Source organism: Hesperophylax consimilis, chromosome 9 (genome assembly GCF_061612785.1).
Source record: "Hesperophylax consimilis isolate HC1 chromosome 9, BYU_Hcon_1.0, whole genome shotgun sequence".
In the NCBI taxonomy this organism is placed as follows: domain Eukaryota; kingdom Metazoa; phylum Arthropoda; class Insecta; order Trichoptera; family Limnephilidae; genus Hesperophylax; species Hesperophylax consimilis.
This window is the reverse complement of record NC_142844.1, coordinates 9,479,927-10,002,500: the sequence shown is the minus strand read 5'-3', so window position 1 is coordinate 10,002,500 and position 522,574 is coordinate 9,479,927. Positions and strand designations below refer to the sequence as shown.

At 34.7% G+C, this 522,574-nt stretch overlaps 13 protein-coding genes across 18 annotated transcripts; 4 read left to right on the top strand and 9 right to left on the bottom strand.

Moving 5' to 3' along the window:
- Positions 1–40,231: 40,231 nt before the first annotated feature.
- Syn1 (Syntrophin-like 1) lies at positions 40,232–197,376 on the bottom strand. The gene is made up of 8 exons (XM_089635614.1): positions 196,512–197,376; positions 175,998–176,210; positions 141,755–141,972; positions 100,509–100,594; positions 65,435–65,769; positions 60,889–61,061; positions 42,357–42,497; positions 40,232–41,602 (listed from the first exon to the last, which is right to left on the bottom strand). Exons 1-7 carry the CDS (start codon positions 197,002–197,004, stop codon positions 42,411–42,413), a joined length of 1,605 nt encoding a protein of 534 aa, XP_089491740.1. The 5' UTR covers positions 197,005–197,376; the 3' UTR covers positions 40,232–41,602; positions 42,357–42,410.
- Positions 197,377–198,421: 1,045 nt separating this feature from the next.
- Positions 198,422–215,666, top strand: LOC149420889 (kelch domain-containing protein 3-like). 2 transcript variants are annotated; one of them, XM_089635611.1, is made up of 6 exons: positions 198,422–199,009; positions 200,146–200,599; positions 200,755–200,950; positions 202,304–202,450; positions 211,045–211,106; positions 215,531–215,666. In XM_089635611.1, the coding sequence occupies exons 1-6, from the start codon at positions 198,767–198,769 to the stop codon at positions 215,572–215,574; spliced, it is 1,146 nt and encodes a 381-aa protein (XP_089491737.1). In that variant the 5' UTR covers positions 198,422–198,766; the 3' UTR covers positions 215,575–215,666. The 2 variants fall into 2 exon arrangements, with proteins under 2 accessions (XP_089491737.1, XP_089491738.1); XM_089635612.1 differs by lacking the exon at positions 215,531–215,666 and having other exon boundaries at positions 211,045–211,182.
- On the bottom strand, positions 215,553–237,122 carry Ent1 (Equilibrative nucleoside transporter 1). Its single transcript, XM_089635610.1, has 7 exons — positions 236,514–237,122; positions 235,104–235,258; positions 230,311–230,456; positions 228,965–229,411; positions 227,801–227,886; positions 219,663–219,862; positions 215,553–215,691 (listed from the first exon to the last, which is right to left on the bottom strand). The coding sequence occupies exons 1-7, from the start codon at positions 236,727–236,729 to the stop codon at positions 215,580–215,582; spliced, it is 1,362 nt and encodes a 453-aa protein (XP_089491736.1). The 5' UTR covers positions 236,730–237,122; the 3' UTR covers positions 215,553–215,579.
- A 1,029-nt stretch (positions 237,123–238,151) lies between these two features.
- Ror (Tyrosine-protein kinase transmembrane receptor Ror) lies at positions 238,152–243,967 on the top strand. Its single transcript, XM_089635609.1, has 4 exons — positions 238,152–240,884; positions 241,029–241,171; positions 241,579–241,728; positions 242,640–243,967. Exons 1-4 carry the CDS (start codon positions 238,380–238,382, stop codon positions 243,025–243,027), a joined length of 3,186 nt encoding a protein of 1,061 aa, XP_089491735.1. The 5' UTR covers positions 238,152–238,379; the 3' UTR covers positions 243,028–243,967.
- A 3,084-nt stretch (positions 243,968–247,051) lies between these two features.
- On the bottom strand, positions 247,052–259,105 carry Patsas (palmitoyltransferase Patsas). Its single transcript, XM_089635269.1, has 7 exons — positions 258,913–259,105; positions 257,457–257,733; positions 256,017–256,291; positions 254,696–254,961; positions 250,812–251,054; positions 249,502–249,993; positions 247,052–248,801 (listed from the first exon to the last, which is right to left on the bottom strand). The coding sequence occupies exons 2-7, from the start codon at positions 257,561–257,563 to the stop codon at positions 248,610–248,612; spliced, it is 1,575 nt and encodes a 524-aa protein (XP_089491395.1). The 5' UTR covers positions 257,564–257,733; positions 258,913–259,105; the 3' UTR covers positions 247,052–248,609.
- Positions 259,106–259,774: 669 nt separating this feature from the next.
- fy (fuzzy planar cell polarity protein-like protein) lies at positions 259,775–272,235 on the top strand. Its single transcript, XM_089635268.1, has 8 exons — positions 259,775–260,002; positions 260,143–260,264; positions 262,468–262,741; positions 263,830–264,027; positions 264,752–264,951; positions 265,323–265,455; positions 267,158–267,363; positions 270,247–272,235. The coding sequence occupies exons 1-8, from the start codon at positions 259,925–259,927 to the stop codon at positions 270,302–270,304; spliced, it is 1,269 nt and encodes a 422-aa protein (XP_089491394.1). The 5' UTR covers positions 259,775–259,924; the 3' UTR covers positions 270,305–272,235.
- A 2,841-nt stretch (positions 272,236–275,076) lies between these two features.
- Positions 275,077–297,296, bottom strand: LOC149420884 (proton-coupled amino acid transporter-like protein pathetic). Of its 4 annotated transcripts, XM_089635264.1 has the most exons (8): positions 297,160–297,296; positions 290,031–290,068; positions 287,807–288,107; positions 283,342–283,519; positions 281,598–281,958; positions 281,132–281,310; positions 278,962–279,134; positions 275,077–277,626 (listed from the first exon to the last, which is right to left on the bottom strand). In XM_089635264.1, the coding sequence occupies exons 2-8, from the start codon at positions 290,061–290,063 to the stop codon at positions 277,385–277,387; spliced, it is 1,467 nt and encodes a 488-aa protein (XP_089491390.1). In that variant the 5' UTR covers positions 290,064–290,068; positions 297,160–297,296; the 3' UTR covers positions 275,077–277,384. The 4 variants fall into 4 exon arrangements, with proteins under 4 accessions (XP_089491390.1, XP_089491392.1, XP_089491391.1 ...); XM_089635266.1 differs by lacking the exon at positions 290,031–290,068; XM_089635265.1 differs by lacking the exons at positions 290,031–290,068; positions 297,160–297,296 and adding an exon at positions 289,121–289,424.
- Positions 297,297–312,604: 15,308 nt separating this feature from the next.
- LOC149420883 (acetylcholine receptor subunit alpha-like 1) lies at positions 312,605–336,133 on the bottom strand. Of its 2 annotated transcripts, none has more exons than XM_089635607.1 (7): positions 335,827–336,133; positions 318,836–319,050; positions 318,423–318,758; positions 316,507–316,608; positions 316,166–316,394; positions 315,128–315,297; positions 312,605–313,723 (listed from the first exon to the last, which is right to left on the bottom strand). In XM_089635607.1, exons 1-7 carry the CDS (start codon positions 335,930–335,932, stop codon positions 313,553–313,555), a joined length of 1,329 nt encoding a protein of 442 aa, XP_089491733.1. In that variant the 5' UTR covers positions 335,933–336,133; the 3' UTR covers positions 312,605–313,552. The 2 variants fall into 2 exon arrangements, with proteins under 2 accessions (XP_089491733.1, XP_089491734.1); XM_089635608.1 differs by having other exon boundaries at positions 318,836–319,029.
- A 10,176-nt stretch (positions 336,134–346,309) lies between these two features.
- Positions 346,310–365,925, bottom strand: LOC149420882 (acetylcholine receptor subunit alpha-like 1). Its single transcript, XM_089635262.1, has 7 exons — positions 365,704–365,925; positions 360,513–360,712; positions 359,054–359,389; positions 357,495–357,593; positions 352,437–352,677; positions 349,797–349,969; positions 346,310–346,812 (listed from the first exon to the last, which is right to left on the bottom strand). Exons 1-7 carry the CDS (start codon positions 365,810–365,812, stop codon positions 346,699–346,701), a joined length of 1,272 nt encoding a protein of 423 aa, XP_089491388.1. The 5' UTR covers positions 365,813–365,925; the 3' UTR covers positions 346,310–346,698.
- Positions 365,926–370,636: 4,711 nt separating this feature from the next.
- Positions 370,637–408,200, bottom strand: LOC149420881 (cilia- and flagella-associated protein 44). Its single transcript, XM_089635139.1, has 36 exons — positions 407,723–408,200; positions 406,464–406,626; positions 406,220–406,368; positions 405,267–405,430; positions 403,890–404,020; positions 402,195–402,332; positions 401,138–401,314; positions 400,797–401,045; positions 400,508–400,639; positions 399,967–400,161; positions 398,291–398,433; positions 397,284–397,402; positions 396,344–396,551; positions 395,903–396,166; positions 393,610–393,721; positions 392,118–392,287; positions 391,816–392,025; positions 390,410–390,520; positions 388,428–388,605; positions 387,873–388,337; positions 386,100–386,217; positions 385,902–386,013; positions 385,394–385,616; positions 385,116–385,314; positions 381,696–381,864; positions 381,469–381,607; positions 380,834–381,045; positions 379,297–379,431; positions 378,774–378,906; positions 377,687–377,791; positions 377,485–377,592; positions 376,282–376,439; positions 373,124–373,246; positions 372,894–373,032; positions 371,465–371,693; positions 370,637–371,313 (listed from the first exon to the last, which is right to left on the bottom strand). Exons 1-36 carry the CDS (start codon positions 408,130–408,132, stop codon positions 370,919–370,921), a joined length of 6,585 nt encoding a protein of 2,194 aa, XP_089491265.1. The 5' UTR covers positions 408,133–408,200; the 3' UTR covers positions 370,637–370,918.
- Positions 408,201–409,564: 1,364 nt separating this feature from the next.
- LOC149420880 (histone H2A-like) lies at positions 409,565–411,287 on the top strand. The gene is made up of 3 exons (XM_089635261.1): positions 409,565–409,787; positions 410,198–410,405; positions 410,524–411,287. The coding sequence occupies exons 1-3, from the start codon at positions 409,766–409,768 to the stop codon at positions 410,702–410,704; spliced, it is 411 nt and encodes a 136-aa protein (XP_089491387.1). The 5' UTR covers positions 409,565–409,765; the 3' UTR covers positions 410,705–411,287.
- A 23,270-nt stretch (positions 411,288–434,557) lies between these two features.
- LOC149420879 (uncharacterized) lies at positions 434,558–438,478 on the bottom strand. The gene has a single exon (XM_089635138.1). The coding sequence runs from the start codon at positions 438,476–438,478 to the stop codon at positions 434,558–434,560; it is 3,921 nt and encodes a 1,306-aa protein (XP_089491264.1).
- A 60,612-nt stretch (positions 438,479–499,090) lies between these two features.
- On the bottom strand, positions 499,091–504,695 carry LOC149420878 (chymotrypsin-2-like). Its single transcript, XM_089635137.1, has 5 exons — positions 504,347–504,695; positions 502,239–502,440; positions 500,595–500,835; positions 499,767–499,913; positions 499,091–499,240 (listed from the first exon to the last, which is right to left on the bottom strand). Exons 1-5 carry the CDS (start codon positions 504,411–504,413, stop codon positions 499,091–499,093), a joined length of 807 nt encoding a protein of 268 aa, XP_089491263.1. The 5' UTR covers positions 504,414–504,695.
- Between the last annotated feature and the right edge of the window lie 17,879 nt (positions 504,696–522,574).

Sequence of the window (522,574 nt, the reverse complement as noted above, 5' to 3'; positions counted from 1 at the left end):
CTTAAGTCCTTAAGATTCCCACTATCTTTTAGATATTCGATAGGGAGAATTCAACCTCAGGTCTGTCCAACACACCAGGGCCGCGCGCCGTATATATTTGTGCACGGTTGCTTCACTTACGTCGTTAAGATTCTGGCTTTACTTTAGGGTATTGTCTCGTCTTAACCTGAATTTCTTGCATGGCTTAAAGCTTTCAAAGAGCATTATTCCTCCATTCTTGTGCGGTTATAATTGAGGTGAGGAAATATGAGACGATCTTAAATTAGAACGTAGGTACGCTTTCCGAGAATAAATTTCACATAATAAAGTTTTCCTGGAACTTTAATAATGTTAACTATGTGTTCGCTGACAAAGGTAAATTTACTATCTTAAGTACCTATGTCAAGTCAAAACCTACATAGTATATTATATATTATGAAATGGGTGCACAGCGACATTTGTCATTTATCGTATTTATTAAAAATATTGTCATTGATAAAGTTATTTTAATCAGATGAGCAATCTAGGATCAGATTTGTGCAATAAATATTTTTAACTCGAATTTGAATGTGCAATCAAACGCCAAGCGATAAAAAACTAAACCGTTAAAGAAAAGAGAAAGTTCTTTGACTTTGATACATTCATTAGTCCTCCTCACTCTGAGTTCCTGTGCTGAGGGGAACTAATTTTAGGAGAGAAGGTTCTACTTCATGGTTTGGGTAGAATTTTTTGGGTAACTTCTATGAAGATTTTTTAAAATACTAGTCATATCATTTTCAGATACTTCCTTTAACCAAAATTTGATAAATTTAATGTAGTTATACTAAGATTTAATTTGTTTGATACTTTTTTATACCAACCCCACATGGAAGGCACTCAGGAAAATAATTTTCCTCAGGGTCTATGTCATCTTTTGGGATGCTGTGTTGGGGGTCTTTTTATATATGAAGTTCTGGGAACGTAAAAGATATGAGGGTTGAATAGGAATCTAGGGATCAGTCTGTCCAGTTATGACGGACGTTTGAATATATCCCTCGCACTGCGGCGCAAGGTGATGGTTCGAGAAACCAGTCGGAGAAGTCAAAGGGTCTGCCCAAATCAGCCTCTCCCGATATGGCATGCCACGCAGCTGGTGGGTAGGCGTATTCTGAATACACCTCACCCGATGAACCCGGGCACCCCTGCTTAATCACCAAACGTAGCGAACCACTTGAGGTGACCTCAGGCGGAGATGTTGGTTATCCAATAAATGGACCAGGAACAGCGGTACCCAAACCTGCCTCCTAAATTGCGGATACGGGGTGGGAGTTTGTTGCAGAAGTTTATAATTAAAAACTCTGAGCTTCTTTCTATAAATTTAGTACTATACTAAGGTGTAATTGCTTTTATTTCTTCTTTTACGATTATGTGAGGTATTTGCCTCTTTGTATTTTAGAGAGAAATGTCTGTTTTTGTTGTTCTTAACTCAGAGGTAAAACAGCTCGTTCTTTAATTTCTTTGCCATTTTACGACGAAGAAATGATAGATAAGATACTCGTATAATAAACAAGATTCGATTTTCGTAGATACACATGTTTATAACCTAAGCACTAGGCATATATCTAATAAAACCCATTATTGTTACCATAAATAATATTGATAATTCGTACCTAAATGAGAGAACTGTCAAAATATGCGGTTATTTGTTACGTTAATGCGCATTAAACATAAGAAAATTAGCCACCCTTCAGAGACCCCTTTCATAATAATGTTGCGTGTTTTCAGTAAACTGTTATTTTGATCAAAATAATAATTTTCCCTGTTCTCTACTTCTCTTGTTTATTTTCCTAAAATTAACTAATTACATCACTTCCACAATGAATTACCCTAACCTTCAACCAATTTCAACCCCCTCTCACTTTTCCCTGCCGTTTTCCGACCTAAGCTGTGTTTTTCCTCCGATAATTCGTCTGTCAAAACCAACTCTTTTGTTTTTGTTCAGTATATATTAATAATTTAACCCATTCAAATAATGTTGAAAATCTCCACAAAAACATGAAAAACTATATCCATGTATTTTTCAAATAAAAAAAAAATTGCTTACTATAAAAAAAATATATTAATAGAAATATAAATATCTTTCGTACCTACCCACCTCTTCTTTATGTTGTTCCCAGTTACTCGTATGTCGCATAATTCAACATTTGACCATATTATAAAAGATGGCGTAAAAGTCATCACTCGAATGCCTATGGCAGTAATTTTATTTGGAAATAAAAAATATTATTAACACAAGCATTCTTAAGAAGTATAGCAATCCATGGTTTGTGAACATGTGTTCTGCTTCTGTTGAAATTGCTTAGTCTTGATGACATAAGATTTAAGACGACATTGGCAAAAATGAGAGCATCTTCCGATAAAGTGATGACTTCTGCGCCACCTTTTATGAAGAAAAAAACGTCTGCCAGGACATGCCGGTATTTTGGAAGGTATTTTTACCTGCCTTACAAAAATTCTATAAATGTAAAAAGTATTTTTTTAATTTAACCTATAACTACGTTAAAAAGTATATTAAAACTTAAAAAATGATATTGTAATATGCTAATTTTATATAAAATATTTTATACAAAAGCTGTGCCTTGATTACTTCATTTCGTTTTATATTTCATATACATAACATATTTTTTTTAATATTCTTATTAGTATTTAAAATATATTTAAAATTTATGTTAAAATCATAGTCACAATAAATATATTTTTTAAACGCATCATTGAAAAAATCAGAGAGACAATGTTTTCATATGAGATTTTTTTTCTTCATTTATGTGTAATTTCACGAAAAAATCACGAAATTAAAACTACTTCACGCCCCTGTTATATTACGTACTCGCAATAGTTCAAAGACCATCGTCCCATTGGGAAAATAAGTAAAAAACAATTTATTTTTAAAAATGGATAAAAATGGATAAAATACACGCAGGTCAAAAACCGGTATTACAATAGATACTTACTGGGACGAAATTTTATGTATTTTCGAAATCATCGCAGTGCAATATGCATTATGGATTTAGCGTCATATTTCCAGGAAGAAATGGTCCTACATATTCGTGTACATCGCACATACCTAAAATATTCGTGCAAAGACCACTATGTTTGCATATTTTTAGCCAATCATTCAAACTTCCGCCTCGCATGGAAATATTATGTTGGATTTTCAAATCCTCGCTTTAGCATTTTAAATATTAAATTGTGGGTTGTGGAATATTTTTTTAAACGTTGTACTCTCACTATCTATCATTTCAAAATTCATAAATAAATATTCGTATGTAATGCCGAAGCTAAACTCTGTTTGCAAATAAGAAAAGTACTAGATAAATAAAATAAAACAACCAGTCTACACGTTTTTTGAAACGTTAGAGATATTATTTTACAAGTACGCATTTATTTTGTCTTCCAAGTGAATTCAATATAACTCTTTGTTTAGTCACTTACACGGGAAAATATATAAATTCTTCAGAAAAGCGGCCAGGAGAAACCTATTCTGGGTCATATTGTGGGATGCTTTGTGGATAGTCTTTTACGAAGAGCAAAGTGTCTTGAAGAGACAAGTCTCTCCATAACAGTATTTTTGATAGTGAACCGTTCACCAATGTTAGGCACGTATTTACCGTGTAACATCGGTGATAAAGGGATAAAAGACGAGCGTCGTTCGTTGCAATAATAGTACAAAGAACACCGCATCCCCAATTGGTGACTATGTCCCAAAGATTGCAATCAGTCTATTTAAAAGAGGAATTTATCGAACGGAGTGTTGGCAGTCTAGAGCTTCTTTTGTGTATTGTATAAAATTTCAACAATGAGTGAATCTATAACAAATATTGAAAAAAAAAACTACAAAACCAAAAAATCATTTACATTTTTAACTCCAAATAATGTCAGCAATTACTGGTTAAAGTAAGTGATACGTTCCTTAACATCCTGTATAGAAAATACGTAATTACTATTGTAGTAGGAGGTTGCAAAATTTTACGGGAAGTTAGTTTTAATTTGGAGAGATAATTTTTAATATTTGTTTGTTTTTTATTTTTGGTTACTTCAGAGGGCTGTATCGTGAATGTGGATTATTATTATTTTTGTTTACTAACTTTTATTATTTACTTATAATATTTTTAGTGGGTACTTTAAAAACAATAAAATTTAAACACACCAAATATATATTTTTCAAGATTTATTTATAATACCCAGAAACCGAAAAAATGTTAGATTGTTTCAATTTTTCTTCCTTCAATTTCTGCATAATATAAAATTATAATTTACCCGAGAGTGCATAAAAAAAACCATTTTAATATTTTTGTAGAGTCAGCTTTGTTTCTGAGAGATATGTTTCCGTTTAATATACGCCTTATTTTTATGCACCCATTATTACCTACGCTGCTCCATCCAGAATATAATAAATATAAGTAAAACATTTAAAAATAAATATTAAAAAGAAATAATTACTAATTTACCCTACTTCAGAGTTACTTTTTTCAGTATTTAAACCTTATTTTCAAAAACTTGTTTTTTAGTGCTACAATAATCTCAAACGTTAATAAAATAGGATTAAAACGCTAGGAATATTTTTTATTAATAATACACATATAAATCACTAAAATAACACAATTTCCGGGTGTCAGAATATTTTCAGTACCTTAACCTTAATTTCAGGAACCCAATTTTGTTTTCCTTAATGCTACATTTATCTAGAAGGATTGAAAAAAATACAAAACAGTTTTCTCAAAAACACCTTTTCGCGACACTTATTTTCAGTCTTTATCGTTTTTTACCACAATTTAATGTATGAGTAACACCACAATTCGTTATTTCTGTTCTAAAATGTATTCGCTAATTTGAACAGTGATTCTTTCTTGTGGAGTTCATCGCCGTACCCCTCTCTTTAATAGTTACAACTCACAAATTAATAAATTTCCAACAAAGTAATCATGTCATGATACTGCGTATTTGGTCATTTAATGGCCTTAACTATCCAGAAATTAATGTCTGAGAAGTGAAAACCAGCATTCCGGATCCCGATCATGATATTATGGTTCGAACAGAATTCGCCGAATACCCCAACTACCGGGAGGACGAAAAGTTGCATCAGTGGCCGCTACCCGGTAGCCCACCGTAGTGACAATAACCGTATAAAACTTTCCATTAGGCACATCATAAGTTATTGGGCAAGGATCCGCCAGAAGTTCCCAGCAAATCGTCCAAGTTGTTTCTGGTTATGTGGTCCGGTACCCGCAGCCGCCGTATACTGCCACGCGCCGATTATACTTTATACTGGACATGGCTGCTGGCTTTTACGTACATAGTACATAGGTTCACCGCTGAAAGCTGAAACCTTTCACTGAAAATTTTGCAAGTAATATTATTTCAGAATGAAAAAAGTACCGATCAAAAGCTTATAACGTACTTAAGTATATTTTTTGGAATAATAATCAATACCAAACTCTCCTTAGTTTTATTTTATAATTAAAACTGATAATTCCTAAAAGTAAAATCTATACCCGCCGATTTGAAATAAAATTGATGTCACCAATTCATATAAAACAATATTGTTGTATGTATTTAGATTATTGTGTAACCTGTAAAAGAACAAATATTCTGTTTTATTTGCTTTTAACCCAAAAGCCCCAATAAAGATAGGCTCTATTGACAAAAAACACGTATCCCACGACATTTGAGAATAAATTGAGAATTGAAAGCTCGGAGATAATTGGAAAAAGGTCGAAATGACTTTCAGACTAGGTGACTTGTCTCGGGATAAATGTTGACTTGTCTCGAGAATTGAAAAAGCGATTTTTTCCTCCCAGAATTCTCGAGGACAGAGATTACTAGAGCCTACCGGCTTCCGCTTCAGCCATTATTCAAGGAGAATATTCTTTCTTTTTTATGAAATTCAACAAAATATCATTTCAAAATGTATACAAACAATAAATCCGGAATACAAGAGCGTCAAGTTACAACCTGGAGAGGAAAAGTTCATTTTATAAATTGGTACAAGTCAAAACCAGTTTTATTTTTAACTAACCAGTTTTTGACAATAATTACGTGTATATATTTATATTTTAATATGGCAGAAGAGTCTTAATTACCTCCCATTAGAGCCAGTGGTACCATGGCATCCACAATCAGGGGTATGTTTTGAAGTTGAAAGGATTTGGGAAGGGAAGGAGATGGTGAAGAAAAGGATAGGAAGTTCCCCGCTATGCAAATCTGGTCACCAAATACGTCTGAAGTCATTTCAAGCAACGTTACCAAATTGTGGTATTTTACCAGGGCGATATTTGGAGCATCTTCCACTTTCTTTACTTTGGCTTGATTCTTAACATGGTTTATACGGACACAGAAAAAGCTTTTAGTAATTTAATCAATTTGTGATTGGTAATAAAAAAAAGGAGATGGTTAGGTTATTTATGTAATACTTTCCAGAATAATCATCATTTCAGCCTCCTGGTCCTAAAAAAATGTAGACCTTTTCCAATATTGATTTTTGCCTCCGCCGGATCTAATTATGCGTAAACATTAGCATCATCCATTACAGTTTTTAGAAAACATTCATCCTCAGCCGTAAAAAAAGTGCCTAAACATTTACTTGATATTTCATTCCGCACAAGACTTTTGTGAAACTATCGCGCCTTACTGTGGGATAAGGAATGTGGGGAAGGGAAAAGATAATGGTAAAGAGAAAGTTTTGAAATAGGTACCTTCTAAGCGATTCCATTCTTCTCAATAAACATAGCCAAAGCCTATGAAACCACATTGTGATCTTGAGAGAATCATCTTACTTATTGCTTCTTTACTTGTTTTAATACATTTTATAGGTCACACAGGTTTTTAACAGTTTTTGCTTTGCTGTGAAGGATGACAAAAGTGGTAAAAGTTTTAAATTCTACGAGTTGAATCCAAATTTTAATTTCATCCGAATTATGATTATAATAGTAATACTGTGTAGTACCTTTGTTGTGAAAATCACCTCTAGGGCGATATTCAAAAATGAAAATATATTTCTAAGATGCTCTATCCTATTATTAGACTAGACGATTGTAACAACTTATGGCTAACAGATTGCATCCACCGGCTCGTCGATCAATAAAACAAAAATTTAATGCGTTTGACCGATGAACGTGATGCTGCGTCAGAATTTTTTATTTATTTATTTATTCGGTACAGGCAGATAATACACAGGACCATACGTACCTACCTGGAGGTCACTAGAGATTAACACTGTTTATTGTTTATTAGACAAATTCAGATACTTTCGCATGCAGAGGACATAATTTGGAACACATGTAATTGTAAATGCTATCACTTTATTCTGGTATTTATTTGAATAATATATAATTATGTGTTATTTAATGAACGTGTTTGGGAAAGAAAAAGCAAATTTTGTGAAAGGCGGTATAGTAGTAGAAGAATTTGATTAGAATTTATCTTCCTCGGTGTATTTTGCCCCTCGGTATGAGACAGATTGAGATGTAAGGCTGCAAGGCGTAAGCTGTTAGATAAACCATAATTATATAGAGTAAACTATATTCGCTTCTTTATCGACTTTCTTTGAGTTATCATTAAAAAAATTAAAACGATAATATAAATCAAAGTTTTTACAACCTCAACTCCACTCGGACACTTTTCACATAAATCTGTTAGTTTATATTTCCTTGTCGTGAGGGAGCGGTTCTAAAGTAAATTCCTTACAATCCCAAACATCCCGAAAGAGCATCCACGCTCCGGAATATTCCGCAGCCCCGTCTCCCGGGGGTATAAGAAAGCCATTACAATGGCAGGCTTAAAAGTCACATTCAAATATTTTAGGTCAATCTGATATGGAAATTTGGGAAAGGCTACGTGATCATGATCTCAATACGTTTAAAGTTTTCCCTCCATATATTGACCTAACTTTGGGCCGCTCAAGTCCCCCGAGGCATCTTTTATTCGCGCAAAGAAATATTTATGTTTTCGTTCGTCGATTCTTCGAATAACATGTTTTTAGATTGAAGAACCAAAAACGTGCAAATTTACATACAACTAGAAGATACTACCTTCCTCTCCTATCTCCTCAAATATTTGCTATGTTCTATTATGTAAACATAAATATACACTTTTATCTCTAAAATTGCCAATAGAAACCAGAAAATTTAATATGCCTTAGAAAGGTAATTTGAAGGAATCAAATGTATTATACAGTGCATCATTATTATGTAGTAATGTAACCAGCCTTCGCTCGAGTTTTTATACATATTTCAATGTACGAATGTGGATGAGTGCAAGCGAGATGGAATGCTTGCAAGATCTTATAAAATGCGATTAACGTTAGTTGTGTGCCTCTTTTGTTATGCCGGCGCCAGACATGTGTTAAAATAAGTGAACACTTATTTGAAGACTTTGCTCACACATTTGGTCACTTATGTGTGTCTCTGCCAGATATGTGTTCAAAGATTTGATCACTTCTTTGAGCTCACAGTTTTCAAATAGACCTCACATAACATGGACGACGATTTGGTCGACACAGTTTGCTTATATTATTTATGTGCTAGTAATTATTTATTACACGTGCAAATAAATAAACAAAAACAGCACGCCAATTCAAACACGCCCTCATTGTTCCACTCCATCGCTAGTTCGCTTGGTTATGGCTTGTTTGTGTAGGCACGCGGCACGACAACTCTCCACGGCCACGCTCGCGCTACTGAGCTTCGCGCAGTGTGGCAGGCATGCAAACATTTTTACTTTGATCCCTTTGATGTGCGCCAAAGAAACCGACACGGAACGGCAAAGCGCACTTAAGTGCGCAAATAAGTGAACACAGTATCAAATGCCCGTGCCACACATGTGAACACTTATGTGAACACTTCTTTGAACACATGTCTGGCGCCGGCATTACAATCAGCTCTACAATAAATATCAGTACAAGATCAAGTATGATTATTGAGTACGACCTTCACCTGCCACAATAATACTCAGCCTCTACACCACATTGGCACCAGCTACATTTGGCGCAGCCGGTAGGATTTGGCATTTCAATCGATCAACATTGTTTGATCGATTGTATACAGTTGAACAAAAAAATGCATTTTCCAGAGCTCACGAGACGAGCTATCTGATTTGTTAAAGAAATTCCAGATATTTTCCAAAAAGTATTAGTGGGATATACACAAAAAAACTGCTTTGTATGTAAGATGAACCACCAATAACATGCAAATTTACATACGGTACTAAAAAAAGATTTTTTATTTATTCATTTTAAAACATTGATATCACTAGAATTTTAATATTAATAAAAAATAGTTTCCACAAGGCAGCTGGTCTGCAGGTTCTAAAATTTTTCTTTAATTTAATAAACATAACACACAATCATTTTATTGGTAAATTTAGTTCAATTTTATTTTACGACGATGTTTTTTTTTTTTTTTTTTATTTCATATATATCCCGTTAAACTACAGTTAAGTAGTTTGTCAAACAGGATTTTTATTACAACTTTTTACAGATTACAACTTAGACCTTAATTTATACAATAACAATAAACTTACACATTAAATCGCCTAATACAAATTATTTCTACCTAGTAGCCACGTTTTCAGCAAATATCTGACTCTATTTGGAAATTCGCATTTCTTAATATTACCAGGTAGCATATTATATATTTTAGGCACATTATACTCAAGGGTTCGCTGTCCGTATTTATTATTATGTTTAGGTACAAGCATGCCTTCATTCTTTGTGAACCTAGTATTGTGCCCATGTTCAACTTTCCTCTTATACTCAGAGTCAGATATGTGCTGAATTAATATTTTATACCACAATAAGGCCTGCACCGGCAAAACTGTTAAATTTTGATACAAAAGTGAAATGTTTCGTCTTTGCGAAAAAATATTTTTTTTAACTAGTAATTTAACGATAGAATTTTGTATTGATTGTGCGTAATTTAAATTTGTTTTGCAAGAATGTCCCCAAGTGGTTATTCCATATCTTAAAGTTGATTCCGCGAGTGACATGTAAATAATTCTTAAGGTATTCACAGGAACGAAACACTTCAATTTGTATATTCTACCCACTATCGCCCGCAGCCGTTTACAAATTTTGTGTATTTGTATGTCCCATTTAAAGTAGCAATCAACAGTCACGCCCAAATAAACATATTCGTTTACTAGCTCAATCGTTTCGCATGAGCAGGGCTGCACAATATTTTGATGGATGCAGGTAAAGTTATGAGAAATTATTTCAGGCATGATGGAAACTTTTGCATGTGGAGATCTTATGTGCATGAGTTTAGTTTTTTTTGTATTTATAATTAATCCTACGTCATGACACCATTTAATCAGAGATATAAAGTCTTCTTGCATATATTTCATCGCAGTATATAATTGTTCATCCGATATGACCAGTGCCGTGTCGTCAGCATATACAAAGTGTTTAACATGTGAGAATAGTTTACTCATTATTGATACAAATATTATATAGAGGGTGGGTCCCAAAATTGACCCCTGCGGGACACCGGCGTACATTTTTTTTTTCCACTCAGTTTTTCAAATATTTTTACACAGATATGTCTATTAGATAGATAATTTTTAAATAAATTTAGTAGATTTCCTCTGATTCCTATTGCTTCTAGAATATTTAATAATTTTTGCGGATTAATTGTGTCAAACGCCTTGGAATTATCGATAAATAATACTAAAACATGCATTTTTTTATTTAATTCATTATTTACATAATTCGAGAAATCCTGTAATAATATTTCAGTACTCTTTTTCTTTTGAAAGCCATATTGATTTTTGTCTATAATGGAAAATTTCTGTAAGTATTTGTTTAATTTTAAAGAAATATATTTTTCAAAGATTTTTTCAAGTGCAGGCAAGATACTGATAGGTCGATAGTTTCCTATCTCTGAGTGTACTCCACCTTTGTAAATAGGTCTAATTATAGCACACTTTAGATCATCAGGTATTTCTGCTTGAGTAATAAGTCTATTTACTAAGTGCGTAATAATTGGGGCTAAAATATTTATATGTTTTTTTATGTCGTGCATTCTTATACTATCCATTGCAGCAGATTTTGAGTTTTTAATTTTTTTAACAATATTTGTTATCTCCGTGATAGTTGCTTTAGGTAGGTACATACTGTGAGGTAATTCTACTGTATCAATATTAGATGCTTTAAAATCACACTTGTGCAACATATGACATATAGTATCTGAAAAATAATTCACATATTGGTTAGTTACACTTTCCACTGTCTGATCTTTTATCACATATCGCGAGATGACTTCATCACAATTGCTTTTAGTTTTTCTTCCTAAAATTTTATTTATCTCATCCCACGTTTTTTTAGTATTATTGAAACATGTTTTAAATTTATCTTTAAAAAAATATGATTTTTGTTTAGTAATTAGTTTGTTAACATTATTTCGAAAGGCCTTGTATTCATTTTCGTAATTTTTATTGGTTGGTGAATTTTTCCACCTTCGAAATAGCAAATCTCTTTTTTTAATTTTCTCTAAAATATCAGTAGTTATCCAATTTTTGATCCTGTTTGGTCTTTTATTCGGTTTTTTCAGGAATGATACTGTGCATCTTTCGTATAGGTTAATAAAATTGTTTTTAATTTTTTGATACAGTGTAATACTGTCTTGTTCATCAAGTAAGGAATTCCAATTTATTTTATGTATTTGGCTGTCTATACGTTTTTGGGACAAAACAATAATCTCCTTCGCAATGTTTAAAGGTTCCTTTTGCTCGTCATATTTAATATTAACTGCGACCATGTAATGATCTGCTATAGCAATCTCGCATACGCACGCTGATAACGCGTCCACTTGTTTATGCCCGTTATTGTACCTAACATAAATGTGATCGATGCATGAGCGTGTAACGCGTCCGTCTACAATTGCTTCTCTAGTCACGCCGTCTATACACTTGATTAAGTAATTGCTAGCTAGAATATTTTCATATGAGATTACAGCAGGATCTTGGTAATTCATCAAATTTAGATTAACATCCCCAAAGAACAAAACATTATCGAGAGGATCTATGAAACTTGTCAAAACAGATGTTATTTCCCCAATAAATGATTGTTTGCTAAGATTCGGCGGTCGATATATTGCTAAAATACTAATATTTTCTTTATTTGGAAGAGTAATTACACCGAATACATTTTCAAAATAAAACGATTCTAGTTGTTTTTGTTTGAATACAATATTATTCCGAACATATAGTAGAATGCCCCCACCTGACTTGTTAGTGCGGCAATAGTTATAGCATGTGTAGCCCGGTATCTCATATAAATCAATAAGGTCAGTTTGTATGGAAGTTTCGCATAGCATTAAAATGTCTACAAACTCCCAGCAACTATTTAAGTATACATGTAATACATCCCAATATTTACATATTGATCTAATATTAACTTGGATGCAAATTAAATCTCCTATCTCACTTTTACGTTTCATTTTTACCCATTGATTCAAATTGTTTGTTCTTATAAAGTCCACTTCACAGTCATCTTCTATATAATTATTTAAAGCCATAGTCGATGGTTGCCAAGTCCCTGGATAGTGCTGCTTGATAAGCTGGGCATTCCTTGTCTCCCGTCGGGTGGTCCGCGGCCTTACCGAACCTCGTGCATGTTGCACATACCGGCTTGGCTTCAGCGCTTGGGCACGATTCACGTCCGTGTCCTTCCTTGGCGCAGTGAGCGCATCTTGGTTTTTCCTTACAAAATTTGAATGAATGTCCAGTCATCTGGCAATTAGAGCACACAGTAAGCCCTATAAAATCTCGTACACGGCACACCGTCCAATCCACGAATACCCGTTCCTGTTCTACTAACAGATGACGTAGCTTAGCCGGAACCTCATACACTCGATGACAGGTTGAGCCAGATCGAGCGCCAGCCAAATGGCTGAGTCGGCAATTCGAAATCATCTCTCCAGTGTCCATTTGCTCCATGTTTGGAATTCCAGCTAAAGCGCTATTCAGGAAGCTCTCATCGGATAACTCTCTAGGTACATTGAAAAATATTACCTTGGGATGTCTTTTTGCTGGTAGTCGTGCGCTTAAAGTACTTGAATTCGTATTAGTGAGCGCAATTAATAATTTTTGTTGGTCTTCAACACTGGCAGTATGAATCGCTACTCCCTTATTTCGTATGTTTCTCATGCCGGTTACTCGGACACCTAAAGCTGAGGGCTTTAAAGTTTTTCTTACATTTTGTTTTGTTTCCTCGCTGTCTTTAATGCTATCCAGCTTAGGAAAAACGCATATAGTAGGCTTTGTAGGTCCTACTGCTTGTCCTGTACGGGTGATCGGCAATGGAGTCGCATCTTTAGTTTTTATTTTGGTGATGTCCGCAAATGACATGGTCGCCTCAGTAGCTTCAGCGACACGTCGCATCACAGGTCCTAGGTCCGCCTCTAGCTGCTGAATTTTCTCCGCGAGGTGACGGTTGCAGTCCTCAACCGAACGTTTTTCCGCCTGGGCCACTTTCAAACCAGCCTGGGCAGTAGTCAGATCAGCTCTCAGTTTTTCTCTGTCCAATGTAAGTTGTGATACAGCACCAATTACGTAGGTTACGTTTCTGGCAATTTTTAGTTGCTGCTCCTTGCTTACCTTACATTGCTTTTCAGCTAAAGTGTCCTGCAATTCCTCCAGCGCCATCTGGACATCGCTTAGAGCTTCTTTCCCAGATCTAAAGTATTCTTCAGAATTGTCCGAATCCTCGTCCGAAATATCACCTAGTTCTAGCCTGGGACTGCTGCAGCTGGTGCCCGGGATCTCGGCGGCGGCGGTTGTGGGAGAGTGCGGGGGGGCGCCGCCTCTCTTCTTCCTTCGGCGTACGTTATCGTCCGGTTGATCCATAGATGATGGAAGGTAATTCTGGAGTGGTCTTCTCTGCGTTATTGTTCACTTTGTAAACATATAACTATTATCCTCTACTAAGCACTAGTTAATAATATTATAAACTTCACTCGGTACAGCCGCGAAAACAAACGTCAACTGTCAAAAACTACCGCAAACATAAACGTCAAAATTAACACAAAAAAAGGAATCTAAAACTATGCTGAATTGACCGTGCCAGATTTCACTCGATGGGAAATGTTTTTTAACTTCTGGGTGGTCTCTTATTTACTAGATTAGAACTGACTTAAGTACTAAAACACTAACTTAAAGACCGGGTCCTTTGGACCGGGCCGAACTGTCACTTTCAAAAACACTAAACCATATAATTACGTTGATTTTAAGTTTTAATATTATGAAACTGATAAATTGGCGGAAAGCCCTTGACTTTCTACGTCGATTGAGCACTTATTTTCTTAATGAAAAACGCTATTTTGAATTTTAGAGTTGAGAATTGCACGGAGCAAGTGTTATTGTGGCCGGTTTTCGGTTAGATGTCTATCCGTAATGCACTGTTCTCTTCTTTTGATTGAAGCAGCTTCCTTTATCAAGTATCCGCTATTCCTACCTTGGATTATCATTTGGGTAAATTATGTAGATATCTCAAATTCATACACACTTGGGCGAGTCCATTTCGAATGTTTTTTTTAAAATTACTCCGAGTATCAGTTTGATTAATTTTGTATCTCGAATTCAAATAAAACAATTGGGCGAATCTTTTTTTTAATTATTCTAGTAAAGGACCGTGACATCGTTAGTAAAAAAAAACAAAAAATTTAAAATTTGCGATAAGATACCGGAGAAAAACCAAACGGCATAAAAATCCATAAAATATATGTTTTTTTACATTAACTTCACACAGGAGGCACTGAGGAAAATAATTTCCCTCTGGGTCTATGTCATATCATGTTGTGTGGAAGATCTTTTTGAGGAGAGGAAGGAGTAAACATGGCTGGCAAATCGTTCCGAGCCGAGCTGTTGAACTCAAGAACGAGTCGTAAAAGCGATCCGTTCTCATGTGACAAATTTCAGCCGTGTACACATATGTTGGGCGCGCGTTTCCCGATTATGCACTGATGCTGAAGGGATCAATGACGCTAGTTCCTCCGAGCATCTTCCATTGTAATACCGGTAGAACAAGCAGGGCCGGCCCTGATACAAACGGAACCTAGCGAGAATAAAATGTTGACGCCCCTCGTACCAGTAGACGCATATGTAGTAGGTAGGTGATTACTATAATCAATAATGTTATGTTATGATGATTTGTATTTTCGTGTAGCGCCGTCTTTGTTAAAAATAATTAATGAAGGGCGATGTGTTAGGACTGTTGTGACAGTTGTTAAGTATTGTCAGCGCCTTGGCACCTTGACAATCCGGCGCCCGGAGCTGACTGCTCCGCATAGGGCCGGTTCTGAGAACAAGGATGGCGTACCTACCTAACGCCTGTGCTTCTTAAGTTTGCAATCCGCTTTTTAAGATAGGGGAATCTATCTAACGGACCGCTCGTTTCTGCATACAGTCAAGGATTTTTCAGGTATTTTGGAGTTCCAGACCAGGGTAGTGGCTAAATTCAACAGTAGGGTGCACTATTTGTACAGGGTCAGCAGTTGTGCACTATTAAAGTATCTGCGGGCTCTTTACAGCATCTGTTAGCCTCACAGTTGCTGCGTGAACTGACAAACAGCTTCTGTGAGGCTAATTGACCCTCGCTTCGATGGAGCCTCCGTATCTGAGCTGGTCAATTAGAGTTAGACCAAGCATATAATTGAAAGGCATGTTGGGAAGATTACCTTTGTTGAAGGAGACAAGATTGTCATTTTGATCCCTTTAAAACGTAGTCAGACATGGTCGGGTCTTTGAAATATTAAATTCGACTAGGTTATTCTTACCCCAAAAGGAAACCCTCTCTGGTAACCATTCCATTTTCTGATTCAAAGACATCCGAGCTGTAGGAGATCGTTAATCTTTTGGGAGCTTGTCAAACAAAAAGGTGAATTGGTGCACACGACAAAAGGTCATTGATATGCAATAAAAACAAAGTCGGAAACAGAACCGATCCCTGTGGTACGCCAGCATTTATTGATTGTGAGGAAGAGGTGAAACCATCGGCAACCATCTGAAAATGTCGGCAATCCACGTACACAGGGATGCAGGAATTCCATAAGAAGGCAGCCTGTTGACAAGTCCTTGGTGCCAAACCCGGTCAAAGGCCTTGGAAATGTCCAGTTCATCAGTCTGGGTCTCACCGATAAGTTCCAGGCACCGCCCCCAAATATGTATCAGATACGCAAGTAGATCACCGCACGAGCGGTTCCGCCGGAATCAGTATTAAAGGTTGTTAATAATTTAGTTCCGCTCGAGGTATGTGAGCAGTTTGTCGTTGATCACTCGTCCCATCACCTTGAATAGAATAGATGTTATCGCCACTCTTTGGAATAGGATGAATGACTTTTTTTCTATCCAGAGAGTAGAGAGACAAACTTCATAGATATTTTAAAAAGTTTCGTCAAAATTGGAGCTATTTCTGCAGCGCATCTCTGCAATACCAAGGCAGGTTTTCCGTCAGGCCCACTAGCTTTACAAACATCAAGCCTCTGGAGTACATTCCGATGCCGGATCCTCAGCTTTTTCATACAGAAATCGCAGAGAGGAACCAACGGCGGGACAGCACCCCGATCATAAGGGGTCGAGTTTTTCGAAAACAAAGGGGCGGTTTTTGCTGGTGAGCCGTCAGATCTAGTAATACGTGTTTACACAAAGAATTGATAAATGGCACACTTTTTCCACATTTATAACACGTGTTGTTATCACGAGCTTACAACAACACAACTGTAATTTAAAAATTTAAAATCACAAAAAATTTTATGTAAATTATGATTATAAATACAGAAGACTTTATTTTACACGAATCACTTTTTTGGTTTATATTTTACTGAATGATCGAAAACATATTAAGCCGTTCGACTTTTTTGCAAAGATGCTGGCCGAGTAGTGTGACTGAATGACCTATGCAAAACGATGTAAACATATTTACCACCCTCATTGGTATGATAATATTCCCCTAGCATACGACTTTTCAAATTATTAGAGTTCATTTATGCAATTTAAAAATTAATGTTTTCAAAATACGCACCTCAGAACACCATTAAAAAGTACAGAGGTAACTTTTTTTACGACGGTATACGAATTAATTTGTATAACGTTGGCTTAATTAAGTTTTCCACGTTATAAACATGAAATGCGTGGGCACGCCTATCAAATTAGATACCTATATCAGAGTAGAGCTCAATCATTAATTCAGAGGGGAATTTTATGTTTGTCTTCAATTTCTGTTGAAATGAATCTTGTCTCTTGCAAACTTCCCGCAGATGAAATCGGCCTGATTATTAAATGTTTAATTAAGTTATTTAACGATCCAACTCCAGAAGTCAACCGCGAGCTTAAAGCACATTACGAGTATGAACACTGCCACGGACGGTTATGAGATAACCGAGCCCGATAGAGAGCCTTAACTTAGTCCAACAGAATTCAGCCAAGTTTCCATAAACTTAGACCAAATTAAGATGAATTATTTAATTACGGAGTCGATTGGCGTTATAGGCTTGGCTAGATCTCAGGGGAACATGAATTATGGCGAATGATTCTCAACTTGAAAGGAAAACATAGCTGTATTACGATATTATTAATTCTGCAATCGAAACCGCAGCATAGAAAGTTCAATCACTCGCTAGAGCGGTTCAAAGATTGGGGTTGTTTATACAGTTAAGATTTTTCCCCATCAATGCTTCTAAAACCATTTTCGCGTCAATTTATAGCTATGGAGAGCATAGCGTCGAAATTTTAGTTAGATGGAAGATTAACAATATTTATATAAGCTTAAGAAAGAATTAGAGAATTCATTACATAAAAAAAACATCAGATAAAAGTTTGAATTGTTAAATATTTCCCATCCACAGATAACGAGTAACCACAATCATTCGAGGCAAATACAATAAATAGAAAAAATAAACATTTAATGTATAATTTTATATCGCTCTGTGCGTAACCCGCACAGTATTAGGCTGTTTTTTCAGTCTTGAGAGTCATGCATCATAATGAAAGTAGAATATATAAGCTTCTAATAACAGGTCCACCATAAATAATTGAAAGGTTTGGTTGAAAATAATTGCCCATGAAATATCGCTGCGGAAGTAATGAATTACCAGACCCGGCGGCCGCGGTGTGCGAACTGAGGCCGAAGAAAAATAAATCTCTGCTTTTCATATTACATGTTCTCCTGTAGCTCACTGGACTAACCGCTTTTTAGGAGCTATTGACTACTATGTATATTCCTTCGTATTGTATAATATTTTATTGGTACTTAAGTGCACTTTATGCTTGAATCTACTAGCCGCACTCATAGCACTTATTATTCACCTGAAAAAAAGTAAAGTGGTAAAGAGTTTTGTACAATACCTAAGTAGATATAAAAATAAAATTTTATGTCATTTTACAACATGTCTATTTTGGTATAACCCGCAGGCCCAGGCAAATAACAAAGATTGTTCTGTCAAATAATGTCTGCTGGAAGAGGAATAAATGGAAAAAAAGTGATACAAATAATGCTTTTATTTTCCCGACATGACGTGTCGCTATAACCGGCTACATGTTAACAAACACGTGCTCACATTCGTTAAATAAAATGGTGAAAGCTTTTATTTGGCATGTTCAAAAGAAACAAAAATTTTAATAATTTCCTTTTTTATATACCACTAGCTGACTTGTACCCGTCTTTGCTGGGGGTTATCCTTGTGAGATAGACATATAATATCGTGGAGTTTTTTGTAGGCATTTTTAAGATATACAATTCCGTAGTGAATTATTTTAATGTATCTCATAAGGTTTAGTCAGCGTTAACATTAAATATATTTTTACTACTTGATTATAAAATATCGTCTTTTCTCTACTTTCTGTATATACAATATGCTCGTATTATAAATATGAACCTTTCGGAATAAATTCTCTAAGTGATAGTGAAAACCCTATCAAAATCCGCTGCGTGGTTTAGAAGAACTAAGCGCACAAACAGACAGATGCTGATAGCGACTTTGTTTTGCACTATTTAGAGATATTACAAAAGTGTCAACTTCCGCGGCAGAGCGGTAAGCTTCTTGCCAAATTTACCGTAAGTCACGCTGTACATCATTCTTACTTTAATATAACATTAGAAAACTTTACAAAAGCTATGTACATATATGAATTAAAGAAATTTATATTATTGTTGTAAATGAAATAGTTTAACTGTAAAATTATGATTTTTTATTACTAATTCAAAATAATTTATTTTTTTTACTGCGTTCAGTACAAAATGCATTCACACGTTGATATTTCTATTATCTGCTCTGTAAATGTTTAGTCCTTCCCAGGAGGTAGCTGATTACTGATTACCCCGAGATTTGACACAAGATCACTCGCTGGTCGGCGGTGTTTACATTTGTAAGCGAGCCTCACAGCTCACAGCCCTGTCAGAGGGTGTCGGGTGTCGGGCGTTGGGCGTCGGGCGTCGGGCGTCAAGCGTCGGGCGACGGGTGCCTGCCGTCGGGTGGTCGAGCCAACAAACTAAAGGGTCCCACCGCAAAGTTGTGACATGAAACTTGCCACTCTAAATAGGCGTGTTGGACACCGTCATTTCGGAATTCACAAAACTGACGGACAGGTGTTTTGTGCCCGTATTTTACAATCTTGCTAATTTAATTGAATAATGAACAAGTTAATTAGAAAGTTCTGAAAGCATTGTTAATAATTTTCTAACCTAATATTGTGAAAGCTTTTAATTTCGAAACAACGCCAATTCAAGTTTACAACTTTGGATATTATGATAATGATGAAAGGAATGGAAATTAGACACTGCCTTTTGTTTTAATGCGAAATGAAAACGACGGTTTTTACGGCTTTTTAAAAACAATAAGAGATCATCATCACATTATCCTTAAAATCCTCGAAGAAGAATCCTGCACGGTGAAAAACTTATACACAGATATAAAATATTGTTAATTTATTGAATATATCTTCAAGTTATTCCTATTCCCGTGGAGAACGGGACTACAGGCCTTTAACAAATGAATTGACAGATTTTTTAATAAATATCAATAAAATAATCTGTTTTGGCGACGTTGGGACACGTTTTAGTAAAAATACTAGTATTTTCGCATTTCATCATTATATAATAACAGGAAAAGCAAAACTATATGAAATTACTGATTTTGTCACCTTTTTAACAGGATTTTAATAAATCAGCAGTACTATATTTCTCCGTGTGGAAACGCCTGGGGAACGTCTCTGGGAAACGCCAGCATTCCCAGTTTCCTGCTGTCTTCATGCATTTCATTATGCTCTCCCAAATACTCATTTCTCCTACATAATTACTATAATGTAAAGAAATCAGTCAGCAGAGCCGACCAAGGTTAACTAATCCCTTTATTGACGGCTATTCCAGCCATTACTCGTGGGCAGTGTACCGTGTAACCTGTCACCATTATCTTGTATGGGTCTAGATTTTATATTTAAGATCGACTTTTCAAAAAAAAACACCCAGCATCCTTTAGATGATTTCATAGATTTTTAACCTTTTTTGTAAAGCTTATTCGGCATTTGAATTATAACAGCTTATTCTAAATACAGGGTGCAGGCAACACGCTACACAAAATATTATAAGACAGAGGAACGCTTAATATAATACGTGGAACCACCTCATAGTGTCTGTCTTCCAATGCCCCAGATGCCGCAGAATTTGTGGGACAGGAATTGAGTTTTCCAGCCACTAATGTAAGAATTATGAGACACAGATCTCTTTGAACTCTAATCAAAAAACTATAAGCCAAAGCTTATAATTCTTAAAAATACTGAGTTAAATTAATTTTTAACAAATATTATTTTTAAATAGAGTTCATTTTTAGGTAGAGTTGACGTTTCCATTAAATATTATTCAAATACAAATAGTAATAATTATAACAAGATACACACAAATTCTGAGGGACGACATTGCATTAAAATGTTATTATGCTTGAAGAGCCCATTGTTTAAGTAAGGACCATTCGACGCTTTGTGTAGGCCTTTCATCCCCCGCCCGACTTCATACATTATTCCACATACATACTCGTATTTAAACATCTCCTAGTTCTGGTATTTGGTAGAATTGTCCTTTGTGGAAATTGGACCACTTCAGGATCAAATGCATGAGAGCGTTCGAGAAATAAAAAAGTATTCAGTGTATATGACTGTGTTTCCCCTGAAGTGACAAATTGAAATGCAAAATATGGAAATCCAGCGAAAAGGTTAAAAATAATGTTTTTAAAACATCGTTTCATTTGCGAAATGTTCGCTGTTTTTTTTATGGCATACTGTTTTTTTTTTTAAGTGGATTCGTTCACAATTATTACCGTAAGTAGTGAGTGAGCTCCGTCTGCCTTAATGCGGGACCTATTCTTTCGTGAGCTCTTTTTTGTGTAGGAGGGCCGGGCAAACAGTCAAAGTGGTCTACGTGTAAACATTAAAATAAGAATTCACGTTACGGGCAACAGTCGTCGTGTCATTAAAAATTCCGGTACGTTTCAATGCCCGGGTTTTGTGAAACTCCAAAGGTGTAAACAGAACAATTTCCAGCTTTTCTCAAGCGTAGAAATTAGGCAGGTACACGTTTAAAATAATTAAATGGGTTGTTTTCAGTGTGGCAGGTGTTTTGTCCACGCGGTAAACTTTTAATGTTATTCAAATGAAAAAATATCGTCACCTGCATCAATAGCGTTTAAAAGTAGACTGCTGAAGATTTTTGACACCTTTATATAAAATGGACCTAGAGACAAATATTTTAAAACCTTTAGATTCTGCTTCAAATTTGTAAAGATTCACTAGCAATCACAGATTTTTATTGCAGTTAAATAATACAAACATTTTACATAAATTAAAATGTTGGGCAAAAAATCGAAAGATCGAAAAAATCTATCAGTCGCGGATGACAACTGCACATCAACTCCAGCTTCCTAAGCATACCATCACGGAGAAGTATTTAATCTAAATAATTGTAGGTAGCTCGAACACATCGACAACTTTAACGTAAATCCATTTACATAAATTCTCCCAAAATTCCTTGAGGCAGAACGGTAAAGCATAAACCTCTTTTCTCCATTAGAAGGATCGGGTTGTATCCTATTTCTTTTGATGCTGACATAATGAACGAATCTTCCGTTGATGAGCAAACTTTCAGCTCGTTATTTACAGAACCTGAACAAATGTCGGATGATTCAAGGAAGAACAAATACGATTTGAAGAACAAAAAGAAAAGCTCATTCTCATCAACATAACGACGGCTTTGTTCGAAATAAGAATCCACAGTTATCGAATCGGCCAAACAAATAAATATAAAATGATGATTTTACCCACGCGGAATATATTTGTTGGGGTGGGACAGGGTTGTTATTTGGGCTTTGTTTTCGAAGCGCGCCCGCCCAACAATTGAACGGCAATATTTTTTCGAACTTTTCAACATGTTGAGTAATAATATGTGCAAATATATGGGTGCAATCACCGCGTCATCTGGCCAAACAATTTTACGCCCGACCGTAGGACGGTATTTAAATTTACGTGGCTGCCTCAAAGGATCGAGGGTATTGAATATTAGCGCGGTGGCGGTGATTTTATTATTAAACCCTCATAATAAGAGGGCTCGAGCTAGTTGGAATCGAGTTTTGAGAGCGTGCTGAAAATATGTATAATGGTAATATAAACCGGAAATTATCCGACAACAACCCTCTTTTGAGAATACAAAGATATATACACAGCCCATTTTGTCATTACCGGCATACTTTCAAACACGCGTTAACCCTGATTTCGATAGGCAGGGTCGTTACAGTATTGTTCGATCAAATGATAGCCGCGATTAAAATCTCGCCTTTCCCCGATTAAATAATAAAAAAACCTAATTACTCCGTACACACTTTTATTTACACACTCGAATATCATAAATAAGTTTGATTGTTGATCTTAGGTCTTATTTGAGGCCTTATTTGTCCATCACAAACATGTATTGCTATTTATATAATCAAAATCCAGTACGTAACACATATAACTACGTAATGTAGAGTTAGATAGGTCGTTAAAGCTGTTTACTTTCTTTAGCAGAGGCTTTAAACATCGATCTTAAAACTAATAAAGTACAAAGTTTTCTACTTTTACGAGCGGTAAAATAGTGCCGTACAAGCTTTTCCTGTTATAATACTCTTTACGACCTAATTATATTAATTTTTTTTTAATAAATATAAGAAAAAGGCTTTTTTTATTTCAAAGTACTAAAAAAGACAATTCACGTAAAGCTTCGTATATTACTTACCAAAGAGACTCACAGTGATAATTGATTTCTTGTTATTTAGTATTAATCATTGACGAGCAGTAAAAATATATCAGTAATTTTGTGAAAGTTCCTACAGTTAGATAAATAATAGTTAAATGTACCTACTGGGTTAATGATAGATTGTGCCTGTCGACTTTCAAGGTTTTGAACCGAGTTAAAACTCCTTCACTCACTTGAAATTAAATAGCACAAAAATGCGCTATTATTAAAGCACTTATTAAAGTGTTATATTATACACAGGCCAATTGTTCAAAGAGCCCTGCAGTGTCCATAATCGTCCTTAGTGGTGGATACTGCGAATCTGCCCAGATAATGAACACTGAAAGTCTAGTCTGATGATGGAGGCTTCAAATTTTGCTGCCAAAACTACACGTCACGCAACCAACCAATCTCAAATCATACTGAATATTTTATTACAAGGAAATATGTTTTGCACTATTCACGTTTTATATATTATCAAGTTGAGTATGTTCCACTATAGGCAGAGCGTCGATAGCTCTGTTTCTCTTTCTTGTAAACGACGCACGTAAGAGAAAGAGAGTTTACAGCGGAGCTTTTGATAGAACTATAACTTAGAAGTTATAATCAGCACCATAGAAGGAATAAACGCATACCTCCTAACTTCAAATTGAGATACCAAACAGTTTTAGCTGGATTGAAAACAACTGGCGAGAATAGGAATAGCCCCGGTCATAAGTTGGCGGCCCTAACTTAGTTTAGCGCCGAACCGCAATATAACCGCTGGGGTAGTTGGGGATAAGGGGGTAGGTGGCAACCGGGGGTAGAATTGTAGGAAGTAAAACGCTCGCCTGAAAGATTTTTAATATCGCTAAATCGGCCCTTTCCCCCACGGAAAGTTTATCACTAACCCGTTATTGCTATTTAGGAGGTCAGCTCGGGAGTGTTACAACTTTTATTCTTGGCTCCTCGGACCGTAATATTTTTCAAGTTTAATATTTGGGAACATCCCACAAACCTGGGATAAGATCCTGCCACTGAAATCACTGTCGTAACCTCTCGTTCTGTAGCAAGCCTCGTTTTTGAAAAAGAGGGAAACATAGCAACGGATCTATCAGCGGTGTGCCTTTAGTAAGACACTCCACAAAGCGCAAAGCCAAAATCCTGCCACTGAAATCACAGATATAACCTCTCTGTTGCGCGATGTGTTTTTGTGAAAGAGGGAGCGGTTGCAAAGGATCTATGTGTACCTTTAGTGACATCTGCCTCTCTTGATATTCTCCTGAATAAATCACTGTCTCCAAATGTGACGCTCGTAAGTGCAGGTGCAGCAAAACAGTCAGTGCAGTTTTGAAGGGCTGGTACATCCCGTGTGGTGGGGGTAGGAACGTTTGAGGGGTCTCATTGTATCGGAAGGGTCGTGCCGTTTTCAGTCGTTACCATGGTTTGGTTCGGACAATACCAGACCTTCGCCGTCAGCACGTTTCTTGAAAATGGCCGTTCTTACGTCGCAACCCAGCTGGCCTTCCGGCAACATTTCAATCTTTGCGTTGTGATACCGTCCGTCACCGTAATTTAATCGCGAGTTGGGGGCATACATTCGAAGAAACTGGATCCAAAGTCTTAGACCCAAAATGGTAAGAACACCCGAAAATTTAACAGAGTAAGAGCTATCAAACGGTCGCCTAGGCACTCTTCCCGGAAGCATGCAATTGCATTGGGCATTGCTGACCGCTCACTATGGAAGATTTTGCATCACGTATCATTCCAACCCTACAAGATTATGATTGTCCAAGAGTTGAAACTCCTGACTATGAAAACGGCATGAATCGCTCCCAAGACATGTTGAACCGGATCCATGCGAGGTCACCTTTTTTCAGTAGTGACGAGGCCCCCTTCCATCTCTGTGGAGCGGTGAATAAACAAAAATATCTGTGTGACAACTGGTTTCAGCAGGACGGTATTACATCTTATACTACTCGAGTTTCAATGACGAAACTGCAACAGATGTTTCCTGCGCACCTTGTCTCTCTGATGGGTGACATGGTTGGCCCGCGCGCTCACTTGATTTGAGCATTTGCGACTTCTTCCTGTGGAGTTACCTGAAGGTAAATGTTTTTAAGAATCTGCCTCACACCTCGAAAGAACTCAAAGATTGAATTTAGGAGAAAATCGCTACCTGTCGAGCTGTGCCAAAATGCGGCCGAAAACTTCAGAAATCGCATTAATCAATTTATCACTTCTGGGGACCATCATCTTCTGATGTACCTGGGTGTAGCGAATAAAATAAAATAACCCAATTTCTGTGAGATGCGCCGTTTAATTTATAGCCCTTCAAAACTACACTGTCTGTTTTGTTGCACCCTGCACTTTGAAATAAAATGTCCGTAGTTGTTGTTGAATTTTCCGCGGTTCTGATGACACCGAGTGATGAAAAGCGTATATGGATTATTTTCATTACCTCGACTAGCAATAGACTAGAAAATATACAGTAACTTGTTACCCGGACTAGCAATAGACTATTAATATACAGTAGGGTGTATCGATTTTTAACTTTTTTTTTGTTTTCAAATTCCAAGTTGAAATAAAGTTGCTACTAGGTACCACAACTTACCACAATTTTTTTTGGATTTTTAAAAAAATGTTTAGGTCTCCCGCACAAGGCCTAAAGTTTTAATTTTTTTCAAAAAATATCAATTTTTTTTTTAATTTAAAAAAATAAATTCATAACTTTTTGAAGTGAAACTTCTTTAGGCGCGTAATGGATTTTCGGGGACGGAGTAAAACCGAGTCAGAATCGACACGAAAATGCGGGTACCCCCACCACCGCTCACCGTTCACTGTCCCTCTCTCACCATATGCGCTTGTTGAGGTGGGGGAGCCGCTCACGAACGTTCTCTCTCTTCTCTTCTTTCCTCTCTCTCAGACACCAGCGAACTGCGCCACGCCAAGCATCAGCTGCTTGGTTAGTATACTGCGTCGTGAGTGTAATACGAGTGAAATACGTAATTGATTGTGGTTCATACGGTTAATTTGAAAATAGAGAGAGAGGAATAAATTAAATTTGAAAATAGAGAGAGAGGAATACTAGAAGTTTCACTTCTGTCTTGCGTAGGCTTGACACACCCACTTTTTTTTGTTTATTCCAAGTTAAAAAACAGTAATATTAGGGCATAAAAATAAGTACTAAACGGTTTTTTTTAATAAAATATGGTATTTTGGTCTCCCGCACAAGCCCTAAAGTTTGTTAATTTTGATGAAATTTTGTAATTTTGTGTACATATATGAACCATGTTTTTTTTTAAGTTTAAGCCACTGGAATTAATTGTACTTTTCTTACAGAAGGCATAAAATGAGACAATATATATATACATAATTCTTATATACATACAGTAAAAATATATACCACATATATACTATATATATATAATATGTTTTATACCTGAAAAAAGATAGTTGGACGGTGTAAATTGTATGAGAAAGGTGTTGAAAGAAACTAATGTTATTTGCTATTACTGTTGTTTTTTACAAAAGTATAAAAGGTTATAAAATGTCATAAAATGTAGTATAAAAACTAAGTACAAAATGTTGCTGATTACTTTCCATACGACATGAGTGGCAGTTTTCTTGTTCTACTGCAAATTTACTGACTTGTTTAAGTATTCGTCCTTTCATCTTGGCTTCAAAACCTTAAATCAAAATTATGTATAGTTTTTACATAGGCCTAGTGAAAATTTTATAAATGTTATTACAGTTCCCAAATGAAATTTCAATTTAATATAGAAGACAGTATGATAAAGACGTTATTTAGAAACATTATAACTACAAAATAGTCGAAAAAACTTACTTAAATTCTAATCCTTTGCAGAGGTTTTGTACTGGCTCTTGGTCTCGAAAGTTGGTAGCTCTTTACGGTCTTCCAGTCTGGCACGGATAAAACCATCTCTTTCGATCAGCCCACATACTCGCTTTAAAGCTTCTGTGACTTTCTTGACAATTCGTTCCACCGCTTGAGTGTGAGAAGGAATTCTAAATTCAACCCTTCCACTTTTGCCAGTTTCCGCAATTGACTCCAACTCTTCTAGGCTCATATCAGTAACAAGAAGGGGTTCGGTTACTGAAGTGGATCGCCAGTCAATCATATCTATATAGTCTTCGGCATCAAAATTGATCTGAGGGGGTTTAAATACCCTTACCCCTTTCCTTTCGGTGGCGCGAGCTTTCTGGATTCCCTTATAAGCCAAGGCTCTGATATGTTTTCGTTCATCGAACAGCATAGCTATCAAAACATGCTCTGGGTGAGCCATGAAAGCATTTCTCTGTAACGTTGCATGGGCGACTTTTCTTAGCTCATCTTCCAAGTAATTGCGGAAAAGAATCCTTTTTAAAAAATGAATGGAAGCTTGCGGGATTTGGGGATTGCACTTAATTGAGAACCATGATGGTATGTAGACCTTCATTATGAACTCTGCAAGCTTTCTTAGCTGAGGGGTCGGATCATCGGTGGCTACATAATCACAATACCGCAATCACAATACCAATTTTGGAGACCGAGCTTTTGCAGTAGCAGGCCCAACAGCTTGGAACAAACTCCCTTCATATTTGCGAAAGATCGACAGCTCATCTGAGTTCAGAGCAAAACTAAAGACTCACCTTTTCAACTTGTCGTATCCAGAATGATGACCTTTTTTATTGTTTTATTCATCAGTAGTATTTCATTGCTCAGTCCAGGAGATTTTCTATTTGACTTTTTTTTTTTACCGCTATTAACCGTTTATTACGCGTAAACAATTTTTAAAAAAATATTTTATAACTGACACCACACGCAGAAATCATAACAATCGGTATTTGTAAATATAAATTAAATATGTATGTTAGTCGTAAATCTCTAGTTTAAGCCGAAGTCGTAAGTCGTTTTGTAGCGGTATTGTGTAAAAATGCCCACTTGGTCATAAAAATATGTATAGCTTAAGTCATTAGTTAAAAGTCTTAGTTGTAAATCACTCGACATTAGTCTTAGTTATAAGTCTCTCTATATCTATGAAACTTAGTTATAAACCAAAAGTAACTAAGTCTAAGTGATTAATGCATAAATTAAGTTGTTAAGCGCCCTTGAGGTGATTTTCTCACGAAAACGGCGCTATATAAATAATCCAATCATTATTATTATTATTATTACATACAAACGAAGGACTCGATTTGCCAGAGTAAGCCACCTGGCGTGCGAGATGTTGCCGGGGTTTCGTTTGGCCAACTCTTCAGCAATAGAATTGTCTTCCATATTAAATTGAAATTTCATTTGGGAACTGTAATAACATTTATAAAATTTTCACTAGGCCTATGTAAATACTATACATAACTTTGATTTAAGGTTTTGAAGCCAAGATGAAAGGACGAATACTTAAACAAGTCAGTAAATTTGCAGTAGAACAAGAAAACTGCCACTCATGTCGTATGGAAAGTAATCAGCAACATTTTGTACTTAGTTTTTATACTACATTTTATGACATGTTATAACCTTTTATACTTTTGTAATAAACAACAGTAATAGCAAATAACATTAGTTTCTTTCAACACCTTTCTCATACAATTTACACCGTCCAACTATCTTTTTTCAGGTATAAAACATATTATATATATATAGTATATATGTGGTATATATTTTTACTGTATGTATATAAGAATTATGTATATATATATTGTCTCATTTTATGCCTTCTGTAAGAAAAGTACAATTAATTCCGGTGGCTTAAACTTAAAAAAAAACATGGTTCATATATGTACACAAAATTACAAAATTTCATCAAAATTAACAAACTTTAGGGCTTGTGCGGGAGACCAAAATACCATATTTTATTAAAAAAAACCGTTTCGTACTTATTTTTATGCCCTAATATTACTGTTTTTTAACTTGGAATAAACAAAAAAGTTATGAATTTATTTTTTTAAATTAAAAAAAAAAATGATATTTTTTGAAAAAAATTAAAACTTTAGGCCTTGTGCGGGAGACCTAAACATTTTTTTAAAAATCCAAAAAAAATTGTGGTAAGTTGTGGTACCTAGTAGCAACTTTATTTCAACTTGGAATTTGAAAACAAAAAAAAAGTTAAAAATCGATACACCCTAATATACAGTAATTTGTCACCTCAACTAGCAATAGACTATTAACATACAGTAATTTGTTACCTCAACTAGCAATAGACTATTAATATACAGTAATGTGTTACTTCGACTAACAATAGACTAGAAATATTCAGTAATTTGTTAGCTCGACTAGCAATAGCCTCGAAATATAATAAATACAGTAATTTATTTCAGAATAACAAAACCTTGTGTTATCAATAGTGCAACGTATAACCAACTTTAGTGGCTAATAACAATGAGGATTATCCTTAAAAGGATAACTACTTGTATTTGTAATAAATTCAAGGAACTCATCATACAAATTTTCTTTTAAATCCTTTAGGGCTTGAATTTTTTGGCTTTGTTTTAACAGTAATAATTAGACCAGCTTTAGAATTTTAAATAGATATTTCATTTTCTATTTTTGATTGATGAATTATTAGTTAGTAGTAAAGTAATTTAGTGGGAATAAACCATGTATAAACTGGGGTATTACGCCGTGTTGCGCTTCGGACAGCATTACAGTGTCCACCATGAGGGCAGATGTATCCACAAATTTTCCCTGATGATGGACACTGTTATATAGTCCGAAACGTTGGCTAAATAAGGAGGAAGCGCAACACGGCATAATACCCCAAAAATAAATCACTATTATACTTTTGGCCGTGAAAATCTCAAATCATAACCATATATAAACTTTTTTAAATTTGTATTCATCACTATTTAATAATAATAATAATAATGGAAAATAACAATGTAGAATAGACAAACAAATATGGACAAATAAGTAATTATGGAAAAAATATTACAATGAGCGGGGATTAATTAGTTAACATTAATTTTAAAAAATACATAAAATAAATCAAATTATCATAAAATAGGTAATAATTGCATTTATGTATACAGGGTGTATCGGCACGTACCCGACAAACTTTAACCAGCTATTCCTTAGCATATTTGGAGTAAAAAATCTTATGTGCACTTGGCTGTCCGGTAACGTTTTTTTTAATAAAAAAAATATTATTCATATTTTCACCACATGTCACCACTGTTTTATCCTTTGTCAAAGTTTGAAAACCCATCTGGCAATATTTTATTCTAATTCCGTTGAATAATGCACGTGTGTACCTATATTGGCGCACTTTTACAATCACAACGAAATGGCACGGCACCATTCGTCTCATTTTTAACTATTATTATTTTTTGTGTTCGAAAGAGCGAAGACGCTTTTCGACATACTTGCTTATAACAGCTGTTGGACACGAAAAGCAATGCCAATGACAGTGATGTAGTGTGGAAATTTTTATTTTTTTTGTTTTTAATTGAAAAAAAAATGCTACCGGACAGCAAAGTGCCCATAACATTTTTTACTCCAAATGTGCTAAGGAATAGCTGGTCAAAGTTTTTCGGGTTAGTGCCGATACACCCTGTATATATACGCCACAAGGTGATTTTGCAATTATTGAAGAAGTGATAATATAATCATTATATTCGTGTTAGATTACTGAACGAAAAATGTTTGTTTTTTATTAAAGATATTATAATTAAGTACTAGCTAAAGTGTATCCGGCGTTGCTAGGAGTTATTATCAGGAGATAGACATATACCATCGCGGACTTTTCTGTAGGCCTGCACAAGATATACAATTCCGTAGTATATTATTTTGATGCATCTCATAAAATTTATCCAGCGTTAGCAATGTAAGCGCCCGAAAATAATTTATTTACGACTTGATTACAAAACATCGACTTTTCTCCACTTTCCACAAATATAAAATGCATGTATTATATACATAAACCTTCGGAAAGAATATCTCTAAATGATAGTAAAAACCCTATCAAAATCCGTTGCGTAGTTTAGAAGAACTAAGCGCACAAAAAGACAGACGCGGATGGCGACTTTATTTTGTACTATTTAGAGATTACTAGCTATTTCATACTAGCTGAAATAAGCGGTGATTTTTTCAATCTCATGTAGATAGTGTGCAAAATTTCATCAAACTCTGACTAAAACTGTAGAACGCTTCTTTATGTGTATATATTATTGGGCTCTGGCAGACGTTGTCCTGCCACAGACCGCGTTCTATGTAGGGTAGTTAAATTTTTGGTTATGTTTATTTTTGGATGAAAAATCTAAAAAAAAAATAACGTTAAAAAAATTACCTATCGGGTCCAAAACTTTCCTATATTTCAAGCTGAAATCAATCATACAATATCACAAAATTTCATTGAAATCGGTTGGGCGGTTTCTATAAAGATTATTAGTACTTACCTATTTCGCAGACTAAAGACGAAAGTAAATAATCTGATTATGTTATAAATATTCTTTGCGTTGGCGTTGAGAGACATCTCCCGATATTAGTAAATTGTAATGTAATGATTAAGTAAACAATGGAACTTTGTTTATTAAATCTTCACGTCACTGTTTAAAGTTTGTTTTCGTAACAAGAATAAGAAAACCGATCCATCCATCATTTCCATCCCGAACCCTCCAGCATCCGACGGGGAACAAGCGGGCGTTTTCTTATTTCGACTCACATAATACACATAATCCAAAATAAACTCCATTGTTAATATTCAATAAAAGTTTTCGAATCCTCTTTCCTTTGTCGAACAATAAAACGGTTTAAGTATTGTAACTAAAAGATTTAGCAGCTCAATAAGCTCTTGCACACATACACACAAGAAAATAACACTTACCCTCGCAAGAATATAATATAATGTACTGACTATTAATCATTAAATACGTTTTCAAAGTATTACGCGGTGAAGGGAGGCACATGCATTAATTACTTCAAAGTAGTAATTTCAATGAGTTACGTTTTGAACTTCTTCGCCAAAGGTAAATACGTATAACAATTTGTAGCCCGTGTACTAAATTATTCTACCCCTTATGGCATTTGAAACACGATATTAATTCCTATTCTACGGATTCCAGCAACAAATCTGTGAGGCTTCGGTTAACGCTATTGATTTCTGTTCATAATACATAAACAGTTGTATTTTTAGGATCGATTCCCCTACGCCTTTGTCTCAAAAGTGGACATATCTACATTCTAAGCGCTTATTCTAAATCGTACCAATTCAGTCGCTTCGAGGGAATATAGAAGCACCTCCACTTGTATCAGCCACCTGCTACTCGCTAGCAGCTACTTGCTACCTGACACTATCACAATACAGTGAAGTGGGGCGGGAGACGAGAATATCTTTATTTCGCTGACTTATTGGCAGCATCGCGGAGCATTATCTGCTCACGCACGACTGGCTCTTTCATTCTCCAGTTATTGTTTCCAGAGCTATCTCCCCGCGCGTTTTTCAGCTATACCTAGCAGGTTGGTAGTTTTGGGAGCCGTCTCAGTGTATTTCGATATTTCGCTTCGTGTTCTTCTTTGTACATTTTCCAGGAAAATAATAATTTACTTTGTTAACTTGTCCATTATTCGTTATTCTAAAGACGGAAAACTTTTCCGCGCTTATTAAACGAAGAACTTCGCAGCAATTTGAAGCACTCCAAACAATAATAATTGTATTTCGCCTGATGTGAGAAAAATGCGTCGACGCAATTAACAAAACTTTAGAACTCCAATGCCAAATATAATATTGTAATCAACTCGTTAAGCACTCTACTGTTTATGTGGGAATTGGGAATGTCATTCTCGTAGTAAACCATTATTTCATAATTGCCTTGTTCCGTTTTGTTTGCGTTTTGACAATTGAAATAACTCAAATATTGCTGTGTACTTTTGTAGGTGGAGAATATTTATAAAAAGGCTGTTTAAAAAAGAATTAATAGTTTTTTGCTGTAGGTATCTTTCTCATCCGAATTATTTCATTAATTTTTCCTACATTCTCTTTTGATTCATTCCTGTTAAGCTGCCGGTAAGCCTGACAGGAGATTTATCATCTCACGAACACGAGCCCTGATTCGTCCCCAATCAGCCTTGTTCAGTGATACTGGCGCGTGGCGGGCTAACAAATTTTAAGCTGATTTTTATATACTTTTTTTTACATTGTCTCGACAAGTAACACAGAAAGCCTTAGGGAAATAATTTCTCCAGGGATCTGTGGGGTATGCTGTGTGGAGGAACGAAAGAAGGGAGGAACCTCTAGGAAGGAAAAAAGGTTTGAGGGGTGGGTAGGAATCTGGGGATTAATGTGTCCAGGCGTGACGGTTATATTAATCCATCCCTCCCACTGAGGTACTAGGCGAGGGGTAAAGATAGTCCAACTGGATAGGTCAAAGGCCTCCTTTAACCGGCCTTTCCCCATCCTGGTGGGCAGGCGTATCCGCTGGCAAGACCTGACTTAAAAAACTTGACCTCATAAACCCAAGCACCCTGCTAAGTCACCAAACGTAGCGAACCACATGGGGTGACCTATGGCAGATGTTATCCTGATGGTTATCCAATAAACGTTTTCCGGGTGGCGGACCCATACCCGTCTCACAAATTGAAATATTTTTTAATGGTAATAATACTTCACGCAAATTATATTTTGATAGCATACTTACAAAGAGAACTAATAAATATTTTCAGATGTGACAGAATAAGTTGGTTACCTGGGCATTGTTTTCAAAATGCCAACAATGGGAGGAAATACATACAAAACAGACTGGATTCTCCTGGAAATTAAATGTGACATTTTAGGACTATAAATGTGCACCTTTGCTCACCAAGGAGCGCGAAATATCAGAGGCAGCCGTTGACTATCTAATTAACTCCTGAAGTCCTGGAAACTTCCTGCCCAACTTTCCCTCACAGATAAAACGTGGCGTTCGATTCGCATCGAAATCGAGAACACGACTTATCTGATGTTCAACTGCCAACAGAATTATACGTAAATTAAATTGGTATTACTTCACACGTGTTGCTCGCCTCAAAATCGGTAGATGAACAAACTAACCGTAAAGTCTGACGATTTAGTACTAGGCAACCGTCTAATATATGTCTGGTTCTCTGATTCACCCAATGTTATACCAGTCATTTGTTTCACAAAGTTCCTTCGCACGATTATTCTAACAGCGTACAGTTAATGGAAACTAATAAATAATAATATTCCTACCATAAAAGTAGCACCGTGAGATATAATTATTGGTAGTTATAGATAGCAAAACAATAAACCACAAATAAGAATAAATATTGTTTTCGAAAACGCTCTCGAAAACGCTTCCTAAAACGCTTTCGAAAACTCTTTCGAAAACGCTCTCGAAAACGAAAAAAATTCATCTTTTTGCATTGAATGTAGAATAAGCATTTTAGTAGAGAATTTTTTTAACTCTTTTTTAGGGCAATAACTGTGAATATATTTCAGTCAGTTGTCAATTTAGAATTATTCTATTATTTCAAACATAGAATTGCCGCTTTGTGCTGGTTACAATTGAATTTATTAAGATTAACTTTAAAAAAAAACAAATACAGACATCATACTATTATGTTTTATGCATATTTTAATGACCGAATTTTGCACTATAAACTACTCCTTCTGATAGCCAGACGTAAACTTTTTGATTTATTGGCTCTACATAAAAACATGCACCTAACATTTCATCCCAAATTAACATCAACATACCATCAAGAAAATCAACAAAGAGGATGAAAGACATTTTCAATATTAAAGCCTGCCACACAAATACAGAATATTTCTCCCCTGCACCGAGAACACTAAGAAATTATAATGCTCAAATAATGAAATAGACATTTTTAATGACCAATTTAAAAAACTTATAAAAATTATTTTACCATTAATCACATCAAGCTGATATTGGGATGAAACCCTTAATTTAAAAACAGGCAATATTTTTTATACCAAATAATATCAAGCTGATATTGTGATGAAGCCCTTTATTTAAAGGCAAGCAATATTGTTCCTAACAAATCATATCAAGCTGATGATATTGTGATGAAGCCCTTTAATTAAAGACAGGCAATATTGTACGTACGAAATAATATCAAGCTGATATTGTGATAAAGCCCTTTATTTAAAGACAGGCAATATTGTACCTACAAAATCATATCAAGCTGATATGGTGATGAAGCCCTTTATTTAAAGAGAGGCAATATTGTACCTACCAAATCATATCAAGCTGATATTGTGATGAGGCCCTTTATTTAAAGACAGGCAATATTGTACCTACCAAATCATATCAAGCTGATATTGTGATGAAGCCCTCTATTTAAAGACAGGCAATATTGTACCTACCAAATTTATTTATTTATTTATTTAAACGCCCATTGGGCTTTTACATACATTGTTATTAGTGTTATTACATTAACTATGTGACATTGAAAAGTTTACGTACATATATAAATAAAATAGTTATTATATCTGTAGTACATAAATGTTTTACAAATAATACAGAATACCATTATGGAGAACAGTTTTTTTTTTCTTTTTTTACTTACTTAGAAAAATAAATGGATTGAAATTAATCAGCATTTATAGGGACTTAAAATCATATTCGAATTGTTATTTAAATTACAATATTAATTTGTAAAGTTAAAACATATATATTAAAGTTAAAAAGTCATAAAAGAAGTCATAAAAGAAAAGAGTGAAAAAACAGAAGCTAAAAAATGGGTTTTTTACTATGGAGTGGAGAAGTCATACATATCAGCAAAGTGTTTATGTAGATTTCGTTTGAGCACTGCTACGGAATCTCTAAATATATCAACAACATTACCAAATTTATTACCAAAATTTTGTATTCGATTTAACGATATGTGCGCATGATAATTAGATTTGAAATTGTTACAGAAAAAGGTGGAATTTTGTCTCGTATTTTTGGAAGGTACAAATAATTTTATTGTGGCAAGAATTTCAGGGCTGTCGATTCTATAATTAATAATTTTATTTAGTAGAACAAGGTCGGAGATAATTCGCCTATCTGATAGCGTAATCAAATTTAGTTGATGCATGAGTTGGATATAATTTATATTTTGGATTGGAATATTTAGTTTAAAGTTAATAAATCTTAAAAATTTGTGTTGTACCCTTTCAATATTGTTGGAATGTACTTTATAAAACGGGGACCAAATAGGCGAATTATACTCTACTTGACTTCTTACTAAAGATGTGTACAGTGTGTTCAAACATTCTAGTGACATGAAGTCACATGCGGTTCTACATATAAACCCAAGCATTTTTAGGGCTTTATTTGTGATTTCATTTATATGCGGATTGAATGTTAACTGTTCATCAAATATAACACCCAAGTCCCTGATTTGAGTGACAGCTGTCAATTTTACATTATTAAGCGAATATTCATAAATTGTATGATTTCGTATTTTACAAAAACGAATGACCTGACATTTTTTAATATTAAGAAACAGAGAGTTGATGATGCACCAACGATATAGTTTATTTAAATTAAGTTGCAAAGTATAACAATCGTCTAAACTGCGTATTGTTTTATATATTTTCAAATCATCTGCGAAAATAAGAACTTCTACATCTTTAAATATGCTAACAATATCATTAATAAATAACAAAAAAAGAATTGGTCCCAGGTGAGACCCCTGAGGGACCCCACTTGTGGCTTCGAAAATGTAAGATTCCACAGATTTTATTTTGACACATAGCTCTCTTTTACTAAGATAACTTTCAATCCAACTTAACAGATTACCCTTGATACCCAACATACTTAATTTTTGTACAAGGATATGTCGCCTAACTTTGTCAAATGCTTTGGAAAAATCAGTATATATTGAATCCACTTGATGCTTCAAGGCAAGAGAATCAGTTATGTAATTTTCGTATATGATCAAGTTACTTAGGGTGGATTTACCTGTGATAAAGCCATGCTGGTTGGGTACAATAATATTATTAATTTGTTTACATATTACATCTAGGACTAACGATTCAAATAGTTTGGGAATAGCGGACAATATACATATTGGTCTGTAGTTCGATACATCGCTTTTATCTCCCTTTTTATGAATAGGCGTAAGATAGCTTTTTTTCCACTGTTTTGGAAAACACCCTGACGACAAAGACTTATTAAATAGTAAAAATAATGGATAAGTCAAACTGCGAACACAAGATTTTAAATATATTGGAGGGAAACCATCCGGTCCAGCGGATTTATTAGTATCTAATGCTTTTATAGCCTTTTCTATAGCGTTTATTTCAATAAAACAGTGGTTTAGGTTAAGTGATTCTTCAAGTGATATATCATTTGGGATTTCATTATCGGTAATATTATCATCATAAACACTTTTGAATAAATCTGCAAAAAGATTGACAATGCCTTCGGTATTATCCGCACAATTGTTATTCAGATACATAATATTTGGTAAACTACCATCATTTTTACGCTGAGCATTAGAAAAGTTCCACATCAATCATATCAAGCTGATATTGTGGTGAAGCCCTTTATTTAAAGAGAAGCAATATTGTACCTACCAAATAATATCAAGCTGATAATATTGTGATGAAACCCTTTATTTAAAAACAGGCAATATTGTACCTAACAAATCATATCAAGCTCATAATATTGTGATAAAACCCTTTATTTAAAAACAGGCAATATTGTACCTACCAAATCATATCAAGCTGATATTGTGATGAAGCCCTTTATTTAAAGACAGGCAATATTGTACCTACCAAATCATATCAAGCTGATATTGTAATAAAGCTCTTTATTTAAAGACGGGCAATATTGTACCTACCAAATAATATCAACCTGATATTGTGATGAAGCACTTTATTTAAAGGCAGGCAATATTGTACCTACCAAATAATATCAACCTGATATTGTGATGAAGCACTTTATTTAAAGACAGGCAATATTGCACCTACCAAATCATATCAAGCTGATGATATTGTGATGAAGCCCTTTATTTAAAGACAGGCAATATTGTACCTACCAAATCATATCAAGCTGATATTGTGATGAAGCCCTTTATTTAAAGAGAGGCAATATTATACCTACCAAATCATATCAAGCTGATGATATTGTGATGAAGCCCGTTATTTAAAGACAGGCAATATTGTACCTACCAAATCATATCACGCTGATATTGTGATGAAGCCCTTCATTTAAAGACAGGCAATATTGTACGTACCAAATCATATCAAGCTGATATTGTGATGAAGCCCTTTATTTAAAGACAGGCAATATTGTACCTACCAAATCATATCAAGCTGATATTGTGATGAAGCCCTTTATTTAAAGAGAGGCAATATTATACCTACCAAATCATATCAAGCTGATAATATTGTGATGAAACCCTTTATTTAAAAACAGGCAATATTGTACCTACCAAATAATATCAAGCTGATATTGTGATGAAGCCCTTTATTTAAAGACAGTCAATATTGTACCTACCAAATCATATCAAGCTGATATTGTAATAAAGCCCTTTATTTAAAGACAGGCAATATTGTACCTACCAAATCATATCAAGCTGATATTGTAACAAAGCCCTTTATTTAAAGACAGGCAATATTGTACCCACCGAATCATAACAAGCTGATATTGTGATGAAGCCCTTTATTTAAAGATATGCATAATTTTACCTACCAAATCAGTGTCTCATCAGTAAAGGTGGAAAAAAATTGTTTATGGACATATTTGTATTTGTTTGTCATTTACTTTTGCATATTTAGCTAACTATTTTCGTTATTATTAACATTTTTGCTAACGCTATGTATTAAAACATTCATGTATGTAAATTTTTGGGCATAATGCCTGTTTTTATAAATGTGCATAAATATAATAAAATAATTAAAAAATATATAAAAGCCCGTATTATTTCCGCCTAGGTACATCAATTTTTAATTGACATGGCAGGTGTTCCGATTATTTGCACGAATTATTCGTATCCGTAGACTGCCGAAATGAAATCAAATAATACGGGAATATATTGGTTCAGCATTCGCAAAGTTCATTAGCGAATACGCCAGCAGAGAATTACATATTCTATTCACTGAGTGCGATACATTTATCTCAACGACTTATGAATTCCATAGAACACTCCCGAACTTATAAAACTCGATAAAGAAGAGAATTGATACTTGTGTACCCAAAGGCTTGATAAGTTTAATCAACATTTTCTCGTTCGTTTGAAGCACTTTTCTGGTTTATTCTCGTTATTACATTCGGGAAGGAGGTGGGGGAGAGAGTTAATTATTTCCTGGACGAATTATTCTTCAAGATCCCGGCTGAAAGGGGAAGACAATTTAAGAATTGCTACTTTATTCCTGGACGAAAAAGGTCGACGTTTTCTTATAATATTTCACAAATAATTATGAACAAGATTATAAATGGAAAGCTCGTTAAAATCTAGATGAAAAATAATTATGTTTTTGAAGTGAAACTTCTTTAGGCGCGTAATGGATTTTCGATGGACGGAGTAAAACCGAGTCAGGATCGACACGAAAATGCGGGTACCCCCACCACCGCTCACCGTTCACTGTCCCTCTCTCACCATATGCGCTTGTTGAGGTGGGGGAGCCGCTCACGAACGTTCTCTCTCTTCTCTTCTTTCCTCTCTCTCAGACACCAGCGAACTGCGCCACGCCAAGCATCAGCTGCTTGGTTAGTATACTGCGTCGTGAGTGTAATACGAGTGAAATACGTAATTGATTGTGGTTCATACGGTTTAACAAAAGAAGTTTCACTTCTGTCTTGCGTAGGCTTGACACACCCACTTTTAATTGAGGGATTGGGTTTTGGCGTATAATCACAAATCAATATTATGTAATACAAAACACGTGTTTTTTTATCATTTTCTCTTTATTTACAGTGTATTATTTCATTCAAAAAGTTGGTTACAACGTTAAAAAAACTCCCATAATGACATTTGAACTCCCATCACTAAAATATTGCATAACCTAAGTGAGAAACAATTATTTGTTAAATCATAGCAATTTCTGCAGCGACTGAATAGTGCGTTTGTGGAAGACAAATAATATAGAATATACAGAATTCGTAACAATTGAAATAAATACCTATTAGTTTAATATAGATAAAAAGTAATACAAACATAATTTGATTAATATTTATACAGAAATGGAATGTTAATAACATTGGCTGTAAACAAAACGTAAAATAGAATACATGTTGCATCATTGACTTTTATCCTATTAAAATCCATTGGATTGACTACAAAATAAAGTGAGTTTTTCTTAATATTACGCTGCTTTTGCCGTAAAAGATTTTCAGTTCGTTCATTAAATTTCGATGACGAAAGTTATTTTGTCGTTACTACATTACTGTTAAGGGTACTGATATTATATCGACTTCTCAATTGAACTAAACACAAAATGCAAGTCTTCGAGTATCAGAATTCAGAAATATCTTACATATCTTTAATCAGAAAGTTTCCTATTTAACTTAAAACCCCAAACAGTTTTACAATATTACCTATGGATGTTGTTATGTATGATAAGTTTTCTCGTATTCTGTAAATACATTAATATTATTTACTGATCGCTATTGGACATATTTATTTTAAATATAAATTTGAGTATTCACATTGAGAAAGTCGTAATAAGAAAGGATATGTTAAACAGTGCCTTATGCTACTTGATAAACAGTATCCATTGAACTTCTGTTTATTTATTAAATAACATTAAAATATTTTCTTCATTATTGTCCAATATTCCAATGGATAAACATCGAAAATGAGATTCATTACATGCATAAATAAAAAAGACTTACGACTACAAGAATGAATAATATTTGCAAAAGAAAAGTTATGTTGAAGCATTTGGAGGTTTTGATGACGCCATTGCGCGCCTTAAGCGAAAACGTTTGATAATCCTTCAGCTACGGGAAAGTAGTCGATCATTTCAAACATGCGAGATATTCTAGTTGGCATCTTCAAGACTTAAGAGCTGACAAAAATATATAAATCATGTTTTCACCATATTTACATAAAACATCATTATATATTATATGTACACGCGCATTAGATGCGCCAATTCGTTTAAATTAGACTATTCTTTATTTGTGCTACATTGTCGCATTATAAAAACTAGAGAGGAGAAATACAGTTAGATTACACCGAATGTGCCACGTCATTTGCTAATACTTTTTAAGAGATTTACTCACAAAGATAAGATACCTACTAGTTACTGACATCATAAGAAGCGTTCCTTTCCAGAGTTCGTTACAATATATCATTAATATCGTGTAAATCACATTTTCTTTGAATTTCACTATTTACGGAGATTACTTCAACCTAACTCTTCACGGAGCGGTCTCTTCACCGGTGGCGTTCTGCATTTCGTCAAGGGACTAAAACAACAAAAATACACATTGAGTTATGAACTCATTCCATCAGTTATACCTTAATACCGAGAACACAAATGAAAGCAATCAAGAGAGAGATGCGAGAGCGGAGTGACGTATCTGTAGACCTCCTGTAGGCACTGGAATACAAAAAGCCTCTTATTCTAAACGTAATAACGTGAAGAAAGGTTGTATCTTAGAATACATAAATGAATAACTATTTCATCCACGGAGACATTATGATAATATCGTCGAGGCTATTATTCAACTTCTCTCTGAATTGGGATTCAAATTAGAAATGTAGGGAAAATTCCAGGAAGATCCGAAGTATAAAAAAATAAGGGATAAAGACGAGATTTTATTGGTATATGGTAATTTATAAGCTGATATTGAAATATTATGATAACCTTTTTAGAAATAGGAATAGGTAATAATAAAGGGTGAAATACGAGCTGCAAATAAACGTCATAATTAAATTTTGAGGAAGGTGGATCACGAAAATGGGTCCGTCTTATATAAAATATTATGAAAGACTTTTACAGATGTGAAGAAGAAAATTATATGAGTAGATAGAGATGAGTTACAGAGGAAATGTCTCATTTTGAGCAAACGCCACCGGGAGGCGCCTAGACAAAATGAATAAATTTGTAGCAAGTGGAACACCACGCAAATAAATTCAGTTGAAGGGATGTAGGTTGGCGGAACAACTAGTGAATGATAAAGTGACAGGTGTGTAGAGTTTGACGAGTGTGGGGCTTACCTTGCGTTCGGGGGGCGGGGGCGGGGTCGGGGGCGAAACGCCGCCCGCGGGCCACTAGGGCGGCAGGCCATGCACGCGCGCAGACAGGAAGTTGTGCAGGATGAACACGGCGGGCTTCGGACTACCCTCCATATCCAGCTCCTGAGAACAAACACGATTATTTTAGACAACTACGTACTTATGCGTTGTGCTTCATCGACCGAAAAGGAGGTGGAAGGATCCTCGTCTTGCACCAACTGAGGTGATCATCTTTTGTTGTTCTTATTTAATTAATAATTAAATGTGCATCAGTGGCGGTCGGTGACTTTTTGTAGAAGGGATGCTGGACATCAAATGTTTATACTCGTACTTACTACGTACTTGATATCAAATATGCACATCTAGACGCTAGCCCAACGAGATACAATTAGGTACCATCTAAAATTATCTCCATAAATCCATTAGCTCCATAACTCAATATTTCCAGTATTCAGAATAAGATTTTTTTCCGCAAATGTCCGAGACACAAAACTTTTTTGCATTAATGATTCAATTATACAACAACACAATTCACTATTATCATTTAGAACACGTTGGCGAAATATCCATCTTATGTTGGGTATTCATTTGTATTTTTTTTTTTTTTTTAATTTAATATTTAATTAATGTTTACATGTTACATTATTGACATTTTTTTTAACTACCATACTAGGCTAATGCTCGTTTTGTGGTAGTTATACATGAAATAATAATAAAAATAACTTAAAAGAACTAAAAAATACTATTTTACAGAAACATAAGTAATCAAGTATGAATCATAGATGAAAAAATAATAAAAATAACATAAAAGAACTAAAAAATACTGTTTTATAGAAAAATAAGTATGCAAGTATGAATCATACATGAAATAATAATAAAAATAACTTAAAAGAACTAAAAAATACTATTTTATAGAAACATAAGTTTTATTTCATGAATCATACATGAAATAAAACTAAAAACAAATATATTAAAATTAATAGTAAACTGAAGAATAAAGAAAAATTATATGTATATTTAAAAAGATACAAATAAAAATTAAAAATATTAAACATTAAGATTAAAATATAAACATAATTAATAAAGATTGTTTAATGATTTTATGATTAAAAAGTAAATCACATAATAATATTTAATAAGAATTCGAATTCGGTATTCAAGTTCAAAGCAGCGCGCGCATACAATCCAATGGATTAGTAATAGAGTATACGATTCTGTGCATTTTACATATGAGCATTAAAGACGGTTTTTGTACGTTGGATGCTGTCATTAATATCGTATAAAGTTAACGAAGATATTGGCTTGCGGGTCTCAGTGCGCATGCGCGGAAAGAACGTACGTTTTAGAATTCTTGGATACGGTTTACAGATCGCTTCCACACCACAGTGTGTTTTACGCGTTTAACAGTATTTGAGAATGCATGTGTATTTAGACTCGCCCGCGCTCTTTGTATCGTGTCGTTCGTTGTGCGTACACAGAAACTGGACGATAATATGCACGATGTCTTATAATAATAATATTTGTATGATTTTTTACAGCGCCAATTTTGTAAAAAAAATCACATTAAGGTCGGTGTAGAAAGATTAAAATATGAAATTGCAGTATTGCTGTTTACGGCTAGAAGTCCAAATCTTTTTACTCTAAAATGCAAGGGATGTGGAGAATCCACAGCACGTATGGACGGACCGCGCCTGATGTGTATCGATAAGTGGCATTCTTACATTTTTTTATTTTGTTTTCTTTTTTGCTATGATTTTCCGGTGTTTGATTTCTAACTTGTTTACCTTAATCTATCAGAACCGTTTTGTTTATAAAAAATAGAGTCCTTGTGTGAGCCCTGAAAGAGCAACCATCTGTTACTTAAACCAGGGCGGGAAAGAAGTGGATGCCCTCCAAAAAAGATCGAACGTTTGTATTGATAACAAAATAGATAATAACATTGATACTACAAATATTTAATAAATCTGACAAACTAAACCAATGTAAGACTTATTATAAAGTATAATATAATATTATAAAGAATTATTGAAAACATTTCGCAGAAAAGTGTCCCGGTTAAGCTTTAGAAATTTGCCTATTAAATTTTAGGGAATAAGGTGTTGACTTAGAGGTATATTTTTTAAAATTTGAATTAAATTATATAAGATAAATTAAAAATTACAAGAGAAATTCACAGAGCTCTAAGTCTAGAAATTATAATTTTATAGATATGCCACTCATTTTGTCCATCTGGTCATATTGTCTATTTTAGAGGGTAAGCGAGTAATATTTATTATGCAATGTATAATATATTTGTACGGCGCCCCGTGAGGTGATTTCTCGCGAAAACGGCTCTACATAAATCATCCAAATATTATTTACATTAAATGTCATAATGATGGACGCTTAGAATATGTAGGATACGTTCACTGAAAAAGGAGTTAGCGGAACGCCACAACTCCCAAAAAATACATAAAAGTACATATACGATAAATATATTAAGGCTACGTGATATTTCTCTTGTTGATTCTGATGAAATAATCTTCAAAGAAAAATAGCTGAAGAACAGTTTCAGTAATTTTATTTGGAACAAGACAACACGATGTGATAGGTTTATTATCTTAAAAAGATTTCCATTCTTTATGCTTTATTCCGAAATGTGGGGATGTTAGTTCAATCCTACACATCCCATAATGTATACATTCATACAAATAGAAATAAAAAATGTTTAAAAAATATATTTATTTATCATGGTCACCAAAAACTATTGTTGAAAACATGAAAACACAAAACTTAACAACGAAGTACACTAATTACAAAGTATATGAGATACTAGAAAAAAATTACATAAAAAAGGAGAAAAATTGAACATAAAAATGAAAATTATCAAATCGAACTGGAAAGAAAAATAAAAATTGAAGTTATTGAAGTTGTATTGCTAACTGGTAACTAAATGACTAACCATACCGCCGTTTCCCCGCAGGAATAGGCAGGGGGGATAATCCGCCATGCAACTCTGTCTCGGCACACTTCTGACTTCATTCTATCCAAATAAAGCCAAATTTACCTACTCGTTACTCAAAGTAAACAAAAAAATTAAGACTTTATAAAAATTATAATAATAATACTATTCAAAGCGGAAATATGTTTATTGCTCTTGACACTATCTGATAATAATGTCCATATTATGCAAGAAGCAAGACAAAGTTCTAAGGAGTTGGTTGCAGTTCGCGAGATGATTAACTTAGCAAAGTTTCTCGCTGAAAGGAGCCATGGAGGTCTCCTCTAGTCGTCCTGAGCCTCCGTAGATAATACAGAAGCATAGTGTGAACCGCAAAACAGATGTCAAAACTTTCGTCAGTCAAGTAATGGAGAGCTGCTGTCAAAAACCTACACAGAACTTGTTGGCAGGCGTTTCTGTAAAGTGAACTTTAAAGAATGTAGTATAATTTTCTACTTCTGAGTTCATAATAGGCCGGTTAGTAGTTAACGATATGATATTTGTAGTCGATTCGTTAGTAGCGGAGTGAACAAATCCTCTGGTAGCTAAGTCCTCCATTATTGCATTATCAATATATAACGCTTATAATGATAGAATCAGGAGAAATTCGAATATTGTCAGGTTTTATTCTTTTATAAAAATATGAGAAATGGCTGAGTTGGCATCGCGTTTGGGTCCCATCCAAGCGTAGTGTGTTCAATTCCTCGATTGGCTAAGTCCTCTATCACAACACAAGCCAAAAGTTTCGCTTACTGTGGTGGTAGTAGGAGATATTAAAATATTGTCAGGCTATTCGTAACCCGGGAATGTTTGTCTTTCTTTTACAAAGAAATAATAATACTAAGCGTCCAATTGGTTATTTTGAACCCGGGAATGTTTCTTTCTTTTTAAATAAATAATTTGTTAATCATAAGATAAATTATTATTACAGTAGTTAAGGTAAATTTTTTTGTATTTATTTAAAAGAAACATTCCCGGGTTACAAAAAATACGACAGTATTTGAAAATCTCCTACTACATCACAGAAAGCGGAAAATGTTTATTTGTCTTGATGCAGGACTTGAATTGAATACCAATCGAGGAATTGAATTCACGAAGCCTTGGATGTGAACTAGACTGTTGGAGGAAATATTTGATATAATATAACGTTGATATTAAATTCGTAAAATAAAGGTTTTTATGTGTCTATTTAATTAAATTCATTGTTAGGCTGAGGGCGATCACAATGATTATTCACAAAACTCTGCTTTAAAAAATATGGAATGAATTATTTAATGGTTCCCGTAAAATGTCCATCCTGCGAAGCCTTATCTAAACTCCGCAGCTAATCTAAACTAAACATACGCCGTGTTATAACAGTCGGTAGTAGTAGTAACAGTATGCTATGCAGACTAGGCAGTAATAGTATAAATAATATATTATGTACTACATTCAAATAAATCGGTGCCGCTGAAGTAACGTTGTGTACATTAGTTCTCGTGCGCTCTCGTGATAAATAGACAAACTAAAGGAAGGAAGACAATAGCCTATTTATAATGGTATTAAAGCGGAGATAATATTAAGGGAAGAGAATAAAGCGCCCGTCCTGGATCTACGTACAAAAAACTGTATGGACACTCAACAGTGGTGTTATCGCAACTCTCTGAGGATCAAAAAAGGTTCTTATTAAATTTATAAGCCTGGCCCAGCACCGAATTATTACGCCTTTTATTGTTTTAAATTAGACAGATATATTTGGGAAGATAAGTGGCGCGTCGCTATTTTATTAATAAAATAAGATGAAATAATTGTAGAATTTAATAATATTTCATTATATAAAAAGCGTTGTTTAACGCCCTTGAGGTGATTTTTCACAAAAACGGCGCTCTACAAATTATCCAATTATTATTATTATTATTATAAGAATGATTTATTTCTAGTAGTCAAAACTGCAATGGTATGCTAATGACTACCCTTAACTCTACAGATTAATTTGTTCGGTTTTGGGAACAAACAGCTATTACCCGTAGGGTCAATTTATTTGTTCGCTTTTCGGAACAACTCATATGGTCTCATATATATATATATATATATATATATATATATATATATATATATATATATATATATATATATTTGAAGATAGACAAACATTCCCGGGATACGAACAACCTGACAATATTTGAAAATCTCCTACTACCACCACAGTATGCGGAAAAATGTTGATTGTGTTATGATGGAGGACTTAGCCAGCTGCAGAATTGAACACACTACGCCTGGGTAGAACCCAAACGCGATGTCAACTCAGCCACAGACCGGTTAATAGAAATCGTTGTGTCTCCCTTACCGTCATAGTTAAAAATATGAACTAAACGGTGTTAGAAAGAGAAACCGTCGAGCTTTATACTCAAATACAGAAGTAAACCACAGAATAATTAAAATGCACACCTCTATGAAACCAAAGGTTCAGACCGCAATTTGAGAAAGAATTATGAAACTTTGTGAACTAATTATTTTTATATGTAACGACAAAAAGTGAGGTGGCAGTAATGTTTATAATACATTTTTGTCAAATAAAATACGTATCTTCTTCGTAACTAGTAATTTTAGTTCAGTGTGAAAAACGTACGGTGAGCATTTTCTAAAACTTTTATGTTTGATTTAAAATTATATGTTTATTTCTAATAAAATTTTAAATAGTATTTCATCACCCTTTAAAGGCAGTTTTTAGTTTTCGGATACGTTCAGAAATAATCTATCTATTTGGATTTTATTGAAAAGTGGAAATACACACAAATTCTCCCACTTTCTGACATAATCTTTTAGAAATATAAAGATCAAAATATAAAGGGTTGATATATAAAATTTAAAAAACTTTAAACGAAACACGTAATCCTGTTAAGAAAATTACATGAAAAATAATGAATTTGTTAGTACAAAAATTGAGATTAAAGTGAAATATAGTTATTGTGAAAAGATGTATTTTGGCAATAAAACATTATCGGTTCGTTTTTACAGGATTTTTGGTTTATTCATTTTCGGAAAATGGTTATTTGAGTAATACTCAACTAATTCCTGAAACATTTGTTTTGATAATTAATTAAACCTGAACATAGAATAAAAAATAAAAAATGCCTTGTGGACATGTTTCGTGATCCAAATATTTTTCCAAATCGAGGTTTAAATTTCCAATAAAAACTGTGTTTACGAAATTCAAATGTGATGGAGATCTACGATGTCAGGCGAGTGCAAGTGAGACAGAAAGCTGTGCTATTAAGCTAAATGGAACATTTGTTTCAATTCAAATTTGTATGGAATGCACTTCTAGTTTTCTTCATTATTCTATGCTTCCGAACGAATTGAATTTTGAAATCTGTAGCGAATTTCAAAATTCCGACACTTCGGAACAAATACAATTTATAAATGAGCAAATAACTAACAATCTCTCAATCGCGTAATCGCTCTACAGCAAAAAGGCGGGGGTAAACAAATAAATATCCGTGCAAAATAAATTTAATAGAATCTTCACAATGGCGCAATCCTTTGTGAAGATATCAACGCGAAGATTGGGCGGAAAATCCAAAACACTTTGGAGAAAACGAGTGAGCACAACGCCAACGCCAACGCCCATACCTAGGTATAGCTAAATAACACAGCACTCTGCCTAAGCAAATGATGATAATGCTCGATAATGGAATGGCAAAGTTTAGCGCCTTCGCGGCAAATAAACTGGATTGAGCCGAGCTCTGCGTTACAAGCGCAGACACACCCAAGCCAACCAACCATTCAAGCCAGCCAGCCAGCCAGTCGAGCTCAAGCCAGCCAAGCTATTCTTGTCTGCCATCACACGGCGATAATTGAACGCGACAAATGGCGGTCTGAAGATCTGGAGGCACCGGGTAACAATACCAGTAATTCTCCGCAGGTAAGGAGTAAGGACTTGAATTACTATATATCAGGAGATGCGATAGGAGAACACTTAAATATATTATAATATCATGTGTGTTACAGCAAAAATCCGAAAATTGGCAAATCGTAGGTTCCACAAGTAACTTAACGTCTTTACGAAAGTGCATGTTTGAAAGTTTGAAGCCAAGAAGCAGTGTAAACATTTTCATTTCTGACTTTAAAAGCCATTTTGGTCAATTTGGTAAATGAATTTCCGGGTTAAAACTATGATTTACCAATGAAAACGTTTAATTAGGCTAGGTCACTTTAAAACATGTTTAAGCTTAGATAAGGCTGAGTAATTTTGTGGTAATTTACCAAAGTAATGCGGTAAAACTATGAAAAAGTTTGTAAACCACAACCACCTCGGCAAATCCTAGGTTTTATAGATAAATCCCAGTATTTACCGAAATGTCCATGTAAGTTCCAAACAGTGGCGGCTCGTGACTCTTGGGTGTTCTAGAGTGCTAATATTACAAAAATGGCATTATTGATGTTGTTGTAACTGAAAACGATTTTCTTTTCGAAAATTGTCTTTTAGTTTGAAGATTTTCTGGAAATTCCAGTTTGGTCGTGCGCCGCACGGATTTCCTAAAAATCTTCATACAATTTATATAGAAAATTTAAAAAAAAACCGAGCCGCCACTGGTTCTAAATGAACGTATTTAAGTTAATTTGTGTTATGTTAGGTTATATTATCAAACTTAACCACATGGACTACAAAGACAATAAATATGATGGATCGTCTGAGATCGCCGCAGGTTTCGCACACTATTTTCAATCAGTATTTAGCGACAATATCCCCAAACTTGACATATCCTCTATAGCTTCATTGTCATTTAACTTTTTACCTGTACAAATTCATGAAATTAACGATGACGATATTATTACAGCTTTCCATAAACTAAAACCTAAATACTCCGTCGGCCCAGACTGTATTCCACCTATAATCCTCAAAAGATATGCAAGTTATTTTGTTCAACCTCTAAAACATATTTTTAACCTATCACTTCGCAAAAATATCTTTCCGGAAATGTGGAAACTAACGAAAGTAACGCCTATACATAAAAAAGGAAAAAAGTCAGAAATAGATAATTACAGACCTGTAGCTGTGTTGTCAGCACCCGCAAAACTTTTAGAAACCATAATTTATTCACAGATATATAACCAAACAAAACACGCACTCACCGAAAATCAGCACGGATTTCGTCCCACACTGTCACCTTCAACGAATCTTATGAATCTCATTACCTATATTAATAATTCATTTGAAAATTTTGTACCTGTTGATGTGATTTATACAGACTTCGAGAAAGCATTTGATAAAGTCGACCATGATATTTTATTAAAAAAATTAAGTGACATCGGATTCTCTCAGAATTTCCTCGCTTTTATGGCTAGCTACTTACGCAATCGTCGTCAGTATGTCAGTTACGGACACCATATATCTCACGAATACAAAACTAACTCCGGGATTCCCCAGGGATCGAATCTAGGACCCCTTCTCTTTCTCTTATTCATCAATGACATTGGCAACACTATAAACCACTCAAAATATCTCCTTTTTGCTGACGATATAAAACTTTTCAAAGCAATCAAAAGTTACATCGATTCCATTCTTCTGCAGAACGATCTTGATTCTCTTGTCAAATGGTCGGAACTGAACAACTTACCCTTCAGTATTCAGAAATGCAGTGTCGTTACATTTACAAGGTCCAAAGATACATTCCTGTTCCCCTACCACATTAATAAACATGAATTAACACGTAAAAATGAGATTCGAGACCTTGGCGTAATTTTTGAAGCAAATCTCTCTTTCAAATCCCATATATCTGATATTGTCTCCCGTGCCAACAAAATGCTTGGATTTGTTCTTCGTAATTCAAGATCATTTACCAACGGAATCGCAATCCGAAGAACGTATGAAGCACTTGTTCGCAGTATCTTGGAATATAGCTCCATTATTTGGGCCCCTTCTGAGCAAAACCATATTCTCGAAATAGAAAAAGTACAAAAGAGATTCATGCGTTACCTATATATGAGGGAATATATGTACTACCCTTTCCTGTATCCATCCTTATTCTTAGCAGGAATGCTCGATCTTAATACATTAGAAGCCCGCCGAAAAATATTTTTAGGAAAACATTTTTTTAAGATAATCTCTGGAACTATACATAATCCATCTATTTTGAAAGAGATTAACTTATATGTCCCAGACAAGTATACTCGTGGAAGGTCCCATACCCTTTTTTATGCTCCAAAAGCGAGGACTTCTGCCTATCAGAACGCCCCAGTCAACAGAGCGACTGAACTGCTCAACGAGTCTGCATTGACCATCGACATTTTTAACGTAACCTACAGGCAGTTTAACAATTATCTTTTGACGTATGTCACAAAGTAGTGAAACTGACCTTTTTATGTGTTTTGCTATACTTTTTGTCTAATTTGTAATCTTCTCCATAATGTATTGGTGAATAACCGTTTTACGGAGAACATGAAAAATAAATAAATAAATAAATAATAATAATAAATATGAGATTATGCTAAGTTAGGTTATTTAGAGATTTTTTAAGCTTGGGGTAATACTTCTTCTAGTGCCCTCGACCCCATTATTAAAGCACAAAAATTAATCATAAAAATAATTCTCAAACTTCCTCTTTCTACCAGCACTGACACTATCTTCAATACTATCAACGTTAAGGACATAAAACAGCTCTTTGCAAGATCCATCTTGATTAATTTACACCAAAACACTATACAAACCAACTCAAATGATATATTACTTTTGCTAAAACCACCTTTGGGCAAAGACATTTTAAATACATAGCTTGCAAACTATACAATATACTACCAGCCACCATTAGAGGAACAGTTTCAATGACCAAATTCAAACACGAAATAAAGAAATGGATAACAAGTATTGGGCGTCCCACTATCACAAACATACGTAAACCAAATTACACGTAAACAGTAACAACAATTCACATACAATATAAAATAACAGGTGTACCCTAGTGAGACAGATATCGAAAAATTTATGTAAAAAAACTTTATATTAATAAATAAAAAAGAGATAATTTACGATAAAATTTTAGTGGTAATTATTTGAAAAAAACTTGTAAACGCACCAACTTCGGTTTTTCACGTGTTTCGTATCCGTAAATACTAGGAATTACCGGAAAAACCTAAGATTTGGGCTTTTACGGTAACACATATGTAATATATCGGGAAAACATTTCGCATTTCCACTGTGAGACGCTGCGGGATATCACGCCGCTACAGTTAACCCGATATTAAAATATTTATGATTCGGAAAACGTAAGAACGTACTTGTACGACTTTCGTGTGTAATATTAATTAATGTTTGTGGATTCGAGAACGACTCAAAGCCTGAATAATAAATCAGAAGCGAAACTCCATCCAGAAAATATAAAATGACATGTGAAAGAAAATAATGCCGAGAATCCAGAGAACACGATTATAAAATCTACCCATCTCGCGCCAGTCTCGTTAGTAATACGAATAATACTAGAAATACCTACTTCATCTAGCCTACGCTTGTAAATGTTAAGTGGCAAAGACAAAGGCTACAAAATAATACTTTTCATTAGTAATTTTACAGAAAAAACACTACTTTAGGAATTCCTTGGTTTCGTTATTACAGTTAACGAAAAATGAGTGTATAAAGCAGAGCATTCATTATGCGGTGATTCATTAATGAAATTAAATGTGTGTTTAAAGCATAGCATTCATTATGCGGCGATTCATTAATGAAATTAAATGTGTGTTTAAAGCATAGCATTCATTATGCGGTGATTCATTAATGAAATTAAATGTGTGTTTAAAGCATAGCATTCATTATGCAGTGATTCGGTGATGATATTGTATGCACGTTTAGAGAATGATCAAAATGACCTTTGAATGATCAAAAATAAGAAACTTGGTAAACCTTTGAACCTTAATATATCAGAAATAACGATTACAACCGAGCTACCAGCGGCAGAATCACAATTCAACATGGGTTCAGCATGCAATAATTATTATTAATTAAATCGGTATAATCGAGCAAAAAATGTTCGCAGGTTTTCGAAGTCAAAAAAGAGAGCTTAATGTCTTTCTAAATAAAGGAAACTATTTTGAACTGGCAAAATAACATCCACATGGAGCCTTAAAATATGTAATGTAAAAGTACTTGACTATCAAAAAACAAAGAAAAAACAGGTGTCATATTATTTGGTCCAAATTTTTCAAAGAGGTTATTTACGGAGATAATAATGAATTGCAACACGCGATTTTTTTACATTAACCCCACACAGGAGACCCTGAGAAAATTATTTCCCTCGGGGCCTGTGTCAACTTTGGGGATACTATATGGAGGGTATTTTTAAAAGCAAGAAGGGGAAGTTCTGAGAAGGATAAAGGTATGAGGGTAGGAATCTAGGGATCAGTGTGTCCAGGAGTGAGGGACTTATGAATCTATCCCTACCGCTGCGGCGTAAACCAATGGGTCGAGAAATCGGGTAAAATTCGGTTTAGGGGAGTCACTCGAATAACCAAAATTGAACTTGATTTAGACTAATTTAGGGCTGGGGAATCCGAATCTGTAAGAATTAGGTGGGGGTCGGCACTATTAACTGAGTTATGGGGTCTTGAAATTTCGTACGCGACACAGAAACCATGTTTTATTTATCAACTAAGAATTAAAAAGAATCAAATTAACAACTATTTTATATTTTTGACAGACATATTTTTTTTTATTTGTGTAATTTTTTTGTTTTACATTAAAATTATTTTTTTAAAGTTTAAAATAAAAAGTAAAAAAACTTGCCTACAAATCTGGTAAATGATATTTAATTTTAAGAATTTTCCATGCATTCAATTAATAACATTGATATTATTATTGTATGGCAACACTTTTTATTTTTTGGTTGGCACTGCTGAAATGTCAAAAATATAAAATAGTTGTTAATTTGATTCTTTTTAATTCATAGTTGATAAATAAAACATGGTTTCTATGTATCGCGTACGAAATTTCAAGATCCTATAACTCAGTTAATAGTGCCGACCCCCACCTAATTCTTACAGATTCGGATTCCCTAGCCCTAAATTAGTCTAAATCATTTTTGTTGTTTGTTTTTGGGTGTTATGCCGTGTTGCGCTAACTCCTTCTTTAGCCGACGTTTCGGACAGCGTTGCAGTGTCCATCATCAGGGCAGATCCGGTAGATCCGAAGATGTGAAGAAACGTCGGCTAAAGAAGGAGTTAGCGCAACACGGCATAACACCCCAAAAACAAACAACAAAAATGCTTTTGGCCGTAAAAATCTAAAAAACTTACCTAGTCTAAATCAAGTTCAATTTCGGTTATTCGAGTGACTCATCTAAACCGAATTTATTCCGAGAAATCAGTTGGAGTCTCCCCAAACTAGCCTTTCCCGATCTGGCACGCCACGCAACTGGTGGGCAGGCGCATCCTGAACACACCTCACCCGATGAACCCGGGCACCCTGCTAAATCACCAAACATAGCGATCCACTTGGGGTGACCTATGGGAAAGGTATTGATAATCCAATAAATGGTTCCCGGGCGGCGGTACCCAAAACCGAATCCCAAATTACGGCAGCTCATTTCCGATCGTATTCCACTTTAGTATCGGGTTCATAAAGTTCGAGTGATAAAAAAGCTAGTTACATAATAAAAAATAAAAAATTTTGAGAAGTTGCAATTCCTGATGAATTTTAATCAAGTCATCTCCAAGAAGTTTAAAAGCGCTGAAAAGAAAACCAATGCAAAGCACGGTTTTTGAATACGCCTCCAATCAGCAGACTCAGTGGAAACCATTATGCCCTATCAAAGTACCCTGGAATGATGAATCGGAATCACTACTAATCCCATACCACTACACTGAGTTCTGTACGTCGTGGAGGCTTTTATACGCCATGGAAAGCTTCTGTACACAGTACACATGCCATTCGACCGAAGAATCCTTGACTGCAGTCCGTACACTGGCTACATCGTTACGTGAAAGCATATTTGGCTTGTCCTGGCCGACGTTTCCGTGAATTGAATCTTAAGGTGAATTCTAAGACCTCCTATTCTGGTTACAGATTACTTGTGTGGACAATGTGTCCTGAAACACGTTTCTCAAAAGCATATATCACAAAATCACGTACCTCGTGAAAAAGCGCTTCTAAAAATGCAGCGCAAACAGAAAATACTTAGTGTTTGTGTTATCAAAAAAGGTTGCTTAACTAATTGCCATACTATAGCATTGTGATTTAAAATCGCTTGTGCTATTATTATAGTCCGCAGATATTACTTTTTAATCTACAATATCGGGAGATAGAAGCTTTGTAATAGCAACCTAGTTATGTGAAATACTGCATTTTTAAATATGGAGAGAATTTTTAATATGCCCGCAGTTTGATCTGGGAAAAATACTTTTCTGGTAAGGTAGGTAACACTGAAAATAATATAAATGAAACTTGTACAAAATTATACATAAAAATTTGCAGTCAATACTTACATAATTTGTTCGGTTTTGGGAACCAGCTATCATCCTTTGAGTCAATTTGTTCGTTTAATATATGGTCATATGGTTTGATAGAAATCGTTGTACCGCCCTTACTGTCGTGGTGAGAAATACGATTTAAACGGTGTTATAAATAGTTAACACCACGCTTTATATTCATATCTAGAAGTTAACTATAAAAGATTATAAATGTACACCTCTGTAAATGTAAATTTACGAAAATTTGTAAAATTATAATTATATTTTTAAATGAAACTAGCTGACCTGTACCCGACGTTACTGGGGGTTATCCTTAGGAGATATACCATGGCGGACTTTTCTGTAGGCCTTTTTAAGATATACATTTCCGTAGTACATTATTTTTATGTATCTCATAAGGTTTCGCCAGCGAACAATGTAGTGCCCGAAAACATATTTTTACGACTTGATTATAAAACATCGACTTTTATCTACTTTCTATAAATATACTATACACATATTATATATGTAAACCTTCCGGAAGAAATTCTCTAAATGATAGTGAAAACTGAATCAACATCTGTTGCGTAGTTTAGAATAACTACAAACAAATTCTCGGGAGTCTTTAAGAAATATATTGGTCAATATGGTAAAGGCCTAAAGAGTTAACGGTCCAGAAAAGAAATAAAAAAAACTGTAAATTCTATACTTTTCTACAGATGCGTGGAAATTATTAGACTCAAAACATGTTTTTTGTTAACATCAACGTATACGAGAATTAACGAGAAATAATTACTTTAATTACATAAATGGCTTATATACGGTGCAGCAAAACAGACAGTGGAGTTTTGAAGGGCCAGTACATCCCGTGTGGTAGGGGTAGGAACCTGGGAGGGGTCTCATTGTGTTGCGAGTGTCGTGCTGTTTTCAGTCGTCCGAACGTTGCTTGAAAATGGCCGTTCGGCCAAGCGGGCATTCCGTCTACCCTTCAATCTTGCGCGCTCATCTAATTTGAGCATTTGCGACAGAATAAGTCTGTGGGGCTACCTAAAGGAAAATGATTTTAAACATCGGCCTCACACCTTGTAAGAACTCAAAGAACGAATTCGTAGGAAATCACCGCTATACCCTTCGAGATGTGCGAAGATGTGGCCGAAAACTTCAGAAATCGCCTTCATCAATGTATCGATGCTGGGGGTCTTCATCTTTCTGGTGTCATCTTCAGGACTTGATGCATAAAACGTCATGATTACCGAATAAAATAAAATAAACCCCATTTCTGTAAATTGCGCCGTTTTCATTTAATAGCCCTTCGAATCTGCACTGTTTGCTACACCCTGTATCTAGTATTTGGCGTCATTCCTTTGTTCTTGTGATGCAATTTGTTCCTAATTGGCATGCAGTGGAGGAATTTTTTTAATTATTTCTTGGTTGTGATGCCATACTTGGATGAGTTACTCGATGAGATTTAGCTTGGCGGTAATCTTCTTTTCTTTAATTCTTTCTTCATAACTGACTATAAGAATTTTGATAGGATTCATATCGGGACTATGTCCAGTCCATGGGAGCGTTGGAATTTGCGTACCTTGAAGATATTTGTGGAAAACTTTGGCATTGTGGCAGGGAACCTTGTCATGGATGAATGTTCAATCACCATTTGGAAACCATGGTTGCAATATAAAAAAAAAAAAAAAAACATGGACTGAAATTTGCTCTAATAAAATAAAAACAATTACTTAGATGAATAAATTTTTATAAAAAGGTTATAAATTACCTCCTAGGGTGAAAAACCTGCGATTTTGAGTCTAATCCTGCGTATACATTTGCGAGCGTAAGCGGCGTGTCGCGCCATTTGCTGTTGCTTCGTTCCTTTCCCATAATTCGAGGCTCAGCTCGCGTTTCGGCAAGCAAATGTATTCGCGTCATAATAATCTGTACATATCTTTAAACTTTGAAGTATTCTAACGCAAGCACTATTACAAATTATTTAACTGTAAATTGTGAACCGATAGTAAAGAAAATGTATACGGTTCCAGTGAAAAAAGTTCTACGAAATACGTAGGTATTGGAATTTCAGGTAAAACGTACGAAATTGCCTTTGGTTTTCAAACTGTAAATAATTACAGACATTTTGGTATTTATTCATATAATTTAAAATATTACAGTTTCAGGAATTTTGTCACTGGAAATCGTAGATATTTTCGTAAATACCCATATAAAATGTACAGATAAATCATGTGTAGTGTTAATTGAATTAGCATACTATAAAGTGATGTTCAGGACCATTGAGTGTTGGCCCTTAAAACAAAAAAATGTAGACCATGAATAATATTGTTAAAAAATAGAAGAAAATTTGGTGAAAATAATAATTATAAATAAATTTTCGCCAATCTTGAAAAAATTGAAATTCGATTAGATTCTACTATCGCGATCGCGGTAGTTAAGTTTTGAAAGTAGCTGAATCTGTACTATAGAGATAGTAGAGAACTGTATTATAATCAAGTTAAGAAGTTATGTCAGAGTCATATTAGGTTAGGTTGGTTAATATCAGGTATCTTACAAGTCTCTACATACGGGTATTCAATTAACTTAATACCCTGAGCGATAGAGACGGCAGAGGGTTACGGAAGGTTAAGATAATATAACTTATGATATTGTAGGTTAAGTTTCCACGAACACGGTTCTCTCGCAGATGTACACAGTACATACATGTTTCTAATTTGAACAACTTATACTAGGTATCTAATTAAAGTAATAAGAATGGCTAAGCAAAGGGGCTGTTTTTTTCAGTGATATCTCTGTCGGAAGTGTGTACATATAATAGGTTAACCCTTTCAAACCTGGGGGCCCACTCTGTATCTTTCGGTTTAACAAACCAGTAAGTTCGTGGTTTAACTTTTTCTTGCCGGTGCTGTCAACTGAGTGGACATTGTCTCTAATTACTAAAATATCTCTGTAAATATACTAGTTAACAGAGTTCATATTTTCTGTATTCCTTCGCAATATATTTATTTTCAGATGGAATAATTACAATGTCTAAATATTTACAATATTACCAAAATTTCATAGCATAAAATACAAATAAAACCTTCACGTAACACACAAAACCAATATAAACACACATCACTCACAAACACACAAGATTATTTTCAATGTACTATTTTTTTTTAATTTTAAATATATTATTATGTATTTTTAATTTTAAATGTATAATTTTTCTCATTAAATGTATTATGTAGTTTATATTCCATATTATAAAATGAAGGCCTCAGCACGGGCAAGCCACCCAGTGAGGCCTACATTACTGGAAAACCTGAATTGTAATAAATATTGTACCTAATAAAAAAATAAAAATAAAAAATTTACCGAGTGTACAGCACCGGTGCATTAAGATTTTTTTTTATGATGGTGGACAACGTAAGGGAAAGGTTAATACGGGTTTGTGACGTGGCTAAACCGGCGGCACGGACGTGTTGAATGATACCGACTAGGTCCCCTGAATGAAATGGGGTTTAGAGGGTTCAAAACCCCTTGTTTGATATTGAAACAGTTTTATGATTATTCCACATTCCAGTTCCTACCCAAATTGCCTTTTCCCTTGTTTTTGTTCCTTTCTTAAAAGTCGTGCCTTAAGAATAAAGAAAATTTGAAAAAAGAAGACCAACCCAAGTGATATTTTTTTTTATGTTCGAACCCGGTGAACTATTAATGACATTCTTATACTTTTTAAATTACTGAACAATCTCATAGACTGCTCTCAAATGTTAAGTGTTATAAATTTTCGTGTCCCTGTTAAATCAACTCGACTCCACCATCTTTTCCACAGTGACAATCATAGCACTAACTATTTGTATCATTCACCGTGGGCGCGTTTTCACCGCACTGCCAACACGTATACAGACCTTTTTGATATTTTCAAAACCTCACCGTCTTGCATCAAGGCAAAAATACTTGGTTGTGAATGTAACTGATATGTTTGTGAAATGTTAAATGTCTGTTTGTACTGCATCATACTGACATGTTCTTCTTTATGTGTAACATATGTATGGTGTTCTATACATATACATTCCACATATATGTGAAATGTATATGTATAGCATCAATATAAACTGCTTGCTTCAGATGTCTTATAGTGTTGGCTAACGGATGTATTATTTTAATGAAAAATGTTATTTTTAATTGTCAAGTTTCTGACAGCCCTGAACTGTGTACTTATAATCTAATGTTTCACATTACTGTAAAAGCCTTTTATGGCGTTTAATAAATAAATAAATAAATTATTGAAAGTTGCATATTATTTCGCTCCACGTAATGTAAATTATCGAGCAAGTTAAATACATTAGTGTCGTGTGGTGATTCCAAAACAGTTATTTTTGTAGATACAACGGTGTTTATTAGATACGCATCTACGAACTATTAATAGAGCTCACGGAACCTTCAAGAAACCACCAAAACTTCAAAATAAACAAGCACCATTAACAGGTAAAGGCCTCCTTTTCCCCGTTCCTAATATTCCTTGTGATAAATAAACACGATCACTTGATTCGTTCTTTCTCATTAAAAATACAGTCTATTCAAAGTAACAGTTGGTACGAAACACCCCTCAAATAATAAATGCTATTGAAATCTTTTATTTTAATAGTTTAGATGTAATTGCTACTTTCGTTTGAAAGAACATTAGGTCTCATAAAGCGTGGGTCACATAAAACGACAAATATTGGACTGAATACCAATAATAAAAAAATTAAGTACATAAAAATTAAACAAAATTTAAAAAATACCTTACAAAATTATCAACATCGAGAACAAATCTGGAGAAAAAATTTGGTCGAGATTAAACACAAAAATCACCTTTCAAAATATCAAAATGGCTACCATCTGAACTAGTAATAATGAAAAACCAAAACCAGCATTTGTTATTCGCTCTAGATAGTGAAGAGAAAAATCGGATTTCTATGAATTTAAAAAAATACACACGGTCTGAAAGGGTCAAGTTTTCTACGTTATAGGCCAAGTTATGTTTTCTTATGTAAGATTATATGAGGTTAAGCTAGTTTAAGGTGGCGTAGGATGGTATCATATATCATGTTTAATTTATAAAATCCAGGGTGTCCTTACAATTTCTCCTTCGTCCCCGCCGAAGTCCAACCATAGCAGCCTCTCCCCGTCGTCTGCCGAGGACTTGAGGCGGTGGAAGGGAGCACGCCAGAGCACGCGGCCGCCCGCGCGCAGTGCCGCGCCGCCTTCGTAGTGCAACCAAAGCTGGGCAGGCCGCCCCAGGTGAGAACACCCTGTGCAAGAACAACAGATTAGTATCGGAGTTTGAACCATTCAAGGTGGGTAATTTGAATTAATTACTTACTCACTCGATTTACCGTCCGCACACAAAATTATGTCATGAATTTATTGCACAGTGTCTTCATATTTTAAGCTTAACGCAGAAGACACGAATATATTCTATAATAAAAGTCTAAAATATTCCTAAGAAATTCCTTAATAAGGTCAGAATTATTTTCACATAATTCTCCTCGGAAGATTCGAGGCAATTTGCAGACCCATATAAATTATTCTCCTCCGACATAAAACGCAACTTCTCACGAGACCTCACTTGAAATTTACGAGAAATTCTTGACATTTTTTTCATATATTTAGGGTATTCCAGTATTCTACACAGTACGAGATAATATTATTTTTACCGTACAATAGACCTTCTTCAACTCTGGGTCCATTTCAGACTGGCATAGCAGTCCCCTGCTCTTTTTTAGGTCTTCGCTTGATTTCTGCTATGGTCTCTCTAAAAGCATTTTAAGCTGCTGGTCTAGCTAAGCAAGGTTTTGCACTAAAGATATTAATTTCTAGCTACGTGATCTGAGAGGCCATTCCGGTTCTACTAATGGATAAGGATATAATAAGATATAATATATTCACACACAAAATTACAAAATGGATTAAAGAACAAAAAAGACAATATTACCAAAATTTCATAGCATAAAATAAAAATAAAACCTACACGTAACACACAAAACCAATATAAACACACAAAACCAATATAAACACACAAAACCAATATAAACACACATCACTCACAAACGCACAAGATTATTTTCAATGTACTATTTTTTTAATTTTAAATATATTAATATGTATTATGTATTTTTAATTTTAAATGTATAATTTTTCTCTTTAAATGTAATATGTAGTTTATATTTTCATATTATAAAATCAAGGCCTCAGCACGGGCAAGCCACCCAGTGAGGCCTACATTACATTACTGGAAAACTTGAATTGTAAAAAATATTGTATAGTAATAATAATAATAATAATAACAATAATAATAATAAATTTAGGCGTATTAGATCTATCAAAAAAATTATATATAAAGATGCAAAAGTCGGTCATTTTGAATACATGTAGGATAACAAAAGATTTTTTAAATATTTATGTTGAGGGATCAGTAGGATTTATAGGCCCTGTTAGAAGTTCTACCGAGCCGAACCCTCTGATATGAAAATATCTGGAGTCGGTGAATTATTTTCCCATTTGATCTCTGGTGAGTTGACGTGTTGTTCTTGTATTGTTTTGTATTTATTTTGCTTATATAATGCACTTACATAATGTTGATTGCCTAGATCAGGGGTCTCCAAACTTTTCAGCCGGAGGGCCACATTGACTACTCCAGTGAGTTCAGAGGGCCAAAACCGTTTTAATTTCTATACACCCATATTTTCTGTCCTAGAGATGGGGGGGGGGGTAGACAATGGAATTTTCAGGGATGAAAAAATAGCTTTAGATAACGTAGCTTTGAAGATAATTTTTGATACTCGTTTCTCAGACCTTGATATCATTGCGAATCAAATAAAGATTTTTCAAAAAAATCCTCTCGATATATTCGCGCGATACTTGTGGACGCAATGTATTGGTGCTAAGTACCTCGCCAACGAGCATATTTATTTATTCGCACGAAGAAATTCGCGGAGTTTTCGCCCCTTCTGAGCAAGGTCTTAGCCATTAGCTGTCGCGGGTCCTTGATGACACTGGTCATAAGATGTCGCGGGCCGGATGGAAGACACTGGCGGGCCGGATACGGCCCGCGGGCCGTAGTTTGGAGACCCCTGGCCTAGGTGATCATTTGTGGAAAAGTGAGTGGAAGGGTTAAGTTTTTCCTTTGGGGAAGATTTAACCCGGACAACTAAATCGGAAGTTAAATAAAAAAAAAATAATAATAATACGCCTAAATTTTTAATTAGAGAGCTAGGTATAATGCCAGTAGCCGAAATAACGAATGGTAATATTTTTATTATATATTTATTATTATTTTTATTATTATTTAATTATTTTTATTATATATTTATTATTATAATAATAAATATATTATATATTTTATTATATATTTATTATTATAATAATAATAATAAATATATAATTTGCAAGGCAGATAGAAATATTACACCTTTAAATTTATACGATGAGAATGCCAACATTTTTATAAATCCCAACCAGGAATTATTAGATTCCTGGTCAAATAAAATTTTACACGCAAAACACTTCAATTATCTCAACCAAACGTATGTTGACAAAATTTCGTCAAACAAATGGTTGAGTATTGGAGAGTTGAGCGCAGAAATAGAAGGATTTATGCTTGCCATTCAGGATAGAGTCATTAATACTAAAAATTATAGAAAGCATATAATCAAAGATACAAATCAAATTGATGATTTGTGTAGAAAATGTTTGGCTTTTCCGGAAACTATAGAACATATTATATCGGGATGTTCTATATTAGCACCGTCCGAGTATACATTTAGGCACAATCAAGTTTTAAAAATAATTCACCAAAATTTGGTAATTAAACATAACTTGATTGACTGCCGTAATGTAGTACCATATTATGAATACGAACCAAATTCATTTTTAGAAAACGAATTTTATAAAATATATTATGATAAAACTATACTAACAGACCGAGCGATTAGTCATAATAGACCCGATATAGTTTTACAAGACAAAATTAAAAAAATAACTTATATCATTGATGTCGCTATTCCAAATTCCTGTAATATTCAAAAATCTGTTAGTGAAAAAATAAGAAAATACACAGATTTAGGAAATGAAATAAAAAGAATTTGGCATTCTCAGACTATAAAAATATTACCATTCGTTATTTCGGCTACTGGCATTATACCTAGCTCTCTAATTAAAAATTTAGGCGTATTAGATCTATCAAAAAAATTATATATAAAGATGAAAAAGTCGGTCATTTTGAATACATGTAGGATAACAAAAGATTTTTTAAATATTTATGTTGAGGGATCAGTAGGATTTATAGGCCCTGTTAGAAGTTCTACCGAGCCGAACCCTCTGATATGAAAATATCTGGAGACGGTGAATTATTTTCCCATTTGATCTCTGGTGATTTGACGTGTTGTTCTTGTATTGTTTTGTATTTATTTTGCTTATATAATGCACTTACATAATGTTGATTGACTAGATGATCATTTGTGGAAAAGTGAGTGGAAGGGTTAAATTTTTCCTTTGGGGAAGATTTAACCCGGACAACTAAATCGGAAGTTTAAAAATATATAATAAAAATATTACCATTCGTTATTTCGGCTACTGGCATTATACCTAGCTCTCTAATTAAAAATTTAGGCGTATTAGATCTATCAAAAAAAATTATATATAAAGATGCAAAAGTCGGTCATTTTGAATACACGTAGGATAACAAAAGATTTTTTAAATATTTATGTTGAGGGATCAGTAGGATTTATAGGCCTAGAAGTTCTACCGAGCCGAACCCTCTGATATGAAAATATCTGGAGACGGTGAATTTTTTTTCCCATTTGATATCTGGTGAGTTGACGTGTTGTTGTTCTTGTATTGTTTTGTATTTATTTTACTTATATAATGCACTTACATAGTGTTGATTGACTAGCTGATCATTTGTGGAAAAGTGAGTGGAAGGGTTTAGTTTTTTCTATGGGGAAGATTTAACCCGGACAACAAAATCGGAAGCATAAAAAAAAAAAAAAGAAGTTAGAAGTTAGAAGTTAGCCCTGTTAGAAGTTCTACCGAGCCGAACCCTCTGATATGAAAATATCTGAAGTCGGTGAATTTGTTTTCCCATTTGATATCTGGTGAGTTGACGTGTTGTTGTTCTTGTATTGTTTTGTATTTATTTTACTTATATAATGCACTTGCATAGTGTTGATTGACTAGCTGATCATTTGTGGAAAAGTGAGTGGAAGGGTTTAGTTTTTCCTATGGGGAAGATTTAACCCGGACAACAAAATCGGAAGCATAAAAATAATAAGGAATTGTCCTTAATTTTGAAATTAACAACTTTTTCGCTAGCCAGGGGTGATTCCGGTTCTACTCGGGGATAAGGAATTGTCCTTAACCTTGAAATGAACAACTTTTTCCTTAATTTTAAGATTATTTTTTTTCGTTAAATGCAGTTCTCTCGGATGACAGCAAGCAAGCCGTTACTTGAAGGGTTGCTTAATCATAAATAGAACCGGAATCGCCCCTCTGGTTAGGTGAAGTGGATATTATCTATAAGCCACCATCAAAAAATCAACAAGGAGGATTAAATGCATTTTCCATATTAAAGCTTACCACACAAATACATGTGATTGTTCTTAGCATATTGTAAATGAATACTAACTGAAGACGAACTCCTTCTGCTGCATTACCGCCTCGTGCGCCCCGCTGACAAGGGCGCCCGCCCAAGCGGCCAGGTCGCGGTGAGTCTCCGCCCGGAGCGCGCGCTGCACGACGCCGCGCGCCGTGCCACAGCGCACGGTGAGCACGAGCGCGCCGCCCGACGTGGCGCCCGCCGACAGAGAGCCGCCGGCGCTGGCCGAGGCGGGCGCCGCGACGCCGCCCGAGGCGGAAGCGCTGCCGGCGCGCGCCCAGCCAACCAGGCGCAGCGCGGCGAGGGGCAGGGCCTCGGCGGGCGAACCCCAGGCTTCGACTGACCAGGGAGCTACTTCGTATAATCTGAGAAAAAAAATAAAAAAACAAAATTAGTGTTTTTCATATTTTTTGGCTGAAACTTATCACATATGTTTTTTTTTTGTTTTATATGAAAACGCACAAAAGTCCCAATTGTTGCCAACCGTCTGGAGCCAGTGAGACTATGGCATCCCCAATTGGGGTGTGTTGTGAGGCTGAAGATAGTGGAGAGAGGAAGGATATGGGGAAGAGAAAGGTGGGGAAAAACCTGGCTATTCAGATCTGGTTACCAAACACGGCCAAACCCATTTAAAGCAACCTTTCAATTCTAAATGGTGGTCTTACATCAGGGCGATACTGAGAGTATCTTCCACTCTGTGTTTATTTTTTGCAAAAGAGTTTTTAAATATTATTAAGTCAGTTGCGGTTGATTTACCTCTAATAAAAAACCGTGTTGTTTTTGGTCAGTTAATTTTATTAATTTGGGATAGTTTTCATCAAAGACCAGTGATTTAAAAAGCTTAAGTGGTACTGACTGTAAACAATTAGGGCGATAATCGGCTATATCAGTTTCGTCTCCTTTTTTGAAGATAGGAGTAATGAAGAACGATTTCCAGCGGCTTTTAAAAAATCCAAGGGACAAGACACGGTTGAACAGTAATGTAATTGGTTTAGATATTGTAGTGGAGCATTTCTTAGTTATTGTCCTTATTGTTAATGGAAGGAAAAACCCTTTTTTATAAATTTCTAAATTTCGGTGTGACCGAAAAACGAGGATATTATTTTATAAGACCTTCAACGAAATAAATCAGGCAGAAATATTTAAGCCCAGAAAAATTTACAAACCCCGTTTGCAAATTGGGTTTACCATTTTAAATCTAAAAGCCGAGCGCAAAGTTTCAAAGCTTGATTATTTCCCACGCAATATTGAGATATTGGTTGATTGTGTCGCCTAATAAAAAAAATACACAAGTAATAATTTTTTTTAGATTTGCTTGATAACTAGATGGCGTGCTATCATGTTCAGAAATGTCGTTGATAATTATATTATCCTCGGGACAAAACTTATCGATCCCTTAGCCTTTAAGCACAACAATAACGCATAATTAATAAGTATAGTGATCAAAAAATTTTAAATTTATATAGATTAATAGATAAAGATGAATAGAGATTCTAAAGATAGATGACCTCCCTAGATGATTATTAAGTTAACGATATTTGTGAGCACGCTCCACATTATGATTCCGACAGTCGATAGACAATAGTCGCCGCTTTTAGTGCGGAATCCAAGATGTCAGATAAATTTCAGTCAACTGTCAACACAACATACACAACTCATACACTACTTATTAAATGTCGTTCGTTATGAAAAATTACTGGTTTACTAATGAACGGGGAAGACCTATCGAAGCTCTTAGAATTGAAAGAAATCGTATACCCAATCAATTGATTCTAGCTTGGAGAAGCGAAAATTGTTCAAATATCAATCGTCATGACTAAAGAACTGTCTTTAACTAATTTAAATTAACTCCCTTTTTAGTGTCAAAAGTAAATGCGGACTACAAATGTATAGTATATATATGTATATGTAGTATTTCAATTCGACATGTCGATCCATAAACAGATCCGCCATTATTGCCATCGTATAAAGGTTTCTTATTTATTTCGGGTCAATTTCGGTTCGGCTGTCGACAGCATTAACGGTGAAAGGGATATCGATAAAAAAAATCGTCGGTAGTTGAGCCTAGCGATCCGATATTGTTAAGTTATCAATTTGATCGTGCTAGATCCTCTGGTGATAGATCACCATTGAGAATAGAAATGCTGACGTTGGTTGTAATTTCGCTGTGTAGAGAGCAAATCTGAATACATGGAAAGGCCAGTAAAAAAAGCCTTTCTGACCGACCTCTTCCCCATCTCCTTCCTCTCCCACTTTCTTCAGCCTCACAACATAAAGTAATTTACTTGTCAGTTTTGTGGTAACACAAAAAAATTAATGTATAATACTAATTAAGATAGAAGTTCATTAAAAGTTAATTTACGTTAAGTTAATTTAAAAATAAAGTGATATTAATTTGTGTCTAAAAATAAACCCCATTGTTAGTGCTATTTTTACAACCTCATTTCGTTTAGTAGCATATTGATAAGGGAGCAATTAATGAGCCATTAATAAGGCAGACGTATACGCAATTTTCCGGTCCATTTTAACTGCTAATTATTGTGTGTCGAAAATGTACATAATAAAAGCTCGTTATTAAGATGTCGTATAGTGATCAAACAACACTTTACATTCATTTTGTGTGATTACCGCACAAGAGTCCCAACTGCTCGGAGCTATTGAGACCATAGCATCCCCAATATTCACAAATATATTCATTCGTGTCCTCTTTGAAATTATTTGCCTGTTTATACCTATTTATAGGCTACATATGTATATTATTAATTAGTTAGACGCAGCAAAGAAATAATAATTTCTAAAATTATGTCTGAAAATAATTCAAAATGTTATGTCACAAGCTCGTTACGATAGATTTATAATGAGCACAGACTAAACCTAGTGTAGGAGTACTACTGACACTGAACAGAAAATTCATAGAAGTGTGATGCTTACCGATTTCAAAGAAAACTGAAGACTTTTCGTTGTTAATCCCCCCCCCTGGTATATATATCTCTACCTGAGGGAGTATGGCTACTACCCGTGGCTCTATCCTACTGACTTTCTCTTGGGCATGCTCGGTATGAACCATCTACGGGTCAGAAGAGATGTGCATATTGTATCACACTTCTTCAAACTGATTCGTGGATGGTTTGAAAATCCGACTATCATGGAGAGTATTAGTCTCTATGTTCCTGATGGTTATCTCCGTCACCGACAGCATAGACTGTGCCATCTCCCGGCCTGCAGGACCAACTTGCCAATGGTCATGCCGGTGGGGAGAGCAGTCTTGCTGTTGAACAGAATTAATTCGGATATCGACATATTTAGCATCGGTGAAGCTGCCTTTAAAAAGCAAGCTCTATTGATGCTGGTATAGTTTATACACCGCTAACTATTATGTAATACCATTTTACAAATGTACTTAAAAACGAAATAAAATGTAATTTTGTAATGTTTTTAAAGGAATAAACAAATTGAATTGAATTGAATTGAATATAGCACAGTGAAATAGATAACAAAAGTATTGGATCGATAGGACCATATTTCTTGAGTATGAAATTTTAACATACATTGGCAGTCCTCAGTACCATTTCACTCTAAAAAGGGAGTTATTAGATAATTGATCGCGTCTTAGATGAATTGATTAAGTATATGGACCGGTTATACGATTTCTTTAAATTCTAAGAGCTTCGTTAGTTACCTACGTTCATTAATAAGTCAGTTTATTTTGCATAACGAACGACATTGCTTTCTGACACCTTGGAAGCCACGCTAAAAGCAGCAGCTTATGTCTACCAACTGTCGGAATCATATTCTGACCGTGCTCCCAAATATCAAATTAAAGCTAACGAATTGATAATCTGATCAAGAAATAAATTGGATTACAAGAAATAAATTGGATATTGAATCACTTGAAAAGGTTTTATTGGCCTTACTACGAGGACACCACGTACGCCCAAAACACTCCTCTAACGTTTTATCTCTACAATAGTAACAATTTTTTTTATTAATTAGTTACTCGCTGAACGTGGGATTATGTATGTTCTAGGGCTTGGGCTAGGGGTAGAGGTATATAGTTGTAGTTAGTATTGTTGAGTACATGTTTGTAGTATTCTCCACCGCTAATTACCCGACTCGGGTTAGATTTTCTGAATACATAAATCCGTTAGCGGCTCTGTTGTCGATCATCAATTTATTATTCGTAAAGGAATAATAAATCGTTGATAAATCGCCGATGTTAATTCCGGTTCAACGTGGAAAATTACGCAATTTTCGTAATTTATAATATCCCGTACGTTAAGTCGGGACGTAAAACTAGGTACTAACAGGGCATTACTGTTAGCAGTATGGAGTTATTTTATAAGCAAGATAAATTATTACGTTATCTACTTTATCTGCTCTACCCTAATTTCCCTTTCATGGGCGTATTACGTATTCATTAATGTTTGCTGACAATGTTTTTAAACAAATACTGTAACTTAATGTACGTTGTAGATATATAATTATATATTTATAGTATCATGCCAATCGGTTTCCGCAAAACTGTGCCTTCGTAACGCAGATATGAACTTTATTTGAATCCTGACAAAGAAGTAAAGAGATTAACCTAAGAAACGTGTTTCAATTAATAATTTCTCGTCGAAAGGTTAGGTTCTATCCAATGATTAATTAATGAATGATTTCAAAGCTACTTTGTACTATCCAGTATTAAATTAAGACACTTTCTTTCTGTGTCCGAAAGTTCTCAAATAAATTAAGAGTTCTTGTTGAATTTAAATACTGCCAAATATATTATACATAAATATACCGTTATGGCAGCATCAAGACAGAAAGCTTGTGAAAATTTCAATAACGTTCTCGCACTTATATCCCCGTTACGAAAAACAACAACCATTTACAGACGAGGAGCCTTATAAATTATACAAAGACGAACAAAATATTTAACTTAAGTTTCGTATTTTGCTTATGCGTAACGTCTGTACAAAAAGAAAAATGGGCCCACTACGGCTTTAATAAGTCGGTAGAGAGATTGAGCCAAGGGCTGAACGAGCAAAAAATGCACAAGTTGATTAAAACGGGGAAGATTCGCGCAATAAATCAACAAGCATTAATATAAAGTAAATCTGTAGTTGACGTGCGCTTTACTCGGCGGAGGACAAAGGGTTGAAGTACCTTCCGAGACGCTATTTGCATGTCGTTAATGAATGGACCAAGGCAGCTCCTGCTCGACCAATTTAAGTCAATTATCCCTCATTCCGGCACACTTTGGCCCCGCCAGAAACGGCATTAGCTAAATTACCGAAAAAGTAACGCTCGACACTCGGCAGTTAGTTATAGCCAGGGGTGGTGGTAGCTGCTAGATGGTAGCTGCTAGTGGCAGTACTCCCTCAGTACACCATTACGCTTTTCGCGTTGGAGCTATCGATTTTCCATTAAGACGCGAACATACACAGACTTCGATGCAAATAAAGAATAAACTCTTCAATCTCGACAACAATGCACGCCGTAAACAGTTTAATCCTGCTTGCCGCTTCCCAGTTCTTTGTTAAAATGGCTTCTATCGTGTGAAGCAATCATCGTGTCGCGGACAAACTTCAACGGCAAAATGGAGTCTCAGTCATTAAAACACGGCACGTCGCAGGAACACTTTTTTATGATTCCAACATTTTTAAGATAAAGGACACTTTGCTCTATTCTACGAGATAAGCTCCGCGGAGGAAACATTAAAGGTATATTACCTGAGCTTTAACTTTACATTATGGCATACAATTCCACCACAGAAGCTTCTGTTGATAAGGAATTGCTTCAAATAAAACGTAATTTACAAAATGAACTGTTCATTCGAGGAATGATAATAAAAGCCATTCCAAAAATCAGCCCAAATTGGCAATGTTCAAAAAGTCATGAATATAAATGTAATGTGAACAGCATAGAAGCGATTTGACTTCGTTTTATATAGAGCAAAAAAAAGGGTATCAAAGAAAATTAATGCAATCACAATTCTGCCGGTTGATTCCAATTGTTTCAAAATCATAATACCGTTCCTCGTATGACATACGGTTGTACGTGGGAGAGATATCGGGTATCGATGTGTGTAAAAGGCGTATCAATCACTTTGGTATTTGAGATTAATACAAAAAAATTAAGTGAGGTACAGAAAATCAAGTTTTATATCAAAATTGCTGATTATGAATTATACAGAGTTTTATATCTGTAAAATTGTTGCGTATACAGAAAAATCAGTTCCGGGTTTTATATCTATAATATTACTGAATACGACTTATACAGAAAAATCAGTTTTGAGTTTATAACAGCAATATTGCTGATTGTGACGGATGCGGAAAAATGAGCTTAAGATTTTATATCTGTAAAATTGCCTATTGGGACGGATGCAGGAAAATCGGTTTAGGGTTTTATATATGTAAAATTGCCTATTGGGACGGATGCAGGAAAATCGGTTTCGGGTTTTATATCTGTAAAATTGCTGATTGTCACGGATGCAGAAAAATCGGTTTAGGGTTTTATATATGTAAAATTGCCTATTGGGACGGATGCAGGAAAATCGGTTTCGGGTTTTATATCTGTAAAATTGCTGATTGTCACGGATGCAGAAAAATTGGTTTAGGGTTTTATATATGTAAAATTGCCTATTGGGACGGATGCAGGAAAATCGTTTTCGGGTTTTATATCTGTAAAATTGCTGATTGTGACGGATGCAGAAAAATCGGTTTAGGGTTTTATATCTTAAAATTGCTGATTGTGACGGATGCAGAAAAATCGGTTGATGGTTTTATATCTGTAAAATTGCTGATTGTAAAGGATGCAGAAAAATCAGTTTTGGGTTTTATATCCGCAAAATTACTGATTGCGGCGTTGTGTTAAATTAGTATCGAAGCACGTTGAAAATATTAGAAATCCCTAATGAAATAAATAATGCAAGAAATAAGCACAATTTAATAATAAATGACAAGTAGGTACCTACAAGATGTTTTAAATATCAACATAATGGAACCCATCAACCATTTAAGAAACACAAAAATATATTTGCCTTCATGAGATTTTAGAAAAAAAATTGTAAGGTTAATTGTAATCAGCCAGAACTTTCAAAATTTTGGTGAAACCGACAAATGATAACCGCAGCATTTAGAAAATTAATTCTGAAAAATTACTACCGCAGGCCAGAACTCTGTAAAAACATTACAGAGGTACACAAGAAACGGGGCGAAGTAATATGTGCAGTGTTGCCAACTCAACTCTTTTAGAGCTAGATTTAGCAGTAAACTGAGGCCGTCAGCTCCAAAGAAAGTGGTTTAGCTTCTTAAGTCGTTTTCAGATAATCTAGCTCCTTTTTAATACAAACTAGGAGAAAAATTAACCTAACCCTGCCTGACCTGACCTGACCTAACCTGACCTGACCTAACCAAACTTGACCTGACATGACCTAACCTAATCTAATCTAACAGTGTAATCAAAAATTGAAGAATAATATACAAACAAAATGGAAGGTATCAAACTCTTACAAGGATTCGAACAAAACTGGTAGGTAACAAACTATTACAAGGATTCGAACAAAACTGGTAGGTAACAAACTCTTACAAGGATTCGAACAAAACTGATAGGTAACAAACTATTACAAGAATTCGAACAAAACTGATAGGTAACAAACTATTACAAGAATTCGAAAAAAACTGCTACGTAACAAACTCTTACAAGGATTCGCACAAAACTGGTATCTAACAAAATCTTACAGGGATTCGAACAAAAATGGTAGGTAACAAACTCTTACAAGGATTTGACAACATTTTGCTCTGCTAAAAAACTACCAACAATACAGACGCGCCAATAGTTTTTTTTCCATTAGCTAGACACAGGAGGCCCTGACAAAAATAATTTCCCTCGGTTCCTACGTCATCTTTGTGAAGGGTCTTTTAAAGGAAAGGAAGGATAAAATGGTCTCCCGAAACTTATTTTCCGATCTGCCATGCAGTAACGTGGACGAATCCCGCAAGTCCTCGACAGACATCACTCCATGAACTAGGGTACCCCTGCTAAGTTACAAAACTTAGCGAACTACTTTGTGTGACCTATGGCATATGGGTTGGTTATTTATTTGTGGTAGGTATTTTAAATATATAATATCGACGACTTTTGACTCTGGGTTTTATTATCTGAAAGGGATTTTTATTTCATTTCTATCTTCGTCTCATGTGTGTTTGTGCTGTAGGTTTTCAATTTTTCTTAGAAAACAATTCAATTGATATGTGGCCATTAATTATTTTGTAGATTGAAAATAAAGGATTTGAATAAATTATGTATAAACGACTTACATATAATATACTTACTACTACCATAATACGGGCATGTGCCTAGTATGGTGTCTGTAGAAACAAAAAACTGTAACCATTTAAATTTTTATAATTAAAGAAAAAAATAAACTTCAACATTTCCTTGATTTCCTTCATATATCTACATTTATTTATTTTTAGTATAATTCTCAGCTTTGTTTTGTAATATTATCAGTATGTAATAAATGGTTTTCGGGGCGGCGGTACCCGTACCCGCCGTCCAAATTGACAATGGCGCATTATACAAATAAAGGTGTAAATAAAAGCTCCTTCTTGTGAGCTTATCAGATTATATTGTTCACAAACATCAACTAACTAACTAACTACCTATCACGCCGTTTCCCCGCAGGGGTAGGCAGAGAGGACGGACCGCCTCGGTCTTGGCACACAATCCTTGCCTCATTCACATTCCTCATTCATATCCCCGGACGTCCCCGGCTTCTGCTACCATTCACAATTGCATCATATATTCTCCGTACACTACTTTCTCCGCTCATTCGCCCTACATGACCAAATCGTGTAAGCGTCCCTTTCTTGATCTTACTCATTACGCTTACATCAGCCTTGCACTCTTTGGGATCTCCACATTTCTCACACGATCATACATGGTTTTACCACACATACGCCTCAGGGATCGCATTTCTACAGCATTCAGTATACTTTAATCCTTTCTATGCCAGTTCCATGCCTCACTTCCATACATCAGGGTAGGTACCAGCACTCCATTGTGGACTGCTAGCTTCGCTTCTTTGGATAACAAACGTACTTAAATAAAAAAAAACCCCTGGCTAACATATAACGATATTCGAAAGTTTGGATGTTAAAAGTCTGAAAAGTAAGCAGATCATTGATTCTTAAGTGCCCTAAATCTATTTTACAGCCGGCAGACGACAATAATCGAACCCTAATGGCGGACAAACAGCCGACAATGGATGCCGAAGCCGCGTTATGGGGGAACATAATCCGAACCCAAAAGGACCGAAACAATACGACACTAGCGCCATGGTAACTACGGAGAGCGGGATAAAAACAAAGCTGGGCAAACAAACACAATATAAAACAATTAGGTATAGTTATTTCACTGGAATATCGTAAAGGGGCCTTTTCCTCGCATTAGTATTAATATAAAGTATAAAAAGCATTCACATTCACATTAACCACCGTTCAAAGGAAAGAAGACTGTCGTTTAAATAAAAGCATTCGAAATTGTCAGTAATTTTGGTGGGCAAACAATTACATTTTACATGAATTTATAGTACGTAGGCGAACAAACTTCTTTCAATAAAATCATCATTGCCAATAAAACTGTACGTATTCGACGTGTGAAAACGAATACCGAAATTCATTCCAACGGTTTTGAAACACTTTTGCCAATTAAACAGGGGATATTAAGAGGAATGAAAACACAGAGCTGTAACAGGGGAGGAAATCAATTGCCATAACGGAAATTGGGTCCGCGTTTATCTATAGTCGCAAACATTTACGATTTTATTAAACGGATTGGAGGTTCCTATCTCGAACAAAGGAATTTAAGAAACAAACGTTTAATCGTTTAATCATCCGTGCTAATTTTATATCATGAATATGTAAACAAACAGTACTTGGAAAACTCAATCTACTATCAGACCTAAAACCTAATTGAAGAAAATTTATTAATGCTGAGGACATAAATAAACTTAGCGCTCGAGTTAAATAATGAATTATTCTGGTGTTTGAGGTACTTATAAATATGTAATTGAAAAGCTGGTGGATTTATTTTTAAAATAAATTTAAATATGAATTTTTCATCGCTTAAAAAAATAAAATTATCGCCGATTACGTCCATGTTTGTTGATTTAACGTTATGCCAGTGAACACAATGACTTGCTTGAAATCGAGTCCCATCATACAAAATGATGTAACGGCACATTACAGCAAGTTGCGAGGTTTTTTGTACGCATTTGGCATAAAAACTTGCCGCGTATAATCGAGCCGAGTGGCGAGCTGCGAGCAACGCTAACCAAGCGCCAAACAACAATGTGTATCAGATACAGAGATATTTTATGGTAAAGTGCCACGAAAATGAGCTCTAAAATTCCAGCTCCGTAATGCATTCAGTCCATTTCCTGTGCAATAACGCCTCGCAGCGGAAAACGCCGTAGTACTTCCTACTTCCTGGCTAACCTCCGATTGAAGTATTTAATAGCTGTCGAGTTCTACTATCCTTGACTTGGCACGTGATGGGTTTTAACCTTATGGCTGATTTTATAGAAAGCTTCAAACTAAAAGCTTGGCTGGCAGTTCTTGAGTTCCAGACTAAATGATTTAATATTTGTCACAGAAGTACATTATGACAACGGACCTGCTACAAACCAAGCCGATTTACAGTGTGCTAAATGTAGTGAAATTCGTGATATGTCTTTATTTTTGGGACTAACTCAATCAAACAAGATTTTCAACTTTAACAATCGAATGTTGGATTTAGTGTTTTCAAGTGATTCGAAAATAGTGGTTGAGCTATCCGACGAATTATTATTACCATTAGATCAACACCACCCACCGTTGGACATTATCATAACAAATAGGCCTTTAACATCTTCAAAAAAAACAAGTGTCCCATCGTATAACTTTTCCAAAGCTGAATACCATCATATTACGGAGTACCTTGCCCAAACAGATTGGTCCTTTTTAGATGAGGAAAATAATATAAATGATCAATTAGAATACTTTTACTCGATTTTAAATACCTCTATAGAACAATTTGTTCCCAAGGTTAGCTTTACATCATCTAATTATCCGAAATGGTTTACAAGGGAACTAACTAATTTAATTAATAAAAAAAAATGTATCCACAGAAAATATAAACATACCAGAAATTCTAACGATTATATAGCATTTACTAAACTACGAAAACAATGTAAAGAATTATCAATAAAGTGCTATAGTGACTATGTTAACGTAATTGAAAATGAGGTACATCATCACAATGTGAAAAAATTCTGGAATTTTACTAAATCTCAACGAAAAGACAACTGTGGATATCCTAATAGCATGTTCTTTAAAGAAAAATGTGCCGACAGTATTGAGGGTATAGTTAATCTTTTCGCTGACTCATTTAAAAGTGTCTACGACAAAGATATTCCCATCAAAGCAGTCTCCAGTACGTCAGTGGAAGAGTCATTAAACCTAAGTCAATGTTTCATAAAATTAGATTCCATAGAAAGAAGCATAAAAGCACTAGATAGTAATAAATCTGCTGGACCGGATGGTATTCCTCCCATATTTTTAATAACTTGCATTGATAGTTTGATATATCCCTTACATAAACTTTTTAACAAATCCTTAGCGTCTGGCTGTTTTCCGGCTCTGTGGAAAAAGAGTTATTTAACGCCCATTCATAAAAAAGGCGACAAAAGCGATATATCTAACTACAGACCTATTTGTATTATGTCTGCTTTACCCAAACTTTTCGAGTCATTAGTATTAGATACCATTGTAAAACCTATCAACAATATTATTGTTCCTAACCAACATGGCTTTATCAGAGGTCGATCTACCTTAAGTAATTTAACTATCTACAATAATTACATATCTGAATCGCTCAGTCTGAAACAACAAGTGGATTCTATATACACCGATTTCAGTAAAGCATTTGATAAGGTTCGACATCATATTCTTATATCCAAACTCCGACTGTTAGGCATCAAAGGTAGTTTATTGACATGGATTATTAGTTACCTCAGTAATAGAGTTCTTTGTGTCAGGATTAATTTTATAGAATCCTATGTATTCGAGGCCACAAGTGGTGTCCCGCAAGGGTCCCACCTTGGCCCAATATTATTCTTAATATTCATTAATGACATTGTAAACATATTTAAAGATGTACAAGTCCTACTTTTTGCAGATGATCTAAAATTGTTTAAAAGAATACGAAATATATATGATTGCCTAATTTTACAAGCTAATTTAGATAAATTTTTTAAATGGTGCGAACAAAATATGTTATTTTTGAACATTGAGAAATGTCAAGTAATACGATTTTCCACAACTCATTCTCATATCTTACATGAATATAATTTAAATAATGTTAAATTAACACCAGTATCACAAATTCGTGACTTGGGAGTTATATTCGAATCAAACTTAACATTCACAGCGCATATAGATGATATAACTAATAAGGCTTTAAAGATTCTTGGCTTCCTTTGTAGAACCCTAACTGATTTTAAGTCATTGGATTGCATGAAAACACTCTACATTTCACTAGTTAGAAGCCAAGTGGAATATAATTCACCTATTTGGTCTCCTTTCTATAAAGTACACTCTAACAAATTAGAACGGGTTCAACACAAATTTCTTAGGTACTTAAATTTCAAGCTTAAAATTCCAATAGAAAACATTAATTATGTAAATTTGATGAATGGACTTAATTTAATTACGCTGTCTGACAGAAGAACCATTTCAGACCTAATTTTATTATACAGAGTCATGAACAACCTTATTGACAGCCCTGCCATCGTTGCTGCTATTAAACTCTATGTACCGACAAGAAATACTAGACAAAATACAACATTCTTTTCTTTTTGCGACACATATAAAACCAACTATCAGTCAAACTCACTTACCAATAGGATGCATGATTTGGGCAACAAGTTTGGTGGTATTATAGATATATTCCATGATTCCCTTTATAATCTTAAATTCAAATTAAACCAACACTTTGTGGAATCATACAAATTATTGTAATAGATTTAACGATTAGATATGTTATTGTAATGTTTTATATTATATTTTGTTCTTTGTTATTGTTAAATATTATGTTGTTTAAAATGTTTCTTTACGCCATATTCTTCAAAAACTACTTGTATATTTTTTTAAAATTCTTCACTTTTATAACTCTTAGTATAAATTCTAACTCGATAACTTATGTAAAACTTATTTATAATCTATGTAAAAGCCCCTATGGGCGTATAACAACAACAATAAACAATAAACAATAAACAATAATTATGTTACAAGGATTTAGGAACGCATGTATTGTGTTAGTCGTCATTATTTGTAATCAGCTGAAACATTCATATATTATTTCAAAGATCAAGCCTGCCCTCTTTATTGTAAAGGATGCTCTGTCAAGACAAAAATTAAAAGGCTTTTCTATTTTAACCAGTATAAGGCTTCATTTCCACCCACCGCCATTCCTCCCTGTTCGCTTCCACATCCCTTCCCCACTAGAATTCATTTAATTATGTTTTGTTATTAACATACCTACATCCATGTATTTACAATCACGCATTGCAGGTAAAGCTATTTTTTAACACTCATTATAACCTAAAATACTATGAGTTTATGAAGCTACTAAAATTTAATGATTACTTGAAATGTGATTATCGCAGAAATTGTTTCGGTAAACTTGTCTAATTCCGCTGCATGCAAAGGCTCTTTACAAACAACACTTGATTTCAACTTAAATATTTAATGCAGACAATTATTTAAGTCGGGTTTTTTTAAGTAAACACCCACAAAACATGTTTTTAGGGTAATAGTTTGGGTTATTTGTATAATTTGTGAGAATATCCTAATCTTCAAACTTTTCTTGATTGATAAAAATGGATCTTTAATGCATCTTTTACCTTCTCCCACGACATAAATAGTTTTTTCTTTTCATTTCAATAGTACTCGGTTTGAATCAAGTTGAAACCAAGTACTATTTATATATTTTTTGCGTACTAAGCGTGCAGCGGAATTCGACAAGTTTATCCTCGTGTTCTGCCATTTGCCCTTGGTAATTACAAAAATAGGAAATGAATTAGTAAAAATTCATAGTAAACTAGCATCCACCGCAATTATTCAGGAATCGGTCCCCAGCGTTAAGAGTCTAGTCTAGACATTTGAGGGTTGGACTCTCCACTGGTTAGAGTGCGATAGTGCATTCCGTGGGCAGACAATTACCCGCAAGTCGACCCCCGCGGGCAAGAACACTCACTATTATAACGCGCCGCTCGCTCGGGCGTTGGCCTGCAAACGGCGAGTACTCATACTCGTAGATTTTTTCCACAGATTTAGAGTTTTTTACGGATTGAATTGAACAGTTTGAAAACTGAAAAACTTGTGGAACGAATACGAAAGCTTTTAATTATTTACTGGCCAACCTGGATACAACCTGTATTATAATTTATCAAGTTATGTATGAAGAGTACAGGATGCGGCCAAAACAGACATGGCAGTTTTGAAGGGCTATTTAAAAAAAAACGGCGCAACTAACAGAAATAAGGGTTTATTTTATTTTATTCGGTACATTATGCCGTTTTATGCATCAATCCAGAAGATGATATCAGAAAGATGAAGTCCACCAGCTGCGATACATTAATTAAGGCGATTTCTGAAGTTTTCGGCCGCATTTTGACACATTTCGACGGGTATAGCGGCGATTTTCTTCCGAAATCGATCTTTGAGTTTTTCCTAGGTGTGAGGCCGATGTGTAAAAATATTTTCCTTCAGGTAGCCCCACAAGAAGAAGTCGCAAATTGCAGCCGGCTGAGTGGCGACGAAAAAACGTCAATTTTCAAGAAACGTGCGGACGGCGAAGCCCTGGTGCTGTCCGGACAAAACCATGGTAACGACTGAAAACGGCACGACCCTCGCGACACAATGAGACCAGGTTCCTACCCCTACCACACGGGATGTGCCGGCCCTTCTAAGCTGCACTGCCTGTTTTGCTGCTCCCTGTTTAAGTTTAAAAAAATAATTTTAGATTAATGAAACACATATTTGAATTAAAAATAGACATTTGGTACTTAATAGCCGAATACAATAACGGTTTAAAAATTAGAAATCGATCTCCTGAAAAGTTTTTGTTTTGACGTGTACTCTTTATGCTTAGCATGATAGAATATGTCTACGTAGATTTGATTAGTCATGTTTTTAGCAACTAAATAAAACATTGTGCATGCAAAATATTATGGTGAATTTAAATACAGTAATGGAATTTCTTAGTCCTCTTCACTAGGGTGTCCTGTGTTGAGGTGGACTAAAGTTATTTAATTCTATACTATCTGTCTTCTATGCAATCTTCCGAACAGGCCTTCCATTGATATGCTTGGTATAACAACTATAAGTGACCAGCTCTGGTATGGGGGTTCCATCGAAGCCAGAGTAAAGCTGGCCTCTCAGAAGCTGGGCGTACTGTACAGGGCCCGCAGATACTTTAATAGTACACAACCGCTGATCCTGTACAAATCACAAGTGCGCCCTACTGTCGAATTTGGCAGCCATCTCTGGTCCGGAGCCCCTAAATACCTGAAAAAACCCTTGACTCTGTGCAAAAACGGGCGGTCCGTTTGATAGATTCCCCAATCTTAACAAACGGACTGCAATCTTTAGAGCACAGGCGTCGGGTAGGTATGCTGTCCTTATTCTATCGGTATTACAATGGAAGATGCTCTGAGGAACTAGCGTCATTGATCCCTTCCGCACCGGTGCGTAGTCGGGATACACGCCAAACGCGCGCCCAACATTTGTACACGGTTGACATTTGTCACATGAGAACGGGTCGCTTCTACGATTCGTTCTTGAGTTCAACAGCTCGGCTGTGGAACGAACTGCCGGCCTCTGTGTTTCCTCCCTCCTACAACATGGGACTCTTCAAGACCCATGTTCACTCCTTCCTCTCCACAAAAAGACCCTCCACACAGCATCCCCAAAGATGAAATAGGCCCTGAGGGAAATTATTTTCTTCAGGGCCTCCTGTGTGGAGTTAATATTAAAAAAAAAAAAAAAAATGTCGATTTTAGTGTTTTTTAGAGTTTTTCGTTGACTTCTTTTAGCCTGATATATTCTTGATTTGTACTCATTAAATATTTTTATTCATAAAATACCGAGAGCACGATTTACGTTTCATAAAACAATAAACAAAAATAATTCAATTACGTACACATACTCCTACTTACTTTTTGAAAAGATTTGACTTTCTAAAGATTGTGTTCGTAGATTACACACGTCGCGAGTCGTGTAAACATTCAGATATGCGATAAACTGTTAAATATTTTAAAAATACAGTAAAAAGCAGCAAAAAAAAAATAATTTCAACAATACAAAATTAAGGAAGGTACCTACAATGGACTATTTCTGAAAAAGTTTTAAATTCTATAATTTATTTAAGGATATGATTTTGTAAAGAGCTAAGTTTTGAGTTTAGCTCTAGTCCTATTGAGTTCTTCATCCGTCTTTGTTCGCGTGGGAGTTTATTCCAAGCTTTGGGGCAAAAAACCCCAAAAGCGCCATCTCCGAATTTACTATCTTGACTATGCTTTAAAACATACAAAAAGCACGCCCACCGTTTATAGTTGTAAAAAAATTCTACTTCACACAAATAAAACGTAAAAAGCTCAGAGACTTGGAGCATTTTGAAACGGTCTCCCCGTCTCCTCCCTACCCCAACAGCCGCTAGACAGATCGAAGTCGATTATAGACAATGCTCTTAGGGATGATTTCGTCTATTTGTCTTATACTTTCAATTTACTTGAGCTGACATTCCCGATCCTCCAAGGAGAGATTGCATTTCTCCATTAAATCATCTGAGATGCATAAAACCGAGCTTCGCGAGACGCCGCCACTAAGTGGAATTGTTCGATGAAGTATTCATTGGCCGTGATATACAAGTGTTTTTAACCTGTTTTAAAAATAATATTGATAGTGTAAAGTCAGTGAAAAAAAATACCAATGTTTGAGAAAAACGAGTAAGAAGTTTTTGAGCTTATCGAATTGTTTTTTAAGTCTAAATAACCGATAAAACTTTATAGTTCAATGCTCCGGGTGAAAAACTTTTCTTAAGATGTTTAAAAAAGGTTAATTTACTTCACATTATAGAGAATGGTAAAGAAAGCTAAGCTAATATAAAAATTGATAAGCATTTTAAGGGAGAGAATAAAAGTTGATAAGCAGAAAAGATGTAAAAAAAACAGATTAAACATTTAAAATCGAATAAAAACAATTTTCGTAATAGTACTTTTTAACATGCGATCGTAAAAATGTTAAATATCTCTATTATAACTAAGGGCCTAACTAATAAAGGTATTTATTAAATTTTACGCAACTGATATGTGGGTAAATTGTTGTTCATAATAATGTCAGTCAAGCCATGATTTACAATATAATATTGCATTGGGGGTCTTAGTTTTATTTGTATAACAGAAAGAAGGATACATATAATATGTATAAATCACTCTGAAGTCGTTCATCTTTTACATCGTATCAAATCGAATACGAATCTAAGAAATTGAACAAGTGATTAATCACCTTTTCACCTGAGACAAATCCCTCAAGTTTCGTACGAGAGTTCCTTTGGCGTGAGGATAATAATTTAGCAACCCTTTTCTCCAACACGTCTCTTAATCGCGTTATTATAAAGCAATTGATTTCCCGATTCAATTCCCTAAAGTGTCGGAGTCCGTGGGAGATATGTAGCGCCCGGCGGAGTGTGTGTGACAGGAGAGGCGAGGACAAAAAGCCCGCTCCCGGCGCCGCCGCCACTCCCCTTTAGCACCCCATTTGTTCCCACCCTCCCCTGCCCTACACGCCTTATAGCGCCCGTATATCGCCCTCAATCTAGAGACATTTCAGCTCAATTTCTTCCACCGAGCTACTGCCAGCTACTACCCAAATCTCGTTCGCTGAACGAGAGCAGAATTCCAGAAAATCACCTTGTAGATTGAATACGCTTATACTAAAAATTGTCATACAGAAAAAAAACACTCGATTCGTTTTGGGCTCACTTGAGCTCGTGCGTGAAAGGGAAAATTGGCAGTGCGAAAAATCCGACGCTTTAATGTTAGTGAAATGTGAATACGGGCTTAAAGCCTAAATAAAACATTACGATCGTGTCTGGCGAGTCCTGATAACTGACTGGGAGTAATAAATGAACTGTGAGAGCATTGTTTCTGAGAAAAAACACGTATCACAAACAGTTTTACGTTTCGTATTAATCATAAGACGGTGCGATAATACATAAAATGTTCCATAAAGTGCGCCGCGCGTTTTAATGGCGAAAGGTCGTCTTCGCGAAAGAACATAAAAAGCATTTCTGCCAATATCACACATCATTTATTTCAAAGTAGCACTTTGAATTTCGCGATATTAATATTGATTACCTTACTCTCTGCGAAAATTTAATCAAAGCATTAAAACATTAGATTTTTCTGTGTTTATACAACAGTACTTCAGGATAAATAAATACGAAAGTACCTAGGCATACATTTTCGCATAATGTTAAAAATCATGATCACTACGAAAAAATAACAAGCAGTAAATATATTTTGGTTGGCAACTTTCCGCCCGTTCCAACGCTCTATATTTCAAAAATGCACTCGGTGAACTCAGCGTGGACTTTGAAACTCCTCGAAATAAAAGTTCTTCAACCTGAAGAACAGAGTTCAACTTCAGCGCGCAACCTCCGTTCAATTGGGTAAGATATTGTAGTCAGTCCTTCCAAAAAACCTGCAAAAGTTTGGAGTCCTCCCAGATACTTCAGATGAACTTTGCCGTGGGGATGTTCACTAGTCTGTGCTCTCTACCGAGCCAATATAAAAGTGCCCGCAAATTCCTCCACTCGCTTTTAAGAGGTTTTCCGTTGCCAGGATTCGAGATGATCGTGGAATGAGGATTACAGCTCTTTAGCTCCTTTTGGTTCGTTTTATAGATGCAACTCCCGTAAAGCTTTGCAGTTAATAATAAATTACTCGTATTGCAGACTATCTAACACGGCTTCCGTATTTGACAGTATTCAATAAAGCAAGCAGTGTAAATAAATACGATTGCACCTAAAACCATTATTTTTCACTACAGAGTCGTGCATATTCCACCCATAATGACATTCTCTCAAATAGAGTAACCAATTTTGCAGACACCATTGAATAGCAAAGGCTTGTATCGGTTACAAGAATAACGAAGGTACGAGTAGATACTCAATTTAATAACATAAAGGAAACGTGTTACTCTCAAATCACTTACTCCTTTTCCCTTCGCCTGTGGGGGACACCTTAACAATAACTTCCGATACACCGCACGAGCTTATCTTATCCCTGTCCGAAGTTATTCCGCCGACATTTTTCCCAGGATTGGCCTGACCTTTTGATAGTGTAAATGATTACGTGATCGTGAGGAAGTCAAGGTTCCATCTACCTGATCTAGGGAGGATTGTAGACATGTGGAGGATGCTAAACATTGACATAAGCCCTCTATACCTCTATTAAGCCTTAATTTTTTCAGCTATTGGCTTTCTACATCTCCAGGCCCGTGTCCCCTTCTTGTGATGCGAGAAATAAAGGACTATTGGAAGACAAAGGTTAGAATGTTTTGTATCTTCAGCTCTTGTAGTCTATGTGCTTTCCGGAAAATTTGCCACCACCAAAAAAATTTCAATTTCAAAGTAGCAAAATTGGACTAGTAGAATTTTCAATTTTGATTTTCAAATTTTCAATATTTACTGGCTGAGACATTGAGCTCTCAGTGACAACGCCAAGAACCTCGTGTGTCCGAAACTGTCCGCAGATTATTGTGATATAAGCAAATGTATAATACCATAATGACAAAATGTGTACACAGCAGATTCATTAAATTATGTAAAACACTGCAATGACGAATGGCTACTATCCGAATTCTCTTGGCAACAAGAGATGTGCCACGATGGCAGATAAGACAAATACAGACATTGTCGTAGCTCATAAACATTTGTTTGTATTTCTGATCCAAAGTAATACATGTAGGCCATAAACTGAAACAGATAATACTCGTGTTGTATGTCTATTTCGATTTTATAGTACGATTGGTTGTATTGTTGCGGTGACCACATTGTGGCGTGGTAATGGTGCTATTGGGAAGTAAAGTTGTTTCAGCCAGTCATTAACGTCGAGATAGACTTTATAGATATAGAGAACAGATGTGCCCCGGGGAACTGGTGGGGACACGCATCAACAATATCGCAAGTGTAGTCCTCAGAATGCAGTTCCCCGTTGAGACTCGATGTGTGCATCACGTAATGGTGCAGTGGCTGTGATTTCAAATAATGCGGTTAAATAAGATATCACTGCAAACGTCATCTCGAACTATTGTTATGTTCATTTGTTATTCATGCCACCTAAGTATTCCATTGTCCGGAATCAATCGAACTCTGACACACCTAATCGAAGATGGTTTTATAACGGTTTATAAAATTTACTGTAGATATATCTAACTAACTAACTAAGTTTCGCTGTAGGGGCAGGCAGAGAGGATGGGCCGCCAAACAACTCAGTCTTGGCACACACTACTTGTCTCATTCAATATGCATACATTGTCTCATACTTACTCTTCTGTTATTCCGACTCTTGACATGGCCCGACTATCTGATTCACTTGATCTTGCCATGTCTTCCTCGTCCCCGACTTCTTATACCATTCGCATTCACGTCATATATTCTTCTTACGCTTTTTTCTTCGTTCACTCGCTCTACATGCCCAAATCATCTGAGCGTCCCTTTCTTAATCTCACTCCTTGCGCTTACGTCAGTCTTGCATTCTATGCGAATGTCCACACTTTTAAATAAAAAAATAAATTCAAAAAATTATACATACGATTTAGCTTGTAGTAATGTCGTGTTTCTACAACCTAAACTAACATAGAAAATTGTAATTCATCATATACGTTATCAGATTGCATCATATACCTAATCAGATTTCATCATATACCTTATCAGATTTCATCATATACCTTACAAGATTTTTAATTTCAACTACGGTGGTCTTAGGGCGCAGAACCCACGTAAATTGAACAGAATGATAAACGTTTCACGGAATGGAACTAGTCCGAACAACCTACGAGTATATAATATAATTCCTATTTCTGGTGAGAAAGAAACCTTATAAATTTTATTAATACGCTTTCACGTGGAGCGTTTCACTCATGTGAAACATGATTACTTTCCTCAAAACGGCACCCACCCTAAAGATTTAGCTCGACAAAACAATTTCCCTGGAAACCGACAAGCTAATATGGGTATTTACAGTTCTTCCGTCATTGCGGGGGTTGGTTGGGGAGTGGGGTGAGTAAATAGGGTCGAGACACCTGTAGGTGACAACGCGACCCCTCACCTGCCCGGCCGCACACTTCGTCTTAGTTAACGCGAGACATCCCAGAATCTCATCTCGGCTCGTTTAGCGAGATTCATTCGGGATCAAACATTTTAAAGGTATACGCATTATAATACCACTTACGTTTAAGTGTGCTATGACGGCCGGCGTGGTCTAGTGGTATACGCTTTTGACTACAGATCCGAAGGTCGCGGGTTCGAACCCGGCGTGCGCAAATAAATTTTATTTGATTAATTTGTGTTATTTCACAATTAATTAATTTAAAATAATATATAGTATATTTGCGGCACGTTCCAGAGTGGAAGATACTCTCAGTATCGCCCTGGTGTAAGACCACCATTCAGAATTGAAACGTTGCTTGAAATGGCTTTAGCCGTGTTTGGTGACCAGATCTGAATAGCCAGGTACTTCCCCACCTTCTTCTTCCCCATCTCCCTCCCCTCCACAATACCCTCAGCCTCACAACATACCCCAATTGGGGATGCCATGGTCTCACTGGCTCCAGACGGGAGCAGTTGGGACTCTTGTGCGGTAATACTGTAAAAAAAAAAAAAAAAAAAAAAAAAAGCTGAGGCGTGGAATTAATTTAACTCTCAAATTAAACCTGATGATGTCATCCATATTGTTTATGTGAACTTGATTCGAGAACCATCCATTGCACAAATCAAGAGAAGAAGAATCATTCTAGGAATAAAAAGCGGCTCACAAATAATTTTCAACGTGCTTAATTTTGTTCATAGTAACGGAATTACGTTGTTAAAATCATCGACAGAAACAGTGTAATCGAGTTAACCAAAATAATTTTTTTTTATTTATTGTTTTTGTATTTAATTTGTAGAACTCCATTTAATTTAATTATAATCAAATTTAATAATATAATTATTAAGTTCTGCAAGTATTTTTTGGTTTTTGTTATTGTTACAGCTGTTTCGGCTTTCAAGGCCATTTTAATTTCAACTGTAAAATAAAAATGATGTTTTATTTTTCTAATTCATCTCCAAATGGTGTGTGATGTAAAAACGACCACGTATGTGAAAACATTAATAATATAGGAACAGACATAAAATAGTGGGAAGATGCATACATTGTTTACACAGCCAGAGAGGGTTGTTTGTCTGTTGTATATATATATACTACGAATCTAGATAAAATTTCGTTTCAGATTTTTGCATTTGAAATATACTTTTAAATTTATAAATCGGAATAATTTAATTTCAAACATGAAAAAGTTAAAAAAAAACTTATTTTTACACCAAACGACGAACACATTCCTTTTATTTAGGGAATCTATAAGAAAACTAATATCTCACTTTTTATCTCAATAAGAAAATATAAAAAGAATATTATAATAATTACCGGAAAATACCAACAAAAGAAAATGAGATTTTGAATTAATTTGTAGCACAACTTAAACGTTGATTTCTATGATTTATTTTTGCCTATACATAGGTACATAAAACATTTATGTTTATAAAAATATTTCCAAAATTACCTCACTTCTTCGAGACGGGAAATTTACGTGTCAGTCGAAATGCGACGTTGCCAGTTCTTTCGGAGCCCAGTAAAAGATATGTTTTATTAGTACCAACTCGAATATAAGCTTTTACAGCCTTTATACAACGTGTGACAAAACACAGTTTATTTTTTAGAAAGGCTGTAGGTATTTAATGTTTTATTGTGTAACATTTGCGAATTTTTAATAATTTTAATAAAAAATTAGGGAAAAAAATTTTGCGAACTTAAATGAGAAAAAATGGTACATGGCTACAATAATTTATCAAAGTATTTAAGTGAATAAAATAAAACTATTTTCATTGTTTTTTTACCATCTTATTACAGGATACCAATAGGAGCGATCCCCGAATGTTCCTAATAAAATTTAAAATCTACATGCTTCATCTTGGAATAATCAATGGAGTGAAAATCTTTCACAAAAAACTTAAAACTTTTACGGAATATCTCTACATAATTTTAAACATTTTAAGAAATACCTATTTTTGATCTTCGTATCAAAGTCGAGTAGACTCGTGAAAAAGGGAGTGCTATAAGTAACAAGTATCAAAATATGATTATTATTCCAACAGATATATTTGACAAAGCTATTTGACTTTTGAACACACAATATCTTACTAAATATTATTATTACTGTTACACTATAGATATACATTTGGCGAACCCATTTGATTTTTGAATATACAATAACGTACTATGTATGTACTCATATTCTATGATTGCAAGTCTTGTTAGTACACGACAATTTCAGGTTGATGTCAACTAACGAAACGTGATCAATTATTAGCATGTTTGAGTGGCATTGACAGAACGTTTTCTATAAATTCAACAAAACATGTGTCGAACGTGTCTATCAAGGTTATGGAATGTGCCATTAAGTAAATATGTTAAAAAATGTTTGAAAATGTTAAAAATGTTATAAAATGATTTTTGATTGAGAACAGTAACCAAATTTTTATAAATTTGGTTTAATTCACTTAGGTAAAAAAAAATATAAGAATTTATATTTTTTTAAATGTATTAAATAAATTTTCAGAAAATGAGGTTTGTTTGTCGCAGTAAAAAGACTACAAGGATGAGTTCTTGCGTCATTAAATTTGTATGTACCCTGTTTATACTGTTTTTTCTATCGTGACCTATTAAACTTTCATAAAAATTATACTTGTAAGTATTAAAATTTCAAGTAATGAATTCAAATAATCGTTAGTCAAAAAACGGAGTACCTATTATTTGAGGTCGCGGGTTCAAATCCCAGCGAGCGCAACTAAATTTTACATGATTAATTTGTGTTATTTCACAAATTACTCATTTAAAATAATATATAGTATATTTGCGGCACCTTGCAGAGTGGAGGATACTCTCAGTATCGCTCTGGTGTAAGTGACCACCATTCAGAATTGAAACGTTGCGTTCTTGACCGTGTTTGATGACCAGATCTGAATATCTAGGTATTTCCCTACCTCCCTCTTCTTCATCGCCTTCCCCTCCCCACTACCTTCAGCCTCACAACATACCCCAAATGAGGATGCCGTAGTCTCACTAGCTCCAGACGGTCGGGAGCAGTTTGGACTGTTGTGCGGTTTTACATAAAAAATAATTTCAAAACTACCCTTTTTAAAGTTTAGTTTACTTTAGATGTACAAGGGTGATTAAATTTCCTGTCGTTAAAAATCATAGAATTACATGAAAATTCGAGGGAAATTGGTTGCGCATACAAGCGGTGCTTTAGGGGCAAGATACTCTAATTGAATTTCAAACAACCCCATAAATCCCAGCCCTTGGAAGAGAAACACACGAAATGGTAACAGACACAATGACACTTGATATGAATTCATCAATATCACTCAGAACCTTCTAAGCGGCGTATCGGTACGGGTTGAATACCTCATTGCCTCATTGTATATTGGGGAAACGATTCCGGGACAATTTTGACAGATAATTCGAATACAATGACTAATGTAAAGATATTTAATATTTTTTTCTATCAACGGAAGGAATACCTTCATAAAAATATCATATTATTGAAAATCTATTGATAAGCTGTCATTAAAAAAATGAGCGAAATCATCTTGGAAGTTTTTTTCCAAGTTATTAGAGACGTCTAACCTCAAAAAATATCACTTGAAAATCGAAGTAACTGAAATGTTTTTTAGTTTAAAGTAATTAAAACTTATTTAATATGTTTGTTCAGTTGTTGTCTTATGCACTACATTGTATTAAATTGGCTAACGGATAAACAGATGCTGACCTTGAACGCGATGATATTTATAAATAAAATAATAAACAGCCTCTTAACAAAATACTTTTTAAACAAAATTACAAACAACGAGTACATTCACAGACATACAAGAAGAACGTGCAATGTAGTAATTAGGCTACCAAAAAAGGACAAAGCCAATACAGAAAACAGTTAACTATACAAAGGAATGCAATATTATAAGGCGCTGCCGGAAACAATAAAGACTACGCCGATTGATAGATTGTAGGAAGAATATTAATCAAAATAAATTTTTATAATTGATAAAAAATGTAATAATATGTGTAGGTACGTAAGTTATAATGAACTATACATTTGTAAACTTGGGCGTACAAGTGGCTAAAATAAAATTAATAAATAAAACAACGTTTAACCAATATCGCTGATAATATACAATGTCATGGAAGAGGGTACAGACGTGTGAAAATATACGGTAGCATATAAGGTTTTTTCCAATATACGTAATATTTTACGTTTTATGAGACATATATTGGTCATGTGTAATGTTTGTGTATTTACTCACATGTTTGTAAGTTAATCATTAATTTAACATTTCACTTAATGTTTACTTCTTAAACAATATAAAACCACCCATGCACGATGATCATAATATAACAACACCCGCACACAGGCTTTGCCTTCGTGGAATTTTTCTATTAGGTTCATACCTATTCTATTGACGGCCGGCATAGTACAGTGGTAACGCATTGGACTGCCATTCCGAAGGTCGCGGGTTCGAACCCGGCGTGTGCAAATAAATTTTATTTGATTAATTTGTGTTATTTCACAATTAATTAATTAAAATAATATATAGTATATTTGCGGCACGTTCCAGAGTGGAAGATACTACCAGTATCGCCCTGGTGTAAGACCACCATTCAGAATTGAAACGTTACTCCAAATGGCTTTAGCCATGTTTAGTGACTAGATCTGAATAGCCAGGTACTTCCCCACCTTCCTCTTTCCCTTCCCCACTTACCTTCAGCCTCACAACATCCCCCAATTGGGGATGGCATAGTCTCACTGGCTCCAGACGGGAGCAGTTGGGACTCTTGTGAGGTATTCACTATAAAAAATTCACTATAAAAAATACCAGCTTTTATTTGTTTCATCAAAAAACATCCACATAACTGTTGTATCAATAAAAATATATTATGGTTAGGTTTTGATTTTTTTTCTTTTTTGACGAAATAACTTTTTGCATAGGCACTGTCGTAACTTTTGGCACAAAAAAACGAAAAGCTGCAATAGCGCGAAAGTCCAAATTATGAAAAATTGAACATGCATTATTGTAATTGGCTTGTGTATAAATGATTTATGTACTATATACAGTACTCACAGGTAAACACTTTCATTCAGAAAGATCAGAATATGTTACTTTTCACCTCCGCGCTGCAGAAACAACGGGAGAGCATGTTGCACGAATGTTTAACATTCTCTTCTTCAGCTCAATATCATCATTATCATCCGTCTTCTCTGAATGTAAGTAGGGCCTAGACCTGTAAGTTTTTAGATTCTCACGGCCAAAAGCATTTTTGTTGTTTGTTTTTGGGGTGTTATGCCGTGTTGCGCTAACTCCTTCTTTAGCCGACGTTTCGGACAGCGTTGCAGTGTCCATCATCAGGGCAGATCCGGTAGATCCGAAGATGTCCGATCACGGCATAACACCCCAAAAACAAACAACAAAAAAAAGGGCCTAGACCTGTTTCAGGTATGCTAGAATCGTTCCATTGATTCACTCACGCGAAATGTTCTCGGTTCCTTTTCCAGACTTTTTGTGCTCTTTTTTGTATTCCTTGCAAATTTTCAAAAGTCTTCTAATGGTTTTTTTTAGAAAAACACCAAAATAATAGCTTCATTATAATAATTAAATTTAAATCACAATATTAACAGTCCTCCTAATTGCATTTCATAAAATAAAATATCATTATTATCAATATTAATTACTATATTAAGTTTCCTCATTTAAGTGTTTAATGATAAGATTTTAAGGCGACATAAGACTCTAATAACAGGGGTTTACTCGACACTAGCATTTTAATTATTTCTGATGAACGTATTACTAAAATTTCAAATGTTTCCAGAGGTTTCTATGCGGATGTAAATTATTTATATTTAAGATTAATAAAAACAGAACCTTACTATTAGAGTATTTTATGTAAAACGGTTTAGAAATATATTAAAACTTTTTCACTTATAAAATTAGCGGTAAGCACCAGATATTATTTTTCTAGGCGATGATTTGGTAAATTCCCGAGAGATCTCTTTAGAAAAGTTTGATATTTTAGTAATAAGTTCATCAGAAATAATTAAAATAAACCCCACGGAAAAATCGATTTTGTAGGCCAGCTAGGGCAAATTCGACCCTGGGTCCGTCCATTACGCCGGACAGCGCGCCGAATATTGTTTTTACACGACTTCATCACGTATGTCGTTAAGATTCCCAGTTTATTTTAGGGATTTGACTGGGGCAAATTCAACTGCAATACACCAGGGCTGCTTCACTTACGTTGTTAAGATTCAGGATTTATTTTAGGGTATTGTCTCTTCTAAATGTGTTTTAGTAGATACAATGTTCAATATTAATAATGAGAAGTCATAAATCTTTGGACGCAATCGGGTAACTACTAGCTTGAAAGGCGCGAAAAACAACTAAGAAATGGTTTAAAATCATTCAAAGAAAAAAATGAGTTCGTAACTCGTAGACTTCCCTCAGGCTAATTTGTTAATTTTTGCGAACAAACAGCTATTGCCCATAAAGTCTACTTGTTCGCTTTTGGAACAGCTCGTATGGTCTATAGAAATTGTTCTCCCTTACTGTCATGATGAAAAATATGATCCGAACGGTATTGGAAATTAAAAACACCACGCTTTATATTCAAATCTAAAAGTTAACCCAAAATAATTAAAATGTACACCTCAATGAAACCAAAGGTTCCAACCGCAATTTGAAAAAACATTTTTCATGAATTTTTCTTATATGACACGACAAAATAAGTAAGATGACAATAAAGGTTTCAAGATATTTTTCTAATAAAACATGTGTATTTTTTTGTTATTCGGTGATTTTATTGAAATGGAAATACCCACAAATTTTCCTACTTTCTGACAGCGTATTTAAGAAACATAACGGTGAATATGCCAGAGGCCTTAGTCGGTAACGGTATTTATGCGTGCAACCACATTCCATTTCCGACTTTTGAATTCAAATATCTATCTCTTTTGTTCGTGTTTAAAAAAACATTATTATAATGAAGACGGATTTAGGAATGAGTATACAAAACGCCAAAATATAACGTCCCGGCTCTAGTACATTGCGATGTCATAATATTGTTTGCAAAATTTCGCCATAAAATTTCTATAATCCCAAATAATGATTTTATTCAAAATGTCTACTACGCCATAAATGCGTCAGCAATTTGTAGCTACGAATCTAAATGCATGATTTATGGCATTATGTGCAATTAAATTAAATTAATAAACCATCATATAAACCAAGCTTTAAATCGAAAAATACATAGTTAGCGGATTGAATTATCAATATTTCTCCGCGCTCTCTCATCGGCTTTTTTTCCGCTCAGAATCTAAAAGCCATACTAAAATATTATGCGATATGACGACGTTGCGTCCAAAATTAATTAAATGCAATTTTTATTTCAATAACAGAGCTTAACAAATGAAAATTCGGTAGCTTGGGCTAAAATTCTATAATTGGCATATCTCCGCGATCAGCTTTTTTACAGCTACAAAACTAAAATACGTACAAAATATGAAATTTTTCAATGCTTTGTATGGATTAAATAACCAATTCTTTCCAATAACATAGCTTTTAAGTGAAAATTCAATAGGCGATTGTTGAATTCGATAATCGACATTTCTTCACAAATCGTCACCCGAATACGGAAAGGAGACTGTCCCTGGTATCGGGGAACAAAGCAACTACGGTGACTGCTTTAAAAGTGGGCTATCCCTTCACAATGGGAAAACGAATATCTTCTGCTGTTCAGTCCATTGTTTCTGGGAACAAATGGAACAGCTGGTAAATGTTACAGCACGACACTGCATAAATAGTAGTGCTGGAAGCTAAAACCAGAACACTGCACTATTCTTTTTTTTCGGGATTGTAATTGATTGATGGTGCCTTTTTGTGTTTTTACTCAGATTAAACGAGGCTTTATTAAAAAAAAAATTAATAAAAAAAAATTACTTTTTATAAATTAAAAAGACACCAAAATAATATATTATAATTTAGAATTCAGCTACTGGCTAGCTCTGAAATGAAGTTAAATGAAAACATAATATTTATGGACATGTTTTTTTTTTTATAGAAATCAAAGCACAGCTTTAGAAGAGCAATAAAACCTTCACTTTAAATTTTGAGATATCCAAGAATTAACAACCAGCGTTATTTTAACTAACCGTAGTATTGGAAGCGACCAGAAATTTAACGGTTCCATGGTAACTCAACACAGTGATAATTCGACACACTTTTAAAAAGTGATATAGTCATTGAAAACGATGAAAAAAATTTTTTTTACCCTAACTTTATATAACTTTTTAAAGATGTGATGAATTATCATTGTGATGATTTATCTGGTTACCAAATTTAACTAAGGACGGGTTATTTCACAGAATTTGAACAATTCATCACATTTAGAAATTAATTTTCAAGTTCTGTGAAAGTCCTTTTGATCTTTTGTTATTATAACACTATGAGTCAGTTGTTTCACAAAACTGAAATAATATCAGAACTTGAATAGAACTTTTACAGAATTTTAAAATTAACTTTTAAATTTGAACAGCCCGACCTAACTGCATCCGATTTGTCACAGTAAATTGTAAAAGAAAAAATATATTTTTAATCATTACTCCAAATAACAAATCATCTATCGCACATTCTGCACTATTATCACTATACACGGTGTCCGGAAGGGTGTGTAGAAGCTGGAAACCAGAGAATCTAAATCACATGGAGAATCCTTTTTTAATCGAACTTAGTATTACGATTTTGACATTTTTTCAACAACCAAAGTGTTGAAAATCTTTCTGTGGACGGGTCTACGCTTCGACGCATTTTAACAAAACATTAAACCATTGTTATTAACGACGAGCAACGGTTTTGTTTAATTTTTTAACTGAGCAAAAACATTCAATATAGAATTCGATTTACTCAAATCAAAAACGTTAATATCGAAAAATCTACTCCAAATGTAATTAACCATTCTTCCGCTTGTATGACGAGTTTCCGGACACCGTGCGTATGCATTATATAATAATTAAATGCAATTATTCAGGCAAGTTGAGTTCCCCTTTTATCGTTATATCTATATGACTCATCGAATAACAACGCATTAGCACGGTTGAAAGCATTTGATATAAAAACAGAATTTCGAGGAATTAATTCACGTTGCTTTTCACGTGATTTCGTTATTAGGGGATGATTCAAGGATTCAAGCGTTGACCAATACTTTTTCAAATCGAACAAATTATTAAAAATGCATTATATTCTTGGATAAATGAAAGCGCAATATTACAATTAAAAAAACCTTGTTTCATATATATATATACTGTTTGTAGACCGGCCGGTTTAACCAAGGCTTCTTCAGGCTGGTAGGCAATTAAGCCAAAACCTAGATCACAAGGCCGGGACACTAATCAGCCTCCTAACTTGTATGGGAACCTCCAAAAATGTTTTTTTTAAATAACCATAACATTTTAATATCTTTTAATAAATAAGAATAAATTGAAAAAAATATATATGTGATTTTTTTTGTAAAATCCCATACAAGTTAAGAGGCTGCTTTGAATGATTGTCCTCGCCTTGTGATATAGGAGGTTTTGGTTAAACCCGCGCATACCCAATTTCTACAGATTTACATACAATAAGTTTCTCGTTAACTCTTTTCGATTTTAAGTTCAAAAAATATAAATGTATTATTTTTTAAGATAATATCTATACATTTATTATGCCGAAACGTTAATTATATGAAATTCCATCGATAGAAAAAAATCGCAAAGTAAGCTTCGAAAATTATTGAAAACACGTTTTGTTCTGTTATTTAATATGTCATAAGCATGAAAAAAATCACAGTGTATCATTAAATGCAACTAAAGCATTTAACGACAGATTTTTGCTCTATATCAAACGAGTCGTGTTTTATTGAATATTTTCATCATTTTCGCTTAATTATTATCATTTTTAATACTAGCGCGCTCCCTCTAACATTAGAATTTACATATCTCCCTTTCAAACCATCTTTGAATGCTTACCACGGGGTTTTGAGCATACTCCAGAAAATTTATAGCACCTGGGATAGAAAACAAAAGCCACACTACAGACAAATTTAATCATATTTTCACAACCTTTTTTATTACATCGATATCATTTTCGTAAGTTTTAATTCTATTTTAGCAATAAGTAATATCTTATAAACCTACGTTCCCTTCGATAAAGGGTTGCAAATAATAAGAATAATTTATTTTTATGAAAAATCACCAAAAAAAAGGGAGCTGTAAATGAGAAGTAAAAAGAAATAATGAATTGATATCTGTAATTGTGAGGCTTATTATAAAACGATTTCTAATGATTTTACCTTGCTCATTATTATTTATTTCGGAATGACTGATATTATCAGAAGATTTAGTATAAAATATTTCGTCTCATTTGCTATGATTCAGAATAATATACCTTCGATGAATGATTGAATTTTTATCGAGGGGTAATTTTTCAATGCAAAGACCATTGGACCCACAACAACAAATTCAAATGAAACGATAACGATATTCAAAATACGAGGAAATGAATTTTTTGATGGAAAACAAACTCCTGTTTTAAAATAAACAATAATAATTATTCTCGAGCGCAGAATAAATAGTCAACTAAACTAATTAATTTCAATGCACAGTGCAACAGTGCGAAATTATTCCATATTATGTATGGCTTGATTAGGAAGCTCGTTTAAAGCGTAGGCTGGTAATTTAAAACAAACGCATGCTGTGCTTTAAATCAGAAGCTGGAAACGTAAAACACGGTACAGTATCTTTTTTTCCGGAACTAGAGCATACAAAGTATAGACTTCTTTAGATTTGTTTGTGGCATAAAAAATATATAAATAATTTTTAGGTATAAAAATATGTTATCAGGGGAAATTCGTTGAAAAATCAGTTTTTTTAAACTAAGGATGGAACAAATATTTAGAAGCGTGGCAATAATAAAAAATGGCTTGCTAAACACATCCCGGCCATTTTTTTTATTAAATTTTACAGTAAGCTTGTTGTCATAATTACTACTAAGACGAATAGCGATTTTTTGAACAGTCGTAAATCAAGAATTCTAAATTTGCGGACCCATCTTCAAACAAACAGAAAATGGACAAAATGATCTCCTCTAGATTACCACCTGAAAATATGTTGACATTAAAACTCGAAAATATTCAAGACGTGGCACTGTTCTTTAAAAAGGTTTTTTTTGCTATATTACTAAAGTAGCTTCCACACATTTTTGAATTGGAATCCTGTTGACATGATTGATTCAGGCTTTTATTATTTTAAATAATGGGGAACTCTGAAGTACAAGAAACCACTTCCAAGATGTCATCGGCATATCGATCCATAGGAGTCGCGAGTGCGACTGCCGACCTCTAGTCCAGATCCTCTATTACCTACCTACCCGAAACCCTGCCAACCTAAGAACCTCGTCTACCCTGTACATTCTTTCCCAGCTGAAATGACCCTTGTGGCCAGCTCTCGACTTTTATTTACATTTCACCCCCGCACAATATTTCCACAGAAAATACTGAAAATCGTCCACAAAAAAAAATGAAAAGTCATTGTTTTGTATTATTTTTATTTATTGTTGTTTGTTTACACGTCAAAAAGTATTATTAGTTAACTTCGTTAGGACTTTACCTGAATCGAGGTATTATTATGAAACGTGTATCCCGTGCTTTATTTATTTATGAAACAACAAAGTTTTATTTTATAATTCTGTAAATAAATGCTCTTTTTTTAAGGAGAGGAAGGAAAGAAGTTCTGGGAAGGTAAAGGGTATGAGGGTTGGGTGGGAATCTAGGGATCAGTGAGTCAAGGAGTGACGGATCTTTGAATAGCGGCGCAGGGCGATGGGCCGAGAGACCAATCGGAAAGTTGAGAGGGTCTCTCCAAACCAGCCTCTCCCGATCTGGCACGCCACACAGCTGGTGGGCAGGCGCATCCTGAACACACTTGGGTTGACATATGGCAGAGGTGTTGGTTATCCAATAAATGGGTCCCGGGGAGCGGTACCGAATCTCGCCTCCGAAATTAAAAAAAACTATGGTAAAAGTTCGCAAAAACTCACATTGTCAAATCACTTCTAACATCTTTAGCATGAAAAATCATACTAACAAGAAGTTTGCACGATAATTGTTACGATTATCATAATAACATTTATTTCAGCGTGGATTTTTGTTGTGTGCATTGAGCAAGCCGTGTAAAGTTTAAAGACAAACACAAAAGGCTTATTACAACGTAAAAATGGAAGAAAAATAAGTTCAAAGAAAATAATTAATGAATTTTGTTATTTCATATTATTCAACTATTGAAGTTCGACGAATGAAGTTACGAAAACATCGTTTTGTGATTTTAATTTTTAATAGGAGGAATGTTGCGTAAGTCACATAAATCACGTTCTACGTAATATATCAAACAAACGATTAAAGGCAATTAAGAAAAGTCGTTGAATACAATATTTGCATTAGTTAAAGAATATTTCCCGAATTTAACATTATGCAAAAGTTAAACGTAAAAGCGAAAATGAAATATAAAAACCCTCGTTAGATACTAATCATCATTGGGTAATAAATCAATGGTTTCATACCTGTCCCGTTTCCTTTGTTTTCAAAGATTCTAATAAATCATTCAATATTCGTAAAAATACTTTATTCCGCGGAATAGATTTCAGCCGATCATCGACTTTACTTTTGCAAAGTATTTTCATAGCCTTTCCCACTGTAATTCATTCAAGTTTTCCATCTATATGTAAATCACACTATTTGTATTCCAACCGTTAACTTTAGATGTGAAACACAGTCAGGGTAATCTCTTTCGATAACACAATTAATCTCGGTATTTACAGATCCGTCGCGGTGGATGTGATCGGAAAACTTAAGCCAACTATGTGGTGGGACTGGGGCGGCAGTGGTGGGAAGGGGGTGGGCCGGTTGAGGGGAGGCTGGTACAGGAGGCGAGCAGGAAGACGAGCCTGCGACCGAACTTCAGAGGGAAAGTTTTAATTGCACCCCCATGTACCAAATGCACAGTCCAGACGCAGAACTGAAAGAGCGTTAGCAGAACACACATTGGTAAAGACAAATCTCTGGCAAAGCTTATCACACTAGTTCTACACCATATTTGGAGAGAAATTTACTACGCAAACTAACAACTCTCAAAGTTAAAATAACCTACCAGAAAACCGCCAGACCACACTTTGGCACACTCGCAATACATTTTATTTTTCTTAGAACTCCAACAGAAAGCTTCGCCTTTTGCGAAAAAATAATATTATTTTATAATCAATTCGTAAGAATCACATTTATTCCTCGATAATATTTTTCTTCCCTCGTCAGAATCGATAATTTTTCCACAAATTATAACAAGACAAAAGTTTTCCGCTATCCTCTCCACCGGATTCATCATTAAAAAAATCACTTTTGAAATATTCATTGAAACTTTTCTCCCCGCAAAAAATTCGCGAAGCCATTCGCCGAGATAAAAGTAGATATTTTCGATGCGGAGATTTCGGATGAGCGAGCACTGAGCAGTGTTTGAGTGGCGAGGAGCAGCACACGGATGAGGGAGGCAGAATAGCAGGAAGGTGGAAGTGAAGGTACAATATATTATTCTGTGTGGATGTGGATGCGGATGGTACCGACCTGAGCTCAGTGTCCGTGATGGCAGCAAACACAGGTTGCCAGCGGTCCGACTCTTCGGAACTCTCCGAACTCGCCGAGAGGCTGGTCTGAAAAAATAAAAAATAAAATAATAAATACAACAGTATTGTTATTTTCTGTACATAATATATTAAAAGTATCTTAAAAACAGAACCAAATCTACGTTTGCTCTCAAATCTAATAATAATTGACGCAGCGCGGCGTAGCGAAGTTTTAGGTTTAAGTTTTTTCTTTGCATTTCAATATGTTTGCGTGTTAAAGATGGTAGCAGTATTTGATAGTACATTTTTATTCCATCATTGCGACTGTTGCGAGCTGTCAAGTCGGAGTAATCAATACGCGAAGTCTACCGTTCACAGAACTACTAGTTTTAATTCAAAATTACCAACAATATAATTTATTGGGCCAGGTTGGAGGGAGGGATTTAATCGAAGAAAATTGTTAACGTAATTTCGGAGAATATCTGTGTTCGTCTAATTTATTGTTTTTAGGTTGTGAAACGTTAAAGAGGTCAAAATAGCGGTTTTGAAAATGTGAAAAATAATTTAGCATTTTATAAATTCGTGTAAACGGTGGGAAATCAAATTTGGAATTCACATTTCCGTCGATCCATGTAACCTATTTTAGTAAAAAATCGAGAATATGTTTACGAAATATTTTCCGTAACCGATGTAATATTGCTTCCAGGAAAATTCCCTGTGGTGTGTTGCAGATTTAAAAAAATAGTTTTTCATTCGTTTCCGGTGGCATTTTTAAAAAACCTTGATTAAAAAAATTATGTTTTTTATTGCAACTGCCTAGTCATTACGATTTTAATAATTTAAGTAAATGTTACATGATTAATACATTTATTTAGAGAAGATACATTAGAGCACCATACTAGGCAGCTGCCTGTTTCATGGTGCCCAATGGAGGAATGGTTAGTTTGAACTTAAGTCTAGTATAAACAATATGTTGGTAGAATTATAAAAAAAAAATTGAAAATTAGTTTTTACAAAAATTGCCAAAGTTTTCTATAAAATAAACACAAATATATAAAGTAGTACACATATGTACCTACATACATACACATGCACACGCAAATATATATGCATACATACATGCATATATCCATATACATACATACACACAACATACATATACCTACATACATGTATCTTCTTCCTCACACATTAGAAGGGCATGATTACTGATACTCATATACAGTTTTTTTATTGCATCTGCCATAAATCATTAGAAGGGCATGATTACTGACACTCATTTACAGTTTTTTTTTATTGCATCTGCCATTAATCATTAGAAGGGCATGATTACTGATACTCATATACAGTTTTTTTTATTGCATCTGCCATTAATCATTAGAAGGGCATGATTACTGATACCCATATACAGTTTTTTTATTGCATCTGCCATTAATCATTAGAAGGGCATGATTACTGATACTCATATACAGTTTTTTATTGCATCTGCCATTAATCATTAGAAGGGCATGATTACTGATACTCATATACAGTTTTTTTATTGCATCTGCCATTAACCATTAGAAGTGCATGATTACTGATACTTATATACAGTTTTTTTATTGCATCTGCCATTAATCATAAGAAGGGCATGATTACTGATACTCATATACAGTTTGTTAAAGAGTCACAGAACAAAAAAAGGAGAGAAATGATCTAAGACAAAATTCTTCGTTCCATTTCCCACGACTAGTTTCAAATAATCTTGTGTCAAGTTTACTAGGCCAAGTTATTAAAAAAATAAAAAGCTGCCATTATTTTGACACGCGATTTGGATGCTTCGAAACATGTAGACTGCATAAAAGGAAACATAATATATCTATGACACAAACAAACACATTCATTGCACCCGATTTTTTTTACCCAAATTTCCGTCGATAAATATTCAAAATTACATCTAACGTTACTCCATTTAATGGCGAGTCAAATATACAAACAAAACTAATTTTATTATGAGGCTGAAATTTTTATTAATTCAATACTTTGAAAATTCTTATGAAGCAGGGATGGGTAACCTGCGGCCCGCGAGGCTCTTTGGTGGGACCCGCGAGCACTTCCAGTGCGGACAGCTGACCACAAAAACCGAGTATTAAAAATTGCTTTCAGAACGCGAGAACAATTTTCTTTATAGATAAAATCAAGTAGATTTTATGTAATTAAGGGTTATTACCCAATTAACTCAGTTTAAATAATAAGTAGCATATTTACGGCACGTTCCAGGGTGGAAGATACTCTCAGTATCGCCCTAGTGTAACACCACCATTCAGAATTAAAACGCTGCTTGAAATGGCTTTGGCCGTGTTTGGTGACAAGATCTGAAAAGGTACTTCCCCGCCTTCCTCTTTCACAACACCTTCACCTCCCTGCTACCATCAGCCCCACAACATACCCCATTAGGGGATGCCAGTCTCACTGGCTCCAAACGATTGGCAGCAGTTGGGACTCTTGTGGGGATTCACTTTTTAAAAAAAGATACTAAAAATGTATGATGTAATGCCTGAAAATGTGAAGAATGAATATACGTATTTAAAAAATCTGTTAACATACAATATTATAAAAAATGAAGTGTAACCATGTACATATTAGTTTATATATGTAAAATGTTACATGAACTAAATCAATAAATATATTTTTTTTAAATTTAATAAACAACATATTTAGTCGGTACATCAAATTTGTGCGTAAAATCTTGCAAGTGCCTTGTACGATTTATCGAGGAATTCTACCTAACACCTCGGAGAATTCAGGAAATAAAAATCAAATAATCATTCAAGGTAGGTAATTGCCATTTCGATTTAAGCTTTTAATAATTTTCTTCCGATTACCTACATTAGTCGAATAAAGAATCGTTTTATTGAAGAAATTGAATAAGTCCTTGCCCCCTTTTATGACAAAAGCATCAGATCACATCGTGTAATAAAAATACCATGTCTCTTTCGTTCGCTCAACATTTAGAATTTGGATCAGTAATATGGAATCCCCAATTTAAGGTTAACTAGCTGACTTGTACCCGTCGTTGCTGGGGTTTATCTTTATTTGCTGGGGTTTATCTTTATTTCCTGGGGTTTATCTTTATTTGCTGGGGTTTATCTTTATTTTTAAAGATATACAATTCCGTAGTACTTAATTTTGGTGTATCTCATGAGGTTTAGCCAGCGTTGGCCATTTAGTGCCCTAAAATATAATTTATATTTATATATAAATATGATTATAAAACATCGACTTTTTTGCTTTCTATAAATTTTTCTTTCTTCCTTAAGAAATTTTCTAAATGATAGTGAATACCCTATCAAAATCCGTTGCGTAGTTTAGAAGAACTAAGTGCACAAATAGACAGACGCGGATAGCGACTTTATTTTATACTATTTAGAATTATTGAAAAGCTAGAAGGAATTTAAAAAATGTTCTGAAACACTTAAAACGGGTTGTTTCAGAGAATTTGAACAGTTCTTCAAATTTACTACTAACTCAATTATACTTAACTCAATTTTGAAGTTCTGTGAAAGTTCTGTTATTATTTCAGTTCTATCAAGTAACTTTCCTATAATGATATAATAACAGAACTTGAATAGGACTTTCACAGATCCCGAAAATTAACGTTGAAATTTTATGAATTGTTAAAATTATATGAAACAACCCATCCTTAGACTTTAAATCCTTCCGATCACCCCAAAATTTAAAAGACTCGTTAGCATTCCACAAACTATCAACATTAGAAGATAAAAGAGATTTTTCCGACGAAATTTTTTTATTCAAAATTATCCACAACGCTGTTGACACTATGGCTACCTTCTGGAAAATGTTCATTTCCACCGTCCAGTTCGAAACACACGGTCAAACAAACTTTTCCACATCCCACACTCAAACAAACTACACATAATATTCATTTTTCAGAAAGACATGCACAAAATACAATAACATATTTTCAGACGCCGATATTTTCCATTTGTGTTTAGTTCAGTTTACTAAACGCATATTGGAGAAAATTAAACCAAATCGTTAATTACGTAACCTCTCCCCCTGCTGTGTGTAATGATATGTATACATAAGCGAGCCAAGCTGAACCTCAACTTATGGAAAAAGAAGGAAGAAAATGCAAATGGCGCGAAATGCAGCTTGCAGTTTCTTCGTTCCTTTCCCGTAATTCGTGGCTCGGTTCTCAAATGTATACGTACCATAAAAAAATTAAGTTATTTTATTATTTTCATTAAGTTTTTGTGTTTTTCTTTATGTTTTTTTCTGAATGTAAAATGAATTTTATGTGAGAACTTTACTGATTCATGCAAACATGTAAAATTATTATTATTATTTATATAAAATAAGTATAGTGTTCGTTTCCCCAATAAACTAAAATAAAAATACAGACAATTCTGATGGAAAAACTAATAATTATTATTTATTGTGACCTTACTGATGATTGAAGATGATTTGCATTTGATTCACTCAAGTGAATTTTAATAATTTCAATGCGTTGTTGAAGCGTGTATCGTCCCATTTTTATTAATGGCGTAGTTTATACTTGTAAAATGTAAAAAAATGACAGCTTTAAAAGTAACATCTACCGAAATAGCGGGCTATTCAAAATAACACCTCTTATTGAAAAACTCTGTATTACATACATTGTATATATAGAGTATACCCCCACGAATGAGTCGATAAAACTGCAATAATTTTACACCTATACATTTGATTGTCCAGTATCGTTGTAACAATAAAAACGAGACTCAAATAAATTACGAAATATGAACAAATTGTTATTATAATGCTAGAATGATTTAAAACGGTAAATGAATCACTAGGTTGCAATACGAAACGTGCTGATTATAGTTTTGCAAAAAAGACGACAAAGATAGAAAAACCGAACACGATCCATGCTCATTTTCACCATGAGAAGGGAGCCATGAAAAATGAAGAAAAATGCTTATCCGCGTATTGTGGACACGCTACGCCCGGAAAAATCCAAACGACCAACGGATTTGGCGTCAATTCCGATGGCAATAAGTAAAACGGGTTGAAAGTTTATACAAGGTTAATATATTCGTCGGTTTTTTTTAAACGTGGTTTGGAGACACTGTGCGTATGAATACGTAGAAAGGATGATAAGACAAGGGGTATTTGGTTTACCCGTAAAATTTTACGTTTTGTTGTCGACGTTTTTTGGCTGCTCAAAAAAAACTGTTGGCGAGAGAATGTTCCCTAATCGGTCGTAACGCGTTCTTCTTTACTCCATGTATAGAGAAGAAACGCATAATGGTCGAATCTCATTATCTAAATGATTGTAAAAAGTTTGATGCCGAAAAACTAAATAATAAATTACAACCGAAATTCAATCTCCATAATTTTTTTTAAATGATTTATTTATTCAGTTGTTTTTACATTTGTATTTTACATAGTGTCTTACAAAACTGAGTAGTATTCAGTTCGATTGTAAGAATCTCTTATTTTTACAATTTTTCAATATCCATTAATTTTTTTTAACAAATAACTTTAATCTATTCATTGATACGTATTGTATCTTGATAATTGGATTTGGGTTTTAATTGGATAACTCATTTTTTTTACGTGATGCATTATACTAAATTTTTGCAGTATACTAAAACTAGGTTTGATTTCTACGACGTCCATCTTATAGGTATGGTAAGTCTTTTTACATATTGCATATTAGGTATTAAACATTAATTTATTCTTAGGTATACGTGTTCATGTTCTATGGAGGTAGTCATTTTTAATTTAATTTATTTTTTGTGTTTTTTTTTTTTTTTTAGATAGATGTCTCTCTTTTTATGTCTTCAGGTAATGCGTTAAACTCTTTGTTCTTAAATGAAATCATAATCGTTTGTTTGCGGTCGTCCATATGCAATATGAATATGAGTTAAATAGTTTTGTCTGTAAACAAACTCAATTCTTTCAAGAAAGGCACTCAAATACAATATTATATCGGCGATTCGATTCAATACTCTATTTGTTTGCGTTTCTTGAAAGAATTGAGTTTGTATACGGACAAAACTATTTATTCATATTCATATATGTACAGCAGCACGGAAAAAAATGAATATGCCTGATTTATTGAAATCCTGTTAAAAACGTGATTGCAATCCATTTCCTAGTAAAATATTAGTCCATTCGGAATATTTCGGAACACGTGTTCATGCAGCTGATAAATATAATGACGAAATCCGACAACATTAACAATTTTATGAACACGTGTTTCGACATCCTAATAACATATTCGTGTTTTACCGACAGTTTGTAAGAAAACCTGTCAATTCATTCGTTGAAGGCCTGCAGTCCAGTTTTTAACAGGAATACGAATAATTTGACCAGATTTTATTAAATTAACAATATTTCATACCAGTATGTTTTCTCCGTGCACAAGCAAATAATTCACCTTAATATTTTAAAACGTAACTTGCAAGAAGTGTTTTTCCAAAAATTTATTTAATTACCGCATTATGAATTATTGTAGGTATACCCTTAATGAGAGCATTTACATATATATTTGCAAGAGGCATAGTGAAATGTTCGATAAGAAGTTAGTATTTAAATAAATGTTATTTATTATGTGAATAGCGCATTTTGGAGTCGCACTTCCCAGAATCAGTAGGAGAATGACCTTCAAATGGAGAATGCTGTGAGGCGGAAAGAGATAGGAAAGCGTGGCGAAGGGGGAAGAGTGAAAGATAACGTTTCTATTCGGAATTATGGGGTCGCACTAGGGTGATACTGGCAGAAATCTTCACGTCTTTACGAAGAGTAAAAATATCTACTATCTGCAGCGGTTTTAAAACGCACACGAGGATAAAGCTAAAATCGATTATATTTTCTTTACACTATCGATTTTTTGCAATTTCTGAGCGGAGTCAAGGATCTCACGCTACGTCATGTAGGGTGTCACTTTCTTTATCAATTATTATTCCAAACGTTCGTAATATTTTCTGTTCCTGAAAAGTTTTGTAAAATTCCAAAGAACTGCAGCACTAGTCGGCCTTTCGAAGGAATCTGAAATATAATCGGCGAGGCAGAGAGTAAAAAGATTTTAAAAATGTGGGGTGTAAACTACCCCATTGACATTCCCGACAAGCAGGCAACAAGGGGACGTCTTTATAGGCGTGTAGCGTCTCAATTTACTACAAAAATAAAGCATGATGACAAGAAATGCTTCACTAACTATTTAACCATCACTTCTTCTAACTCAGCAAACTTATTTTGTGGCACCATTTTAATTAAAAATTAATAAAATACTTCGTTTTAACCACTTTTATTGTTTATTACCAACATGTTTCATGAGCAACGCTCACTTCTTCAGGGTTTTTAATAAAACTAATTATAAATAATAGACATAAACAATGGTGTCAATAGATAAATAATAGACATAGACAATGGTGTCATTAAAAAAATTTTATTATTAAAATACATAATTTTCCTCCATTTATTCTTTTTCTCGTCCTTTTGTACAGGATAGATGTATAATACAATCAAAAATTATTTTTAAATGACCCAATATTAAACCTATTCCCTTTGTAAATTGTTCCATATTGCCTCTCTTTCCCCTATCCGTTTTATCTTTTCATTGTTGTCATTGTTTTTGTCTATTATTTTTTAATGACACCATTGTCTATGTCTATTATTTATCTATTGACACCATTGTTTATGTCTATTATTTATAATTAGTTTTATTAAAAACCCTGAAGAAGTGAGCGTTGCTCATGAAACATGTTGGTAATAAACAATAAAAGTGGTTAAAACGAAGTATTTTATTAATTTTTAATTTAACCATCATTCCGTTTCACCGCAAGGGTGGGCGAGGCGGTAGAATGTCGCAAATCTTCACTGACCACTTGCTTCATTCATTCATACATACGAGTACTATTATGTTATTCAGACTGTCTAAATTATATTATACGGCTCAACATCCGCTGATCGTGCAATGTCTTTCAATTCTTATAACAATTTACTAACTGACGAGTACCTGGCGTTGCTGGGGGTTATCCTTAGGAGATAGACATATACTTGTATGGACTTTTTTGTAGGCCTTTTTAAGATGTACAATTCCGTAGTACATTATGTTGATGAATCTCATGAGGCTTAGACAGCGTTAGTAATGTAGTGCCCGAAAATATATTTTTACGACTTTATTATAGAAAATCGACTTTTCTCAATTTTTTTAAAATATAATATGCACGTATGTTAGATTTTATCTGTTGGCAAGTCACCTTTTGTGTATATTTTATCCTGTTTAAATTAAGTGTTTTCTATTATTGTAGCATTCTATGCCTTAAGAAAATTTCAGCTGTATCACATTCAATGTCGTTTTGTATACATATTTTTGTGTTCTTAAATGTAATACTAATATTCGCCTATGTACCACTGTGTACTTATAATCTCATGTATTACATTATTGTAAAAGCCTTGTATGGCGTTTAATAAATAAATAAAGTATCAAATATGTGCTTTTGGAAGAAATTCTCTAAGTGATAGTGAAATAACTATCAAAATCCAGTGCGTAGTTTAGAAGAACTAAGCGCACGACAGACGCGGATAGCGACTTTATTTTATACTATTTAGAGATGTTTCAAAAACTCATTTCTCCTTTCGCTGTGCTACGCGTGCCCAAAAAATGCGTTCATATTATTTATATAATATTTTCGAATTTCCTCGTTCGTAATTCAATCTTACGTGATGCCTCATGTATCTCAATTTCACTGAATTCGTCTACTTTCATCTTACTTTGCTAGAACCTGAAGCCCACTGTGACTGCTATCCTCGTCTCCTTAAAGCTTTTTTCAAAAATAAAATTTGCCTTCTTCCTAAATTGAATCAGATAATTAAGAATTTGCCTCTACGTTAAGTTGTCGAAATGTCTTATTACAAGCAACTTTCAAAACATTAATATATTAATCTAATAACAAAATATCAAAGAAATAACCATATTTTCATAAAGTCCACAAAACAATCACAGACTTTTATTTTAAACGTTTATTTACGTTTTGCGATTTTCATTAAAACATCGCTTGCGAAAAAATGGTTATCAGTGCATGAAGCGTAGCCGCGGAACGAACCACTTTAATTCAATAAGAAACGTTCGCGGAACCATAATCTTAAATATGCAATCTAAATTCGTAATGCATTCATAGCCGAGATTCAGGCCCAACGCCAGCAAAACACATTTCTTAAAAATTATTATTAGCGACGCCATACCACTAAGAAAATCTGCATTTCACGCAGATATTTAATAATTTTAAAATAGTGCAACGAACAATATTGATAATATTATTAAATTAGCATGGCGAAGTACTACGTTACCTCGACCGTTTAGCATTTGGTCTCTCTGTAAAATTGTTTATACATACTTTTTCCTTTTCAAGATGGTGGCGGATTTAATAACTCAGTAAAGATTTGTTTTTAAATATTATAGACAATTATTTCTTTGGACAAATTATATAATTCCTCATTTGAAATTTAAAAAATGTTACATAAAGTATATGTTAAGTAATAAAGTAGGTAGCTATTAAAGTACCTACTTAAAAATCTTAATTTCGTTTCTGATTTATTAATTAAGAGAAAATTAGAAAGAAACTTTTTGTACGCGAGGTCTACTGTTCAGAGAACTACTAGTTATACAGGGTGACCCAAAAATAGTCTCAAGCGGAAGGCAAGAGGTAGAGCACCCCTAGGGGTACACAAATCACCCCCATGTATGTACCGCGTTTTTTTCGTAATTTTCGAGTTATGATTTTTTTCGTATTTTTTTATGAAACCTTGACTTGGTCACAATGCACGGATTATTGAGATTGTGACTAATTAGGTGAATTATATGCCTTTTAGACCCCACGCTCCGCATCCCCCTGTGATCCATACTAAAAGATTGAGCTAAATAAGCTTGAAGCACAAGGGGATTAAGCATAACAAGAAAACTACAAAAAATCGCGGAACATACATATGGGGTTTTTTGGGTACCCCTATGGGGTGCTCTACCTCTAGACTATTTTTGAGACAACTTGTATATAAATTATAAAATATTTTTTTAATTCATTTATTTGATCATTATCGGGAAAGTAAAGGAGTACGGTAGAATTACAGGGATCCAATTTCAAACTCACCATTAAAATTACTAACAAAAAATAAATACTTCTGATAGGAGGTATACTTTTCCACAAACTAATGTTTCTAGGATTCCTGTAACATCCGATTCCAAGAACCGACATGAAAAATCGCACGAGTGTGAATTCAACGTCAATATCCAAAACGAATATTTCTCTTCGTTGACATCAGAGAAAATTCCAGAGAAGCCATTTGTAACCTGTACCTTATTTGATAATACTTGACATCTGCACCGACTCACCTCCCGGCCTTTGATCATTATTTGCACACAGGTGGTGCTCGGGCCAGGCTATACACAGTGATAATAATAACATTGATGGCGAAGCTTACAAGTCTCCCAAAAGCTCTGGAGCTTTTAAGTATAATGAAAATTGCTAAACAGCCTATTAAAACCGGTTAATCTGTATTATATATTTACATTTCAATTATCAAAGTCATCCCCTGTGATTTAATCCCACATAAAAGAGAATTGAAAACAGCTACCGGGGGATGCTACTACGACTTAAAAGATAATATTATTTTCAGAGAGTTTAGTTACAATTACTAATATTTCAACTAATCAGCTCAACAAAAGAATGTAGGGAAACTCAAACTCGCACGGTGATAGCAACGGCAACGGTAACGGCAATTACAACTGCGTTTCATTTCTTTAATACGTATGAGGGAGATGTGATGTGATGATTGCATTTTTCCATTGAGGGAAGTAGACATACGCACATCGCTTGTCTCGTTTTCAATCGTTCTTTCTTACATTTAGTGTGCAAGAAAGAGCTGCAACGTTATTGTGATAAAGAACGTACGTTTTATATTTTTTTGTTCCGTGCAGTTGCCGTGTCATGGCCGTGCGGTAGCCGTGCAGTAGCCGTGCAGTGGCCGTGCAGTAGCCGTGCAGTAGCCGTGCAGTAGCCGTGCCGTAGCTGTATGAATAGACACTTTGACTATCTACTTGGCCGAGCGGTTAAGATCCTTAACTACGGATCCAGAGGTGACGGGTTAGAAAATCGACGCACGACTTGAGCAAAAAAGTTTTACTAAATAAATCAAACACTTTGTTTTCAACCACATTTTACAAATTTAATTTAAACCAAAAGTGTTTGTTTCATTTAATAAGAAAGTAAGTAAGTAAAATAATAAGTAAAAAATAAATAAGGATAAGTAAAATAAGAAAGTATGTAAAGTTAATAAAATACCACAATGTGATTGCTTTCTACGAAAACGTAAACATTTTAATGTGGTATTTCACAGGTAATGAATATACTATAGTATATTTATGACACGAATGGTAGACAAACTCATTATCGCCCTGGTAAAAGATCAAAGCTCAGAAACGAAACGAAATGTGTTTAAGGACCTATTATTATCTGAATAGCCAGGTAATTCCCAACCGCCCCTCTTCCTTCAACCTCATCCAAATGAAAATGCCGTGAGGAGACAGTCGAGACTCTAGTGAAGTATTAACTTTTGTTATTGTAACAAATCTAGAATGCCAGTTTATTAAAATAATTCCAGTCTCGCCAAATAAAAACACAGATGGGTAAGTTTTAATATAAATGTTTTGGTTTTAGGACAAGACAAGGCATCTGGTAGGTGGTAACGTTACTTTCGCGAAATGCCACGCAAATTAACTTGGGTTCGAGTTCATTTAAGTTCGCAAACAGATGAAGTCAACAAATCAAATTTGATGGATAGTGTTTACAAATTCTAATTTTAAAATTGCCGGAATACCATCGGAATGCTTTCTGGGCGTCACTCGCCCAGGACTAACGTAATACTCTACCAGAATTGCAATTTCCTGAGAAAGTCCTCGGAAACAGGTTTATAAAATAAGCTTTTTATGTTCCTATCAACAATTATGAAACCTATCAACATTTAATGAAAATCAGTAAGTGTGTGAAAAATGGGACATTTTAATTCCCAGTGGTCTGAGGTCTTGAAGTTAATAATATAACGATTTTTGTTCAATTTTAACTTTTTTGGTGAATCATTTTCTCAAAAACAAGATGAAATATCAACCGTCGACCTAATTTTTTTAAATACATTCTGCTAGTACAAACGTTTAGAGCGCAAATATGTAACAACTTTAAATAATAATGTTATGACAAAAATGGCCAGGTTTCATACAAATAGCATCAACAAAGATCTCCTTGCGAATAATTGGATTGTAAGCAAGAAAAAACATGCAGATAATACATTACCATGAAAATCTGCGTAGAGAAAAGAGAAAAAACACGCGAACCGAGCCACGAATTACGGGAAACTCAAACAGTATTTCGCGCTATTTACGGTTGCTTCGTTTCTTTCCCGTAAGTCATGGTTCAGCTCGGCAGTTCGGTTCGCGTGTTTATACGCACCCTTAGGTACGTTAAACGATTAACAGATGAGCGTTAGAATTAAGATTTGATTAAGAGGTTCACAAAACAATCTTCAGTTTATTTTTGTTTTACATTATAATACTGTATAACATGTGAACATGGTACATTTATTTAAAAAAATTCAAATAATAAATAATAATAAAAAAATATTTTAATCTAACCAACTCTAACAGCCAGATACTTTCCAAATCTTCCTCTTTTAATTGTCCTTTCCCTCCATCACTTCCCAGTATCACAACATTTCCAATATGGCGATACCACTGTTTCACTGGTTTCGGACAATCGAAACTTTTGTTCTGTTGAAGGCTTGTGAAGAGGTAGAATAAATTTTTAATTATTTTATTTATCAGTCGTGGATTAAAGATAATCCCACTTATTCCAGACAACTTAAAAGTTAACATCGCCTCCGTCGTGCTTTCTCTGGTGAGCTTGATACTCAACTCGAATTAGCGCACACATGTGGCGAGAGCATCGCGGGCATTATCGCGGGTCATCCATTCGCCTTTCTATATAAATCTCTCTCGCTGCGTGTACCTCCGCCCACGGCCCAAATACCACACGTAGGTTCATAATACCCGACCAATTGAGAATAATAATTCTCGGCAGTAATCAGTTTACATATGGAATTATCCTCCGTAACTCGAAGCGGGCAACGCGGGTAACGAATGCATTCATCCTCGTTCCCAGAATTCTGTGTTAAAGCGATTAATAGACGCGGGAACGAGCAAAGTGCCCAATAATATGTAAATAGGCTAGCGAGTCAATTAAATGGACGTGCCTAAGAGAAACGCACACGGTGACTGTTGGTTAGAATATCTGCCTACTTTACTAAACTGAATAATCTTTTGTACATAAAAGTCATTTTGTGTATAATTATGAATATAGACCATATAATATGCCGATTTTTCATAGTTGTCAAACAATGAAAAAAAGGGGTTTTTTGGGAATGAAAATTGAGAAATTTTGTCATCAGTTTCGCCTTGTTGGTCAACTCTATCGACACTATTTGTCATACATATTTATTTTTTCTTTCTATGCCAAACTGTATACATGCTGTAACTATAAAGCCTAATATAAGAATAAGTTTGAGGTCTTCACAGTCCTCCTCACGAGGGTTTCCCGTTCTGAGACGGCCTGTAGTTTTATATATTTGTGTTTAGTTATCACTTTGTTCAGCCATGTTATTATTTTAGTTTAAAATGTATTCATTTCCGTTATTTTTATTTGATTTGGTCAGCATTATATAGCTTCCTAGCATGGAATTTAAGTACCAGTACATTTTGGTTTATTGCCCTTGTTAAGGGTTTTGTTGGGCGGCGGAGTATTCATATATGTTTTTTGTTGTTTTTGTAATTTAAACATGAAATTTTTTGAATATTTCGTCAAAAGGAATTGTAACCGGAACTTTGAACTCCTTATAATGCTATGTTGAGCCAGTCATTGTGAGTGCTCAAGGCAGACTGCCATCCAGTTATCCCGTACTCTTTTATCCGTGATTGACACAAAGCATAGTATACTTTTTTTAATACCATTTATGTTGAGGATATTACGGATGTTTCTAAAGAAGAAACCTAAAAAATAAATATGTTTCTAAAGAAGAAATAAATGTACCTGGTGATATTTTTTGTAATTACAGCAATGTGTTAGTTATCAATGTAGAAGGTATCCGAAGCGATTTTTTTTAAATAACTTCAACCATTCAGTCACAAGTAATTAGCTAAGGTTGTTTAAAAATCTTGAAAAATAACGTCATATTTGGTCCACACATATGTTTTTTTAGATTATCCAGCGCATGTAGCGAGACCGTCGATTAAAAAAAATATTAAGTTCAGATGGGAGGCTTAAAAATACGAGAAAAAAATCGTTTGAAAGGGGCACCGTGTGCGTTCCTCTTTAGGCTGCGTGCATGTGTGCGCGTTCACACACGTAGATCCTGTAGGTAGGTACCAGTCAAACTGCCGGGCCGTTAAAGGACCCAATTTACATCAAACACGTCCTCAAATTCGTTAGTGAATTAATTATTGCAACGGAAAGATAATATATAATATATTGATCGCCAGACAGTGGCCACGGTACGTACAACCGTGTATAACGAACACCTGATTTATTTTTTATTTTTTTTATTTATTTTAGCGACTATATAAAATAATTGTTACATACAAAATATAATGGTGAAATTAAGTATAAAATATTGTATTTCTTAGTCCTCCTCACTAGGGGGTCCTGTGCCGAGGCGGACTAAAGTTATTTAAATATGGTTTATTTGTCTTCTATGTCGTTTTTAGTGTCTTCTATGTCGTTTTTAGTGTCTTCTATATCGTTTTTAGTGTTTTCATTAGGGTTTTTTCATTGACCTCTTTCAGCCATATTTTTATTAATGATTTGTATTCATTAGGATTTTTTATTAGTTTTATGTCTTGGGGAAGGATGTTATGGAGTTTTGTTGCAAAGTATGTATAGTTTCTTTGTCCGAATGTGGTTTTATAACTTGGAATATTTTTTATATCATTTTTGTTCGATCTAGTGTTATGCATACACAGTCTAGTAGAGGATTTGTTATTTTTGAAGAGCTTCAATAATATATTTTTGGCATATATTTGCTGTACATTTGGTACGTCAAAGGAATTGAATATTTCAATTGAAGGCGTTCTAATTGGTACTTTCAATATGGTCTTTATGATTCCATTTTGAATCGTATTCAGGTTGTGTAGGTACGTATGTGTAGCAGATCCCCATCCTATGATTCCATATTCAATTCGAGAATGACATAATGCGTAGTAGACCTTTTTCATCTCCTTTTTATTTAATACGTTTCTTAGATTTTTAAAGAAATATATAAGGCTTGTGAGTTTTTCCGTAATACCTTTGATGTGTAGGTCCCATCTAAGATTTTCGTCGATTATTACTCCGAGATATTTTATGTTTTGTGTTTTTTCGATGACGGGGCAGTAACATTGTATATTATTTCCATGGCATTCGTGTAGTTTTAGTTCTAGTGATTTTATTGGTTGGCTCCTTGCGTTTATTGAAAATGTTATATATTTTGTTTTGCTTATATTAAGGGTAAGCGAGTTGATTTTAAGCCAATTTTGAAGTGCACTAAGCCCCTTTTCAGCCTCATTAAATGTATCCGTCCAATTTTCTTCTTGAAATAATAAAACAGTATCATCAGCAAAACTGATTATGTTTCCTTTAATGGTAAGGTTAGTTAAATCGTTGATATAGATAATGAATAGGATCGGTCCCAGTACACTTCCTTGAGGGACGCCATAGTTTAAAGATAGTAGTTTGCTCTTTTGTTTGCCAATTTGTACTTGTTGTTCTCGCCCTGTTATATATGACTCTAATAAGTTCATTGTTGTTTCGGCCATTCCTATTTTTTTTAGCTTAGTTAGTAATATTTTATGGTCTATTGTGTCAAAAGCTTTTTGAAGATCTATGAATAAAGCCAAACACTTTTTCCCTTCATCTATGTTTTTTATGGCTATGCTTGTTAGATTTTCTATGGCATCATTGGTGCTTAGATTTTCCCTAAAGCCATATTGGGATGGTGATAATAATTTGTTTTGTTCAAGAAAATGAACAATTTGCTTCTTCATTACAGTTTCTAAGATTTTTGAAAAGGAGCTTAAGAGACTTATGGGTCGGTAGTTATATATATCCTTTTTGTTACCACTTTTATGTATAGGTATAACTGTTGCTTTTTTAAGGCATGAGGGGAATACATTTGTAGATATAGACAGATTTACCAAGTATGTCAAAGGGAAGGTCAGTTCATTTTGGAGTTGTTTTATTGTTTTATTTGAGATTATATCATTTCCCGATGATTTATTAACATTGAGGGATACAATTGCGTTTCTGATTTCAGTATTGGTTACATTAGTTAACTTTAATTTATCTATCTGGTTCATACTTTCCTTTTCTTCTGGTAAAATGCTAGTTTTTGGATGTCTGATTTGCTTTGCCAATTTTGACCCTATATTTGTAAAAAATTCGTTTACGTATTCGAGAATTTTGTCCGGATGCTTTTCGAAAGAGATTTGGGTATTTTCAATTGTTAGTTCATCTATGCTTTTGTTATGGGATGATTTTGCACTTGTAATTTCATTAATGATCTTCCATAATTTGCGTGGGTCATTGTTACATTCGTCTATTTTTTTCTTATAATAATTTTCTTTGACATTGCGTACAACATTTTTGCAAATATTTCTGTATCTTTTATAATATCGTTGTATAAAAATATCACAAGGATTTAAACTAACTTTCCTGTGTAGTTCATCTCTTTTTCTAATGCAATTTATAACGCTTTGGGTTATCCATGGTTTAAGATGTTGATTTTTATGTGAAATCTTTTTTTCTATTGATTTGGTATTTGACATGATGGTATGAGTTATATATTCAATGAATTTACTCCAGGCACTATTTGTATCAAGGTTCTCCAGTAGGTTTATCCAGTTTGTATTTAGTAATTGTTGTTTTACTTCATTCCATATGGTTTCTGTCTTCTGCACGATAATTGGGTAGGGCTGCGATCTTTGTATTTTCTTTTTTGTAATAGATAAAATTGTTGTATAGTGGTCGGTTATAGTAGAGGTGAATATGATAGAGTTGGTTGGTTTAACAGTCTTACTGAATATGTGGTCGATGCAAGATTTGCTGTCATTTGTAACACGCGTAGGTTTATTTATCAAACTTTCAAGTCCGTGGGCGGCCAGTGTTTGCAGATAATCAGTTCTATTTGGATGACCGTTTTCTAGTATGTCAATATTTATATCTCCGATGAGGAAGACATTTTTTTTGTTTTTTAGAAGATTGAGTTCATTAGAAAGCGTTTCAAGAAACTGATTAATATTAGTTGTAGCTGGTGATCGATACAGAGCTAATATAGTGGTTTCATCACCCACTTTGATTTTCAAACAGTTTGCATTTGGGAATTTTATTTCATTGACTTCAGTTTTAGTGTCATCTTTAATGTACACTATCACACCATCATTTTTTGTGTAATTCAAATTGGTTGCATATGAGGTGTAATTATTAATATGTAAGGGTGAATATTTATCCTTTATCCAGCACTCAGTGAGGATAATTATATCAAGATTAATTTTTAGATTCTTAATTAGTATTTGAAGTTCATCGAAGTTTTTGTTGATACTTCGTATATTTTTATTTAATATATTAAAATTGTTTTTAAGAGTTAGCAGTTCATCTGGTTTGTTTGTAGTTATTGTTTCCTTATCCATGTTCTCAGTAGGTATTTCAGTTTGGTGTGTTCAAGTAAGTGATTTGTTATATTAATTTATCGAGGTCGTCCAGATGATTTACGTACAAAATTTTTTGATCATGACCTTTACGAACCATTATTTTCCCATTTTTGATCCAAACAAATTCATAATTTTTTTCTTTGGCTAGTTGCTTTGCTTTCCAAAGCAACTCTTTTTTGTAGGGACTTATTACTTCACCTATGTACACTTTTTCGTTTGTCAAATCCTTTAGTAAATTAAGGTCCATTTCTCTTTTTTTAGATAGAAGGATTTCTTTTAGTTTAATTTCTGTAAATTTTACTAGGATTTTTGGCGGAGCATTAAGTCTTCGGTCTGTAGTTCTGGTCACATTGTTTATATCAGCGTGTTTGATTTGAACTCCAGCTGCAGTTGCGACTTTTTTTATAATTTCCTCCAGCTGTTCACCATTTTTTTGTGGAATTCCTGCAATTTCTAGGTAGTGCAGATTTGATGTATATTCAATTTCATCTAGTCTTAGTTCCATTTTTTTTATTGTAGCGTTTTTTCCCACTTGCTCTTTTTTTATATTTTCAAGTTCGTTTTGGATTGATTTATTTTGGTTATTATTTGTATCCAATTTTTTTAATAATTTCGTCATATTGAGCACTTATGTACTCAATACTTTTTATAGATTCCGTATTCTGACATTCAATTTTTTGAATTATATCCTTTTTTAAAGAATCAAACTTTTTGTCGATATAATCAAAAATTTTATCCATAGTTTGTTTGTCCTCTTTATCAAGGTTTGATTTATTGCTACGTGTTTGGGTATTAGACATTTTGTTCACAGTTTACAAGAAAGTTGGGTTCAAAAATGCCCCCACTTCAATTCAAATTCAAAATATTGACTCTGGTTTTAGTGACAGCCAGAAAAATATTTCATTAGGTTTATGTCTATGGCTTTAAATGTCACTTGTCACGCAAATAAGATTTTGTTTTTAGAATCACTGTTATAGTAGATGTGTTCACACTTTGATTATTTGATAATCGGAAAACGATCCACTTTTTGAATGTGATACAATTAGTTTTTGTATGAAAATCACAATGTAGATAACGATTTTTAAAACTTTTTGTAGGACGAAAAATTTGCTTGCTTAATTGAAAACTTCATAGAAGATGTGTGATTTAACGAATACATGCATAGACTATTAATTATTTTTTTATAACTAGCATTATTATTTTATTCAAAGATGAATTCACACTTCTGCAAAGAACACTTATTTTCACACATTAGAGCTGATTCTTTTTTTTTTTTTTAAAGATAGACAAACATTCCCGGGTTACGAATAACATGACAATATTTGAAAATATCCTACTACCACCACAGTAAGCTGAAAATGTTGCTTGTGTTGTGATGAAGGACTTAGCCAGCCGAGGAATTGAACACACTACGCCTGGGTGGGACCCAAACGCGATGTCAACTCGGCCACCGACCGGTCTGAAATCTATTTCTGAAAGTACGATACGACAATACCCTAAAGCAAACGAGAAACAGCTGTCACGCGTTAAAAGAACTACTTTATGTAGATGTCAAAAAAGTAAACGATAAAATCATTTTTGATTTCAATAATAATAACCATTTAGTTTAAAAATAAAAGCCTAGACTTAGGCATTCAAGATGGCTGCCGATCTCATTCAAATATTTTTTGCCATTTATTTGGTGACCGGATAACTCATCAAAATGATAATTGATCACATCTTTAAAAGTTATATCAAGTCATGGAAAGTTATGAAACAAAAACTTTATTAACTGAGTTAACTAGGTTAGGTTGGGTTTAAAAAAAAATTTCATCGTTTCTAATGATTTTATATCACTTTTAAAAGTGTGTTGAATTGCCATTGTGTTGATTTATCATGGAACCGTTTATTTATATACCTAATATTCAAGTTATTATTCCGGCATACATACACACACGGAGAAAAATGAATACGGATGATTTATCAAAATACTGTTAAAAATTTGACTGCATGCCCATTTCCTAGTAAAATATTAGACATTCAGAAAATATCAGAACAGGTGGCCTTCTCCTAATAAACATAACGGACGAAATGCGAAAACATTATAACTTTTTAGAACACGTGTTCCGACTTCTCCATAACATTCATTACTGATAGTTTGTTGTGAAATATGTATAACTCATTCGTTAAATGCCTGCAGTGTCGTTTTTAACAGGAAAATGAATAATTTTACCAGATTTTTGATCAGTAAGTTTTCTCCGTGCATAACTGAAATTCTGATAAATGCACTGTACTTTTTTATATGAAACATTGTTCAAATGTGTGAATTCTAAAAATAAATAATAAATAATGCGCAATAATCGCTAGAAGCGCTACCAGTGCCTAGGAAGGTGTTGATTGATTCCATGCGAAAAACTAAACGGGATTTTATAGCGTGTATGTACCGGTTTGATGGCGATAGACGGACGAATTTCTAATTTATTCTAACGTAATCATAAGCCATTCAATTCCATTCATTCAATAACACTTCATAATGATCCTCTCCATGTAATTCGTACTTTATTCTAATCTAAAGCACCACTCGCACAACTAAATATAGGATACAATTTTTCATTACGAATATAAATAAATATTTTTTTTTTTTTCATTTTCATTTTTTTTTTTCATTTTTTTTTTTTTGGGAAATCAACAGTTTATATTTTTACAGATTGTACATAAGTGAAATAGCCAAAATAAAACCAATTACGGATTTCCTCCTTGTGACTTTACGTAAGACAGCATTAGAAGAAATAATTAAATTTATGAGAAATGTGAAGTTATAATTATATAAAATAAAAGAATTGTATAAAATAATAGAACAAAATAATACAACAAAAATAAAGGGGAAAAAAAAAAAAAAACTAAAATTTATATAAAATAAAGGTTTATCGATATATTGGTAACCATAAGAATACAAACAATATTGTGCATATAAATCATATCATAACCATAACCATAAGAAGACAATGTTGTGCATATAAATCATACCATAACAGGATTATAAATATATAAATACTAGAAACATTTTTGGGTCAGATAATTGAAATAATCGATCACCAAAATGATAAGTGTGATATGTTGACTGAATTTCTCCAGACGGGAGTTCCTCCTAGTTGGACAGTCAAAACATTTTACAAATTTACAACATGTCCTGTACTAAAACTATAAAAAATAAATAAAAATATGTACTTGGTTATCAAAAAATAAATAAAAATGAGTACCACCGACTATTTCAATTGTAAATACCTACTAGGTGTTCAAAAATAAAAACTAAGCACAAATTTATTCACGAATATTTAATATAATATCGTATATGTTTTATTAATGAAATTGTATAGTTAATTATATTAATATAATGTAATATTATTTCCACTTTTTTTTGTAATGTACTCGTGTTGCATTTTTTAAATTTCGCTACCCGTTTGACTCATCCGTATCATTAACTAGCGTTTTAAAAATAACTTAATATTATACAATTACATAAATAATTATAAATTGTCAGGTTGGGGTGGTGGGAACGGAGTTTAAGAGTGGGATAGTGAGAGGAGTTATCGGGTAAGGTGTGTTGCGCCCCAGGAGAGGGTGGTTTGGGGAGACCCTTTGACCTTGCCAACTGGTCTCTCTTGACCACCCGCCTTGCGCCGCAGCGGGATGACTAGATAATCCGACCGTCACTCTTGGACATACTGATCCCTAGATTCCTACCCACCACTCAAACCTTTTTCCTTCCCAGTACTTACTCTCACTTTTTTTTCCTTTAAAAGACCCTCCACACAGCATCCCCAAAGATGACATAGAAAGATGAAAATAATTTCCCTTAACATGGTTAGCAATGGTGATTTTTAGGGCGCTATTATTTACATTCATTTTAGATTTTTTTTAATTTGTTAAGTTTCTAAAGCGAACAATCAAAAATACATATTAATATGTGTACGTTTAACAAAATTTCTACAAATAATTTCATAGTTAATGCGGAAAAAACAAAAAAATATTTATTTAATGCTGAAAGCGATCATTATATTCTCGTGTTAGGTTAGGTTAGGTAATATTGGTTTTATTGTCTAAATCCTTGTTACAATATCTACTAAACACAATGACAACATGTCTGTTCCAGTTATAACACCGGCACTAATAATATGCTTCGAGAATCTGGTTTCTGGCGGCAATATCTTAAAATCGCATCAAATCCCTATTAATTTGATGCTTAATTAAATACAAGCTTGTTACATTTGGAATCGGGTCTCTAACAATAACAATCCTTTTGTAGATGGAGATAAGGTTTAAATTCCCGCTTAACACCATCCGCCTGTTTTGATTTAAGAAAAACATGGCCAATAATGTTGTTATATTTTCTTTTGCGAAGTTCAGGCAGTTTACGATAATATTCTAAAAAACTTAATTTGCACATTATATAATAAAACCGTAACCGAAAATTGGTTCGAAAATACGAGATTTTGAACATTAAAGCAGTTTTTATAGACCTGATATTTTATTTTTCGTAGACTTACAAAAAGAGTTACTAATACTACTCGAAATAATTAATTAAAGCATCTCAAATACTTCTAAACGATCAAATGTTCAAACCAAAAACACTTGATTTTGAATTACTTCGTAGTGTTTCGCCTTAAACTTTTCTAACGAACGGGAAACACAGAAATACGTGTATTTACATTATTTTAATTTTATTGGGTATTATTTAAAATGTCATCCCATAGTATTACAGAAAAGGTCACACTAAAAATAAGGGTTTGTTTTGCTTTGAGCTTGGAAATAGAATTTCTGAATTCCAAATGTCTGAAGTAGAGCTTAAACAAAAACACACAAAGAGTTAAATTTAATCGTCGGCAAAGTATAGCGATACCGAAGGGATGAACGCGAAACAATGGCATTTGTAGAGGTACGCAGACAAACATAATTCGTACTGATGTATCTAACCTACTTTTCTAATGTGAATACCGCACAAGAGCCCCAACTACTCCCAACAGTCTGAAGTCAATGAGAGTATTTCATCTCTAATCGGGGTATGTCGTGAGGCTGAAGGTACCGGAGAGGGGAAGGAGATGGGAAAGAGGAAAGTGGGGGAGGGCATGGCTTTTCAAATCTGGTCACCAAACACGGATAAAGCCATTTTAAGAAACGTTTCAATTCTGAATTGTGGTCTTACACCAGGGCGATACTGAGAGTAGTTTCCACTCTGGAACGTGCCGGTAGCATAATATATATTATTTTAAATTAATAATATGGTAATGGTTTGCTAAACGCGATCCTTACCCCTCGACCACCGAGAACGCCTAACGTTAGGAATTCACAAAACATTTTATTTCATTATTATTGATTTCGCGAAGAGGTCAAATGCTTGGAACCAGTGAAACATGAAACATCATCCCCATTTGGACAACGTTATGAGGGTGAAGGAAAGGTAAGAGAGAAGAAAGAGGAAGGTTCGTGCCTTGTCATTCATAATAGCTAATTACTAAACAGAGCTAAAACTATTTTTAATGTGATATTACCTCTATTTGAAGGAACACATAGAAACAATATATCGACTGTGTTTTGGTAAAATCGTTCAAACCAGATTTTTGGAAATGTTACTTTTAGTGGTCTCATATAGTCTTCAAAGTACAACATGGTAAACTAATGTTTGCAGATAGGCATTTTTAATATTAAAAATAAATTTATGCGTTATTATTTACCTACAATTTTTTTGGATATTTCGAAAAAACCATTGATAAAATCACCCAACCCTCAAATCTTTTATAATTATACACAGAATATCATATTTTACATCACAATTTTGAAAAACAAATAACCACTTTCATATAAACTTAAAAATTTGAAATTAGTTTTACGAATTTGTGAATATTAATTTTTATCGTTTTAAAAGTTTTCATTTCGTGGCAGGTTTGTGAAGGTTTTCACCAAACCACAGTCGAAATTTAATCAGGCAAATGTACTCCCACTAGGGTGATACTTATTTACTATTTCGGAATGAGGTGCAAAAGAACTATTTATTATTCAACATGCTAAATAAATTAAATTAAATTACTTTAACTAAACGAAAACAATCCACTTTGTTTGTGGTGTAAACAAACTTGATTATTTTCAATAAAAAAAATTTATGCATTTAATATTATTTGGCCGCGTCGGTCGTCGGGTTTCAAGTGTTAAGCCAAGGAGATGGCCAATTTGTTAAGTATGTCGATTATTTTTTTTTTAATTAACGTTATTTTTTTAAAATAGGTAACGTTATTTTTTTTTTAAATAACGAAAAAAAAATTCAAATTACATAAATATATCTTTTTTAATTACTTTTTTTTAAATTACGATAGTTTTTTATTTTAAGATATTTTTTTTAAAATTACGATTTCTTTAACTATTGAATAAATATTTAATAGAAGTCCAAATATATCAATAAAATGTATAAAATAACTTCATTTGATTTGAGCTGAATGCTGGTAATATTAATTTCAGTAAAAATTTTATTGATTAAATTTCAAGCCCAGATAATACTATATTATCGTCTAATTAGGTGAATTATTTTGCTCTGATATCTAATTATTCTTTAAAGTTCTTGTAGTCCTGTTTTGACATCACAGATTATCAAGATTTATTGATGAGTTATTTACTAAAGTAATTACGTGCCAGAAGCAGAAAACACGATAAAGCCTTTATTGATTGATTGATTAACACTTCAGTAAACAGACTCTTATCAAATATTAGCTTTCCTTGTCATACTGTGTTAACGCCTGTTCAGAATATTTGTGTTGAATTTTGAATGACTGCCATCAGAAATGTAGTGTGTCAACTTTGGTAAAAATTCAAAATGATTGATTAATTCTGCCCTAACCTAGGTACTTATTAATTGACTAATTAAAATTAAGGTTTCACGGTTTTTTAAATTCGTTCTACTTATTAGCTTGAAAAAAAAATTTCAGCGTTTGACAATCAATTTCAATTAACATAGTTCAGAGATAACAATAAAAAAAGGTTTATTACATTAATATTTAAATATTATTTCTGAACAATTTGTGTTTTTTAATTCATTTTCAGTACTACCTACCAATGGTGCAAACTTGACCTCTCATTTCGACAGATTTGATTAAATAATTTTATTTTTTATGTGAACAGGTACCGCACAAGACCCAAACTTAACTGCCCAAAGCCAATGAGATATGGCATCCCCTATTGGGGTATGTGGTGAGGGGAAGGAATTGGGATGAGGAAAGGGAAGGTTATGACGTACTTGGCTATTCAGATCTGTTCACAAAGCACAGCCAATGCAAAATTATGACGACCACCACCACCTTTGTGATTGGTCATCCCAAGTGCTTCGCTACGTTTGGTGACTTAGCAGTGGCGTCCGGGTTCATGCGATGAGGTGTGTCGAGGTCTGATGCCTCTGCCCGCCGGCTGCGTGGCGGGCCGGATCGGGAAGCCCAGCCGGACTACCTAGACCCATGCATCAACTGCCTAGATTCTTACCCACCTCAAGACCCTTTTCTTTCCCAGAACTTTTTTTTCATTTTCTTGAGATTGTGAGTGGTGAACACCAGGTTAATTCTGAGAATATCTCGACCTTATTTTTCCATAAAAAAATCTGAGTTATGTTGAGTGGCAGGCTCAATAAATCCTAACCGCGAATAAACAATATCGAAAATAATAATAAAATATTTAATTATTGATAAAATATGTAAAGTGGTGAAGGCGTAATAATTCTAACCCACAAAGGACTAGTGAACAAACCAGTATTCCCAAATAAAAACTAAAGCATTCTCATTCAAATTCTACAGCCACCCACTTCATTATTATTTCATAAAGCTCCCAAAAAAAGCGAAATGTATGAATTTAATTAAACAATACATCATACACACATGCCGTTACGTACGTGAACAAGCGTTATTAAACACCGTGTGATAAATGTATGGAAAGTTATTTGAACAACGAAATCATTACTGGTCATAAATTACTTTTATGGGCTCTGATTTCGTAAAACTCGGCTTCATCGCCGCCTGTACAGTGTTCAGCGTGCCGTACATTGTGCCCTGCATGTTATGAGAATATGACTAGAAATAAAATTAATCGTACAGGTGCTGCTACTCTCCATTGAAGGTGACGATATAACAGAGGGATGTGTTCCACAGTAAACAAAAAATACAGGATTTTCCAATAAGAGGTGTTATTTTGATATTCAATCGTAAAAGATCAATGGTTTCGTTGCTTGTGTGGCACTTAGCTTGTCAAAAGTAAACGTTGTCCAGATCAATACCATCCAATTTCAGCCACAAAAAATCATTAATCATCTCTCGATAGCGCAATCCATTCACCGTAACTGTTGCTCCAGCCTCATTTTCGAAAAAGTAAGGTCCAATGACTCCGCCGGATCATAAACCGCACCAAACAGTCACACGTTGAGGATAGAGAGGCTTTTCAACAATAACTCTTTGGTTTTCCGAGCCCCAAATGCGAGAATTTTGCTTGTTTACGAAGCCAGCGAGGTGGAAATGGGCATCATCACTCAAGATGATTTGCATTTGATTCACTCAAGTGATTTTTAATAATTTCAATGCGTTGTTGAAACGTGTATCGTTCCATTTGTATTAATGGCGTAGTTTCTACTTGTCAAATGTCAAAAGATGACAGCTTCAAAAGTAACATTTATCGAAATAGCGGGCTATTCAAAATAACACCTCTTATTGGAAAACCCTGTAGTTTCAATTTTTGTCATTTCTAATTTGTAACAAATAAAATATCCAAGTTTTGTTCACATTATAAGTAAATAGGGTTTGATAAATGACAAAACTCGTGCATTCATGAAACTTTGGTTGTACGTTAACTTTGGCAGTATCAATGAACATCTGCAGAGTCCGACCAAAAGGGTGGAGAATTTTTCAAAATACGCGTTTACAAAGTAGGTCGAATGAGATGTCATTTTCTATGTTTTCGAATGATAGAATAAATATTTGGTGAGATAAGACAGGGTTTTAGTAAAGAAACATAAAAATAACAAGGGATAACTTCCCAGAGGAGTGTTTCAGTGTTTGGTGATATTAGAGAGTTTTTAGTGAAGAAATGTAAAAATAATATAATCATTCAAGCAAAAAGTATTTTACATCGTGATAGTAGTATAATTATTATGAGTAATTATCAGTATATACATCGTTCTAATATCCTCACAATTAAATTAATATCTGTCCTCTTATAACTAGCGCGTATAGGAATGTGTGCGTCCTCGCTCGCACTCGCAGATAATAAATAGTACAGGTACAAAAGTATCAAAATGAACGAAATAAATTCTTAATACATTCTTCTTGGTAGTAGAAATTAGAGATCTTCAGAGTCCGTACAAAATAAAGTGATGGAACTCCCCTCTGGGGAGTTAACCCTTGTTTTTTTCATGTTTCTTTACTAAAAACTTGTCTTATCTCATCAAATATTGACTCTATCGACTTGGGAGTGGTTTAATACTATTAAGCACGAATGAAAACATAAAAAACGATACCTCACTCGACTCGAAGTATTATTTTATGCATTTTGGTGCCTATCATTTTACGTGTATTATGAGGGGGGAAAATATAAGATTTGCTAACTGGTAAACGGAGGGAACATTGTTGAAATATGTTGGTAAAGTAAACGGCAGAGCATGGTTTTAAAATCTCTGTGTCTGGTACGAGTTGTTCTGGGCTGCTGTTTGCAGTGTGAAGAATGTTGGATGGTGGCCAACCTCCGATAGGAAAGGGCATCAGAAGAACTAGAAATTTAATGATCTTAACGGTTGTTGAGGTCAATTAATTAATAAATTATAAAACAACACAAATTACACAATCAATAATTACTTGCGCACGCCTCGCCGGGATTTGAATTCACGACCTCCGGTGTATTGTGGGATTGTCATGGATTAATTAGACGTTTGACAATGTATTACAATATGTAATTTAATGTTAAAAGTATACAAAAATATTCTCATAAACCTAACGGAAAGTCAGAAAACAGACACGACGGAGGTCCTGGTGGAATATAATAAATACTTCTTTGGTTTCGCTTAATCAAATTCGAAATCAAAAAAGCTCCTGGCGGAGATTTAAAACGCAATAACGTCCACCACGTGGGTCCCTTCCAAGCAGCATTTTAAAAACAGGAATACAATTGGAAGGGAAGTCGTTAAAGCCATTTTAATAAAAGAATACCGCACCTGCCGTCACCGTCACACGTCACAAGTCACGTCAAGTCACGTCAAGTCACGTCACGTGGACGCGACAGTAAAGTTCACACAGTCATTTCACGGGACAAATGGAAATTAACACATTCCCTGGAAATTGTCAAAATAGCCGACGTGTTCATGATTGTTCGAATGCCCACTACTCTAATAACTAATTCCACTAACAAGTTAATTCCAATTACACTTGAAAGCCAGGTACACAAAAGCACCACAGAATATGAAAACTAAAACTACCAACATACTTATACTGAACTAATTTTAGATTGTACAATGAAATGTGTATGACAATTTACAATTGTAATCTTTTTGTGTGGGTACGTTCTTTCGACACAAATTATTTTATACCGATTCATAAGGTGTAACTTATCGACCTTATAGGATGACAATGATGTTTATAATTATGTTTTTTTTCAGAGTTCACGCTGGTAGGTACTGCCATGGGCTATATCGCCTATCTATACCGATTGTTTGCCAACGACAAGATTAGTAAAGGTAATCTGAGGCTGGGCATGTAGAAAGGGTGGAAGAAAACTAACCACAAAATAAAAATATAATGAGCCAATATAAGGAACTAGAGAGAGGCACCAGAAGACAGACACTAATGGGGGCATTCCCTAATGGGCGTTTCATACGATGTTTGTTTTCATACCGATCCCCATATGGAACTATATGGGGACCTTATGTAAAATCTTAACTTTACACGATAATTATTTTTTTATTAAAAGTTTTTGGAACATTGGAGCCGTTATGACAACCCGACATGAGAAATATTTTAAAACATTCAAGTCTACAGTGTGCAAATACTTTATCTATTTTTTTTATTATTTAAACTAATAACAACACATTACTAAATATTTGACTGCCCAGCATAAATATTCACTACGTTACTCCCAGTTCGAACACATCTTTTAGACAGAGATATATTACATTCCATGTTACGAAACTATATAATGATCTTTTTTTATTATTTGTTTTTGGGGTGTTATGCCGTGTTGCGCTATAAAAAAATAATAAAAAATACTTTTGGCCGTGAAAATCTTAAATCATATTTATATAATGCTCTACCAAATCTAAAAAAATAACGGAAATGAATACATTTAAAACTAAAAAAAAACATGGCTGATAGAACAAAGTTATAATCAACTTGCAAACACTATGAAGACAATGTAAAGACAACTAGAAACTGTATACCAAATTAAAAATAAATAATAAAAAAACAAATATTAAAAAAAACATAGAAACTATTTTTGAAAATGTAATATGTATGTAACCTTAATCATGATTTCATTTCATACATTAGATAATAAATACTATTTTAGGACGGTAGGTAATAAATCGTCAAAACACCTTGAACGTAATCACATAAAAGCGTCTGTCATCTGTCTTTGCCGTTGCCGTCATCACACTCAATTTTAAATATAAAACGAAATAAACGTGCAAAATTGTCACATAATAAAGTTACCTAAAACCTTGACAGACGACAGATTTCAAATAATGTCTGCCATCTTAAACTGTACGAAAATCAGAACAAAAATAGAACACGTCCTTTTTTACAACCCAAATCCATAAATGAAAAGACGGCGAAATGGACGAAAGGGGCATTGTGTAAAACGTCCGTAGCCTAGCAAGGACTTAAACAAGGATTGTAGACCCGATAATGATTAAAATTGGAGTTATTTCTAGTGAAACGACGAGGACCCATGTCGAAAATTCAGAACTTTGTTAATTTAAATCGCCATAGAAGCACGGAAATCGATGTACAGGGTACCTACAACAGAATGGGTAAATATTGCTTGAAGACCATTAGCTTAAACAGAACATGTTAAACCGAACTCAAATATTGGTATGACCTTTACGCGTTATACTACTGTTTCGTTATCAGAACGTCACATGTTGGCATCAGCGTTTTTTCATATTACGGTGGTAATTAATGGCATTTTTATTTTGATTTTTAGATTTTCACTATAAAAAAAAGTTTTAGCTGCTAGCAACAATTTCATAGATAAAATACGTTCAAACCGAAATTTTATAAATTAAAGATTTAAAAATAGAAAGTTCACGATAACACAGAGATATCCCAAGAATGAAGAGCAAAATTACTTCGTAAAGTGTAACAAATCTGTGAGGTGGGTATGGGTAACGCCGCCCCTGGAAACATTTATTGGATAATCAACAACCCTGACATTGGTCACCCCAAGTGGTTTACTAGGTTTGGTGACATAGCAGGGGTGCCCGGGTTCACGGGGTGAGGTTTTTCTAGGTCTTGGCGGCAGATGTGTTTTCCCACCCACTGCGTGGCGGGCATGTTCCGTGGGTCGATTAGGCTACGCGCGACCTCTTTTGTTATAAAAGTACCCACTAGAAGGTTAATAAAAAAAAGCTTTTTAATCGAATAACGAAATAATCTGAATAAATTTGCAAAGAATCCTTATTATCAAAGTTGTTGACAAAATATTAAACTCTTTCAATTTTAAAGTACAAACTATCCAATTTTGTTTGTGATATATCTTGAATTCATACTGTCTAATATACATATATTTTACCTTTAATATAGAACACTATCATTTCAACAAATTTTTTGCAAAGATCAAAAATGAAATTATCGATCATTAGAATAATCGCAGAACTTGGTAATGCCATTATCGTTTGCCTACATAATGACAGAGCTGAATTAGAGTCAGGAGATCACCATAACATCTGACCTACTGAGTACCGATTACCAAGAACTACTTCTTCATACAATGGTAAAGATTACTCCCACGAGGGAGTCAAATGTATTCAAAGTCATACCCGACCCACGCCAATGACATCCAAAAGGGGAACATTATTAGATGAAGAAATTCACAAAGTGCTGTGTACCAAGATTTACACGAATCACATCATGAATATCCTTTGTCACAGTAATTAGTTCTGCCGTAGAACATTGGCCTTTATTCATTGCCTTGTGTGTCACCCAGCTAAATGAACTTTGACATTAAATTATTACCTTTCAAATAATAAAATCGAGTATCTATTTAATAAATGGGAATGACAGTAATCATATACCGGGAAAACAGTGTATGCGCAACTTGGGTAAATGTCATAATAAATAATAAGGTTTCAACGTTTATCGTAGGTAAATTCATAAAAATAGATGGATAGATAAATGACTGTACTTCTAGTGTGCCGCTAAGCGAATATTACGCTTAGAATCATTGATGACGCTAAGATCTGTTGCCACATTTGATTGACTGAGCGTAGCAAAGTCCTATTTAAATTCGAACGTTTTGCATTGTCTGTCTGTAAATTTATTGGTACGTTCCGTTTACGTAAGATGACGGTTGTTTTAATGTCTCAGTTAAAATTTATTTTTACTAATGTGAAATCATCGTGTTTATTTAAAGTTTCTTATTAGATTTTTTTTTAATGTTAGGGTACCTACCTGAGATAGTTAGAAAAATTGTGATTGAAATAGAGACGTTTCTTCGGACAAAGTGTAAATTGATTTTTTAAGTCTCTATTATACTAAAATAAAGTCGCTATCAGCGTCTGTCTATTTGTGCGCTTAGTTCTTCTAAACTACGCAAAGGATTTTGATAGAGTTTTCACTATCATTTAGAGAATTTCTTCCGGGAGGTTTATATATATATATTTACCGACTTTCTATGCATATTATGTTTATAGAAAGTCGATAAAAGTCAAGCAAGTTGGGTGCACGTCAGCATAAAATATGTGGTTTATTATTAAGTACCTAATTCTAAATATACTTTTGAGTTATTAAATAATTTTTCAAAAATAATATACATAACATACAAATGTGCCACAAAAGAATGGAATATTGGTTTCAGAATTTCAGGGCTTAATATAAATATGACAAGTCCAGTAGTGAAGGTTGTTAGATTTTGCATACTTTGCAATCATTAATTTATAACTATGTGTAATATTGTAACCCTTTGTTAAGACTTTTGATTGGTGAAAGTAGTTGTTAATATCAATTTATTTTAAGCCACCTTTTTTTCTTTATACCTATTGGGATTGGTTCCATGATAACTCAACACAGTGACAATTCAACACACTTTTAAAAAGTGATATAAAGTCATTAGAAACGATGAAAAAAATGTAAACCTAACCTAACTTACTTAACCCAGTTAATAAAGTTTTTGTTTCATCACTTTCCGTGACTTTATATAACTTTTTAAAGATGTGATGAATCATCATTGTGATGATTTATCCGGTCACCATTGAGATCAACAGTACCTTAAACAAGTATAAAGTACAGCACTAGTTATTGGTGAGCACTACGTGTTAATGTACTGGTTTAGAATTTTAAAACTAAGTTACGTAGGTACCCACGTTAAATAAATAACTAAAGTTGGGTGCTTAATATAATGGCCTCCGGTATTGTTTTTTTGTTTTCCCCAAGTAAATTAAGTATGGGTATTGTGTGTAAGTAGTCTTTAAGTACAGTTCAAAGCGAACACGTGGTTCGCAGCTAGTTCATTAGTTCAACAAAGTCTTGTTATTTATGTGCGTGAGAAATGCGGGAGTATTTATACGGAAAAATAATATGTACATAATTAGCTTCTATTTAAATGGTCGGAACGCGACTCGTACTGCTTCATTTAGCTTTTTATTGCTTTATACGCTATTAAGAATTTTGTTATCGTAGGGAATATCTCCATAGAGTAACGACGTAAAAAATATTGAAATCATACACCTCCGTAAAATGAACATCGTAACAGTTATTAAAAAAAACCTGTCAGCGAGAATTTTCTAAAAGAAAAATTGTCACGTAGGCTTATTAGGATTCCAGAAACAACAAGTAAGCATTTTCTTAAAAAAGAAGTGAAAATGTATTTTATTTTGAGTCACAAATAAAGGAATGTAGAATTTACATTAGGCTGGGCCGTCAAAGATTTTTGTCAAATTTAGATACGTCTCAAAAATACATTATTTAGATACGTCTCAAAAAATAAATTATTTAGATACGTCTCAAAAATACGTTATTTAGATAAGTCAAAAAATATTCATTACGAAAAAAAAATTCAGTGACAACTTTTGGCCCTATACCACAGGCCAAAAATAAAAATAAAAACATTTTATTTGGGTATAAAAAAACACCAGCGGCTACCTTAAATGTACCAATTAGTTATTTTTTTCAATACATTAATTTTTTATAGTAGCCGGAAAGTAGGGGTTTTTTTTAGCAAAAATATATGGAAAACCTATTGTTTGTCACACTCGAGTCACTTCTAAAACGAGAATATTGAGAAGAAAAAAATTTCAGTGTCGAAAATGTCAAAAAATCAATTTTTCGCGTTGTAAAGGTGCAGCTACAATTACTATCGAATCTACAAAAATTAATTGATTTTAGTCACGCGTTTAATGATAAACTAATGTTTATAAGACTAGATGTTTGTATACATAGCACAAAGGATAGCAAATTATTATAAGCAAAAACTATCCGCATGAAATACCGATACAAATTGAAAATATCTCAAGAGTAAAATATATAAATAAGGATGTTTTCAATTTGTATGCGTATTTCAGACGTAAATTTATTGCTTACAATAATTTGATTTTATTCTTAATAGTCACACACATTTTTTGAGACCCAGAGAGAAAGACATATCAAAAAAATCTCCATACGTTGACGGCCACCCTAATGTGCACCCTACTTCAAGAATATATTTACAGAAACTAATATATTCAACCTTCTTAGTAGAAACAACTGTCTTGTCCATAGCCTACGTAGAAAATTCGTGAATAAAACGTCACCCATTTTACTAAACGTCTGGCGACTGGGCAGGTACTAGTACTGTAACAAAATATAAGTAGCCGTTGGAAATAACATACTTCTTATATAATCGCGTCAACAGTTGGATAATTATTGTGACAAAATACGAATATTATTCAATACAACAAACGCAACTGATTATGGAGGTTTTTTAGCATTATTAGCGCCAAATAAATAAAAAAGGTGTAACATTTTATACTCAGTGAACGATAGTATGCGTGATTCTTAATGGTATGTGCCTTTTGGTTATGTGCCTTCCTACTAGACTTCTTTGTGGATTTTCCTATCCAAGCAATTCGAACGGTGATATGTAAAATAACTCCCATACGTTGGAATTCCTTCTTATTGAAACATCATTACAATAGTTATTTATTATTATTGTTAGTGTTTGCGTCAACGTCGGCGCTATTTCTAACGGTTATATCCAACAGTTGACAATCCAATCGTCAACGACTGTTTTTCGAATTGTCTTTAACACCCAGCACTGGTACGTTTATGTACTTACTAGTAAAGTTATCACGGAGTTTGGCAACGCTGCAAATAAAAGCAACCCACCCTGTAGAATTCCCCGCCAGAAATTCACTCTCTAACAGGAAAGGAATTTAACGGATTCCGTTATCAGGAACCAAGAACAGCTCTCAAAGCTATAATAATAATAATGATGTTACACCGGAAAATATTTACGATCGAAGTTCAAGAAACAAATATTTGACAATTAATTACGAATACTTTATTTGACAACTGAAATAAATGATTGGCCATTTCAATGACAATAATAACAATTAAATTTGTCATGGTCACAAAACGCCCGATTTGAAACTGTCAATAAAAATAATGTTGTTTATCCGTTAGCGGAGCGGAAGTAATTTTTCTGATAGTGCCTAAGTGGTATCATTATGTTTCAGAACGATAATATGCTCCATAACTGAAAGAATTTACCACAGCAGAAAATCTGTTGGTATTCAACTTAACACTCTTGAAGGGTGAGTTTTGGTGTCATAAAGCGTGACAACATAACTACTAGCAAGTGGTTTCCATCATAAACTATTCAGCTTTAAAAAAATTGATACATTAAAATAAGAAAAATGGATTATTGTTTGACGCATATTTTTCAAGTATTTTTTTTTTAAATTTATTATTTAATAAATGTTTACATGTTACATTTTTTTAACTACCATACTAGGCCAATGCCCGTGTTGTGGTAGTTATACATGAAATAATAATAAAAATAACATAAGAGAACTAAAAAATACTATTTTATAGAAACATAAGTATGCAAGTATGAATCACAAGAAGAAATAAGAAGAATAAAGGTGATGAAACCGGGTAGTAAAGAAAGTATTATATAACATGCCTTATGTTAGAAAGCGACACCCTCAACACGACCTACGTAATAGGGTGCTTTTGCAAATTATTGGCCAACGCCGGCACCTACGAGTACGAGATAACATCACTATGACCTTACGGTGCCAATTGCGAAAAAATGCCTGCTTTGCAAGGATAAGGCGGCCTTAGGTCTATTTCTATAAAATAGTGTAGATACAATATCAGGGCCAGAATAATTGAGCGCTATTCCGCAGAGTGGGCCAGCCAACTAAACGAAAAAAATAACACATTGTTGTGGGGAATGAATGGAAATGGACTAAACGGTAACGGTTTTTGATACTTTTTCAAACACTCTTTTAAATAAAAAAAAAGAATATTTCAAATGGCCGGCTACTTTATCATAAACTCCTATAATATTAGAACTCGAGAGAGATCCGTCGAAAGCCACCTTTATTCATTTAAGGTGATGATGCACTACGTCGTGTAATATTTTAAATTGAGCCGCTATCAATAACAACCCTTACGTAGATGGCGATAAGGTTTAAATTCCCGCTTAACACCACCCGCCTGTTTTGATTAATGCAAGAAAAAAACATGGCCAAAAAGTGCCTTTTATTTTATTTATTTTATAACTTAATTTGCCACATTATACAATAAAATCATAACCGAAAATGGGTTCGTAAGTAGGAGACTTTAAACTTTAAAGCAGTTTTCATAGGCCTATACATTATTTTTTTCTAGGCTTATAAAAAGACTTATATAAAAAAATACTCGATTATTTCAAAGGTCAAGATGTATTCTACTCGCAGTATTTAATTAAAGCATCTGAAACATTTCTAGGCGACCAAATTTTCAAACCAAAAACACATGATTTTGCATTACTACGTATGGCATCGCCTTAAGAATTACTTTATCTAGCTATTCAATGGAAATCAAAAAGAGCTTTATTACGTGCGCATGTAAGTAAGTTCTATAAGCATTTGATTCGAAACATTCGACAGGTACTGTCGTATTTTTTGGCTTCTTCATTTTCATGCAAGACTGGTGAGAAGGATGATAATAAATTATATAAGAATTTAGCGTAATAAATATTCGTCGTCGATGGCTCACGACGCGACGCCCCTAGCCGGGTCGACGCGCGACGGGTCAACGGATCGACTACGGACCGGTAATCAGTTGCTGCTTATGCTCGATTTTCGTCCCTTAAGGCGATGCACTACGTCGTGTAATATTTTAAATTGAGCCGCTATCAATAACAACCCTTACGTAGATGGCGATAAGGTTTAAATTCCCGCTTAACACCATCCGCCTCTTTTGATTTATGCAAGAAAAAAACATGGCCAAAAAGTGCCTTTTATTTTATTTTGTGGATGTTCAGGCATAAATATTTAAATTTTTTTCGATCATTTTATAAATAACTTAATTTGCCACATTATACAATAAAATCATAACCGAAAATGGGTTCGTAAGAAGGAGATTTTGAACTTTACAGCAGTTTTCATGGGCCTTTACATTATTTTTTTCTGGGCTTATAAAAAGACTTATCTAAAAAATACTCGATTATTTCAAGGGCCAAGATGTATTCTACTCGCAGTATTTAATTAAAGCATCTGAAACATTTCTAGGCGACCAAATTTTCAAACCAAAAGACATGATTTTGCATTACTACGTATGGCATCGCCTTAAGTGGCTCTCTAGCAGGAGCCCCGACAAGATTTTATTTTTATTTATTTTTTTATTTATTTAGTACAGGTGATGATACAATGACACATGTACATATACATAAAAAATACTTTGACTGCCCAACTAGGAGGAATTCCCGTTTTAGGACAGTCAAAATTGAGTTAGTATTCATGCACGCATACATATTTTGTAAGAACAAAAACAAAAAAGGAAAAAAAAGAAAAGTAATATAATATTACCATAACTAAAAAAAAAAAATTATATATATATAACTAAAAAATAATGATACATAAAAAAAATATTATTATAAAAGATTAAAAGCAAAAAGTTATAAAGTTAACTGATGTTAACTTGTTGTTTGGTTTTGTTTATTTTCTTGTTTTCTTAATGTGTTTGATATTTTGTTTGTTTTATTTTTGGAAAAGTGTGAGTTCACACTCTTTTCTCCCTAATTGGTGAAGCCAGACAGTGATCGACTTACGAAGAGCACCTATGCTTTCCTTTTTCCAAGCATCAGGTATAAAGTTGTAAAGTTTTGGGCCTAGGAATAAACCTAGTGATACCTTTATTTAAAAAAAATACTGATATACCCCTATATATTACATATCTATGCAAGACTGAGTTATGTAGATACCTGACGTGTACCCGGCGTTTCTCGGGGACTTTTAAATGGTTTGGATAAAGTTTTGAAGTTGTAAGGCCTTTTCAAGATATACAATTCCGTAATACTCTTATAAGGTTTAGCAAGCGTTAGCGGTGTAAGCGCCCGAAAATATATTTTTTACAACTTGATTGCAAAACATCGACTTTTCTCTTCTTTCTTAAAATATAATATGTATCTTAATATATAAAAATCAGTCACTGTGTTTATAATCAGATTTTTTTTTCAAAATACATACAACCACAACTCCTCTACATAGAAGGCGGTCTGTGGCAGGACTTATATTATAAAATGCATTCCAAATGGTTGAGTTAAATTCTAACTGGTTTCTAATATTAATATTAAAAAAATTAAGCTTGAGTATGTTTGTGCTAGCAAAACTCAAAAAGTAGTCGACCGAAATCGCTGAAAATTTCAAAGTTACTTGTTATTACTTGCAGGAGTGTTTAGAGATTTTTGAATGGTAGAAGCAGTCGGGTACGCCTGACAAATACTTAACGCAATATCTATGCACCGGAATGAGATACGTAGTCGAATTGAAGTCGACGTAATTTAGTTTTTACCAGTAACTTTGTGGTATACAGTAGTGAATGGTGGAAGAAGTCAGAGGCGCCCGAGAAACGCATTACATACACACTGTATCAATGGTACGTTTGCAATAAATAAGATTCAATTAAAATTATTATTTTTAAAACATTACAAAATTGTTTATTTTAGTCGGTTTTAAATATGTTTGTAAAGAAGAATTATAACATAGACTAGCTTACGAGTACCCGGTGTTGCTGCGGGTTATCCTTATAGAGATACACCATCGCGGACTTTGTTGTAGGCCTTTTTAAGATATACAATTCCGTAGTACATTATTTTGATAGAGGTTAAGCAAGCGTTACGACTTGAAGTAAAACATCGACTTTTTAGTACTTTCTATAAATCTAATATGCATGTACCATTATATAATATGAAATTAATTTTTAAAAAACACTCAATGCTGCCTATCCTATACAGGGTGTATCAGTACGTACCCGAAAGACTTTAAGGCGACACAACACTTTTTATACCCACCTTCTTCAAGCGCATCGTTAAGGTTTTGACTTTATTCTATGGTATTGTGTTGTCTTCACCAGCGATTCCTGAGCATATTTGGAGTAAAAAATGTACGCATATATGTAATTTTGTTGCCAAATCTTTTTCAATGAAACACGAAAAAAATATATGTTTTAGATCACACGTCGCCATTGATCACACTGCCAAACTTCGCAACAGTGATGTCTCATATTTACGGTACTGCTGAAACAAGACGGAGTGCGTATCACGTGATGCGCTAGGTTGTACGCAGTGGAGATGTGTGACGGGATAATGTTTTTTGGTTGTTTTTAATTGAAAAAAGAACTCATCAGACAGCCAAATGACATCTACACTATTTCTACTCCGATTGTGCTCAGGAATCTCTGGTTAAAATCGATAAGATACACCCTGTACAATAAATAATAGCTCAAGGGTAGACCTAATTAATCGTTCTTTTAATTTTGTTTATTTATTTATTAACGCCCTTTTTCGGGGCTTTTACATGAGAATATTAAGAAATATACATTATTTATTTTACATAACTGAATTGCTTCATTAACAACATTTTGTATTTGTTTAAAGATAAATGGAAGATGTCCACTGACTTGGAATAATTGTTTCCCTCCATTAGTATTCTGGGCAAAGAGGAATACATTTGGTAGTTGGTCCAAGAATTTCTGCACTGAAATAAATCCTGACTTTTAGTATTACGTTGTGGAATCCGAAAGATTATCATTTTGTCGTCATACATCAGCACGAAACACGACACATAACAAAATACGCTTATCATTCTATTCACTCGACTCAATATGGGACGAACTCATTGAGACACATAGCATTCCCTCGATATAATGCATTGCCTAATCAATCAACTACGAGTAGCAATTAATAAAAATAGGGCACATGTATTAAAAAATATACACAGATGTCTACAATTGTTTAAATGCTAATCAATTAAAAAAAAACTATTTGAGACTCAAATGCTAATAATTGATGATGAGAACATTCCAATTCATGTGGAGTATTAAACTCGCAGAAGGTACCTTATGATTTGTTTACGTAATTTTGTGCAAATTAAACTCGCAAAAGATATTTTATGAATTGTTTCCCGTAATTATGTGCAAATTAAACTCGCAGAAGTTATATTATGATTTGTTTACGTAATAATGTGCAAATTAAACTCGCAGAAGTTTTTTTATGATTTCTTTACGTAATAATGTGTAAATTAAACTCTCAGAAGTTATGTTATGATTTGTTTACGTAATAATGTGCAAATTAAACTCGCAGAAATCAAAACCAAAACCCACCATATTATCGGACGAATCCAAACACTTGTTGTTTGCTAAGAGTTCTTTAATAAAGTGGTTTTTAACGTAAAATTTGCGTACTTCGATTACTTCTATTATATCGTATACGGAGAAAACTTACCGATACTATAATTGTTAACTTATTATTGAGAATCTCTTCAAATTATCCGGTTGAAAACCCGACTTCAGGCCACAATTGATAGGTTTCGTAATAAACGATGTCGAAACACGTGTTCGGAAAAATCCAAATATTTCCGCATTTCGTCAAACGCAAATTCAGATGCATGAACACGAGTTCCGATTTATTTTTAATGTACTAAAAGTTTATTAGGGAACGGCCTGCAATTCCGTTTTTAACGGGATTTTAATAAAGCATTTCTCATTTTTTCCGTGTTAAACTATTTACTTCGGATGGTTACATTTTTTTTAAAGCAAAGTTGAAAAATTTCCTCTTTTTTCGAGACCATGTTTAATCTCTTTCGTATGATGTGACGTTTGCCGGAAAATTCCGCTTCAATCTAAATACGCACAAATTATGTAAATAACCTGAAGTAAGAACCTCACAACCCATTTGTGCATTATTCTTCCATCTCTCCCGACGTAAATAGTGGTTTCCTGTACTAATTAAATTGAAACAAAGTGTTATTTCTATAATTTGGGCGTATTTACAAAAGTAAACGGAGTAACAAAAAATAAATTACCGTTTTTAATTGCAGTAAGTTCAAAATGTTAATTACGGGGCAGGTTATTTTCCCCTAATTTATTTCGTCCCCTTTCCATTTCTATTTCCCTTGCCTTTCCCACATAGAGAAATCAAATTATAAATATTTTTTTGCCAAATTTGTAATAAATGCTTCTATTCACATCAACATATATATTTATATGTATAACTTTAATTTCATGCGGAAATGCAACATAACAGTGTTGGTTGGAATGTAAGAATATGCCACTTGGCCGCGGCAATAATCTAAAGTTAAAGAATAAAAAACACAATGATTGCGATGTGGACGTGTTGAATGATCTGAAAGTCTGACCAACCCATTGACGTCTTATATTTAGACATGAAGCGAAAAATATGTTCCCCTTTTGTACCCCAGATTTGGCCTCCAACGCTCCAAACGCTCTACGGAAACTACAAACTACGTAACGACCGGACACTACAAAATCCGTTCTACGCACACTGATTATCGTGGCCTCTAATTGTACAGCTATATGGAACAATCCGAACTGTTTTTATCATTTTTCATCATTATTAAATTCAAAAGGATGGCAATATACGATTTCAGGCAAGTGTAAGAAAGACAGAGCGCATCCTAAATGGTCTAGAACCAATGGCAGTTGAAAATGAACAGTGGAAAAAACTGCATTTTCTCATTCCTTTAAAAATAATATTATAATCCATGGCTGTAGTATTGTTCTCACCTGAGAGTCGGTGTGCCTTCTCGCCAGCCAGCCCATGTGGCGCAGGTCCCCGAGGGTGGGAGTAAGCGCGAGGCGCGCGTGCGCCGCCGCGGCACGCTGGGCACGACGCGCGGCGGCGGCGAGCGCGCGATGCCAGCGTGCCGCGCCCGCAGCGTCGGCCGCGCGGAGTCGCAGCGTGTGAACGCCATCGGGAGAGTGCAGCTCGAGCGTGCGGCCCTCTGAAATAAATTTAAAGGGTTATTCAGGGTCTAAACAGAGCAAAAAGTATAATATTCAAAAGGATGGCGATATACTTCAACCCTTCAGTACATTCACCACATTTGTTCATTTCTGTGTATTTCAAATGCACTATATACATTTTATTTGTTTAATTTTCCGTAAAAATAAATACTGTTTTATTAATTTAATTTTAACATCAAACGTGAAGTGTTGTCAAAAACGATAACCACATTTTTAGTTAAAGAAAAGTTGTGAGAACTCGGTATTTCAAAAACACATTCGTTTTGTTTGGAGAATTTGTAAGAAAACTGTACCTACACTTACATCTCATTAATATAATAAAAAATATGTTTTAAAGTTAAACCGACTGTTCGATAATGGCGCGAAATAGGAATTATTCATTTTAGCTATTTTAGGGTTATATTAATGAATTCCAGTATAAATATTTGAGGCAAACTGGAAATAATAAGTATACCTCTTTCTAAAGTAAAAAAATGTTTTTTTTATTTTTTTTTTATTTTTTTTTTATTTTTTTAAATGCATAAACGGCTATACTGCCTTTTATAAATAAACATATAATAGAGTACAAAGTAAGAAAAATAATATTATTACATTATAGTTGTTTTAAACTTAAAAATAACATACAATTATTTTGTGTATCACAACCAAAAATAACAAAAAAAGAACAATGAGAAATATCATCATTTCATTTCAACATGTCCATATTGCGTATATAAAATTACATTATGGAAAAATAATTTTTTAGTGGATGTATATTGCGCTAATTTTAAGAAATAAATGTCGCCGATGTTGGCATGTTCATTTCCCAAAATGTGTAATCGACTGATTGGTGAGTAATAATGTGATAATGTATGTGTGTTATTATAGTAGAACGGTACAGTCAGTCTATTGTTAGCGCGACCAGGGCAATGAAATCGTATTAGTTATATTAAATCAGGTGTATCCAGGACCGAGTGAATTATTTTATATAATATTAATAGATCACAGATTTTTCTGCGATCTGATAAATTTACGAGATTAGTCCAGTTCAATAACAAATTAAAGTCCACGGATTCTCTTGGAATACCTAATTTAAAATTAATATACCTAAGGTATCTATGCTGGCCTTTTTCAATAGCTTGAATATGGATATTGTAATGTGGAGCCCAAATCGTAGAGTTATATTCCAAAATGCTTCTCACTAGCGTTATGTATAAAATGCGAATAGTATCAATGTTACAAAATTGTTTGGTTATTCTAAATGTGATGTCTCATGATAGAAAAAAAGATAAAAATACTTTTACAAAATATGGACGCCCGGTTATATATGGTAACCGGATAACTCAGTAAAGTTATGAAAAGTTATTTAACGTTACATATGTAACTAATTAAATTTGTTTTTTGTTGCATCATTTTTTATAACTTTATAGCACTCTTTATAGGTGTGTTGAATTGTCATTTTGAGGAGTTATCATGGAACCGTTATTTATGACCCTCAAACTCTGGAGGGGTTAAGGCGACACAATACCCTGATAACGGGGATTTGCCCCGACGCTCACATTTTAATTATTTCTGATGAGCTTATTACTAAAATCTTAAATGTTTCTAGAGGGATTCGAAGGGATGCAAGTTATTTATATTTAAGATTAATAAAAACAGGACCTTGCAATTAAATATATTATGTAAAACGATAAGTACATTTTATTAAATGTAAAATGTTGTAAGATAAGCGGCAAGTACCAGATTTTATTTTTCTAGACGATGAATTAGTAACTTCCCGACGACTCCCTCACAAAAGATTAGAGATTTTATTAATGTATTCATAAGAATTTATTAAAATAAAAACACTCGCGAAAATCCAATTTCTGGCCAGATACACGAAAGTCGACCGCCAGTACTTCAAAACTCTCTATTGTGCGTAGTATATTTGTGTGCGGGTTGACAAGGAGTTACTACGTATTGATTCAGACGCCGCGAAAGTTCCGGCCTGTAAGGTTGTGTGTCACCCGGCCCGTCGCTCCGGTCATTTCTTTTACGTATTTTTTTATTTAATCAAACGATTACTTTGAAATCTATTAGTGAAATTTTCTGTTTTTTATAATTTAACTTCTTCCTCAAGTGAGTAAAGGTTTTTTATATAAATAATAAATATAAATATAAATAATAACCAATACAAAAGAATACATTATTAAATGCGTAAATGTGTAGGCACTTGAGAAAAAAGATGACACTAAAGTATTGTCGTTATGTTATTATGAATCATTTCTAGCCCAAGTAGACTTTTTTACTATTAATCTTTTTTTTCACGACACTTGGCGACGCGGCTGTCTGTCCGGTTGTCACAACCAGCGGCACAGAATGTTATAGAGTGCCCCTTCACTAGAATCGTTTTCCTAGTTTTATTTATTTACGCCCTACTGGGCTTTTACATTAATTTCTAATTATACAGTCATGTTAGTTGTAACAATGGAATATCTAATAAATTATGGTAAAATAAAGGGAGTTTTTTTACTAAGGAGTGGTATTCTCTTATATTTCAATAAAGTGTTTGTGAAGAGTTCGTTTCATTACTAATACTCCAGGGCAATTACTGATTCGCGATCGTAATTATTCCGGTAGTCCCAATTTTTTTATATGTTTTATAAACTGGTCCCCTGATGTAAAATCTGAGTTTCCGACCTTGGCACACCTGTGCTCGCGCCGCCATTTTGAAAAAAACCGGCCGAAATCGCTCCAAAATCTAGTTTTTCCAAAATATCTCATTCCCAATGCAAATTTCGGCTAAATTAGCTAAACAATTAAAGTAGAACATAAAATTACTTACTACTTTTGTGTAAACAATTTTCTTCAATCTCTAATAGGTACCGAGGTAGAAAGTCGTAAAGGTGCGTATATTTTTGAAAAAAACAAGTTTTTTGCGCGACTAGCTTTGGTTTTTTGTAAATACCTCGTTTCCAGTACAATTTTGTGAAAAAATTATTGATACTAATTTTGTAGAAAATAAAATTTCATAAAATAAATAGGTATTTAATTTATGTGTTTTAACTCTAATATGTATCCAAGCTCTTATCCACCAAAACCAGTTAAATTACCCAACAACAAATTTTTGAAATTCGAAAGTTTTTTTTCCATAAAACAAAAACTCTACATCGAAAGTTTTTCTCCATACAGACAATTAGACATGTCACCTATAAAGTACCTAAAGTCATTCGAATATTAAAAAGAGTCATTAATCTTTTAAGTTTAGATTGTTAGATCATTTGTTGTAGATAGAATTGTGCAATTATCTCCCCAAGTTACTGCACTTACTTACGTTGAAATGATTTTCAAATTTAAGGTAAAATTGAACCAATTTATAATAAATCTCTTGGCTAATATATACTTACGTTTCAGTTTAATATGGGAAAACAGAAGACAAAAGGAGTTTTATCCCGAACAAAATTACGGCACCAAGGAAAATGTTTAACGGAATGGAGAAGGTACTACTTAAATACACACATAAAAATAGATCTTTGGGATTCGTTTTTTACAGAACATAATTGTACAATGTCAGCTTAAATAATTTTATATATGTAGATATATACATATATACGCAGTCGATAAACTTCTGAGCATATTGAATTTGGAGTATAAGAAGTAAATTAATTTTGATTTCCGGTGACATATTTTTATTTTTACCGAAATGCATTTTTTACACCAAATAAGCTCAGGAATTTATTGGTGAAAGTTTGTCGGGCATGTCTTAATACATCTCTAAATAATTAGGGAATAGAGACAGTATAAATAATTAACAATATTTCTCATTTTAGGAAAAATTCCGCAAGACTTCATCCAGATAATATTGCAAATAATAAAGAAAATACGAGTATTGTGTTAAACACTATACCGACACTCAACATGGTAATTTTTTCACAATTTCTGTAAATATAAAGTAAATAATATTAATTTTATATGATTAAATAAGCGCTCTAAAAAAATTAACAAAAACTCACATTATTTTTCAGCACGGACCAGAGATGAATGAACCTGAAAAATTTTCACTATTTGCTGGCTCTAGTTCTTATGACACTAACGTGCATGCCGTTTCCAGCCCCTTACAGCTAGGTCTGACGCAGGCATGACGATTGTTGTCAACTGATATGTTCTCACAACAATGATTGTTGAAGAAAAATAAAATTAAGGAATGAAATTTAAAACACTTTACCTCTGTTTCAATTTTTGGCCTGGTTTTGGTGGATTAGAGCTTGGATACGTATTAGAATTAAAACACATAAATTATATACCTATTTATTTTATGAAATTTTATTTTCTACAAAATTAGTATCAATAATTTTTACACAAAATTGTACTGGAAACGAGATATTTACAAAAAATCAAAGCTAGTCGCGCAAAAAACTTGTTTTTTTCAAAAATATACGCACCTTTACGACTTTCTACCTCGGTACCTATTAGAGATTGAAGAAAATTGTTTTCACAAAAGTTGTAGGTAATTTTATGTTTTACTTTAATTATCTAGCTAATTTAGCCAAAATTTGCATTGAGAATGAGATATTTTGGAAAAACTAGATTTTGGCGCGATTACAGCCGGTTCTTTTTTAAATGGTGGCGCGAGCACAGGTGCGCCATGGTCGGAAATTCAGATTATACATCATGGGATCAGTTTATAAAACATATAAAAAAATTGGGACTACCGGAATAATTACGATCGCAACCCCCTTTTTGGCGCTATGTGTACTGGCCTATAATACGGAATCCCCAAATATATCGACAACATTCTCACATTTATAACCCAGATAACATGTAGGTACGTTTATCATCAACAAATCAATACAAAAACCGACCAATATCATATAACAACAAAGGCAAAGGCATATGGCAACAAAGAAAAAAAGAACAGGTATCCGCTAGTAAGCAGGGTGAAAAAAATCAAAGGCAGAATAAAGAACACAGAAAAATGTGCAATTAATGCTTGCTTCTAGACTCAGCAATATACCACCTCTATCTATATTACAGCAGGTAATTTATACACTTGTATATACCCGTCTATACGTACTTATACGCTCGTGTGTATAATTCCAAAATTTGATTGAAAAGTGAATTAACATAATGTTTCTAATATTGTTTTTATTTAATCACGAAAATACTTAATATATCAATAATCCGATGCCGAAAGGACCGATTTCACCGGAGAAAAATTCTGAGCAAGTAATAACTGATTTAAACATATAATTTTATTATGAACGTATTGAAGTCGTAAAAAATTTTCAAATACATATTTCCCATACATATTGTTTTCAATTATATATCCGTAATAGAAATTTTAAACCGTTAAATATTTATGTTATAAACAGAAAGCCTACCTCAAACATTAACGAATTCTTAATGTATCATGAATCTATTTTAAATAACTGTACAGATGATACCCTTATCTTTGGTGATTTCAACATTGACATTCTTCAAAAAAATAATACATCTCTTAAATACATCAACACGCTAGACTCATACAACTGTTTCATATGTAACACATCCTATCCTACACGAGTAACAGATACCTCTACTTCTCTAATAGACCATATCATCTCAAACAGACAAAATATTTCCTCAACTACTGCAAATATAGATGCCTACCTAAGTGATCATAACATTTTGATATTAGATTACCAAAACAGCTTGAAACATCACACTAATAATAGAATACATTCTTTTTCAAACAACACCAAAACCGATAAAAACATGTTAAAAACATATGTAGAATCCCACAACTTTCCACACGAAACCACCAGTAATGCCAATGAAATCTGTAATAATTTTAATGAATACATCAAAACAGCAATAAAATCATCCCAACATAAATCTGAGTTACGCATAGGAGACCAACGGAGGGGTAATACTCCATGGTTTGATGCAAAATTAAATGCACTTATCAAACAGCGCAACAATGCGTTTAAAATCTGGAAAAAAATCAGCAAAGTGATATATTCACAGCACTGAGAAATAAAACAAGAAATCAAGTTACCAACTATAGAAGATATGCTAAAACCAAATACTACACGACTATATTTAAAGAAAACCTGCGTAATCCGCGACAGACATGGAAAATAATAAATGCAATTCTAACAAATAGCTCGACACCCCAGAAAGATGAAATTGAATGTCTTCTCATTAAGAATGAAGAAATAACATGCCCAACACAGATAGCTTCAACTTTTAACAACTTCTTTATATCAGTTGGGGAAAACTTAGCAGCTACAATTGCATCATATCCAGATGATTCTATCACTATAAACACGGATCAAAAAGCAATCCAGTCCTTATACATGGCCAAAACAAATAAAACAGAAGTTCTCAGTATCATCTCTCAACTAAAGTCTAATGCATCTCCAGGTTTAGATGGAATTACACCAGTGTACCTGAACTTTTGCAAAGATATATTAGCTGACCACCTTGTTTTTCTTATTAATCAATCCCTGAATAGTGGAATCTTCCCAGATCAACTAAAGATAGCAAAAATAATTCCGATTTACAAAGATGATTGCAAAAAAAATCCTTCTAATTACCGTCCTATATCCATCCTCTTTGTCGTCTCTAAAGTTTTTGAAAAGGTTATTAAGCTTAGGCTCACTAAATATCTCCTATCAAACAATTTACTCGCATCCCAACAGTATGGATTCAGAAACCAATCTAACACAAAATGTGCTGCCTTCGATTTTGTATACGCCCTCCAAAAGCATATAGACCAGGGTAAGCATGCTGCAGGCTTATTTATAGATTTAAAAAAGGCTTTCGATACGGTTGACCATGGGATACTACTAAAGAAGCTAGAACACCTAGGCATAGTAGGCACTCCCCTGAAGTTACTGTGTAGCTACCTCTCTAACCGACACTGTCAGACCTTTGTTGGAAAGGGGACAAGCAGCATGGGAACGATAAAATGTGGCGTGCCTCAGGGCTCCGTACTTGGACCATTACTATTTTTAATATATATAAATGATATTGCTAAATGGGGACTTAAGGGTACAATACAACTCTATGCAGATGATACAGTGATTCTTTATCACAATAATGATTTAAACGAACTTGAAAAGGAAATGGAAAGTGATGTAGCTTGCCTGGCAAACTGGCTGCGATTAAACAAACTTAGCCTAAACATAAAAAAAACACATTACATACTGTTTGCAAATAAAAAAATGTATGTCTTAATATAAGTCTTGATAATAACCGCCTTGAAAGGGCTGATGTAACAAAATATCTTGGCCTTTTCATTGATTCACAACTCACATGGAATCACCAATTTAAACATGTTCTATCCAAAATTACTCATATAACTGGTGTTTTATATAGACTTCGCGGGTTACTTCCTCCCTCTCTATTAAAATCGATTTACCATGCTATGATTCACTCACATCTAATATATCTCGCCGGAATCTGGGGATTTGCTACAAAAAAAATGATTTCAGAAGTCCAAGTCGTCCAAAATAGAGCCCTGCGAAATATTTTCAGTTTACCTTGGGACACACATGTCAAAGACATCTACAGAAACACCCAAATACTTCATTTTAATACCATTCCCACTTTTGAAATAACGAAAACTATATTAAAAGTAATTCAACACTCGGCACATTCCAACACTACACTCTATTACAATTACGACGTACACCAACACAACACAAGAAATCACAACAAACTACATATACCAAAAATCAAATCAACAAAATATGGACTAAGATCCCTGGAATACATAGCTCACACAAAATATAATCAACTACCCAACGAGATCAAATGTGCAAGTCAATGTAAAAAGACCCAAACTAACATGCTCAAACTTCATCTTATTAATGACTATCTGAAATAATAATGTTGTGTACGTCCCATCATATGTCCATTTAATACATACAGCTCATAGACTAAATACAACTAGACTAGGTGTAACCAGTGAAAAATAACACCAACTCAATTTTGTTTTGGTTCACGTGCACATTTATGAAAAGGCGCACGCATTGTGTCGCAATGCGAAATTGCAACTGTGCATTGCGTTTTACCTTTTGTTGGTCTAGAGTTAAGCTATTTTGCTTGTCAGCTATGCTGGGCAAGTTCATTTTTTCAATCACAAAAATAACCCAGTTCCAAATATTTTAGATTGTACATATCACGGACTTTATTTTAGAAAATGTAATCAGCTATCTGAATACAAAAATATATCAGTACCTTACAGATCGATTGAGGGCAGCGTATTAACAAATGTGAAAAATTCAACGAGATTAGATTTATTTCCGGCAAATTTGTGACGTCACATGCATAACACACCTCCAAGTGATTCGACCAATAGGGTGATTCAAGTTAATTATTATCACATGGTGAGCATACGAAAATCACGCAACCAACGCGTGATACTTATGGATGTATTAGTCGTCTAGCGTTGACACGCATTGAGAGGCGCGACAACTCATGTGTATGTGTGATTTATTTGGTCCGTGCATTTTGCTAATCAGGGTTGTATTAAGTCGTCATTGCCTTTCGGGCTTCGCCTTTTCGATTTTTTGCAGAAGAATTGATAGAAATAAAATTGCGTCATTTAATAACTTCATTTATTTTTTGTGTATTTTCGCTTAGGTTTCCACATAAACCGGAAAAAAATGGAGAAATGGTTAGAAGCAATCCGCATTCAATTATGTGACAATAACTGGGTACCATCAGCAGGAAACCGCGTTTGCTCTAATAATTTTCACGCCAAACATATTTATTCAACTGCAAGCGGCTTCCGACGTGTAGACTGAAAAGCTTTGCCTGTTATTCCGGTAATTATTTGGTTTGATTTTCGTGTGAAAACTTAAGCAAGTTTATTATGTATTGATTGGTTTTAATTTTTAAGTTTTTTTTAACAGGTTTTAATTGATAATGTCGTTGTTTATTGGACAGTTGCTGTCCACCATGGCCACAGGTCCTGCGAAAGGAGATACCGTCATTGTTTCTTCTCGAACAGGACTGGTTCTGGATCCTGCTGAAACTTCTTCTGTAATCGACAAGCCGGTTGTTCCTCTACCAGAATTGCAACAACCGATGTGCGTGAATGCCGTAAATAACACGTAAAATTCTATTTAACGGGCGTAAATAAATAAATAAGTATGTATTGTAATCATGTAACCTCCACCCCCTCCCCCCTTACCCCTCTCCCATACGATCCCTGAAGCTCTGTCCTCATCATTGCTGCTTATTCATTTGCGAACCGGAACGCGAGCCGAACTACGAATTATGGGAAAGGAACGAAGCAATCTTATATTTCTTAATAAGTCGTGGTTCAGCTCACTTGTGAACACGCAACATTATATGATTTATCTCTCTCTTTATGTTAATCTTACATTATGTTTAATGAAAAGTCGTTTAGTACTTAGGTTAGTTTTCAATAATGCTATCTTGAAGAAGGTTGATAGACTATTTGACACAATGTCTCAATTCTAACAAAGTGGTTGAAGACAAAATAACTTTTAATTGAATGATAGTGGTATAATTATATAATGCTACATAGTGTTGTTCTAGTCTCTATAATTTTTATGTTACTGTTAAACGTTTTACTAATATTATTTTATATTCATCAGCTTTAATTATTTTGTATAATTTTCGATAGCTTACTAGATATATTCTGTATTAAAATGCATGCAAAAGCCCGACTGGGAATAAAACCAAAGAAAATAAAATGATGTCAAGTCACAAAGTGATTGCTTTCTTCAATATTTATATACCATTTTATATAAAAACTATGGTAAATTAAAAAAAAAACCTATGCACAGTAATAAAAATATAAACGTTTTTGGTTCTATAGGACCTGTATAAAATTCAAAAACACAAATAAAATAAATTAAAATCATTTTGTGTTTTTTATCAATTCTTTTCCTGATTCAGCCCTTATTCAGCACATAAAATTTGCTGTAAGTGTTAGTTTCTTTTTGGTTTTATGTCCATATTACAACACCTCTGACAACAAATTCTCCGTGGTTTCGCTTACGAGTTTGAACGGTTGTACAAAGAGTTTAAACAGAGTTGGGTTGTTAAGTTCATCTCCATATTTGGGACGTACGCGCTATGTGGGGTCATTTTTAAAATGGATTTAATATAGACAGGGCCAATCTAGTATAATACATCAATGATACAGCTATATGTTTCATGTAATGCGTATCATTCCCGCAATGAGTTTATTAACTCCTGGGAGTACAATGCTTTATATAATATACTATATTCTGTATTGTATACTTTTAATAAAAAAAATTTAAAAAAAAAAAAAAATTGACGTAAATAAAGTAAAAGTTTTGTTTACACAGGAAGAGAAGAAACCCGTTATTCTGGAAGGAAGGAGAATAGAAGACATATTTTTTCTTTAACTGTATTAAATAGAATTTCGCAGCACGACTCTTTGTATGATTGTAATTATCTAACTTATGTTAGATATGGCTCGTCTATATCTAAGACAATTATTTAGGCAAAAAAACATGGATAGAACAAATCGACTGATTTACCTCTTAAAAGCGTTGATAATTTGACGGTAAGTTTAAAATTACTACCACAAATAAACTAAATAAAACCGTAGTTCTGAGTAACAAGGATTTTTTTAAATGTCCTTACGTCAGCATTAGGTAAAAAAAAACAATTGTTTTTTTATGTTAAAAATTCAAAACAAGTAGACAGGCAGCCCCCACATATAGCCGCATTCAGACAAGAGTAAAAAAAACCAGCATCTAAAAATTGTTGGCAACAATGACTACGTTTTTAGTGACTGTCATTGTCCAGAAAAAATATGACGGTGTTTTTTTACATTCAATCTGAACCAAGGTATATGCGACAATAAAACCAAGGTCTATGTATATACACATAGAATAAAGCAAAACACGAGAAGTGCCTTGCGGGCGTGTTTTGTGATTCAAATATAAGCCAAATTTGGGCCTAAATTTCCATACTTAACTGTTTCGCCATGATTACGAAATAAAAATGGGATGGCGATATACAATTTCAGGAAAGCGTAAGAAAGGGAGACCATGTACTAAATGGTCTACTAGTTTTATTATTTATTCTACGTCTATTCATGATATCCGGAAAAGAGTAGTACAAGCAGGCAACTGGTGAATCTACATCACATTTGATTGACTCGAACTTTTCTGATATGGGCTTTCGTTTTCGAGTAAATCGAGTCCGAAGATGGAATTTTTTAGGTCAAATGCCCGCTAAATGCCTTTTAAAAGCATTGAAGCATAGACCGTTTCCATGAGTTTTTTTTACCTTAAAAGCCGATAGTCATTATAAAAATTTAAAAATATTTTTTTGTTGTTTTGTTTTCTATGTGACATATATTCATCAGTTTTCCGCTTGTACCACTAGTTTATGGACACCGTGTATATGTTTGAGCTGCGGCGGTCATCTAACTTGCATTTTCATCAAACTCAGACAAATCTCTTCATCTCTCAAACAGTTACATAATTAACTCATTCATATACTCCCAGGAAGCGTTTTTACGCAATCAGGAGACAAATATATTCATAAATAATGGTCCGGTCATAAAAACAAAAGTTATTTTTTATATTTAAATAAGTGTAATTGTCAGTAATAAAAAGGCCAATCGCAATATTCAAGCAACATGTTTACAAATTACATCTAAAGGTCAAATCAAACTATAAACTATAGGACCAGTAATAATTTCAAAACGCAAACAAAAACAAAACTACTCGAACAACATCGCATAGAGACGAGAAGCAATAATGGTAAAAAAATATCAGTATAAACAATAATACAAGTTTAACCGCTGAGGCCTGTGGCATATTTTGTCAGAAGGTCGGAATGTTTCCGTTTTGCAATAAAATAAAAATAAATAGAATATTTCTGAATGTATCCGAAAACTAATAACTGTTTTTGAAATGTGATAAAATACTCTTACAAATTTTATTATCAAAAATCACACAACATTTTTGAAATATAATAAATAAAATGCAACCCAAAAAAATATTAAAAAAGTGTTTTGTAACATAAACTAGCGAAAACGAAAAAACAATGAAATCACACATTTTATTAGACAATTGTAATACAAAGGTTATTGTCACCTTAATTTTAAATTTTCAAAATAAAAATAAATAATAAAAAATTCAGTATTTTTTTCTTATTGCGGTTGGAACCTTTAGTTTCATAGAAGTGTACATATTAATTCTTCTGTGGTAACTTTTAGATTTGAAGATAAAGCCTGGTATGTTCTCTTTCTAACACAATCATATTTCTGACCATGACAGTAAGGGAGACACAACGATTTCTATGAGACCATATGAGCTATCCCAAAAGCGAACAAATTAGCTTGAGGGGTTAAGTATTTGGCATCCACGTATTATCGAAAAATAATTATGCATAAAAGGCATGGACAAAAGGTTAAATTATGTTGTCGATGGTAGTCATTAAAGTTAAGCATGATAAAAAACGAATATAAATTAATCACCAGCACAAAAGGTCAACGGCAAAATAATAGGCACCGAAATTGTTAACGTGGGTACCGCTGATCGTAACGCATTTCTATTGTAACGTATTTATCATTAACCACACGCGTAGAGGAAGGCTGCTTAAATTGAGATAGATTTAACTACGAGGATTTTCATATAATGAAAGAAAATAAAATAGTTTTTTGATTCCGTACACCATTATAAAATGATTTTTTATAGGTTAGAAGATTCATCAGAAGACTTGTAAAGCAAAAGAATATAAAATTTCAATCTACAAAGCCCGTATTGTGTATAATTATGCATTCATAACAATGGTTCCTGACATTATGAGATACCAGGGTTTGCCCAATATGAGATATCTCATATTAAGGGAAGAGTAATTATTATCTTAATATATACAAATTTAGCCTGCGTAACAAACTTTGATATCGCTGAAAATATCAAAGTTTGTTCTTATTAGTGGCGGGAGTTTTTAGAGACTTGTTTGAATTGTAGAAGAAGTCGGGGACGCCCGAGGAATACTCAACGCAATATTTCTACACTGGAATGAGATACGGATTCGAGTTAAAGTCGATTTAATGCAGTTTTTAACAGTAACATTGTGGTATACAGTAGTGAATGGTGGAAGAAGTTAGAGACGCCCAAGAAAGACGTTAGCGATGGCGAAGAATTGCGGGGTCCACCAATTCTTTATCAAAAAAATTTAAAACTAAAATGAAGTTATTTTCTTTCCGGCGTGCTAACATAAAACCAAAAAGATACATTAATAATAAACGTTTTGAGCAAAAAAAAATATTATTTCTCCATAGTAATTAATTTTGAAAGTTACGTAACCTGTAATTACCTACTAGGAAAAGAAAATTCGGTTGAAGTCTTTATTCCAAATTTGGAACTGGCAATGGAGCGAAAAAAGGAAGTTTAGTGCTGCGAAATGAAAGAATGGGGTATCACATATTAAGAACCTGTCCCATAATAGGCGACTTTCCTCTATTGGAAAGAAAGAGAAAGAGAGATGTTCCAATGGAGCTCTCAGCGGCAGGGCAGTATCCAGAGTTTTAGAAATAGTACGATACCACAGACATAGGAATTAATAGACGAGAAGATAGTGGCGAGGGGTAAAATCAACTGTTGAAGAACAAAGGGAGTAAGGCTGACTGTGATTCGTCAATAAATCAATCTGACAGTAAATAGGCATCTCGCATTATAATATCACCATTTACTTCTTAAAAGTAAAATCTGCTTTTGAATGAATAGACATTTTTACATGGGAGCGCAAATTACTCGCCACGTTATGAACAAATTTGCGAAGTCCAAATTCGGCAAAAAAATTCGGTTCTATTTTCAGAGTCGAATATTTCGTTTAAGTATTTAGTTAAGACACTTTTATAAATGTTCATAATTTACTTCCCAGCAACCAACCAGCTTTGTGTTTCGCGTCCAGACGTTTCTCGATGTGATAGTATATGTTTCTAAAACTGATCTATATTATACGATGTGAATATGCTTAAAATAAAGTAAAATAATGCTTATATATGGAATGTAATACGACAATTGGGTTTATTCTCTTTTTCACATCTATTTTTACAAGTTTTCATAGTACAAGTCAACATTTTGCCATGTTATTTCGTAAAATGAACCGATGATGCCTCGACCATAGTTCGCACAAGAATGATGACGTCACGTTTTCAAATTTCACTTGAGGCCATACGCGAGCACAGCCGGCTCCAATGGAACCGGTATGGGGAGTGGGGATAATACGCTTTTAATCACTTAGGGCGGGTCTACTAATATTCATATGTCTATGTACGATACGGTGTTAGGCAACGACAATGTAAGAGATAAGTTTGACACTGAAGCGGAACACAAAGGGGAGCCGTATTCGAAGAAAATAAGCAAAAGGCAGATCTTATCCAAACCCGGAGAAATTAATGAATCGTTCGGCCACTTGATACGTCCGCCTACACACAACGAATTAAACCCGGGCTTAAGATTAGAGTATAAAATAACAAATTTCATGGACAATCATTCTATTTTTTTACTGTTATTTTGTAGACGTGGGGTTACATTTTATGTTTCATGTTCCGTCGTCCGTCATTCAAAACCTGGACTCGGACGTAGTCTCTGATCAAATTAGTCTCTGATTAAACCAGGAGGGTATAACTGAGATCGAAATTTGTAACCGAAGAAAAGACACGGTAATTTCCATGCTCTGAAACGACACAAGTTCATCTAACCACATCCACCAATGAAAAACTCTGAATGTCTATGGAAAAACTGTTGATAGCTGATTGGTGCATCGAAACACCTTATAATATTATTAATACGTCCAACTCCAGTGAAATAGTGGCAATTTCAAATTTCAACCACTCTAGCCGCTATAGGGAGCTAGAGTAGCATGTTGACTTTGACATTCTTTCAATGGCGGAGTGAGTTTTTTTAGTACGTGGTGGCGGTATTTTGCGCTTTCTGATTGATTGATTAAATTGAATTTTGATTTAAAAAACATATATATTAAAAGTTTTAAAAAAATGGGTTCCGTGGTTAAGTTTACGAACAAACAGAAAAAACACTCACAAGTCGATTTCCAAGATGCTAAAAAAACGTTAACAGGTTAGAGTTGGAGAAATGATTTCGTTAAATCCTAGCAAAAGTATTTTTTTTCATTTTATTTCTGGCTACGTAGCAATCCCAATAAGTGATAAAACTCATATTTGAAGGAATTTACAAAATTTGGTGGAAAGAAATACAATATCACACAAAAATAAAGAAGAACATAAATAATATTATGGGGAAAATATTAATTACTTTAAATGTTATCAGAGACTGTACAATGTTACAGAGGAGCACCTTTCGAAGAATTAGGATTACAATTCAATTAAAAGAGACAATAATAATTATTAGAATTCTCTCTTTGTATTCATTTTGTTGTGGTATGTTCGATCGACCATGGCAGGTCCAAAACCTGTATTTGGACATAGAGCATTCCAACAAGGCATCCTTCGAATAACTACCATTCGTCTGACAGTTTTTACGCTGTGAAACTGATACCACTTGCCCGGATATTATTATTTGTCGGACAAGTGCAACGGTCAAGGTCAAAAGCGACTCAATATTAATTATTTTATTATTCAATTATGGTAATTGAAAGACATTAAAATATTTGCGTTGGCCTTATCGGATTTGAATTCTGACATTCCAAGCTTGGTAAATTAATTACTAATAAATAACTGTTTTTTATAGTAATTAATTGAGTAAAATTGAATAAGATCTTTTAAAACGTTTTATTTATTTTTATTTAAGTAGGTATATAAAACAGGCATGGTGCCCAAAAATTTACATACATGGATGTTTAAATACATAATAATAACAAAAATAGTAACAAAATGAATAAGCTAAATATGCAGAAGTAAATAACAAATGTATATGTGGGAGTATCTAATATAAAATAAAGTTAAGTCTTTGGATTGTATTTAAAATAATATCTGTCCATCGTGCTGTGGTATCCAGATTTACTTATGTCATTTTTTTCAGTCATATTTGGCACGTTTAATTCGAAATACTACATATAATCATATATGTATTTTCGGTTTGAAAATTTGATTGATCAGAAATATTTTAGATGCTTTAAATAAATACTGCGAATAGAACACATATTGGCCTAAGTTCAAAATCTCCTACTTACCAACCCATTGTATGTTACGGTTTTATTGCAAATTAAGTTTTTGATCGTAAAACATTTAAATATTTGTGCCTGAACTTAGCAAAATAAATAAAACACATTTTTGGCGATGTATTTTTCATGGCTTCAAAGTTGGTTCAAAGTTTGGTAGGGTCACGGAGACGCATTTTTTGCTGGGAAAAATGTGTCACTCATCAAATACCGTGTAATGCCACTGTTGCATTCCATCAGCAACACTACCAATAGTCCTACTCCTAGCGTCCACGAGTGGTCTCTTAAGCCCCACGAGCCCTGGGCAATGTGGCCAATGGCAATACCATCAGCCATAGCAGATAGGAGAGGATGAATGGCGAATCTCCGGCGCCATAAAACCGGAACCCCCCAGCTAAGGGATGGAAAGGGGCTCAAAGTTTGGTAGGGTCACGGAGACGCATTTTTTGCTGGGAAAAATGTGTCACTCATCAAATACCGTGTAATGCCACTGTTGCATTCCATCAGCAACACTACCAATAGTCCTACTCCTAGCGTCCACGAGTGGTCTCTTAAGCCCCGCGAGCCCTGGGCAATGTGGCCAATGGCAATACCATCAGCCATAGCAGATAGGAGAGGATGAATGGCGAATCTCCGGCGCCATAAAACCGGAACCCCCCAGCTAAGGGATGGAAACCCCTACAGAAAAACCCTGGCCCTCCTGGTAGGGGGTTGGGCGAGAGGCTAATAACCTCTCCCTGTAAAAGCAACGCTATTACGAATCCTAACACAGAGCCTCGGACAACAACTGAACTTAGGAAAAGACCCGGCAAACGAAATAAGGACTTGAAAATAGCTACCTGGAACGCAAGGACGCTGTATAGAAGTGGAGCCCTAGGAGAGATCACTAGGGAGATGACGAAATATAAAATTGACATAATGGCGGTGCAAGAAACCAGATGGATAGGATCTGAGCCATTTGACACAAGAACGCATACGATACTGCATAGTGGAAATGAAAGACATCATAAATTCGGAGTGGCCTTCATTGTTGACCGGAAAATGGGAAAATGCATATTAGACTTTAAACCCATCAATGAAAGAATGTGCAGCTTACGCATAAAAACGAAATTTTTCAATGTAACATTGATCAACGTACATGCTGAAACGGAAGATAAAGAGGACATAATGAAAGATACATACTATCAGAAACTCGAACAGGTCTACGACACATTACCATCGAACGACATTAAGATGGTAATTGGGGACTTTAACGCCAAGATAGGACAGGATCCTCTGCTCCAACACATTACAGGAATGAACAGTCTACACAAGCACGCTAATAATAACGGAACCCGAGTGATTGATTTCGCAGAATCAAGAAACCTAATAGTGGCCTCGACTCAATTCCCAAGAAAAGACATACACAAACGGACCTGGACGTCGCCAGATGGTAGACACCATAACCAAATTGATCATGTCCTGATAGAAAGAAGGGGGGCAACGAGCATCACAAACGTAAGGACGTATAGGGGTGCCAACTGTGATTCAGACCACTACATGGTGGTGGCCACCTATAGGAGCCGAATTGCAATCAACAGGACACGAAAATCACCAACTATTCCAAAAATCAATACGGAAGCTCTAAAAACACCAGAAGGCAAAGAGCAGTATCACAACGCCCTTTTAAATAGCCTCCCAGATCAGATCACTGAGCAGAACTCCCAAGAATCACTCGAAAAAGATTGGAATGATATAAAAGAAGCAATTGTAAGAGCAGTGGAATGAAGTGTCGGAAACATGCCCAGACAGCCCAGGAACCCGTGGTTTGATGAAGAGTGTGAAAGAAAGATAGCTGAAAAGAATATACTCAGAAAGAAGTACTTGGAAACGTCAACAAGAAACAAAAGACAGGCGTACGAACAAGCGAGAAAAGAAACGAGTAAGCTGATACGGGGAAAGAAAAGAAAATTCTTGAATGATATACTGCTAAAAATGGAACAGGACTTTGTCAATAATAATCCTAGAGAAGCATATAGGGGAGTAAACTTCTTCAAGAAGGGTTTCAAACCGAATACAACACTATGCAAAGACGCTGATGGATCAATTATATCAGATAAGGAACGAATAAAAACAATGTGGAAAAACTACTTCTATAAACTTCTCAACCCTAATAGCGACCTGAGAAGTCACCCTACCAACATCCCCACTGAATCAAGTAATGAAGAATCAGCGAATCCACCAACAATGCAAGAAATAAATGCTGCACTAAAGAAACTTAAAAACAACAAATCACCTGGGAAAGACAACCTCCCGGCAGAGTTGTTCAAATATGGAAATGAGCATCTGAGAAATCTGCTACTCAATTTAATAACTAAAATATGGACACTGGAAAAAATCCCAGAGGAATGGCAAATAAGCATAATATGCCCAATTCACAAGAAAGGTGACAAATTAAAATGCGAAAATCATAGAGGAATATCACTTCTATGCACAGCATATAAAATCTACACCATGATACTGAAACAAAGAATTGATAAATATGCAGAAAACCTACTGGGAGAGTATCAGGCAGGCTTCCGCACCGGTAGATCCACAACAGACCAACTGTTCACCGTCAGACAGATCTTGGCAAAGTGCTGGGAATTTGACATAGACATACACCAACTATTCATTGATTTCAAGCAAGCATATGATAGCATAGATCGGGAGTGTCTATATGACATACTACTACAATTCCAGATTCCACCTAAATTGGTTAGGCTCATAAAAACCACAATGTCAGACTCAAGATGTCAGGTCAAAATAGACGGAGAATTGTCGGAAGAATTTACAGTATCACAGGGACTTAAACAGGGGGACAGTCTGGCTCCCACTCTCTTCAACATTGTGCTCGAACATGTAATACGAAAAACACTAATAGACACTGGCTCCAATATTTGTTTCAAGAGCAGTCAAGTTGTCGGATATGCGGATGACATCAACATTGTCGGAAGATCAATTTCAGCCATTAAGGAGGTCTTCGACCCTTTAGAAACAGCGGCGCGGGAAGTAGGACTGCGAGTTAATGTTGACTAAACAAAAATGATGGTACAGAGCAGGAACCCCTCACACAGAAGAAGAAGTAGTGCACTATTTAAAGACAACTACTCATACGAAGTGGTCGACCAATTCACCTACCTGGGCTCCAGCCTGACAGAGAACAATGAGGATCCAGCAGAAATCAGAAGGAGAATCACAGCAGCCAACAAAACATACTTCTCTTTGCTGCCAGTGTTTAAGTCACGTAGTGTCCACAGAAAAACCAAAATAACCATATATAAGACCATTGTAAGAACTGTATTGGCATATGGATGTGAGGCGCTGACACTGACGGTAAAGATGGCTGAAATGCTGGATACTTTTGAAAGAAAGGTGCTGAGAAGAATATGTGGACCCGTGAAAGAGGGCGAACAGTGGCGTATCCGGCACAATATAGAATTGTACGATATATATAAGGCCCCTAGCATCTCTGCACACATGAGACTCCTCAGGCTGAGATGGGCTGGGCATGTACAGAGAATGCCGGATACACGCGTCCCAAAAAGAATTCTGACTGGTCACCCAGGTGGAAAGAGAAAAGTGGGAAGACCCAGACTGAGGTGGGAAGATGAGGTAAGAGGGGATGCAGCACAGCTTCTCCAGGTGACAAACTGGAAGTCAGCCGCTGAGGACAGGAGGAGTTGGAGGCGACTGTTGCAGGAGGCCAAAGCTCGATATGGGCTGTAGCGCCATCGAAGAAGATTTTTCATGCATAAATCAAAGCAGGCGGTTGGTGTTAAGCGGGAATTTAAACCTAATCGCCATCTGCATAAGGATTATTGTTGTTAGCGGCCCGAATCCAAGTGTAACATGACGTGGTGCATCGCCAAGGCGAAGCTTAATGCTAAATCATTATTTTGATTAATCTTTATAACGAAATAGTGTACATTATGAATACCAAAAAATATGCTTCAAATAAATTAAAGGTTTTCCTACCGTTTCGCTTGAGTAGATTACTCAATAAAAATATAAATATAAACTACTAAAAAAAATGTTTTTCAATAGAAATGTATGAACGCGTAAAGTAAACAACTTTTAAAACTTACAGTATTATAGCTAAGATTATCTGTGACAGTTTCACTTGATTAACTTTTTTGCTTTCCTATAAATTTTTTTACAAAATAAATAAAAACCAGTTTTGTGCTTTAAATCGTTGTTTCTAGACTCCGTTTGTCAAGCGATTTTAATGCCTATTACCTACAATATATGGTATACCAAGAATATACACATTTTTGGCTTGTAGCTTCCTTTTAAGCGTTTTATTTTCATAGTGAAAACATGTGTTTTTGGTTTCACGAATATTTACTAACGTGTTGACTTTGTAAACACTGCAATTCATATTTTCATGTGAATTAAAAGTATTAAAAAAACTGTTTGTAATGTTGTTTCGAGGACTACTCGCGCGTTGTCGTTTAATAATCGATTAACAAGCTTTATTTATTTGTGCATGTATACTGAAGAGTCGCAACTACCCAGAGCCGGTGGAACTATTGTATATTCATTTGGGAATGTTGTGAGGCTGCAAGAACAGGACAGGGCAGAAAAGAAGATACGGAAGGTTAAAAAGAAAAAAATAAAATTCATACATTACAAGATAGACGCAAAATAAATGATTTAACTATCTTATTTAAAATAGTAAACTCTAAATTAAACTGTTCCGAACTCCTGCAACTTAAACAAACCTACTAGAACAACAATACACAATACTCTATTCCACCGCAGTGTGCAGAAGCGCAACTACATTGCTAATGTTGAATTTGATGTTGAATCGTATTAAAAACCTATTCCAACCCTATTTTTGAACCTTTGGTTGTCTCTTTGTTAACCTTTCTGATCACTGTATCTTTTTTGTTTCTTGTATTTTTATTTCATGTATGTTTGTATTTTTTGTTTATTGTCTTATTTTTATCGTCTTTTCTATTTGTTCTAAATTACGCAACATGTCAAAATTATACCACTTAATACTATTTAAAAGCTTTACGGTTGTAAATGAATTAAATGTTTAAATATAAGTACCTAGTTATTCAGACCCGGTAATTAATAATAGTTAAGACTGATTCAGATTTGAGATTTTCGCGTCTTAACTTTTATGGTGAATAATTTTTGAGGTATTATGCCGTGTTGCGCTTCCTCCTTCTTCAGCCAACCAACGTTTCGAACATGGTTACAGAATCCATCATCAAGGCAGATCTGTAGATTGTGGTGAAATATGTGTTTATGTATGTAGAAGTGATACGCCCGTGTTACGCCCGTTAATCCGCTTGAGGCCGGTATTTTCGTACAATTCATAAAATTTCAAAAAATGTGTGTGGTTTTCAGCGTTTAGTTTTGGTGTAGCTGTAAAGTACCATAAATACCAAGACCTCTTGATTTTAGCCCAGACGTCTCTAATAATGTTAATGGGGTTATTGTAGATCTAAATTACCTACGTAATTAGACGCGAGCTGTAAAGCTGTTCGAAACGTTGGCTAAAGAAGGAGGAAGCGCAACGCGGCATAATAACTCATAAATTAATCACGATAATAGTTAAGCTATTTTTACGCAATGTTAAGATTATGAATGGATGGCTTTTACCGGGGCGATACTAAGATTATCTTGCACTGTATCCGGAATGCGATAAAAATGCTTATTTTCATTTAGTTTTTCTATGTGAAATAACCCATAAAAACAAAATGGATATACGGAGAAACGGAGAAATAAAACCAAGAAATTGATAAACAAATTAATTTGAATTATTGCATATATAATTAGCGTTAAAATCTTCCATTAACACCAGCAATTCAAAAACATATTTATTTTAACATCTTTATAAGTGCACTTTTTAACACTTTGTCGCGACAGGATTTCTGCATGAGGACATATTAACATCCAAACCACTTATTTTAATAATAAAATGCCAAGGTCAGGGAACATACACGACAGGACAAACAACGCAATAATATTTTTAGATGCATAACCCCAAAATAAAAATGAGCATCAATCATAGATCATAGCTACAAATAAGTTTATAAAATATTTAACGTATGAGTTGATTAGTCGATAATACCTTTCAATCAGATTTAAATAACGTGAACTTTCATCAATAACAGATTAATCGACAATTACTTACGAATTAAGATGAAACGAATTTCTCTACTTTCATTACATCAATCCTAAATAATTCACAGCATAAGCGATAATCCATTAACTGACCCAATAAATTAGTAGGTTCCAAAGAAACTGGAATTTAAAAATCTAATTGATGTTAATTAATTATTAGAATAGCATTACTTTTGAAAATCTTATTTACAGAAAACTCTAATTCATAAAGCTTTCAGAGAAACAAAAATATTTAAAAATAAAAAAAAGTAAACGTTTTATATTTTATTATTATCGTTAAGAGTTCTTTGATCACTGAATCGTAAAAAAAATCTCCTCAATTAACCAGAAATATTATTTACTCAATATTGAATTGATTATTACGTTTATTTTGGAGAAAAATTGCCGTTTCTAAGTAATAATAAATTTCCGAGATAAAATATGTATTTAGTTGACAACTATCGGGAAAATCAAGTTTGACATTTCGACCACTTCAAAGGCGGGATAAAACTTTTAAAACTGTTCACGTTTCGAAGGTACCTTCAGCGCGCTGTCGGTTGATAAAGGTTCACTTTTATACGAAACTATTCGCTTTGACCGAGGTCCGAAGAGACATTTAATTATGTCAGCCTCGCCTTTTCAATTTCTCCGTCAAACGCAGACAAAAAAATCTTACAAATGTTCTACTATTTTTAAAATCAGTAGCGTAGAGAATAATTTCCAAACCCGCTTAAATAATAGAAATTCGATTAGTTTGATCTATTGTGGGATTGTCATATATTTCATTATCCAAATATAGAGGCGTAATGATACGTAACCCACGACCAGCATGATATGTGTTTTGTAATACATATTTTCGTTAAAGATAAGATGTTCTATGAAATGAATAATATTCCTACATACCTTAAACTTTAGTTTTCTACCGCATTCCACTGTGTAATTAATTGCTCTAAACAAACAACTCGTAAAAAAGTTTTTACTACCCGTTTTCAATTTTCAACCTAGTTGCGCCACATCTCGGGCGTCTAGAAGCCAATTTCAAAGATTTTTTTTATTTTTATTTTAACTGAGGATTAAACCTTCCTCCCTACAGATTGATGTCAACCGCGCTAACAACTGCCCCAAATCCAGAGTTGGTGGGACCGACATTTATGTCGTATATTAACTTCTGTAATGTCAACCAGTTTCAGAAAAATGCGTATATGTACGGGTGTGATTGCCACCAAAATAATGCATGATAGAATGCATTATCATAGACAACAAGTCTATCTGCCGAGTTTCAGCACGATCGGGTGTCGGTAAGTGGGTTAATTTCCACATCCAAAAATTTTATTCCACGATCTGAATAGCGAGACATTAACTTAAGAGTATGGGAATATAAATTATATATCTTTAACGGTAACCGAATAAATCATCACAATGATAATTCATCACATCTTTAAAAAGTTATATAAAGTCATGGAAAGTGATGAAACAAAAACTTTATTAACCTTAGGTTAGGTTGAAAAAAAAATTGTTGATCGTTTCTAATGACTTTATATCACTTTCTAAAAGTGTGTTGAATTGTCACTGTGTTGAGTTATCATGGAACCAACTTTAACTCAACCCTTCGAAAAAACAAATCTTAACTTTTTAATAATTTTCTGCAGAGCACGAGTAAGAAGCTCCATATTTTACTCAATCGGTTCAATTTTTTACGTTTTTTACATGTAGGAAATATATGTTCTTTATTTCCATTCTACGTTTTACGTAACAATCAGAGAAATTTCTCGTAATAACAGCATGTAAATGTCAGCTAGTTTCCGTAAAGACATTAATAAATCAAAGACAAATAAAGCTTTCAGGGTAATTTAATTAATTTTAGGGGGTAACGATTCAGGTCCAGCAGAACATATCCGCACTTGACGGGGGCGTATTAAGGCGGAAGGTGCTCCAATCCCAAGACACAAAACCTCGAAACCCTTTGACGGAGCGTTCCCATTTATAACATAAATGGCAAGCACCATCGCCAATTCTGCGTGAAAATCTCACAGATTACGCGCAGAAAAGAAAATATCGCAAGCCAGGAAAGGCCCATTTATTTCGCGTCCGTACAATCCGGATATAAACGCAGTAGAACTGGTTGGAAAACTAGGGCAATAAGGAATTCCACTTCTATTTATATTATTTTTTTATAAAATTCACCGTCTAACCTTACTGCTAGCTTTTTTTAATAGGCCCTGCACACGATCCGACTTATAGAAGGTAAAATGTTGAACCGCCAACCGAATTCTTAGCCCCCCACACGATTTTAGGGGATCAACTGCCGGCGGGCCAACTATCGGCGATCCAACTGTCGGGGGATAAACTGTCGTGGAATCATATTAAATACTTTCATTAATCCATTTACAGTACAATCTTTTCATTCTGACAGTCTTAATATCTAGGAAGATAATTATATGAAAAAAGTCTAAGACTACTTAAAGAGGAATTAAATACATCCACTGTTTCAGAAATTTCATTCAACAGCACTATTCCATGTGTCGGGTTTCTCTTAAATCGAATCGTGTGGAGGGACTTTAATAACCCGACATGGATATGTTATCGAATAAAGAAAAAAAATCCTTAGCTATAAAATGTTAATATTTTATAATATCTAGTGTATATATATTTTAAAACTACTATAGTAATATTCCATTACCTACGTACCAAAATTTTAACTTCACAACGTTGAGATATAACCCAAAAAAACTGCAAGACTTTTAGCTGACTTAACATAGGACATTAAAGGGTTTTCGTTGAACATTTTAAAATCTTTATAGTAAAAATTGTTTTGTGGTCCCGAAAAAATTATTTTAGGAAGCCTAAAATCGTTGCAGCGTCTCGTGGGATAGTCACGAACTATTAATTAACAGTTTTTAACATATAATCTGGTAACATTTTATTTTTTAACTTATATTAATAAATACTAGGTAATTATAGACTAAATGTTGCACACACTTATCCCAGTATATACTACAGCACAGTGCCTCTGTTCTGAAGTATTAAAAATGTTGATTATGTTAAAATTTTGTTTTATTGATCAGAAAAATTACACTTGTGCAGTAACTAAGAGTAATGTGGATAGTAGTAATAATAATAATAAATAACTAGGACATGTGCTTTATATGTAAAAAATAATTTTTGATTTTTGAACTCACCAATATTATTTTAGTCACCTAGATATCTTATATAATATAATTTTGTGTATTTATCTTTTTCTTTTAAAATGTAATTGTTATTTCTTGTATTTTTTAATATTTTCCTACTAGATGTATGAAAAAATTTTGCATACATCTAAATAAAAAATTCAAAAACAAAAACAAAAAACAAAACAAAAACTCAGGTCGGATGCTACAGTGTGTTGTACACCAATTTTTTGCATTAGACCTAAACACTTCATTTTTCCTTCATCCTACTTAAAAAGGGAACCTCTTTTGCAACTTTAATATTTCAAAGTTATAATTTTTTACCGGTTACAATTACCGTAATATATAAGTATTTAAATTCATCCTTATTCGATATTTTGATTCTCTATGTTTAGGGTAATAAGTAATAAGTTAATTTAGCTTTTTTACCTAACAACATGAAATTACATTTTGTTACATTTAATTTCAGTTTATTTATATTTAACGCGGGTAAAGCAGTCAGTGAGGTTCACGTTATCAAATGATTGCGTTGAATGAAAGGAAAAATAAATTACAATAACGAGATGCACGGACACGGGACGAAAAACGCAAAGCAAATTAGATGCACACAAGGAAGAATTCAAGCACCCAGAAATCTTTGATGTACCAGGTCGTCAAACCTGACAACAAAATCCAAAATGAAATTATTTAGATGAAAAATATGATTCATTTTAAAGAGGAATTAAGAAAGTATGTCCACCTCAAATATTTAAGTTTTTTTTTAATATCTTTAAATTTATTTTTTTAAAGATATATTATGTTTGCCAACTAATGTTAAAACCTTTCAGATGTTTAATGAAGTTCACTTTATGTTGGGTTCTGCAAGTCGTATCGTGTGGAGGCCCCCCTCACTATTGTCATAGTACCTAACATAAAATATATGAATATTTTTAGTAGATTTTTTTTACTTACAAAAAAAGGGCTAAATTTAAAATACCAGGTGGTTCCAAGGGGATTTATATCAGATTACACCACAATGTTCACGTGGTTGTCCCGGCCGGTAAGGCGTGACATCACAGTAGGTTCAGAGCGTTTTGAGTTGCTGCTATTTGAGCGTTTTGAGTTGCTGCTATTTGAGCATTTTAAAAATTCGATTTATTAACTGCACAAATACCATATACAATAAATATTATGCAATTCAGAATTAACGGGGATATACCTTGTAAATATATATTTTAGAAATATTTGTTTTTCAGATAACACGCAGGAAAGAAAATATCGCAAGTATTTATTTATGGTGAGGAAAGGCTACTTTAATCTCTATTGTTTTATATCTTTTTTTATCCTGTATACTTATCTATGTAAAAATATATGTTTTCAAATATTAAATAAATATTAAAATTTATCATAATTTCAAACCGGATATAAACGCAGCAGCACCGGATGGAAAACTGCGGAAATTTAGTAGAAAAGTTTTCAAATGAATACAGTGCCCGGAGAATTGTAAGGGGAAAGGGAAGGTGACAATGGGTGCGGGGCGGGTCGGACCGCAGCCTGAATCAACCCCGCATCTATCCCGGGGACATTTATTGAGGCGCTTCTTTGTGTCCGCTACATTGAACAAACGTCCACGAGATGCGGAACGGATAGGCGGAAAAATACACTCCCAGTGTTTACTGTCCGGCTCCGACTCACAACCTGCTTTCACAGAGGTGGGCCTTTATACGATTATTAGAAGTCGTTTGCGAGGAGAGGGACGGGATTATGGGTGAAAACCACGACGCAAAATCATTATTAACAAAGGAGCATTGTAGAATTCCGACCAACTTCGTGGCAGAGTTGTAAGCTTGTATACTCAAAGGTTTGCAAATCGGGAATGTTGGAGTTTTCAAATTAATATTTAATATAATTTTGCGTAGGGTAAGGAGTACAATGGTTGGCACTTTATGGTAAACTTCCAACTTGTTCCCCGATTTTGTGTTATCATTGCAAGTTTTTTAAAATATATTTATTACAGTTGACTTGTTCAACAATTGAGTGCACATTTTCAATGTTGCCTGTCTTTAATTTTGCTTGCGTTTCTCACTATAGTGAATCAAATCGCAAACATATAAAAAGTACAATCATTGGCACCCACAATACATTAATTGGCATTGCAAGAAGTATAATCATTGGCACTTTGTGTTATATATTATTTTTGTAAAGAAAACATTTTTTTTCAGTAAACTTTATTGAAAGAGGATACAATTCACAAAGAGGATACATTTTACTAAAAAATTATATTTTTCAAATATTAAAAAAAACTGCGGTAGTTGAGTATTACGTACTTCTTTTAAGAAATTTCAATCTTCTTTTAGCAAAGCTTCAATAATTTCGCTTTCCGAAAGATTTTTCGTGTCATCTGGTAAGACTTTGAATATTATTGTCATTTCCGGAAACGGGTTTTTTAACTATAATTTTAAATGGTTTTTTGAGTGTCACGCATGAAATGATTTTTATTTTAGGTTCAACAGATTTATGTACGCTTGCACTGTTGGTTTGGAAAATATTATTCCATGTTGATGGTTCATTTTCCTTTCCTATTGATTTTTCCTTTTCAAGAAGAGTAATTATTTGTAATTTTGTAGGTTTTTGCACGAGGTAACAAGAAGTTTTGGAATGAAATTGTGTTGAAGTCGAACCATTCTTGTTTATCTTTGGTGGAAGAGTATCTTCAAAATTCAAACATTCATTTGGCTTTTAAACGGGCAAATTTTCAATCGCAGTATTATTATTCTTTTTTTGCGATATTTTTCTTGATTTTTTAATCCGTTAAATATACGTTTTGGATCATTTAATATTTCAGTTAAATCGTTTTCATGTAAGTAGTCGTAGATTTGTTGAAACCAGCGTCTTATGTTTGTTTCTGAAACAACCGAGCTCGCTGAAGTTACTGCCTCAACAGTTCGGGTACAAATTTCAGAATGTCTCCGTAAAAATAATTTATACCATCCTTCCCCAGGGTTGTTGTTAATAAATGCATTTGGTCGAGGATTTTTACTGAGAAAATATCGCACGCTCTTCAGAATAACTTATTTTCTTCGTGGGAAACCTTTCTGACTGCTTGTACTAATCCACCGAACGAGGATAGACTCTTCTTCTTCTGTTAAAACTGTTGCTGGTCCGGGTCTTGTCTTAACATATTTTTCACTTAATCTAAATTGAATAGTAGACCGTGGAATGTTGAATTGTTTGGAAGCGGCTTTTTTTGACATACCACTTTTCACAGCATCTAAAGCCTTCTGAATGTCGTTCTCCTTGTATTTTTTGAAATACTTTAAATCAGCAGGAACTTTAGGCATTTTAATTTGATATCTGTAAAAAACACAAACAAAACTAACTTTAATAAATAATTTTAAATCAATTAATGGTGTAAACTTTAGAGTGTGTATCATTGGCAGTGTAAATATTGGCACCCCTATCAGTATAGTGATTGTCATGTGCAGGTTATAGTGATTGTCACTGCTAATAATAATACTTTAATTAAACAAATGTATGTTCTAAATTTTACTGCTGAATTTAAGCAAAACTACATATCAATTGTCTAAAAAAACACAATTTATCAATTATTATATGAAAGTACAGTGATTGACATGCATGCCAATGAATAGACCTCCATACAAATGTAACACACAATCATTGGCACCTGGCAATTATCTTATCCAGGCGCTTAAACTAAATAAGGATGGCAAAGAAACTCACCTTTGGCCTTTATTTACAACACAACACTCTAAAATATATCAATATCTTGTAAAAACTTGAAATAATTATCAATATAATGGAAGACTTACCTTATGAAAACAATAAGAAATTTTGATAAAACGCGATGAGCACTACCCGCGTCCACGGATCAGTTGACAGTTGAAAAATTGTGCCCTATGTATGAAATAAATTATGCCCATCTAAAAATAGGATAGTGTGGGAACACAATACGTCTAAAATTAGAATATATTTCTCGCCGTAGCCACTAATATTACTGTTTCAATTCAGGAGTGCCAATCAATGGGGGGGTGCCAGAGATAGTACCGTTTACCCTATTTGTGCGTAGTTCCAGAATGGAAGATACATTCGGTATCGACACTGAAAGACCACCATTCTAAATTAAAATGTTGCTAAAAATGGCTTTAGCTACTCTAAGAGATCTGAATAGTCAGGGATGTAATTACCACACCACCACTAGCTGTTACTCCCCAACTACCCTTAGCCTCACAAAATGGGGAAACAATGGTACCAGTGGCTCCGGGCAATTGGAAAATGTGTGTGATGACATTTAAAAACAAAAGATAACGTTAATTATCTGAGTACCTATAAAACCTCTGAAATTCCAATTAAAACAACGTCCTTTTGTTTGTTTACCAATTCGAGTTTCGTTATTCCAAAAGATACGTTTTGACGAGCACAGAGACTACAAAAGTAATTTATTTTGAAAATCCATTAACGGCTGTCAAATTCAATAAAAGACCATCAGAGCGGCGACTAGCGACAGACCGCGCGCCCATTACCGGAGGCTCCCAAAGGCGATTGGGAAAAGGGCCCGGACAAATCAAATCCAAAAATAATTGACACGTAGAGGATTTCAGATTGTCCCTGGGGGGTTTCACGCCACCGGCGCGGCCAGCGGACGGCCAGCGTGCAGCCAGCGCACGGCCAGTGTGCGGTCGGCAAGCGGTCGGCGTGCGGTCAAACACATAAGCCTAGAACACTAAAGCCTGGGACGCTAAAGCCTATTGGGTCCGAGGGGGATTCACTCGCGTGGGCGCCTCGACCGCCCCATGAATCACTTCATTGTCACAAACACACATTCATTATGTAATAGATTAATTATAAAGGCACAAACTCGTTTTGATTTTGATTGGATTTGAAGATGCCTAGTTTGATGGTCGTAAGCACCTAAAATTAAATTAAAATATTCTTATTTGTTAAGAAAGAGTTTGAACACGCGGTTTTACTTAATTTTATTATTTCTAACATCTCAAAGCTAAAAACAAATTCCTTATAATCAAGTCTTCACGGTTTGTCTCTCTCAATAATATTATATCATATAAGATATAAAATATTATATATTATGCCAAAACTCCATAGATCATGATGTAGATGACATGTATAGCTAGCTGAAAGTCGAAAAATGTCTGTTTTATTATAAAGACAAAGAAAAATACCAGTAATATAATTACTTTATAATTAATTTTTACAAAAAAAAACACTGAACAATTTAATGTTTGTAGTTTCCAGCACAATCAAAATATCGTTTGGGTCCGAAATGAGGAGAAAGATAGGTTGAAATGAGCTCTAAAGCTCTAAAATAAAGATATAAAATATTATATCTTATGCCAAAACTCCATAGATCATGTTGTAGATGAGATGTATAGCTGAAAGTCGTGCAAATTTGTCAAGGTTCGAAAAAAAATTGCTGCCACAGAAAAAATGTCTGTTTTATTATTAAGACAAAGAAAAATACCAGTAAAATGATTACTTTAAAATTAATTTTTACAAAAAAAAACACTGAACAATTTAATGTTTGTAGTTTCCAGCACAATCAAAATATCGTTTGGGTCCGAAATGAGAAGAAACATAGGTTGAAATGAGCTCTAAAGCTCTAAAATAAAGATATAAAATATTATATCTTATGCCAAAACTCCATAGATCATGTTGTAGATGAGATGTATAGCTGAAAGTCGTGCAAATTTGTCAAGGTTCGAAAAAAAATTGCTGCCACAGAAAAAATGTCTGTTTTATTATTAAGACAAAGAAAAATACCAGTAAAATGATTACTTTATAATTAATTTTTACAAAAAAAACACTGAACAATTTAATGTTTGTAGTTTCCAGCACAATCAAAATATCGTTTGGGTCCGAAATGAGGAGAAACATAGGTTGAAATGAGGTCTAAAGCTCGGCAATGGAAACATTGCAAAGCCCAAAGACAATTAAAAGGCATTAAGTACGACACGACATGGATAATTTAAAAACGGGCATACTTTTGTACGCAATGGGGAGAAATACGGACGACTAAAAATGATTAAATGCGGACCTATCTCAAAGTCAAACGAGAGGTTCGCCTGTCACTGGGGAAAACACAAATCAAAATGTAGTTATTCGGAAATTATGAAAGCTAAAAGTTTTGATATTTGCGTTGAACTATAAAAAAACTGACAACGCTTCAACCATTCAAATTTGGGACATTAAAAATTGTTTCCAGTTCTCATTATTGTGATGCTCTTTCCTAGCAAAAGTTAGCTATCATCGGACTATCCAGCTTCACCCAGTAATCTGCAGTCCGGAACAACTCAGCCGAACTGCAATCTCGTGAATCAAGAATGTTTAGAAGTTGTGAGGTCTTTTTCTACTACGCTTTTCACCAATCCTTACCTGAATTATCTTGTATTTATCGCTTATTATTGGTGTTTCCAAGGCATTGAAGTTTTCTTCCTATTATGGTCAACACAAATTCTAAACTCTTTCTCTCTTTAACCGATGGATGAATAACTTCTAATCTAGTAACCCTACTTGTCACTAGTATTTTGAGGATGTTCCTATATGCATTTCAACGGCTTTTTCCGTGTCAGTGCTTGGTTTAGTGTCAAGGTTTCCATGCCAAACAGAAGAGAAGAGACAGCATAACAAGTAACCATTCTGATTCTTAATTTTTATATTAATTATAATTATCTATTGTATAAAGTGAGGAAACGATCAATTGTATTCATGGAGAGTTGTTGACGGGTCAACAGTAGTTGGCGAATGGTGCTAATGTATGCTGATTGGAAAAGAGACGCTTGAGAAGAAGCAAGGCGTGGGAGGAACAGGATGTTTTTGAATGTGAGACGTAGCACGGGTCAGTTCATTGCGCTAATAATATTGAGCTCAAATTGCAAGCGGAGACGTGACTTGGAGATAGACAGTGGCCGACAAATTGCAGAATACGAATAAGTGAATAAAGATAAATATTCGGATAATTTTGATATTAATGCAATTTTAGAGAAGTAACCTCGGGGGCGAGTACAATAAATTATATGGGCGAACACGGTGATTGGCGCTGTTTTCTGTAACAGGAGCGGAATTCTCGCTCTTGTAGGATAAGGCATCCAGACGACTTTTTACTCAGACGAAAGTTGTACAGATAAATTATTTTTTTCCCTTCTTAAATAAGTTTAAAAATACCACCACAATAACTAATCTTGAGTCCAGTGGCAGACTTCCGATGTAAAAAAGGTCAATATAATTTACTGTGAATCCCACAATAGAGTTGTTAGGATTCTATTTATCTTGCAAAGCCTGGAAAATATTATACAGAATCAGACATAGCCACTTTATGTCCATGATCCACCTCAAAGATATGGATGAAATATCCACCCCATATTGTGTGAATGAAGACACTTAACCACGGAGTAGATTGTTGAACAGTGTCCCCTAAAGAATGACAAAAATAAACATTTAGATATATTGAATTCAATCCGCTTACTTTTACTACAGTCAAAATATGTTTCTATCTATGTTTGAATGGAATCATAAGCAGCCTTTTAAAGTTTGGTATTCTCTGAACAGTTTAAAGTAATCATCAAAGAGAAGATACGAATGCAGAATAACCTTTGAAATATTTGAAATACCGTTTGTAAATAATGTGTAAAAAGGAATGAACCTAAATTAAAGCTATCGGGTATTCCAGATGTCAATATTCCATGTCAGACAAATTGTTTCCTGTCCTCTACCTGTTCCCCAGAGACACATCGACGCTGCATGACGAGACGCCGGATACTATGAATAATATTTGGATGGTTTTTAAAATTTGCAAAATTACCTCAAGGGCGCTGTACAAAAATAGAATAAATTTCTACAGTGATCTATGTTATTACTAAATATACATGTAGATAATATATACAGTATACAGTACAATGCTTACTTAAATGTGGTTGAAGTAGATGAAATATCTAATAATCCAATATAATATCCAGAGCGGGTTCAAATCCCGGCGGACGCAAATAAATTTTATTATTATATATAATATATTTGCGGCACGTTTCAGAGTGGTAGATACTCTTAGTATCGCCCCGGTGAAAACCACCATTCAGAATTGAAACATTGCTTGAAATGGTATCGTTTGTGTCTGGTGACCAGATCAATAGAGAGGTACTTCCCCTCCTTTCTCTCCCCCATCACCTCCCCTTTCCCGCTACCTTCATCCCCGCAACTACCCCAATCGGGGATGTAATAGTGTCACTGGTTCCAGATGGTTGGGAGCAGTTAGGACTCTCGGTGTGTGCGGTTTCACACAAAAAATAAAAAATAAACACACATGAACAACCCCATATAGAAATAATTTGAAATTACCCATAGATAATAGGAACAAAGAGATACATGGATGCGTGCTGATTATCGCCGAGGTACGACCAAACTGCACGAACTATCAATGCGGTACCGATAAAAGTTATGTGTTCTGTGTGTAGATAGAAACAAAGGGGCGCGGCAGTAGATAATAGATGCGATTTGGAGTAGGACATGAAACATGTTATAAAACTAAAATTTGCACTAATGTAAATGGTAAATGGCCCATCTCCCTTCAGTGTTATTACCTGAGTCTGGGTGACGGAGTCCCCTGGCCACGTAAGCCAACAACAGCGGCACGTAGCGCGTGTCTGAACGCCTGGCGGGCGGGCGAGCGGCGGCGGCAGCGGCGGGCGGGGGCGGCGGTGCCGACGCCAGGAAGCCGCGCTGCAGCTCCCAGCCCACCTCGCTGATAATGCTGGCAGCGCGAAAATAGGGCGTCACCTCGCGCAGGTATTTCACTGGAAAAATATTCAATATAAAAATAAGTCTGATAAAAACTGGAAAATGGATATGAATTAGTAATAAACTCCACAAACGTCATCTTTGGGATATCGTGTGAGGATTTTTTTTGGGTAAATCAAGGATTAAGTTAGGAGTATAGGAGTTGTAGGAGTGAGGAAAATAAGTTAGCAATTTCCACACCCAAACTGTTTAACACAATGTCTAACGTGTATAAATAAATGCTGGGACCGTTTTGGAATCAGCGTCATTTTGTATGTTGCCAAAAACAAAACCAATTTGTGTTGGCCAGGGTCAACCAGGGTTAATCATCCACTTCGAAATTAAGGCGTCGCTATACGAATTTAATAAATTTCAATTATAACAATAATTATTAGCCTTTAAAATAAAATCGACGTTGTAGTATGCCTTCGATCGATTAAATATAAAACTTTATAGGCAGTAGGTCTGGGTAACACCATTTAAAACTTGTCCCCGGCAAACCAACCGGGGAGGTATTTTTTAACGCTACGGGAGTATTTTTCCGGCTCTTTTAAGTGGATTCAATCACCATTGACAGCGCCACGTGGATCAAAAAAACGACGGCCGGAAAATGACAAGTTAATTCCTTGCATTTAAGCGTCACATCGCTCTAAAGGTACTCGTATAAAAAACTCTGTCACACGGTAAATTATTTTTTTCAGTTTAGCAACATTTTCCGTTTTCCGTTTTCCGGTGACGTTATTAATTCGATTCGATTTATTATTGGCAGTTTTATTCGCGGCATTATTCATGGGCGACGGTTGTTGGTCTGACAACTGACTTTTTACCTAAAAACCTTGCCTACAAAATGTCAGAATTTGTTCATGAATCTGAGAACGTATTAGACTGTTGTGATTTATGATTACCCAAATATTACTAACCAAATTCGCCCATTGATGTATTTTTTCTCTGTATACATTCATTTACTAAATTTATACAATTTTGTTTTACAGAGGAATTTAAAAAAATAGATAGAAAAACATTATGACAGTCAAAAAGATATTTTATAGCTTAATTGATAAAAATTGAAATGACGCTGAAATCTGAATCTTTTAGTTGCTCCATAAATTCCAGACAGAAAAAGGCTCCAAAGGTTTTGCTGATTTAGCATACAGATTTTCTATTATTGCCAATTTATTAAGAATCCGGTCAAATTATTTGGATTCCTGTTAAAAACGGAACTGCAAGTTTTTAACGAATGAATTGACAGTTTTCCTAACAAACTGTTGGTAAAATACGAAAATTTTACTAGGACGTTAGACCACGTGTTAAAAAAAATCGAATATTGTAGCATTTCGTCATTATATTTATCAGGAAAAGCACAGCTGCAAGAACACGTGATCCAATATATCCTAAATGGACTAATATTTTACTAAGAAATGGATTGCAATCACGTTTAACAGTATTTTAATAAATCAGCCGTATTCATTTTTCTCCGTGTTTTACTAGAAACATCATATCTAACTGGAATTAGTTGTAATTCCTGCGCTAACCCATATCACATTTATTTAATATGAGATAATTAACAAACACCCATCGTAAAAGCCAGATGATTAATTAGCTTACGTCTTGCTTCTTAGCAGTTAGGATCTGGGGGAAGAACATTCACAAAGTCATTTCAATTTAATTGGGAGTCTGAATGCTATGCAGTTTTCAGTATATGGGTATTGCCACCGCAACATGGATGTGTGCAAGATTACATTATGAGCGCAAGACTACTTGGCGAAGAGTAAAGTTGGGGTCAAAGGGGCCAGGTCTCGGCAAATGGACGGTAATTGGAGCAAGTACTGGGACGTGTGAATGTGCACTAACGATTCAAGAAATAGAAGTGTAATCGCTATCTGGAATTGCCATTAAGCTCGGGATTAAATAAAACAGTTTCAACAGTCGCCAGTACCTAACCAAGCTGGGCGAACCATTTAGAAATGGTGCTATTTGAACAGATTAATTATTGTTAGTGTAACTGTGACTAAATAAAATAAGTGTAGTGTATGTTAGTTTGGAAGAGTGAGATAGGTGACGCAAGAATGAGAGAGCGAATGTGTGTGCACAAGTTCTTATAAACGGCCATTGCTAATTTGGGGTTACGAGTAGATCGGGTGAATGTCGTTTGTTAAGTTAACAACATTGTGTAAAGAGTTCAGTTACAAACGTAATATGTTATAAATCTGAGATGAACTACCTAATTACTTTCCCTTTTATATACAGGATATCAGTTAATGGTATACAAAACTTTGATTGAAATGGAAGATGGCGTGAGCTACCTCTTTTTTTAACTTAGATATTTCTTTTGAGATAAATGGGATATTGCGGGGTTGGGATATCTACAAATGTACACTTAAATTAAATTGTGATATTTATAAAAATAAACCTACGATCCGAGATATAAGCTCGGAACAAGTCCACCAATTAAGAGATTTAAAAAATAAGGAATGATAAACGGACAGCATTAATGTTTAAATGCCTGCGGTAAATACCGCGATGCTAATTTAGCTGCGATTTTCACAACGGTGGGGGGAGTCATTTTCCTAAAGCGTGAAATAAAAAAATATATATGGAAAGTGATTTCTTAGGCTGGGCTGTCAAAGCTTTTTCAATTTTTGATAAATTCGGAGGTCTGAAAAAAGTACATAGGTTCAAGGAAAAATCGTGTTAAAAAGGTGACATGCCATTTCCCAATAAACTAAAAGTACTTTCACAATATATCGGAACACGTGTTTACACAGTTGCATTTATCCTGTTATTATGTAATGACGAAATGAGAAAATGTTAGAATATTTATGAACACGCGTTCCGACGTCGCCAAAACACATTTGTGTTTTACTGTTATTTTAGTATAAAATCTGTCAATTCATTCTTTAAAGGCTTGTATTCCCATTTTCAACAGTTTTCAAGAGCACTTTGAAGAATAATTAATAATTTGAAGAGGATTTTCAATAAATTAGCAATATTTTATATCACTAAATTTTCGAATTACAATGATAAATTTTTAATATTCCAAGTCCGAGTTATTCGAAATAATTGATTTTTAACGTAGATATATCTATCAATACCTGTAATATCTAAAACAACAACTGCCTCTGCTATATTTGCATATTAAGCGGAAACATTTTTGGGGTGGACCAAAGCTGTCCCATATTCATGCCTCGGTAAAAGGGCCAGATATACTTTGTAATTTGAAAATTAAAACAGAGGCTAGAATATAAACAGTAACTCAAGGATCCCAAAAAGGGATTAAGGGCCCAGTCTAATACATATTCACTTGACTTGCATATATTCGTTTGAATCATCTTCTAGGTCGAATTCGCTCTAATATTTCCCTTCTGAATCATCAATTGTATTATAAACTCGGCTACCGCGAGAAGCGATAAAAGTCAACTTATTCAACACTATGAGATATTAGATATTAGAATTCTAAATAATTCTAGCGAAGCATTCGGCAGTTTATCGCCTACAATATCCACTTGCCATGAATTTTGGAATCTGCCGATTGCATTGAATTACTCCACAGATAATACCATATACCAACGTTGGCGGAATTAAAGTGAATTTACAAGTAGTAATGTAACAATTTATCTTATCTGAGTCAACTCGATTGCTATTAAGTTTACAATATTATTATCATACTGTCATCATCCATCGCATCCATTATAATCAAATGTATTTGTCTTATCCGAGTAGTCGAGAGTTCTATTAAGTATCCATTCAGTCTTATTATCTAGCAATTATCATCTATCGCATTCATTATAATCAAATGTATCTATCTTATTACAGTCAACTTGATTACTATTAAGTATTCATTCACACCTTATTATACTACAGTTATCATCCATTGCATTCATTACAATCAAGTTTATAAGGATTATTCGTATTTATGGTATGTGTAGGATTGCAACACAGGTAAATTCTTAACTCAAAGCACGTTATCAATATATTTTTTACCGATGTGTGTTACTGTGTATATGCGAGTTTCCTATGAAAGAGAGACAAAGTTAGATAACCGCTTCGCGCTTATAAGTAATGCAAGTACGTAATATAACATGTAAAAAACGATTTGTGAACATAGATATCAAGAATTTCCTATGTGAGAAAGAGTCAAATTTATATGACCGCTTCGCCCTTGAAAGTAATTAAAGTACGTAATATATGCACACAGCGATTTGTCGCTTAGCAAAGCTTGAAATGTACACAGATCGCAGTTGTTTTCTAGCATGCTTTGTAATTTGTTTTGTTTGTTATTTAGCGAAACCATTGCCTGAGACTATACAGTGCCAATAGAAAAAAAACTGAACCCTCCCACATCAGCCAATTATATCACAAAGAAAGGTTCTTTAGATAAATTACAAAACTTAAAACACTCTATATATTATTTTGCATGAGTATATACAATATTATCTTAAAATAAAATATTTAATTTGTTAACAATGAAAGCATGAAGAAATAAATCTAAGAAAGTATGTTACCTACAATTAGATCCCCATTATTAAGAGAGAGAAATCAGTAATTCAAGCTTTAAGATCGCATTCAACCGGTGTGGGATTGATCACCGAGCCGAGGAATGATCTGTCTTGGATAATTCAGTCGATAGTTCAACAAATCATCGATATCCGATAGAGCACAGTCTGATCAGCGATGCCTGATGCCGTGTCCTTTGATGACAGGAGCGGGGCGCGGGTTGCGGCTGGGGGTAGAGAAGGCGAGGGCACCTCAAAGGGCTCTCTCTTAATTAAAATGTACTACCTACCCCTGCTAGATCCGACAAACGCAGCAGTTTTAAAAAACATAAAAAAATTCAAAGTAAAAGGCTGCACGCTAGCAGGTTCGGCATGTGCGAACAACGCTGGTTCAGTTGAATATCTAATAATTAAAAGCAAAAGTGCCCCTACCTAGTCGTAGCTAGATAATGCACTATGAACTAGTTTCGGTAATGAGTAGGATCAATTGAAGTCTGAGTGCTAAAAGTGCTAGTCTAGAAAAATATCTGAAAAACTGTACTCATTGTTATTTCAGACAAAAAATAAATTCTGCACGGGAAGCTCTTAATTTGGTTGTTATCTTTGGGATGCTGTGTAATGTGTATGTAGATGGTATTTTTAATAAGCAAAACTGGGTAATGAAGAGAACCAATTTATACGTGGGTTGACACACAAAAGCCGGTAGATCCATATACAGCCGAGTTTTGTAACACAAGAAAGAATCTTAAAAAGGAACTGTTCTGATACAGAAAATGAAATAACAATAGACGAATGTAAGGCACGCGTTTAACATACCTCTCAGCTGTCCACCAGTACTGAAGGGATCAATAATTACGCTAATTCTTCGGAGCGCCTTCTATTAATATTCCGAACAAGCTCACTCAAGCAAAATCACTGCTTTCCCGCTATGATTTTTTTTTATTAGACACAATATTTTTTACAATTCAAGTTTTCCAGTAATGTAGTCCTCACTGGGTGGCTTGCCCGTGCTGAGGCCTTCATTTTATAATATGAAAATATAAACTACATAATACATTTAAAGAGAAAAATTGTACATTTAAAATTAAAAATACATAATACATAATAATATATTTAAAATTAAAAAATAGTACATTGAAAATAATCTTTTGTGTTTGTGAGTGATGTGTGTTTATATTGGTTTTGTGTGTTACGTGTAGGTTTTATTTTTATTTTATGCTATGAAATTTTGGTAATATTGTCTTTTTTGTTCTTTAATCCATTTTGTAATTTTGTGTGTGAATTTATTTTTACTTTCCTCAATTTTAATTTCAAGTTTTAAACTGTTGAAAGCTTTTATTGCATGGTATTGGTAGTGTCTTTGTCCAAAGCTTGAAATTATATTTTAAATATCAATCAATTCGTTAAGAAATGGCTATCTATCAAACGCCAAGTCAAGTGTTGTTCAGGTATCTAGAACCTAAAACTCATACAACATAACAAAATTCTCACGAATCCGAAGATCGTTATAACGCCTGTCAGACTGGCAAGAATTGATTTATAAAACCACATTACGCAAACAGACATTGATGGTCTTTCTAAAAAACGTGTTGAAAATTATATTCAATTCATAAACGACCATATGTGCGTGAAAACCTTACTAATTGAAACTAAAAATAGAAACTGACATAAAATAGTTCTTGGAAAGATACATAAGATATAATCATTGCTTATCCAGTCGAGGGGGATTGTTTATATGTTGTATAAACGTAATAAAATAATAATAATTTCTCGTCGAATAAGGTATTTTAAATGATATTTGCTTTTCTTCATTTTGAAGATGTTGTAAAAACAAATACCAATTTAGAATAGACAAAATTAACTTTTAGATTTTTGTATAATTGTAATATACTTGAATTTTCAAAAAGTGCAATATTTTAATTTCAAACATGAAACAACATGAAACAAGTTGGAAAAAAAGCTTATAACAAACATTTTTGAAAAAATCTTCGAAAAATTTCACAGAATTCAAAATTAAAGAGTTTTCAAGAAAATTGTCACTTTTATCTCGTTCATAGAATCAAAAATTAAAAACATAACCAAAAAAATAGAAATTTTGGATTAATTTTGGCATAATATAAACGTTTATTTGTATTGGACATGTGCAGAAGGCATTTATGGTATTTAAAACATTATTTTCATGGAAGTTTTATTAAATACACGCGATAAAACTCAATTAAAAATTAAAATTTACCAAATAACCTGTCTTTTCCGGTAATATTTATTTATTTATTCATGAAGGCTTTACATGTATACAATGTTTGGTAAGCTGATCAGGAGTACAATAATGAGTGTGTATTACATGACATAATAGGCCGAAGACGGACAATATAAGCAGGTACAATATAAGTTATTGTGGAGAGTTGTTGTACATTTAATTAATAGTAGTTCAATAAATAATATATAGTAATTAGAGTACAAGAAAGGTACTATGAAAGTAGTAGCGGGACGATATTTAATAAAATCGTTGATGTTAGTAAAATAAATATGAAATTTTTATTGTTGAGAATGATAGCATTTAGCAAACCTTCATAATGCCAGATTAGGTATTATAAAGAACATGGCTTAACATTAGTATAGGAATAAACAAGAACGGTTTGTTGTAAAGCAAATTTGTAAACAACAAACATGTATTACGCCCGACTGGGTGTTTTATGGAACAAAGAAAAATATATATAAAGATAAAGTGTTCATGCATGTAAGAAAAATTAATTCTGTAGATCAGTTACAAATATTCTAATATATTGATTTTTAGTTTGGTCACTGAGTGGTGGCGGTAAACATCGATTGAACTATACTTATTACCTAGTCTGTGTAGCCTCTGAATTGGCGAGAGAGCAGTCTTTCTTGTCTAAATCATTCATTGTGCGCCTTGATGATTAGTCGGTCAAGTTTAGTAAGTCCAAAAAAGGTGTAATTAAGATCTTCGTCTGAAACTCCCAATTGATAATTAATAAATCTCAGAAATTTATTCTGCACTGTCTGGATTTTTAGTTGGTGAATCTTATACAATGGAGCCAAGATTGTCGAATTATACTCTAGATTGCTTCTCACCGACCCAGTGTAATTAATTTAAAATCATTCACCTTCATCAAAATAGACCCCAAAAATTTCATGGCCTTGTTTGCTATTTCATTTATATGAGGAGCAAAAGTTAACATGACTATCAAAAATTATACCAAAGGTCTTAATTTGTTCAATTTTTTTAGAAAAAGGTTATTGATGGTGATGGTGCATGATATGATTTTTGATACGGGAAAAGGTTAACGTTTGACATTTTTCAATATTTAGGAATAGTTCATTACGGGTGCACCACTATTGTAACCTTGTAAGATTTAACTGTAATACATAAGAGTTATTAAGATTAATATATTGTAATAGTTTTGTAAATTTTAAGATTATCAGCAAATAGAAGTATCATAACTCTATCAAAAATGTTAGTTATGTAGTTGATAATCAAGGAAAACAATATTGGTCCCAAATGAGACCACTGTGGAACGCCGGTGAAGACTTGAAAACGCGAAACTGGTGTAAAAAGTGAAAAGTGTGAATTGAGTTGAACTCATATTTTTCTTTTGTACAGATAACTTTCAAACCATCTTAAAATAATCCCCGTTATTCCAAGAATTCTTTGTTTTAATTAAAATTTTATGTGAGACTTTGTCAAAATCCTTACTAAAGTCGGTGTACAATACGTCTGTTTGAAGACGTGTACATAGTATTAAATAAATATTACATCTATTTGCCATGAAACCATGTTGACGGTGCGAAATTATTTTATTGATCTCAGGCGAGAGTTTAGAGAGCAGAGCAGATTCAGATCATTTTGGGATTGATGACTGTATACATATAGGTCTATAATTAGAGATATCCGATTTATTACCTTTCTTAAAGATTGGAGACAAGAAGCTTGTTTTCAATTTTTCGGAAAGGTGCCGACTTTAAAAAGTCAAGACTGATAAACATTTTGATAAGAGGATTGGAGGAATGTTATAAGGATTAGCCGATTTATTAAGATCAAGGGATTTAATTTATTCCAATATCACATTTCTTCGAATATGCATTGATTAAACATTCAAAGAATTATACAATAGTAACCAGCTGCTAACCTATACAAATCTCAAGTACGCCCAAAAATTGAATTTGGGAGCCACTTCTGGGCTGGAGCTTGATAAACTTACTTGATTCTGTGCAAAGGTGGGCAGTCCGTCTGATTGACAATCCATTAATAACAGACCGATTGCCATCTCTAATACAGAGACGCAATGTGTGCATGCTAAGTCTGTTCTACAGGTATATTAATGGAGCCTGCTCTAAGGAGCATTGATCCCCGGTGCACCGCTGCACGTGTGTAAGACTCGACGTGTACGAACGGAACATCCGTTCACAGTAGATGTTTACTTCATGAGAACGGGCCGCTACTTTGATTCGCTTTTGTGTAAGTCGGATGTGGAACGAGCTACCTACTTTAAGACCCGCAATAATAAAATCCTTCCTACAGCCCCTACCTTAACCTGCCTCACAACGCTGCCTAACCGGGTGGAGCCGTAGCCGGGGGGCGCTCTTGTAAGGTGTCATATAAAAAATAAAATCTTTTTGGAAGCTAGGTCTACTGTTCACAGAACTACTAATTATATGTGTATTTCGTTTATATTCTTAAAATTTCATAATTAAATAAATGAAATATAGAAGAATGAGTCTTCTCGCTTTTATAACTAAAAGTTCCAAGTCACGACATAAAATAACTAGTCGTCATAAGCAAATGAAACGACGTTGCCATATATATGGCAGGGATGTTAAGTGTCGAGTACCCCCAGTCTGTCATGTGGCTCGTCAATCCAGCTCAAGGGGAGGAAGTGGGGTGGTAGGGGTGAGGGAGGAAAAGTTATGATAAAATGCGGTCAACCAGGAGTGCCCGGAAAGTACACAAGTACACAATGTACAGGCGCACGTAGTAAGTGACTTTGTCTATAAGAATGTCTGAGAGACTTTTCATTATCTTTAGTGATGGCGGTGCTTGTTTCCCCCCAGTGTTTATGTACGTCGCTAACATGCTCGAGTACCTATATTATATAGCCTTTCGTGTTTGGTATACATATCTAGGACCTACATGTATCTTTGTAACAATGTCACGTAAATGGATAACGGTTACGCATTACGGTTTTATTGTTTATTTTTTATGTTTAAGACAAGATTTTGGATGTTCGTCAGAAATTTTAAAATTTTACAAGATTTTCAAAAATTTGTCACGATTTTTAAAAAAAGTTATCTAAAAGCTTAGTGGTAAGAGCAATCACCGGGTCAGCAGAAATTTGAAATCCTGGCAGAGGGGAGAACCCTTTAAGAGGAAGCTACAAGCCAAAAATATGTATATTCTTGGTATACCTTATATTGTATGTAATAGGCATTAAAATCGCTTCACAAACGGAGTATAGAAACGTTCGATTTCAAGCATAAAACTGGTTTTTATTTATTTTGTAAATAATTTTATAAAAAAGCAAAAAAGTTAATCAAGTGATACTGTCGCAGATAATCTTAGCTATAATACTGTATTTTTTAAGTTGTTTCCTTTACGCGTTCATACATTCCTATTAATAAAATATTTTTTTAAAGTAGTTAACATTTATTTATTTATTATTATTACACGCCCTAATGGGCTTTTACACACTACAAAGTTTAATAGTAGAGTATCACAGTTATTATAGATTCTACAAAATTAAAACAATAAAGGAAACATAATACAACGAAAAAAGAAAAAATATTAAATGTTACAACAAAAGCATATAATAAAATAAGATACATTAGTAAAAATGATAAGAAGTCTCACATAAATAGATATTCAAAATAAAAAAAATATATATTGCGGAAATTATAGATGTCTATTTGTGTCTCGATATATAAAAGAATTGAAATAAACAATATTTATACTGATTATTTTTAAGATGAAATATAACTCCCAGATCAGAGTATTTATTTCCGAGACTGTGAAGTCTTGGAATCGGAGAATTTTGATAAGATGGTGATATTTGGTGATGTTGATGGTGATGTTGATATTTCCTGGTGTTGTAAAAATAAAAGGGTAGTAAATTTCGGCAAGATCTTTTGGGTATGTGGATGCTGATTAATTGGAGTAACTCAGGACAGTCAATTTTGTAATGAAGTATTTTATGTAGTACCATTAAATCTGTGTTTATTCTTCTTTCAGAAAGTTTTAATGGGGACAATTTATCTAGTAAGTAGTTATAATCAATGTTTTATACAGGAATATGCAATTTATAATTTATATACTTCAAGAACTTATGTTGAATCTTTTCAATATTATCGGAATGAATATTGTAAAAGGGAGACCATAATGTAGAGTTATACTCTAGTTGGCATCTAACAAGGGTTTTGTACAACATGATAAATGTGCCTAAATTATTGAAGTCTTTTGAAATTCTCAAAATAAATCCAAGAGTCTTAAGAGCCTTATTGATAATGTTATTAATATGATACACAAAAGTTAGTTTGCTATCGAACAATATACCTAGGTCAATAATTTCACTGACGCAATTTAAGTTTTTATCATTTAATGTATATTGAAAAAATATTGGATTATTTATTCTGTAAAAATTAATGAACTTCTTCATGTTCAATGCAAGTTTGTTGATAGAGCACCATTCAAAAAGATTTCTCAAATTAGTTTGTAATATAATGCAGTCATTTATGTTATTAATCTCTTTATAAAGTTTCAAATCATCAGCAAAAAGTAATACTTTTATGTTAGTAAATATATCAACAATGTCATTTATGAATATAATAAACAAAATGGGCCATAAATGAGAGCCTTGTGGCACTCCATTTATATTTTTTATTGAGTAGTGTTTTTTTATTTGTATTCTACTCAAGCGAAACGATAGGAAAACCTTTAATTTATCTAAAGCATATTTTTGGTATTCATAATGTACACCAATTCGTTACAAAAATTAGTCAAAATAATAATTTAGCACTAAGCTTCGCCCTAATGGGTTTTCCTAATGCATGATAATTTGACGATCATTAATATTGTTCCGTAATGTAATACAATAGGTAATACATATTTGTAATAATTATCTTCTAATCTAATGACTGCCGATAACTTTAGATTTAGTTAATCAATCCATTGATCGAAGAAATTGGAAAATACAAGCAAATAAAAAAGTACACGTCCAGTACAAATAATTTTTATATTCGACTAATTTCTGTATGCCTTCTTCATAGAAAATTTGTGTCTTTAAGATCTAGGTTCGTTATTACCTCTATTAAAAAAACTCTAACGTAATTTCTAAAGAAGACATAGACCCTGAGGTAAACCTTAGGGCCTCCCGTGTGGAGTTAAGTTAAATGTATTTAAAAAAGACATACTTTAATTTAAAATTAGAGAAGAGATTAATGGGAAGAGAAAATCTCACTCCGCAAGAAGTTATTTTTATTCTGATTTAATGTATTTTACTGTGCACATTCGTACATATAGTTTCTAAAGGATCAGAGTTAAAGCTTTTAGACCTAATACATGTTTATACTTAGGTAGGTAATACAAATATTATGTACTTACATGTATAGAATTCAAGATTAGGGATGTAACAAATGTAAAAATTTCCATATTCGCTAAAGTGAAAGTATTATTTGGTGTGGGCGTAAGAATATCAAGTATACAAAAAGAACATTTCTTCAACAGGGCTTGGTTGATCTACTTTACTGTAAGGAATAGATTATGGGGCAAACAAGCGTCGAAACTTTTCTTTTCAAAGTTCAATTTATTTATTTTTTTCGTTTGAGTATTGTAAACATTATTGTCGTAGTTTAGTTTTAACTTCCAAGTCATACGTGCCTAAGTATTTTTTTTACAATCTTTAATGTTTATTTTATTTTAATAAATACACACGAATTCAAATTTCGAAATGCAATTCAACCATCGGAGTCAGTGTGATACTAACTTTGGATTTGTTAGAACGTGTAGAAGACAGAACAGGCAGTGCAAATTTCACAACGCCAGAGCTAACGGTTCAAGAATGTTAGCTGATCAGAATTCACATCAATAATTGATTTTTTTATTATTTCATCTAAACGTATTTTTTATTTAGGTACAGATGTATATGTATATAGTGGTGACCGGATAAATCATCACATCTTTAAAAAGTTATATAAAGTCATGGAAAGTGATGAAACAAAAACTTTATTAACTGGGTTAGGTTAGGTTAGGTTAGGTTATGTTAAAAAAAAAATCATCGTTTCTAATGACTTTACATCACTTTTTAAAAGTGTGTTGAATTGTCACTGTGTTGAGTTATCATGGAACCGTAGATAGAATACCCATATTGTCCTCCACACTAATTTATACAGGGTAATTTATTCAGTATAGCGAACCTTCCTTCGCAGGGGAAACTGAACCTTCCTTTCTTCCCAGCTGCCAATTGGGGAAGACCGACATTCGTTTCATATATTGACTACTGTAATGTCATCCGATTTTGTGCGTACGTGATTGACGACAAAGGTTAATAGAATGCATTTTCATCGCCAACAAGTATATCTATCGAGTTTCAGCTCGATCGGATGACTGGAAGTGGGTTAATTTCCGCTTCCAAGATTTGAATTCAATGATTACCGAAAACAAAAGTGAAATTCAAATAGATGTATTTAAAAACTTACTTTCATTCGATATTTGGTGTCTCTTAAACCCAGTGTTATATTTCGTGATCATAATATTCGATAATTTGTGTATATTAAACACAATGTTGATGTGTTATATGAACACAATGTTGATGTGTTATATTTCGTGATCATAATATTCGATAATTTGTGTATATTAAACACAATGTTCATGTGTTATATGAACACAATGTTTTTTTTTTTTTTTGTATTAGGCAAAAAAAAAAAAAAAAAAATTGATGTGTTATATTTCGTGATCATAATATTCCATAATTTGTGTATATTAAACACAATGTTGATGTGTTATATGAACACAATGATGATGTGTTATATTTCGTGATCATAATATTCGATAATTTGTGTATATTAAACTCAATGTTGATGTGATATATTTCGTGATCATAATATTCGATATTTTGTGTCTATTAAACACAATGTTGATGTATTATATTACGTGATCATAATATTCGAAAAAAATCGCAGCTGAAAATAAGAATACAAAATAAAAACGAAAATACGAAAACAGTTATACGAGCTGTGTGTTACATCCCTAACGTAGGGCTTTCTGTAGGCAATTGCCCGAAATCTTAAAGCTCGCATAATGGGTATGCAAGGAGCATTAGCACAGATAGGGTACGAGCAGCGACGAATGAATATGTTATCCGGTTATCCCCTTATGATGGGACCCTTCAGTGCTTAGATGTCGGTACTCGGCGTCTATCTAGTACCTACCCAGCACCTACCCAGTACCTTTCCAGTTCCTACCCAGGCCCAGTACCTTCACTTCCCAGTCTCCGCTAAAAGGAGGCAGTGTAAAAGCAGTCCTTAGAACTCTCGCCGATTCCATTCATACACATGGTAGGTAGCAATAATGAAACCCCTTATAAATTTGGTTTAAATATTATGCCACAGTTGAATATTTATCACCGGAGATACAAATTTACACAGCCGTCCATTGTTCGGCGGCACGATTGAGAAATGGGACGAATTAGCAACTGACAAAGTGGTGCTTTTTACTATTTTCTTTATTCTACAACATCTGAATTCATGAAATTTACACAGCTTTCCTACATGAAATATCTAGGCCTACACAGCTATTTTCGGCTAGGGAAGTGATTTTATGTAGTTTTTAAAAATCAACCCGTAAAAAAACTTTTTTTTATTACTGCTCATCTATTTTAAAATGTCACTTATTTTTTTTTTTAAATATGGTTTGACTGAGGATTGAACATTGCTATCCAGGAACTAAAGTCGACAACTCTATCAACCTCGCCAAATGCCAATCAGCTAGGACCGATACTTATTTCATGTGTCATCAAATTTCGGAGAAATACACGTACGTCCTTGATAGAATGCATTATCATCGATAACGAGTCTATCAACCGAGTTTCAACTCGATCGGATGTCGGGAAGTGAGTTAATTTCCTCTTTCAATATTTGCATTGATCCACTACCGAAAACCGAGGTGAAATTCAAATAGATATATTTAAAAACCACTTTAATTACCAAAAATAAGACAAGATGTCATTATTAGATTTTTGTACCATGTTTTTAATCCAAATCTCAGGCTAAGATGGGTATGGTAAAGTTTGATATTAAGAAAAGTTCAGTGTGGTTTTCTTTGTATGCAAAATAGAAAAAGGAAGGGTTTTCATATTGGAATTAAGTTGGTATCAATTTGCTTAGAAATGTGGCGTAATTTGATTGATAAAATGTTTTTTTTCAGTTCAGAACATTAAATTATTCAGTTTTTATTATTCTAAGCAAACCCAGTATTGTGAAAAACACTTTTTTTTGTGGGCAAAGTTAAAGAGAAACAGATACATTGCGCAAATTGGAGTGAATGAAGTGTCAATTTCCTTTGAAATGCGATATAATTTATTTGTTGGTTCTGACAATGTCTTACGACGAGCTAACCATAAACCCATAGACATATGAATATTAGTAGACCTGCCCTAAGTGATTAAAAGCGTATTATTCCCCACTCCCCATACCGGTTCCATTGGAGCCGGCTGGGCTCGCGTATGGCTTCCCGTGAATCTTGAGAATGTGACGTCATCATTCTTGTTCGAACTAGCGTCGAGCTATGGTCGAGGCATTTTATGAAATAACACGGCAAAATAGTGGCTTGTGATATGAAAACTTGTAAAAATAGATGTGAAAAAGAGAATAAACCCAATTGTCGTATTACATTCCATATGTAAGCATCATTTTAAGCTTATTCACATCGTATAATATGAATCAGTTGTAGAAACATATAATATCACATCGAGATACATCTGGTCGAATGTAGCGATTCTCAAGTGTGCGCATCGTTGTTACTGGGAAGTAAATTATGAACACTTATAAAAGTGTCTTAACTAAATACGTAAACAAAATATTCGACTCTGAAAATAGAAGAAATTTTTTTTTGCCGAATTTGGACTTCGCAAATTTGTTCATAACGTGGCGAGTAATTTGCGCTCCCATGTAAAAATGTCTATTCATTCAAAAGCAGATTTTACTTTTAAGAACTAAATGGTGATATTATAATGCGAGATGCCTATATAGTGTCAGATTGATTTATTGACGAATCACAGTCAGCTTTACCCCCTTCGTTCTTCAACAGTTGATTTTACCCCTCACCTTTAATTTCTAGTCTATATATTCATATGTCTGTGCATAAACCTATGTACCCACGCTCGTTCAGGCTCGGTTTTTTACGTTCATTCGAAGATGTCTCGCTCGATGCTCTTGCAACGGCGCGAAAAGCCGCTTGCGGTTGCTTTGTTCCTTTTCCATAATTCGCGGCTCGGCTCGGAAATTTTTTCCTGTTTATACGGACCCTTAAAGCCCAGCTACACTACTCGCGAAGTTGATCGAAGTTGACCGAGAACGAAGGTGTGGGCACGAACTTCACTTCGCTTCGGGCAACTTCGCTTCGGGCAACTTCGCTTCGCTTCGCCCGACTTCCGATTGTTGTCGGTAAATGCGCCCGAGTCAAAGGACTCGAAGCGTTACTCGCGAAGTTGCACGAGTGTGTGGGCACGCACTTCGAACTTCGGCTAACTTCGTCGAGGACTTCGTCGAAGCGAGTAGTGTAGCTGACACTTCACAGACGAATTTTTTTATGGTGGTTTTAAGGATCACGGCATTAGCGAGTCCACGGCTATAATGAGCAATTACTAAATATTTTAGTTTTTTTTTTCAAGTTTATCTTCATATTATAATTATTGGTTGTTTTATCGAGGACAATACACTTAATAATATACATTTCCAATATGTTCATGAAGTTGTCACTACGATGAAATGCAATTTTTCGCTTTGCTTTAGTGTTGCTTTTAATTTTGCTCACGGTCAGTGAGTAAATAAACATAATGAATACTTTGTATTACATTGTTGCAATGATTGTACCTAGTTATTAAAATCAGCATCCGTCTTCGTCATAATGTTATTATCATTGTTAATGCGGGGGTATTCCCCAAGGGATATGACGTCATTTGGACATGATTTCATATTGATGAACACATTCTAATCATCGATTGTCGTCACACATTTGAATAATCTTAACTAATTAATCGAACGGTTAGTAGCAGAGTGGATAAATGGGTTGGATCCCAACTCACGATGCGTTGTGAGCGTGGGTTTAATTCCTCTGCTAGCAAATTCATAATTGCACAAGTAACATTTTCCGCTTACAATGATGATAGAGGGAGTTTTTCAAAATTGTCAGATTATTTGTAACTCGTAATGTTTATATTTATTTAGAAGATGAGAACTAGCGAAATGAAATGCACAGTTCTTTCCTGTTGGAATTTCGAGGACAAAATGAGGTCAACGCAATTATTTTCCGATCTTAACGTCATTTCGTAATGAGCTTTGAAATACCCATTAAAACAAGAAACCATAATAATATGTATTTGTTTGGTCCAAAATCGTTCGAAACCGGGTAGTATGTGTGGGTGTACTAGTATTTAGTAAAGTTACATAAAAAGATAACGTTTTATATTATTGAAGAGGTTAATTTACTTTGCTTACAAAAGATATCACAACTAAAATACACAAAATGAAAATATTTAATTTTTTTAAATGGGTTTCATTTCCTGACATGAAAGTGAGACTAGTTACCGCCGTCCACCTGCTAGGCCGCCCTTTGTCAGATACATCCACAGTCTACAGATGTATTAAACATGTTCAATGGAACAGACACCAAGCTGTATTACGCCAGGATGTGACTCGTACGAGCATCCACAATAAATAAACATTTCCTGACATGAACGTGAGACTAGTTACCGCCGTCCACCTGCTAGGCCGCCCTTTGTCAGATACATCCACAGTCTACATGTATTAAACATGTTCAATGGTACAGACACCAAGCTGTATTACGCCAGGATGTGACTCGTACGAGCATCCACAATAAATAAACATTTCCTGACATGAAAGTGAGACTAGTTACCGCCGTCCACCTGCTAGGCCGCCCTTTGTCAGATACATCCACAGTCTACAGACGTAACATGTTCAATGGTACAGACACCAAGCTGTATTACGCCAGGATGTGACTCGTACGAGCATCCACAATAAATAAACAAACAAAAATTTGGATCGATATCTTTTTAAGTCCAAATTTATTATTATGATAATAATATAAACTTTCAAAGTTATTTCAGGAACTTGTTTTGACAAGGAATTATTAAAGATGTTTGGGAAGACTTAATACTAACAAAGGGATTAGTTGCAAACTCACTTCTAACAAGCTTATCAGAGTTATTATTTTAAACAAGTCAACCCGAAAACCATGGAAAAAGTCACAATATTTTAAAACACATGTTTTCATTTACAGCTGATTTCCAATCATAAAAAATATGCCTAACAAGCATAGTGAAATGCAAAATGGTTGATCGCTGATAAATTAAAAATATTTCTTTCTTTTTTCTCGTTTATGTTTGTTAATATATTGTATAAATATATATGTAAAATTCTAATGGGAGTAAAAAGATAAATAAATAAAATTGGAAACTTGCGGTGTTCTTTTATTCAAATTTCAATAATAATGTAACTACGAAGTAACATGAAAGGTATTTATTGTAATTTATGATCTTTATTATAAGTAATATATATATATATATATATATACATTTCTGCATTATTATGTCTGTATTTATGTATTATTTGACTTGTAACATTTCTGTAAAAGCCTTACGAGCGTTCAATAAATAAATAATAAAAAATATGTATATATATGAAACCAAAGGTTCCGACAGCAATTTGAGGATAAAATTATGAAACTTTGTGATGAGTAAATTTTCTATAACGATTTAAAAGGTGCTATTTTTCAATTTTCCGCCAAAACGACGATCGTATTTATTCGTGAATATGACGGCGTTAACGGGGATCTAGGAGGTTTTTGGCAATGTTAGTGCCAGCCATCTTACCAGCAAGTGACGTTTTCTACGTCATAATGACTTTGTAGCCAGTTGGAACCGTACCGGAAAGGGCGGATTTAGATCGTTTTTAAAATCAATGAAAATATTGAAATATTGAAAAAGTACATATTTTTAGTGTGATAGTCATAGTCAGAAAAATAAACTTTAAGGGCCAGTTGTTTCACAGAGTTTAAACAGATGTAAATTTTCAAGTTCTGTGAAAGTTCTATTCGAGTTCTGATATTATTTCATTTACATTTTTAATGGTATTTATAGTTTGTGAAAATACCCCATTATGGCATCCCCAAATTGGGGAATATTGTGAGGCTGAAGAAAGTGAGGAGAAGGAGATGGGGAAGATAAAGGGTGGGAAGAACCTGTCTGTAGGCACTACTAAAGCCATTTCAAGCATTTTGAATCTGAAATGTGATCTGTCACCAAGGCGATGATTATCTACCACTATATATTATATTACTAAGGGCCAGGTCAGTTAGTAGATATTTTACAGAATTTGAACAGTTCATCAAATTTCAAAAATTAATACTGCAATTCTGTCACTATTACATTATAGGTCAGTTGTTTTACAGTACTTGAATAGAGCGTTCACAGAACTTTAACATTAATTAATTGATGAATTGTTAAAGTTCTATGAAGCAAATGGCCCAAAGCTTTTCAAGAAGAGGTGAAGGGGAAATTGAATGCCTAATTTCAATGGATAGAAAAAAAAAATATTTTTGAAAAAAAAAAATCAGATTTCTATAGATTAAAATATTACAAAAAAGTTCTGGGGCAGAGTTACAAATATATCATATTGTTCAAAGTGATAAAAAGACTATATTAAGTAAACAGACTGTATTAAGATTGTATTAAGTAAAAAATGGGTCTCTTTCAAAGTGTATTATATTTAGGACTAAACAAAAAAATAATGGCTCCCTTGTTAAAGAAAAAAGGCTAACTTTGATAATTTTAAAATAAAAATATGGACAAGGGATTAAAGGGGTAAGATAGAGATATGGGGGATCTAAGGGCACCAAGATGTTGGTCAAGAGGGGCAACTTGAGAACCCGAATAATAGAATTAGAGGAATCATAAAGGTACCAGAGATAATAACATTCGGGAATAAAGCATAATCAACTTACATGTGAACATTCATAATTAGGAATACATTTAATTTACATTGGATGGAATTAATACCATTTCATTCAATTTTGAACGCCAAATGTTGATAATATTGAGTAATTGTGACAAACGTGCTGGAGCCTGTTATTACAATAATATTGGATCATCATAATTATATTCAAATTAAACAGATTGATAATAAGTATAATATTGTAAATATATTCATTTCTATAGATTCAATCCCCAAGGCCTACAAAATGCAAAGCATTAAAGCGGGATCTCCGCTTATGGATGAATAAATGGTGGATATCAGATTATTGTAGATTCTTTTCAACCAAGAACTAAACCTAGAGGATCTATACAAATATGATTAGCAGAAAGATCTCCAAGCTGTTGCAGTGATTTAAAAAAAGATTTATCCTCGAGTGAGAAAGAAAAATGACTGAATACAGGTAACAATAACTACACAAAAGTAAAAATATAGTTTCAATGGTGGTACTCAATATTTAAGTAAAGTATAAATGAAATGTGGATTTCATGTTCAGGTACCTGACTAAAGAGAATTTATTATTATTTCATAGATAATCATTATATTCACCTTCCAACTGAACAACTTTCCCGGCTCGCTTTAATGCCTTGACGGCTTCTTCGTGAGTGGCATCGTTCAGATCTTCCCCATTGACGGATAGAATAGCGTCCCCCACATACAGTTGCTCCGTCATATCAGCTGCCATCCCTTTGAATATCTTGGATATCAATATTGGCATATTATTCTCAAATCCTCCCTTGATGGATATGCCCAATCCATTGTTATCAGACTTGATAACTTGGACCAACCGCTTCTGGTTAGCAATGGACTCTGGTACCTCAGTAAAGTCGCCATTTGGAGTCTCAACATTATTGTTCAGGGTTCCGTTGAGAGTTGTTGATGCATCATAGCTCCCATCTAGGCTCACGCTGAGGTAATCGTCTTCCAGGCAGCAGTGGACCCTGTACCAGGAGCCTCGCACCAGGGTTTCCAGGAGTCCAGAGTGTACGATAGACCCCCCTGGGCTCTCGCTCCCGCCACTGGAGGCCCCGTTTTCCACCATTCTTATGACTTTATATACCACTTTTGACAAATGATAATACGTGAAATCGTAACTGTTGACAATTTCTCCGAAATCACATCCTATTATTAACGTTATCTCTCCTTAGCACTCATAACTACAGTAAAAAATACACTTTTCACCACCATTTTGAACAAAATCAATTATAACTGAGACATTATATAAAATACAATAATTTCCTCTAGTGCCACTTTTTGAGCATATTGTTTGTTCTACAATAAACAATAATATCACTTAAAATTCACACAATGTTGTGCAAATTTCATCGAAACTGTGAATTGACATCTGTCAAATCGTTCGAGAGGGAACGGCAAATCCACAGCGAACGGACTACACGACCGAACGACTCGCGAGCGGCTTTTTCTTTGTAAACACATCAACGACGAGCGAACATACCAAATCCTAGAGCGGTAAAGCTTTGAACTATTTCGAAATATTCGGGGTTAGTTGTAATACACATTTTTTCTTCAAGTGCTTAGCGTACGGATTTTGAAATATGTTGATAGATATGGTTTTAGATAATCATAAAATCATTAAAAATATAATCAATTATTATTGGAATTAGCATTAGACATATTAGTGATACTAAAATAGAGATTCCAATTAAATTTCAGTTGTATTTGTCACAATTTAATTAGTGATTGAAGTGTGTCAAATAAAACTTATTTTCCAAATAATAAATGTAAAATAAGTAATAAAAAGATATATTAATTAGTTATGCAGAGTTTTAGAATTTATCAAACGGGGCTTATCAGAATTATCAACATATATCTTTGATTTTCAGTATTCAAAAAATTATGAGAAAATCTAAAAATTCCTAAATTTTATTGTTTTTGTTCATGCACTGAAAATATTTAAATGTTTGAAAAATAAATAACTTATTTGTGAAGCATTGTTGTATACTGCATAAATAAACTAGCATTTTTAATAACCATAAAGGGCTTATAATATTGAAGGTCGTACTTGCAGTACGCAAAAGTCATGGACCAAAAATAAACTCCTCACTCATGGACATAGCATTACAGACATTATGTATGAATGGCATTGAAACCAAATCTTGGGTGAGGGGAAATTGCTTTGCAGCATCTTGTATGACTAACTTTTGAATTGATTTGTTTGTAAAGTGCTGCATGGTAAACTATTATAATTTTATGTTTGTGTTGTTAACCCAGTTATTACGCCTATGTTTTTTCGGAATATTTGATGAGACAAGGAATGCAATAAGTCATTAAAAAAATTAAGCAGGTTTTGTCATTTTTCATACATCTTCCTCCTCACCCGGCGGATCAAATTTTCTCGAATAGTTCCTAGAGCTTAAGTGTTAAAGCTTTCACACATAATAACTTCAGGTTTAAGCTTAAATTATTCTTGCTTCTTGCACTATTTGGTATCTATGGAGAAGCTGTCAGGCCCTGTCAAATTTCTTGAATATTCTTCATTCTCGTTCATTATTCGTTAGTTCCTTGAAGTAAAGATCGGTCTTTGAAGATAGTTGACTATTTTCTGTTATTATAATTTTTAGTTTAAATTTTTATTGGTTTCGTTCCCATATTAAAACCATTCCACGGCTTTCATAAGATCATGTTTTGGGTACATGAAAATATGTAATTCTCTACCACTAATTACAATTCAATGCCTCGAGGAAACAATCACCATGTTTTGAAATCGCGTCAGTTTTCAAATGCGCGTTATATTCGAAAATAATTTCAGGCCGTAATACCGTTTATTGTTAAGTTGTGATAAAATGTCCTGGACTGTTCACTTGGAGGGGGGCCCCAAGAAGGTTAATCATGCGGCTGCATCTGTTGGCGATCTTATCTATTCCTTCGGAGGATACTGTTCCACTGAAGACTTTGAAAATATTAAGCTGCCAATACCGGTGTACATTCTGAACACTGAAACACTTCGATGGTCCCTTATCAACCACGGAGACAAAGAATGCCCCCACCAACGTTACGGACATACGGTTGTCCCTTATCACGAAAAGGTACTACAAAGTTTTGTTTGATATTCAACTTTCCATTTCGTTTTTTCCAGAGATGTGCTTTATTTCAAATAAATCCATTTCAAATGGAAATGCAAAATGCAAAATGGGTATTTTCCATTTTGCATTTTAAAAGCTTTTCTAAAAACCATTTTGCATTTTAAATGCTTTTCTCAATGCATTTTCCTCCAACACAAAATTTAAAAAAAATATATATATATACGCGTCGGGCAAAAGTCACAGTGCCGCGAACAAGTTACAACATGTATAAGCATGTACTGAAGAAGATTTGCTATAATAAATGTACTTTGTGTGTATTGTTAATAAGCATGTCAGATTATAGGGGGTTCCGGATTAGACAATGGCCGGATTACCGCGAGTCAGCTGTAATATTACATCTTTTTTTCACATATTATAAAAATAGTTTTTTTTTTACTAATTTTACCTACTAGCACAGACCTATGAAAAATCACAGGATATTAAAATTATAGGATTAAAATATTTATTTTTTAAAAAATTGCCTCAAGATCGTTGCCTTCCGAAAGAATAAATAATTAACCTTTTAATGATAGTAAGGTTGAAAAATTACGACATCTATCCAATGACATTATAAAAATACAAGTCACATTAAATTCATACAAATCGAACAAAAAATGTAGCACCACTTACGAAAAGGATAGGCATTCAAAGAATATGTGTGTACAAATGAAATAGCTATGTGAACTGCCTGCTTAGGTATGTCCACTGTACTTAGTTCAGTGAAACCACGCACGTTGTCTCAGTAATATATCTTCACTATTTTAATTCATATAAGCATCTGCCAAACATTTAAACATATCAAATACACATTTTGAATAAGGAATTATTAATTAATAAAATTATTTTGTTACCTACTTTATTGCCTCTCTGATAAGATTTATATACTTATTATCAGTTCTGAAGTTTGAAAATTAAAAGTTCATTGAACTTGAATAATGTAAGCAGGAATACTTCTCTTTACCCCATGCACCTACAACCAAATTTAGTATGTTTAGATACATTTAGTAAATTGTAAGTCAACAATCCAAGGATATTTTGTTAAGAATGTCTAAATATTATTATTATAATTTTGAGAATCTAACTCTTGTAATTTATTTCAGATCTACATGTGGGGAGGCCGAGACAACAGCATTGCCTTCAGAAATCTATGCTATTTCGATACTTCATCCCATGACTGGGTTGTGCCCCAAACAACCGGTAGAACTCCGCACCCGGTAGACGGACATTCATCCTGCATAATCAACGATGTAATGTATGTCTTTGGAGGGTTTGAAAACTTCTCCGTGGAGTATTCGTCTGAAGTTCATACACTGGACTTAAAGACTTTGAAATGGAATTACCTAAAAACAACCGGCATACCACCATCACCGAGAGACTTTCATTCTGCAACGGCAATTGGAACTAGAATGTACGTGTTTGGTGGTCGAAGCTCTATTGGCATGGATGATGCGGTCTACTCTCCGCGAATCCATTACCTAGACACTATAACAAACAAATGGTATTCCCCAGAAACCCATGGGGATATACCTAAAGGGAGACGTAGCCATTCTGCATGTAAGCTCTAACACACTTATCTCTTATTTACATCTTTCGACCAATCACTATGCATCGTTGAGGTGATTTACCAAAAAAAGCGGTGTTGCACTTCTAACTATTTTGTGTATGTTTTGTTTATTGTATATCTAATAATATCTTCCTTGTCATTTTAGGGCTGTACAAGGATGAAATGTATGTATTTGGTGGCTACAATGGTAAAAGTGAGCAGCATTTCAATGATTTATTCAAATTTAACCCGACGTCTCGTAAATGGACCCGCCTTAATTTGCCTGGGAAGATTCCATGTCAGAGAAGACGCCAATGCAGTATCCTCGTTAAGGATAAAATTTACCTATTCGGAGGCACTGGGTAAGACTTCTTCTTTTTTCATATGGTGGAGGGGTCAGAGAGGGACATCTAGGTCTGCGAGCCATTCTAGGGCCTCAGGCGTACTGGGTAAGACTTATAAGTGGATACATATATTCAGAAAAGATCCAACTGAGAAATCTCAGTTTTGAGATATTTGAAGAAATTTAAGATAATATAAAATTACAGTAAGCTGCCAGCTTTTAAAAGTTTGTGTAAATTACGGAATAAGTATTTGTGTTGCTGATGGTGTTCAATTTATATAAATAAACGTCTGCAAATAATCGCCTTGCTTTAGTAATAGTTTGACAGCTCGAAAAGTGTAGAACAAAAATAGTGATTATTCGTTTTCAAGAAGGATCAAAACACGATTGAATCTTTTATACATAAATGTTTTTAAGTGCAGTCAAAACCAACTAACACACTGGACTCTTTTTGCAAAATGTCAAATTCAATTTCTGCAATACGCCAATATTTCAGAATGGGACTACTACCAAGTGAATTTTTTTACTGGCTGGATCTTTTTTGCCAATACCTAAGATATTCTCAATCTATTTTTTTGACGAAATAAAAAAAGATTGTAAGTGATTCAGAGTTCGAAGTCATCCACTTCTATGGACAAAAAGGTCATATTGATGATTAATTTTTAAGAAGGGTCTATGGCTCATGATGAATCGCTGGCTTACCTTCAGCAATCGGGTGCCGATAGAATATCTGACTCTAATTTATAAATCAAAACATCTATTGTAATATAACTGAACTTTATTGCTCGTTAAAATTTATACGTGAATAAATCGTAAATTTATCAGAAGGAAGGGAATAAGAACGAACTCTCAACGAAGAACAGTAGATCCTGAACAAAATTAAAATTGGTAGCGTCCGTAGCAAGAGGTGGAACGAGGCAGTGTGGCGATCCTGCAAATATTGCCCTCAGTAAAAAAGAATATTCTGCGTGAATTGTTGTTAGTTCTTATTCCCTACAGGTCCAAATACGATTGGATCTTTTATGCGAAAAAGTTTTCATTTCAAAATTTAACATTTTCTGCAAAATGTTAAATTCATTTTTACAATACGCCATTATTTTTTATAACGAGACTACTACTAAGGGAATTTACTGACTGGATCTTTTTTGCCAATACATTTATACAACAGCTACAATAATAGCTGTAACGTATAACTATATTTTAATCAAATGGTGCTTGACTACTTTGGTTGCAAAGATCTCATTTATTTGTTGTTTATGTACCTACTCTAAAGGTTGTGTTGGTTCTAAGAGACAATACCGCTTATATTTTTACTGTGAAAGTGAAATGAAATGTCAGCAAAATTTTTGTCCTAATTAATTTGTGTTTCCAGGCCTGACCCTAGATCCCATGACATAAATGATCTGATTGACAAAAGTGATTTACACGTGTTGGATTATTCACCTTCACTGAAGACGCTGTGCATACTATCTGTGCTAAAGAATAATTTTAACCAGGAAGATCTTCCAAGGGATATAGTGTAAGTATATTTTACCATATTAACACTGGGATTTATAACTGACGCCATTGATTTTTATCGCAGAAAGCCTTACATGCCGGCACACGATGTAAGTATTGCTGTGTCTCGGACTTGAACTGATATCTATTTTGGTAAGCCTCTTTCCGTGAACATCGCTAGATGTCACTAAATGTGTGAGACGTTCAGAAAGTCTGTACAGATACTGTATTCCCGATAGCAGGCCAGACACAATTTGTCACCTAATCAATCTCGGGAGCGTGTTCGGAAGCGCAATGAAGCTCAGTCAATTTACAGAGAAGAATTGATTTCTAAATCTGTATTGACACGTGAATCTACTACTAGGCAAAACTGATTTTAAACGGGGAAAGGAACTGATTTTAAACTGAAAGGGAACTGAATTTACTAGTAAATAAAGCACTGTTAAATATTTCACTTGGAGACTTGGTTTTGGTTTTTCAGCTGAACTGATTCTTCTTCAGAGGTGGTTGTTGAACTGACTTGACATTGAATCTGGCTCTATATTTATAGGGCAAACGCGGGTCGGGTGTTTACAGACGTGAACCTCCCCTTTCATGGGGAGTGAATTAGTTAGGTATTTTTCCTTTCGGCTGTTGGCCTGCCGAGAAGGATGCGCAACGTTGTGGGCGCAATACTTATAAATATGTCAGTTCAACTCACTTAAACCATCAACTTTATTTAATTACATCAAAATATACAATTTTACATATTGGCTTTGATGCTTAACATTTTTTCAGTGCAAAAAATACAGTTAGGTGTCAGTTTTCAGGTTATAATGTTTTATTTTATTTTATTTTATTTGGGAAACAAACAGTTATACAAATATATTTTAATACAAATCATTTTTACCAAGTTGCATAAACCAGTAAAGTTTCCACAGAAGATTGATTTTATATATAGGTAGAAAAACATATGAATATAAATAATACAATACAATATAAATATTAACTAGTAGAAAAGGAAAATCTCCAAAAAAATAATTTAAATAAAAAGACTACAGATTCAACCCATACAAAAACAATACACACACTAACACTACTAAGTTTCCCGCAACGATCGAACGCTACTCTCTTAGGAATGCTATGAATCCTGCGAGGCTCGTATTGAACACATCGATATTTGTGCATAATCTATTAAAGGTGCTACAGCTTCTTCTTATAAATACATTTTCAAGATAATTAGTATTGCTCTTAGGAATATAAAATGTGTCCGGAGATCGAGTTACTCTTAATGGTCATCTGAAATGAATATTTTTGTATTTTTTATATTTTTTTATGTTGATATTAATTTCCTGGTCATAATGACAACCAGTTTCACCATGACATCAGAAATGGTCATTTTGAACTCGTAATTATGCTCCTTTGCTGTCATTGGCTGTAGGTTTCGGCCATTGAGAGTTCACATTTCATCCGGTGATTAGTGGAGGGGGGGCAACGTAAATACTGAGGCAGTTCTTTAGCGGTGGTCATTCCTTCGTCTGGTGGCTCCAGGTGAAGAGACAGATGTTTATTTAGACATGTTTCAGAATCTGTTATTATATCAGCACATAATATTCTTTACCAATTACATATGGCTTTGTTTGATAGAGTTAATTTGAATAAATATATTTTATGTGTCGGCGACACGGTACCTAAAAATTTCGGAGTCTGGGTGTTTGGCTTCACCCTCTCAATTTTACGTAAATATGAATTTTATTTGAAAATGTCGGCATAATTCCGGACACGTATGATGCACTAAATATATATTATTTTGAACTGCAACTGCACTCACATATTGGTATATATATAATCTGGTTGCGACCGCGGGAGTTTTGGCCCATCGTCGCAAAACTATATTCGCCGCGTAGATCACGTGGTTACACCCACCGTCGCTACCTGCTTTTGCTATTTCGCTTCTTTTTTTTGCTCCACACATGAGGCCCTGAGGAAAATAATTCCCCTCAGGGCCTATGTCATCTTTGGGGATGCTGTGTGGAGGTTATTTTTAGAAAAGGAAGGGGAAGAAGTTCTGGGAAGGAAAAAGGTATTGGGAGTGGATAGGAATCTGGGGGTCAGTGTGTCCAGGAGTGACAAACGTATGAATCCATCCCTCCCACTGCGGTGTAAAGCGATGTTCTGAGAGAGTCCTGCTAGAGAGATCAAAAGGTCCCCCTCAACCAATCTCTCCTGATCCGGCCTGCCACGCAGTTAGTAGGCAGAAGCATCTGTTGTCAAGACCCGGACAAACCTCTCCCCATGAACCCGGGCACCTCTGCTAAGTCACCAAACGTAGCGAATCACTTGGTGTGACCTATGGCAAAGGTGTTGGTTATCCAATAAATGGTTCTCATCGTGGCGGTATCCATACCCGCCTCCTAAATCGCTGTTCGCTCCGCTCGCCATGAACATATTTTATGAATTGTAAAGTGACAAAATTCAAAAAGTGCCCAAGGGAACATAGATCTAGGTCTCTAAAAGGAAAATATAGAAAAAAACCATCAGTAAACCATTTTCATGTGTCTGGTGGAGGTTGGCTATGGGTTACGCATTACGATTCTTCTGGCACAATCATAAATTCTCACATTTCTTTCTTAATTATAATTCAGTAGACTATTAACATGTCTGATTTTAAATTATACACCGTCTTTTACCTGTTTAGCCCACTTAAAAGCTGATCGCTAATTGGAAGAAATGCATGCACCCGAAAGAAACACTTCTCCCTCGAGATTCATCACAACGGAGTTCTTTTGATGGACCGTTATTTTTTTCATTAACGCGTTATTTCCTTTTACCTGCCTCTTTATATATTTCGAAAGAATCTCTTTTATTTTCAATTAATAAAATTAATGATTCGTATAGACCTGCACAACGTTCACGGTCAATATTTACGCCTTGCAGATTTTTTGAGACTAAATTAATTTGCTTCAAGGTGGATCTCCCCAATTCGCACATTGTGGCAGTCTCTAAAGTAAATATTTGCCATAGAAGACCTAAATGCAGGCCAAAGGTTTGTGTGACGAATAATTTTTTTTTAATCTTTTCAAAAGCTGATGCAATTTGATTCCAGTCCTTGTTCAGACTAGTGAAGGCATCATCTCTAGCTGACCAACGAGTATTCAGTTTTTTGATAAATTTTTCAGGTTTGATCAGGAACAGTTTTGATGGTTGTGTTTATATTGTGAAAAAAACATTTTTTGCGACATCTCGAAAACTGAGTAGCCTGTTAGTAACATTCAGCGGATTTAACCCGATTAAATTCAAAGAATGTGTGGAGCATGGTAAATACATTGCCTAAGGGCATTTTCCTTTAATTTTCCCTGTAGCTTCTTGTAGCATCCAGGTATATTGCTGGCATTATCGTAAGTGTTTAATAAAGTTAAAGTTTTGTGACTATTCCATATCCCAAGGTCCTGTTCAAAATATTGTCATCTCCCTTGTTTCTCCACACCTTCCTTAAAGTCTTGCCTGGGAACATAGAAGACAAAACTATCTACCTACGCCGGTGATATTCAATTGTTTAATGTATTTTGCTTAAGCAGGTTTTAGTGGTGGTTTATCTTTTTTTTTTGTATTGGGCAATTCACCCTAAAAAGAGTGCTATGTTCACATATTGCAGAGAAAATTCAATCCTGATTTTTGAAGATTTTAAGTTTGACTTCAATGTTTGGTATATTGTATTATAAGATGAATAAACGGCGAATGTTCTGAATGGACTGTATTTAATTTGTACATAAGATTGTATCTTGAAATCAGAATTATCCAGGGGATCTTGTTACACACTTCAGCTAGCATTTCTGATCAATTTATGAACAAACTAGCTGTGTATATCAGTTTGGGTGATTTGCTTGAACCTTGCTTCATTTTCATTTATGTGCAGAAATCTTGTACCTACATCGTACGGGGTTTCCTGAAGGAATATGAGGTTTGGTTTGTAAAATTTTTTTGATGACTTTAATATTTTATTCAAAGTTCACAGCTACATTTTTTTAGGTAGAACAGTTTGAACAATAGAAGTTTTACTATATTCAATTTCAGGTTCTCAAAGTAAAATTATTTTGATATTTTAGCTCCATACAATGATTTGCAATGTAGTATTGACGATAGATGCTCTTTTGCCAAATCCGAAACATGTTCTAGTATTTTATTTGGCCGATTAGTGTTTACCAAATTCATTGGGGATGCAATTCCCTTGGGCTATTTTGTTTTTTATAGCTCTCACTCACTTTGCTGAAATGTGTAATGAGTAATGAGAGAAAAAATAGACATTTTCCTAGACTACCCATTTTTCTATGTTTTGCCAAATAAGTAACAAATTCGGCAATTGAGGAGTGTTTTCGCAAAGAGAAATCTTCAAATTTAGAAAAAAAAATCTTCCCCAAACAGTTTTTTTAAATTTATTTTTATTCTTATTCTTTAACCCATTGGCCTCCGAATTGTTTTGTACCGAAGTTTTAAATCTGCAGTGGTGTACTAAATCTTACATAACTTTTAAACTAAACATGCAAACGAAACAATTTTTTTAAATTTACTCGTTCATTGAATTAAGGTATGCAAAAAATATATGCAGTTTTTTAAAAAATAATAATAATATGATTAAACGAGGATATAAAAATATTTTTTTTATAAAAACCATTTTTTTTCTTCTTTTTTTTATAATTGGATTAAGAAAAGTTTTACATTAATCATACTTATGACCATAATATATTTTATTTCAATTTGGGCTGATGTTAGCCGCCCACCACGCATTTTACGAACAAGCTTGTAAATTCCCGAACCACACGCTATTTAAAAAAAAATTCAATGACGCTGAAATATAACAAAATTTCAATCGTAAATATCAGGAAAAAACTGTACCAACGGAGTCCTGCCAATTACTACGAAATGAATGCTTAATTATCTACAGAGCGATTGGCATTTAAAATTTTAAACACAGATGTCAATAATGTATCCCTTTTTCGTTTTTAAGCCGACGACACTAGACCCGCCAGGACGGCGTCGTTTGAGGCCAATGGGTTAAGTAGGTGTCTACGAAATGGCTTATTCAGATTTTCAAAATTCAACATGTTTATCTGCTTTATGTGTAATAGAAAATGATAATTTTTCACAAAGTGAAATATCTGCATATCTACATCTATATAAAAGTGAAATACCTACATATCTACTGTCACGAAAATAATTCCTATTGTTGAAAAAAATATTTTTTCCTAACTTTACCTGGCTAGCGAAGGAATAAATTCACAAGCTTGAATTTGACTGGCAACATTTTTTCGGGAATTTTGGCACCGTTTCCGCGAGTGACGTCACTGCTTGAATTCTCGCCGTTTTGGGGAGCGACGACTATTCGATTATGTCACATAATTTAAGTTATTCACCTGCTTTTTAATTTTCGGGCAATCCTTGTTGTTAAGGATGATTATGCCGCGTGCCATTGTGATAATTTGTGTTTTCAAAATGAGTACTCTCTTTTCGGTTTTTAACCCTTGAGACGTTGTTGATTTGCACAGATCGAACCTTCTACAAGCTTCCATTTTTTCAAAGACAATAACAAGCACTATTTCGTTCTCTTTCTGACATAAAAGAAATAATTAATTTTTAGATGAGAGGAAGAGAGATATATGCATTTTAATAGTGTGCGGTCGTTCTGGGACAAATATGATCTTAGGAGAGTATAATGCGCGCACGGCATTTGGGACTGTTTGGGTCTTAGAAGGTCCCAAGGGTTAATTTAAAGTGTTCTGAGTGACACCGGGAGTTTTGATTTTCCTTGCTAATCGAAAGCCATGGAGTACTTATTTAATTATCACGCGGATGCACCCCGAAACTGAGTTGTTCACCCAAATGCGTTATTTGTGGGCCCCCTCAATGGAAAAGGTCTCGACGTGTGTGATCTACCAGCCCGTTGTCGGCTACCCTCGCTTTAAGGAGCGAGCTCGCATTTGAATGAATCAGCTTCGCGGGATGCTGTGGATGAGTCATCCAAGATCGTGACGTACAAGAGATCTTGCTCCTACCTTCTGCTCATCCGAGTTGTTCCACTTACTTTCTACGTATATTTTTTAGATTAGCTCAGTTTTGATGGTTGTTTGATAATAATTTTTGCAAATTCTGATTACTAATACATAATATGTTTTAGTTTAAATATATATTATATGAATTTTTTTTTTTATTTCAGAACAAAAGATAGAACTTTTTTCCTATAACAGCACAATCTTTGCCATAGCCAACCTTAACCTGAGAGGGTCTCAACAACCCTGGCAATAATTTATACATGACATTTAACACCCCAACGCTTTTACATGTTATACTACATCTATATAAAAGTGAAATAACTAGGTAGGTATTTCAACGTATCTGAGCAGGCCCCAATCATATAAAAAATAAACTTTATTTTTGAGGTATTACGTTTAAAAATTTTATTTGCAAATTTTCATACTTGTTTTTGAGGTGTAGGTAGGTACCTAGAAAGATAAAGCAAACATTTATTTTTATTAAAAGAAATAATTTTGTTTTAGAAGTAAAATGTAAGGGATATTATGCTTAGTGAAAACTTTTTCTTCTAAATTTTCTACGTTTTCTTTTTGTCAAAATTCGTTTCAACAGAAGAGAAACGTAGATATATGAATTTTTCAACATTCTTTTAAATAAAGATGGAATTGTAAAAATTTTCACAAATGAATTGAGTTTTCTTATCATTCATCATGTGTAATTGAATTTGCATTAAATATGAACCTCTAGTGATTATTCACTTAAAACTGTGAATAATGAAATTTTTTTTTAGATATCTCTTTGTGAAATCACTCCTCAATTGCTTCTAATATCGTCATGAAGTTTCCGTTGTTAGTTGATCCAAATTTGTATTACCTGATGCCCCTCTGCCAGTGCTTTTATGGCCACAACAACTCTCCATAACCCTTTACAACCGGCTTCACACGAGAGTGAGTTTGTGTTTGAAGACAGAAAATAAATTTGTTTTTGTGAACGGAACCGGTGTCGATTGAACGTTCGGGAGCTGCTTATTTAGGGTACTTTCAAGCGCACATGTTTCAACCAGTAAGTCGCCCAGACCTATGAGATCATAACTAAGAGCTTTAACAATGTGGCACATCACAATTTTAAAATTTTTTGCCGGTTGCAAAGAGATGAAACCACCTCCCGGACCGGCTGCCCCAGGCGTCACCCCTACTCTCTTAGAGAATACGTCACTGCTGAAAACCATCAATTACGATAATGTAAACATTATTTAATGTCAAAGAAAATAAGACTTAATATATCTGTTAAATAACATTTCTGAAAAGGGTTAACAAATAAATAAAAATTCATATTTAGCTACGGTACATCGATAAACCAAGATAATTTATTCATCATAAAACATTGGCATTAAAATTATTCAAAATTACATTTTCGCTAAAGCAGGTACTAACCCGATGACCTCCTATTGCATCAAATTAGTGCATCACTCACCGTATCACGCTGCAAATCTATACATACAGTGCTGTTTACAATTCACGAAATTGATGCATTCTAATAATAAGCTTGATTTTTTCCTTGTCTTTTCACTCTACAATGTTTACACTATAAGTGTATACATAGATAAATTGACGACTTGTTCAATTTAATCAAACATGATTTTAAATTGGCAAAATTGTTTTTTTTTTCAATTTAAATCGGTGGGTCAATGGGTTAAGATGCAATTAATTAAAATATGCACTTAAAATAACGTAATATACACTGAGATACAACAATAATAGAAAAAAATTTAACACATAATAATCTCCTTATTCTATATAGTTATGCAATACATGTTACGTTACAACACTGAAATATAGTATTTTAAAACTCCGGATTTAATATCCATAGCACATTGAAACCCCCAATTGGACCTTCACAAAATTGATATGTCACAACTCTATACGGTTACGAATCAAAGCTCTTTTTATTTGAACTCTCACCTTAAGTCTTGAAATGCTCTCATTTAAAATGCTTTGTGGCAAAATACAAATCGTGGCAGGATTAAAACAGTGGCAGTAGTACGGCAATTTCCTATAAAGCTTTTAAACACAAAAATGTAAAAAATTAACTTAACTGAACTTATAAATGTATACTATTATTAATATGTCTCAATGATGTGAAGTCCACTGGTAAAATATTGTTAATATAGTGGGTTTAAAAGAAAATGTAAAATACTAGGTAATAAGGAGTACACAACAAAATTTAAACTTTAAGTAAACAAAATATAAGTAGCCACTAGTCTGGTGATACCCTTAATTTAGACTAAACCCGTCACAGTCAATAAAATATTATGATTAAAGTTGTGATGTAGGTACATAATATGCAAAATAATTTTTCTCTTCACTGTCACATTATTTATATCTTCTTTTTTTTTACTTTCTTGCGTTAATTTTGAAAAGCAATGCTTTCATTTTTCTTTTGTGTTAATTTTGAAAATCAATGCTTAATTTATTTCGTGTATTCCATTCAGAAAATCACTGCTTAATTCGAAATTCAATACATAATTTTTCTCTTGAATTAATTTTGAATATCAATACATAATTTTTATATTATCATTTTGAAATATTAATGGTTTATTTTTTCTTCCAGGGGCGACATCCGAGACATGACACTGCCTAACCAAATCAGCAGGTTGACAGAAAACCAATCAGGTTGAAAATAATTCTTTGGTCTCAAACTAACAATATTTATACATTTATTCACTCCTTGCAGGCATACATCACAATATCTTACATTAACATTAACACTCTTCTAGCGGGAAGGGTAGTTGTACCTACGCAGCTCCTTGATTGGCTGTAAAAGCATTGCTCTGTGATAATTCTACATGAATATTGTATAACAATCTTTTTGTGTCCCAACTATAAATTTGTATATGTATAAATGGTACAAGTCTCCAATTTTATTAGTTTCTCGTCTCTTGTTTAGAAGAATATTTAATCAAAAGGAAACTAATACCTGTAGAATGGGTAGTAAATCCTTGCCCTTATGGCACTGCACATGCGGAAATCCTTCTTTTTTTAATGATTTGTTCGAAAATGAAAATCAAATTTTTTGTAATGTAATAAAATATGTACATTTTTTACGGTGACCATGTATCTAATCAAAATGACAGTTCAACACACCTACAAAGAGTGATATAAAGTCATGAAAAGTGATGAAACAAAAACTAGGTTACATAGGTAACTATTTGACCTAGTTTTAGTTTCATCACTTTTAATGACTATATCACTTTTTAAATGTGTGTTTTATTGTTATATTGATGAAATATCATGGAACCATTTTTTATATATCATTGAATGACTCAATACTGATTTCAACTTCAGTTTATGGAGTTAAAAAGTATTACAAAGTAGGCTTTGATTTCAGATAGTACTTTTATAGTTGGGGTGTAGTGACTATTAAAAAAAATCATTAAAATGTTTGTATTATTTTCAAAAATATAAATCCATTTTTTCTCGAACGAGACCCTATTTTCGCCCGCTTGAAGTGTGTTAATATTATAAAATGTTATTATAGCATGGTACATAGATTTATTAACAAAATTATTTAATAATTGGTGATTATTTATTTCCACTTAGTCGGCAGCTGTCTTGTTGCTTTTTAAATTCAAAACATATTACATGTATTTAAAACGACAGTCAATAAAAATTATAAACGTAAATATTGTTATTTCAAACACTTTTCAAAAAAAGATAAATGCTTGCTTTATCAAACAAAGCATCAAATGCGGAACAGCTACACGGCCCTTTTCAAACTAAACTTAAATTTGGATTTGAGGACAAAATACTTGACCAAACTGAAAAATTATTTTATTAATAAAAATGTATAGCAAATATCTAGTACGGATATGTGCTACTTTATTTATTTGTGTTTTTAATTATGAAATATAGGCCATTAAATAGTTAAATTTTCAATTTTTTCAGTTAATTGAAATTGTTAAAAAAATAACCTTACCTACCTACTATGTTTTTTAACATAATGAATAAAAATAAAACATCTTTAAAAAATATCTTGGTAGTAATTTTAGTTTATTTATGACAAATTTTAATTTCAACGTAAATCGGTTGTTTGTAATTTTAATTTACCCCCATGAAAACATAAATTGGTAATTTGTAATTTGAATTTACCCCCATGAAAACGTAAATTGGTCGTTTGTAATTTGAATTTACCCCCATGAAAATGTAAATCAGTCGTTAGTAATTTGAATTTACCCCCATGAAAAAGTAAATTGGTCGTTTGTAATTTGAATTTACCCCCATGAAAACGTTAATTGGTCGTATGTAATTTGAATTTACACCCATGAAAATGTTTATTTTATAATTATTTATTTAATTATATTTGCAACAATTGTATTAAAAACATAAATAAATAAAGTAGCACATATTCGTACTACATATTTACAACACATTTTGATTTAAAAAAATAGTGATGTCGTTTGGTTAGGTATTTTACAACAGGTACAAGGATTGAACTCAAATAGTCAACAACCAATCCTGTCAAAATCATCACTTTAGTGGGACATCAATTTAATTTAAAATACTGTCGTTGAAGGAATGTTCAATACCCGCAGTGATGCAGATTATAATTTACTATATGTACAAGTAGAACACTTTATTATAATAATAATATAACAGGATGCCTCCCACCATAATTTTTTTCTGAATTATTTTATAATATGCTGAAGAAATTATACTTTTTGAATACATATATATAATCAATGGCCGAGTTTAAAATTTTATTACCGGGATAATAAACTTCTTTTGTTTTAAGTTTATTTATAAAGTATAATTAATTAACTTATCACAGATTAAAAATGTCTTCTAACACTATAAAATTATCATTTCAATACTGTAACAACTCCCAAATATTGCATATTGCATGGGTCATTCCGTTGTTTCATTCACATTTTTCATGTTTTGGTGGATTTTTTTTTGCATTTCTACAGTATAGTTTTATAGAAAAGTGTTCCTGTATCCATCAGATGTAGTAATGTGAAAAGGGCACGTATGTACAACATTCAGATATGAATAAAATTGATGGAAGGTAATGAGTATGTGAACGGTATTTAAAAACTGCTGGATAGTAATTTGGATGGTAATCAAATATTGATGGGCTAGTGAAAATGCTCAAGATTCTTAAAAATGGTGACTAATGAAAGATGAATTAAAATCATTCAAATTAACATTTGACTTAACGTGGTGAGCAGTTTATTAAGGAAAAGGGAATGAATGAAATGAAGGCTCCTGTAGTAAGCGCTCAAAAAGAACTTTTTCAAAAGTAACAGTGTAATATTTGAAAAATAATGAAGAAAAGATCAAAACTCAATTAGAATGTACTTAATGATAACATCAGAGGCACTAAACAAACATGACAAAATAATAGGTACTACATACCTATTCTTACATCTAAATAGGAGCTTAAGTAAGAACTTTAATGAAATCATGAGTTGCTATTCTAGTGAAAGTCCTTGCTCGAAAACTATTTAAACTTAAAGTTTGCCAATTTTTTTGAAGTGAATTATCATCTTCTATTCTCATCAATCTATTTTGTTTTATAAATCTTTGCGTTACACAATTTATTTTTTTCGCGTCTTGTTTTGTTTTTCTTGTTTTCCGCTATTTTCTTTCTGGTATTTAAAGGAACTTTGGTGAGGAATTTATATTTCTTTAGCTGTTCTTGTCTTACAGTATTTCATTAGCAAAATGTCTTTTCAATGTTTTTTTAAAGCCTTTTATTTTTCATTTAATCCCCGAGACAGTGAATTCACTGAACAATTTTTTGTGATATAATAGCTCTAAAAATAAATTAAATACAAAATAAATATGCGATATTAGTTAAACATATAGGTGAATTAATGAATGTAATGAAGTTACTTATGCAAACTGATCTAAAATTGTAAATCAATTTATCGGCCCTTCATTAGGAAAAGGGAAGTTATGAAATTTTATCATCTTTTTTGTATATCATAAAGTAATTAAGTATCAAATGTCTGATGCAATAAATCTTTTTCCTTTCTTAAATAGCTATATTTTCCAATAAAAGTACCTTGAAAAGCATTCATTTTCATAATATATTATTGCGTATAAATGCGATTTGAATGTAACGATGGAATGACTCATTTTATTGTTTTCAATTAACAAAATAAAAAACAATTATTGTTATAAATTAGAGATGTGTACAGTTTTGAACTCGACCATATCAATATGTTTAAGTACATACTAACCAAACATAAAATATTTAATAAACAGTAAAAAGTATAACAGATACAAATCTGGGGTTTAATGCTAGAGTGCTTATGTAATAGAGTAATTTGTGAATTCAGAAATGGAGATTGTCGATTTATTGGCATAAAAATGACTGTAATAATATTTTGACTTCTACAGATAGGTCACCTGGCATGTATTCATACATGGAGAAAACTTACTGATACAAAATACTGTTAATTTATTAAAAATCTTATCAAATTATTTGTTTTTCTGTTATAAACGCAAGCCTTTAACGAATGCATTGACGGAGTTCCTATCAAAGTATCAGTTAAAAGCTAATGTTTTATGAGTACGGCAGAACACGTGTTCAAACTAATATGTATTGATATACTGATATTGTCGCATTCCGTCATGATATTTATTAGAAAAAGAACATGTGATCTCGATATATTCTGAATGACCAGAATTTAATTTTTATCAGGAAATTGGCATGCTATCACTTTTTTTAATGGGATCATTTTTCTCCGTGTAGCATTAAAATAGCGATGTTTTACAGTTCTTTCCGACACATAAATCAAATTACCAAAATCTTACAGAGGAACTTCTAGCATTGACCCCCAGAAATTCATACATTTTTATATATATATAATTTCTAAAAAAAATGTACCTACTCGAAATAAAATATACTTATCTATGAGGATTATTTTGCATGCAATCAAAAATATGTATGTATAATTATATTATATATTATATTCTACTTGACTATAAATATGGGCCATTTATTTCTCAGCCTCTTAATAAAATTCTGTTACTTATCCTAAAGAGTACACATATCACAAAAATAGACATTTAAACAATGTATTATGCAGCTTCTATTTTAGGATTAAATTGGTGCAACCTCGGAGATTCCTGAGTTGATTACAAAGATTTAACTAGCATCATCCCGATGGCAGCTCCGCAACTTATACCGATTCCCAGCATGGCGGCCATCATTGAAGAAGCCCTTTCCTTTTCGTGATGGTCAACAAACCTGAATACATATTAACAATTAATAAATACTTTCATAAGTTACAAAAGACATAATTTCATCACTCAACACAAAGGGATCGTAGTGTATCATGGTGGATGTAAATGCTTGCTCAAAAATGTTGCAGTGTGTGTGTGTGTGTCCTCGCTTCTTGCGCGCCATGCATACACTTTCAACCTTTGTTGTGTTTTATGTTGTCTACCTTTAGAAAAATATCATAGTTTTCATCACTCTCCATTAAGCCAGTATTGTCAGTGTCCTGAATTCTAGCAAACAAATTTTAGTTAAATTTACATAATTTTGTTCAATTCTGTTGGATTAGGTAATTAAATAAATTGTGTAAAATTAGGACAGTCATTTTACCACTGTGCATTTTACAAGAGCGTGACGCCATGGCCATGTTACAGTGATCTAAGAAATTGATGTTGAAGGTTGGAGAACTGCCCACAAAGCAAAGTATTTTAACATGAATTAAATCTCATTTTATTATACATGGTGCCCGGAAACGAGTGGTACAGGCGCGAAAACTGTGAATCTCCATCACATAGAGAACCCAAAAAAAAATTGTTTTTTAATTTTTTTCAGCAACTAAAAACTCTTAGATTAGCTCTTCGATGCATTTTAAAAGACAATAAACAGCTCATAGTCACCATTTTTTTTTTCAAAATTTTCCTTAAAAATTCCATCTTTGGACTCGATTAAAAAAGTTATTGACTCTAAATGTTACGTAGATTAGGCAGATTTAGTTTAATCAAGTGTTTACATCATTTGATTCAGAATTTTTTTTTGAAATATACACCCAGATAAATGCAGTTTTTTTGTAATTTGTATAGATCTCAATTTTTTTTTACTAAATAAATAAAAATTTCATAATAAATGTATTTAAATCATTCCATGAAAGTAAATCGCTAGATACCCATCTCACCAACAATCATTTAAATTGCGAACTATCAATTACAAATCACAGGCAGGCTGCACATGAGACTTCAGTTGCATACATCAAAATCCATTACGGTATATGGATATACCGTAATGGATTTTAGTTTAGTTTTAAAGTCTCATGCGCGGGCTAACTAACCACTGCGCTGATTCGTGGAAGGGGTGGGCAGAGAGGATGGATCCCACACAACACTCTGTCTTGGCGCTCCTTGCTTCGTTAGCATTCATACATACTCTTTTGTTACTCTGACTCTAGACTACTAGTGATCATAATAATTTCCCTGCATTGGCTCTATTTCTGTATATCCAGACATGATTTGATCAACATAATATTTGAATTTTCATCCATTATAATTTTTATTCATCATTCACCCAAATTGACCTATGCATTTTGACCTCGTTGTCCTTTGAAATCCATATCAATTCAAACAGAGGGCAAGGAAACACAGCAATAATTATCATTTTAACCGTTTGAGTGCAAAAAAAATTCATACAGTTGCTTGTAAAATGCCACCAAAAAAACATTATTTTTTATGAAACTATATATTTTTTTAAAACCCCATAAATTCTTTGAATTTTCAAGGATTTTGATGATTTTTTCGGTGTTTTATTAAAGAATATTGGTTTAGAATCACGCGGAGGAGGATCCCGAAGTCCAGGAGTTTCGAAAAAATGAGAATTTTACGTACCGACGTACGCGCGAATCAGAACACGACTGACGCAATCGACGGCAATCTTCGTTAAAACACGAATCGACGATTGGCACTCAAACGGTTAATAATAATTAAAATATTTGGATGATTTTTCTATCACATTTTTGTGAAAAATCACCTCAAGGGCTGTTCTTCTATATAATTTTAACAATTAAAAACAGAGCCTGTTCAGTTTGAAGAATTTTCAGATTACTTGAATCTTTAGGAAACAGCTGGATTTAGAGAACATTTGACAGTTTGACGTTTTCCGGAACCTTTTAATGTAGATACTATATAGTCGAAAATTCTTTTTACCTTCCAAATTGGATACTATGGATTTACCAATATTATATTACCTCGCTATCTTCGCTCAAGCCTCTCCACTAAGGCCCGGTATGTCAGTTGCTTTTGGGCTCGGCTTGGTTGGAATGTCGAGCTTAGTACATAAATCCGTATACAGATCGTAAGCATAAATATCACCAATATTACACATTTAAAAGAGAAATGTGTTTCTTTTTTATTTGCAAAACCAAACTACTGTTATCACCATAGACATTCAAATTAATAGATGAACCAATCAGGAATGGGGAATAAACTAAATTGCGCGGAGCATGGGAGGCAGCGTGACCGTCCCACTTTCGGTGATTTTTCAATTAATGAATCTGACAGAATAAGGCAACTCGCATTGTAATATCACCACCATTCGGTCTTTTAACAATGGCGAGCAATTTGCTGGCTGTGTAAAAAACTTTACTACGTATACCAAATCGGATTAACAAAAGTTCGGGCTTATTTAAAATTTTATATTTTGTTACACTATTTAGTTAGACACTTTTACAAATGTGTTATGATTAACCACCACCACACTCAATTTTAGCGTCGCTACGCCAGGCGATTTGTTTAAGAATGAATATTCAGATTCTGCGCAGAAAAGTCCCACAATGGACAGCGCTGCAAACCTTTGCCTTACTTTAGCGAACTTTACTTTTCTGCGCATGGTCTGGTTATTTCAATGTGCGCTCTTCGGTGGTCAATGTACGACTGAAGTCAATTCAAAGCATTTTCAAACCCTCCTGGTGACAAAATATGGTCATTCATATATTATTCAAAATATTGCCTTCAGCTCATCAAATGATACCCAAATTTGATGTTAGGGCAAATCAATTAATTTGGATGTGTATGGTCATCGCAGTGTTTCAAAATGTCAACGACACAGTTTATTTTTACGCGGGTTTAATTTATGAGTTGATTTTGGATAAAGTTCCCAACTGCAATCAGTATTGTGCTATATGTGAGGATACTAATTGTAAATACATTTGTTCTGGAGTCAGAGCACTATTCATTAAATTACAACACACTAACCGCTAAAAACAATTATTACACCCACCCACCCCATCACCTGGTTGTTCAGATTACAGAGACTGCTGTACTAAGTAAAATCAACATAAAATATTTACATTGAAATATATCCCCTATAGACCCCACCCATCAACAGAAATAATTGAATGGATAGTGTTTTTAACCCTTCTGCACCAGAGGGGGTAACATCCCCCAAATGAAAGATTTGTGCAATATCTAAGTTGTTTTTTTATAGAACATACTCTATTTAGATGATCTATTTGATAATAGATCTGCATTTAAAATAATTATTCCGTTACTATATTTTAAGACACTAAAAAATATCTAACCCCCTCCCCAATTACTTATTTCCTTGCCGGAAACAAGCCTCGAGTGTGACGTAAAAAGTGGATAATTTAATAATTAACTGCTGGGCGAAGATGTCCGGTTACAAGGTAGGTATAAAAAATAAAGTAACTAAAATCTGAGTGTTACAGGAAGGGGCAAAAAAATATTAAGAGACACGATAGCTCGGTAGTATATGGGGACACTTTGGGAGATATGTGATTATTACCTTCACATACAAAAAGGTTAAGCAGAACATATGTTACTATTATGGCTTATCTCAAATGAATGTCGGCTGTTTAGAGCCAGTAACTGTCTTGAAAGTGATCTTCCTTTACATATGAAAAAATAATGTGCAGATTATAATTACTGTCGGATAATAGAGCTGCGGATTACTGAGAGTGTACCGTATTTTGAATTATTAATTAATTAAATTATTGGGAATTCATTCGCTCAAAATTTGGTTTTTGAGGTCCCATGAATATGGAATTAAGAAGGTTCTACTGTATTACTATTGACTCAAAATAGGATTGTATGGTGGGCCCAGGTCCCATACATTGCCAATTCCCCTTTACTACTTATCAATATTATTGGATTATAATATGATGAAAAGGTGGCTTTTGAAATTAATAAAGTAAAAAAGAAATCTTAAACACAAACCTGGCAGCATTTATCATGGATATGTTGGCAATGTATCCGTTGGAGACAGCAAAAACAGTCATGAGGATAATGTACTCCCAGTCTGAGGATATGATGACTGGAAGGTGGGAGCGAGGATGGGCGTTGCACATCATCAGCAGAGGCACGGCGATTATCCTCATCAAGGCTACAGCTCCGATAATCCAAGTCTTTTTCTCCGGCTGTAATTTTTAAATTCATTACAATGATGACAAGAAAAATAAAGCTTAAATAAGAAGAGGCGTTTTGCTACAATAATATAGGTATGTATTGTTAGCAGCGCATTGAAATACTGCCGCCACATTGTTTAGTTCACCAATTTGCTGCCAGAGGCGCTACTCTCATCTCTGTCGGCCAAGCAGGGATCTACACTTCACGAGTGGTTCGCAGTTTGGCCGGCAGAGGCGCTGCTGGTTTAAGGCGGGAGCGACTCTCCCCCCACCTATCGGCCACCCGTGGGACGAGCAAAGATTGCAAGCCATTAGCACAGCCAAGCTAAGCGAATACAAACCAAACAAAGTTATCGATTGTACCGTACAGACAAGACCAATATATTTCATCATAAACATTTACTTAGCGTTTTATTATTGCTAACAATACGTACAAAACGCCACCAGAATACATATCGGTTTGTTCTACAAATCTCTTAATGAGTTGTTTACTTACGCGATTGTGTTTGGTTATGAAAGATATTTTTTGTTTGGATAACATTATTGTTATGTTTGCACATAGCTTGCAAGAGCTAACTGCAAAGTTAGGTATATTCTCACGCGTTACCGGAAATCGATCACGCACTGAGTTCATGTTAAAACACTAATACATACACAGGAGCTCGAGATATCTCCGCCCGATACGGAACGCGCGGGCTTACAAGTACCTACAACCAATCATATGGCTAAGATGCAAAACGTGTCCTTATAAGGGCATCGGACCAGGCACCAAAAATAGAGGTGGAAGGGACAAGCTTCCCCCCGCGAGCTGACCCACGCTTCAGTTCCCTGGGAGACGCGTAGAACGCAACATGCTGTGTTAGTTCCGAGTTAACTTTTGCCGCCAAATCGGTGTCACCGTAAATATGGACCGGCGGATTTGTTTCACCTTGCGTGCCGCCTCTCCAGTACCAGTTCTCCACTTCAAAGGGATCCCCAGAACCACCAGGACCATTACATTATACAGTTGGGTCATGTCTCCATCTGCCTGAGGTCCACCAGCCCCATTATGTTGTACAGTTGGGTCATGTCTCCTCCGTCCGGGCCACATGCTGTCTACGGCCCAGACACCTCTGCTCACCACAGCCGGGTCATGTCGAACCCCTTGGCGAACCGACCCGTGCTCCAGCTCTTCCTCGCCTGTTGATGCCGGCCGCCCTTCCTACCGTCCACGCCAGGCTGAGACCAGTGAACTCGTAGACCCCTGCCTCAGTCCTGGGCGTCTGCCACTCCAGCCTGTTTGGGTGGAGCCCCTTGGCCCTCCAACCAGTGCCCCCGCCCTGCTCCATCGTCTCTGCGTATCCAGCCGCCGCCCTGGCGCCCCTTTTGCCGTCCAGCGTGGTGTGCCCTCGTGGCCGCCCTTCTGCATCCGTCCTGCATCAGCCCTGCATCAGCCCTGGCGCCCCCTTGGTCGTCCAGCGCGGTGTACCCTCGTTGCGGCCCTCTGCTCCTGCATCCGCCCAGCATCAGCCTAGGCATCTCGCTTATGGCGTCAGCACCATCGTTCACCTCATCCGCCGTAACTTACACGTAAGCTAATAATGTACTTGTGTCCTTCAGAGCCTATAGAGTCAATAGATTGCCTAGCAACAAGTTAGGCCTTAAAAAGCTATGTACCTTTTGTAGATCTGTTTGATAACCTGTATTACCTGAACAATAAACATACTGTATCACAGACACAATGTTTCATTGGAAGACTGACTATAAATCCACACCCTGATCGGAGTATCAAGCTCTGCCGCCTGCCTTGTGCGGCGATGGCTATTTATGTAACTCACCTTTAGTATATTACATGGCATAAACGCTAATGTAACATTATATTCATCAATATATCTTATAAATTATAAATACTAATTTTATATGGCATTTGTACTTCGTTTTGATTTAATTGCAAAATGCAACTATTTTATACCATTTTACATTTTGTGTTTGAGCAAAATTTTTAAGACAAGAACTGAGTATTGCTTTGTTCTTCATTCACAATGTTCCAGGAAGGACTCAATGTCATTGGTCAAAAAGGATGTGGAACAAACCAATATGAAAGAAAACAGTGAATGGCGACTTTTAGTTTTGTTTTGTTCTACACATTTGGATACGGAACAAACTAACACAATATTGTGGTTTTTTGTGTAGATTTGGAACAAAAAAACTTTTTAAAATCTTACAGTCTAGTCTGTTTTTTTACTGGATATATAATAAAGCAATACTAAACATTAGTTTTATATAAAAGGGCCTTTTCGTTAAAAATGGTCTGTAGAACAAACCAATATTCGGCTAGCAAAGTGTTTTAAGCGGCCGCTACACTACTCGCTTCGACGAAGTCCTCGACGAAGTTAGCCGAAGTTCGAAGTGCGTGCCCACACACTCGTGCAACTTCGCGAGTAACTCAGTCCAACCAGTCAGTGATTGGTTTATTTATGCCGTGACGCTTCGAGTCCTTTGACTCTGGCGCATTTACCGACAACAATCGGAAGTCGGGCGAAGCGAAGCGAAGTTGCCCGAAGCGAAGCGAAGTTCGTGCCCACACTATCGTATTCGGTCAACTTCGATCAGCTTCGCGAGTAGTGTAGCTGGGCTATTAAGTTTATGAGGTTCCAGGACAAATTAAAAAACCACAAATATTCCAATAATCTCTAAAAATATATTTTTTTACATCTTTATTAAATTTAATACTGTTTTTCCTTATTAAAAAATAAGATGTCTCATTTTATCTTTTAAAAGGAAACTTATTATTATTTAATGAGCAGGCAGCATTCTGCTGATGCGCTCATATGTGATGTCAGTGGAGTTATTTTAAAATTTTAAACGAATTAATCCAGTCTTCTCTCCAAATAAGAATCCAATCGAGCTTTAATTTGGTTTATATTAGTAGCGTCAATGACATGTTGTGGAAGTTTGTTTCATGCTTCCACTTCTCTATTTGCAACAAAGTGTTTCCTAGAATTGGTTGCAAAAAGTGTTTTACATTTTTGTTGGTGGTGAAGATTTCTTGGATGCCAACTATAATGTCCAGACAAAATTTTGAAATCTCAATTAACCACCCCTTTCTCTTCCTTCTTTTAACATGCGTAATCTTAGTTCCTTGAGTCCTATCTTCATATTGACGGTCTTTCAAAGCTTTTGGTACTTTTGTAAATCTTCTTTGTACTCTAGTTATTTATTTTGATAGTTAAATGGATAGAAATTACATTATATGTAACTGCATTGACCTACATTTTCGTTATAGAAAAACTGTGCAAATTTGCAGTTCATTAGCAGCTCACCGCTTGCGAGTTTTTAGTGAAACATTAATTATATATTTATACTGGGTTTTTACAGGTGCTCTCACTTATGTGGAAACAATCCAGACATAAAGAAGATATATAATGAGACATACAATAGGGGTAAAAACAGATTGTCTGCTTTATAGTTTAGATTGGTTTCTACTTTTAATCAACAATAAAATACTATACAAAGATAACTAGCATGTAAAATGATCTGTTAATTTGCTTTGTAAACAAATATGTAATATTTTATATCCAGTACTGTATAAAAAGAAAAATATCTTCTTCGAAACAGAAGAAAACTGAGATCATTGCTGACTTCAGTATCATTATTAAAATAACATAAATTATACTTTGAACCAGGGTTCAAAGTATATATATACATATTTATATCATGTACATATTGTGAAAGATACTTTTCATTATTATCTAGTCTTTAGATATACCCAAATGAAGGTCTCATAGCTCTAGGTCTTGAGCCTCAGCTGACTAAATTTGGCTAGACGGTTTTGGACAATTTATTTATGATTTTTTTTAAATATATATGGAGTGGATTCAAAATGGGAGACCATTACATGGTCCCATTGCGGATGAAAGAAAACGAAAAAGGAAGGAGTTCAAAATAGCTCTTAAACACTGCCAAAGCTCCTCTGAACAAACAAAAATGGATGATATCGTAAAATCACTTGACACGAAGCAGTTTGCCCAGTTCTGGAAGAAAAGCAATAACCTGATCAAACCAAAAAATCGAATCGCTAGCCAAATTGATGGATCTACAAACACGGAGGAAATTGCTAATACTTTTAGAAGAACCTTTGCAGATATTTCTGGAAATGAAATACCGTCTGTCCCTGATATTATGGAATTTGATGGACAAAACGTTTACCTCTCTGAAAGCAGTATAATGAAGGCCATAACAGGCACTAAGGCTGGTAAGTCTCCGGGACATGATAACTTAAGTATTGAACACATAAAATACGGAGGTAGATACATACCCAAACTACTACACATACTGTTCAACGCAATACTTAAACACAACCATATACCGGGTGCAATGACGAAAACGATTATAACTCCAATCCTGAAATCGGGACAGCCTGACATGACTAACTCCAGCAATTACCGGCCAATATCTTTAGCAACTATAACTGCAAGATTATTTGAAAGGGTAATATTAAATGAGATAAATGATAAACTAATGTCTAAAGATAACCAGATGGGATTTAAATGTAGACTATCCACTAATATGGCAATATATACTGCAAAGCAAATAATAGAATTCTACAAGAAACGAAAAACTACCGTATACGGGTGCTTCTTAGATCTAAGTAAAGCCTTCGACAGGGTCTGTCATAAAACATTATGGGATAAATTGAAAGCTAGGAATATACCTACCTCATTTATAAACATACTATCCCGATGGCACTCCCAGCAAGAAAATGTTGTACGATGGGCAAGTACATACTCCCAGCCGATATATTTGCGGTCAGGAGTAAGGCAAGGAGGGTGTATGTCCCCCATTCTATTTAATGTATACATGGACGAGTTGTCAAGTCGCCTGGACATCAGAACGGGCTGTCGTGTTAACAGTATATGTATGAATCATATAAGCTACGCGGACGACATGATCCTCCTAGCTCCGTCGATCAAGGGATTAAGATTACTCCTAAACATTTGTGAAGAATATGGAAAACAGCATAATATGATATACAACCCGAAGAAGACGGAATTGATTGCGTTCCACCACGGAAAAAGTCAAGATACAAGTAATATGCTCCCCGTATACCTTAACGAGGCAAAAATAAATACATGTTCGAACGTGAAATACTTGGGGCACATTATTAATGAAAACCTATCGGACGATGGCGATATCGAACGACAAAGGAGAAGCCTTAGCATAGTTTCTAACATGATTGCCCGCAGATTTTGCAAATGCAGCAATACCGTTAAAAAAATACTGTTCAACGCATTCTGTACTGGCCTGTATACTTGTGAGACATGGTGTCACTACCGAACTTGCTCGATGGAACGACTCCGAATTCAATATAATGACGCCTGTAGAATAATATTTGGATACCGAAGATACAGCAGCGCATCGACAATGTTCACGGAACTAGGACTGAATGGATTTGCCGGCCTGATGAGACACCGGGTCACTGGAGCCAGGATGCGGCTAATGGCCTCCGCCAACACGTTGGTGACCGCAGCCTACCAGCACCAAGCGCCACTCCTGAGTGAGCGCTGGGCCCAAGCGCACTCAAGACCACACCCTGCATAGTTTTCCTTATTTGATAATTTATTATATCTATTGTACAAAAAAAAATGTATATCTATATGGGACGTGTGGGATTGCACAAACCTCCCCACATCCTGGAATAAAAAAATATTATTATTATTATTATTATTATATTATTATTATATAATACCTACAAATACGGGATGGACGGTGACTTATTGGCTTTAAACCACATTGAGCAGTTTACATGTTTCCTTATGAACACGTTGTAGTCGGGCGCTTCAAACAATAGACTCTAGCCTATAGCGGGTGTTTTTCACGATTAGGGCAAAAATATATCGCTTTCTTAAAATTGACACAATTTCTAAACCAAATAATAAATTTTCAAAGAAATCAGATATGACATTTGATCATTTATTTATTTACTTATTTACGGACAAATAGTCCATTAACAACATATTAATTACACGAATAAGTTTTATAAACAGAGATGACAGTGAAAGGAGAGCATATATAAATGAGGAGCGAAGACAATAATAATGACAATAATAATATAAAAGTAAGAATGGGAGATAATAATAAGTCAAAGCATGAAGATGGTTCAAAGGGCATTAGAAATTAGACATTGCGTATTGACTGTCGAAAGTCATTTAGGCATATACCACAAAATTCAATGCTTTGACTTGACAGTGAGTTGACAAGTCTCGACATTCTGGACAAAGGAGAATGGTATCCATAATTGGTAGAATGTTGATTGACGAACAGCAATTCATTATTTCGGAGTCTACGGGAAGGGATGTTGAATTGGATAAGTTGCAACAAAGCAGGTGAGTCTGTAATACCATTGATAATCTTAAATATGCAAATCAGATCAGTGTCTCTTCTACGTTTCTCCAAAGAAGAAATGTTTAAAGTTTGTTCAACTTCATCATATGAGTAAAATATAAATTATAAATATAAATCATCAAATATAAATTATAATTGCTTTGATTACGTCATAATTTCACCACATTTCAAAGCTGAATATAAAAACCTGATATTAATTTAGTAAATAGCATTCAATATTCAATATTTGAGAATTCCATGTAAAAGATAACATGTTTATTCATACCATATAGTTATATAATAAATAATAATATATATTTGCCATGCCCGCAATTTTACAATCGCTGGTTGTGTGAAATCTGATCGCGTAAATATTGAACAGTGTCGCCTAAGGCCGAAGGCGAACACTCAATAACTCATAAGTTTAATTGCTTCTTGTCAAAAAAGAGTCTTTTGCGGTTGCCTCGCCTAATTGAAGAGCCCATTCCACTTATGAATCATAGTATTTATTCTTTCAAGGAATCAGTACACTTCATATGTTGATAATCCATCACACACTATAAGTGCATGTATCACATAAATTCTCCAAGTATATGCTTGTATATAACAACAATGACAATTGAGTAAACAAAAAATAAAAATAATTTTTGTAGGGATAAAGTCCTATACAATGCTAATATATTCAAATAATAAAATACCAAACAGTAAACAAAACAGTGCGAGCGGTATGAAAAATAGTCCAATACGTGAATGGACTCAAACTAAACCGGAGATTGAGATCGCATAAAAGCTCTAGTTTTGTGGCGGGCAAATCCAAAACCGAACGGCCGGAAACCTACATCGCACAATCATTTTTTATGTAAATACGCCATTGCTCGAGTGATTATTTAGACCGTTAAACGTCTATTTCTCTTAAATAAATGTCATGATATTTATTTTCGCTTTTTATTTATTTTTTCTTTGGTTTTCTGTTTTTATTTTAGGTGCCTAATCTGTATATTGTTATTTTGTCTAATTTATTTTTCTAATTTATTTTTCTAATTTATTTTTCTAATTATTTGTCTGATTTATTTTTTGTTATTGCATTGCACCACCCCTGCATACATTCTGCATACAAACTATTATTATTATTTGCAACCCCGTTTTTTACACATTTACCGTCTTACTAATTAATTATTATCCGCCAGTTTAACGCTGGTATGGTAAAGCCAGTTTTAAGACTGGCTTAAGGCCGTTACAAATGCCGTGGTAATAAGTCTGGTCTTAAGTGCTGCATTATTACACGGGTATTAGCCTAGTATGGTAGTTGAAAATTGTAATATTTAAAAAGCTATAAAATAAAAGAAAAGAAAAAAAATATATATCTACATCTTATAATAAGGGGGGTTAGTAACTAAATTATTGTAAGTTTATTGTTGATACCTATATATAATAAAGATTGGCATCTTTGCATTATGAATAGATAATTGATTACCGAGAAAACAACTAAAAGTACAAAGAACAATAAAAAAGAAGAAAGTTAATAAAAGTTATTGCTGTTGAATTAAATGTACAATAATCATATTATTCAAAATTAAATTTAATTACCTTCAATATAATTCCAGCCATGACGCGTCCAGCATAATCTCCACAGTTATAAATCAAGTAGTTAACAACAGGTACAAAGAATATATCTGAAATATAAAATAATTTGCTGTTAAATATAGCCATTTAAAAATAGTATATCGTTGCAGTAAGTCCAATACCACGGAAGAACCATTTTGTCAAATAATTAAAAAAAAAAATTAAATGTATGTATTTTGTATTCCTGTAGAAAACACATTTTTCACATTCACATATTGACTTTAACCGAGTGCAAGCAGCCTATTGGTCAACTACAAAATTTGAATGGGCCAATCAATGCAGCTTGTACCATTCAACTGTAACTGTTCCAAAAAAACATATTTTTAAATTATTGGCTAGTAGGTAGTATTGAACTTACATAGATGATATCACATCTCAAAATGTAAAAATAAATATGTAAACAATAAAGTAGACTGTAAAAGGAATAAGTCCTATTTTATTAGACACTAGCTGAACTCCCCGGCGTTGCTCGGGCTTCACACAGAGTTTTACATAATCAGACTTAGACCTTCCTTTTGTTTTGAAGTTTGCAAAAAAACTGTAGATTTGTATGCAAATCAAATCCACACCGTCCGCCCACCCGTGACAATCAACTTTATACAATAGATTGTCTATAGCAAAAAGCAATTATGTAATCTCAAAGCAGCTACTAAATATTTTCACATTGCATTTTTCTGTAAGGTAAAAGAAATAAGAAATACTGTAAAAGGGAAAAAAAAACACATTTCCCCTCAATTCTGTCGGAACCTTTTGTTTCATAGAGGTGTACACTTTAATTCTTCTGTGGTTAACTTCTAGATTTGAATATAAAGTGTGGTTTTTTTCTCTTTCTAACACCGTTTAGGTTAAGATCATATTTCTCACCATGACATTACGGGAGACACAATGATTTCTATAACCGCAAGAGCTGTTCCCAAAAGCTAACAAATTGACTGTTCGGGTAATAGCTGTTTGTTCATAAAACCTCACAAATTAGCGTGAGGAGTCAAAAACAAAATTGATTTCAAACATAACATAGTATTTTTTGTAAACAATTTCCCAACTAAACAAGTCTCTCAGGATAGTGGATAAAGATGGTTACTTTTTTTCAAAATATTTTATGGCGTACTAAAAAAAAAAAAAACTTACTATTCCAATCTCCTCCAGCGCCACTGTGATGAGATTCAATGAGAACGGTGACTCCCGGGTAAACGGCGGTCGTCACCATAAACACCAGTCCAACCGAGCAACAGTAGATCCAAATCTTCTTTATGATCTGGGTGTTGGAGATAAACATTACTCGATTGTTAGTAGAGATTCCTAAATCCCGGCAGCCTCCGTAGATGTAGAATGTGAAGAACTCCACTTTGGATATGAACAAATACGAGAAGAGGGATATTCCAATCAGGATGTCGCCTATGATGAAATAGACCATGGCACTGTGTAAGGCGGACACCTTGAATGTCAGAGATAGGATTTGGGCCACTGCGGCAATAATTCCTCCCAGAGCCTGTCCATTCACAACAGCGGCCATGTACTGCGTAGCGAACTTCCCGGCTATTCCGTACAAACTTCCTCCGAATATAGCACCAGCACCTAAAAATTTATTAACAAGTTGTAAAATATATTTTTTTCTTTCTAATGATATATTTTAGGCTATACTTATGCCTGTGACAAACGACGCTATAAGAGCGCTATATTTTCATTAGCCTATTTCAGCATATCGCTCGCCATACACTTCCAATGGGAATGTATGGCGAGCGATATGCTGAAATTGGCCAAGCCAATGATGCCTATAGCGTAATGTGTCATCTACCATAAGGGTAGGTCTGCACAGGCTGATTGTGAAAATTAATATGTCAAAATAAGAAATTAATTTAAACACCAGTATTTTTTTTTGCAAATGTCGATTTCATAGTTAAAGTAATTTTCAATGTTTGCATTTTTCAAAGCTTGCCGAAATGATAAACATCTGACGGGGTTTGCGTGACGTCATACGTCAAAATGTCCTCAGTTTTGTCGGTTACCAGTAAGGTCAATTCCACTCGGTTCGGTATGAAATCAACAAATCTCAATTTAAATTAACAAGATTTCCAAAATATGTGAATTATTTTGAAATAATTTGTATACCGCAGTAGTAACCCATGTGCAAGTCTACGTAGCGCAACTTTGCACAAAATGTTCCGTATTCTAACGCACGCGATCGACCAACCCGTGAGGTAACAGTATAAGTTCTGACAAAACCCATCGACCAATCGCAGGGTGTTTAAGTCTCTTACGGTTTTAATTGTTATTAAATGATGATTTATTAATTCTACATACTACGTATGCCTTTGGGTAGTTAATTTACATAAAAAAAAACTTATATATTCCAAATCGGCGTTTTAGGATCTGTATGAACATAATAATTTTTTTTTTTTCAATTTAATGAATAATGGCAGACATAAAAAATGCTAAGGGTGCGTTGATCAATTCAAGTTAAATTTTATATTTACCATTAATAACTACAACAGTGGCCATTGTAATAATAAAGAATCCATCTTGCCAATCATCTGTGTCCACCTGCACCATTATGGTGGTCAGTATAAACAGGAAGGTGATGATAAACAATGATCCGCCCATGCGCACTGAGAGAGGAATCCTGGAATTACATTATCATTTATTTAATTTTTTATTATTTATACCCGCTAAACTGTCAAAGCAGTTTGTCAAGAGGTCAGTTTAACAATATTAATATATTACTAAAGTATACAAATAACGAGAAATCACAATATTTAAAATAGATACAGAAGAATTTAAATAAGAACTTAAATAACTACAAAACAGAGCCGTATATAAAAAAAGAAAAAATAGAATAACTTTTAACTTACTACAATACAAAAGAATAAAATACAAAGACAGTCAGTTGTAACACAGGCAAATTACTCATATTCATATATATACATATGCATAAGATTATAAACAATATCAGTATAAAAAAGCTTGATCTATTAATCATTTTTTAATTTTATTTTTTAATTCGGTGGTGCAATTTGATTGAATTTTTATGTCCATTGGAATCTTATTAAATATGTTAGGCACAAGATAAGAGAAAGTCCGTTGTCCGTATTTATTTATAATTTTCGGAATGGACATACCTTCATTTCTATTGAAACTTGTGTCATATGCATGATCTACTTTTTATTTGTATATTTAATCTGACATTATGTTTTGACATATAATTTTAAACCATAATATTCCTCGAACAGATAATACGTTAACTGACTCATGTAATAATTTTATATCTCTTCTTTGTGCATAAATACGTTTGTTTACCAAAAGCTTAGAATAATAATGGAAAAAAAACAATGATGGGATTTGAATAAAAAGAGATGATACTATGTAGGTTGTCTAACCTCTAGGAGAGTATGGCAATACAGTTGTACATCCTTTAAAAAATATGCGTAAAGGAGTATAGACTTACACCGTACAGAGGTGTTTGTAAAAATCATCCCATTAATAATATTAATTATTATTAACAACAAGTAGACCCCACAATGCTTCGCTAATGTCTTTTTCAGGCATCTCCGACTTCCTCCACCATTCACTACTGCATACCACAATTTTACTGTTTATAAACTAGATTACATCGACTTAAATTCGACTCCGTATCTCATTGCGTTAAGTATTCCTCGGGCATCCCCAACTTCTTATACAATTCAAACAACTCTCTAAACACTCCTGGCACTAATAAGAACAAACTTTGAAATATACTCATATTTGTCGACTATATATTGCATGCTGAATTTTTATATATTGGGCTATAATTTTTATTTTATTATTAACACACTTCTGGGAGAAAGGGTTGTTCTAACTTTTAATTATCCCGCTTGAATGGCTGTATGGCACAAATCTTACAATTATAATATCCTGTGATTTTTCACGGGTCTGCCCTAGTATAATATGTTAGCAGATGAATTGTGATGCGGCTGTAGGTCAGTAGTTCTGTGATTGTTTGATTTCGTCAGTTTACTAGATAAACAATTGGTAAGGCCTTTTGCTGTTCCACCCTTGAGCAACCAGATTTCTTTCATCAAGTTATTACTTCAACGATGCCTAGAATTAATGTATCAGTGGGTAATATGTATAGGGCTTATTTATGGAATTTTTTTTTCCCATATTCATTTGTTAAAACAAATTGTTGCCAAACCGATTTTTATAAATTTAAAAAATGCAATGACATGTATAGAGATTTGTTTATTTAAATCTCCATTTGTTTATTGTCATTTCGAAGGTGACTACATTTTGAGAATGATTCATGTCATGTCATTTTTTCAACTGTCATGGTTTTACTCATGCTCATGTTACATAATTAAAAATGTTGTGGTAATAAATTTCTTTAGTAGTGGCAAGAAGTTTGTTTATTCAGTTGCAATCAATGACATTACAATATATATAGACACGCTGTAGAAATCTCTAGTGACAAGCAAAAAGTACGTCAATTGTATTGCTTTCAATTTCGTAGTTTTAGTACTAAAATGTCAATCGTAGAGTAAGGTCGTGTGCTACCTCTAAGTAAATTGCCTTAAAAAAGTGCCAAAATACCCCCTGTATAATTTATTTATTTTATTTTAGGGAAATCAATTGCAAGAAAGGGTTTTAAATACTCGGTAATAATAATAATAATATTTGGCTAATTTATATAGCGCCGTTTTTGTGAAAAATCACCTCAAGGGCGCTGTACAAATATATTTATTAAATAATAAACACTTGTAAAAGCCAAGGAATAACATTTCATTTGTAAATACACGCAAGTTACTTATTATTATCGTTTATTATAAATAATACAATTGTTTCCCGCCCGAAGATTTTATGCGTTGTTAGAGAAAATGCAGGGCCGATTAGAGTTCAGGTTTGGGTGCACAACAGCCAAATTACGATGTCAGTGCTCTGGCTAAATAAACTTTGCTCTTTAAAATAGTCTAATCACTTTGTTTATTTATATTCTTGCAGTAAAGCGATATGAGTATCAACGATCGCTGCCATTTGCAAACTGTTGTTGCTCTATTATGACACGGCTTGATCACTTTACACCTCAAAATCTGCCCGGCCCGTAGTCTAGTCGGCCTCGAGGTAGTATTCGACGCAACTTTTGATTACGAAAATGCCACCCGGTCCCATAGTTTATTTCGTTCATACACACATATATTTTTTTACTGTCTATCTTTGTCATACATGAACAACGTTTGAATTAAGAATTTACTGGAAACATAAGAGTGTTTCTTACTTGCCACATTTTATCTTAATTTTGTGAGACAAGAACAAGTCTAGATGTATAGTAACATCATTATTGCAATATTTATAATGACCTTGTATACAGGTCAACAAGATTTCTGTGATTAGATTTTGAAAGCTTGTTCTACTGCGATAGTTGCTTTGTTTGCTTTATTACTAGTATAAATGATGGTTTTCGATCTCCCATTATGTCCCAGGGCAATGCAGGGTTTCAGTTCCTGGGGGTTAATTTATTGGTTTTATCTTTGTTGTGTTGTTATCTAGTCAATATGTATAAATTAATAATAATGTTTTGCAGTGGTCTATTCCTGCTGCGCATAGAAAAATGGGTTCATATTTCATGGGAGTTGTAATGAATGTGTGATTGATAAATATTGATAAGGACTGTCATTAGACATGTTGTGGGACCTTCTATCATTGAATTGACCAATACTAATATGTATACACTTATTCTAAAATTTGTTGGTGATGCGATTTTACATTTCACCTTATTTCCAGTTTAATATCCTTAAAGTACACTTATTATTTCAACACAGTACTCCGACCTTGAACCAATTTTTTCATCAAAACCAACTCTTTGGCTTTTGTTTGGTGTAATTTGATTACATTTCATTTTAAGATGAGAAATAATAAATTATGAGCTCATCATTCTTGTCATTATTTTGGTGAGGGTCAGATCATTATTTGATGTGTAAATCGTAAATATTGTTTGTGATATTCAAATTAATAATTATTCATGATAGAAAATACTGGTTATCTAAACAAGTACTTTTATTACACAAAAGTGCAAAAAAATAAAATATATTTGTTTTTTAAGAAACCCTATTGGAAGAATGATAACTCGGTGAGTGAAAAAACCTTTTACAATGAATTGTTTGATAAAATGTGACCTTTCTCCTATATAAGAATATGCATTATTTTTATTATAAAACATTGATATTACGAGAATTAAAAAAAAAAAAAAACAAAAAAAGTACTCATGCAAAGCTGCCATATGGCAGTTTCCCTGCTGGTTCTGCCATTTTTCTTCTTTGGTAAATTTAATTTCACGACAATGACTATACAGGGTGGATTTTAACCAAAGAATCATAAACACATTTGGAGTTAAAAACGTGGATGACATTTTGCCGTCCTGTAATTTTTTTTTTCAATTAAAAAGAAAAAATATATTTTTCCATCACACATCGCCACTGGGTAGTTGGAGCTCATATTACATGATCCGTCACAACGTGTAGCAGAGTGATCAGTGCCAACGTTTGATAGAATTTTTTTCTGTTTTTAAAAAATTATCATCGGATAGGCAAATGACATCTACATTTTTTACCCCAAATGTGGTCAAGAATCACTGGTTAAAATCCTTGGGGTAAGTGTAGTTACATCCTGTATATGCAACGCACTATTCAACAAGTAAGCTGGAGTATGCTAGTGGTGTGTGGACTCCGCACCAAACTAAGTATATTAATATGCTGGAACAAATCCAGAAAAAATTCCTCAGGTTTGTCTATATGCGGATGTGTGGAACTTATCCAAGGTTCATGCACCATGTGGACTTACTTGAAGCAACAAATAGATTTAGCTTGGAAACTAGACGTCATGCAAATCTTGCAATACTTAGTTTTAACATAATCCATAACTATATTGATAGCCCGTTCCTCTTGGAATGCTATGGTTTATACGTGCCCGAAAACTTCAGCCGTAGTCGTCGACACGACTTACTCAAAATACCATACGGCAGAACAGATATTCTAGCACAACATAGCATGACAAGAGGAATGGTGCTATTGAATGAAATCTCAGAAGCACTAGATATATATAATTCTTCTTTAAATAGCCTAAAGTTTTTTTTGTATAATAATTATCTTCATAGGTGTTAAGATTGTCAAATTGAGAATTGTACAGTAATTGGATAATCTATCTGTTGTGCAATAAAAAAAAAAATAAAAAAAAAAATGAATGTTTGTGATTTATAAACGGGTGTTAAATCCATTGCAATAAATAAAATAAAAATGCTTACAGGTGGCTGTAGAGAGAATTTAAGATCAGGCAGACGGTACTGGGAACAGAAGCAGCCACATTCAGGTAGGAAGTGAATTCAGCTTGAAATTGCGTCTTTCCCAAGCGTAGGGTTTCATTACTGGGCGTCACATCTCGAAATTTGTACATCCAATACTGTAAAGACAGAAAATAATCATTACATCATTAAAAATTACAGAGATACTAAACACAGGAAGATTTCTTTGTAACTATTGCCTAGGAAGTTAATACTTGTATAAATATATTTATCTTATAACTTGAGAAATAAGGACCTTCATACACAGAGTTTACAAGCTACCTAACTGTGATGCAACCGCAAGTCGCATACTGATATGCTACTCTTTAAAGCTGGTTTCCATAAACGGTGCTACCCGAATTATACTGAATTTAATAATTTTTCACGTGCAGCCGTGGAGTTAATACAATGTCAAGTGACTCGAACGATGAAGGCAATATTGTTTTTCTCTATATATAATATATACATAAAAACAATCTAAAAGATGATTTTGGGTTCACCCATACAACGACATAAATATTAATTGTAGGGCATTGCCACCATGGAACTAGATGAGAATAATATCTAATTGACTATTTTTCCAAACTTAATCCACAACTTCTCCCTCTTAAGTACTCTGGTAAATTATAGTTACATAAACATAAATATTTTCCCACTTCCAGAACAAATTTAACATTCAAATCATGCTACTAGTGTAGCACGCTACCAGCACTGTCGGCAGTGGCGGCTCGTAACTTTTGAGTGTGGTAGAGTGCTATGTTTGAAAAATTCAATATTATTGACGTCGTTTAGTTCAAAACGATTTTTTTAATCGAAAATTCAATTTTTTGTATGAAGTTTTTCAGGAAATTTCAGCCGTGAGCCGCACCTGTTTCCTGAAAATCTTCATACAAAAACGGAATTTTCGAAAAACAACAACAAAAATTTTCAGTAGCATTCAATTGACATCAAACGCGTCGTATTGTCTACACACATTAGCAAAATAGTATAGCGGATACTCATTAACGACGCGTATGCTATGCGCACATAACTCTAGTCGCTTGTAAGTATCTCCGTGTAAGAATGGCCTAAGTGTTCAATTTTATAAAAGTAGGCCATTTTAGTGATTAGCAGAAAAAATAATGCACATATATTTTTAAAAAAACTCTGGGAGAATAATTTTTTTGAGTTGCAACTCTTTTTGCAGGAAAATTGATATCCACAAGATATTTTGATTAAATTGTAATACAACCTTTCATTTTAACCTACTAGGAAGAGTTTGCGCATAATATACTGAGAAAAGTGAATAGGCACTCAAGGTGGAATACCATCAAATTGCGCTATATACATTTTATTTTACTATTAACTTCATTCATAATTTAATGAATAACTTACGTCATTTGCAGTCACAAAAAAATTCCAGGGCATTAAGGAAGTAATTCCATATAAATAAAAAAGAAAATAAACTAGTTTGTAGTTATCCACGGGTTCACTCGTATTCTTTGGACATGGTGTATTATCTACTAACTCCCTGATTTCACAGTCTTCGTTGTAAACTTCTTCAATTTCACCGTGTTCGGGGTAAATGTCGGAATTAATAGAACCCGCCATAGCCCTGCTGAGAATTACGGCAACAAAGACCGAGCAAACCCTTGACCGAGAAAACTTTGCCTTTTAATGTACCACTAACATAGCTGTCAATAGCTGTAGATTGGAAAACGAACTGAACGATTACAGTGCTCTATCACGGAAATTAATACACACTACAAACGAACCATACGAAACGAAACCGTTTTATTATAATAATATAAACTCATAGTATAAATCTATAAGCTGATTTGTATTGACGTTTGACACACTGACACACACAAGATAAGAGCCATGCAAGAATAAAAATAAATAAATAAACTAATCAGAATCAGCTACGGAGTTTGACGTTACTCTATTAAGACCGATAAAACCCATGCGCAATAATATAAGGTTTGATCAGATTGTTTTGGATCAATGTCAATGCGCCTCCAAGGAGAAAGATAAAATACATGCGCAACAAGGCACGTCCACAGACGCTTTTTCAAATGTATATTGCGCATATGCTGTGATGCCATATAAGAAAAATAAAAATCGGTAGCCAAACATGAAAAATTTGCGATAAAAATCGGTTCACTAATGTTTTCACGGCTCTAGTGAGTAGTTGAATCATTTTATGAGATCCACCTAATGCTCCGTTAAGACAGCGATTTTAGCTGAACGACAAAAATTGAATGAGATTTCATTCAGACGTTTCAGTTTAACTCGAACCGATATTGTTAATCAAAATGGCATCAAGTGAAATTATTGCTGCGTGCATCTCTATAATTTCAGACCTTGTACGGAACGAACTTGAGAATTTGAAAAAGCGCAAATGTGGGCCAGAAAATGGATTATAAGGAAAAACGAATTGGGTGCTTCTCACACTATATTAGGAGAGGTGGCGTTAGAAGATACCGAAGGCTTTCTCTTTTCTAATTTAACCTAACCTAACGCTATAACTTATAGTTTATAACTACTTCTAACCTAACCTAACACTATATTAGGAGAGGTGAAAATCTAGAAAAAATTAAAAACAGTACACAGCATGCGCGTGGCTGTCCCGGAAAAAACTAAGTTACAAATTACGCTGAGATGCCTGGCAATTGGGGATTCTTTTCAAGTCTGGCTTATATAAACAAAGTTCCAAAAAAATATCATTGTAATAAAATAAGTAGTCGTCGCAAGTTGATGCCCTAAAATTTGTTATGAAGATAAAAAATAATAAACCACTCACATAAGCTTCTTAGCACCTTTTTCAGATATTTTAGATTATTTTTAAATATAGAATTTAAAATAATGATACATTTTTAATGACTGAAGAAAATACTCTAATACATTTCAATACCTTCCCCCCTTCCCTCAAAGGTTTTTCATTTTAGCTGTTTTCGAGTGACATTTAACTTTCGTTTTGAAATCGAGTTGGCAACACTGCTTATCTATTTTCTGGCTACACCATTTGTTATTATATTGACAGAAAATAAAAAGCGAAAAATTGTCGTGCTTCGGGCTCTGTGTACACCGTAAATAAGTATTTTTGTGGGCCGTTAATTCATGAATGCCCAATTTACATAATGTAACCTTATTACTTAAATTTCTACCCACACCATTTCGTTACCACTCGAATCTACAATGATTTTATCATGAAGCTAAGCTGAGCTAGTCACATTGTTCATTTATATTTTCGACAGTATTATGAATACGAAGAAAAAGTATTATTTATTATTTCTAATAGGATTTATCCACATAATTTACTGCGATACTTCAGAATCGGAGTCCGAATACAATTATGAAGATGATGATGGAGATCCGCCTATACGAAGTTCGAGTAATGAAACGGAGCATTTACTCAAGTTCATTAATAAGCTCTCCAATTATACGAAGGGAGTAAGGAAATCACTGACCTTAAAATGTGAGGTGAGCCTATCAAACTATTACATCAATGCCATCAACTCTACACTGCGGTACGAAGACTTCCAAAACACTACTGAGAGTATACTTCAAAAATTAAAAATACACTGGTTGAAAAATAAAGCACCAATCGAGACAAGTAAACGTATTTCAAAGAAAAAAGTGGTGGAAAATGGAACTGTGTCGTCTACTCTTAAATTCAAGTCTTTAGAAATTCTTGACAAATCGCTTTATACATGCATCTTTAGCATCGGTGATAAAAAAATAGAATCTAATGGCTACCTGAATGTAGTAGATAAACCAAAAGATGACGACAAAGTACTTCCGCCATACAAACCTTTATTTTCAAGTGATAGTGGAACAGAAACAACCTTCCCGTCAGGTGTCACAGAAGTGCTCTCCGGCTTTGGTTTTACGCAGCAAAACTTCACAACCAAACAATTCTATGGTGACGATGAAGCTGATGATCCCATATCAAAAATATCAAATGTGGACACATTCTCTAAAAACCAAAATAGCATCTTATATCCTTCTCAAGGCTTGTGCCAAGTATACATCGGGTCTACCTGCGCACAGTTTCTGGACAAGGAATATGTTTATATTCCATACCCTGTTACGCAGGCGGCCTTGGAAGAGAAACTGACCATGGCTTTTAAGGTTGTGTCATATTCCAACGAAATAAGCTCCAGCTGCAGACGCTATGCACTGCCCAGTCTGTGCTACTCCACATTCCCCATCTGCCGCTCCCCCAACGAAACCAATACACTTTTTCTTGAACATTTCCATCAACTGAACGGGTATCAAAATAAAATTCAAAAGAAAATTGCTTCCACCGATGATTCAGAAGACGACTCTGTGCTGAAAATTCGCTTCCAAAATATGCCACCCGGTGGACTTCCCTCACATCTCGATCCCAGTAAACCAACTCTCCGGAAAGACTTTGGATTCACAGATCTCTCTGGTAAAACCGCGGACCCCGGACCTCGCATTAAAAGACACGCATCACCGGAAGTAGAGATCCACATTGACACAAGAACAAAGAAAGTAGTTCCTGAGGAGGTGCTTGTTGATATGGAACGGCATACTCAAGAGTCCTCCCGAGGATTCAGCGTCTCTCGAGCCGCCATTCCACTGCGCAGAGTTTGTCGGGAAGATTGTATTATCATAGAAAATGAATTGTGCCAAAAAGAATATGCTATTGCTAAAAGACATCCATTGATCGGTCAGAAATTAACTTTGGAAGACTGTAATGATCTTCCAGATTCTTCAGACTGTCTGGAGATAGAAATTGAAAAAACCATCAGTGGGGACACGTGTTACTGGGAAACAGGAATACATTACCGTGGAAATGTTAGCATCTCTAAATCAGGTCTAGAGTGTCTCAAATGGTCAGAACAGTTTGTTCATAAAATGGGTCCAGAACTATCTGGAGGTCACAACTACTGTCGCAATCCCGGAGGAAAGGAATCACAGCCCTGGTGCTTCGTTGCAAGTAAAGATAACATTTATGAGCAGTTGTGTGACATTCCAAAATGTTCACAGAAAATTTGGATGTATATCATTTGTAGTATTATTGGAGTAGTCATTTTGTTTGCCTTGTGCATCACTATTGTGTGTTGCAGACAGAGAAATTCCAAACACAATACAGCAGCCATCAGGAACATTAATTTACCAAATGCAGACAAAAATATTTACGGTAATTCCAGATTAAATTCTCCTATAGAACTGAATGAACTACTGGCTGGTCAAAACCCAAATTCTCGGTCAAACGGAATATTGAGAGTGCCTCAGTTTACCCTATCGCAAATTAAATTTGTGGAAGAATTGGGAGAAGGAGCTTTTGGTAAAGTGTATAAAGGGGAATTATCCAAAGAAAACGGAACTATATTTGTGGCAGTGAAAGCATTGAAAGAAAATGCCTCTCATAAAACACAGCAAGATTTTAAAAGAGAGATTGAGCTCATTTCCGAGCTGAGACATGATAATATTGTTTGCATTCTGGGGGTTGTTTTAAGGGAGGAACCGTTGTGTATGCTCTTTGAATTCATGGCCAAAGGAGATTTACACGAGTTTCTGATGGAGAAAGCCCCTCCCGAAGGGTCAGGTCTGTCGCCCACTCAGTTCCTGATGATAGCTAAACACATCGCCTCTGGGATGGAGTATCTTGCAGCTCATCATTATGTTCATAGAGATTTAGCTGCTCGAAATTGTCTTGTTGCCGATAATCTCATTGTGAAAATATCTGACTTTGGACTTTCTAGAGACATCTACAGCTCTGATTACTACAGGGTAAGTAATGAAACTTGCACATATCTTTGTTCGTAAGGCGCCCTAGCGATCAGTATAATACTTTTCCACACCTTCATTAGTGCATCTTTATTTGTTGAAAACACTGTTTGAAAACATTCATGAAGGATTATTTGTTGATTTAAGGTTCAATCTAAATCGCTGCTCCCTGTCCGCTGGATGCCGCCTGAATCTATTTTGTATGGAAAGTTTACTACCGAAAGCGATGTTTGGTCATACGGGGTGGTGTTATGGGAAATCTACAGCTACGGCCTGCAGCCTTACTATGGGTAAGTGCATACAATAATTTATCATTCTTATATAATATATAAAAATTCAGCCTGCGTATGTTTGTGCTCGTAAAACTCAAAAAGTAATCTAGCGGAATCGCTGCAAATTTCAAAGTTTGTTCTTATTGGTGCCAGGAGTGGTAGAAAAAGTCAGGGACGCCCGAGGAATTCTTAACGCAATATGTCTTCACCTGATTGAGATAAAGTGTCGAATTAATGTTGATGTAATGCAGTTTTTTACCAGTAATATTGTGGTATATGGTAGTGAATGGTGGATGATGTTGGAGACGCCTGAGAACGACATTACCTCTAGTTTTTTATAATTATTTTTCTAGTTGAATCCGATTTGGTCGAGATTGCTTGAACAAGGCATTATTATTTATAATTCTGTTTTTTTAATTCTTCAGGTACAGCAACCAAGAAGTCATATCAATGGTAAGAGGGAGACAACTCTTGCAATGCCCAACGGATTGCCCCAGGACCGTGTACGCTCTCATGAGGGAATGTTGGCACCAGACGTCTGCTAAAAGACCCAATTTCACCATCATAACACAAAGGTACATATTGGTTAAATAGCCATCAGTAACCCATCAGGCCTCTGGCGTATTGACCGCATTTCTTAAAGACGCTGTCAGAAAGTCAGAGAATTTGTGTGTATTTCCGCTTTACAATAAAATCCAAATAAATGTAATATTTTTGAATGTATCTGAAAAATAAATACTGTTTTTGAAAGGTGATAAAATACTCTTTCAAATTTCATTACATTTTAGAAATAAACATTATGTTTGAAATATTAAAATTTTGAAATCAAACATAAAATTTTTTTTAAATGGCTTACCTTACGTTTTTTCATCTAAACACTGAACTAAAATTATTGATGAGGGAAAAAAAACTATACATTTTACTAGGCAGATATATTATGAACATTACTACCACCTCACTTTTTGTCATTTCATATAAAAATTTCAAATATTTCATAATTTTTTCTCAAATTGCAGTTGGAACCTTTGGTTTCATAGAGATATACATTTTAATTCTTCTGCAGTTTTATTCTGGATTTAAATATAAAGCGTGGTGTTTTCTCTTTCTATCTAACACTGTTTAGTTCATATTTATAAGGGAGATACAACGATTTCTATGAGACCACAATATGTTCTGTTCCAAAAAGCGAACAAATTGACTTTATAGGTAATAGCTGTTTGTTCACAAAACCGAACAGATCAGGATGAAGGGGTGTTGGGAGGCCTTGATCAATGGAGTCCATCGGAGGTGGGTGGACATTACATCCTCGGGCACAAGAGGGCTCAGACAACTGGCAGAAGGAGAAGCGTTTCCTAGAGGAACTCACCGACGGTTATAGCACCGATGACGATGATAATTACATACTTAGCACGCATGCTGCATTAATTATGTAAAACCCTTTCAAATTTGTGATTTTCTATACTTACACGATTTGAGTGAATTTTAGATTAGCAGGTTGGCTGCGCCCCAACGGTGGCCTGTACTGCGACATGACCTCAGACTCCAGTGGAGCGGCGTCTAGCCAACGAGCCCCGCCCTCCATAGGAGACCCTCGTGAGAGGATCCCGCTCATCGGGAACCATTCCTCTTCCAACGGGTCCCTGGCTACGAGCACCACTATGCCCCGAAAGCTCAGCACAGCTGGATCAGTCAGAAGTCACACCTCTGGTCGCCTTAGAATGTCTAGTTCTGATGTCACTTCCAGCTCTGATAATTGTGATTCCAATATGAGATTAAAGAAGTCAAGTTGTGGTTCCTTGTTGGAATCAGATAGAGGTGCGCAAAGGGATACGGTTGTCAAAATACCAACTCTGTCCCAACCCTACGATATTTAAGTGTTACATTAAATGGAGTGAATGTCATTTTGTATTTATAAATAGTATTTGTACTGATAGATTATAAATATCTTTCCAAGAGTGTGCTTGTTTTAGATGTAAATCAAAGAGTGTTGTGTTTTTTATTATTCATTTTAAGATATGATGTGGGAGTATCAGGCATTCGGTCACTTGAATGTATCTATTTAATTTGTATCTTACAAATTAACGCCTATCTATAAGAGCCTTTTAGTAAAAGATAGTGGAAACGTTAAGACCTGTCATTTTACAATTGTGTATGCCATTGCTAACTGCTGCTGCGTATTGATATTGGCCATCCTGTCTTCTAGAAGAAATATCTATACTATACAAGGCGGCGCTCCTGCATTTTGTACCAAAGTTAGTGGACTGCAACTATTAAGACACTTTTTAAAATGTTAAATGTATTATGTATTGATGAAAATACAAGAACCTTGCCTGTAAGGATGAATGTGTGGAAAATGTGACCATTTATAATTAATTTCTTGTGTCTTCATCATAAAAAAATAAGATGAATATGTTCTGAATGTCCTATAAATTTTAACTCGCATCAATAAATATAATTTTTCAGTTTTATAATACGTAATAGCATTGCAAGAAGCATTATTAAAGTAGTTTGCTAGGTATCACATTGCAAAAAAATAATTAAAAGACTGATTTCATTTCTAATTCCATTGTCAATAATAATATGATGGGAGCAATACCGGTTTACTGATATTTCAAGTTGTTCTTTGGCTTATTTATACCCAATTGCATTTGAATGAGATGCAAAGCTTATGGGACTTTTTCTTATTTTGTTGAAACTTAAACCAAAAATACGGCATTTAATGTCTGTACTATCAATCTTAAAAAGACAAACAAAAAAGTTTAATTTTACTTCAACATTTCGTGTTATGATATAAATGTGATTTCATGATTTTTATTATTTTCTTGTTTTGGTTTAAACATCACACAATTTTTCAAAATTCAATTATTCATTTAAAGACCAATGGTTCTCATGTGGTAATGTATCTTACAAACTGATTTGTATAATTAACACAGTGGAATTATTTGATTTCTGAACTATTTTAATAATGTAAATATTTATGTGGTTTATGGTTTTCTAGCAATATCTCCGTCCGCCTGTGTTAAACAATATGCATCTGTAACTTTGTTTTAGGGTGTGAAAGAAATTTGCTCAAATATGGACATATCTTTATATCTAATGCAATATTATCAGCTTAAGATGGTGTGCGTTTCACAGTTAATATTTTGTTCATAATGTGATTTTTCTTCGATTTTGAATTAATACATTGTTCAAGTGTTATTTTGTCAAATTCATGTCACGCTTCTTTGTTTCACAGTTTTTGTAATATTTTTTATTATCTATTTTTTTTTTTCAATTTGCTTTACTACTAAAGCAGAAATGTTGCACTAACGAATTAGAATAATGCAAATTGCAAATCTTTATCTAGTTCCTTTCACTGTCTAATTCGTAACCACGGACTAAAGAATATCTCGCCAGGGTAAAATAAGTATCTCCTCTCGGTTCTCCTGAGCACAAAATGTTTTTTTTTTTTTTTATACATTTATACTAAACATTGTGGCGTGACTTTCCATGGCCGATGGAAAACATTATTTGTGCAAATGTTTAACCCAAGTTTAGCAACCAGCTATAGGTATATCCACTTTATGGCCTGCGATGTAACCCAAGTTCGGCAACCAACTATCTTCATTCTACGGTCTGCGATAGTAACCCAAGTTCGGCAACCAGCTATAAGTATCTTCATTCTACGGTCTAACCCATGTTTAGCAACCAGCTATAGGTATATCCACTTTATGGTCTGCGATGTAACCCAAGTTCGGCAACCAACTATCTTCATTCTACGGTCTGCGATAGTAACCCAAGTTCGGCAACCAGCTACAGATATTGTTACATAATAATAATTTTCTTCTCATGACATTCATCGATTCACCCTAGTTTAGAAAACATATAATATTATATTATCATCATATTTTTTTCAACTGATGCTAATGAACCAAAAAGAGTATTATTTCTTATAAAATGTACAATATATTTTTGTATGATAATTATGTTTTATTTTATTTTTAAGAAAACTATGCATCATAATTTTTTACAATAATGTTGAAGCAATAATTGAATACGTATACATCCCTAAAATCCCCATCTGTAGTTTTAATATTATTATATTTATTCTAAATTTAATTTCAAGCATAGTCAGAAACACTGCAAAAACTTCAGACTTAAGTATATCTACATATTATTTTGGGGTTGAGATTGTATTCATGTTTAATCATTTAAGGCGAAGTAATGCAAAATCACGTGTTTTTGGTTTAAAAAATTGATATCTCAGATATATTATCACTGTTGAGTATAACACACAGCAGTTTTTATCAGATACTTTTCTGGGAAGCCTAATACTTGAAAAAAAAAGTATCAGGCCTATAAAAACTGCTTTAATGTGCAAAATCTCTTACTTACCAACCCCTTTTTGGATATGGTTTCATTGTAAAATGTGGCAAATTAATTTTAGAAAATTATCAGAAAACCTTTGTGCCTGAACTTCACAAAGTAAAATAAACGCGCTTTTTGGCCATCTGTTTTTTTGCGTAAATCAAAAGTCTTCTGGGGTTAAGCTGGAATTTCAACCTTATCACCATCTACGTAAGGACTGCGTGATTTCACCAAATTCCGAATGTTCCACGCCGTGGTGCATCACCTTAATAAAGGAATATTGTGTGTTATTTTAATATTATTTTTAAAATTTTATTTTACAGATTTGTAATCAAAATAAGTTTTATACGTTGTCCTCGTATAAAAAGACTGAAAAGCTTTTTATGTGTTTAGTGATCATTTTTCAAGACATTATTTATAAGCATTTACATTTGGAGAATGTACATTTGGAGAAATGTACATTCTATATTATTTAATCTTTACTTCTAAGACCATTCTTCAAATAATAATGTTTTGTTGAATTATTGTTCTTTGCCAAATTTTAGTATTAGTCAAATTTATGGTTTGTTGTAATTTCACAGCATTTATATTTATTGCTTTTGTTTGCTATTGCTGGTTTTCAATCACCATTGAAGTTTTAACCAATGTTGCAAAACTTATTGGAATCCCATTAATGTTTTTATTATTTATAATATAATTTCTGTACAACTTTAAAACGATTATTAAAATATGTATAAAATCCCGTATCATTTATGTGTGTCTCTTTAAAATTAAGGTCCTGTTGTCTTGAAATAATGTGATTTCATTTCACAATACATATGCCTAGTTACGTTCATAAAATGAATTGAAATGTCAGTGCATACATTTTCCGATGTGTGCTTTATTTACATAATGCACATTCTATTAAACCTGCACAAAGCATTTTATTTCATCTCTTAATACGGAGAACACAAATAACCACTGTGTGTTACATTATTTTTGTTTTGTGTTTATTTTTTTATATTAATATTAAATTTTGTTCAATATAATAAGTGTTTTTATTCACCGAACCCCAACAAAGATCTCAAGAATTTGAAGGATGTTTTACATAAGAAATATGGCTATGGGGTGTTTTCACAAACTATGAATACCGTTAAAAATGTGTGGAAGATTAAAAGTTTATTTTTCTTATAATGATTATCGTAAATATATAACGATTGATTTAAAACAGCACATTCCGAAACGGTTCCAACTGGCTACAGCGTCATTATGACATAGAAAACCCCACTGGCCGAAACCAAAAGTACTCCAAAGTAGCCCGGCAGTTAACGTGACATTAGAGCTGCTGAATTCACAAATAAAAACGAACAAGACTTTTTGAGGCATAGCGAAAATGGTATATTTTAAAATTTATTCGTCAACATAAAAATAAAATAAAAACACCTTCATTTTTCATAATTTTTTTTGAGAATAAAAAAAAAACAGCGAAAATTCCCTATTGCTGTAGGAAGGAGATGATAATGAAAATTCACACTTGTAAGCATAAAATATACATAGTTTATTGCAATTTTTTTAGGGTTACAGTTCGTTGGGAAGTTTGATTGAGATGTGCATTGTAGAAGAAGCAACATCTATTAAATTATTGCATGATATAATTGAGATCTTTAAATGGATAAATATTAGTAAAAAGATTAAACATGGTTATTTTGCAGTTGATATTATACACTGATAAAATATAAAAGTAAATTTCCATTCACAATCAGCAATTTTCTATCTTCTGTTTGATGAAGACCTTCCACTCTTTTCTGCCCCTAGATTTTTGCTGCCATGTTATTTTAACTTTCCAGTAACAATGGGATGTAATTTTACAAAGTAAATTATGCATATTCATAGTTTTCAGCAAGATGTGATATTTTTGCTTAACAACCACTCTGTGCCATTTTGACTTATTAATCTCATTTTGAATGTCTCAAACAATGCATAGTATAAATCTTTCGATAAAAATTATTTTATTAAATAAAAATTCCAGCAGAAATAATATTAAAAATTAAATCTATGAGTATGTACTAACGGGTTCCATGACATTTCATCAAAATGAAAATTCAACACACCTTTAAAGTGATATAGAGTCATTAAAAGTGATGAAACAAAAACAGGACTTTATTTTACTTTTTGGAGGTGTGTTGAATTGTCATTTTGATGACATACCCGCTCACCGTACTAACGACTTGGTCTTAAAGTTACAATATTATATAGTAATTAAGCTAAAATTTTCAACAGGAAATATATATTCTTGTATTTAATATGTAACTGGAATAAAAATATTCTGAAATAATATAAATTCATGAATTTACACAGAAAAAATAAAATACATGATAATATGTACTCTTGAGATATTATTGTTTATTATTATTTAGTGTCGTAATTATACAGACTATTTTGTTAGTTTTTAAGTTACTGAACACTTTGCTTTACACATTTCATTTTATATGTTTTAAATTCTCCTATCACTAACAATCTTATTACTTTAAGTCAATTTTATTGCAAATAAATTCTACATCATTTCAAGCATTGAAACAAGCGATAGACTAATTATTATAGAACAATGCATTCACTCATTTTAAAATGTAAGTATAAATGTAAATATTACAGAATAATATCACAATTTGTGCTCAGTAGTAGCGTGAGGCAATGTAACCATGGTTTGCATCGAGCCTAGATTTATTTGTCAGTGTTCCTTACGATAGTAAGCCATTTTTAAGATTTTATCAATCAACTTCTCAACACCGAGACTAGCAGCATCATATTATTAAACCAAATTTTAAAACTGGGAATTGAACCCGCAACTCCTGACTCAAAGTCAAATGCGTAAACCATTATGCTAGAGAGACTGTTACATTTGTGCATTCATATAAAATCCTTAGATAGGTTGTACTCTACAAAACCGGAGCTAGTAGGTAATAGGGCGCAGTTAGCAACATTGATTTTTAAACCGCGAGAAACTATTGGCGAATGCTGGTGTACATAGTAATAGTAGCATAGTAAAGTTATAATGAAAGCTATATCAATCAGTGTGGGGTCACTATTCCATTTCTTATTCTGCGTTTACGAACTTTTGCTATTTAACTCATCAAAGTTGGTCTTCATTGAGGACATCCTGCTCGTCGTATTTGTCGGGAAGGCAGACGAAAAATTCTATCAAGTTCAAAATAGGTCCTCTGGAAAACGGGTTTTGGTATCGTCCTCGTTTGTCCCTCAAATATGGATATCTTTTGTAGTTGAACATTTCATTAGTTGTGAGATTCATGCAGGCATGGAGTATCTGAAATTTAAATTAATGTTTATAGCAAAATGATAACTAAAGTACCAAATAACCAATTATTAGTAACGCACGACAAAACTGTGGGACCTTAGTAATTAATTCTCGGTGTTATGACGCATTAAAATATTTCTGTTTAGATAGGGGAATAATTGCTCCACATTAACACGTGTAGAAACTGTTGAATTTTAATTTTATTTATTTTTTTTACGCAAACAACTGGCCCAATAAGTCAGTTGTCCGACGACTTTCGTGAAGTTGTGTTTCATTGCAAATCCTTTCCCAAGATACCCCCGAGAGGTAACCGGTATTTTACAGTCGATCTCACTGGCGTAGGTGTCCAGTACTGATGCTTTCCATTTTCATAAGCTTATCCAAAACAGAGAAAGAAATATTTAGAATGAATAATTTTACTTTATTATTTTTAAATACCAGAAAATCGAGAGAATACGAAAAATCGCATTATTTGCCCGAAAATTTTGAATTAGGCGTGATTTTCATGATAGTGGCAAAATTCCATTTGTCACATAAAAATCACGAATTTCTGAATGAAACAATATCTGAAAATTTTTAGGTCTATAATTATAAGTGACTTGGTCCTACGATTTGTCATATTTCGTTTCTCATGAGGGTCAACCAGTTTTGCATATTAGACTTAGGTAGTTATTATTTCAAGAATCTTTAGAAAATTGTCAATACTTACAGATGTGCATGTCAGTATCCAACCCAGTCCACAGAAAACAACTGCTTCCAACAGGCCAAGAATATAGAGCAGTCCAAAGCCTTCTATCATGACGCAGTAACAGGCAAAGTAAATGGTGAAGGAGCAATTAATGGCAATACTCATCACGAATAGGAAGAACCACATCCTATTTCGCAAACCCACACAGTTGTAGATAAATGGGCAATGGTGATCGAAGTACGAAACACAACGGTTACAAACTCGACAATGTTTGGCTCTAAGCGGTCTCAAACATCTGCAACTATGGCACAAGCGCGATAAGGTTACATTTCTCTTCTTCCACTTATCAAAGTAGGGTATTTGTTTTATTGCTCGGTAGTAAGTATCGGAGTTCAGTGGTATATATCCGGGGTCTCTTCGGTTGGCTATTATCCAACTCAGCCACATGACAATGTTCCAGTAAATAAAGCAATAATGAGATCTTCTCAGGCTGTTCCAAGTTATTGGTATACACTGAAAGGGAAAATAAAAAGATAATTAAATGTGAAGCATTAGGAAACAATCAGAGTTAGACAACACTATTTAGGTCTGTGATTAAGATATATTGATGATATTCGTATATCCGTCACTCCTGGATACACTGATCCCTAGATTCATACCCTTTTTCTTCCCAGAACTTCCTCTCCTTCCTTTCCTTAAAAACAACTCTCTACACAACGTCCCAAAAGATGACATAGGTCTAGAAAGAAATTATTTTCCTTAGGGCCTCCTGTGTGCGGTTAATGTAAAAATAAAAAAAGAGGTGCGAGTTCAATTTCAAAACTTGTTAGATGTCATAAAACTTGGGCATATTTTTTTGATAGTACCTATTCATAGAATAGAGAAGAAGACAAGAAATGCCATGTGGATATGTTTCGTGATCCAAATATTTGTCCAATCGAGGCTTAAATTTCCAATACAAAACTGTTTTTACAAAATTCAAATAGGATGGAGATCTACAATGTCAGGCGATTGTAAGTGAAATAGAGCGCAGGGCTATTGGAATAAATGAAACATTTATTTCCATTCAAATTTGCATGGAAGGCACTTCTAGTTTTCTTCTTTATTCTATGTACCTACTTATTAATGGGGATTTTCAGCTAGAAGCACATAGTCCTTCCTTTTTCCCATCTCCTTCCCTTCCCTACTACCTTAAGCCTCACAAAATACCACAATTGGGGATGCCATAGTCTCACTGGCTCCAGGTGGTTGGGAGCAGTAGGAACTCTTGTGCGGTTTCACATTATAAAAAAAATAGTCTACAGTATTTCATTTGATATGAAGTAGCTTACCCGAATAATGTACATAGGATAGCCCCACAGAAGCACTGAAATAAGGAACAGTAGAAGGGGCCCCTTGGAGTCTCCAGCACCCCCGAACAGAAGGCCCCACAGTTCCGATATGGGCGGGAACCATCGGCTTTTCTTCTTCATCTCCGATTGTAGCATTTTCACAACCTCAGTGTGGCGATGGCTTTGTGCTAGCATGAGCGGCGTTTTGTCATTTTTATCTCTTGGCTCCAATTCTGTCTTTATCTAAATAGTAAAGGGGATATTATTATATTTCAGGCCAGTAATTAATGCTTATAATAATTAGTTATCCTTTGTGCTATTCATAAAAACCCTTTCTTATAAACATTAGTTTATCATTAAAAAAACTAATACCACTACTTGAATTTAGGTGTGAGGAGGTACAATATATTATTGTCCAAAACGAAAATTAATGTAACCGAAACCTTGAAATATGAACAATCCAAAAAGCAAATTAACTCCCACAAATTCGATAATGATATATTGTACCCTTAATATACGTTTACTTAATCTATACGATAGTATAGATAAGGTAGATTAAATAGATAGATTAAATAGCTAGATTTGCATTTTAAAAAAACCTTGGTTAATTATATTTTATCTTAAACTATTTCTCATAAATTATGTATACTGAATTACGTTTGTAGTTAATTTGAATATTGTATTATGTTACTGTGTATGTTGAATTACGTTTGTAGTTATTTGAATATTGTTTCCACTTTAAGAATTATTTTCTATATGTAAGTAAACACTCCTCCCATAAATACAGCTCCAGGAGCTCACCTTATGAAGTAGTATGTAGAATAATTAGGATTTTTTTTAAATTAATTTTGAAAACTCTTATAATTTGATATGTTACATTATTTTGTAATAAATAATATAATATTATAGCGGAATTAATTGAGCAGCTTAAGGCGAAATAGGTAGACTTGACCTGAAATTTGGCATTTTTGAGGCCACTTTTAGACGTATGGACACTTTTCTATAAAAAAACACAAATTGATTTCGAAAGATCGTTATTTTATCTTGTAAAGTAAGTTGTTAAATTTTGAAAAATAATAATATTTTCATATCATAATAAAATGTTACCGTTGGACGATGCGCAGATTTGTTGCATTTTCAAAGGTGAATTTGTATTATACAACAAATATTTCAAATCATATAATAATACAGTATAAACAATCTATAAATTATCTATTAGAAGTAGTTATAAGAATTTTGTTTTTATTTCAAATAAAATTACTAATAAATAAATCCGAGCACGCGTTTTGTGACGAAAATCCCTCAATTGGACTATTTATTTATGGTCTTACAAATTGGTATAGTTCAGATTTTTTTACAAAAATAATTAACCAAGACATTATTGAAACATTAGAAATAATTTATGACCAAAAAATATATTCTTAAGGTATATAATAGTAATTAATTTCGGTTCTCGTTTGTGCATTTTTATTAACTCGGCACAAGACCAAATTTTGTCATTCACGCCGCGACGGGGCGGCAAGCGGACGTGTAGTCCACGCCGGTCTAGTTAATAACATTTTAAAGAAATTCCTCGCTTAAAAATGGGAAGGAAAATATCCTTGGAACAAAAGTTTTATTAGAAAACACAAATTACGAAATCAAAAACGTACGTGGGAGATATATTTAAAAAAAAAACAAAGGTTAGTGATATTTAATTATCCGTGTACATTGTACGTACTTATATGCTACAGGGTCGTTCGAAAAAATCAGTCATAATAAGCATATATTTTTTATAACATTTGGCGATAATTTTGTGTTGTTTAATTTCCAGGGAAAAGAATCAACTATGGACTATCAGGAGTTTATGTCTGACATCGATGTTTCATGTATAAATGTTGAAACTTATGCCAAAGTAGGTGAAACTTTTTGTGATTGGGTCAAAAAGTGCAACGAACCAAATGAATTTCGATTCATGATGTGCGATTCAAATCATTTTTTTGTTCATAATTTCTATTTTATTGTCCAATTCACTATTACATTGGTATAATTCAACTTATTTAATATTTTTTGTGTTACTTTTTGTCAGTTTCATAATGTCATATTGTGAATTGAGCTTTTTGTTTTAGGAAAAAACATGAGGTTATTTTTGACATACTAACCTACGATTTTTCAATCGAAATTTACCTCGTGAATTTAATAACATTTCGACATTAGACGAGTCAGGTCGCTCCGTTAATTATGAAAACAAATACATGAAAGCGATACAATATTATGCAATCGCATAACTACATATGTAGGTAGGTACCGTAGAAAATAGTAGGAAATAAAACCTAGTTTTAATGTATATACTACTTCAGTTGTAAGGAATAAACCCTCTTTTCAATGTCATACATATCAAATCAAGTAATAAGTAAGATAAGATAGGTATTAGAAATAAAACTTAACGGTAATACCTTTCGGACAAACGAATAAATAGTAAAACAAAAGATTTTTTTATTGGTGCCCTTTTTTACTCATTTAAAGTACGCTCTAGCGTGTTTAAATCGCACTTTATGGAACGCGCGTTTTTTAAAGTTACCATGGCAACATCAACAAATCAACAAAATGTGAAGTCTAAATGTCAACTTTTTACTATAAATCCAACTATTAATCTTATGTGACAGATTGCAAATTAATGTTTGTGTTTTTCATTTCCATGACAACAAGATATTGTGATGTCACATCACGAATTCATTAATAGTTCTTATTTCCAAATTTTTAATAATAATATCAATATTTATGTTTTCAAAGTGTACCAATAAAAAAAATAGCGTAAAGTATTCGTGGATAACTGGTCTTTAAAACACTTGCTTTATTTCGAGCACTCGGCTACGCCGTCGTGCTCGAAAAATCGCGCGTGTTTTAAAGACCTGTTTATCCACTTATACTTTAATATACTATACTCACCTTTGGAAAACTCATGTAAATTATTTAAAAAAAAAAAAACAAATTAAACAAATATTTGAAATTTTTTTAAATGTATATTCATATACCTACATATTTTATATCTACCATGTCAACAAACTGCATTTGTATTTATTTATGTTTACGCACTCCGACGTATAATTTACAAATATGTATGTAACTACTTATTAGGAAGAAAGCTACAACTTCAACAACAATAATTGTTATTTCATCGGAACCATGCTGTAGTTTTCATCAGCCGCGCGAGTATACGGCTCGCAGCGGAATGAATTCGGTATTTCTGTCTCGGTCTAAAAAACGTCCGATCGCAAGACCGTCTTTTAACGAAATTTGAATTCTCGTCCTGCTGGTTAAGCCGCCTTAAGGGTAAATTCATTAAGGCGATGCCATACATAGTAATGCAAAATCATGTGATTTTGGTTTGAAAACTTGATCGCCTAGAAATGTTTCAGATGCTTTAATTAAATACTGCGAGTATAATACATCTTGGCCTTTGATATAATCGAGTATTTTTTAGATAAGTCTTTTTATAAGCCCAGAAAAAAATAATGTATAAGGCCTATAAAAACTGCTTTAAAGTTCAAAATCTCCTACATACGAATCCATTTTCAGTTATGATTTTATTGTATAGTGTGGCAAATTAAGTAATTTATAAAATGATCGATAAAAAATTAAATATTTATGCCTGAACATCCACAAAATAAAATAAAAGGCACTTTTTAGCCATGTTTTTTTCTTGCATTAGTCAAAACAGGCGGATGGTGTTAAGCGGGAATTTAAACCTTATCGCCATCTACGTAAGGGTTGTTATTGATAGCGGCTCAATTTAAAATACTACACGACGTAGTGCATCGCCTTAATATTGTGTTCAATATAGAAAGATTCCAATAAGAAAATGTGATTCTAATAATTAAATTATATTAAATTTATTCAAATACCTTTTCACACAGCAACTTTACACAAGTCAGATTTCCAGAAAGACAAGCCAAATGTAAAGGAGTTGATCCAAAGTTGTCAGTTTTGTGCAAATCAACCCCCGAATACATCAGAAGCCTGATGAGGTCGGCGTGCCCCTTATAGGCCGCCCAGTGCAGGGCCGTGTCTCCGTTGATGTCAGTGAGGTGCGTCAGGGCCCCCATGCCTAGCAGGTAGGCGGCCGTAGCGGTGCGTCCGTACATGCAAGCCGTCATTAGAGGTGTTAACCCTGCGTAAAAGTAAATTGTCATTTTACACAAGTTGAATATGCAATACAAATTCGGTGTGAGAAATTGAAGGGAAAATAATAATATGTATGTAGACAGTTTTATGACTATCGCAATATTCCAGTTCCTACCCAAATTGCCTTTTCCCTTATTTTATTCCATTCCTAAAGGTCTTACCTTCATAGAAACCAAGTAATAAAGATTTGAAAAAAGAAGCCCACAGCAAGTGTTATTTTGTTTTACGTTCGAATATTCGTCGCATATTTATCACCCCTCGTAACAATTAATCTCAAGAAAAGTCCGTAAAATAGTGTAAATTATCATCCCCAAGTTGAAAACATTAAACATTGTTGTGTTGTGCTAGATAAACAATGGTGCTAGATGTACATCTATGAACTAATAATAGTGCCCACGGAACCTTCCAAAAACTACCAGAACTCCCAAATGAAACAAACATCATTTACGAGGTAAAAGCCTTCTTTTTCCCACTTCTAATTTTCCTTGCGATAAACAAACACAATCACTTGATTCTTTCTATCTCGTTAAAATTACAGTTCATTCAAGTACCAATCGTCGATACACTACACTCAGAGTGGTAAGAAAAGGTATGTCAATTGTAATGCTGTCAATTGTAATGCTTTCAATTTAATAGTTTTAATACTAAACTGTCAAGCGTCACGTAAGGTTGTGAGCTACCTCTAATTAAATCCAAAACGATGAAAAAGTGTTTTGATTACTTGGCAAACACTAATAAAAGCCAAGGAATAAAATTTCACTTGTAAACGCACGCTAATTCCTTATTATTATCGTTTATTATAAATAATGAAGTTGTTTCCCATTCAAAGATTTTATGCCTCTTAGAGAAATGCAAGGCCGAGTAGAGATCTGGACGTGCAACAGCCAAATTACGAAGTCAGTGCTGTCGAAGAAAACTAAGTATAAAAATTGTTAATCGGTCTAATTCCATTGTCATATTTAAAAATAGAATTAACCTTTCATAAAATGTAAAAATATTCCGAAAAATTACTTAATATGTTAATCTAAAAATAGGATTGACCTTTAAAATCAGCCGCATTGACCGCCACCCCCGCCTGCAGTAGCACCTGCACCACGGCGGCGTGCCCCTTGCGGCAAGCCCAGTGTATTGGCCGGGGACCCTGGGTGCCTAGACAGGATAGGTCCACGGGGGCGCTGCGCTCCACCAGGTGGCGGATCACCTCCACGCTGCCGTCCAGCGCCGCCCAGTGCGCCGCCGTGTAGCCGTGCCTGTCCCGCCCGCATAGCGCCTCGGCACCCAGCTTCTCCACTAAACGCTCGATTTCTGATACATCGCTGAAAAATAAAGAGTACTATCAAAAGTGTTTTATCACATAAATAGTGAAAAAACAGAACATTGAAGAAATAAACAACTAACCTAAACTAAATTAATCTAGCGTATTTTTTTTATGATGTTTCGTTTTATCGGGTTACCTGAATCATTGTTGTTTAGGGTTTTATCGTGACAGAACCACGGAGAAAAGTAGGGGGCGGACGTTGCCATACAATCATTTCCTACTGAGACGTATGTCGCAAACTTTAGGGATGGAAGTCTGGGGTGCAGGAGAAGAATTTCAAATTGACCCGCCAAAATACTTGACCAAACTGAAAAATTATTTGTTTAAAGAGGTAAAGTCAAAATCTAGTACAGATATGTGCTACTTTATTTATTTGTCTTTTAAATTATAAAATAGAGGCCATTAAATAATCAAATTTTTAATGATTTTGGAGGCAACTTTGGCATTTTTTTGTGACTGAAATGCAATTGTTAAAAGAATAACCTAACCCTACCTGCTGTTTCAATGACATCAAAAAATAAATGAAATAAAACATCTTTAAAAAAATTTGTTTTTGGATAGAAATTTTAGTCAATTTATTTTTTTCATTTTATTGAAACAGTAGGTAGGGTAAAAGACAAATAAATAAAGTAGCACATGTCCCTACTAGACATTTACTACGCGTTATGATTTTAAAAATAATTATGTAGTTTGTTTAGGTATATTGGCCTAAAATCCAAAATAAATTTTTCTATGATAAAGGTCGCGCAGCCGTTTGCCTTAATAATAATTTTTTTTTCACTGGTTTCATAAAAGTTAAAAAAGGAAAAACTCCATTGAGTCCTAATAGGTAAATTTAAAAACGCACTATGTATAATCTTTACTGCTGTAAACACAAGTTAATAATTAGACAAAAGTGGAGTTAGCAATCTTGGACTAAGCCAATCATCAATAAGCATCAATATTTATATATTTAAACTTCATTCCAGATTGGAAAATATAATATTCGAATTCCAATCGAAACAATAATGCTTAAAATGAATTAGCTATTTTTAGTAAACAGATATGCATAATCATATACTTCCATACTCCGTCTTTGTCTTTTTTCAGCCACAACAATTGGGAGTGCCACTTATTAGGTGTAACAAACTATTTGTATTATTATGTATATGAACGATACTGACCCAGTCTTAACTGCGTCAAACACCAACTCAGCCGCCTGGGACCCCAGCAGATGCGACTCGGCGCAGTCAGCGTCATGTGCTGCCAGCCGCTCCGAGTCGGCTACCATGTCGCAGGGCGGGGGCAGCGCCCACACCCCCCGCGCCGCCCCCGGGCTGGGGTGCACCTTGCTGCTGAGGGCCAGGCCCCCGCCGCCGCCCCACTCCCCCCCCGCCTCACCCCCGCCCAGCTTGACGGGAGATGTCTCCGTGGTATCAATCACAAGGCAGTGTGGGACACCTGCAAAACACATCAAACTACGGAACTCCTGACAAACAACATGCATTCATTGTGGGATACCTACATAAGAAGACAATATAAAGCTAATCGCGCTTTCATCATGGGATACTTGACAAAACACCCTTCCTTTATAAGACACCTGACAAATAACACCCTTTCATTACGGGATACTTGACAAAACACTCTTCCTTTACAAGACACCTGACAAAAGTCAAACTTTTACTATGGGGTACCCTACAAAAAGCACTTTTAGTATGGCATGTTTAACCAAAGAACACACTTTCATTCTTCAAGTACTTTGAGACAAATTTTTGTCATGTGATGCCTCGTAAGAGCTCCCCTGTGTGTACTCTGTACAACCAGAAGGACTATGTTACAGCTCGTTTGGATAACTTTGGGGCGGGATAAGAAAGGGACTATAGCAATGTATTTTGTAAAGCAGGTCTTGAAGAGGTCTTAAACGTGGCAATAAAAAAAAGACTGTGCAAGAAAAAGTTTGTTATTAAGCAGTCAACATCTACTGAGAATGAATATTTGCTTGTCAGATCAACGATGCTGGGTCTTTCCTAAATCGAAAAAATTCTAACATTTGACAAACCCTCAAAGAAGTTTTGCAGACAATCTTAATAGCTGAACAAGAATACTTGAGATGTTAGCACACAGCGTGAGACAGACTTGAATAAACTAAATTCTCGGTATAAATAAAATGGACAATACCACATATTATTTTTACATCGAATGATGACTTTTATTTTTCTTAATTTGATGACAGAATATTGTTTTGTCTTTAAAATTAAAGAGAGCACAATATTATTTAATAATGTATTTCCCACAGAGGAAAGAATTAATGCAATACTCTAATCTTATTTAATATCCTTGACATTTTCAAATAAGGTCAAAGTTGACAAATAAATTAACTTTATTTCGCTACGTTCTTATCGTATTTTTTAAGTATTATTTGGATAGTAATAATTTCTCACTTTTAAATTTTTCATATTGTATCTTAACATAGATTGCGAAGATTAACCAATTAAACCTTGAATTTTTACTAAAAATTGATCATTAATTTCGCCTTGATTAATATAACTAAATAAAAAGTAAATAAGACATCTTTTTAAATAACTAAAAAATACCGTCACCATATTTTTATTACTAAATAAATAGGATAAAAATATTTACCATATTAAATTTGTACAGTGGTTTTATTAAGTCAATCTTCCGAGCAACAATCAAAGAGTTTTAAATTTCATCACATGATATGTTTGAAAATGTCTGTTTTTTAATGTTTATATTTATATGAAAAACTACATAGTACCATTGAAAATTATATTGATTTTTACGCGCGTAATACCACAATGCGTCAGATGTGTATTTTGACTAGCGGCATCTGGCGGCGTCTTTTGATTGTGTCGAGTGTAGACTGTAGATATACCCAGATATACCCAGATATAACATGACCCATAGATATGATATACCACTCGTCTCCAGCGTCAAAACAGGGGTAACCACATAATAAAGTATTTCATATTTAACGTACCATTTTATTGAAAGGCCTTTTCAATTATTATTATTGATAATTGAAAGGCCTTTTCAATTATTATTATTGATAACGGTTTAATCAAAATATAAAATGTCGAAACATGTTAATAATCGTAAAAATTGATTTAATCCCTCGGTGATGGATCACTTTGATTATTTTGGGTGTTTGATAGATTGGCGAGGAAAATATTTTGTCAAAAAAATTGAAATTAAAATAGTAGGAACCCTGACGAGTTAAGCCGACTGATAACATTACTGAGTGTAATAATATATCAGCCATCAATGATTTCAATTCAGTTATCAAATGAATATTTGCAGAAGTTAAATAAATGGGAACTATTGGAAAAACCCGACTATTTTATGAATCGATAATTTATTTATCATTTAGAAATAATCGAAATAGAAATCGCGATTACGCCAGTCACTAATTTCATCTATGGAAAATTTCAGCTGTCAGCTGTCAGATCAAAACTATTTATCGGTTGTCAAGGAGCTTGTTTTATATTCGGCAAACGTTTACAATATACACAAATGTTTCTGTATTCACAAATGGACCTGAATGAATTTGAATTCGTTTAAGTCACACACTAATTATCCAAACTGGTTAAATGTGTTTTATTTTAACTACAAATAATAATTGATTGTGACTAAAATGACGATTCACATTTTAGCATTAATAACTGCAAGCGGGCTCCCCATATTTACCAGAAAGAAAGGAGATAATGAAAGCGTATGTTTTATCCCTTTATAGCCAATGCTTTATATTTAATATTTCAGTACTTTAGATATAAATGCTTGTAAACAAATAATAAGATCCATTATAATATCTATGTGACACATTTTATTGACTGCTTTATTTTATTATTCTAGCTCCCCTTTTCTTCGATGGCATCGTTAAACGGTGTCAGTTTATTTAGCAAGTGCCAAGATGTTATTCTCAAGAGCACTAAAATCCAAAATGGAATTATTGTATGGAAAGAGTTCCTGGGAAGGTAATTTCTTTTTTTAAATCTTTGTAATGTTGTTTTTTTAGAGGTTTGTTTTTGTAATTGGCGACACTTTTACTTTCATTATGGGATACTTGACAAACTTTTTCCAGCGACAGCTGGTTTGTGCTCAGTTAGGATTGCCATTTTAGAATCATGATTACAGACTTTCATTCCCCAATTGAAAGGCATTAATGTGAAAGACCTATGTTTACAACAAGATGGCACAACATGTCACGTAGCGCGCTCCACAGTCAATTTAATTGATGGAAATATTCAATGATAGCCTAACTTTGCTCAATGAAACTATGAATTTACCTTCAAGATACTGGGATTTAACACCTTTGGATTATTTTCTGTGGGGATATGTGAAGTCGCTCTTCTATGCGGATGATTCTAGATGGCTTGGAAACCAACATTCGTCACTTTATTGCCAATATGCGATCCCAGCTGTTCGAAAAAGTGGTTGAAAATTGGACTTTCAGATTGCGCTTTATTCAAGCTAGCCGTGGTGCCCATACACTCAAAGTAATATTTAAACATTACTGGCATTTAATTATCTTTCTAATAAAGCCAATTCCATGTCCATTACCACAATATTTATTTAATTTTAAAGTTTTATACCTTTACATATAAAAAGGTGAAGGTGCTTCATAGATTTTAAATAATACATTGTTTATAACAAGTCAGGGGTATAGTAACTAAGATGTTCAGTTTATCCAACTTTATAACAAGTAGGTACCTAACCAGAATTTAAAACAATTAAAATGATTGCTTTTGCACGGACTATATTGGCCTAGTTAAAAACATATTTTTCATCCTGCAATGATGTTACAATGTTTAATAAGTTTGGATAGAAAGTAGCAATGTTTAGAAGATTATACAAAAAAATCGGTGACCGGCATTGATGTATTATACTAGATTAGCCCTGTCTAGTTAAATTCATTTAAAAAATAACGCCACGTAGTGTACGTCACAAATATGGAGATGAACTTAACAACCCAACTCTGTTTAAACTCCTTGTACAAGCGTTCAAACTCGTAAGCGAAACCACGGAGAACTTGTTGTCAGAGGTGTTGTAATATGGACATAATTCAAATTTAAATATTTGGAACTCAGTTATTTTTGTGATTGAAAAAATGAACTTGCCCAGCATAGCTGAGAAGCAAAATAGACCAACAAAAGGTAAAACGCAATACACAGTGCCCATTTCGCATTGCGACATAATGCGTGGTCCTTTTCATAAATGTGCATGTGAACCAAACCAAAACTGTGTTGGGGTTATTTTTAAATGAATATGCCGTGTCTAGTCTAATTTAGTCTATGGTGACCGGGTATGTTATCAAAATGACAATTCAACACACCTACAAAAAGTGATATAAAGTCATGAAAAGTGATGAAACAAAAACTAGGTTAAATAGGTTTCATAGGTAACTATTAAACCTAGTTTTTGTTTCATCACTTTTAATGACTCTATATCACTTTTTAAAGGTGTGTTGAATTTTTATATTGATGAAATATTATGGAACCATTCAACTAAATTTATGTTGTTAACTACTAAATTACTCGCCACTCGCCAAGTCCGAACCTGCCTTAAGAAAGAGCTGTTGAAAATGAGACAAACGATCTACGTCTGCTTCCCCCAAAGGAGAAATGCAATCATTATTATTCATACTCTTCATATATTTTAAAGAAATGAAACGCCGCCAAGTACATGTACGTAGCTATTTAGATCTGGTCACCAAACACGCCTAGCGCCATTTCAAGCAACTTTTCATTTCTGAATAGTGGGCTTTCACCAGGGAGATACTGAGAGTATCTTCCATCTGGAGTATCATCTATCTGGATCGTGCTGCTTGTGAAATAATACAAATCAATGAAATAAAATTTTATATTGAAATAAATAAAATCCCCGACTGCGGAGGCCGTAGCGAATGCGAATGAAACAAGAACGAAACGAACGAAAGAACGAATGAACGAAAGCAAATGAAACAAGTCATTCATTAATCACTAGCTGTACCCCGCCATACGTTGCAGTGGCTCAGTCTGTTTGTGCAGATAGAAAAACAATATCGCATGTTGCTTTTATGTCCAACTGAAAAACTGAAAAAAAAACATGTTTGTCCAACAGATGGCGCTGTTTTTACCTGCACAGGTGACTTCTATGAACATTTTTATTTATACAGATAAAGAGAATATATTTTTCCAGTATCACATTGATAGGCATAGCCAGTGGAGGTTTGGAGAGCGACCTGAACTCCCTGTTAATATCCATCTTCAACGCCATGGTCATGTTTGTGGGGCTGGACGAACTGGAAAACCCCCGCAACCTGGAGAGGCTGAAGCGAGAACTGCGGCCGTGCTATCCGCTGGTGGACAGGCTCATGGAGTCCCTGGACTCACAGAGTGCCTCCGCTGCACATCCCACTCTTCTGCTGAATGCTGTTGAAGCTATACTCTGCCCAGAGAGCCTGCTTTTGGAAGTATGTAAATCATTTTTGAAAAATACCTTGAACCCCTCAAAGCTCTGGCACATTGACCTTTATATTTCTTAAAGATGCTGTCAGAAAGTCAGAGAATTTGTGTGTATTTCCGCTTAGCAAAAAATAAATAAATATCCAAATAAATGGGATATTTCTGAATGTATCCAAAACTAAAAACTGTTTTTGAAAGGTGAATAAATATGCAAAAAAAATCAAACATAAATATATATGATTTACGATTTTCACGGCCAAAAGTATTTTTGTTATTTGTTTTTGGGGTGTTATGCCGTGTTGCGCTAACTCCTTCTTTAGCCAACGTTTCGGACAGCATTGCAGTGTCCATCTGCCCTGATGATGGACACTGCAATGCTGTCCGAAACGTTGGCTAAAGAAGGAGTTAGCGCAACACGGCATAACACCCCAAAAACAAATAACAAAAAAAAAAAATAAACATAGTTTTTGAAATATTAAAATTTTGAAATCAAACATTAAAAAGTTTTATATTATCAGTAAAGACTGAAATAAAATAACGACAAATACACTTTTATTAAACAAATTATAAACGTTATGGCCACTTCTTTTTTGTCATTTCATATAAAAATAATTAATAAAAAATTCACAAGTTTCATAATTTGTCTCAAATTGCAGTCGGAACCTTTGGTTTCATTTAGGTGTACATTTTAACTCTTCTGTCTTTAACTTCTAGATTTTAATATAAAGTTTGGTGTTTTCTCTTTCTAATACCGTTTAGATCACATTTCTAACCTTAACAGTAAGAGAGACATAACGATTTCTACGAGGTCATATGAGCTGTTCCCTAAAGTGAATTAATTGACTCTACAGGTAATAATGGCGTTTGAAAAAAATCGGTCGGTAGGGGTTAATATCAGATGTTAAATGTCTTAATGACGCGTAGACCCGGCACTAAATTTGTTTTTTTGTTTAGTTGTGAAAATAATAAAAATTTTAAATGCTCAGATCGAAAATTTTTTTTTTTTTTGGGATGTCTTTGTGACGTAGCTTCACCAGTTTCCCGTTTGTAGTACAAACTTCTGAACACCGTGTATATATTTTTGTATCATTTCCAGCCTGTATTGGAACAGTTTACCCTGCGCATGGGCAGCGTGTTTGGCTGCCTGTGTGTGTGGGGACGCTACGCCTGCGGCACGGCGGGCTGGCGCTCTCTCTCCTCGCACGAGAGGCAGCTGCTTCTGCGCCTCATCTCTCTCGATACGGAGGCCTCTTTGAGAGACACTCCCATTTATTTATGCCACCGCAGTCCAAGGGTTAGTATATTTACTGTTTAAAAAAAAGGTTATATTCTGTTCATCCTATATCAAAGTGCAATGCCATGTTGCAATCGGAAATCTTTACTATGATATGTACAGCAGAAAATGTGTCTGTATGCCCCTCTTGAACGTTCAACTTTGGAATCATGAAATTGACACATCTTTTTATGTCTCGAATTTCTAAGTCAGTATAACCGTATTCGCCTATTTTTGAAATATCCAATTAATCCTGTTGTAAATAATATGAACTTATTATATACTAACTTGTGACTAATGTTATTTTATTTTTATATCTAATACCTACCTCTCCACACCTATTTTTCAAATGACAAGACTCCAAATATTCTCTGAAGAAGAAAAGCTGCTCACAGAAAGCCAAAATTCTTTCCTTTTTTAAATCGCTTTAATGTTGAACTCCCAATGGTGTAAACCACGAACCACCACTAGATAAAATAGATAAATAGTAAAGTTTGAAAACTGGTGAAGGCATTTTCAAGCATTTTACCTAAAATTCCAGTTCGACTTTCATATTATAAAACTTAAAAGCTTACACTCTTAGGACTTTTTTCATTGGAAACCTTGTACACTCCCCGAACTACTTGTATAGAATTTATAGATAAATCGTTCTTAGTATTTCTTAAGTTGGCAGACTATGAAGTGGGTATTTTTTAGTTCTCTAGACATTAAATAGATCAGTTATATTTTTGATTTGTTTTTTCAGGTTGCTTTCCGGGCTGTCATTTGCAAGCTTCTCTCTGATGTCCATGTGATCATCATCTGTGGCCCTACTCCGGTGTTGGCTGAGGTAGATGCCATCGTCCTCAATTGCTGGCAGCAACACTCCGATACCCTGAAGGCCGCTCGGCAACGCTATCCCAGAAACTTTCCTCCCAGCATTCAGTTTCCTTCGGGAGTTTTGGGGTAGTTAAATTAACATCTGAAATATTATTCTAATTCGATGATTGAATATACATGTCCCTTTCTAGTTAGTGAAAATTATTAGGTTTAAAGCAAGACAAAAGGCTGTCGGAAGTGTATACATATGCACCTGTACAGACAATTCTAAGTATGTGTTGTTCGCCTCAACTCTAATTGCCCAACCTATAAAGCCATAACATTAGGAAACCAGTTCCAACATAAGATTTGTTTTTTATATCCCTTGAAAACTGAAATCTATTTAAAAATAAACTTATTTTAAACCTCCGTAATTCTTATATGTTACAGTTACAGTTACAGATCAACAGCTTAGGAATTTCAATCTTATTTTGTTTTTTGTTTTATCCTCCATTCAGGGTGATGGTGGTACAGTGTGATGAGCAAAAATATGTTATATCCAGATCTGTTCAACCAATCAGCGGCAGGAGGGCTCTTAGTGGGGCACACCGACTTGACATATTGCGCACTTTCTATCTACAAGCCGTACAGGTACTAAATATGTTATATCTGGATCTGTTCAGCCAATCAGCGACAGGGGTCTCTCAGTGGGGCAAACCGATTTGGCATATTGCGTTATTTCTATCTACAAGCCGCACAGGTATTGAATATATTATATCTAGATCTGTTCAGCCAATCAGCAGCAGGGGGCCCTCGGCACACCGACTTGACATATTGCACACTATGTAACTATCTACAAGCCGTACAGGTACTGAACATTATTTTTAAATACATCTATTTGAATTTCACTTTTACTTTCGGGAATGAATGCATGAATGAAATGGAATCTAGGAAGTGGAAACTAACCCACTTCCCTACATCCGCTCCAGCTGAAATTGGCAGATACTCATTGTCAATGACAATGCATTATATCAAATTTTGGTGGCACTCACGCATTTCTCTGAAATTGGATGATATTATGTATAAAAATTTACAGCACCTAATATACTAAATAAATCTTAGTAGTACCACCCAAATAGGATTTGGCTTGAGTGATAGTGCGGTTCACTCATTTTATTTAGTCACAGTAGAGGAATGTAAAAGTCAAACCAAAAAAAAAAAATTAACTTTCAAAAGACATTTTAATATTTCACAGCAGCTAAGAGGAGAAAGGTTCAATCCTCAATCAAACCAACAAAAATCTTTTTAAATACATTTATCAATAAAAATAGATGTAGTATAGTAAAAAAACATTGTTTATTTTGGGTTGATTTTTTTCTCATTAAAATTATATTCAAACACTAAAATATTAAATGTTTTCTGTTTAGTCCTCAAATTGTCCAAATCTATTTATATTCACCTTTTAGGAGTTCTTTAAAATCTTATTTTTTATGTGAATACCGCACAAGAGTCCCAACTGCTCTCAACAGTCTCGAGCAAGAGGGATTATGGCAGCCCCATTCAAGGTATTTATTTATTTTATTTATTTTTATTTAAGTACATAAAACAGGCATGGTGCCCAAAAATTTACATACATGGATGTTTAAATACATAATAATAAAAAAATGATAATAACAAAAATAGTTACAAAATGAATAAGCTAAATATGCAGAAGTAAATAACAAATAAAAATGTTTAAAAGGTAAATATAAATATGTTCATAAACGATTTGTTATTGTCACACCTGTACTGGTGAGACACTGATTAGGTAGGTACAATCTTGCTTCTCTTTAAATAAAGGGCTTCATCACAATATCAGCTTAATATGATTAAAGGTAATACGTTTTTTTTTGAAGTGTTTAAATTGGTCATTAAAAATGTCTATTTCATTTAAAAATGTCTATTTCATTATTAGAGCCATGTATAATGTGATAATTTCTTAATGTTCACGGTACAGGGGAAAAATATCCTGTATTTGTGTGGTAGGCTTTAATATAGAAAATGTCTTTCATCCTCCTTATTGATTTTCTTGATGGTATATTAATGTTAATTTGGGATAAAATGTTTGTTGTAAAGCTGTAAAGTTGTAAAGCTGAAGGGAGTGGGGGAGGGGGAAGTACCTGACTTATTTTTCTCTGTTATTGTAGTTAAGACAACACCATTCTGCATTCCACATAATATTTTTCTCTGTTATTGTAGTTAATACAACACCATTCTGCATTCCACATAATATGCAGCTTGATCAAATCAAAATGATCACAATTGTGTTTCAATTAAAATTATTTTTATGTACTTTGTTTGTTATTGTTTTTAGGATTTCTGTATTGTTAATGAAGACATCACCGTATCTGAGACCCCTGAAGCTGCAAATGACGCAGTTGACCTCCAAAGCAAGGAAGATGAAGACAGCATGCTGGAAACATACTGGTGCTCTGAATATCACAAGTGCCACGCTTACAAGCAAGATAATAATGTATGTTGCGTTCTGTACGCTTCCGTAGTTCCCATGCCTACAATGAGGTAATTTATTTAACATTTTTATTATTAATAACAACTTTGAATATTTTACTTGCCGTTACAAATATATTATATGAGTGTTTTTTACTTGGTTTGTTGCTGAAGGTGTTTTTACGGTCACTCAGTGTGGATATGCATTATCGTGACAAATTTTTGGATTATACCGTATTGGGTTTCCTTCTTCTTTAACCTTTTGAACGCGTTAATTTTCTCTGTTTTATCTATACCCGTACTCGGTACATATTTTCAAATACCTATGCACGCAATTAAATGTCAAATTATAGCATTCTGGCATGATTTATTGCACTATATAGACAGAACAGATTATTCTCCACAATATGATAACAAATCCTCCTGTGTCAACACTCTTAGATGTTTATAAAAACAAAAACATAAAATTTCATACAAAGACGTATCGTATCTTTTGAATGTGGTCCCGCCATTCATTCGGCGTGTGTGTACTTAGGCCACTGCGTTGATAGACACCATGAGCACTTATCATTTTTTGTTATGAAAACTTTTTCTAAAACTGGACACTTAAATTTTATGTCACTTAATATAAAAACAAAATTAAACTAACGCCATCCGTTGACAAAATTGTAAACTATGGCACTCGAAGACGCAAAGAGGCTCACTTGATTATCGATGTTTTTTAATGAAATACAGTTTTATTTTCGAGAAATTCTTGTCGATGTCAGCATTGTGATAGTTCTACGAATGTTCAAGCGAGCGGGAAATAAATTTATGTCAAAAGACCGCTGGAATATCGGCATTCAAAGTTTCCGTATCAACTGTTGATACAGCCGCGTGTGAGTATGGACTTTTTGCCGTAACAACAGTTGACGGCCGCGTGCAAAGGGTTAACCAAGTATATACTCTCTCACTAATCCATAAAAAGAAAAACCGGGCAAGTGTCCAATTAGTGAAACCGGCAGATTATGGTGCATACATACAAAATAGTTCAAAATTAAAATGGGTGTTTCTATTATGAAATAAAACTTGTTTTTCTTTATGCATTGCTAATATGTAGTACTCTCCTGTATTTTCACTAATATTATTGGATTTCTTTATAAGTATATTATCTAATCATCGTCTTTTTAACCACATGCCTAAAAATGTACTTTTTCTTCTTTTACACACTACATACTTTATTAATTCTTCATTGATAAAGTATGAATTAATTCTTTTCCGCATTAATTCTTCTCCTTCACATATTTATCTAAATTTAATACTTAATCTGTCAATATCATTGCAAAATTTCCATTTTTTTGTTAGCTATGGTCAGGGGGGTATAACTCCGAGAAAAAAGTGGGTCAAAAAAAAGACACTGTAATCTCTATGGCTGACGTGTGACGTATATTTTCCACAAACCAGTCATGCATGTTTATAGGCCGCTGTCATTGGCCGATTTTAGGCTAGCCAATGGGGTTGGCTCCGAATGAGAATTATATTGTCTATGGTTACGCCTTTTTTATAGTTTCTATCCTAGTCGATGGTGAGTATGTCGTGTAGTGACGTATATTTTTCAGTTACAGACTTTTATCTATGGCAAACTTTAGGACCCATGGGCTCAGTACGAAAAACCCGAAGATATTGATCTAGTGAGTGGTTCATTTATGGCTATGGTGTCATGTTTACGTTTGCGAGAAGACTTTATTTTGTAAACTTATTCAAACAAAAAACGTGACAGAACGAAACTAACCGAAACACGTGTGACAGTTACTAGATTACGTCGAACTAGGTCTAACCGAAATATCCTATAACAAACATAATCAACCCTGGTGACTGGTAAAATGGTCAGCGAGAACCGGTGGTATAGTAACTAAGTATGTAAGAGTGAGATAATCCAACCTGTCACGTCGGTGTACAAAGTTTGACACTCGAGTCTAGGCACGTGACGGACTATTGAATTTGACATACGAATACCAGGAAATTATAGAGCTTCAACTTGTGCTTTCATCTAGAAACAATAACGGCGGAATATAGCAGTCTTCGGGTAATTGAGTGGCAGATTATACTGGGAGAGTTCTGTATATATTTTATTTAAGAAATAATAACTTTTTTTTTCACTGTATACATATTTGATAATGTGTTGAGAATCTCTTAACCACTCAGAACATTAGAATGTCAAAAGACGTAAATATGATAATAGCGGTCAAGACATTAGAACGTCTTTTCACGTAAACGCGCGAGATTTTACAAAAATCGATTTATTTCCATCACTAGTATACGGATTTGCCATGATTTAAAAAACAGAGTATCGATAATGAATAACGCTACGCGTCTGTATTCAAGAATATCTATGGAACGTAGAAGTGCATTATCTAAGCCGATTGAATCTGTCATCTTGTTCGTTCATAATTTATTGCGTTTCTAAATAATTTATTAAAAATATTTTAGTTTGGACGGTTAATATTTTGAGGTGACTAATAGTTTTTAATTATATTTCTTCAATATATAAAGTGTTATTTCTTTATGATACTCAGAAAAAAGTACATTTTTCACGGCTTTGAAATAATGGTAAGCGGTTCTTACATATTTTCGACGTTTTCATAAAATGTATATTTAGAAACGCAAATATTTTCGTATAAATACACAATGCGATAGTGAATTTCATAATCTTTCCAAAAAAAATTTTAGAATGAGGCAACGTTTCCCAAAACGTGAGTTATGAAGCTTTTAGCAAAACTCGTAAATAACACAAAAATTATCACGTTTTGACAGTTCTCAAAGGAACACATAGTAAAAAAATGTCTTTGTCTGAGAGGTTTAGGCAACACTAATTATGGTATATTCGTTTATGTAATGCTCATGCATAATATGTACCAGATTTTGCCTGCAATGTTTATAATACATTATGTCAGTATGTATTTTTTATAATTTCAGATTAATAACGAAAAATATTCTGCAAGATATTCTGACAGATAAGAATATTTCATGGTGAGGTTGGTGCACATTTATTATAAGTACTTTCTATGACATTAATAACATGTTATACATATTATAAAAAGGATGTTTTTTAAACAAACATATGGGGGTCTCAACAAGAATAAGACTTGGGGAAAAAGATGAGATAGAGTCAATCATAAGACATTGTCAGTTATACGCCAGTATAATTCTGACTTGATGCCCACAGTACGGAACGAAATGTATCACGACAATAACCAACAAATTAAACGTAATACAGTGAAACTCGCTAAAGAAGTTTCCATTTAAGACGTTTTCATGCTTAAGAAGTTTGGTTTTAGATCCATGGAAGACTGAATTTGAAAAAATGGTCCAATTTATCCCACATAAGTTTTTTCCGCTTAAGAGGTATTTTTTTCCGGTCCCTTGGAAAACTTTGTACGAAGGAGCATGCACATTAGGGTGTATCGAAATATGGCCGCTTGCAGGAGATCTAAATGTTTTTCAATTGGACAGTTATTTTTTTGGAATACGTGGGTCCATACAGACAAGTTTTTATTAAATTGATTATTTATATTAGTATTTCCAAAAAAACATTGTTTTCAATACACCCTAATGCACATATGATTAAAAAAATTAAGCTAATAATTTATTGTATGAAGTGATTTTAATATGAAACATTGTATTAATTAGGAAATAAGATCAATCCGTCCATAAATATATTATATTATTATATGCAATACATACATAATAGTAATCTACTTTACACATAAATACTATATTATCGTAGGGATAATAATTCTTAAATTAGCTAATATTTATTAATGAGATCTGTGCCTTATAATATATAAGTTTTATATTAAATTAAGAGAAACCATTTTTGGTTACAGGGATGATAAAAAATACATTTATAAAATATACAGCTCCAACATTTTATTAGCAGTTTTTTTAAATTGTGATAAGGGTACAATATTTTCAAAAAAGTTCACATGATACAATAATTATTATACATACATTTTCAACACAAGAGACCTGCTTGACTTAAGACAAGAGTTTCACATTTATAGAGATTAACTTTAATTACCTATTTATTGTCTTAGTTCTATTGTCACAATACATATATTTTGTCAATATATTATTATAATATTAAAAACAATTTTATAAACTGGTAAAGAAGTTTATTTTTCTGGACTACGAAATCTATTGAATCCATATTGAAATACTTTAATATTAAACAAATAAATTGTAAGCATGTCTAAAAAAAGTATAACTGAGCAAAAAGGTACACATGACCTATATAGAATTGGGAGTAAATTTTTCTTAAGACATAAAATGTGATCCTGATTTAGAAAAAGTTATTTAAATAGGGAACAACGAAATACAATACCACGGATACTGCACCATGATGACATTAAGAAAAAATAAAAATATGGTAAGTATTTTTTGGCGACAGTACCAGCCGACCGCCAACAAAATTATTTTCACAAAACAATTTCTTTAAAAATATATTTATATAATGTATTGAAAAAAAAAGGTCTCCATTATTTCAGGTTTCCATTGTATCGTATCTCTAGATGAAAAGGCTTCAGGCAGCTATGAAATTGATAAATTATTCACAATATTATGAAGTATTGGAAAATAGCGTTTTTAATTTTTTTAATTAAAGACAAGCATCTTGAACACACGGACTCAAAGTACACCATTATATCTGATGTATTATTATTATTTTTGTACTATTAAATATATTTTGCTATTAATAAATAATAAATTAATATAGAAAATTCGATATTTTAAATAAATTTATAATATTTATCCGCTTGAAGCGATCTGTGAAACAGTGGAATTAAATATAATTAATAAATTAGGAAATTACAGTTGCTTCAATTCAACAAAACTTTAGCAGTATTTTAATTACATTCTAACACTTCATTGATCATTCAATAACTTCATTATGTTTTTGTTCTTTCTTTTGCGACAATTTTAATTATGATACTAATTCGACGGCCGGCGTGGTCTAGTGGTATACGCTTTTGACTACAGATCCGAAGGTCGCGGGTTCGAACCCGGCGTGCGCAAATAAATTTTATTTGATTAATTTGTGTTATTTCACAATTAATTAATTAAAAATAATATATAGTATATTTGCGGCACGTTCCAGAGTGGAAGATACTCTCAGTATCGCCCTGGTGTAAGACCACCATTCAGAATTGAAACGTTGCTTGAAATGGCTTTAGCCGTGTTTGGTGACCAGATCTGAATAGCCAGGTACTTCCCCACCTTCCTCTTCCCCATCTCCCTCCCCTCAACAATACCCTCAGCCTCACAACATACCCCAATTGGGGATGCCATAGTCTCACTGGCTCCAGACGGGAGCAGTTGGGACTCTTGTGCGGTAATACTGTAAAAAAAAAAAAAAAAAAATAAACTTTCATATAATTTTTTTATAAATACAACAAACACAAAAAAGCGTAAATTATTATTGTATAATTTTGAAATGTACTGAAATGTATCTTTGTACTGAAAGATTTATAAAGTGATGTGTACAAAGTTATTGGGTTTTCAATACAAATCATTTAAATTTGAATATCTTCCTACTTTATTATTTTTGGCAAAGATATTAGAAGAACGAGATGTGCTATGCGCAGTTCTTACTGAGTGGAATTGTCGCCGGTTTTGTTCACCAATACTACTGCACACCTTCGCTTGCGCTAAGGTATCCGCACTAATACATAGAACAGATTTCTGTGCGTACACGTCCCGATACCGTTCAAAGTACCCTAATTAGGTAGTACTCCGGCTACGGTCCGGCGGCCAACATAGCATATCTCGTTCTTCTAATATCTTTGATTTTTGGTTAGAAGTACCCATCAACATTTTTTTAAAGAATCATTTCTTAATTATGCTCACGGAGTGTAATTTTTGGAATAATATTATAAGTGGATTTAAAAAATTATTTATAATTCAAAATAGTTAAGAAACAAAATTAACAAATAATGATATCACAGTTTAACAAAATTTCGGAATAAAACAGGAATGAAACAATAAATTATTATTGGAATAATACATAATAATATATATTTTTTAAAGAATGACAAACATTCTCCAGTTACGAATAACCTGACAATATTTGAAAATCTTCTACTACCACCACAGTAAGCGGAAAATGTTGCTTGTGTTGTGATGGAAGGCCAGCCGAGCAATTGAACGTACGACGCCTGGGTGGGACCCAAACGCGATGCCAACTCAGCCACTGACCAGTCAATGCAATCAATTATGCTTTTTACATTAGCTCGTAGATTTTACATTGAATTCACAATAGATATATGTTAAATAGAAGTTTTTTTCTTAAATTTAACGATTTTAAAATATGTATGTACAGTAGAACCCCGTTAATTCGAACCCCGATAATTCGAAAAAACGCGTAATTCGAAATTTTCACAAAAAAAATTTCCGCTGAAAAAATTTTTTTTTTAATTCGAAATTCGTTAATTCGTAATTCGAAATTTATTTTTGTCCGCGCACGAAAATTTGTTCGTGTAATTCGAAAAAATTTAATTTTTGCGAAAATAAATCATAATATTTCGTAAATCTGAATCTAAAAGTCAGCCGTGGCGGTAAAACGCCGAAAAATGTATTTTTACGTGGTTATACATCGTCCTAATTAGAATTATTATTTTGTAAATCTGAATCGATTTACACTGGAATCTCGTATTTTTTCAAATTTTTTTCGAATATCCGAGTTTAAAGGGCCGAGAAAATACATTTTACGCCGATATATGTCGTAGTTTTACGAGTTTACGCCAAATATCTGAATTTAAAGGGTCGGCCGCGACGAAACTTAGCCGCGTAATTTCGATTTACGCGTAAATATATCGTATTTCATCACCGCGACGGAAATCGGACGCGAAATTTCAATTTACGCGGAAATATATCGTATTTTTACCAACTTTACTTCGAATATCCGAGTTAAAAATACGGCACGACGGAAATCGGACGAAAAATTTCGATCCATGCCGAAATATGACATATTTTTACGAATTTACTTCAAATATCTGAACTTAAAAGGCCGGTCGCGACGGATTACGCGAATTCTCGTTTTACGCGGAAATATATCGTATTTTTACGAATTCAAATTCAGATATTTGAAATAAAGGGCCGGCCGCGACAGAAAATTACCGCGAAATCTCGATTTACGCGGAAATATATCGTATTTTTACGAATATCTCAATTTAAAGGGTAGGCCGCGACCGAAATCAGCAGCGAAATCTCGATTTACGCGTAAATATATAGCATTTTTATGAATTTATTTCGAATATCTGAATTTGAAGAGCCGGCCGCGAATCCTCGTTTTATGCGGAAATATATCGTATTTTTACGAATTCAAATTCAGATATTTGAAATAAAGGGCCGGCCGCGACGGAAAATTACCGCGAAATATCGATTTACGCGGAAATATATCGTATTTTTACGAATATCTCAATTTAAAGGGTAGGCCGCGACCGAAATCCGCAGCAAAATCTCGATTTACGCGTAAATATATAGCATTTTTACGAATTTATTGCGAATATCTGAATTTAAAGGGCCGGCCGCTACGGTAATCGACCGCGAAAATAAAGAAATAATTGATATTAATACGAATTTACAACTAAAATACCACCTGGATTTGAAGAGGCGGCCGAGAAAATCGATTTTCGGCGTATTTTTTTTTGTTTTTTTTTCATAAAATTTCGAATTACGTGGGAATTCGTTAATTCGAAATTTGATTTTTGATGTCCGTTGGATTTCGAATTAACGAGGTTCTACTGTATCTCTATTGCCTGCTAATAGAAATTATTTCAGGACATAAAATCAACAGCAAACATTTTTATGTAACAAGGTCTTGTCATTAGTATTACAAGTTACAATATTTAATCTCAATATAATTGCCTAGTATTATGCTATGTCATCCATTACTAATGAACTAAACATACAATATAATTATAATACTATAAATGCATCAATAATCTTATAAACTTTTAAAAGTGTTCACAACATAAAAAGCCATTGTCATAGTGCCCATTTATATTAGTTCAAACAATACAAACAACAAAGTAATAGTGCAAAAAGCATTTTTGTTTACATGTAAGAATAATCTCACAAAACAATTACATAAATATAAATATATATGTCAAGCTTTATGAATAGGTACATTTACCTTTAACACATTTCTATTTGATTTGGGCTTCAATAACTAGATGAGATCTTTTAAAGTCTGATACCAATATGTATCAGACTTTAAAAGATCTCATCTAGTTATTGAAGCCCAAATCAATTACATAAATATAATAATATGTCAAGCTTTATGAATAGGTACATTTACCTTTAACACATTTCTATTTGAGTTGGGCTTCAATAACTAGATGAGATCTTTTAAAGTCTGATACATATTGGTAACGGTTTTTTTATTTTCAGAAACAATAATACACGTAGTGAGATTTGGGATAATTAACCTCTTGGGCTATTTTGGGAGATATTCTTCACAGACAACATACAGGCGTAGAGTCTTTTTGGGAGATATATATCCCAGCCTGACAAGGTCTCATAAAAATTATGCGATATCTCATTTTGTATCATGGCGAGAAATATGATTTAACCAATGTTAGAAAGAGAAAATACCGCGTTTACAATTTGCGTTAAAAAATTGCAATAAACACTCTCGAAACATTAAAAATAATTCTATGAAACAATATTTAGACTTAAATGAAGAAAAGTGAGATGACAGTAACTTTTATAATACTTTGTTTAGTAAAATATGTTTTTTTAGTTTCGTATAAAGTAGTATTACAGTTTACACAACAAAAATCATTGGTAAGGGACTTTAAAAACTTTATATGTCGATTTGTGATACAAAAAACTGAAAGAGTCGTTCATCTGCTTTCAAAAACAGTATTTTATTTTAAAATACGTCTAAAAACAGCAAATTTATCTGAAATCGAATATAATGTGAAAATATTTTCCGCGCAATCTGCATTCTGACAGTTCTTATATGAGACATACATTGCAAAATGTCAGAGGCTTTAGGGGTTTAATTTTTATAAATGTATACTGATAAGTCAATTATCTTTGTGATGCACTGGTCAATATAGCAAATTCGCAAACAATAACTCACAGTGATGGTGTAATGAAATTACTTATTGGTATCACAAATCATTTAAATGTATCACATCATACAAGATGCACTAACCACGGGAGGTGATTCTACATGATAGTACAAGTAAAAAAGATGAATAGATTTTTAGAAATTCCAACATTTTATGGTAATGTTCATGTAAAAAAGTTGAAATGTTAAATATATTTTTTATGAAAAAAAAAAAACTTGAATTTCGAAAAAAGTTGTTTATATTTTTTTACTTCTACCACCACTTAGTGCACTTTACCCGCGGAAACCTTGTATAAATAAATAATAATAAAATTGGCACAAGAATACAAAAAATAAATATTGCAAGTGAATACTATGCCTTTGAACAACTAATTAAGGACGGGTCGTTGCACAGAATTTGAACAAGTCATCAAATATCAAAGTTAATTTTCAGGTGCTGTGAAAATTCTAATAAAGTGAAATTATAACAGAATTCGTATAGACCTTTCACAGAAATTTGATGAATTGTTAAAATTCTGTGAAACAACCTATCCTAAATAGATTTTTTTTGTAAGATTTGTTAATATTTTTACAGCATTTTTCAAATTGTTATAAACAAAATAATAAATATTATTAAACTAGGTAACCAGAATGGTGGTACATAAAATATATGCTTAGTAAATAATAGTAACAAAAGACTCAAAGCCTAAATATATAATATAATATAACTTTTAAAACTACATACATTTATGCACATGAAATAATAATTTTTGGCAGATCCATGAAATACAATAATATTAACAATTTTTTTTTGTACAGGAAGATTTTTGCTTTCATTCCATAATGGAAATAATTAATCTATTAAGTATGTCAGTTACAAGGACGAAGCTCATTAATTATATTAAACATTAAAATAAATCTTAAGTGTATCGTGTTTGTACGAAAGATGATTGGCGAAAAATTAAAGATAACTTGAAATAAATAAATAGAGGAATTATCTTACATCGGTGGGTAAAATATATTGGCGAGACTAGCGTAAGTTCCAAAGACGAATCCGGCGAGACCAAACAGTACAATGGCGATGTCCTTCCACAGGATCCAGTCGTACTTGCCCAGACGGTCCGGCCAGAAGGTGATGATCTCAATCAGCGGCGGGAAGATGAGGGCCAGAGCCGAGCTGCTGAATGCCCCCACCAGGGAAATGATGGCTCCCAAATTGGGTATCATGGCAGCCAGGATGACTGAAATTATTGCATGTTGAAATTTCAAGAAATTTGTTTATATCAACTCTACACAGGAAAACCACTAAGATAATTTTCTTCAGGGTCTGTGTGATCTTTGGGGGTGCTGTGTGAATAATTTTTTGAGGATTTGTTTGCTAAAGTAGAAAAAATTCTTGTATGGCTTACCAGTGGTGTCATAAAATTTGAACAATTTGGAATTTATTTAGCTATCTTTATCTATACACGGTGTCCGGAAACTCGTGGTATGAGTTGGGAAATTGGTGAATCAACATCATATTTGGAGTCAATTTTGTGGATTGACATTTTTAGATTTGAGCTTTCGTTTTCGAGTAAATCTACCGTTTTATTCAGAGATTGATCAAATTTTGCACACTTGACCTTCAAAACAAGAGGAAGGTCACTGTCTACACGAGATTTCGAAAAACTACCTCCATCCAGAAAATTGGTACTTCATGATTAAATTTTGCAAAATTTATGTTCAAAATAAGAAGAAAATTACTGTTGACATTTGATTTTGAAAAGGTCCTATTATTAATATAACTAATTTCAAATCGGTACGTCATCTCCATCATGAGCTACGCAGTTTTGAAATATTCATTTAACTGTTGAAAAGTACGATAAGACCCCATGTTTTTGGTTCAGTAAGGAAAAAGGTTCCTAAAAAGTAGAACTGTTTAACTAGTGAGATATAAAAATAGTCTGATTTTAATGTTTCAAGTTCAAATCAATATTACAGAATACCTATCAGTGTTGCGCGACAAAGATTGCTAATTAATTAAAAGAGAACGGGGTGTTATTGGGTCAACAATGTCAATAGTGCGTTGATAACTACATGTGTGACATGTATACAACATATCAGAGATAAGGCCAGAAGTTTCATTGATTTATTCAATATCAATATTCCCTTTATCTGATTTTCCTAAAGTGCCATTAACAGCATTACGCAAGGTTAACATTATTTCAATCAAGGATGTTTTCGGGCAGACAATATAGTTAAATTCCATATATTTTTAAAATTCGAATAGTAAAATTCGTCGACGTTTATGTTAGCTGCATACTCTTAAGCTAACTTTAGCAGAGTGGAACAAATTTTCAGTATCACCTTGGTAAAAGACCACCATTCTCTAAATGGTTTTAGCCGTGTTCAATGATCAGATCTGAACAGCCAGGTACTTCGCCTTCCTCAACTCAATCTTCTTTCCCTCCCCATTCATTACCTTCAGTTTCACAACATAATTGGGGATACCATAGACACAAAAAAAGTGTGCTTATCACAACACCACAGGGAACATCAATAATATCCAACTTCTTTTCATACAAAATGATACTTACATGTAAACAGGACCAATCCAGTTCTCAAAATATTTTCTCCAATTCGCTGCTTCTTTTCAGACTCAAACTTTGGTTTCAGAATTGGCCAAATAATATTCATTGGAACGTAGAACTGCAAACAGTATGACATGAAGATGGCCACAGCCATTATGAGCCGAACACTTTGGGCCATACTGGAAGAAAACATGGACTCTTATTAAACACAAAATGATAATAGAATAAGGACAATATATATGAAGTATGTAAATATAAACTTATATAAACGCCGGAAAGGCAAAAGGACGTAAGCGACAATTTGGTCAAAAATTAGCTAAACATACAGTTTCAATTAGTTAAAAATTCTGATCAAAACTGGATGATTAACTCATTTTTAACTCAACTGTCGCTTACGCCTTTTTGCCTTTCCGGCGTCGATATTATCTTGTTGTTAACCACTACTGTGCAGCTGGCTTCATTTGCAGTCCAGTGCAATAATGACTACCTTGAGGTGCACTGCAGTGTGCAGTGTATAGAGCTAGGTTTTAGAAGTTTTAACGTATTTTATTATTGTCTAAGAAAAATCCTAAGTGAAAAGCTAATTTTGTACAAGGTGGGGCAAAAGTAATCACCCTATTGGAAAACACAACAACTTTTGCAAATAGCGCCAAATGTCAATTCGGTTTTGACATTTGTGAAGTAAACAAACACAGAATACAAATCAACAAGACATGAATCGGTTTACTCCGCAAGAACGCCGACTAATTGTTTCCATTTTTTTGCGAAACAATTCGTCGGTTGTGTTGGCACAGCGTGACTTTCGTCGCAGATTTTCTGGCCGTCCGACACCAACTGGACAAACACTGCGGCGTTTGGCCACTCGCCTTGAAGAGAGAGACTGGGACAACACGAGATGTTCCCATGGCTGGCCGCCCCCTGAGCCGTTCTGCTGAGAATATCGCTGCTGTTCAAAATGTAGAAGATGACCCCGGAACATCGACCAGACTACGTGCCACGCAATTGGGCATTAGCCGGCGGTCCCTATGCTGAATTTTGGTGAAAGATTTGAAGATGGTCACTTAAAATTTTTTTTTGAGAACGCCGCGGGCCAAACGACGACTGTGGACGGCGCGCGCTACAGAGCCATGATTACCAAATTTTTTCTTCCTCAATTGAATGAATTGGGACTGGAGAATATGTGGTTCCAACAGGATGGTGCAACGGCGCACACTGCTCGAGCCACAACCGATATTCTGAAGGAAGCATTTCTGGGTCACTTAATCTCTCGTGTTGGTGATTTGCACTGGCCGGCCAGATCACCCAATTTAACCGTTCCAGACTTCTTTTTGTGGGGTTTTTTGAAGTTGCGGGTTTACGTCAACAAGCCTCAGACTCTTGAAACCCTTAAGGAGAATATTTGCCAGGAATGCGAGAACCTGTCGCCCAAAGTTCTAGCGAGAGTGATGGAAAATGCCATAAAACAGGCCCGTATGGTCATCAACTCTGGCGGCCACTTGGCCGATATCATTTTCTCGACTTGATGGAATAAATTCTAATGGATTAAATTAACAAATTTCACAAGCAGTACCAAAGTTTATCATAAAAAAAAAATATTGCAGCAAAAGAACATCGGGTGATTACTTTTGCCCCACCCTGTAGAAGCGATTCTATTATTTCATATCTAATTTTCAATATTAATTTTGGTTTTGAGATATTTACAAAATTTTGCCAGTCTCATAGGGGTTATAAACCATAATGATCATCATTATCATCAACTTTAGATATAGTTTTGAATGCAGTCCTCCTCTTTGGTTTGATAGCCTTTCAGCGCCTGTCCTGATCCACCTAATAAGGTACGCTTGTCTGAATTCATCAGGTCTAAAACCTTCGAATTCTTCCCCCATTGCTTATTCTATAAATGCGGTGTAAAAATTAAAATGGTTGGAATAGTGAAATTTTGACTTATACAACGCTCAGCGTGTAAGAATCTGATAAGTAAGGTGGTTGATCTTTTATGTTGTGGTCAGGTTACTAACTTACGAATTTTTATAGGGCTCCACTGGAGAACCCTGGAGAACCCCTTTGCTGTTGTCCTCGAGTCAAGTAATGTGCCTAGTCTTGAAATGGACATCTAATACTTTTCTTTTAAATAGCAAGCCACAATTTAAATGCGTAAATAACATTAATTTCTTACAAATCTCCAGGGGGTAGGTTGAGGGTGATGCTTCCTTTGACAGCATTTCCATACTTCAAGTAGCCAAAGAATCCGACGGCTGTATACAGACATGCCACAATGACCATTCCAGTGTTCAAGACTCCATTCCAACCCCCAAAGTCCTGGGGCGTCTTCATGTTATTTTCCAGGGGCAAAACCTACACACACAACATGAAGAATCCATTTTAATTTGCCAGAAAACTATTCTTAACAGATATTATATTTTTTTATTACAAAATAGTACAAGATTTCAAAAGTATAACAGAATACAAAATAATTTATTTTTTTCCTAATTATTCTACTACTCCGCAAGGTGAGCTCCAGGAGCTCGTGTTTATGGGAGGAGTATGTATATACGAAAAGAAAATAATGTTTAAAATGTGACTTACATATACATGGTTAAATAAAAGGAATTTATACATAGCATAGAGATATTATTACTCACCACTCCGATTCCTTCAAAAGCATACATAGCTGTACCGAAATATAACGGTAGTTGACTCCAAGAGGAAAAAGCCTTGACGCTATTAACATGAGGTAAGTCCTTCAGCATGTAATAAAATGTTATAGCAAGACCCCACACTGTCAGGATAGCAGCCACCAGGGACACGGGAGTGAGGTACTTCAGGTTCTTCAGAAGGTTCAGCAAAATCATCGGGATTAATATCATAAACAGGTACCAGTGAACACCCAGATCGTACGAGAGGTAGTGCGACATCACGTCTTGTATGTTCGCTGCCACAAAAAGGAAGTACACACAGCAGAAGCCAAGTTGTGTTACGCATAAAAATACATTTATGATATTCCTGAAAAGAACAGAGATTTTCCCCAATAAGTTCCATCACAAAATATATTTAATAATGTGAATTTATTTTTCAATAAATTTAGACTGTAAGCGACTATCAGGTTGCTGCATAGTGCATAGTCAGAATATAGTTTTGAGGGTTGAGTCAGAAAAAACATACAGTGAATAAATCGAAGAAGATCAAACAAAAAAATAAAAAACCTAACCTGGTCTTTTATCATATTTTATTTTGTAACTGTTCTGTTTTATCCGTTTACAATTTGAGATATGTATTGCAATTTGAAAGTTAGGATATGAAGGCAGAATCAATAGAACAGTAACAATAATAATTAGCTGGAAGAAATGGGGTCTACCCATAAGCTACACCTTTTGTAATTTTTATTTTACAATAAATAATTTTTGATTTGAAAAAAAAAAAAAAAAAAAATAGAAGAAATTTTTATATTTCTCATCAGATTGTGCTATTATCTAAAAGTTATTCACCCATTAATTTTCTTAAATAACACCATGTAACGAAAATATAATAACCAAAACAGTTGTACAAGCCCCACACTAAGCACAAGAGTCAGTCTCTTTCTTAAAAACAGTTGTGCAAGCAAGTGTAAGTCCCACACTAAGCACAGGAGTCAGTCTCTTGGTTAAAAACAGTTGTGCAAGCAAGTGTAAGGACGGGTTGTTTCGGAGAATTTGAACAATTCATCAAATTTCAACGTTCATTTTCAAGTTCTGTGAAAGATTTTCTCAAGTTCTGTTTTTGATTCAGTTTTGTCAAGCAACTAGCCTACAATGATATAATAACAGAACTTGAATAAGTCTTTCACAGAACCCGAAAATGAACGTTGAAATTTGATGAATTATTCAAATTCTCCGAAACAACCCGTCCTAAGTCCCACACTAAGCACAAGAGTCAGTCTCTTGGTTAAAAACAGTTGTTCAAGCAAGTGTAAGTCCCACACTAAGCACAGGAACCAGTCTTTTTTTAACACTAATCACAAGAGCCAGTTTATTTTTAAAAAAAACAGTTGTGCAAGTAAGTGTAAGTCTCACACCAAGTACAAGAACCAGTCTCTTTTTTGGTGAGGTACAATGACAAACTATGAAACTTGTTATTAGCTAAAATTTAAAAGCATTCAAATAAGAGATTACCTTCAGCATTCAAATATCGTGATTTCCATGCTACCATTTCATTGTTTCGGGAATTTTTAATGTGAATACTGCACCAGAGTCCCAACTGCTCTCAACTGTCCGAAGGCAGTGGGACTATGTCATCACGATTGGGTTATGTTGTGATGCTGAAGGGGGTGGAAACGGGAAGAAGATAGGAAAGAGTAAGTTGGGTTGGCGACTTTTGCGACGAAATTTGATATTAATTTATTAAACTTACTTGACGACTCTGGCGTGTTTCCGCAAGGCCTGTGGGCCAGTTTCCAAGGCTACCCCAACAACATCGGAGAAGCCTAAAGAGGGAGTCTGCGTGCGGTTGCAGAGTTCGTGCGCGCACCCCACCAACATGTGCATGCAGTGAGTGCATATAACCCCCATGAAGAGAGTGCCGATTAAACCTGGAAAATGCATTTATAATTTTATAGTTTAATCAGAAATTCGAATACACTCGAGTATAATGCAACACATTTCATTTTCTTATTTTACTTATTGTGAAAAATAATGAATCCAATTACATATCATACAACTGAAAAATATCTACCTCGGGAGTAAGGTGGTTTAAGAGTGTATTCATTCTCCCCAAAGAAATGATCATTGGTAGGTTGGTTCTGCCTCTTGGAAAAATAAAAAGTCTGTGCTGCCTAGCTCTGGTGAAGTTATCGGAGACAAAAAGGGTGATACGTTTCAGAACATCAGGATTGCAAATGTACCCATTGATCACGAGTCTAGACGATTTAGTCCTAGCATTCCAGAGAAAAAAATGTAATGGACGCACAGACCACAGTCAACGGATCACAGTTAGCGGTGGGTTCACATGAGTTAAAAATATTGGTTGGTGGTTCAGATCTGGTCACTAAATATTGTAAAAGTATTTTCCACTTTGGAAAATGAATTAATCAAACATTATTCATAGTTCTGGAGTTTAGGTTAACAGGGGCCTATCTACAAAAACTACTAGTTTTGAGATAAACGCAAATAAAGATTGGAATGTTCATCTGACCACCTGTATACCCAACTGTATTTCTTAAACGGCTGTATGTACGAGATATAGCTTTATGTCCCTGTGATTCTAAACCCCCGAGTTAAGACTACGAATGATTCAACCTTGAAAGATTTTAGTGCACACTTAAAACAGATAAATCGGATTGTTTTTAAGGTAAGTTGATAAAAAAGTGATATTTTTTCAGTGTTTTGTAAAATATATGACTTGCACATATTAGAAACGTAAAATAATTTCAAAATTTATGCAGAAATAATTCTAATTGAAAAATATTAATTAGTCTACATATTTACATATATAAAGCTTAAAAGTCATGGGCAAGATGTTTAACTACCTAAATGTTATGCTTTACCCTCGCAGTGACATGGCTTTATGTAACAAGTAATCTGTAGTAATATTTTGATTCGCCTCAACGCTTTCAATTTCAACCAAAATAGTAATTAATTGAATCATTCCAATGCTATCAATAATATTATAAATTTGGTATTATATATCAAAATACATATATATATGCATTTTGACAGGGCCGAACCTACAGCACTTTATTTATTTATTTATTTATTTACGCCCTAATGGGCTTTTACAAAAGTAGTTAACAAGTAATACAGTTGTGTTACATAGTTTACAATAGATTATGATTTTTAATTAAATTAAGGTAAATTCAAATTAATAGTGTGGATTACGGAAAGCTAAATATGTATCAAGGAACATATACATATAAAAACAAAAGTGTATTCACTACAGAGTTGTGAATTCATACATCTCAGTAAAATGATTAAAAATATTTCGTTTTATAACTAATACGGAACCTTTAAGCATGTCTACAATATTCCCAAATTTATTACCAAAATGATGTAGTCTATTTATAGGTGTATGAGTACTACATAGTTGGTTTTAAAATTGTCACAGAAAAATGTAGCACTTTGCCTCGTATTTCTTATTTCTAGTCGGTACGTAAAATTTTATTTTGGCGAGAATTTCAGGGTTGTCAATGGAATTATTAATAATTTTATTTAAAAGTACAAGGTCAGAGATGATCCGCCTATCTGATAGCGTTATTAAGTTAAGTTGTTTCATCAAAAGAAAATAGTTAATATTTTGAATTGGAATATTTAGTTTAAAGTTAATAAATCTTAGAAATTTGTGCTGTACCCTTTCAATATTGTCAGAATGCGTTTTATACAATGGGGACCAAATAGGCGAATTATACTCTACCTGGCTTCTTACTAAAGAAGTGTACAATGTTTTCAAACATTCAAGTGACTTGAAATCACTCGCCGTTCTGCATATGAAACCAAGCATTTTTATAGCTCTCTTTGTTACATCATTTACATGCAGAGTGAATGTTAACTTTTCATCAAATATGACACCTAAGTCCCTGATTTGAGCGACAGATGTCAAAAGTACATTATTTAAAGAGTATTCATAAGTAACATGACTTTGAATTTTACGAAAACGAATAACTTGGCACTTTTGAATATTAAGAAATAATGAGTTGATCACACACCAATGATACAATTTATCCAAATTAGATTGTAAAATATGGCAATCCTCTATATGTACTACTTTGTGCCCAAACTCCCCATAAGATGGTGATGATGATAGCTAAAATGATTGAATCGCTGAAGAGCAGTAAAACCAAACGGTTTCATTTAGATATTAATTGAAGAATGGTACTCAATTTAAAAAAAAAAATGTAATAACATTTTAATTAGCAAGTTTCCTTAAGGCCCTGTAGTAAACGTAAAGATGGTTTGAAAGGAAGATATGTAAATACTAATGTTAGAGGGAGCGCGTTAATATCAAAAAATGATAATAATTAAGTGAAAATGGTGAAAATATTTAATAAAACACGACTCGTTTGAAACAGAGCAAAAATATCTTGAAAAATGCTTTCGTTGCATTTAAAGATACACTGTGAATTTTGTCATACCTATAACATATTTAATAACAGAACAAAACATTTGTTTTTAATAATTTTCGGAGCTTACTTTGTGATTTTTTTCTATCGAGGGAATTTCATATAATTAACGTTTCGGCATAACAAATAGAGGGTTTTCTAATAAGAGGTGTTATTTTGATATTTAATCGTAAAAGATCAATGGTTTCGTTGCTTGTGTGGCACGTAGCGCCGTCTTGTTGAAAGTAAACATTGTCCAGATCAATACCATCCAATTCCGGCCATAAAAAAATTATTAATCATCTCTCGATAATATGGATATTATCTTCAAAAATAATGTATATTCTTTTGGAACTTAAAAACTTAAAGAGTTAACGAGAAACTTGTCATAAATCAGTAGAAATGGGTATGCGAGGACTTAGCTCCTAGGGGCAGGAACCCTGCATTTGCAGTGTTGAAGAATTGTGACCACGCACGGCACATTCATTTAGCCTTCGGATATTACCTTTTCTAGGTTATTTAAAGACAAGTATGGTATTGCCTACGTGTTTAAAAAAAAATCTTTTTCATTTATTTAAGTTTTTTTCTGGTCCCTACGGATTAATCAAGCAATACATTTATTTCTACAGAAAAAAATGTTGTAAATTTTCACATTTTTACAATATGTAATTACAAACTGATTTGCCATTGTTATCATTATGGACATGTGAAATAAGAATCAATGGGATTACATTCAATTCAGAATTCACTTGAGCTTTGTTTATGCTATTGGGAATTTTATGCATTTCTGCACTTGTTTTGGAAAAACTATAACAATTCCTAACAGGTTTTACGATTGGTTACACATTTCATCTGCACAAATGGTAGATCCGGAGCTGTCAATAAATTGATTATGCAGTTCTTTCCAAATGAAATTGAATTCGTAATTCAATTACAAGAGATAAATAGGTGACAACATTTAAATGATTAAGGCCCAACTAATAAGGACATATTTTTGTGAGTAATGCCATCTGATTATTGATAGCAAATTTTGATACTTCCGTATTACAAAAGTTGTTAAAAATGATTCAATGTGCACTATAATTGATATGATATTATGGCCATGATCCACTGAACACTCACAAATAAAAAATAGACAAATGTTTATGATAAGGAATTTATTATGTGGGCCAAGACAACATTCCCTTCTATATATAAAAATAAATAAATAACAGAATGATCCTAAATTATCAGACTCCCTGAAATGGTTTGTGTAGCAAATTATTTCAAAACAAATGGACGCTTTCATAAATGGTACATGTAAATGCATTCCACAAAGTTCGACCTAAATGTGGTTTTAAAACAACATTTTGAAATACTATTATTTCCGACACCTGATCGAGGTGAAACTCACAAACTCACAGATGTCGATGACAATGCATTCTATTAATTTTATACATCATTATTTTATTGGTCAATGATATTCCTGAAGTAACTAATCTAATAACTTCAAAATATGTATTTTTAAAGCAAATAATTAAAATAAAATAACTAAAAATTTGTCAACTCAGCCACCGGTCGGTCAAATAGAAACATTACTTGACATGGCTTTAGCTATTTTTAAAGATCTGAATAGCAAGGTGTTTCCGAACCTTCTACTTCGCCATCTCCCTTCCCACTTTATTCAGTTTCAAAACTAGATCCACATGATGTCCAGGCAGTAGTTAACATTGAAAAAATGTGAACTACTGCCTGGACAGGTGGATTATTAATCAACATACTGTGGACATTATATTTATGACTTACCAACTGCCAATCCAGCATTCTTGAATGCATCTGGCATAGCCAGTATGCCGGTCCCCACATTTCCTTTGAGAAGATGTATAAGTGTGTCCAAATTAGATGTTGGATGTTCTAAATTTCTGTCCAATATTGGATTGTAGTTTTTGCCCGTGCTTTGGAATCCCTCTGAGTCGGAATCGCCAATTTGCTTTTTATCCTCGGACGTGGATTCGCTGGTCACGATCCCGTCAAATGGCAATACATCAGGATTCTCCGCATCCCCTGGTCCGATGAGTAATGGTTGACGTTCCTCCTTCATTTTGCTCTGTTCAAAAGTAAAACAGCTTTTAAATGATATAGAGTAGACTCAGTACATAAAACATCAAGATTTTACATTACATACATACTAGGATGCATAAAAAAAATTATCCTACCATCCGTTTTCTCACCCTTTTTGTAACACCAAAGAATACAAAAAGCGCGTTTACGAATCATGAGAGTATCGTAAGCGTTCAAATTTAGTCAATTTATGCATTCAACGGTAACAGTTTTCTTAAAGCCATGAACTACAGGTAGTCGGTTTAAGTGTCTAAAAGGGAATAAAATCGGGGACTTTAATCGATTAATGGCGTCCAAAGGGTTGGAAACCAATGCTTCACTGCGGTCAGCAAAATATTAACGCTGCCACATTTAAAAAATTACAATATAACATTGTACGGTTTATAATCTTATTTTACTTTTCCTATTATTTAATTTATAATATTGCCTTCCAAAATTCATCTTATCAAGGAGAGTGGCAAGTGTACAATGCAAAAAGAAGAATACATTTTAATCTAAGTTTGACCCAAATGGCCTTCTAATATCATTGATATTTATTTGACTTTTGCAGGATCATTGTTTCCTAACAGAAAAATAATTTGTTATGAGGAATTATTTAAGAAAACAATAAAAAATAATAACACTATGTATCGCGCGCCGATTATTTTAAGCCTTTAAAAACTTACCATATTTATAGCAACTATCTAAAGCATTTGAATGAATCATTATCATATTTAGCCGTACATTAAAATTATCGAAGTTAATCATCGTATTTAAATACATTAATTTAGCACATTTATTTTAGACATCGACATAATAGATAAGTTATAAGAACATATTATTATAAGGATAGACCTCAATAACAGTAAAATATAAATACATCCCTTGTAAATATACAACACTAGTTCATGTAGTTTAGATAAAAAAATAAATACTACATACCTAGCGTTAATTTAAAAAAGCATTCAAATAAAATAATAACAGAAGTAATTAAAACATAACACTTATTCAATTAATTACCATAGAATAGCCCATTGTAAATAGATGAATTTCCCATAAAATAAACACTGAAAAAGTATTGTTGTTTCTCTTATGAGTATTAAATTTCCAAAGAAAACATGAAATATTTCGTATTACGGGAATGTGTAATTATTTCCTTTTCACTTGTTTAATTAAAAACACACTTGATTCGATTGGACAGTCGATACGAACATGCTCACAGACAAAGCACAAATGACATAATCTCACACTAGGTGTACTGGGCCATACATAGATTATAAAACAGACTTGTTATATTCAGAAGTGTAACAATCACCAGCAGTCACTGGTCACCATGTCAAAGTCTCCCAATGCAATGGAAAATTTATCGGGTCAGATAATTTTTTTTATTAATATTTTTATCAAAAAATAATGAGGTAATTATTGGAATTTTTATTTCTTTGTATTAATGATTTCTTTCTGCTGTTATTTAGTGTACTCACAATCTCGAATATGAGCTTGAATTACAGATTGACATACTTATCTCTGGAGGCAGCCAAAAGAGAAACTATCGACATAATTAATCATTTTTTTAAAAACGTGGATAATTTCATATCCACAATATCAACTATAGCGACAAACAAGATACTATAGAAAAGTTAATTACAGGAGTAAATAAACCCTGAATAAAACATTCAAAATAAATGTACATTATTGTTACATAAGTTATGGTGTATTTAGAGTAACAAAGCGCACTCAGAGGGAAACATGAATCACTATATTGCCTAAACAAATACATATAATATTTCTATAATTAGGTATTATTTTGAGAAAAAGGAAGTTTGGAAAAGCTATCGACAGAAAATATAAACACTTAATTTGCATGCTTGTAATAAAAGACAAACATAAAATCATGGTTATATCAGGCAAGGAATATTGTATGTAAACTTACTTTAATGATTCTCAATGGAGTACCATCAACCATTTTTACTGAAAAATTAAACAATTAAAACAATCTTTTATGACTTCTTCTCAACTTCGACTCAATAACCAATGAAAAAAATTACATGTAAATAATTTTTTGAAGCTTGATACTTTTACATCACAAGGCGAGTGAGTTTTTGTGAACTTAAGGACGGGTTGGTTCACAAAATTTGAACAATTCATCAAATTTCAAAGCTGATTTTCATACTCTGTGAAGGTTCTATTCAAGTTCTGTTATTATAGCATTATTGTCCAGTTGTTTCGCAAAACTGAAATAATGACATAACTTGAATAGAACCTTCACAGAACTTGAAAATTCATGAATTGTTCAAATTCTGTGAAACAACCGGTCTTTAGAGTTCTTTCTTCATTCAAACTTTTATTTTTTTAAATACTATTATGTTGTTTAATAATTCATAAAATTTTAAGGTTAATTTTCAAGTTCTGTGAAATTTGATGAATTGTTCAAATTCTGTGAAACCACCGGTCTTTAGAGTTTTTCATTCAAACTTTTATTTTAAAAAATACTACTATGTTGTTTAACAGATCATAAAATTTTAAGGTTAATTTTCAAGTTCTGTGAAAGTTCTGTTATTATTTCAGTTACGTGAAACAACTGGCCAATAATGAAATAATATCAGAACTTGAATAGAACTTCTACAGAGCATGAAAATTAACCTTGAAATTTTATGAATTGTTCAAATTCTGTGAAACAACCCGTTCTAATAATCTTATATTGTGAATAAAAACGTGGTTAACATTAATCCACGCAAATAAACCTACTAAAAGTGTGTTTTAGTCATCATTAATCATCGGTTTTGCAACAGAAATCGTTACAAACATTAAAATTTTCTAACCCTTTTAGACTTTTTTCGTTAAGATGAACTGTTTTGTCCATACTCGCAGAGAGGCTTGAGAAAAGTCCTATCATGTTTCAAGAGTTTAAAGATGCACAAGTACCTGATTTAGATTTTAAAATATTAAATTTTTATTTTTTTTATATTGCCCTGTAAAACTATAATTACTTGGCTAAATCTTTATCTTTACCGATTCTCTGTATTCGATATTACCTGTTTCAGTTTTTACAATGACTATTTTTTTATTATTAACATTTAATTTTCCTTCCAATCTGTTTTATTTTAACCCTAGATAACTAATCGCTCGTCGAGGCGACGACGCGCTACTCGGCGAAATTCGAAATCACCTACTTCCCCCCGCTACCCGACCTTGACTCTTTCATTACCTTCCTAATTTGAGTAATCAGTGCAGCACGTGACGCGATTGCGGCTACACGCATACTAGGACGTACCATCTATGACCATCTCGTCGTCCGCTAGACGAAAGTTTAGTTATAACAACAATTTTTATTTTTAAGGTAAGTACATTCATATATTCTTATATTTATTGTTAATGTTGGCGAATCGTATACAATAGAAGCTCCGGTTCCATCTACGTCAAACGTGCCTAAAATTTGCTACCTGTGTCCATCCAAGGCCTGGAGGATGACCAAACACCGTTGCACCAGATGTAGAAAGACTATTTGCGGTCCACATAATGTTGACATGTGTGGTCACTGTGTAGACTGATATTTTGATATTAATTTGTTCATTATAAACCTTATTTTTTTGCCATGTAACAAGTTCCTATCTTAATTAAATATTTTTGATTTATTTATAGTATTTTATTGCATAGTCCACTCGACGAAAGTGTAGTTACAATGAAACAATGAAAATAGTTATCGAGGGTTAAATGACATAGTCGTAATTGAAACTAGGGTTGAATAACTTAAGTAGTTAAAATGAAAGTTTATCCCCGAGAAGTTAAAAAAGTAAATAATAAATATGATCCCGGAAATAGAATAGTAAATAATTAAATTTTCCTGAAAAATTGATGTAGGTCATTGATATCAGAAGAGATATACTTGCCCTAACCTCTGGAACCAGGATCAACCACCTGACAATCATTTTGGAGATGGAGATTTACAGCATAGTTTGAAAAAACGGTGACATCATTCGTGCATTGACCGCCGGTAAGCAAACATTAAAATAACGAGACCTTACACAGAAAAGTAGAGTTCGCTAAAGTAAGGTAACAGTTTGCAGCGCGACCCGTTGAGGGACTTTTCTACGCAAGGTCTGATTTCACATTTCGATTAACAGAGCCGACTAATACTGTTACAACGGTTTGTGTAGCAATATAAAATAACATTCATACTACTGGAAATTCAGGGATGTGCCTTGTGCATTTCGATCAAATACACAGCTAATTGTTTATTCCTCCGTGGTATTATATATTTTATGTTTCTTAATTTCAATATTTATTTATTAACGAATGCCCGCTCCATTCATTCCCCGGTGGGATTGATGAGGTCCACATGGCGAAGCATGAGGCCCTAGACTGGCTCGCAGACCTAGATGTCCCCCTCTGACCCCCCACCATACGAAAGAAGAAGAAGAATTTATTTATTCATGGTAAAATTATTGTACCCTTAAAGGAATATAACTTTTTTCAAAAGCGTATTTAAAAATACATACATATAAATTTATTCTTGCATAAAATTATGGCTAAACACTAGTGTTTATGTTTATGAATTAATTATATTTAAGAGGTTGCGTGCTATGACATCCCACTCCCGGCTATGTTGTGTGACTGGAAGTAGTGATGACAAGTTCTTGGCTAAGCAGATCTGTTTACTAAACATGACTAAAACCATTTCAAGGAACTAGGGTGATACTGAGAGTATCTACTACATGTAGGTGCAAATAATAATTACTATGTATTATTTATTTGGGTGGCGGATCCAGCAATCAGACGTACGGGGAAGAAAGGACTCTTCGCGGATGGCGTTCAACACGGAATCGGGAGGTTTTAGTTTTATCATTTGGTGTGGATGTCCTACAACTGGCGACACTATTAGACAAGGTTCGGAGTTGGCTGACGGAACGAGATGAGCTTCGTCTTCACTTCAGTATTCGGGTGGCGGATCCAGCAATCAGACGTACGGGGAAGAAAGGACTCTTCGCGGATGGCGTTCAACACGGAATCGGAAGGTTTTAGTTTTATCACTATGCATTTCAATATTCAATCTTTAGTTTCTCTTTCTATTTTCAACATTGGTTTACTATAATTTATAAATTTCGTTCTATCGTTCATATATGGAACTGGCGCCCTTATTATTAATCGTAATGATATTTATAATTATAATTCATTATTTTACTACCTACAATTTAGTATAACTTATCATCAATCACCGTGTTAATTAGCTTTACGTAAAATAAGACCGACCTACTAACGCTTCTTCGAGGTTAGTCGCACCCTAAGATTATTTATATTTTAATCAATCATTTGACTCTCTTGCTATATTGTTTTACAAAAAATTATATTTCTTAAATATGAATCTTTTATTTAAGATAAACATCCTCCTTATTCTTACATTTAATAGCTTAAATTCACCTTTGTTATTTTTTGCTGATATTTATTTATTCACACTATTTTTAAATCGTTACAATGGCTAATGATACTGAGAGTATCTACTACATGTAGGTGCAAATAATAGCCAAATTACGTGTGAAATAAATAAATAAAAATTAAAAGAGATAATTGTATTGTTTTTATGATAGGGAATGTTGTGTGACAACCCTAAATTCACATTTGATGGGCTTTTAGCCGAAGTGCATGTGTGTGATACTGCGGTAAATAAATTAGAACTCATTTTTAAGTGTCTAACTAAATACTATAACCAAATATTCGATAATGGAAACAACTTTTTCGCGGGATTTGGAATTCGCAACAAAGTGTATTACTGCCCCTAGCAATTCGCACGCTGTTGTAGAAAGGACTAGTAATTCGTAGGCAGATTTGGTTTTCTGAAGTCTTAATAATGATGATAGAATGCGAGGTGTCTGAAAACTGTCAGATTAATTTACTGACCAATCATTGAAAGGGTGACGCCCACTTCACCTCTCGCACCTCGCATCACTGATTGTTTTCCCTCACTTTAAGTTCCTGCCTATTGATTCTCATGTCTATGATGTAGGTACATATGTTAATTTTTCCCTTTATTGTATGACAACGCTATGTAAAGAAGCAGTTCAACGTACATAGGGTTTGCTGATATTATGTTATGACAGAAATAGTTTACAGAATACAGAATGTTTTTAAAAACCCTAAAGGTACGATTCTGAGGTCGGCGGCAGACTGCAAACTGCAGTGGCAGGCCGCAGACTTAATACAAGACATGATAATAACAATAATAACGTTTAGTATTAAGCCTGCGGTCTGCCGCTGAGGTTTGGAGTCTTATGCCGACCCCAGGATCGTAACATTATGATAAGGTAAAATATGTTCAAACCATACCTTATGAGTAACAATCACTAACTAACTTTTCCAAGGCATACTTATCCAATATTATTTTATCTAACAGTCGTAAAACATATGTATAAAACGTGTTCACTCTATCACTTGATACTTCCGATAAGAGCTAATAAAATGAAACATGGATAAATTATAATATACATATATGGAAAAAAGTCATGCAGAATAATCTTCGCATTAATTATTAATGGGGGGGAATGATTATTTTTAATTAATTAAAAGTGTCTTTGGCAGATATTTCACCTTATCACTGAAATTAAAGCTGCCAATACTTATACAGTGGACATATAGGAAATTTTTTCAACTTATGTATCAGTCGTATAAAAAAAGAGTGTTTACACAGTTTGGGTCAAAATCACTTTACCATTTAAAAAACTTGTTACTTTTAGGGTTAATTTGTTGTTAAACTTAATGCGGGCGAAAACATGGGTCCCATTCGAGAAAATAGATTTTGTTTTAAACAGCTATATATTTGAAAATAATACATATATTAAAAAAAAACTTTTTTACTTCGTACTCACAAAACCCCAATGGTAAAATTATTGTCCAAAATCAAAGCTTACTTTTGTAATACTACTCCACAAACAGAAGTTAAAGTCAGCATTGGGCCATTTAGTGATGTTTTATTTGTAAAATAATGTTTGTATTTTATTATGTTAGAATTTTTTTTCCATTTTCACACAAATCATTACAAAAATATCAAAAAAGGTCCGCATCTTCGGTACAATAAGTGTAAGAATGTATTACTCGTTCTACGGCTTTAAATATAGTTTCCTTTTTTATAAAATATTCTTCCACACAAAAGGTGAGATTTTGAAGATCGGGAAGACTTGGCTCACATTTTAAAATACATATACATGTAGGTAGGACCCTTACAAAGAGATATAAAATTATCGGACAATAAATGCATTTTCCGCCATTTAAGTGGGACCGGCTTAAAAGGTAGAAGTAATGCCGGAAATGTGATAATATACATAATATTATATTCATCATCATAGCTAGAAAGGAAAAGCCATCAACATATCAATATCAGTGGCGGTCCGTAACTTTTCAGTGAGCTAGGGTGGTAAGATTGAAAAATACAACATTATTAGTAGTTTGGGGAAATTGGGCCTCTAGCTATGTTGGCCTTGGTTCAGCATTTCCGGGAACAAGGGTCCGTCACAGATCTGACACTGTCTACCAGTTTTGCAACCAATTGAAAAGTGCATACTTTTTTGTATCTTCTGCTGTAAACAAACTGCTTATTCAACCAAAAAAATAAATAAAATAAACCGAATAACTTTTGATATTCATGACCAGCAGATCCCACAAATCCAGATTTCAATTTGTGGAATATTCAAAGACTGAGTGCTTATCAATAAGCTTCAATCTGCACTCGACCTGAATAATTATGCTGATGTAGAAATCCGAGTGATCCACAAATAAAGAGGGTATCGAAACAGCAACCCTTCGGATGTCGGGGGTAAAATGCCCACAGTATACCGACTGACACTATTTTCGTAATAAATTACTTGTTTTTCCCTAAATGATGTTTTTATAAATTACCAGATAATGTGTTTATAAATTTATAATTTTTTTTATATAGATATCCTATGTAGTTTTCCCAGGATAGCTACTTACATTTAGAGAAATGCTTTTTTCTCTCTCTAATGTTATAAAAAAATATAATGTAAAGAACACATACGAAAATATTCTTGAGATTTACTATATTTTCCATCTAAATAAGCGTTCTTTGCAATAAAAATATGTCAAATGAGGCTTTCCTGTAAATAAATAAGTACCCTAAGGGGGTGGTTCGATCCTGGGAGGGAATAGGGGGAAGGCAGAAAAAAGAGGGGGGATGGAAAATTTATTAGAAAGTTTGGGAATTAATTCCCTAACTGTCGAAAGTTTAGGCATAGATTGTTTAAATTACACTTTCTTTCAACAATTTAAAAGTTTGGGTTAATTAAGTAATTTATGCATATTTAGATTGAAAAGAATCATTCACAAGTCTCACTCCATACAGAAATTTCCGAAATGGCGGCAAAGGGATCGTTTCATAAATTTTGAACATTGAATAAAATGGAATTGTGATGCATATTTTACCATCTACCCAGACGTACAACATTGTTTCTTGTAGTAATTAAGTTTATTATTATTACCGAAAGTTTATGGGACCTCTTACTTACCACAACTTATTATTTACGTCACATTGATAAAAGAGATGGAGCAAACAATATTGTTGTATTTTCCGGTAATGCAATCTACGAGTACTATTCTCTTTTTTTCCTATACAATAATGAGGCTAATGGGGGTGAACACGCCCTTTAGATACTAGAATACTTATATTATAATTATTGTTTTCCTGACCGTCATTATATTATCAGGTTTTATTCAATTAAAACAGATTCATTAGATAAATACTTTACATTCATGCTATCTTAAAAGTGTATATACGGAATAAGCTACACTATCCAAGGGAAAACCTTCAATCATTAATGCAATGCTAAAAACATACTGTAGATTTTTTGCATGTTCAAATTAGATAACATCTGTTAAACAATACAGCTTAGAGTAAGTAAACAGTTTTACATAAACGTTGAAACTTGTTAAGACAGTTAGGTACTTATTTTATTGGAGCCTTCTTCAAATTGAAAAAAATATATTCGCAGTACATTGAAAGAATCAATATTGTGATGATATTTTGTAACAAATGAAAAGCCAGATAAATAACTTACCAGTTACGAAGTACTGCAACAAATCTGGAACGTGGAAAGTCCCAGAAACGAATATCAAGACGCTTAATTTGTAATATAATAAATATAATAAGAAATCTGAAATTGAAACCCTCTGACAGATCGAACACAGGATAGAAAATTTGAGTGAACTCGACCATAGAAATAGAAATATTCATTTGACATTTCATTTGAGCGAGCGATAGTGATGAGCATAACCGAAACCATTTCATAATCGAAGTATTTTATCACTAAACACTGTTTTCGAATTTATTGCTCGAACTCCACCTGTCGCGGGAGAATTTATTAGCACCATCGAGGAAGACACATCATAGCCCGCAGTCCACGATCCGGTAAAGAATCGACATAAACCGAGTGCTGTAACACCCTGGAAAAAAAGCAAAATTCTCTACGGTTTGCAGCGCAGTCTTTGTGGGACTTTTCTGCGCAGGGTCCGATGCTTTGGTACCATGATATTTCATCAAAATCACAATTAAACACACCTGCAAAAAGTGATATAAAGTCATGAAAAGTGATGAAACAAAAACTAGGTTAAATAGTGACCTATGTATCATAGTTTTTGTTTCATCACTTTTCATGACTTTATATCACTTTTCGTAGGTGTATTGAATTGTCATTTTGATGAGATATCCGGTCACCCCATGCTTTATCTCGATATCCATCCTTTCCTTATCCCTACTGACCCTTGGGACTACAGATTTAAATGTTTCGAAGGGAGTAGTTGTCATAATAAATTATGTTATAAAATAAAAATGAAGTACCAAAATAAAGGTCATGGTCACGAGTCATGCACTAATCCATAGGTGTATCACATATAAGTAATTAAGTAGGTAGCTATATTTATGGGTAATAAAGGTTTCTTTTCCAATAGCTCCATCCAGGACCAGTGTCATCTTTGGGGATACTGTGAATAGGTTTTTTTTAGGAAATGGAATAGAAGAAATTCTGGGAAGGAAAAGGCACGAGGGATGGGAAGGGCGGATCTAATGCTACGTATACATATGCAAGCCGAACTGCCGAGCTAAACCACACTTTATGGGAAAGGAACGAAGCAAACGCAAATGGCGCAAAACTCCGCTTGCAGTTGCTTCGTTCCTTTCCAGTAATTAATCGGTCGGTTCGTGTTTCGATTCGCAAAACTTAATGTTTGGTGGCACATTTACAAAGCCATAAACATTCAAGAAAACAGTTCATCCGATGTTTTTATAATTTTATTGAAGGAGTTCATGTAAGACAGTGCTACGATACCTAATCGTGATTTGGAGATATATAATATGTGAGCCTTTAACTCTTCAGTATTTTAAATATGTTCTCATATAAGTCCCAAGCGACATAGAAATTGTCATTAATTTTATGAATATTTCAGAGGTATTTTAAATGTAATTAGAGTTCTTATTTTTGAAGTTGTCATAAAACCCAATACCATTTTAGAAACTAGATAAAATTATCTATCAGATATTTGTATTTTAAAGAAACATTTATATTTCTAAGCAATAAAATTTTAATATCTAACATGAAAAATGTTTTTTAACTTACCGATACAGTTTTAATCGAAACGTCAATAATCTGTAGATAATTGCATATTTAGAAAACATTTTCCCCTTTTTTACAAAATTAAGAAGAAAACGATCACTTCACTATTTGTGCATTTAATATAAAATTAAAATATTAAAAATGAGTAAAAAAGTTTATGTAAATTATTTCAAAACCGGGAAATCTGCAAAAAAATCTATGATTTTTAACTCTTTTTTTATATTAAAACAAAAAGTAATTTGTTAAACATAATATATGTTCACACACACACCTGCATAAGGAATATATATTATTAAAAAATATCACTTTTATGAATCTCTATAAATAAAGTAATTTAATAACACAATTTACACATCCCATGTGAAACATCCAAACTTTTTAGCATCGACTAAATTCAGATATTTTCAACGGGAAGAAACTTTCAAATATTTCTATTTATAGAATTTATAACTACCCAAATTGCTAAAAAACCGATGAAAAAAAGCAAAGATGACCATCAAAAACTTGATATCATATCATCATAAAAACCGTAAATATTAAAAATACCGCTATTATTATTATTATTTTGAGTTTGGGTATGTAAACATATTTTGCATTTTTTCAATGTATCCACAATGTTTTGGGGGAGAAGGGAGTGGAATATGAATTATTACATTCACAAAAATCTTCCCTCATTGTTTTAGAAAGAATATGACGGTTCGTTTTTAGTATGTTATGGCTTTTGCATTTAATTAATTACATAATATAATGGTTAGGTTTTAGTATGTTACAGTGGCGGTTTTCTCTAAAGTGCGTTTGTGCGGCGAACCCCCATTAAAAAGATGAGAAAATAAAACAAACTTGTTTTATAATAATATAAGCACATTATAGATAGCACGCTATTAAAATTTCGCCTTCAAAACCCGCGCCACCGAAAAATACGATACATATTCCAAATTTTGTGCGAGTTGAAATCCGCGCCAAACTCTTCATACAAAAGAATTTTAGCCGGTACAGATCCCTATGACGGTGACATATACAAAATTTGGTCTTTCTTTGCAAAAGTAAGACAAATTGTGTGCGCCGAACACGCGTTATGTTATCACGTGACCTCCGAACATTTACGAATGTAACCGAAGAAACCCGAGAACTTCGCGGTCGACGTTTGACCTTTAGGGAAGCAAGTGTTATTTTTTATGTTATATTATGGTATTTAACTTTGTAGTCATTTTTGTACATATTTTTGTTTTCTTGTTTCTGCATTTCTCCAACCGTTTGCTTATGGCATTTGCAAATCTACTACCTATTGAAGTAGACTTAGTAAATTTATTTCGTGCCACCTTTATTTGTTTTTTTTTAATGTTTTAAATATCTATTATATGTATATTCTACGAAATTATTCTTCTCGAAAAAACAATAATAATTAGCAACATACATTGAGTGCTATAAAAACATTAAACAATTTAATTCCTATAAAACTTTTCTCATTATCTAATATTTGTGTCTAGTGAAGTGATTTAAAAACAATAATATGTAGGTACCCCTCCCACTAACTTTATTTAAGTTGTGTGACTGCTGCCGTATTCGACTATTTGACGAAGGACAACAGTAAGTAAATTTTAATTAGATATGTTTTTCTTCTCTTGAATTTCTGAACCCCCTGTTAAAAAGACCACGAACCGCCACTGGTATGTTATAATTTTTTAATTTAATCAGTTACATATATATAACGGTTAGGTTTTAGCAGTGGCGGTTCTTTCCTTAGGTCAATTGGTGTTTGACCCCAAAATTATAAGACAACAATAATAATCAATTATGTGCATGAAAACAACTGGTCTTATTCTTAATTTATTTAAAATGTAACGCGAAACAGTGGCGGCGGCGAGTGACTAGCAGTGACATCTGTTGTCCCTAATAGAAGCTTTCATTCACAAGTCCACACGATTCGCTGGGTCAATTTAAAGAATGTCCTATTTAAAGCTGTTACCTAGACGCACATACCCATAGACATATTAGGCCAGTCAATAAAGGCTCAAAATGAGGCTAACCCAAACATTAATTCCTCCGTCGATGAAATTTTTGCAGTCACGTGGAGTATCATTTAGGGATGACGAATGACAAGAGATCCAACAAAATATTTAACGGGAAGTTAGTTATTTTTAGCAAAAACTGAAAAAAAATTATAACTCTCGCTGGAAAAGTACTTCTTTCGAGAACTCTTCACATATTGTTAGTATTAATTAATATCCACCTGATTAAATAGAAATCCAAAAATATTTTTGTAGAGAAAGTGTTTTTTTTAAAAGAGATTTGTTTTTTAATTCTATTGTTGCCGGGAAAATTCCTCCCTCCAATTTTTGATCACGGAGTGTCTTTATATTGGTGTTTGCTTTATTTAATCAAAAGATCCAACATTTTTTTTCTTTTGGAACATGCTTTTTTGATATCAGTCAAAAATATCGCTCCGGAAAAATCCTCCCTCCAATTTTTTTACGCCAAGTTGATGGGATAGCTATGTAAAAACGATTTCTGCAAAGATCCAACAAAATTTTGAACGGCAACCTATTTTTTTAAATTAATTACGAACGCACGCTCATTTCGCGTGATTTTTGGATGAACGGGAGCCCGCGGGGTAAGGGGAGGGGTAGGGCTAGTTCCATTCGGGACTACGCTACGCGTTTGACGGCCGCTTTTAGAGTCTGTGTAAAATTAACAAAGGGCAAATTGCATGGCTTATTGACAACGCTTCGTATATATGCTTTCAATTCGAGCTTTTCAAACCACAATTCCTTATGGATTAATAAATCCAATATGGACTTTTTGTAAATTTGACCATTTTTATTCGAAAAACAATCTGAACTCATCAATTTTATCAATAAATTGATTACACTTTTCAAAAACCTTTTTGTACATAGTAACATTGAAAAGAGAAAAAAACATGACAATACTTCTATTAAAATTGAAAATAAAGTTGGCAGTCAATAAGTTAATAATAAATAACACAATTCTGAAACGAATTGATATTTACCCTGAAACCGGGTAAAAACCATAAAAGAATGTTGCTTTATGATAAGGGTTGGCTCATTCAACGATAATTAAAATACATTTTTATTAATAATTTAATTCATAACAAAACATAACACACTTTGGTAAACGTTACGAATTCCGCTTCACGGTAAATATGGAATGTTTATTTGAATTGATACTTGAATTTAGTTATATTATTACTAAAAGTGACTCTTAATGTTGGAGAAAACCTAAAAAAATATACACTTCAAATTTTTATTTCTTTTAAATTATTTCACATATACGATAATACACCGGTCGTCAACCAAAATCATAACGCCATAATCCATTTGTTCGCGAGATTTCAAAGCAACTGGCAACTACAAAGTACAAAGTAATATGACATTTGCTGGAAATACCAACCACACAAAATAAATTCTTATCAAAATAAAAACAAACGTACCTACTAGTTATTTTCCTAGCCAGAGGGCGGGTGTAGGTACAGTACCTACCTACGAACTAATTCAATAAAATCTCCTTAATACTAAATAAAATTATAAACATAACCTAACCTAATCTAACTGTGATTTTCTATAACAAAAAATTGCCCATTTAATAACGCCCACTCGCGTCCCATTTAGAGTTATATCCCAGTTTTCAAATAGTTTGTGGGCTGCGCTAGGGTTGTATAGACTGGTTTGTGATTTAATTCTAACTAGCTTTTTGCCCGTTGCAGGCAACTGATGGGTAAAAATTAATCGCGCGGTGTAGTATTTGAATGTAGATGAGGCGAGGGTGTGGGACTACAAATTTTTAAGAAATATAATTTGCCCCTTAAATAACGCCTGCTCGCGTCCCCTTTAGAGTTACATCTCAGTTTTCAAATAGTATGTGGGCTACGCTAGGTTTGTATAGACTGGTTTGTGATTTAATTCTAAAACCTATTTTCCATGTTATTTTCTTTAACATAAATTGCCCCTTAAATAACGCCTGCTCGCGTCCCCTTTAGAGTTACATCCCAGTTTTCAAATAGTATGTGGGCTACGCTAGGTTTGTATAGACTGGTTTGTGATTTAATTCTAATACATATTTTCTGTAAAAAAAATTGCCCCTTTAATTACGCCTGCTCGCGTCCCCTTTAGAGTTATATCCCAGTTTTCAAGTGGTTTGTGGGCTACGCTAGGTTTGTATAGACTGGTTTGTGATTTGATTCAAATACCTATTTTCCATGTTCTAATCTAACCTAACCTCAAAAATACGCAAAATTTATAAACTTTTAAAAATGTAATATGTATGTTTGCATGTGAATGAAGCAATAAATGTGTGACCACAAATGTATTGAAATATATGTTTGTTTAGAAAGAAATGAATATTTTGAGAAAAAAAAGAGCCAAGGAGCTAACTGATCATTTTTTCACCGAGCCGTTCGGATTCTGTGAGTCGAGACGCGTAATTTGATATCCATATCGTATGTACGGTTTTTGTCACCAACATTCTTCAAAAGTTGTTATTTTGGAAAAAAAATTGCTCAATTAACACGAAAAATATGTATGCTTGCATGTGAATGAAGCAATGAATGTGTGACCACAAATGTATTAAAATATATTTTTGTTTAGAAAGAAATGAATATTTTGAGAAAAAAAAGAGCCAAGGAGCTTACCGATCATTTTTTCACAGAGCCGTTCGGATTCTGTGAGTCGAGACGCGTAATTTGATATCCATATCGTATGTACGGTTTTTGTCACCGACATTCTTCAAAAGTTGTTATTTTGAAAAAAGATTTGCTCAATTAACACGAAAAATATGTATGCTTGCATGTGAATGAAGCAATGAATGTGTGACCACAAATGTATTAAAATATATTTTTGTTTAGAAAGAAATGAATATTTTGAGAAAAAAAAGAGCCAAGGAGCTAACGGATCATTTTTTCACCGAGCCATTCGGATTCTGTAAGTTGAGACGCGTAATTTGATACCCATATCGTATGTACGGTTTTTGTCACCGATATTCTTCAAAAGTCCCAGCGAGTTTTATTTTGGAAAAAAACATCGCTCTACAAACATGTAAAATGTAAAACTTTTATTGGAAAAAATTATATAAAAAAAAATCTTCAAACTTAATATATTTAAAAAAAAAAATTACCAAAAAAATATATTCATAACGCAATTAGGTACCTACTCGTTAAAAATAAAGAGACAAAAACTTAAAATATGAATGGCTCCCGGGGCGACGGTACCCATGCCCGCCTCTCAAATTTATTACAAACACTCAAACTGGAATTTTTTTTGATTAAAAACTGTTTATTTTACAAAACAATAACACCGCTTCACCCTATATAACTTCTGCGCTCTGGGTACAATTTATAAATTTGCGTGACGCTATTGATGTAGTTTTTCACTACGGGGCGACGGTACCACAACTACAACTACAACTACAACTACAACTACAACTCCTACTCCTACTCCGACTCCTACTCCTACTCCTACTCCTACTCCTACTCCTACTCCTACTCCTACTCCTACTCCTACTCCTACTCCTACTCCTACTCCTACTCCTACTCCTACTCCTACTCATACTCCTACTCCTTTTCCTACTTCTTCTACTACTCCTACTACTACTCCTACTCCTACTCCTACTCCTACTCCTCCTACTACTTCTACTACTACTCCTACTACTACTCTTACTCCTACTCCTACCCCTACTCCTACTCCTACCCCTACTCCTACTCCTACTCCTCCTACTACTTCTACTACTACTCCTACTACTGCTACTACTACTTGGTACAATTTATAAATTTGCGTGACGCAATTGATGTAGTTTTTCACTACGGGGCGACGGTATCCGTGTCAAATTATTTTTATTAAACTTTATTTTTTTTATTTTTTTTGTTGTTTGTTTTTGGGGTGTTATGCCGTGTTGCGCTAACTCCTTCTTTAGCCGACGTTTCGGATCTACTTGATCTGCCCTGATGATGGACACTGCAACGCTGTCCGAAACGTCGGTTAAAGAAGGAGTTAGCGCAACACGGCATAACACCCCAAAAACAAATAACAAAAATGCTTTTGGCCGTGAGAATCTAAAAACTTTCCATTTATTTTATTTCGTTCAAAAGCACTATCGATTTTAAAAAAATATACTGCCAAAGTAAGTACCTACAAATATTTTATTGTTTCTTTGAATTCCATCTGTGTAGGTACCTGCACCAACTATTAAAAATTTACCGAAAAAATATTTACATAACGCAGTTAGGCACCTACTCGTTAAAAAATAAACAGACGATAACCTTTAATATGAATGGTTCCCAGGCTAACCTCATCCAAGTTCTGCGCTCCTGGTAGAAATAATAAATTAGCGAGAGGCTATTGATGCAGTTTTTCACTTCTGGGCGACGGTATCCGTGCCAAATTATTTTACCAAACTTTATTTTATTTCGTTCATAAGCATTATCGATTTTTAAAAATATACTGCCAAAGTAAGTACCTCTACAAATTTTATCGTTTCTTTGAAGTAACATCCCTAAAATAAAAGTACATCAGTTCGCTATGGCATTTTTCGGTTCAAATTGCAAATGTCAAAAGTTTAGCCGGTTACTGTAAGACATTTTGAACCGAGCGCCATCTGTGGGACGGCCGAATAACGTTCCTTAACCTTCGGAGGATGAATTTTTTCGATAATATTAAAGGCAGACGGCGTATTTGCTGCGGATTGCAATCATCAAGTTGAGCGTGTCGATTTTATAAAAAAAGCATACCACGTGGTTTTCGCTAGTTTTCGCTAGACCACGTGACTTCGCGAAGCTCTCCCGATTAAATCATTTCTTTGCGTGCCGGGCGAACCTGGCGGCCGGAGAGAGCACTACGCGCTTTCGTATGGCGCGCCGCGAGCGCTTCCAGTTTCCGCCGCTAGATGCAACTCCAATTTTTGTCGACAAATTACGCCGAACGAATAAATTAGTAAACATTTTCATAGAAAATCATACTGAATTTTGCCCAAAACGCGTCCCGCCATAGTGATCCTCGAGTCGAAGCGGCTCAGTGAGAGCGGCGGTCGATTTTCGCTCGCCAGGAATTCGGCAAAAAACAATTGAATGGGACTTTTTTTCTCGCACACCAAAACGAACCTAGTGTCCTATGTGACTTTAGGGGCAAGTGGTCGATTTTCGCCTAATTTTAAGCGACCAAATAAAACAAAGAAACTGAGTATTAATATATGTATAGCTTTTTTCCATGTTCTTCTGCCTAATCTAACCTAAACTACCCAAACGGAATACGTTTAATCACATTTTATTCCTTTTGGTTGTTAATTCGGATTATTACATTTAATTTTATGTTGATTATTTGTTATAAATAATACATTCACTTACATGAATGAATTATATATGATGATATTATTAATTTTACATTGCAATACTAAATTTTGTGTGATTGGCAGCAGTGTCTATGAAATATTTTATAGATAGAATTACGTTATTCGGTAGAATTACGTTATTTAACAACGGCGACAACCACGGCGCCGCATACTAATTGACATATCGCGTAAGTTAATTAATAAAAGAAATAAAATTTCAAAGTGCATATTTTTCGTCTCCCCCGACTTAATAAATCATCTTTTGAATTAATAAATCTAATTCCATTTATTTGAAATTGAAATATTGCGTATTAACCGTGGAGCGGAATAAGAGAGCAATATAAAAAGAGCCGTGGTTTTCATATCCAATATCAAAACAAATAGAGGACATTGCCGGAATACATTACAATTTAACGTAAAAAATATTAGAGCAGTGCCAAATATCAATGTGCCAACCCTGATTTTGCTTTCGTTTCGGATTGGTTTGCTCAGTACTAACCGAAGCCACCGCGTGGAAAGGCTCGGTCATTAGTCCGCCGTTTCCCATAGTCAAGCCCATTATTTGATCCCCTCCCATATGTTTTCTTAAATACATTGGCATCAATATTTTAAATTATGACAATAGTAGTGAAAATGATTTGCAAAGTGAACAACCATCTTCTTCAAAAAAATCCAAGTTTGCAGCGTAATTATTTCATCCGAATTAATTCAACAAACCTTTTTTGAAACACAGATTTTTTTTTATATTAACAGCTAATTTAATTTTTTTTCCTCGCAATTAACACATTTTATGTGGGGCATGTTATTTGTTTTATCTAGATTCTAGATAGTATAAAAATATTTCTTATGATCTTATTGTGAAAAAAATGTGTATTTTAAAATGTAGTTCTATTTCTATATTTTTTCTATCTTCTGTTTCCATAATAACAAAAATAATATCAACCTTTGTACCTTATTTTATTGTATTTTTGTTTTATTTTTTTGGTCAGTTAGTAAATGATCTTTAATTTTAGTTTCGCAGAGTAATGTTTTTAAAGTGTAAAACTTTTTTTCATATTATAATAGATTTTGATTCAACAATAAAACGTTAAAATAAGAACTGATCCCAATTGTTGTCATTGTATTGTAGTTACCTATAATGTCTTATAGTTAATATTATTATTCCACACTAACTACACCCATTTAATTTTCGGTCACATAAATAGGCAGTTGTCAAAATAATGAATTGGTTAAAATAACATTATAATGCAAGTATTTTAAAATTAAAATTGATATTATAGAAGCTTTACGTCTCTTTTATTGATTTTAACAACGCTTTCGGAAATGCCTGTTTGTGATGCTTTTTATTGAGAATTTGAGAATTATGAAACAACCTCATTTACAATGCCACAATAATTTAAAAATATATTTTATTGAGTTTGTTTATATTGCACTTCGCATATAAACCATTAGTAAAATTTAATATAATTCTATAGTTACTATAAAAGACTTTTACAGTAATAGAAACAGTTTTTGTAATTTTTGTTTAAAACATTCATTCTTCCATTGAGGTATAGTATTCAATGCATTTTTCACATTTTCGGAAAGCCATAAAACACAAAAAACATCAAGTCGGCTTCCCACCCCTCCCCAAGTCCCCACCGCGGCTTACTCCGCGGGCAGCGGTCAGCTATATCTCGCGCCGAACGGCTCGCTTGCCCCCGTGCGACTAGCCCCACCCCTCCCCTAACCACCCGGCTCTCGTTCATCCAAAAATCACGCGAAATGAGCGTGCGTTTGAAATTAATTTAAAAAAAAGGTTGCCGTTCAAAATTTTGTTGGATCTTTGCAGAAATCGTTTTTACATAGCTATCCCATCAACTTGGCGTAAAAAAATTGGACGGAGGATTTTTCCGGAGCGATATTTTTGACTGATATCAAAAAATCATGTTCAAAAAGAAAAAAAATGTTGGATCTTTTGATTACATAAAGCAAACACCAATATAAAGACACTCCGTGATCAAAAATTGGAGGGAGGAATTTTCCCGGCAACAATAGTATTAAAAAACAAATCTCTTTTAAAAAAAACACTTTCCCTACAAAAATATTGTTGGATTTCTATTTAATCAGGTGGATATTAATTAATACTAACAATATGTGAAGAGTTCTCGAAAGAAATACTTTTCCAGCGAGCGTTATAATTTTTTTTCAGTTTTTGCTAAAAATAACTAACTTCCCGTTAAATATTTTGTTGGATCTCTTGTCATTCGTCATCCCTAAATGATACTCCACGTGACTGCAAAAATTTCATCGACGAGGGAATTTTTGCATACCTCAAACTCTTTATTGATTGGCCTATATGATTAATATTCATATGTCTGTGCACATACCCAATATCCTAATAATTATTACAGAAATTTAGTAATAAACTGAAAAAGAAAGGCAATTGAACTTTATATGCCAGCTCTTGCAGTTTTGCGATATATTTAAAAACAAGCAAGTGCGTAGGTAGCATTTATTTATTTATTTATTAGGTACAATATTTTTACAATTCAGGTTTTCCAGTAATGTAGGCCTCACTGGGTGGCTTGCCCGTGCTGAGGCCTTCATTTTATAATATGAAATATCAACTACATAATACATTTAGTGAGAAAAATTATACATTTAAAATTAAAAATACATAATAATATATTTAAAATTAAAAATACATAATAATATATTTAAAATTAAAAATACATAATAATATATTTAAAATTTAAAAAAATAGTACATTGAAAATAATCTTGTGTGTTTGTGAGTGATGTGTGTTTATATTGGTTTTGTGTGTTACGTGAAGGTTTTATTTGTATTTTATGCTATGAAATTTTGGTAATATTGTCTTTTTTGTTCTTTAATCCATTTTGTAATTTTGTGTGTGAATTTATTTTTATCTTCCTCTATTTTAATATCATATTTTAAAATGTTGAAAGCTTTTATTGCATGGTATTGGTAGTTTCTTTGTCCAAAGCTTGAATTTACTGTCGGAGTTTTTATGTTTTCTTTGTACGCTTGTCTAACTGGTCTGTTAGTGTTATTTTGTGTATGTTGAAATTTATTTTTTTGTCAAAAATGTAGTTTAGTAGTGTTTTAACGTATAATTGGTGTATATTTAGTACGTCACAGCTGTTGAATATTTGGTCTGTATCAGTCAGTCTATGTTTTTTTAGTATTACCTTTAAGATCGTTTTCTGTGCGGTTTCTATGTAATTGATAGCTGAGTTTGTTGCTCCTCCCCAAGCAATAATTCCATATTCTATTATTGATTGGCAGAGTGCAAAATATATTGTTTTCAATTGTTTTATTTTATATATGTTTAGGAAAATGTGTATTGTTTTGAGAAGTTTATTTGTGATTTGTTTGATGTGAGGTTTCCATCTAAGGTTATGGTCAATTACGATTCCTAGATACTTTATTTGTTCTGTTTTTTCTAGAGGAGGGCAATCGCAGATGTTGGTGTTTAAACATTCGTGTATTTTTATGGTATTTGTGTTGTTTTTTGGCTGTCCCGTGCTATTTATACTGTATTTTGTCTTTGATATGTTAAGTGTAAGTATGTTTGAGTCTAGCCATGTTTTCACTTGCGAGATTCCCAAATTCGCTATGTTATATACATTATTCCAATCCTTAGATTTGAAGAGTAAAACTGTGTCATCAGCATAGCTAACTATTTCACCGTCTATTTTCATGCTGCAAAGTTCATTTATGTAAATAGTAAAAATAACGGGCCCTAGTATGCTTCCTTGTGGAACTCCATATGTAATCGGCAGTGGTTTACTAGTATGGTTGTTAATTTTGACTTGTTGTGTTCTTTTACTCATATAACTTTTTGATAGTTGAAGTTCCTTGTCTTTGATACCCATGTTTTTTAATTTATTAAAAAGTGAATTGTGGCAGATTGAGTCAAAGGCTTTAGCTAAATCTAGATATATCGCTATGCATTTGTACCCTTGATCTAAGTTGCTATTATATAATCTATTGTACATGCCAAAGCTTCTTTTGTGCCTATTTTGTCTCTAAATCCATATTGGTTATCCGAGATTAATTTGTTTTCTTCTAGGTATTTTATAATTTGGTTTTTTAATACTCTTTCGAAAATCTTTGAAAGCGAGTTTAACAGAGTGATTGGTCTATAGTTAGTTATTTCCATTTTGTCTCCGGATTTATAAATGGGGATCACTAGTCCTTTTTTAAGAGTACTAGGTTGATTAAGTGTGTTATAGGTTAGAATCCGGTTCGCTGTAGTGCATAAATTAACTTGCTGTAGTGGCTCATTAGTGCTTTATTTGGCTTCGCAAAAATCATCAGATAATATGTAAACTTTAACGACATTACTTTCTATTAACAATAATAACAGTGTACGCAACTATGTCAAGAAATCACTATGCATTTTTGTTGCTAGAAATTTACATCAGACAACACTTCATTTTTCCAGCGATTTATTATTATTTATTCAGTAATCCAGCGTCATAGTTTTTTAGGCCTCACCGAACATATTGCTAGCCATATTAGCCGAGACCAAAAATATTATGCTAGTAGTTGACGCCATGTTGACGCTGAAAAGGTTATTAATAGGCCGGAAAACGAAAATGCAAATAGACGTTATTAATATATTAGTGTGTGTTTTCGATTTTTTGTTAATGATTTCTCTGTTTTGATTTTTCTGTTAACGATGTTATAATACATGAAAATGTAACCGAACCAATACTCATCAAATCTATATATATAAAAATATTCGTTTGTTCAAAATCTTAAATCTCCGAAATTTCTTCACCAATTGCTTTGAAAATTTGACACAACATTGCATTCGAAAACGCTTGTGTTTACATATAACTATGTTATAAAGACGTCACCTGTGACAGGTAAAACCATGTTTTTTTAAGACAGCGCCATCTGTTGGACCTAAATGAAATACGCGCTATTGTTTCTCTATCTGCACAGCTAATATACATCTAATTTAAATAACAAGAAAAAAATACAAGCTATTACCAATCACACCATACATTTTTTTAATGATGATTTCACACTACCAATGATAAAGAATTTTCATTGTCTCACTTAAGCTACAATGAATGAGATGTGTTAAAATTGTAACAGAAGGCTCAGTGGACCCTTGAGACGGAATGGCTTAGTAAAAACAAGGATAAGCATGAACAAATATGCCCATTTTCAACACCAAAGTACATAGCAACTTTCGAAAATTATAGGTTTTTCAATGAGGTTAATATTATTACTGATAAGTTTTTTTCACTATTTGTTGTATTCTATCAGTTTAAAAATGTACCAACGCTATTATAATATTTTATTTTGCATTCAAGTATCAAGGATTTTATACAGACAGCTTGTATAAAATCGTAAAAATTAAAACAAGTAGAGCTTTTGTGGGAGTACGAGAATAGAAAATATCATAATGAAAATTATTGGAGTTTTTATTGTTAATATATAATTATAAAGAGAATATTTCCCAATTGATTTCGAAATTCTGAAAAATAGTCAGTCCATGTCCAAGCTACTGTACAATATAAAATCCGTCTGGGCGCTAAAGAAAAAATATAAGTATGTTTGTACAAATGTTTTGACATGATTTTCGACTATAAAAGCAATTATGAAGTTATTTTAACGGTGTGAAGTTTTATTGAAAATAGTTCCTTCCTTTTATAAATAACCAAATCTGAATGCTTGATGGAATAAAGATCGTCAGTTTTTGATTTTATTCCTAGTATAGTATCGACTGGCTTGGAATACTACCGGCTAGCCTAGACCAGTTTTATAAACTTTTTTGTTCTTGAACCACATGAAGTAGCATATCTCAACACAAATCCAATTTTGTTGAAGTTAGCTTGTTTAGTATAGTGCTACCAAGTGGTACCTATCCACCATTATGGCCCCGTATATAAGAATTTTTTTCCTACCAGGAAGCAACTTAACAGAAATAAATATCTATCATAGGCCCCGTATATCAGTATTTTTTTGTAATGGTATCACTTTCTAGAGCTCCTACCGGGGAGCAACTTGACAGAAGTAAATATCGTATATTTATGTAAATATCTCTCGTAGCAAGGATAGGAACTGGCTCAGACTAGCTGGCGATTAAAGGATTTATCGAACTTTTTCCTCTCAAATAACGAGAGTTTATTTACTTTTAGTTTATTGTGTATTGCCTTTGGACTTGCCTTGCCCACACAGATGATTGTAATTTTCAGTGACACTTTCTAGAAAAAAAAAGAATGTAAAATAGGGGAAAAATAAAAAATAAATGCGTTAGATGTTTTTTGTTTAGTTTTAATTTATAACACACATTCATTGATAACATTTTTTGGAGGTTAAGATGGCAACATTACGCTAAAAAACAGTTCAAGTTATTATATTATTATGAAGATCTGATATTTTTGTGAAATGTAATCAATCAATTGTTTCCAATATGAAGCTTCCACTGTTTTTCACAATAAACAAAATAAATGAACTTATTTTAAAATTAAAAACAATGAAACAAACAAAAAGTTCGTTTATTGTTTACAAAATTTATAATTTTAGTTGTTTTTTTGTAAAAAAAGACTTATCGAGGCATCGAAAACTGTAATATGCTAGGTACTTTAGTTTATCCATGCCATCTTGGAGTTGAAATTTACCCGTAGTTACGGGTTTAAATTTTCAGATGGCAGATCCCCGTTAAAGGATTAATCCAACAAAAAGGTACATTATTCGTTACCTCTGCCTGGCTTTTTAAGAAGAAGTCTACACGCATAGCACAAAATCCTATTATCGTTTTCTGTCCTTTTAAAACAAAATATTTATGTTTACAAATTCCGTCAGTTTTGTAATATTTCTGACACTGTGTTATTTTTATTCTATGCTGACACCGGTTTGCAGGGCCGGCCCTGAGCCAAACGGCGACTGGCGCGAGTTTAATTTTGGCGCCCCTTGTCAAAATTAGTAGACTCATAGGTACCTAGGTAGGTGATCAGTGTAATCCATACTATTTAGATTATTTGTATTTTTGTGTAGCGCCATTTTCATGAAAAATAATTAGGTATTAGATATTATCAGTGCCTTGGCAATTCGGCGCCCGGAGCGGACTGCTCCAATTGCTATATATATTGCTAATTGCTATTGCGCTCGTATAGGTCCGGCTTTGCCGGTAAGCGACAATAATACGATACTGATACTGCCATAATAATAATATGTGAATACATACTTACCGATACATTCTACGAAAATACATATTTGCAATGAATATATTTTTAGAAATAATATGTCAAATTAATTAATTTTTTTGATAATACGTTCTTGAAAATTGCAGTTTACAAAACACAATTTTAACAAAATGTAGCTACTACTGTGGTTATTTTTTACTTAGAAATATCACATATTTTTACATATTACTTTTGTAATAATTATTACAGAAGATTCACATTCCCCTCTGTCTTTTTACATAAGTCGATATTCTTCCTTGTGCATTCGGAAGATCGTTCTATTTATGTAATGACAAGAAGGATCAACAACCGTATATGATGATGATCAGGATGAAGAAGAGGAAAAGCACCAGCGCGGTGAGGCGGTCCAAGAGGGTGGCGAGGGAGAACCAGGCGCGGGAGGGGGGAGGGAAGCTGCCCGCCCCGCCGTCGTTCTCCACTCCGCCCGCCGACTGCAGTTCCTCGCTGGTAGACTAAAAACACCAGACATACATTAAATATATATGTGATGATGAGGATTAAGAGGAAGAGCAGCAGCCCAGCAAGGCAGCCTAGGAAGGAGAAACAGACGCGATAGGGGGAAGGGCAGATGCCCGCCCCTCCTCTAGTTTTTTACTCCTGGTATTTTTAATCTCTTAAGAGTCTTAAGACTCTCGGATCCGTCGGGTATACTTGTATACTCCTGGATGTTACACGAGCATAATTGATTAGACGGATAGTCTCATATAATACTCGAAAGTGAGCTCTCCTACTTTTGAATTTAAAAAAGTTTGCTTACTCATATCTTTTTTGTGCAAGTTATTTAATTTTTTGGGCTCTAGTGAGCATCTTACTTGATGCCCGTTTACAATAGTCTTCCTCTCCTGGAGGGAAGAGAAACAGAAATAGTATAATATAGTATACGTTTGAAGACGAGGATTGGACTTAAACTCATAAGCGTGCTGAACTGCTTTATTTTCTTCATAAAATCTGCTAACACTAAATATATCAAAAACTAAATACACAAGTTTCAGTTCAACTATAGCGGGACAATTTAGTACATCGTATACAATAAAAACACATAAGCCTAATTGTAATTCCTATTATATCGATTCCAACTGCGACTGTGCTTTGGAATATGTGAACATAATCAAATATCTAGGTGTTATTATAGACGTTATTATAGATAGATAGATAGATGGATATAGATAGATATAGATTATAGATAGATGTTATTATAGATATCTTAAGTGGAATTATCACATCGACAATCTATCAATAAGGGTAAGAAAATTGACATGTTTTTGCATTACGAAATGTTAACTTTCAGCAACTTTCTTTAACCACAAGATCTCAGAAAAATATAGTGAAGGTTCACTAGCCTCAGGAACTATCGCTAGTGAAGGCCCAGAAAGCAATAATTAGAATCATTATGAGTAAAACCTATAGATTCCCTAGTAATGAGTGTTAAAAAAATGTTATTTCCAGGATGTTCGCCAAAATTACACAAAGAGGGTTATTATTCACGTACTCAAAATCCTTGAAAATCTTAATAAAGTTTAACATAAATTATTACAAGAAGTCACACGAGAAAGGACCTCATGGTCCCGAGGAGCAACACAGCAAAGAATCAAATAACGTATACATATCTGGGTCCGAAATTATATATTATAATCCACACAGAATTAAATATCAAAATAATTGTGCAAATTGTCTTTAATTACTTTATTCAGATGAAGCTAATTTGTAGCTGTCCCTACCAATTTCTTCATTAATTTTCTGTTTTAAACTTCGTATATATTCTTTGTCTTGTGATATTATTGGATAATTGTCAGTAAACAAATGTAATACAAAAATTTAATGTGAGGCAATAAAAGAAATATAATAATAATACTAACGTCGTGAGAGGCGTGTAGCGAAGGTGCCCCTAAGAGGCGTGCGGCGCGGCATGCCAGCGCGCGCTTCAGAAGCCAGGGGAGTGCGCGCTTGCCTCGCGCGACGTTCAGCACCACGACCGACATCACTGCCGACACCAGCACCAGGTACAGGCTGGCCGTGTATAAGCTCACTAAAATACAAACGAACAAACAATTCGGTCAACTCTCACACTTCTTTCTGCATATATATTTACTTTATGGCAGATCTGATGTTGGATTGCACTAACCTCTCCACATTCTGGGTTAAATAAATAAATAAAAACTGTGCAGGAAACATTAAAAACATAAATATATACACACATTATAGTTCTAAGGAGTCCCAACTGAGAGTGAGAGACTAGAAAGGTTTGGAATTTTATGTAATCAGAGACACGAATAAAGCTGGGACACAACCTAATGATTATTCCAGTGGCAGCTCGTGACTTTTTGGTGTCCTAGAGTGCTAATATTATTAAAAATAGCATAATAGATATTGTTGTAGCCGAAAACGATTTTTGTATGAAGATTTTCAGGAAATTTCAGTTAGTTCAGATCTTCTGAAAATTAAGAATTTTTCGAATTTTCGCAAAAAAAAATTTTTTCTGCTACAACACCAATAGTGCTATTTTTTGTACATTATTGCGAGGCTAAAAATAAAACAATATTAGATTTATTCTAAATTATAAAACAAACATAACATATATTTACATACATTATCGTATTAACATTACATTGTATGTAATTACCGATTACCTTTAATGATAACATGTTTATAGAAAAGAGCATAATTTTCGGATAGGTGAAGAGCTTATTAGGTAATAATTATAGAAAGATAAACAGAGTATTAATTCGGGTGACTAGGAAGAAATGGGGGTATCAATCGATTATCATACGAACGTTGCTGGAACGAGTTATATTGAACATGGAAACCCGTTTGGGGAAATATGTAGGCTTTTACATTATCCCGTATTTACATAGATTTTTGTGAAGGCACAACAGGAGATGTATTAAATATTATACCTATATCAGGTGAATATTGCGTGGAGGGTAGCCTCTCGCCGAGGTAAAAGAGTGCCAGGGCCAGAAGCGTGGGCGGCGCGGCGGCCAAGAGCGCGCGGGGAGCCGCGGCAGCATTAGACGCCGGCAGCAAGTGCGCGAGGAGAGCCAGCAGCACGGCCGCTGCAGCCTGGGCTCGCAGCACGCCTGCGCGCACGCCACCACGCCGGTGTACACTCACTGCGTATTGCACCTGAGGATTGAACAAATTCAGTCACCTACATCTAGCCAGAAACATCACTTGTTTCAGATGAAAACATGACAAGAAAGTAATAAATTCCTGGGGTCTTTCAGGATGAACCAACCTGGACATAAGGCGCATCTTCACAGCACGCGTAAAACTTCTCCTGACGTTCGCACGTGATGTTCACCAGCTCCCATTCAGTATTTTCCGTGTAGTAATCGCGCTGAAAAACATTGACTTTAAAAATAATCTGTTTAATTTTTACATTTTGAGATATCTTTTTATATTCTTGCGTTGAAGTTTTTTACGATAAGTATCATCTTTCATCGTGTAAGTAATATGTATAATGTTGTAACATTTCCTCCATTATTCTCTTTGTAATAATAAATTATGTAAATTATTATACTCATTGAGTCCTCTTTGGTTTACCTTAGCATTGAATCCTGTCTCTAAAATGTTAATTAAAAGCAAGTATGGAATAAAAATTAATGGTAATACATGGGAGAGTAGTACAATTTCGCATTTATTATTTAAGGATGATATAAAATTATTTTCGAATTCTGAACAAAATTTAGAGAAAATGAGCAAGGTAGTTAAAAACTTTTCAAATGATATTAAAATGACTTTTGGTTTAGATAAATGTAAAACGATCCATATAGAGAAAGGCAAAATTGACGAGAATATATTTAGAAATGTCCAAATTACTAGTATGAAAAGGTATGAGGTTTAGAAATATTATATCGGGATGTTCTGTATCAGCACCGTCCGAGTGTACATTTAGGCACAATCAAGTTTTAAAAACAATTCACCAAAGTTTGGTAATTAAACATAACTTGATTGACTGTCGTAATATAGTACCATATTATGAATACGAACCAAATTCATTTTTAGAAAATGAATTTTATAAAATATATTATGATTAAACAGACCTGATAAATCTAACAGACCGAACGATTAGTCATAATAGAGCCGATATAGTTTTACACGACAAAATTAAAAAAAATAACTTATATCATTGATGTCGCTATTTCAAATTCCTATTAAATTCAAAAATGTGTTTCTGAAAAAATAAATAAATACACAGATTTAGGAAATGAGATTAAAAGAATTTGGCATTCTCAGACTATAAAAATATTACCATTTGTTATTTCGGCTACTGGCATTATACCTAGTTTTCTCATTCAAATTTTAGGCGTATTAGATCAGCCATTTAACTCTGCCATTTTAAATACATGTAGGATTACGAAAGATTTTTTAAATATTTATACTGACAGATCAGTAGGATTTAAAGGTCCAGTTAGGAGTTCTACCGAGCCGAACCCTGTGATATGAAAATATCCCGAGTCGGTGAATTATTTTCCCATTTGATCTCTGGTAAGTTGACGTGTTGTTCTTGTATTGTTTTGTATGTATTATAATGCACTTATATAAGCATAATAAATATGATTATGCTTGCATAATGTGGATTGACTAGATTATCATTTGTGGAAAAGTGTGTGGAAGGGTTTAGTTTTTCATGTGGGGAAGATTTAACCCGGACATTAAGTCGGAAAAAAATATATATGAGGAAAGATTGTATAACAATCCATTAGGGTCGTACCCCCCCATGTGAATGCTATAGCTATGCTACTGGTGTGTATGGGCATTATATTTGAATAGCACCATACAACTTTATTATAATATGATCAGTTACGGTGATTCTACGACTTATAAAAAACACGGAAATTGGTATGATGGAAATAAAGAATTACTTCATAAGAATTTACTAACCTTACACACCTCCAAAACCAAATACTTGACTTTCAGCAAAACCGATGTTGGCTACCCAAAGTGTAATGTTACTTAAATATTATCTTTCAACAAATTTTAACTAAAGATTATTGCTACCTGACTCAATATAGACATTGTCTTGTCTATATAGAAGGCGGGTGACATACACACACGTTCATGGAAAAACCTAAAACAATAATCGCCCGGCTTGTCGGAAATGAAATTTAGAAGAAAAAAAATACATGATCTGTCTACAAAAAAAGTTACATTGGCGTTATCTTCCTGGTTGGTTTGTGTCAGCAAATTAATCTGGATGCCATCATAAGTCCAGGAGCCGAAGGTGAATAAGCAGGTGTGTTGGTCCTGCGGCCAGCGCGTCAGGTCGAGGTTGCAGAAGGCGGTCAGGCGCGAGGGAGGCACCCACAACACGGTCCCGTCCGAGTCCACGATGCAGTGCGTGTTACCGTACTGGTCCATCGTGTTCCCAGAAGCGCTATTGTACTGCACCACGTCGGGCTGCCAGATCTCGTGGTCCGCCACGTGGAGACTCTTCAGACCTCCGTACTCAGATGTGTTCCACTGCAGTTTGTCATCGTTCCACGCCTGCAACAAGACATTGTGTCAACACAACAATATTATGTAATATAGATCTTTGTTCAAACGTTGGATTAGTGACTTACCAGACTGACCCAGCCGTGGAGAGTCATCACCGCGTTCGCGTCGTCCAGTTCAACGTGGTAGATGGCCAGTCCCATGGTGACGTTGGTGGCCTTCTTGTGGTGGGCTGGCCGAGCAAACTTGTCGTACCCGGCGAGGATAGATCGCTTCAGGTTGTCAGTGTAAGTGGAATTCCACGGGGCGCGTGCTGTGGGATCTAACAAGGGTTGAGCTATTACTGAAACGAAAAATTAGGTTGTCATTTTTTTGTTTTTTTTTTCAAAAGTTCTTCAGATTCGAATGAACGTGGAGACATTGGAGTGAATAGGAATAATAATAGTTCGTTGAATTCAGCTTTATTATTAATTTATTTAAAATCCGTGCTTTCGTCCATAATAATAATAATTGGATAATTCCCATAGCACTGTTTTCGTGAAAAATCACCTCATCGTTAGAACGTTCACGAAAGAAACTTGAGAAAATGTTTAAAAAATTAAAATGTATAATTATATGTGGGATTACGAAAGATTTTTTAAATATTTATATTGAGGAATCAGTAGGATTTATAGGTCCAGTTAGGAGCTCTACCGAGCCGAACCCTCTGATATGAAAATATCTGGAGTCGGTGAATTATTTTCCCTTTTGATCTCTGGTGAGTTGACGTGTTGTTATTGTATTGTTTTGTATTTATTATGCTTATGTAATGCACTTACATAATGTGGATTGACTAGATGATCATTTGTGGAGAAATGTGTGGAATGGTTTAGTTTTTCCTGTGGGGAAGATTTAACCCGGACATAAAGTCGGAAAAAATTGTTTTTTGGACGAGTTCAATTGCGCACATTTAATGAAAAACAACTGTAAAAAATACTTACACCTCTTTTTATGTAGCAATGATTTCCTAGATTTTAATTTTTTTCTAGAATGGAAATCTGATTTCATTGTGCCTCAATGTGTATCATTTTGGCCCCCAGCCTCCCCCGAGGTTGGGGGCGTTGGGGACCTCGAAAAAATGGACATATTTTTTTGCGGGTCTTGTGTCCTCAATGTGTACCATTTTGGCACATAACCGGGTTTCCCGTCGAATAGGGGAACTTAGGGAATATTTGGAAGAATTTGCCATAAAGCATCCTGATCGCCGCCCCCCCCCTCTCTGACGTTGGGTTCCTAATATCAGGCCTTTCGGGCCTCTAGAGGAAGTCCGGCCCTGATAACAGATAGAGATATAAGTTTTTCTTTTACGAATTCAAATGCATCGGGCATTTGAAAATCAAAGTCAATTTCCCTCTAATCGAAACTCCTGGAAGAATAATAATTTCTCTGGAATATCGTACTTCTATGAAAATGATTACTTTGATGGCATACTTATCCGAATGGCATATATTCAAAGGAATATATAAAAACGCAAACCTTAAATTTGAACAATCTTCTTTTAAAGTTAAAAAAAAAGATACTTACTGGCATTTATTTACCTACCAATGTCTGTGTCGAACGAAATCAAAAATAATGATGAAACAAAGAAAGTTTTAAACCTATTTAATTTTTTACATCCATTTTGACAGTAGGACATAATGTCGGGAATCTATAATGTCTTCGGAAGGTAAACGCGAGTAAAAAGAGCGCTGTATTAGATAACAAGTATTATCAGCTTCTTGGATCCTTGGATCTATGGCGCATTGGCAATTCGGCACCCGGAGCGGACTGCTCCATTGCGCCCTCACACGGGCCGGCCCTGTTGGAAGGATATAAAGTTTTGCAGTTCCGTAAACCATCGCCACTTTATGCAAGGTTGATTGAAATTAATTATATAATCTGTGGGAATGCACACTTTTCTAAAATATTCATCACGGAGGTTTATAAAACCATGGTACGTGATATTATAATTCATCTGTGCAAAAACAATATTAGACTTCATTGTTAAAGCACAGAAATCACTACTAAGAATCATCCTCAAAAAAGCATTGCGCAAATTGTTCAACGACTGACTTCTTGATTTAGGAAAGGTCAAAAGTGAAAATATGTTGATCCATAGTTAATCTCACTATAAAAAATAATAAAAAATATATATATACACATAATTCGTTAAAGTCCATACAATACAAAAACACATATTTATCACCTCTGAACACTATTCTTTATTAATCAATGCTATTGATTATTTTCTAATCACCCAACTAGATTATAAACTTATAACACTACCCTTTCCATTTTTCTACCTTACAATTCCTGCGGTGATCTGTCTTTTTATTACTACTATCTGGCTGTTTTTTAATTTACCGGTTTTATTTTATATTAAGTGCTAAATTATGATATGAACTAAACTTGTCAATTTGACTGGCCTAAAACAGGATCCATTCCTAGTTGGCTAGTCAAAGTTTCCGCATGTTTCATTGTATGATTTTATGTGAAATAAATTTATTAATATTATCTAAGGAGAACCATTAAGTCATGTTATATATTACTTGAAGCTGTAAATAAAATTATTTGCAGGTTATGTGTTCGTCAGTCGGTTGCCAAATCAAGCAACAAAGGGGAGATTCACGGTGACACTTTTATTAGACGTAAGATGTTGGCTATGATGTCAGATTTATGTCCATACGATCCGACTCCTCAATTGGATTATATGGCCTTTGTCCAGCTTGAAATGAAATGAGAAGCATTCAATTTAAATGATATTCTATCGGTGTATGTATAATAACATGTTTCATCTTGACGGTGTTGTTGTCTGTTTCTAGGGCGTCTCACAACGAGGTCCAGTGGCTACGAACAGTACGAACCCAACTTAATTGGATCTTACAGACACAACATGTTCCGTGTCATGTAACTAGGAGTGAACTTGAAGTGTTACTTAGTTCCTGGAGATCAGTAGGTATTCCTAAGTATTTGTCATGTCCAAGGTTGGTTACTTCCTCCATGACGCTGGTGGCGTTTTTAGATTTGTACCACACAACTCGGATTCGCAAAATTGCCTATAAATTATCAACAGATTTATTATAAAAATAGGTGTAAAGAAAATTGAACTACTGTTCATTGTGGCTTTTAATGGAATTTGTGGGTAGTTTGTAGAGCTCCATAATATTATGTCATAAATAGACAAATGCCCCCAAAAATAGACATATTGTACCCTAAGACTTGATGAAGATCCGGGGGCTTTTAGGAGATATAGAGGGGCGACGGCAGACAAATTCTATCTATAAAAATCCGACGGAATCTAGCTGAATTAAATAATAATAGTTTGTTTTATTTCCAGTGGATTTAGTGATGTGTTTTTAACTAAAAAGAGAAATCGTCTGCAAGTTACAGAACGCGGCTGTTTGTAAGTGAATTCGAGCCTGATATCAATAAACTCGTAGAAATGTATCAGTAACTTTAGATAAATTTTAAATTAGAAGCCTTATTTTAAAATTAATAAATATCAGTTTTATTTCCTCTCATTGAAACATTCTTTGAAATAGGATTTGGGTAATAACTTATTTATCCTATCCATGCAATAATGCAATTTTAATAATTATATTTGCAAAAACTGTTTTTAAGATACGCAACAGATGGTAATTTTGAGAACATGTGCTTTAAAAGGATGAAGTTAATTTTTTTTCCAAGTTCAAAAATTTAAGCAATTGTGTGAAATAAAATTATCTATATAAAAACATTACACTTTAATGCAAAGGTCTCCCGCAACTGGCTTAGAATTGATAAAAATAATTGAATTCCAACAAATTTTAGCTTATTTTCATAAATTAGTGGAAAGGTGCTGGGGACGATGTAACGGAATCTGTTTTTTTTTCTTAAGTGTCTAAATATAGCATATTTTATAAATATACTTGTTTTTGAATGACATAAAAAATACGGGAGAGATAGAGAGTTTTTTTCGGTACACCTGAATGAATGCACGTATATATAACTGTTTAATTTTAACTCCTCAGGGTAATTTGTTCGGTTTTGGGAACAAACAGCAAGTAACCGTAGAACAATATATGGTCTCATAGAAATCTTTGTGTCTGCCTTACCGTCATAGTTAGAAATATGAACTAAACGGTGTTAAAAAGAAAAAATAACAAGTTTATTTTAAAATATAGAAGATAACCACAGAATAATTAAAATGTGCGTACACCTCTATCAAATCAAAGGTTCGGACCGCAATTCGAGAAACATTTATGAAATTTTGTGAATTTTTTATTAATTATTTTTGTAGAACATGACAAAAAGTTAGGTGACTATAATGTTTAAAACACATATGTTTATTAAAAAATGTATTTTTTTGTTTTCAGTAATTTTAGTTCAGTTTTTAGAAGAAAAAACATGAGGAGAGCTATTTTTAAAACATCTTCTATGTTTGCATTCAAAATTTAAATATTTAAAAAAATTATATGTTTATTTATAATAATACAATTTGAAAGTGTATTTCATCACCTTTCAACAGTTTTTAGTTTTCAGATACATTCAGAAAGATTACATTTATTTGGATTTTACTTAGAAGCGGAAATACACACAAATTATCCTTCTTTCTGATTATTTAAGAAATATAACGGTCAATACGTCAGAGGCCTGAAGAGTTCATACATGAAATCAAATTGGCATTTTTATTATTTCTTCCTCGATTGACGAAAATACAACAACGGACGAAACAAACAAGTTTTATAAACTAATAAAAAGATGAACATAATTTTTTGAATACTTATGCCCCTTTTTTTCATCTGATTCCTCCGTCATGTTTACACAGAAATGCCACTACATCTCAGAGACAGGTGTTAGTATTGAGCGAATTAGAGTCCAGTCTACAGTCGGGATAGTATTTGGGCTGGGAGCTGGTACAGCACGTCCAGTCTGTCCAAAGTCCTTGGAACTAATTCCGTGGTTTATTTCTTGGAAGCAGAAGATTATTTTGTATTGTGCGGCGGTTAGCAGCAATGGGAGACTTCCTGTGCCAGCTTCTGGTTTGCGGTCAATAGATTACCTAACCTGACTATCCCTCAACAACAACTGAACTTGCTCATCTATTTTTACAAGTTACCTTTGGTATAAGTTATAATTTGGAACAAATCCGAACTCAATCTTCCATATTATATTTTACTGGCTGCAGACCCGTGAAAAATCAAGTGAAATATTATATATATATGTATTTTAATGACGTGTTTTTAAAAAAGAAATCCATTTTTAAATAAAACAGTGCCACTGCGTGAATCGAACATCGATCAACTGCTTGAAAGGCAAATATGCTGACTCTATTGCTCCACCAACTTGTCAGAACGGTGGGAAGTATTTAAAATGTACATACATCACATGACATCCGAAATTATATTGTTCAACAATTGTGTAACCGCATTATAATATTTTGAAAGTATTTTAGAGCGGGAAAACGATATTAATTGTGTAGTAATATAATATTTTACATAGCAATCTGTGGCGAACTTGCTCCCGCAGCTCACAGTGGGTAAATAAAACGTACAAAACGGTCCCATTTAGGAAATAATCTCATGATTGTCTTACGGAAGTTTTGTTGTCTTTAGAGAACCCGAGTTGAACGTCCGGCTCTTTACCGCTTTGCATTTGTCAAACACACTCTTCATGACGTACGAAACATCTATGTGTATGAAACATGGACGTCTGCAAGGGGTGCAGCTGCACGACCCCAAGACGAATAGGTGATCAAAAAAATTCAAGGAAATTTTGTGATTGTGATTTTTATGACAAAAATTTTAGCGGCTGCTCGACCTTACTCCAACTGGAGAAGTGACCAAGTGAGAGCGAAGGGAGTGGAAAATTAGTTATTACTGCATAGAGACACAGAAAAGCGCAGCAGGCAAATTTTTTTAATGGTATCACCGATCACCGAGCCTGTGTGGTGTGGGTGCGGGAAGTGGAATATGAATTATTACAAAGACACGGAAAAGGAGTTTTTTTGTAGTTTCTAGGCAAACCAATAATTTTTTTTTAATCTGTCTAAAATCTAGTATATTTTACCCTTTAGCATTATCTTATGCTACGTATACATCCACGAGCCGAACTGCCGAACTGAACCTCAACTTATGGGAAAGAAACGAAGCAACCGCATGCAAATGGCGTGAAACGTGATTCCTTTCAGGTAATTCGTGGTACGATTCGCGATTCGGTTTGCAAATGTAAACGTACCCTTAAATGGAAATCTTTTGCTATTGTTTAAAACTGAAACATATATCACCGCTAGAAGCCGAGTGGACAAACGCGTTAGATTTCCACCTAAGCGTTGCGTGTTCAATCCAATGTGTATCATTTTTGGCACCCTCCCAGGTTGGGGCCCTGTGGAAAATTTAAAATTTGATAGTTATGTTATTTTCCAAATCCTGTGTCTTCAAAGTAAACCATTTTCACAGCATCGAAACTTCTTGGTACCTAAAGGAACTTATATGTTATCGGGACCTCCTGCAAGGAGTTTTTATCTTATTTTTTAATCAGGGCGCTTTATATTAGGTAAGTTTTTTTTTTTTTTTTTTTTTTTTTATATTTACTCCACACAGGAGGCCCTGAAGAAAATAATTTCCCTCGGGGCCTATGTCATCTTTGGGGATGCTGTGTGGAGGGTCTTTTTTTGGAGAGGAAGGAGTGAACATGGGTCTTGAAGAGTCCCATGTTGTAGGAGGGAGGAAACACAGAGGCAGGCAGTTCGTTCCACAGCCGAGCTGTTGAACTTAAGAACGAATCGTAGAAGCGACCCGTTCTCATGTGACAAGTGTCAACTGTGTACAAATGTTGGGCGCGCGTTTGGCGTGTATCCCGACTACGCACCGGTGCCGAAGGGATCAATGACGCTAGTTCCTCAGAGCATCTTCCATTGTAATACCGATAGAACAAGGACAGCATACCTACCTGACGCCTGTGCTCTAAAGATTGCAGTCCGTTTGTTAAGATTGGGGAATCTATCAAACGGACCGCCCGTTTCTACACAGAGTCAAGGGTTTTTTTCAGGTATTTTGGGGCTCCAGACCAGAGATGGCTGCCAAATTCTACAGTAGGGCGCACTTGCGATTTGTACAGGGTGAGCAGTTGTGTACTATTAAAGTATCTGCGGGCCCTGTACAGTACGCCCAGCTTCTGAGAGGCCAACTTTACTCTGGCTTTGATGGAGCCCCCGTACCTGAGCTGGTCACTTATAGTTACACCAAGCATATCAATGGAAGGCCTGTTCGGAAGATTGCTTCCGTTGAAGGAGACTAGATTATCATTTGGATCCCTTTTAGACGTAATCAGACAGGATTGGGTCTTTGAAACATTAAATTCGACGAGATTATTTTTACCCCAGGAGGAAATACTCTCGAGATAACCGTCCATTCTCTGCTTCAAAGCCCTCCGAGCCGTTGGAGTTTGTGTGCCCTTTGGGGGCTTGTCAAACAAAAAGCTATCATGAACTGTACTGTCATCCGCGTAACAATGAATCGGTGCACATGTCAAAAGGTCATTGATGTGCAACAAAAACAAAGTCGGAGACAGAACCGATCCCTGTGGGACGCCAGCATTTATGGAGTGCGAGGAAGAGGTGAAACCGTCAGCAACCGCCTGAATCGACCTATCCCTTAAAAAGTCAGCAATCCACGTACACAGGGATGCGGGAAGTCCGTAAGAATGCAATTTGTTGACAAGTCCTCGGTGCCAGACCCGGTCAAAGGCCTTGGATATGTCTAGTGCGACCGTTTGGGTCTCACCGTGACGTTCCAGGCACCGCCCCCAAACATGCGTCACATACGCGAGAAGATCACCGCACGAGCGGTTCCGCCGGAATCCGTATTGACGGTCGTTGATAATTTTGTTCTTCTCGAGGTATGTGAGCAGTTTGTCGTTGATCACACGTTCCATCACTTTGGACAGAACTGATGTGATCGCTATGGGGCGGTAGTTGGCCGGGTTAGAGCGGTCACCTTTCTTGGGAATAGGGTGAATTACCGCTTTTTTCCAACCAGAGGGCACAGTGCCACACTTCAGGGACATTTTGAAGAGCTTTGTCAAAACTGGAACTATTTCCGCAGCACACCTCTGCAATACCAGGGCAGGTATTCCATCAGGTCCACTAGCTTTGTTAACATCGAGCCCCCGTACGACGTGGAGTACATCCCGATGCCGGATCCTCAGCTTTTTCATATAGAAGCCGCAGTGAGGAACCGACGGCGGAACAGCACCCCCGTCGTCGAGGGTCGAGTTTTCCGCAAACATTTTCCCTAATAAGTTAGCCTTTTCGGTGGCGGTATTTGCTAGTGAGCCGTCAGGTCTGGTAAGAGGTGGCAAACTGGGTTTGCAAAAATTTCGACCTATTGAGCCCGCAAGCGAACAGAATGCTCTGCTGCCATGCGGGCAGGCAGCCAGCTTTTTGCTGATCTGCAGGTCGTGTTCGAATTTTGACCTATTGATGATTCTCTTGCATTCCTTTGCCGATTTGTTGTATGCTGATCTGCTTTCGGGCGTTCGAGATACTAGCAAGTACTGCTATTGATCGAGCACCGGGAGGCCTGTGTGGGGCCCGATGTTTTATACCCCATTCTTGGCAACCCTGTCCATGGCCTTGAGTTCTGGGGTTCCCTAAGGCCGGGGGCCTGGGCTCGAGCTCCGACAGGCTACATAATACAGTACAAAACTAGACTTTCCTGTCCGCTGTTTCGTATCGCGTTCCTAAAGGGACTGGGACACGGTCAAGCGGCTTGATCGCAAGCACGTAGTTTTTTTGTCTATTGTTGTCTATTGTTGTCTATTATTGTCTATGCTTAGCGGCTTGACAGCCCGCATCAAGCCTCTCCGTCAAGCATGGCCACGCCTTCCTGTGATTTTGTGGTGGTCTATGTATATGTACTTCTATGCCTTCCTGTCATTTCGTGACTCGCGGCAAAATGGAATCTGTCAAAGACAAAGCGTTCTTGGCTCCTACGTTAGCTTTATGTTTGAATAAAATAATAAAAAGAAACGAATTTGGTGTCAAGAATGGTACAAGTTAAGGTACCGCTTTACCCATGAGCATTTGCAAAGTGTATTACAGGCTACAGCTATTTTTTGTATGAATATCTTGTGCGGTATTCATACAAAAAATTTGTTTTCTCCATTGAAAATTCAGAAAATTATTTATTCTACAGTTTGATTATAAATGACCTTGAAAACCGCTGTCATAATTATTAAAAAATACTAAAATACTTCCAGAATTTTTAAATTAGATGGATTTCTACAAATTGAACACAAAAACAATAACTAAGTACATATTTTATAACAATTTTATTCAATTTATATCATTGTTTATGATACGTGATATTTATTTGTCTATTGTCGTTTGTCTATTCCCACAAAAATATAAATTCGCATCAAGCCCCGCCGCAAGCACGTAGAATTGCGCAATGCATGCAAGCCAGCTTCGGTACACGGTCAAAATGCTTGTCACAAAGTGCCATAGACAATAAACTACGTGCTTGCGATCAAGCCGCTTGACCGTGTCCCAGTCCCATAACCAAAAAACTTACATTACATAGATATTATAATTTACGCATTGGTGGGAGAGCCACCATTCAGAATTGAAGCTTTGGTACATGAAATTACTTTAACTGTGTTTGGTGACCATATTTCAATAGCCAGGTACTCCCCACTTTGGTCTTCTACGACTTCTTCTGCTCCCCGCAAAACCACAGCATCACAATAAACCCCAATTGGATGCCATAGTGCCAGTGGCTTCAGACGCTTGGGAGCAGCTGGGTCTTTTGTGATGTATTCACAAAATAACTTAAATACATTTATATACTATATACATAGACTAATATTACATCAATGACTATATACGAGTATATACATAGTATTCAAAATTTTTATTATTAGCTCTGAAAAAGAGCGTTCTATTCCATATCCTAAAGATTTTGGGTAAAGGTGAATATACCTACGACTTTCCGAAGAATATTCAATTGAATATGGTAGGTAAAAAAATATATATCAATCGATAGCTTAGGTAGGTACTATTTAGCTTATTTTTTAATTTAATAATAGCTTTTAACGATGAAAACATAGCTTCAAGTGCGCCAAATATGTTTTTTCCTCTGCGATGGAGTTATTCCTGAGATCCGGTCAACCAACGATAATAGGGCCCGTTCCCACTTCCGTTTTCAAATCGGAGGCGGGTCCCGTTTTCAAAACGGACGGCCAATGGCCCTGTTCACACTACCGTTTTAAAAACGGACCATACTCTACGAAAAAAAATAATTGTCGATTCACCAAAAACATGTTATTTGCTCATTATTCAGTAATGGTGCGCAATGGACGACGATGAAGCTCTTGTTGTCATGTGGTACTTATTAAATAGAAGGAAAAAAGTGAAAAGAAAATTTTGAGTACACCCAATCATAGCCGAATGATTTTCTGTAGGAATTTTCCAAGTGTTAATTGGTGAGTTAAGAAGTGATGAACTAAAGTTCTTTAATTATTTTAGAATAATAATGAATGGATTATTTATATAGCGCCGTTTTCACCATGAAAAATCACCTCAAGGGCGCTTAATGGCTTAAGAGAATGTCTATCACTTCCTTTAACCATCTACTGGAATGAGTTTCAGAGAGCTTAACATATCAAAATACAAAATTGAGAAAGTGCATTTGTCCTGAAGAAAGGCTATCGATATTTTAAAGTAAGAAAACAATAAACACTCAAATATTTTTTATTATGTGTTTATTTAACTAATACGCTCTTCCGTGCATCTCATTAAAGCTTTAAAATTTAAAAAAAAGTAAACTTAAATAAAATAACATAAAAATTTTGATGTACAAAAGTTGTGTACACCAAGTGTTTTGTTTTTATTTAGTTAAAGATAAAATATTACCATACTCTTTCTTCGACCAGTGGTATTAAATTTTCGGGATTTATTTCCTTATCCATTATTGTAGTTTTGATTTATTTACTTAACAAAATAACCAAATACAAGCACGCAGTGTGCCTGCTTCCTTGCGACAGGGAGCGGGCGGGGAGGGGTCGGGGTTTGGCGGGGACTCTGCCGGAACGACTGGACGGCAAGTGTGAACAGCTCCATACAACACTATGAGCGAGCGTGTGCCGACACGATTTGAAAACGGACGCGCTGCGTAGGCGAGCCATCCGACAAAAAATGTCGGATCCGTTTTCAAATCGTGTCGGACAAGTGTGAACAGCTCCATACATCCACTACAGCCACTAGGGCATCCGATTTTAAAACGGGACCCGCCCCCGATTTGAAAACGGAAGTGGGAACGGGCCCATTCCCACTTCCGTTTTCAAATCGGAGGCGGGTCCCGTTTTCAAAACGGACGGCCAATGGCCCTGTTCACACTACCGTTTTAAAAACGGACCATACTCTACGAAAAAAAATAATTGTCGATTCACCAAAAACATGTTATTTGCTCATTATTCAGTAATGGTGCGCAATGGACGACGATGAAGCTCTTGTTGTCATGTGGTACTTATTAAATAGAAGGAAAAAAGTGAAAAGAAAATTTTGAGTACACCCAATCATAGCCGAATGATTTTCTGTAGGAATTTTCCAAGTGTTAATTGGTGAGTTAAGAAGTGATGAACTAAAGTTCTTTAATTATTTTAGAATAATAATGAATGGATTATTTATATAGCGCCGTTTTCACCATGAAAAATCACCTCAAGGGCGCTTAATGGCTTAAGAGAATGTCTATCACTTCCTTTAACCATCTACTGGAATGAGTTTCAGAGAGCTTAACATATCAAAATACAAAATTGAGAAAGTGCATTTGTCCTGAAGAAAGGCTATCGATATTTTAAAGTAAGAAAACAATAAACACTCAAATATTTTTTATTATGTGTTTATTTAACTAATACGCTCTTCCGTGCATCTCATTAAAGCTTTAAAATTTAAAAAAAAGTAAACTTAAATAAAATAACATAAAAATTTTGATGTACAAAAGTTGTGTACACCAAGTGTTTTGTTTTTATTTAGTTAAAGATAAAATATTACCATACTCTTTCTTCGACCAGTGGTATTAAATTTTCGGGATTTATTTCCTTATCCATTATTGTAGTTTTGATTTATTTACTTAACAAAATAACCAAATACAAGCACGCAGTGTGCCTGCTTCCTTGCGACAGGGAGCGGGCGGGGAGGGGTCGGGGTTTGGCGGGGACTCTGCCGGAACGACTGGACGGCAAGTGTGAACAGCTCCATACAACACTATGAGCGAGCGTGTGCCGACACGATTTGAAAACGGACGCGCTGCGTAGGCGAGCCATCCGACAAAAAATGTCGGATCCGTTTTCAAATCGTGTCGGACAAGTGTGAACAGCTCCATACATCCACTACAGCCACTAGGGCATCCGATTTTAAAACGGGACCCGCCCCCGATTTGAAAACGGAAGTGGGAACGGGCCCATAGTGTATCTATCTGCCTGACCGGGCGGAAGTAGGTCCTCCCCCCGTCCCCCGCTTAAGTGGGGAAAAGGATCTAGTCATTTATTATCATCACAGCGACCGTGTGGTTGAATGCATTTTTCGCGACGCTGACGCACTGTCCATAGTTAGTAATTTGAATTTGCACGACTGATAAAATAATAAATTAATAATATAAGTCCCATGACTCCTCTACTCACCTGCTTGGAACTAGCGAGATTATTGTAGGTATCGGCGTACATTCCATACACGCAAATAAGCTCAGCCTACTCTATCTTATAAAAACGCAAAAATTGCGCGCGGGCCCGATTGACCTCCCTACAATAATGTGTCAAAAGTAGAAACTAAGTATACAACACGACGAGTATGCCATATTCAAATGTGGACTGTATTCTATACAAACAAATTGAATGTGTGCGCAGTGTGTATTCATTAGGAGACTTGTTTATGGTAGTGTGGAAAAGGCCGTGCTTTCGGTAAGTAAGTTGTGTTAAGTTTTAATGTAAATTAATTCGCTGTTTACCTACTACCTACCCAGATTAAAAACTCTATGCACGTCACTGGTAGGTACATCACAACGCTGAGAAATGTTGTGAGACAGTGTAGGGCCAAGGGATGGAGGTGGAGATTTATTCGCTACCATATAGACCAAAGGTTCCCAACTTTATCTAGACCACCGCCCACTTCCTAAGTATTTTTTCTTCGACGCCACCATTCATTAAAAAAAATATGACAATATAGACGGAAAAAGCGCCAAAGGAAAAAAAAATTGAAAAAATATCCAGTTTCCAAACGGTTAGTGTTAGTTTAACGAAAAAAAATCCCGGGCGTTGCGGATTCGAACCTCTACTAGTGTAGTCCTACATCATATATATTCTGTGTATCCAAATTAAAAAAAAATAACTGTTTTCTCTAGCTATTTAACATATATCACGTCTTATTTTGAAAAAAATATTGAAAATATATTCTTATACGATCAATAATATCTAATCACTGATTGAGCGATTCATTTGCAAGATTATTGAAATGATATAATTATTCCTATATAGTCTTATTTCATTAAGAAAATATATATTGTTCAATTCCTTTGTTGGGGGTCTGAGGAATTGAGCCCTTTATCGCCCCCTTGAAGCCTTTCTTCATCCCCTAATTGTTTTAATTCGTAATACTTTACGGAAATTATGTAAATATAGAAGAGAAAAATCGCATTATATTTCAATCGCATTATATTAAAATCCAAATTATGATTGTTCCGTAATGGTAACACTAAAAGTATATTGGTAGTAACACACTTTAGGTGTATTGTGGATGGTATTGGTACATACGAATCGCATGATACGACCGGTCAGTGGCTGAGTTGGCATCGCGTTTGGGTCCCACCCAGGTGTCGTGAGTTCAATTGACCGGTCGGTGGCCGAGTTGACATCGCGTTTGGGTCCCACCCAGGCGTAGTGTGTTCCAATTCCTCGGCTGGAACACACTAAGTCCTCCATCACAGCACAAGGAACATTTTCAGCTTACTGTGGTGGTAGTAGGAGATTTTCAAATATTGTCAGGTTATTCGTAACCCGGGAATGTTTGTCTTTCTTTTTGAAAATAAAAAAAGAAAATTATTCCTCGGCTGACTCCATTCTCCTCATCCTCCATCATGACACAAGCAACATTTTTCGCGTACTGTGGTATTCGTAAAATATTTTAACCTATTGTAAGGTTATTCTCACCCCGAGAATATTTCTATACATATATAAAAATCACCTGACACTGTGATCGTACACGCTAATCTCCGAAATCACCCAACCGATTTCAATGAAATGTGATTTTGTGAATGTGTGTGGTTGGCTCCAGCTGGAATAATAGTTTTGGACCTGATAGGTGGCGCTGTTCACAAAATAATTATTTTATCAATTTTTTTTTCAGATTTCTCATTCAAAAATACATACACACATTTTAACTTCCCACATAGAAAGTGGTCTGTGGCAGGACAACGTCTACCCGGGCCCACTAGTATATATATAGTACGCAAAGGTTTGGTTATTTACAGTGATAACTACTGATAAAAACCTTATCTCAGAAAATGAGTGACTGGAATAATTAAAGTTATTTGCAGGATTTACATAATGTTACTCAAATAATCATAACGCATAGAATGAGTCATTTCTTTTATGAGTAAATGTAAATATTTTTAAGGCTACCGCCGCCGTAAACGGGGAAATCGTTATATTTTCAACCTACTTAGGGAATTAGAAATAAGTAAAATAATAAAATCCGTAAAACAAAATGCAAGTGCTGGTTATGATACACGCAAATGTAAGACAGTTCTAAGTCTCTCCATAGAATTGGTTCCTATTTCATAAAAGTTAATTAATCAGTATCTTAAAGAGGGAACTTTTCCAGATAGTTGCAAAATTGCTAAGGTAATACCAATTCACAAAGGTGGGTCCAAAACGAATACCTCAAAATAGAGACCCATTTATATCTTAGCAATCTTATCTAAAATCTTTGAACGTGTAATTTACTAAACATAAAACGACTTTCTATCAAAAAATCGTTCTAATATAAAAAAGTCGAACACACTTGCAGAAAAAAATGACTTAATTAGTAAACTAAGATGCAGCTGAGATGTTGGAAATTATATTTTATCTGTACTAATTGTCCTTCAAAAAGTCTTCGATACAGTAAGCCATGACATACGTCTCAAGAAACTCGAGAAAATTGGTGTAGTTGGTCCTGCTCTTAATCTATTCAAAACATATCTTAGTAATAGAAAGCAATTAGTTAGTATCAATAGTCAAAATAGCAATAAATTAACAGTTGGCTCCAATCAAATATCCTAACTCTGAATGTAAAGAGAACAGAATACATTATTTTAAGCTCAACTCGTAAAATCATTGCTCCTCATGTGCCCTTAAAATTAAAAATAATAACCTGTAAATCCTGATACAGGAAAAATATCTTAGGGTGTGCAGTGATAAGCACTTAACATTTAAACAGCATATTAAAGATAAAATCACCCCCTTAATTAGCGTATTTAGCCGGTTATCATAACTTTTACCAAATAAAATTAAAAAAGTATATATTATAGCCTCGTACAGTCATATTTAAATTACTTGATTGAAATCTTGGGAAACACATATGAAATATACCTAAATGAACTACAGGTAACACAAAACAAAGTAATCAAAAAGCTATTTTACTTCAAACCCAGAACATCCACTGTTATCCACATTCCAACTGTTACCATCTAGAATACTAAATGAATATAATAAATGTCTACTTACATAAAAAATAAATAATAAACTAATACATAGAAATACAGAATTCATTAAAACGTCCCAAGTACACACACACTTTGTACGGCAACACGATAACATACTCGTACATTTAAACACCATTCATACTCACTGTGGCAAGCAATCCATTGGTTACGTGGGGGCAACACATATAATTGCTTTCCAGACAACATTAAAAATGAAAAAAAAGTACAGGTACATTTAAAAAAAATTGTTTACTTTTATGCAATCAGCAAAACACTGAAAGTGAATAATATTGTTATGTTATGTATTTATGTGTAATGTAATTTAAAAAAAATGTATTTTAGGGCTTTTTAGGTTCACGATTGATTGTATACGTAAACTATTCCGATCGAATACAATTATTATTATAGTTTTACCTGAATATATAACAATATTCGATTCAATAACTATCCTGAGAGCTTACAGACTTTTGTGTTGTTGATGATATTTCATTATTATTCTTTGATTTATTCCATTTACCTGCAAGAATCCCAATTCTCGAAAGCAGTAGCACAACTTACTGTGTTTTGAGGTGGAATTAAACAGGCTTCCCAAAATATAATTTTTGCATTGTTGGATTTTGGTCAATAATGCACATTATATGAACATTTTTTCGTCATTAATGCATATTTCCGCCATTTTATTCAAAGGATATAAGGATATGTTAGTAAAAATTATGTATAAAGATACATAATTTTTCCGAGTATAGATATGTAAGCGTTTACATGTAGTATGCTAGCGCTATATGGAATGTATAGGGTTCATCTCCCATCCTTATCCCATATTCCTTTTCCTCCAAATTACCTAAAATTAGTTTTAAGATACAATAAAACTCCATCTCTAAACAACTCTTAACCTTTTTTTGGCTTAACTTTAATTTCAAATAATAATAAAAAATTCATTTCAATTTATTGCAAAAAAATAAGTATACTCTATCTTTGTATTATAAAGGCTGTTTGTTTATTGTTATTACCAATAAATATAAATAAAGCATATCTAAATCCATTGACGTACAGTCATGAGAACGCCTGATATTATTCAATTTATAGTTAGTAACTATGCACCAAAAAAGCCCAGATATGCAATGAGTAGTGTTTGATTATAAGTACTTACAAACAATTTGGTCGTGAAAGGATGGAGGTTTGTAAGACGCGGCGGTGTTAGGTGCAGGTGCTCAAAGGGTGAACATGGAACAATTTTCCAGTGGGCTGAGGCCGAAGGGTAAGTGCGAGGGACCTATCAATAGCACTCGAAGAAGAATAAAATTCAAAGGTGGTGTATTCCTATATTAAGCTACAGATGTAACATAAAATTATTAAATTACTTTTGAAATGTGAAAAAAGATTACCTGATTTATTTTCGCCTAGTGCCGCTTCAACCGTCTCAGGGAGGTATATCGCCAGTACACCCACGACACACAAAACCAATGATTCAAATTTCACCCGGGTTTCCATTTTTAGCAGATTTTCACAATTTTTTCATTAAAAAGACTAAAAACTTTCTGTAAAAAATATTTTTAATCACTGAGGTCTAAAAGGAAAAAACCTTGCGGAATATTGGTTGAAATGGTCTCGTCCCCTGTCTGGGATGAAGGACGAAGGACTACTGGCAGTTGGCAGTTGGCAGCAGAATGAACAGGAACTTGGCGTCGCAGGCCACTGGGCAGTGGACGTGGACACATTATCCAATAATACCTACAGACTATCTCAAGTGTGTGGGCGAACTTTAATGCTCCAATTGAAGCGATACGCTGTCATGTCGCTAAATATGTTTATAAACAATTTTATTTAGAACAATAATATTGGGCAGTAGAGATTATCGAATCAAAGCGTAACAACGCAGATAGAGAAAATGTATGTAAAAGGAGATAGATGTAGGGAATAATAATGATGAAGTTTATTAAAATATCGTTTACAATAAGAACTAAAAAATACATGTACAAAGTAAGATGAACAATGATACGTAAAATTGCAACTTTAATCAATCACATTTAGTTATTATTACTTGAGGTTTTGCATAACCCGTCTGACTAGGCAAGCCAGTGCTGAAGCATTACCTACTTTTATTACTTTAGATTGATTTAGATTTTGAACCCTCGTACATCAACAAACCAAATCCAAATGCTTCTAGCAGTACTGAATGTGACGCAGCGGCAGTTCAAAGCTCAGAGACCTCACAAGTTCAAGTTCTGTTGTGTGTTGCAGTATTTGAAGTAACTGTTCCGTCTACTTTGACCAACTCGGTAACTTCGCAGGTATTTTCTGCTCTAGAATCTGAAACAGTTGAACCTTCGTCTACTCAGAGAGGTTCGATGACTCCGGAACCAAATTGTAGTACAAGACCAATAACATTTGTTACGTGTTTGTTGAGAGGTTTGTTGAGTTTAACGAATAATTTACTATCTTTACCTACAGCTTCATATCCTCTTGAGATTAATTCAAACCAATTATGAATATGAATTACCTGTCGATTTCGTTTCCGATATCAATTGTTCCAACTTATTCGTGCCTTCAACGAGTAAAACATTTATCTTCTCGATTTAAAGAAGAGCAAGTCCACTATTTATATATTATACCTACCACAGAAAAAGAAAATATACGAACAGAAACCGATGAAAAAGAAAGAAAAAAAAAACTAGCTCGATTAAAAAGAAAACGGAAAATACAGAGAAGAAGAAAAAGAAGACTAAGACAAAAGAAACTCTTAAAAAAATGATAATTATTTATTGTAGAAAGCAATCACTTTGTGGTTTGACATATTTAATAAAATAAAATAATTTTTTGTTTTAAAACCACGATATTTATTAATTTAAGAACCGACCGGTTTCGCTTTACTTAAGCATCATCAGGGTACAAATTAATACTAAACAAGAAATACATAATGTGTGTATATATATAACAAAATATAGAGGGAGACAACATGATACAAATATAAGCAACACAAAGACGGTCATAAAATACATTAACATAAGTGCACAAGTAATGGAAAAACCGCTAGATAATTATGTAGACTAATGGGTTATATCAATAAATCGGGAGAAACAAAGCATCAACTGGCATGGTGGTAAGGAGGTAAGGAGAACTGGGATTTTTTTATGGGTTTATTGGAAACAGACCTAATATTGGACTACTTGATATGTCTAATTGATTATTAAGTATCTGACTTTTGGTTTTTACAGCTTTTTTAATTTCTAGTGCCTCTAAGTTGTTTAGTCTGTTACCATGCCCGTTTTTATGTAAGATGTTAGCACCGGTGCTATGACAGAATGTATGATCTTTATCGATCAAATGATTTGCGAATTCGGAAAACCCGTTATTATTGAGGCAACGAAGATGCTCCTTTATCCTAATATTAACATTACGTGATGTCTTACCGATATAGAAAGCCGAACAATTATTGCAATTTAATTTATAAATCCCCGAATGACTTAATTTATCGTCCTTATCTTTAGAATTAATTAGAAATTTACCTATATTGTTATTAGTATAAAAGGCCGGTTTGACTTCAGAAGGAAGGTTTTTTACACTTAAGGTAGAAAAGTGATTAATAAATAAAATTCGCCGCCATTGATAATTAATATTATTATCATTGATTTGAGGACAAGGACTAGCAAAGAGGAAGCGATTAATGGCTATTTGTTTTAGCTTTTTATTTAAGATTAAATCTATAAAATTTGATTCATAGCCATTATTTACTGCTATGTTTTTAATTAGTTTTAGTTCACTATCAAAATTACTATCGGACCCCAACTCTCCAACACCTTGATTTTTCTTATGTTGTCTACATTTTTGAAGTGAAACTTCTTTAGGCGCGTAATGGATTTTCGGGGACGGAGTAAAACCGAGTCAGGATCGACACGAAAATGCGGGTACCCCCACCACCGCTCACCGTTCACTGTCCCTCTCTCACCATATGCGCTTGTTGAGGTGGGGGAGCCGCTCACGAACGTTCTCTCTCTTCTCTTCTTTCCTCTCTCTCAGACACCAGCGAACTGCGCCACGCCAAGCATCAGCTGCTTGGTTAGTATACTGCGTCGTGAGTGTAATACGAGTGAAATACGTAATTGATTGTGGTTCATACGGTTTGGTACAGAATTTCAGTGTTAAAAATGAGTAGTGACGAGATAGAGGTGATGAACACATCATTGTCATTGTAATTTCTTTGTAATTTTTAATTGTAATATTGTTATTTATGTAATATTGTATACTTGTGAATAAATTGAAAATTTTTGGAACTATACATTAATCGAACGTCATTCATCTATAAGAAAATATTAGAAAAAGCAAATCCATGCTTCGTCGTTGAATTATTTAACCTCTAATTTTCAAACTAACCTAAGAGAGAAAATAGAGATGATGAAATGAAAATAGAGAGAGAGGAATACTAGAAGTTTCACTTCTGTCTTGCGTAGGCTTGACACACCCACTTTTTTTCAATAGAAATGTATGAACGCATAAAGGAAACAACTATTATCTGTGAGAGTTTCACTTGATTAACTTTTTTGCTTTCTTATAAAATTATTTACAAAATAAATAAAAAACAGTTTTTTGCTTGAAATCGAACGCTTGTCAAGCGATTTTAAAGCCTAGTACCTACGATATAAGGTATACCAAGAATATACACATTTTTGGTTTCCTTTTGATTGAGGGCGCGCGTCCTCCAATCGTGCGCGGATTCGCAAAGCAAACTGCTCTCCATACACGTGTAAGGTGATGTATGGAACAATGGAACATAGCCATGACGTTGGCGCGCATACTTCACAAACATTTGTTTTTCACTGTGCAGCGTTTGGGGTTATCGAGAGGAAAGCAGCATAACTATCAATAATGAAGGTTTGACAATGCTGTTTAAAATATTAAAGCCCAATGGCAAAGAATCACCGAATGATATCTTGGAAAGGAATTCAAATGCTGAACGTACAAAAATTCTCACCAAGTTTGGATCTGAATTGTCGAAGCTACAGACTTCATTAAGTACTATATAATTTATTGTTAAAAAAATAACCGGCGAAGATCTCGAAAGATTAATGTGCAACCTACATCGATCGCTCGCCGCGAAGAAAGGGGTCTACCTCGCGGCAACAGAAGGATTCAATCAGGACGACCAGCGAAGTCTGAATTGATGAAAAGAAAACGTGTTCACAAAATTGTATCACATATTGATGATAATGAACCTCCTGACAAAAACATTGATTTTATATAAATACATTTTTATAATTTTATATAAACTTAGTTATTTTGATTACCTTAAATAACTTAAACATATTTTAACGTAGTTTTATTTTTATTCTTTATAATTATTGTTATAATTAGTGTTATAAAGTAGCTTTATAACACCTATTTTTAAAAAAGGAGATAAATGTCAAATTGAAAATTATAGACCCATATGTATTATGTCATCGCTACCTAAACTTTTAGAAAAGATTATATTAAGTAAAATCATGCATCAAATAAAACCAATTATATCAACATTTCAACATGGTTTTATGCCAGACAGATCTACGTCATCTAACTTATTGCTTTACGAAAATTTTATTTCTAGTGCACTGTCCCAGGGTCTTCAAGTTGATACAATTTATACTGACTTAAGCAAAGCCTTTGCTACTGTTTCTCATCGCATTTTAATGGAAAAATTAGAACATCTGGGAATAAGCGGCAAATTTTTATCTGTAAAAATTACCTCCACAACTTCTTACACTTTTTTTGCCTTAAGTGGGGTCCCCCAAGGTTCCCACCTAGGACCAATTCTTTTCCTACTATTTATTAATGACATTTCACTAATTTTCGATAATATTCACTTTCTTCTATTTGCCGACGATCTAAAGATGTTTAAATCAATCGGTAATTCTTCTGATTGTTTAACTCTACAAATGAACTTCAATAAACTTTATGAATGGTGCATCGTAAACAAATTACATCTTTATATCAACAAATGCCAAACGATCAGTTTCCATAGATCTAAAACCCCTTTATTATTCGACTACTCAATTAACAATGCCAATCTAAAAAGAGTTTTTGAATTCAATGACCTTGGAGTTATCTTTGACTCCAAATTACGCTTCTTGAATCACATTAATAGCATTACCAGTAAGGGATTACAAATGCTTGGATTTATTCTCAGAATCGCTAAAGACGTTAATAACATAAAAACATAGACATATGAATATTAGTAGACCTGCCCTAAGTGATTAAAAGCGTATTATCCCCACTCCCCATACCGGTTCCATTGGCGCCGGCTGTGCTCGCGTATGGCCTCAAGTGAAATTTGAAAACGTGACGTCATCACATCATTCTTGTGCGAACTATGGTCGAGGCATCATCGGTTCATTTTACGAAATAACACTGCAAAATGTTGACTTGTGATATGAAAACTTGTAAAAATAGATGTGAAAAAGAGAATAAACCCAATTGTCGTATTACATTCCATAAGTAAGCATTATTTTACTTTATTTTAAGCTTATTCACACCGTATTATATGGATCAGTTTTAGAAACATATACTATCATATCACAATGTAGCGATTCTCAAGTGTGCTCATCGTTGTTTACTGGGGTAAGTAAATTATGAAACATTTGTAAAAGTGTCTTAACTAAACTCTGAAACTAACTACGACTCTGAAAATAGAAGCTGCCTTACTTTGCCGAATTTGGACTTCGCAAATTAGTTCATAACGTGGCGAGTGATTTGCGCTCCCATGTAAAAATGTCTATTCATTCAAAAGCAGATTTTACTTTTAAGAACTAAATGGTGATATTATAATGCGAGATGCCTATTTACTGTCAGATTGATTTATTGACGAATCACAGTCAGCCTTACCCCCTTCGTTCTTCAACAGTTGATTTTACCCCTCGCCATTATCTTCTCGTCTATTAATTCCTATGTCTGTGCATAAAAACTATAAAATGACTATACACGTCTCTGGTTAGAAGTCAGGTTGAATACAATGCAACCATTTGGTGTCCTCATTTCAACTCTCATTGTTTACAAATTGAAAAAATTCAAAATAAATTTTTACGTTTTATTAATTTCAAAATTGGTATTCCTATTATTGAAATCAATTATGTCAATTTACGCAGTAAACTTAACTTATCGAAATTAACTGAAAGGCGAAAAATATTTGATTTCCTTTTATTATATAAAATTGTTCATTCAAGGTTAGACTGCCCTGACACTATAAACTTGCTATCTTTACATATACCTCCAAAATATACTAGACGGAATATTTTATTCTACAACAATAACTTCGCTACGAATTCTGTATTAGAAAGAATACATAGGTTGGGCAATGAACTAAGTGATGTCGCTGATATATTTAATTTAAACTTCAATACATTTAAAGCCAAATTAGTCCACCATTTTTTAAATGTAAATAATGTATGAGAAATCATTATATTTTATTTCGTTTTTCTATTGTTTGTTTTATACTGTTGTTAAAAATGAAATTTGTAATTTTTATGTACTTAAAAGCCCAATAGGGCGTCAATAAATAAATAAATAAAAAATAAAATAAAAATACTCAAAGACTTTGGGTTTTATTGCTCTTTCAAAACACAATTTCTTACTCTAGTTACCATATTAGTTAGATACTTTGCTATTTTTGCCCGTTATGGGTAAACATTTGACATGGATTTTATTTTATTTTCACACTTGAAAGAACTCGGTTATTTGTAACATTATTTTCGACGTTTTTTTCTTTCAATGAGAATGGGATAAAATATGTTTTCTCGGTATTTAGTGCCAGGTAATTTTAGTCAAACCATATTTTGAGTACGTTTATGTTGGAGTTTGCTATCCTCGTTGTTTCATCCCATGTTTTTCCTTATGTTATCAATACAGTTTCGTCCGTCCGCATACGATATGATATCTCCAACTATTGGGAGTATGAAAATTTTATTTACATAGATAGTAAAAAGGATTGGACCGATGACAGTTCCTTGCGGTATGCCAAAGGATGCGGTTTCGGGTTCGTTCAAGGTATTATTTATTTTGACATATTGGAGTCCCTCTTTTAAACAACTTTGGAAACATGAACCGATTCCAATTTGATTTAGGTTTTCCATGAGTTTGGAATGTGATATGCTATCGAATGCCTTGCGGAGATCAATAAAGATGCCAAGACACTTATATGGGACCGACGCAGAAAGGTGTTTGTCCGATCACATTTCGTTTAGCATTATTTCTCCATTATCTAACTTCTGCATTATTTTCGATGTTGTGAGATTGTCCCTAAAGCCAAATTGATGTGGACTATTAGTAGTAGTTGTTGTTGAGTTGTTTCTTAGCAATTTTTTCATACAATTTTGCTTTATTTGATTTAAGAGCTATTGGGCGGTAGTTAGAAATATTTTCGTCATCACCAGATTTGAAAATTGGGGTTACAATAGTTTTCTTCTAATTATTTGGGAATACACCATTTTTAAAACTGGTGTTAATTATATAAGTAATTGGTTTGCTCATTTCCTTATATATGACTTTCAATGTTGTAACCGTTATATTGTCGTAGTGCTTGCTGATCTTCTTAAACTTATTATAGTATTTTCAACATCTTTGTCAGTTACTGAAACAAGGGTGTGTAAGCCTTCCTTAGTGTTTTGTTCTGGTTAGTTATTTTGTTTATTGTCAAGGATAATATTACGAGCCGGATAATGTTCGTACCAACCAAATCATTAAAAACATTACCATATAGTTTTGGGTTTTTTTCTGTGTCAATGATAATTCTCTGATATGAGATTTGTACTTTTGTTGGTTATTGTGCTGATGATCTACAAGTTTATTTTGCTGTCGTCACCAGCGTCTTTTATTTTGTCACGAAAGTACTTTTATTTTGTCTGTCTAATTAATCAAGAGCGTAAGTTTATTTCGGAATTTCTTGTAAAAATTAACGATTTTTTGGTGTCGTGATAATATTTTTCTTTGTTGCTGATTGATATTACTAATCCCTTTTTTATCCATGGCTTTACTAATCTATGTTTTTTTTTTGGATTATTTATTTATTTATTTATTTGGTACAATATTTCTACATTTCAAAGTTTTCCAGCAACGTTGGCCTCACTGGGTGGCTTGCCCGTGCTGAGGCCTTCATTTTATAATATAAAAATATAATCTAAATACAATCTACAATATAAGATAAAATAATAAATTTAATATATAATCTTGTGTGTTTGTGAGTGATGTGTGTTTATATTGGTTTTGTGTGTTACGTGTAGGTTTTATTTTTATTTTATGCTATGTCATTTTGGTAATATATAATCTGTTACTATTGAATATATCTTTATGTGATTTTGAAAAACTGTTTTCGAAATTTTCTGCACATGTATCTGGATTTTCCGATTCAAATATTGACGGCCAGTTTTCCATTTTAAGATTTGCTCCTAAAATTTCCAAAAAATTTTTTTTTCTTCATATTTTGTTTCACCAATTTTATTAGAATTGATATTTCTTTTATCAATATTGTGAACGAATATACAGGAGTAAGTGATCCGTAATACTGGTTTTCCATAATATTGACATGGTTTTTTCTATATTATTTGAGTTGCACCATATGTGATCGACGCAAGAAGGTGTGTCCGATCACATTTCGTTTAGCATTATTTATATATGATTTGTAATTTAGTGATGTTATTATGTTTATATAGTCTTATTTCTCTTTGCTGCGTATACTGTCATCAATATTTATATTGATATCGCCAATGGCGATATTGCAAGTATCCTTTAGAGTTTATAATAATTGTTCTATTTGTATCATAAAATGATGTTGATCAGATCTATACGTGTGATAGACAGCAATAACATGGTGGATAATTTTGTTTAAGTTTAGACGCAGTTTTAATTTTAACCAATTTTAGATAAAATTATTATTCATAAACTTTATCATTAATACTTACTAAATCCTTTGTTTGTGTTTGTTTATAAATGTTACCTTAGTATCAAGAGACCTTATTTCTTATTTATTTTGTTCCGATAAAAAACTGTCAACACAAGTTACACAGTACACGGATACATTATTAGTATACATAATTTAAAAACCACACATTTTGTTCTTGTTTTGCTGTGCTATGCTATATTAAATGCAATCCAAAAAAATAGTGATTTATAATTTTATACTACGCATGCATTTACCAAAATATTCTTCAATCCATTTATTCAAAACACTTTGAGAACAAACACCGTTACCAGACTGGTATTCCAAAATAATAAATGGCATGTTTTTGTTGTATTGATAAACAATTATAACATTACACAATGCTAATTTGGCAGGGGAAAGATCGAAGTTGGTTTTTTTTACTAAATCTTATGACTATGTTTAAATGCGTTTTTGGTATGAATTTCGGCCTTACCCCAAAATATGTAATATATTTTAGTTTATTCAAAATTGTATAAAAAACTCTTCGTGAACTTTTGTGTTTTACACAGGTACATATTTCTTTTTTGTATTGCATTATGTAAAATTAAATATTTGGGATATACCACAATAATAAGAGAAACATTTTTTCATTGCCATAAATTAAAATAAATTATTTTAAAGTGAGTTTTTTTGTTGTTATTGAAAATGTCAACTATAAAAAATAATTCTCCACTAAGTCTTCCGCTAAAGAATATCCATGTCTTGATATGTGAACGTAGCCGGCGCTAACCCACATCCAAGGGGTAATTTTAACAACGATCTGCGTCGCTTTTAAAAAACATATTGAATTAACCCTTAGAACTCGAGTGCCGCCATAGAGGCGGCATGCGTTTTTTTTGCCGTATTACTCGAGTGCCGCCGCTGTGGCGGCAGGAAAAAAGTAGTTTTCCTCAATATTTTTAACAGATTGTTTTTTTTAATCTTCAATATATTTTAACCAAAATCATATTAGTACAATCAAATAGTAATACTTTACGGGATTTGATCGAGAAACGAGTGATAAATCATTAAAATCCAAAATACCGTTTTAAAAGAAATTAAAGAATAATGAAATAATTACTTTTGTATAAAGTCGTACCTACTGCTGAATGGTATGCTAAGTATTCACGCACATTTTTGTGCATAAATTGAAGCGTACGTCAACGTGTGTACCACCCCGCTTGAATCATTTTTGACAGCTGCAGCGCGAAATGAACGAAACGAAAAAGATTCAAGTTTTGTAATTCTAGATGCAGTATTTTGTTGGCGTGACAAGTTGGTGTAAGTAGACGCACTTTATTCGTTTCATTCACCGACTTTGCCGTATTGATTCCGCTGTCAGTAGTCGGTTGTCCTCTGTTAGCGCAAGCAAATTATTGGTCGTTCAATTAGTAGGAGATTATCGAGAATGTACCTACTCGATTTGGACGATGCTCTGCTACTCTCCCTACAGAAGACCGACTTGGTGGATAAATAAATTACAAATTCTACATTCTGGAACCAAGAAAGACTGTGCAGTATGTTCCAATAGAAAACTTCAGGATGGAAGAAAAGAAACACGATTGGTGATGATCTAGCTTGTAAGTAGCAAAGACCATCAAGGAATATTTTAATTCTCTATGAAAAAAATGGATTGATCATTGAATTCACTCTGCAGGAGAAGCAAAACTTATAAACCAGCCACCAAAATACATATAAACAGAAAGACTCATCAGAGAATACCACTTGCAATTGAGTTCTTCTCCTTGATCTTCAAATTCGGCGGCAGACGGCAAATCAGCACAATAATATATTTGCATTCGCACTAATTTTAGATCGACTGCTTCGATTGTATTGTAACGATTGTATTGTGAAACCTGCGAAAGTAAACCTGGACTTCCAATTGGGGATTATTATGTAAAATATCAAACGATGAAAAACTTCTAATAATCAATTGTTGTGTCCATTCTTATATACCCGTTTTATTAAAACAAAATAAATAAAAAATATTTTTTTTTTTTAATTTTGTGTTCGTCGTTTTGGCGGTATGCACATACCAATAATGTTTCGAGTACAAAGGGTTTTAAGTTTGTCAGAATAGAAATAATTATTTTTGACAGCATTGACAGATTTTTTTAATTAAAGCCCACACAAACATTAATACATTACACAAAATAACTCTTGCGCATTGAAAATAAATAAAACATGGAGAAAAATTATGTATATTAAAGTAATATTGTTCATAATCTACGCATAACACGTTTTAGAGAAACATAAAAGAGAAAAGAAGAAGACAAACCATTTTTAATATAAATTGGCTTATAAGCAACAAAATCATTTGTTGGCGACATTTTCTTGGTCACCTGTAGATAACCATCAGCAATATGAAGAGTACAGAAAGCAGCAGCGCGGTGAGTCGGTCCAAAAGGCTGGCGACAGAGCGCCATCCCTTCCCGCTATCCTCACTGGTGTTCTAAACATCAACAAATAATCATAAATACCAGCCTAGTGGTGGAACACTCAATTAAATTGATAATATCTAAATATATGTATTCTCCGCCTTATGTTAATTAAACTATTTTCTTAAAGATCGTCAAAATCAAACTGTTTCCGGAAAACCCTTGTTCTTCTAGTTCTATCCCTTACCATACAAATCTTCGAATCTGATGTTATTTATATATTTCATTGGACCATTTACCATTTACAGTCCAAATTCCTCACTGTGTAGTTGTTAGATTGGTTAAAGTAAACTGGTATAGATTTTGTGGGAGAACTTTTAAAAATTTGAAAAATTCGCATGATGTGTCCCTGAATTGTTATTTAAGTGATTTGGAACTTTTTAAATTCAGTTTACTATTTAAAAACTTTTTTTCCTTAGCTGGCCAAAACACCCATGTATTCAGGAGATCTGGGTATCGTGATAGCGAAGCAGCCCGTTTGAGAATCCACTAAAAACTTTATCAAATTTTAAAAATAAATTCAAAGTCAACCAATGAAAATAAAACTCTCTTTTATAAAATATTAGTCATATTTCATACAGCTAATGTGGATGTGTATTGATATCTATCTAGATATTTTAATTGGCACTGACAAGTTTATAGAAACAAAATTTTAGACCCAAATAAAGGTTTAGGAATCGCTGTCATAGTAATTATATTTAATTGCTAAAACTATTTAAAACACGTGTTGTTCTGTTATTTAATATGTTGTAGGCATTAAAGAATTCACGGTGTTTTATTAATGCAACTAAAGCATTTGTCGAGATATTTATGCTCTATTTCAAACGAGTCGTGTTTTATTAAATATTTTCACCATTTTTGCTTAATTATTATCGTTTTTTAATATTTATTAATTTTTTTAATGATAAACTAATGTTTATAAGACAAGGTTTTTATGCATATCACAAAGGATAACAAATTATTATAAGCACTAATTACTCGCCTGAAATATCCATACAAAATAAAAATATCTCCCGAGTAAAAAATAAATGCTGCCGTTATTTTTACTCGGGAGATAATTCAGGCGAGTAATTAATGCTTATAATAATTTATTATCGTTCTTTAATATTATAGCGCTCCTTTTAACATTTTTATTTAAGTATATTACTTTCAAACCATCTTTGGACGCTTCATACAGGGCCTTAAGAGGAACGGTTGCACGGCCTTCTTCGTTCAACACTTATATTTGGATTTGATTTCAAAATACTCAACCAAATCGAATAATTATGTTTGTAATCAAAAGGTTTAGCAAATATATAGTATGAATATGTGCTACTTTATTTATTTGTATTTTTAATTATAAAATATAGGTCATTGAAGAAAACAAATTTTCATGAAATTTTGTCCATTTTTTATGAAGAAAGCAATTTAAAAAAAATGTTTTCCAATCTACTATTCAAATACAAAAAACAGAACATCGTAAAAATACGTTTTTTATGTCTGAATTTAAAATTTATTTATGACAAATTTGTGTTCCAACGGGTTGTGTGAAAATTAAATTTAAGTGCAGCAAAATAGTTTTTTTTAGCAATTCATATTTTTTTTAATATTGCATTGTAGAAAAGGTAGGATTATTTGTTTAGTAATTTCTATTAAGTCAAAAATAATTGCCGAACATGACTCTAAAATCATGAAAAATCAAATTCTATAATAGCCCATATTTATAATTTGAAACACAAAAAATAAAATTGCACACACCCTTACTAGATATTTGCTACACCTTTCGAATAAAAAATATTTTTCAGCTATTTTCAGCATTTCTTCCTCACCGCACCAAATCAATGCGGGGGTGCCACAAGGATCTGTGCTGTCTCCGACGCTGTTTTTATTGCACATCAACGATCTCGTTGAATGTGCACCAATTCACTGCTACGCTGATGACAGCACCGTACACGAGGGTTATCTTTTTGACAGGCCCCCTTCCACCTATGATGTCCGAACAGCTCGGGAAGTTTTGAAGCAAAAAATTGACCACCACCTCGAGATGGTTCGTGCCTGGGGTAAGGCCAACTTGGTCAGTTTCAACGTCTCAAAAACCCAAGCGTGTCTGATTTCGGCAAAGAGGGAGATCAATGACTGTCTGGTGCAATTTGATGGGAGCACTCTCCCCAATAAAGACTCCATTGAAATGCTTGGAGTTACTATATCAGACCAGCTCAAGTATCGGGGATCCATAGAAGCCCGAGTAAATCAGGCCTCCAAAAAGTTGGGCGTCTTGTACAGGGCTAGGAGATTCTTCGACAGTGACCAGCTGCTGACCCTGTACAAGTCTCAAGTCCACCCAACTATTGAATTTGGGAGCCACCTTTGGGCTGGTGCCCCAAAATACTTGATAAACCTGCTTGAATCTGTGCAAAGGAGAGCGATCCGTCTGATTGACAATCCATTGTTAACAGACCGATTGCCTTCTCTAATTCATAGACGCAATGTAGGCATGCTGTGTTTGTTCTACAGGTATTTCAATAGAGCCTGCTCCAAGGAACTAGCAGCATTGATTCCTGATGCACCGGTGCACGAGCGCGAAACTCGACGGACACGAACTGAACACCCGTTCACGGTTGACGTTGGCTTCATGAGAACGGGCCGTTTTTACGACTCGTTTTTGTGTAAGTCGGCTCGTATGTGGAACGAGCTACCGGCATTTGTTTTTCCTCCCTCCTATAATCCGAGCCTCTTCAAGGCCCGCATTAACAAATCCCTTCCTACAGCCCCTACCTTATTCCGCCTCACAACGCCGCCCAACCGGGTGGTGACATAGTTCCCCTGTCTGTGCACTGCACAGGCAGGGACAATCTTGTGAGGTGTCACACAAAAAAAAAAAAAAAGTTTGGTTGGGTATTTTGGCCTCAAATGTCAACGACCCGTTCCCCTTAAATACAATAATGCGCTATGACTTATTGTTAACGCCAAAAATGATTTTGCTGATTTTCAATTTTGTAAAGTAAAAAAAAATACTGACTTCAAGTGCCCCAAGGAAGCGGGCGGCTTTGCAGGCCGCAGCCCTTCGCAGCAGGTCCGGCGGAGGGCGCCGCCCGGCCCCGGCCTGACCGCCACACCTCGACAAGACCACCGCCAGTGCGGACATCAGCGCTGAGCACAGCGACACGCACAAGCTGCCGGTGTACAGGCTCACTGGAATTAAACAACAAACAGACTGGACTCCATTTCACTCTCACCTTCATATTACAAATTGAAATCAAATCATATTTAAGTGGCGATGATATTTTTTTTGATTTCTTGCTAAAGCAATCCCGACGAGTAACAAAAGTCATTTTAGAACTAGCTGAACTTGCAATATGTACTAAGCGGGTGCCTAATCTAACATAACCTGACAGTCCTAACACAATCCGTTGAGATTAACGACACTACACCTAAATAAAAATCATCCACATATTATTGATTACAGTGATCACCTACCTAGTCTACTGGTTTTGACAAGGGGTGCCAAAATTTTACTCGCGCCAAGCTCCGTTTGGCTCAAGGCCGTCCCTGAATACATATGTGGGATTACAAAATAGGTACAATTATTTTACATAGGTTTTTCGATACGAAAACTACAAGTTTCACATACAATACAGTACAAAAATAAAAATATATAGGTTAAATAAATAACAATAGATTATAAAAAAAACCAACAAGAATATTCAGATAACCACAAATCCAAGGTATAAATTTACAGAAAGGTGCTTATCCGGTCACACAAATAGGCCCCTCCCTATTTGCTAAATGGCTCCTCTTGTCAAAACTAGTAGACGCCTAGGTAGGTGATCACTGTTATACATAATATTAGGAAGATTTTTTATTTTTGTGTAGCGACCTTTTTATGAAAAATAATCTTAAGGGCGATGTGTTATGACCGTTAGGTATTTTAAGGGCCTTAGCAATCCGCCTGGGGCGGACTGCTCCAATTGTGCCCGCATCGGGCCGGCTCTGCATATAGGTAAAAATAAATTATAGATGATTACAAATAGAGGGAAAAGAAAAAGAGAGAAAAAATGAAATTAGTCAAAACAATACATGACAATAAAATTATGTACATCTATTTGAATTTAACTTCTGTTTTCGGAAATGAATGACTGCAAATCTAAGAAGCGGAAAATCCAATAATTTGAATGAAGGTATACAGGGTGTCCGGAAACTCGTAGTACAAGCGGGAAACTGGTGAATCTACATCACATTTGGAGTCGATTTTGTAGTATATTTTTTTTTTATTTGAGCTTTCGTTATCGAGTAAATCGAGTTTGAAGTTGATTTTTTTTTTTTTTTTTTTTTTTTTTAATCAAATTCTTATAAATTATTACTGAAGATCAAAGTACCCAACTAATTAAAACTATTTGAAAGTAAAACAAATGAAGAAACTCGGATTTGAAGCATTATTTTGAAATCACCCTTCATTTAACCCGGTGTAATCATAAAATATTTCTGCTCTGCAGGGTTAAAACATCTGTTATTCAACCCTAAACACCAGAAAAAACTTTAACCCTAAAATAGCCGAAAAATATTTTTTTTTGGTTTTTTTTTTTTTTTTTTTGAAAATGCTCAAATCAAAAAACTTTATGTTTTTTTGGGTTCCCCATGTGGTGTAGATTCTCCAGTTTCCCGCTTGTACTACGAGTTTCCGGACACCGTGTATAATGGAAGGTATATACCTCAGTCAACCCACATTAAATATATTTTTAAGTTTTAAAAGACATTTACAGTTTAAATTAACAGTTGTTTAAAAGCCTGGGAAGGATGGTTAAACAAAAAATCTTTGAAATTGGCTACCAGCCGGCCCTAGCTTAACTAGGTCAATAAATGAAAATAGATGTATAGTAAAAAACGTTGTTTTTCAGGGGTTGGTTGTTTTTATTGTTTAATGTACGTAAAAAAATATTCTTTTTTGTTATTGGTGCCCTTTTTTACTCATTTAAAGTACGCTCTAGCGTGTTTAAATCGCACTTTATGGAACGCGCTTTTTTTAAAGTTACCATGGCAACATAAACAAATCAACAAAATGTGAAGTAAATGTCAATTGTGTTTTTCATTTCCATGACAACAAGATATTGTGATGTCACATCACGAATTCATTAATAGTTCTTATTTCCAAATTTTTAATAATAATATCAATATTTATGTTTTCAAAGTGTACCAATAAAAAAAATAGCGTAAAGTATTCGTGGATAACTGGTCTTTAAAACACTTGCTTTATTTCGAGCACTCGGTTACGCCGTCGTGCTCGAAAAATCGCGCGTGTTTTAAAGACCTGTTTATCCACTTATACTTTAATATACTATTAAAGCATTAGGTACATACTTAGATTTTTTTAAATTATGCTGACTGTTTGCATACATATCTGAGAGATAGTTATAGAGTGTGTAGGCAATGTAGGTATAGTTCAGAAATTTTATCCAATATTTTGCGAATTTTATTGTTGTTACGAAAGTCTTGATTGTAAAGTGCCTTGATGTTAGTGCGAGTCTGATTGTTGAATCATTTGTATGAGATATCATGTTTGGGAAGGATTGTGATTGGAAGGATACCGGAAACTGAATAGATTACCCTGACATGAGACCCATTATGAGTTATAATGAATAAAATGTTATTTAGTGTGCAGTACCTATGTCTATCGAAGTTTTAGAGGCGGGCGCAGGTAGGTTACAACTGAAGTAGAACAGCGTCAGGGCGAGCAGCGAGGAAGGCGCAGCGGCCAGCACAGCGCGTGGAGCGGCGGGACCAGGTCCAGTAGACGCCGGCAGCAAGTGCCCGAGGAGAGTCAGCAGGACGGCTGCTGCAGCCTGGACTCGCAGCACCCACGCACGTCCCTCACCACGACGCTGGAGGGTTACTACATAATCCACCTAAACACTCAATTACCTTTACATTATATCTATTTTACCGTGCACCGATCACCCACAAACTAAAAAGGAATGGCAACCATTTTATTTTTTAATTTTATGATTTTTACAAAATCAACCACTTTTTTCCTAAAAATATGTTATGTACTTTACTTTTATATGTGAAACATCTTAGGCGCGCCTAGGGGGTAATTCCCACATTTCACAGTCTCTTTCCGCCCGGCCTCCAAAACTCTGTGCGGTCTATCTGCTTCCATTTTCACTAAAATTGCCAATAGATCGATTCTAAATTAATTAATTAATTTTCGATTTGGAATATATTTAATTTTAATTTTTCTTATTTTTTTTTAAGGTAAAATTTTTATAATAAATTATTCCAAATAAGTTTAACCCGGAGGCTGCCGTGCGCATCTATGTTTGATTCAAGATTCCGGGCCCTCGCTGCCGCGCGCAATCATACGTGATTTTAATTTCATCTTGCGATATCTCGGAACTTTCTGTATAGATGGCGCAAAACTCAAGCTTAAAAAATAATTTGAACCTTTATCTAGCGACATCTCTACACAGATGTGACAAATGATTTTGTTTATATTATGAAAGACCTCGTCAAACTGGAGACTACAATATTTCCCCTCTCAGTGTTTGAATTCCCCGCGCGCGCGTAGTTGTGTTAGTGTATCACGTGGTTCCTTCTTATCTCGACGGTTCGCGAATACTTAGAATCTGCAACGAATCGTGGTTCTAACGTTATTATTTTAACAAATTGTTTTTATTAAGTGGTCATATTTTTAGTGCAAATAAGTTTTGTGGTAATCAACATGTTTTGTTTTTTTAAATGAAATAAGTTGTTATATCCGCCTTTCGAGTGAAAAAGTAATAATATACATTTTATTTTAATTATCTGTGTTTAGAAACTAATTATTGTGTTAATTTGTCGTTTTTCCTAATATTTTTTTTGTGACACACCATTACGTCTGCTTTCAAAAGAGGTTGTAAACATCAAAACAATCCAAGCCATACAGAGCCTGCCATGTTTGTGCGAATACAAAACTTAAACAAAGGCGCAGAAAAATGGCTCGATATGTGTTCCCAGTGTAATGCGGCATTGTGTATTCATTCTTGTTTTAAAGTCTACCATTCGAATAAAAACTATTAACATAAATAATCCGATAAGAAACTGTAAATAAAAGTTTAATAAATAATTAAGTTTAAAACAATAATATTATCACAATTGTATCGTGAGAAATTTAATGGTGAGCCGTTGCAGATGTCCCACTTCGGAGACGTGAATAATGATATTACTATAGTATGTCTGTATGTGTTGGTGAGATTACTGATTTGATAATGGCGGCGGGTCGAAGTTTGTTGATGTTTCATAGATAGTTTTTATTCGTCAAATAATGCATCAATTCATAAAGATATCTTGTTTAGACTTTTCAAAAGTGTAACGTAAACAAGTTTTTTTTTGTTTTGGTAATAATTTACAATCTCTATGTGCTGAGGATAATAAATAATGAGGCAATGTAAAATATTCTAAAAATCCTTGGCGTGGGAGTATCTGTCTTGTGTTTACTTTCGGGCAGCAAAAGGGTTAATAAAACTCATTTCAGGAAAAACAACATAGTACAATTAAAAGGAAATTATTTTTACCTAAGAACACGAATAAAAAAGGGAATTCAATGAAGAGTGTTTTTGGATGTTAAAACAGATTAGACAATAATAATAGTAATAAAACTAGCAGAAAAAACCCGCTGCCGTGGGTTTTTTGCTGCTGGACGCTGATAGCGGCTTTTTGATGGGTTTCGCCCAATTTAGTAAAGTTGAGATAATAATAGAGTTTTGCCCCTATATATGTACAACAGCAATTATTAGAATTTGTGCAAAAATGTACTTATCACATAGTTACCCATTCATTTTACTATTCAAATACAAATTGTTTGTGAATACCTACGTCGAGTTTCTTTCCCGCATTTTCTCCCGGTTTTAGAGCTCTAAAATTTCACGATTACCATTTACATAATTTATCATAACATACTTTTTTTTGTTCATAGCCACAGCTCGAATTTTATAAAATCCAAAAGGAACTGATTTAAAAAATAGCCGGTTAATTTCGGGCGATCCAGTGGCAGCAAAGACTCCGGGACAAAAAAACCATGAGAGTTATATCGCCGTACACAAGTTTTTTCGGTTCGTAAGCAAAAAAAATTGTGTTCAATTTTTATATTTACTATGAAATACTTTGTTTGGTTAGACATTTATTTTTTCTGAAGTTTTTGATACTGGAAAACTTTATTTTTATGGAAAAAATTCATCTGGGAAAATTAAATCATGAGATGAGATGGGAAATTTTTTTATTAAACTGAAAAATAATCTACGACGAAAATTGGATAGTCAGAAACAATTTAGTCGGAAAATGGGTCGGGAAACAATTTATCTCATATTTTCTGTATTTTTTTAATGGTGGGCAGTTTTTGATCCTGGATTTTTTTTGAGAATGTTTTATAAATTTTCTTTTTTACGCTTTTCATCAACGATGCTGTTTGAATAATTCGACGGTTCTTTTTGAAAATAATAGAGGGCGCCACTTGCCTGTACAACAATCCTAAACTTTACAGTCGTAAGATAATAATTGTTTTACTATCAAAAATATACGTTTACTGTCATTTTAATTTCCTTCATTAAATATCAATTATGATGATTCACATATGCTAGGCGTCCCGTGATGGCTATTTTTTAAACTAACTTATATATTATGGTTTGTTTTACAATGTTTTTGTATGGTAGCCTAAAATTAGTGAAGTAAGTAAATATGTGAGTAGGTACTTACAAAGGTGAGTTAAAACGATAATTTGTATTGATTGCGACTGTCAAAAAAGTACAAATATTATACTACATATACATGCGCGAGCCCAACTGCCGAACTGAACCTTAATTTATGGGAAAGGAACGAAGCAACCTCAAAGGCTCGAAACGACGCATTTGCCCACCACTTTCCCACGGCGTTCTAAGGAAACAGATGGTTTCTCCCTTCACCGTACACGACAAGACTATATTGTTTATTTATATAGGAATCTACTTTTTATAAAGATTGTTCTAGACCTCAATGTTTAGGCGTAAAGAGTTAGTAGGCTTTATGCGAACGCATTCATGTTGTTAGTTATATAACTGAATTAGATATTATTCCGCCAATTGGTGTTGCTGAAATAAATAGATAAAGAGAAAAAAGGAATAAGACTTATAAGAGAAATATTAAGATGAGATTGTGACTTGACCAAAACTGCTAAGCTGCAATCGTCTGGCAGTCCTATCGAGAATGAGCGGACCGATCGGACCAACCACAAGCAAGACTCAGCGCCCGCGCCCCTAAACCAGCTTCCCGATAGGCCCTCAAAGAATGTATTGGGATTGAGAGGGAAAATAACCCAAAGAGCATAGGGACAAATGAGAGTTTCGGGTCACCAGAGGCAGGGTGGAAGGGCTCCGGTCCCCCGCAGTCGATCTTCAGGCCCACCCATGGCGACGCGGAGGCGCAGGAGAGTTATGCAGCAGCCGCTTTGGGAGTCATCTCCTCGGTTCATGCCGGGACTGGGTCTAGTCCATCCCCTTGATGGGGTGAAGAACAATACAAAATAATAAGTTCAGTTCCAGCTCCTTGTGATAAAGTAAGTCCAAGCACAGCAAAATTGAATTGATGTCTATCTAAAGTGCAATATAGGAGAAAAAGACAAATGGAAAGTGTAGTTTGGCTACGCACAGGGTTAATGAAGGTAAGCTCAGGTCATCTCTCAATCCAGATCCTTGAAAATTTTCCTCAGGCATTCGGATTTCCTTTATTCGAAACGAGATCAGCCTTCCAAGCTGGTCGTTTCGGCTTTCAGAATGTCGGTGCTCAGTGCCTGACTTCGTCGGCAGCAGTTGGCGTCGAGTTGTGGACATCAGCTGTCAGTTTTAACAAAATGTCGAGCTCGTCAGACTAAATTTTTTTACTTTTGAAGAATAATTTCTTGAAATTAAGAAATAAAACATGTGTAGAGTGTGTCTTTTATCCCAGATTGGCGATTTGTTGAAGGTCGCTCGTTTTGACACAATCTTCCTGCTGAACAAAATAAGCCACTAATCGGAGTCACCGGCGAGTAGGAATTAAGAATTCATTCCGGTCATGATTCCGGTAAAGCTTATCGGAACCGCTACACGCGTACACATATATAAACTTACCTTCATTATGTGCGGTCTCATAGTGCGTATACATTTGCGAACCGAAACGCGAACTGAGCCACGAATTACGGGAAAGGAACGAAGCAACACCTAGCGGCGTTTCGCGCCATTTGCGGCTTCTTTGTGCCTTTCTCATAAGTTCAGTTTAGCAGTTCGGCTCGCGTATATATACGTAGCATCATACGTTTACATACAAAAATTCTCATCGGAGTGCATGCGCCAGTCGGCCGCCTACGCGCCGACTAATCAGAAAACCGAAACCCGTGTTCGTACACTTTCTCACGAGGCTTGGCTTGCGTTTCAGTTCGCAAATGTATACGTACGATTACACTAGCTGAAATCCCCGGTGTTGCCCGGGCTTTACGCAGAGATTTGCTAAATCAGATTTAGACAAAAAATCTTATTTTGAACGTCAAAGTGTGCAAGCCTTCATCAAGAAGTATCGAAATTAAAAGGTGGAAAAAGATGATGGGATGGTTTTCAAAGTAGTAGACAGTGACTTTCCTCTTGTTTTGAATGTGATTGTGCAAAAATTCATCAATCTCGGAATAAAACTGTAAACTTGGTTGCAAGATTCATTATTGCAGTGAAATAAATTCGCCCACCTGAATATAAGGTTCCTCGCAGCACTTGTAGAGTTTAGCACTGCGATGAGACTTCATGTTTACAAGCTCCCACTCCGCATTCTCTACATACACTTCAGCCTGGAATACACAATATTGTTTGCTCACAAAGAAGAAGAAGATTACTGAGAATAGTTTGAAAGGGAGATTAGCGAAATACGCATGATAGAGGGAGCGCGCTAATATAAAAGACGATTATAATCAAATTAATTAAACATGACTTGTTCAAAAAGGCGCAAAAATCTCTTAGAAGCATTTAAAGAAACACTTTATACCTATGGAATCAAAGATATTAGAATATTATGGAATGTTTAATAAAAGAACGAGTTGCCTTTTTAATAATTTTCGGAGAATATTTTGACATTTTTTCAATAGAGGGAAATTCATATAATAATTTACTTTTTCAACTCTTCATCTGAAAAGTGATTATCTTCAAGAATAATATAAATTGTTCAAGAGGGAAAGAGGAAAGCTTAAAGCGTTCGAGGAAAGTAGTAATAATGTATAAAGTATGTCGTAATATAATATGTCGGTAGAAATTCCGAATCCGGGGTCTCAATCTTAGTACTCAGTAAGATTTTTTTAGGTTTTGGCGGAGATACGTTTGCCACTTACTCCGTGGCGGGCCAGATCGGGAGAGACTGATTGAGGAAGACCATTTGACCTCTCCAGCAGGATTCTCTCGACCCACTCTTGCACAGCAATATGAGGGATGGATTCATACGTCCTTCACTCCTGGACCCACATACCCCCAGTTCCTAACCACCCCTCATACTCATTCCTTCCCTGAACTTCCTTTCCTTGAAAAGACCCCCACGAAATAATCCTAAAGATGACATAGACCGTTGGGGAAATAATTTTCCTCAGTGCCTCCAGGGTGGAGCTACTGTGAAAAGTAAAACGGGATTATCGTGCCATCAGGGAGAGCTCTCAGAGAATAACTGCAATTCGTTAAATTCGTTGTTATTTTCGCGCCTTCCTTTTGCATAGTGTTAATCAATAATTTTAGGTAGATCCACCCCCTATATTTCTCAGTCGGAACCTTCCTCTTTTTCTAACAGACACCCTTTTTCTCAGCCGGATCCGCCCCATTCTCCTAAGTCGGAACTTCCCCCCTTTCTCAATAGACACCCTTTTTCTCAGCCGGATCCACATCCCTTTTTTTATAGCATAGTTTTTTCTTAACCGGATCCTCCCCTTTTTCCCAACAGACATCCCTCGTCTAAGCCGGATCCGGCCCAAACTTTTATTCTAACGATCACGATGAAAGGATTTTTAATAAAACGGTTGATAGTGAAAATAAATTACAATCGGACCGTAAGGTGCAAATAATCAATGGTTACCTACGTATTGGCCGCTAGCTAGCAAATAAATAACTAAGCGATCAAAACAAGGCGTATGAAATCAATTGTGCCTAGTAGTTTCCCATCAATGTTTAAGTATTTATTAACTTACTTGCTAGTTCGTCTCACGTGCGTGTGCGTCTCACATGCGTCAGAAGGCAACTAATGAATATCTAAAAACTAAAAACTAGTAGGTACCTTAAAGGTCCTCAAATCGGCGTGCGGTTCATTAATCAGGTCGATCTCGGCATCGTAATAGGTCCAGGAGCCAAAAGTGAAGTTACAGGTATGCTCGTCCCTCGGCCACCGCTTCAGGTCGATGTTGCAGAAGGCGGTAAGGCGGGCGGGGGGCACCCACAGTACTGCTCCGTTGGGCCACACGAGGCAGTCGGTGTGCACGTACTGGTTAGTGTTGCCGGCAGCGCTATTGTACTGCACCACGTCGGGCTGCCAGATCTCGTGGTAGGCCACGTGGAGGCTCTTCGTGTCTCCAAAATCGGAGGGGTTCCACTTCAGTTTGTCATCGTTCCACGCCTACAAAACCGAAAAAAACACCACTAAACACGATCCACATCTTAGGCTACGAACCCAGATGTCGCATGTTTCAAATCAATTATGTATGTATAATTTTGAATGATGCCAGGAAAGAGTATCAGAGGAGATATGTTTAGTAATTGCAGATAATCTTATCATTTGCATAATATGAAAGCTATGTAATACAGTAATAAGATATTCTTTTAAGGGATAAAAGCTATTTAAAAAAAATGGTTGGAGTGACAGGGAGTTATTAAAAAATGAATTGAGAAATATTAATGCAAAAGTAATTGGGGGAAAAGAATTAGATGAGAAATAAGTTTTGTTGTTTAATTATAGATTGGTGGCTTACATCAGAAATAAGAAATCTCAGACGATTATTTTATCCAATATATTGAAAAGTTAGGGTATCTCATCTTGTGAAATAGGTAAGTGTGAACGACTTTGAGGAATATTCCTCCAAGGTGAACGTCTACCAAGACCTTAGAGGCATCATATTATTCCTCCAAGACCAAGACTATAGCCATTCAAATTGATAGACAATCCAATCACGGAAAGGGGAACAAACCAAGGTGCGCAGAGCGGGGATTTGTTAATAAATGCATCTGACAGTATACAAGCATCTCGCGTCGTAACAAAAGTGTAATTTAGTTCTTGAAAGTAAAATCTGCTTACGAATTACTAGTATTCAATTTAGAATTGCGCGCAAATTGCTGGCAGCTTAAAAACTTCCAAATCCCAAATCGGTTAAACAAAAATTCGTTTCCAAAATTGAATATTTTGTTATACTATTTTGTTATAATTTACTCGGTTCGACTAAAAACCAACATTCAGATTCTGCACAGAAAAGGGCCACAACGCACTTCGCTGCAAACTGTTGCCTTATTTTAGCGAACTATACTTTTCTGCGCAGAATCCGGTTATTTAAATGCACGCTATTCGGCGGTAAATGTACTACACATATATATACCACTCTAGTATGACTGATGTCGTAGTTTATTCAAAGCACTCTTGAACCCTCCTGGCGACAAACATATGATTACGTGCTTGCGCAGATAAAATGATACCCAGATTTTACGTTAGGGCATGTCTATCAACTTGGTTGTCTCTGACCAAGACCTACCAGCCTTATCCAGCTGTGAAGCTCCATGACACCGCTGGCAACATCCAGAGCCACGTGATAAACAGACATCCCCATAGTCACGTTGGTGGTGCTCTGATGGTGCGAGGAGCGGGAGAACTTGTCGTATCCCGACAGGATCGTCTTTTTCAGGATGTCGCTCGGTGTGGAGTTCCACGGGGCATTCAGTAGCATGGTATCCACTGAAACAATAATTAATAGCTTAGTTGGAATTTTTCTAATAAATTACCGTCGCATGATAAGAAGAGTGTAATCTGTTAAGCCGATTCAAGTAGGTACTGATTGTTATGCCAATCTATCTTTTATTTTTCATTATGTAGTTAACACACATGTGTGCAATATTATAATTAAAAGTTGCGTTAGGTTGATGAAAAATACATTTGATAATGGGGCGTTAACACGAATATTTTAGGAAAACGGTAATTTTGAGGCATGATATTCCTACGTTTTTCTTATTTCTTAGGATAAATTCTCTCAGCTAATACGTAAAATTACTAAGTGTATCGAAAAGGTACCCAGTAAATGGAATAAAAAACGTTAAAAGAATGACTTAACTAATAACATGCCCAATATTTTAGCGTTAGCGTCGGCAGGGGGGGGGGAAGATGGGAAATTGGTCAAATAAGCAGTAACAATAATTCTGTGTTCTTCCTGTGTGTATTTTGCTTTTTGTAAACTAATTCTCTTCCTATCTAAAACATAAATGCCAAAGCACAGTGATGTTTAGCGCCATTTGCAAAAATTATGGCGTATTCACATTATGACCTGATGTTCTTTTGCTGAAATTTTTTTTAATGATAAACTTTGGTACTGCATGCTATTTCGCGTTCTTGCTGAGTAAACCGATTTATGTCTTATCGATTTGTATCCTGCGTTTGTTTACTTCACAAATGTCAAAACCGAATTTACATTTGGCGCTATTTGCAAAAGTTATAGTGTTTTACAATAGGGTGATTACTTTTGCCCCACCCTGTATATGACGCCAATCGCTCGAGTGGTCATCTTTTTGATGACGGTCCCACCGTTTTCCGCTGCTGGAAACATGCACATTGGTGACAGGACTCTCCATAGTCTATGTTTTTTGCCTTTTTTCTCGGGGTCCTCTTGAAATTCTTATTTTATGAACTTTTCAATATATTTTATAATATTAGTAGTACCAAAGATGATTGATACCAAAAGTCTTCATTAGCAAAAAATGTTTTAAAATATACAGTAAAACTCGCTTAAGAAGTTCCCACTTAAGAAGTTTTCACGCTTAAGAAGTTTTGATTTTTGGTCCCTTGAAAATTCCATACAAAAAACACGATTTTTTCCCACATAAGAAGTTTTAGAGCTAAAACTGCTTCCCGCTTAAGAGGTTTTAGAAATCCGGCGGTAAAATCAACACAAACGAAATATTGTGTCGCAAAATATCTAAAATGAACCTTTTTCCAAGTCATAAATTGAAAGACGTTGACTGAAACCCATACCTAGTACCTGAGACCATAAAACCCTTTGTCGGCCGCCGGGCCGTAAGCCGTAACCTGCCGTAACCAATAAACATCCAATAAATAAACCAAATACCCCGTCTCCTAATCCCCTAACTAGGTAAAATAGCAATGGAACGAATAAACAATGCGGAATTATGTAACAAATATGCAAGCGTCTTTAAGGCCGAAATAACATGAAAGATTATATTAAACTCAACCTTAATGACAATGTGGGCTAGATCTACATTTGCATACATTTGACGCCTCCTTCAATAATCTTCTCTTTGATAATGAACATAGAGATGTTTCGTAATATTATTGTATAAAATTTTTATTCCATCGAATTTGTAAAACACGAAAAACTTTTGATAATCTATCGGATCACGGTTAATACGGAATATTTCACCTTTAAATACATAACAACATGATTATATGGCGGGGGAGATGGTAAAATATGCATTATAATTACGTTTTTTTCATTCAAACATCAAAAATTGCCGTGCATCATGTTTCATCTGACATTTGTCGTAAATTAAGTTTGAAGGTTAGGAAATACATATGCATAAATTTAAAATGTAGATTGAAACGAAACTTCGCAAATGATTTTTCTAGTTTTTGGATGCGTTCACAGATTATACATAATTCCAGCGTCAAACAGCTTGTATGATATAACTTTCTGATTCAAGCATCAAGCCATTTATTTATGTGCGAAATCGTAGCTATTCGATGTCTGCTAGTTAGGTAGGACCATAAATGAACCTACAGGTACATAATATTGAGCTGCGCATATTATTTTCATAAGGAATTTCTAGAAAAGGATTAAAATATCTTTAAAAATATACGATAGTCGACTGTGCCTGGCGAAAATACATCATAACAATAGTCTCTCAAATCTCAAATGCCATTGGAGCAAGCAGCAAGCGTGCAAAAAAGTTAAAGTCCGCCAACTAATAAGCAGTTTCCCGCGTAGACTTTGTGAGATTTTTCTGTGCAGTGCCATGGCAGGGTTGCAGTACGCAAACGGTTCTGAGGCAAAGAACCCGCTATAGTTTGCGGTTAACAAAATTACTTGCGGTGTCCTTTTATCAAACCGCTTGGTAAAATTAACCACAACAAGTCTTTCTTTCTCCCTCAGTTCATATAGTAAACGAAAGCGTAAAAAAGAGACGGCGTATATCCACAGCTCTGTCTTCAACTGTCAAGTTAAGAGTGAGTAATCACTAACAAGTAAATATGTATAATCCATTGCCTTTACACCAATTTAAAATAAGATCAACAGTATGAACCTTTTGGAATGCTGCAACTTTTACTATCCGAATTCGAGTGGCTTTTTCGAGGGATGTACTTTAACAGTTTTAAAATTGTGTTTACTTTGTCCATGGGATGGTTTTGTTTTGATTTGTAATGTTTAGTCAAAATTTTACAACAAAAGAATTCAATAATAGAGTTAAGCAATCTACTATAGATAAATACTTCGAAAAAAAATAAATTTATATGTAGGTATGTAAATAAACTTTTTATAATCAACATGTTCTACCATTTTTCATTTATTTCACTTTCCCACCTTTTTCTAAATACATAATACTAATTACCATGATAACTAGAAGATGTATAGATACATATTTTTTTTTTGACCGCTTGGATCATATGAGCTTGTTTTCACGACAATTTAACGTAGGTAGACATAGGAATGACGTATGCCCCGGACTCGAGTTATTAAATGGCTAAAATTGAATCCCACTTAAGAAGTTTTCCCACTTAAGAAGTTTTTTTTCCCCGGTCCCTTGGAAAACTTCTTAAGAGAGTTTCACTGTATACGGTATTGTACCGAATAAATAAATAATTTATTTTAGAAAAATTACTTATTATGTCAAGTTTTCAATGTATTTTTTTTTTTTATAATATAGTAGTATCAAATAAAATTGATACAAAATAAAAAAAATATGTTTATGAAATATTGACATTATTTCAATTTAATAATAATAGGAGATGAGATGCAAAGGTAGGTATGTAATAAAGTGCAATATCATTAATGAGGGAAAGTGAGGCTAATAGTGACCTTTCACTCACAGCATTTTTTGTTTTTTGTTTTTGAGGCAATCGATAAGAGAATGTTTGAGACAAAGTCAAACGAATTGAATTCGACTCCCGAATCCAAACAGAATTGTAATTATCGTCAGTTATAATACGTAGAACAGACTGCACCACAATACATATTATCAGGGCCAGCCCTATGCAAACGCAATTGGGGAAGTCCGTTGCGGGCACCGAGTTGCCAAGGCGCCAAGACGCTGATTATTTTTTACATAAAGGGTGCTACACAAAAATACAAATCATTCGAACACTATTATTGATTACAGTAATCACCTACCTAGACGTCTACTGGTTGTGATAAGGGGCCCTAAAATGTTGCTCCCGCCAGGTGCCGTTTGGCTCAAGGCCGGCCCTGTATATTATTATTTGATTTAAGCGTTTACAAGTTAATAATCCATAAATTAATCAACAATATTACAAATGGCCAACGGATATGGAAAGCTTTAATAAATTGGGTAATTACTTCAATGGTATTCACTTCTATTTTACTTCCTTGGAAGCATTGTGACGTGATTTAATAAATAAGCAGTTGATGGTTTGTAAGCTGAAAATTGCAACGGTATGTAGGTATTGTGAGATTGTTAGTGGCAATAGGTGACTTCCTGCAATTATATCCCTTTGTATTCTTTATTATTATTGCATATTACGCATTAATAGGCGTCACGCATTAACTTTTAAAAGATCCAGACTTTTGCTCCGAAATGATTAGGTAAGAAAGAAGACTAAGGACGGGTTGGTTCGGAGAATTTGAACAATTCTTCAAATTTCAAAGTTAATTTACAAGTTCTTTTAAATATATTTTTAAGTTCTGTTGTTATTAATTTTCTGTCAAGCAACTAGTCTACAATGATATAATAACAGAACTTGAATAGTACTTTCACAAAACCCTAAGGACGGGTTGTTTCGTAGAATTTGAACAATTCATCAAATGTCAATGAATTTGAGAGTTCGGTGAATGTCCAATTCAATTTCGTTATTATATCACTATAGGCCAGTTACTTGACAGAACTGAAATAATAACAGAACTTGAAAATTAACTTTGAATTTTTGAAGAATTGTTAAAATTCTCCGAAACAACCCGTCCTAAGTTGCGCGGTTAGAGCATGACGTCACCATTTTCAAATGATGTTTTGGTATATTTCAGCATGAGAGTAAATTATTATCTTTTGCTTGAGCCAAAAGATATGTGAATTTATCACCTGTAAAAATGTGGCTGAGTTAGCAACGCGTCGTCTGGTTCCCACCCAGGCGTCTTGAGTTCAAATCCTCAGTGTGCAAAATTTCCGTTCATTGTTTATGGTAGTAGATTTTAAAATATTTTAAGGTTATTCGTAACCCAGGACAGCTTGTCTTTCTTAAAAAAAACACTAACCCGTATTCTAGCATGAAAAATAAGCATGCCAAAACCATCTGATTAAAAGTTGGCACACCATTTCCAAGTTATATTTGATTAATTTGATGTTTATTTTGTAACAAAGCTTTCCGAGGTGTTTACTTCGAATATATTATTATGTTATGAATTACGACGAAGGCACACGCAGCAGGATGACTGCATTAGATTTTATTTAAGGAATTCATTAAAAACTTTATTTCAAAATAATTAAAAATACCTTGATTATTTCCGCTATAAAAAGCCGCTCTTGTCCCAGGAAAACAAACAGCTAGAATTGACAGGGCAAACGGCAGGAATAATGTTCTTAATTTCACTCTTGTTTCCATGTTTGAGGATTTACACAAGATTTTAATATATTCTCCAACAAGACCAAATTAATTTAGTCATACAAAAATACTGTGGTCGAAAATAACGGTCATGAGGTCTAGTTCCTCTTCTAAGGACTGAGAACTACTGACTTATTCTGAGCACAGGTATTGTGTAATGCAGGAACAACACAGCTGTCACCAGGGACGGACTAGTCAATAGCACCCATCAATAGCGAACCAAAAACTTGTACAAATAACGATAATAATTGGATAATTTGTATGGCGCCCTTTTTTTTAAATAACCCCAAATACTATTTACTTTTGCTGTATTATTAAAAAAAATATATTTACTATTTTTATATCGCCCACAGGGCTTTTACACTCGGTACATGGAAATGTTTCCTATTTTGTGCTTAAGAGTTTTACATAGTGGTTGCAAAAATAATTTCTTACATTAATTTGGTTTTTTTAAATTTTATAATTTAACCCTACACGGGAGGTCCTGAGGAAAATAATATCCCTCGGGGGTTATGTCATCTTTGGGGATGCTGGGTGGAGGGTATTTTTAAGGAAAGTAAGGATAGGAAAAGGGTATGAGGGGTGGGTAGGAATCTGGGGGTCAGTGTGTCCAGGAGTGAAGTATGAATCCATCCCTCCCATTGCGATGCAAGGCGATGGGTCGAGAGAGTCCGGCCGAATCCGGTTTACAATTGGATTAAAAACACATATATTATTATAAACTACTTACGGTTGGTTTGTTCCTTTCCCGTAATTCGTGGTTTGGCTCGCGGAAATATTGTCTAGTTTTACACACCCTTAAGTGTTAGGTATTATCAGCGTCTTGGCACTTTGGATCCTTGGCACCTTGGCGAGTCAGCAAAGGAAAGTAAAGGGGCAGAGTGAATGCGGAATGACAGAGACGCTTGACCTTCATACACAACGTTCAAGCCTGTGACAGACCACGCTATATTTTCGTGGCTTGGCCTATTTCAGCATATCGCTCGCCATACATTCCCATTGGTAGTGTATTGCGAGCAATATGCTGAAATAGGCTAAGCCATGATGTGTATAGCGTAATGTGTTGCGTACCTGTTTGCTGTGCAGAGCTATACGGAGTTGTACACTATTCTTTATTCGGAAATTAATATAATAGGTTTGATTCAACATACTTTTGACTGACTAAAAGCCTAGTGATAACTCAAGGCCAGCATATATATCGGCCATATTACTTGTGTGTTTAAATAATGTTACGTCGCGGCACGATGGGGTAGACTCATTACTCAATGAGTTTACCCCATTGTGCCCCGATGTATGTATGTATGTATTATCAATGGGTAGACTGAATTAGAAGAATATATAAAAAGACACAAAATATCAAGGAAGCGAAAGGAAAAATGCACAACATAATATCTGTCAAATGTTTAGTCTAAAATATACAAATTATTTTTGCACATTATTCATATTATTTTTGTATGGGGCGTCAAATACATAATATATATTTATTTAATTGCTTTTTAATTTACTTTTTGTATTAAAATGGTTGAACACATGTATTTGATTTTTTTTTAAATTGATAGAAGCATATTTATATTGAAATTCTTAGGGATAGGTATGAATTGTTTTTGTAATTTATTATTTATAAGGTGAATCTTCATTTGCATCGGGCTCGGGTAACAGTCTCGTTCAGGGTATGTATGCACACAACATTCACTCTGCGCGGAATCTTCATTTGCATCGGGCTCGAGTAACAGTCTCATTCAGGGTATGTATGCACACAACATTCACTCTGCGCGGAATCTTCATTTGCATCGGGCTCGAGTAAGAGTCTCATTCAGGGTATGTATGCACACAACATTCACTCTGCGCGGAATCTTCATTTGCATCGGGCTCGAGTAACAGTCTCATTCAGGGTATGTATGCACACAACATTCACTCTGCGCGGAATCTTCATTTGCATCGGGCTCGGGTAACAGTCTCGTTCAGGGTATGTATGCACACAACATTCACTCTGCGCGGAATCTTCATTTGCATCGGGCTCGAGTAACAGTCTCATTCAGGGTATGTATGGACACAACATTCACTCTGCGCGGAATCTTCATTTGCATCGGGCTCTAGTAACAGTCTCATTCAGGGTATGTATGCACACAACATTCACTCTGCACGGAATCTTCATTTGCATCGGGCTCGAGTAACAGTCTCATTCAGGGTATGTATGCACACAACATTCACTCTGCGCGGAATCTTCATTTGCATCGGGCTCTAGTAACAGTCTCATTCAGGGTATGTATGCACACAACATTCACTCTGCGCGGAATCTTCATTTGCATCGGGCTCGGGTAACAGTCTCGTTCAGGGTATGTATGCACACAACATTCACTCTGCGCGGAATCTTCATTTGCATCGGGCTCGAGTAACAGTCTCATTCAGTGTATGTATGCACAAAACATTCACTCTGCGCGGAATCTTCATTTGCATCGGGCTCTAGTAACAGTCTCATTCGGGGTATGTATGCACACAACATTCACTCTGCGCGGAATCTTCATTTGCATCGGGCTCGGGTAACAGTCTCGTTCATTGTTGTCTCCTTTCAATGAATTATATAAATCACGATTCATTTTAGGAACAGGTACATACATAGTTAGATAGAAATATCTTTATATTTTTCTTTAAAATTCATAAAATTTTATCATAAGCCTTTGCGAGCTCTCTGGAATTCAATATCTTTTACATTCAAAGTTTTCAGAATACTCATTGTCATAATTTTTTTCGTAAAATAAACAAGATAATTTAAAATTATGGGATTCAGTGAAACACTTTTGAAAATAAAAATTTTCAACATACGATTTTCATTTTACCTACTTCAAAACGTTAAGGATTGTTTCTCGCTATTCGAATTACATTTACCGACCTTTCTGGTGATAATATCTTGGTACATTACTTGTACCAACCTTTCTGGTGATATCTTAGTACATTACTTGTACCAACCTTTCTGGTGATATCTTAGTACATTACTTGTACCAACCTTTCTGGTGATATCTTAGTACATTACTTGTACCAACCTTTCTGGTGATATGTTAGTATACTACTTGTACCCACCCCTCTGGTGATATTTTTTTATTTTTTTTTATTAATTAAAAAAGATACACGAATTACATTACATAATATAAAACAATTTTTAATTTATTTTAAGTTACAAGCAAGGCTTGTGTGTATGGGGGGTATTGTTATTTTGGTTTAAATTTGATATGATTCAGTTCAAGTGTTCGGAATACTTTTTAAGGAAATATATTTGTTTATTCGTTTAATTTTTTGAATGAAGAGAATCATCCTCCATTTATGTGTCCCGTTTTAAAAACGTGTGTATAATATTTACATGAAATGGCGATTCTTTTGTTTTCTTAAATGTATTTATCAAAATAGCCATTTATTAGATGTTAAATCAAAATAAAACAAAATCTAATCCACAGATAAAAAATATAAATAAAATTATTCATAAATTCGAGTTATTTTGTTTGCCTTTCAAACTGTCTAACCCAGGGGTGCTCAAACATGAACTGCTGGCGATCTACCTCAATATTATTAGATTCCGATCGATCGACTCTGAGAGGCTGCAAGTAGGTATGTGTGATGCAGGATACAGGTGTGATACATGAATCCACATAGAATTTGGAGGAACGACAGAAATTAGTTCGCAATATGCATTTTTTTTAGTCAAGGTAGGTGGAGGTATGTACCAAAAAGTCAATAAAAAAACTTATATTTATTCAAAATTGCAAGTTTATTGGTTCTTACAAAAACAAACGAGTTCTAGTTTCTAAACTTAACTAAATAATGACTTTGGATGTTGAAGCGTGGCACTGCATGTCCTCAGCATACTTTTCATACGATGGTACGTAATTACCGAGTGCTAATCGCAAGCACGATGACATATGTTCGTCAGTTAGTCGATTGCGATATTTTGACATAATTATCTTCATTTCAGAAAATGCAGACTCGCATACCTAAGTAAGTTGACCCAAACATTGCCGTCAACTGAAGAGCGATTTGCCTTAGATTTGGATATTTATCTTCAGATATAAAATACCAGAATTTTGTGTCAGATGCTGTGGCTATGAGATGTATATCTGATATTATCTGCAATGTTCCAGAACACTCCGTTGAGTAACTCAGTCCGCTACAAGCTACAAATAAATAATAAAAAAGAAGGCATGAAAAATGGGAAATTTTACTCGAGATCGACTCAAAAAGCACTCCCGATTGACCGGTCGATCACGATCGACCGTTTGAGCACCCCTGGTCTAACCCATAGGTTCTCAACCTTATTTTGTCCAGTGAATATATTTTTTTAGAGCCCTCCCACCCAATTTTTTTACTTACCATATGTCGCGAATCTGAAATAGCTATTGCCACGATTATATTCAAACGTGTAATTACACTATAATATTATATAGTCGTAAAATAGGATATAATCAAAAAATAAATTTTTTCATATCATCCAATTTAATGTAGATCTGAATGTAATGGAATCTTTCTTGGAATGGAACTACTGAAATATGTGAGTTTTTACACACGTGATACAAATGATTGCAATAAATAATAAGTTTACTTTGCCTTATTAGTAAGTGATTAGCATGTTTTTTTTGTCTTTTTTAGACTATATATTTTTTACCTACCTATGCCCTCACTGTGTCATCTCAACTCTCCTAATTTTCTTTGGGTATTCTATTACCCTCTGAAAGTCTCCAACGTCCACAAGGAGGGTTATCCCCCATGTTGAGAACCTAAGGTCTAACCCGAATGCGTAGAACAAAGAAGCTTGGGGTTGCCAACTACTTTCCAAGAATAAGCAAACATTTCTCTGGATAAGTACGTACCTACCAAACAGATGAAGAACATTTATACCACTAAATTTTATTTTAAAGTCAAACAGGTACATATTCAAATAATTATTATTGTTACGATTTTTATCATATTGAAAAAGGTTTATCCATTCATAGGCTCTACTAATTAATCCATACAAATACATTTTATGTGAGTTTATTTCGCAACACCCTTCTAGGAGGTTTTGCCACTTATTAATAAAGCTTGAAAGTCTCCACTGTAAATAGAATTTGTTCCCTGGTATTAGTTCGGATCACTCTTTTGGGAGGTTTTGCTACCCTTTGCCGATTGACCTTGCCGTGAAGTAATGCTCCCCTTGGCGGATTCGCCTTGTGAGATTCTGCTTCCCTTGGCAGGTGCGGATACAGAAGCTTCGCTCTTAGCGTCCACGACAGAAACCTTTTTCGTCATCTGGCTAGTGGTACTGCGTGCGGTGGACACAACAGAGGAAACTTTTCTCAGGGCGGACTTGCTGGCTTTAGGTTGTACAGAAACTGATGAAGCAGACTTCTGCAGCTCTCGGATCTCCTCAGCTACTGCGGTTGCCTCTCCTGGCTCCAGGGCCTGTGCCAAGATGCACAATATAACACTCCGGACCACATCAAGAACTGCATTTTCATCTGTTACTTCCATTTCATCTGTAATTATTAAAAGAAGATTATTATTTAACTATGTTTTTCAAATTATTTAATAATCACGCAAAATTTTAAAAATAGGCAAAAATCATGTGCTGCACGTCCTTGATGCCCTCCTGCTTACACTGCATCTCTAGAGACATGACAGACTCACCTTGCACCGCCTCGAGCAGCTCTTCAGCGTTGATGGTCTGCTCCACCACCTCCGGGTGTTCCACGAGCAAGGTGGCCACCGCCGCATCCACCAGCTGCGAGGAAGCGCCCAGCTCCAGCAGGCTGACCACCGCCCCGACAAGTGCCCGCTGCACGTCTTTGGCGCCCTCCTGCTCGCGCTGCTTGGAGCGGGCCAGCTGCACAAGAGGACTCATTTCACCCAGGACCAACTGAAAATAAATATTTCTACTATGTGGGAAATGACAATAAAATCATTATATTATTTGTAGAACAAATTAATTAATAAATATAAACATGTATAGCAGTGAGGCATGAAACCGGCAGAGGAAGGATGAAATTACATTGAATGCATTAGTTATCCCCAAGATGTGTATGTGCGAGTACCTCATATGACTATGTCAAAAATGTGGAGATCCCGAAAATTCTTACAAGGCTGATATAAGGACGGGTTGTTTCGGAGAATTTGAACAATTATTAAAATTCCAAAGTTAATTTTCAAGTTCTTTGAAAGATTTTTTCAAGTTTTGTTTTTATTTCAGTTCTGTCAAGCAACTAGCCTATAATGATATAATAACAGAACTTGAATACGACTTTCACAGACCCCGAAAATGAACGATGAAATTTGATGAATTGTTCAAATTCTCCGAAACAACCGGTCCTAAGTGTAATGGATAAGATTAGGAAACAGACGCTGGTATGGTTGGCACATGCAGAGCAAATGAACAAAGAAAGGAGTATACAGAGAATATAACACAATGAGATAGTGAATGGTAGAAGTCGGGGACGCCCGAGGAAACATGGCCTAATCAAGTGAATCAAATATAAGAGTCGGCCCATAATAGAATCGAAGTCACAATGACAGATAGTTCTTTTGAAACGATTTAGGAATGCGAATGAAGAAAGAAATGTGTGCTAAAACAGAATTGTGTTGGAGTCCATCTTTTCTGGCTATACCTGCTGGGAAACGGCAAATGCTTAGTTAGTTAGTTTTTTTTAAAATAAGTGTACTTGTTTTTCTCTAAACTAAAGAACCACGCTGAGGCCTCATTCATGTGCTTACACAGTTCTTATCCCCCCAGTGTTGTTTGTGCTTCATATTACTACATTTATTTATTTTGAAAATCAATCTAAAATAAGGGACAGTGTGAAAATTTTTTAAATGGTGTCAAACATAACAGATAGTTAACTTCCGAGAGTCGGGGGGAGAAAAATCTGTTCAAGATGGGATGGGATTACACACTTGACACTTCACATTGACAATATTAACCGGATATAAAAATGAAATAAGTTTTAAAAAATAAATTTTACCTCATTTTATTATTAATTTAAATCTCAAAACTTTCCTTTAAACCATCCATAACCCCGAACATCGCCAGGTATACGACAAATAGAATTTTGATAGATCTTACATTTTCTTTGACAATTTGCCTCAGAATATCTGCGATGCAACTCTTGCACTGTTTGGCCTTTATGATATTCTCCTCTGTATCACAGGACAAAGATAGCTTCTTCAGTATTCTGTTTGTTGCTATGTTGATATTCAGCTTCCTGGAAAAGAGTGTGTGATAAAAATAATCATATTGCAAAATAAATAAAAAATATCTTTCGAGCCATTTATTCCATTGAAGTCGGTATTTACCCAATTACTAAAAAAGGCAGCACATCAGCAATTTCGTCCAAAAGACATTTATCCATGTTTACGTCAGTTATGACTTCCAGTCCCGACTCAATCAAGCATGTTGCCAAAGTTGTCGCCACTGTTCTGTAACAGAAAAAAATACAGTGAATTCATTGTATTATACACAGAGTGTCCGAGGGTAAAGTGCGCTAACTTCGGGAGATGATGGTAGAAGTAAAAAAGAAAAATAACTTTTTTCGAAATTCCAACTTTTTTTCCCATACTAAAATATTTTTCCATAGTAGTATATTTATTTTCCCATACAAAAAATTCAATTTTTTTTTCAAAGAAAATTTCTTCTGAAATTATTTATTTTATTAACCTTACCCTTACTGTGCTAAAAAATACACGTGTTCCGGTGCTGTGTAGTCAATACACATCTCAAAATAAGCGATTTAATATCGGAAAAATATGAATATTCATAGCTAATCGATTATGTTTATTATATTTTATATCAAAAGTGATAATAATTGTAATTTAATTGCTGAAAACATGAAAAACACCATCGGCAGATGCTAAAGAAACATGCAAGGGGTCCACATCTAACTACGGTTCGCGGCCAACTGGCTAGCGGCTGGCGGCTGGCACAAACACAGCTGTGCGGTCGTAGGTATCGATGGTCAAAATCAAAAACTACAACTGCAGAAGTGTGGATGTCTCATGTTCCCGCATAGCAAATTAAAGCGAGACATCAATAGCGTGTCATTTCCTCGCACACTCTTCACGTATTAGTATCACACGGTTGATTGTATTGGTGTATTTGTTCCCGATTTTTAACAAAAAACTCTGATTTTTAATTGAATTTGAAAACTATGTAAAATATTATTTTTTAATTCAATGCTAAATGTATAACGGAGGAATACTTAAAATCTGAACCCAGAATTTATTATATTTATAGAGTTTTTAAAGTTATTAAAAGCAATGTGTAGTAAATACCAGAGATGTGCTTTATTTCAAATAAATCCATTTCAAATGGAAATGCAAAATGCAAAATGGGTATTTTCCATTTTGCATTTTAAATGCTTTTCTAAAAACCATTTTGCATTTTGCATTTTAAATGCTTTTCTAAAAACCATTTTGCATTTTGCATTTTAAATGCTTTTCTCAATGCATTTGCCATTTTAAATGCTTTTTTGCAAAATTCTTCCTACTATCTCCACTCATTTTTTTTCATAAGCCCCAAATATCAGTCGGTCCTCAACCTCGCTATGAGAGATAATTTACATTTGTCAAGGTGCTCCCTGGTAGGAGCCCTGGCAATAAGGAAGTTGAGTGAAAAATATTTTGACTTATAAAAAATATGTTCATGTAGATAAAAAAATATCGATTCTAAAAATATAAATATATTTCTATATTATTATTCTTAGAATTAATTAAACGTTCTTGAAAAAGCATTCAATAGCAATAGACTGTAGACGCTCCACGATTGGTCGAAAGAATTCTGACGTCACATGTGTCGTGACTTGTACGTTCAACGGATCACCTATGGTGCATCTCTTTCTATTACATGAGAGATGGTCGGTTTAGATGAGAGAGGTGTATAGGCCAAAGGTTTATTTGGGTTTGTCAAATATATGTACGTATTTGTTGTTATTATTATATGAAATGGATTTCTAAAGATACATATTCGTATAGTGCTTTATAATAATATGTTGTTTATTGCATAACTTAGAAGTTTTTATTATTATACATGTCACATAGCATGTGATACACTTCAGGCCGCCGGCCGCCCAGAAAGGTCTCACAGTGAACTGGGCTGTAAACCGTTATTTTACTTTTGGTCTTTACTTTTCTGCGCGGTGGTCCTGAATTAGCGCGTGGAACGTCAACAAGTAGCGACGGCAATACCGTACAGTACCGTACCGGGCGGGAAAAGCAAATATTCTAACTTAAAATATTAATTTAACTATGAAATCTTAATCAATTTTCTTTTTTTTTAATAACATCAATTCTAATAGACGGTTAACATTGGTAAAAAAATTACTGGAATTCCTTGTTGAAGAATTAAAATTTTTCCATACAAAATGCTTGAGCGTCGTGGTTTTCACAGTTCTAATGACGTCACACCACACCCCGCCTCTTACCGCTCGGATTCCGCTCGTTTTGGCGGGCTTAATAAAATTTAAACTTTGAGAATTAATTTAATTATGAAAACAAACTTTAAAAAAAAAAAAAAAAAAACCAGTATTTAAGTTTGAATGCGAACATTGATAAAAAAAAATAAAAAAAATGGACTCAACTTCCTTATTGAGTGATACCATTACAAAAAATACTGATTCAAATACTGAACATGGGGCCATGACGCTGTAATATTAAATGTTAGATAGCAGTTTCTATGTTTTTACGTTGGCAACATTAGTCCCGCGCAAATTTGTTGTGGTTTCATAATCTGTAGTCGTGGTGTTTTTGGATTTACCATCATGTAATATGTTTGTTCTACATTGACGTCCATTATTAAATGACAAAATTGTTTAAAAATTCTATAATTATTTTAATTGTTTGACCTGAGAAACCATTTTGCATTTTCAATGCATTTTGAAAATAGGTATTTTGAATTTTGCATTTGAAATGCTTTTCTAAAAACCATTTTGCATTTTGCATTTTCAAATGGAAAAGTTTTGACCCATTTCCATTTTGCATTTCAAATGGTTTTGGGTACCCATTTTGCACATCTCTGGTAAATACACACCACAGATTAGGAAAGGTTAAAAAAAAAAAATATATATATATATTTAAACCTACATACTCAGTACTTACTACTGATGAGGTGAACTTCGTTCACGAAACATGTAGGTAGAAGTTGTGTATAATAAAGTGATATAAACAAAGTTATTTAAGCGTATACTTACTCCTGATGAGGTGAAATTCGTTCACGAAACATGTAGAGGTTGCTTTTAATAAAGTGATAAACAAAGTTATTTGTGTTTTAATAAAATAAAAAAATTCAAATATTTTTATCTAAAAACTACCTTAATATGTCAGAATTTCTAAAAAAATAATTCATCTTTTTTGTTTCTAAAATCACATAGTTAGTTCCCCCGTAGTTAATGCACTTTACCGCCGGACATTTGTATATTAAAAATAACTAGAAGGTACTATAATATCATATATGTAGTTACTTAATGTTAGTATCGTATAATGGGGGTGCGGGCGCCGGGGTCTCCCTTCCACTGGGGGGCACAGAGATGGATGTAGCGCAGGGGGAAGGCGGAGGAGGGAGGGCGGGCTGGCACGACAGTGGTTTCAGCTTCAAGCGCTGGACTTCCGCCTTCAGCTCCTGAAATAAATAGCTATAAAGAGAACACCATTCAAAGACTTTTTATGTTTTTTATGTTTTGACCGGTCGGTGGCCGAGTTGACATCGCGTTAGGGTCCCACCCAGGCGTAGTGTGTTCAATTCCTCGGCTGGCAAAGTCCTCCATCACAACACAAGCAACATTTTCAGCTTACTGTGGTGGTAGTAGGAGATTTTCAAATATTGTCAGGTTATTCGTAACCCGGGAATGTTTGTATTTCTTTAAAAAAAAAAAAAAAATGTTACTACCGCAGACTTATGAAAAATCACAGGGTAGGTATTAAAATTGTAGAATTTTTTGTTAAGCTGGAAGTATCTATAAAAAATTGCCTTAGTACCATTGTCCATCAAAAAAACAATATTGTATTATACCATTCAAATGGACATCGTAAAACTTGATAATCTGTCAAAAATATGTCGAAAATGTAAACAAAAGAAATAAACATTTTAAATATGGAAAAATAATTATTATTCAACTATTAAAATGAAATAATTTTGTAACCTTTGATTCAATAATTATATCAGTTACAATTTTGAAATATAAAATTTCATTGAACTTGAATAATTTGACGCATTACGCAGGAATATTTCACATTACGCATTTTGCACCGATATCCGAAATTATTATGTATAATACAATGGTTCCATGATAATTCAACACACCTTTAAGAAATGATGTAAAGTCATTAAAAGCGATGAAAAAAACTAAACTATTTAACCAAGTTTTTGAATTGTAATTGTGTTGAGTTGTTTGGTATACTTTGCAGTAATTACCACAGTAAGAGATCTAAAAATGTGTCCATAAACCATCAATAAATATTTATGTTTTTAAAAATTAACTGAATTCTAAATAAAATTATTTTATTTCTGGCAATTCATTGGACATTCTGACTTCTTTTTTGTTTCCATGCAAGACGTGTGTGAGAAGGCGAACCATTATTATAGGATTTACCACAGGCAACATTATGGTTTATTGATTACTCACAACGGATGGTAGGATGAACTATGTGAAATCTCTTTTAATTACCTCAATCTGTTTTTTCTGTTCCTTTCGCAGTCTTCTTAACCGCACAATGTCTTGTCTATATTCTTCCTCGGTTCGTCCCCCAAGCATGTCCTTTATTGTTTTTGATGACTAAAAAAACAATATGTATTAATTCATCAACACAAATTCCTACCAAATACTCGATACTGTCGATAAAAGATAAAGACAAATTCGAGTTACTTACCTCCTTGGTCAGGGTTTCGGCTTGAAGGGCAGAAGCAATTCTCAACTTCTCGGTGTGTTCTTGAAGCACGGCGCAATACTGCTGCTCCAAATCTACTTCCCTTTTCTGAAACGTAGCACGATGCAACAGTAATAATCATTGGTAATAGATTTATTTGTTTATAACTAGTGGACCCCACAATGCTTCACTAATGCTAATGTCTGTCTCGAGCGTTTACGACTTCTTCCACCATTCACTACCGTATACCACAATGTTACTGTTAAAAAACTACATTACATCGACTCCGTATCTCATTCCGATATAGAGATATTGTGTTAAGTATTCCTCGGGCGTCCCCAACTTCTTATACCATTCAAACCACTCTCTTAACATTCTTAGCACAAATAAGAATAAACTTTGAAATTTGAGTTTTGCCAGCACAGACATACGCAGGCTGAATTTTTATATATTAACCTGTGGAACATCAGACCCTTTTTGAGGGAAATCAATAATGGAATCAAAAATGAACTCTAGTGTTTCAAGGCATACAGGTTTAAATCGCATATCAAAAAATTTCAGCTAGGGCGAAATTCCAATGCCAGCAGTGCATGAACAGTTTGTCGGCGAGAAAAAATTCTTGTCACTGAAGCACGAAGGGTTTTCCAGAAACACAAACGCCATTTACAGAGATGATAGTTATTGACAGTCATAGTACAATATACAAAGAAGAAAGAAAAGAAAAATTATAAGATAAAAAATTTATGATTTATAAGTAAACCAAAAAATATACATTAGTACAAGTTAATGAAAACAATGAAGAAGAAACAAAAAAAACCTGTTATGCAATGACTTCTTTTAAATATGCACTTTTGTATTTTTTATCTAATTTGAATTTGTATATAGGTCTACGATTTCAAAATCTACAATCCGGTATATATATCATCATACAGGTTATTTAAACTGACAACTTCGCCCTTCACACGTTCATTGACTCTTTATAACACTTACAACATGAATGTACAAAGTACAACACTTGCTAACTGGTGTGGCAGATTAGAGTGTTTCAATAATATACACTTCATTTAAATTCATTTGACGTATGACATACCTTCCATTGTGCCAACTGCTCCTGCATGTCGAGTGTGAAGCCTGTGGCGGCTGCCACCTTGAAGGCGTACGACATCTCCCCCAGCACGGCATCCAGCAGCGCGGCCGCTCGGCTCATCCCGCTTATCTGTGTGCTATAAGCAAATGGTGGGGTTGTATAGTATTCCCACGCAAAGCTTGCATGCACGTCATCATGGAGCACTCGGAAAGAACGTACGTCGTAACTTGCTTCTTACAATATTGATGAGTGACAGTGACCATTGTTCTATAATACTGAGACCTTTACAATAGAATAAATTATTCACGTTGAAAACGTTGTATTAATAATTCCACAAAATATCTAAAGGAATATCATTAGAAAAGAAGTTTAATATTCTACATTGTATCTTCTGTCTTTTTCGTTTTCATACAAGTAGTGCGAGAAGGACAACTTTTGTGAACGGTTTCGATATATGCCTGGGACTAGTATACTCAACAGATGACATAGTAAAAGAATTATGAATGAGGAGAAAAGAGACACCAACTTGTCCTTGCCCTTGAGCTCGTGCAGGTTGAGCTTGTTGGTGAGCAGAAGTTGACACTGCGCACGCAGCCCCGCCAGTCTCTGCTCCATGCTCTTGCAGTCCACCTTCATATGCCGCAGGTGGGACTGGTTGATACTGTAATACACAAATATATTATATTCATTCTAAATTACAGGTTTTAAATATTAAGTGTAAACTTAAAATTATTTATAAACCGCCTGTTTGTATTTTTATTTGTTTTTGGGGTGTTATGCCGTGTTGCGCTAACTCCTTTTTTAGCCAACGTTTCGGACAGCATTGCAGTGTCCATCATCAGGGCAGATGTGTTATTTGATCACTGCAATGCTGTCCGAAACGTTGGCTAAAGAAGGAGTTAGCGCAACACGACATAACACCCCAAAAACAAATAACAAAAATACTTTTGGCTGTGAAAATCTTAAATCATATTCGCCTGTTTGTAGTTTGTTCTAATTTAAATATTTTAGGAAAACACACTTTTTTGCAAGTCAGCTTTAAAATATTAAGATGAATTTTTTTTTTTCACCTGTACATATGGAATATGAATTTTTTATTTAAAGTTTTGATATAGCATTTATACCGATAAAAATACATTGTATTACGTAGCAAAAATCCCACAAAAGCATTTTTTTTTTTTTTGTGATATATTAGTAAAAGTAAAAATTTCAGCCCTAATCCGATGCAGTGGCAGCTCGTGACTTTTGTGTGTACTATAGTGCTCATATTACAAAAGATTGCATTATTGATGTTGTTGTAGCTGAATTTTTTTTTTTCGAAAATTCGATTTTTTGTATGAAGATAAATAAAAAATCGTTTACAGCTACAACAATATCAATAATGGCATTTTTTTGTAATATTAGCACTCTAGTACATACAAAAATCACCAGCCGCCACTGATCCCATGCATCTTTATTTATTTTTACACTATTTACAGTATTTTCACAATTTATTCATTTAAAATATATCAAATATAAAACATTTAAATTTTAACCTTGTTACAATAATACATAGAGAATGGCATAAGAACAAATAGTGATATATGTTTTTTAGTATTTCTACACCAATGCAGAGAACTAGCTTTTAAGTTTGGTGTGGGAGTAAAAAGTAATATCATAGAGTGTAATAATCAATACAGGGTGTAACATTATAAAATAAAAAATTTGGTTTCAAAATGAAGTTACAACATTTTGTTAATTTTTTTTATTTTTTATTTTTTTATTGAATATACAAACACATTACAATAATTTACAAATGTAGATATTTTGAGGCTGATTGCGAAAAAATTTGAATGATTTGACAAATTGCCATGCGCCAAGTAGAAAACAAATTTTTATAATTTAAATTTGTGAGGCAGCAGAAACGAAGTACATCAGTTTTCATCAATATTTCAACATCAGCGACTTTCTTAAAGCTTCTGATCACCGATTTCCCTTCAGTAATCAAATAAATATAAAAAAGCCAGTCCATTCCATGCTAATGTATTTAGATTAAAAAGCTGGCGTGAAGGCGTGTTACTGACCTGTGCCGTAGCTTTTGCTCCATGGCCTCAGCATGCAATTGAGCGATGCGGTCCTTGAGCTGCGCAATGAGCGGGGCGGGGAACAGCAGCACTCCGGCGCGCATGCACGCGTGCTCCCCCTGCAGCACGGCCTCCAGCGCAGCTGAAGCGCAGCAGCTAGCGGACACCACCACCAGGCACTCTATGTCGTTCAGGAGGCCTTGCTTTGTTTTCTGGTGGAAGATTCATGGATTTTAGTGATTGTTTAGTTCATTGCATTGATGAGTAAATTATTGAGTATCAGGGAATTTTATTTTAATTTTATTATTAAATGTATTGTGAAATAACATAAGATAAACCAATTAAGTTCCATTAATTATGCAGTTTATACATAGCATATTATAAATAAAAAAATAAATAGTGTTCTTATGATAAATATTTTAAGAACAGTCAAAATAGTAATCTAGAAAGACATTATCTGCGATAAGAAACTAATGAAGAGAAAAAAAAATGATTACTAAATTGACAAAACATGACTTAAAAAAATAAGAAATAAATCAAAGTTTTAGAATAGTTTCGAAAGACATTATCTTCAAACAAGAAATGAAAATAAGTAAATAAAGAAGTTATTCTGTAACATTTTGACGGTGACTTACCAGAAGGTCATTCAAAACTTTCTGTTTCTCCTCCAGTTTTCTGACCAATGTCCTTGCCTCTCTGTTGTTAAAATCTACATTCTTTTTTGATAGTTCGATTTGTCTCTCCTGTTCTTTGATATCATTTTCTAAGTTGTACCTAAAACATTTAAAAAAGATTTTAACTGCTTATCTTTGGTGCCCAGAATCCACCCAGATATCTATATTCAGAAGCATGTGTTTTTTACCTGATTTGTCGAAAGTTGAGAATTTCCTCATAAATTTGAGGGTCGCAGCCCGGAGGACACATGGTGGAGTCCAGCCTGAGGCGAATGGTCTCCGCTCCCTCTTCGCTTCCCTCACTCTCTTCTTCCTCTGAGGAGGACTCTTCTTCGCTGTCTTCACTCTCAGAACTTTCTGTAAATCCACCAGATTAAAAGAAGGTGGCACTACTAAAAACACTCAACATTAGGACTTTGAAATTTAAACAACTTTTGTACTCTGTTCCACTTATTTATTTTCACCAGGACCGGTTTCATCCTACTACGGATATTTTCAGACTGGTAGTTGAAATTCTTATGCAACGGAATTTACAAGTGTATAAAAGTTGTTTAAATTTCAATTTTAATACAATGGAATTCCACCACGAATTAACAGTCCAAAAACAAGACTCATTAGGACTTTGATCAACAATTCTTTAACGTTAATACTGTTTTTAGAAGATATGAAATACATAATACAGATATAGATATAAATCGAATTGTCCCACATCCACAGGATAATCTAAATTATTTTATTTAATTCCGATTTAGCTAAGCATTAAATTTATAATTAACCTTATACCATAAACCAAATAAATCCACCCAATTTTGAATTTGGGATAACTATGCATCAAGCCAGTGTGCAAGAGTGGGTTTATTTATTTTTTATCCACAAATGTTACTTTATAATATCACAATAAGACAGTAAAATGTTGCATTTAAACTGTTTTGGTTCACCAAATACAGGACACCAAAAATCCTTCCTTGTGGTGTCCATTTTTTAGTGCATAAATAAGTGTGGCATCAAGATATAGATTTTGTGAGACAATTTGCGATTGTTTGTTTTAACGGAAGTCAATTATCTAGAAAGAATCGCAAAACGATGAATGGTGCTCTATCAACAAACTTGCATTGAACATAAAGAAATGTCAGTTCATTAATTTTTACAGAATAAATAATCCAATATTTTTTCAATATACATTAAATGATAAAAACTTAAATTGCGTCAGTGAAATTATTGACCTAGGTATATTGTTCAATAGCAAACTAACTTTTGTGTATCATATTAATAACATTATCAATAAGGCTCTTAAGACTCTTGGATTTGTTTTGAGAATTTCAAAAGACTTCAATAATTTAGGCACATTTATCATGTTGTACAAAACTCTTGTTAGATGCCAACTAGAGTATAACTCTACATTATGGTCTCCCTTTTACAATATTCATTCCGATAATATTGAAAAGATTCAACATAAGTTCTTGAAGTATATAAACTATAAATTGCATATTCCTGTAGAAAACATTGATTATAACTACTTACTAGATAAATTGTCCCTATTAAAACTTTCTGAAAGAAGAATAAACACAGATTTAATAGTACTACATAAAATACTTCATTTCAAAATTGACTGTCCTGAGTTACTCCAATTAATCAGCATCCACATACCCAAAAGATCTTGCCGAAATTTACTACCCTTTTATTTTTACAACACAAGGACACTGTCTTATCAAAATTCCCCAATTCCAAGACTTCACAGTCTCGGAAATAAATACTCTGATCTGGGAGATATATTTCATCTTAAAAATAATCAATATAAATATTGTTTATTTCAATTCTTTTATAGATCGAGACACAAATAGACATCTATAATTTCCGCAATATACAGGGTGTCCGGAAACTCGTAGTACAAGCGGGAAACTGGTGAATCTACATCACATTTGGAGTCGATTTTGTAGTATATATTTTTTTTATTTGAGCTTTCGTTATCGAGTAAATCGAGTTTGAAGTTGATTTTTTTTTTTTTTTTTTAATCAAATTCTTATAAATTATTACTGAAGATCAAAGTACCCAACTAATTAAAACTATTTGAAAGTAAAACAAATGAAGAAACTCGGATTTGAAGCATTATTTTGAAATCACCCTTCATTTAACCCGGTGTAATCATAAAATATTTCTGCTCTGCAGGGTTAAAACATCTGTTATTCAACCCTAAACACCAGAAAAAACTTTAACCCTAAAATAGCCGAAAAATATTTTTTTTTTGGTTTTTTTTTTTTTTTTGAAAATGCTCAAATCAAAAAACTTTATGTTTTTTTGGGTTCCCCATGTGGTGTAGATTCTCCAGTTTCCCGCTTGTACTACGAGTTTCCGGACACCGTGTATATATTTTTATTTTTATTTTGAATATCTATTTATGTGAGACTTCTTATCATTTTTACTAATGTATCTTATTTTATTATATGCTTTTGTTGTAACATTTAATATTTTTTCTTTTTTCGTTGTTTTATGTTTCCTTTATTGTTTTAATTTTGTAGAATCTATAATAACTGTGATACTCTACTATTAAACTTTGTGGTGTGTAAAAGCCCATTAGGGCGTGTAATAATAATAATAATATAATAAAACCAAGAAACAATAAATAGTTCAACCTGAACCACCATAAATAATAATAATAATTGTGGGGAGCTCTAGTAACATGTAAAAAAATCGTTTTTTTGTAAATTTAGGCTTACCGCACCAACTGAAGATGTTAACGCAGGTTGATAAAATTTTGTGTTTTCTTATCTAGTACGGGGTCAATGATTAAACTTGTAGGGACTTTGAAATTCTAAAAGTAAAAAGAATCACTCTGGCTTATCATATCCACTGGAGCGATTGGTGTTATTTATATATAGATTTACCATATTATTTAATTAATACCATTCCTCAAAATATTAACATGGAAACATAAGCTTACTGCGGTTTAAAGCCAATGAATCCATCTAGATTTCACCGTTTATTCCATATTTCCAGGTTCTATAAATTTGGCACATTATGGCAAGCGATCGCTCAAAACGTCTATACAACGAAGTACAACACACAAAGTTGTTGAGAAGTTTAAAATAAAGTTATCATATGAAAAACACATTTATTTGTAACATGCTCTGAAATGCATCTATCCCAGTTTGTATCAAGATTCACGGAAAGTTTGAAAAATGGCTTAGTGAATGACAAACACTTTGCTTTCTCCGCCAAGCCTCAGAAAGAATAGTGTTAGTGCCTCTACCAAGTTCATCTACCTTCAATACTGCCTCTAACATATGAGTAGAAGTTTTATACACAGGGTGTCTGGAAACTCATGGTATAAGAGGGAAAGTGGTGAATTTACATTACGTTTTGATTTAGCTTCCGTTTTCGAGTAAATTGACTCCGAAGATAGAATTTTTTTGGTCAAATTCAAAATATTTAGTCACCACGGAGTTACTATCAGAAGTTTATATTTCTTTTAATAAATAAGCATTGGAGCTTTGACCCGGCTCCAATAATAATTCCTGAACCATAAAATTGCAGAATAAAATTAAAAAATGTTGTAGTATTCAAATATCGTTTACATATAAACATAACATATATATGTTCTCTTGAATTACCGTCATTTTCCAGTTTGGGAGGTTTCTGTTTCTTCTTGTAAATGTGTCGCAGGAACTTGGCAAACTTGGGGGCCTCCGCAGCCACCTTCCTCTGCTGCACTTCCAGCTGCCGGATGGTCTCCTGGTTCCCCGTGATGCCAGACCGGAGGTGCTCAATCTGCTTGTGCAGGACTTTCAGCTCGTCCTGGGCCACTTTTAACTGAAACAAAATAATATTATATTCTAATAAGTATCTCGATATCAGTATGACTTTTCCAACATCAATAAAGAACACTTGCCTCAGCCTGCTGCAGCCGGACTTGATCCCCCATCTCGTCTTCCCTCAGCTGGAAGGAGTCCAACACAAGGTGTCTCTGTGTGAGGTACAACAGATGCAGCCTCAGGAAGTGCGCCTTCAGCTGGACTCTCTCCCTCTCGCGACTCAGCTCCTTCAGCTTCTCCTCCCACACGTTCACACTTTCCTTCATTTCCGAAATTATCTGCTCCTGTTCCACCAACAGGCTGAAAACAATATGGCATTATCAAAAATAATGGCAACTTTATTAGAATTCATATGATAGACCAGTCAATGAGGAAAAGGGGAACAAACCAAATTGGGCGGAGCGGGGAGGGCGTGCTTTGCTTCCAGTTTGTCGAAATGATACCCTGATTTTATGTTAGGGAAAGTCTAACAATTTGGATGTCTATGCTTGCTCCCTAATAGTGGAATAGCAGAATTTTTCTGATTCCTAATGATGTATGGCTTGATAATTCATGAAATTGGCTTAATTAATCTGTTATATCAACCTTGTAATGTGACGCTCCTTATAATATTCTTCCAGGGGGGTACCCACTTTGGCTCTTGTTTCCTTGCTTTCATCCTTCATCATATCCCAGTAATTGGCGCTTGGATCCTTTTCTACAAACCGTTAGAAAAAAAAAAAATGACAATGAGGAAAATGTTATAATTTTTCAATGATAAAGTGACGAAAATCAAAATCGTACCAACGGCTCTTCGGGATTGGCTTTCACCCACAACTACTGGGGGCGGAGTGAAGAATATAGAGCGTCGTCTACTTGTTGCAATAGAACGCCTTTGCTTTTGACTATCTGGGATTTGGACCTGTTAAAATGAAACATCCTGTTTTACCACATTTTCCACAAACAGCATTTTTTTCTGTTAAATAATAGATAATCTTTGTAAGAAAAGAGGAAACAGGAAATTATTTTATGAGATTTATAAACTAAACTCATAAGAGGGTTATTTTTTCAAGTACACAAATATTATTGTTTTTAATCTACTATCTAACATGTACCCGGAGTTGTTCGGGGTTATGAATGGTTTGGAGTAAAGTTTTGAGGTTGTGAATTCTACTGTACATGAAAACTATGAGCATTTTTAATGTGGAAATAACATTATTGGATTATAATAGGTGTTTGTTTCACATGTCTTCCTCGGGCATCCTCGACATCTCCTGCCATTCACTTTCACATCATTCAATCTCCTTACACCCCTTTCGTCGTATTTTACCATAAATAATTGTTTGATTCATGTTTTTTTCGGGCATCCCCGACTCTTTCTACCATTCACTACTGTATTCCATATTGGTACGGTTAAAAAACTACATCTTATCAAATTTAATTCGAATCCGTATCTCATTCCAGTGCAGAGATAATGTGTCGAGTCTTCCACGGGCTTCCTAGACTTATTCTATCTTTCAAACCACTCTCCGAAAACTCCCGACACTAATAAGAAAAAACTTTGAAATTTTCAGTGAAATCCATTCAGTAGTTTTAGAGTCAAATAAAGGATATATACGGGACAAATAAACAAAGATTCCTTTATATACAGGGTGTATCGGCACGTACCCGACAAACTTTAACCAGCTATTCCTTAGCACATTTGGAGTAAAAAATATTATGGGCACTTTGCTGTCCGGTAACATTTTTTTTTAATAAAAAATTTACTATTCATATTTTCACCACATGTCACCAATGTTTTATCCTTTGTCAAAGTTTGAAAACACGTCTGGCAATATTTTGTTCGAGTTTCGTTGAATAATGTACGTACGTACCTACGTTGGCGCTCTTTTACAATCACAACGAAATGGCACGGCACCATTCGTCTCATTTTTAACTATTATTATTTAGTGTGTACGAAAGAGCAAGGACACTTTTTGACACACTTGCTAATAACAGCTGTTGAACCCGAGAAACAATTCCAATGACAGTGACGGAGTGTGGATTTTTTTATTTGTATTTTTGTTTTTAATTGAAAAAAAATGTTACCGGACAGCAAAGTGCCCATAACATTTTTTACTCCAAATGTGCTAAGGAATAGCTGGTTAAAGTTTGTCGGGTATGTGCCGATACACCCTGTATATATACATATATATAGATAAATAGCAAAAAACCATTTTAAGTTACATTGACAAGAAGGATTTACAATGTTTAAATATACTCTTTTAACTGAACACATATTTTCTTGTCAGTGGATATTATTGTTAGAATATTGTTAATAGATATAATGAAAAAGTTTTACCTTACAATAAAACTTATATTATTTACTTAGCTTTATTTAAAACCTATATAGTGAGATAAACATTATCATTTTGCAGCCAAATCGATGTATCTTACCAATTTCGTGTGTAATTCTTGGTTTAAATCTCCCGCCAATGTCACCTGCTAGTCCCAAATGCATCCTTCAGGCGGCGCCAGTAGTAGGGACGCCACATAATAAATATTATCTTATGGATATAAGAAAAAACGAGAAATTACCTTTATATTGGTAGCTGGATCTTCTAGCTCAGGATCCATGGTAGGCGGAGCCATTGGCGCGGATTGCCTCATGTTCTTGGGAATGTCTTCAGCAATCACGGCCAGACGAGTGGTGAGCTCTGCGTACCTCTTAGCCAGGACTACCTTCTGCTCCTTCAACCTCACCAAGGACTTGTTGAAATTTGACTGAATTTCGTAGATCTGAAATGATGAAGTTTTGTTATTCAGTAAAGTGGATGCGAAAGGAGTATGTGTTGTTTGACTGACCTCCTGCCTCGTGATAAACAAGTGCACGTGCGCCTGCTGCAGCGGGGCAGGATCCAGATGGATCTGCGTGGGGCCCTGCGCCCCGGCTGGCCGGCTCTTAAGGTGGAACTCCCCAATGGATGCCTCGGCGTCGGCGATAGCTGCCGCCCCCGCACGCTCTACGCTCGAGAAGGAGCGGTTGCCCAGGTGGTCTTGCCACTGGAAATCATGTATTGTAACTAGAACAGATAGCCCACAACGAATAGTTTGGAAACTCTGCAGGTAACGTTAGAGTGTAAAGGTACATACCTCCATCTCCTGCTTGTGGTGGCGGTTGATCCTTTGCAGGTAGTTGCGTAGAGCCCGCACGAGGGCACGGGGCGGTGGGGGGGTGGGTGGCAGGCCCTGCAGCAGTGGCGCCGGGGGTCCTCCCAGCCCCCAGGGCACCCGAACCTCTTCGTCTCCATCGTCCTTATCCACAGAGCCTCTGTGGGTGTAATTAAAAGAATCATTATTTTCACAAGGCAAATAAACATTTCTACTTACAAGTAGTGGACATTGGACAAGTACCTTAAAGATATTGTACATATTGTTTATAAGCCGAAGAGAATAAAATACTGGAAAATATGTTGCTTATACAAATCAGTTCTACTAATAAATATACGACTGAAGAAATAATAATAAAAAAAAAACCAGAGATGGCTTACCACAATAATAGTGCCTATTTATGAATTACCACAGTAAATTTATTTATGTTATACGCCCTTACGGGCTTTTACAAACATGTTATGTGTAAATAATAAATTAGTGGAAGTCAAATTTGCTTAATTAAAATTTTATGAAACCCATGCAGGAATTTTATGCTAACCTTAATTTATTATTATTGAGGTACGTAATTATAGCCTTCTTGTAACTTCCGTGCAGTTGAATAAATATACAATTTAATAATAACTAATGCATTATGTGATTTTTTATTTGAACCCATAACACAACATTTTTTTAGAGTGCATTCACCGTTATATTTTATTTTACTTACTGAGGTATGAAGAATAGATCATCCTTTCTATGTAGCATGATAAACAAAATAAAACATTATTAAAAACAAAAAGTCATCACCTCTCCCTCTTTCTCATACCTTGAACTTAACAGAAAGATCGGTTACAATGCAATCTCTGAGTGACAGTCCCACAGCAATCTTGCAAGTACAGGGTTTTCCAATAAGAGGTGTTATTTTGATATTCAATCGTAAAAGATCAATGGTTTTGTTGCTTGTGTGGCACGTAGCGTCGTCTTTTTGAAAGTAAACGTTGTCCAAATCAATACCATCCAATTCCGGCCATAATAAATCATTAAACACCTCTCGATAGCGATCCATTCACCGTAACTGTTGCTCCAGCCTCATTTTCGTAAAAGTAAGGTCCAATGACTCCGCCGGACCATAAACCGCACCAAACAGTCACACGTTGAGGATAGAGAGGCTTTTCAACAATAAATCTTGGGTTTTCCGAGCCCCAGATGCGACAATTTTGCTTGTTGACGAAGCCACCGAGGTGGAAATGGGCCTCATCACTCAAGATGATTTGTATTTGATTCACTCAAGTGAATTTTAATAATTTCATTTCCATTTTTATTAATGGCGTAGTTTCTACTTGTCAAATGTCAAAAAATGACAGCTTCAAAAGTAACATCTACCGAAATAGCGGGCTGTTCAAAATAACACCTCTTATTGGAAAACCCTGTATTTATTTATTGAACTGCCGTAGGGCTTTTACAATCATAATACAAGTCGAAATTGTACATAATTCAGAAATATGTACAATTTCAGTAGGTACACTAAAATATATATCAGTTGGCACAATAATTAATACTTATCATGTTACAATCATAATACAGAAAACATATCAGTTTCTTTTTTATTTTTGCTTTGATGCAGGATGAAGAGATTTGAATAAATCGAAAAGGTCTGTATATTATGTATTGGCAGTTTAGCGAAATCAATCTAATGGTGAGTGATATGAATAGTTTGTGCAATGGTTGTCACAGCGGAAAAGATAGTGGAGTCGAGTAAATTTAACAGGAACACCGACGTTTATAACACTTAACTTTTGACAGCAGTCGATGAAGTAATTCAGTAACATCAAAAGTATAAAAACATCATTAATTGCTCTCCGGGTAGAATCTAGTGGTAGTTTTAGATTAGACATTAATGTTTTGTAACGGATATCAATCAAAGGTTGTCTTAACTTATATTGAACATATTTATTTTATAAATTCCAAGGAAAAAAACTTACTGCGCTTTTTTAACGGCTTCAATTAAATTTATTTTTGCAACTTCCAGCTCGTCGAAAAAGTGTTGTGTAAGTTTGTTCTGCCGTATTGTTTTCACATTAAACTCCTTATTTCTGTAATGGTAAAATAACTAATTTAATGATGCCTGCAAAATAAATACATAATAATAATATAAATTATTTTACGTCAGCTTTATCTAATTATTTATGATCAGTTTGATTGTGAAAGTAATGGAGATTTATTACATTACAATATGGGCCGCTAAAACAAAGCTTATTCTTTGTTACATACAAAAATTATTGATTGCAGTGGATGATTTGGGAGACGAGTTTAGGAACCGCCGCCCCGGGAACCATTTATTGTATAACCAACACCTCTGCCATAGGTCACCCCAAGTGGTTTGCTACGTTTGGTGACTTAGCAGGGGTGCCCGGGTTCATCGGGAGAGGTGTGTTCTGGATGCGCCTGTCCACCAGCTGCATAACATGCCAGATCAAGAGAGGCTGGTTCGGGGAGACCATTTGACGTCTCCAAATGGTCTCTTGTCCTATCACCTTGCGCCGCAGTGGGAGGGATTAGTTCATATATCCGTCACTCTCGAACATTTGGATTTTTACTCAACCTCATTACCTTTTCAGAAATTCCTTTCCTTCCTTTCATTAAAAAAAACCCCACCCACAGCATCCCAGAAGGTAATATAGGCCCTGAGGGGAATTATTTTCCTCAGGGCCTTCTGTGTGGGTTTAATGGAAAAAAAGACATCTACTGGTACTTTACAAGGGGTGCCAAAATATTACTCGCGTCAGGCACTGTTTGGCTCAGGGCAGGTCGGACACAGTAGTTTTGTATAGAAGTTGAATGAAGTTTATATGTATGTAACCAGTATCTGCTACATATATCTCGCCAGTACTCTCTCCCGACGGATGCAGATGCTACTTATCCAGAAGATACATAACTAGTCGACATATAAATCATATTTCAAATTCAAGAATCTCAAGAAAATACTTGCACTATTCACAAACCTATTATATTATGGCACTAGTTCTCCCAACAAAAATCATTCTTTCACCAGACTGCAGTCATGTTACATTAAAGCTCCTCTCCCATCGTTTCTTGTAATAAGTACCATGAATTATAATATAATGTAAATTATAATTATTTAAATACAGTACCTACTAAATATTAATCTAGATTATAATAATAATGAATATTATTCATGGAAGAAAATAAAATGTATTATGTTCCACATTTAATAATTTTCTTCATATTGCATTAATACAATTCTTGCACAATTTAGCTTAGGAATCAAATTATTACATAGACCCCTAAAATTAATTTTTAAATTTCTACGCACCTTTAACGCACCAATTTTAACTATCTAAATACAAGATACTAATAAGTATATTACAGAATGGAATTAAGCTGAAAGGGGAACATCTCTAGCGGCTGTATATTCCTGCGGAGCAACTTGGCGAGCTTGAGCTCGGAGACCTGCAGCGGGAAGGCTATCTTGCGTCGCACCAATGCCATACGCTCCTCCGCCACGCGTTCCTCTTCCTCTAGCACGCGCTCATCCACTTCCACTTCCACCTGCTGTGACAAAGGCATGCTGTTGTTCCTGGAAAAACACATGCACTCATTGTTATATATTATGTTGTACTATATTAACACTATCCCATCCAGGCTAATCATACAGATGTCACAGCTTACTTCTTGAGCAGGTCCTTGAAATCCAGCGTAAGCTCGGCCAGCTGGTCACGGACTCGCTGCTTATACTGGTTGGCCGCTCGCAGTAGGCCTTGGCGCTCCGTTTCCCGAGCTAACTCCTCGTGAGACAGCTCCAGTTCCTCTTCCGTCAGCTGCAGGCCCACCTTCTCTGGCTGAAAACAGTGAAATGGTACAAGATCAATCTCATTTGTATTACCCAGATCCAACACAGCCTGGTGCAATATTATTATGGAAAGTCTTTGAAATAAAATAATATGCTGCATTTTCTTGGTTTTGGTGTAAGATTTTTTATAAATCAATGCTCTTTTTTATTTTTATCACATTTTACAATAATTGACAAATAAATATATCGTGGCTAATTGTCCAACTGCCCAACTCAATTGAGAAATTATTTCTCGTGTTTGAATTGGGGAGTTGCGTAATTATGGTTTATAAGGTGTTTAAAAAAATTTCATTATTTGAAGTAGGTACATAATATTTATAAACCTAGATCATGTATGGGCAACCGCCAGCCGGCCGAGCCATTTTATCCGGCCCTGATTCATCTCGACGAAGTAATAGAGAAAGAAATTAATAGTTCCAGGGAGAGATAAAATAATGGATAAAACAAGGGCACTTGCAGTGGCTCCACTCTACTAGCTCATGATCACCAACGCTTGGACGACACCTACAGTAGGTTTCTTAAGCAATACCAATGCCAATATTGATAGTCTCGTAATTCAAGGACAAAGCCAATCTTGATACAAAATTTTGTAATCAGTATATAATATTAATATTATGTCGTTCATTATATAAATAAAAAAAATATATATAAGAATTTATCATTACTTTATTATGTTTAATAATTTGGTCCAACCCTTGACTCGGAGACAGAATGATAATTAGGCCCCAGACCTAGGATAGGTTGCCCATGCCTGATCTAGATGATAAATTTAAATAACATAATATGATGTTAACTAATCTGTACAAAACATAATAGAAATATATTAAACCTCGGTAGATGACAAAATACCAAACAGAAAAATAATTACAAAGCATAATAAAAAAACTTAAATAAATAACATAATACAAATATCATTAGAATAAGAAAGATAATTACAAACATAAAAAAATAAAATAAATTTAACTTAAATAATATAATAGTTATTAAACTTAGCAAACATTAGAAATATAAATAAAAATAAATGTACCTACTTATCATACATAACATTTATAAGGTATGACTTGAGATTTTCACCGCCAAAAGTATTATAGTGATTTGTTTTTGGGGTATTATGCCGTGTAGGACATGGGCACTGCAATGCTATCCGAATCGTTGGCTAAAGAAGGAGGTAGCACAACACGGCATAATAGCCCAAAAAAAAAAGCACTATAATAACATTTATAATGTTACGTGGCTCAAACTTGCTGAAGTACTTTCCCAACTTAAAATGAAATGGGAGACAATTAAGCTGCGGAGGCCGCCATAACTTACCATCAGTTGTTTACTGAAGTCATACGAAGAAGGCGCCTTGAGCAGCTCTTCAGATAAAAGATTGTACGAGTAGGAAAATACATTTCCATCTCCTCCAGCGGTGAAAAAATATCTAAATCATAACAAAGTAAGTAAAAACTTGGATATTCATTAAAATTATGTGAAAGAAGTTCAATAATACGAGGGTGGGTCAATAAGTCCTTAGAAAAAAGCATTAAAACAGTTTGTATTTTTGTATTTTTTTTTTATTTCTCAACATAATCTCCTTGGAGCTCAATACACTTGGTTAGACGTTTCTCAATTTTTTTTAAACCGTCAGAAAAATAAGTTTTCGGAAGGTCCTCAAAATAAGCATTTGTCCGATCGATGACTTCTTCATTTGAAAAAAAACGTTGTCCACTTAGCCATTTTTTTAAGTTTGGGAAAAGGAAAAAGTCACTGGGGGCTAAATCTGGCGAATACGGTGGGTGGTCGACCAATTCGAACCTCAATTCTTCAATTTTAACCATTGATCGTAAACATGTGTGAACACGGGCATTGTCCTGATGAAAGAGGATTTTTTTCCTGTTTAAATGAGGCCGTTTTTCTTCAATTTTGTTTTTTAGCTGGTCCAATAAAGATGCATAATAATCCCCTGTTATTGTTTTTCCTTTTTTCAAATAGTCAACGAAAATAATTCCACGTGCATCCCAAAATACAGTAGCCATAACCTTACCAGCTGATTTTACGGTTTTCGCCTTCTTTGGACATGGTTCGCCTTTCGCAATCCACTGCTTTGACTGTTCTTTCGTCTCGGGAGTATAGTGGTGTATCCATGTTTCATCTACAGTCACAAAGCGACGAAAAAATTCATCCGGATTGCGTTGCATGAGCGACAACAGGGCTTTAGAGGCCACCACCCTATTGGGTTTATTGTCGACTGTGAGCAAACGCGGCACCCATCTTGCAGAAATTTTTTTCATGCCCAATTTGTCATGTAAAATAGAAATGACGCTTCCTTTTGAGATCCCTGCAACCTCAATTATCTCACTTAACTTTAATCTTCGGTCACTTAACACCATATCGTGGATTTTATTGATCATTTCTGGTGTAGTCACCTCTACAGGACGTCCTGAGCGTGGTTCATCCTTTGTTGATGTACGACCACGTTTAAATTCATTTAACCAGTTATAAATAGTTGCAAGTGAAGGAGCAGATGTGCCGTGAACTAAATCCAACTCATTTTTTATTTCCTTTGCTGTTAACCCTTTTATATTAAAATGTTTAATAACAGCTCTAAACTCAATTTTCTCCTTTTTTGTAAACAAGCAAAAAAATTTTTTTAAATGTACGAGAAACACACAACAACCCGACCAATCTGCTTGAAACTTCGCAGCATACTGAATCGGTAGTGCCGCTGCATGAAAACAAACCGCTTACAGTACTAGTCGCGCCACCTGTCGGCTTTTCTAAGGACTTATTGACCCACCCTCGTACAATATGGTGAGAGGATAAATATGAACAAAGGGTGTTCTGGTTGAAAATTTTGATCTAGGAGGAGGATTTTAATCAAAAAAGCTGCATTATGTGGATTTTCGAACAATAGAATTTTTAAATTTATCTCGGTACAGAAAATGTTTGGGTCACAATTAATAAGCAATTGAGCATGTGTTAAGCAAGGTTTTCCAAATGGTAGACCGCATAGCAAAATTAGGTCGATCCCGATAATTACCATTATGATTAAAAAGTTAATCATTTCAATATTTTAAATTCACAACTATGGAAGAAAAAAATGTCCTGGTCATGGGACAAATTGTTGTTTTTAGATTTGTGCTCATTTGTTGATGAAGCAGTTCTGAAGAACTAAAATAAACGAAAATGGGAACCTTTGTGCTAAGAAGAAACTTCTGGATACTGGAGTAGAAGTTATAGCATGTTCATAGCCGTAGAATAAAAAATAACAATAGAAGTGTCTTCCATACAAATTTGAATGTTCCATTTAGCCCAATAGCTCAGCACTCCGTCTCACTTACACTCGCCTGACATTTTAGATCTCCCATCCATGATAGACCATCCCATTTGAATTTTGTAAACACAGTGTTGTATTGGAAATTTAAGCCTCGATTAGGCGCATGTTTGGATCACGAAACACATCTTCTGTTATTCTTTATTCTACGTTCATAGCTGAGGAGTAGTCATTGAAGAAGATTAAATATACAATGAAAATAAGAGGAACTCCTGCAACATTGAATGCAGGTAGTGTATGCTTATTGAAACAAATTCGTATTTGGATATGAAAAGTGTGTAAGTTAACCTCTCATCATGACTAAAGACCATGTGAGTGATGCGGCCCGAGTGCGAGTTGTGCATGGGGAGTCTTAAGAAGTCCAGGAAGTCCAGGCGGGGGATCAGCTCCGGCTCATCCTTAGGCTTCCCTCTCATTCTCTTAAGTTTCCGCTGCCTCTTGACCATGCGCAGCTCAAACTCCACTCCCGAGGAATCTGTATCTCCGGTGGGAAGGCAGATCACGCGAACTTCACCATCTTCCATGCCTAGTACCAGATGGTTGTTATCATTGCTGAAATATATTTAATTGTTCTTGTTATAACTAAAATACATATAATATGAATATATGTATATAAAAAATACTTTAATACCTACTTATTTATAGAAAATAATAATTGTCTGGTAAGATATATCAAAGGCATGTAGGACCATCCTCTGTTTGGATTTGAAAAGATTCACCTGTACTCACATAAACATCATGGAGACAATATTGACCTCCCAGGAATCCTCAAGGGGGGCGAACTTGTTGGGGCTCAGGCCCCCGGATTGAATGCGTAGCAAACAGCCCAGCCCCTCCTGCGCCACCCACAGCTGTTGTGTCTCCGTCTCCGAGTCTCTCTCGAGGGGGTCGTACACAGCCCACAGGATGGACTTCTTACTTGTGGCAGACTGCTCAACTGCAAATGGATATACAAATTATAACCATGGCCTTGGTGAAAACCTGAAGCCATACACTGGTACTCGGTAAAACTGTATTTCCACTGGCACACCAATGACCTTAACAAACCATTGCTCTCAATGTTATTCCCATTATGTTTGAAGTTTGAAGTTTGAATTGTGTAATGTGGATCCACTTTTAAACAGCCACAATAATACATTCACTAGAGTTATCAGTGTGTTATAATAATATGATCATTAAATAAGTAAAAAAAGTGTTTTAGCAGAGTGGATTAGTATAATATAATTATATAATTTTTTACATTCTTATTATATCTTGCTATTATTAAATTATTTGGATAACTTTAAATTAAAAAAAAACATATTACTCCTTAACCCCTCAAGCTAATTTGTTTGGTTTAGGGAACAGTTCAAATGGTCTCAGAGAAATCGTTGAAAAAAAATAAGATCTAAACGATCTTAGAAAGAGAAAATACCACACTTTGTATTCAAATCTAGAAGTTAACCACAGAAAAGTTAAAATGGTAACCTCTGTGAAACCAAAGTTCCTACCTCCATTTGAGAAAAATTTGTGAAACCTTATGAATTTTTTTTATGAGTAAAAGAGAAGTGACAATAACCTTATAATACATTAGGAAACAACATATAAAAATAAATAAAATTTATTAGCATGTATTAAAATGTACATACTCTTCTGATCTGTTTAAAAGTTTTACTGAATAATTACATACACAATTCCACTTCTGCTTCTTCTTCTTCCTCTTCATCACTGTCTTTTTTCTCTTCTTCTTCCTCATCTGAACCAACATAGGGGATTTCATCTTCTTCGTCAGGAGGTGTGTAGCGTAAGCTTTAATTACAACCAATTATAAATGATTGATTATGGAAAATTACTAAGGATGGGTTGTTTCGGAGAATTTGAACAATCCATCAAATTTCAATATTAATTTTCAAGTTCTGTGAATTTTTTTTAAAGTTCTGTTTTTATTTCAGTTCTGTAAAGCAACTAGACTATAATGATATAATAACAGAACTTGAAACGGACTTTCACAGAACCCGAAAATGAACATTGAAATTTGATGAATTTTTAAAATTCTCCTAAACAACCCGTCCTAAACGTGTTGTGATTGGCACTACACTACTTATATTACCAGAAGTAGATATATGTATTTGGAAATCAAAAAAACAAATGCGTTTTTTTGTAAATATAAGAGAATTTGAGATGTGAAACCGTACAAATTTCAGATCAAAGTTAAAACCTTGGCAGATCAAAAAGAATAATTCTTTGTTCATAATATAAATTGTTTTTGTACAAAAGTTTTTACATGATTTTCGACTGTTAGACTAGGCAAACACACATATTATGTCACTAGATAAAATAGCAGTCAAAGGGTCGAACTCTACCGATTCGGCCCGCCACGCAGGTGTTGAGCAGGCACATCCCCCACACTGCTAAGATCTGGACTAACCTGCTCAGTCACCAAACGTAGCGAACCACTAGTGATGACCTACAGCAGAGGTGTTGGCTATCCAATTAATGGTTCCCGTGGTGACGGTACCTATACACGCATTAGTTTCTCTTTTTACCACCAGTCCAGATAAATTTATAAATCCACATATGTATTGCTGTACCAAAATCATGGTATTACATAAACAATTTGATGTATACATACCAGCATAAGATAAAGCTGGAGTATCTAGACATTATTAATGCGATTGTGTAATTCTCGATACTCACATGTACTCCTTTAAGTTGATAATGTTTGTGCTGGCAAAATGGTCCTGATATGTGATGGTATCTGGCGGTGGAGGCTCAGCCAGGAAGGGCAGCTCTGCCTCCATTATCAGCCCCTCCTCCCCGGCTAAGAGCATTACCAACTCCTGAAAAAAATCAATGCATTGTAATCCTGGAATGTAATCATGGAACGAGCTACCGGCATCTGTTTTTCCTCCCTCCTATAATCCGAGCCTCTTCAAGGCCCGCATTAACAAATCCCTTCCTACAGCCCCTACCTTATTCCGCCTCACAACGCCGCCCAACCGGGTGGTGACATAGTTCCCCTGTCTGTACACTGCACAGGCAGGGACACTCTTGTGAGGTGTCATATAAAAAAAAAATTAAAAAAATCCAAATAGTAATTATTGATTGGTTGCATCAGGCAAGTAGTAAGAAATGAAAAGGAGGATGGTTGAGAGAATCTGGCCATTCCTAACTTGTTATTAATTGAAACACTTTGTATTGAAATGAGATTGAAACACTTTGTAATAAAGGTGGTAAGGGTGGGTAAAGGAGGAATGAATATTGAACAAAAAAACATCCTGTTTGTCGCACTACGGTATACTGAAGAACCAGGATTAGGAGTTGAAAATAAAAATGTCTCTTCTTACTGTGCAGGACTTTTGAGAAATGCGCGACCAAGTTGTTAGTAGGGGTAAAAGTTTTTCCATCATATATTGTTCTTATATTTGGTCTTCTTTTATTGTATAAAATTATTAATTCCATGTTTGACAGCCCTGACATTATAAGTTTGCTGTCACTACATTAACCTCCCAAACATACTAGATGGAATATTTTATTTCACAACAATAACTTCGTATTCAATTCAGTTATCGAGAGGGTACATAGGCTGGGTAATGAGTTTATGGATGTCGCTGATATTTTTGTTCTAATTCTAGACCCGTACAAATCCAAATCAGTTCAGCAATTTTCGGATCATGTAAATAACGTGTAGGTAATTATAATTTAAGCTTAATATGCTTAATTAAATATACATAATATCTTTTATAAGTTATTTTTATTTTGTATTACGTATATACGTATATAAATTTAAAGAGTTTCTTTTTAAAGTTAATTGTGATAATAACTTAATTTAAGTTTACTGTATTTTATGCTTTATTATTTGTGTTATAGGTACTGTGGTTTTAAATTTATGTTGTGATCTTTATGTAAAAGCCCAATAGGGCGTTGATAAATAAATAAATAAATAATAAATGAATACACCGTGGATGTCAAAGTCACTCTATATATAATCATTTATAATGATACCTTTGTTGTAAAATTAAGTAATTATTATCGTGGTTATTTTTTGGGTTATTATGCCACCTTGCACTTCCTCCTGGCTAAAGAAAGAGAAAGTGCAACACGGCATAGTAAACCAAAAATTAATGACGATAATACTGATAATGGCCATGAAAATATTATATCGTATCTGAAACAATTATTATACTTATTTCATAGGAGATAAACAAAATAGAAAACATACCTAATTACTAATAAATGTAAATGTATTTGGCAAACAGGGAAATTAGCATAATATCCCAAAAAAATGTAAGGTGAAATAATAATAAAAAATATATTTAATGTAGAATTTTTTTATTGCATGATATAGAAAAATATATATTATAATAACTTACGTATCCGGGCTTCCAGGTGATATGGTTAATTATCTTTGGTGTATCAATGTAGCACAGGGGCACCAGCTCAGGGACATTCTTCTTAGTCTGCACTTGATACATGAACAGAGTGCAGTCCATAGACACCGTCACCAGAATGCTACACTTAGGGTTGATACTGATCACATTCACTTTATCTTTATGCGGTTTCAATTGCTGAAAATGATGAAACTTTATAATATTATATGAATTAACTAAGGAACCCAAAGAATGAGAAAATAAGGTAATTTGTTTACGGATGAGTAGATAGGTACAGGGCCAGCTCTGCCGGGCGCTCCTTGTCAAAACCAGTAGAAGCCTCAGCCGTGGGTAGGTTATTACTATGATCAATAATATTAGGTTTATTGGTATTTTTGTGAAAAATAATCTCAAGGGCGATGTGTTAGGACTGTTAGGTGTTAGGTATTATCGGCGCCTTGACAATTCGGCACCCGTAGCGGGCTGCTTCAATTGCGCCCACGTGTTCTCGGCCCTGCATAGGTATGTGTTAAATAAGCATTACCTGTAAAAGACCAAGGCAGCTGTCATCAGTCACAGTGTCCCTTTTGCCACCAAGTTCATGGGTGAATAGAATGAAAAGCCTGCATGTCCCGTCAGAATATCCAATCAGCAGAGTTCTCCCAGTTCTGTCCACCTACATAGAAATGTTGATATTAAATCTCAAGAACTAATGTCCATTACCAGCAGTTGTTTGCAGACAGATCACACAAGGTAGATACTTAGTTAACAAATGCATCTCTAATCCTTTCCATCCATACTGGAGAGCCGCATTATGCCTTGATAGGATTCACCTTTTTGGGCAAGTATAGCATGGTGGTCGCCTCTCCCACGGAGGGTCCCAGATAAAGAAGGGGCCCTGCGGGGATGGGAGCCAGCGCCAAGGTCCCGTCGCAGCCCAGTGACACCAGAAGGGGCTCCAGCCCCCGCAGCACCGCCAGCCCCACCAGTGGGCCCCCGTGCCAGTGCACCTGGCGCTCCGGGACTCCGCAATCCGGCGAATCCACATCCAGGTCCAGGGTCCAGATGCATCCACCGGCATCCTGGGGAAACGGTGGTAAGTATTGCAATCATTAGTTTCACGTTTACCTAGTCCAGACCATTTAAGTAGGTACCTAAGTGTGGGTCTAGTCACCTGACCGAACCACTCAGTGCCCTTCCTGTGGGAGATACTCATAAGCTGAGCGCCTTCTACCCGCAGCTCCGCCACGGGGTTCAGCTCAATGGTGGGGTCATTCTCTGGGGGGTCCGCCTGCTCCACGGTGTCCCAATACCAGGTCCGGATGCAGCCGTCGAGTCCTACTGTTGTGACCTGGGATATTTTAAACCATAAGGACCATTAATCTTCGCTCATAAAGTGATTACAAATTTTATAGTACATACTACTTTAAGAATTGTACTTCACGGGCGATGGCATACCCACAGCCACATTAGGACAGCAGGTGCCCCATCAGATTAGGAAAATTCAATAAACATTGTTCTGGGCATCGATTCTTCAATCCAGGTGGCTCGCAATCGCAGCCGAAAGTACATACATTGATTGACGTTCTTATTTTTGAACCTTGTCGAAGGTGCATACTTACATACACCAATGTCAAAAGTCATTCCAAGTCGGTTCGACCCACTCGTTGTTCGAGTGGAATGACGTCGTCTAGAATCCAGGCCCTGAAGGGATGTGACACCTTGACAAGACTGACAAGTTTTTTCAGTATCTTACTTTAAAACATAAATTGATAAATATGTGGATTAACGCATTTACATGTCACCTACTATGCCATGAAAGCAGGGCTGGCCCTGAGCGAAACGGTACCTGGCGCAAGTAAAAGTTTGATGCGCCTTGTCAAAATCAGTAGAAGCCTAGGTGGTGATCACTATAATCAATAATATTTGGATAATTTGTGTATTTGTGTAGAGCCATTTTTGCGAAAAATAATCTCAAGTGTGATGTGTCAGGACTGTTAGGTGTTAGGTATTAACATGGCCTTGGCGCCTTGACAATTCGGCACCTGGAGCAGACTGCTCCAATTGTGCCTGCACAGGGCCAGCCCTGCATGAAAGCGAAGATGACTAAAAAGCGTTTTTAATTTATGATAAAGCGAACGGAGTAAAATTGTTTGAAACCGAAATAAATCTCATAGAGATGAGAAGGCAAAGGGGGCATTTTAATTTAATAATATGACGCCCTCTATTACTTCAGTGGTTTCTGGACATCTCAGGAACTGTGTGATGGGGGCCTCGTGACATGTGTTCCTTCCTCTCCGACAGACTTCCACCTTCACTAGGCCATTCTCCCACACCAGGATGTTGCCCCACGAGCAACCAGAGAGAACCTTATACATATAAGTACAATTTTAACATCAAATTGTTTTTAATATAATAATGATTACGTTAGAATATTTCGTATTTTTATTTATTTATTTAATACATGTTACATTTTTTTGAAATTTACATAAAGTAGATATAATGAATCACCATACTAGGCGGCTGCCTGTTTCATGGTGACCAATTGAGTGTAATTACTTTGTATGAAAATGAAATCTAGTGTAAACATATGAAATTAGTAACTATAGATGAAGCTAAAATTTTGGAAAAATTGTAATAAAAAGTAGAAGATAGAAATTAGAAAGGAGAAAGAAGTAAATTAGCATTAGATTGTAAAAATGTACATAATTATATATATAATTGTTTATGTTATGTTTATGTTATGTTTATGTTATGTTTATGTTATGTTTATGTTATGTTTATGTTATGTTTATGTTATGTTTATGTTATGTTTATGTTATGTTTATGTTATGTTTATGTTATGTTTATGTTATGTTTGGTTTATTTATGTTACTTTATGTTATGTTATGTTGTTTTATCAATGTTGTTTTGTCAATCATGTCAATTTTATCCTGTAATTTGTTGTATTTATAAATAAGAAAAATGTTGTAATGTATGGCCAAGATCACTCTTAATGGGTGAAAGCCAAAATAAAGAATAAAAAAAAATATATATATATATATATATAATTTTTAATATGTGTGCATGCAAGCACACATGTGTATATAGCAGCAGACATACCTATATACATATAACAACACATGTATACATACACCCATATGACGCATCCTCACGCATATAAACAATATATACACCTCTATCTGAGTACTTGGAATAGGCTACTAACACTATAACAATCACACATCAAAAAATCCCCGAGCGCTTTCCGTATTCGTTTGATATTTTCTTGGACGAATAAATGAATAATTATTTGCATGTGTAATATTATTTTAAAGAAGCTGTTCTTAAAAAAATGTTTTAAAGTTAAGTTGAATTGATGAAATTAGTAGGCTTTTGATATGATTTCATATTTTCATGGCCAAAAGTATTATATGTAGTGATTATTTATTTTGGGGGTATTATGCCGTGTTGGGCTACCTCCTTTTTTAGCCAACTTTTCACATATACATAAATATCTGCACTGATGATGGAAACTGTAATACTGTCCGAAATATAGTAGGCTTTTACATTAGTTCATATTTTGTTAAGTATCAGGAAAAGTGTTTTTTTTAATATTTAAACAATTTTTCTATATTGGTATTGCGTGTTATCCTGAAAGAAGTCACCTTAAAATGAGCCTTTCCACATCCAGCCAATGTTTTCTGTTTATTATACAAAATATAGTACATACTTTATATTCAACAGTTTACGATTATTCACTGCCCTAGAACAATATGTGTGCAATGTGATAATGTGTGTATACTTATTATAGCCTCTTCAGTACCTTTCTGGTAGGCACTATATTTCATGTTTTGCCTTACCTCAAGTACTTACTTAACCCACTAGTCTATACACATATATATTATATTATTCTTATATTGACTATACATAGATTGAAGAGTAACCTTTTCATCAGGCATCGGCATCACTCCCAAAATGTCACAGATTTCAGTTTTACCAAACCTTCCCAATTCGCCTTTGAGCTTAAGGCCAGTGAATGTAGGACACATTTTCCAAAACTTTATATGGCTGGCACCTGAAGAATGAAAAATTATAATCATTACTTCAAAAAGTATAAGCATAATATGAAAAATAATTGTAATACGAAACTTCAGCATTATTATGACATAAAAAAGTATAATAATAGTATACAGGGTGTATCAGGCTACACCTGACAGACTAGGAAATAGGCTATACCTGGCAAACTTTAACGAGCGATTCCTGAGCTTATTTGGAGTTAAACATCTAATTTTTTTATTAAAGATAAACTTATAATAATTTTTTAATCATTTTAATGTCATTTTGGGCTCCGGTGATGGTAAAAAAATTTGTGTTTGGGACCAGATCTGAAAAGCCGATTACTTTCCCCAAACTATCTTCAGCCTCAAAACTTTCCCTAAAAATTGAGGACGCTACTTCCTGTTCCATAGACTATTGTGCGGTAATCACAAATAAAGTTAATAGAAATAATTTAACCTTTTGAACGCGTTAATTTGCTCCGTTTTATCTATACCCGTACGCGGTACATATTTTCAAATAACTACGCACGCAATTAAATGTCAAATTATAGCATTCTGGCATGATTTATTGGACTATAAAGACAGAACAGATTATTCTCCACAATATGAAAATAAATCCTCGTGTGTCAACACTCTTAGATGTTTATAAAAACAAAAACATAAAATTTCATACAAAGACGTACCGTATTTTTGAATGCGGTCCCGCCATTCACTCGGCGTGTGTGTACTTAGGCCACTGCATTGATAAACACAAGTGGGACACCATGATCACTTATCATTTTTAGTTATGAAAAGTTATGAATGACATACTAGTACTAACGCCATCCGTTGACAAAAATGTAAACTAAAGGACTAAAAGGCGCGAAGAGGCGCACTTGATTATCGATCTTTTTTTATGAAATACAATTTTATTTTTGAGAAATTCTTGTAGATGTCAGCATCGTGATAGTTCTACGAATGTCCAAGTGAGCAAAAAATACATTTATGACGAAAGAGAGCGGGAATATCGGCCGTCAAAGTTTCCGTATCAACTGTTGATACAGCCGCGTGTGAGTATAGACTTTTTGCCGTAACAACAGTTGATACGGCCGCGTGCAAAGAGTTAATTGATACGGCTGAGTAGTCCGTACGAAGCTTGTTGTAAAGTTCGCTGTACTTTCTTTTTAATGTTATACCCTTGATTAAGATAACATATGTTTATATTATATTCCGTAAAGCAGAAGTGGGAAAGTACATTATTAATTAATTAGTATTTAGCTTTACCACTTGTAGTAAGTTGTCCAGGAATATAAGGAGAGAACTGCACATTGTTCACAGTGTATGAGAATGCACTGGTCTGAAGCATGATTCTGTGTTTCTGCCAATCCCAAATGGTCAAATTGTAATCTGGTGGACCGCCCACGGAAGCCAAAAGGTTTCCGTCCGGACTAGGAAAAAGTCACTTAATATGCACAAAGTAAAAAATCACTTAAAAATATAACTGAAACAGAAAAATCTTCCTAATTGGAGAGTCAAAAACATATCGTCGTTTAGCTTCCAAGACCGGATGTGAGTTTTACCAAATTTTACAGAGGAAGAAAAAAAACTTCCCAGTTTTCTATTCGAATTCGTCAAAAAACAATGTTTGAATGAGTATTGTAGGAACAATTAAATAGCCGCTTTTGAAAGCGCAACGATGATATTTGAAAAATAACGATGGTATTATGTTTTCTGTACAGAACTAAACAAACAATAAATAATATTTAACAGCATTCTGCTATACTCATTAGTCTTTTGTACACAAGGCTTCGGGTTTGAACTCCGCGCTGTGACACAGTATATATATTTTTACATAATAAATAATAAATTGGTGCTGCTATTATCTTATGATGCTGATTGTTCAGCTTGATGGACTTCATAATTTTGGAATGGAATATTAATTATATCTCACTTTCAGTTTGTTGCTATATGCAAGAATACTGTAATAGGAGACATTAGTAAAGAAAAATATAATATTTATAAAAATTCTACGTGAAAACAAAATTTTATGATTGATACCTCGGTGTGACTTATCACAGTAAATTCACAAAAATTCTTTACCAGGTATCTTTTGATGAAATAACTTTTCTGCATTTAATTATTTTTATCAGTCATACTCCATCAACAACTACAATGAAAAATTCCAAAGAAGGATGGACCACTGCTATTCGTATTATAAGTAAATTGGTTGCGTTTACCTGTAATCTAAGTTGGCATATGAATGTTTTGTTCCCTCCCGTAAGGCTGCTACCATGGCCATGGAAGGCCATTGGTATATTATTATAATAGGGGAGGCCCAGAGAAGACCACCCTCCCCCACTGCTATGTGACTGAATTTAGGGTTTTTCTAAACACATAATATTATTACAATAGATTAGTGAAAATGATTACCGCAGTTCTCCACTGTATCTAGTGCATAGAAATATATAACATTGATGTTACCGTAATATGACCGATGGAACCCCCGGTTGAACTCCTTCGAAAGGAAATGGTTTTAGTTTTGATGTTGTAGAATGTGATGTAGGAGCCGGCTGCCCATGCCACAACGAACTGGTCACAGGCACAGAGGTTGTAATGGTGCTGACAATCATAACCATACGAGTGTCTGTATTGATGTTAAGGAAAAGATATTAATTTTGTGAAATACACGGATAGAGCTGAAGGTAAAATTCTAGGATAAAACTTCAATTTTAACACAAACAAAGCTTTGTCTCAACATTTCTATAAAAACAACTGTTTACGTCGGGAGATGTTGTAAAACGTGTATTTAAATTCATATTTTTGGTAAAAACTTTTAAAAGCTGAGTTTGTCAAGTCCATGTTAAATCTTGTTAGCATAATGTGACATTTGCTGGAGTAACTGGTATTCCTATTGCAAAACATGACACAAACTCGACAAGGGAAATATAGAGTAGGTGTATTAATTTGAACTAAATTGAAACTTTAATGCTTTACGTAATTAATTGTTTCTTTTAGTAATTATCATTAAATTAATGTGACAGAATAATAACGGGGGTTTCCTCGATGCTCACATTTTAATTATTTCTGACGAACGTGTTACTAAAATCTCAAATGTTTCTAAAGGGATCCATACAGATATGTTATTTACATTTAAGATTAATAAAAACAGAAACTCAAATATTTTATGAAAAACAGTTTGAATATTTTAAAAAACGTTTTCCAACTGTAAAATTACCTCTATGCACCAGATTTTATTTTTCTAGATGATGCATAAGTAACTTCCCGAAGGATCCCTCTAGAAACATTTGAGATTTTATTAATAAGTTCATCAGAAATAATTCAAATAAATCCCACGGAGAGCTCGATTTTCTTGGCCTGCTATGGCAAAGTTGACCGTAGGTCCGTCAATTACAGCAGGCCGAATATTGCTTTCACACAACTTCATCACATATGCCGTTAATATTCCCACTTTATTTTAGGGTTTTAATAAGGTAAATTCAACAGCAGGTCTCTCAATACACCAGGGCAGCGCGTCGCATATTTCTCTGACGGCTGCTTCACTTACTTTGTTAAGATTCTGACTTTATTTTAGGGTATTGTCTCGCCTTAAGTGTTATTTCAATGGTAATTTGTGCATATAAAGATTGAAGCAGAATATGAGATGAAAAAAAAACCATACTGCAGAAATTATTAATAATATAATATCATTATCAAATCTGATCATTATTCAAAAAGGATACATTGGTTCAAATATATCAATTGGTATTGTTGAGTGAGGACTCAATAAAGCCGTTGACTTGAAATCTTCTTCATCATATACATCTGTTATAACACTCTCTTCATCTTCACTCCGAACATCTTCTTCTTCTTGTACTATAACTGGTACAATTTCAACTTCTTTTTCTTCAAAATCATCAAGTGCATGTTCAACTTCATCTTTCTTGGCAACATCGGGTTTAGCTTCACCTTCAATCTGTTTAGAAACATCTTCTGTTTTAGCCTCAACTGCAACTTTCTTTTCTTCGTCATTTTTAACTGTTTCTGCAGCAGCGACATCAGTAGGTGGAGCTTTATGACCTCCATCTTCTACTTGTTTTGATTCAGTATTCTCAGCATCATTCTCCTTTTCTTTATTATTTTCACTATCCATTTGATTATGTGTTTGTCATCATTGAAAGAATTAAAAGTAAGATAAAACATAAATATAACATCTAACAATCAAATAGCATCCATGACAACGGGGTCTATAATGATTAAAACCTTGAATGAAAAAATATTCCTTCATGATTGACATCAAAATTTTTTTAAATAAGTTCTCAGATATCATAACACAAATAATATTTTTCACATTAAAATATACTTGCGAAAAAGTTAGTAAAATATTTTTAATTCAAACATCTTCCTTTCCGCAACCACAAATAATAAAATAAAATGACAGTACCTACTTAACTAATTCATAAGAATGAAAAGTCAGGAAAATGTAATAAACAATTAGTAACAGAGGGGCAAAATAATACTGTCTCTTCTCAAAAAATATTTTCCAAAGAAAATAAAATAATACCTAACCAGATACCGGAACAATTAGATATTTATATTTTTATTATAAAGTAAATTACAAGAAATTAATTTAAGAGAACATCTCTATGACATTGTTTACCTTACCATTAACTATTCATCAGTGGAAAGTTTATAATTGGCATAATTAATTATATTATTATTGTTTCGTTGTATAATTAAAGATTTGCTGTCAACTTTTCCTAAAATATATAAATCAATTTAATATGTTCTGCGTAGCACAGAAAATAATTTATGAACAATTTTATATTGTCCTTCAATAAATAAATTAATAATTCACTTGTTGGTATCTTTTAAATGAAAATAATATATTTTTAAATTTTTTTTAGACATCTTCGTTACTTTTTGTTTCTTTTGTTTGAGTTTATAAAAGTTTTTTTTGTATAAATACAAATGGATTTTTAAATAATTTTTAAGTAATCATTTTTACATTACAATACTACACACTGCTGTAATTTATTTGAATCTAAAGTTCATGCCGCTGCTAGGGTTTAGGTTTGTGTGCTATCGTGATCGTTTTGTCTATACCTACTTATTAATTTTTCTTTTTTTGTAATAATTTTTTTTGTTTATGTTGCGATCCCATTCGGTTTAAGTCATGCTAATCGGATTAATTGAGCTAGAGCAAGGCTGCCCAACCTTTTTAACAGTTAGGCGAAATTGACGATTTTGAATCACTGGCGGGCCACTGAATACCTGACGGTTGTTAGAGAATTTCTTTAAAACATAATTTCCTACAAAAAAAATTCAAAATGAGTGCTCCCCACAAAATATTTGAAATCCATGGGGGGGGGGGTTGTTACGGAACTTCTCCGAGATACAATAGAATTTTTAACGAAATTGTTAACCGTAGTATTTCTTATTAAGGTAATATGTTCTAAGCAGACAATGATATTATATTATATTATGGAGAAATAAATTATAATTTCAAAAAATCTATGCTCTGCGCATTTTTAATTTCGTGGCCGGGTAGGTCATTCGTCCGAGTAAAAACTCTCCAGTGGCAACACCTAAAGTTCGTCAAAAGGCGCGAAACCCGGCGGCTTGTGTGGCGTGTTTTTCGCCGTTGTCATTTGTCTTTTCTGTCAAACCATTGTATTGGCGTCGCTCGATTTGACTCGATCTAATTTCGTCTGCAATATTATTTACTTAGGATTCTTAGAATCCTCTCTGTTGTCGTTGTTGCTACTTTACCCTTCAAATTAAAAATGTCCGGCCGTGGCGGCGGAGGTAAGTCAACTTTTTACTCTTTTGGCTGAAATACGCTTTTTGAAATGCTGTGTAAAAAGATTAGTCAGTCACCGTTAAAAAAATGTAGTTTGTTTATCAAACAACCTGTACACCAAATTGAGTTATTATTACTGTACATCGATACTATCCGAAGGTGAATAATGTTGATTGTTGTTGTTGGTTATATCGTGTTTGTTAGGTTACTTGTCCGTCATGTTTCGAGTAAAATCTCGATGCAATTGTATCCACCTATTGTTATTTATTCACACTATTTATTGCAAAGCTTACTGAACGTGGAGATATTTTCAAATTTGCATTTTACGTTGTCACAATAAACATGCTAAATCCATGTAATGACATTTTCAATGATTATTAGAGATGTACTCATTGAATAAACCCCTCCATTGCAGGTAAGGCTAAGGCGAAAGCGAAGTCCCGCAGTAACCGCGCAGGGCTCCAGTTCCCTGTGGGGCGCATCCACCGTCTGCTGAGGAAAGGGAACTATGCCGAGAGAGTGGGCGCAGGCTCCCCCGTCTACCTGGGCGCAGTCCTTGAGTATCTAGTGGCCGAGGTTCTAGAACTTGCAGGGAATGCTGCCAGAGATAATAAGAAAACCAGGTTGATTTATGTTTAATGTTCTTTATCTAACTAAGTTTGTAATGTCTCATTTTTGCCCTCTCCTGATATTTTTCCAATGTCCAACACCATATTAAATGAGTGTGAATGTGTGTTGCAGAATAGGCCCCCGCCACGTACAGCTGGCCGTGCGCAATGATGAGGAGCTGAACAAGCTGCTGACGGGAGTGACCATCGCTGAGGGAGGCGTGTTGCCCAACATTAACGCTATTCTGCTGCCCAAGAAGACCAACACCAAGACTAGTGCCGCCGCCAGCAAGGCACTGTCGCAAGAATACTAATCATTCCGTGTTAATTCGCCATTATTTACTTTATACTACTGAGGATTATTTACCTTTCAATTTTATAAAGGCATTAGTTGCTACAGTTATACATTTGGTAGCTTGCATGTCACAATTCAGCCAAATGTTGCTCCCGTGGTTTGGATCTGTCATCAATTTTGATGAGCTGCAAATGGCAGTTCTATTTCTTCCATTTGTTAATGTTAAACCAAGCCTTATTCAGTTGAAATGCCGCGTGTTTGAAGCGATTGAAGTATTCAATATATTAGATACGCATTTGACTGAATAGGTGTTCTTTCCTCTAAATTTGGCTTCAAATAAAACAATGGAGAATGTCCGCCATTGTTTGATAATATACCAACCAAATTAACTAATAATTGGAAGTCTAAATTAATCTGAACAGCGCCTTAAATGGAACCTGTGATCTGTAATACAATGATCTGTTTTAGATTAGTTAATAAATTATAATAAACATCTTTCCCTGTCTTAATTGTTTGTTTCTACCTTAATTTTTTTGTATTATTTTGAGTTATGATGTAATATTACGAACTGTAATTTATAAATAAATCATGTTGATCACGATTATGCTTGGTATTATTTATATACTATAGTTGTTACCTATGAAAAATCCGGATGTAACTTTAACTAAGATGAAAACTTAGAAATTTTGTTAATATCCACTCGCTTGCCTTGGACCAAATAAAACTGTCCTGAGATACTCTTCTATTTATTTTTTTAGCATTTTATATATATAGATTATGCTAAAATAAATTCACTATCCGTGTCTTGTCTGTGCGCTTAGTTCCAAACTACGCAACAGATTTTGATAGGGTTTTCACTATCTTTTATAGAATTTCTTCCGGAAGGTTTTTTATATATACTTATATAAAATACATGCATATTATATTTATAGAAAGTAGAGAAAAGTCGAGCAATGCCGGGGTAGGTCAACTAGTTATAGCTATAGAAATAAAACCTTTTCTCCGTCTAATAACTGAATTGGACTTTCTTTTACTAAAGATTTTAGAGCGATAATCCTGGTACATATAATTATAAGTTGTTCAAGTGTCAAAGTTTCATAATTTTAACCCGGTGGGCAGCTCGCGGGAAAACAAAGCTTTCGGGCTCTGGGGGGAGTATGGTTGCAAAGCTGAAACTTAAAGGAGTTGACGGAAGGGCACCACCAGGAGTGGAGCCTGCGGCTTAATTCGACTCAACACGGAAGTTTCTGACGATTTCTCAGTACAAATATGAAAATATTTCTGTATTTTTTATATAAGCATTATATGTTAAATTGTTACTTATTCTTTTCCGCATCTATTAGTACAAAAAACATTAATATATTTTGTGTAAAATATTAACGAATATTTTCAGACGTAACTGAATCATGTTTCAACGCAGTGACTCTTTTGTTTACATAAATTAATTATTTAAATTATATTATCAAGATTGTTTAAATGTCGTCTCCTTATTAATTTGATTCCCAAAATATAAGAATTGATTCACTTTTGAGGTCACGCTAGCGAAAATTACAACTTTAAATTGTAATTATTTGTGCTTTCTCAATAATAAAGTCCATTCACACTCATCCCAACAAAATATATTGTGTGAACAGTTTGTAAATATTTTTTGTTTCACATTTCTGCAAATCTTTAATGAAATGTTATTCTTAAATAACCCGTCTAATTGAAGCTAATTGGGAATTTAAAGGATTAAAAAAAAAACTGATAATACAAAAAAATATTTTTTTTTTCATGTTTGTTATTTTTTCTATAAAAACAAATATTATCATTATAAACTTAAATATAATCAGCTAAATTCTTTTTAATGCACTTGTTCCGTGGCAATCCTGACCGTATTTATTAAAATGTGGGGCAAGCGCTTAGTTAGGAATCAAATATTATTTGATTTAATCCATTTCATTCCACATATACATTAGTTCGACTTTTGAAAATGGCCTCACATTTTAAATGAGTTGCGGAGTTGCAAAACGTGTTATTGGAAGTCTGGAAATATTTACAAAAAACTATTTGGAACATCTTTTAATAAAAGTACTTACATAAAAGGAAATACATTTTAGGCTAAATTATCATAATAATTATTGTGTTTTATTCTTTTGAAATATTAATTTAAACCTGTCGTCCCACGGGCCGGAAAGCCATCTACGTAAACTTAATGCTGGAATTCCCTGCGCAGAAAAGTTCCACACTGACCTGAGCTGCAGAACGTTAACTTACTATAACAAATATATTATGTTATCTGCAAAGGGTCTTACAGCACTCGGTTTATGCCGATTGCTTACCGACCCGCTGGACGATGTGCTTATATTGACTCGGTACCAATTTTGAAAATGTAAGTGTGCTTAGTACACATAAACAATGGCTAACAAAATTCTGGAGGAGTTAATAGAAGTTTATTGCACATGTAATAATAATAATAATATAATATAGGATAATTTGTATAACGCTGTTTGTGTGAAAAATCACCTTAAGGGATCTGTACAATTATGTTTTCCTAACTCTGTCTATTTTTTTTTTACAGACTGATATAGAAAACATTCTTACCTGACTGGTCATCGTCACTTCAGATAAACACACTTTTTTAAGCTCCAAGAAGAAATAAAAGTATAATACATGAGATTGTATTACCAGTTATAATAATTACATGCTAACTAAAAAACTCAGGCCCTTGAAAAATCACAAAATCGTTGTCGAGATAAATGTTCTGGTAAATTAATAACTTTTTAGGCCAATTTCTTGCCAAAAATGTATTGCTTATTCTCTTTTTTTTCACCTGAGCCTTTGCGGTATGAAATTTAAACAAGAAATACACATTTTAAATAGGTCTAGAATTTAAATACATATATATTTTTAAAACATAACATAATTGCTACATAGGTATTTTATCGCTTGTCTGAATTCTTGACATACTAGTTTCATTGGTTCCTAACTAACTAACTATCACGCCATTTCTCCGCAGGGGTAGGCAGAGAGGACGGACCGCCAAACAACTCAGTCTTGGCACACACTTCTTGCCTCATTCACATTCATACATCGTCTCATACATACTCTTCTTTTATTCTGACTCTTGACATGGCCCGACTCGAGTATCTGATTCACTTGATCGTGCCATGTCTTCCTCAGGCGTCCCCGACTTCTGCTACCATTCACATTTGCATCATATATCCTCCTTACACTCCTATCTTCGCTCATTCGCTCTACATGCCCAAACCATCTAAGCGTCCCTTTCTTAATCTTACTCATTACGCTTACATCAGCCTTGCACTCTTTGCGGATCTCCACATTACTCACACGATCAAACATGGTTTTACCACACATACGCCTCAGGGATCTCATTTCAACAGCATTTAATCTACTTTCATCCTTTCTTTGCCAGTTCCATGCCTCACTTCCATACATCAAGGTAGGTACCAGCACTCCGTTGTGGACTGCTAACTTCGCTTCTTTGGACAATTTTTTGTTAGCGCCAACTGCGTTCAGTCCTCCATTAACGGAATTACCTGCATTTACCTTTCTTTCAATATCTCTGTCAGCCTTCCCATCTCTCGTAAACATACTTCCTAAATACACAAACTCATCCACCTGCTCCAAGTATTCTTCTTTCACAATTATATTGCACACTGTTTTCGTACTCTCTCTTTCAAACACCATTACTTTAGACTTACTTATATTCATAATTAACTCATTCTTCATGCATAATTCGTTCATCTTAGACCAGAGGCGGATTTGCAGTCTTGGCCGCCCTAGGCCCCAGAGCATGTAGCCGCCCCTTTTTCAGTACCCATCATATTGACCAGGAGTATCCAAACTTTTCAGTAAGTTCCTAGGGTCAAAACCGTTTTAATTTTCCTGCCATTATCATTCATGGTTCATGGGGTGAGATTTTTCCAGGTCTTGGCGGCGGATACGTCTGCCCACCTGCTGCGTGGCGGGCCGGATCGAGAGAGACTGGGTGAGGGAGGACTTTTGACCTTTCCAGCCGGACTATCTTGACCCATCGCCTTGCACCGCAGTTGGAGGGATGTATTCATACGTATGTCACTCCTGGACACACTAATCCCCAGATTCCTACCCACCCCTCATACATTTTCCTTTTCAGAACTTCCTATCCTTCCCTTCCTTAAAAAGACCCTCCACACAGCATCACCTAAGATGACATAGGTCGTGATGGAAAATATTTTCCTCAAAGCCTCCTGTGTGGAATTAATGTAAAAAAATACGCTTGCTAAATTCGCTAGTTCAATTACTGTATAATTGTCGATTTTCGCAGGCCGGATTGATGACATTGGCGGGCCGTTGTTTGGAGACCCCTGATATAGACTATAGACTACATAATGAATTTACTTTATTGACAATTTTTATCGAAATCGATTCAGAAATTTAGTTAACTATAATAGCTGCTAGTTTGTAATACTTTCTAAGGTTTCAAGGATTTGAATAAAACATTTAAAACAGTTTTAGGTTTAATTTATTTAACTAGTTTCAGGTTTATTCTCATACAATAATATATAAGTGTTTCACAGTTACAATTAGGGTTGCCAGATACGGGCTGGATAAAAAGTTATTATTAAGTCTCCAAACAAATAAAATAAATCAGCACCTCTTTTAAATAAAAATCAACTTAAGGTACATATTCGAATATAATAACTAAACTTAAAATACAAATTAAAACGTTGGTAAAAAAATTTACGTAAAGCATTATCTAACATAAAAAAAAACTGAACTCAAACAAAAATCTGGCAGTTACAATTCTCGTCTGCACTTAAGTGCAGCAAAATCATTAATTAGATCTTCGCAATCCAATTTCCTTAAAAAATCTGCTTCTATGTTAAGCAAAGCAAGATTGTTCAGCCTTTGCTCCGCCATTGTTGTGCGTAAATAATTTTTTACACGTCGTAAACAAGAAAATGATCGTTCTCCAGAACAGTTACTGGCGGGAGTACACACACACATTCGAAGAGCAATATCCACGTTTGGATAAATGGTTTGAAGATCTTCAGTTCGTAACCATTTTAACAAACTGACAGCATTGTTTCTATCCTTATTTTTCACACTGCAGTGAGCACGAAAATGGAGACATTCTTCTGAAAAATGGGCTTCTAAATCACTAGAATCAATCATTTGCAATGATTTTGCCTTTTCTTCGACTTCAGACGGGCTCAGTTTTGTCAATCGAGTAATAAAATTAAATTTATCATAAAGTGATTTGTAAGCACCCAGTCGTTTTTTTAGTTCTGCTTATAAGGAATCGATTATTTCTAAAAAAGTAGCGATTCTGAAATTTTCGCGGCCGTTTTTTTGTTGCATCTCTTCACCTGTATTATTCTCGCCAGGAAGTAGCTTAGGCTTTCGATCGCGTCGAAAATCTCTTTCATATTCCTGTAAAAAGGACAGTTTTTTGGCTTGGTTTTCGAAATCATCGAAATTATATCGCATTTCGCCAATAAAATGTATAAGTACCTTTATGGATTTCATGCCACGATTCGCGTAAACTTTTGCATGCATTTGCACGAGCTGACCAACGAGTCGTTGATAGACTTTTGACGGTGAAATGGGCTTGTAGGAGTTCCCAACGCTGAGTTGATGCTGCAAAGAAATTATACAGCTCTTGGAGTAGAGAAAAGAACGAACAAGCCTCTTGGCGGCTTTCAGCTGTATTATTTTATAATCTCTGATTTATTTATTTATTATAGCTTTTGTAAGGTGATTAAGAGCGTGTTCACACAGAGCTATAATATGCGTGGGATGGCGTATTTCGGCATATCGCTCGCCGTACATTCCAAATTGGAAAGTATGGCGAGCGATATGCTGAAATACGCCATCCCACGCATATTATAGCTCTGTGTGTAAACACGCTATTATGCAAAACAATACCTAACGCGGTTCAGTCACTAGCGCAACTGAATCACGGTAGAGATTGGAAATACGCGAGCGGGCGAGCGACGGAGCATGATAGGTGTGGCGAGGGCGGCTGCGGGACGTGGGGGCGCGCTGTGTGCTGTGTGTGAACACGCTCTTGCATATCGCTATTTTGTACGTAGAATATTTAGGTATTTAGGAAGTAATTTCTTGTTGTTATATACAGACTTGGTGGTACTCAATAATAGAACGCGTGTGCGGATAGAATGTTTATTCACGGATTGTCTACTACTATCTTCTTAGCTGTCGGTTGGGAAAAGAGAGCGAGCAGATGCATCCATCATCTTTTATACATTTATTTATTTATAATGTATTACAAAAAACATGGTAAGTAACACATTATTCCCAATGAGTTGAGATGAAACTCATTACGGGAAGTACAGACACATAAAATACATTTGACAAGGATATTACACTTTAAAAAAAATACAAAATATTGAAAAATCGATCTGTCATCTCGCTCTTACACATTCAAAAAGCAGGCGTACCACCTAAAACCTTTCATACACTTGTTATCATCTGTGACTTTTTTGTCACGATTGGCCGCCCCTAATATCTGGCCGCCCTAGGCCCGGGCCTACATAGGCCTAAGGGCAAATCCCCCTCTGTCTTAGACACGAGAGACTGCAGATCATCTATACTATTAGCAATCAGCACCGCATCATCAGCATACAAGAAGCAACATACTTTCAAATTATTCAAATTCGCGCCCAATCCCACCTCTTTCAATTCTTGCATACAATTATCCATGTACAGATTGAATAACCACGGTGACATAACGCAGCCTTGTTTAACACCTTTTGTGATATCAAACCACCGTTTACCCTAACACATGCAACGCTTCCCTCATACAGAGACGCAATTGCCTGAGTCAGATTCGTATTCACTCCATACTTGGACAACACCTTCCATAGCTTTTTCCTGTCGACTCGGTCGTATGCTTTTTGTAGATCTACAAAGGCACAGAAAAGTTTCTGGTTTTTTCCCAGAAACTTCTCAGTGAGCATACGCATTCATTGGTTCCAATTTTGAAAATGACAATGGAAGTCAACACAAATCCGAGTTCATTGAGCCGGAGTTAAATCACAGTCAGACCCACAACACCAAAACCGAAATTAGTATTTTTGATGATTATATAACCTCAAAGTGAAGTTCTGATAATAAAACTGCGATGTCTATTTATAAAAAAATAATTTTAAACTTTTTTAAAGTACTTAATTAAAAAAATGAATTTTTGTGCTGTTTTCGAAAGTAGGTAACTAACTTTTTTTTATTTTTTTTTTTTATATTTACTCCACACAGGAGGCCCTGAAGAAAATAATTTCCCTCAGGGCCTATGTCATCTTTGGGGGATGCTGTGTGGAGGGTCTTTTTGTGGAGAGGAAGGAGTGAACATGGGTCTTGAAGAGTCCCATGTTGTAGGAGGGAGGAAACACAGAGGCCGGCAGTTCGTTCCACAGCCGAGCTGTTGAACTTAAGAACGAATCGTAGAAGCGACCCGTTCTCATGTGACAAGTGTCAACTGTGTACAAATGTTGGGCGCGCGTTTGGCGTGTATCCCGACTACGCACCGGTGCCGAAGGGATCAATGACGCTAGTTCCTCAGAGCATCTTCCATTGTAATACCGATAGAACAAGGACAGCATACATACCTGACGCCTGTGCTCTAAAGATTGCAGTCCGTTTGTTAAGATTGGGGAATCTATCAAACGGACCGCCCATTTCTGCACAGAGTCAAGGGTTTTTTTTCAGGTATTTTGGGGCTCCAGACCAGAGATGGCTGCCAAATTCGACAGTAGGGCGCACTTGCGATTTGTACAGGGTGAGCAGTTGTGTACTATTAAAGTATCTGCGGGCCCTGTACAGTACGCCCAGCTTCTGAGAGGCCAACTTTACTCTGGCTTCGATGGAGCCCCCGTACCTGAGCTGGTCACTTATAGTTACACCGAGCATATCAATGGAAGGCCTGTTCGGAAGATTGCTTCCGTTGAAGGAGACTAGATTATCATTTGGATCCCTTTTAGACGTAATCAGACAGGATTGGGTCTTTGAAACATTAAATTCGACGCGATTATTTTTACCCCAGGAGGAAATACTCTCGAGATAACCGTCCATTCTCTGCTTCAAAGCCCTCCGAGCCGTTGGAGTTTGTGTGCCCTTTGGGGGCTTGTCAAACAAAAAGCTATCATGAACTGTACTGTCATCCGCGTAACAATGAATCGGTGCACATGTCAAAAGGTCATTGATGTGCAACAAAAACAAAGTCGGAGACAGAACCGATCCCTGTGGGACGCCAGCATTTATGGAGTGCGAGGAAGAGGTGAAACCGTCAGCAACCGCCTGAATCGACCTATCCCTTAAAAAGTCAGCAATCCACGTACACAGGGATGCGGGAAGTCCGTAAGAATGCAATTTGTTGACAAGTACTCGGTGCCAGACCCGGTCAAAGGCCTTGGATAAGTCTAGTGCGACCGTTTGGGTCTCACCGTGACGTTCCAGGCACCGCCCCCAAACATGCGTCACATACGCGAGAAGATCACCGCACGAGCGGTTCCGCCGGAATCCGTATTGACGGTCGTTGATAATTTTGTTCTTCTCGAGGTATGTGAGCAGTTTGTCGTTGATCACACGTTCCATCACTTTGGACAGAACTGATGTGATCGCTATGGGGCGGTAGTTGGCCGGGTTGGAGCGGTCACCTTTCTTGGGAATAGGGTGAATTACCGTTTTTTTTCAACCTGAGGGCACAGTGCCACAATTCAGGGACATTTTGAAGAGCTTTGTCAAAACTGGAACTATTTCAGCAGCACACCTCTGCAATACCAGGGCAGGTATTCCATCAGGTCCACTAGCTTTGTTAACATCGAGCCCCCGTATGACGTGGAGTACATCCCGATGCCGGATCCTCAGCTTTTTCATATAGAAGCCGCAGTGAGGAACCGACGGTGGAACAGCACCCCCGTCGTCGAGGGTCGAGTTTTCCGCAAACATTTTCCCTAATAGGTTAGCCTTTTCGGTGGCGGTGTTTGCTAGTGAGCCGTCAGGTCTGGTAAGAGGTGGCAAACTGGGTTTGCAAAAATTTCGACCTATTGAGCCCGCAAGCGACCAGAATGCTCTGCTGCCATGCGGGCAGGCAGCCAGCTTTTTGCTGATCTGCAGGTCGTGTTCGAATTTTGACCTATTAATGATTCTCTTGCATTCCTTTGCCGATTTGTTGTATGCTGATCTGCTTTCGGGCGTTCGAGATGTGTTGTAGGCTCGGTAAGCCGCGTTTTTTCGTCGAACTGCTTCGGAGCATTGTCGACTGAACCACGGCTTTGAGCCCACACCAGTTTCTTTAGTAGTCGATTGTATGAAGCCATCCATCGCCGATTTGATGACTTCAACAATCTCCTGGGCACATCTTGAAGGGTCCGAAGTCCGAAAACAAACAGCTGACCACGGAAAAGCGTTGAAATGGGCCCGCATACCGAACCAATCTGCTGACCTATAGTGCCACACTTTTCTCCTCAGCCTCTTATTGGTTGGTCTGAGGCTAACGGGGATCATCGTCACTAGGCAGTGGTCGGATGATCCCAGAGGCGCTGTGACGTCAATCTTATAACCATGTGGCACAGTAGTTAAGAATAGGTCTAACAGATTGGAGCGGTGAGTCTGGACATCAGGAACCCTTGTAGGCTCCTGAACTAATTGCTCTAATCCGTAGCAAATGGCAAAGGATTCTGCCTGTCGGCCAGCCGAGTCCTTTGGGCCTGAGAACTTCTTAACTGGCAGATTATCAAGATAACAACATTTTATGTTTTTAATATTATTGTGAAGGGCTCACCGAATTTTTCACATTTTGGTTTTTGAGTATGCAATCTATGGAAACTGCACATACACTATTTCGTTGGATGTAGTTTTGGTCAATGACAAGAAAATACCTTATACTAGGGTCTCCTTAAAATCATACTTTTCTACAGATGGTGGGAATTTCTTATTGAATTGCTTTAGAAAAAAAATTATAACGTTTTGTTTTTTTATTTATTTCAAAACGGTATTATAATTAGGGGTACGTAAATTTCGTTTTTACGAAATAGATGCGATAAAAGCGAAATCTGCATTTTGTTTGCGATAAAAGCGAAATTTGAAAATTAAATACTTTCGCACCTTTTTACGTTACGTGCTATCAGATGTTGATCAGACGCGCTAACAATTATTACAACTCTGTTCAAAACAGACAGAGACGGCACGAGTTGTTGCGTAGATGAGGAGCGAGCGTTTTGCGGGATAGTGTTTTGGTAGGCGCGAGCAATTGCGCCTTAAAATTCGTGTTCTGGTTTGCTGCTTAGCTAAGAAGTAGTGAAGATTGCGGGATCGTGTTTTGGTAGGCGCGAGTCAATTGCGCCTTAAAATTCAAGTTCTGGTTTGCTGCTTAGCTAAGAAGTAGTGTAGATTGCGGGATCGTGTTTTGGTAGGCGCGAGTCAATTGCGCCTTAAAATTCAAGTTCTGGTTTGCTGCTTAGCTAAGAAGTAGTGTAGATTGCGGGATCGTGTTTTGGTAGGCGCGAGTCAATTGCGCCTTAAAATTCAAGTTCTGGTTTGCTGCTTAGCTAAGAAGTAGTGTAGATTGCGGGATCGTGTTTTGGTAGGCGCGAGTCAATTGCGCCTTAAAATTCAAGTTCTGGTTTGCTGCTTAGCTAAGAAGTAGTGTAGATTGCGGGATCGTGTTTTGGTAGGCGCGAGTTGATTGCGCCTTACAATTCGAGTTCTGGTTTGCTGCTTAGCTAAGAAGTAGTGAAGATTGCGGGATCGTGTTTTGGTAGGCGCGAGTTGATTGTGCCTTAAAATTCAAGTTCTGGTTTGCTGCTTAGCTAAGAAGTAGTGTAGATTGCGGGATCGTGTTTTGGTAGGCGCGAGTCAATTGCGCCTTAAAATTCAAGTTCTGGTTTGCTGCTTAGCTAAGAAGTAGTGTAGATTGCGGGATCGTGTTTTGGTAGGCGCGAGTCAATTGCGCCTTAAAATTCAAGTTCTGGTTTGCTGCTTAGCTAAGAAGTAGTGTAGATTGCGGGATCGTGTTTTGGTAGGCGCGAGTCAATTGCGCCTTAAAATTCAAGTTCTGGTTTGCTGCTTAGCTAAGAAGTAGTGTAGATTGCGGGATCGTGTTTTGGTAGGCGCGAGTCAATTGCGCCTTAAAATCCAAGTTCTGGTTTGCTGCTTAGCTAAGAAGTAGTGTAGATTGCGGGATCGTGTTTTGGTAGGCGCGAGTTGATTGCGCCTTACAATTCGAGTTCTGGTTTGCTACTTAGCTAGGAACTAGTGAAGATTGCGGGATCGTGTTTTGGTAGGCGCGAGTCAATTGTGTAATGAAACGCTGTTTGATCAAAGATGGAGAATAGACTGTCATTTATTTCATATAAGTTTACATATTAAATACATAGATGGCAGCACTAGTCTTATATTGTTGTTATCATTTCAACACCCCCACTATAACTAACAATATAAATACAATTAAATTAAACAATTTGCACACCTAGTTTATCCAAAAATTCATAATGTTTTGTGGAACCCAAACTTTTGGTGAACAAATCAGCAGGCATTTCAGCTGTTGGCAAATACTTAACATTTACAATATTATTTGCTACACATTCTCTACAAAAATGATATTTAATATCAATATGTTTGGTGCGCTTATGAAAAACTGGATTTGCTGTTAACTTTTGCGCACTCTGATTGTCATTGAAAATATCAATAGTATACATTTTTTGAGTTATTTCATATTGTAAATTTCTCAAATAAATTGCTTCTTTGCAGGCTTCGGTGATGGCCATATATTCAGCCTCACTACTAGATAGTGCAACAGTATTCCGTTTTTTTGTTTCCCAAGATATAACACAACCAGATAAAGTAAAACAAATTCCAGTGTATGACCTCCTATCTATAATGTTTCCGCCCCAATCAGCATCTACAAACCCTTTTAATATTGAGCTTCCACTAGCGGAATACTTTAAACCATAATCTTTAGTACATATTAGGTATCTCAATAACCTTTTTACATAAGAACAATGTTCTTTGGAATAACAATTATTAAATTGGCTTAAAAAACCAACCGTATATGCAATGTCCGGTCTGGTTAGAACCGCTAAATACATAAGACATCCAATTATTTGTTGATATGGAAAATTACCAACACAATGTTCATTTTTTGACACATTTAACTTTGTTTCCATTGGACTCTCTCCAGGTTTACTTTGGCTCATATTAAACTTATGCAACAGCTGATCAATATAATCTTTCTGACTTAATATTATTGTTTGCTTAGATTTGTTAACAGTTATGTTAACACCCAGACATTTCTTTATTTCTCCTAAATCTTTTATTTTGAAATGACTTGTTAAGACATCCTTTAAATGCTTAGTTTCATTAGTATCATTTGAAAAAACAAAAAAATTATCTACAAACAATGCGACAATAGTTTTAAACTGATCTTTCATTTTTGTATACATACATGGTTCTATTTTAGATCTAATATAACCTATGCTTAACAAACATTCATCTACTTTTTTATACCAAGCTCTTGAGGATTGTTTAAGCCCGTAAATGGCCTTTTTTAATTTAAGTACTTGACCATTTTGTGTTTTTTCAGAAAAACCTTTTGGTATTTGCATGTAAACAGTTTCCTCAAGTGTACCATTCAAGAAAGCCGTTGTTACATCAAGATGTGCTGTTTTCAAATTTAGTTGTACTGACAATGCAAAAAGTAATCTTAATGTAGTATGTCTCACTACAGGAGAAAATGTTTCTGTAAAGTCCACACCTTCAACTTGTGAAAAACCTTTTGCCACTAAACGTGCACGAAAGCGGACTTTATTTTCACTATCATACTTTTTACGAAGCACCCACTTGCACTGTACAACTCTTCCATCTTTTGGAGCATCACTTAACTCCCACGCATCATTGTCTTTGAAACACTGCAACTCTTCTGTTATAGCCAACTCCCACTGTTCTTTTTCTGGTCCATTTAAAGCGTCATGCAGAGACAAACCAGCCGCATTATCATATGTTTCACTGTCAACGCACAGATTTGATAACCCATACCTCTCTGGAATCTTCCTCTCCCGGTTAGGTCGGCACTGCGGGCTTTCTTTCTCACTGTCTGCATCTTCATAATCACTGGGAACATAATATGTTTCATCATTATCTATAAAATTGTCCATGAAACTTGAGTGTTCTTGACTAGGCACAGGTTCAATTTCACATTGTTCTGTATCATCAAGTTCCTTACTATCCCCCACTGAATCAACATTCTGACCACATTGTTCTGTATCATCAAGTTCCTTACTATCCCCCACTGAATCAATATTCTGACCTTGCACTTCCATTAAATTTTCAGATTTTGATTCCTTCTCAATGATGATCACATCTCTACTAGTCGTTACATTCCTTGTTTCTGGATTGAAGACCCTATATCCTTTTATATTATCTGGATATCCTATGAGAATACATTTGGTTGTTTTCTTATCCCACTTCTTTCGCTTTTCTTTAGCTACATGGACCATCACAGTGCTACCGAAAACTCTGATATGACTTATATCCGGTTTGGAGCCAGTCCACAACTCATATGGAGTTTTATTTTCCAATGCCGCTGCCACAATCCGATTCTGCAGGTACACTGCCGTATTGGTGGCCTCACCCCAGAACTCTTTGCCTAAGTTTGCATCAAAAAGTAGACATCTTGCTTTTTCAACTATTGTGCGATTAAATCGTTCACACAATCCATTCTGTTGTGGGGTGTAAGGGTTGCTTTTCTGATGAATCACACCGGCACTATTCAGGAAATCATCAAATTCTTTATTGCAATACTCCAGTCCGTTGTCACTCCTTAATAGTTTGATTGTTTTTTTTTGTTTGATTTTCCACCTGAGCTTTAAAAATCTTGAAATACTTCAAAGCCTGATTTTTGTGTTTTAAGAAATAAACAAATGTCATCCTACTATGATCGTCAACAAATAACAAGAAGTATCTCGAGCCGCCCATAGACACATTCTCCATAGGCCCACATATGTCTGTGTGCACAATATCTAGGAGATTACTGCTTCGTTGGCCACTGCTCTTAAAAGGTAACCGGCATTGTTTGCCTTCACAACATGTTGTGCATGAAGATTTGCTTATGTCAACTTTTTTATCAAGTGACATACCATGCACAGCTTTTTCCATCTGATTCAAATAATCTTTGTTTATGTGTCCTAACCTTCGATGCCAAGTCATTCCTGACACAACTGATGCTGCTAAACAGTCTTGTTTTAGCAAATTCACTTTATATACTCCATTGACCAACACTGCCGTAGCAACCAACTCGTTATTTTTATTATAAACTGAACAACCATTTCCAGTGAAAGATACACGGTTGCCTTTCATAATCAGTTGGCTAACAGATAATAAATTCGTTGTTAGACTTGGTACACAATATACGTTTTTCACCATGATGTCATACTCATGATTATCTGTTTTAGTCATGGTTTTTACATCGCCAGAACACAATACTGACACCTTTTCACTGTTTGCGACAATAATTATTTTTTCTTGTTCATACTGCGCATTTATAATCCAACTTTCATTTGCTGTCAGATGTACACTCGCGCCCGAGTCGATATACCAATCGTCTTTGTTAAAATTTCCACTCAGGAACACTGCGCTAAACGCATTAGACTGCATTCGATCCTTATTTATCTGATTTGACAAGTTATTTTCTGTATTTGTACACTGGTTCTTGTAATGCCCGATTTGTTTACATCTGTAGCACTTTATATGCTTGTTGACGTTTGACTTTGATAAGCCAGTGCTGCCATTGCTGCCAACATAACTTTTGCTGGCCATAGACATATTCGTATTATTTTTTCCTTTGTACTTTGAAGTTGAACGAATTGCTAAAGCTCCGCTAACTTCACTCCCGTCATGACTTGCTGAATCCATATCTAACAATTTTGTTTTTATGGAGTCTGTCATTATAGGAATTCCTGAATGTTCTAATGCCATAACCATCGGCGAGAAACGATCTGGCAAACCAGCGAGTAGCAATGATGCTGTCCATGTGTCATTAATTTCGAATCCCGTTCCTGAAAGCTTCTGTGCTGTATCGATAATCTGCGTCACATAAGACGTCATCGAACTGCAATTCTCTCGGCGAATCGAAATTAAATTTCTCAGCAAACTTATTCTCCGTGAAAATCCGTTGTCGTCGAATATTTTTTTTTAATTTATCCCATAACTCTTTACTGGATGTAGCATCTTTTACGTGAACATATAAAGACGAGTCGATTGTCATAATCAATTTTGCTTTAGTTTTTGCATCATCTGCAGGTTTTATTTCAATCCCGACTTCTGGCTGCACACAATGCTTCATGCCTTCGAGGATTAAAAAATTCTGTGCCGCAAAACACCATATGTCGTAATTATCACGTCCCGTTAGCTTGGGTACGTTGACAAGATAGTTCGCCGACATTTTTAAACTGCGATATACTAAAGTTGTACACTTTTATTATAACAATCCGTCACGACACAGTTCAATCGCGTTTTGTAATCGTGTTTTTTATACTGGTCAAACAAAAAAAACAACAAAATCGCGAAGATTTATAAGCGAACGGCCCATAACCTGTAATGAAACGCTGTTTGATCAAAGATGGAGAATAGACTGTCATTTATTTCATATAAGTTTACATATTAAATACATAGATGGCAGCACTAGTCTTATATTGTTGTTATCATTTCCACAAATTGCGCCTTAAAATTCAAGTTCTGGTTTGCTGCTTAGCTAAGAAGTAGTGTAGATTGCGGGATCGTGTTTTGGTAGGCGCGAGTCAATTGCGCCTTAAAATTCAAGTTCTGGTTTGCTGCTTAGCTAAGAAGTAGTGTAGATTGCGGGATCGTGTTTTGGTAGGCGCGAGTCAATTGCGCCTTAAAATTCAAGTTCTGGTTTGCTGCTTAGCTAAGAAGTAGTGTAGATTGCGGGATCGTGTTTTGGTAGGCGCGAGTCAATTGCGCCTTAAAATTCAAGTTCTGGTTTGCTGCTTAGCTAAGAAGTAGTGTAGATTGCGGGATCGTGTTTTGGTAGGCGCGAGTCAATTGCGCCTTTTTTTTTTTTTTTTTTTTTTTTTTTTTTTATTAACAAAATTTTTGATACATATACAATTCAGGTACATACATAGTAATATAGAATGAAAGAGTAACAAAAAAATCCCACAAAGGCGAAGCCTGAGCGTGGGTATTATAGTGTAAGGATAAAACAGTGGTGTTTAAAATATAGTTTTTTTAAACTTGTTAAATGTATCTATAGAGATCAATGTGATTGGTTTTTTTTTTTTTTAGAGAAGTTTCTATTTTTTCTTTTTTTTTTTTTTAAATTTACAAACATATACACACACACACACACACACACACACACACACATACACACACAGATACACGCACAAACAGACACACGCACACACAGACACACGCACACACAGACACACGCACACACACTCACGCACACACACACACACCCACACACACACATAAAACATAGATGCATGTATATATTTCTTTGATTTAAAGAAATTAATCTTTAATTTACAGAAAGACATGTGGTAGTTTAGTTATTTAGAAACAGATGGCTTAAATTATAGAAAAAAGTTACTCGCTTCGAAATTATTTCTTATCCAACTTTTAACATTTTTCTTATATAAGTTCAGGTTTTGAGACATGTTGATGGAATGGTGATGCCTTAAAATTCAAGTTCTGGTTTGCTGCTTAGCTAAGAAGTAGTGTAGATTGCGGGATCGTGTTTTGGTAGGCGCGAGTCAATTGCGCCTTAAAATTCAAGTTCTGGTTTGCTGCTTAGCTAAGAAGTAGTGTAGATTGCGGGATCGTGTTTTGGTAGGCGCGAGTCAATTGCGCCTTAAAATTCAAGTTCTGGTTTGCTGCTTAGCTAAGAAGTAGTGTAGATTGCGGGATCGTGTTTTGGTAGGCGCGAGTCAATTGCGCCTTAAAATTCAAGTTCTGGTTTGCTGCTTAGCTAAGAAGTAGTGTAGATTGCGGGATCGTGTTTTGGTAGGCGCGAGTCGATTGCGCCTTTAAGTTCGAGTTCAGGTTAGGTGCTTAGGTAAAAAGTATTGTATGTTGGCGTCCGTCCATCTCTTGTCTTTCAATCAGTCACTCGCTCATGCGCGTATGGTAAAGTTGTGTTACTAACGTCAATATGGGCCGCTCGAAAGTAGAATTATCTGAACGAGTAAAAAAGTTCAAAGGGGATGGCTTGTATTTAAGCGATACTAACATCGTAACGTGCAAATACTGCAACGTGCGTTTGGAAAGAGAGAAGTTAGATACTTCGAAGAAGCATACGACTTCTGTTACACATTTAAGAAAGAAATCTGATTCTGATCCTCAACCAGGGTCCTCTGGAATAAAAAGGCAATCCACAATAGTTGGTGCTTTTGAAGTGCAAAAGCGTGCCAAAACGGAAAACGAGGAATTTGTGCTTGGCACTGTAAAAATGTGTTTGAAAGCAACTAGATAATCCAGCTGTTCGCAGTTACATCGAAAAATATGTGCCTGGCTCGGGTAACCTGCCTTCTGGAGATAATTGCTAATTTACTTCTTTCTCCTTTCTAATTTCTATCTTCTACTTTTTATTACAATTTTTCCAAAATTTTAGCTTCATCTATAGTTACTAATTTCATATGTTTACACTAGATTTCATATTTCATACAAATTAATTACACTCAATTGGTCACCATGAAACAGGCAGCCGCCTAGTATGGTGATTCATTATATCTACTTTATGTAAATTTCATAATAATGTAACATGTATTAAATAAATAAATAAAAAAAATTTGAGACGTAAGTACGTACCACAGTGCGGTGTTTCGGAGAAAGATGAAGTGAAACAAAAACTAAAGGATCAGCCTGTAGTTGTGGTGGCCGACGAAACTTCTGACAAACAAGGCAGATGTGTCTTTGCAGTTTTACTTAAAACTGTCTCTTCAGAACCAAAGCAGTCTTGTTTTTTAGAAAGTGTAAATTTTTTAGACACTGCTAATGCTTCCACTTGTTCTCAAGCAATAATTGATACTTTGAAAGAATACGAAATTCAATACTCTCAAGTACATGGTTTAGTGTCTGACTCTGCAAGGTACATGGGTGCATGTTTCAACTTGCTAAAAATACTACTGGGTGACCATGCACTGCACTTTTAATACTGGGCGCACAAAGTGAATCTTGTGGGTGACATTTTTATAAAAGAATTTAAGGAACTGAACTCCATTGTGGCCAAGTTAACCTTTTTGGATTCTAGAAAAATGAAAATTTCCTATTTAAACTTTCTACGACAGCATGCTCCACAATTAACTCCAAAACTTTACCCCACGCCTGTTGTAACCAGGTGGAATTCTTGGTTTAAATCTGTGATTTATTTAAATGAGTATATGCAGCAAATTATCTATTTTCTTAATGAATACGAAGACGACAATTCTAGCACTATTTACCTCAAAGAATGTTTTGAAAATGACATTCTAACCAGTAAAATTCAAGTTCAACTTACATTCGTATCAGAATTCTGTCCGAAAATTATGAAACTAATTGACAATTTAGAAGGTTCAAACTATTCGTTTTTCACACATTTTGTGGAGTAAATTAGAACATTTGAAGTCCTCTTTTCAGCGTCAATGTGAAGGCTCTTTTAGCAAAAAAACAATGAATATTTTATCAACCGAAAATTCTATCGATCACAGCATGATGTTGAAGATAGCAGCTCAAAAGAGCTTGGATAAATTGTTGGTACACATGGGGGGCCGAATCCAACAAATGAGTGCTACAAGCACATTGGCAGATTATTTTGTCCATCGGAAGCAGCAAATGTGCCCTCTTCTTCTGTCAATTCAAATTCCACAGTGGAAAGCTTCGCAAAAATTCCGTTTTTCAAAAGTTTACCACAAGAAGAACTAATTGACGGGTACTCTCATTTTCACAGACAATTACTTCGATTGGTCGGCCAAGAAGCTCCTGTGGATGTAATGCAAGTTTTAGTTACATCAAAATCTTGCTTCCCTGGATTTGCAAAAGCAGCTATTCAATGTCTAAATTGCCCTGTCAATAGTGTTGATGCCGAGAGGTACTTTAGTATCTACAACATTGTCGTAACTGATCGCAGGCAAACAATGAAAGATGAAAATGTAGAAATTACAACAATGCTAGCCTTTAATTGAGTTTTTAACACTGTATTTTTTTTGCGAAATAAATTCGAAATTTTCTATTTTGAGCTTTCTTAAATGCGAAATCACGATTTTTTATTTGCGAAATTTACGTACCCCTAATTATAATATAATTATGTTCTTACATTGTTGTATTTGTGGGCAGGGCCGGCGGTATGCGGGCGCAATTGGAGCACACTTACACTTCGCGCTTGAGATTATTTTCCACAAAACCGGTGCTACACTAATGTACAAATCATATGAATATTATTGATTACAGTGATCAAGGTGATCACCTACCTAGGCGTCTGCTGATTTCAAAACCAACAACATGAGGCGTCAAAATTTAACTCACGCCAGGCGTTGCCGGCTCGGTTTGAGGGTAGATCACATGGACCTAGTGAGCTCTGGGCGGAACTATTCGAAATAAATTGAGGCTGCGGGGTGAGGGGGAAGATGTATGAAAAATGCCTTTGCCTACTTAATTTTTTAATAACATTTACCATTCATTCCCTTTCTCATCAGATATTTAATAATATAAAAATCATCTCATGAATCTAAGCATATTTTCAATATACCTACTATAATAAGCCAGGTTTTGAAGTTTCCGGTAGTTGTTTGGTTTCGGTTTCCTCCTTATTGTACTTTTATGTTTAATGTCCACCTATTATATAATATTTTAATGTTTTCCTGTTTAATATAATATTTTAATTTTAAAGTTCTTATTTTTCGTACACTGTTATTGTCTTTTATTGTTGTCCTCTACTAAAATAGCATTGTTATTGTTAAATTTTATTCTCTGCTTTTGTGTAAACCGTTTATTCTTTATTTCGTATTATGTTATTAATTTTTTTAAAGGAACGCAATAGGAAATTTTATTTTTTAGTTTATTATAGTTAAGCGCACTTGAAGTGAAACAACACAAAACTGCGCTATATAAATGCTATGTTATTATTATATTATACCTAAAAAAACATAAGCCGTTGTAATTGCATTAAAAATAAAATACCACTTTGCAAACAAATCATTTCAAAAGTTTCTCATACAAGATGGCTGCCTTTCGATTTCCCCTCGTCCTAGATTGGGCTTCAATGCCATTCATGAAAAATCGTATTAATTTTATGATGGCGTTACCCTTCCAATGCAAAATCGTAGGATACGACTCGATGGAGTAAGTCATCGTGCTTGTGACATCACTCCTAGACTCCTGGTTTTTTTTTATGGAAAGATCAGAATGTCGTCTGCTGGACAGTTTTGAAAATATCACTGTGTTTTTGATCGGTGTTAAAATCAGAATACAGGACGACGGACGGGTGGTCCACATCTATTTTTAAAAAGAATTCAACATTTTTTTTTATTTATTTCAATCGTTGGAGAGGCAGAGTTATAGTAGGCTTGGTCGACTAACGCAAATACAGGAGGGCACGCGGCCCAGGCGAGGGTGGGGTTGAGGACTGCGAGCGGACGTGTTTTAGTGTCATATTTATAAAAATAATAAATGGTAGTTGTATCTACCAAAGCTTATTATTATTAATTAAAACCCTCGGAGCCTAACGATATTTTCACAAACTTCAAAGCACCCTCGGAGACTAGCGGTATTTTTAGATTTTTTTAAAACCATATTATTTTGATGTTTTAGATATAAAGACAACTTGTCGTCAACTTTTCAGTAAGTCCAGCTTCTGAAAGTCTAACTTGACTCTGGCTTCGATGGAGTCGGTCATTTAGAATTACACCAAGCATATCATTGGAAGGCTTGCTGGGAAGATTGCTTCCGATGAAGCAGACTACACCGATTGTCATTTCTATTCACTAATTTTTAAAATAATAATATAGTACGTACGTCGTACATATTAATTTGATAGATATGCTGTAGTTCAAGCTTCACATGAGATAGTAGGTACATGAGGTGGTAGGTAACTTCGATGTTATCGATTTTTTTGGAAAAGGAAAAATACAAAATAGTGATAGTTTTTAAATATTTAAGTTACCTACCCATGCTACGTATATTTAAATTATTTTGAGCTAGGTGGTAGTGGGACTCTACATAATTATATTTTGAGTACGTTTTGCAGAACCTACCTGTATTATGGTAAGTATGTCTCTGTTGTGCAACTATCTTTATTAGAAATTTTAACGTATTCCGTAACGTCTGTACCGAACTTCAGTCCCTAATTATTTTTTTAATATACACCTACCTCTGAGACGTACACGACAAACAGCGCTATTCCACGCGCTTAATTACAAAACAAATGCAGCATCTAATTCGTCAATTAACCGTGTTCTTAATTAATCAATAATATTTGTCTAAACTCTAACATCGACTTTTTTCGGAGTCAGTGCCCATATTTAAAAAGAGCATCATGTCACTGAAATAAACTGTTCAATCTGGATATATATACACACACTCGCACATACACAAATATACACTACACACGTCAACTGGTAATTACTAAATATACATACCACATATTATAAGACATTACGAGGGAACATATCATAGGTAGGTACTTGAAATATTTGTCACTGTAACCAATGTTCCTACAGTTTGTTTCTATAATACAAAGCAAATAAACGTATGCACGTGATCGTCATCAATTTATTGGAACAATTTATTTAAATACTTGACCTAGATACGTTGTATTGTTGAATATTTCATCAAAATTAAAAATCGCACGTCAAGTTTCCCGGATACGGTTGGTTTGCTTGCAATGAAACTGTTTGTCTCTCGAGGGATTTGCCCACAAAGGTATCTGTGAGGACTCTTGAGCGGGAGGGGGGAGGGCCCTTCGGCTGGAGATCGCGCCTTTCATCTCCGGAGAAAGTGGGGGGCGATAGGAACCTCAGCCATAGGGCGAGGCGCCTCAGATCCGCAAGGGCGGAGGGCCGATTTGTTAAAATGTGTCGCGAGCTAGCAGCTGCAGCAGAACTGTCCCTTTATCCGAAGAGTGATTCAACTTGGGACAGCAAACTGCACCCCAAAAAAGCCGCCTGCTAAAGCTAGCAGTTAACAAATGATCTGTTACTTTATTTCGCCGGCATATTCCAGAAACATCGTCTGCTTTTCGGTGTGGGTTGACGAAAAAAAACCCGCTAACAATGTGATAGTATGAATTGAAAATTATTTGATTTTAAAATGAATAAAGTTAAACCACAAATAATCATCTAAATCAGTGGTTTCCAATTAGTTTTTCCTGAGTAGATACCCCTTCGAGAACAAGCTTAAAATTGCGTGCCTCTTGTAGCCAAAATGATAAATAGAATAAAATAAATAATTTTGCGACATTTTGGAACTTTCAAATTTGACACTTTATTATTGGCATAACACTTTTAGTAGTAATGAAAATCGCGCATTGTTTTTACAGTTTAATTCACACTTTCACATTCACACAATATTCTTCCTTAAAGTAGTGTAAGCCCTTTGGTTTCGGTCCGCCCGTGTAGGTACTTAGTTGTAACACACGTAGATGACATAATTGACTCAAAATATATTTCGACGATTTTATTGTTTGCAAGCGAGAACCCCTTCGACCAATCTCTTAAGTACCCAAGGGCGTAGGTATATCATTTAAAAGGGGTGTACGGGATCTGTCAACCTGCACAAGAGAAACAAAACTGTAAAATATGACACCGGTACACATTCACCTTTGTCTTTCCGACTCTTGTAATTTGCTAATCTTTGAAAGCGTCTTGAAAAAGACGATATATATGTTCGAATTGTAATTTTGCACTTGAAAACGCCTTGATAAAGGCGGTTGGTTTTTTCTTAGTCGGTAAGTGTAGTCAGCCTTGGGAGAAGAAGTGATGCTCGCCGGTCGCGTTCTGGGGTGACGTCAGCAGAAGAGGTGGGGGGGGGCAAGATGAAATCAAACACAGCGTATTTGTCCCAGGTAGCGAAGCGGGTCTAGCAGAGCGGACAGCAGGTGTTGACGGTTCCAGGGTCTGAGGCGAAAGAGGCCGGTACAAATGTGAGCGCTCTATTTATAACGCGCTACAAGACCGCGTATCTGGCCCGGTTCGCCCCTTGCCCGTTCTGTGTTTTAGGAACTTATTTTTTCGGCGTGAGTTTTGCCGTGTTATTACACGGACCAAGTTTATCTCAGAAACAAATGAATATTCTATAATATTATGCCTTATCTGCCTCTGTCGCCCTGCCAAAACCACGCTGTTGCAATATTCTTTATTTGGTTAAAATAAGACATTTTATACAAGATAAGTCGCCAAATCTCTTTAACATTTTCAGAGTTTTGATTATAAGTACATATCTTACATACTAAAAGGTTGTAATTATATGAATATTTATTGGGAAAACATGTGAGCATATGTGTGTAAAACTAATTAGCTGAAATTATCTCCTATTATTACAGAAAAAGACTTGAAAATTTGTATTTTTTACAAATTTCTTGGATACACGTGGCCCGCTGAGCGGGTTTTGTGCTTAGCCAATCAGCGGCTGCGTAGCCAGAGTAAGATGGTTGCTTGAGTTGAAGCGAGACAACCGCCTTTTGGGTCCGAGCGATAAAATTTCCCGTTACCCGGCAGGGCAAGTTTTTTAAACATTAGTTTCCTCTCTGTAGGGCAGGTTTATCAACCCTAGTCTTTAAACGAAAAATGTTATGGATTTTTTTTATGTCTGGCACGTTTGATACACTCCTCCCGGTGCAGTCGTGGCTGCACCCAGCCATTTAGTCGAGCGTGTCAGTTCTTCAGCGGCGGTTTCGGCTTCCGGAACCAGCAGTGATTAAGGCCGCGGTTGATGTTGGGGTAACCTGTGTTTCTGTTACGGTCATCGGCTCAGGGGTCATCGGGGCTGGCAGGATGACAGCGAGTTTGACTGCCGGTCGTATGTATACTCCGGACTGGGTTTGGACCCGGGCGATTCTGACTTGTCCGTCAGCGGCGGGCACGGCTTCAAGGATGCGGCCGCGTGGCCAGCTATTTCTGGGTAGTGACGGGTCCATGATAACCACCAGGTCATCTTTTTTGATAGGTGTGGTCGGATGGTGCCACTTTTGACGGGTGGCCATGCTGGGGAGGTACTCTCGGAGCCATCGCCGCCAAAACATATCTGCAAGCTGCTGGCCAATTCGCCATTGGCGGCGAAGGCACACCTCCTCTTCGTTTTTGCCATAAAGGGACAGCTGAGGGCGTTTTCCGGCTGATCCTAACAGGAAGTGATTGGGTGTCAGGGGGCCGTCGTCGCGTGGGTCCATCGATATGTGTGTTAGTGGTCTGTTATTTACCACAAATTCAGCTTCCGCCAGCGCCGTTTGTAGAGTCTCTTCCCTGGGCGCCCTTTCTTTGAGTGTGGCGCTCAGGGCTCGTTTCACGGACCTTACCAGTCTCTCCCACGCTCCTCCCATATGAGGCGTCATTGGCGGTATAAAATGCCAATCGATGTTTTGTGTCGCCAGGGCATCGCGCATTCTTGGGTCCTGGCTCAGAGCAATAATGGCGTCCTTCATCTCAGCGTCAGCTCCGTGAAAATTCGTTCCATTATCAGAATATATGGCTGCGGGTTGCCCCCTTCGGGCGGTCATCCGCTGCAAAGCCATAATGGCGGAGTCTGTAGTTAGGGAGAAGGCTAGTTCCAAATGTATGGCGCGGGTCGAAAGGCAAGTAAAGATTGCTCCGTAGCGCTTCTCCCGGTGTCGGCCTACTGTGACCGCCATGGGGCCGAAGTAATCAAGACCACAGTGCGTGAAGGGGCGCACGTGGTGCATCAGGCGGGGCGGCGGCAGTGCTCCCATCAGGGGTGGAGATGGTTTGCTCCTGCGCATATAGCACGTGGGGCAGGCGTGCATTATTTTTCGACTCGTTGTGCGTAATCGTAACACAAAGAAGTCATTTCTTATGTCGGCCACCGTTTTCTCTGTACTCGGATGGTCTGCCTGCTGGTGGTAGTGACGAATCAAGAGTTGGGTGTATGGATGATCGCCGTCTAAAATGGCAGGTGTCCGGGCCACATCCCCAGTCCCTTGCAAAGCTTGCAGCCGGGTTCCTGTCCGTAGAGTGCCATCTGGTCCCACGAAGGGGTTCAACGAGTTTAGGCGACTGCCAGTGGACAGGGTTTTGCCTAGTCGGATGGCGCGCAAATCTGCGCTGAAGGAATCCTCCTGAGATTTTCGGATCCATCTGTTCTCCGCTGTTCTGATCTCTTCTGCTTGAAGAGAACCCTCTTTCGGTTTGTTGACCCTTATCCGACATCGTCTGATAAAGCGGAGAATCCAGGCAGTGGCACGAAGTAGTCTATGCCAGGAAGAAAATCGCTCCACTACTGGGAGGGCCTCCCCTGTGGTTATCAGGTGTCCGACGTAGTGTGGCTTAACCTCTAGAGACACATCATCGGGTTTGGTAAACGGGGCGCGCTCCTTTGGCCATGCGCTCTCGGGTCCAGTGAGAAAAACTGGGCCGCTGAACCATTTCCCTTCTGGCGACAAATCGGGGGTGTCTGCGTCTCGTGTGCCGATGTCAGCCGGATTAAGTTTCGTTGGCACCCATCTCCAGTCGGGTATGTTTGTCAGTTCATCTATCTCACCTAGTCTGTTAGCCACGAAGACAGAGTAGGCTCGTGGGTCAGTGCGCAGCCAGCACAGCACGGTCGCTGAATCTGTCCAGAAACAGACGCGGGATATTAGTGCCTGACTCTCTCTCCGTATGGTGTGAGCTAGTCTTGCTGCGATGAGCCCAGCTTGTAGCTCGAGTCGGGGAATGGAGAGTGGTTTTAGTGGCGCTACCTTGCATTTGCTGGCTACGAATGTCGTCCTCAGGGCCCCGTCTATTTCTTCCGTATAGTAGGCGACAGCGCAGCAGGCCTTTTCTGAAGCATCGCAAAAAATGTGAAGAGTCACGTTGTTTTTCCTCCGGTACAGGCAACATCTCGAGATTGATAAGCTGCTTGTGTTTAACAGGTCCAGCCAGTCTTTCCATCTCTGGGTATGCTCGGGAATGATGGGTTCGTCCCAGCCAACGCTGGAGCGCCATACGGCTTGCAGCAGAATCTTTGACCTGATGGTAATGCACGATACAAAGCCCACTGGGTCGAATATTCTCATCACTACCGACAGCAGTTGTCTCTTGGTAGGTTGTGCGGCTACCTCGGGGGCAATTGTCTCGTCAAACGAGTAGATGAAGTGGTCAGTTGCCGGGTCCCAAACTAGTCCCAGTATGCGTTCTGTCTCCGTCCCTCCACTATTGATTCGTACGGCTGTGCTGGCTCGGTCTGCCGCGGGGATGTTGGCTATGGCTGCAGGGCTATTGGAGGCCCAGTTCGTTAAATGAAAGCCCCCTTTCATCAGGACGGCGCTCACACCATGGACGAGTGCTGCAGCCTCTTCGGGCGTATCTACCGCGTCCAGGTAGTCGTCCATGTAAAATTTACTGCGAATCGCCGCTGCAGCGGCTGGGTACTCCTGTTCGTATTCTCCGGCAACCCTGTCCCGTACAAACTGGGCGCTACTCGGCGAGCAAGTGGCACCAAACATCATGGAGGACATCTGGTAGGTATCGGGTTCAGGCTGAGCTGGTGACCTCCAGAGGTAGAGTTGTGATGGTTGATCTTCCGGTCTTATTTTGATCTGTAGGAACATCTCCTTTATATCTGCGGCGATGGCGACGACACCTTCTCTAAAACGCAGCACGTTTCCAAGGAGTGAAGATAGTAGGTCGGGGCCGGTAAGCAGTTGGTCGTTGAGGGAAGTGCCGCGACATCGGCTGGCAGCGTCGAATACTACCCTAAGCTTTCCTGGCTTATTCGGGTTGGTTACCGCAAAATGAGGTAAGTACCATTTTCGGGGAGCGGGTGCTGATGCCTCGTGCTTTGATAGTTTCTTTGCGTAGCCTTTAGTCACCAACTGACACATTTTTTCAGCGTAGGCAGCCGCTAGAACTTTGTCTTTATCCAACTTCCTCTCGAGGGCTTGGAGTCGCTTCAGTGCGCACTGGCGGTTGTCCGGAAGCGTGGCTTGGGGATGACGCCATAGCAAACCGGTCTCCCACTTTCCGGTATTGAGGGGGCGGGTAGTTTCAGTCATCAGGTAGGCAGCTCGTTGGTCACTCGCGTTAATTCTGACCGAGGACGTTATGCCGAGGGAGTCGATGGCAAAGTTTGATTTCACCAACTCCCCTAGGCGGGAATCTGCCGCTGTCTCAACTTGTAGGGCCAATGTGGTGTCTGTGCTGCTACTGCGGGGGGTCGCTCCACCGTGAGCGATCCACCCCAGTGCGGTCCGTGATACTATCCGTGAGGTATCTCGATTTTCGCGCACTTCTCGAGAAACAATTAGGTGGGCATTATCTTGCCCTATTAGCAGCTTTGGTGTGACGTATCCCCCGGACGTCCATTGTTCTGGCAGGTCAAGGTTGGTGATAGTGTTAGCAGTAATGTAGTAGATGTCACTATTGCCTGAGCCTCTTATGATCAGTTTAATACGGCGGGAGAGCGTGTCGGAAGTGCACATACCTTTGGCGCCGTGAATGCGTAGGCCACGGATGGGCCCGGTTGCGCCAATTTGGGTAGCGGTATCGGCGTCAAACAGTGTGACAGTGGAGCCTTCATCAAGGAGCGCAAATACTGACACTTCATCTCCTTGGGATGCGCGCAACACGACCGACACAATTTTCAGCATTACACTCCCCCGATCGTTGCCCTGGCGTCACAAGTGTACGGCACCGGCAGTGCTACCTCGCACGAAATCAGGATCGTGTAGTAGGCGATGGTGCGGAGATTTGCACTCTCCTACGCCGCACCACACTTTTAGTTTACAGTCCCGTGTGTGGTGCCTATCTAGGCATTTTCGGCACAAGTTACCTACACGAACGGTCTCCCAACGGAGGTCAAATGTCTTTTTGGTAAATACCGGGCACTCTCGTATGCTGTGTCGGCCGCCGCACTGTGCACAATTGTCCGCTCTGGATCGCTTCGCTTGTTTGGAGCACTCGCGGTTCTTGTGTTCTCCTCCGCATTGAGCGCACTTCTCGCCCTGGCGTTTGTGCGCGACGCTCGCAGGTACCTGCAAGTGGTTTTCGGTCTTAGGAATGACATCGCTGCTGTTTTGCACGTAGACTGCCTCACTTTTGATGTTTTCTTTGTCGTTAAGCGGTTCGCCGCACTCGGCGAGAACCAACTCTCGGCGCAGTCGGGAACGTAGGGGGTCCCTCAGTCCACTTCTTGGGATTGCAGTGGATAGGCGCTTCACAAAGGTCGCAAATTGGGCGATGGTCGCCAAATCCTCCGCGGGTTGGAATGATACCTCAACGAGCCATTGTAATTGCAGTGTAACGGGTAGTTTAGCAGTCATGTCGTGCAGTAGGGCGGGGTTGGTGAGGTATCCGCCGGTTTTGAGAAGTTGCAACGATCTCACCAAATTTTGTACAGTTCCCGAGAAGTCCTTCAAGTCTTCCCACGACGCGTTGACGGCGAGTGAAGGTAGCCTTTTTGCCTTCTCAAGCATCAGCATGGCGATTGCGTCAGGGCCGCCAAACCGCTGGTCGAGAACCGAGATGATTTCATCGACTTGTGTGGGGTCCATCAGCAACGGATGGACATTCTCCCTGGCCTTGCCTGTTAGGGCACGCTGTAGTCGGATAAGATTTTCGCTCTTTGTCATCTTGCAGGTAGCAGTGGATTGCCTAAACTGAGCCAACCAGGCGGGCCACTCAAGTGGATCTCCGGCGAAGAGGGGGAGGTCCTTTGCAGTGGATTGTCTGGCAATCAGGGCTGAGATTTGTGCGTCGTTCTCTTCTGTGCGGGAGTTTTCCTGTGCACTCTTAGAGCGAAAGGCCTCTTTCATCAGTGCTGCGATCTGGGCCAGATGACTTTCGTCCGTCGTTGGTGGTGGTGGAGACATCGGAGAAAAGCCCCGGTTGGAAAAGGCTGCCTGTTGATGCTCGGTTCCTGGAGGGGGGTAAACTACGCCAGTAGGTACCGTAGGAATTGTATGGAGAGGGTACCCGGTCGCTGGGGGATTCATCGTAGGTAGGTAGCTCGGGGGGGCCGTGCGCTGTGGGATGGTGGGCTCCTGTAGTGGGGCCAGTATCGGGGCATGTAGAACTGTTGTGTAAGCCGGGTGTGCGTTTGACGCATACGCTGCGAGCGGTCCAGTGTAGTCGCATGTGTGGCTAGCATTCGTGGCGGGCTGCGCTACGGCTGTTATGCGGGCTTGAGTTGCCGGGCCGTATTCTTGTGTAGGTTGGCGGGCTATTAGTTGAGTTTTCGGGGTGGGCGCCGAAAGTTTGAGGGAGCCAGTGTAGTGAGAGGCCTGGCTAGCTATCAAGGTGGACCGTACCCCAGATAGTGTATGGTGTGTGGGATCAGCATTCAAGGCCGAAACGATCCCTGCGGGCACGGGGGTAGACTGGCTGGCCATCATGTAGTTGTGTGCTGCTGCATATCCGGGACCGACATTCAAGGCCGGGACGGTCGCTGCGGGCACGGGGGTAGACTGGCTGGCCATCATGTAGTTGTGTGCTGCTGCATATCCGGGACCGGCATTCAAGGCCGGGACGGTCGCTGTGGGCACGGGGGTAGACTGGCTCGCCATCATGCAGTTGTGTGCTGCTGCATATCCGGGACCGGCATTCAAGGCCGGGACGGTCGCTGCGGGCACGGGGGTAGACTGGCTCGCCATCATGTAGTTGTGTGCTGCTGCATATCCGGGACCGGCATTCAAGGCCGGGACGGTCGCTGTGGGCACGGGGGTAGACTGGCTCGCCATCATGCAGTTGTGTGCTGCTGCATATCCGGGACCGGCATTCAAGGCCGGGACGGTCGCTGCGGGCACGGGGGTAGACTGGCTCGCCATCATGTAGTTGTGTGCTGCTGCATATCCGGGACCGGCATTCAAGGCCGGGACGGTCGCTGCGGGCACGGGGGTAGACTGGCTGGCCATCGTGTAGTTATGGGCTGCTGCACATCCGGGACCAGCACTCAAGGTCGGGACGGTCGCTGCGGGCACGGGGGTAGACTGGCTGGCCATTATGTAGTTGTGTGCTGCTGCATATCCGGGACCGGCATTCAAGGCCGGGACGGTCGCTGCGGGCACTGGGGTCGACTGGCTGGCTATCGTGTATTGGCTGTCTGGTTGGCGGCTAGGTGCTGCAGCGTTCAGAGCTGCGAACAGGTCGGCTATCTGCTTGGCGTGGCGGGTGTCCTTATCACGCATCTCTCGGCGTAAAGTGCGCAGTGTCTCCGCCGTTGACTCGATTTGCATATCGTCATCCTCATCAGATAAAGTGCAGCCTGAGATGGGGCCCGGGGCGGAGATTGGTCGCTCGATAGAGCCCGAGGCTAGGGGGCTCAAGGCTCGATGAGGGGGTGGTGACTTCTGGACTATTTCGACATCGGTTGGTATTCCTGCGGAGCCCAAGGCGCGCCGGCTGGGAGGTCGGCAGGGTGACGGCGTATGTCTGCTTGCGGGGAGGGAGCCTGGCTTCTTGGATACGTTCAGGGCCTTGCGGCCGCTGCGCAGCGATGGCATCTCCACTGGGGAAGAACTGAAGGCGTGATGTGTAGACCCGGCTGCGAAGGACCAATTTGTACGGGATCTGTCAACCTGCACAAGAGAAAATAATTAACAAAACTGTAAAATATGACACCGGTACACATTCACCTTTGTTTTTCCGACTCTTGTAATTTGCTAATCTTTGAAAGCGTCTTGAAAAAGACATATATGTTCGAATTGTAATTTTGCACTTGAAAACGCCTTGATAAAGGCGGTTGGTTTTTTCTTAGTCGGTAAGTGTAGTCAGCCTTGGGAGAAGAAGTGATGCTCGCCGGTCGCGTTCTGGGGTGACGTCAGCAGAAGAGGTGGGGGGGGGGCAAGATGAAATCAAACACAGCGTATTTGTCCCAGGTAGCGAAGCGGGTCTAGCAGAGCGGACAGCAGGTGTTGACGGTTCCAGGGTCTGAGGCGAAAGAGGCCGGTACAAATGTGAGCGCTCTATTTATAACGCGCTACAAGACCGCGTATCTGGCCCGGTTCGCCCCTTGCCCGTTCTGTGTTTTAGGAACTTATTTTTTCGGCGTGAGTTTTGCCGTGTTATTACACGGACCAAGTTTATCTCAGAAACAAATGAATATTCTATAATATTATGCCTTATCTGCCTCTGTCGCCCTGCCAAAACCACGCTGTTGCAATATTCTTTATTTGGTTAAAATAAGACATTTTATACAAGATAAGTCGCCAAATCTCTTTAACATTTTCAGAGTTTTGATTATAAGTACATATCTTACATACTAAAAGGTTGTAATTATATGAATATTTATTGGGAAAACATGTGAGCATATGTGTGTAAAACTAATTAGCTGAAATTATCTCCTATTATTACAGAAAAAGACTTGAAAATTTGTATTTTTTACAAATTTCTTGGATACACGTGGCCCGCTGAGCGGGTTTTGTGCTTAGCCAATCAGCGGCTGCGTAGCCAGAGTAAGATGGTTGCTTGAGTTGAAGCGAGACAACCGCCTTTTGGGTCCGAGCGATAAAATTTCCCGTTACCCGGCAGGGCAAGTTTTTTAAACATTAGTTTCCTCTCTGTAGGGCAGGTTTATCAACCCTAGTCTTTAAACGAAAAATGTTATGGATTTTTTTTATGTCTGGCACGTTTGATACAAGGGGTTTTTTGGGACCTATACTCCACATCTGATTATTTACATCGCTTTAACCAAAGAGTTAGTGCAAATAAAATTGTTGTGTTTTCCAAAAATGTAATCTATGATTTCTGTTCTTTTTTTAAAATACATTTATTTTAATTTCACTTTTGTTTTCGGATATGACATTGACTCATTCTATCAACTTTTCAAGTCAACTACACACTTTTATTTTTGGTTTGGCTGAGGTTCAAACTTATTCCAAAATTGAAAATCCTTTTCGAACAGAAAATTAATTTCGTCGGCTCTCTAGGGTCGGAGTTGGAAGGTCTTATATGAATTGACGACATCCGTTTTCCATTAAATCTATATGGATCACAGTTCTAGGGATAATCTGTTCTGTGAGTGCCTCAAACGAACTAGACATAAAAGCAATTTGAACAAGTTAACAGAGTATTAGATTTTGAAGAGCCCTAAGGAATGGTTGGCAAGGTCAGAAGGGTTGGGCATTCTCCCTGATTGGCGGAGTGTCCGCTGATGGGGTCGCAGAGTGGGAGGATCTCAACATTGCTCCTCACATCAATCAAACCTCTCCAGTCACTCCTCTACTACCTACCTAATACTAACTACTACAAACTGGAGCTTTAGGTGTATGGGCCTCGACAGGACACAGTGCCCAGGGCCCAGGGCACAATACTTAGTTCACTTCGCTGAGTGCAAATCCGATTTGGAAGGTTCCCGTGATTAGCGCCATCCTCGCGGGGTATGGAGGGTTTTTACTTTGTACGATTTTATTCATTTTTATCGTATTTTGGCTGGTACGTAAAAACTAATTATGAGAATTATATTTCAAATATGACCGTAAACATGCACTCTTCCAGATAAGTACCCATCATAATTAACCTGCGTTAAAAATTTGACATAAAATAATTGTTAAAAATTTGCATGTTAAAATATTTCTATTTTCATTAAAATATCTTTTTTTCATTGAGTTTAATTTTATTTATTTATTGTTTTGGTGTTTAATTCGTAGAACTCCATTTAATTTTTTAAATAAATTTAAAATAAATCAAATTTAATAATGTTATAATAATTATTAAGTTCTGCAAGTATTTCTGTTATTTTTACAGTTTTTAATGTGACAGCTGTTTCGGCTTTTGAGGCCATTATCAAACTGTTTGATAATGGCCTCAAAAGCCGAAACAGCTGTCACATTAAAAACTGTAAAAATAACAGAAATACTTGCAGAACTTAATAATTATTATAACATTATTAAATTAAATTTGATTTATTTATTTTAAATTTATTTAAAAAAAATAAATTATAATAATTTTATTTCAATAATGAGTTGTTGAGAAAATCACAACAAAAAATTTTGTAAAATTTATAAATTGAAAAAAATTTACGTAAGTACATTTTTTATTGGTATAAAATAATGTGAATGGATTTTTCTACTACAAGATTTTTGACAGCATTTCAAAGTAATGCATTTTTTTAATATTATGATTTTTATATAGGATGTATTAATTTTCTTACATGTGATAGTTATAGTAAAATCGGTTTTGGCGTTTCTTCAACATATGGCTATGCGGTGTCAGCCTCTTAAATTTGTCGTGTGTAAAAGTTCAGCTTGTACACATTGTTTTAAGGAAATTGTAGCTTATATAATTATTTTGTGGTAATTGTACTAAACTCATTTTAATTTGGATATGATTTGAAATAATTTACCGTTGATATTATAAATTGCGATTTTAGCTGGTGCAAGTTGTTTTAACGAAAGTGCACAGTAATCTTTTAATTACCTATATAATTTATTTTTTATTCGTTAAATTTAATGCAAGTTACATTTTATTTGAGTAATATTAGGCACATGTCCGTATCATGACATAGTCGTAAATACCTACGTGCCGATTTGCAAAAGTTTGTTTGTTATTTGAATTTTACCGATAACCGTAATAATAATAATAATAATACTTGGATGACTTGTATAGCGCCGTTTTGTGTAAAAACACCTCAAGGGCGCTGTAAAACACCTCAAGGTAATATTACGCCCATGTTCGTATCAGCGGATTTTTATATCTACTGCCATAAACCCTATTGTTATAGTTAAAAATTGACAGATTTATATTTCGTCTTGTCTCTAAATTTGTTTGCACGTTCCGAATCCAGTTCAAGATAGTGACCGTTTTAATGGTTCGGTAAAGATTATTTGTTCAAATGTTTATTTGGTTTTTCTTTTTCGATTTTTTTTTTTCAATTTTATGGTACATACCTGCCTAAAGAAAGTTTGAAAAAATAATTGTCCTTGGGAAAGTGAAGTTTCTTTGGACAAATAATTTTAGAATTCTTTGTTTGAAATAAGAAAAAATGTAGGATAAAATGTATTATTATTAACTATTAAGGTATTTTTGTACCTTCTTACAAATCTTGTGATTTCAGAGGAATTTTTGGTTTTGATTTATTAAATAAGATAAAATTAGAAATATACCTTTTAGGAGCGATAATAAGCGGCGTTCATAAAACAATATTTATCTTTATTTAGTTAGTTGAAACTGTTTTTAAAATTTGCGCTTTTGTAAATAGGTACGACGTAAAAAAACCAGCAACTACCCAACGGTTCGCTTATTCGAAGAATTTGAAATTGTCTTGTAACCTAGATAGTGTCTCGGATAAACATATCTGATTTTTATTTATATGAGATACCTTGACTTTTTAAAAATATGAATGAATATTCAGGAACAACTTGCAATTAATTTTACCCATATTTTGGCAGCTACCTTTTTAAATAGAAACAAAGTTTTTAATTGAATTGGTTTGCAACCTAGAGAGTGTCACGGATAATTGAAAATAATAATCTCGGATTATAACCTTTACAATAATTTAAAAAGGAAAAGTTGTTCCTAATTACTTTTTACTTTCTCATTGCAATATATTTACTGTATCTCAAAATACATGTATTTACCATATTATTAATTACTTATAAATAACTACAATAATTTATCGTACATACCTCTTCCAACCACAAGCTAATGCTTCCATGGAAGAGTAGTATTCAAATCTCACAATATGTACGAACATAATGTAAATACTATTTTTTATGTACTTACCTTATTGCTAAATCTTTATAAAGAATAGAAAAAAAAACTGAATCCTTGCCGAAATGTTAAAATATACTTTTTGCTAGATCTAGACTAGAAAAGAGCATTGAAAATATTCAATATTTCGAAAAAAACAATGGCTTTACGATTCGAAAACAACATCAAATCGATGTGCAACTTTCCATTGATGTACAAAAGTTCCAGAAAGTTATGCATAATGCTGAGAGTTTTCATGCGACGTAACAATAAGGCGTCGAAAATTTTTAATTAGTGGGAGGTGTAAATATTTGCAGGTTGTATGGCTGCTTGCCGCTTCCAGCGGAGCTATCAATTAGGACACTCACCCGGCACTACCTGGAGATAGGCTATAGGCCTGGTGTGATGTAGTTCCAGTTGTAGTGCATAGTGCAGCCCTCTCTCGCTCCGGACTAGAACTACGTCACACCAGGCTGGCTGCAGCTGGTTAAATGGATTGGAAGTCTTCGAGACGGAAGCTCCTTAGCACATTCACCGACTTGATTAAAACGTTTACTAGGAAAATTAACTTCCATAAAGATACCAACAGCTAAGCGTTCGCCGCTAGAATCTGTATTTTATAGAAGCGAAACGTTTTAAGCGAGGGTAAATGAAATTTTCTGCGGGAGAGTTATGGGGGGAGAATAAAATGTCTAACGGTTGGACCTGTTCGTTGTACATTGTTCACTGGAGAATATTACCCCGGCAGAATGCTTAATTTGTTACTCTGGAATTCTGGAAGATATCTTTAAAAAATATTCATATTATTTCGGAAGCCAAAAGTTTACCATATGTTGACAAGCTGTGGGACTGAACCAATAATGGGCTTTCTCTCGTATCTTAATTATTAGTGATTATAGTAAAATAAATTTTGAATCTATAGTATGTTTAGAGTAATATGTATTGTGTGAATGTTATTTATTGATTTTACGTTTGATGTTATGAGGTGCTGAGTGGAATACATCGAATTCACTGATAGGAGTGTTAAAAATCCGTGATTTGCCGTAAATAGATGTGTTTTGTTTTGAGTTGGTGTTCCCTTGAGGGGGTTTAGTGTGTGGTTTTTCTGGTTTACCTAATTGGAAATAATAATTGATTTCTTTCAAGTGGTTCAGCGCAATCTATCGTGGAAGTGGTTATTTTTTGTAAAATTAGTAAGTGTGCGGAATTTAGTGTGATTAAATCCCGAAAAACGCGGGTGGCTCCTCATGACTCCGATGAAGAAGGCTCGGAAATGAAGGTATTGTATAAAACGATTGCGCACAATCTCAATCCTTTCTGTGGGTTTTTGTTGTTTAATCAATACTTTGTTTCGTTTTCGTCTTATAAGTTTATCGTGTGACGGGATGGATATTCGTCTCAATGGCGGAATAAGTTACGTATTATAAATATACGTACGCTCGATTTCAATACATTAGAAGCCCGCAGAAAAATATTTTTAGTCAAACACTTTTTTAAGTTAATCTCTGGTACAATACACAATCCGCCTATGTTGAAAAAGGTTAACTTTTATGTCCCTAACAATTATACTCGAGGGAGATCCCATGCACTCTTATATGCTACGAAAGCCATAGACATTTTCAATGTCACCTACAGACAATTCAGTAACTATCTTTTAATACATGTCACAAAATAGTAAAACTGCCTCTGTAAACTTTTTAATTTGTAATCTTCTCCATGATATATTGCTGTATAACCGTTTTATGGCATGAAAAAAAAAAAACAATCAATACAAATAATCGAAGTTAATTTTTAAATTCGTACCTAATTATGTGTAATAACATAGAAGAAGCCGGGGACCCCAGGCCCTGGGTTCTAGCACGGTAGAACGATAAAACCGTATATCAATACGATATTGGCGAAATACGTCATCGATAATCAATTAGTGATATTTGCGAGCACGGTCAGAATATGATTCGGACAGCCGGTAGACTAAAGTCGCTGCTCTTAGCGCGGTCTTCGAGGTGTCGGATAAGCTTTCAATATGCACATTTTTTTTGATAATGTCATTCGTTATGCAAAATAATTAGCTTATTAATGAATGTAGGTGAACTAACTAAGCTCTTAGAATTAAATTAAATCATATAAGACGCGATCAATTGATTCCGTTCCAGCTTCGAGAAACTAGTTGTTGGTTATGAGTTTATGAGTTACGACTTACGACTGATGACATAACGAATAAATAACACATTTTTAATGTCAAAAGTACATGCGGACTGCCAATGTATATTAAACTTAATATTAAAACTATTTATTGTCAATTTATTAGTATATTTTTACTTTTACGTAGCCGTCTGATGTTTATTAATGTCATTTCATGGAGCGATTTCTGATTGATTGGGTTATCAACATTGGTCTGTGTATCAACAGCGCAGCTATGCTCGGCAAAGAAGAATAAAATCATCGGTTATTGCGCCTATCGATCCGATATTGTAATGTTATCGAATTCACTGTGCTAGACCCCCTGGCCCCGGAAGGCATGCAACGATAGAACTAATAAAATGTACGACTCGGAATACATTGCCAGCATCAGCAGTCTGAATTTTTGAAGATTTGTTGCCAGTTTGCCTGTTAGGAGTATCGGCTATATAGTCCCACGGGGTCCCACCGCGTACCACCGCATACCACCGAGTACCACCGCGTCCCACTCGAAGCGCACCACGTGGCTGGCTAATCTGACACATATTAAATGATCAACCGTTTCCGGACACAACAAACCTCACCCTAATTTATAGCGCCATTTTTCAAAACGTACACGTTCTAAGATTTGTCAAGTTTAACTGGTCGGGCTCTTTACTATCCGGCCTGTATTCGTGGGACATATGTTTAGTCCTCGTATGTAGTATACCTACATAATATGTGTCTGCTGGATGTGGAACCATTGCTGCTTGTTTTTCTCTTTTTCTATTTCTCCGTGTTATTCTGCACTCCCATGCATCTGAGGCCCCAAGCTGTCGCATCTAATGACTGCTTCTATGAGAATTATGGTAATATACGATATATTTGTCCATGAGCTTGACGCACGTAATGTTCAATACCTATTTGACATAATAATTATGGGTTATGATAATATAATACAGAAAAATAAAAAAGAAAATATCAATTTACTCGTAAATTGTTGATTATAGATTATATAAATCTTTGATATTATTATTACATTTAGATATGAGCCGCCAAGTTACAATAGGTCATATACAGGGTGTCCGGGGGTAAAAAAAAACTTCGGGGGTTTTCTAAATTCCAATGTTTAAGGTAGTTTTAAGGTAAAGAAGTTGAATTGTTTGTATGGGAAAATAAATATTCTTTTATGGAAAATATTTTTGTATGGGAAAAAAATTAAAAAAAAAAAATCTTTTTTACTTCTACCGCATGTAGATCACCTCCCGAATTAGATTACTTTACCCACGCACACCCTGCATAATATATACTGTATAAGTTATAGTATAACGTTTATGCTAGTATGATATAACTACATTTGGTTCATAAACCGATTTCTATAACAATGGTCATTATTTTTACCCTGCGTTTTTGTTACACTTTTTAGTAGCCATTCAGAATGTTCACTGTTTTTAACGCACCGGTTACGCCATTCAATTAAAATAATTTGAAATTATATTATTTTCTTAAATGGGGAAAGTAAAAAACTCAAAAAATTTGAATCTAACTATGAAAAAAAAAATGATTCCAAAAAATAAGCATTTGCGAATATTAGTGATTAGAGATTGGTTTAGCTTAGTTAGTTCACCTTCATTAATTAAAAAGCCAGGTATTTTGCAAAAAGAACGACAGTATTAAAAAAAATTGTGTATATTGAAAGCTAATAATGCTTAAGCCGCAGCTTTTGTCTACCGACTAAATAAAAAACTTATTCTGACCGTCCCCGCAAATATCACTAACTGACTATTGATGACGTATTTCGAAAATATCGTATTGATATAAGGTTTTATCGCGCTACCGTGCTAGAACCCAGGGCCAGGGTTCCCGGGCTTCATTTAAGCTATTACAGATAATTGCTAATTTCAAAGTAAGTTTCGATTATTTGTATGGAATGTTTATACCTATATTTATAATACGTAACTTATTCCACCATTGAGAAAATTATCCATCCCGTCACACGAGGGACAGAAGATTTTAAGACGGTGAGACTGGCAAAGATTAGCGATCCGGATGAAGATTCCTGCCCGAATACTTAATCTTATCACATAAGAAGAAGAGTAACGAGTAGGGTATCTTTATAAAAAAATACTTCAATTTATCTCCGGCAGAAACTACCGCACTCCTAAATAAAAAAATATAAAAGCACGCGTGGAAATTCACTTGTCCATCTTTTTGCTCAATTATTTCGCTTTCCCGACCGCTAGTACCTATAGTTCCATGTTCCATAGTTATCGTTACGAATGTTCACAATATATTTAAAAATAGAATTTGCTCAGTGGGAAAACTTGTGACCTACGTAGCAAATAACTACTGGCAGACTAGCTAGCAATGGACGAAGCACCAACCTGATTTATCTCCGATACTTCTGCATTCTTAATAAGTGCTTATAAGCTATATTTGGATCGAATGCAAGCAAACAATTCTACGAAGCCCTAAAATTAATTCGGTGCGATAAACATATTAGTAGATTGCTTAAAATTGATTACAAAATACAACAGTAGCGGCTGGAGAGGGGGATTAGGGTCAATCAAAAATTAACAAATAAATATTCTTTAATAATGGCAAAATCAGTGAGTGGCGTCATTTTGATAAAATAAAATAACTTTGTTTACAACGTTATAGCAAAACCAAAAAATAATTCGTTTTTAATACTAGAGTTAAGAACAACAACAAACTGCGTTGGATGTGTTTTGTATGTATAAATGTATGTTGTTCCGTGTAGGGACAGTCGGAGGGTTTTAGAATCATTTAATAGTAGCTTTGTTTAACACAAACAAAAGTAGAGTCTTGTAATGAGAACCGATAGAGGGACCCTAGTCCCGAACGAACAAACAACAGTTCACAATGTTCTTAATTTATCCGACGTTATTTGTACGTTAGCGATTTGAAATCGTGCTCGGGAACGATGACAAGTTATCGACATTATTGATAAATCCTTTATCGATCGACCGTGCTAGATGCCCTGGTTCTTAAAACGGTTCGGAAAAGTGGTGGGTACCGTCAACTAGAGTTAAGGAGCACCTAAGTTATTAATAATATATTTATTAGTCTGAATTTGCTAACCAATGTGATGTCAACAAGATAATGTTGAAATTGTAAAAATTAGAAAAATGGTTTAAAGTCTAATAAATGTTATATACAGGGTGTCCGGAAACTCGTAGTACAAGCGGGAAACTGGTGAATCTACATCACATTTGGAGTCGATTTTGTAGTATATTTTTTTTTATTTGAGCTTTCGTTATCGAGTAAATCGAGTTAGAAGTTGATTTTTTTTAAATTTTTTTATTTTTTTTAACCAAATTCTTATAAATTATTACTGAAGATCAAAGTACCCAACTAATTAAAACTATTTGAAAGTAAAACAAATGAAGAAACTCGGATTTGAGGCATTATTTTGAAATCACCCTTCATTTAATCCGGTGTAATCATAAAATATTTCTGCTCTGCAGGGTTAAAACATCTGTTGTTGTTGAACAACAACAGATTATTAGATTGTTTAGGGTTGCCTAAACACCAGAAAAAACTTTAACCCTAAAATAGCCGAAAAATATTTTTTTTTGGTTTTTTTTTTTTTTTGTGAAAATGCTCAAATCAAAAAACTTTATGTTTATTTGGGTTCCCCATGTGGTGTAGATTCTCCAGTTTCCCGCTTGTACTACGAGTTTCCGGAAACCGTGTATAACCAATTAAAAAAATAGCTTTTGTCAACTATATTTTCACATAAATACCTATATATTTTTTGTTATTATTTAAACATCTTGGGTGATCCCGGATTCTGCTGTTTTGATTTTTAATATAATAATCACGTTATAATAATTTAAAATGAATTACTTTGTACAGCAATTAATCACCGATTATTATCTACGCTTATTTGTTTACGTATTAATTTTTTGTTTACTTTGTATCCCGATGAAGAAATCAATGGTTTTGAAAAATATTATAGTGTGAAAAAACAGCGTTGTTTTATTTAAAAAAAATACTCACCACACATTGAATCTGTAACCACCGGACATGAAAAAGGTAGAACAAAATCTACGAAGCCATTAATTACTAGCCATATTCCTACAACCGGGCCAAATCCTTATTCGAAAATAATTTTTTGTCGAAAAATATGTTTCATCGGATTTTGTTGTCAAATTAATAAGCGGTGGTTTTTACAATTTTTACGAGTAAAGTAAAATCATCCCCGCGCGAGGCCTTCGTCTGAAGAGTGCGGGGAGGGGTGGGTGGGACGAGTGGGAGGCGGTCCCGAGCACCACGAGTAGCGCGCCTCAATAAAACTAAACTTTGTCCATAAAAACTATTCTATTTAATAATCTGCCTGCCGCAGACACAAACTTATCCCATACTTAGTAGGAGATGGAGAGAGGAAAAAAAGATTAGTAGATATATACAAGAAAGTCTGAGTGTTGGTAGCACTGCATAACACCGAAATCAGTAAAGCTACCTACTGCAGCACCCCTGAGTAAGTCTGAGTGTTAGTAGCACTGCATAACACCGAAATCAGTAAAGCTACCTACTGCAGCACCCCTGAGTAAGTCTGAGTGTTAGTAGCACTGCATAACACCGAAATCAGTAAAGCTACCTACTGCAGCACCCCTGAGTAAGTCTGAGTGTTGGTAGCGCTGCATAACACCGAAATCAGTAAATAAGCTACCTACTGCAGGGCCCCTGAGTAAGTAATTTGGAGCCAGAATATTTATATCTGACATTCCGTAGAACACTTTAGTCGGTTACTTCTTGCATATTTAAACAAAATTTATTCACTTACAACAGCCAAACAGCAAGTATCAATAAAACATTTCGTAAAGCGGCAAAAAACCACTGCATTCATTGATAAACCTCTCGATGAACCATGCGTTTGCGTGTATGGGTAAAATATATAAACACTTGTATCACTCTACTTTTTATTATTCATCAAGAACATTTAACAGGGCAATTTTTGAGTGCTGAACCATAATAACCGAAGTATTCATAACAAAAATTACAAGCGAAAATATCGCATGTGACTGCACAGCGTCATTGCTATAACATCGACTTGCACACCATTTTCATACCTTTAAACTTAAACCATTCTCGTGCCGTGAATCTTCAGAGTTAAATCATTCTCATGCCGTGAAAATTCAGAGCTAAATCATTTTCATGCTGTGAAACTACAGAGTTAAATCATTCTCATTCCGTGAAAATTCAGAGCTAAATCATTCTCATGCTGTGAAACTACAGAGTTAAATCATGCTCATGCCGAGAAACTTCATCGTTAAATCATTCTCAAGTCTTGAAACTTCAGAAACAAATCATTCTCATATCGTGAAACTTCAGAGTGGAACCATTATCACATCGTGAAATTTCAAAGTTAAACTATTCTCACAGGTTTCTTCCGACTCCATTCTTTAAATATTATTATGTTGCATAAATTGATATAACTAACTTTTACCTTTTTAAGAACCACTTATACTCATGTTCAACCAAATTAGCTATGTTCGCTTTTAAAAGCACCACATCAGGGTGTAAATAACTTTTGAATAATCCACTTTCTCGTGACATTTAGTGTGTTAAAATCTCGAATCGAGGACATAAACCATTTTTAAATGACTGGGAATATAAAATGCCATAAAATATTATTGGGAGTGAATAGCAACGGGATGTGTAAATTAAAAATATCATTTTTAGATGGTAGAAATTGCTCATTGAATGGATATCGTACCTAAATGCAAATTTCTCCGGAGGTGGGCAGTGGATATCTCCGGCAGTGAGCCAATCAGGACCGTTCAAAATACATCGTTTGCCAAAAGGATCAGAGATTTAACGACGGAATAAATCAACATTTTCAACGATAATAAGCCCTGTCACTGAAAATGTATACCTATGATATTGTAATAAATAAAAATAAATGTGCGAAATAATTTCTGATTTTTCTCACAAGTTGTTGTTTGTCATATCTTTCTGGACAACATGTACAAGCAAAAAAAGTGTATATTCTTAGTAAAATAGCATTATGCTGGGTATAAATTTGCGAGCCGAAACGCGAGCGGAACCTCGAATTATGGGAAAGTAACAAAGCTACCGCCAGCGGCGTTTCGCGCCATTTGCTGTTGCTTAGTTTCAATGTAATATGAATACAAATAGGCATGGTTCACGTTCATTTTCGGGTTCTGTGAAAGTCCTATTTAAGTTCTGTTATTATATCATTAAAGGCTAGTTACTTGACAGAACTGAAATAATAACAGAAGTTGAGAAAATCTTTCACAGAACTTGAAAATTAACTTTAATGAAATTTGAAGAATTGTTCAAATTTTCTGAAACAACACGTCTTAAGATTTTAACTGAATTGTGAGTAATTTTACAAGAAAGAAAATTTTCTTATATGTACATTTTCAGAAATTATATATTTTTAAAAAAGTAAACAACAACTTTATTTTAATTCCACTCAAACAAAACAATAGGAAAAGCTTCAATTTATTCAAAGCATATTTTGGTATTCACAATGTAAAGACATTCGTAGCAAAGATTAATCGAGAATAGTGTTGTATTTTACTATCGCGATAACGATAAGCACACAATAGTATATATTTGAAAATGTTCACTTTTTTTGAACCGTTATTTAATAACAAAAGAATTAGACTTTCTTTAAAACACAGTTTTATCAATACTACTACAAATTGCAGACCTAGTAATTCCGGGTAAAATCAGTTATACCTATACGTATATCTGTGTTATTTTATAAGTCGCATGTCAGCGCACCGTGGTCGTGGTCGCGGGAATGTATCCCGCTTACTGTAAAGTCGGCAATAAATTCAATTTAGCCGGGGATGAAGTTTACATAAAAAGCCTAAAGCCCCGTTCCCTTCGCAGGCAATGGAGTACTAGTATAGTCAGCTCGCCGATAAGCAACCTCGCTTTGGGGTTAGCGGGTAGCGGGGATGTACTCTACGTCCTCTATTTATAATATACAACCCTCGTGAGAAATAATACCAGCATTAGTAGGATAGGATTTGGCCAAGCATTTCAGGGAGATTTTAAACAAGAAATCTCCACTGTTCATTTATTTTACTGGTAGTGATTTTTTGTATTTGGGAAACAACGCGACACGTTTTCTCGAGACACTATTATAGTTATCTTTTCAGTCGAATTATTTTAAAATATTTACAATGTGTCTACACAAGAGGGTTAACATAAAAAATAATAATAAAACAAAAATATATTAGAATAAAAAAATAAGTAGATTATGTAAAACAATAAAAAAAAAACAAGAGAAAATTAAGTGTGGGTCAAGTACACCTCACAAGAGCGCCCTGACTGTACAATGTAAAGGCAGAGGTTGGGCAGCGTTGTGAGGCGGGTATTCTAGCGGCTTGTTAGAAAAGTACCTTACACCTAGTCAATTTACAGGTCATTTTACAGGTATTCACAACAAAATAAAGTTAAAGTCTAATAACTAAATGAGTAAAACCTCAAATCATTGAAGACGATTCTCAAACGAAAAATGTGACACAAAAAAAGATTCAGGTGCTCTATAGATATTCTTCCTTGCCGGGGAGGTGCTCTGTAGATTTAGTTGCAAATAGCAATTGAACTCAGGACCTCTTCCTTGCCGGGGAGGTGCTCTTTAGTTGAATGTAGCAATTGAACTCAGGACTTCTTCCTTGCCGGGGAGGTGCTTTTTAGTTGAATGTAGCAATTGAACCCAGGACCTCTTCCTTGCCGGGGAGGTGTTCTATTGATTTAGTTGCATCTAGCAATTGAACCCAGGACCTCTTTATTGCCGGGGAGGTGGTGTATAGATATTTCAATATTTTTTTTTCCTACGGCGGAAGAAATTCATCAACCGACAAGGTAAATGAGATTATTGGTATTGTACTTTTCGAATATAATGCGACATTTTTAACATATTATCTTAAAATCTAAAATTTTGTTTCGTTTTCAATTTTTTTTATCAAAATGTCTGATGACAGTTCGTTAGTTCCCACCGCCGACGCCGCATCCGGCGCTATTTATCCCGCAAACACAAACAACACGAAACAAAAAGTCTGAAGATGGCGGTAAACAGCAGCGGCGGAGGCTCTATACTACGGGCTCTAGGCTCTAGGGGGCTCTACTCAGGCTGTATGGGAGTGCGGGGAGAGCGGTATAGCAGAGCACCCCAGCCCGAGGACATCACGCCATACATTATGTCTGAGGGGATGCGGTACTAATAGGACTTCCCTTCCCCGGCCTACCCTAATGCTTACCCTTCTACGTCTATGCCCTTCGTCTCGGTCTTATTCAAGGATCTCCCGAAAATGTTTTGAAAAGTTATACCGCAAGAGCACAGACTGTAGTTGTTCTTTATGTAACATTTTCAGCAAGAGGCTTCTTTACTCAACGATGATGCAACTGCCTGAAATGGCGGGCTTTACTGGCTTACCGGGATTTGATATTATGTTCGTTGAAAGTAGAGCTTTTTTAATTTTATATTCAGGTAGAAGTAATTTAAAGATGCCAAGCTGGAGAGGAAACGCTATTTGCGACTGAATGGCGGTTGTTTAAAACTACATCTGATAAGGGAAAGATGGTGATGTAGCCTGAATGGTGCGGGTTATTTTGGTTTACACCAAGGTTCTTGGTTTGACTTCCTCTGATATCCCTAAATGCAGAGAGAATTTTTATATTGTGTCTTCTCAGCACACTTCCTAGAACAAAGCGATTATAATAATAATAATGTTTGTTTATTTTAGCTGAATAAAGCGGTGAGTGCAATACTCTGAATGCCATATAAAACCGTACATTCTCCATTTATTGTGTATGGGCGCACCCTGCCACTGGGCGACAGCCTGGACAAGAGTGTTTGCCGATCTCCGGTAGCGCTGACTCATATCGACTACTCTGTGACGCAACAAGACAGCGAACCCATGCAGCCTTCCCTCTGCAAACATCTTTAAGGCGCTGCATCGTCAAGGGAGGCCGAACAGCGCCCTGTATGCGTGGTTATACTGTACTCGAGTGAGTATCTTGTTCATAGTTAGCTAGTGTAAAAGCTCATGCAGTATATGTGAAATAGTTACTTCTTCACCGGAGGACTGCACATGTTGAATTCTTCAGGCGAGCATGATTGCTCGCCTGAAGATACTCTTCTTTAACGTTCTATGTCATTTTCATCTTTTAGATTGTCATACCTAGATCAACTATTTTATCTATGCGGACGGCCAAAAGTCATTTTTATCTTTTAAATTGTCATACCTAGATCAACTAATTTATCTATGCGGACGGCCAAAAAGAATAAACTTTGCACTAGTGTTCACAAAATATTTAATGGTGACGCCCCGATTAAACTTACTGATAAAATTTATTAAGAATCTCTTAAAAGTATTCGTTATCATTACCATTCAAAAGTATTCAGTATTAATATCATTGAATTAATAGGTTTTAATAAATCACGAAAACTCATTTTACACATATAAGTTTTACGATTTAATAGAATTTGTTTTTTTTTAATAAAATAAATTTAAAACTTTTGTACCGAATATTTTACACTTCCCAATTTTTTTTAAAGTATAATTTTTCAAATTATATGTGGGTATCAGAAAATCACACAAAAGGGTTTCTACTTTCAGCCGTGAAAATCTCAAATCATATTTGCCGGGTTTAGTATTTCTAAATTTTGTTTTTTGGAATGAGTCTCAACAATTTAAAAAAATTACTTCTTGATAAGATACATACGTTTTTCGATAATTATCTAGTAAAATTTCAGCACATTTTGTTATTCAATACCCTTTAAACAATATAATATTCACACGTTATATACTGTTAGTTTTTTTGTGAATGGTCTTAATTATTGCATGCTCGTTGCTAGTAGGTACATAGAATATAAAAGTATGACAACTTTCCACATGAGAGAGATTCGGACTGCTATAAATAAAGGAGACAGCGAGTTTTAAGTCAGAAGCAGAGTTTCAGCTACAAATTATACCGTTCCGAGAACTTTATTCGGAAGATGTGCTTTAAATGGCTGCATTTGTATCTCTTCACTAAATAAGAAAATACGTAAAGCCAGTCTAATTAAACTTTACTACATTCTACAAAAAGAAAATGAATTTTGCAGTTGGTAGTCAAAATAATAATTATTGTTGCCTTATTTTACTAACTGAACCATCCAACTGTAAACCTTTTACCAAATTAAATTACAGTAACTGGAAGATATTAAAGATACATAATATCTAGATCTTACTAGCTACATATTTGTAGTAATGATTTTATTAAAATAACGGAGGCTTTTCATTTACACGGCTTTAAAAATAAGTGCTGTAGATCTTTACATCTTTTGGTGAAGTGCCTAGTTTTTGCTTGAACAGATATGTAAATTCGGGAAATCAGAGCATCGAGAATTCTGTCACCCATCCCTATGTTTCGTGCTAATTAAAACCCAATGAGACCACTCCTTATTGTTTGGGATTCCTTTTAAAGCTCTTGTAATGCCGAGAGCTTTGACAAGCCGCCGCTAGATGGCAGGGCTAGGAGGAAAACGGTTGAAAACTTTTGCCTCGGGAGAATTGATTGCGTTTCCGTTTATTTGTAACTGCTAGTTAATCTGTAAAAGGGTATCATACATTGAATAATGAATAACTTTTATTTAGTCATTGGTATCATACCAACTGCCAACGCATAATATCAGTGTATTATATAATTAACCAATTAAATGATTTTGTTTCTATCGACAGCGTTAAATTTCTTAATATTAACATTTCAAAATAACTTTGGTGACTGTTATTGGGTAGAGATAAAATATATTTCGCGACTGTTGATACAGGTTATAGACTTTAGAAATATATTTTACCATTAAAATTATTATCATCCCGCATTGTTCACACGGAGAAAACTTAATGATATAAAATATTGCTAATTTATTAAAAATTTGGTAAAAATTATTCGCATACCTGTTAAAAACGGGATTGCAGGCCTTTGACGAATGAATAGATAGGTTCCCTAATATATCCTATTCTAATAATGTTCGAACACGTGCTCATAAAAATTCTTATATTGTAACATCGTCATTAAATTTATTATGAAAAGACGACTGCATGAACACGTGTATATTCTGAGTACACTAATATTTTATTATGAAATGGATTGCAGTCACGTTTTTGACAGAGTGTCAATAAAACAGCTATACTCATACTTATTATTTGGTAGAGATGAGGCCAACTCCGCGAAGTCTTCCCCTGTGGGACCTTCATGGAACCAAAGCGGAGTGGAGAGATGAGGCTCTCTTCCTTTGTGGGGCCTTCAGGGAACCAATGGGGATTGGGGAGGTGAGATGAGACCTGTGAAGACACTTGTGGAACCAGAAGACATAGCCACATATCCAATGACAACCCTGGTGAACTTTATAAAAAGGACCGGGTGACTGTTAAAGGAATGCGGTAAAATGGCAGATAACACAATGGGCCCATGGCCTGAGTGCGCACGAGAACTACAGGGTTTTCCAATAAGAAGCGTTATTTTGAATAGTCCACTATTTCGGTAGATGTTACTTTTGAAGCTGTCAACATTTGACAAGTAGAAACTACGCCATTAATAAAAATGTAACGATATACGCTTTAACAACGCATTGAAATTATTAAAATTCACTTGAGTGAATCAAATGCAAATCATCTTGAGTGACGAGGCCCATTTCCACCTCGGTGGCTTCGTCAACAAGCAAAATTGTCGATCTGGGGCTCGGAAAGCCCAAGAATTATTGTTAAAAAGCCTCTCTATCCTCAACGTGTGACTGTTTGATACGGTTTATGGTCCGGCGGAGTCATTGGACCTTACTTTTTCGAAGATGAGGCTGGAGCAACAGTTAAGTTGAATGGATTGCGCCATCGACAGATGATTAATGATTTTTTATGGCCGGAATTGGATGGTATTGATCTGGACAGCGTTTACTTTCAACAAGACGGCGCTACGTGCCACACAAGCAACAAAACCATTGATCTTTTACGATTGAATATAAAAATAACACCTCTTATTCGAAAACCCTGCATATGTAAACATTAATATTATTTGGTAATAGGCGCGGCATTTACTCCAATTTTGACAGGAGCGTGTCTTGACCATCAGTGTATTATATTTAGATGAGACATGAAGCGAAAAAAATAGGTTCCGCTTTTTTATATAACTAAACTTTTTTAACTTTTTAAAGCTACCGAATTCGGTCTACGCTCACTGCTTATCGCGTTCTTTTAGTTGAACAAGTTTCGACGAGATATTAGTATGCAGTAGCGCCTCTAATTGTAGCTCTATGGTCTTGACCTAACTCCATGTAACTTCACCATGAAATTAACTATAAACTCTGCATCTAACCTCACAGATAATGAGAATTCACGAACTTTCACGAACGTACTAACGTACGTTGACGTATTTAACTTACCGGAATTATTAATGAATATTCTAGAATCGAGAAATTTTATAGGATGTTGTCTAAATAAAAATAATTTTTTTCAATGAAACTGAAGAGATAAGGTGAGTAATTTGTTTGGACAGGTTTTAGAAGTGAACCGATATGCATATTATAATCTCTCTCTTGCTCTTTTTTTTAATTGGTGACATTGATTTCTGGCTAAAACACTGAGCATTTATTATTCTCTGGAATAAATCTGGCTTGCCGTAAATATATCTACGCGGATAGAACAAATTACTTACGGAGTTTCGAAGCTCTTTTTCCCGATAGGGTATTTTCCCGAAGACTAGGAGAGCATGTACGATTTAAAAAAAAAAATATTGTTCTGGAATATTTGTTGATTATATGTATTTAAGTAACGAAGTTTTGGTGTAATAAGCACGTTTTTTTATAATTTTTTTTTTGTTAGTTTGTTATGTGAATGCCGCACAAAAGTCCCAAATGAGTCCAACATTCTTAAGTCAGTGAGACTAAGACATCCCCAATAATCGGGGTATGTTATTAAACTGAATTTTTGTTGTTGTTTTTTTTTTGTTTTTTGTCATGTACATTACAGATTGATGTAATTACAATACACATGAAATACACAAAGCTTTAAATTAAACTTTTTACAATAACCGATATTTTACAGTTCTTGCCTAAAATGAATTTTGAAATCTTCAAGGCCAATGTTGAAAATGTCAATGGACCTAGAGGTATCATTTAGGAGCACCATAACTCTTGTCATGCTATGCTGGACCATAACGTCCGTGTGGAATACAGAGCAAGTCGTGGCGTCGACCCTGATGAAGAGGCAGGGGAAGGAGATGGGGCAGTGGGAGGTTCGGATGTACCTGGCTATTCAGATCTGGTCACCAAACATGATTAAATCCATTTTAGGCAACGTTTCAACGCAACGCAACGCCAAGCAACATTTCAGTTCTGAATGGTGGTCCTTCACCAGGGTGATAATGAGAATGTCTTCCACTCTGAATAAATTCTGAAACCGCACAAAATAATTAAATAAAATTTCCTTGTGATCGCCGGGGTTCGAAATCGCAATCTCTGGATTCAAAGTCCAAAGGCTCTTGTCTCGAGGCCTTTACGTCGACCGCGGAAGCAAATGATTTGCAAAATGCGCAATTGTTTTTAATTTTGTTGTTGTTTTTTTTACATTAGATCCACACTGAATGTGGAGTGTCATGTCATCCTTGGGGATGCTGTTTATTTATTTTATTTATAAGTACATGTTACATGATTAATACATTCATTTAGAGAAGATACATTAGAGCACCATACTAGGCAGCTGCCTGTTTCATGGTGCCCAATGGAGGAATGGTTAGTTTGAACTTAAGTCTAGTGTAAATATATTTTGGTGGAATTATAAAAAAAATTGAAAATTGTTAAAAAAATGTTTGCCAAAGTTTTCTATAAAATAAACACAAATATATAAAGTAGTACACATATGTACATACATACATCCACATACATGTAAACAATATATACACCTCTATCTGAGTACGTGAAGCAGGTTACCGACACTATCCCACTCACTCATCTAGAAATCCTCAAGCGCCTTCCTGAAACTGTCGTATTTGACAATTGACTTTATTTCTATTGGTAAATTGTTGAAGATTTTAGGAGTAAGAAAATTAAATTGTGACTGCGCTATTGAGGTTCTTATTGCTGAAATAGTATAGTTGGATTGGTTGGAATATCTTGTGTTATAGGTTGATTCAAAATTATTTTTTTTCGTATGTTTGAATTTGTAGTAGGAGGATATGTGTTTGATATATAGGGATTTTTTATTGAGTATTTTGAAGTCCTTAAAAAAGCTGTGTGATGGGTCTTTTTAGGGAAAGGAAGGAGAGGAAGTTCTGGGAAGGAAAAGGGTATGTGAGGTTAAGGAATCTAAGGTCAATGTGTCCAGGAGTAATGGACGTATGATTCCATCCCTTCCACGTGCGTTGGTTATCTTATAAATGGCTCAGCGGTAGCCATTCCCGCCTCCCAAATTGGAAATGATGTGTTGCACCTTTCTGGGGGTCTTGATTATAATTTCCGTGTTCGTTCCAAACAGGCGAAAAGTGTGATGTTTGTAGATATTTGAGGTTGCCTTCGCAGAGCAGACCGGTTTGTCAAAAAATTACTTTCCTCCGGCCGAGCGCATTATGTATTCTGAGCGGGCCGCAATTCAACTGGGAATATTTATCCAGAGTAGATAAAGTACAGAGTCCCATAAAAGGCACCGTGACAACAGCACTAACGGAGGCTTAGTGGTCGTATAGCCCGTGCGTATTATTCCTTCAAAGCCTCTGCCTACTGTCCGTACCTATAGTGCAAATACTAGATGCGGCTTCTATTACCGACTGATTGAGGATGTATTTATGTAAATGGTCCGGCAGTATCCGGGGGCCTATCATTTGTTTCACCGCTCAGAGCCTATAATCTTCCATCTCTTCTCTCTGCGCTCTCCCCTCTCTTCCCTTTTCACTTCCCTCTTTGCTCTAATGCCAAACGCACAGTTGTATCTCCCATCTAATCAAATTTTAGCAACTACCACTTACAGTGGTGTAGCGCCGGTGTTAGTCATCTATAGTATCCCCCCCCGTGAACCTGGTTCAACTTAAGCACAAATGTTTATTTAACTATTTATTAGAAAGCATCACAATATAATTATTGTCTACTAGAAGTTACGTTACATATAGATGTGCGAACAACTATTAATTTAATTAAACCCATCTTTCTGAAATGTATTTTTCTTTATAAATGGTCGATAAGATAGGTACAGCCACACGCCCCCCCCGGGAACTATTAATAGAATAATCAACATCTCTGCCATAGATCACCCCAAGTGGTTCGCTACGTTTGGTGACATAGCAGGGTGGCCGGGTACATGGGGACACACTAAGCCCCAGATTCTTATGTAACCCTTATACCGTTATCTTTCCCAGAACGTCATATCCTTCATTTATATAAATACACAGCATTCCCAAAGGAGTACAAGGAGAAAAATGTGTATTGCTAATTTATTAATAATCTGCTAAAATTGTTTTTGGTATTCGGGTTTAAAACGGGATTGCAGACCGTTTCATGATAAACTTTTAGTAAATTCCCAATATATCGGAACACGTGTTCGTGCACATGCATTTGCATTGAAAATATATAGTAAAGAAAAGCGAAAATATTAGAATTTTGATGAACACGTATTCCGACATCGTGATAATACATTCGCATTTTACTAAAAGTTTATCAGGAAACCTATCAATTCGTTCGTTAAGGTCCTGTGATCCTGTTTTTAACCGAATTACAAAAAATTTGAAGAGATTCTTAGTAAATTTGCAATACACAATCGTGATTTATATATTATCAGGGCAAATGCAGGTTCATGAACAAGTGTTCCGATGTATTAAGAATTTTATAATAAATTATTAGGAAACGGCCTGCAATCCCGTTTTTAACCGGATAACCAATAATTTGAAAATATTTTTAATAAATTAGCAATATTAATTTTTTTCCGTATAGCCCCGGTTGCTATGTTTGTCGATACACCACTGCCCTCTACTAATTTGACCACTAAATGGAATTAATAATTAAAGCTATCACCGCACATATTAATATCGTTAATGTTTTCTGTAGGTAGTAATGACTAAAGATTGATTAATGTGAGATCAGCATGATAAAATAATCGCACTGGTGGGGTGTTGACTAGCTATGAAAGTCCAAAAATAAGCTACTTAAATAAAACCTTTGTGGTACGACAGATGAAATCGAAACTGATCTTGAACTGGCTTAAGCCGTGTTTATTGATCATGTCTGAATAGCCAGATACATTCCAACCTTCCTCTTATCCATTGCATTACGATCAGGGGCGGTCCGTGGTATATCTCATTTGCAGTTCGATCGGAGATTAAAAGGGGGAGAAAAAAAATCCCTTAGATCGATCAAATACTATGTCGGTCTTTTTGATGTTATATATATAAAATTTTACCCCTAGATCTAACTAAACTAATCTCATCTCATCACATCACTGCTCTTAAGATTAGCGCAACAAAATACAGGGTTTTCCAATAAGAGGTGTTATTTTGAATAGTCCGTTATTTCGGTAGATGTTACTTTTAAAGCTGACATTTTTTGACATTTGACCAGTAGAAATTACGTCATTGATAAAAATGGAACAATACACGCTTCAACAACGCATTTAAATTATTAAAATTCACTTGAGTGAATCAAATGCAAATCATCGTGAGTGATGAGGCCCATTTCCACCTCGGTGGCTTCGTCAACAAGCGAAATTGTCGCATCTGGGGCTCGGAAAACCCAAGAGTTATTGTTGAAAAGCCTCTTTATTCTCAACGTGTAACTTTTTGATGCGGTTTATTGTCCGGCGGAGTCATTGGACCTTACTTTTTCGAAAATGAGGCTGGAGCAACAGTTACGGTGAATGGATTGCGCTATTGAAAGATGATTAATGATTGTTTATGGCCGGAATTGGATGGTTTTGATCTGGAAAACGTTTAATTTTATCAAGACGGCGCTACGTGCCACACAAGCAACGAAACCATTAATCTTTTACGATTGAATATCAAAATAACACCTCTTATTGGAAAACCCTGTACAATTCGGCGCTTCATTAAAACGTCTGGCGCTAAAGAATATGGTGTTGTAGGTACTTCAGTAATTAACCTATTTTAATAAACACAAAAAAATCTCTGGATTTTGGCAAAATAGTTTAAGTTTGGTCATGTAATTATGTGGTTTAAAAAATCTGATAATCGCTGCGCACATGGTCACCTAGTAAAAACCCAAGGTTTGCAAGTCTATCGATCTGGTGCCACCAGTGTATTTTGTATGAATTATTTCTTAGATCAGAAAGTCCCATAGTCGCTGACATTCACAACGCACATATATAGGATTCATTTTGGACTCGCTCTTGGGCAGAGTAAATCGAACGGGTGGATTTTGAACGGGTGGATGGTGGTTTTTATTGTAACAAACGGGTGGATTTTTTTTTGTAACAAATAGAAAAAATAATTATAAATAAAATTTTGTAGTATCAATATTGGGAAGTAATTTTAAACATATTAATATAGTTTTTCTGAAATAATTATAAATAAATAACGTGGTGTTTTTAGCGCAGTTGAGTAGTTTTGATTTCTGTCCGCATTTGTTGTAAATTTATTTAATATTTCTGATTTTTTTTACAGCTTTTTTTTTCTACAATTTTATAATATTGTTTTGATGTTTGAAAGTGAGTGAATTTTTTTTGTAGAAGTTGTGTAGACATGTAGATGTTGTTGTTTTGTTGTACCATAGTATATTTGCCCAAATATTGTATTTTTTTTTTTTTTTTTTTTTATAAATTTAATTTAGATTAAATTTGATAATATTATTATTAAGTTCTGCAAGTGTTTTAGTTTTTTATTATTGTGACAGCTGTTTCGGCTTACAAGGCCATTTTCAAACTGTGGTTAGTCCACATTAAGACGACGTTTTTATACTATTTCAAATGTAAATTTTGAAGGTGCATACATTGATTTATTACTGGTTACACCGATGACATGATCTATTGTTGGTTAAACCAATCTATGTTTTCCCCTCAGTAAATGGTAATGGGTTCTTAATTATTTACTAATGACTTTATTGCTATGAATTATTTGGGTGCATTATACTGCTTGGGTTTTGTGAAAATACTAAGAAGTGGTGAGTAAATTATTTTCCGTACTTTATTAATTAGTGTTAAATTTGGGTCATTCGTTCGTTTATTGATTTCTAATTGTTCAAGTAAATTTAATCTAATGCCCTTTTTTTCTATATGCAATGGTTTAGGACCCTTGTTGTTAAGTGGGGTATGATTATTCACCAAGAGATGTTCTGCGAATTTTGAGGATGTGTTTTTATTATTATAACATCGTATATGTTCTTGGAATCTAGTTTAGAGTTTTAGTTTAGTTCTTGGAATCTAGACTAGTTTCTAGTTTAGTTCTTGGAATCTAGACTAGATTCCAAGAACATATACGATGTTATAATAATAAAAACACATCCTCAAAATTCGCAGAACATCTCTTGGTGAATAATCATACCCCACTTAACAACAAGGGTCCTAAACCATTGCATATAGAAAAAAAGGGCATTAGATTAAATTTACTTGAACAATTAGAAATCAATAAACGAACGAATGACCCAAATTTAACACTAATTAATAAAGTACGGAAAATAATTTACTCACCACTTCTTAGTATTTTCACAAAACCCAAGCAGTATAATGCACCCAAATAATTCATAGCAATAAAGTCATTAGTAAATAATTAAGAACCCATTACCATTTACTGAGGGGAAAACATAGATTGGTTTAACCAACAATAGATCATGTCATCGGTGTAACCAGTAATAAATCAATGTATGCACCTTCAAAATTTACATTTGAAATAGTATAAAAACGTCGTCTCAATGTGGACTAACCACAGTTTGAAAATGGCCTTGTAAGCCGAAACAGCTGTCACAATAATAAAAAACTAAAACACTTGCAGAACTTAATAATAATATTATCAAATTTAATCTAAATTAAATTTATAAAAAAATTAAATGGAGTTCTACGAATTAAACACAAAAACAATAAACAAATATTGTATGTTGTAGTTAATGTAGTTGCTTGTTAGATATGTTTTTGACACTGAGATCTAGTGTTTTTAATGATTCCATGATAACTCAACACAGTGACAATTCAACACACTTTTAAAAAGTGGTATAAAGTCATTAGAAACAATGAACAAAAAAATTACCTGACCTAACCTAACTTACTTAACCCAGTTAATAAAGTTTTTGTTTCATTATCATTATCATTGTGATGATTTATCCGGTCACCGTTTTTAACATATGTGTTAGTTGTTATTTCTTGTGTTTTTTTATTCCAGAATGTAAATTAGCACTTGTTTTAGAGTTATTTATTTGACATGAGGATAAGACTGTTGAAGATATCGTCATTGCTAGTTCTGACAGGGACTTTCAGTATAATTTTCAGAATATTTTCATTTGCACGATAGTACCGTATTTAAACAGTGATTGGTAAAGAGTCATGTAGATGTTCATTAAGTCTTTTAAAACGAAATAACTTTGAATAGCGCGCTGTTAAGTGTGATAAAATTATAATAGACCGATATTATTTTGTAATCTTTGTTATGGGAGTTCACATCAAACTCACCTCAGAAAAAACCGCCAGTGCTCACAACAATATCGAGGTGTAGATTGAGATGAAGAAGTTAGTAAAAGTACTAAGTAATAAGTGAATATGTTAAGGCCCCGTAGTAAGCGTTCAAAGATTGTTTGAAAGGGAGATATGTAAATACGAATGTAAGAGGGAGCGCGCTAAGCGAACATGTTGAAAGTATTTTATAAAACAAGACATTTGAAATATAGTAAAAATCTCTCGACAAATGCTTTAATTGCATTTAAAAATACACAGTGAATTTTTTCATGCCTATAACATATTAAATAATAGAACCAAACATGTTTTTAATAATTTTCGGTACTTACTTTGAGATTTTTTTCTACCTAGGGAATTTCATATAGTTAACGTTTCGGCATAAAAAATGTATGGATTATTATCATAAAAAATAACAAATATATTTTTCGGAACTTAAAAACTTAAAGAGTTAGCTAGAAAATTGTTATAAATCGGTAGAAATTGGGTATGCGGGTGCTTAATACATCTTTCTAGTTTAGTTATTGTACCTCATTTTATGTAATACATATTTCATTGTTTGGCTTAGGGTACTTTTAAGCGACCTAGCGAAGATGTTTTGTACAACCCTAATAGTGATTTATGTTGTGCCTGGGTAACGCCCCTTGGACTCGAACCCAAGTTAAAATCTTGCAAAGACGGGCCTCTTCGGATATGTGTAATTAGTGATGTAATAATTATTACTCTTGGGATATTTGTTAAAATGCTGATACCTGATGACCTTCTCCCTTTTCAAATTAACTGCCAAAGGTACCTTCCTTTTTGTAACATTAGATAATGTTAAATTTTCCAGTAGGTACTGCTACTCATTCAAAAATGTTACTTTTAAAATACTGAATACCACCCCGGTCCTACTATTGAACGTAAATCAGAACAATCAATAGTGAGCAATATTTTCGATATTTATCCAAGGCCTTATTTATTAATTAATATTTTATAATTTAAAAAAAAACACTAAAAAATAAGGCAGGAGGCTTTGAAAAAAATAATTTTCCTCGGGGGCTGTGTCATCTTTGGGAATGCTGTGTGGTAGGTGGTGGTGCGCAAATCTTTCGTTCGCAATTGTGCGGGGTTGGTTGCGGTAAAGTGCGATAAAGACTAAGACAAACAAAAACGAATTGAATTTGCCTTAGTGTTTGCAAGAGGAAATGAGTGGGAAAGGCCAAAGACTTACCCTGGTCTCGTCATCCTTAGCCGCTGGTTCCTGACACTTATCAGCTTGCATACAATTAAGGGCAATTCCCTTTTAACATTCGCTCACTTAACACAAAACAAAAACAGTGACATTCACTGCGGCGGGTAAAAACGTTTCACTGGACGATTGTGATGCTCCAAAAAAACAGTCACAGCCGAGTTCAACATATGCGGGTATTCACAAATGACACGAATGTTCGCGGACCAAGATGCAACGATAACAATGTTACTTGTCTTTTGGCCCGGGTCAAGGAAAGGGGACAAGAGGCAAAGGGGGGGTGAAGGGTACACATTTTAAGGCTATTCAATTTTAAAACCTCACGCGCAACTAGTAGGTCTTTTTGAAGAGAGGAAGGGAGTGAACATGGGTTTTTACAGATACCCATGTTGTAGGAGGGAGGAAACACAGATTCTGACAAATCGTTCCACTGCCGAGCTGTTGAACTCAATAATTCGCAGAAAGGCCCCGTCCTCGTGTGACAAATGTCAATATTTGGTGTGTTTCCCGACTGTTGAAACAGAAGAGTTACAATAGGTAGAGGATAATAAATCGGTATGTCATTATTTTCATATAGAGTGTATAGTTTATATGTTATTTCAAAATTTCAGATTGGAATTTCCATCTACCTAACTAACCTAATTTTTATGTATATAGAGAAAACGAAAACCTAACAACATCTTATTCGATGTAAAATATCGTGACGGGTTATATAGTAGACGAATTTGCTACCTACCAAAATTTTTATAAAATTAAATACTCACTAATATTAGATTTACGATGAAGTATATTCCTGGTGAAAGAACCCCATTCAGAATGAAACGGCTTTTGCCATGTTTGGTGACCAGATCTCGATAGCCGAGTGCTTTTCTACACTTCTCTTTTCCATCTCATTCCTTTTTAAACACCCTCAGCGTCACAAAGTAACTGAAATGGGAATGCCGTAGTCCCACTGGCACCAGACGAATTTTTGAAGCAGGACGAATACAGTTACTTGCTATTTTAAATAGGATCAAGCTAGTGCAAATATATAAAGCTTACACGTTCTTACCTATGTATATACACCAAACACCTATAAATATACTGGGATTCATTGAATGAGTGTGCGAGTTCTATTGAGGGGTGTAGATTGGGGGGTGTCCACCCATTCACCACCAATAACCTGTCGCCAGCAATTTGTAATGCGCTGTCGTTTGGGCGTAATTTCCCGCAAATTGCTGAGACGCTATTTTATATCGCGCAAAATCATTCTGTCTCTATTGGAGCCGATTCCCGACACCTTCCGGAACGCTTGGACCACCTAAACCGCCGCGGGGACGGGGAGAATAGTGGCCACCCTGCTTTGTTTTGTAAACATTTACCTGAAAAATGAATTAATATGAGCAGTGTTAAGTAGTCGTTCGTTATAGTGAGGTAGGTTTAAATTAATTTAGAAGGTTGTGCGGTGGAAATAAATTGCACAGGGGAAGAGGGAAGTATCATGGAATTCGATAATGCTCGAGAATAAAATATACTTGTTACGGATATTATTTATTAATTTTATTTTTATATTACTATACAAGGTGAAGATAATGTTCACTAACATCGGCGAAATCAACGTTTTAAGTTTCAGGTTCAGGTAAAAAGTGCAGTTAAAAAATTAATATTCTTTTACGGACAAATAGTTTTGTACGAAAAAAAAAGAAATTTCGGGAAAAGTTACCATAAAATGTACTATCATGTAAAATCACCTCCCGAAGTTTATGCAGTTTTCCTCCGGACACCCTGTATATTAAAGTGTTTAATCTAACATATTAAATTCGTGAAAATCGTAACCATTGTTATCCCTCGTCAAAAGTATTTTCACCAAATAGAAAGAAAATCTTTTCACAGACTAACTGCCAGTCAGTAGTTACTGCTATGAATAATATAACATTGAAGGTAATATGTAGGTAAATATGTTTATTTTTTGTACCTACTTGCATACGCCTAAACGTTACATAAAACAAATATATACCAATTTGTGTCTATTATTATCCTTTCGAACTACTCTTCTATTATAAGCCTGCACTTGTGTGTGGATGAGGAGGTGACATGAGTCGATAAATTCCTATGTATTTTCTTTTTTTTTTTTTTTAAAGAAAGACAAACATTCCCAGGTTACGAATAACCCAACAATGTTTGAAAATCTCCTACTACCACCACAGAAAGCCGAAAATGTTGCTTGTGTTGTGATGGAGGACTTAGCCAGCCGAGGAATCGAACACGCGACGCTCGGGTGAGACCCAAGCGCTATGCCCACTCAACCACTGACCGGTCAAAAAGATATGAAAAGAGATATGGACAGACATATCTCTTTCATCGTGAATCAATTTATTTTTGATAAATTTGAGTTTCCTACGCTGTTTCCAATGACAAGGACCTCAAAAGCTACAGTTATTTTCGATTATTTTGGTCTTATCGGTGAGTTCGATTCGTGGCGGAGATTTTTCTAAAAGCTAACACCATTAAATCGGATTCTTATCTTATTAGAATAGTATACACGCTCGAATAACACCTTTGTCAGCTAATGAGATCCCTGCAGGAACAAAGTACTGAAATTAAGAATTGCCAAAGACATCTGTAATATATCTATTTAAGGCGATGCCATACGTAGTAATGCAAAATCATGTGTTTTTGGTTTGAAAATTTGGTCGCCTAGAAATGATTCAAATGCTTTAATTAAATACTGCAAGTAGAATACATCTTTATCTTTGAAATAATCGAGTATTTTTTATATAGGTCTTTTTATAAGCTAAGAAAAAAATAATGTATAGGCCTATGAAAACTGCTTTAAAGTTCAAAATCTCCTACTTACGAACCCATTTTTGGTTATGATTTTATTGTGTAATGTGGCAAATAAGTTATTTATAAAATGACCGGAAAAAAACTAAATATTTATGCCTGAACATCCACAAAATAAGGCACTTTTTGGCCATGTTTTTTTCTTGCATAAATCAAAACAGGCGGATTGTGTTAAGCGGGAATTTAAACCTTATCGCCATCTACGTAAGGGTTGTTATTGATAGCGGCTCAATTTAAAATATTACACGACGTAGTGCATCGCCTTAAAAAAATTGTGTACTTCATTAGTTGAAAAATAAAATAGAGCATAACTCACATATTTGATCACCGCATTAAAAGGTTCACTCAGATTATATTGAAAAAATATGGCACCCATTTTTTAGATGTATAAACTTAATTAGCACATTGGAAATATAAACTGTAACTGTTTAATGAAAAATCTAAAATTAATAAAGCTGTCCGTCAGAAGATTTGTATCTGACGTCTATTTTCTTCTTAAAATCAATTTATTGCCGTGTTGATAGCCTTGCACTAATGCAATTGATTTCATTTTATGTTCCTTATAGAGTCAGATGAACTAAAACTATATATTTCACTGCAATAATCTCATTAAATTTGTATCTGACGTTTCGTTTCTTCTTAAAATCAATTTATTGCCTGTTGATAGCCTTGCATTAATGCAATTGATTTCATTTTATGTTCCTAATACAGTCGGATGAACTAAAACTATATATTTCACTGCAATAATCTCATTAACAATTCTTTTATTATCTCCAATATACCACACACAGTTTAGGTAACCAATATGCAGAAGTAGCAGATATTTTTAATAGCACCGAAAGAACTTTAGCTATTAAAAAAAAAAGTTAACATTTTGTTTCCCTACAGCATGATAGTAAATTTAGTTATCATAATAGTGTGTTTACGATGTATAGTTTATAATCCTTTGTTTGTAAAAATTGTTTTATTCTAAGGTAATTGTACCGTAAATAAATAAATAATAAAATCAAAGGTTAAGATAATGCTTTCATTTTAAAGAATTATTTACGACATATTTATTCATTTTCTGAAATAATTTCACCAAAAACTAAAAACTACTCAGGTGAAGCTCTTTATTAATAATATATTTTATGCAGGGTTAAATTAAACAATTCCTCCATTTTTTTATTTTTATGAATACTGCACAAGAGTCCCAACTGCTCTTAACCACCTAGAGCCAGTGAGACTATGGCATCCTCGAATAGGTGTGTTGTGAGGCTGAAAGGTAGTGGGGAGGTGAAGGAGATTGGGAATAGAAAGGTGGGAAAATAATATTCAGATTTGGTCGTCAAACACGGCTGAATCCATTTAAAGTAAAGTTTCAAATCTGAATGGTGGTGGTTACAGCAGAGCGATACTGAGAGTATCTTTTACTCTAAGATGCATTATTAAAATCAATCCAATAAAATTTACTTGCGCACGCCGGGAATTGAACCCGCCACATTTGGCTTGCTGGTCGAGAGCCTTATCCTTCGACCATAGAGTCTGTCAAATTATTATTATTACTACCGCGATAACGAATTTTGTGTCACGGGCTTTAACAGGTGTCGAAAGATTTGTTTTTCACGTTAAAATGGGGGCAAAGCGTTTAATTATGGATTCAAAATTACTGTCAAAGTTAATACGGCCGACAGCCGCCCTTGCGACGTAACTATCACCCTTCCGTGGGGACGGAAAGGGGGAGGGGTGGGGTGCCACCCCCGGGGAGTGCGGTCAGCCGACTGACGTTTAAAAAGCGATTAACAGAGACACCCCTACCCCTATTACGGTAAAGGGGGTATTTGACGCTGGGCGTGGTTTCACTTTAGTCCAAATATGAACAAATTGTGTCGAATGATTCCTATTCCTTCGTCTCTAAAAACTGAGCAAACGCAAAGTTAAAATACTCTTATAGGAAGACTAATGGCACGTTCCCACTCATCTATTCCATGACCTATTTTATAGAATCTATGAAATAGAAGCACAGCTTTGAAGTTATTACACAACTGCATTTCACCACTTTTTAAATCCGTTCTAACTGGAAATCATGGATTTGAATTTGTTTTATGTCACAATTTATTGTAAAGCTATAATTTTTCCTTCGTTTTCAGTTCCGGCGACCCGCAAAAACTGGGCGTACGCCACTTTCACAGTTCAATACACAGTGAAGGTAAATCCATGGAAATGTTTGGCTGTTAACCGATTGTACTACATTAGTGTTATCACTGACCGAAAATTTCACGGTGCATTAGTGAAACTTAAATATAAAGTTCGTTCGATTCACAGTAGTAACTCTTCACTATAGATTGGCTAATGATTATAAATTTGTTTCAATTTCTGTTAAATTTAAAAAAAAATTCGCTTAAAATTGAAAACTATTTCAGTATACATATGAAGATGTAACATCACGTATTTGAATTACTATTTACAATGAAAAAATAGCAACATTGAATATTTCTGGAGTTTAATTTTGAAGGTTAATTTGAGTCCATACTTCCCGCCGCAAGGCATGAGAAGGTGGTAAGACGTGCTAATCAACCCATCTTTCGCCTATTATACCCCTTCAAGGACATCGAACAGGAATGGAAAACTCTACTCCAGAGCCCTCTAGCCCTAGTGGTATCCTGGCTATCCATAACCATGGTGTGTTGTGTCTGCATCAGTGATTGCATTTTTTAAAATCCCTTATATCTATAAAGGGAGCAGTATGAATGCGACGTACCTGGTTATGCAGATCTGGTTACTACATATGAAATAACACAAATACTTTCGATACATTTTTAAGCCACTAATCTTCTAATAAATATAATATCAATAATAACGGAGGGTATAATAGCAAATGAAACATCATGAAATGTCAGGTGTTTTTAATATAATGTCCTCTGCGTGCGAAGTTGTATATTCTCCAAGCTTAAACTTTCTAGTAAAAGTGCGTTTACCTTTGAGTGAACTGCCAGGTAAGTATGTGTTCTATATCTGTTTTTAAGTAATAATATTAGATAGAGCATAGGAACTCATAATAAATTGTGCAGTATATACTGCGCCCTTGAGGTAATTTTTCACAAAAACTGCGCTATCCAAATGTTTAATAATAATAATAATTATTTTTTATTAAAACACAAATAACTTAGTTTACATCACTTTATTTCTATACAAAATCTCAACATGTTTCGTGAACCAAGTTCACATCATCAGGAGCACAAGTATACTTGTGCTCCTGATGATGTGAACTTGGTTCACGAAACATGTTGAGATTTTGTATCGAAATAAAGTGATGTAAACTAAGTTATTTGTGTTTTAATAAAAAATAAATAATGCCATCACAAAGTGAAAAGCAGTTAGAAGAAGTTTTCTTCGAAAAATTAATAATTATTAATTTATTAGCACACGCCTACTTTCGAACTCGCGCTCTCAGGATGTGTGTACAAGGATCTTAGCCTCTCGGAGATGGAGGTCGTCTATATGTAAACTTAAATAAACATAATAATCACACATCCGAACATAAACAGATTTCTTAAATTCAAGCGCGTGTGGGTTCAACCTTAATCCCCCAATCAAATCACCTGTTTTTATCAGATAACTGAAAAGCAGAAATCCATTAACGATCGTTCGGATCAGACAGAACAATCTATAGAAGAAATGGGAGAAGAGATAACGCAATTCGTAATCCCGGCGAGAGTTTATTGTTCTGAGATAATCAGTCAAGTCTTCCTCTTCTACTTATTCCCAATTGCCCCCACTTTCCTAATAATCCTGCCTAATCTACCGCTTTACAGCTACTTGTGGGAGCTTTTCCAGCAAATCAATTATCTCTGTGAATTGAATGAAAGAAAACATGCGAGTTTTTGTTACAAACAAGTAATAGTATTAAAGTTTAGCCGGATGTTCATGCGAAAATAGAGGTATAATTTATTTAAGTTATTGCGTTGCAATAAATTATGAATTTTCAGGGTTTGTAAGAAATTCGATAAACACATATAAGGCTTGGTATTGCTGACCATGAACAAAACAATGTTTATAATGGTGGCAATAATTGAGCATGCAATCACAATGTTGAGCTTAGACCACTAAGCACAACGTAACCTATTCAGTTAAAATACGCTCTTAATTTTAGCGTCGATTTAAAAAACATAAAACCTTTTCAAATGAAAACGAATAAAAAGTGTTATTCTATTAATTATACCTACTTCTACTCTTGTTTATAATAATTTATAACCGATCCAAAAATCCCTCGGAGCTGAGGTGTAATATGACATGGCTGTATGACAAAAGGTCGTAAGTACCAATTGCCAGCGTACCTATACAAATACGTCCCAAAAATATTCATAAACTTCATTTCATATGAAACCCTTCAAAATACCAAACCCGTTTTAAAGAAAAAAAACACATGTCGAGAAAGGGTTTAAAGGTCAGATTTTCGTAATTTTCAAACGTTACGGTGTCCAATTTGCGTGGTTTCTATTCTTGTGATAAACTACGTGTTTTACGTGGCCATAATCAGTGTGTTTCAACCTTTCATGTGTAGGTACCTGTCACCCAGAAGTTTACCTTATTCGCTGTTTACGTAATCCGTGTATGTGTATAAGGGCACCCCCCACTAATGCACGGAGCAGAGACAATATGGCAACACCGGGCCGAGGGTAGTCACCTGGCTCAGCTAATCGCTTACTAAGTTCCTGCCGAGTTGTAATTAGGAAGTAAGTGTCGTCGGAAGAGAAGGGATGCGGAAATGTGTGACAAAAAGATGATGAATTTAAAGTGAGGGTAGAAGCAACCCTACGAGTATATATTTTTACCCAGAGACAAGGGTAGGCATTCATGTTATTAGCTAATCTTCATATTTTCCTGTACACGTTGTCCCCGAGCTTTTTATATTGTGATTTTCAAACATTTACATTTACATATTTATTATCTCTGGCAGAGGGGTAGCAATAACTAAATAAAATACCTGAGAGGGCAAGTTTATTGCCTGTTATGAAATGACTTTCCTGAACCCCGTAAGATATTTTACGTCAAGTACTAGACATTTAATATTAGTCGGTCAAGAAATACCAACAGTGCCGTGTATTTTCATTCGGTTAAGATTCTTAAGGGAAGGCGTCTGCAGATGAGCAGTTTGAAAAATGAGAACTTTTAAACGCTCTATTGGGGCTTAATCATCATAAAGGTCGATAGTAGATATCGAACACTCCCGTGTATTTGAATTTTTTCAATGCAAATCGTGATAATATAACTGAATTTCGGAAAGCGTATTTTAAAATAGATACAAAGTTAAATAAGAAGAAGTCAATCCAATGGTTTTCGATGACAATTGTTTTGGCTGCGGTAGAACAATGCGATGCGTAGCGTAAATTTGATTTTGTTGAAAGTTTCGGTTGGTTCAAAGATCTGTTTTTGCTGTAATTAGTCCAAATTTGTCCAGAAAGAGATTAAAGTTTTTCCTAGAAGCACAGAGTAATTTGATAAAATGTAGGTCTCCAAGGAGGGCATTTTTAAAGCAAACGAGTTTTATTTACAAATATCCCTGTGTTTAATGTATCTCGATTTACCAACTCCTGAGAAGAGGTTATTTTACAAATCGGCCATCAACGAACTGAACACACGGTACATAACTCCCGATTGAGCTAGTAATGGGAGAAGGGTAAGTATGTGATTAGCAGTTTATAATAATCAGTAAAAGCGGTTCGAAACCCTTTTTGTATGTAAAACTCCCTGAAGGTAACATGCCCCGGAGCTATTTACAATAGCTCACAAAATCTAAATCCAAATTATTTCTAATACCAAATCTAAACGAAACAAGAGGAACAATGTTGCTGTTTTAAATAAAGAATCTTCGTGAAGATTTTTTAAAACAGAATAATATTCGGCTTTACTGTTTTCTTCTGTAATCAACGTGCTTATAATAAAAGAACATGCCTTAGTTTTATAATGGAAATGGAACAATGCTCGCTGTACATCGAGTGTGATTGATTGATATTGCTAACAGAGATTAAATCATTCCGATGGACATTGATTGTTCATTTAGATGAACACGCAGGCACCTGTAATAACAGATGTTCTCTTCGCCTAACGCTAAATATAGACCTGATTAGGTACTGCGGTTGCTAGGTGTGTGGTGCGGGGTTGAGGAAGGGGGAGGAAAAGACCGCGGGCAGTAGGGATGGGCGCAATCGCAACGTGTCTGTCATATTCTCGAACATTCAAGTGAAACTCCAACTAATTAAGTATATTATAGTTATTTTAACTAAACTTCCGATTTTATGTCCGAGTTAAATCTTCCCCACAGGAAAAACTAAACCCTTCCATACACTTTTCCACAAATGATCATCTAGTCAATCAACATTATGCAAGTGCATTATATAAGCAAAATAAATACAAAACAATACAAGAACAACACGTCAACTCACCAGAGATCAAATGGGAAAATAATTCACCGAATCGAGATATTTTCATATCAGAGGGTTCGGCTCGGTAGAACTCCTAATAGGGCCTATAAATCCTACTGATCCGTCAGCATAAATATTTAAAAAATCTTTCGTTATCCTACATGTATTCAAATTGACCGACTTTTGCATCTTTATATATATAATTTTTTTGATAGATCTAATATTCCTAAATTTTTAATGAGAGAGCTAGGTATAATGCCAGCAGCCGAAATAGGTAAATTAATTCGTTCTATAGCTGAATTTGGATGATGGCAATTAAAATTTGTTAGCGTAGTTCTAATTAATCTTTCTAAGTTATCTAAATCTGCATTGGACCATTTAATTATGCCAAATGAGTACGTTAATAGAGGTATTGCCCAAGTGTTTATTGCTTTAATAAAATAATAATATCTTTATTTAGGAAAGTTTACACATTACAACTATACATACATATTATGGTGTACATTGATTTGTAACTTTTATATTTAAGGTTATAAAAATAACAGAAAAATACAAACATAATATTGTGAAGGTAAAAAGAAAATAAAAGTACAGTTGAGGTTTCTCAAATACCGCCTCACTAGGATAGCCTGTGTTGAGGCAGAATTATTCGTGTTAGTTCCTAATACTTTTGAACATACCTATAACTGTATTAAGATGTATTCGCTCAATAATGTGGTAATAACTATCGTTAAAAAACGAAGCCGACAGTGAGACTTTGGCATCTTCTCCAATTATAGGGTATTTGCATTGATTGGTTTGCGCGCACCGCTTATTGCATACATGTAGTGGAACATGCTTAGCCTCTAATTGTACAGTTCTGTGGGTATTTATAAGGGTGTTGAAAATAGGGAGGGGAAGGATAAAAAGGTTGGTCAATCAGATGTGGTCTAATCGTCTATAGCCATTTCAAGCAACGCAAGGTTAATTTGAGTAGGAAATTAGTAATAAAACTGTCACTTCACTCTTTATGCCATTCATACAATAAAAAAATTAAACTTACTAACTATCAATGAAAAACCTTATATATGATCATACACTTGCATAAATTTACACTGTGTATAAATTTGTTTGTGTGTTCCGTGTCCGGTCAATCCTGTCAAGGTGGTATCCGTATTTGTACCTTTTATTCCGTCAGAGCCAATGAACATTGCGACTGTTGCGAGATGTTAAGTCGGAGTAATCAACATTACGCTAAATCTACTATTCACAGAAAAACAAGTAATTGAATATTAATAAAAACTGATCATTTCAATTAGCATCATTAATTGAACTATTGGATTTCAATTTTGTATGATTTAGAATCTCACAATGATTGATTATTTATATGTGAATAAGTCGATAAATTGTGCCCAGCACTATTAGAGCTAGATCTAGTACACAGTTATACAGAATGCTTGACACAATCACATACAATGCGTGATCAGTGATTCTAAGCGACCGGAAATTTGACAGTAATTATTGACGTAATTTGATATAGATACTACTCAATAATACACAAGATGATTATAATTCAACGATAACCTTCAAAATATTGGTGACATTGGGTATATTATGTTGTACTTACAGTGTCACAGTTCACTGATTTAATAATCGAATATAAACTTCCTACCGGAATTTCGAAGAAAATATTATATTATTTAGTGATACAATTTCGTAGGTTATTTAAAAGCAGACATGTTATAAATTAGATCACGCCTACGATATTACGAATACGAAAATTATGTAGATTGGGAAATATTAATATGAACGAAAATCTAAATGTCAGAGCAAAATAAATGATGTAATAAAAGTGACACTATTTTGACTGAAGCAATATATCACAATACAGTTATTTAAAGTTTGCTTGATCACACCTTGATTTGCCTCGAACAATATCAATAAACAGCGACATTGAAACTCACGCGTGGGAGAGTCAACTGCCAGTCAGTCAAATAAAGCGCAAGATAAATGTGAAGTATTTTGGCCAATTGTCTTGAAAGGCGGTCGTGTTCCGTGATTTCCACCACTAAAGCTGCGCCCCCTTTACTGTATTGTGTTGATGGAGTCGCAGGGGAAGGAGGGGTTTCCCATAAATATCCCACAATGTTGATTTTATCAAACGACGAGTCTAGTCTCTTGTCATCGGTCAGTAACAAAAAAAAAACAAAAAGGATTTCCTCAAGGTCAGGGAATGGGTCCACTTTAATAACGTTGTATTTCTAATTTTAAATTAATTTCCGAAATTGGATAAATTTGAGTAAATTTTTATCAAAACAATATTTAAACTTCTTGGTTTGTTATTACACCTTAGATAGATGACGTAACACATCATACAGGAGACTTTATGCTCACAGTTAGTAGGATTAGCAAATGTTGGCCGAATGTTGTGAGACGAAAGAAAATTGGATGGGGGATGTTACATACCATTCTTATTTTATTTTAATTTTATAAACTGTTACTTGGAGTCACTGACTAAATAAAATATACGAGGGTTATATAGAGTACATTCAACGCTTTGAGTTATATGTTTTAACTACAAGTCCCGTAGTTACAAAGTTAATTACTTCTTTATCAAGGATTTCTTCTTCATCGAGGATTTCTTCTTCCGATAATTTTCACCATTCATTTTTCTTCAATTTTACTTTGAATGCACAGTTCAATAATTTACTCAAATTTCTTCGAAATTTCTTGCGGTTTATAGCCATCGCGGCTTTTGGTTCTTTCTTTATGTTTGATAGGTACACCTTACTTTATTTATTTTTTATCCATTGTGATTTTTAAAATAATAGGTAAATTGTAATGCACTTCAGTGGTATACAAAAGTTTAATAATAATAATTTATTCTCCTAGTAATATCTTTCATCGAGAAAAAAATTCATACCGTCCCGGTTTTTGTGAAAAAATAACCCCTGTGAACCGCTCTGCCACTTCCAGATCGTCTATGCACTGTGTCTGGAAACTGGTGTAGTAGAAACGGGAGACTGGTGAATCTAAATCACAGACAACTTAAAATTAGTTTTTTTTTTTCGTTTGAGCATTTCAATTGATTTATTTGTACGTTTTTATTGGCAATTAAAGGATTAAAAACCTTTGGAGCCAGGTCTATGCTCCGACCAATTTTAAATAAATTAAACTTTTTTTTCAAAATTGACAGTGAGAATTTTCATCTTCGGACTCAATTTACTAGAAAACGAACGCTCAAATCAACAAAAGTTTTAGCCTGCGTTCAGACACGGCGATAAGCGCACGGTTTCAGAATAGCGTGCTTCCCGGGTCTTATTTACTTAAGCATCTTAATAATCATTCAGACGTAACCGCGCGGTTACCGCAACTCTGCCGCTAGAAAATAAAATCGTGCGGGGCCCGCACAATTCTGTTATTATGGAGACCCCAGAGAGCGTTCATTTGCGTTGCGGGTATCACGCGGTTCGGACGTCACAACGCAACGAGCTCACAATGGATCGCTTCGTCATTGAACTATTTATAGATGAATAATAATAATAAACTGACAATATCCGCATACCAATCGCTCACTTACCGCCGCTGTCTGAATACCATGGCAAGATTTTGCGGTTCAAACCGCTCGGTTTGCTATTGTGCGGTTCGTGAATGTCTGAACAACCGCTTAAATCAAACGATGTGTTGAACGGTTCCATGATAACTCAACACAGTGAAAATTCAACACCCTTTTAAAAAGTGATATAAAGTCATTAGAAACGATGAAACTTTTTTTTTAACCTAACCAAACCTAACCTAACCTAACCTAACCTAACCTACATAACCTAGTTAGTAAAGTTTTTGTTTAATCACTTTCCATGACTTTATATAATTTTTTAAAGATGTGACGAATTATCATTGTGATGATTTATCCGGTTACCGTGTTGAACATTCACCAGTTTCCCGCTTGTACTACTAGATTCCGGACACCATGTATATATAAGACCAAAAAAACACAGTGAAACCACAGTTTAATTAAAGCTATTATTTAATTATAAGTTTCGCCTTTCATATTTAAAATGAACCCTTTTAATATTCATGCAAGTAAAATTTTCTTTGCGATACATTCAGCTGTGTTCAAAACAGGTCAAGGGACGAAAATAAACAGCGCAAATTTTTTGCTACTACAAAGGCGAGTTATCCGGCAGGTTATATAGTTAATCACTAGTCGCTAGCCGGTACCAGGCCCAATGTACTAGTAATAGTGTACTAGTAGCCAGTAGCAAGCAGCGGTAGCCGCGGGTTACTTCACAAATTTCACGGCGGACGGACACAAAAATTGAGCAACGCTAGGACGGGCCCAGACAATAGGGAAGGTGGTGCAAGAGCTGGGCGGCCCGAGCACCCGCCCTATACGCGGTACGGGCCCGAGACCAGCGGCGTGGTGGCACCACTTCACTCTCTAATAATCATTTAAACTGTTTAAATAAGATATGATCTTATTACATTCGTGTTATATTTGTAAATTGTCTTCGGAATGTTACAAATAATTGAGGAAACACTCCTTTCAAAAATAGGTTCATAGTAGTGAAATATCTAAGGCGACGTACCCAAGCCCCGAAAGGTTTTCAATAACAGGCAAAAGCATCGATAAAAACTGTATATTTTATTATTTTCAAGTTCAATTTGTAGAATTTAATTTTAATTCGTAAGATATTACAATATTATTATTGAATATTAAAAAGAACAGTTTATTTATAAACCATTTCTGCTGTTTAATTATTATAATTACCCTTGACAGCTGTTTCGCCTTCAAACTGCCGATAGAAATCGTCTCTAATTGGCCTCCAGATTCATAGCAATGATGAAGTCTTGGTTTGTCAAATGGACCTAGTGCCGCCCAATACAGACAAGCTGTGATTATTGAATATGGCAACGGAACTTTTAAGAGTGGCTGTAGTAATTTGTAAATACATCTATTTGTTTCAATTTTCTTTTTTATAATGAATGTATGAATGAAGTGATATCTGAAATTGGATGACATTACAGCAGTCAATAAACGAAATAAATTTCGTTCGAAGTTGTTGCGCTGTTGACTGCATGTTGTCCCTGGGGAGGAAGGTTCAGTCAGGTGAAAAAAAATAATTTTTAAGTACATATGTTTTGCGGGTTTACTTTTCATTTATTCGTTTTTAGCATGATCGGGATTTGAAATCGTTGACTGCTTTATCGTCTGCTTTGAATGACTTGTTTGTAATATAATATAATGACGGAGTGTAGGTAGGTAGGCTGACTGCGAGTGCTCCGCCGCTGCGTCACTGCCCGGCCACCCACCCCCACCCCTCGAGGTGTGATATGATTGTGCACAACGCGGGAAAATTAATCACACTTCCGGTGTGGAGCGCGGGAATTGATGGCTATAGCGGCAGCTTCCGGCGAAACAGAACATAGTTTTAGCGAACAGAGCCCGTAGCTCACACTTCCGGACATTTTATTTGTTTGCGATATTTCAGTGTAATAAGAAATGTCTTGGTTCTGTTTGGCGTGATTATTCTTCTCCATTGTCTAGTCTTTATGCGCCTTTACACGGTTCCTGGAACGTTTCACACTCGGATGGATTCATTGATAAGTATTTTTCATATATTATTACGGGACTCGGGCTGGTTTTATATTTTCAAGGCAAATTTGGAAGCCATTCTTCTCTGAAGGTTAAAGAATCTTCTACACTGGTTTGGTCTGAACATAACATCCTTTCTCTTGCACAAGATTTCAGACATCGAAGTTGTTGTCAATACTCCGACAGTTCACATTACAATTAATGTAGGTATTTCAGTGAATTCAATTTCTGAAATCGAAAATAAATTATACCGTTACTTATCATCCCGCCTATCTAATTTCCAGTTTGTAGCGAGAGGTAACACACGCCGTGCCATATCTGTCACCCTCTAGTTTATTGAATCTGTCGGGTTAGAACGTTCCATATGTGTTAACATAACTCGCGGTTTAGTGAGTCGTGACCACAGCTCTATGCTGTTCTGTACCCTGTATCTCGTATACAGATATACAGATACTCCAGCCTCTACGGGACTAGACCTAAACTAGATGTATGGGACGCTCGTTCATTGAGTACTTACGTATTATTACACTCGAATTATTGTCACGTATATACATTACGTACCTACGTGAATTTGCTTTCACGTTGTGCCGAACAAGGTACGATAAACAAACTTACACACAATACACATAGCTAAACATACATGTATCATGTATCATGTATAAACGTACACAGCGTACACAAGTAAACAAACAATTATTATGGGACAATTGAAACCATAATCATTCTAATCGACATTTATGACAAGAGTATTTTCTCGAAGAAACTGTTTGACGTCCCCCGTGGTCGAGGGGTAAGGCTTTCAACCGGCAAGCCGGAGGTCGCGGGTTCAAATCCCGCGTTGCGCAAATAAATTTAATTTGCTCCTTTAAAATAATATATTGTGTAATTGTGGCACGTTCTAGAGTGGAAGGTACTCTCAGTATCATCTTGTTGTAAGACCACCACAAGGAATTGAAATATTGCTTGTAATAGATTTGGCCGCGTTTGGTGACCAAATCTGAAAAGTCCCCACCTTCGTCTTTCCCATTTCCTTCACCTCTCCACTACTTTCAGCTTCACAAACATACCCCAATTTGGGATGCCATAATCTCACTGGCTACAGGCGGTTGGGAGTAGTTGGGACTTACGTGCGGGTTTACATTAAAAGAATTTAAAAAAACTACAAAGTTTCAACTTATATTTTTTTACAATTAACTCCACACAAGAGGACCTGAAGTAAATATATTATAAAACGGCCTATGTTACCTTTGGGTATGCTGTGTGGAGGAGAATTCTAAAATTTAACATTTAATATTCCCACAGTGACCAGTACTATGAGCGGCGACGGCGGTACAGCCAAATCTGGAGATATCAATACACCAATATCGAAAAAATGAAAAGTTTATCAATTCGAACTCATTGTGTGTTCTCGGCTACACCCGGCAGCTCCGCTTCCGGACAGGCAGGCCAGGGGTGACAGGCTCTGATTGGGCGAGGGGTGTAGCCGGGAGTAATTGGAGTTTTCACGGTTCATGGAGTACAACTTTATTACATTTCAATGAGGGATTCAAAAAAGCCTCTCGAACAAGCGTTCGTCGAAACATTTCACTTTTGTATCGGCCGTCAATTTGACTCTTGCCGGGAGGGTGAAATATTGCGATACTTTAATTTTTCAATTCTCCCTTGTTCCTGGCTGTACCTAGGACCTTCCAGTGGCGGGAATCACTATGAAATCACTGGGAATCACTTGAATACTGCATTCATGAGCATTGTAGTATATTTTGTAATTATTAAAGGTAATATAATAAATAAACCGAATAGTCGTTTGAAAAATTTTATCAAGAGTTCTTAATAAACTGCACATTGGAAACTGGAAAATTGAAAGAATTGCGATTGAAAGAATCCAAAATAAATTTTTAAGATATGTAAATTTTAAAATGGGCATTCCTAGATAATGCATAAATTACGATAACGTACTTTGTTCATTAAATTTAATAAAAGTATCTGATAGAATCATTTCCGATTTAACTTGTTTGTATAAAATCATTAATTCAATGTTTGATACTCCTTATTTATTTTATGTAATCTCTTTTCATACTCCAAGCAGGTCAGTTACAAGTACCTACCATATTATTGTAGCAATTCTATATTAACATCCCAATATTTCACTCCTATGCGACGGATTCAACAGCCAGGAAACAAGTACTCCGATGTTGCTGATTTATTTAGTACATCAATTTCAATATATAAGCATACCTTATTTAAGTTTTTTTCAACAAGTAGGGGAATATTTTGATAAAGCTATTTAAATTGACTAACAAATTAACAGTATTTTGTCGGCTGAAAGAATTTTTTTTATAGATTTATATATTTTGTACCTACATACTGTGTGGATCAAATTCAATAATATTTTTACTTTATATTTATTTTTGTGCAAGTGTTTTAAACAGTCGTTTTCTTCAATATTTACCAGTATAATTTCTTAGATATTGGTATGTATATGTAAAAGCCTTAATAGGCGTAAATAAATACATAAATAAAAACGCGTTTCAAAATTTAAAAATCAGTAAATAACTAACCTTCACGCACTTTCCCCGTAAAGCCAAACACGGTATTGACACACACTCGTTGCCTCATTCACATTCACACATCGTCTCATAAAGACTATGTTATTATTCTGACTTTTTACATGGCCCGAATCAAGTATCTGGTTCACTTGATCGTGTCATGTCTTCCTCGGGCGACCCGACTTCTTCAACTATTCACATTTATTTAAATATATATTCTCCTTACACCGCTTTCTTCGTTCATTGGCTCTACATGCAGACTTCTTCTGAGTTTTTAAAAACCATATTATAGGCATATATATTCTTGATTTTTAAAATATATTCTTGCACAAAATTTTTGTCATAAAACAGGTACGTTTTCTGACCACATATCATCCATATATTTTTATTGGACATAATCGCATTTTTTCTTTTCATGTGAAGGATATTGAACACTGTTTTTATTAAAAATCATTTCTTCTAGAGTACGTGCACAACTTTTTTTAATAAAACAACCCAATATTAGACACATTTAAGTAGTGCAGATTATAATGTCTACGTATAGGTAGGAACTAAATTCTAACACACTTTATAAGTCATAAGTTTATTTTGAAGGAATCCAAATCATTCAAATCGAAAATCATTATTAGATAAAAACATCTCCAAACGTCTTAATATACTTTTACAAGTTTAAAAACAAATTTAAAACTGATTTCTACTTGAAACATTATTTCTCTTTTCTTATATAAAATATTTATACACTTAAATTCACATTTCTTACGTTATTTAAAAAAAACTAATTTTTTTAAACGTTTTTGTCCTCGTATCTTGCAGTAAATCTTCTTATGAATAAAATATAAAATCAAGTAGCCCATCAGGGCGTTTAATCACTAATAAAATAAATAAAATAATATTTTACAGTGCGCTACTGGTGCGTTCATTCTACCTGCCTATATTAAAGTGTTTCAATGCGAAACACAATTTAGCAGCGTTATTTATGGCACCGTTTGAGAATTTATTGAAAAATCAGTAAAAAAAAAAGTAATTACACTCATAACAGGTCTGAATCTCGGAGATTGGACAGTATTGAGCAGCTTTGGGCAGCATTGAGTACTTCAAGCACTCAGTAATCACTTTGTTCCTAATCAAAATGTTAAAAGAGAGTGATTTTCCAAGTGAGGCCATAAAAGAGGCAAGGCTCTGTAGGAAACAATGATTATTATTAGTCGAAGACTTCAAATATGCTTTACCGGTGTTTTTACTAGCGTTCATTTATTTCTCTTCTTCTTTATTTCCACTATTACTTGTTTTATTCATTTTAACATCTCTAACAATTAGTTTTATCAAATATATTCTAACAATTTAGCTTTATCAAATGGGCTTCATCTATGCTTCACAAAATCATTCAAGCCACTGTATTGATTTTGTGTTATATATATGTACATTGACCGTATTCTTTAATTAATACTATTCCTCAAGATATTAATATGAAAATAAGACAATGTTTTTTATGCATAGCACAAAGAATAATAAAAATATTATAAGCAATAATTAGTCGCATGAAATATCAATTTAAATTAAAAATATTTCCCGAGTAAAAATAAATAAGTATTTTTGTTTTTTTATTAATATGACCCCTGTTTCTGAACGCTGAATATCGGAACATACTTGCAGAATTTTATAACAATATTATTAAATATGATTTACATTATTTTTTAAAATAAATTTAATGGAGTGGATTATCTGCTTTTCCTCCTTCATATAATCCGGGCTTCTTCAAGACCCGAATTAATAAATCCCTTCCTACAGTCCCTACCTCAACCTATCGGTTAGTGATATAGTTCCCCTCTAATTACACTGTGCAGATACGGGCACTCTTGTGAGGTAAAAAAAAGTTAATGATTGAATATTACAATGAGGTTTATAAGTTTAAATCCTGATAAACGAATCATTATTTCGTTTACACAAATTTTACGAAAAATTTACACAAGTTCAAGATTGAAAGAATCTGCATAGGTATTTTAATATTTTCTCTTTCCTTTTTATGTTACCTTTGACACTCTCTCCTGCCTCTAAATCTTTCCTAAATTCACTGGCTCTGGGAGGTTTGAACTATTATGCGGTACACAAAAAAATTTAAGCTAGTGTTTTGTTTTATCAATATTGTCCCATAAAACGAAAGCTTTCTTTGAAGACATGAAAAGTAATAAGTTTAGTTGATTTTTTACCATCACAACTTTTTCAAACATACCTACTTATGAATGTTTTGCATACACGAGTGAACTTTACACGAAGATGGTAAAAATAATTCCAAGAATCGTGACTTATAGTTCAGGGGCTTAGGATCACAGGGACTTAACTACAAAACTGGTGTTTTTTTACGTTTGGTTTCGTTAATGCCATAATAATATTTATTAGTGACACAAAACTCTATCTCTTACATACATAAGTTTATGAGATGCAGTTGGGCATATCAATTGGGTATACAGTTGAACATATGAGCATGCCAATCTTTATTTGCGTTTATCTCAAAACTGATGTTTTTGAAGATAAACCCCTGTTATCCTAATCTCCGACTTGATGTAACTAGCAATAATGCTTTTGATTACCGTCTCAACTCTTTTAATAACAGTTGCATAACATCGATTGAAACTGTCAAACTCCACAAGTTTATCTATTAATCTTGATGTATTATATTGCGATATTCTTGCGTCTAAAGTTATCGTAATGAATAACAATGTTTGTATCATCACCTCTGAATTGACCAACAAATCACCGTCGACAGCGTTCGTACGCACTCGGCTATTCTCGGCGCTAGGCTCCGTAGCCCCGTGAGTCGTAGAGCGTTGAGCGTAGAGCGTAGAGCGTAGAGCCGAGAGCCGAGAGCCGTAGTACCCGAGCCACGGCCAGTCTACGCGCGGTGAGCAACCAGCAACCAGCTAGGCGGCAGCTACGGCGCGCCGCGCTTCACTAGCCCCGCTACGACACGCTGTTTTTCAAACGCTCGCGAAGAGAGCGCCCGATAGTGAAATGACACAATCTACATCACATATTAAACTTTTGTTTTAAACTAATATCTCCTCGAATAACAATTAATAATTATTTTGTGTGAATGTTTTCAATTGTTCGTGTTATTAAGAGTACAAAGTGAAGTTTATTCAAAACTTTTATTGAGTTTAAAAGTTTTAGTACTGTATTTCAAAAGCTACATAAAACGTTATCTTGTAGTTTTCGGGCCATTGGTTTTATGGTAAAGTTGATTAATGTACCCATAATTGATATTGTTTTTGTTTTGTCGATCGGAACTGGATTGTGATCTTCTTTGGGACTGTTTGAAGGTAAGATTATTATCTATTTACTTATTTTTAATGTACTTTAATTTTTCTCGCTATTACCAAAACGTTAATAACGATTGCTTATAAATGCTTACGAAATATGCATCGATGATTCAAAAGATTATATTAGAAATTTTTTTATTATTAATTTCATTACGATATGTAAACGACAAAAATTTATTCTACTAATTATAAGCATCTAAATGTCAAGGTTTCTGTGTTTAGGTACTTTGAGTGTTAATAATTATGTGTAATATAAAAAGCAACTGACAAAAGGTATAATATGTTTGAGACATTTATAAGCCAATTGTATATGGTTTATTTCGTTGGATGATTTTATGAAAATATTTTGTTTCTTTAAAATTATAAAAGAGCTAGCTAAAATCTAGATTTAAAAAATATGGAATTTGATTAAAGAATAAAGAATTTTCTATGGTATTTCTGTTTTCTTGAGATGGTTTCGTTTTGTCAGAAAACTTTTCATGATTTTTTATGGTTAGCTGTACCTACAAGTTTTGCTTGAAAACAGGTAAATAAATTACGATTATTCCAAGTCTGACAATTCCTGCTGCATCAGACCTATTCTCTGCACTGTGACTTGTTTACTGTGCAGTTCATTTAAAATGATTTCCTTTCAGTTCGACTACCTTTGTTGAAGTTCCCCGGAGAGAATAGTTTCCGTGAGCTCAATACAGCTCCATACCAATATATATATATATATAACCTCGAATATCTATTTTGAATCATTCTAACCTACAATCGTGTTGTTTTCACATAGAATCCTTCACCTTTTAACGATTATCATTTTTGATTCAATGCGGGAGCGCCTAGTATTAAGTTTTATGTTACTTGTCCCGGCTGACCGACATTTGGTCTTCGGGTCGCACAACCGTTTTTGCAGAATAAATTGTGTTGCTGGAAACATCTTTTAGTGCGATGAATTTACCTATTTACCTGCCCGATGAATTGATGAAGTTACCACAAAAACTGGAGTATTAAGCGCTCTATATACCTAATGTTCTCATATAAAAAATCTTAAATAATCTCTTTCCCATTTAAAAACATTAAATGAATATACTTTAATATTTTTAAATTTTAAATTATTTGTTATCATTGACATGTTGAAGTTATATTTGATTAAGTACCTATAGAGGAAAACGTTTAGATAATAATATAATGGAAATTATTTAAAATAAAATCAAAAAAAAGGAGAAGAATTTTTTTTAAATATCTAAGAAATTTGGACGATTTTAACACAAAAAGATGGATTATTTTATGGGTAAATTAATATTTTTCAGTTGTATACTTTTGAATAAAAATATTAAAAAAAAAACAAAATTAAAAATTTAAAAACAATTAGAAGCATATAAAAATTGCGATATTTATCAATGGTAAATTGATTCAGGATATAATAAAAATTCGGAAACAACTTATATTTGAACTTTATATGAATATGGTTCAGTATAAAACTTATGAATTTCCTAAGTGGCACCAGTGGCAATATAGGCTATGGAGGTCTAACGACAAATTTATTGCCAATTTTCACCCGTAGACTTCGTAGAGGAGTAGAGGAAGTCTGGCTTAGCTGCATCTTTCTGGTTTCGTCAGTCTATAATATCAGTGTTTCATCACCCGCTTCCTGATGTCGAATCTGGCTGCAGAATATAGCATACAAATATTACTTCATTCAAACTCATAAGTTGTCCCATACAAATTACTTTGTAATACCGGCTATTGACATGTCCCATACAAATTATTTTGTGATACCGGCTATTGACAAGTCCCCTACAAATTACTTTGTGATACCGGCTATTGACATTTCCCATACAAATTACTTTGTAACAATGCCAATTGACATGTCACATACAAATGACTTTGTAATACTGGCTATTGACATTTCCCATACAAATTACTTTGTAATAACGGCAATTGACATATCCCATACAAATTACTTTGTAATAACGGCAGTTGAAATGTCCCATACAAAATACTTTGTAATACCGGCTATTGACATGTCCCTTACAAATTACTTTGTAATACCGGCTATTGACATGTCCCATATGAATTACTTTATAATACCGGCTATTGACATGTTCCATAAAAAATACTTTATAATACGGGCCATTGAAATGTCCCATACAAATTACTTTGTTATACCGGCTATTGACATGATCAGACTATTAAAGTTGTAGAAAATTAAGCATCCTCCATAAATAAATAAATATTTTGGTGTGATATGTGTAAAATGCAATATATCTTTCCGAGATCTCCTGGACTTGCGTACTACCATTGAGAGTGACCTGAAACATGAAAATGTCAATACTACATGACTGCTATTTTTCCCGGATTCGGTGAGATTATGATTCCATAATTGCGGAAATAAAATAGAAGAGTGGATATGGAAATTGATAATCATTTGGCTATTGAAACCTAATTAATAAACATCGCTTATACATTTAACACTAATTTTGGTGCTTAAGCGGTTTCTTATTGTTATGGCGAAGTGGAAAGCGTTTTTATCTTAAACAAACGGAGCGCAAATGCAAACAATAACTGAAGAGTAGAATCTGCCGATCTTCCACTGGGTTGTCGCCTAGGTATATCCTATACTATTTTAAATCGAACCCATGACCTCCTGGTCAATAGCTGAATAGTAGAATCTGCCGTTCTTCTACCGAGGATGTCGCCTAGGTATATCCTAGATAATTTTAAAATCAAATAGTATAGACTGGTATTACAAAAATTACCACTAAAGTACCAATTAAAGCTCGGAACTCGCAATAAAATACTTGGTTAAAATAGAATGGTTCAAGCTGCAGTTCTCGCAGACAATTTGAGCATTTTCACTTTAAATGTAAATAAACACAGCCAACAAAGAGGGACGAAATGTTTTACATTTGTCAGTTGTAGCAAGATACGGCTTCTCGTATCTGAGTTGTTCGATACACGTAGTAAAATGTGGCAACGCTGTTTGTTATGGGGCAGCGGATCGTACCGCGAACCGAAAATACGTAAAAAAGTAGCTTGTTTATTCAGATACCGAGAGCTGTCTGCCTGCCATGGGATTTATCTGCAGATAAAAACATGATAATGTTCCATTGGTAGATCTTCCAGTATTCGTAGATTTACCATGTACCAGTTTTATTTCCCATTTTTACCACTGACATTCATATTATTCACAGATATAGCGATTTCTAGATCAAAAGTTTTAATGGATGCAAAACCCAATTTTAATTCAATTTGTAGTTTCACCGGACTATTAGTTAATACTACTGGAATTAAAATGACCAAAGTGAGCATTTTAAAACTGAGAGTGGAGGATTTTTAATAATAATGTAGAATTTTGGAGAACAGTTGGAAATATTATAATTTTTTTTATATTGAACAACATAATAAGATTTTTAATTAATACTTTTGATTATGGTCATGTTCAATTTTGTAAAACACCATTCCAATTTAAAGTTTGTCAATTATCCAACTAACACATACATAGTTTATTTATAAACAAGATCTGCTGTGTAATTATTACTACGCGTGACAGCTTTTTCGCCTTCTGATGACATAATCAAACTTTATATGATATATAAATGAAAAAAAATTGAAAAATGAATTATGTACCATGTAAACATATTATTAAAAATAAAAAATAATTACAAAAAAAAAATTTTTTTTTTATTATTTTCATATAGGTTCTTATAATTGAAAAAAAAGATTTAATTTTTATTACCAATAACATTTACACAGCGGAACTTGTTTATAAATAATTTTTTTGTGTAAATTGATTAATAATATTATTGAAAATATAAAAGAAATACTTAAATAAAAAGAATTACCATTTTTATATTTTAGATCAATTTACCAACAAAATGATAATGTGTTTTGTTTATTAAATTAAAATGGCAGAACTTCCAGACAAGCTGCCTTGTGACGGCTTTGGGTTAATTTATGTTTTATAGTGAAAATAATAAATAAATAAAGATAAAATAAAACCTGTTGAAATAGGTAGGTACTATACTAAACATAAAATTACACTTTTTTCCGAACGAAAATGTGTTTAAAATCAAAGCTCTTCAAAAATACAGTTTCTTCCCAAAACCGTAAGATTTTAATTTAAAATACGTATTAAATAATCTAGGTACAGATTTTAATTAAATACACTATTATAATATATTATCCATTAGTTTGGCACAAGCGTGTAATTAATCTTGTAATAAAAGTTCAAATAGATTGTTCGTGCTGTCGTTTTCACTAACAGATTGTGTTCTCCTTAAGCGATCGGCGCAGAGCAGACGGAACAAGCTATCGGAACAGAACAGAAGGAACAAGCAATCGGAAATTAACTTTGGTCTTTGAACTTTAAATTGATGGTCTGCAGAATTAATTAACTGTCAGTAGTTGGGATTAAAAGATTGGTTGTAATCCAAATTTTCTCTTCTCTTATAAACTGCGTCTGATAAATCTTATAAAATATTTTTTAAATACCGAAAATTTATCATTCATAAAAAAAGCATATATATTTTGATTTATCTAATGAGTGAGTATCACTATGAACTTACAAAGTGACGGAGAAAAGATAATATAGATACATACGATTCTAAGACTTTTTATTACGATACTAGCTGTACCCCGCCAAGCGTTGCTGTGGTTCAGTCTCAGATAGAGAAACAATAGCTCGTGTGATTTTTTCCAACAAATGGCGCTGCTTTTTAAAGTAACATGTTTTTACCTATCACAGGTGACATGACTGATTTTTAATGTGTTTTTATTTATAGTGCGATAGATTATTAATTCAGTTACAGCACAAAATTTCTATAAAGATAGCATTCTAAACATTTGGGAAGATAATTAAAAAAATAGTTAGATTCTTTAAAGAGAAATTAAATATATCCACTGTTTCAGAAATTTCATTTAATAGCACCATTCGTCCTGACATGCTATGCTGTGCTAGAACATCTGTTCTGCCGAGTGGTATGGTATAGAAGATCGACAGTAGTGATTTAAACATATTAGATTATAATAGCAAAGTTAAATAATAATTAGTACGTAGTAAAGTAGTAACAAAACAAACTTCCATTAGAAACAAGAAAAAAATAAAATAAAAAGGTTATGTCTACGTATTTTCGATGATTTTACTGATATGCTTTTGTGTGTAAATTGTATGAACAAAACAGCACAGTCAAAATAAATACGAAGACGATGAAACAAATATGAAATATATTTTTAATCAAAAGACGTTGAATTCAACTGTCTTGTAGACACCTCTTTAGAGGTTTAATAATTTTTCTTCCTCCACGTTGTTTGAAAGAGGACACAATCCAACATGAGGGAGATTCAGAAAGTTTGGTGCAGAGGGGAAATAAGAAGAAGAATAAGGATAAGAGGCAGAAAATGAAGAAGAGGAAGAAGAAAGAACGGTGCAGGATGTGGAAACCCTTAAAGGAAACGCCACCATGACTGTCTAATAAACTTTCTCTCGAGTTATTTCTTGTTTACTTCAAAATTTATTAAACCCTTTCTTATCTGTTAACTTAACTCTCGACCAAGTTTTGCTTTTAAAACAGGCAAGACAATGTCACCCCACATTGAAATAAATGTTTTAAAGAAATTAATTAATGTTAATGAGGAGTTTATTCATTTAAGTAATTACAAATTTCTTCTTGGAATATCTAAGGCTGGAGCGAGGCTTATAAAGGAATGATTTAAAGTTTCCCGCAGATCTAATGGCTAACGAGGCTATGTACCATCGTCCTTGCAGATACTACACTTGATTAATTAAATTTGAAGTTTTTTTAAAGCGTCGTTGACTTTTATAATCAATAAGAACCTGCTCTACCAGTAAAGAAATGAACAATATGTTTGTAAATATCCTTATTTTTTATTTTATTTTTTTTAAATTTTTAATGATAAACTAACGTTAAAGCTTTTCCTACAAAAATAAAGTTGGTTGTTTACAGGTAAAAAAATATAATAAGCAGTAATTGTTGATTGAGGTACTGGTACATATTGAATCATTTGGCGGGTTGGAAATAAGCCGACATAGCTCAGTGGATACAGAGCACCTGACCGGATATCAGAAGGCACGGGTTCAATTCCCGTTGGCGGCATTTATTTTTACTCGGGAGATATTTTCAATTTGTATTATTATTTCGGATGAGTAATTATTGCTTATAATTATTTGTAAATATCCTTGTTTAGTCATTAAAAATATACAGCTTTATTGAAAAAAACCACTTCACATCCGTTAAACGGTGTTTTTGATACAAATTGTATAAAGACTGTAAAAGTTTAGATTCGAGTTGGTTTTAGTAAAAAAAAATATGTTGCTGATTGCAAATTTAATAAGAATTCTTTGAAAGTGGTTTTTTGATAAAACTTTTTATGTATGTGTAGGTAAATATAAATCATAAAAATTAAATTGAAAAAAAAATAGATTACTAAACCAAGCAGAAGTTTGTAATATGTTATAACGATTCAAATTACAACGAGTTGAGTTTTAAAAACGGGAGTTATAATATTATACGTGATCCTCTAATCATAAAAGTAAATGTAAAATATCTAAAGATCACGCCAGGGAATAAGGAAAATGAGTGGCTGCTGTAGTGTTGAGGATTTCATCCTTTCGCCGGTGTAAAGTATCTCCCTCAATTTTCCCTATATGGAGGATCCTCAGCGAAACCCCGGGAATGGTAGATTAATGTAATGGATAGACAAATATTATATGTAAGATCATTTCCCTTACTCGGTTTACTTCTTTTGGATGGAAGTTATCTTCTAAAGATAAATTTTATTGTAAAAAAAACACAATATGCCCATTCGAGTAACGCTGTCGGATTTCTGTCTAAACTTTCTTTACATGCCTAAATTTGCAACAGACGAAACAGCTTTAAATTCCGAGTCCACTTCCTCGAAATAACCAAAGTTAGTTTTAATAAATGGAGAGACAGCAGGCAAAAATAAACTAAATTAAAAAGTTGTTGTTAGAATATCATTATTCCAATAAATTGACTAAACTCAGTTAACGATGTGAAGCAGCGTTTTGATTCTGTTTGGTTATCTCTCATTTGAGCCTGCTTATAAAATGTTTATTAAAGTAGGATAGAGATAAATAGTAATTATAGAGGACGTCAGACATAAGTTTAGAGTTTTTTTTTACCGCTTGGGGAAAAATTGTTGGTGGTTTATTTCTTGTTTTATAGGTATATAGAAAATATGTTATTTCAAAATGTCGCAAAAGTCTTCACCCTATTTTTTTAAGGCTGTGACTTTGTAAATAAATAGAATTGGTCAGACATAACTCATGTTTTTTGTTGTTTCTGTTTACACAAATGTCAAAGTCATGATAACAAGACGCCATTTACAAAAATGAGGGAATCTTCCGATAGGGAAATGATTCTTGGGCCATTCTTTATCTTAAAAAAGAGTCGGGAACCACAATATTAATAATGAGTCATGAGTCTTGAGTCATAGGTCATGAGTCATGAGTACTCATGAGTCATGACACGCGATGCTTAGTTAGTTTTATATGCTTCTCTCAATCTGTACACAAATGCAATGCATTTCGCTGCGCCCGCCTCCGCCCGAGCCATTGCCATTGTTTGGGTTAGTGAAATTACCTTCCATGCTATTATTTGTCAAACAAAATTGATGTATTTTAGAGAATTGGTCGAAAATTCAATTTCGTGTGGTGATTTTTTATTCAGTTTTATTATTTTACAACATAATGCGTTAACTTCAGTAATATTTACGAGTGCACAATGAGTACAATATGATAAATTACTTATATTATTTTCTTCTACTTTGTAAATTACTTTGGAAGTATGAAATTTAAAATCTGAAAGTTAACAAGTCACTTCGAACTTCAAACATTTGATGAACCATGTTTCGTCAAAATATCAACCCAATAGGTCGGTTGTATTAGAAAATTAGAACAATTTATCAAATTTCAATGTTGATTTTCAAGTTCTGTTATCATTTCAGTTTTGTGAAACAACAGGCCAACACTGATATAGTAACAAAACTTAGGACAACCCCTCCTTAGGACGGGTGGTTCCACAGAATTTGATCAATTCTTCAAATTTCAATGTTGATTTTCAAGTTCTGTTATTATTTCAGTTTTGTGAAACAACTGGCCAACACTGATATAATAACAAAACTTAGGACAACCCCTCCTTAGGAAGGGTGGTTTCAGAGAATTTGAACAATTCTTCAAATTTCAATGTTGATTTTCAAGTGATGTTATTATTTCAGTTCTGTCAAGCAACTAGCCTTCTAGCCTATAATCATATACTAAAATAACTTAAATAGGACTTTTACAGAACCCGAAAATGATTTATTTATTGTTATTAAGTTTAATTTGTAGAACTCCATTTTAATTTTAATTTTTTATATATTCAATAATATTGTTATTGGGTTTATAAAAACAGTTTATTTTTAAACAAGTTCTGCTGTGTAATTATTATTACGCGTGACAGCTGTTTCGCCCTCTGAACGCATTATCAAACTGTGATGATAATGTTTGATAATACCTTCAGAGGGCGAAACAGCTGTCACGCGTAATAATAATTACACAGCAGAACTTGTTTAAAAATAAACTGTTTTTACAAACCCAATAACAATATTATTAAATATATAAAAAAAAAACGAAAATGATTATTGAAATTTGATGAATTGTCAAATTCTGTGAAACAACCCATCCAAAAATATAAAAAATTAAAAAAAAAATACTGATGCAGATATAAATACATGTCTTATTAATCCTAGCAACATATATTGTATTTATTCGTAGAAAGTATTCCACATTTTTCAGTTTTTAAAATTTTAACGTTTGATTTTCAAACTTCCGTAAATAACACCTTATTCTGTTTAATGTAAAATTTATTGTTTTTACACTAAGTATAAATCATTTTTTTACAACTTTTCAAGTATACTATACATTATTTATTATATTTAAGATACATTTTAAAATCTCATCATTGAAATATATTACAAATTATTATGATGCCCACTCACTGGAATTATATTTGTGGGTGTTTTTGCATCCAATATTTTTTATAATTTAGGTTAACCCGTTACTAGCTACCTAAACTAAAGTAATATTATTTTTTGATATATCATGTAATAATTTTAATTGTGAAGCTACCGTTTTACTAAAACTTCGAAGCTCACAGGCTGCTCTATTTATAAATAATCGAATATATTATGAAGACAAATAATTTTCTCTCACACATTAATTTGATAGTATAATAAGAGTGTATTTTTAAATTTAATTTTTGCTGTTCGATGTTATGGAGCTAGTAAGACTATTTAAATATTAATTGGGGTATGTTTTGAGCCTCAAAGTCGTAGGTAGGGGAAGAAGATGAGGTAGAGGAAGGTGAAGAAGTACCTGGCTAATCAGATCTGGTCACCAAACATGGCTAAAGCTATTTTGATTCTGAATGGTGGCTTTTCACATCGGTGATACTGAAAGTAACAAAATACTATTATATAATAATTTTAGATTGCGAAATAACATAAATTAACAAATAAAATTTACTTGCACACGCCAGAGTGGAACCCGCGACCTCCATATTCGTAGACAGGATTGTAAATGTGGGGTTGATTATCAGGTCTAGAGAAGTTGTTATGCCGAAGATCAGTTTCATAAAGAAGAAAATCGTTATGTACTTGCTATGCAGTGAACCGTTTTTGGAGGTTATGTTTTTGTAAGTAGATTGTAAGTTGTGAAATCATTTGTTTTTGTAATTTTGATTACATGCAGAATATTGTCACTGGTTAAAAATGAATAAAATAGAGGTAATGCATTGTGTTTTCATAAACGTTTTATTGTTTGAAACAAGACTCTTAGACTAGAAGAACATTAAGGTTACCATTTCAAAGGGTTAGATTATTAAGGACTAGACCGCATAACTTTTTCGATCCAATTCTTGTAAGAAAATACTTTAGTGAAGACATCAGGATATCCTTTCGCACAAGGATAGCCCCAGGACACGACGCCATACAGGCAGTCATTGCCAACCAGTGGGCCGCCGGAATCCCCCTGAAATTTTAATATTATATTATAGGTAGTACATTTAAAAAATGATAGTTAAATTCAAAGAAAAACTTATTTGCAGAGTTCATTAAACCGGGGTAACAAATACACAACCGAAATTAGTATTTTTGATGACACTACCACTGTAGAGGAATTTATTTATAAATTTATTAAATTGCAATTTTTGGGGTCTTTTATAAATGAATAGTAAAAAATTTACAGTATTTACTACGTATAATAAAACTGCATTAAGAGCAATCTTTTGTATTTGTCATGTGAAAAGTTGAAAATCTCCACTGATCTGGTATAATTACTTCCCTTCATTAGTATTCTGGGTAATGATAAATACACATGGTAGTTAGTCTCAGAATTTCTGCACTGAAATAACTCCTGACTTCTAAGTATTGCGTAGTGAAATCCAAAAGCATATTAATGCAATCAATTCCGGACCATCAAATGAATCATTTTGAATTTTATGTAGAAATACCACGATGAAATTGAAGCTGAAACAGAGGTTAAGAAATACACTTACATGGCAAGCTCCTTCTCCCCTTCTATTAAGTGTGCAGATTTGTTCAGGGAAGACTTGATTTACTGATGCCAACTTAGCCTTGCACTCCGCATGTCCGATGGTGGATAGTTTAATGTATTGAAGCTCTTCTGCGGCAGATCCGGGGTACTAAAAAAGAAAAAGAAAGTAAAACTAATATTTATACTTAAAACATAATTAAAAAATAAGTTTTCCAACAGATATTGGGGTAAACTAGTTTACCTCGTCATTGTTTTAGATTTAACCATTAGAGTGCCAAGATATCCACCGTAGATTTGCCTAGATTTTTCGTATTTTGAACCTTAAAAAATTCTACTAGCATACAATTTTTTTAACTTTAATTTGCAAGGAAATCTATCTACATATTATATTAGCTTGTATTTTTTTCCTTTGAAAAAATATTTATTTTACTGTGAAAAAACGCGTAACAATTACAGGTCAAATTTCAGAAATTTTCACTTTCAAAGTCATATTACTGTTTTGATTTACAAGAAAGCCTCATATGACTTATTTTTACTGTGAAGAACGCTTTAGCTGGAAAATAAAATCAAGCTATTAATATTTTCGTATGTCTTAATTAAGTACATTATAGTTCTTCATAACTTGCAAAGAAAAAACATATCAATGAAATATCTCTATCGCTATCCAGGGCGTCGATTCTCCTATCCAGGCCGCTCGCAATCCCCTTCGAAAGTACGAAAGTATTGGTCGACGTTCTTATTCTCGAATACATACTACGCCAAACGTTATTCCATTCGAACAAATTTTTGAAAGTCAGTATTTGTATACGAGATTCTTTAGAGTACTCACGCTCGTTCTTCCCCAGCCCGTGAGCAGCAGGACGAAGCCCGCGGGTGTGTCCTGATTGGCGAGGCAGATGGTTTTGACGCGCCCGGTCATCATGATGGGGCGTGCCAGCTTCACGAGTGCGATGTCGTGCCGCTGTATGTTAGCGTCGTACTGCGGGTAGGAGCGCACTCCCTCCACCGGGTACCTGGTGCCTCCGCTGGTCCGCTGGTTGGTTCCAACCACGACGTGTGCTGGGGGGCCGCTGATGAAAAATATTACTTGGTCAGAATAGAACTATAATTTTTGCGTTTTTTTCCTCCTTTCATTTTCTTTACAAAGATAACCATTAATGGCAGACAGAGAGAGCATAGACAGCCATACCAAAAGGCTTCTGGTTCTCCCATTTGAAAAGTAGGAATAGTATAGAACTATAATTTCTGTGTTCTTTCCCTCTTTTCATTTTCTTTACAACGACAACGATTAATGGCAGACAGAGAGAGCATGGACAGCCATACCAAAAGGCTTCTGGTTCTCCAATTTGAAAAGTAGGAATAGTATAAAACTATAATTTCTGTGTTCTTTCCCTCCTTTCATTTTCTTTACAACGACAACCATCAATGGCAGACAGAGAAAGCATGGACAGGCATACAAAAAGGCTTCTGGTTCTCCCATTTTAAAAGGTCTCAATTGTACTTTAATACACAAGTCGGATACCCCTTCTAGTAGAAACCAAGAATCACTATATTCCTTAGAGTTTTCTGCAATTTCTCCCTCTGATTAGATTGTGATTTTTTGCTGTCAGGCCAATTATAACGCATATTCATGATGGGAATATCCTGCGATAATGAGTTTAACTGCCTTAGATATCTATATAGCTATGTTATTATTTTCAAATTGTGCATACAATTTATTTTTCTTACTTTTTATACCTCTAGATCCGGCAATAACGAGGAGATTTTTTTCATGTGCTATACTTTTATTGAATGTACATATTTATGTATATTAATACACCCGGTTTGCAGGGAAAATGGAGAGTATAGAAATGTACATGATAATTCTATTAAAATTCGTTTTCTTAAAACAAAAATAGAGTCTTTACCAGGGTTGCCAACTCCTGGGGAGTTACTCAAATTGCGGGGAATTTCTAAGAATTTAAGCCGATTGGGTATTTTGTGGGGAAAATGCAGGGTTTCTACAGTATGGGAATTGATGTAACTAATACCGATTAATCATTTCTGGATTATCAAACAATATTTAAAAGTAATATTTGCAATTACAAGTGAGAATGTATTATAATTTCGTTTTCTTTCACCGGAACTCAAAGGATTTTTTGCGTTTTAATCCTGATCGTATTAAAAAATGTCTAAATAATAACAAATTAATGAAAATTGAAGGCAGAATTATAAAGCAGCTTGTGGGGATTTGTTTTCTCTAGTTTGGGGATTTTGAACATCTCTTGTAAGTATTTTAAAACTTGATTGGCAACCCTGGATTTGACGTGTACGAAGAAGGAAGACAATGAGTTTCCTTATACAGTAGCGTAATTGAGAAAGTGAACCCTACGAAGTACTAATACACTTATATGTGTACACGTAATATTTTCGTCCTAACGTAATCCAGAAAATGGTTGAAATATTTGTGGGAGATAGTTAAATATCGACTAACCTAGTAAGGCAATGTGCTGCCGTGAGGAGGTATTTGCTGGAGATGATGGTCGCGCCGCAGAAATGGAAGTCGTTGATGTCCCTAAGGGAAGCCTGCCAGGGAATGGCACCCTCCGGAGCGGTCTGGCCGCCCACCACGCGTGTGTCCACCATCAGATCAAAGGTGCCCATATTGATCTTGTTGTACGTTGTCGCGGTCTTGTCTGGAAAAAAAGCATTTTTAAATTTGAACCTACTCTCCCATTTTCTACTTTGAGCAATCGAGGACCGGGTAAAAAAAAAACTACTAATTTTTATAGTAGATTAAAACAACGTTTTAAATATTCCCTTGAAAAATGAAAAGAATTAGTTTTAATTTAAAGTAAGGAATAACACGAGAAGTGCCTTGTGGGTGTGTTTCGTGATACAAATATTTGCCTAAACGAAGCTTAAATTTTTTTAATACCAAACTGTGTTTACAAAATTCAAGGATGAGGATCTACGATGTCAAAGTGAGATGATGGCTAAATTAAACATTATGTTTAAAATTCAAATTTGTATGGAAGTTATTAGTGTTATCCTAAACGTTTTGAATGGAATTTTTTAAAAGAAAATATTTAGTTTTTTGTTTAAAATTCAAATTTGTGTGGGAGGTACTAGTGTTTTCCTAAACGTTTTGAGTGGAATTTTTAAACGAAAATAATGATTTTTTTGTAATAACTAATTTACTCATTAAGTTATTCCAAAAAATGAAATATCATCCTAGACTTGCAGATAAAGTCGATGGATGTCGCACATTAAAATTAAAATAAGATTATTTATTTATTTATCTAACACACTGTCTACATTGCATTTAGTTAGAGTTGAATCTTGCGATCATACATAAAGATAGCAGCCAACAAAAATGTCAGTCAATGTCAGTAGTTCTTATTTCGAGTATGATACAGTTAAATATGACCGAAAAAGATAGGGTTCCATTAGCTCAGTTGATAGAGCGGTGCCCCGGCAAGGCAAGGGTTTTGGGGTCGAGTTCTAGATGTGACCCTATCCTTTTCTGATTTTCCTGTTTCAAATATTCGTTTAGAAATTGCTAATATTGTCTTCAATAAGAAAATATTGAGGTTCATCAAAACGATGTATTAATAATTTGTTGAATAATTTTATGAAGTAATTATAAATACTCGACAAAACTTTTATTGTATAGCATAGTTTAAACGATTATAATACATCTAAGATGATTATGCTTCATATGAAAATGAAATACTTTACATACACCACTTTTAATTAATAATAATCTAAATGTTTCAAAGCCAATGAAAATTTCAGTATCCCGACGAAGAAGCCATTGGCTTTGACATATGTCGATTATTATTGATTAAAAGTGGCGTAGGTACACAAAGTATTTCATTTAAATAAAATTAAATGGCGCCACAACTATTGAAGAAAAGATTGTGATTTAGTTTGGTTTTGCATTTTATTCATTAAGGCGATGCACTACGTCGTGTAATATTTTAAATCAAACCGCTATCAATAACACCCCTTACGTAGATGGCGATAAGGTTAAAATTCCCGTTTAACACCATCCACCTGTTTTGATTTATGCAAGAAAAAAACATGGCCAAAAGCGCCTTTTATTTTATTTTGTGGATGTTCACTGTTTAGGCATTAATATTTAATTTTATAAATAACTTAATTTGCAACATTATAAAATCATTACAGAAAATGGGTTCGTAAGTAGTAGATTTTGAACTTTAAAGCAGTTTTCATGGGCCTTATATACCTACATTATTTTTTTCTGGGCTTATAAAAAGGCTTTCAAAAAATACTCGATTATTTTAAAGGCGAAGATGTATTCTACTTGCAGTATTTAATTAAAGCATCTGAAACATTTCTAGGCGACCAAATTTTCAAACCAAAACACATGATTTTGCATTACTACGTAGTGCATCGCCTTAAATTTTTTTTTTCATAAATTTAATGATATTACTAAGGACTATTTACTATGATGTGCAGCAAAAATGTAATACTCAGTTATAGAAATTTATAAATTACAAAAAATGCTTTTTTAGTACGCTTTTGATATGAAATGCAAATATTTTATAAACATTATTAAGCACATATTTAACTCACTCAGAGTAGGATTTCCAAATGCAGCTCCAAAGCAGCCTAGCACCACAAATACCTGAATGCACTTCATTGTGGGAAGGTTGATATCACACAATTGTGCCGTTTGTGGAAAAACACCCACAATTTATATGATTCTTCTTCAGGAAGCGACATTACGGCCAGAACCGTTTAGCCGAGATAAGATGACCGGTTATTGTCATGCGCTTCTAATTGCTGTATCTGAGTATTTGATTTGGTATGAGTTTTAAATTTGGATAAAGGTTATTCGAGTTCTATCCTTTGCAAAGGAAATTGATATGAAAACAATTAAAGGTAGCGATTAATTTCTTGTGCTAATTCACCACACGCAATTTATGACCAAACCTTAATTTGCTAATTGTTTTTTTGTTGCTTAAAAATTTTGTGGGATATTTGTGTCTTATCAGAACGGAGGCCAAAAACCTGAACTTCTCACTATCGCCGCGTGACAAGTACGCAGTACGGTAGGTATAATTTATTATATAAGTCTTTTGTAATGGGAAGCAACTGTGTTACTGATAAAAGGCCATTAAATGCGCCGTTATAAGTTTTACTCGAGGAAATTACACGAAGAACCATCTGTTAATAATTAATTGAACGATATTCCGCGCACACATTTTACAACACAATATTTTGAACACGAAAATGAAGGTTAAAGAATTTCCTTAGTCTGTTATTTGTTTAACTGCTGGCAGGTAGTGCGTAGTCTGGTGTTAGAATAGGGTTTATAATCGTAAAGAATGATCATTTTACCTCACTACTACGCATTAAACGCTGCTAATGTCCATGCAATTCGAGGAAGATGCTAAACGTATTTTAGCATTTTGTATTTGACTTTCTATTATTGATACTGACAATTTGTGATAAAATTCCATTAAAATGATATATTGAAACATTTTTGACGGTTACCGGTTTATTCTGATTATAACCAAACCAAATTAATTATGCCTGCTGCACAAAGAAAAATGAGTATTACTAATTCATTAAAAATCTCTTAAAATTATTGGTAATTCGGTTATAAACGGGATTCCAGGCCATTTCCTGGTAATTTTTTAGTTAATTCCTAACATACCGGAACACGTGTTCATGTTACTGCATTTGACTTGGTAATACACAATGACGAAATGCGGAAAAATGATGAATTTTATGAACACTTTTTTCGACATTGTGATAATACGTTCGTATTTTGATAAAAGTTTATTAGGAAACCTATCAATTCATTCGTTAAGGGCTTGCAATCCCGTTTTTAATAATTTTAAAGAGTTAATAATTAATGAGTGATATTCAATATCAGTAATTTTTCTCCGTGTGGTAATATGACTTTGTGCAATAGATATATTATTCACGTAGACTAGTGATGCCAAAACGTGTCAGAATCAGCAGATTCAGTCGTGCAAACAAAATGGTATATTTTAATGTGATGGTGTTTTATTCGTTTTGAAATGACGATTTATTAATTCTTCCCATAATAATATACAATAAAACTTATATATTCAGAATCCGCGCTTATTGATGTATATGAATATATTTTTTTAATAAATAACAATTTTCACTGGAGTTCCTTATTCCACCAATTTCAATAAAAGAATTCATATAAAAAATTCTTACGATTTTTTGCGCCTCCGTGGAACGTATTTATATGTATTCATTTATATCATTCCATCACATTTTATTCTAGGAATGACCAACTACCATTCGCTAGAAATACGTACATATGTTTTGCTGTGTGAAGATAAGTATTTTTTTAATTTTAATCAACGACGACATATCGAACACAATTCACAAAAAAGTCGTATTTGAATCTGAATTCGCCCACAAGGAGGGCGACCCGTTTTCTGAATACGGTTGATGACATATTCGATGTATTCCTTGAAACCTTCAGTCAATTTATAAGGTATTTGTCACTAAATACTAAAATAATATATCAACAGTCGTTTTTCAACAAATTAGGTACCTAATGTTGTATAAGCTGTAGGTAATGTTGTAATAAAAGGTTTGATCTCATTTTCGTGTACTTCAATATCATTATAATTGTTTATTTTGTATAAAATAGCTATGAATCACTCAAATACTTTGTCGATTTTTATCAATTTTAAATTTGCTGAAATGACAAAACAAACGCGTGCAACTAAAATTGGCTCTACGTTAAACTTTGTGGCGGTACATACTAAAAGTTCTCTTAGTTGATTTAAACTATTTATATCAAGCACCACTTAAGTTTAATATTCTTCTAAATCATATTATCTACCAATTCAATTTAAAAAAATTGATTAAGATGTTTGTACTGACAGACGATTGTGTTAATATTTTTCATCCTTGTCCTTTCTTAAATATTAATATTTTATGTAATTACCATTTGCTAAAAACTGAATGTCACCATAGCTGTCTTTATTATCTACTTGTTTCTTCTTGGGAATAATCATTAATAAGTAGTTATGGTTCAAACATTGTTACATTATACTGTCAAATTACCCATCTGGTAACTCATCAAATGCATTTTTTTCTTTTTTTTTTTTTAAATATTTTGCGTTTGTAAATAGTATTACTTTATGTTTGTGATTAATCTATGTTTTCTTCACTCAATTGTAAATTGTTAAGCTCGATACATGCTTAGTTCTAGTTTATGTATAACGAGATGCAATAAATAAATAAATCATATTAATCTTATTTTTTTGTTCTTATCTAATTATTAAATTCACCCGTTCTCTTTGTAAATAGGTTCTAATCACTTTTTTGAGCATTTTAATCCAAAAAGGGGAACAAATACATTTTAAAATTTAGATTTTACCTAGTAGATAATATTTCCCCCTCTAGTTGGTCAAAGGCGTTTTCCTGAAGAAATCAAAACACTAATTCAAAACTACATCTATTTCTAGTATTTACATTTTTATCCCCTTATTAATGGGAATGTAAAAGATTTTATGCAGATGAGAAAAATCCATTTACTATACATTAAGGGGTGGTTATCAGTTGTGTAGTGTTTGAAACACGTATATATATATTTAAGGTCCAAAATCTTACATTATTTTTTACTCTTTATTCAAAATAACTATAATGTATTGATCATCATGAAATGCTAGTATCGTGATTAAATGTATCAATGCCTTGTAAATTTCAATTGAAAAACGATGTATTTTATAAATAAAAATAAAGACAAATAAAATATTATGTTTATAAATCTGTTCGATATAACCCCCTATCTTAACAAATGGATTGCAATCTTTAGAAAACAGGTGTCATTTGCGAATACAGTGTCTGTTCTATCGGTATTTCAATTGAAGATAATTAGAGAAGCTAGCGTCATTGATCTCTTTGTTCAAAATTTGTACATGGTTTACATTTGTCACATCAGAACGGACGGCAGGAGTATCATTAAAAGATAAAATTAAAAGCTCACGCATTCGTGGTAGCCTGGGTGTCACTGACATAAACAGTAAGCTAGAGGAACGACAGTTAAGATGGTATGGGCACATAAGACGGAGACCACCAGACCACACTGTGAAGCAGGCAATGTCTATAGAGCTTCAAAGACAGTCATCCAGAGGTAGACCAAAGAACTCCTGGATGACCCAATGCTCCAGAATCCTACAAAGAAACGGCCTAGATGAAAGCGACACTCAGAACCAAAGAAGCTATAACCTGAGAACGAGAAGAGCCGACCCCAACAGCCTACCTAGGCAATGAGTTGGGATAGTGCTAGGAAGAAGAAGAAGACTTTTGTCACATCAGAACGTGTCATTTCCACGAATCGTTCTCGAGTTCAACAGTTCAGCTGTGGAACGATTTACCAGAATTTGTATTTCCTCCCTCCTCCAAAGTCTTCCTACCCCTTTCGTTTGGTCGAAAATACCCTTACCACTGCATCCCAAAGATGACATAGTTCCTGAGCCAAATAATTTTTGTGTTGAACTAACATATATTAATAAGATAGTCTATAATAATTCGGTTAATATTGTAGACACCACAACGCCGTTTGAAGATTGGGTTAGTTTGTTGCTGCGATTCGTTCAAAGTAAAGTTGAATGTCGCGGGTCTGTTTCCGGATGGGTGATGATGCTACCGCTGCTGAGAGTGCCGAGCGCTGGATTTATGGCCAAATACGCTGCGGAGTGGAAAATAAAAGCCTTCCGTATCGGGTGAAGAGCGTTTACAGAATTTACCCCACTTTATTTATTCAGAAAGATATAACCTGAGCTAAGACTTAGTTGCCAAATCATAACCACCCTTCTAGGGAATACATTTCTACTTACTACCCAAACGACATATTTATTATTTTCTAGGTGATTTATAAAAGCTCACACTGTTTTGTAATTATAGAGTAGCTGTTAACCCTGATAAAATCTCAAGTACACCCAACAATTAAATTTTGAAGCCACCTCTGAGATTGAGTTCCACCATACTTGATAAACCTACTTGGTTCTGTGCAAAGGAGGGCTGTACGTCTCATTGACAATCCGTTGTTAACCCTTTCCGGATGAATCCCGCGCACTGCGCGGGGTAGTGTTCAGCATGTTTGAATATATTTTCTGAAAAATCGATAGTCAATTCTTCCTTAATTATGATTATATCAGTTGTGAAAAATCCTCAGAAATGCAAATAACACATTTTTAATGACACATTTATTCGAAAATATGTGTATTTCCAATATTATTTGAATCTCATATTTTGTCTGTTTATCACCATGTGACCGTCTTCCATAAATCGTGAGATAAATTTTGACAAGTTTTAGCTGATTCTGATTGTGGATATATATATATATATATATATATATATGTATTTATATTTATCCCCTCTCGTACTATGTTGATCTCGCGCGACGGTACGCCAGGTATATGTTGATCCGTTTGCATTTGTTGATCCACCCCGGATATGTTGATCCACTACCCAAGCTGGCATACATATGTAAATCCCTACAGATCAACTTGTGTCATCGAGATTTTGCTGTAAGCCACGCCCATTTTTCGGTCACATATACATTGTACACGATTTATTTTGTTGATCTATATATTTCTGACAAACTTGACCGCTTGCATGTGTTGTAACTTGTAACCGCCAATTTCGCGCGCGTTGTGGTACTTTTTAGATTCCGTTAGAATATCCATATTCTATGAAAATGACTCTGTACTTAAAGAGGATAGACTGCCTCACGCGTATTTATATTGAAATGGAACTTTCAAAAACGTCAAATCCATGCATAAAAAATCTTTTGAACTTGATTAAACAAAAATGTAACTTTAATGCATCATTTACTACGTTTCGTGACTTAGCAGGGGTGCCCGGGTTCATGGGGTGAGATTTGTCTAAGTCATTTTATAAGAGAAATTTTGAACATTGATTGAATAAAATTTTATTTTAATGTATCTTTTACCATCTCTCCCGACGTAAGTTTCTTGTAATGATTAAGTTGAAACAAAGCGTAATATCCATAATATGTGCCTATTAAAATTGCGGTGATTAGATTGGTGAGAATTTAATTTTTCAAATTTTAAATTGAAATTACTGAAAAATTTATTCCAATTTGTTTTTTACTAAACATGGCTAAAGTCATTTAAAGCACCGATTCCAACCAACGATGTTTTAGTATATGTTCGTCAATCAACAGGAGCCATAATGTCTGTACATCAGAGCCCTCGAGAATTATTACAATTATGTGTACCGCCGCCCCGGGAGCCATTTATTAGATAACCAATACACCTACCATTAGTCACCGCCAACGATTTAGCGAGATAGTTGTTTATTTTTTGTATTTTTTTACATCGTCTCCACACAGGAGGCCCTAAGGAAAATCGTAACCCTCAAGACCTATGTCATCTTTGTGAATGCTGTGTTGGGGGTATTTTGAAAGAAAGGAAGGTCAGTGAGTTCTGGGAAGGAAATAGGTATGGATGGGTGGGTAGTATTCTGGGGGTCAGTGTGTTCGAGTGATAAACATAAGATTCCAACTCTCCTACTGCGTTGCAAGGCGATGCGTTGAAAGAGGATTAATCGATCCGGCCCACCACGCATTTGGTAGGCAAGCGCATCCGCCGCCAAGAACCGAACAAACCTCACCCCATAAACCCGGGCACGCCTGCTAAGTCACCAAACATATCAAACTACTTGAGGTGGCTCTCGACTAGCAATCCGAAGGTCGCGGGTTCAAATAAATTTTATTAAAATTAATTTGCACTATTTTACAATTAGTGTTTGGTTATATCTGAATAGCCAGGTACTCTCCCACCTTCCTCCTCGTCATCTCCTTTGAGGTCTCCTTTGAGGATGCCATAGTCTCACTGGCTCCAGACGGAAGTTTTTGTAAGTCTCCATATTCAAATTCGGCCGTATGATTTTTTTATGTGACACCTCTCACTAGAGCGCCCCTGTCTTTACACGTTAAATACATAGAAACTATGTCGCCAACCGGTTGGGCAGCGTTATGAGGCGGGTTAAGGTAGGGGCTGTAGGAATGAATTTATTAATGCTGGTCTTAAAGAGGCGCGAATTATATGGACGAGGAAAAACAGATGCTGATAGCTCGTTCCACATGCGAGCCGACTTACGGTAAAACGAGTCGGAGAAACGACCCGTTCATACATAGATAACATCAACTTTACTGTGAACCTGTGTTCCGCTCGTGTCCGTCGAGTATCAAGGTGCACGGTGCACCGGGGATCAATGCTGCTAGCTCCTTTTAACAGGCTCTAATAAAATATCTGTAGAATTGACACAGCATACGCACATTTCGTCATACATGATTTTACCGTACATATGCCTCAGGGATCTCATTTCTACAGTATTCAGTCTACTTTCAGCCTTCTTCTGCCAGTTCCATGCCTCACTTCCGTATATTAGGGTAGGTACCAGCACTCCATTGTGGACTGCTAGCTTCGCTTCTTTGGACAGTTTTTTGTTAGCTCCAACCTCGTCCAATCATCCATTAATTATCCATTATAACCAAGAACCCTTCCACCCCTACTAAGTCACGAAGCGTAATCAGGAGAGATGGTAATAGATGCAAGTTCAAAATTTCCCATATAACATTATGCCTTTTGCCGCCATTTTGGATTTTGATGGTCAAAAGGTATCCCTCAACCAGTCTCTTTCGATCCGGCCCGCCACGCAGTAGGTATTTTTTATGGATTTGATTTTTGCGAAAGTTTCGTTTCAATCTAAATACGCATACATTTCTTATAAACAATTCAAGCAACATATATTAGGGTAGGTACCAGCACTCCATTGTGGACTGCTAGCTTCGCTTCTTTGGACAGTTTTTAGTTAGCTCCAACCGCGTCCAATCATCCATTAATTACCCATTATAACCAAGAACCCGGCCTCCCCTACTAAGTCACGAAGCGTAATCAGGAGAGATGGTAAAAGATACAGGTTCAAAATTTCCTACATAACATTATTCCTTTTGCCGCCATTTTGGATTTTTATGGTCGAAAGGTATCCCTCAACCATTTTCTTTCGATCCGGCCCGCCACGCAGTAGATGGGCAAACGCATCCGCCGCCAGGACTTAGACAAACCTCACCCTATGAACCCGTGTACCCCTGCTAAGTTATGATTTTTTTATGGATTTGTTTTTGCGAAATTTTCGTTTCGATCTAAATACGCATACATTTATTATAAACAATTCAAGCAACACACGTCATTTTGATTTGAAACGGTACCATTTCACAGTCATTTCATGCGATATTCGACTCTAGAGACTAATACTTTGAGTTCAATACCACAAAAGATTACGGAATCACATAAAACCTTGTGATGAACAGTCCACCGATTGCCCCTTGATTGGTTCATTTAGTAAAACCATATATAGGGACACAGATCAACTTTGTCTAATAACTTCTTACCTGGATCAACACACTACGGGAATAGATCAATATATATGAGATCAACATAAGTATGCCTATTTGGGTAGATCAACATACTACGGGAATAGATCAATATATATGAGATCAACATAAGTATGCCAATTTGGGTAGATCAACATAAATTATGCATCCGATTTCCATACTAATTTTGAAAATTTTACTAACAGTATATCAAATGGTTTTTCTGGCAAACTGGCAACATTGATAATTATTGTACCACTGTTGTCAATTCATTCAGATGTATTCCATAATAGCCAAGTTATATGGTGTTAAAGGTGGATCAACTTAGTCTAACAACTTCTTACTGGATCAACATAATACGGGAAGAGGACAATATATATATATATATATATATATATATATAGTATTTTAGTACTAGTATTTTATTGGAAATCGATCATGCTGTCACATGTTTATTAGTATCTTCAAAAGAAATGCCGTACTCATTTTTCTTCCTGTAGTTTTAAGAGTTTTTCTTAGATGGCGGTAGCTGCACCTGACATCTGACAGAGATAACATGTCGGTTGTACCCGAATGGTTCCTAGCGCAACTGAGGTTAGCCAATTCCTAGGCAGGGTGCTCACTTTAATTTGCGTTCCCCGTAAAAATAACTCATAGCCCCTGATGAAACGGTCGAACGTCCTGTTAGAGATTTATTGTATTTATCTACGATAGTACTTTTAATCTTTGACGAGCGAAAGCATTTATGGAATACTCCCGATCACAAGTGTATTTCATACCAATACAATAATTTAACAGTGCACCAGTAAATTACATGTTTTTTACGTTATAACTGCAGATTAGTTATGCTGTTCTTTTATATGCGACCGAATGCGGAAAGTATTACCCATTACGCTTCGTTTTTCAAATTTGTCCTGCAATTTATTTTTATATTATTATGTTGGTTGTCTGTTATTTTTTATCGAAACTCTATTCAGCTTTGTACAACGTTGCATGCTGGTTGGTGCTCGAAGAGCCTGTCATGTGTAGCCGATTGATGCAACAATGCATTAAAAATGGGTATATAATTCTGACCACCACAGTGAAAACAGTAACAGTAACTATTTAATAATTCATATTGATAGTCTGTGGATTTAAAACTGTGCCTCTTAATCATACAAATAATAATCTGAATATTGATTTTATTGGGCATTCAAATAGAAACAACGTTGTATTATTTAATTATATTATTATATTGTCCTACCCGTCCGCGTATTGTCAGTAGACCGAAAGGAAATATTGGATTTATACAAATAAAGTAAACGGATTTTATTTTCTCACTGTATTTGATTTGAATAAATTGTAGCGAAGCTATTTGCTCACTTGTGGAAGCAAATGGCTAATATTTTAAAAAAATAATTAAAAAAATAATAACTGCTCGTTAATGACGCCATTTGAAATATAAAATGAAATTATAATATATTGATTGAATATGAATTATATTATATGGCTGTATTTAATATCAAATTGATAACCTGCCTTATCTAACACAAGTGTCCTCATTCCGACCAAACTCCAGCCCAAAGAAACTATCTCGCCAATTTACGATTAACCCTAGACCAAAGAACCCGAGACGGTGAAATAGGTCTCACAATCAAATATAAGAACAATAAACCTGTTATTGTAAATACAAAAAACTCCCCACGAAACTAACATTTTACTACCAAAATGTTAGAGGTTTGCGTACCAAGCTCAACACCCTAAGGTGTAATATTCCAACGATAAATAACGATGTGTACTGCCTAACAGAAACCTGGCTTCATGAAAATATATCTTCCCCTGAATTAGGCTTCACCAACTACGATGTTTACCGGCTGGATCGTGAAAATATTACTGGCGGCGGGGTTTTAATATCGATCAGAAAGATGTTTCATTCAAAACTATTAAAACTAAAAAATAAAAACATTGAACAAATAGCTATATTAGTGAAACTCAAAGCAACAAAAATAATAATTGTGTGTGTGTATATCCCCCCCCAAGTTAGTGCTGATGTGTATTGTAAACATTGTGATGAAATTGAATCTTTGAAATTGAAATATCCTGATGCAAAATTAATAATTTTTGGGGATTTTAATCTCCCAAATGTAAACTGGGTACAACCCACCGAGTCTTCAAATCCCATTTCTGCTAAAGCCCAATTAATCATTGATATCATCAACTTTCTCAACCTTGAACAATTAAATCATGTTAAAAATATAAATGACAGAATTCTTGACCTTGTCATATCAAACATAAATAATAGTAATGTCAGCGAATCGCGTGAATCAATAGTATCCATTGACTCTCATCATCCCCCTTTACAAGCGACCATTTATTTGGCACCCATTGAACTCCTTAGTCCCCAACCTCCCGTTCACGAACTAAACTACAAGAAAGCCGATTATAATCAAGTGCGGTTATATCTTTCTTCGCTCAATTGGTCCCGCATTTTTATGTCTACAAACGTAGAAGAAGCAACAAATGTGTTCAACTCAAACCTTTATGATACTATTGAAAATTGCATACCAACTTCTATTGTAAAACGTAACGACTGTTACCCAAAATGGGTTAGTACTGAACTAAAAAAACTCATTCAATGTAAAAAAATTGCCCACATTAACTTTAAATCCGATAACTCCACTGACTGCTATAAATTTTTTTCTGTTTTACGAAATAAATGTAAAAGTCTATCTAAAAAATGCTATTCAGATTATATTACAGATGTAGAGCAGACTATCAAGTCAAATCCAAAACATTTTTGGAATTATGTGAATTCTCTTAAAGACAACAACGGCTGTCCTCGATCAATGTATTCAGGGCGAAAACATGCTGACAGTGATCAAGAAATAGTTGACCTCTTTGCTGATCATTTCTCAAGTGTTTATGAACAGAAAAATGATAATGTAACTATACCTGAATTTAAATACACCAATGTAACTGACATATCAACATGCCACATTTCTCTGGATGATGTTAATACAAAGATCAGATCTCTAGATTGTAAGAAGGGGTCAGGTTCTGACAAAATTCCACCGGTATTCATAAAGGAATGCGCTCAGTTTATAGCAGCTCCACTTCAACACATATTCAATCTGTCACTTCAAACTGGAATATATCCTGATCCTTGGAAACTTAATCACTTGACACCTGTATTTAAATCAGGTGATAAAAATTGTGTTTTAAATTATAGACCAATTTGCATACTGTCTACCACCCCGAAAATGTTTGAAAGTATTGTCTTAGATAAAATTGCTGTTAAGTTTAGGCATATTATTACTCCAGAACAGCATGGTTTTGTGACCGGTCGGTCTACCACAACCAATCTTCTATTGTATGAACACTATATCTGTGAAGCTTTCACGTCTCGTGCACAAGTAGATTCAATATATACTGACTTTTCAAAAGCCTTTGATAAAGTAAATATTAATATCCTTCTCGCGAAACTGCAAGCCCTTGGTATACATGGATCATTCCTAAAATGGTTGAATAGTTACCTCTGTAACCGCGAACTGATGGTAAAATTAAATAATAAAGTCTCATATAAATTTAAAGTAACATCTGGAGTTCCTCAAGGCTCTCATCTGGGCCCACTTCTCTTCGTATTGTTTATAAATGATTTATCTTTATGTTTCGAAAATGTCAAATTCATTCTATTTGCAGATGACCTAAAGCTTTTTAAGATTATAAAATGTTTAAATGATGCACTTATCCTTCAGCATAATATAGATAGACTTGCTAGCTGGTGTGAAATAAACAAATTATTCCTAAACGTAAAAAAGTGTTTCCACATGTGTTTTTACCGTTCACGGACTCCAATAACCATATCGTATTCAATTAACAATAATGAAATTGCATTAGTACCATTTATCAAAGACCTTGGTGTTATTTTTGACAGAAAACTTACCTTTGATCGTCACTGTGAAACAATTTCCAATAAGGCCATGCAAATTCTAGGTTTTGTAATGCGTAACACAAGGACTTTTCAAAACATTGAGTCAATTAAATTACTCTACTGCTCTCTTGTGAGATCGCACCTAGAATATGCATCTCCTGTATGGTCTCCGATTTATACCTGTAACTTACACCGCTTGGAGAAAGTACAACGAAAATTTCTTCGATACGTTCAATTCAAATTGAGACAGCCTGTAATTGATATCTGCTATAATACATTAATGTCTGGTCTAAATCTACCACTTCTTTCTACCCGGCGAACTATTAATGACATTCTTATACTTTTTAAATTACTGAACAATCTCATAGACTGCCCTCAAATGTTAAGTGTTATAAATTTTCGTGTCCCTGTTAAATCAACTCGACTCCACCATCTTTTCCACAGTGACAATCATAACACTAACTATTTGTATCATTCACCGTTGGCGCGTTTTCACCGCACTGCCAACACGTATACAGACCTTTTTGATATTTTCAAAACCTCACCGTCTTGCATCAAGGCAAAAATACTTGGTTATGAATGTAATTGATATGTTTGTGAAATGTAAAGTGTCTGTTTGTACTGCATCATACTGACTGTTGTGTTCTTCTTTATGTGTAACATATATATGGTGTTCTATACATATACATTCCACATATATACATATATGTGAAATGTATATGTATAGCATCAATAAAAACTGCTTGTGGATGTATTATTTTAATGAAAAATGCTATTTCTAATTGTCAAGTCTCTGACAGCCCTGAACTGTGTACTTATAATCCAATGTTTCACATTACTGTAAAAGCCTTTTATGGCGTTTAATAAATAAATAAATAAATAAATAAATGTGTGAATAGGGAAACAAGCATAGAATAAAGAAGAACATAAGAAATTAAATGTTTAACATTTATTTTATTTGTGGTAATTTAAATAGGTATATAGTTATCTATCGCTTAATTCAATCCTTGTACATATATTATTAAAAAATATTTTTTTGGAATAAATCAATCAGGTATTTTCGTAATTGAAGTTTAAATGTGTTTATGTTTTCGGTAAATATTCGGAATCGCTGGACAAGGATTATATGAAATATTTTTAAATAAAACCTTCTGAGTTACCTTAATTACTATAAAAGGAATCTGACTGCATTTGGGATATTTTTAATTTTAGCATTTTAATTTTTAATTAAGTGAATCGAAAATTCACTTTCGTTGTATGGGATGACAGCTGGAATGATTTCTGCTGATGACATTTTCTCTGATTGGTATTCGATACGAGTAGCTAGAATTTGAATCATTTCAGAATGCAAATTCTATTTAGGTACTGTTTTGGCCAAACTCGAAAAATAAAATATTTTTATGTTACTTAATAAATTAAATTAGAAATAATTTAAATAATTTATATTAATGTATTATTATAATTATTGTTTTATTTAACCTAAACTATAGTAACCCAACCTATAATAATCAAACCTAAACTAACCTAACCTAAATCCTAACCTAACCTAACCCATAATAATCCAACCTAACCTAACCTAACCTATATCCTAACCTAAACCAACACACCTAACTTAACCGATAATAATCCAACCTAACCTAACCTATAATAATCCAACCTTACCTTACCTAACCTAACCTATATCCTAATAATAATCGAACCTAACCTATAATAATCCAACCTTACCTTACCTAACCTAACCTATATCCTAATAATAATCGAACCTAACCTATAATAATCGAACCTAACCTACAATAATCCAACCTAACCTATAATAATCCAACCTAACCTAACCTAACCTATATCCTAATAATAATCCTACTTAACCTATAATAATCCAACCTAACCTAACCTAACCTATATCCTAATAATAATCCTACTTAACCTATAATAATCCAACCTAACCTAACCTATAATAATCCAACCTAACCTTTATCCTAATAATAATCCAACCTAACCTAACCTATATCCTAATAATAATCCAACCTAACCTAACCTAACCTATATCCTAATAATAATCCAACCTAACCTATAATAATCCAACCTTACCTATAATAATCCAACCTAACCTAACCAAACCTATATCCTAACAATAATCCAACCTAACCTATAATAATCGAACCTAACCTTCAATAATCCAACCAAACCTATAATAATCCAACCTAACCTATATCCTAATAATAATCATACCTAACCTATAATAATCGAACCTAACCTATAATAATCCAACCTAACCTATAATAACCCCACCTTTTTTAATTTTTCTATTTTATAAAACATACCTAAATATCTTTATTTTATTTTTCGAGTTTGGCTAAAATAGTACCTTACTAGTATTTGCACATGGTAAAAAATATAGCCACTCGTATCAGGAATACAAACAAAAGAAAATTTTATCAACAGAAAGCATTCCAGCTGTCATCCCATACAACGAAAGTGAATTTTCGATTTACGTAATTAAAAATTAAAATGCTAAAATTAAAAATATCCCAAATGCAGTCAGATTCCTTTTATAGTAATTAAGGTAACTCAGAAGGTTTTATTAAAAAATATTTCTTATAATCCTTGTCCAGCGATTCCGAATAATTACCATGTTTTCTTCTAATTAATTTTTTCTGGAATTCGATAAATATTTTCAATGTTCCGTACATTAACGGCTTTCGACTATTTTTTTTGTCTTGAAGAGGAGCATTATTTCATTTTTTCTCATCTCATGTGAGTATTTGTGCTGCAGGTTTTCAATTTTTCTAAAAAATTCAATTGATGTGTGGCCATTGATTATTTTGCTGACTAAAAATAAAGTATTGAAAGAAATAATTTGTTTAAATGACAAGATATTTAACTCTTTCAAAATTTCCTTGATTTATGTATATCTATTTTTATTCGGTGTTTTTCTCATATCTCTAATTTTTAATGTTGTCATTTATTTAATTAATCTGTCGTTAATAATAGAATACTGCTACAGCAATGAATTAATTTGTATTTTTTGGAATAATTTAATGATTAAAACCTCAAATATTTAATTATTGAAGAAAATATTATACATCATACATAAAAGACAGCAGCCAATAAAAATGTGCGATGAGAAATGGAGAAAATGTTGGTAGTTCTTATTCGAAGTATGATAAAGTTAAATATGACAGAATGAGATAGGGTCCCATTAGCTCAGTTGGTTCAAGTCCTAGATGTGACCGTATCTCTAATTCTAATTGTTCTGTTTCAAATATGCGTTAAAAGATCACTAATATTGTCTTCAATAATTAAAAATGAATTCATTAATTTTTTATTAATCAATCCTTGGCTTGGGGAGATATTAGTAGCTTTATGGTTTCATAATGATTTTGAAATTCAAATAGAATGGCGATATACAATGACAAGAGAGAATAAATGCGTGTAAGAGAGAGACATAGGGCGTTGTAAATGGTCTAGAAACAAAAAGTAGTAAGTCAGTGGCGAAATTTGTTTCCATTAAAATTTTTGTGGAAGGCGCTTCTAGTTTTCGTTTTTATTCTATGGACACACGGATATCAGCCATTTTACAAAAGAAAAGTAAACTTGAGCAGATTGATAATTAGGTAGTAAATTTATCAGTGACACGGACACATACATCATTAAGGGAAAGGCATCAGATAAATTATTGTCTTGAGGGTGAATGAACAATGAAAAAACAATGTAACAGGTGTTTGGTTCATCGTATTGATTTTCATTTATTTATTCACGCCTTGAAGGCTTTTACCTTGCTGTAGTTAAGCTGTTAAGGAGTACGAGTAAAATAATAAGTATATATTACATAACATAATAAGCTGAGTATGAACTATATAAGCAGATACAATAAAAGTTACCGAAGAGAGTTCTGTTTTACAAATGAGTTCAATAATTGTATATAATAACAAGAGTACAAGTTAAAAATAGGTAGTTAATGTACCATGAAAGCAGTAACAGATCAATGTGTAGTATCTTTTTTGATATTAATAAAAATAAACATGAACAGTTTGTTGTGAAGCATGTTTGTATGTAGCAAACTTTTATTACGCAATATTAAGTATTTTACAGAATATAGTTAAATTAATACAACGATAAAAGATTCACATGGAGAAATTAGAAAGATATATTGATGTTAAGATTTATATGAATAAATCTTCGTGACTACGTGTAACTCTATATGTATATAGATATATGAATATTGGCAAATTTAGGAAATATGGTGTATTCAACCTAAAACAGCTATCGAGTTTTTTCGAGAATGATGCGTAAGGTTGTTCATTTGGAATAAATTAACCGGTGACGTATATAGGGGATGTTGCGGTCAACGGAGAGGAGAGGGGGAAGTGGAGGGATGGAAGGTAGTGAAAGGAGGGCCATAAGGTCACTTTTCGGTCCTCTGCCTAATTTGGTTACAATAGGCAAAGTTTCAGCGGTGTTGGAGCAGAAAGGAAATACACTGACTCCATTTTAAAATTAAAACAAATCAGAGTTATGTTTTCAAATAAATTTTTAAGACTGATTTATCGTGATTACTGTTGAAGATTATACTATCTGAGAATATTAAAACAAAACGAATTAAATAATATCTCTTACAGACAGTTGCGCAATCACAACGTCACCATCAGAGAATCAAAATCAGCAAGTGATGATCAATTCATAAAAATAAAAATAAAATCTCGGTGCGATAGATTCTATACATGGAGGAATACTTATGTAATTAATTTCACGGGATATTGATTCTTATTTTGAAAAAGACGATTAATTTTTTTTTTGTTAAATATTATATTGAAGGTAGGTACTTTATCGCTTGAATGAATTTGTTGCAGCAAACAGTTCTAGATCAGTTTTAGATTTCATTGGATCGGAGTTTCAGACATACAAACGGTATTATTATTTTTAATAATATTGGATTGATTTAATGAAATCATCTCATTTTCACAAAGTTTTTATACAAATTAACGAGGATAAATGATACCTACTTATAACCCTTTCATGAATTTGTGTTCGTTAAATTAACTTTTAAAATAGATTCTCGTAATCTGTTTGTTTAAGGAAGACTTAGGAGGTAGGTCACAGAGGTAGCTGGGGGTGGGGGGGAGCTGGGTTAGGCAGTGCGATCCAGGTGCGAGGTGTGTGGGGGGCGGGGGGTTGCTTATAGGAAGCGGGGAAGGGGCTGATGGAGGAATAATGAGGCAACAGGTAAGTCGACAATAATTACAAAAGTTGCAAGACTATCTCGTTTAGTAAACTTGTAATAATGTTACACAAGTTGGTACATATACCGTATAGAAGTGTAGACGTATACCTTCTGAGAAAATATTATAACGCTCAAGAGAATGGCAACTAAAACAACGCGAAAGAACAGAATAATGGGTCTTTGCGTGTATTGTCGCCCCGCGTGGGCAGTCAGATTGTTGTAGCAAGCTGTTAGAATGTAGCAACAGCGTAACGCAATCTGACAGTTATTGTAGACGTGCTTTGAAACTTAATAACTTCATATTATTTTATGTACGTAAGAACTTATTAATATTTGTATGTAAGATAAGAACAGAAATTAGAGGAAAAGCTAGGTTAAGATTGGACAATATTGATTGTCAGATGTCAGGTATGTATATCGTCTCTTTGTCTATTGCGAATTAAACAAACTTGTTATTAACATCGCAAAATGCAATAAATTAACATTTACACGTAATAAAAATAAAATATCATTTATATACACACTAAACGGCACACACATCAATGAAGTAAAATATATCAGGGACCTTGGGGTAACACTGGATGTTAAATTAAACTTTATCCAACCCACTGATGACATCATTAACAAAGCCAATAAAATGCTGGGATTTATAATTCGCATAGCAAAACCCTTCCACAACATAAACACTCTATATTCCCTTTAAACCTCATATATTCGCCCGCACCTGGAACACTGTACACCGATCTGGACTCCTTTATACCAAACCCATATCGAAAGAATAGAAAGAATTCAAAAAAAAAATTTAAACACATAAATTATAAACTAAACTTACACTTCTCAAATTATACCGAATCCATTAAATTTCATAATTTTAACTCCCTCCAAACACGACGTCTAATTTTTGATCAAATCTTATTATTTAAAATCCTAAATAATGGTCTGGACTCACCAGAACTTACAAATTTAATACATTTTCATATTCCGTCTAGATCAACCCGACAGTCTGATTTATTTTATCTACCCTCGTGTAGAACAAACATTCGAAAACAATCCCTAATTCCTCGTATATGTGCACAATATAATAAAAAAATTTACAGCATTGACATTTTTGGTAATAACCTAAAGAAATATCGATACGAAGTAATGCGTACGATCGATTATTAATATGAGAGTATGGAATGTATCGACAGCATCTCCTCTCCTACCCTCTTCCTATTTTCTTCTTCCTATCCTCTTCCTATTTTCCTCTTCCTCTCCCCTTCCTTT

Coding starts and splice junctions, on each gene's coding strand:
- Ent1 (XM_089635610.1), bottom strand. CDS start 236,729: ATGGCGGGTTCTATTAATTCCGACATTTACCCCGAACACGGTGAAATT. Junction 227,887..228,964: donor CGCTGGAGGAGATTGGAATA/GTAAGTTTTTTT, acceptor TTTATATTTCAG/ATATATTCTTTGTACCTGTT. Junction 215,692..219,662: donor TCCATGATAAATGCTGCCAG/GTTTGTGTTTAA, acceptor ATATGTATTCAG/GTTTGTTGACCATCACGAAA.
- Syn1 (XM_089635614.1), bottom strand. CDS start 197,004: ATGGTGGAAAACGGGGCCTCCAGTGGCGGGAGCGAGAGCCCAGGGGGG. Junction 176,211..196,511: donor GAAAGTTGTTCAGTTGGAAG/GTGAATATAATG, acceptor ATATTTTTCCAG/TGAAATACCTGCGCGAGGTG. Junction 141,973..175,997: donor ACTCCGTCACCCAGACTCAG/GTAATAACACTG, acceptor AATTTATTTCAG/AGGGCCGCACGCTCGAGCTG.
- Patsas (XM_089635269.1), bottom strand. CDS start 257,563: ATGGTAGCCGACTCGGAGCGGCTGGCAGCACATGACGCTGACTGCGCC. Junction 256,292..257,456: donor TTTGACGCAGTTAAGACTGG/GTCAGTATCGTT, acceptor TTTATTTTTCAG/CGATGTATCAGAAATCGAGC. Junction 248,802..249,501: donor GGATACTGACATGCACATCT/GTAAGTATTGAC, acceptor TTTAAATTTCAG/ATACTCCATGCCTGCATGAA.
- Ror (XM_089635609.1), top strand. CDS start 238,380: ATGAATACGAAGAAAAAGTATTATTTATTATTTCTAATAGGATTTATC. Junction 240,885..241,028: donor ACAGCTCTGATTACTACAGG/GTAAGTAATGAA, acceptor TGTTGATTTAAG/GTTCAATCTAAATCGCTGCT. Junction 241,172..241,578: donor GGCCTGCAGCCTTACTATGG/GTAAGTGCATAC, acceptor TTAATTCTTCAG/GTACAGCAACCAAGAAGTCA.
- LOC149420878 (XM_089635137.1), bottom strand. CDS start 504,413: ATGAAGTGCATTCAGGTATTTGTGGTGCTAGGCTGCTTTGGAGCTGCA. Junction 500,836..502,238: donor GCAGCACATTGCCTTACTAG/GTTAGTCGATAT, acceptor ATTTTTCATCAG/CGGCCCCCCAGCACACGTCG. Junction 499,241..499,766: donor GGGGAGAAGGAGCTTGCCAT/GTAAGTGTATTT, acceptor TTAAAATTTCAG/GGGGATTCCGGCGGCCCACT.
- LOC149420884 (XM_089635264.1), bottom strand. CDS start 290,063: ATGGTTGATGGTACTCCATTGAGAATCATTAAA. Junction 281,959..283,341: donor AAACACGCCAGAGTCGTCAA/GTAAGTTTAATA, acceptor TGTTCTTTTCAG/GAATATCATAAATGTATTTT. Junction 281,311..281,597: donor CTTTTGAAGGAATCGGAGTG/GTGAGTAATAAT, acceptor TTGTGTGTGTAG/GTTTTGCCCCTGGAAAATAA.
- LOC149420879 (XM_089635138.1), bottom strand. CDS start 438,478: ATGCTGAAAATTGTGTCGGTCGTGTTGCGCGCATCCCAAGGAGATGAA.
- LOC149420889 (XM_089635611.1), top strand. CDS start 198,767: ATGTCCTGGACTGTTCACTTGGAGGGGGGCCCCAAGAAGGTTAATCAT. Junction 199,010..200,145: donor TTGTCCCTTATCACGAAAAG/GTACTACAAAGT, acceptor AATTTATTTCAG/ATCTACATGTGGGGAGGCCG. Junction 202,451..211,044: donor GATCTTCCAAGGGATATAGT/GTAAGTATATTT, acceptor TTTTTCTTCCAG/GGGCGACATCCGAGACATGA.
- LOC149420880 (XM_089635261.1), top strand. CDS start 409,766: ATGTCCGGCCGTGGCGGCGGAG. Junction 409,788..410,197: donor GTCCGGCCGTGGCGGCGGAG/GTAAGTCAACTT, acceptor CCTCCATTGCAG/GTAAGGCTAAGGCGAAAGCG. Junction 410,406..410,523: donor AGAGATAATAAGAAAACCAG/GTTGATTTATGT, acceptor TGTGTGTTGCAG/AATAGGCCCCCGCCACGTAC.
- fy (XM_089635268.1), top strand. CDS start 259,925: ATGACGATTCACATTTTAGCATTAATAACTGCAAGCGGGCTCCCCATA. Junction 264,952..265,322: donor TTTCCTTCGGGAGTTTTGGG/GTAGTTAAATTA, acceptor TCCTCCATTCAG/GGTGATGGTGGTACAGTGTG. Junction 265,456..267,157: donor TCTATCTACAAGCCGTACAG/GTACTAAATATG, acceptor TATTGTTTTTAG/GATTTCTGTATTGTTAATGA.
- LOC149420883 (XM_089635607.1), bottom strand. CDS start 335,932: ATGGAAACCCGGGTGAAATTTGAATCATTGGTTTTGTGTGTCGTGGGT. Junction 316,609..318,422: donor ACCAGGAAGATAACGCCAAT/GTAACTTTTTTT, acceptor AATGTTTTTCAG/CGCGATTACTACACGGAAAA. Junction 316,395..316,506: donor AAGATGCGCCTTATGTCCAG/GTTGGTTCATCC, acceptor TTCAATCCTCAG/GTGCAATACGCAGTGAGTGT.
- LOC149420882 (XM_089635262.1), bottom strand. CDS start 365,812: ATGGAAACAAGAGTGAAATTAAGAACATTATTCCTGCCGTTTGCCCTG. Junction 352,678..357,494: donor GCGAGGAACCTTATATTCAG/GTGGGCGAATTT, acceptor TTGAGTGTTTAG/GTGGATTATGTAGTAACCCT. Junction 346,813..349,796: donor GCTTCCTTGGGGCACTTGAA/GTCAGTATTTTT, acceptor GTTGATGTTTAG/AACACCAGTGAGGATAGCGG.
- LOC149420881 (XM_089635139.1), bottom strand. CDS start 408,132: ATGGATAGTGAAAATAATAAAGAAAAGGAGAATGATGCTGAGAATACT. Junction 396,552..397,283: donor AGAAGCAGAAGTGGAATTGT/GTATGTAATTAT, acceptor ATCCATTTGCAG/TTGAGCAGTCTGCCACAAGT. Junction 392,026..392,117: donor TTCAAGGACCTGCTCAAGAA/GTAAGCTGTGAC, acceptor GTGTTTTTCCAG/GAACAACAGCATGCCTTTGT.